General features: G+C 47.5%; 1 protein-coding gene and 1 pseudogene across 8 annotated transcripts; both read left to right on the top strand.

Moving 5' to 3' along the window:
* Positions 1–164307: 164307 nt before the first annotated feature.
* Positions 164308–543973, top strand: sema6dl (sema domain, transmembrane domain (TM), and cytoplasmic domain, (semaphorin) 6D, like). 8 transcript variants are annotated; one of them, XM_038813913.1, is made up of 23 exons: positions 164308–164419; positions 263845–263925; positions 315518–315563; positions 402695–402731; positions 509824–510044; positions 511293–511452; positions 516278–516389; positions 516597–516657; positions 519480–519542; positions 519933–520034; positions 520694–520784; positions 521077–521196; positions 521397–521485; positions 522221–522438; positions 523179–523310; positions 524263–524418; positions 524507–524680; positions 525387–525527; positions 528505–528582; positions 528758–528816; positions 529177–529227; positions 533547–533690; positions 540630–543973. In XM_038813913.1, exons 5-23 carry the CDS (start codon positions 509916–509918, stop codon positions 541940–541942), a joined length of 3393 nt encoding a protein of 1130 aa, XP_038669841.1. In that variant the 5' UTR covers positions 164308–164419; positions 263845–263925; positions 315518–315563; positions 402695–402731; positions 509824–509915; the 3' UTR covers positions 541943–543973. The 8 variants fall into 8 exon arrangements, with proteins under 8 accessions (XP_038669841.1, XP_038669846.1, XP_038669844.1 ...); XM_038813918.1 differs by lacking the exon at positions 509824–510044; XM_038813916.1 differs by lacking the exon at positions 529177–529227.
* On the top strand, positions 508542–509607 carry LOC119974732 (annotated as a pseudogene).
* Positions 543974–576716: the final 32743 nt, after the last annotated feature.

Genomic DNA, 576716 nt, shown 5'->3' with positions numbered 1-576716 from the left:
AAATCCCTCCTCATCTCTATCTTAAATGGGAGACCCCCTCAGTTTGAAACCATGCCCCCTCGTTCTATACACCCCCCATGAGAGGAAACAGCCTCCCTTTATCGATCCTGTCAAGCCTCCTCAGATACTTTTCCTTCACAGAAGCCAAATACAAGAAAAATATTTCAACGATAGCGAAGCTGGAAGAACAACAGCACAAGAACAACAAAATCGAATTCATGTAATTCACCATTTCTTACTATGGTCTCTGAGGAGATGCACACGCTTTAATTCACATGCATTTCCAGTCTTTTTACGACACACATGTGTGAGCTGTGCTGTGAATGCTGGCTAAGCCCAAGAGATTCAGTGAAGTCCGTTGGAGTTATGAGCCGAGGTATTGACTCAGGAACAGAAGTAGAATATAAACACAGACTAAATTGCATGGGAGAATTAGATTATTTGCAGAAGTCTGTTGTCAAATTGGTAAATGTCAGGTGATTCAGAGGTTTCACCATTTCCAACTGGCTTTTAGCCTTTGTATTGTGTGCTCTGTACTCTGTAGGTAGAAGAGCTGCTGTTCAGAAATAATTTCATCATTTTTGCACCAGTTGCTGGCTCAGCCGAGAAAACTGGCACGCAGCTCTCCGGCGGCACAGTCGGCATTTCTCGCCAGATACTTCAGGACCTGTTGCAAAGGAAAATGGAGGCACCCGAATAAATACCCAACCTCTCCCCCCCCCCCCCCCCAGCCCGAACGCACTATGGGAGAGTCACCATACACCCCCGCCCCCACCCCCGCCGCCCCACATCTCCCCCAACACCTACGCCAGGGAACCCCAGCCCGATCGCACTATGGGAGAGTCACCATACACCCCCGCCCCCACCCCCGCCGCCCCACATCTCCTCCAACACCTACGCCAGGGAACCCCAGCCCGATCGCACGCGTGCAAGAAAATGGCAGCTTGGCACTTTGGCAGTGCCGACCTGGCATCCTGGCAGTGCCCATGCCAACTGGCAGTGCCATCTTTGCAACTTGGCAGTGTCAGATGGTGTCAGGTAGCACGACCAAAGTGTGAGGTTGGCACTGCCAAGGTGCCAGGCTGGCACTGCCAGGGTACCCAGGTGGAACCAGTAGTGTCAGGGCATTACCCTGCCCAAAGGGCATGCAGCTGAGAGCCTCCGATCCCCCAAGAGACCCCCACACGAGTGCCGTTCCGTTTGGACCCCGTTCGTGGGGACCAGGGCTCAACCATGCTCGCCCGAGGTGTCTGAAGTGAAGGGGTTGAATCCCAAAGCCTCAGGTACCTCGGGACTCTGCACATTAAAGCGAGGCACTTAATCATTTTTTTGGTGAATTGCGTCCCACATCTACCTGTGTTCCTTCCTGCTGTCACTCTTACTGTCACATATTTAATATAAAATCATCTGTAATTGCACAAACCAGCTACCAGGTCCCGGTTACCCACAGATTATTCCAAATGCTTTCTAACTGCTTTCTATTGAACATATTTAATGCCTCATTTTTATTTCTCAGTAACTGGAATTTCTAATGTCCAAACAAAAGGGTAAATGTTCCGGTCACGTCTGGCACGGGAACCATCGCGGGTAAAGCTGATTATTTGGCGGACCATGTAAAGATCTGATGACCTCGGGAAGGAATTTCCTTTCTTAGGGTTGGCATGACTAGAAATTCTAGTCCAGAGTTTAAACAAAGTTCAGAAAAGAAAATCCACTTTCGATAAGTAGGGCATTAAGTTTTAAGGTTTAAGAACAGAGGGAATATAAGAACATGTGTCCCATTTGCCTGCTCTTTGCTCCTGCCAAAGACAGCCTCCAATCCGTACATTTGTTGAATTTACACAATCCCTTTAATCTTCGTTGAAGGGTTCTAAAATTCCTTGAAGATAAATGAAGCAGGTCTCCATATAAGCTGTATATCTACACAATTTATCCATTCTTTGCTTCACATGACATATCCATGGTTCCAGACACTTAGGAGCCATTATGCACATTTTAGCATTGAATCCTCTCCATCTGTATTGATTCTCATAGTCCTCAACAGAGTGCCTAACCAGATATCCATTCAGCTCCCCCCACCCCATCAAAACAGCAGTTAATTAGCACAGCTGCAATTGCATTAGCTGGGAGTATATTCTTCATGTTCGCAACTCTTGCAGAGGGGAGATGGAAGCTTCTGTTTGAAGTCTTGTTCAAGGTTGTTAATTGTATACGTATGACTTTAAACATCCCACCCCATTTGAAAAGGAATGGTGAGGGGAGACATGACTTATGTGCCTCAGAGGTTGCTATCATAAAGTAATTCATGTTTCTCAATAGTGCGACACGAAGACCAGTCTTCGATCAATGTTGATATGGAAAATCTGACAACGATCAGTCTCAGCAGGCGCCTGCCGTTCTGCGCCACACATAAACTTATTTTTGAGCTCTCCCATCACATTCAGCTGAAAGCTTTGTTTCAATGCAAAAATTGAATTTTAATTGGATTTGTATTAGCACATTTACAAGCTTGGGCAGCTAAACTGTTCAGGATTACCCTTCAGCCAGTATTTGAAAAGGAACCTCTTCAAAAAGAATAGCTGAAAGTTAACTTTAACGTTATGCTACTTGTTATTTTCAGAACTATTTTCTCTCAGGTTCTCTTCAAGTTCCATGTTCAAACGACTAGCGTCAGTGACTAGTGGGGTACCACGGTGATCTGTTCACATTATATATTACTGATTTGGACGAGGGAACTAAATGCGTTTTCTCCAAATTTGAAAACGTTACAAAGTTGGGTGGGAGGGTGAGCTGTGAGGAGGAAGCAGAGATGCTTCAGCAGGACAGGCTGAGTGAGTGGACACTTGCACGGCAGATGCAGTACAATGTGGATAAATGTGAGGTTATCCACTTCAGTAGCAAAATAGGAAGGCAGATTATTATTTGAATGGGTGTAAATTGAGAGAGGTGGATACTCAGGGAGACCTTGGTGTCCTCTGACATCAGTCACTGATAGTAAGCGCACAGGTACAGCAGGCAGTAAAGAAGGCAAATGGTATTTTGGCCTTCATAGCGAGAGGATTTGAGTATAGGAACAGAGATGTTTTCCTGAAATTGTATAGGGCGTTGGTGAGGCTACACCTGGAGTATGGTGTGCAGTTTTAGTGTCCCTATTTGAGGAAGGATGTTCTTGCTATGGAGAGAGTGCAGCGAAGGTTTAACAGGCTGATTCCTGGTATGGCAAGACTCTCATGAGGAGAGACTAAGTCGGTCAGGAACATATTTATCGGAGTTTAGAAGAGTGAGAGGGGATCTCATTGAAACTTACAAAATTCTAACAGGATTAGACAGGGTAGATTCAGAAAGAATGGTCCCGACTGTGGGGGAGTCCAGAACTAGGGGCTATAGTTTGAGGGGTAAACCTTTTAGACTGAGGTGAGGAGAAATTTATTCACCCAGAGAATGGTGAATCTGTGGAATTCGCTACCACAAAGTAGTTGAGGCCAAAACGTTGTGTAATTTCAAGAAGGAATTAGATTTGCTCTTGGGGCTAAAGGGATCGAGGGATATGGGGGAAAGGCAGGATCAGGGTATTGAACTTGATGATCAGCCATGATTATAATGAATGGGGGAGCAGGATTGAAGGGCCAAATGGCCTCCCCCTGCTTCGATTTTCTATGTTTCTATGTATGAAAATATTTAGCTCCTGCAATTGTAATTTTGAAAGTGGATAATCCTCTATTTTTTTGCATAAAGAAGGGAGTGAAAGGTATTGTTTCATAGAATTTCATAGACTCCCTACAGTGGAAGGAGGCCATTTGGCCCATCAAGCCTGCACCAACCCTCCAAAAGAGCACCCCACCTAGGCCTAATCCCCCACCCTATCCCTGTAGCCCTACCTAACCTTCAGACACTAAGGGACAATTTAGCATGACCAATCCACCTAACCTGCACTTCTTTGGACTTGTGGGAGGAAACCGGAGCACCCGGAGGAAACCCACGCAGATTCTTCCAGCTGAGCGGGCAGAGAGGGGAGCAATTTTTGGAGGGGAGAGCTGGAAGGTAAGCTGAGTTTTTGATTTTTCACTTACTTTTTCGGAGCAGGAAACCGAAAGTCAGCCGTGGGGAGACCTGGGAAGGTTTGTATTACCCAATAAATATGAACGGTGAGCACTAGTTATAGGGGACTCAACAGTTAGAGGTACAGACAGACGGTTCTGTGGGCACGGGCGAGACACTCGGATGGTTTGTTGCCTCCCGGGTGCCAGGGTCCATGACGTCTCGGATTGTGTCTTCAGGATCCTAAAGGAGGAGGGTGAGCAGCCAGAAGACGTGGTGCACATTGGTACCAATGACGTAGGTAGGAAAAGGGGTGTGGACGTAATAAACGAGTTTAGGGAGTTAGGCTGGAAGTTAAAATTCAGGACAGACAGAGTTGTCATAGAACATAGAACAGTACAGCACAGAACAGGCCTTTCGGCCCTCGATGTTGTGCCGAGCAATGATCACCCTACTCAAACCCACGTATCCACCCTATACCCGTAACCCAACAACTCCCCCCCTTAACCTTACTATTAGGACACTACGGACAATTTAGCATGGCCAATCCACCTAACCCGCACATCTTTGGACTGTGGGAGGAAACCGGAGCACCCGGAGGAAACCCACGCACACACGGGGAGGATGTGCAGACTCCACACAGACAGTGACCCAGCCGGGAATCGAACCTGGGACCCTGGAGCTGTGAAGTATTTATGCTAACCACCATGCTACCGTGCTGCCCCATCATCTCTGGTTTGCTGCCGGTGCCACGTGATAGCGAGGCTAGGAATAGGGAGAGAGTGCAGTTGAACACGTGGCTGCAGGAATGGTGCAGGAGGGAGGGCTTCAGATATTTGGATAATTGGAGCACATTCTATTTGTGATTTTTATCACTATTTGTGATTTTTATCACTATTTGTGATTTTTATCAGTGACTTGGAGGAGAGGGCTGAAGGGTGGGTTAGTAAATTTGCTGATGACACCAAGATTGGTGGAGTAGTGGATGAGGTGGAGGGCTGTTGTAGGCTGCAAAGGGACATTGCTAGGATGCAGAGCTGGGCCAAAAAATGGCAGATGGAGTTTAACCCTGATAAGTGCGATGTGATTCATTTTGGTACAAAATTTTTAAATGCGGATTACAGGGTCAACGGCAGGGTTCTGAGGAATGTGGTGGAACAGAGAGATCTTGGGGTTCATGTCCACAGATCTCTGAAGGTTGCCACTCAAGTGGATAGAGCTGTGAAGAAGGTTTATAGTGTGTTACCATCCATTAACAGGGGGCTTGAGTTTAAGAGCCGCGGGGTTATGCTGCAACTATACATGACCCTGGTGAGACCACATTTGGAGTATTGTGTGCAGTTCTGGTCACCTCACTATAGGAAGGATGTGGAAGCATTGGAAAGGGTGCAAAGGAGATTTACCAGGATCCTGCCTGGTTTGCAGGATAAGTCTTATGAGGAAAGGTTGAGGGAGCTAGGGTTTTCTCTTTGGAGCGGAGGGGGATGAGAGGTGACTTAATAGAGGTTTATAAGATGATGAGGGGATAGATAGAGTGGACGTTCAGAGACTATTTCCTTGGGTGGATGTAGCTGTTACAAGGGGGCATAACTATAAGGTTCAGGGTGGGAGATATAGGGGGATGTCCGAGGTAGGTTCTTTTCTCAGAGAGTGGTTAGGGTGTGGAATGGACTGCCTGCTGTGATAGTGGAGTTGGACACTTTAGGAACTTTCAAGCGGTTATTGGATAGGCACATGGAGCACACCAGAATGACAGGAAGTGGGATAGCTTGATCCTGGTTTCGGACAATGCTCAGCACAACATCGAGGGCCGAAGGGCCTGTTCTGTGCTGTACTGTTCTATGTTCTATGTTCTATTCTGGAGAAGCTGGGACCTATACAAGCAGGAAGGGTTGCATCCGAACCAGAGGTGCACCAATATCCTGGGAGGGAGGTTTTCTAGTACTCTTCAGGAGGGTTTAAACTAATTTGGCAGGGGAATGGGAACCAGATTTGTAGTCCAGCAACTAAGTTAGCCGATGTTTAGGACGTCAAAGCGTGTAGTGAGGCAGTGGGGAAGGACTACTGACAAAGGAGCGTACTTGCAGGCACGGAGATGGGTTGAAGTGTGTATACTTAAATGCAAGAAACATCAGGAATAAGGTGGGTGAACGTAAGGCATGGATCGGTACTTGGGACTACGATGTGGTGGCCATCACGGAAACTTGGATAGAAGGAGGGCAGAAATGGTTGTTGGAGGGTCCTTGTTATAGATGTTTCAATAAGATTAGGGAGGAAGGTAAAAGAGGTGGGGGGTTGCATTGATAATTAGAGATAGTATAACAGCTGCAGAAAGGCAGTTCGAGGAGGATCTGCCTACTGAGGTAGTATGGGTTGAAGTCAGAAATGGGAAAGAAGCCGTCACCTTGTTGGGAGTTTTCTATAGGCCCCCCAATAGCAACAGAGATGTGGAGGAACAGATTGGGAAACAGATTTTGGAAAGGTGCAGAAGTCACAGGGTAGTAGTCATGGGTGACTTCAACTTCCCAAATATTGAGTGGAAACTCTTTAGATCAAACCGTTTGGATGGGGTAGTGTTTCAGTGTGCCCAGGAAGCTTTTCTAACACAGTATGCAGATTGTCTGACCAGAAGGGAGGCCATATTGGATTTGGTACTTGGTAATGAGCCAGGGCGAGTGATAGATTTGTTAGTGGGGGAGCATTTTGGAGATAGTGACCACAATTCTGTGACTTTCACTTTAGTAATGGAGAGGGATAGGTGCGTGCAACAGGGCAAGGTTTACAATTGCAGGAAGGGTAAATACGATGCTGTCAGACAAGAACTGAAGTGCATAAGTTGGGAACATAGGCTGTCAGGGAAGGACACAATTGAAATGTGGAACTTGTTCAAGGAACAGATGCTACATGTCTTTGATATGTATGTCCCTGTCAGGCAGGGAAGAGATGGTCAAGTGAGCGAACCATGGTTGACAAGAGAGGTTGAATGTCTTGTTAAGAGGAAGAAGGAGACTTATGTAAGGCTGAGGAAACAAGGTTCAGACAGGGCGCTGGAGGGATACAAGACAGCCAGGAGGGAACTGAAGAAAGGGATTAGGAGAGCTAAGAGGGCATGAAAAGTCTTTGGAGGGTGGGATCAAGGAAAACCCCAAGGCCTTTTACACATATGTGAGAAATATGAAAATGACTAGAGCGAGGGTAGGTCTGATCAAGGACAGTAGCGGGAGATTGTGTATTGAGTCTGAAGAGATAGGGGAGGTCTTGAACGAGTACTTTTCTTCAGTATTTATGAATGAGAGGGGCAATATTGTTGGAGAGGACAGTGTGGAACAGACTGGTAAGCTCGAGGAGATACTTGTTGGGAAGGAAGATGTGTTGGGCATTTTGGAAAACTTGAGGATAGACAAGTCCCCCAGGCCTGACGGGATATATCCAAGGATTCTATGGGAAGCAAGAGATGAAATTTCAGAGCCTTTGGCAATGATCTTTTTGTCCTCACTGTCAACAGGGGTGGTCCCAGGGGATTGGAGAGTGGCGAATGTCATGGCCCTGGTCACAAAGGGAATAGGGATAACCCTGGGAATTACAGGCCAGTTAGTCTTACTTTGGTGGTAGGCAAAGTAATGGAAAGGCTACTGAGGGATAGGATTTCTGAGCATCTGGAAAGACACTCACTGCTTGATTAGGGATAGTCAGCACGGATTTGTGAGGGGTAGGCCTTGCCTTACAAGTCTTATTGAATTATTTGAGGAGGTGACCAAGCACATGGATGAAGGTAAAGCAGTGGATGTAGTGTACATGGAGTTTAGTAAGGCATTTGATAAGGTTCCCCATGGTAGTCTTATGCAGAAAGTAAGGAGGCATGGGATAGTGGGAAATTTGGCCAGTTGGATAACGAACTGGCTAACCGATAGAAGTCAGAGAGTGGTGGTGGATGGCAAATATTCAGCCTGGAGCCCAGTTACCAGTGGTGTACCGCAGGGATCAGTTCTGGGTCCTCTGCTGTTTGTGATTTTCATTAATGACTTGGATGAGGGAGTTGAAGGGTGGGTCAGTAAATTTGCAGACAATACGAAGATTGGTGGAGTTGTGGATAGTGAGGAAGGATGTTGTCGGCTGTAAAGAGACATGGATAGGATGCAGAGCTGGGCTGAGAAGTGGCAGATGGAGTTTAACCCTGACAAGTGTGAGGTTGTCCATTTTGGAAGGACAAATATGAATGTGGAATACAGGAATAATGGTAGGGTTCTTGGCAATGTGGAGGAGCAGAGAGATCTTGGGGTCTATGTTCATAGATCTTTGAAAGTTGCCACTCAAATGGATAGAGCTGTGAAGAAGGCCTATGGTGTGCTAGCATTCATTAGCAGAGGGATTGAATTTAAGAGACATGAGGTGATGATGCAGCTGTACAAAACCTTGGTCAGGCCACATTTGGAGTACTGTGTGCAGTTCTGGTCGCCTCATTTTAGGAAGGATGTGGAAGCTTTGGAAAAGGTGTAAAGGGGATTTACCAGGATGTTGCCTGGAATGGAGAGAAGGTCTTACGAGGAAAGGTTGAGGGTGCTAGGCCTTTTCTCATTAGAATGGAGAAGGATGAGGGGCGACTTGATAGAGGTTTATAAGATGATCAGGGGAATAGATAGAGTAGACAGTCAGAGACATGGTGGAACAAACTATTACAAGGGGACATAAATTTAAGGTGAATGGTGGAAGATATAGGGGGGATGTCAGAGGTAGGTTCTTTCCCCAGAAAGTAGTGGGGCATGGAATGCACTGCCTGTGGAAGTAGTTGAGTCAGAAACTTTAGGGACATTCAAACAGCTATTGGATAGGTACATGGATTACGGTAAAATGATGGGGTGTAGATTAATTTGTTCTTAATCTAGAACAAAAGTTCGGCACAACATCGTGGGGCCGAAGGGACTCCGCCGGCCGGCGAGAGTCCGCTCAAGCGCGGGTGCATCACCCCCGCCGGTAAGGGACCTAGTCTGATCCACGCCGCCAGGACCGGCAAAAAACCAGTGGGACTTCACAGCGTATTCAGCGGCCGGCAGGGGCAGGATTCACACCGACCCCCGGCGATTCTCCGACCCGGCGGGGGGGGGGGGGGTCGGAGAATCCCGCCCAATGTCTCTGTTAGACCCAGATCACATGGCTCTGTAGCTGAGGCAGGATCTGAGCAGCCTTTCCATGGCAAATCCCTGCTCCTACTGCACAAGATCACTCCTGCCCTTTGATTCACCCAGTGAACTGACCTCAAAGCAGGTAACCTAAACCACTCAGATGGAGACGGTTGCGATTGCCCTTTCCAAGGACGGTGTGAGTGGCAACGAGTGCTGATTTCATGGCCAACATTGGGCTACTCTTTAGTTGGTAGCAAAAGGATATATGTGGCTGTGGTAACTGAACAGAAGCTTTTGCAGTAGCTTGCCTAATTCAAGGTGTCCTGGTGATTTGCTGCAATTTATACAGGAAAGCGAGAGCGAGTAAAGGAGGCTTGGAGAGCTTTGCAGCTTCACCCTGGGTCAACCCCTTCCCTCAGGCTCATGAAGTCCAGGGTAAGGAGCAGAGATGAGGAGAAATTTCTTCACTAAAAGGGTTGTTAATCTTGGGACGTCGCTACTGTAGATACTCTATCACTGAATATATTTATGGCTGTGATAAACAGGATTGGCCTCTCAGTGAATCAGGGATACGAGAAACAGGCAGGAAAGTGCATTTTCATATTGAATAGTGATTCTGGCTCAAGGGTTTTTCTTTGTTCATTTATGGGATGTGAGATATTGCCCAGCATTAACTGCCCTCCATGTGCAGAGGAGATTCACTAGGTTAATCCCAGAGCTGAAGGTGTTGGATTACGAGGAGAGATTGAGTAGACTGGGACTGTACTCGTTGGAATTTAGAAGGATGAGGGGGGATCTTATAGAAACATTTAAAATTATGAAGGGAATAGATAGGATAGATGCGGGCAGGTTGTTTCCACTGGTGGGTGAAAGCAGAACTCGGGGACATAGCCTCAAAATAAGGGGAAGTAGATTTAGGACTGAGTTTAGGAGGAACGTCTTCACCCAAAGTGTTGTGAATCTATGGAATTCCTTGACCAGTGAAGCAGTTGAGGGTCCTTCATGAAATGTTTTTAAAGTAAAGATAGATAGTTTTTTGAAGAATAAAGGGATTAAGGGTTATGGTGTTCGGGCCGGAAAGTGGAGCTGAGTCCACAAAAGATCAGCCATGATCTTATTGAATGATGGAGCAGGCTCGAGGGGCCAGATGGCCTACTCCTGCTCCTAGTTCTTATGTTCTTATGTTATTTCAGAAGACATTTGAAAGGCAATCACATTGCTGTGGATCACATGTAGGTCAGACCAGTTAAGTACGGCAGATATCCTTTCCTGAAGGCATTAGTGAACCAGACAATCGACATTGGTCTCATGCTCATTTACCATGAGAATTATTTTTTTCGAATTCCAGCAGCGGGATTGTCCGCTGGTGGGATTCTCCGTTGGGCGGGCAGCACACCCATGCCCGTGGGTTTCCCGATGGCACGGGATGGCCACCATGGGAAATCCCATTGGCAGTTTGCAGGGATGGAGAATCCCGCTGCTGACGAGGGTACACCGTCCAGGAAAACATGGCTGGCGGACTGGAAAATCCTGCCCCAGATTTGTATGGAATTTAAATGTCACCCTCTGCCATGGTGGGTCCCCAAATCATGCCCTGGCTCTCTGGATTACTAGTCCAGTGACAACACCGCTAAACACCGCCTCCCCTGTTCTTTGACGTACGGCTGCTCTTGTTATCTGCTTCTCTGCAATCACCTCCAAATATGCTTTAGAAAATGGAATTAATCTTTAATGACCAGGAACCCAGCAGGAGAAATGACAAAGAAGATATTTAATACAACTTAAAGGTTGCCCACAGCAGTAACTATGTACCCATCACAGTCCCCGTTGCGTCAACAAACATTCCGGTCCCTGCTCGGGCCGGCTTATATGCTCGGTTTTACGAGCCCTAGTTTGGTGGGGCTCCGCCCACTACAGGGGAAGCACATGTTCCATCGGCTCAACAGGGAGATCAACTATGGTTTCCCTGTGGGCCTTGGAAGGGTTTTGATACCCCCCCCCCCCCCACAGGTCCAAATGTTCCCCCTCTGCAGCTATCTGAGGAGGCCTCTGCGCCGCTTCACCCGAGGCTGAGCTTCTGCCTACAATGGGACTGGGTCGTGTATTGTGTAATAGTTGGTCGACCATCTTTTCCTGGATGACCTTTCGAGGGCTACTACGCGATCGTGGCCCCAGGCACGGCATCGTCGGTCTGCCGGATGCCTCTGTGTCCATTTCTGAGCCAGAGTCGTCTTTGTCCTGGTGGTCTGGCCGTTTGGCCACCGTTGGATGCACTCCCTGGCTAAAGAGTGTTCCTGGCAAGGCGGAGATGTTGACGTGCCTAATCGGGCATCCTCTAGAGCAGGCTAGCGCTTCTTTAGGTGGTCCACGTGTATACGTTGGGTCTTCCCTTGGACCTGAACCTTGTTTGAGGCGGGCCCTCTTTTATCTACTATAACCCCTGGGAGCCATAGTGCACCATCTCCAAAGATGTGGGCATAAACCGTGGCTCCGGTTGGAAATCCCGCCCTGACATCCTCTGGTCATGATACCATCTGTGCGAATCCTGCTGCAGCTCTACTTTCCTGCCAGGTTTGGGAAAGTGAGGCTCAACCGGATCCTGAGGCAGCAGCCCATCAGCAGCTCCGCTGATGCTTCCAGTCCTGTTGTAACATGTGGTGTAGTCCTTTAGTGTAAAAGGATTCTTGCCAGTGGCACGACCAGGGAGTCCTCGATCTGCTTCCTCATGCCTCTTTTAAATGTCTGGGTCGGGGGGGGGAGGTTTCTTGGAACTCGCCATGTAATAACTGGAGCTTTGCAAATTTGGGATCTTTTTGTATCCATGCTCGTACCTGTATGGCTGTCACCGGCAGTATGTTCGTAAAATTCCGAGTCGCTACGACTTCATCCCATGGAGACGGGTTGTTGTGGAAGTCCGATACAGAGGCCGGGCCACACTATGAACGCTATAGTCCATGGATCCTTTCATCGTGATTTCTGCGGGACACTGCTAACTCAATGGCTCACTTTAAATCCAATGTGGGCTTCGCCAACAGTTTCCTTTACATGGCCATGGTGTTGATTCCACACACAAGCCCGCTCCTCAATATTTCACATAGGGATGGCCCAACCCTACAGCCAGCCACTGGAGGTACATCACAAAATCAGCCACTGACTCTCCCGCAGTTTGCACAGTCATAGAACATAGAACATAGAACAGTACAGCACAGAACAGGCCCTTCGGCCCTCGATGTTGTGCCGAGCAATGATCACCCTACTCAAACCCACGTATCCACCCTATACCCGTAACCCAACAACCCCCCCCCCCCCCCCGCTAACCTTACTTTTTAGGACACTACGGGCAATTTAGCATGGCCAATCCACCTAACCTGCACATCTTTGGACTGTGGGAGGAAACCGGAGCACCCGGAGGAAACCCACGCACACACGGAGAGGACGTGCAGACTCTGCACAGACAGTGACCCAGCCGGGAATCGAACCTGGGACCCTGGAGCTGTGAAGCATTTATGCTAACCACCATGCTACCGTGCTGCCCTAGTCATGTTGAACTGGTACCGTTGCATAATAACTGATGATTGCGGATCATAATGGTCAGACATCAGTGCAACTAACTCATCAAATGACCTGGAATCCATAGCAGCTGGATACGGAAGGCTCTTTACAATCCCGAAGGTCAGGGCACCACAAGGTGTTAAGAGGATCACCTTTTGCCGGCCTTCTCCCAAAACGCCATTGGCCTGAAACAAACACTTCATATGTTCCGGGTATTGAGCCCAATCTTCCAGGCCTGTGTCTAAAGGCCTCCAGTGTACCAAAAAGCAGCATTTTTGTACTTTAGTTCCTCGTGCTGCTGCACTGCAGTCTTCGGGGCGGCTGGGGGAACTTGAAACCAAGTCCAGAATGTCCATTTTCCTCATCGCCAGTTTAATGACTAAGTAGCCAGCAGTAGGAATGGCAAATTAACTAAACATAAAGTCTGTCCACGGCAGTAACTATGCACACATCACAGCCCCCGTTGGGACAACCAACAAGCCGGTCCCTGCTCGGGCCGGTTTTTATGCTCAGTTTAACAAGCCCCAGCTGCGTGAGCCTCTGTCCACTACCGGGGAAGCCCTTACTCCATGTACCCCACGGGGAGGTTGATTATGGTTTCCCCATGGGCATTGTGGGGGTTATGACATAAGCTATGCTTTTCTATGTTGTATTATTGTGCACCCTGTAACAGCAAAGTATCCAAACAGCTGAGCTAAGTGGGATTTTCTCCTCATTTCTGACTGTTATAACCCGACAGGAGGCCAAGGGATCTGCAACTTCAGAGTCTCTCGGCCTCACCTGAGTATGATCTACCTTGATGGGGGGGGGGGGGGGGGGCACAGCTACCGCCTTAATCCAGGGGCCTCGGTGATATAAATACCCAGCCCAAGTGTGAGCCAGGTGTGGGAGACCCTTCGGGGAGTAGGAGGGGTAATAAAATAGGTGTAATAAATATTTGAGTTTCTTACAGTCACCCTTTCTAAGTGGTCGCTTGCCTGGGACTTTATACTGACAAACCCCACTCAGCCTAATGTAGTCCGAAAGGTCATTATGAGTAACTGACTGAAGTCATAGAATTTACAGTGCAGAAGGAGGCCATTCGGCCCATCGAGTCTGCACCGGCCCTTACAAAGAGCACCCTACTCAAGCCCACGTATCTAGCCTATCCCCATAACCCAGTTAACCTTTTTGGACACTAAGGGCAATTTAGCGTGGCCAATCCACCTAACCCGCACGTCTTTGGACTGTGGGAGGAAACCGGAGCACCTGGAGGAAACCCACGCAGACACGGGGAGAACGTGCAGACTCCGCATAGACAGTGACCCAGCAGGGAATCGAACCTGAGACCCTGGAGCTGTGAAGCAACAGTGCTAACCAATAACCGTCCTGCCCTAAGGTGGGGCTCAGGAAATTCTGAAAGGCTGTCCCTCCACCAGTTCTGGCTCCTGTGCTCGTACAACAGAACTGGAAAGTTTACCCTGCGATTTGCAAACCAGCCCCCAATGCTGGTATCGAGATATTTTCTCACATAAGTGCATAAAATATTCACATGAAACAATACTCTGACATTGCTACCACATCTAAATATGATGAACATAGCTCATTCACTGTGAGCTGAATACTGATTGAAAGGGAAACCATCAGCAGATACTAAAATGTTCCACTAATAGGTGTATGATATAATAATAATCTTTATTAGTGTCACAAGTAGGCTTACATTAACACTGCAATGAAGTTATTGTGAAAATCCCCTAGTTACACGGAGGGAGAATTCAGAACTTGTGGGAAGAAATCAGAGCACCCGGAGGAAACCCACGCAGATAGGGGGAGAACGTGCAGACTCCGCACAGACAGTGACCCAAGCCAGAATCGAACCTGGAACCCTGGCGCTATGAAGCAACTGTGCTAATCACTGTGCTACTGTGCCGCCCTACGGTATTCTCATCCTGATGCCCTGTGTGCAACTGTTTTTACGGGATTAGGATGAGGACTATGTATAGACATATGTAATCCTAGGATTCTGCCGTGTTGCACTTGATGTACATTTTGCAAGGGGCCCCATGGATTTGCAAGGTATTTTCTTTTGAAGACATGGGGGGTGACACCATGATTGAAGGATCTGAAAAGGGCAGCCCGTAAACTCTTCGGGTCTGCAGTGAGGTAATGTCATGTGAGAGCACCCTTTAAGAAATGGGTGTTTAAAAAATGTACCTTTAAGAAATTAAACTACTCATGTTACTGCAGTGATGTCAGAGTGTGGGTGGAGCTACTCTCTACTTCTGCTTTTTAGTTTCAGTTTGAGAAAAGCTTGGGGTGTGTCTGTGTTTTTCAGTGAGCTGCACTGCTGTTAATCTCTGCCATCCAAAGACTATCTATGGATCATTTGGCGAACTCAGAATTGTAAAAATATCTCAGTATTAAATGTAAACCTAATGTGGTCCTGTTTGAAGGTTTGTTAAGTCTTGTGGGTGTAAAAGGACAGCATACAGGTTACTTAGTGTTGTATTCTTTGGGGGGTGTATTTGATTTACTGGTGCTAAGATATTCACTGTTTGTTTTAAAAAGGTTATCTTGAGTTCATAGAATAAACATTGTTTTGTTTTAAAAATCACTGGTCCATTTTCTGCTGTACCATACCTGTAGAGTGGCCGTGTGCTCCCCATACCACAATCGATTTAAAGTTTTGGGTCAGGTGAACTCCATGATACACTTTGGGGTTCTCTAAACCCTGGCCCATAACAGTAAATCTTTCATTTAAGGTTCCGACAAAACCTCTGAAGAAGGAAACTTTTTGCCCTTACCTTTCAGACTTATCTCTCTATCTTCCAGTCTTCCTCTTCTCTCTCTCTCAATCTTCCATCTATACCGACCCCCATTCCTTCCCCCCCTCCCCCCTCCCCCACCCCAACCATCCTTCCATTCCTTTCCTGCCCATTCTCCCCAATACCTGGGACAGACTGTCCACGTCATGGAAATTTTCGGAGAGAGATTTATGATCAGCAAGGGTGAAGCCAATTGCAAACCTATTTAAGAGCACAGAGCTGTGTTTGTTCCTGGAGTGATGTGCATGAAAATAGGTTCTGCTTTCAAATCAATGATTCCCCTTCTAATTAGTAAAACTTGATCGGTTTGCTCTGCAATTTGGGTAGAAGTCTGAGTGGGAGACAGTCATGTTACAGCAGATTTTCACAAAACATTTAATAGGACACTCAACACAAAAAGCATTTCAAGTGCTGCATCCAATATTAAAGCTCAGTCGGGGAACCGAGTGTGAGGATTCTTTTGAATCCTTAACTTTTTTTGCTCCTTTGAATAAGTTGCTGTCAGACGAAGGCTTAACACAGCGTGACAAATTCCTCTTTCCACTATTTAAATGAAGGCATGAACATGTTTGAAATGAATGGATTAATGTTTCCGTTGAAATGGCAGAGATTATTTGGTCCGAATTTGTTAAGCTTGCATATTGACAACATCGACAGCAGTCATTGCTGGCCACATTTTCAATGAAAAGTTGAGCGAAGGAGGGGGGAAACACAATGATCAGGGCATTAATCTTCTGGGGTGCCAGAACAGATAACCACTCATTTCATCGGATTCAAAACCAATCCAAGTGGATGAAATGTCTTTCTCCTCTCTCCCTCCCTCTTTCACTCTGTTTGCTTTTAGAGTTGTAAAGAAATAGATTTCGGCAGTGTTAGCCAAGTTCCTCGTGGGCGTTCGTCCACAGTAACAAAAAAAAAATACTCATACTTCAGCAGCCATTGGCAATCTCTCCCGGAGATGACATGAAGCTAATTGATCGGGGTAATAGAAACGTCAATACAAAAACAAAAGATGCTGGAAATCTGAAACCAAAACAGAAAGTGCTGGAAATATTATTCTGCATGTCTGGCAGTATCAGTGGAGAGAGAAACATTGGCTGGATATTAATAATAATAATCGCTTATTGTCACAAGTAAGCTTCAATGAAGTTACTGTGAAAAGCTGTGATATATTTGAAGGTGGGGGCCTTATAAAATGCAGCAGGCGGCCTTGCCCCCTGCCTTCCTGTCCATCTCCAACCTACCTCCCATTTTACAGGAAGCGTTGGAGGCGCCAGGTGGCAAGCCTGCCATTGGGCCTCTTGAGGCACGTGCAGCCAATTAATAGTCACCTAGGTGGCCCATCCTGCCTCCACTGCTATTTAAACCATGGTGTGGTGATCTGCCTGTGGACAATATTACATGTGCTCAGCAGTGTGACCTCCCACCAGCAGATGGTGTCAGACATCCGGCTGCCGCAGAAGGTTGTAAGGCGTACATGAGGACAGTCACACATAAGGGTGGTTTCAGGAGAGCAAAATGTAACTCTATGCTAACTTGGTCTCTATAATATTCTGACTGTGACCTTACCCCGTGCGCATTAATAAATCATCGTTCTGGCTAAGTCACCAGCAGTTCGGTAGAATCATTGCAAGACAAGATTACGGAACACAACACATGGTAGGGGGAGGCCCACACCAGCTTTTACTCTGGGGCCTGCCATTGGGCAAGAGGTGAGGTGGATGTTCTCTGGGAGTTTCCTGAGCCAATCAGAAGCATCCACCATTTATATTCCCTTTAACACTCCCTCCTAACTTTTCAAATCTGGCACCACTCCCCCTCACAAAGCTCTGAGGAGAGGATCCGCCCACCCCATGGACTTCCCTTGAAGACTGGCTCCACAGCCACCTCTTGCTCAGGGACTGGTTGCGATCCTAGCAGTGGCCACCACTCTAACCTGGCACTGCAGGGACTATAAAGCTGCAATCGGTTTGACCAGCAGCTCTTGAAGACAGGACCTCCTCTCCGGAAGTTTCACCCTGAGCCAACTAATATCCTCTCCCAGCATTAAATGGCCGCAAAGCTGCATAGCCATTTGATGGATGACTGGCACTTTTGTCAGGTGATGGGGATAATGCCCGAAAATCCACCCAGTGTTGATAAGGTGGATGAATAGTCCTCTAACCTGCTTCCTTGCACAGGCGGCACCTCCCCCCCCCGCCCCCCCCACCCCCTCACCCCCAATCTTCTCCAACCTTCCCCTATGCCATGGCCCGTGTGATAAATGTAGGAATTTCAGATATATTGGGCGGGATTCTCCGACCCCCCGCCGGGTCGGAGAATCGCCGGTGGGGGGGCAGCTTGAATCCCGGAGATTCGGAGGGGGCGGGAATCGTGCCGTGCCGGTCGGTGGCCACTCGCAGCGGCCCCCACCAGAGATTCTCCGACCCGCGATGGGCCAAAGTCCGGCTTGTAATATGCAGGTCCCGCCGGCGTAAATTGGACTAGGTCCCTTACCGGCGGGCCCTGGCGGCGCGGGCGGGGTCCGGGATCCTGGGGGGGCGTGGGGCGATCTCTCCCTGGGGGCAATCCCCACGGTGGCCTGGCCCGCGATCGGGGCCCACCGATCTGCGGGCGGGCCTGTGCCGTGGGGGCACTCTTTTCCTAAGCGCCGGCCGTGTCAGCCTCCGCGATGGCCGACGTGTAGGTGAACCACCCCTGCGCATGCGCGGGGATGACATCAGCAGCCGCTGATGCTCCCACGCATGAGCGGAACCGTGTCGGTCGGCGGAGTCCCTTCCTCCCCGGCTGGCGCAGCGCCAAAGGCTTTCCACACCGGCCGGTGGGGCACAAACCACTCCGGCGCCGGCCTAGCCCCTGAAGGTGAGGAGGATTCCGCACCTTTGGGCAGCCCAACGCCAGAGTGGTTCACGCCACTCCATCCCGCCGGGACCCCCCCGCCTCGCCAGGTACAGGAGAATCCCGCCCATTGTATTATGTGTATTTGGTAGAATAAGGGTTAAAAGCCTGGGTTAATGTGTGTGTATGACTGCTGCAGTAGTGATTTTAAAAATCCTTGTTTGCAAGGCAGCTGGCTTTGTGGCTACAAGAGGTGTAATTAAAGCATCGTAAAAGTAAGATCATACTTCCTTCCAGCCACGGATATTGTTTGCTGAAGTTGGGTCAATGGAGTTTTGTTTATAGAAAGAGGGAGTAGATAATTGTGTTCCTCCTAGTAAGATGATGTAACTAATGGGAGGAGCTAGGGCCATACCAGGTCTCTCGCAGGTAGGCAAAGTTTAGCTGTGGATGGAAGGTGAGATGAGAAACAGTTTCTGAACAATACAGTCAGAGATTCTACATTATTCTGACAGGATGCCAGAAGTTCAAGCAGTCTCAAAAGATCTCTCTTCTCAAAGTTGTTTATCCAAGACATCTCTTTCCAGCAACTATTCCTTGGTCATCTAATTGTATTTAAACATGGATTTTGCCCTGAGATGGGTGCTGTTTGAGGGGAGATAAAGGTAATGAAAATTGTTTCATTGTATTGTTAAGTATTGTTTAAATCGTATTGAAAGTTATTTGTCTTTATGATATTATTACTGTGCGAGTAATAAAGTTTATTTAATACAACATATCCTTATTTGTGCTTAAATTACTTCTGGGGTGAAGTAGCCTTTCCTCACAGTCTTACAAATTAAATTAAATATTGGGGTTTCCGTCCGGTATCCTAGCAGCTGTTGGGGTCTGTTCCAGGATCACTGCCAGACTCCTAAACGACCCTCTTATGGACTGACCTGATTAACACTATGCCCCTGTATGCTTCACCCGATGCCCCTGTATGCTTCACCCGATGACAGTGTCTATGTTGTTACATTGTGTACCTTGTGATGCCCTATTATGTATTTTTCTTTTCATGTACTTAATGATCTGTGTGGAGTCTGCACGTCCTCCCCCTGTGTGCGTGGGTTTCCTCCGGGTGCTCCGGTTTCCTCCCACAGTCCAAAGATGTGCGGGTTAGGTGGATTGGCCATGCTAAATTGCCCGTAGTGTCCTAATAAATGTAAGGTTAAGGGGTGGGGGTTGTTGGGTTACGGGTATAGGGTGGATATGTGGGTTTGAGTAGGGTGATCATGGCTCGGCACAACATTGAGGGCCGAAGGGCCTGTTCTGTGCTGTACTGTTCTATGTTCTATGTTCTATCTGTTGAGCTGCTTGCAGAAAAATACTTTTCACTGTACCTCGGTACACGTGACAATAAACAAATCCCAATCCAATATACGACCACCTAACATCAAGCTGTTAAAGGATTTTTGAGCGATATTTTGCGTGCTGCAAATGCTGCAGGAATCGTAGTGGGCAGGGTGAAAAATTTGATGGACCAGTAAAAGATCCGTTGACTTTGGCCAGGAATTATAATCTTTTATTACTATTGTCTTAAGTAGGCTTACATCAACACTGCAATTAAATTACTGTGAAAATCCCCTCGTCACCACACTATGGGTACACAGAGGGAGAATTCAGAATGTCCAATTCACCTAACAAGCATATCTTTCAGGATTTGTGGGAGGAAACCGGAGCACCCTGATGAAACCCACGCAGACAGTGGGGAGCATGCATATTCCTCACGGACAGTGACCCAAACCAGGAATCGAACCCAGGACCCTGGCGCTGCGGAGCAACAGTGCTGACCACTGTGCTACCGTGGACCCGTGATAGACAGGACTAGAAAACCTCGCCCATGAACACTCTGCTTCTGTCTCCACTAATACTGCCTGACCTTCATTAGGAGCAGTTCAGTGAAGAATCACCACGCTGATTCCTGGGATGAAGGGGTGGCTTTCCGAGGAAAGGTTGAACAGTCTGGGCCTATACTCATTGGAGTTTAGAAGAATGAGTGGTGATCTTATCGAAGCATATACGATTCTGAGAGGGCTTAGGGCTAGCGATTGAGAGGAAGTTTCCCTTAATGTGGAATCTAGATCACGCATTTTAGATGGAGGTGACGAGGATCATTAATCTTTGGAATTGTCTTCTACCGAGGGCAGTGGAGGCTGAGTCATTGAATATATTCAAGGTAGAGTGGGACAGATTTCTGAGCAATAATGAAGTTAAGAGTTGTGGTGGACAGGCAGGAAAGTGGAGTTAAGGCCACAATCAGATTAGCCATGTTCATATTGAGGGTGAAGCAGACTCGATGGGCCAACTGGTCTGCTCCAATTTCTTACAATCAATAATCTTTATTAGTGTTACAAGTGAGCTTACACTGCAATGAGGTTACTGTGAAAATCCCCTGGTCGCTACACTCTGGCGTCTGTTCGGGTACACTGTGGGAGAATTCAGAATGTCCAAATTACCTAACAGTATGTCTTTTGGGACTTGTAGGAGGAAACAGGAGCACCCGGAGAAAATCCACACAGACACAGGGAGAACGTACAGACTCCGCACAGACAGTAACCCAAACCGGGAATAGAACCGGGACCCTGGAGCTGTGAAGCAACAGTGCTAACCACTGTGCTACCGTCTTAATAATTACAGCATTTTATGTTTTAATTATTCTGATAGAAATGTTGCATTGCTCACATAGGGAGTGCTTTTCTGAGACTTAAGATACTGCTTAGTGCAGAGCTTACAAAAACTTTATTCTGATTTGACCCTTTTTACCTCGAGGCATAATGCAGAATGAATTTAATACTCGCCTCGAAACGAATGGGTTAGTTAAGGTCAGCTTGTATGGAGCCGTAAAGGATACATAATGAACGCAGTTCTCCTGTTTGTAGACTAAGTGCTCCCACCATTTGGAAAACCGGAGTGATTCCCGCTGCCGTTAAGATCGACACTGTGATGCCATTCCATGGCAATTGGAATATGTTTTCACAGGATCGGTGCCATTCCTACCAGAGTCATCGCAGGGTGTTATCCCGGGGCAGGCAGTACCAGCGGGTCTTGTCCACAGGACAGAGGATGATGACCACTCGCTGTAAGATGAACTCTGCTGCTCCTCATTGTTTGATACAGTCTGACTCCTGCTTTTGGGATGTAATTCCACTCTTCGCCCGGGTGATCCCTGCATGTGTGCTGGCAATTCCTTTTCATTGGCCCATATATATTGCGGGGGTGGGGTGGGAGGTTAGTATAGGGAGATTGTGGAGATGGTGAATGGCTAAGGCTCACTCACTGGGGTTGCTGTCATTTAAGGCGGGCTCAGGATTTCCGGTTGCGGTGATGCGGAGCTAAGCCGCACGTTCGGTAGCTCCCGCTATTTTCAGTCTTTTGGGCTCTTTTAAGGGCCCGCAGCGGTGCTGGTTGGACTTTTTCCAGTGTGGGAACACATCCACTGCGCTTATCTGCCAGTGGATGGACTGGATCAGGAGCGGAGCAGTTAAAAAATCGGCATTGGAGCAGAGAAAGGTGCGAGGCAGGAGAAACAAGATGGCGGCGGGCGGGGAACCGGCAGCGTGGCAGCAGTGGGCGCAGGAGCAGCAGGAGCTGCTCCATCGCTGCTTCACAGAGCTGAAGGCTGAGCTTTTGGAACCGCTTAAGGCCTCGCTGGACAAGCCCAGGGCGACTCAGACGGCTCAGGGTGCAGAGATCCGAGAGCTACGGCAAAAGGCCTCGGAGAGCGATGACGAACTCCTGGGCCTGGGAGTGAAGGTGGAGTCGCATGAGGCGCTCCACAAGAAATGGCTGGCTAGGATGGAGGAGATGGAGAACCGCTCCTGTCGGAAGAACTTGCGGATCCTGGGCCTCCTGGAGGGGCTGGACAGTTCGGACTTGGGGGCCTACGTGGCTGTGATGCTGAACTCGTTAATGGGCGCGGGGTCGTTCCAGGGGCCCTTGGAGCTGGAGGGGGCCCATCGAGTGCTGTTGAGGAAGCCCAAGCCAAACGAGCCGCCTAGGGCGGTGCTGGTCCACTTTCACCGCTTCGTTGACCGTGAGTGTGTGCTGAGATGGGCGAAGAAGGAGAGGAGCAGCAGGTGGGAGAATGCAGAGATCAGGATTTATCAGGATTGGAGCGCGGGGGTGGCGAAGAGAAGGGCTGGTTTTAATTGGACGAAGGCAGTGCTTCACAAGAAGAGGGTGAAGTTTGGGGTGTTACAGCCGGTTCGCCTCTGGGTCACGTATCAAGATCGCCAGCTTTACTTTGATTCCCCGGAGGTTGCCTGGGCCTCCATCCAGGCAGAGAAGTTGGACTCGAACCGAGGACTGGGGGGGCTGGGGACTGATGTACATAGTCCGGAGGCTTTGTCCTCCTGGGTATCCTTTCGGTTTTCTGGTTGTGTTTGTTGATGCCTTTTTGCTTCTTTGCTTTTTCGCTTTTTGGGGCTGTTATTTATTTATTTGGGTGCTTTCTTGTTTTTCACTGGTGGAGGGCTGGGGAGCTGTTCGCAATCCCGCTGGGTCACGCGCCCTTCTTTTTCCCGCGTGTTGGGTCAGGCGGGCGGGGTCTGAGATGGAAGCGCGGGCTTTCTTCCCGCGCTGGAGGCGCAGCGGGCGGGACCACTGGGTGGGGGGAGTGGTGTTACACCGGAGGGGGTCGTTGGGGTGGTGGGAACAGCCGGGGTCAGCAGGAGTCGGCTGACTTACGGAAGTACGATGGAAGGGATTACGCAGCTGGGGGGGGGGCCTAGCTTGGGGGGCCCTAGCTTGGGGGGGAAGCGGGGGGGCTTGGCGGGGGGGGGGGGGAGGGGGGGGGGGTACCGGGTTGCTGCTGGAGGGGCCAAAGGGGAACTGCTGGTGATGGGTGGTGTTGGGAGGGGGGTCTGCCACCGTGGGGAGCGGGCCTGGGGGGTTCTGCGGGCACGTGGTGAGCCGTGGGAGAGCTATGGCTGACCGGCGCAGAGGGAGGGGGACGACCCCCCAGATTCGGCTGGTCACATGGAACGTGAGGGGGCTGAATGGACTGGTGAAGCGGTCCGGGGTCTTGGCGCATTTGAAGAGGCTGGGAGCGGACGTGGCTATGCTCCAGGAGACGCACCTTAAGGTGGCGGATCAGGTGCGGCTGATAAGAGGCTGGGTTGGACAGGTGTTTCACTCGGGGCTAGATGCGAAGAATCGAGGGGTGGCGATTTTAGTTGGCAAGAGCTTGTCGTTCGTGGCGTCGAGTGTGGTGGCGGATAGCTGTGGTAGATACGTAATGGTGAGTGGTAGACTTCAAGGGGAGCGGGTGGTTCTGGTCAATGTGTACGCCCCCAACTGGGACGATGCCGGCTTCATGCGGCGAATGTTGAGCCGGATCCCGGACCTGGAGACGGGGGGCTTGATCTTGGGTGGGGACTTTAATACTGTGTTGGACCCAGCTCTGGATCGTTCGAGGTCTAAGACGGGCAAGAGGCCGGCGGCGGCCTCAGTGCTGAGGGGGTTCATGGATCAGATGGGAGGGGTAGACCCTTGGAGGTTTTTGAGGCCGGGAGGTAGGGAGTTTTCCTTTTTCTCCCATGTCCACAAGGCTTATTCCCGGATTTACTTTTTTGTCCTCAGCAGGGCGCTAATCCCGAGAGTGGTGGGGGCGGAGTATTCGGCGATAGCCATATCTGACCACGCTCCGCATTCGGTGGACCTGGAGCTGGGGGAGGGGAAGGATCAGCGCCCGCTGTGGAGGTTAGATGTGGGGCTTCTGGCAGAGGAGGAAGTATGTGGGCGGGTCCGTAGGGGTATAGAGGGGTATTTGGCAGCTAATGACAATGGGGAGGTGCAAGTTGGGGTGGTCTGGGAAGAGCTGAAGGCGGTGGTTAGAGGGGAGCTGATATCTATTCGTGCGCACAGGGAGAGGGGGGAGAGGGTTGAGAGGGAGAGGCTGGTGGAGGAAATGGTAAGGGTGGACAGGAGGTATGAGGATGTCCCGGAAGAGGGGCTTTTGAGGAAGCGTTGCAGTCTCCAAGCGGAGTTTGATATACTGACCACCCGGAAGGTGGAGGCACAGTGGAGGAGGGCACAGGGGGCGGTATATGAGTACGGGGAGAAGGCAAGTCGGATGCTGGCCCACCAGCTCCGGAAGCGGGAGGCAGCGAGAGAGATAGGGGGAGTCACAGATGCAGGAGGGAACCTGGTGCGGAGTGGCAGGGACATTAATGGGGTGTTCAGATCCTTCTACGATGAGCTATACCGGTCGGTGCCCCCTAGGGAGGTGGGCGGGATGGACCGCTTTCTGGATAAGCTGGAGTTCCCAATAGTAGAGGATGAGCGGGTGGAGGGTCTGGGGGCCCCAATCGAGTTGGAGGAGCTGATGGAGGCGCTGGGGAGCATGCAGACACGGAAAGCACCGGGACCTGACGGGTTCCCTGTGGAGTTTTATAAGAAGTTCTCAGACTTACTGGGCCCATTGCTAGTGAGGACCCTGAATGAGACGAGGGGGGGGGGGGGGGGGGGGGGGGCTATGCCCCCGACGATGTCTAGAGCAATAATTTCACTGATTCTGAAGATATCAGAAAGCCTTCGATAGGGTGGAGTGGAGCTACCTGTGGGAGGTGTTGAGGAGATTTGGGTTTGGTGAGGGATTCATTAGCTGGGTGAGGCTGCTGTATAGTGCCCCGGTAGCCAGTGTGGTGTCGAATGGGCGGAGGTCAGAGGACTTTCGGCAGTCACAGGGGACCAGGCAGGGGTGCCCCTGTGTCCCCTGCTCTTCGCATTAGCGATTGAACCCCTCGCCATGGTGCTGAGGGATTCGAAGAACTAGAAGGGGATTGTGCGGAGTGGGGGGGGGGAGGAGCACCAGTTGTCGCTGTACGCGGATGATTTACTGGTGTACATCGCGGATCCGGCGGGGGGGAATGCCAGAGGTGTTGAGGATACTTGGGGAGTTTGGGGACTTTTCGAGCCATAAGCTCAATGTGGGGAAGAGTGAGCTGTTTGTGCTGCACTTGGGGGACCAGGAGAGGGAGATAGGGGAGCTCCCGTTGAAGAGGGCGGAGAGGAGCTTTAAATATCTTGGCGTCCAGATAGCTAGGAGCTGGGGGGCCCTGCATAGGCTAAACTTTTCGAGGCTGGTGGAACAGATGGAGGAGGAGTTTAGGAGGTGGGATGCGCTGCAGCTCTCTTTGGCGGGTAGGGTCCAGTCGGTTAAGATGACGGTGCTCCCGAGGTTTTTGTTTCTCTTCCAGTGTCTCCCCATCTTGATTCCGAAGGCTTTCTTTAGGAGGGTTAATAAGAGTATTCTGGGGTTCGTGTGGGCGCGGAAGACCCCGAGAGTGAGGAGGGCATTTCTGGAGTGAGGAAGGGAGGTAGGCGGCTTGGCGTTGCCCAACCTGTGTGGGTATTACTGGGCTGCGAACGTGGCAATGATTCGTAGGTGGGTGATGGAGGGGGAGGGTGTCGCATGGAAGAGGATGAAGGTGGCGTCCTGTGTGGGTACGAGTTTGGAGGCACTGGTGATGGCCCCACTCCCACTCCCCCCGTCAAGGGTCCAGTAGTGGTGGCTTCCCTCAAAATTTGGGGGCAGTGGAGGCGGCACAGGGGGGAAGTGAAGGCCTCAGTTTGGACCCCGATACGGGGCAGCCACCGGTTTACACCAGGGAGAATAGATGGTGGGTTTTTGAGTTGGCATAGGGCAGGCATCAGGCGGATGGGGACCTTTTCCTCGATGGGAAGTTTGCTACCTTAGAGGAGTTGGAGGGTAAGTGAGGTCTCCCCCCTGGGAATACGTTCAGGTATATGCAGATTAGTGTTGTGTGATTGGTCTGGTAAAGGTCGTTTGTTAAGCGGCAGGTGGCGGAGTTTCCGCTGTTGCCGCCAAGGAGGGTGCAGGGTAGGGTGCTCTTGGCGACGTGGGTCGGTGAGGGTTGGATCTCGGCAATTTATCAGGTGATGCAGGAGCGAGAGGAGGCCTCGGTGGAGGAGCTGAAACGAAGTGGGAGGAGGAGCTAGAGGAGGGGATCGACGAGGGGACGTGGGTGGACGCCCTGGGGAGGGCGAATTCGTCCTCTTCTTGCGCACGGCTCAGCTTAATTCAGCTGAAGGTGCTGCATAGGGCGCACATGACTTGGGCCAGGCTGAGCCGGTTCTTTGGGGCTGAGGGCAGGTGTGGGAGGTGTTCGGGAGGTCCGGCGAATCACACCCACATGGTCTGGGCGTGTCCGGCGTTGAAGGGGTTTTGGAAGGGGGTGGCGGGGACCTTGTCTAAGGTGGTCGGTTCCAGGGTGGAACCAGGCTGGGGGCTCGCTATCTTTGGGGTAGCATCGGAGCCCGGAGTGCAGGAGGCGAGAGAGGCCGGTATTCTGGCCTTTGCGTCCCTGGTGGCCCGGCGCAGGATTATTTTACAGTGGAGGGACGCAAAACCCCCGAGCCCGGAATCCTGGATCAACGACATGGCCGAGTTCATCAAACTGGAGAGGGTCACGTTCGCCCTGAGGGGGTCGGTGCAGGGGTTAATTCGGCAGTGGCAGCCTTTTCCTGATTTCCTGGCGGAGTGTTAGAGGGTGGTCAACTTCAGCAGCAACCCGGGGTGCGGGGGGGGGGGGGGGGGGGGGGGGGTGCGGGTGCGGGGGGAGGGGGAGGGGAGGTGGGGGGGTTATGGGTCTGTAAAGGGGGTTTGTTTTTGCAACTATATGTTTGTAACTTTCCTTTTTGTTATTAATTTATTGCTTTGTATTGGGGGAAGGGGCTTTTCTTTCTGTTTTTTCTATGCATTGTTTATTTTATTGTTGGGAGAAAATTTGTTGTTGAAGAATTTGAATAAAAAATTTTTTTTTTTAAATTTAAGGCAGGTTCACACTCCTACTCCCAAGTAGGTGTCACCGTGTGGGACATGGGGACTCTGCCTGGCCCCAATCTCCATACCCTCCCCCTCCTCCCACCCTTCTAGCTGTTACCCCAGACTGAACAGCAGAAGTGGAGGCAGCCTGCTGCATGTCTCGCCCTATACCCTGTGATGCCCTCGGCGGCCATTCTCTGGAGTGATTGGGTGGGTCCGGCCAACTTCCGGGTGTCACAGATAACAGAGCAGCCTGTCCATGAGATGTGGCAGTGTAAGGGATGGGGATTCAGAAGCGTCGAGGCGTTCCAGCACCTCCCCTGCAGGAGGGACCGGCATGGCCCCCATCACTTCCTCCACCCTCCGCGTGCTCGCTAGCGCCCAGGCTACTCAATGGGGCAAAGGTGAGGCCGGTGAGCTCCGGAGGCTCCACACTCTGTCATTGGCAGTCCACCCTCATCTGACCCATAGTCTCGACGCCCTCAGCCACGTCAAATTGAGACTGGGTCATGTCTCTCAGCGGTCTTGGTCAGGTCCCTCTGTGCATGTGCCATGTCAATCTGTGACTGGCCAAGGTCAGTCAGCGCCTGGCAAATGCTCTTGACGCCCTCAGACTTGACTCTTCGTGAATGGCCCAAGCTCTGGATCGCCGCTATAATGTCCATCTGCGGCCGGGACATGCTCACTTTTGATTGGGTTCTCCTGTCCTGCACCTCAGCCAGCGACAGAACACTATGACCCAGGCCTTGGCCGTCATGGCACCTGGCTCTGACCTCTTGCCACAGGCTTTCCACTGTGGACGCCACCTTTCAATGTTGGCCTGGATGCCACGCATTGTTGGCAACATCTCTTGCGTCTGAAGGTGGCTGGACTCCTCCAGCTGGACCTGCAGGCACTGGCCAGTTACTGACACCCCCTCCTATAACTTCTGGCTCTGTGCCTGTATCTCACCAGCGATGGGATCTTACTTTGCAGAAGCGCAACACCTGTCCAGACGACAGCTGTTTCCCAGGATCGGGCAGCCCTCTGACTGCCCGCTCCCTCCTACCTCCACCTGATGTGTTGCAGTATGTGTGAGGTGCGCACCAGAAGGTGACCCGGGAGCCTCACCACTAACATGTCCCACTGAGGTGTTAGTCTTTCTGATGGTGGAGCATGCAAGTAACAGCAGTGACAAAACATCGGTGTCTTCGCCAGAGCGGTGCTCCAGGGTGTGCTGGGGATCTGGACGGATGGGGGGCAGCAACTCCGGATGGCCCGTCCTCATCTGATGATGATCCTGCAAGACAAGAGACATAGGATGAAATCTTGGAAATGTCTGGTCTGTGGGAGAGGGGTGACTCGCTTGCTATAGGCACACCAGTGTTGTATTGGGCTGTCACTTATTGGCCGCCTGCCGACCTCCATCGCTGCCAGTGCCCTCTCACCAACCTCGCCCTTGAGTTGCATGGCTTTCTCCTCGGCTAGGGTCTGGACCTCAATGTCCAGGGTGCTCCCTCCCGTCTTCTGCTGCTCTCGCTTATTATGGGCCACCTTATTCTTGGGGCCACAGAAAGGACATAGTGAGATGCTGGGAGGCCGGTTCCATGGGGAGGGGGGTCTCTAGTTGGTGGCATGTGTGTGCAAAACTCCTGGCCGAAGAGAACAATACATGTGATGGGGTTTGAAGGAGGGTGGGTTGTGGGGAGATGCAGGCAGGTGGAATGCCATTAGCCTCTAGAGAATTGGGGGGTGATGTGAAGAATGAGGGATGAGCGTAATGCCAGGGGCACAGAGGTGGTGACTCATCTGAGCTGGTCTGAAGAGGTCATTCACCTTCTTCTGCCATTGCTTGCCAATCTCTTTAATGCGAATCCCGGCCCCAACGAATCACGCACCAGCAGGGCGGGGAATCACATGCGCTTCACGTTGGCAGAGTGTTGGCCTGTTTGCACGGCCTGAATTTGCTCTGAACGACACTCTCAGCAGGAGCGTAAATTGCACGCGATTCTGTTCTGGCAGGAGAACGATAGTGCTGGATTCTCCGATTTTCAAGCTATGTCCTGACGTTGGCATGAGAACGGCGGTGTTTTACGACCGAAAATTTGGCGCAAAACAGCCACCAATCCTCCGTTTTGCTGGGGGCTAGCAGGAAGGCAGCGTAGAGCACCCGGCGCCGGCGGGCGGACCCGGCTAGCCAAATAGTGTCCCCCCCTCTTTGCCAGCTCGCAACCCCTGGACCACCCCCCAACAGTGCCCCCTGTCAAAGACCCCCCTGCCCGCGGATCGGCTCCCTCCCCTGACTGTGGCGGAGCTGGACTGAACCCGCAGCCGCCACACTGACTTCCCGATAAATCATGGCCTGAGAGACCCACGCCGTCGGAAGCTCGGCCGGTCAGGGGCGGAGCATCGGGGGGGGGGGGGGGGGGGGGGTGAGCCTCAGGCAACGTCCTGAGGCCGTGAACACGGCCTGGCGAGTATACCGCTTTGGAGGGGGCGGCACATTGTGAAAGCGGCACCGCCCCCAATTCCGTCGGAAACGGTATTCTCCGGCCGATTGCCGAACGCGTTTCCGGCGTCGGCGACCAGAGAAAACCCGCCCCTAGTCTCCCAAATGGAGAATCAAGATCAATATCTACTTTCTGGGAGTATTTTGCAATTCATCTGAACAAAGGAATGGCAAATCTGTATAAATTGCGAATTTGCTGACAGTAAGGGGAGCTTGCGGAGAACCACTAATCGAGTGATTCAAATGAATAAATGTTTTAAAGCTTCACCGTTAGAAAAGGGAGATGATGTAAATCAGAATGCAGTCAGAATAGCGGAAGACCTCAGCATTTCTCTCTTTCTGCTGCCCTACAGCTGTGTGCAGGAATGGAGAGTATAACAAATCTTGTTCACAGAAATAAGTTTAACAGCTTTTACAGGATCATCTATATTATAGGTGTCATGCAGCAAGACACTCGGCTTTCCTTGATGGAGGCTTTAAACCCTTCAGCCATTTTTATCTTTCTGGCTCACATAGCTGTGTACCTTGAAGCTTCAGTTAAAATCCAGTTTCCCATTAATTATATATCAATCATGCTGCTGCTACGCGTACATTTCTTTGTCCCAATTTTGGATTTATTCACCAGTGAGACAACAACATTAGGAAAAAATATTTTTAAACATCCAGGCTGGGCAAAGTTAAGCAGGACTGAACCAGCAAATAACACAGTCAATGAGACGGTGGGGTAGTGGTATTGACCTGGATTCGAATCCCACCACGGCAGGTGGTAGAATTTAAACTCAATTAAAATCTGCAAGTAAAAGCCGAAAGGTGACCATAAAACCATTGTTGTAAAAACCCATCTGGTTCCCTCATGCCCTTTAGGGAAGGAAATCTACCTGATCTGGCCTACATGTGATTCCAGACCCACATCAATGTGGTTGACTCTTAACTACCCCCTCAAGGGCAATTAGGGATGGGCAATAAAGGCTGCACAGCCTGCAATGCCCCAGCCTGCAATGCCCCAGCCTGCAATTCACCAGCCTACAATGCCCCAGCCTACAATGCCCCAGCCTGCAATGCCCAGCCTACAATGCCACAGCCTACAATGCCACAGCCTGCAATGCCACAGCCTACAATGCCCAGCCTACAATGCCCCAGCCTGCAATGCCCCAGCCTGCAATGCCACAGCCTACAATGCCACAGCCTGCAATGCCACAGCCTGCAATGCCACAGCCTGCAATGCCACAGCCTGCAATGCCACAGCCTGCAATGCCACAGCCTCCAATGCCCCAGCCTCCAATTCACCAGCCTCCAATGCCCCAGCCTGCAATGCCCCAGCCTGCAATGCCACATCCTGCAATGCCCCAGCCTGCAATGCCCCAGCCTGCAATGCCCCAGCCTGCAATGCCCCAGCCACCAATGCCACAGCCTGCAATGCCCCAGCCTGCAATGCCGCAGCCTGCAATGCCCAGCCTGCAATGCCCCAGCCTGCAATGCCACAGCCTCCAATGCCCCAGCCTCCAATGCCCCAGCCTCCAATGCCCCAGCCTACAATGCCCCAGCCTGCAATGCCCCAGCCTGCAATGCCCCAGCCTGCAATGCCCCAGCCTACAATGCCCCAGCCTACAATGCCCCAGCCTGCAATGCCCCAGCCTCCAATGCCCCAGCCTACAATGCCCCAGCCTGCAATGCCCCAGTCTGCAATGCCCCAGCCTACAATGCCCCAGCCTGCAATGCCCCAGCCTACAATGCCCCAGCCTCCAATGCCCCAGCCTCCAATGCCCCAGCCTACAATGCCCCAGCCTGCAATGCCCCAGCCTGCAATGCCCCAGCCTGCAATGTTGCAGCCTGCAATGCCCCAGCCTGCAATGCCCCAGCCTGCAATGTTGCAGCCTGCAATGCCACAGCCTGCAGTGCCCCAGCCTGCAATGCCACAGCCTACAATGCCACAGCCTGCAATGCCCCAGCCTGTAATGCCCCAGCCTGCAATGCCCCAGCCTACAATGCCCCAGCCTGCAATGCCCCAACCTGCAATGCCCCAGCCTGCATTGCCCCAGCCTGCAATGCCCCAGCCTGCAATGCCACAACCTGCAATGCCCCAGCCTGCAGTGCCCCAGCCTGCAATGCCCCAGCCTACAATGCCACAGCCTGCAATGCCTCAGCCTGTAATGCCCCAGCCTGCAATGCCCCAGCCTACAATGCCCCAGCCTACAATGCCACATCCTACAATGCCCCAGCCTATAATGCCCCAGCCTGCAATGCCCCAGCCTGCATTGCCCCAGCCTGCAATGCCCCAGCCTGCAATGCCACAACCTGCAATGTCCCAGCCTGCAATGCCCCAGCCTGCAATGCCCCAGCCTGCAATGCCACAGCCTCCATTGCCCCAGCCTGCAATGCCACAGCCTGCAATGCCCCAGCCTGCAATGCCCCAGCCTGCATTGCCCCAGCCTGCAATGCCCCAGCCTGCAATGCCCCAGCCTGCAATGCCCCAGCCTGCAATGCCCCAGCCTGCAATGCCACAGCCTCCATTGCCCCAGCCTGCAATGCCCCAGCCTGCAATGCCCCAGCCTACAATGCCACAGCCTGCAATGCCACAGCCTACAATGCCACAGCCTCGAATGCCACAGCCTCCAATGCCCCAGCCTACAATGCCCCAGCCTACAATGCCCCAGCCTGCAATGCCACAGCTTACAATGCCCCATCCTACAATGCCACAGCTTACAATGCCCCAGCCTGCAATGCCCCAGTCTGCAATGCCCCAGCCTGCAATGCCACAGCCTGCAATGCCACAGCCTGCAATGCCCACATCCCATGAAAGAACTAAAAATAACTGGGACAAAATTCGAGAGTTTTGAGACACAGATTATCAGAGCAAGGGGACAGCTTCCAAAGTTGGACACGAGAAGGTGCTATCTGAGTGACCCAAAATAGATGACGTAGTCATTTCTTCTTGTTGTTCGTTACCTGGTCTGCTTTGAATGCAACTGGTAGCGAATCTGTGGAACTCTCCCGCAGAAAGCTGAGTGTCTTTAAGACAGAGATAACTGGGTTTCTGATTAATAAGGGGAGCAGGGGTTATGGGGAGGAGGCAGGAGAATGGATATGAGAAATTATCAGTCGTGAATGAATGGCGGAGCAGACTTGATGGGCTGAATGGCCTAATTCTGCTCCTATGTCTTATGGTCTTGTCTAACCCTTCCAACCTGACACACTTCCAATAAAACAAAAGAAATTCCTTTCTACGCAGTCATATTGCATGAAATTATATCAACTATCTTAATAGTGGAGTTCATGGGGCAGCACGGTGGCCTAGTGGTTAGCACAACCGCCTCACGGCGCTGAGGTCCCAGGTTCGATCCCGGCTCTGGGTCACTGTCCGTGTGGAGTTTGCACATTCTCCCCGTGTCTGCGTGGGTTTCGCCCCCACAACCCAAAAATGTGCAGAGTGGATTGGCCACGCTAAATTGCCCCTTAATTAGAAAAAATAATTGGCTAATCTAAATTTAAAAAAAAAATAGTGGAGTTCATTCATATAAATTAGCATTATCAGTGAAAAAACAGAAAAAGGAATCGAAGACAAATGTGTGAGCTTCTCTTCACTGGAGTTGTTAACCTCATTACTTTCAACAAATTAAGTAATCGACAAAGGAGTTTAATACAAACATGGTAACATTTTGGGCACCATTATCACGCTGAAAACCATTTTGTTATTTTTTATACATTTATTTACAAGATACAGGCATCAATGCCCCAGCATTTATTACCCTTCACTGACAGTCCTTGAGAAGCCATGATGTGGAGATGCCGGCGTTGGACTGGGGTGAGCACAGTAAGAAGTCTTACAAAACCAGGTTAAAGTCGAACTGGTTTGTTCTGAATCACTAGCTTTCAGAGCACTGCTCCTTCATCAGCTGCGCTCCGAAAGCTAGTGGTTCAAAACAAACCTGTTGGATTTTAACTTGTTGTTGTAAGACTTCTTACTGAGTCCTTGAGAAGGCAGTGGTGAGCCATCTTATAAACCACTGCAAGAATTACAGTGTGGTGAATGTAACGTAGTAATTCACACTGTATTTACCAATACCATTGTAAGTGCAATAGCGTTATCCAACCACTAGGGAGAGTAGCTCTGGGACTGCTCAGGAGTTTGTACAGGGCTCCACCCTTGGCTCCGCCCACGACTCCTCCCCCTTGACTGCTGTATAAATAACCGTGTCCAGAGCCAGCCTGCAGTTCATCGAGAGTTCAACGGGTAACAGGCTGGCTCTGTAGTAAGTAGATTAATACCACTGTTCATATCTTAAAGCACGTGTCTCGTGAATTGATGGTTCCATCACACAGTCTTGTACAACTCAGTGGCTGTACAACTCAGTCCAACTCAGTTGTACCAGGTGTGGCTCAAGTAAGAATGGCAGATTTTCTACCCAAAATGATATTGTGAAGAACCTGATAGTTTTATGGCCACCATTACTGAAACCAGCTTACTTTTTTAAATTCATTTTTTTGGTTTGGTGTGGTGTACTGAGGTTCACTCAGGGAATCCGAGTTGCTATCGCAACATACACTTTTACAAGGATGTTGTAGTCTGGAGCTATGGAGCCAACATATGGCTGACTAGGGATCTCTCCTGCTCTTGAACACATGCCAAATGGCAGGTGGTAAGGATTTACAGGTTGATATTCAACCCGTTTAGCCATGATTGATTGCTGAAGTGTTTCGGTTCCCTGCCGTAGTCAGGAAGAAGGTGGAAGTATTCTACATTTTGTAGCATCTTTACGAAGATTATTTAGATATTGTGAATTTGGTACAACAGCTGACGATACTCTTCAAGACAGACTGGTTTGTGACTCCACAGTGAAGCCATTCAAAGGAAGCTTCTTACTGTAAGTGATTTAATGTTAAAAGCTGTTTGGAAGTTGCCACATCTATGGAGCTTGCAACAAAAGAAGCTTCACAGATGGGGCTGGAGCAAAGATCCACAAAATGGATACCATAAGGAACAAGGCTGCAAGGTGCAACCATATCATCGTTGTACACAGGGTTGGACACTTAGTGGGGAACATTGGAATAAATCGAATACATGAATACAAGAGCTGTGGCAAGAAGGGCCACATGGTCAAGGCATGTGGTGCTCAGAAAACCTATCCTACATCAAGAAGGTGCAAGAAGAACACTGAAGTTAAACAATCTAGTTGTGTCTCCAAATTAGTGGATGAAGCTCAAGATTAATCAAAAGACAGCAAAACCGAGCTATTGCAATAGCTTAAGCTAGATGTTTTGTCAATGCAGGGCGATCAACAATGTTTTTTGGCATATCCAAAACTTGAAGATCATGAAATGAAAATGGAAGTGGATACGGATGGAACAGTAGCACTAATACCTGAACCAACTTGTCATCAAAAGCTGAAGCATCTGCCTTTAAAACCATCAAATGTGATCCTAACGACATACACTGATGAGTTTGTACCATTAAAAGGATGCATTATGGTGAAAACAGAAGCAGGTGGCAAAGTTGAATCTTCACATTGTCCGTGGAAACGTTCCTGCTCTACTTGGATCAGACTAGGCTTATCTGGGAAACAGTCAACCAAATAGTGGATTCAAAGTGTAACTTGCAACAACTTCTGAAGAGATATGAGAAGGTGTTTGAAGATTTATGACTGGGCTCTATAACTGGAGTTGAGCTTTTGAATTGGATTGGATTAGATTTGTTTATTGTCACGTGTACCGAGGTACAGTGAAAAGTATTTTTCTGCGAGCAGCTCAATAGATCATTAAGTACATGGGAAGAAAAGGGAATAAAAGAAAATTCATAATAGGGCAACACAAGGTAAACAATGTGACTACATAAACACCAGCATCGGATGAAGCATACAGGGTGTAGTGTTAATGAGGTCAGTCCATAAGAGGGTCATTTAGGAGTCTGGTAACAGCGGGGAAGATGTTGTTTTTGAGTCTGTTCATGCGTGTTCTCAGACTTTTGTATCTCCTGCCCAGTGGAAGAAGTTGGAAGAGTGAGTAAGCCGGGTGTGAGGGGGTCTTTGATTATACTGCACGCTTTCCCCAGGCAGCGGGAGATGTAGATGGAGTCAATGGGTGGGAGGCAGGTTCGTGAGATGGATTTGCGGCGTTCACGACTCTCTGAAGTTTCTAGCGGTCCTGGGCCGAGCAGTTGTCATACCAGGCTGTGATGCAGCCAGACAGGATGCTTTCTATGGTGCATCTGTAAAAGTTGGTAAAGGTTAATGTGGACATGCCGAACTTCCTTAGCTTCCTGAGGAAGTATAGGCGCTGTTGTGCTTTCTTGGTGGTAGCGCGACGTGGGTGGACCAGGACAGATTTTTGGAGGTGTGCACCCCTCGGAATTTGAAACTGCTAACCATCTCCACCTCGGCCCCGTTGATGCTGACAGGGGTGTGTACAGTACTTTGCTTCCTGAAGTCAATGACCAGCTCTTTAGTTTTGCTGGCATTGAGGGAGAGATTGTTGTCACTACACCACTCCACCAGGTTCTCTATCTCCCTCCTGTATTCTGACTCGTCGTTATTCAAGATCCGGCCCACTATGGTCGTATCGTCAGCAAACTTGTGGATGGAGTTGTCCTTGGAGTTGTAGCTGGAACCAAATTTTGCCACACAGTCGTGTGTGTACAGGGAGTAGAGTAGGGGACTAAGTACGCAACCTTGCGAGGCCCCGGTATTGAGGACTATTGTGGAGGAGGTGTTGTTTTTCATTCTTACTCATTTTGGTCTGTTGGTCAGAAAATCGAGGAACCAGTTGCAGAGTGGAGAGCCAAGTCCTAGGTTTTGGAGCTTTGATATGAGCTTGGCTGGGATTATGGTGTTGAAGGCGGAGCTGTTGTCAATCAGTAGGAGTCTGATGTAGGATTCCTTGTTGTCAAGATGCTCTAGGGATGAGTGTAGGGCCAGGGAAATGGCGTCTGCTCTGGACCGGTTGCGACGGTATGCGAATTGCTGTCGATCAAGGCATTCTGGGAGTATGGAGGTATTGCGCTTCATGATCAACCTCTCGAAGCACTTCATTATGACTGAAGTCAGGGTCACCGGACAGCAGTCATTGAGGCACATTGCCTGGTTCTTCTTTGGCATTGGTATGATGATGGTCTTGAAGCAGGGGGGGACCTTGGAGTGGAGTAGGGACAGGTTAAAGATGTCCGCAAACACCTCTGCCAGCTGGTCCGCGCAGGCTCTGAGTGCATGACCAGGGATCAATCCGGGCCCATCACCTTCTGAGGGTTCACTTTCAGGAAGGCCGATCTGACTTCAGAAGCTGTGATGGTGGGTATGGGTGAGTTATGGGCTGCACCTGAACATCAAGCCAGACAGCACACCCAAATGTCTCAGAGCTAGAACAGTGCCATACACCATTAAGCCTAAAGTTGATGAAGAACTCGACAGATTTGCAAGGACTGGAGTCATTTAACCTGTTGCTACAAGTGATGGGCAACACCAATCATTCCTATATTAAAACAGGATGGTTCAGTGAGAATGTAGCCAGTTTTGTGCATAGATGATTATCCACAGCCGCTGATTGAAGACCTGTTTGCTGGACTTTCTGGATGGCAGAAATTCAGTAAAATTGATCTTCCACAGGCATATCTGCAGATGGAATGTGGCCGCCAAATCACAGCCATTACTCATCATCATAATGCACAAACATCTGTTCAGTTACAGAAGACTTCCTCAGCTATAAAAAGAAGCTCAGCTATAAAAGAAGCTTTGAGCGCCAATTTCAGTGTACCTTTATGGGCGACATTTTACACTTTTGATGGATCATCATCCTTGACGACAATTTTTGGAGCGTATAACGTTATACCTTCTTTTGGCAGCTGGTCGATTGCAAAGATAGCCATTGCCATTGTCGGCACACATTTATGATATAGAATATCGCAGGGCAGAGCAGCAGGCAAATGTTAATGCTTTATCACGATTGCAGTTACAAGTCAAGCATGACCCTGAAGAAAATGTCATCATTATTTTGTTTTTCCCGCTTATGAATAGTGTACCTGTGACTTAATCTCAAGTTCAAACATATATACAAGAGCCAATCCAATGATGAGAAGGTGTTTTCTGATGAGAATAGAAGAAGTGAAAGCACAGTGGTTTGCACAATTGCGTCACAGCGTCACAGGGTCCCAGGTTTGATTCCCAGCTTAGGTCACTGTCTGTGCGGAGTCTGCACGTTCTCCCCGTGAGTGCGTGAGTTTCCTCCGGGTGCTCCAGTTTCCTCCCATAGTCCAAAGATGCGCAGGTTAGGTGGATTGGCCATGCTAAATTGCCCTGAGTGTCTAAAACTGCCCTTAGTGTTGGGTGGGGTTGCTGAGTTATGGGGATAGGGTGGAGGTGTGGGCTTGGTTGGGGTGCTCTTTCCACGAGCCGGTGCAGACTCGATGGGCAGAATGGCCTCCTTCTGCACTGCAAATTCTATGATCTATGAACTGTTTTTGGTATGATCAAGAGCTGTCAATCATAGCTCAATGTTAAAAACATTGTGGTTAGTTTCACACCTGGGTACTTGAGATCCATTCAAGCGTGAAGGGAAATGAAATTAAACAATCCAGATGTCTAGCTGCCTGCAAGCTGTCAATAACAGCCTAGTAAAATAAATTTCTCATTGATGTGAACAAAGGCTTTGCATATCAAAGGATCTGAGAGGGTTTAAACTCTTTCAAGAATTTATGGTTGTTGCTCACTCTGCCTGAGGCAGCAGCTGTAGCGGACAGGTGAGTTTTAAAGCAGTGATTATTATTTTCACTATTTCTGTCTGGACTGCTCATTAATTTCCATGCAGGGATCTCCATTATGGGGGGGTCTCTGTTATGTGGGTCTCTGGTGAGGTGCTGTGATGGAGGGGTCTGTGAGGGGGGTCTGCTGGGGGTTATGGTGGGGTGTTCTGTTATTGGGTCTGTGGTGGGGCCTCTTGTAGCGGGGATCTGTGGAGGGTTCTGGTAGGGGTGGGTGGGCAGGGTTTGTATTGTGGGTGGGGAGGGGACCCTCCGATGGGCTTTGGGGCACCTAGCTTAAAGGCGTTCCCCCTTTGGCCCACCACGAGATCTAAAACGCCACCACACTGACAAATACCTGCACCAATCCACACCCACCTGAATCCCAGCTCAGAGGAACGGAGAATCACGGAGGCATGGAGAATTCAGTGTCCTGCTCATTCATTGGATGCAAATGGGTCAATTTGACCTATTTGCATCTTCCTGCTGGGACAGGGCGTGAACCTCGATGTTACCACCAGCGCCAATCCTGGTTTTTTGATGATGCTGGATTTTCTGCCCGATCGCGGATCTCTCTGCTGGCATTGGGCAGCAGACAATCCAGACCCATATCAAGTCAACTCCATATGATCCAGCAATGAATGGATTGGCTGGACATTTGGTGCAATCATTACAGCATTCTGTCAAAGTATCGAAGAACCAGGGGACATTATAAAGAAGAGTAAACACACTTCTAATATCTTATTGGAACACTACGTGCTACCGTGCAAAGCTCACTGGCAATAGTGAGGGAACTACGAGCACAGTTTGATTTGTCAATTCCATCTGATACTTCAGAGATTGTCAAACGACAACAAGAAGCACAAATTGATAGGACAGAGAAAATCTCTAAAACAAAAACGAGTTTTCAACCAGGGAGTGAAAGTGTTAGTTGGGAGTTACACCACCAACAACAAATGGATACTAGCTATGATCCTAGCCAAGACAGATTCAATATTATACACTGTGCAGGCAGATGGTGAAAGAGTTTGGCGACGTCAAGCTGATCAGTTACTTGTTGCATGAAGTGAGGTTGCAGAAAGTTCTCAAGGGGTTCTACCTTCAGAAGATCTCGAGAGCAATACTTTTGAACAGAGACCAGAGACAGTGACGAGATCAGACACTGTTTCTGAGGACTTTTCAACACCGATAGTCACAGATACTGAAATAACAATTCAGGAAGTACCATCTGCAGAAACGAATGAGGAGAATTCCGAGGTCACAGGTGACCAGGTTTAAGAACACTAAATTCTACCAAAATGGAATAGACGTCACATAGGGTCCCCTCCCCACCCACAAAACAAATCCTGCCCACCTACCCCCACCAGAACCCCCCCCCCCCCCACAGATCCCCCCAAAAGAGGCTCCACCAGAGATCCAATAACAGAATTCCCCACTAGTACCCCCCAGCAGACCCACCCACCCCCCCCCTCACAGACCCCTCCATCACACCACCTCACCAGAGACCCACATAACAGAGAACCCCCCATAATGGAGACCCCTGCATGGAAATTAATGAGCAGTCCAGACAGAAATAGTGAAAAAAAAATCACTGCTTTAAAACTCACCTGTCCACTACAGCTGCTGCCTCAGGCAGAGAGAGCAACAACCGTAAATTCTTGAAAGGGTTTAATTTGAATTGTATGTGTTGAAATATTACATGAGGAGGTCTGTTGTATAAATATTAATTGTTGATGTTGCACTCATGAAGTAAAGAGGGAGGTACATTATGTATCTGGGAATACATTTTTGCTGGTTCTACGCACGTGGTGTGTTGTGACGTCAGCAGAGTGCTTGTGCAGGCTTTGGGCAGATTGCCATCTTGCTTTTATAGATGAACCTCTCATCGTGCTTTACAAAAGTCCAGAGTGTGGGGACCTCTGTAACTTTCCTCTTTGCTGCCAGAAAGAGATGTAACATAGCCACTGTAATAACATTGGCTCACCACCTAGCTATGAAACAACTAACGTTTACGCACAATGTACTTACCTTACAGAGTCTTGCAGCTTTGTTTCTGTCTGTTAACGTCTGGACACGATCTGAGGCAAAAGTCCGTGCTTGCTGTGGTGAGCCCCCATCCTGGTCCCTGGTTGCTTTTGCAGGCCATGTGAACCTATCGGCCGATGACCCCTTAAAGGGGCCAGGCACCACAACCATGATACTTTCATGCCAGATATTAAAGTAATGATAATTAATAGATGACTCGTTAAGAAGTCGATATCCCTGTGCAGTAGTTATACAGCTTTGTCACTTTGTTTTATTCCTACCTGTGCTCAGTGTAAGAAATATCTGTGAGAGACTCACACGCAAGGGTGCATTTTCCAAATGGTGGTGTTTTCACATGAATGCTTAAAGTACTCTTACTTTGTGTGCTTGCTGAAAAATTACTTTAACCCCCCCAACCTTTAAAAGCAACCCCTGTTGCTTTAGTGTAATTTGTTCTTATTTTCAGTCACGTGATCTCTTTGAACAAGATAACCAATTTAGGCTCAAATTGTATTTAGTAGAAAGAGAAGATTGTCATCCTATCAATCTGGGCTAGATTTGAAGTTGCGGCTCAAGGAAGACAGTAACTATAATGCTGCCTCCCACTTGGACAAAGGTGGTGGTTTAAGCATCTCTTAAATTTTTTGCAATTGAACAAATCATTCTTTCAATGCCTGGATGAGAGAATTGGATTGTTCCCAAGGTACCCAAAGATAATGTTTGTGTACTTATAAAAGGGATGATGAAAAAACTGATGCATTTTACCAAAAGTGGGATAGTCTGATCTTAGTTCGGGTTCTGAGAAAAGACCATCATCCTGAAACACCTTCTCTTTCGACACATGCCATATGTGCAATAGCAGTACACAGCATACAGCATATGTGTGATAGCATTTTGCAACATATAGCAAATGTGTGATAGCAGTGTGCAACATATAGCATGTGTATAATAGCAGTATGCAATATATATAGCAAATGTGTGATGGCAGTATGTAACATATAGCACAGGTGTGATAGCAGTATGCAACATATAGCAAATGTGTGATAGCAGTGTGCAACATATAGCATGTGTGTAATAGCAGTATGCAATATATATAGCAAATGTGTGACAGCAGTATGTAGCATATAGCACAGGTGGGAAAGCAGTATGCAACATATGTTGGATAAGTTAAAGTAGCCATAGTCCCAGATGAGGGGGAGAGCTGACTCGTGGTGATCTAACCCGAGGATCACCACACCTCCGGGAAGGGGCAAGGTTGAGATGAGGGGCGGGATTCTCTGATCCTGAGGCTAAGTGTTGACATGGCCTCAGGAGCAGCCATTCTGACCCCGACAGGGGGCCAGCACGTCACTGGAGCGACCCACGCCGATCCAGCAGCCGATCCCTGGCGTCAGATGGGCACCGCAATCTGAACATGCACAGTGGGATCGGCACCAATGCGCGCATGCACAGTGGCTCCCTTCTCCGCCCAGCCCCGACGCAACATGGCATAGGGCTACAGGGGCCAGCGCAGAACAAAAGAGGCCCACAGCCCAAGAGGCCAGCCCGCCGATCGGTAGGCCCTGATTGCGGGCCAAGCCACAGCGGAGGCACCCCCCTGGGGTCGGACCCCACTCCCCCCCCCTCCCCCACCCCCACCAGGCCGCCCCCAGATGCAGTATGCCGAGGTCCCGCCAGGTAAGAGCAGGTGTGAATGGCATACTGCATACTGCCGGCGGGACTCGTTTTTTTTTGCGTGGCCGCTCGGCCCATCCTGGACGGAGAATCATCGGGGGGGGGGGGGGGCCTCATAGAGCGCCCCCAACCGGCGCCACTTCGGCATGCCGGCGCCATTGGTGCCGATTCTCCGCTCTCTGGAGAATCAGCGGACCGGCGTCGGGCAGCGTTGTGCGATTCACGCCCATCCCGGCGATTCACTGGCCCGGCCCCGGGGTGAGAGAATCCCACCCGGGGCCTTCATGAATAACCTCAGCTGGTACAGGAATTGAACCCACATTGCTGGGCTTGCTCTGAGCCAACTGAGCTAAACCGGCCCCCATGTCAGATAGCATTATGTATACTGCACATGCATACTATGATAGCATACTGCTATCACACATATGCTATGTTGGATAGCATCATGCAACATATGTGGGATAGCAGTATGCAATATTTAGCACATGTGGGACAGCATTATGTAACATGTAGCCTGTGTATGATAGCAGTATGCAACATATAGCACATGTGGGATAGCAGTATGCAACATATTGCATATGTGTTTGTGGCGGATGCAACATATAGCATACGTGGGATAGCAGTTTGCAACATAGAACAAATGTTGGATAAATTAAAGTCACCATAGTCCCAGATGACCATAGGCTGCTTTCCCCTTTGAGGGGGAGAGCTGACTGCTGGTGATTTAACGATTGGGGTTTAGTGTTGCATTCTTCAAATGTCTGTATTCCAGCAGCCATGGTGATTGGATAATATTGGGTGAGCAGACTTACCCAACGTACGTCTCGACAAAACCGGACAGAACTGGAAACAAGAATGACAAAAAGGTCACGAGGGATCAAACTAAATCGATAGAAAGGCCCAAAGACAATTGCAAAACCTTCACAAAAGAGAAAAGATGCATATTTACTATTTAGTAAAATCAAATGTATTTATAATGTCTCAAAACCTCAAATTTGTGGCAAACAATAAGACATCAAAGTAGTGTTAATAGAGGCTGGCCATGTGCTGGTATGTCTCCCCACTAACCTATCGTATGTTTATACTACCATGCCTGCCAGAATACAGCACCATCACATCCCTGGCTTTGGGATTTATAAAAATAAACTATTGCTGTTTCAATATGATCGTGCGACCATTGTGTAGCCTCCAGAGAGTCCACAGCTACTGCAGTGAACTTTAGGAGGGCAACGCAGCCATCTGTCATATTCCAGCTCGGATGGCTTCAGCATTTCAATCAGCCACCACCAATTGACAAATAATGCTCCATCTAAAAATCAACTGACTGTGTCCTGTCAGGGATAAGTGAACCGAGCTGGAGGGCATGCACAACTGCAGAAATGCCGGATTGTTAAAACCAACTGACTGTGTCCTGTTCGCGAAAGCAAGCTCGGCTGCTGGCCAAGCATGGGCCGAAGGAGGAGAAAATTATTTTAACCTGTTGTTAAATAGACAATGTGATGAGTTGCAGGTTAGCTGTACATGTCTAATATCAGGGGCAGGTGTCCATTCGACAACCAGAGTTGTAGAGGGTGGATGTTGGCAGAGGGAAAGTACATTTGGTACGCATGCACATGTGCAAAGTCCCGGGGCTGCTATGCATGTACTATCAGTAGCAGCCTGGCATATTATACAGTTAGTCAGTCTTGTAAAATAATAACACACTTACAAAGCATTGCTGGGACCATGGCCATTTCCGTTCCCAGCGATTGCCAAGTAGCCAACAATCAAACAAAAAATTAATTGCGTGAACTATTCAGACCAAGGGAACCCTCCGTCCAAAATCAAACTGCAGAGTATAATTTCTTTTTGTGTGTTTTTTCCTCTCAAAACAGCTGTGCTTTTCACGTGACTTCCTGCAGCTTTGTTAACACGAAGATGCTCACTCTACGTCCCATCTGAGGAAATCTTGTCAAATGCTACAGATGACCACATCCTCAGCAGCAAAGTAGTCTTCCTTGAACATCCTGCTTCGACACTGCTCCCGCACATCAATACTTCGCCTCTTCATTCATACGACCGCACAATTTATTTTACTTCCATTCAGCCTGGAAAAAGCTCTCAGTGGCAACAGCGTTAACTGGCTGCGTAAAATCTTTGTCAAAAGCATCTGCAATAGCCATTAGGTACTGAAAACATGTAAACCTAGATTCTTTCAGCCCCTGAGGACAACATTAAAATTATTATAGCTTTGGGTGAGAATAGATACAATTTCTAATGCTAATGGGATGCAGTTCCACATGTATGTTCATGCTGAGCATTCTATATAACTCATGGCAGCCCTGGGTTTAATATAAAATAGTCATGGTCCCCCCCATTTAACTTTTTACCATTATGAGGGTCATAAAATTATTATTTTGTGGGATTGTGGCTATAAGTTTAGGGTAAATGAAGGCCTGTCTGAAGTTCACCTGACCAGTACACCTGTGTGATTTAATTGTTAGAGATCAGGGTCCCAGGTTCGATTCCCAGCTTGGGACACTGTCTGTGTGGAGTTTGTATGATCTCCCCGTGTCTGCGTGGGTTTCCTCCCGGTGCTCCCGCTTCCTCCCACAGTCCAAAGATGTGCAGGGTACATAAGAACATAAGAACTAGGAGCAGGAATAGGCCATCTGGCCCCTCGAGCCTGCTCCGCCATTCAATGAGATTATGGCTGATTTTTTGTGGACTAAGCTCCACTTTCCGGCCCGAACACCATAACCCTTAATCCCTTTATTCTTCAAAAAACTATCTATCTTTACCTTAAAAACATTTAATGAAGAAGCTTCAACTGCTTCACTGGGCAAGGAATTCCATAGATTCACAACCCTTTGGGTGAAGAAGTTCCTCCTAAACTCAGTCCTAAATCTACTTCCTCTTATTTTGAGGTTATGTCCCCTAGTTCTGCTTTCACCCGCCAGTGGAAACAACCTGCCCGCATCTATCCTATCTATTCCCTTCATAATTTTAAATATTTCTATAAGATCCCCCCTCATCCTTCTAAATTCCAACGAGTACAGTCCCAGTCTACTCAACCTCTCCTCATAATCCAAGCCCTTCAGCTCTGGGATTAACCTAGTGAATCTCCTCTGCACACCCTCCAGTGCCAGTATGTCCTTTCTCAAGTAAGGAGACCAAAACTGAACACAATACTCCAGGTGTGGCCTCACTAACACCTTATACAATTGCAACATAACCTCCCTAGTCTTAAACACCATCCCTCTAGCAATGAAGGACAAAATTCCATTTGCCTTCTTAATCACCTGTTGCACCTGTAAACCAACTTTCTGTGACTCATGCACTAGCACACCCAGGTCTCTCTGCACAGGACCCTAGCCCATTCACTTAACCTATCCAAATCCCTCTGCAGACTTCCAGTATCCTCTGCACTCTTCACTTTGCCACTCATCTTAGTGTCATCTGCAAACTTGGACACATTGCCCTTGGTCCCCAACTCCAAATCATCTATGTAAATTGTGGGCCCAACACGGATCCCTGAGGGACACCACTAGCTACTGATTGCCAACCAGAGAAACACCCATTAGGTGGGTTGGCCATGATTAATTGGCCTTCCTGTTCAAAAAGGGTTAAGTGGGGTTACGGGGATGGGGTGGAGGTGTGGTCTTGGGTAGAGTGCTCTTTCCAAGGGCCGGTGCAGACTCGATGGGCCGAATGGCCTCCTTCTGCGCTGTGAATTTTATGATTCTATGATCAAGGAGGTTATGCTGGAACTGTGTAAAACAGTGGTTAGATCACAGCGACAGTATTATGCGCAGTGCTGAAATCTACGTTTTGGGAGGGAAGATTTAGCACTTGAAAGGGTCCAGAGGAGATTTACCAGGATGTTGCCAGACTGGAGAGTTTTAGCTATGAAGAGAGATTGGATAGACTGGGGTTGTTTTCCTTGGAGCAGAGGAGATGGAAATGTATAAAATTATGAACGACGTAGATAAAGTAGACAGGAAATAACGTTTCCCCTTGATTAGGGGGCGCACATTTAAGGTAAGGGCAGGAGAGTTAGAGGAGATGTGAGGAATGACATTTTCACCCAGAGCGTGGTGGGAGTCTAGAACTCGCTGCCTGAAAGGGTGGTGGAGGAGGGAACCCTCATAACATTTAAGAATTATTTAGATGTGCACTTGCAAAGTCAAGGCATACAAGGTTCTGGGCCAAGTGCTGGAAAATGGAATAAAATAGTTTGTGCTTGTTTTTGACCAGCGCAGACATCATGGGCCAAAGGCCCTTTCTGTGATGTAAGCCTCTATGACTCTTTCAAAAGAAGGAGAAAATGGCAACAAGTCTCTGAGTTTACCATTAGATTCCAAATCTCCCAAATTCCCAGAAAGGTATCAAAGGTACTGAGTTGTAAACAGTTGTGCTGTAGAGCGTCCATTTACTTCTAAGATGAAAACAAGTGCAGGCTCACGGATAACTAATGAGCATTTCTATCAGGATGCAAGGTTAATGTGCTTTATATTTCCACGGGGAGAAGTCAGAGGAAGCTATTTTTGAGATTAGGTTACGGGCTTCCCTACAAATCAATGATACACCAGACAGACAATAGTTCTGTGTGGTAAGCAAAGAGAAGAGGTTGCTTGGCTTTGTGAGCTACAACAGCTGGATGCAGAAGGGAGACAGTCCCTAGTTGAAGTGCCTCTTCCTGCAGTGTCTAAGGATTCCAGGAAATTTCTATCAGGATGCAAGGTTAATGTGCTTTATATTTCCACGGGGAGAAGTCAGGAAATTAGTCCTGGCGTGGCTGGGAAAAGAAAAATTTGTAGAACAGGCTTTACTGATGGTGGTCGCTCATAGTTACTACTCAGCAAAATGGGGATACAAGAGCCCATCAGGAGCTGGGAAAAACTGTGGATTGTTTACTAAGGGCCAACATTCATTTTCATAAGTATGAAAAGGGAATATTCCTCTCTGTAATTTAACATACAAAAATAATTTATAATGAGTCAATGGTACATTAGTCATTTGTTACAGTGCAGGCCTTAAAATGTGAGATCTTGCCATGCTATTCTTTCAGCTGGTAACCATAAATTGAATCTCTTCTTGAAAGCTGTCCGCCTCTATGGAGTTCATAAGAAATTAAGGTTATCCATTTTAAAAACAAAAAGATTGAAACTAGGTTTGAGTCTCAACTTTAATTAATCCCTTATCACCACTATTTTTTCACACTGTGCAATAATAGTATAATTTCCTCTGAGACTGAATCTAAAGAGAGTTTCCAAACTCAGTCAATGACTTTTATATTCACACGTCTCAAATCACCATCAAACCACTTCCCAACTGAATGCAATCCCCCCGACTCCGTGCCACATGCACCTTTTCAAAATTGCCTCTCCTATTTCGAACACCACCTTCATATATAAGCCTTCGTGATTTGCAAATTTGAGATTTGATGATCTCCCCGTGATCAACTCAGAAGACGGAAATTGCCGTTAAAGCACGTGCACCTGTCACACCTACAATTTCTTCCAGTCACGATGAAAGATAAATAACCTAAAAAGTTCATTCCCTTTTCCCTCTCCAGAGGCTGCTAGACTGCTGAGTATTTTGTGGGCGGGGCAGGGGAAGACATGCAGATCTCCAGCATCCATGTTACCCTGTATTGTGATGTGGAGATGCCGGCGTTGGACTGGGGTGAGCACAGTAAGAAGTCTTACAACACCAGGTTAAAGTCCAACAGGTTTGTTTCAACACGAGCTTTCGGAGCACGGCTCCTTCTTCAGGTGAATGGAAAGGCTTGTTCCAGAAATGTTTATATAGACACAGTCAGAGATGCCCCGGAATGCGAGCACCTGCAGGCAATCAAATCATCAAAGATGCAGAGAGAGAGGTAACTCCAGGTTAAAGAGGTGTGAATTGTCCCAAGCCAGTTCAGTCGGTAGGCCTCTGCAAGTCCAGGCTTGTTGGTGGGGGCCGAATGTAATGCGACATGAATCCCAGATCCCGGTTGAGTCCGCATTCATGCGTGCGGAACTTAGCTATAAGTTTTTGCTCAGCAATTTTGCGTTGTCGCGTCTCCTGAAGGCCTCCTTGTAGAATGCTGACCCGGAGATCAGAGGCTGAATGTCCTTGACTGCTGAAGTGTTCCCCAACTGGAAGGGAACAGTCCTGCCTGTTGATAGTCGCACGATGCCCGTTTATTCGTTGTCGCAGTGTCTGCATGGTCTCGCCAATGTACCACGCTTCGGGACATCCTTTCCTGCAGCGTATGAGGTAGACTACATTGGTCGAGTCGCACGAGTATGCGCCGCGTACCTGGTGGGTGGAGTTTGGGTGGCCTGCAGGTGCTCGCATTCCGGGGCATCTCTGACTGTGTCTATATAAACATTTCTGGAACAAGCCTTTCCATTCACCTGAAGAAGGAGCCGTGCTCCGAAAGCTCGTGTTTGAAACAAACCTGTTGGACTTTAACCTGGTGTTGTAAGACTTCTTACTGTACCCTGTATTGTGATTTTGCATTTGTGTTTTCAAGGCTCCCCTGAAGGTTTCACTGCGTCTGTTACCCAATGAAACTCTCAGGTTATTGTTGTCGGCAGATAATTAGTGTTCATTTGTGACTGCGGCTCATGAGCATCCTTCGGAAGTAAACTAAAGTGACATGAATGCACTGATTTTCTTGGCCACATGAAAAGGCCAAAATCAAGGGTTTCCCATGTCGTCAATTCAGGGATATTTCAATCCTTCATGGGTTAATGCTAATGAGCCAAAATCCAGCAGCAAAGTTCAGGCCACATCTCCGTAAAAGGGTTTCGGAAAAAAACACTTCCTTCCTAATAATTATCCCTAAACCAACATCGTAAAAACAGCTTCTCCAATCTTTATCACATTTTTATTAATGGAAATTTGCTATGTTTAAATCAAGTGCTATCTTTCCTAGATTACCACAATAAGTACCCTTCAAAAGTACATAATTGGTTGTAAAGTGTATTGGGATGTCCTGAGACTGTGAAAGACTCTGCCTAAATTCAGATTGTTCTTTTACTTTGCTAGTTTCCTCTTCTGACCTGAATAACTGCGCAATGTGGTCTTTTTCAATATTTAGCATTCCGCCATTGTACCGTACGTACGTGATTCCGATTTGTTCACAGAGATTAGCTGCGGGATTCTCCGTCAACGGGATCCTCCACTTCATTGGCAGCCCACCCATGACCACGGCGTCCCGACTGCGTGGGATGGCCACAATGGGAAACACCATTGGCCGGCTGCTGGAACGGAGGCCGGCAGCCCGAGACCTTTTTATAGATTGGAAAACAAGGTAAAAATAGCCTCCCAGGTATTTTCCACAGCTCTTCAATCACTATCCGTTGACACCCAGGATGGATGATTGTGGGGGTGAAGACAGGGTCAGAAGGAGGTCGAGAGTGACCCACTTGCATGGTTATCAACAGCCGCACGGATCCGTACACCAGTGTGAAACTCCACTTCCTGGAGACAAGGGGTGGGAGAGGAAGAATGGAAAAAAATTTATGGAGGAAAAATAAAAAGTAGTTCAGAAAATTGATTCCACAAATCACGTCTCCATTGTCCACATGGTGATGCTGCCAATATGAGATGACTATAGAATGGTTTAATTTAAAATATTTTGCAGATGAAAATTAGACATTAAAATCATATTATAGCCCAGAACCATAAAATCTTTATCTATCCAATCCACCAAGTCATAGTAATTCGACATTCAGTAATTCCTTCCAACTCTGAAACATTGGTCCAGCTCCTTTTCATGTTCGATGCACACATTGTTAAGTCATACTTGATTGCATGGGAGATACTGTTGGCCTTGTGAGCATTATAGTTCATTTCCAATTCCACCTTTTCAATGTTTATTGAGAGAGTCAGTTGTGTGAAAAGAGGATCAGAAGATGATCTCCAAAGATTCGGCAGCTGGCCTTAAGAAGTGGAGGATCTGTCACTTGCAGAAATGAAAATCTGTCTCAGAGAGGCTGTTGAAAGGGTGTTGATTTTCAAAATGTGCCAAGGCATCATAACCGTATACAATTTCCTTTCCCTCTTCTCATCAAGGTCGTAACTCATACTGGGGACCCAGCTCAATGAACATCCCTTTATTATCTCTCCTAAATCACTGTTCTTTATGGAAGAAACTCAGCAGTCAACACTGACAGGTTGGCATCGATGGGGATCACTATCAAGGCTCACTCACACATTTTCCAGTATGGATCATTGGACAGTGATCAGGAACAGGGGGCTGGATTCTTCGATTTTGAGGCTATGTCCCCACACCGGTGTGGGAACGGTTTCACAACAGAAAAAATGGCATAAAGTGGCCACCGATCCACAGTTTGGCTGGGGTCTAGCATCAAGAGCACCCGGTTCTAGCTGCCACTACGGCCCAGAGACTTGGCAGGTCCGTGGCCGCGCATGCGCACGGTGGCGGTCTGTAAATGGTTGCACCGTGCAACATGGCGCCGGCCGCTCGCGGACCCGGCCTGCAAAGTAGTGCCCCCTTCCCCTTTGGCCGGCTCACGCGCCCCAGACCAACCCCCTACAGTGCCTCCAACCCCTGGCAAAGTCACCCCTGGCCGCAGATCAGCCCTCCCCTGACTGGTGATGCTGGTCACCGCAGCCACCACGCCGCGTTCCCGACGGATGAGACCACACCGATCGACGCTGTTGGGAGCTCGGCAGGTCGGGGGGCGGAGCATTGAGGGGTGGGCCTCAGGCAATGATCGCCGAACGCGATTTCGCTGATGGCGACCAGAGAATCCCGCCCAGGAACACTTCTTGGCTTCCTCGCACACCCAGGGGCACAAAGATCGATTGCTGTGATTCTACTGCCTGCCGACTGTATTTGAGTAACTGTACAGACTAGAGATGCAACTGGCGATCTTACTGATCTGCGCAATATATGTTTATTATTTGAATCAAAATTAAATATTTGATCAGTTGCTCACTTCACTTGCCTTTGGCTGGTTTAACATTTTGCAAGCAATTGCTTATCACAGCTGAAATTTAATATTCCATCTTCCATTATCTGTTATTGCTTTAAGGAATTATTAGTTGTTATGGAAACAAGAGTATTTGTTCTGCAAAGGACATCTTTCTTAATCCTTATACGAACATGATATTCGAGTGGTTTACTCTAATCCACAAAATCTAGTTTAAAGTAGATATTTTTTAATTTTGGTTTTCATTATATTTTCAAGACATCTGGGAGATTTTGTTTGTTCTTGCAGAATTAAAGCTGCATGCTCCAACACAACAGTGAAGTTTAGATGGTAGGCTAAATTTGTTGACCCTTCCATAATAACGAGTGATCTGATCATGTCGCCCACAAGTCGGGGTTATCATAACACCATTACTAACAAGCATGATTTAATTTGCAAAATGCGGAACACAGATGCAAACTGTTCAACTGAAGTGACGAGTATCAAGAAAGCACGATGAAGTCTCAGCGCTGGATTTGGAGAACGTTACGCTTTAAAAAAGAGTTGAAATCACTGCCTTTAACAATGTCCAAAAAACAGTTCTCCCCCGATGATTAAAAACAGAAATCTAATCCCATACCTTACAACAGTGACAAAGCACTGTGAATCACTTTGGGATGGCCAGAAAGGCACTATACAGCTGCAAGTTCCTTCTTTAAGGATGGAATTTCAATAAATAAACCTGACTGAGGAAAGGCAGGGGAGTACAGTACAATCTCAAGAGACCGTCAAGGACCTAAAAAATGATAAAAGGCCAATCGAAGAGGTGAATATAGGTGAGTATGAAGTACTGCACATTGTGAGAAAAGGTGAGTGAGATATGTTCTCCTTGAAAGCTTTCAAAATAGCCAAGGGTAAAGCTGTAATAAATCTATGAGTAGATCGCTCTCAGCTCACCTTTATCTATTTTAGCATCATTTGTGCAGTATGCATGTCACCCATTTTCTCTTACAATATTTTTTGTGTCCAGCCGCAAGAATCAGAGCTGAACTACAGAACCAAGCCATGGGGGAATAAGTTGGACAGTTCAAGGGATCCGGCCATAAGACTGAGAATACTTGAACTTGGGAATGCAGGCATAATAGAGCCCCCGTTTTAAATCTTGCATTTTTATGTCAATATTTGTACAATTTCCTAATACATTTCTAGGTCAACATTTACAATAGAAACTCCCATTGTATTCACATCATCCTGCTGCTGGTCACATTATTGGGCCTCTGATGTGACCATCAATTCACTCGAGACACGAGAGGAAGTAAACTGTGGCTTTAATAGTCTTACAACTGAGCCTGCCTGCGACCAGAAGAACTGAGGGCAGACTCACAAGGCTGCAGCACTTTATACTTCTGGTAGTGGGAGGGGCCGTGGGCGGAGCTATGGGCAGAGCCATGTGTGGAGCCCTGTACAAGCTCCTCATCTCCCCCTGTGGGCAGAGCCGTGCAATGGCTCACAGCCAGAGCCCACAAGGACACAATGCTATACAGTGTGAATTAAGCAATGTACATTGACCACAGCCTCCACACAAGAAGGGGCGTTGCACCATGGAATGTTTCCATAAGCCATTTTCATTAGAAATATTTCAATTTAATAAAATGTGGTTGAAAATAAAAGCAGACAAAAGGTTTTTTAATATTCCATATGTTCCAATTTTAGTGAGTTTTTTATTTTTCCTGCTTGGCCGTTTCTAAATTATGTGCAAGCAGTATTGAGAGGTCAAACTGGCTCTAAGGTCCCCTTGGCAGTAGCCTCACTCTTTGCCTCTCTCAGGAGAGAAGTTGGGGTGCATATTTTTGAAAGCAAATTGCTTTGCAATGCAAGGCATGGATTAATAATTCAGAGAATCCAAGTTTAAATCCCACTGAGCCAATTTGAGAATTTTAATTCCGTTTTAAAGTATCTGCAAAAAGCTCCAGTCAGATTATTGGAAGCTTGTTCTTGAAACTTCAAGTTTTCGGCTGAATTCGTTCACAAGACGTTAACACCATTCACGCTCATCGACCGCGTACAGGAGCTCAAGGCCCCTCAGGCATATTGTTGGCCTCAGGCCTCCATACCCATAGGGGAAGCAGGCATCTGACATCCTTTAGCATCTGCTATTGGATTATTGATCCCGCTTAGCAAAGATTTTGGTTTGTGGTTACTTTGACATTTCACTTTTTTCTCACGTTAATTTTGTAGTTTTCAGTGAATAGCTTTGGAAAAACTTATTTTAGTTGGTGAAATTATAACCTGCAGTATGCACATCCAATCTGCCTGTTAACCAGAGAAATAATGGAACCAAAAGGGAGGTGACCATGAAAATGAAAAATGAAAATCGCTTATTGTCACGAGTAGGCTTCAATGAAGTTACTGTGAAAAGCCCCTAGTCGCCAGACTCCGGCGCCTGTTTGGGGAGGCTGGTACGGGAATTGAACCGTGCTGCTGGCCTGCCTGGGTCTGCTTTAAAAGCCAGAAATTTAGCCCAGTGTGCTAAACCATGGAAACAAGACTGCACTTCAGACCAAAACCCTGGCAATCCAGGCAATGAACTTGTGATTCCTAAGTTGAATAAAAGCTGGGGTAGCAAAGACTGATGACAAGGGGTCAAAACTTCCAGTCTCCAGATTTTCGGACAACGGGCGATGAACGTACGACTGAGATGTATCGCAGGACACTGTGGATGTCCCAATATGCGGACCAAGATGGGTATTGCCTGAGAAGCTTCAACTTCTGACAGACAATTCTCCTGCTTCACTGGGCGAATGTCTCCAACTCTGAGACATCACCACATGCCCCCTCTCCTCCACAACTCTCCCAATTAGACCCCAATCACCCGGCTAACCCCCACCCCCCACAACTTTACTAACCCCCTGATGCCCCTGACTACCCCAGATTGCCTGGCTACCCGGCAACCCAACTTCCCCGCGCCCTCACTCTCTGCCAAGAACCCGAGTACCCCCGACAACCCTGGATAGAATGGACATGGAGAGGATGTTTCCACTTGTAGGAAAAACTAGAAGTAGAAAACACCATCTCAGACTAAAGGAACAATCCTTTAATCATCCTTTAATAGAGAGATGAGGAGGAATTTCTTCAGCCAGTGGGTGATGAATCTGTGGAACTCTTTGCCCCAGAAGGCTGTGGAGGCCAAATCACTGAGTGTCTTTAACACAGAGATAGATAGGTTCTTGATTAATAAGGGGATCAGGGGTTATGGGGAGAAGGCAGGAGGATGGGATGAGAAAAATATCAGCCATGATTAAATGGCGGAGCAGACTCGACGGGCCGAGTGGCCTAATTCTGCTCCTTTGTCTTATGGTCTAACCTATCTATCTCTGCTGACCACCCAAGTACCCCAGACAACCCATCTGCCCTCCTGATTGCCTCCCATGACCACCCGGCTAACCCCCTACTTGACTAGCAGCCCCCCAACCACCTGACCATCGTTGGCCCTTTCAATCACCCTTTTACACCCCCACCTGAGCCACCTACCTCCCAATGCCCGATGGTGCCCACCTCATCCAACGACCCTCCACCAACTGATTATCCCCTGACCCGATGCCCACCTACCCTTTGCTCCCTGACTACTTACACCCTACCCACCTACCCGCCTCATCCACTGACCCACTTCACTCACATGTCCATTTATCAACTCACCCATTCACCAACGTTCAGATTGGACCTTTAAACCTACCACACGACAGCTGTAAAATAAGGGGGTCATGTGTTCTGCACTGATTATCTTCACAGGTCTCCGCATGGATTCCTGCAACAAGGGAGTTCTTCTGTAAGCTGCATCAGAAGGAGGACCCTTTTAAACTTAACCAGGTGCGTGCGCAGTTTTCTGATTGATGAGCGTTGGATGTAACCGATCGGAAGATTGGAGCCAATATCACCATGTGGAGGCTGAGAAATGGACCGAGCTGTGAAGACGTTGAGTCTAGGTAAGAATTTTGATGAAATGTCCTATCAACAACCTGCACTTCTCAGAAACCTCTCACGATAAATAACAGCATCAGTTCTTGGCTATGGGTGGGATTTTCCGGTCCCGCTTGCCCTGAAACTGGAATTTCCCGCCCAAAGTTAACTGACATTTTCAATAACAGGCAAATGAAACTTTAGGCGAAATCACACCAGAATTTGGCAAACTGTCAGACGGTGTGGAGCTCTCCAGTTGCACAGACCTAGGTACCTCACGGAATCTTGAGCCTCTTTGTATGGTTTACGCCATCACTCTGGCAGGGAGGGCAGCGTGGTGGTGCAATGGTTAGCACTATTGCCTCATGGTGCCGAGGGCCCAGGTTAGATCCCAGCACTGAGTCACTGCCCATGTGGAGTTTGCACATTCTCCCCATGTTTGGGTGGGTTACACCCCTACAACACAAAGATGTGCAGGGTAGGTGGATTGGCCATGCTAAATTGCCCCTTAATTGGAAAAAATGAATTTGGTACCCTAATTGTTTTTGTAAATCACTCTGGCAGGACAGAGGCTCAGAGCTGGGAACTGGCTCAAAACAGATCAGGGGGGCATCTTTAAAGGGCGTCCCAGCCAACGCTGCAGCCGAACGGTCCCCAGACAACACTGTGGAGGTCCCAGGTGACCTCCTCCCCCCCCCAACATTAATCACTGACAACGAGACCCCCCCCCCCAGAGACCCCATACTTAAAGGGACAATCACAGACCCTCTAAATAAAGATTGCCCCCCATAGAGGCTCCCTAAATAAAGGGACACCCCACAGAGACCCCCCCCCCCCCAGAAGAGAGACCCCTGTCAGGAAGCCCCCCCAGAAGAGAGATCCCTGTCTGGAATCCCCCCCAGAAGAGAGACATCAAACAGAGTTAAGTGCTTTCTGTTAGTTGCACTGCTGATTACTTCAAAGTCACTCAAGCGTGAAGGAAGGTGAATGGAAAGCACTTAACTCTGTTTGATGTGGTCCAAGAACTACCAGTCAAACCTTGATATTTATAAACGTTGCAGCTAGTTTCGTAGCTGACCATTTCAACGTCACTGAACCATGACTTGAACAATGCTGACTGCTGTGAGTGTGTGGAGAGTTAAGTGCTTTCCATTCATCTCCCTTCATGAAGAATGGTGAGGAGTGGGAAGGGGCGATAGGAGCAGAGGGGGTAGACGCCAAGGTGAACACAGGGCAAGCAGGACAGGGGAGCCAGAAAGGACAATTCGTGAAGGTACACATAGAACATAGAACATACAGTGCAACAGTGCTAACCTTCGCACTACATAGTACATAGTACATAGAACATACAGTGCAGAGGAGGCCATTCGGCCCATCGAGTCTGCATCGACCCACTTAAGCCCTCAATTCCACACTATCCCCCCAACCCAATAACCCCTTCTAACCTTTTTGGTCACTACGGGCAATTTATCATGGCCAATCCACCTAACAAGCACGTCTTTGGACTGTGGGAGGAAACCGGAGCACCCGGAGGAAACCCACGCAGACAACAGGGGCGACCACAGCAGCAAACACAAAGCACAAACAGCCGACACAAACACCAGCCTCCCCGGAACAGTCCAGTACAAGGAGGCAACATGGGCATACATAAGGAAGTAACGGTTGTGACTATCAAATCCCTGGGTCTCACAAACAGGATCTACCCCCCCCCCCCAATTTGCAGGATTGTATAAAGGTTTATCTGTCCCTCGATATTTCCATTTGTATACGCGTTTTGTCGATTTCCGTTTTACTTTCTCCTTTATTTTTATTGCTGTGTGCTATCCACAACAAATGTCACTGTAAACAATTGTGAAACCAATAAAAACATTAAAAAACCCACCCACAAAAGTCTTTGAGATCATCGAGGCGCGAGGTCTCACTGAACAGCCTTCACATCCAAGAAACAAAGTCATTAAAGTAACAAGACATCCACCTGCACTGATCAAGTGCTGATCAAGATGAAGAAAAGAATCCAAAGCGAATCTTTTCTTCTTGCAGATTTACCAACTACACAAGCCGAGTGCCCTGATCTACCTCCTTGAAAGTTGCAATCGAAAATAACACTGAGCAAATCAAATTTTTGACTACGGCTTGGATCTTCACTTTAGGGGCTGGTTTAGCACACTGGGCTAAATCGCTGGCTTTTAAAGCAGGCCAGCAGCACGGTTCAATTCCCGTACCAGCCTCCCCGAACAGGCGGCGGAATGTGGCGACTAGGGGCTTTTCACAGTAACTTCACTGAAGCGATTTTCATTTCATTTTCATTCATTTAGCCTCTCTACTCAGAGAACAACTGAATAACTCTTCAGATTTCCTCGGGTTAGGTTGAGAAACGGATTTTGAACATAGTGGAGCAGAGGAAGATGAATAAATTAGTGGAAATCTATCTGTGCCAGGCTGACGGTGTATTTTTTTTCAATCTAAGAATTAGTTCAGGATGGTTCCTGATTGTCACGTAAAGGTCAATTCCTCATAGATTCACTTTCCTGTGCTAAGTAGTGGAGGAGATTGATCGGATACTTGTGCATTCCTCAAAGAACTGTTCATTCACTATGACGGTGAAACCTGTCATCCTGCGATCACAATGCCGAGAGTGAATCCATTGGATACCTGCCCAAGGAGCAGCATCCCCACTGAACAGAACCAATAAAGTTCCCAATAAAAGGCTTTCACATGCTGGCAATCTGTAATGCTCAATCTAAATTTGAATCATTGAGTTCTCTTACTTGAGATTCAAAGTCGAGTCAATAGAGAAGGAAATGATTCCTGTCACCGGCGTCAGGTCGGTTCAACTGATCACATTACAGTACTCAATGCAAAGGCTGAAGGTTGGATTCCTGCAACAGAGCAACCTCACTAAAAACCGTGCCAGCCCTCTTGGAGTTCGTAATATTGAAATCCCTCCATTTCCTGTCTCCAACAATGATGAATCTCATTACACAAGTGACTGACACACAATTGTGTCCTTCACTAGATAACCATATATATACTGTATATATATACCTCCCTCACAAAGGAGTGAAAACTGGTTTCCCTCAGTGACTGTAGAATGATTGTGCACCTTCATTTATCCTCACTCTTCTCAATGTAAACCAGTGGGACCAGAGGGTGGAAATAAGGGGTGGGATTCTCCGACACCCCCCCCCCCCCCCCCCAACCACCCACCCACCCGGGGGAGGGAGGGGTAGCCTCAGAGCGGCAGGGAGTTTATATTTTTATTATACTTTTTTTTTGTTCAGGGGTCGATTTATCCATCCCGCTGCAGCAGGCTTACCATGGTCAGTTTCTGGTCTCAGTTCAATTGCAGGAGAAACAGCACCCTCCAGCATGCATATGACCTTGAGGCCAGAATGTTCACTGTAGGGCATCTCCAATTGCAGGCAGAAATCCCACTAGCAACCCAATTGGAAAGCGCAGGCACCAGAACCTTTTTGTTTAACGACCGTCCTATATCTCATTGCTGATCAACTCAGACGTCCAATTTTACGGTTTACCACTGTGTTCAAATTTGATGATCCGGAGCGGGATTCTCCGGATCCCCAGCCCTGTGTTTCTCGGCGGTGCGCCGATCACTGGCGATTGGAGTCTCTACTCCCACCGCTTGTCAATGAGATGTCCCATTGAAACCACCCCACACCATCAGGAAACCCGCGGGTGAGGGCGCACTGCTGGCAGGCAATTAGAATCCCAGCAGAGATAGTCTAAAGATGTGCCGGTTAGGTGGATTGGCCATGATAAATTGCCCTTAGTGACCAAAAAGGTTAGGAGGGGGTTATTGGGTTACGGGGATAGGGTGGAAGTGAGGCGTTAAGTGGGTCGGTGCAGACTTGATGGGCCGAATGGCCTCCTTCTGCACTGTATGTTCTATGTACTATCTACTATGTACACGGTAATGCGAAGGTTAGCACTGTTGCTTCATAGCGCCAGGGTCCCAGGTTCGATTCCCTGCTCTGGTCACTGTCTGTGCGGAGTCTGCATGTTCTCGCTGTATCTGCGTGGGTTTCCTCCAGTGCCCGGTTTCCTCCCACAGTCCAAAGATGCAAGTTAGGTGGATTGGCCATGCTAAATTGACCCTTAGTGTCCAAAAGGTTGGGTGGAGTCACTGGGTTACAGGGATAGGGTGTGGGGTTGAGTAGGGTGCTCTATCAAGGGCCAGTGTAGACTCAATGGGCTGAAAGGCCTTCTTCTGCATTGTAAATTCTATGATGAACAGCCGAAGAATTCCAGCCACAGTAGTGTACGTGCCTGGCAAGAGACATGTCTCACTAGCTTTGATATGCTAAAATCCCAAACAGTCCGCCATCCTGCTCCCAAATAAAAGTAACTCAGATCTGACAAATTCCACCGATTAGAATTTAGCAACACACACGACAACAGACGCAGGCTTGTTGCCTTTTCTGTTAATTACAGAATGTATTTTAATCCTGTATCAATATCTTACTTTATAAAATCTCGCAATGATGTGAAAGCTTGCTAAGATAAAAAGGTGGAAATTCAATAAGAAACACTCAGCAAATTAAAGCCATTCAAGGTTGTGTTATTCAAACCGCCCAGTTAGGGCATTGACATCAGATGGGTGATGCAGTTTCCTTTTTGTTTTGGCCAATGTTCTCGCCTTTTCTGGCTCTTTTGAATGACTCATCCTGGCTTACAATTCCAGTGATATTGGCAGCCTTCAGTAGAATGCGCAGAGGTCATTTATAATTCACATTCCTTGATTAAAGTCCCTCCAGAGGTTCACTGATAATGTAATGTTACAGGACAAATCATGCCACTTTCCTTTTTTAGATGCAATAAATACAGCTCTTCAGATGAAAGCAACAGCATGTGCAAAAAGGCTGAATAGGAAACAGAATGATAGCTATCTCATCAACACATTTTTTTTTAATGATTATATTTCCATAGCGATAAATATATTGCAACTGCAAAATTGTGGGGGGCTTGACACGACAGGACTGCACATTAGCAATTGGATTGTAGGCTCTCTTCCGAATGTTAATGTGGGGAAAGTCAGACACGCTGACCGCTGTATGTATAATGTGTGCTCCGATTTCCCTCGGCCTGTGGCAGCAGCTCCTCCTCATAAAATTACAGCTCCAATTATACCTAAAAGTAACATAAGCCAATTACAATTTCAATTATTGTTATAAGCGCATTATACATCAAAACAAAGCAGTTCTCACGAAAACATAAAGGATAAATCCAGCTGTAAATACATTCATGACTGTGCTGAAAGGCTTTTGCTAGTCTCTGTCTGGCTGAGCACGCAATTGCTGATCAAGCCTGTGCACAGGTCAACTCACTTTTGTTGAGGGGGGGGAAACCTGCACGAAAGTGACTTCTTCCGATAAATGACTCAATTGTGGGTGGTGGCCAGGGTGGGGAATTGTTTTGGATTCACTTCCCATTCCTTGATGTATTTTAAGGTCAAACAACTAAATAGAAGAACAGAAATCAGCTGAGGGATAAATTAAATGGGGACCACTCCGAAAAACAAATGGAGCGCAGCCCATAAAGATCAAAGATGAACGGAAACTTAAAAACATTAAATCAAAATGTGAAAACTAGGGAGCAGCACGGTGGCGCAGTTGGTTAGCCCTGTTGCCTCACGGCGCCAAGGTCCCCGGTTCGATCCCGGCTCTGGGTCACCGTCCGTGTGGAGTTTGCACATTCTCCCCGTGTTTGTGTGGGTTTCACCCCACAACCCAAAGATGTGCATGTTAGGTGGATTGGCCACACTAAATTGCTCCTTAATTGGAAAAAATGAATTGAGCACTCTAAGTTTTTTTTAAATGTGAAAACTGGGGTTTATAAAGCAATCCAACACCTGTGGTGCCCACCAAACATGGAAGGTTCCCATTCCTTGATATCAAATCGAACCGAATGGGGTTACCACAATCTACACCTGTCCTCAATTCGGCTTCTGCATTTAACCCGTATTATTCATTATTACTTCATCTATTAATTTAGGTTAATGGCCTGAAACGTTAACTCTGGGGGCGTCTCTCTGGCCATGCTGCACCGGTACAAACTCCCCATGTCAGGAGAGTTCCAAGAGAGGCCCAAAATGTGAGTAAACAGTTTCCAATGCTCCCGGCCCGCTCTAGCTAGCGTGGTCAGGATCTCACCCAGAAAGGATGAGAATCTGATGGGAGTTCATTTGCATTCATTTTAATCTTATTTGTGAGATTAAAGTCAAATGCAGCGGCCTCCTGGTATGCTCCCCCCCCCCCCCCCCCCCAACACACACACACACAGGCAATGGCAAGTCACCCAGGCGCAAATCACTACAGGTCTTTAGAAGCAGGGACTAGGCTCCATGAATTCCAAGGGGGAGCAGGGAGGTGAGTACCATCTGCACACACAGGTTGCAGAGGGGGCCCTTCAAGGACGTAGAGTTTGGCTGTGCTGGCTGGAATAGTTCAGGTCAGGGGTCTCTCCTGGGGTGGGGGCTGCGTGGTCAGTCTCTTTGTTGCTTCGAAAATCTTTGAACTCTCCAAACATGTCTATTTCAAGGAGCTGGCAGGTTGAAGGTGAAAGTCTTCACTCTGCTGCCTTGAAAAGCTTTGAAATGCTTTGTCCACACTGCATTTCACGGTCCATGAACTTTTATAAGCTTCTAGATTGACAGCTGCAGGCTCTTTCAAAGGAGGGATTAGCTTTGTTTGTTTTTATAGAATTTCACGATCCATTACCTCTGAAGTGGTTCTCTCTTGAACAGGTACTCTCTCTGTCTGACGGCATTTTTTTTCATAGTGGGTCTTTTCCAACCTCTTATCCCTGAATAACACACCTGTACCGGAGGTACCTTTCCACCATAGAAACAGATGGCACAACCCAGGCATTAAAGTGCAAGGGTACCTCAATGAGGACCTTTGCGTAGCCACTGTTGAATTCTCTGGATAGACATGCTGGCCATGCCAGGGAAGGGGAGCTCAGAGGCCTTTGCAGCCCTTGGTTGGTCAGGAACATGGCTGGACAGTGCCCTGGCACTTACCCCAGGTTGGCAGTGTCAGGTTGGCACTGTCAGGGTGCTGGAGCAGTGGCAGGTTTGCACTGCCAAGTGCCGGGGACTGAAGCAGGGGGCCTGGAGGGGGCAGGGCCTTTGGCGACCTCATAGTGGAGTGTCGCTCACTTGCAGGGAGGGGCCTGATGCCAGCGATGGGGGAGGGGGGGGGGATGAGTCCGGCAACTGGGAAGGGAACTGATGCCAATGACGGAGGGGGGGGGGGATGATCCCAGTGAGGATGGGGCAGGGGTGTCAGTTCACCCTGGGTGTCAGACATCCACAATGTCTGCATGGTGTGGGGGGAGGGTGGTGGTGGTGATCCAAACATTTGGTTGGGGGGGGGGGGGGGGGGGGGGGGGGTGGAGGTTGCCCCTCTATAATCAAGGGTTATGGGTGTTCCCTTTGCATGCAGGAGGTCTCAATATCCATGGGGTGGAAGGAGGGGGCCTGTAACTTTACTTCCAGTTAAAGGGTGCCCACATCTCTGAGCAGCCAAGCCTGCCAGCATCCTCAGGCCCCATCCCTCAGAATGCCAGTGCAAAATATGCCCCCCGCCAATAAAATCAGCATTTTCTGTCTTGATTACGGATTCATGGTAATTGGCAAAGATCTAGTGGTGGGGAGAAATCTTGTCAGGTAGTGAGCTGCAGTGGTCACAGAAGCCTGATCAGCATGCATTTGACTTCATTGTGATCTGATTAGCGAATTAAAGTCAGATTTCCTAGCCTCACAGAACGTTCCCGCCCACCAGCGGGATGTCAAGCTGGCACCTATTACTACTGCTGTTTAACATCGGGAATCAGGCGCCATGGACTCTGAGAGGGGGGAAGGCAGTGAGTACCCCACCCCACTTAGTGCCACGGTACACCAGGGCAAAGTTACTTCTGATCAGATACCATGGGGGGGTCCGTCAAGGGAGATGGGGGTTGGGGTATTCAGGGTGGGCTGGAGAGGGACAGGTTTGGGTGACACTCCCGGGATAGGGGTTTCAGTGGGTCTGCGAAGCTTTGAAGAATTCAAGAGGAATTCCTAAAATCCTCTCACAGGACAGAGCCATCCTGCAGCTTAGACCATAAGACATAGGAGCAGAATTAGGCCACTCAGCCCATCGAGTTAGCAGAGGACTAAATAGCTGGCTTTTAAAGCAGACCAAGGCAGCCCAGCAGCACGGTTCAATTCCCGTACCAGCCTCCCCGGGCTGGCGCCGGAATGTGGTGACTAGGGGCTTTTCACCGTAACTTCATTTGAAGCCTACTTGTGACATAGAACAGTACAGCACAGAACAGGCCCTTCGGCCCTCAATGTTGTGCCGAGCCATGATCACCCTACTCAAACCCACGTATCCGCCCTGTACCCGTAACCCAACAACCCCCCCTTAACCTTACTTTTATTAGGACACTACGGGCAATTTAGCATGGCCAATCCACCTAACCCGCACATCTTTGGACTGTGGGAGGAAACCGGAGCACCCGGAGGAAACCCACGCACACAGGGGGAGGACGTGCAGACTCCACACAGACAGTGACCCAGCCGGGAATCGAACCTGGAACCCTGGAGCTGTGAAGCATTTATGCTATATATTTATTCTATGCTATTTATGACAATAAGCAATTTTCATTTCATTTCATTTCGAGTGTGCTCCGCCATTCAATCATCCCCATTCTCCTGCCTTCTCCCCATAACCCCTGATTCCTTTATTAATCAGAACCTATCTACCTCTGTCTTAAAGACACTCAGTGATTTGGCCTCCACAGCCTTCTGCGGCAAAGAGCTCCACAGATTCACCACCCTCTGGCTGAAGAAATTCCTCCTCAGGGGCAACACGGTAGCATGGTGGTTAGCATAAATGCTTCACAGCTCCAGGGTCCCAGGTTCGATTCCCGGCTGGGTCACTGTCTGTGCGGAGCCTGCACGTCCTCCCTGTGTGTGCGTGGGTTTCCTCCGGGTGCCCCGGTTTCCTCCCACAGTCCAAAGATGTGCGGGTTAGGTGGATTGGCCATGCTAAATTGCCCGTAGTGTCCTAAAAAGGTAAGGTTAAGGGGGGGGGGGGGGTTGTTGGGTTACGGGTATAGGGTGGATACGTGGGTTTGAGTCGGGTGATCATGGCTCGGCACAACATCGAGGGCCGAAGGGCCTGTTCTGTTCTGTGCTGTACTGTTCTATGTTCTATGTTCTATCTCTGTTTTGAAGCATTGTCCCTTTAGTCTGAGATGGTGCCCTCTGGTTCTAGTTTTTCCTACAAATGGAAACATCCTCTCCACGTCCACTCTATCCAGGCCTTGCAGTATCCTGTAAGTTTTAATAAAATACCCCCTCATCCTTCTAAACTCCCATTGAGTACAGACCCAGAGTCCTCAACCGTTCCTCATACGGCAAGCTCTTCATCCCAGGGGTCATTTTTGTGAACCTCTCCTGGACCCTTTCCAAGGCCAGCACATCCTTCCTTAGATACGGCTCACAATACTCCAAATGGGAGTATTTGACCAGAGCCTTTTACAGCCTCAGAAATACATCCCTGATCTTGTATACTAACCCTCTCGACATGAATGCTAACATTGCATTTGCCTTCCTAATTGCCGACTGAACCTGCACATTAACCTTTAGAGAATCTTGAACAAGGACTCCCAAGTCCCTTTGTGCTTCTGATTTCCTAAGCATCTCCCCATTTAGAAAATAGCTTGTCTCCTGGAGAAGCATTTCACCTTTGCAGCTCATACGAAGTCATACATTTTCTTTCAGCATTGGGCGCCTGACCTTCGTGCCAGGTTGCTGGCACTCACTGCAGCTGGCACCGCATCCCAGGCGGGATTTGCCACGTTACTTTGGGGTCTCCGGCCCACTCAGGGTTATAGAGTGCCTTGCTTCTCGGGTTCACGGCATCCAGCAGCCTGTTCAGGTCTCCCTCCAGGAAGTGAGGAGCAGGTCTCCACATTGCCATCCTCCTGACTCGACTGGGAGTGAGTGCGGGGTGGGGGGGAGGGGGGGCGTTTAAATGCTGCTCCCCCCTGTTAGCTGTGAACAGCTGAACCCCAGATCAGGTGATTCAGACGCCTGGGGACTCCAACTCTGCGTGTTTCATGTGGGAATTCACTTGTTGGATTAAGTGTGGGGAGATCGCTTTCAATTTTGCATCTCGCATCGACGGCACCAAGAAGCCTGGCAGGGCGGCATCCCCAAAGTGAGGAGCAGGTCTGCGCGATGCCATGCTTGTGTGTTGACTGGGAGCGAGTAGTGAGGGAGCCTTTAAAATGAGCTGCCCCTTGTCAATGGCGAGACACTGAGATGTGAGTCTGGCAAATTAGACGGCGAGACCGTCAGTAATTGTGAGAAGCCCGCAGGGGCTCAGCGCTGTTAATATGGTAAGAAGTCTTACAACACCAGGTTAAAGTCCAACAGGTTTGTTTCAAATCACTAGCTTTCGGAGCGCAGCTCCTTCCTCAGGTGAAGGAGCAGTGCTCCGAAAGCTAGTGTTTGAAACAAACCTGTTGGACTTTAACCTGGTGTTGTAAGACCTCTTACTGTGCTCACCCCAGTCCAACACCGGCATCTCCACATCATGGCTACTGTTAAATATGGGCCGCGATCTCGCCAACGTGGCCATCGAGAAACATCCTGCCAATCACACCCAAAATGACACTTTAGAAATTTTTCCATTAAATCGTGCCCATTATTTAATTGGAGGTGGTTCAGAGAAGGGTCACAAGGATGATCGCCGGTATGGAGGGATTGTCTTATGAGCAAAGGTTAAACAGGTTGGCACTCTACTCATTGGAATTTAGAAGAATGAGAGCTGATCTCATTGAAACATACAGGATTCTTGAGGGGCTTGACGGGGCAAATGCTGAGAAGATGTTTCCTCTCAAGGGAGAGTCTAGGACCAGAGAGTACATCTCAGAATAAAGGGGTGCCAATTTACAGCTGAGATGAGGAGGAATTTCTTCTCTAACCGGGTTGTGAGCCTTTGGAACTCCTTGCCACAGAGAGCTGAGGGGGCAAGTTGCTTGTATATATTTAAGGCTCAGGCAGGTATATTTTTGATCAGTGTGGGAATCAAGGGTTACAGGGAAAGGGCAGGGAAGTAGACATGAGGAACGTCGGATCAGTCATGATCTTATTGAATGGCGGAGCAGGCTCGAGGGGCTGAATGGCCTATTCTTGTTCCTATTTCTTATGGTCTTATGAGGGTGAGGGAGAAAGCCGGCAGGACTTGAGAGTGGCAGTAGTCCTGGGCAGCGTAAACCCCTGAGGGTGACTGAAGAGCCAGGATGGGGAACTGGGACCTAGTTAGATTGACTGGCAGCAACCTGAGTCTCAGAAGCGACATGGAATGGGAGAGGAGCTGGGCAGCTGCCAGGGGCCTGGCAGCCGGAGAAGCCTGAATGCACCTGTTGCCTGCTGTGCCAAGGAGCCAGGGGCCTGACATGGACAGAGACCTGGAGTATCAGCGGTGAACATTCTCTGAAAACATGGAGTTACACTTTCCCTTCACAATTCATTCAATTCTGATGCTGGTGAAAGAAAGGAACTTTGATTTTTTTTTTAAGTATAAGACAAAGGAGCAGGCATGTGCCGTTCGACCCATCGAGTTTGCGCTGCCTATCAATAAGATCATGACTGATCTGAAGTAATAATCTTCAGCTCCACTTTCCCACTTTATCCCCACAACTCTTGATTCCTTTACTGATTAAAAATGTGTCTGACTCAGCCTTGAACATAATTAATGACGCAGCCTGTACAGCCCCTGTGGTAAAGAATGACACAGATTCAATATCCTCTGAGAGAAGAAATTCCTCCTCATCCCTGTCTTAAATGGGCGGCCCCTTACTCTGAGATTATGCCTACTGGCCCTAGACTGTCCCACAAGTGGAAACAATCTCTCAGCATCTACCCTCTAAAGCCCTCTGAGAATCCTCTATGTCTCCATAAGGTCACCTCTCATTCTTCTAAACTCCAATGTGTACAGGCCCAATCTACTCAACCTCTCCTCATAAGAAAACCCCTCCACATCGGGGATCAACTTGGTGACGTCTCTGTGCAGTCTCTGTGCTTAAACTCCACATCACATGTGGGTATGGTAAATCACCTTGCCTGATTTTAACGCTAACACATTCCTGTTGCATGACACTTTGCAACTGTAACATAAGAACATAAGAACATAAGAACTAGGAGCAGGAGTAGGCCATCTGGCCCCTCGAGCCTGCTCCACCATTCAATTAGATCATGGCTGATCTTTTGTGGACTCAGCTCCACTTTCCGGCCCGAACACCATAACCCTTAATCCCTTTATTCTTCAAAAAACTATCTATCTTTACCTTAAAAACGTGTAATGAAGGAGCCTCAACTGCTTCACTGGGCAAGGAATTCCATAGATTCACAACCCTTTGGGTGAAGAAGTTCCTCCTAAACTCAGTCCTAAATCTACTTCCCCTTATTTTGAGGCTATGCCCCCTAGTTCTGCTGTCACCCGCCAGTGGAAACAACCTGCCCGCATCTATCCTATCTATTCCCTTCATAATTTTAAATGTTTCTATAAGATCCCCCCTCATCCTTCTAAATTCCAACGAGTACAGTCCCAGTCTACTCAACCTCTCCTCATAATCCAACCCCTTCAGCTCTGGGATTAACCTAGTGAATCTCCTCTGCACACCCTCCAGCGCCAGTACGTCCTTTCTCAAGTAAGGAGACCAAAACTGAACACAATACTCCAGGTGTGGCCGCACTAACACCTTATACAATTGCAACATAACCTCCCTAGTCTTAAACTCCATCCCTCTAGCAATGAAGGACAAAATTCCATTTGCCTTCTTAATCACCTGTTGCACTTGTAAACCAACCTTCTGTGACTCATGCACTAGCACACCCAAGTCTCTCTGAACAGCGGCATGCTTTAATATTTTATTGTTTAAATAATAATCCCGTTTGCTGTTATTCCTACCAAAATGGATAACCTCACATTTGTCAACATGCAAAAATGAGCGCTGCTGCGATCATCTTGATGTTATCTAATTTTGAAATTAGGAGATATTTTGATGCAGAGTCAAGATAAAACTACATGAAGCATAAACACAAAAAGCTAAAGCAATCAGGCAGATTTGAAATATACCGCCGACCTGCTTGACCTGGCGCAGCCAGTTTAAATGGAATCAGCATTTTGATAAAGTGGCACTGTGGCACAGTGGTTAGCACTGCTGCCTCACGGAGCCAGGGACCTGAGTTTGATTCTGACCTTAGGTCACTGTCTGTGTGGAGTTTGTATGTTCTCTCTGTGTCTGCGTGGGCTTCCTCCGGGTGCTCCGGTTTCCTCCCACAGTCCAAAGATGTGCAAGTTAGATGGATTGGCCATGCTAAATTGCCCCTCAGTGTCCAAAAGGGTGGACAGGGTGACTGGGTAACGGGGATAGGATGAGGCGGGGCCAAGGAATGGAGAGAGACATTTTGAAAAGCTTTTGAGAAGCAGTTTCTTTTGGAGAAGCTTTGGAGAGAAGAGGTGAATTCTGATCTGTCTGACGCTGAGTCCACGAGTCTCCCACAGTAAGAAGGATTGAGAGCTGTAAGTTTCTCTTCTTGTTGTTTAATGGGAAATTGAGACTTGGGTGTAAATTGTAAGCTGTTTTTTTAGGGTGTAAAGTTAAAAATGTAATATTGTATTCATAATAAAGTTTTGTTTTAAAAATGCCGAAGCACTATCTATTCGTCCAATCACTCCTGGAGCGAATCATTCTTTCCAAACAGTCTTCAAATGTTGGGGTTTCGGTCCAGTTCCCGAGCCACTGTTTGGGGTCTGGTTTGGGATCGTAGTACAGTGCGTGGTTGAGAGAGTTAGCTTTTGCAAAGTGCAAGATGGGTTGTAGACCCTTTCCTGGATCCATTACTACAGATCGAAAACAATCTTTCCCAATGTGGGCCATGAATGAGTTGTGTAAGTTCACTGTTCTGCTTAAGTTCCTACATTCTTCTAGCTACCCTGAGCTAGATTAACGTCTTCAGACTGGCTATGTTGTGATTATGCCACTTGAGAGGCTGAATTTGTATTATTGCAAGCATGTACTGAAAAGCTTGTTTCTGTTGGTTAAGTTCATAAAGCCCCAGACAATAAACTCACTCATTTAAGACTGAGATAATAATTGTGTCTATTGATTGACATTAAAATAAATGAAATGGCAATGCTACTTGGTTTTAAAAGCAGCAAATGTTCCTCTATGTACTCGTTTGCTGTGAGCCTTCACCATTCTGTAAACATGATGTCTCGTGATAATCTAAGAAAGTGTTGCTTAGAAGGTCACAGATAAGTGCTAATGAGGGTGGCTACTCTGCCAGCCCAGGGTTTACGTTCTATCAGGCTTTTTGTAATGAATGAGATGTGGCACATGAAATTAATTCTGAGTCAGGCAGGATACCTACGTCACCCAATCTTTTTTTTCTTATGTGCAATTATTTTGAGGCATCCATAGTAAATGTCATAGCAGCACTATTTTGGGAATACGAATGGTTAGGATTTATTAACAATTAGCACTTATTCTAGTGCAGTACAGTAAAGTTAAACAACTTTCTTTTTAAAAATATTTTTGTTCGCCATATTTTCACCATACAAAAGATAAACAGAAACAAAACAGGCAGCACGGTAGCACAGTGGTTAGCATTGTCACTTCACAGCTCCAGGTTCGATTCCCGCTTGGGTCACTGTCTGTGCGGAATCTGCACATTCTCCCCGTGTGTGCATGGGTTTCCTCCGGGTGCTCTGGTTTCCTCCCACAGTCCAAAGATGTGCAGGTTAGGTGGATTGGCCATGATAAACTGCCCTTAGTGTCCAAAGGTTTTGGGTGGGGTTACTGGGTTACGGATATGGGGCGGAGTTCTGGGCTTAAAGGGGGTGCTCTTTCCAAGGGCCGGTGCAGGCTCGATAGGCCAAATGGCCTCCTTCTGCACTGTAAATTTTATGTTCTATGTTCTAAAACAACCCAACAATAAAAAAAGGAAAAGAAAATAACCCCCCCTCAACAATCAATGGTAGCTAACTCCCGAAAGTGCATCATAAACAAACCCCAAGAATTGTACCACGCCTCCTTCGCCCCCCTCAGCTCAAACGTCACCATCTACAGGGTGAGAAACACCAGTAGGTTCCCCCCGCTACGCTGAGGGTGGAGAGACTGATCTCCATCCCAGCAGGTCCCGCCTATGAGAAATCAGTGAGGTGAGGGCTAAAATGTCTGCCCCCCCCCCCCCCCCCCCCGCACCCCCCCACCCCCCCAACCCGCCTGCAACACGGGCTGGTCCAACTCTCCAAAATGGCTTAGAGGGGGCCGGGCTCCACATCCATGTTGAAGACCCCCAAGATTGTGTAAAATACCTCCCTCCAAAACCTTACCAGCTTCAGGCTGGACCAAAACATGCGAACATGGTTTCCGGGGGGCCTCCCACATTGCTCCCACATCGCTCACAGACATCATCCACCCCCTCATACAGCCAGCTCCTCTTTGATTTTGTGAGGTGCTCCCTGTGCACGATTTTCAGCTGTATCAGCCCCAGCCTCACATACGAGGTTGAGGCAATTACCCTTCGCAGCACCTCACACCAAATTCCCTCTTCCCGCGCCACCCTCCGCTCCTACTCCCACGTCACCTGAATCCCCTCCATAGACACCCTGCCTTCTCCTGAATCGCATCCCAGATCGCCAAAATAACCCCCCTCTCCAACCCCCCGCCTCCAGCACCGCCTCCAGCATCGAAAAGGCCACCCATATCGGAAAGGTCAGGAACACCTTCCTTGCCAGATCCCGAGGCTGCAGGTACTTAAACCCTTCCCCTGCACCAGTCCATACTTCTCTCCCAACTCCTCCAGACTTGCAAATCATTCCCCAAGAAACAAGTCCTTCATTTCCTTCATTTCCCCCTCTCACCCCATTTCACATCCATCCTCCCCGGCTCAAACTCATGATTCCCCCTAATCGGCATCCCGCCTGAACTGGCCCCGAGCTTAAAATGTTGCCGAAACTGCCTCCAGATCTTCAAAGTGGCCACCACCACCGGACTCACTGAGTACTTTCCTGGAGCCATCGGGAGCGATGGCTTTACCAGTGTCCGCAGCCCCAACGCCCTATACGAACCTTCCTCCATCTTAATCCATCGGGCCTTCCCCTCCTTAGTCCAGTCCAGCCCTGCATCCTCTCCACATTCCCCACCCAATAGTAGTACAGTAAGTTTGGGAGGCCTAGCCCCCCCCCCCCCCCCCCCCCCCCCCCCCCGCTTGCTGCCGTCCTCTCTGCAGGACCACCCTCTCTGCAGGAATAGGACCAAAGATCGTGGTAACACATTCATTTTAACTGTCTGTACCCGGCCTGCCAACGACAGGGGGAGGTTGCCCACCTTGACAAGTCGGTCTTCACCTTTCCCACCAGACTAGTAACATTATACCTTCGGAGCCCACCCCAGTCCCGAGCCACCTGCACCCCCATGTACATAAAGTGAGTTACCGCCGGACAAAATGGCAGCCCCCACAACCCCGCCCCTACTCCCGGCTGGGAGACCATGAAATATTCGCTCTTGCCTAAGTTCAGTTTATACCCTGAGAACATCCTGAATCTTTAAAGCAGCTTCATTATACTCCCCACAGACTTGCTCGATTCCGAGATGTACAGTAACAGATCATCAATGTATAAGGATACCCTATTCTCCACCTCCTTCCCCCTACTATCCCCTTCCACAGCCCTGAGATCCTTAGCGTGATGGCCAAAGGCTCTATAGCCAGTGCAAACAACAGGGGGACATAGGACACCCCTGCCTCATACCCCTGTGGCAGAGCAATGTGTCCCAAATTCATACTCTTAGTATGAACGCTCGCCATCGGCTCCTTGTACAATAGCCATACCCACGCCATGAACCTTGGCCCAATTACAAATCTTTCCAATACCGCCATCAAGGAACCCCACTCTACCCGATTGAATGTCTTCTCTGTGTCCAATGCCACCACCACATCCATCTCCTTTCCCTCCACCGGAAACATGATCACATTCAGCAACCTCCTCACGCTCGAGAACAGCTGCCTTCCCTTCATGAACCCAGTCATCTTGGGGAGATATCCCTGAAGCCTTACCGCCAAAACCGTTAGCAATATCTTGGCGTCTGCATTCAATAGGGATATGGGCCGATACGATCACACTCCAGTGGGTCCTTATCCTTTTTTAACAGCAGAAAAATCGAAGCCTGCCCCATCGTCTGTGGCAAGACATCCCTGCCTCTTGCATCATCGAATATTCCCACCATCAGCGGCACCAACGTATCTTTAAATTTCTTATAAAATTCAACTGGGAACCGGTCAGGTTCAGCCACCTTCCCTGCCTACATCCTCCCAATCACCTCCTTCCCCTCCTGTCCCCCCACACCGGCCCCTCCAAGCCTTCGCCATCCTCTTTACCCAACCTCGCATACTCCAACCTGTCCAGGAACTCCCTCATCTCCCGATGAAAAAGCATACAAAGTGGCAAAGATTAGTGGGAGACTAGAGGACTGGGAAATCTTTAGGGGGCAACAGAAAGCTACTACAAAAGCTGTAAAGAAGAGTAAAATAGATTATGAGAGTAAACGTGCTCAGAATATAAAAACAGACAGTAAAAGTTTCTACAAATATATAAAACAAAAAAGAGTGGTTAAGGTAATTATTGGTCCTTTAGAGGATGAGAAGCGAGGTTTAATAATGGGAGATGAGGAAATGGCTGAGGAACTGAACAGGTTTTTTGGGTCGGTCTTCACAGTGGAAGACACAAATAACATGCCAGTGACTGATGGAAATGAGGCTATGACAGCTGAGGACCTTGAGAGGATTGTTATCACTAAGGAGGTAGTGATGGGCAAGCTAATGGGGCTAAAGGTAGACAAGTCTCCTGGCCCTGATGGAATGCATCCCAGAGTGCCAAAAGAGATGGCTAGGGAAATTGCAAATGCACTTGTGATAATTTACCAAAATCACTAAACTCTGGGGTGGTCCCGGCAGATTGGAAATTAGCAAACGTGACGCCACTGTTTAAAAAAGGAGGTAGGCAGAAAATGGGTAATTATAGGCCAGTGAGCTTAACTTCAGTAGTAGGGAAGATGCTGTAATCTATCATCAAGGAAGAAATAGCGAGGCATCTGGATGGAAATTGTCCCGTTGGGCAGACGCAGCATGGGTTCATAAAGGGCAGTGATGTGTTAGGCAGGCTGGGTCGACGTGGACTGCACTTGATGCAGTGTAGCGAGAGACAGACCTCCAACACTTGATAAGATGCAACACGATTTTATTGAACATCTTAACTACTATACATGTTCAACTGTGGGTTGACACTATGCTGACTTGACTGGAGACCTAGTACTAGCCTGACCAGACTTACGAGCTAACACATGGTGTTTGCATTGGCTATGCTCACGAACTCTGACTGTCTCAGTGGCTGGGTCCAGAGGGAGCGGGAAACCTGGTGCCCTCTGGCTTCATAGAGGTAGTGTCCTGTCTGGTGATTGGCTGCTCTGTTCTGTGTGCTTACTGGTCATCCTGTGTGTCAATCACTGCCTGTCTGCACTCCATTATATACATAGATGTATATTATGACATTTCCCCCCTTTTGTTTTAGATAATAAATATTAAGGTGCGTGTACGTGTGGATGTGTATATGTGCGTGACTATATACAGAATGTGCTCAAATTAACTTATATACATGGGAAGGTGTCGGTAGTGCAGATATAGAGCAGATGAAATGGTAAAACAATATTTACAGAGGTCAAAACGATGAGGTAACAAGGTGTACAAAAATTCAGTCTTAAATTTAGTCTTTGCGGCGGGCGACGAATTCTTGTTGATCGCCGCAGGGGTGGATCAAGGGCCGCCTGCACTTGGATAGGCGGGACCGCTGCCAATGAGGTGGTCATAGGGGCCGGCAGGATTGCTGGTAGATCGGTGGCCTTGTGGTAGGGCACGTCCGGAGGAAGCATTGTGGGAGGGCCCAGGACGAAGAGTCATCCCGTTGGAGGAGCAACGCCCCAATGCCGTCCTGGCTTGCGTCAGTGGATATATTGGTCTCCTTGGTTGGGTCAAAGAACGCCAGAACCGGGGCTGTGGTGAGCTTCGCCCTCAGCTCACGCCATTCTTTTTCATGAGCGGGCAGCCACTGGAATTCCGTCGACTTTTTGACGAGACGGCGGAAGGCTGTGGTGTGGGACGCCATATTGGGAATGAATTTCCCGAGGAAGTTGACCATCCCAAGAAAGCGGAGGACGGCCTTCTTGTCCTCCGAGGTCTTCATGGCATTGATCGCCGAAACCTTGTCAGCATCTGGCCGCCCGCCTTGCTGCGAGATGAGGTCACCAAGGAATTTGATGTCTAATTGACCGAACAGCCCTGTTGAGCTGGAGACCATGCTCATGGATTCTCTGGAATACCTGCTTGAGGCGAGCGATGTGTTCTTGGGGAGTTGTGGACCAGATTGTGACATCGTCAACATACACTCGCACCCCCTCGATACCCTCCATTATCTGTTCCATGATGCGGTGAAATATCTCTGAGGCAGAGATGATGCCAAAAGGCATCCGGTTGTAACAGTAGCGACCGAACGGGGTATTGAATGTGCACAGCTTGCGACTGGATGCATCCAGCTGTATTTGCCAGAACCCCTTGGAGGCGTCCAGATTTGTAAAGAATTTGGCATGAGCCATCTCGCTGGTCAACTCTTCTTGTTTTGGTATCGGGTAATGCTCCAGCATAATGTTGCGGTTTAGATCTTTGGGGTCGATGCAGATCCGAAGCTCCCCTGATGGCTTCTTGACACAGACCATGGAGCTGACCCAGTCCGTGGGTTCTGTGACTTTAGATATGCTGCCCTGGTCCTGGAAGTCCTGTAATTGATGCTTGAGGCGATCCTTGAGGGGTACCCGATGTGGTGCATGATTTACAGGGGTGGCGTTTGGTTTGAGCAGGATTTTGTATCGGTATGGGAGCGTGCCCATTCCGTCGAACACGCTGTGGTACTGCGTGATGATGTCATCAATATCAGCCTGGAAGTTTTCATCAGGTGAGGCCGTCGCCTGTGAGGATGACATGGTGTGGACTCGCTGAACCAGGTTCAGGATTTTGCAGGCCCGAGCACCGAGCAGGGATGCTCTGTCAGGTCCTACGATCTCAAACCGCAGTGTCGCTTTAATTGACTTATTGGACACTCCGAGTTGGCACGAGCCACTGGCAGCTATGGCATTGCCAATTGTAGTCAAGGAGCTGGTAGGCCGGTGGAAGAATACTTGCTCTGACGCGGATGGTGTCGAGATCAGATTTCGAGATGAGGTTCGCCGGAGTCCAGTTTGAACCGGATGCGAGTCTTGTTAACTGTGAGGACAACACACCACTCATCTTCGGGATCCACGCTGAGGATCGAGAGGTGCTTCACTATCTTGGAGAAAGGCAGCGCATGCTTCGTAATGATGCCCACCCGGTATGGGGATTTGAGGCACTCAGCATCAGGATATGTTGGGCTGTCGGAATCGGAATCTGGCATGGCCTTGCTGTATTGAACGGACACTTCTGCGCTATGGCTGGGATCGCTGGCTGCTGGGCAGTGGAGCAGATCTGCAAAGAGCTGCGTAGTGGCCAAGCTTGCCACACTGTTGTGATTTTGCCAGACATTGGCACTTTAAATGGGCGGAGCCACAATTTGGACACGTCATGACGCCAACGGCAGCACGTTCCGTGTGCCATCGCGCATGTGCAGTGCGGTCGAACAACATACGCACCTGTGCAGTCTGGTCGTCTGTCTCGCCGTCCCTTCGATTATGGCGCGCATGCGCAGGGGCCCGGGAAAAGCGCGCAAAATGGCCACTCTCGTCGATACTTAGACCCTGCATTTGTGCGATAGCCTGTACCCGTTCCGCCTCATGGGAGGCTAGCTTTGCATTCTCTGCCGCCCTGATGTGGGAGTACCAATTGTTAGCATGTTCGTGGACAACGCACGTTTAGATGGCGATGGTGAGGGTCAGCTGCTTGACTTTCAGAAGCTGCTGACAAAGTGAATCGGAGTGGACCCCGAAAACGATCTGATCCCGGATCATGGAATCAGCTGTTGAGTCATAGTTACATGACTGCGCGAGGATGCGGAGATGGGTCAAAAAGGACTGAAAAGGTTCATCCTTACCCTGAAGTCTCTGCTGGAAAACGTACCATTCAAAGCTCTCATTCACCTCAATGTCCCAGTGGCAATCGAACTTCAGCAGGACTGTTTTAAATTCCGTCTTGTCTTCGCCTTCAGCGAGTGTAAGGGAGTTGTAGATGTGGATGGTGTGGTCCCCGGCTGTGGAGAGGAAGCGTGCGATTTTCCTGTCGTCCGATGCGGCCTCGAGGTCAGTGGCTTCGATATATAGTAGGAACGTTTGTTTGAAGATCTTCCAATTTGCACCGAGGTTGGCGGCGATGCGGAGCTGCGGAGGAGGGCGGGCGTTTTCCATGTCACCGAATGGCTGTTTGCTGGTCAACGCTGATTCACTCAAGGTAGGTCCGTCAAATTGCAATATCACTGACTGGTACCATGATGTGTTAGGCAGGCTGGGTCGACGTGGACTGCACTTGATGCAGTGTGGCGAGAGACAGACCTCCAATACTTGATAAGATGCAACACGATTTTATTTAACGTCTTAGCCACTATACATGTTCAACTGTGGGTTCACACTATACTGACTTGACTGGAGACCTAGTACTAGTCTGACCAGACTTACTAGCTACCGCATGGTGTTTGCACTGGCTATGCTCACGAACTCTGACTGTCTCAGTGGCTGGGTCCAGAGGGAGCAGGAAACCTAGTGCCCTCTGGCTTTATAGTGGTAGTGTCCTGTCTGGTGATTGGCTGCTGTGTTCTGTGTGCTTACTGGTCATCCTGTTTGTCAATCACTGCCTGTCTGCACTCCATTATATACATAGATTTATATTATGACAGGCAGGTCTGCCTAACTAATTTAGTGGATTTTTTTGAGGGCATTACCAGTGCGGTAGATAATGGGGAGCCAATGGATGTGGTATATCTGGATTTCCAGAAAGCTTTTGACAAGGTGCCACACAAAAGATTGCTGCGTAAGATAAAGATGCATGGCATTAAGGGTAAAGTAGCAGCATGGATAGAGGATTGGTTAATTAATAGAAAGCGAAGAGTGGGGATTAATGGGTGTTTCTCTGGTTGGCCATCAGTAGCTAGTGGTGTCCCTCAGGGATCAATGTTGGGCCCACAATTCTTCACAATGTACGTAGATGATTTGGAGCTGGGGACCAAGGGCAATGTGTCCAAGTTTGCAGACGACACTAAGATGAGTGGTAAAGCAAAAACTGCAGAGGATACCGGAAGTCTGCAGAGGGATTTGGATAGGTTAAGTGAATGGGCTAGGGACTGGCAGATGTAACACAATGTTGACAATTGTGAGGTTATCCATTTTGCTAGAGATAATAGCAAAAGGGATTATTATTTAAATGATAAAATATTAAAACATACCGCTGCGCACAGGTACCTGGGTGTGCTAGTGCATTAGTCGCAAAAAGTTGGTTTACAGGTACAACAGGTGATTAAGAAGGCAAATGGAATTTTGTCCTTCATTGCTAGAGGGATGGAGTTTAAGACTAGGGAGGTTATGCTGCAATTGTATAAGGTGTTAGTGCGGCCACACCTGGAGTATTGTGTTCAGTTTTGGTCTCCTTACTTGAGAAAGGACATACTGGCACTGGAGGGTGTGCAGAGGAGATTCACTAGGTTAATCCCAGAGCTGAAGGGGTTGGATTACGAGGAGAGGTTGAGTAGACTGGGACTGTACTCATTGGAATTTAGAAGGATGAGGGGGGATCTTATAGAAATGTATAAAAGTATGAAGGGAATAGATAGGATAGATGCGGGCAGGTTGTTTCCACTGGCGGGTGACAGCAGAACTAGGGGACATAGCCTCAAAATAAGGGGAAGTAGATTTAGGACTGAGTTTAGGAGGAACTTCTTCAACCAAAGGGTTGTGAATCTATGGAATTCCTTGCCCAGTGAAGCATTTGAGGCTCCTTCAGTAAATGTTTTTAAGATAAAGATTGATAGTTTTTTGAAGAATAAAGGGATTAAGGGTTATGGTGTTCGGGCCGGAAAGTGGAGCTGAATCCAAAAAAGATCAGCCATGATCTCATTGAATGGCGGAGCAGGCTCGAGGGGCCAGATGGCCTACTCCTGCTCCTAGTTATGTTCTTAACATTGAAAGAAACCACCTCCCCCCTCACTATTGCCTTCAGGGCCTCTCAAATACCCGACTGTGAAACTTCCCCCGTGCAACTAAACCCCACATATTCCTCAATCACCTTCCCGGTCTTATTGCAAAAACTCCGATCCTCTAACAATGCCAAGTCCATCCTCCGCCCCAGCCTCTGGACTGTCCACTTCTCCAAAACCGCATCCACCCAATGCAGAGAATTTGGCGTCAAAACCGACTCTCCGCTCAATCCCCATATCTTCTACATTTTTGATCAAACGTGAAGGAACAGTCATAGGACCGCTAATTAGTTTTAACAAAAAAACTATAATACAATACTCTTTTATTTGTCGCTTAGGTTAACAATTACACACTGGTTTTAAAGATTAACGTGGATTACAAAGTACATCTTAAACTACAATGGTCTCATTAACATAAAAGATAAGCACACAAGATAACTGTGTCAAATACACGCCCCAATCTGAACCCAAGTTGGTGTCTGTGGTTTTCTCCTCAGAATCCCCCCAGATGATTGTCACATCAGAGCTTCCAAACTCCACTCCCAAAAACACACTTTAAAATCTTCTTTCCTAATAATGCTTTCCCCTGGTGGTTTGTATTCTAAATTCCAGTCCAGGTTTTACAAATGATTTCTTTAAACAAAGCATCCACTCTACTTTTAACAGTGAATCCAGTCCAGGATTTCACACCATCTCTTTAGGATTTATTTGTCTTGACTGCTGTGAAAACTATTCCTAATTGCTTCAACTCTCAATTCCCAGATTGCATTCAAATTAGGTTAAATGTTTCATCTATCTCTGAAGTCTGCTGCCCCACTTTAAATCTAGTTACTCCAATTGTCTCTTTAACTCAGAATATTGGGCGGGATTTTCCCAGCCCTGCGCCGGGCCGGAGAATCCCCGTGAACGGGCCACGCCGCCCGGACGCCGGAACGCGATTCTCCGCATTGCGGAGAATCACCGCCATTGGCGCCAGGATAGTTGGCGCAGCGCCGGTAGCGGGCCACTCTACGCGGCCGGCCCGCCAATTCTCCGGCCCGAATGGGCTGTGTGGCTGTAGGAAAAGACCCGATTCCTGCCGGCGCCGTTCTAACCTGCTCTGGGCTGGCGGGATCTCGGCATGTAAGGGTCGGGTGGTGGCCTGTGGAGGGGGAAGGGGGGTCCGACCCCGGGGGGGGGGGGCCTCCGATGTGGCCTGGCCCCTGATTGGGACCCATCGATCGGCGGGCCATCCTCTGTGGCTGGGGGGCCTCCTTTCCTACGTGTCGGCCCCTGTAGCTCTGCGCCATGTTGCATCGGGGCCAGCACGTTGAAGGAGGCCACTGTGCATGCGCGTGTTGGCGCCGGCGCCACTGCGCATGTCCTCATTGGCACAGGCGCAACTGCGCATGCGTGGATCTCATGGCGCACAGTTCACACCGGGATCTGCAGCTGGAGTGGCATGAGCCAATCCAGCGGCGTGCTGGCCCCCTGGAGGAGCCAGAATTAGACGTGGGAGCGACCCGTTCATGCCGTCGTAAAGCGCGACGGCGTTTACGACGGCGTGGACACTCTGCCGTGGGATTGGAGAATCCCGCCCATTTTGTTTACTCTTCCTTGAATTCTTTTACAATACCTTGGTCTCTGTTCTCTTAACGTAAGGTGTCTTAAACATTATTTCTATCCCAATTCTTTGGTTACCTGGCTGTAACTTATACTTCAGGAAAGCTGCCTCTCTGCAGCTGATGTCCTGTCCAGTCTTTCTCCTGGCAGAGGTGAGAGGTGTTCTCAAATTACCTCATTTAAAAATTAAGAGTTTTTTTACCTTACAAGGACCTCCAGTTGCTAAGCAACAGCGATATGCTTACGCCTTTTATTTATTCTTCACAACGTAGCTCTCCCTAAGCACAATAGAAACCCAGTTGGAGCTTAATTAACCCTCACACATACAAATACCACTGCCCAGCATGAATCTAACGATAGGTTTTACCCTTTCAAGCACAGAAGCATTAAATTAAACACACTTAAAACTATACCTTATTTCTAATGTTTATCAATACAATATAAATCCCTTAAAACTACCTTTGCTATCCTCACAAACATCACTGGACCAGGAATCAAGAGGCCCAGGCTATCGCTCTGGGAAATGGGTTTAAAGATCACCAAGGCAGCTAGCTTGTGGATTGAATTAATACAATCTGGAATTAAAAACTAGTCTCTTCGATAGTGACCGTGAAACTATCAGAAGTTGCTGTTTGGTTCGCAAACATTCTTTAGGGAAGGAAATCTGCCATCCTTACCTGATCTGCCTTATATATGTCTCCAGATTAATATTAATATGGTTGACTCTTAACTGCCCTCTGAAATGGCCTTGCAAGCCACTTAATTCAAGGGCAATTAGGGATGAAGAACATATGTTGGCCTTGTCGGTGATACCATATTACATCAAAGAATAGAAACAGCGTATTTCTAAAGTGAAAAGCACCTGAGGGGACATTCCTGAGTGTGGTTATAGGGGCATTGGAGACAAGACCTTCTCCAGGTAACAGGCCTTGCAGTTGAAGATTCGAGTAAAAAATATAAAATAAATAAAAAGGGTTGAATACTTGAATTACTCCATGGAGCGATGACAAACAAACTGGCTGTATTACTTATCAAAAATAAGGAGGTGGTGACATACTGACTAGCAATCAGAGGCCCAGGCTAATGCTCACACAGATACACAGTGCAGAAGGAGGCCATTCAGCCCATCAAGTCTGCACCGACCCACATAAACCCTCACTTCTAACCTATCCCCATAACCCAATAACCCGCTCCTAACATTTCTTTTGGACACTAAGGGAAGTTTATCATGGCCAATCCACCTAACCTGCACGTCTTTGGACTGTGGGAGGAAACCGGAGCACCCGGAGGAAACCCACGCAGACACGGGGAGAATGTGCAGACTCTGCACAGTGTCCCAGCCAGGAATCGAACCTGGGACCCTGGCGCTGTGAAGCCAAAGTGCTCGCCACATGTGCTACCGTGCTGCTCTGGGGATACAGGTTCATATCCAACCAATGCAGCTTGTGAAGTTAAATTCGGTTAATAAACCTGGAATATAAAAATGCTGATCTCAGTAGTGATCAGTGCTACAACCCCAGTTATGCACAATGTGTATTAATTCTATTAATGATTTAGATGTGGGAACTAAATATAATAGTCGGGATTAACTAATAATGGGGCTATGACCGCACGCCGGCGTGAAAACTGGCGCCAACGACTCTGGCATCAACGGCCCCCAAAAGTGAGGAATTCTCACCTTTCTAGGGGGTTAGGTTGCCGCTGGAGTTGTCCCCGCAGCTCCAGCCAGCGGGGAACAGCCCGCGTGAATCCGCACATGCGCGGAACGGCCGGCGTATTCCCGCGCATGCGCAGAACAGCCGGCGTATACCCGCGCATGCGCAGAACAGCCGGCGTATTCCCGCGCATGCGCAGAACAGCTGGCGTATACCCGCGCATGCGCAGAACAGCCGGCGTATACCCGCACATGCGTGGAACGGCTGCCGTATTCCCATGCATGCGCTGGCCCCCGGGTAATATGGCGGAGCCCCATAGCGGCCCTGCGCGAAGTAAAGTAGGCCCCCCACAGAACCAGCCCGCACGCTGATCGGTAGACCAGGATTGCAGGCCAGGCCACCGTGGGGGCCCCCTCCCCCCCCAGGTCGGATCCCCCCCCCCCCCCCCCCCCCCCCCCCCAGGACAGCCCCCACACATTTACCTTCCAGGTCCAACCATGTGGGTGGTGAGTAATCCACGGCAGAGGGACACAGCCAAACTCGTCGGCCACTCGGCTCATCGGGGTCCGGAGAATCGCCAGGGGCTGTCAACGGCCCCCGACCCGTGTGGCAGCGATCCCGCCGGCGCCCAAAAAATGGTGCCAGAGAATGGTGCAGCTAGCGTCAGGGCGGCGGGGGACGATTCTCATGCTCACCCCCCCCGGGGATGCTCCGACCTGGCACCGGGTCGGAGAATCCCGGCCAGGATCTCCAAATTCGCTGATTACACAAAGCTGGGGTGGGAGGGGGAGCTGTGAGGAGGTTGTAGAGATGCTTCAGTGTGATTTGGGCAAGCTGAGTGAGTGGGAAAATGCATGGCAGATGCAGTATAATGTGGGTGAATGTGATGTTATTCCACTTTCTTTGGTCGCAAAAACATGAAGGTTTTTTATTATCTGAATGGCTATAGATTGAGAGAGGGGGGTGCGTGCAACAAGACCTGGCTGTCCTTGTACACCAGTCATTGAAGGTAAACATGCAGGTGCAGCAGGCGATGAGGAAGTCAAATGGTATGTTGGCCTTCATAGCGAGAGGATTTGAGTACAGGGAATATTGCGGGGATTTTTGGTCCACTTATCTGAGGAAGGATGATAGAGGGAGTGCAGCAAAGATTTACCAGACTGATTCCTGGGATGGCAGGACTGATGCTATGCTTGAGGAGAGATTAAGTTGATTCGTATTATATTTGCTGGAGGTCAGAAGAATGAGGGGGATCTCATAGAATCTACAGAATTCTAGAATTCTAGCAGGTCTAGACAAGGTAGATACAGGAATGGTGTTCTCGATAGTGGGGGAGCCCAGAACTAGGTGTCACAATCTGAGGATATGGGGCAGACCATTTAGTTCTGAGATTGGGAGAAATTTATTCAACCAGAGCGTGTGAGCCTTCAAAATTTGTCACCAGAGAGCAGTTGTGCCAGAACATGGTTTCAAGAAGGAGATTGATATAGAGCTTTCGGCGACCGGCCGGAGAATCCGAGTTTCCGACCAAATCGGGGGCGGCTCAGCTTTTGCGATGCTCCGTCCCCTCCAAAGCGGCGTACTGTAGGAGTACGCTGCGCCACGTATCAAAGGCCTCAGGACGTTGCCTGAGGCTTGCCCCCCGATGCTCCGTCTCCGACCGGTCGAGTTCCCGACGGTGTGGGACATGTGTGGTCTCACCCGTCGGGAACTCGGCGTGGCGGCTGCGGACATAGCCCAGCGCCACCACAGTCGGAGGAGGGCCGATCCGCGGGCAGGGGGGCACATTATTCGGGGTTGGGGGCACTGTTGGAAGGTGGTCCGGGTCACGCGACCCGACCAAAGCAGGGGACTATTTTGCGGACCAGGTCCGAGAGCGGCCGGCGCCATATAGCACGGCGCGGCCACAGACCCGGCAATTCTCCGGGGCATATCGGTAGCTAGAGCCGGGTACTCTACTCTGCCATCCTGCTTACCCCCAGCAAAACAGGGCGTTTTGCGCCTTTTTTCTGGCGCAAAACGCCACTGCTCCCATGCCTGCATGGGAACATAGCCTCAGAATCGGAGAATCCAGCCCATAGTACTTGGGGCTGAAGGGATCAATGCATAGGGGGAAAGTGAGAACAGGTTATTGATTTGGATGATCATAATAAATGCTGAGCAGGCTTGAAGGGCCAAATGGCCTCCTCCTGCTCCTATTTTCTATCTAATGGTGACCATGACAAGTATCATTGATTGTCGGAGAGACCTATCTGATTCATTAATATCCTTTAGCGAAGAAAATCATAGATTATAGAATTTACAGTGAATGAGGAGCCCATTCGGCCCATCAAGTCTACACCGGTCCCTGAAAGAGCACCCAACCTAAACCCACACCTCCACCCTATTCCCTAACCCAGCAACCCCACCTAACGTTTGGACACGACAGGGCAATTTAGCGGACCAATCCATGTAACCTGCACATCTTTGGACTGAGGGGGGAAACCGAAGCACCCAAAAGAAACCTACGCAGACACAGGGAGAACATGCAGACTGCGCACAGTGACCCAAGCTGGGAATCGAACCTGGGACCCTGGGGCTGTGAGCAACAGTGCTAACCATTGTGCTACCGTGCCATCCTTACCCAGTCTGGCCTACGTGTGATTCTAGAGCCACCGCAATGTGATTGGGGCTCTTGACTGTTCTCAATGTTCTGTTCAAAGGTAATTAGTGATGGTCAATAAGTGCTGGTCTTTGCTTACTGGCAAGCCGCTCAGTTCAAGGGCAATTAGGGATGGACAATAAATGCTGGCCCAACTAGCGGCCCCCGCATTTCATGAATTACATTTTTAAAAATTATCCAGTCATCTTTTGAATGTTACTACCAAACCTGTCTTGTAAAGACCAACTTAAATCTTGCAGCTTGGCGATCTCACTTTAAGTTGCCTGGCTGACTTTCTGTATCAGGGCTGGATGGGATCAGCTGAGTTCAAACTGATGATTCCACATTTCCTTATTTCAACAGTTCATGCCTGGAACTGCGACTACTTCGGAAAACTGCAGTCCACAATTTAAGGCCCGCTATGTATGAAATGACCTTAATAACAGATCCACCATAAGCATTGTTTGCAGACACTTTTATTCTCCAAATGTTAAGCAGCACAGGTTTTGATCTGGCACTGTGGCAAAACTTTTAAATTTTTAATGACTACAAAGAGTTGACAGTTTGCTTATAAATCAATATTAATTGAGTACTGATTCACCTAAACAGCTCGGTGCCAACGAGCTTCCAAATGCCAGCTGTCACATTTAAAAAGAAAAGAACTTTGTAGCTTATTTGCATTTCCAGAGATTGTATAAAGAAAGTTCAGCAATATTTTGTGTTATATATTACATTCTGTTGTCACAAAAGAGTAACTGTTAATGAAACATCAGCAGTCATAAATCATACGTGTGTGGCGGCACTTTATATCTGTACATCTCGTTGACTGCTCAGAATGTTAATAGTCCGATTCATCTTCCTTTAGCGTAATGAGGTTCAGGATGTAGCAGTAATGTGCTGCATGCGAATTAAAATGGCAAGGCATGAGAACGTTCACCAATGTCACACTACAGTATGGATACACTGACGAGGTTTGGACCTGAAGATGCGGAGAGTATGATTCATTCTGATTAGAAAAACCTGGTACTGAACCCGCCTGACCCCATGGTTTTGATTTGATAATGTTACTGATGAGACCATCAATTCACGCGACATGTGGTTAGAAGTGAACGGTGGTTTTAATCGTCTTACAACAGAGCCTGCCTGTGACAAGATGAACTCCAGGTGAACTGGCAGGCAGGCTCTCAGCATCAACCTTTATACTTCTGGTTAGGGGGAGGAGCCGTGGGTGGAGCCAAGGGTGGGGCCCAGTACAAACTCCCGTACACTCCCAGTGCATCTCCCCCTAGTGGCAGAGCAGCGCAACTGCTCGTGTGCCGAGCTTACAGAGACATAGTACAACATGTGTAATACAGTGTGAATTACGCTACTGTGATTCGCCACAGTTACTCTTGAAGGAGCACAGTTACCCAAGTAACATCACTTTAACATAATTTTCAGCAGGTTTACACTGATTGTGTCACACTAAACAGCTGTTAAAATTCGACTAAAATTGAAACACCTGCATAAAGAAAAAATGCAGTTCTTTCTACGATTGGGATACAGAAGCCCTGACGAAAGTGAAGAAAATGATTTACAAGGCTTGTGCTGCTGCCCAGAGTGCTAGTTCTTAGAAAAGAGAACAAATAGCGGAAACAAACGCGCTCCACTTTCAAACACTGCAGTGCCATTGATTCTTCACATGCAGATGTCATTCTGTCAGTGGCAGTATCCAGTCCAGGTTTTTCAGGCAGTACAGCGAATACTATAGCAAAAACCCACAGTTTTGTCCTGGGTCTCCCGTCAGAATGTTCATCTCCTACATTAATTGGGGGCAGTTCGAATGCGTCAGTGTTTTTAAGTTAGGAGGGAGAGTCACAACAAACCTCATTGGCCAAGGTTTCACGCTCTCTCCCCCCCCCGCCCCATACCTGACCCCATCACTCCAAGCAGGTTTTTTGGCCGGGGGAGGGGGAGAGTGTAAAATTGCAGGGAAGGGATTCCGTCCGGATTCCCATCGACCTTAACCTTGCAGCGGTTTCACCCTGGGGCCGGGTAGGCCTCGGTCAGGAAGCCCGCTCTTGCCCCAATTGAAGTCCTTAAACGGCCCTCAAGGGTCATTTCCCGCCCAGCCTCAGTTTTGCGGCTGGCGGGCAAATCGAAACTCCCTGGGGGAAGCCCGAAAATCAAGCAAGTTGGCTCTCAGGTGGGAAAGATGTGGGATGCCCCTCCCCCTAAGGCCAAGTTGTGGTGACATGCCTATGGGTTATATATCATGGATGGTGTGCAACCTCCAACCAGCAGGTGGCGGTACAAGCACACCATGCGGTCTCCAGACCAAGGTCATGTGGCTTGGGACCCGGATATAAAGGGAGACAAATCCGGCCATCTTCAGAAGAAGATTGAGAGGGTAATAAGGCGTACATATAATTGTTCAGTGCGAGGTGTAAGTTCCAGAGGAGTAGCAAGGCTCCATGATGATGTGCTCTGTATCAGATTGCCATTTTACCACACGAGATTAATAATAAAAGGATCCTGGTTTGGACAGATCAAAGAGTTTGGTGAGTTACTTCATGATGTTACCATCAATTCACTAGAGACACGATTGGAAGTAAACTGTGGTTTTAATAGTCTTATAACTGAGCCAGCCTGTGACCAGAGGAACTGAGAGCATGGCTTTCGGCTGCAGCACTTTATACTTCCGGTAGTAGGAGGGGCCATGGGCGGAGCCAAGGGTGGAGCCCTGTACATGCTCCTCATCTCCCCCTATGGGCAGAGCCGCGCAACGGCTCGCGTACAGAGCCCACAAGGACATAATACAATGCAATGCAATACAGTGTGAATTACAATACAGTATAATTCACCACATTCACCCCCTGTAAAAAATCAAGTCTGGCGGGGGTGACGGGTCTACAAATTGAGCCGGTCCGGTGGCCGAGTCGTCCTTTGGGATCGGCGGAGCACCTGGGTTGCAGCCTCTTCGAGTGGCTGGGTGGTGACGATCGGTGTGCGTACGAGGATGGGCTCCGGGGGTGTTTCAGTCCGAGCTTCATACCTGACCGGTATGACGGCGACGGGGGGCAGGAAACCTATAGGAGCGGGGGCGTCAAGCGTGAGCAGGGAACCTATATGCGCGGGGGCGCAGGGTGTGGGGTGTTGGGTGGGGTGTAGTGTGAGGGGTACCTTGGCGGTGGTGGTGGTAGTGTTGGATCCTGCAGGCGCCAGGTCCCGGAGGGAAACGGTGTCCTGACGGCCGTCGGGAAATTCAATAAAGACGTATTGGGGGTTTGAATGAAGCAGTAGCACTCTCTCCACTAGCGGGTCTGTTTTTGTGTCCGGACGTGCTTCCGGAGGAGAACCGGCCCCGGTGTCCTCAACCAGGCTGGGAGCAAAGCCCCCGTGGTAGTGCTCCTAGAGAAAACAAAGTCGTTCGTGAGGGGTCTGGTTGGTGGCGGTGCATTGGACGGACCTAATTGCATGGAGCGCGTCGGGGAGGACCTCCTGCCAATGGGAGTGTGGTGAATCACAGTAGCGTAATTCACACTGCAGTACACATGTTGTACTATGTCCCAGTAAACTCGGCACACGAGCAGTTGCGCTGCTCTGCCACTAGGGGGAGATGCACTGGGAGTGTACGGGAGTTTGTACTGGGCTCCACCCTTGGCTCCACCCACGGCTCCTCCCCCTAACCAGAAGTATAAAGGTTGATGCTGAGAGACTGCCTGCCAGTTCATCTGGAGTTCATCTTGTCACAGGCAGGCTCTGTTGTAAGACGATTAAAACCACTGTTCACTTCTAACCACGTGTCGCGTGAATTGATGGTCTCATTAATTTAATCATCTTAAGAAACAGTAAGGAATGACCATGGAATCAGCCCTCAAGCCTAATCGACTGGAACTCGACCCGCAGGATGCAGAGGCGAAATAAATCTTTTCGCATTGGCTCTGATGTTATAAGGCCTACCTGGCTGAAGCAAGCTCCACAGAAACGACGGAGGAGCAGAAACTCAGTCTACTGCACGCGAGGGTGACCCATCGTATATCTACTCAGCTAAACTGTACCGGCTCATATACAGAGGCACCGGCCCTACTCGATAGAATGTATGTGAGGCCTATCAATGAGGTCTACGTGCGCCACGTTTTTACTACTCGCCGCCAGCGCCCTACAGAATCGCTAGAAGAATTCCTCAGAGACTTAAAAGCCTTATCCCGGGACTGTAATTATCAGGCTGTAACTGCTGCAGAACATAGAGAGCTTGCTGTTCGCGATGTCTTTGTTGCAGGCCTTAGATCGAATTACGTGCGCCAGCGACTGCTGGAGAAGGGGGCCCTAAATTTAGAAGATACTGTTAAACTCGCTACAACTATGGAGGTCTCATTTCGTAGCCTCACCTCGTTTCCTGCCGACTGCTCGACCCCGTCATGGGCCTCCGACCAGCGACTTCCCCAGGCCTGTGCCGCGCGGCCACCCAGCCACCATGCTGCCCCAGCCTGCCACTTTGTGGCCAGCTCCAGCACCCGCGGCAGCACTGCCCGGCCTGCAACGTGACCTGCAGCAGCTGCGGGCGAAAAGGTCACTACGCCAGAGTGTGCCTGGCAAGGAAGGCCCCAGCCCCTAAACCTCCAGCGGCACAAAGTAATCGCCCTCTGCACTCGCAGGCCCGCAGGCCCCGGAACACAGCGGCCAATACCCCGACTCCGGCCCCACCCACCACGTGCGATCCATGGGGGCCGCCACCTTGGCGGACCCCCACCACGCGGTCCACCACGTGCGACTCATGGGGCCTGCCATCTTGTCGCCATCTTTCTCGCCGCCCGCCACGTGCGATCCACGGGGGCAGCCATCTTGGGCTCGATCCTCTCCACACTCAGAAAACTCGATTGAAGACTGCGACCTCAGCGGGCACTCATCGCAGGGCCATCCCAGCGCAGCCAACCGAGCCGCCGACTACCCGCAACTCAACGCATTCACACTGGACCAATCGCACCCAAATCATCTCCACAACTCGATGACGATGGTCAAAATCAACGGGTACAGTACACCGTGCCTTTTCGACTCCGGGAGCACCGAGAGCTTCGTACACCCAGATTTGTTAAGACACTGTTCGCTCCCCGATTTCCCTGCACGGCAAACTATCTCCCTCGCTTCGGGTTCCCACTCTGTCCATATCTAAGGGCGCACCGCCGCAACTCTAACAATCCAAGGCGCTAGCTATTTTAAATTCCAACTATACGTCCTGCCCGAACTCTGCGCCCCACTCTTATTGGGACTCGACTTTCAATGCAATCTCAAGAGTCTCACCCTCAGCTTCGTCGGACCCCTACCCCCACTCACTATCTGCAGCCTAGCCACGCTGCGAATCCCCCCCCTTCCTGTCTTTGCCAACCTCACTCCGGACTGTGAACCCGTAGCCACTCGCAGCAGGCGGTACAGCCTACAGGACAGGGTGTTCATTCGATCTGAGGTCCGGAGGCTCTTACGTGAGGGGATCATAGAGGCCAGTAACAGTCCCTGGAGAGCTCAGGTGGTGGTCATCAAGACCGGGGAAAAATACTGCATGGTCATAGACTATAGTCAGACTATTAATCGGTTTACGCTCCTCGACGCGTACCCCCTCCCCAGGATTGCAGACATGGTGAATCAGATCACCCAGTATCGGATTTTTTCCACGGTGGATCTGAAGTCTGCATACCACCAACTCCCAATCCGCCTGGAGGACCGCTACTTCACAGCGTTTGAGACCGATGGCCGCCTCTTCCACTTCCTCCGGGTCCCCTTTGGCGTCACAAATGGGGTTTCGATGTTCCAACGAGTAATGGACCAAATGGTGGACCAGTACGGGCTGCGGGCCAAAGGGATAACGTCCCCATCTGGGGCTATGACCAGCAGGACCTCGATGCCAACCTCAACCGATTTCTCCAGACGGCCCAGAAGCTTCATCTCACGTACAACAAGGAGAAATGCGTTTTCCGCACAACAGACTAGCCATCCTCGGCTATGTCGTGGAAAACGGAGTCCTGGGTCCCGACCCGGAGAGAACTCCCTCTCCCTCATTGTCCCAAGGACCTCAAACGGTGCTTGGGATTCTTTTCGTATTATGCCCGGTGGGTCCCTCAATATGCGGACAAAGCCCGCCCACTCTTTAAGGCCACACTTTTTCCGCTGTCAGCTGAGGCTCGCCAGGCCTTCAACTGCATCAAGGAGGACATCGCCAAGGCTGCCATGCGGGCGGTGGATGAATCCGTCCCTTTCCAGGTTGTGAGCGATGCCTCAGAAGTAGTTCTTGCCGCCACTCTGAATCAGGCAGGGAGACCAGTCGCCTTCTTCTTCCGAACCCTCTCCGCTTCGGAACTTCAACACTCGTCAGTCGAAAAGGAAGCTCAAGCCATTGTGGAAGCCGTATGGCACTGGAGGCACTACCTCGCAGGTAGGAGGTTCACCCTTATCACCGACCAAAGATCGGTTGCCTTCATGTTTGACAACTCGCAAAGGGGCAAAATTAAAAATGACAAAATTCTGAGGTGGAGGATCGAAGTCTCCACCTACAAATATTATGTATCGACCGGGGAAGCTCAACGAGCCCCCAGATGCCCTGTCCCGCGGGACGTGTGCCAGCGCACAGAGCGACCGCTTAAAAGTCATCCACAATGACCTCTGCCACCCGGGGGTCTCCCGGCTCGCCCACTACATTAAAGCCCGCAATCTGCCTTTCTCCACCGAGGAGGTAAAAGCCATCACCAGGGATTGCCCGATCTGCACTTCTACAGACCAGACAGGGTCCACCTGGTCAAGGCTTCCAGGCCCTTTGAACACCTCGCTATCGATTTCAAAGGGCCACTCCCCTCGACTAACAGGAATGTGTACTTCCTGAACGTCATAGACGAGTTCTCCCGTTTTCCCTTTGCGATCCCGTGCCCCGATATGACCTCCCACACAGTCATCAGCGCCCTGCATAGTATCTTCACCCTGTTTGGTTTGCCCAGCTATGTACACAGCGACCGGGGTTCGTCCTTTATGAGCGACCAGCTGCGTTAGTACCTGCTCGGCAAGGGCATCGCCTCGAGCAGGACTACCAGCTACAGCCCCAGGGGGAACGGGCAGGTGGAGAGGGAGAATGCGACGGTCTGGAAGACCGTCCTACTGACCCTCCGGTCCAGGAATCTCCCGATCTCCCATTGGCAAGAAGTCCTCCCCGACGCTCTCCACGCTATTAGGTCCCTCTTATGTACCGCTACCAACCAGACCCCTCACGAGCGGCTCTTTATTTTTTCCAGGGGCACTACCACAGGGGTTTAACTCCCGGCATGGTTGAAGACACCGGGCCCAGTACTCTCCCGGAAGCACGTCAGGGAGCACAAAACTGACCCATCGTAGAGAAAGTGCTCCTACTGCATTCTAACCCCCAGTACGCCTTCGTAGAGTTCCCTGACGGCCATCAGGACACTGTATCCCTCCGGGACCTAGCACCTGCAGGATCCAACCCCCCCACTACCACCGCCGAGGTACCCCTCACACTACATCCCACCCAACTCGCCCCTCACGTCCCCGCACCTACCAGTTCGCTACATTTTTTTCACGCGCCAGCTAGCTCCCAGCGCCCCCAATCCCCAGTTGAACCAGACGGGTACGAAACTCGGGCGGAATCGCCCCCGGAGTCCGCCATCGTACTCCAACCAATGGTGCTCATCCAGCCAACAGACGGGGCTGCAACCCTGGTGCTCCGCCGATCACAGCGGACAACTCGGCCACCGGACAGACTCAATCTGTAAGCCAACATCTCCGCCGGACTTGATTTTTTTACAGGGGGGTGAATATGATGAATCACAGTAGCGTAATTCACACTGTATTACACATGTTGTGCTATGTCCCGGTAAGCTCGGCACATGAGCAGTTGCGCTGCTCTGCCACTAGGGGGAGATGCACTGGGAGTGTACGGGAATTTGTACTGGGCTCCACCCTTGGCTCCACCCACGGCTCCTCCCCCTAACCAGAAGTATAAAGGTTGATGCTGAGAGCCTGCCTGCCAGTTCATCTGGAGTTCATCTTGTCATAGGCAGGCTCTGTTGTAAGACGATTAAAACCACTGTTCACTTCTAACCACGTGCCGCGTGAATTGATGGTCTCATCAGGGAGGTCGGGAGATTCCTGGACCGGAGGGTCAGTAGGACGGTCTTCCAGACCGTCACATTCTCCCTCTCCACCTGCCTTTTCCCCCTGGGGTTGTAGCTGGTAGTCCTGCTCGAGGCGATGCCCTTGTCGAGCAGGTACTGACGCAGCTCGTCGCTCATAAAGGACGAACCCCGGTCGCTGTGTACATAGCTGGGGAAACCGAAAAGTGTGACGACACTGTGCAGGACCTGATGACTGTATGGGAGTTCATAGCGGGGCACGGGATGGCAAAGGGGAAGTGGGAGGACTCATCGATGACCTTCAGAAAGTACACATTTCGATTGGTCGAGGGGAGTGGCCCTTTGAAATCGATGCTCAGGCGTTCAAAGGGCCGGGATGCCTTTACAAGGTGGGCCTTGTCTGGTCTATAGAAGTGCGGTTTGCACTCCGCGCAGATCGGGCAGTCTCTGGTGATGGTTTTGCCCTCCTTGGTGGAGAAAGGCAGATTTCGGGCTTGACGTAGTGGGTGAGCCGAGTGACCCCCGGGTGGCAGAGGTCATTGTGGATAGCCTTCAGGCGGTCGTCTTGCGCGCTGGCGCATGTGCCGCGGGACAGGGCATCTGGGGACTTGTTGAGCTTCCCCGGTCGATATATGATATCGTAATTATAGGTGGAGAGTTCAATCCTCCACCGCAAGATTTTATCATTTTTAATTTTGCCCCTTTGCTAGTTGTCAAACATGAAGGCAACCGATCTTTGGTCGGTGATTAGGGTGAACCTCTTACCTGTGAGGTAGTGCCTCCAGTGCTATACGGCTTCCACTATAGCGTGAGCTTCCTTTTCGACTGACGAGTGTCGAAGTTCCGAAGCGGAGAGGGTTAGGGAGAAGAAGGCAACTGGTCTCCCTGCCTGATTCAGAGTGGCGGCAAGAACTACCTCTGAGGCGTCGCTCTCCACTTGAAAGGGGACGGATTCATCCACCGCCCGCATGGCGGCTTTGGCAATGTCCTCCTTGATGCAGTTGAGGGCCTGGCGGGACTCAGCCGACAGTGGAAAGAGTGTGGTCTTAAATAATGGGCGGGCTTTGTCCGCATACTGGGGGACCCACTGGACATAATAAGAGAAAAATCCCAGGCACCTCTTGAGGGCTCTGGGACAATGAGGGAGAGTGAGCAGCATTTTCCACGACATAGCCGAGGATGGCTAGTCTGGTAGTGCTGAAAACGCATTTCTCCGTATTATAGGTGAGATTGAGTTTCTGGGCAGTTTGGGGAAATCGGTAGAGGTTGGCATCGTGGTCCTGCTGATCATGGCCGCAGATGGTGACATTGTCCAAGTACGGCAACGTGGCCCGCAGCCCGTACTGATCCACCATTCGGTCCATTGTTCGTTAGAACACTGAGACCCCATTCGTGACGCCAAAGGGAACCAGGAGGAAGTGGAAGAGGCGACCATCTGCCTCGAACGCCGTGTAATGGCGGTCCTCTGGGCGGATTGGGAGCTGGTGGTAAGCAGACTTCAGATCCACCGTGGAGAATATGCGGTACTGGCCGATTTGGTTAACCATGTCTGCAATTCTGGGGAGGGGGTACGCATCGAGGTGCGTGAACCGGTTAATGGTTTGGCTATAATCAACCACCATCCGGAACTTTCCCACGGTCTTGACGACCACCACCTGAGCTCTCCAGGGGCTGTTACTGGCCTCTATGACTCCCTCATGTAGGAGCTGTTGGACCTCGGATCTGATAAATACCCTGTCCTGTAGGCTATACCGCCTGCTGCGAATGGCTACAGGTTTGCAGTTCAAAGTGAGATTAGCAGAGTGGAGGGGGGTCGATTTTTAGTGTCGCTAGACTGCAGATAGTGAGTGGAGGTAGAGGTCCGCCGAAGCTGAGTGTGAGGCTCTTGAGATTACATTGGAAGTCAAGTCCAAGTAAGAGTGGGGCGCAGAGGTCGGGGAGTACTTACAGCTGGAAATTAGTGTAGCTAGCGCCCTGAATCATTAGGGTCGCAACGGTGCGCCCTTGTATGTGTACTGCGTGTAAGCCCGGGGCGAGGGAGATAGTTTGCCGTGCAGGGAAGATAGGGAGCGAACAGCGTCTTACCAGGTCAGGATGTACGGAACTCTCGGTGCTCCCGGAGTCAAAGAGGCACGATGTCCTGTACCAGTTGATTTTAACGGACATCATCGAGCTCTGGAGATGCTTCGGACGCGACTGGTCCAACGTGACTGCGTTGAGTTGCGGGTAGTCGGCGGCTCGATCAGCTGTCCTGGAGTGGCCCCGCGATGACTGTCCGCGCTTCGGACGCGACTGGTCCAACGTGACTGCGTTGAGTTGCGGGTATTCGGCGGCTCGATCAGCTGTGCTGGAGTGGCCCTGTGATGACTGTCCGCTGAGGTCGTATTCGTCGAGGTTCGGTTCGGTTGATGGCCAAGATGGCGGCCCCCGTTGATCGCACGTGGCGGGTGCTGAAGAATATGGCGTCCAAGATGGCTGCCCCGTTGATCGCACGTGGCGGGCGGCGAGGAAGATGGCATCTAAGATTTTTTTTTTATAAATGTTTTTATTCAGTTTTCATATTTTATATTGAACAAATTACAAATTGTTAGGAGAGAAAAAGAACAAAAAAAAACAAACAAACACGCAAAAATTAACATACATATTTACAGGTAAGCATCTTCGTAGTAGTAACTGCGCCCGCCCCCCCCCCCCCCCCCCCCTCAACATGTTTATTTAGTTTGGTTTTGGGCCTTAGCTAGCCATCGAACCCCCGTACCGAACCTGTAGCCCCCCCCCCCTCCCGCTACCTTCCCCCGACTATTCTTCCTCTTGTACATTGGCCACAAATAGGTCCCGGAACAGTTGCATGAATGGCTCCCACGTTCTGTGGAAGCCGTCGTCCGACCCTCGGATGGCAAATTTGATTTTCTCCATTTGGAGAGATTCCGAGAGGTCGGACAGCCAGTCCGCAGCTCTGGGCGGTGCTGCTGACCGCCAGCCAAACAGGATTCTACGGCGGGCGATCAGGGAGGCAAAGGCAAGGGCGTCCGCCCTCCTCCCCAGGAATAGATCTGGCTGTTCTGAAACCCCGAAGACCGCCACTATCGGGCATGGCTCCACCCTCACTCCCACCACTTTGGACATAACCTCGAAGAAGGCTGTTCAGTACTCCACGAGTCTGGGGCAAGACCAGAACATGTGGGCGTGGTTGGCCGGGCCTCTTTGGCACCGTTCACATCTGTCTTCCACCTCCGGGAAGAACCTACTCATACGGGTTCTTGTTAAGTGGGCTCTATGTACCACTTTTAGTTGCGTCAGGCTGAGCCTTGCGCACGTGGAGGTGGAGTTGACCCTATGCAGTGCTTCGCTCCAGAGTCCCCACCCTATCTCCATCCCCAGGTCGTCCTCCCATTTCCTTCTTGTTGCGTCCAGTACGGTGTCGTCCCTATCTACCAGTCGGTCATACATGTCACTACAGTTCCCTTTCTCTAGGATACTTGCGTCCAGTAGGTCTTCCAGTAGTGTCTGTCGTGGCGGTTGTGGGTACGTCCTTGTCTCCTTTCGTAGGAAGTTTTTGAGCTGCAGGTACCGTAGCTCGTTCCCCCCAGCTAGCTGAAATTTCTCTGTCAGTTCGTCCAGTGTTGCGATCCTGTCGTCCGTGTATAGGTCCCTGACTGTCAGTGTCCCCCCGTCCTGCCTCCACCTTTTGAAGGTGGCGTCAGTCAGTGCTGGTGTGAACCTATGGTTGTTGCAGATGGGAGCCCTGTTCGACATTTTGGTATGGCCAAATTGCTGCCGCAGTTGGTTCCAGGATTGGAGGGTGGCTGTCACCACTGGGCTGCTGGAGTGTTTTTTGGGTGGGGATGGGAGTGCTGCCGTGGCGAGGGCCCGGAGGGAGGTTCCCATGCAGGAGGCCTCCTCCGCACGCACCCACTCAGCCTCTGGCTCCTGGATCCATCCCCTTACTCGCTCGGCTGTTGCTGCCCAGTGGTAGAATTGTAGATTCGGGAGGGCTAGCCCTCCCCTGGTTTTTGTTTTTTGTAAGACCTTCTTTGGGATCCTAGCATTTTTACCCCCCCATACGAACGCCATGATGAGTTTGTCCAGCGCTTTGAAAAAGGCCTTGGGGATGTAGATCGGAATGGATCTAAACAGGAAGAGGAACCTGGGCAGTACGTTCATTTTGATCGTCTGAACTCTCCCCGCGAGGGAGAGCGGGAGTGTGTTCCATCTTTGCAGGTCTTTTTTAACTTCCTCCGTCAGGCTGGTGAGGTTCCATTTGTGGATCCCTTTCCAGTCATGGGCTATTTGGATCCCCAGGTAGCGGAATTTATGTCGGGCTTGATTGAACGGCAGCCCCTTTAGTGCTGCCCCCCCCCCTTGCGGGTGTACTGGGAAGATCTCACTTTTGCTCATGTTGAGTTTGTAGCCCGAGAAGGCTCCAAACTCTTTCAGGAGCGCGATGATTCCGTCCATGCTGCTTTGTGGGTCCGAGATATAGAGGAGCAGATCATCCGCATAGAGTGAGACTCTGTGCTCTCTACCTCCCCTTCGGATCCCCCTCCAATTTTTTGCTGCCCTGAGCGCGATTGCTAGCGGTTCAATTGCTAGTGCGAACAGCAGCGGGGACAGTGGGCATCCTTGTCTGGTGCCCCTGTGCAGCTGGAAGTATTGGGAGTTGGTATTGTTGGTCTGTACACTCGCCATGGGAGCGTTGTACAGGAGCTTTACCCAAGCGGTGAACCCTGTTCCAAGCCCGAACCGCTCCAGTACCTCTATGAGGTATTTCCACTCGACTCTGTCGAAGGCCTTTTCTGCGTCCAGGGAGACGATCACCTCTTGTGTTCTCTCCCCGGAGGGGGTCATTATCACGTTCAGCAGGCGCCTGATGTTCGCGGTAAGCTGTCTACCTTTGACAAAGCCCGTCTGGTCCTCTGTGACCACCTCAGGTACACAGTCTTCTAGCCTCTTGGCTAGGATTTTGGCCAGTATTTTGGCGTCTGCATTCAGCAGAGATATGGGTCTGTATGACCCACATTCCGTTGGGTCTTTGTCTTTCTTAGGTATCAGCGAGATTGAGGCCTGTGCTAACGTGGGTGGCAATGTGCCCCTAGCTAGCGAGTCTGTGAACATCTCCCGCAGGTGCGGGGCCAGCGCTGTCGCAAATTTTTTGTAGAAGTCCGCCGGGAATCCGTCCGGTCCCGGCGCCTTCCCCGCCTGCATGGAGCTAATGCTCTCCATGATCTCTCCCAGTGCTAGTGGTGCTTCCAGATCCCGTTTTCTGCCCTCTCCCACAACTGGTATGTCCAGTCCGTCAAGAAACCGGTTCATCCCAGCCTTCCCCGTTGGGGGCTCTGAGGTGTACAGCATGGCATCTAAGATGGCGGCCCCCATGAATCGCATTTGGCCGGCCGCGTGGAGGAGGATTTCCAAGATGGCGGCCGCCATGAGTCGCACATGTCGGGTGGGGGCGGAGTCGGCAGACACGCTGCAGCATTACGGGGCCTGCAGCCTGTGAGTTTGGGAGGCGAGTGCCCTGGACTGCGGGAGAGTTTGGAGTTTTAGATTTTGTGAGGCATACTCGGGCAGTGTCCTTTGCGACCGCAGCTGCTGCAGGTCGCGTTGCGGGCCGGGAAGTGCTGCCGTGGGTGTTGGGGCTGGCCACAAAAATGGCCACTGGTGCTCCATAGTGGGTGGGTGGCCTCGCAGCGCAGGCCTGGGGCAGTCGCTGGTCGGGGGCCCACGATGGGGTTGCCTGGTCCACGGAGAATGAGTTCAAACTGCAGAACGCAACCTCCATAGTTGTAGCTAACTCTACCGTGTCCTCCAAGTTCTGGGCCCCTTTTTCAAGCAATCGCTGGCGCACATAGTTAGACCTCAGCCTTGCAACGTATACATCACGTACAGCGAGTTCCATATGTTGGGAAGCTGTTACAGCCTGAAAATTACAGTCCCAAGCAAGGGCTTTTAAATCGCGCAGAAAGTCTTCTAATGACTGCGGGGTGCTTGCGGCGAGTCGTGAAAATGGGCCACGCGTAGACCTCGTTAATCGGTTGCACGTACAATCGGTCGAGCATAGCCAGGGCCTCAGTATATGAGGTGGTACAATTTAGTTGCGTCGAGATACGATGGCACACCCGTGCGTGCAGTAGGCTGAGTTTCTGCTCCTCTGTAGTCTCGGATGTGCTTGATTCAGCCAGGTAGGCCTTGAAACACCGAAGCCAGTGTAGGAAGACTTCCTTCGCCTCTGCAGCCTGCGGGCCGAGTTCTAGTCGATCAGGTTTGAGGGCTGATTCCATAGTAGTTTTCTTCAAGTTTTCTAAGACGATTAAATTGATGTGACTATCAATTCACTAGAGACACGATTGGAAGTAAACTGCGGTTTTAATAGTCTTACAACTGAGCCAGCCTGCGACCATAGGAACTGAGAGCAGGGCTTCCGGCTGCAGCACTTTATACTTCTGGTAGTGGGAGGGGCCATGGGTGGAGCCATGGGCAGAGCCAAGGGTGGAGCCCTGTGCATGCTCCTCATCTCCCCCTATGGGCAGAGCCGCGCAACGGCTCGCATACAGAGCCCACAAGGACATAATACAATGCAATGTAATACATTGTGAACTACAATACAGTATAATTCACCACACTTCATAAAGTACAAGGGACCAAACACAACACCAGTGACCTCTGGACTTCCTTCCCCTCCTACCCCCGCCTATCCCCCAAAACCCCGATCACCCCCTCATGACCCCAGACCTTCCACCCCCCCTCGACCCCCGGGCCTTCCCTCCCCTCCCCGTCCTGGGATGGCTTACACTTACCTGGGTCTCTGGTTCCCAGGACTTAGGCTCAGGGAGCTCTGTGCAGTCCCTCTTGCGGCCATAGCAGCGCTGTTGCTGGGGGCGGTGGGGAGAGGGGGGGAGGGACTGGAATGCAGCCATCCGATCAGTTTGGCCAGCAGCTCTCCAGGGCGGTAATTCATCCCGAGTGAGGGGTGGAAATCCCATAATCAATGCTCATCAGGACCTAAAATGTCAGCTAAGCTGTTGAAGTCGTCAGGGATGTTTTTCCCACCTACCTCTTCCGATGGCGGGAGCTGATCCCCCACAATCCTAACGATTCAGGCCCGCGTCTGTACACAGCCCTCAGTCTTGATGTTCATTTAAAACCAAAAACCTGCATCTTTTATATTGTTCACTGGTGCTGGCGTCCCTGAAGCCTGATTCCACAAGTGGAGACCAAATGATTTTCTAAAATTACACACTAATATGAAACAGAATAAACATTTTTTTAAAGGACAGGATTGCGATTCGGATCTATATCTAGCCCAGACTGATGGGGGGTGTCTCTTCCTTTGTCTGACGCTAATGGTTATAAAGGTTTTAAGTGAAACCAGTTCTGCTGATCTCGGTCCAGATGCTAGTGACCACAAATTCATAAAATGATCCATAAGTCTGCATTAATTGGCAGCAGTTGGACGTTCATGCGCAGTGAGGCCTTGTGAGCACTGAGAGTAGGAAATGAGGATATTATTGCATTAGTGCAATTGGATTGGATTTAATTTGGATTTGATTCATTGTTACTTAGTCCAAGGTACAGTCCAGATGCTCTTTTGACATTGGGGCAAATGCATTGTTGAATCAGACCATAACTGAACTATGGAATAAACGTGAGGTGCATTTAAAAAAAGGGCACAAGTTGGTCGGAGAGTCTACAAAGTGGAGCCTTCACTTGGGAAGTGTGACCATATGAACAATAGTAGACAGGAAAATGCCCAATGGTCCATCTAGCCTATCCCACACAATTGTGATACCTTTACGTGTATCACATACCTCCAAAAATTAGGAACATGATGAACGAGATTCTCCGTAGCCCAACAGCAAAATCGGGATCAGCGTTCAGACGGAGAATGGCTTCCGATGCCGTATTCGGGGCAGGTACTGGTTTGACAGTGGTTGGCGATGCTCCAAGTCGGCATCATTGGGCCGCGCGCCGTGCACAGCTGCAACACCGTTGGCACGTCATCGGCCTGCCCACCCGGGATGCTCTGTGACCAATGGGCCGAGTTCCTGACGCCGCAGGCCACGTGTGGTCCCATCGGTCAGGAACCCGGCGTATCGGCTGCGGACAGTGTCCTGTGCTACCACACTCGTCTAGGATCTGTGTCGCTGGCAGGGGGACTTCTGCTAGGGTTGGGGGGAATGATGGGGGATGGAGAGAGGGTGGGCTGTAGGGTCGGTCGGTGGGTTAGGGTTGCAGCACGGCCGGCACCATGTTTTCCGGCGAGACTGGGCAGGCCATTAGCCCTGCACATGCGTAGCCCGGGACCCGTCGATTCTCTGGCAGTCCGCGGGGGGATTCACGCAGCGCCGGTGCTAGCCCCTCACCAGTACCGGAAGCGGTGAGGGGTTGGTGCCAATTTTCCCGTTGTGAACCACCCCCTTAGCAGCTGGAACGTTGAATTCCGCCCGATATATTTAACCTCTGGTTTATGCTGCACGTACTATCATTGTTTTCTTCTTGGTAGCAGGTGAGCACTGTAGACAACTGCATCATGAAGACGTCATGGCTAATTCCTGATGGTGTTTGAGTGATTAAATTCCACTGTGTAGGATTAAAGTGCAAAGCTTTTCTGTTTGCATGTGCCGTGTAGTTGATGTGGTACCTCAACACTTACATGGCAGCCACTAATGATTCCCAAGCATAAGGAGTTCTGTCACCCAATGAAAATTCTATGCTCTGTTGGGCTGATGTCTCCTTCTCACGGGAAAGGTGACGAAAATGCTTTCCATGCAAGAATAGCTTGCACTGTTGTCTGGTACAGGTGTGCTTTGTAAACTGTCTGATATGGCAGACATGCCCTATTGATGGATTGGGAGAATGTTTTGGCATGACAGTTTCATGCTGTGGTAATCTGTCCTTCTATGAGCAGAGCTGTCCGCGTTTCAGACATTGCCTGCACGTTATCCTGCAGCAGATGGTGCATCCCTTTGTCATGTCCAGCTACATTAGTGGAGGCACCTCAACGGTGATGGGTGCAGACCGATGCTGCTGCATCTGCATTTTGTCTGGCCCCCAAAGGCTTCGTTTTCTGATCGTAATTGTGCAGCACATGAGGAATTTCCACAAAAAAAATGCCCCCTCATCACTTCATAAAATATGATTTGACTAGTCATTCCTCTAGCTAGTCCACATTTTGTCCTTGTCTCATTTAATGTTAGCGCAGTCTGCATGTAGCTTATGGTGGTAGTGCCGGCTGATTGGAACATTGGTCAAGAAATTCAGGGAAAAAGGCCTCCTATTGCCCCCATATGAAGGCCAGAAGCGCTTGATTATCAGAAAGGAGGAAAAGAAGAAAGTCTTGCATTTATATAGTTTTTCCACAAGCTCTGGAAGTCTCAAAGTGCTTTTCAGCCAATGAAATACTTTTGAAGTTGTGATGTAAGAAACACAGCAGCCAATGTTCGCTCAACAAATTCCCACAAACACCAATTTGGGAATTATCTGATCACCTGTTTTCGTGATGTAAAATGAGGGATAAATATTGGCCCGGACACCAGGGAGATTTCTCATTCTTTCCTTCACAAATAATGCCATGGGATCTTTCACATCCACCTGAACAGACAGACATACCCTCAGCTTAATGCTTTATCTGAAAAACAGCAAAACAGAATACTGCACTGGAGTGCTCGCCTTATTTATTTGTGCTCAGGCTCTGGGGTCTGGGGGACTTGAACCCAGTACCTTTTGGCATTATAAGGTGGACATGAACCACCTTCCATATTGTTCAGGGCTAACATATTGGTGTTCAGTGCCCGTGCCTGAAACAAGCAATTGGCCCTCAGTACAATTAAATAAATCTGGAATAAAAAAAGTAATATCAGTAACGATGACTATTTGACTACCGTATTGTTGTCAAATATTTAAGGAAGGGTACTCCCTACCATCCTTACCTGTTCCAGCCTGCATGTGACTCCAGATCTTCAGCAACGTAGTTGACTCCTTATTATCCTCTGGAATAACCCAGGAAGACACTTAGCTGTAAAGGAGCTCGCACATCACCACCTCCTCAAGGGCAATTAAGGGTAGGCACTAAATGCCAACCTTGCCAGGGGTACCCATATCCCATGAATGAACAAAACGAATGTGAAGCCAGAAAGGGAAAGGCTTCTCTCAATGCTGCATAAAAAGAGCGGAGGGAGAGGCAAGACTTCAATAAAGAGCACGGAGAGAGAGGGGAGACTCATTAAAGTACAGAGAGAGAGAGATGAGACTTCAACAAAGAGTAGAATGAGGAGTGGTGGTTGTCAAAATATACATCTATGTATATAATGGAGTGCAGACATGCAGCGATTGACACACAGGATGACCAGTAAGCACACAGAACAGAGCAGCCAATCAACAGACAGGACACTACCACTATAAAGCCAGAGGGCACTAGGTTTCCTGCTCTCTCTGGACCCAGCCACTGAGACAGTCAGAGTTTGTGAGCTAGCCAGTGTAAACACCATGTGTTAGCTAGTAAGTCTGGTCAGGCTAGTACTAGGTCTCCAGTCAAGTCAGCATAGTGTCAACCCACAGTTGAACATGTTTAGTAGTTAAGAGGTTAACTAATATCGTGTTGCACCTTATCAAGTGTTGGAGGTCTGTCTCTCACTACACTGCATCAAGTGCAGTCCACATCGACCCAGCCTGCCTAACACATCAGTGGTTGCCTGGGCTGGAGCATTTCAGGTATGAAGAGAAGCTGGTTAGGCTGTGGTTGTTTCGAATAAAGCAGAGAAGGCTAAGTGTGAACTTGATTGAGGTGAATAAGATTATGAGCGATCTTAGATAGGGCAGAGAAGAAGGTTTGCCCCTCAGTTGAGGGGTTAATACCAGGGGGCATAGATTGAATGTTTGGGGCAGGAGATTTAGAGGGGATTTGAGCAAAAGCTTCTTCACCCAAAGGGTGGTGGGAATCTGGGACTCACTGCCTGAAAAGGGGGATAGATGCGGGAAACTTCATAACCAGGGGCTGTTTAGCACACTGGGCTAAATCGCTGGCTTTGAAAGCAGGCCAGCAGCACGGTTCAATTCCCGTAGCAGCCTCCCCGAACAGGTGCTGGAATGTGGCGACTAGGGGCTTTTCACAGTAACTTCATTGAAGCCTACTCGTGACAATAAGCGATTTTCATTTCATTTTTAAGAAGTATTTAGATGAGCGCTAGAAACACCACGGCATACAAAACTACGGACCTAGTGCAGGAAAATGGGATGAGAATAGAGAGGTGCTTGATGGGCAGTGCCGACACGAAGGACCAATGGCTTCGTTCTGTGCTGTAAAACTTTACGACATTACCAAATACACAGAAAGACTTGCATCATGAAAATCTGTGCCTTGGATAATTCTTGCCTAATGTATTTTTTTCTATTTCACATCTCGAGAACAACCATAAACTGTCAGTAAAAATAACTGGAGAAGCTTAACTGGATCAATAAAATTAGGAAGTGGCAAAATTAGGGGGAGGGAGTGCGGGTGTTAAGGCTGCTTCACAGTCTGTGTAATGTTGGCAAAACGTCAAAAGTTCAGCTTGTGAAGAATAACTTGCTTGTTTCACAATTATCTTAAAATGTCACCAGCTCCATTAGAATAATTCCAGGTACTCTACATAAAAAAACTGCATTAAATTAAGTGTGTCACCTTGAGTAAAAGCCTTTAAGTCACATTAGGGAACAGAAATCATTATCAAGTGGCATGGTAAATTTTTGTGCACCAATGTGAGATATAAGCCAGCTATCTAACAGATCAGCCACGTGGGATAATTCCGAATTACCTGGTCGAAAATCAATACCAGAGTCAACTTGTATATAATATTCTTCAAAATGCACCTTACAATGATGTAAATAGTTTGGATCAATCCAAAATAAAAGGGCAAGCGTCATACAGTTTTCATCAGAGTATTGGCAAATGGTGTTTGTGTTGTCAGCACAAATAGAGGGCAGCTACAGATCAGGAACCGTTTCTTCTGTCTGAATGACACTGCCAACTATAGTCTGTGAGGAGCTGTGTCTATTTAAGATATCCGTTTTGGAGGTCAACTTGCATCTGTTGATGACATTTTAGCTTCAGAGCCAAAAGAATGGTTTTCAGGACTTGGGCCACATAATGTCGGGTGGGTACAACTGGGAGAGTGTCACATTGTTGGTGAGGCTGGCCTCTGGTCAGATGTTAGAGGAAATTGCTAGGTGGATTTTAAACACCCTCAGCGGGATTCTCCCAAATCCCCGCGATGGCCTGACGCCGGCGTAAAAAGCGGCGCGAACCACTCCGGCGTCAGGCTGACTGGAAGGTGTGGACCGCACTTCCGGGGGCTAGGCCGCGGCGAAAGGCTGGCATGAGGTCGCGAATGTGTTGAACCGCCGGCGTGGTTCCGCATGTGCGCAGACTGGCTGGCGTATTCTAGCGCATGCGCAGGGGGGTGTCTTCTCCACGAATTGGTGGGCCCCAATCGCAGGCTAGGCCACTGTGGCCCCCCCCCCCCCCCCCCCCCCGCCGGGATTGGAACCCCCCGCGCCCTCCCCGAGGACCGCACTAGCCGGCCTACCAGCCAGGTCCCGCCGTGTGGGGCCATGTCCAATCCACGCCGGCGGGACTGGCCAGAAACCGACGGCCGCTCGGCCCATCGGGGCCCGGAGAATTGCCGGTGGGGCCGCTGCCAACGCCCCCCCACCGGCATGGAGTGATCCCCGCCCCCACCCGAAAACCAGCACCGGATAATACGGCAGCCGGCATCGAAGCGGCGGGGCGGGATTCACGCCGCCCCCGGGGATTCACCGACTCGGCGGTTGTTGTCAGACTGTATTATGCACATAATGGCCGTCACCCTCACCTATGCAATAATGCTGGAAGGGCCGCTTTAGCTCAGTTGGCTGAAGGGCTGGTCCGCGATGCAGAGCGAGGCCAGCAGCGCAGGTTCAATTCCCGGACCGGCTGAGGTTATTCATGAAAGGCCCGCCTTCTCAATCTTGCCCCTCACCTGAGGTGTGGTGATCCTCAGGTTAAACCACCACCAGTCAGCTCTCCCCCTCAAAGGGGAAAGCAGCCTCTGGGACTATGCCGACTTTATTTAATGCTGGAAGTGTTTATGGGAGGTGTGATAAACATTGTGCAAATGCAAGTCCTATCAATATTTGTTCTTCAAATAATTACACAGTGAAGCACACCTTAAACAGTTACAATTTTGCCCATTTAATTGTATGTTCATTTAGCTTCAATACGATTTTTATCTCTGTGAGCACAACCCATACAGCTGTACACCATGGATGCTTGATCCAGCAGGCTCCAAACATTGAAGAGCTTTTCACACTGTGCTTACCGTTATCGCCTTCTCTCACACCCCTTCGGGATGTGCTTTCTGCAGCATATCCGCAAAGATATTTTTTCTCACCTCCAGCTCGCTGTTTCGAAAATTGATACATGCAGCTGGATTCTTCCCTGAAAGAACCCTCTGTCTTCTAAATGCAAAACCGTCCTTTAAGTAAAGCTTGTTTTGGCACTGCAGTGTTTGAATTTTGAATAATGATGTTTTTCTTCATTGCATTTGTTATAAACCATGTTTTGTGGACAACAACTTTATGAATTGAGTGGTTGGAAACAACAAATTGAATTTTTAGAAAGACACATAATGGCCACATCATTTAGGGCAGCATGGTAGCATTGTGGATAGCACAATCACTTCACAGCTCCAGGGTCCCAGGTTCGATTCCGGCTTGGGTCACTGCCTGTGCGGAGTCTGCACATCCTCCCCGTGTGTGCGTGGGTTTCCTCCGGGTACTCCGGTTTCCTCCCACAGTCCAAAGATGTGCAGGTTAGGTGGATTGGCCATGATAAACTGCCCTTAGTGTCCAAAATTGCCCGTAGTGTTGGGTGGGATAACTGGGTTATGGGGATAGGGTGGAGGTGTTGACCTTGGGTAGGATGCTCTGTCCAAGAGCCGGTGCAGACTCGATGGGTCGAATGGCCTCCTTCTGCACTGTAAATTCTATGTATGTAATCACGAGGACTTAAAATCACAGTCAAGTATGGCTGCACATTTGCATTCTATATTCCAAGGCCATTCGGTGGAGCCGCCCAAAGACCTGAGGTAAACATGAACGACTTCTCCTGACCCAGGACATCCAAACTCTACGAAGTGAGAAACCCAATATTAAACATAATTAATTCAGACAATGGACTCTGGCAGAGAGAGAGATTGTCAGCCATATTCCAATCAAGGTGCATGTGGTATACACTAGCCGTGACCATGTTTGTGTCACTGGGCAGTCAGAGAGATAGAGAGGGCCATTTGACAAGCTTACTTTAAGCACCCGTTTTCTCCCAAGACCAGCGCAAGCACAAAAGATGCTGAAGAAGCAAGACCCCTGCATCATCAATGGCGTCTAAAATCATTATTTGCTAATACTTCTAATGGAGAGCCAGCATCTCGTTAAGAACAAAGAACAATACAGCACAGGAACAGGCCCTTCAGACCTCCAAGCCTGCGCCGACCATGGTACCTGCCTAAAAAAACCGTCTGCACTTACGGAGTCTGTATCATTCCATTCCTACCTGATTCATACATTTGTCTAGATGTCCCTTAAATGCCACTATCGTCCCAGTGATTCAGAATGGAGGAGAGTTTGTGCAGGGGGTCATGATTGAAAGCACTAGCAACAACACCGCTCCCGATAGTCCCTGGGAAATACTCAGGGAGTCCGGTAATAATAGCTTCTATGAGAATTGGGAGGCGGTTTCGCCAACACTTCGGGTTGGGGGCGGGGCCAAGGGAAATGCCGATTCGGGGAACCACAGATTTGAGCCAGGGAGGTAGGATGGAAATTTTCGGAAATGGGAGCAGGAGGGGATTAAGACACTAAAAGATTTGTTTCCGAGGGATTGGTTTGCAGGATTGAAGGAGGTACACAGAGCATATCTCACGAGGACGAGGATGAGCCGATTCCTTGAAGGAGTAGAAGATGTGTGTGAACGTTGCGGGGGCAGAGGGCTAATCACGTTAATATGTTTTGGTCCTGTCCAAAGCTAGAGGATTACTGGAAGGAGGTTTTTAGGGTAATTTCTAAAGTGGTGCACGTGAAACTGGACCCGAGCCCCCGGGAGGCCATATTCGGGGTGTCAGACCAGCCAGGGTTGGAAACGGGTGCGTAGGCAGATGTTGTAGCCTTCGCCTCCTGGGCGATCCTGATAGGTTGGAGAGCAACCTCTCCACCCTGTGCCGTGGCATGGCGGGGGGACCTGTTGGAATTCTTGACTCTTGAGAAGGTTACATTTGAACTGAGGGGAAGGATGGAGGGGTTCTACAATTCATGGGCATTATTCATTATACGCTTTCAAGAACGGGATAACATCGAACATTAGTTGGGACGTGTGGGTGGGAGGGTTGGGGGGAGGGGGGGCTGTGTGTGTTAATGGCGACTATGGATGATCCTTTCCTTTTTGTCATTTGTTTGTGTGAACATGCGGACTAATGTTTGGGGTTTGGTGGGAGGATGGGATTGTTGTTATTGATATGGGGATTGACATATTTGTTACTGATTATTGTTTATTGTTGGTGGGTGTAAATTTGGGAGACAATGTGAAAAAGGAGGAGAATAAAAAAAAAAATTTTTTTTTTAAATTTATGTCACTATCGTACCTGCTCCACCACCTCCCCAGGCAGCGCATTCCATATATTTACCACCCTCTGTGTAAAACACTTGCCTCGCACATCTGTTCTAAACTTTTTCCCACGCACTTTAAATCTATGTCCCCAAGTACTTGACTCTCCGACCCTAGGAAAGAATATCTGACTATCCACTCTGTCCATGCCACTCATAATCTTGTAGACCTCTATCAGGTCGCCTCTCAACCTCCGTCATTCCTGTGAGAACAGACCGAGTGTATCTAACCTTCTCCTCATAGCTAATGCCCTCCATGCCAGGCAACATCCTAGTAAACCGCTCCTGTACCCTCTCAAAAGCATCCACATCATTCCGGTGTGGCGACCAATACACAATATTCTAAATGAGGCCTAACTAAGGTCCTGTACAGCTGCAACATGACTTGTGTTGTTGAAAATACAGAAAAATGTGTCATTTGAAACATGGAAGTCTGGCAATATCTGGTCTGAGAGAAACATCAGAGGATACAGGGAAAGATCCCATAAAAGGTTAATACCAGCTGCAAAGAACAGGATTAAAAAATGCAGATTCTTTCTCTCAAGCAGGCTTATCAAACACACAGGATTCTTGTATTAAGCTAAAAACAATGGCTCACACCTTCATTGAAAGTAACTATCTTAGGAAGCATCTGAAAAAGCATGGATGAGAGTTTCAATTGAATTAAGTGACGAATGTTTAAAACACGCAGGTCTTTCAAGTCATAACCAAGTGAAATTTTAGCATACAGTTAAAAGCAAAGGTTTCACACCTTCATTGCAATTAACTCCCTTGGTAAACAGCTGGAAAGGAAAGGATGATGTTCAGTTGAATTTGGTGTCAATTCTAAGTGTGAAATTCTACTAATACCAAGTAAATTAAAGAAAATCGGAGACACCCTGTCTACGATAAACATAATTTAAAGTCAAAATCAAAGGCAAAGTTATGAGCTGGGGACAATTAGAAAATTAAACTATTGAAATCACGGGAATTAAAAGTAACACCTCTTGAAACCAAAGCATTTTGAATATCACAAAGGAACTTTGAACATCACAAAGGACAATGCAATCAGATCTGAAAGGTGAGGTTATGCCCAAAATGAATAATTAGTTGCATTAGAATGTTTAGATCAAAGATACATTTTAACAATTAAAGTGAAATAAGTTAATTGACAATAAGGTAATAAAAACGTAATAATTGTTAGAAAGAGAATATAAACCCAGGGAGCAGAAGCAGAAGCAGATCATAACTCAGAGCACTCAGAGAGAGGAGAGAAGCAGATTCAGTTTTCACAGCTCGGTCATGGGAAATATGAGACAAGCAGCCGAGCTTAAACAGCTATACATCTAAGGAAGACTAGAATTTAAACAGGAGTCAGAGTCAGCTGAGAGATAGCTAGCAGAGCCAGCTCTTATAGCTCAATACATGGGATCGACAAGACACAGCAACAGAGCTAACCAGTGAATACATCTCAAGAAGACCAGACTTTAAAGAAGATTGATTGTCAAGGTGGGCCTGAAGGTCCCTTCAGCCAACCAGAAGGATCCAGAAGCAAGATCGTTTTACCTTTCTGTAAAGAAAGAGTTTGCAGCTTTTAAAAGAAAAAATATAATGATAAAATAACTTAATTTAACCTGAAACAGTGGGTATTCCTCAAGTCTACTTTACTTACTTAGCAATGCGGGACCCAGGACATCAACGCTACTAAGTGGTAAGTAGATAAAATCTTCGGTGAAGGTATGGGTTATACCGGGCGATAACTTGAAAATATAGTTTGACCTGAATAGCACCCACCAAAGTCAGGGAGTGAGAATCCCTGTACACCATTTAGAATATCAACCCTTTTTGGTATAGGGAGAATTCGAAGAATAATGGTGAGGTTTTAACATCACTTGTCAATTTTTATAGTCAGTGCCCCGACCGTTGAAGGCCAGCATGCCCTATGCCTTCATGGCCATCTTATCCACATCCGTTGCCACTTTCAGTGATCAATGGACATGCACGCCGAGATCTCTCTGCCTGTCAGTACTCGCAAGAATTCTATCATTTATTGTGTAATGCCTACATGCATTGGGCCTTCCAAAGTGCACTACCTCTCCCTTGTTCGCATTAAACTCCATTTGCCATTTCTCCGCCCAAGACTCCAACCAGTTTATATCCTGCTGTATCCTCTGACAATTCTCTTCACTATCCGCAACTCCACCAATTTTTGTGTCACCTGCGAACTTACTAATCAGACCAGCTACATTTTCTTCCAAATCATTTATATACACCACGAATAACAAAGGCCCCAGAACTGATCCCTGTGGAACGCTGCTAGTCACAGCCTTCCATTCAGAAAAGCACCTTTCTACTGTTACCCTCTGTCTTCTGTGGCCAAGCCAGTTCTGTATCCAACTTGCCAGCTCTCCTCGCATCCTATGTAACTTCTCCTTTTGCACCAGTCTACCATGAGGTTCCTTGTCAAAGGCTTTACTGAAGTCCATGTATACAACATCTACTGCCTTTCCCTCATCTATCATCTTTGTCACTTCCTCAAAAAACTCGATCAAGTTAGTGAGGCACGACCTCCCCTTCACAAAACCATGCTGTCCATAATAAATCGATTTGTTTCCAAATGTGAGTAAATCCTATCTCTAAGAATTTTTTCCACTAGTTTCCCTACCACTGACGGAAGGCTCACTGGCCTATAATTTCCCAGATTATCCCAGCTGCCCCTCTTAAATAATGGAACAACATTGGCTACTCTCCAGTCCAGATGGAGCAGCTGAAGAGAGGGATAATCACAGCTTAAAGTGGTGTGAATTGTCTCAAGCCAGGACAGTTGGTAGGATTTTGCAAGCCCAGGCCAGATGGTGGGGGGTGAATGTAACCTCTTTAACCTGTGATTATCCCTATTTCCAGTCGCTCCGTCTGGACCTGTAAACACTTAATTACCTGCAAAGACACATTCAAAGTATCGTCTTGCATCATTGACTTTGTCTATATGTGTGTTTCTGGAATCCACCTCTTCATTCACCTGAGGAAGGAGCTACGCTCTGAAAGCTAGTGATTTGAAACAAACCTGTTGGACTTTAACCTGATGTTGTAAGACGTCTTAAAGAAAAGTACAGCACAGGAACAGGCCCTTCGGCCCTCCAATCCTGTGCCAATCATGATGTCCTAACTAAAAACAAAACCTTCTGCCCTTAGTCGGTCCATATCCCTCTATTTCCTCCCTATTCATGTACCCATCCAGATGCCTCTTAAATGTTGCTAATGTGCCTTCTTCCACCACATCCTCTGGCAGCGCTACAGGCACCCACTACACTCTATGTGAAAAGGTTACCCTGCACACCTCCCTTAAACTTTACCCCTCTCACCTTGAATCTGTGCCCCCTTGTAATTAACTCTTCTATCCTTGGAAAATGCCTCTGACTAGCCACCCTGTCTATGCCTCTTATAATGATGTAGACCTCTATCAGGTCTCCCCTCAGTCTCCATCTTTCCAGTGAAAACAATCCTAGTTTATTGAGCCTCTCCTCATAGCGAACACTCTCGAGTCCAGGCAGCATCCTGGTGAACGTTCTTTGCACTTTCTCCAAAGCTTTCACATCCTTCTGATGATGTGATGACGGGAATTGCATGCAATACTCCAAATGCAGCCTAACCAAGGTTTTATACAGCGGCAGCATGATTTTCCAACTCCTGTACTCAATGCCCTGGCTGATGAAGGCAAGCATGCTGCATACCTTCAAACACCTTGGCCACATGTGTTGCCATATTTAGGGAACTGCCGACCTGCATGCCCAGATCCCTCTGTATGTTAATGTTCCTAAGGGTTCTGCCATTTATAGTATATCTCATATCTACATTTGATCCTCCAAAATGCATCACCTCGCATTTGTCCGGATTAAACTCTATCTGCCATTTCTGTGCCCAAGTCTTCAATTTACCTGTATCTTGTTGTATCCTCTGACAATCCTTGCCCTATCAGCAACTCTGTCAATCTTCGTGTCATCCGCAAATTTACTAATCAGACCACCCACATTTTCCTCCAGATTATTTATATATACTACAAACAAAAAAAGAGGTCCCAGCACCGAGCTCTGCGGAACACCACTGGCTACAGATCTCCATTCTGAAAAACACCCTTCCACTACTGTCTGTCTTCTATAACAAAATCAGTTCTGTATCCATCGAGCTAGACCATCCCGAATCCCATGTGATTTTAGTTTTTGTACCAGTCTGCTATGTGGGACCTTATCAAATGCCTTTCTTCTTTGTCAATTTTCTTTGTCACTTCTTCAAAAAACTCAATCAAGTTGGTGAGACATGACCTTCCTCGTACAAAACCATGCTGCCTGTCACTAACTAATCTATTGTTCTCCAATTGTGCAAATACCCTGCCCCTCTGTATCTTTTCCAAAAGCTTCCCCAGCACTGATGTCAGGCTCACCGGCCTATAATTTGCTGGATTATCCTTGCTTCCTTTCTTAAACAAGGGAATGACATTGGCTATTCTCCAGTCCTTTGGAACGTCGCCTCTGGTCAAAGAGGATGTGAAGATATCTGTTAATGCCCCAGCTATTTCTCCCCTTGCCTCCTGCAATAACCTGGGATAGATACCTTACAGGCCCGGGGACTTGTCTACCTTAATGCAATTTAGGATAATCAACACTTCCTCCTTTGATATATTGACGTTCTCAAGATCGTTCACACACCGAGACCTGAGCTCATCATGCATCATGTCCTTTGCCGGCCTCCACATTGCTGGAGGAGGTGCTGTCGACAGGGGAACTGGAGAAGGGGGTAGTGTCGGCGATTTACGGGGCTATTTTGGAAGAGGAGAAGGCTCCACTGGAAGGGATCAAAGCAAAGTGGAAGGAAGAGTTGGGAGAGGGTATTGAGGAGGGGTTCTGGTGTGAGGTGCTCCGGAGAATGAACGTCTCCACCTCGTGCGCGAGGTTGGGGCTGATACAGTTAAAAATGGTATATAGAGCACACCTCACAAGGGCGAGGATGAGACAGCTCTTTGAGGGGGGAGAAGATGTGTGTGAACGTTACACGGGGGGAGCCTCCAAATCACGTTCATATTTTTGGTCCTCACCAAAGGTGGAGGATTACTGGAAGGAGGTTTTTAGGGTGATGTCTAAAGTGGTGACTTGAAACTGGACCCGGGCCCTCGGGAGACCTTGGGCGGGATTCTCCGAACCCTCGCTGGGTCAGAGAGTTGCCGGGAGCAGCGTGAATCCCGCCCCCGTCTGTTGCCGTATTCTCCGGCGCCGGGGTTTTGGTGGGGGGGGGGGGAAATCGCACCGCACCGGTCGGCGGCCGCTGGCAGCAGTCCCCCGGTAAATCTTCGGCCCCAGATGGGCTGAGTGGCCACCCGTTTTTGGCCGTTCCCGCCGGCGTAAATCACAACAGGTCCTTCCTGGCGGGACCTGGCTCCACAGACAGCCTGCAGAGTCCTTCGGGGAGGGGGGGGGGGCAGGGGGATCTGGCCCCGGGTCCAACAATTAGCGGGCGGGCCTGTGCAGTGGGGACATTCTTTCCCTCCACACCAGCCGCTGTCAACCTCCGCCGTGGCCGGTGCGGAGAATGACGCCAGGATGACGCCAGCTCACGCCAGCGCTCTCGCGCATGCGCCAACTCGCGGAAACCGGCGGGGGCCCTTTGGCGCTGGTTGGCGTGGTGCCAAGCCCTTCCGCACCAGCTGGCACAGCGCCAAACACTCCGCCATCAGCCTAACCCCTGAAGATGTGGAGGATTCCGCACCTTCGGGGTGGCCTGACGCCGGAGTGGTTCACGCCACTCCTCGGCGCCGGAGTAGCCCGCCCCGCCGGTGCACGGAGAGTCCCACCCCATATTTGGGGTGTCGGACCAGCCAGGGTTGGAAACGGGTGCGGAGGCAGATGTTGTAGCCTTCGCCTGGTTGATCGCCCGAAGGTGGATCCTGTTGGGTTGGAGAGCAAACTCTCCACCCTGTGCCCTGGCGTGGCGGGGGAACCTGCTGGAATTCTTAATTCTTAATTCTTGAGAAGGTTAAGCTTGAACTGAGGGGAAGGATGGAGGGGTTCTGCAATTCATGGGCGTTATTCATTATGCACTTTCAAGAATTGGATAATATCGAACAATAGCGGGCGAAGGGGATTGGGTGGGTTGGGGGTCGGACTGTATGTGTTAATGGTGACTCTGGGTGATTCCTGATTCCTTTTTGTTATTTGTTTATGTTAACATATGGACTGCTGTTTGGGGGTTTTCTGGGAGGATGGGATTGTTGTTGTTGATATGGGGATTGACATTGTATTTGTTACTGTTTATTGTTTATTGTTGGTAGGTGTAAATTTGGGAGAAAATATGAAAAAGAGAATTTAAAAATTTTTTTTTAAAATGCATCATGCCCTTCTCCCTGGTGAATACCGATACAAAGTTCTCATTTAGGATTTGACCACTTCTTGTGGTTCCATTGTCCTTCAATGGACCTACTCTTTCTCTTGCTACCCTCTTGCTCCTAACATGTGCATAAAAAGCCTTGGGATACTTCTTGACCATAGAACAGAGAACATAGAAAAATACAGCACAGAACAGGCCCTTCGGCCCACGATGTTGTGCCAAACATTTGTCCAAGATTAAGAGAAAATTAATCTACACCCCATCATTCTACGTAATCCAATAGCCGCTTGAAGGTCCCTAATGTTTCCGACTCAACTACTTCCACAGGCAGTTAATTCCATGCCCCCACTACTCTCTGGGTAAAGAACCTACCTCTGACATCCCCCCTATATCTTCCACTATTCACCTTAAATTTATGTCCCCTTGTAATGGTTTGTTCCACCCAGGGAAAAAGTCTCTGTCTGTCTGCTCTATCTATTCCTCTGATCATCTTATAAACCTCTATCAAGTCGTTTGACTAAAGAAATTTCATGGCCCCTTTTAGCCCTCCGAATGCCAAGTTTAAGTTCCTTCCTACTTTCACTGTACTCCTCAAGGGCGACGTCCATTTTTAGATGCCTAGACCTATCATATGCTTCCTTTTTCCTTTTGACTAAGCTTACAATTTCCCTTGTCATCCATGGTTCACGAATCCTGCCGTTTCTATCGGGGACATGCCTGTCCTGCACTTCAATCAATTGGTCTTTAAAGGCCTCCCACGTGTCAGACATGGATTTGCCTTCAAATAGCCATTCCAATTCACATTCCCGGGTTCCTATCTAATTCAGTTGTAATTGGCCCTGGCCTACTTAAGCACCCTCACCCTCAGAATTAGCAAAAAGTACTTTGGCACCCGCCACGCCGTCCCTTGTTGTTTTTTGAAACTTGAAACAACTACGAAAAGTACCAAAGATGCGTAGAATCGTAGCGGCAGGCGGAAGAAATCAACCAGCAACACGCATGCTGGCCAGGGGTGAGGATTGGAGTTGGGGGGGAAGATTTATTTCCTGCTTATTACATGTTCAGCTGAGCGAGCTGCAAAGTGGCAGCATTCCCATCAAATCGGTATGCACGTCCTGATCTGTCTGCTCTGCATGCTTCGGCAAACATCCACACCCGCACCCGAGTCACATGACCACTGCGAACACGCACCGTGGGCACTATTTTGCAGCAACAAGAACATACGTGGTGCCCCCCCCCCCCCCCCCCCCCCCCTCCCCGGAAAAGGGGCATTATTCAAGCCCGATCTCTCACCCAGGCTTTCTGGGAATCCAATCAGTCTGTAGTTGACGGCAATAATTAAAGGTGCATGTGCTAATCTGACACTTCAATCTCACTGGTCTCAGAACAAAGACCAGAAATCACACAGTTTCTGATTACGCTACATGGGGCGAGTATTTTCATTATAACAGCAGATATGAATAAAAAGAACTTCGACTGGCTATGAGCAAGTGTGAAATCACACAGTGAACACACAATTACACCCAAACTCAGATCCCTTCAGCAGTCTGTATCAGAGAAGCTGTTATCAAATCAACGCACTGACAAGACAGCAAAGAGCATTTTGAAATGTTATTAATAGCAAAAGAAAATGTCACAAGGCCCAAAGCCTAAGGGCAACGATGAATGCAAATATCTGTGCTTAATTTTGTTTTTGCAATGTTTCAGTCACATCTTTTTTACACCAGAAAAATCCACATGGATCTATAGGATAATCATCATTTCTACGTTATTAACACTTTATTGCATTTACATATGTACATAGAAAGACACATGGAAAATAAAAGCAGGAAGAAGCCCTTTGGCCCTTTGAGCCTGTTCCGCCATTCATTATGATTATGGCTGATCATTAAGTTCAATACCCTGATCCCGCCTTTCCACCCCCCCTTTTCCATTGAGTCCTTTAGCCCCAAAAGCTATATCTAATTCATTCTGGTGGGGGTTTAGCCAGCGATTTAGCCAGCCCCGGTTTAGCACACGGCTAAATCGCTGGCGTTGAAAGCAGACCAGGGCAGGCCAGCAGCACGGTTCAATTCCCGTACCAGTCTCCCCGAACAGGCGCCGGAATGTGGCGACTCGGGGCTTTTCACAGTAACTTCATTTGAAGCCTTCTTGTGACAATAAGCATTTTTCATTTCTTGAAATTGCACGATGTTTTGGCCTCAACTGCTTTCTGTGGTAGTGAATTCCACAGATTCACCACTCTCTGGGTAAAGAATTTTCCCCTCACCTCAGTTCAAGAAGGTTTACCTCCTATCCTCAAACTATGACCCCTGGTTCTGGACTCCCCCACCATCGGGAACATTCTTTCTGAATCTACCCTGTCTAACCCTGTTAGGATTTTATACGTTCCTATGTGATCTTCTTTCACTCTTCTAAATTCCAATGAATATAATCCAAACCGACTTAATCTCTCCTCATATGACAGTCCCACCATCCCAGTAATCAGCCTGGTAAACCTTTGCTGCACTCCCTCCATAGCAAGAACCTCCTTACATCGACACTAAAACTGCACACAATACTACAGGCCTGGCCTCACCAACACCCTATACAATTCAGTAAAACATCCCTATTCCACTACTTAAATCCCCTCACTCTGAAGGCGAACATTTCATTTGCCTTCTTTACTGCCTGCTGTTCCTGCGCGCTTACTTTCAGCAGCTGATGCACGAGGACACCAAGGTCTCACTGAGTATTCATCTCTCTCAATTTATACCCATTCAAATAATAATCTGCCTTCCCATTTTTGCTATCTAAACATATAACCTCACATTTATCCACGTTACACTGCATCTGCCATGTGTATGTCCACTCACTCAACCTGTCCAAATCCTGCTGAAGCATATCTGCATTCTACTCACCCTCCCACCCAACTTTATATTATCTGCAAATCTTTTTTTTTAAATATAATTTTTATTGGAATTTTTTACAGAAAATATGAAACATAACGACAAACAACGAAATGCAATAAAATAACCCATAATAACTGTAACACCCCCGGACCGTATCGACGCATGTATCACATCCCCCCACCCCCCCAACCCCAATGAACAACAAAAGAACTTAAAATATATTAAAATCAAATAAACAAACATAGTCATTGTCCGCGCCCCCCCCCTTTTCCCTCCCCCCCCCCCCCCCCCCCCCCGGGGTTGCTGCTGCTACTGTCCCTGTACCCTATCGTTGAGCCAGAAAGTCGAGAAAAGGTTGCCACCGCCTAAAGAACCCTTGACATTCTCTAGCTTAATGAAACCCGCCATGTCATTGATCCAGGTCTCCACGCTTGGGGGCCTCGCATCCTTCCATTGTAGCAAGATCCTTCGCCGGGCTACTAGGGACGCAAAGGCCAGCACACCGGCCTCTTTCGCCTCCTGCACTCCCGGCTCCACCCCAACCCCAAAAATCGCGAGTCCCCATCCTGGCTTGACCCTGGATCCCACCACCCTCGACACCGTCCTCGCCACCCCCTTCCAGAACTCCTCCAGTGCCGGGCATGCCCAGAACATATGGGCATGGTTCGCTGGACTCCCCGAGCACCTGACACACCTGTCTTCACCCCCAAAGAACCTACTCATCCTCGTCCCAGTCATGTGGGCCCTATGCAGCACCTTGAATTGGATGAGGCTAAGCCGCGCACACGAAGAGGAAGAATTAACCCTCTCCAGAGCATCAGCCCATGTCCCGTCTTTGATCTGTTCCCCCAGTTCCCCCTCCCACTTAGCTTTCAGCTCCTCTACTGACGCCTCCTCCGCCTCCTGCATAACCTTGTAGATATCAGATATCTTCCCCTCTCTGACCCAGACCCCCGAAAGCACCCTGTCACTCACCCCCCTCGCGGGAAGCGAAGGGAATCCCTCCACCTGCCGCCTAGCAAATGCCTTTACCTGCAGATACCTGAACATGTTCCCCGGGGGAGCCCAAATTTCTCCTCCAACTCCCCCAGACTCGCAAACCTCCCATCAATAAACAGGTCCCTCAGCTGTCTGATGCCCGCTCAGTGCCAACCCTGAAATCCCCGATCAATGTTCCCCGGGACGAACCTATGATTCCCCCTTAACGGAGCCTCCATCGAGCCCCCCACTTCTCCCCTCTGTCGCCTCCACTGCCCCCAAATCTCGAGGGTAGCCACCACCACCGGACTCGTGGTATACCTCGTAGGAGGGAGCGGCCACGGCGCTGTTACCAGGGCCCCCAGGCTTGTATCTCCACAGGACGCCCTCTCCATCCGTTTCCATGCTGCCCCCTCCCCCTCCATTACCCACTTGCGCACCATCGACACATTGGCCGCCCAATAATACCCCGAGAGATTGGGTAATGCCAACACCCCCCCCCCCCCATCTCTACCCCGCTCCAAGAAGACCCTCTTCACCCTCGGGATCCCATGCACCCAAACAAAGCTCATGATGCTGCGAGTCACCCTTCTAAAAAAGGCCCTAGGGATAAAGATGGGCAAACACTGAAAAAGGAACAAGAACCTCGGGAGAACCGTCATTTTGACGGACTGCACTCTTCCCGCCAATGATAGCGGCACCATGTCCCACCTTTTAAATTCCTCCTCCATCTGCTGCACCAGCCTGGTAAAATTAAGCTTATGGAGAGTCCCCCAACTCCTGGCCACCTGCACCCCCAGGTATCTGAAACTCTTCACTGCCCTCTTAAATGGGAGTCTCCCAATTCCCTCCTCCTGATCACCCGGGTGTACTACAAATACCTCACTCTTGCCTAAATTTAACTTATAGCCCGAGAAGCCCCCAAATTCCGCTAACAGCTCCATCACCCCCGGCATTCCCCCCTCTGGATCCGCCACATACAACAGCAGGTCGTCCGCATACAGCGATACACGATGTTCCTCCCCACCCCGCACCAGACCCCTCCATCGCCCTGACTCCCTCAACGCCATAGCCAAAGGTTCAATCGCCAGTGCAAAGAGCAAGGGGGACAGGGGGCACCCCTGCCTGGTCCCACGGTAGAGCCTAAAGTACTCCGATCTCCTTCCATTGGTAACTACACTGGCCATCGGAGCCGCGTAGAGCAGCCTCACCCACTTGATGAATCCATCCCCGAATCTGAACCGCTCCAGCACCTCCCACAGGTACCCCCACTCAACTCTATCAAACGCTTTCTCCGCATCCAGCGCCACCACTATCTCCGCCTCCCCCTCCACTGCCGGCATCATAATAACATTTAGCAGTCTCCGCACATTCGTGTTGAGCTGCCGTCCCTTGACAAATCCTGTCTGATCCTCGTGTATCACCCCTGGCACACAGTCCTCCATCCTGGTGGCCAGGATCTTCGCCAGCAACTTAGCGTCAACATTGAGGAGCGAGATAGGCCTGTATGATCCACACTGCAAGGGGTCCTTATCCCGCTTCAAGATCAGAGAGATCAGTGCCCGCGACATCGTCGGGGGCAAAGCCCCCCCCTCCCATGGCTCATTGAAGGCTCGCACCAACAGGGGGCCCACCAGATCCGCATACTTTTTATAAAATTCCACCGGGAACCCATCCGGCCCCGGCGCCTTACCTGATTGCATTTGTCCAATCCTCCTGACTAGCTCCTCCAACTCTATCGTCGCCCCCAGCCCCTCTACCAGCTCCTCTTGATCCCTTGGGAAACATAGCCTGTTCATGAATCTCTCCATCCCCCCTCTCCCCATCGGAGGATTATCTGCAAATCTGGAGGTAATACATTTAGTTCCCTTGTCCAAATTATTAATACATAATGTGAACAGTTGGGGTCCAAGCACAGATCCCTGCGGTACCCCAATAGTCACTACCTGCCAATAGGGAAAAGACCTATTTATTCCAACTTTCTGCTTCCTGTTTACTAACCAGCTTTCTATCCATCTCAAGACACTACCCTTAATCCCACGCGCCTTAACTTTACATAGTAATCTGCTATGTGAGACCTTGTCGAAAGCCTTCCGAAAGTATAAATTAAGCACATCCACCGGTTCTCCCTGGTCAACTCTAGTAGTTACATCTTCAAAGAATTCTAGTAGATTTGTCGAGCATGATTTCCCTTTCGTACGCTGCAGGAAAGGATGCCCCGAAGCGTGGTACATTGGCGAGACCATGCAGACACTGCGACAACGAATGAACGGACATCGCGCGACAATCACCAGGCAGGAATGTTCCCTTCCAGTCGGGGAACACTTCAGCAGTCAAGGGCATTCAGCCTCTGATCTCTGGGTAAGCGTTCTTCAAGGCAGCCTTCAGGACACGCGACAACGCAGAATTGCCGAGCAAAAACTTATCGCTAAGTTCCGCACGCATGAGTGCGGCCTCAACAGGGATCTTGGATTCATGTCGCATTACATCCACTCCCCATCATCTGGCCTGGACTTGCAAAATTCCACCAACTGTTCTGGCTTGAGACAATTCACACCTCTAACCTGTGACTATCCCTCTCTCTGGATCTGTAATGATTTGATTACCTGCAAATTCTCGCATTCCAAGCATTGTCCGGCATCGCTGACTTTGTCTATATAAATGCTTCTGGATCATGCCTCTCCAGTCACCTGAAGAAGGAGCTGCGCTCCGAAAGCTCGTGTTTGAAACAAACCTGTTGGACTTTAACCTGGTGTTGTAAGACTTCTTACTGTGCTCACCCCAGTCCAACGCCGGCATCTCCACATCAGAACATACTTTACTATGGGAGTCAATTGGGTCAGTTCCAGCCACTGGATACATTTATTCCAACTTTTTACTTCCTGTCTGCTAACCAGCTTTCTATCCACCTCGAGACACAACTCGCAATCCCAAGCGCTTTAAATTCATCTCTTTGGAGAATAAAGTATGAATCAAACATTTGAATGTAAACTCAGTCGTGTGCAGTTTCCTTATTACAGTGACCAAAATTGGTTTGCTCAAACGCTACAATATTTTGTATCGTTGATCCATGTCACAATAAACTCAGTTTCTGTTATCTCACAGAGATTTGAACTCTATCATTGACTAGAATGGAGCTCCTGACAGATTTTGACAGTAGGCACAGGATTCTTTGTGACAATTCTACTATTTTGGTATGGCACAGTTATGAATCTGCTTGATTTTCTATTTACACCCTCACTCGTCCTTCAGAAAATAGTAGACAGAGAATTGAATGACTGTAGCTGCTTTGACATATTTCTAATTTTCTGGGGAACGTAGATGGTCCAAATTCCTGTCTCTAGCCAGACGGAAGCTCATTGATTCATCCATATTGGGGTCAAGTGGTGTCATTTAGACCCCAGTGCAATTTTCCGCCGTCACTTTTCAAATAACTTTAATTCCTGCTCTGCCCCTCAACAAGTTCCGAGGCAGCCATTTTGAGCACAAGTTAGAAGAATTCTATCGCTGGTCTGATGTAAATCTGTACAAGATGTTTAAACTGACGCCTGTTTGCCACAAGATCCTTCACCAGGTGGTTAGCAAAAGCGCCAAAGGGAACACAAGAAACCACTTTTTTTCCACAGTAAGTGGTTAGAATCTGCATTATTGGAAAGTGTTACATAGAAACATAGGAAATAGGAGCAGGAGGAGGCCATTCAGCCCTTCGAACCTGCTCCTCCATTCATTATAATCATCCAACTCAATAGACTAATCGTGCTTTCCCTCCCCCATATCCTTTGACCGCCTTCGCTCTAAGTGCTATGTCTAACCGTTTCTTAAAAAAACAATGTTTTGGCCTCAATTGCTTCCTGTGGTAATGGATTCCACAACGCAAGACTTTCTGGGTGAAGAGGTTTCTCCTCGTGTCTGTCCTAATTCGACTACCCCATATCCCTAGACTGTGCCCCCTGGTTCTGCACACACCCACACCATCGGAAACATCCTTCCTGCATTTACCCTGTCGCGTCCTGTTAGGATTTTATAGGTTTCTATGAGATGCCCCCTCACTCTTCTGAACTCGAGCGAATACAATCTTAACCAATTCAATCTCTCCTCATCCGTCAGCCTCGCCATCCCAGGAATCAGTCTGGTAAGCCTTCGTTGCACTCCCTCTGGAGAAAAAACATCCATCCTCAGATAAGGATACCAAAACTCCATACACTATTCCAGGTGTGGCCTCGTCAAGGCCCTGTACAATTGCAGCAAGACATCCCTGCTCCTGTACTCGAATCCTCTCGCAATGAAGGCCAGAATACCATTTGCCTTCTTACCGCCTGCTGCACCTGCATGCTTACCTTCAGTGACTGGTGTCTGAGGACACCCAGGTCTCGTTGCACACTCCCCTCTCCCAATTTATGGCCATTCAGGTAGTCTGCCTTCTCATTTTTGCGACCAAAGTAGATAACCTCACATTTATTCAAATTATACTCCATCTGCCATTCATTTGCCCACTCACTCAATTTGTCCAAATCACAGGATCTCTGCGTCCTCCTCACAGCTCATCCCTCCCCCACCCCATCCAACTTGGTGTCATCTGCAAATTTGGAGATTTAAATTTTGTTCCCTCATTTAAATCATTAATAGATATTGTGAATAGCTGGGGTCCAAGCACCAATCACTGGGATACCCCACTAGTCACTGCCTGCCAATCTGAAATAGACTTGTTAATTGCCACTCTTTGTTTCCTGCCTGCCCACCAGTTTTCTATCCATCTCAATACACTGCCCCTAATCCCATGTACTTTAATTTTACACGCTAATCTCTTATGCGGGACTGGGTCAAAAGCGTTCTGAAAGTCCAAATAAACCACATCCACTGGCTCCCTCTCGTCAACTCTGCTAGTTACATCCTCGGTGAATTCCAGATTTATCAAGCATGATTTCCCATCGGAAATCCATGCTGACTTTGTCCAATCCTACGACTGTTTTCTAAGTGCTCAGCCATAAAACCTTTGATAATGGATTCTAGAATTTTCCCCACTACCGATGTCAGGCTTACTGTTATAGAATCATAGAATTTACAGTGCAGAAGGAGGCCATTCGGGCCATCGAGTCGGCACCGGCTCTTGGAAAGAGCACCCTACTTAACCCCAAAGCTCCACCCTATCCCCGTAACCCTGCAACCCCATCTAACCTAAGGGCAATTTGGCGTGGCCAATCCACCTAACCTGCACATCTTTGGACTGTGGGAGGAAACCGGAGCACCCGGAGGAAACCCACGCAGGCAAGGGGAGAAAGTGCAGACTCCGCACAGACAGTGACCCAAGCGGGAATCTTTCACGATCCATTCTTTCAAGAACAGCAGGGAGGTTTCTACACATTATCCTGGTCAATATTTACCTCTCAATCAACATTTCAAATTGCGGATTGTGAGAACTTGTGTGTAAATTGGTTTTATATTACCCAACAGCGAGTACACTTTAAAATTCTTTATTGGTTTTAAAGTGCTTTGGGGTGTATATGTGTACATATATGAAAATGAAAATGAAAATCGCTTATTGTCACGAGTAGGCTTCAATGAAGTTACTGTGAAAAGCCCCTAGTCGCCACATTCCGGAGCCTGTCCGGGGAGGCTGGTACGGGAATCGAACCGTGCTGCTGGCCTGCTTGGTCTGCTTTAAAAGCCAGCGATTTAGCCTTGTGAGCTAAACCAGCCCCTGTGAGCTAAACCAGCCCCTGGTACATGTACATGGGGCATGTACATGTACATATATGTACATGCAAGGATCTTTCTAAGACCTGGAGTAGAACAAAGAACAAAGAAAAGTACAGCACAGGAACAGGCCCTTCGGCCCTCCAAGCCTGCGCCATCCATGCTTCCCATCGAAACTAAAATCTTCTACACTTCCGGGGTCCGTATCCCTCTATTCCCATCCTATTCATGTATTTGTCAAGATGCCCCTTAAACGTCACTATCGTCCCTGCTTCCACCACCTCCTCCGGCAGCGAGTTCCTGGCACCCACTACCCTCTATGTAAAAAACTGGCCTCGTACATCTCTGTTAAACCTTGTCCCTCGCACCTTAAACCTATGCCCCCTAGTAATTGACCCCTCTACCCTGGGACCGCTGTACCCACTCTGTCTATGCCCCTCATAATTATGTAGACCTCTATCAGGTCGCCCCTCAACCTCCTTCGTTCCAGTGCGAACAAACCAAGTTTATTCAACCTCCCCTCATAGCTAATGCCCTCCATATCAGGCAACATCCTGGTAAATCTCTTCTGCACCCTCTCTAAAGCCTCCACATCCTTCTGGTAGTGTGGTGACCAGAATTGAATACTATACTCCAAGTATGTGCTCAATTTCTCAGTTCCTAACAGGTAAGCTGCCTGAGAAGTACATTTCAAGCTGGTAGCTCGACTCAATCCTTTTAATAAATCCAGCCTGGAAACTGGGACATGTCCCCCACTGAACACAAGGACTGGCCTCTGGTCTTGTCTGTCTCACTTCCTCCTATTCACTGCTTGGACAACAAAACTGCCTTCCCCAATTTTGTTCAGAATGCAGTAGATGGTGTAACAAAAGGTCACAGGATAATCAGTCAAAGGTAATCAACTGGAATCATCGTTCATTTTCTTTTTTACATGAACTAACGGTCATGGTCACAGGATCAGAGTGCCTGCACACAGAAGGTGGTCCATTCGGCCCATCATTTCAGTGCCAGCTCTCTTTAAGGAACACAGTTAGTCGCACTCCCCCTCCACTCACCAATCCACCCTCCAACCCCCCTGCGACATTATCAGAAATGTAAGAACTGTGAGGGTTAATGAAATGTCTCAATCAACCATTAGAGGGAGCTAGATGTACAAGTATATAAGACATTGATACTAAGCCTTATGGGTGAGAGGTTGAGGAGAAAGCTAGAGAACAGACTGAAGGAAAGATCCTGGGCAGGATTCTCTGACCCCAGGCCGGGTCGGAGAATTGGCAGGGGGGGGGGGGGGCGCAATTCATGTGACGTCATTGGCCGTTTTCTGCGCGGGATGGGCCGAGTGGCCGCCGAGACAGGCCGAGTCCCGCCGTTGCCGTTCACATATGGTCCTACCCGGCAGGACCTCAACGTTCATCCTGCGGGGGGAGCGGCCTGGTGGGGGGAAGGGGCGGTCCAACCCCAGCGCCGGCCTCCACCGTGGCCTGGCCCACGATCAGGGCCTACCGATCGGTAGGCCGGCTTCTCCTGGTGGGGGCCTCCAGGCCCTCCGCCCCAGGCACCTGTAGCTCTGCGCCATGTTGTGTCGGGGCCGGAGCGGAGAAGGTAACTAGTGCGCATGCGCGAGTACACGCCAGTCGCAGCGCACATGCGCAGACATGCGGTGCCCTTTTGACACCGGTATCGGCAGTTGGAGCTGCGTAGGTCGCTCCAGTGCCATGCTGGTCCCCTGTAGGGCGCAGTATCTCTGATCCCAGGGGACTCTTGATGCCATCGTAAAACACAGCAGCGTTTACAACGGCATCAACACTTAGCCTCAGGATCAGAGAATCCTGCCCCATGTCAGTGAGAGCAAATCATAGTTAATGTAATAGGGTAGAGATTAGTAGTAGATGAATGTAGATTATATGTTTATTATCAATTGTGTATTATCTAGGAGTAAGTGTTGAATCCAAATTAGTAGTGTTAATAAATTTATAGCTTTGTTCAATTTAAAGCTATGTTGTGGTCTTTGTGAACATTACGCCAACCATCCTAAAATTAGCAACACAAAGAACACCACACCCCCCACACCCCTTTCATCACAACTCCGCATTGTTCTGTATCGTCTTGCATCTTTGACTTTGTCTATATATATGTTTCCGGAACCCACCTCTTCATTCACCTGATGAAGGAGCTGTGCTCCAAAAGCTAGTGATTCGAAACAAACCTGTTGGACTTTAGCCTGGTGTTGTGAGACTTCTTACTGTGTTCACGCCAGTCCAACGCCGGCATCTCCACAACTCCGCATTGTTTTAGCTTCAGATATTGCCCAATTCCCTTTTGAAAGCCATTGATTTTGTCTGCCCAACACTTTCAGGTAATGCATTCCAGATTCTAACCACCCACTGTGTTAAAGAATGGTTTCTCATGTCGCCTTTGGCTCTTTTGCCAATCGCCTCAAATCTCTGTCCTTTGTGAGTGTGGGAAGAAAGGAGAACAAAGAAAGAACCATTTTCAGGTACCCTCAATATCAATGATACCGCATTCTTCTACACTGCGGCAATGTAACTTCAGCTTATCAACTTGCAGCATTAAATTAAATTCATTAGAGAGTCTCTGACACTTGTTTTTAATCAGTTTCAAGTATGAAAACCAACAACTGACTATAACTTTTTTTTGTAACATCTGGTGTGCAGCTCAGCAGCGCAAAGTCAGCAGAAAACAATTTCACAAGTAAAATATGGCGATAGATTGAGGATGAGAAAACTGGAGAAAGGTTTCCTCCTGCAGCTGCTCATGATCCCAGTGTGTGGTGCCAACCTCCCAAAACAGAAACCAGGATCAGTGGTTGAAAAGAAAATCACTGGTGTGTGGTACAAGTTGTGAGGATTTTCCCTTGGGAAGCCAACAAGCTTGTGGCTGCCAACAACTGTCTTTGTGGGTTTAGGAACTCAGGTGGGCAAAGTAAGGATGTGAATCTGGGAGAATGATTTCCTACAGCGGCTGATGTTGGTGACACAACTGTTGTAAAACTGCCAAAAAGCAATCTGCTCCGGTCGTGTCGATTGTCCGTAATTTGATTACGTGCTTCTGTTGACTGTGATCTGTTAAGCCTGGGTGTGGTCACTTAAGAGAGTGGGACTGAACAGAGCATTGTTGTTACAAGCACGGTAGTTTAAAAACTTTCTCACAAACATTACACCTGGTGTGTATCATCTCTGCATATCTCCGAGGCGGAAGATCGAACTCGACGTGTGTTATTTACCCTCCTCCTGCACGCCTGCTGCTCAATTTAATTTCATGCAGAAGGGTTTGCCCGCTGCCCTTTCACCGCTGCCAATTTCAATTTGATGTGGAGATGCCGGCGTTGGACTGGGATGAGCACAGTAAGAAGGCTCACAACACCAGGTTGAAGTCCAACAGGTTTGTTTAGAATCGCTAGCTTTCGGAGCGTAGCTCCTTCATCAGGTGAGTGAAGAGGAAGGTTATACAAACACAGCATATAAAGACAAAACCAATGATGCAAGTTGATACTTTGAAAGTGAGTCTTTTTCGTGAATTTCAATTTGGGCACATTAAGTAGGTTCCTGCCTGCCGACCGTTTGACTCACTTTTACCAGTTACCTAGACGTTGATACCTGAGGCATGTGGCTCATCACAACAGATATGTCTAGAATCGGATCAGGAAGGAGGCAGGGTCAAAAGTTTAAATTCATGTTCATAGAACAGTATGTGCTGGAGGGATGAGGCGCAATATGTACTCAGTTAAAAGGGAAACCGTTCAATAGCATTTTCATAACCCCCCTACAGTGGCCTCACGTCATCCTGTTATGTCCCAGCCAATTTTATTGGAACCTATCACAGCTCTCTTAGGGAGAAATCCCACCTCTACCATTAATAAATGTAAAGTTTTAAATAATACAAAACAAAGGATAATGAAACTTGAAGTAAAAGGAATATACAATTTACTATTACTTTAAAGGAGGACTACAAATTAATGTACGTTTGCTCCTTTTTTTCACACTAGCAAATCTCCCATGGCGGTGCTCACGATAAGTCATATTGTGGGGAAAATTGTATTCCCGGCTTGTGCCAGTGCATTTTGGAGAGTGGAGCTGGGTCCTATTGGGAGGGGGGGGCTACAACTCTGGGCATGCCTGGATGTCCAGAGCATGCTTGGTGCCTGAGTTTCTTTCAACATTTGTAGGGATTGGACAAGGCACCAGTGAGGTGGTGTGGCAGCACAAAAGAAAGACTATGGGACCTCTGTGGAGTGTGAAAGTGAGTAACATGTCAGGGTTGGTCCGGGGGTGAAGAGGTGGCAGCTGAAGTGTCGCCATTAGCCCCAGGTGCAGTTGGGGCTCAGGAAAGCCCATCCAAGCTGAAGAGGTGGCAGAACGTTGCAGGCTCATGCTGCTGAAGAGTTGATAGTGCAGCGGCGCTGCATGGTAGCAGCTCAGTTGGCATGACTGAGCTCAAGAGAAGCCCAGGAATAGTTGTTAGCTCCGTGCTGTTCGTCAGTTGTTGGCAGCAGTGTGGCTGAGGAGCTTGGATTGTGCTTGTGTTTAGCCGCTAGAGTGTAGTCCGCCCAACATTGTGGAACGCAACCTCAAGAAGTAAGTCACCTCGGCTGAAAAGTAGGCCAGGTCTGAGAGCAGATCGGGGTAGTGTACCTTTTGCTAAGGATTGGTGAGTATCGTACCTGTGGAACTCGGGGGATCAGAGTTGCTGTAACTGAGAAACAGACTATCTCTTTGAAGGAAAAGAGCTGAAATTATTCATGAGGAAGCCAGAGTTTCAAAGATCGTTGTGACTCACAGTGATCACTGACATTTGACTGGGTTGTGAAGACATTTGGATGGCCTGTCTTGCCTGTGTTTGTCACTTAGCGTACAGTTTGTGATGTATTCAACTGCAGTTTGCTTGTTAATTCATATTTTCTCCATGTCAATTCTGTACATTAGAGCTTAAGATAGATAGTATTGACTGCTTTATTGACTCTTGTATAGTAAAATTTCGTCTATTTGTTTAAAACCAGGGAATCTTGTGGGTTGATTCTCTTAGAAACTATTTGGGGATTTAAATTTTGTCTCCATTACAACAAAGGTTACTGGTCCACAACCAGATCGTAACAAAATTAGGGGAGGGTGCAAGATCATAACAATACCGTCCAGTGATTTATAATGGCAGGACCATTTTCACACCATAACACACTCATATTATTCTGTTGCAATAGTATGGATGTATTTCATGTGGACTGTCCCTTTAAGGCCACAAGCTCTAATTGACGAAACGTCCAGAGGGTAATTGCTATTTGTGTGTAAAGTGTATAGGTTGACAAGTGCTTGTACGTTTCTGACTCCAGCTCAAAAAAAAGAGAATGAAATAGTTGTCTGAAATCGTGTTGCTTAAATACTTTTGACGTTTTGGAGGTATACATGTCTGATTTGTGATAGTTTCAAAACCTCACGGCTAAAAAGAACAATTTATAGCCACATAATCTGGGATGGAAATTATGTCAGGGAAACTGAAATTTATTGTTTGAAAAAAAATACATGGATTAATATCTGTCTTTCTCATAATTAGCAACCTATTAGTTTAACAGTGAGCAGACACATATTCAAAACCTGTGATTTCTGAGAATGCTTTTTTATTAAACGGTCATTAATTACAGTCATGCCCCGTATTACATTAGGCAGAACCTCAGCCCTGGCTAAGGAAGTCATTAGTCGTGCCGTCAACATACACATACCATTGAAATGCTTTGCTATTTTTCAGTGATGACACTTTTTAGATGTATTGCCAATGGCTGTGAAATCTCCTAATTATTTTCAGAATCATTTCAAAATATAAAATGAGGTGCCATTAATTAGAAATTCATTCAGCGTGGGCATTATGCTAAAAGAGGATTCATCCACAGGAGCAAAGTCTGGACATTTTTCTTTTACTTGTTCAGAAGCACAATTAGATAAATTACACTGAAGCTCATTAGCATTAAGGAGTTCCTGTGAGAACTAAGTTGATAGGTTTCCTGTCCAGTGTGGGACTCAGTCAGACTGGACTTAAAAAGCTACATGACTGACCTGTTTTGAGTTAATGACCCAGCTTTTACTTTGGGAGTAAGGCTGAGCACTCACCGTTAATATAGAGTAAATCCCATATCCCAATTAGCTGCACCAGAGAAAAATGCTGCCTCCAGGTTCAGCAATGGCATTCACCCATGGGCTCCAGGAGGCCCTCAAGCCTCAGCTCACCAGCTTGGGAGGCAGTTGCAAGGGAAGTCAGCTGGCCAGAGTTTGAGAAATGTCATCCAGTGCAGGAAGAGGATGAATGATCTCATCCATTCCGCCAAGCTAAGTCAACCTTCAGTTCACTCCAATCTCTCATTATACATCATGCAGGCAAAGCATTGCACTGCTCAGCGATCTCACACAATATTAATGGGGGAGACATCAGCACTGATTGTCATACGAACAGGCCCTTTGGCCCATTGCGTCTGGGCTGACCATCAAACACCTATCTATTCTAATCCCATTATCCAGCTCTTGGCATTTCAAGTGCTCATCTGAATGCTTCTTAAATGCTGTGAGGGTCTGTGCCTCTACCATCCTTTCTGGGTGAAGAGGTTTTGCCTCAAATCCCCTTGGAATCTCCTGCTCCTTACCTTAATTCAATGCCCCCTAGTTATTCACCCCTCTGCTAAGGGGAAAAGTTCCTTCCTTTCTCCCCTGTCTATGTTCCTCAGAATTTTGTACACATCAATTATGTCCCCCACCCTCAGCTTTCTCCACTCCAAGGAAAACAAGTCCGGCCTAACTAGCCTCCCTTCATAACTGAAATGCTCCCGCCCAGGCAACATCCTGATGAATCTCCTCTGCACCCTCTCCAGTTCAATCACATCCTGATGTCTCACCAGCATCTCATCTATCCTCCTGCACAGACTCCATCCTCAGCCCTTACCGGGGAGGGCTCAGTGCACACAGCAGATATGCGTGCTTCCCAACCTCTCCTCCACCTTTTCTCATCATGTTCCTTTCTATTTATCTTCATGCAGGCCAAGCTCGTCCACAACCGGCGAGTGATATCTCAGATGGGAGGAGGGACGGCAGACATCTAGAAGCTGTCTCACTTTGAGAAGGATGCCACCAAGCTGGCAGGTGAAGACAAGGATCGTTCCTTTGGGGAAGATGGGATCACATTCTGGGAAACATCTCACTAACACATATCTACAGCGATCAGAGGCAGTGACAGCACAGTTCTGAGGCACTGGGAGGACTGCTGGAGATCAGGCACCCAGTGAGTGTCAGTCAGATGATGCGCCGCTGGAAAGGGCCATCTCTAACATGCTGAAGATGCACCTACTGGCAGCAGAAAATCAAGTAGAATTGCCCAAGTGAGCAATGCTTCAATTCAATGATTCCTCTTTGTGAGACTCACATTCATGTGATGTGTAGCTGAGTCATAATAGTTACTCGACCTTTGTGTTATGTCAGGAAGATGTTATGTCAAACTCTTGCAAAATGTGTTAGTAACCTCTACTCCTTATAAGACAAGAAGTTGTTAGACTTGCTCAATAGCCGTGGAGGATTAGCTGTAATAAAATAATGATGTGGAGATGCTGCCGTTGGACTAGGGTAAGCACAGTAAGAAGTCTTACAACACCAGGTTAAAGTCCAACAGGTTTGTTTCAAACACGGGCTTTCGGAGCACGGCTCCTTCTTCAGTGCCAAAAATGTCTTGTAGCACAATGGGTAGTGCTCATACCGCTGGACCTGAAGCTCTGGGTTCAAGCACAACACCAGGACTTGTTGGCCATGGAATGAGCATTTATAACACGGTTCCACCACTTCCCCACTATTCCCCAAAGGAAAAGAAAGTGTGTAAAGGTAATCATCATAGAATTTACAGTGCAGAAGGAGGCCATTCGACCCATCGAGTCTGCACTGGCTCTTGGAAAGAGCGCCCTACCCAAGGTCAACACCTCCACCCTATCCCCATAACCCAGTAACCCCACCCAACACTAAGGGCATTTCTGGACACAAAGGGCAATTTATCATGGCCAATCCACCTAACCTGCACATCTTTGGACTGTGGGAGGAAACCGGAGCACCCGGAGGAAACCCACGCACACACGGGGAGGATATGCAGACTCCGCACAGACAGTGACCGAAGCCGGAATCGAACCTGGGACCCTGGGGCTGTGAAGCAATTGTGCTATCCACAATGCTACCGTACATTAAGAGAAAAGTGGTAGTGTCAAAGCACAAGGTGTACAGTCTCTCCAACTGTGCGTGCAACCCAGTGTCCATTAAATGTTTCACATTAAGGTGCCAAGGACGGCATCAAGTCATTTGTTGCAGCATTTGTGCTGTTGTGCCGAGTTTCGCTTCTCAGAGCCCACGGGTGCAGGTTCACTACTGACCTCTCCAACGATTGGAGCCCAATGAACCATGAGAGTTGGAGGGGTAAGTCCGAATGCTGAGATTGATCTTGATGTTTCCGGTTGGAAAGGTCTTTCTGAACTAGCAGGGCAATAAGGGACAGAGGGAAAGTGGCCGTGCCCCGTTGCCTGTACCTTACTCCTCCTGGAATCGTGTGGCACGGGCATGCCTTCCACAATGTGCTTCTTCAAGGGCATGCTCACTAAAGGGTGACCTTCAACTCCCTCCTCAGATTCCTGCCCTTCCTGCTCATCCGTGTCCGAGGAGCTCTCAGCCCCCTGGCAATGGATCCCCCCCCCCTTTGAATCGGCAGGTTGTGAAGGGAAAAACAGACCACGATTATGCAAGGCACCCTCACCGGAGAGTATTGCAGAGTGATCCAAACATCGGAAGCGCATCTTCAGGATGCCCGAGGTTTGCCCAATGATGGACCATGCTGCCTTATGTGCCACATTGTTACTCCCCTCAGAGGCAGTCTGAGGACGGTACACAGGTCTAAGGAGAGCCATTGTTCGAGCAGCTATCCTTTATCCAAGCAGCCAGCCCAATAATTGCTGAGGTCCTTCATATATTTGAGGCACCTGGGAGTGACTCAGGTTGAATGATTCATGAGAATTCCCAGGATACCTGGCAAAAACATGCATGGCATGCTCCTGACGATTGCACACCAGTTGAACATTGAGGGAGTGAAATCCTTTCCTGTTATTAAACATCAGAGGCTGCTGCCATGGAGCTCTCAAAGCCTCATGTGCACAATCGATTGCACCCTAAACTCTCACGGGAAGCCTGGAATAGCTGCAAGCCCCAGAAATCTAGCAGCATAGCTAACTTCATTAAGTATGAACTTCACATAATGATGAGACTTACTGAACCATAGAATCCCTACAGTGCAGAAGAAGGTCATTCAGCCCATCGAGCCTGTATGGAGCCTCTGAAAGAGCACCCCATCTCGGCCCATTGCCCCACCCTATCCTCGTAACCCCACCTAACCTGCACATCTTTGGACACTAAGGGGCAATTTTATCCTGGCCCATCCACCTAACCTGCAAATCTTTGTACTGTGGCAGAAAACCGAAGCACCCGGAAGAAACCCACGCAGACATGGGGGAACATGCAAACTCCACACAGACAATGACCCAAGGCCAGAATGTATTGAATCCGGGACACTGGAACTGTGAGGCAGCAGTGCTAATCATTGTGCCACCACGCTGCCCCTTGTAGAAGGCATCTCTCACCACCTTGATACATTTATGTATTGAGGATTGTGAAATGCTACATAGGTCCCCTGTGGATCTCTGAAACAATCTGCAGGCAAATAAATGGAGCATGGCAATGACCTTCATGGGCAAATACTGGGCAAATAGAGTAGACCTCCGACTTGCAAGCATAAAACCTCTGCCATGCTCTAGCGCTGTATCTGCGCTACTATATTTTTTCTCATGCAGCCTTGCAGCTGAAGCGTAAACTCACAGATCTGGATGATCAAGATGCCAACCCTGATACTTGACAACTCTATCCCATGGAAGTTAGAAGAGGTTTTGATGCATTGATGAATTGTGCCACCTTACCAAATGCACTCCTGAAATCTCTGATCTTGAATGCTCAAACTCAACGTGCAGTTCAACAATGACTGGATGCCCTTTGACCTGTCATCCGTGCCAATTGGAGAAAGCACACTCGAGGTTTTCATTGATGATCTGGGACATGCAGCCACTGTGCTTCCTTAACGGTTGCCTGCATGTTCCATTCTCACATTCCTCTCTGTTAATGCACAAATGGAGTGACTGTATTGTGGAGCCGATGGTCATACCCTCTCTTGTTAAAGTGCAACAATGAAATGAAATGAAAATCGCTTATTGTCACAAGTAGGCTTCAATGAAGTTACTGTGGAAAGCCCCTAGTCGCCACATTCCAGCACCTGTTCAGGGAGGCTGGTACAGGAATTGAACCGTGCCGCTGGCCTGCCTTGGCCTGCTTTAAAAGCCAGCGATTTAGCCCAGTGTGCTTAATCAGCCCATGTTCAAATGTTTTCAAATGTTCAAATATTCAAATGTTGTGATTCTAAGCAGTTTGAGGGTGCCCCCTGAAAATTCAGCCATGGACATCTCCCACACTGCCTCAGGGCCCTTATGTCCAGGTACTTTGACTTCAGGCCTGAGGCTGTTTAGCACAGGGCTAAATCGCTGGCTTTGAAAGCAGACCAAGCCAGGCCAGCAGCACGGTTCAATTCCCGTAACAGCCTCCCCGAACAGGTGCCAGAATGTGGCGACAAGGGGCTTTTCACAGTAACTTCATTTGAAGCCTACTTGTGACAATAAGTGATTTTCATTTCATTTCAAAATGTGCAAAAGCTTTGGGGTTTCATGATGGTGGGGCTGAATTTTTTATTTGTCCCTCCCTCTCTCAGTGTTCAGGCCCCTCCTATCTTTCTGGAACCTCATGATGTGGAGGTAGATCGCCCTCTGATTATTCTCCAGCCTCCCCCAGTAACCCTGGATCCCACTGTAATTGTGATGGACATTCCAGTCTTCCGGCCTGAACCTATCAGTTTTGATGTCCCTGTGCACATGTGGACCTCATCCCTCTCCATCTTGGGTCTTGTGCGTGGTCACATACAGAGAAGAGCCCTCACTCCCAGGAGAGCTTTGGAAAGCCTACGTTTATTACATTTTCCCTATTTACACTCTGCAAATGCCTCCCCTAACCATGTCCATCCTATCTTCAGCCTGGTACCAAGCAGACAATCCCAAAACCACCAACAGTAAGACCATGAACAGCCATGAAAACCAAGCTGTGCTTTATTCCAGTTGAGCACACAGGCCTTTCCCCTACCTGGAGTATGACTATGATGCAGCATGGTTCACAAAGCCCCAGGGCTGCCTACAATCTCTTACCCTGATTTCTTTGCCCCAGGTCAGGGTCTATGATGGTCTTTCAGTAAGCTCTACCGCTCCTTCATGAAAGATCACAACATAAACTGCCTCCCAACCCCCTCACCTGTCCCCATGAGTCCCTGTGCAACCCATCTCTCTTGTGCCACACTAAAATAACTCCCCCACCACCCAGAATATTCCGGAATCTGCATGCACCCCCTCCCATTGAGACAATTTGATTCCCATCCACCCCTTCTGTGTCTGCATTCTAGGCTCCAACTTCCGCACCCTCAGTCTCCCTTCTGTCTGCTTTCATTACACCCCTCTCCACCCTATCATCGCCCATTGACCCATAAGACCAGAAGACATCGGAGCATTCGGCCCATTGAGTCTGCTCCGACATTCAATCATGGCTGATACGTTTCTCATCCCCATTCTCCTGCCTTTGCCCCATAAGATTAAAAAAAAAAAAATGGGGCATAGCCTCAAAATAAGGGGAAGTAGATTTAGAACTGAGTTTAGGAGGAACTTCCTCACCCAAAGGGTTGTGAATCTATGGAATTCCTTGCCCAGTGAAGCAGTTGAGGCTCCTTCATTACATGTTTTTAAGGTAAAGATAGATAGTTTTTTGAAGAATAAAGGGATTAAGGGTTATGGTGTTCGGGCCGGAAAGTGGAGCTGAGTCCACAAAAGATCAGCCATGATCTCATTGAATGGCGGAGCAGGCTCGAGGGGCCAGATGGCCTACTCCTGCTCCTAGTTCTTATGTTCTTATAACCCCTGACCCACTTATTAATCAAGAACCTATCTATCTCTGTCTTAAAGACACTCAGTGATTTGGCCTCCACAGCCTTCTGTGGCAAAGAGTTCCACAGATGCACCACCCTCTGGCTGCGCCCTCGGGTTCTAGTCAGAAGTGCAAATGTTTGCTGATGATTGCACGATGTTTGGCACTATTAGCGACTCCTCAGATACTGAAATAGTCATGTCAATATGCAGCCTGTACAACATTCAGACTTGAGCCGATAAGTGGCAAGTAACATTCGCACCACATAATTGCCAAGCAATGACCATCTCCGACCAGAGAAAGTCTAATCATCTCCCTCAATGTTCAATGGAGTTGCCATTGCTGAATCCCCCACTATCAACATCCTGACCATTGACCAGAAAATTGACTGGACGAGTCATGTAATTATTGTATCTACAAGAGTAGGTCAGAGGCTGGGAATTTTATGGAATGTGACTCACCTCATGACTCCCCAAAGCTCATTGATGATGTACAAGGCACAAGTCAGGAGAGTGATGAAATACTTCCGACTTGCCTGGATGAATGCAGATCCACAACAGTCAAGAAGCTCGACACCAACCAGGGCAAAGCAGCCCACTTGACTGGCACTCACCTCCTGACTCCCCAAAGCTCATTGACCATCTGCAAGGTGCAAGTCAGGTATGTGATATAATACTCTCCACTTGCCTCGATGAGCACAGCTACAACAATGAAGACTCTTGGTATTATCCAGGACAAAGCAGCCCATTTGATTGACAACACATCCACCACCGCAAATGGTCACTCTCTCCACTCCCGACACACAGTGGGAGCAGGGTTTACCATCTACAAGCTGCACTGCAGCAACTTACCAAGGGTCCTGCGACAGCACCTTCCAAACCCATGACATTTACCGCCAAGAAGGACAAGGGCAGCAGATGCATGGGTATACCACAACCTGCAGGTTCCCGCTCACCATCCTGACGGGGAACAATATTATTGTTCCTTCACTGTCCCTTGTTCAAAATCCTGGAACACTCTCCATAAGAACACGGCTGGTGTACCTACACCAAATGGACGACAGCTTACCACCACCTTCTCAAGTGCAATTAAGGATATGCAATAAATGCTGGCCAAGCGAATGGCTCCCACAGCCTGTAAAAGAATAAATAAAAATCAAGTCACAACTTCTGACCTTCGCACATGTGCACAGTACACAGAAATCAGGATGTTGCTGTCTACATTGTCCAGCTCCCCAGCACAGGGCTCGCCATGTCTGTGCCCCAGTGAGACACTCAGCTTTAAAATATGTGGACCCACTGGTTGTCCACTAAACATATCAGAGAAGGTTAGAGTCAATGTTTTCATGTATACACATTTCCAGCAGCAAGATCAGCCTTAACTACTCCCAAGCAAACCTTTTGGGTGGGATTTTCCCACACCCGGTGGGGCGGGGGGTCCCGGTGGGACGGAGTGGCGTGAACCACTCCGGCGTCGGGCCGCCCAAAGGTGCAGAATCCTCCGCACCTTCAGGGGCTAGGCCCGTCCCGGAGTGGTTGGCGCCCCGCCGGCGGGATCGGGGCCTGGGGCCACGCCAACCGGCGCCGAAGGGTTTCCGCCGTCTGGCGTGAGTCGCCGTATGTGTGGGAGCACCAGCGTGTGCTGGCGTTATCCCCGCGCACACGTACAGGGAATTCACTTCCGCATCGGCCATCGCGGAGGACCACAACGGCCGATGCGGAAGGAATAGACTACCCCCACGGCACAGGCCAGTCCACGGATCGGTGGGCCCCGACCGCGGGCCAGGCCACTGTGAGGGCACCTCCTGGGGCAAGATCCCCCCGCAACCCCCCAGGAACCCCGAAGCCCACCCGCGCCGCCAGGTCCCGCCGGTAAGGGACCTACTCTGATTTACGCCAGCGGGACCGGCTACAGGTGGGTGGGACTTCGGCCCATCGTGGGCCGGAGAATTCGGGCGGCCCCGCCGCCCATTGAGTCGTGCCGTGCCCCGCCATTCTCCGAGGCGGGCGGCGAGACTCACGCCAGGCTGGTTTTTAGGGAACTGGGAGGACGGCGGGGGCGAGATTCACGCCGACCCCCGGCGATTCTCTCAGCCGGCGGGGGGTCGGAGAATCCCGCCCTGACTCTGAAAATTTACTTGTCCAAATGTGGACTTTCATCATTTCAGATTTTAATTATTGTCAGAGATTTTGGAAGAATTAAATACATTTTTTCACTTTTTATCTCCCTCTTAATCCTACCTGTCTTTTCCACATTCCATTTTCTGTCCATGATTTTATTCTAATTTCTAATTTCTAGCTTCGACAGAGTGGTTCAGTGGAAATTCTTCACTATAATTTGTTGAAGAGACACACTGTTGCTTATCCTGCTCATAAAGGTCCCAGATCACTTGTCGAGGGGGGTTGGTTTGAAATACACCTCTTAAAGCCTTACATTGTTGCACAAAAGTCCATGAAAGATTTGCAAGTGCAGTGAAGGTAAGCATCATTCCGTCACCGCCAGCCGCAACGTCCGGAACAATGATTAAAATGGATAGGTGTGATTAATATGAATGGGTGTAACAATTGTCCTCTGGGCTTCTGGGTTAGAGATGGTAAAAATACCACTCAGGGTTCCTGCTATTCATATCATCCAGCGACCTCAACTGAAAGGTTTAGCACAGTGGGCTAAATAGCTGGCTTGTAATGCAGAACAAGGCCAGCAGCGTGGGTTCAATTCCCGTACAGGCACCAGAATGTGGCGACTAGGGGCTTTTCACATTAACTTCATTGATGCCTACTCGTGACAATAAGCTATTGTTACATTATTAAAGGTTGAGTTTGTGGATGGAATCCGCTGTAACGCTTTCACAGCAAAACAGCCCCATCGCACTCACCATCGAGAGTCAGTGTTATCAGGTAAATGATGGCGATCTGCCAAAGCTCATGGAAACAGACCTCGGCATGAGAAAGGATGCGCAGGAGGGAAGAGGAGTATTTTAAAAAGAGAGCGAGCTCATCAGTACGTCACTGACACATAAAGTGTTTTGGTCAAGAAACAAAATATGGCTCTCCGCCTTCTCCAAACCAAAGTGATTTTCCAATTACTTTCAGAGGAAGACAGTGCTCCCTTGACAAAGAGAAGGATTTTTTATGGGTTATAAACTAATGACTGCTGCTATCAAATTTATTGCCAGAATGATTAGAAATTTCAAATTCGATTGATAGATCAAATGTGCCAGAAGAAATTGGTATGAGATCAAATCAACTTGAAGTAAAAACTCTGCACTGTCCATCCTTGACACATATTGCTAATTTGTGTGTTTCCAGCCGATACTTTCCGTCTATTAAAGTGGCAAATAGAAAATTGTGGGCTGAGCGTGCACAGCGTTTTGATGTGCTCTCTCAGCATGCTTCGAGGAATGGCAGTCAGTGGAGTAGGCTTGCTGCTTGTGCTCGCACCCGCAGCTGGTACTCAAAGCCTTGGATGCAGAAAGACATCATCGGGGTTGAATTTCCCTGGGACAAGTAGGAAGCTTGCTACAGAAATTCAGGCTCCAACTGTCGTTGGCGAAACCACTGTGGGATTGAAATCTCTCCATACGTACCATGTGAAATTGCATTGGTCTTTTAAGAACCATTAACTCATTTAAAACAGATCAACACCAGCACAAAGTGGAATTTCAATCCCTGTGCAACCCTCCCAAATGCCCCATTTTGCTATTGATGAGCTCTATTAGTACTGATCGGCCGATCGTAGTATCCACGCCAAGAGAATAATCATAAACGGCAAGTAGGATGCAAAACGATACTCTTTTATTATAGGACCCAAATCTCCTCTCCCCAAAGGGTCTCCCTTCCACAACCTGCACCCAGGTCGGGATTTTTGTACAGGAGGAGCTCCCGTTGTTATAGAAGAGCCCTGTCCCGTGACCCAGGAAGTTCATATTCATTGGACGTCACGAGAAACGAATGGTAAACACCCCGTGGCCGCTATGGGGGGTATAACACAAATTCAACTTCCCAACCCACAATCTCAAGTGCAGCACATGCATGGGAACATGAATGGGGGTGCTCTTTCCAAGAGCTGGTGCAGACTCGATGGGCCGAACGGCCTCCTTCTGCACTGTAAATTCTATGAACACCACCACCTGCAAATTCCCCTCCAAGCCACGCACAATATCGGCATTCATTCACTGTCGCTGGGTCAAAATCCTGGAATTCAATCCCTAACCGCATTGAGGGTGCACCTACACCAAATGGAGTGCAGCAGTTCAAGAAGGCAACTCACCACCACCCTCTCATGGGAAATTTGGGATCGGCAATAAAAATGGTGACGCCAGCATCCCATGGAAGAGTATTCAAAAGAAACAGCACGTTGCTGGCAATACAGAAATAATTCTGCGTGTGCAATTATTAAGAAATCGCACTTAGAATAATAATCTTTATTATTGCCACAAGTAGGCTTACATTAACACTGCAATGAAATTGCTGTGAAAATCTCCTAGTCGCCACATTCCGGCGCCTGTTCAGGTACACTGAGGGAGAATTCAGAATGCCCAATTCACCTAACAAGCACTTCTTTCGGGACTTGTGGGAGGAAACCGGAGCACCCGGAGGAAACCCACGCAGACACAGGGAGAACGTGCAGACTCCACACAGACAGTGACCCAAGCCGGGAATTGAATTTGGGACCCTGGCGCTGTGAAGCAACTGTGTTACTGTACCGCCCACTTACAGCTTTTCCTATCTGGCCAGGACCTTCCCCCAGTGTAAGAAGTGAATTGCTGGACCAAATTCCAGGCCCCACACTCAGAACAAAATGACAATCCCCATGTCAGTGTCCCATTGCCACTGAGGTTTGTCATCAGTGGTACTTTGGCTCTGCTGGTGACTTGCACGAGGATGGACGTCTTCGGCATAAACATCACCCCCCTTACCTACAACAGCGCCCCATCCTGAATCCCCTGGAATCTAAACGAGTTGTAAGGTTGGTAAAATAATCATGTTCAGAGTGGAAAGGAGAGAAATGGAGCTGCCTCACCCTTTGATGATCGGACTCCAACTTGTGGCCGTAAACAAGCTATTGATTCAGCCAGAAACAATTCTTTGAGGACAAAACACAAGTGAGTTTACAAGGGATGTAATATGACAAGATTAATTGGACAGAAAGACAGATTGAAAGGGGCCACTCTGGGAGGAAGATACCGGAGGTGTGCGCTGTGGTCTACTTGACTTTGTCCCGATTCCTGTTGACACTGAGTGTAAAGAGAGAAAATAAATTGTATTTCACAAGGGGCCTGTCTGAATATTGAGATCAAACATGTGTAATACTTTTCTCGCAATTCAAACATAAGCAAGTGTAATATATCTTTTCATAATTAACTGATGTCTTTAAAGGCTCATTACGTTCATCTGTGTCAAAAGAATCAACATTTTGCTCCTCCATTTTTGATTACAGAGGAGAAATTAATAAGAAACTGAAATTATTTGAAAATATTATGCTCTAGAGATCTCAGGCAACTGGATTCGTTTTCACATCGAAGCAAGTTGAAAATCACCGGATCTGATGATTAATTGCTTAAGTTGGCAGCCTGCTTTCAAATCAAAGTCTTCAAAGCTGTACAAACATCGCTCTGCAAAATTCGAATCCAGCCCCGATATAATTGATTCTATTAAGAGCAATTCATGCTGAAAGAAAAACAGCGTTAGTAATGGGGGATGCGACCGAAGCAATTTTCATGCTACAATTCAGACCTAGGTCTTGTTGCAATCTGACCCAACTCTCATGACGAAGTGAGGCGTGTTGTCATGTCAGCCTGGAGTGGACCCAGCAGGCCTATCTACTACTCCCACACAAACTTGATTGGTTGGATAGGAATGAGTCAGGATTGTCCTTGAATATAATATTCTGACCCCTGACCCTTTCGACATTTTGGCGTTTTTTACAAAAATATTGCACAAATTATCGTGATTTGTGAGAATAGGTTGGTGATATGTAAATAGCTGGAATAAATCAGCGAGATCTGACAAGGTAAAATATGGGGCGCAACCTAACGGCCTCGTCGAGGCAACTCAGGACGTGACGAGGCCGGTAAAACTTGCGAGGGGCCTCTAACGCGATCTTGCGAGGCGATCCCGCCCCCAATGGGCGGTCTCCAGATTTGCATATTTAAATGTGCAGTTAAGCACACTTAAATATGTTTTTTGCCGGAGTTACCCAAGGCACGGGAGCTCACCGCATCACCTTGGAAACTCCGAGCGGGCGCCGTTTAATGCTGGTTTCCACAAACGTGGTTAGCACTGTTGCTTCACAGCTCCAGGGTCCCAGGTTCGATTCCCGGCTTGGGTCACCCTTGGTGCAGCCTCTGCGCGTTCTCCCCGTGTCTGCGTGGGTTTCCTGTGGGTGCTCCGGTTTCCACCCACAGTCCTAAAATGTGCAGGTTAGCTGGATTGGCCATGCTAAATTGCCCCTTAATGTCCAAAAAGGTTTGGTGGGGTTATTGGGTTACGGGGATAGGGTGGAGGTGTGGGCTTAAGTAGGATGCTCTTTCCAAGGGCCAGTGCAGACTTGATGGGCCGAATGGCCTCCTTATGCACTGCAAGTTCCAATTTGATGATACGATGGGAGGGATTAAGGGAGATCATCAGAGCAGTGAATTTAAAGGAGAGAAAGAAGCATGTTCAGTTGAAATGGTGGTTGAAACCACCAGGAACGAGAAATCACTCAGTGCAGAGGCTGGGGCCAGAATGCAGTAACGGTATCGCAGTGAGAAACCTGACATGGTGCTTGGGTGAATAGTCAGAGAATGGGAAATTTAAAAGAGAGGTGAGACAGGTTGAAAAAGGTGAGGTGTTCAAAGGTGGAGGAGGTACCAGAGGAGTAGAGGGGGTGATAAGGGCCACAGCGCCACCTCAGATGTTTGGCTGGGATAAACAGCTTTCGGAAAGGAAAGCACGGATCTTTCATTGTGAGAAGTCCAATACTACCTTCTCAGGACAGCTAAAGGTGGCCAAGAAATGTCAGCAATACCCTTGCTCCTGACATGTTTTGTATAATGCTGTAAAGGCCCCAGTCATTCATAAGGGATTGTTCAAGCACATTTTTGGTTAATTTATTAATTCCAGGCACATGTGAACAGATGTATGTGGTGAATGTAATTCACACTGTATTGTATTGTATAGTATTATGTCCTTGTGGGCTGTGTCTGTGAGCCGTTGCGCGGCTCTGCTCATAGGGGGAGATGAGGAGATTGTACAGGGCTCCACCCTTGGCTCTGCCCATGGCTCCACCCATGGCCCCTCCCACTACCGGAAGTATAAAGTGCTGCAGCCATGTGAACCTGCCCTCAGTTCTTCTGGTCGCAGGCAGGCTCAGTTGTAAGACTATTAAAACCACAGTTTACTTTCAATCGTGTTCCGAGTGAATTGATGGTCACATCAATGTATATGGACAGAAGGTATGAAGACATGATCAGCAGAGCTGTCTGTGCCACCTGAAAGCAAAAGTGGAACTAAACTGAATGATTTCCTTTCTTCTGATGCCATGCTGTAATCCCTTAAAGGCATTTTACAACATCCCCCTTTCTGTTTAAAGTTATTTTCCCCCTTTCAAAGAAGTGTAGCTATTTACAATATATGTTCACCTTTTAGTGTATAAAATGAATGAATCTATGAGTCCCTGAAGCTACAGAGGTAATCTGCTGATACCCTCAGATCTTGCATTGGTAACTTTTTCTGGAGGTTTCTTCAAAGGCTCACAGGGATCTGTGCAGTTGTCATTCTTGGATGATGTTCCTGGTTCATTCAGGATCTTGTACTAGATGCTATAGAGCTGTACCATGCTTGAGGAGCTGGAATGGATCTGATTTGTCCTCGGTATGCCTCACCTTTGTATTGAATGATTTTGGAAGATCTTGGTTCTAAACAAATCTTTGTCTCTTTGGCCTGTACCTTTTGTGAGACCCTGGATGCAAACTTGTTGTCCCAATCTAAATCTGACAATCGTGCACCCTGTAATCCTGTATTTTTATTGTGCACATTGGCCATCTTCTCTTGTAGTTTTAAAAGTTGCGCCTTAAATTCTGAGAGAATAGAATGGATAAGAGTAGGTAAGTTGGTATGCACTGGTCTGCCAAACATTAACTCTGCCGGTGACGGAGTAGTTGCATTTAAAGGTGTCACTCTCAGGTATAACATTACAATACGTAGATCTTGCTTGGTCTATCTATATTTGAGAATGATGGATTTTATCGTGCAAATCATTCGTTCAGCTAGGCTGTTAGGTCTAGGGTAATGAGGAGAAAGAGCAATGTGATTGATATTCCATTTCTCACACATATTGAGAAACGGATGACAAATACATTGCAGACCGATATCCATAATGATCTCTCCAGGCACACCCAAATAAACTGTTAATAGCACTTAGAGTGTGCACAATGTTTATGTTTGATGTATCGGGAAATTGCCGAATAACGTGGTACTTGGTAAAGTAGTCGACAATGAAGTCAGTTGCATGGATATGAAACAGGTTGGATGTGATTTTGGACCAAGGTTGGGTAGAAACTTCATGCGGAATCATTGGTCCTTTATGCTCTTGGCATGCCTCACACTTCTTGACGATGTCTTCAATGTCATTGTTCATACTTGACCAATAGTCTATCTCTCTGAGTCTTCCCACCCAATCTGTGCCCATGTGTGAGTGATGAAATTGTGGACACTATCAGGCCGTAAAGAATTCAGTATGATGAGCCAGATATAGGAGGGATGTCCGAGGTAGGTTCTTTATTCAGAGAGTGGTTCGGGTGTGGAATGGACTGCCTGCTGTGATAGTGGAGTCGGACACTTTAGGAACTTATTGGATAGGCACATGTTCTATCTGCCTTTAACAATGACTCCACGGGAGATGCCTAGCTCATCCTGATAAGCTCAAAATGGTCTCACATGTTCATGGACATGTTTATGGGCAGCATGGTAGCATAATGGTTAGCACAATTGCTTGAGAGCTCTAGGGTCCCAGGTTCGATTCCGGCTTGGGTCACTCTCTGTGCGGAGACTGCACATCCTCCCCGTGTGTGTGTGGGTTTCCTCCGGGTGCTCCAGTTTTCTCCCACAGTCCAAAGATGTGCAGGTTAGGTGGATTGGCCATGCTAAATTGCCCTTAGTGTCCAAAATTGCCTTTGGTGTTGTGTGGGGTTACTGGGTTATGGGGTTAGTGTGGAGGTGTGGGCTTGGGTAGGGTGCTCTTTCCAAGAGCCGGTGCAGACTCGATGGGCCGAATGGCCTCCTTCTGCACTGTAAATTCTATTATAAATTCTATGACATGTTGAATTGAATCTTGCCATCATTTCATGATGGCTTTCCACAATTTCTGAAGTGTAGAATCTTCCTCTGCATTTTGTCTGTTTCTACTTGTAGCTTCTGGCATTTGCTTTATGCAAAATGTACCAGATCAGTCGACAGACATGCATTCTCCTGCAAGTGTAATGTGGAACCTCCCTTGAAACTGCTACTATTGTCAAAACATTCTCGATATTTTGATTTTAGGTCTTGAAGATATGTGATAATAGTAGTTTCTGAGGTTTATCTGTCCTCTGAGGTCTTCATTTCATGCTTTGTTACAGCATGTCAGTATACCTGTGACCGCCAGGCGTTTAGTCTCCACGAGGTAGAGCACCTGTGACCCCAAGAATATTGTGGCATCGAGGACAATAGATCCTGCAAATGGAATTAGTGACCATTGTACACTGAAAGTTTCGCAGCAGTCGGTTTCATGGCCGGCTCAAGGTACCGGCAACTCGGGCAGTCGCCCGGGGCGCCATGTGCTAGGGGGCGCCATCAAGGAGTGCGGGTCCCGCGCATGCGCAGTTGGGCAGGTGCCAACCAGCGCATGCGCGGTGGCCGCCCTCCCTCAGGCCGCCCTGCACAAACATGGCGGATGGATCCAGGCTCGCCGGTGGTCACTCCGGCCCCCCCCCCCTCGGGCCCCCTCCGCCCCCCCCCCCTTGGCCCCCCCCCCCGGCCCCGACCCCCCCGGACCCCCCCATCCAGCCTCGCCACCGCCCCCCCTCCCAAGGGTGCCGATGTTCAGCTTGCCCGGGACGCCAGCAACCCTAGGGCCGGCGCTGGTCGGTTTCACCATGGCTTTCCATGTCAATGGATACATGTGTTTTAGAATTTGCAGGGTTGGCACTTGTCCTTGGGTCAATCTTTGCAAATAATGAATAGTTACCAACTTTCTTAGGACAGATCATTTGAATCTTGGCAAACACTTCGGACTGTGTAATGGATTTCCGCAAGAATGACATGTGAAATCTGTGTTCATTGCTCTTAGTCTCATCGTGTACATCATTATCGTTTTTTGGTTTGTCAGTTACCTCGGGCGGAAGCCAGCGTAAATCCCGCCCCAGGTGTGGCCGGAATTCTCCGCCACCCGGGAATCGGCGGGGGCGGGAATCGCGCTGCACCGGTTGGTGGGCGCCCCGCGGCGATTCTACGGCCCGTGATTGGCCGAAGTCCCGCCGCTGACAAGCCCTTCCCGCCAGCGGGAATCAAAGCACCGCTGGTGCCGGCGGGAGCAGGCGGCACGAGCAGGCCTGGGGGGGGGGGGGGGGGGCAAGGGGCGATCTAACCCTGGGGGGTCCCCCACGGTGGCCTGGCCCGCGATCGGGGCCCACCGATCGGCCGGCGAGCCTGTGCTATGGGGGCACTCTTTTTCTTCCGCCGCCGCCACGGCCTCCACCATGGCGGAGGAGGAAGAGACCCCCTCCACTGCGCATGCACTGGGGTGACGTCAGCGGCCGCTGATGCTCCGGCGCATGCGTGGACTCACGCCGGCCGGCGAAGGCGTGAATCCCGGGGAGAATCCCGGCCCTCATGTATATGTTTCTGATGGGGTACTGGATGGTCACTCTTGTTGCTTGAAGGTACCCATTGTGTGGTCTGTTTGAATCAGTGCACAGCTCTTTGCAGCTGAATCAGCCTTTGCTCTAGTGTACAGCCGCTGCCAATGGCCCTTTCTGCCACATGCCTTGTAGAATTGCTGGAAAGCTGAGCATTTCCTTGATGCATGCAGAAGGACATTCCTTCCACATGTCTTGTTAGGTTGGGATGTTCTCATCAGTACATCAACAATCAGAGTTGTGCTTAGTAAGCTTTATCGACCTGCGACGAGTTCTTCATACTTATGTCCATCTTTCAGTGGCTCTTTGCTGCTGTATGTTTTGGGTGGTTTATTCTGTAGCGTGTTGTCGAAATGACATGAACTCTAGTCGATGGATACGGAAGTTTACCCTGATACCGAACCTGTCATCCACACAATCCATATCTTTTGGGGATCCTTTAGCTCTTCTGCTGTTAAATAACATTTGTGTCACACAAGTGTCAGGCAATGACGATCCCCAACAAGATCTAACCATCGCCCTTTGACATTCAATGGCATTGCATTCGCTGAATCCCCCGCTATCAACATCCTGGGGGTTACTAGTGACTAGAAGCTGAACTGAACTAGCCATATAACTACTGTGGCTACAAGAGCAGATCAGAGGCCAGGAATCCTGCGGTGAATAACTCCCCCTTCCCCCCCCCCCCCCACCCCTCAAAGCTTGTCAGCTATCTACAAAGCAGAAGGCAGGAGTGTGATGAAATATGCTGCACTTACCATGAGTGCAGCTCCTGCGACAATCAAGAAGATCGACACCATCCAGGACAAAGCAGCCCGCTTGATTGCTCCCCCTTCCGCAAACATTCAACCCCTTCACCACCGACAAACAGTGACAGACATGTGTGCCATCTACAAGATGCACTGCAGAAACTCACCAAGGTTTCTCAGGCAGCACCAAACTAGAGGTTCCCTTCCAAGTCACTCACCACCTTGACTTAGAAATATATGAAATGAAATGAAAATCACTTATTGTCATGAGTAGGCTTCAAATGAAGTTACTGTGAAAAGCCTCTAGTCACCATATTCCGGCGCCTGTTCGGGGAGGCTCACCGCTCCTTCATTGTTGCTTTGTCAATATCCTGGAACTCTCTCCCTAATAGCACACTAGGTGTACTTACACCTCAGGACCTGCAGAGGTTCAAGAAGGCAGCCCACCACAACCTTCTCCAGGGCAACTATCGATGGGCAATAAATGCTGGCCCAGCCAACGATGCCCAAATTCCATAACTGAATAAACAAAAATCCTGACACAGTCAGCCTGTGTAGACTGTCAGTCCCGATTGCTTGGTGAATTTTTATATGTTTGGTTCAGACAAGCCTGAATGACAAAACCATAGCTCCGAATGCTGCTTAAACATTTTTTAATCCGATAGTACATTAGCTGCAACCCAGTCAAACTGGGAACTTTTGTGGACATTCTGACACTATCTTTTGACTTTCTTTCCGCTATAATAACTGGGATGAGTGTCGATGTAGCCGCTGTTCCGTGCTTTTCTAAAGCTCCGCCTATTATAAGCGCAACCTTCTCGGGTTTGATTTTTAGGAGGGATTTTGTTTAGGTTTTTCACCTCACCCTCACTCGCTATTATTCCAGCCATACCCTGGTCCTCTGCCTTCCCTGATTGATCTAACAGAGTGCTGGTCCTCTCGATACAGTGTCCTACTCACTTAACTGACAGGCTGTGCACATGCTGCAATCTATACATTCTCCCAAAACTGTGACTCCATTGTGGTTTGACCAGAACGTTGAGGGTTGTCTCATGCCATATAGAAGGTCTAAGACTGTTCACCAAGCCTTACCCGTATTTAATCTTGCTGCCAGGTTGTGTAGTATGTGGTTTCGAAGGAACCACTGCTGGCTGCATATCATGTTGTGGTTTTTATAATGATATGAAGGCATTAATCACACTTAAGGGTTATGTAAACAGGTTGTGGGTTAATTTATTAATTCTTGACACGTAGAAACAGATATACGTGGACAGAAATTTTGAAGACATCAGCAGCAGAGCCATCTGCTGAAAATAAATGTGATACCTAAACTGGATTACATGACACACTTCCTTTCTCGTGGTAAGGTGCTTCAATCCCTTAAAGGCATGTTACAACAGCCACATACATCTGAAGAATAATTTTTGTTAAATGATCGATTGGGCGCCATCCTCCGGCCACGCTGTGCCGGAAAAGCATCTCGCTGGGGCGCAACGTGGCCGGGATTCAACGCAACCTGGCGAGACGTTGCAAGGAGAATCCCGCCCACAATGGGCAGGATCATTTTTCCCCAAATCTGCATTTTAGAGCGAGGCAGTAAGCCTTACTCTAACGTGCAGATTTCCAAGGTACCTGAGGCTTTGGGATTCAATCCCTTTGCCTCGGGACCTTGGGCAAGCGCCATTTAGCACTGGCCCCACAAACGGGGACCAGACAAAATGGCACTCATGAGGGTTCCCAAGTGCATTGGGGGCCCCCAGCTGCATGCCTTTTGGGCAGGGTGCCCTGGCACTGCCGGTACCACCTAGGTACCCTGGCTGTGGCACCTGTGTGCCATTCTGGCACTGCCAAGGTGCCCAGGTGACATTGCTATGGTGCCCGTGCGATTGGGCACCATGGGTGTTGGAGGATGTGGGGGGCAGGGGACCATCCCATGTTGCGTTTGGGCTGGGGGAAGTTGGTGATTTTATTTGTGGGTCTTGAAGATCGGGACGCCATTTAAAAATGGTGTCCCGATCTCTCACTACAATGGGCAGTTCCGGTGAGAGGAGTTCCCCATAATAAAAAATGGGGCTATGTGTGGCTTCGGCCGCTCGTTCTCTGTTCAGGCCCTTTATTCAACACGAGTAGCATTGAATAGCCACGTGTTTCTCGGCACTGCGAGTGCTGGGAAACGCGCGGCTAAACGCGCTCGCTCGGGCACTTTGTTTCCTTTTTGGAAGAGCACGCCAATTATGTTAATTGCAAAGTGGGAACATGCATGAAGGGTAGGAGAGTCATTGCTTCTGGAGGAGGGTGATACTTACTGGAGTTTGCAGTGTGTGATTAGATAGCTCCATCTGTTAAATTAGATTTAGCAGCCGAGATAAATGTTTTAGGGGCATTTTAGATAGTTTAATGATGGTCATAAAGATGGGAGGATTTAAAAGTAGATTGTTCTTTATTGTGATGGGTTTTGGCCGCTTTCCTTGGACTAGGTTTTAATCCCAAAAAGACTCATTTATCTCTAATGTTGAGCATTATAGGCACAGGACTTAACTTTGCATCAAGCTAATCATCTCATCAACCCTTCATTTCTCTTCCCCATGGAAGACAAATTAAGCAACAATTAAGTCTTTGTCACAAAAATTTATCCTTTTTTTACTTTCACCAAACATGTTATCAGCATAAATGCAGCTCTACATCAACTATACAATATAATTTAAATTTTAAATTGACACGTATCTTTGTTAAGTTCCCAATTGTTTTCATGTAGTCTGGGGAACTGGATTTTTATTTTTTGTTGTTTATTTTGTCTAAATAAATACAATACGGATACTATACCTTCAAAACATGAGAAAGCACCTTATAAACATGGGCCCACAGCACAAAATTTCCCTATTTCGCTCTCAGGCCACAGAATAACTAGTATAGAAAATGGGAAATGTCACGCTGGTGAAATTGGCTGTTGGCTTGGAGAAACGTTGTTGGAGGAGAGTAGAAGGATCCCAAGTACCTAAAATGGGAAAGTTATTAATTTAACTTTTTAAGGTTTGTGCACAGAAATTATGTCTGTGGTGTGGCGGATCTTGGAAAGCTAAGAAGAATGGGCTCAAAAGCCATCAGTGAACCCACAGCCAACTTGAATAACTCACTTAAATCCAACGATCCACAAAGAGGTGTAATCCTCAACCTGAGGGATTGGAAATTAATGAATGTAGGAATGCTTGCCCTTAATAGCCAATCAGTAAGACTTCATTATTTTGCGATATATCAAAATCTTCAGTTAATTCTTAAAATCCTACATTGAAACAACAGTACCGTTTCTTTTCATTTCTTTTCTCACCAATTATGTCTTCTCCCTCTTCTGAAGAATGATTTCATTTTTGTTATAAATTTAGAGCACCCAATTCATTTTATCCAATTAACGGGGAATTTAGCGTGGCCAATCCACCTACTCAGCACATCTTTGGGTTGTGGGGGTGAGACCCATGCAGACACAGGGAGAATGTGCAAACTCCACATAAACAGTGACCCAGAGCCGGGATCGAACCCGGGTCCTCGGCGCCGTGAGGCAGCAATGTTAACCACGGCGCCACTGTGCTGCTCAAAGAATTATATCTTACACTGACTGTGATGTGGAGGTGCCAGTGTTGGACTGGGGTGGGCACAGTAAGAAGTTTTACAACACCAGGTTAATGTCCAACAGGTTCATTTGGAATCACGAGCTTTCGGAGCTTAGCACCTTCATCAGGTGAGTGAAGAGATAGGTTACACAAACACAGCATATATAGACAATGCCAATGATGCACGATGATACTTTGAATGCGACTATTGGCAGGTAATTAAGTCTTTACAGGTCCAGGCGGTGCAACTGGAGAGAGAGATAATCACAGGTTAAAGAGGTGTGAATTGGTAGGAGTTTGCAAGCCCAGGCCAGATGGTAGGGGGTTAAATGTAGTGAGATATGAATCCAAGATCCTTGTTGAGGCCGTACTCATGCGTGTGGATACACAGACTATGTATACTCTTCTTCTTCAGTCTCTGCCCAAAGGTACATCTGACCCATAGCACCACGGCCTCCACACAGCTAAGGCAGGGAGGAAGGTCCTGAATCCAACCCAGCTAAAACAAGGATCAAACTCCATGCCGTTGGCACAAATCTGAATCACATTGGTAGTCCAGCCAACCCCCACCAAGGTGTCTGAGTTGCTATGGCAACACAAACGTTTATAGCCTGCCACTATGATAGTAATGGTAGAGGCTCTAATTTATTTCCATCACATGTTTGGCCAGTAGTCTGCCCACTCTTTCCAACTGCTGTTGGTGTATGTTAGATGGATTTACAAGTTGGCACTCAACCTATTGGCCACGGTATGAAAGCATATTCCTTGGCCTAGAGTGGGACTTCAACCCAGAACTTCTGGCTCAGAGACAGGGGCGCAATTCACTGCGCCACAGGACCTACAAAACCATGTGTACTTTACACTATTTTCTCAGCCTTACTTAATCTCCTGAGAGAATTATTCTTTGCACTGCAGTCATGCTTGGTTTGTGAACAATATGTCAGCCAAGTTGCATACAGTACTGTCCCAAAAACAACAATGAGATGAGTGATCAGCCAGTCAGTTTTTGGGTGGCGTGATTGAGGGAAGACCCCGGGGGAATCAACTGCTGGTCTTCAAACAGTGTGTTTGATCATTTTAATACCCACCTGAACCATCAAGACAGGTAGACAGGGCCTCAGATTTCAGGTCTTATCCAAAGAAAAGTGCCTCCTGGTAATACAATCTGTACATCTGTTGTGTTTGACACCAGAGCAGATCCTAACTCCAATGTCACCTATTAGATTGTCAAGCTATTTAATAGGGAAGGGAAGCTAAAGCCATTTCCTGGTGTTTTCCTCGTGCTCTTTATCTTCAGTGTATGTTCTGCTGGATGGACTCCCAAGCATTAGCAGCCCACTTACCTTTTTACAACGAGGGATCTATGCACATCCATAAGATGCAAGAATCCCAGTTTGATGTCAAACAAGTTCTTGGAGAAAGGGGCTCTGCTATGCATTTGCTAGGGTTGTCTGGAGTGGGGGGAAACCCAATTCCTTTAACTCATATGGGAAATATCACTGAGTCAATGGTCACTGTGTCTACTAGATTGTGGGACTAAATCCTGTAAGAGTAATTTATTACATAATTCAAACCCTGGGAGTATTCTAAAGCCTCAGAAATCTCGCCTTTGTCTCCTAGAAAAAGAAAAAAAAAACTGCAAGGACAACAATAACTTGTATTTACAGCACAGGAGTGTTATACAGCAAAACCTGACACCCAATCACACAAGGAGATATTAGGGCAAATGACCAAAAGCTTAGCTCAAAGGGCAGATTTTAAGATGTGTTTTTAAGGAGGAAATGGAGGTAGAGGGGTGGAGGAGAGATTGAGGAAGGGAATTCCAGAGCTTAAAGCCGAGGCGGCTATAAAAGCACGGCCACCAATAGTCGAGTACATAACATTGGGGAAGCCCATGGTCAGAATTAGAGGAGCTCAGAGATCTCAAAAGGCTTTGGGGCTGGAGGAGATCACAGAGATAGGGAGGAGGTGAGGCCATGGAGGGATTTTGAAAACAAGGATTAGAATTTTAAAATCAAAATGAACATAAGAGTGATGGGTGAAAGGAACTTGATATGGGTAAGGACTCAGGCAGCAGACGTTCGAATGACCTCAAGTTTACAGAAGATTGAAGGCTGGCCAGGAGGAGATTGGAGTTCTAGGTCCCGAGATGACAAAGACATGGAAATGTGAAATTATATTTTAAAAATTGAAGTGGGGGCAATAACACAAAGTGTGATTCAGCCAGAACACTCTTTCAGCTGTACAAACGCAAGCTGGGTTTTGTAGAATATTGTGAGTTTAAGAGGTGAATGAGTTGCTTTGGTGATGTAGCTTTCTGCTGGGCCTGTCTCTTCACCTGTAGCGTCGAGCCTGTGCTACATTGGGTAATTGTGTAAGCTACAATGAAGGACACAGTAAAGGGGTTGCCGCAGAAGACTGAAATCACCTAGAGTAAACTTATAACTGATTCAACTTAGAGCTATTAAATAAAAGACAACATAAGATGGGCACAGTGCAACATTTATGGGGCTGCATTTTATGGGTGTTGGGAGATGTGAATGGTTGACCGCCCCCCCCCCCCCCCCACCCCCCACCCCCCCCCTTCCACCCTTGGATGAACGTTGCTGAAAGCCAACTCACCCTGTGCAAAGCCCACCCCATAGTCATAACATGACGCGGGTGGGCTAGATCGGCTAACGGTGGGACTTACATTAATCATTAGGCCAGCAGCTCCAGCAGTCTCAGCAACACTAAGAGCTTACTGCCGGAACCACAACCTATCCCAGGAAGAAGGATCAACATATCCCAGAGTGAGATAAGTCCGGGATATTGGGCAGGGAGGGTTTGGCTAGCTTAGGGCGGAGAGCAGGATGGTGCGGAGTTGAGGTTTGGAGAGCAGGCAGGTAGGGAGGAGGGACGAAGTAATATCTTAATGTGGCTGCCTACAAAGGATGTTCCCACCCTTTGGATAACTTTTTTTTAAAAAACAGTTTGTATATGCCTGCCCGTCTGCCCATGTCAGCCATATTATGGCAAGTTCAATTGGCCCTTAATTATTTGTTTACATATGGTGGGCAAGGCTACTAATTGTGGCATTCGCCCACCTACTAAGTTCTGGGGATGAGCTCAGGGTGGGTAGGAAGGTAGTGGGCTAGATACCCACTCTATGTCACGTGCCCTCGTGCTGGAAATACACCCAACTGGGCCACATAAAAGCCAGCTCATGGTTTTAATTTTGTATGGAAAATGTTACCCTTTCTTTTAAAAGTTGCAACTATTGATGATGTCAACAGTCAACGTGGTACATGTCCCTATTGTGTAAAAATCTTCACAAGAGTATTAATTATTGGAACACCTTTACTACATATTCATTAGTATTTTTAGAACTGCAAGTGATTAGCATATCCTGAAAATAAATTAAGGAATTAGTTACAGCAAATACTTGAGCCCTCTAATCAGTTTTCTGAAGTTTCTGTGAAATCATCATTTTAATAAGGTACTCTCAGGTAAAATCCTACCTAAATCCTTGAATATTCATCTTAACATTATGCCATATATATATATTTTTAGCTTTTAAAACATCCTTGAATGTTCCCTTTATGTCACCCTGGATGATTAGCACTCTGTGGAGCTGTGAGGAAGGACTAGGTCTAAAGAGTCAACAGTTTTCCATCCTTTGCAGATACTGCCTGACTCACTGAGTGTTTCCCACACCCTCCATTCCCGTCCTGTGCTAATCTGTGTTTGTCAGTTGAAGACATGTTTATTTGAGCTCAGCTTTGTGTTGATTTTGCTGATATCATACATGACGATGGGGGTATTTTATACTTAGTGGGAGACTGAAAAACAGTTGCTGATAAATCAGTGTACCAATCAAAATAAGGATCAGGTTAGATGTGAATGGGTCTGAAGGTTGAACATCACCCACATTACACTAGCGTACAGAATCAAAATGACCCCCTAATAGGTGCCAGAGTACAACACCAGGAGGCAGAAAAATCATCTTCGGGTTCAAGTCTTCGTTGTTACCCAGTGACCCTGAGATTAGCCACGCAGAGATGATGCACTGCTTAGATCAGATAATCTAGTCAACCTGTTGGTTTTTGTTCTCAACCTCACACCAAGGTGATTTCAGGGTATAGTCTTCTTATATAACGTGGGCTCCATCGCTCAAGAAATCACAAGAAAAATGATCAGAAATCAGTTAATCTTTGCCCTACCGAGAATGTCCTATGTCTCAATTTTCCAGTGGGTTACTTTAAGTGATACTTTCATGGTATGTGGGCATCGCTGGCTAGGCCTGTATTTATTGGCCATTCCTAACTGCCATTGAGATGATGGGTGGGGAGCTCCCTTTTTGAACCTCTGCAGTTAGTACATCTACATCAGAGAGGGAGATCCTGGATTTTAAACCAGCAGCAGTGGAGGAACAGTGATATATTTCCAAGTCAGGATGCTGCCCTTGTCCTCCTAGGTGGCAGAGGTCGCGGGTTTAGAAGGCACAGTTAAATGAGCCTTGGTGAATTCCTGCAGCGCATCTTGTAGATGGTACACACTGCTGTTACTATGCACTGGTGGTGGAGGGAATGAATGTCTAAGGTGGTGAATGGGTTGCAAAACAAGCAGGCTCCTGGATGGTGTTGAGCCACTTGTGAGCAGTTGCAGCTGCACTCATCCAGGCAAGTGGTGAGTATTCCGTCACACTCCTCAACTTGTGCCTTGTAGATGGTGGACAGATTGTGGGGAGTCTGGAGATGTGTTAGTCGCTGCAGAATTCCCATCCTCTGACTTGCTCATGTAGCCATAATATTTATAAAGCTCGTCTAGTTCAGTTTCTGGTCAATGGTAACTCCAGGGATGTTAATAGTGGAGGATTAGCATTGGTAATACCACAGAATGCCTAGAGGTGGTGGATGGATTCTCTCGTTTTGGAGATGGTCATTGTCTGGTACTTGTGTGGTGTAGCTGTTACTTAAAACTTATTATCTCAAGTCTGAATGTTGTCCTGGTTCTGCTTCATATGGACATAGACTGCTTCAGTATCTGAGGAGTCACAAATGATGGTGAACTATGTGAAATCATCCACAAACACCCCGACTTCTGACCTTATGATTGAGGGAAGGTCATTGATGAAGCAACTGAAGATGATTGGGCCCAGGACACAACCCTGTTGAACTCCTGCAGCAATGTCCCAGACTTAGGCGACTGAAATCCAACAACCATAACCATCATCCTTTGTGCCAGACATTTCCCCAATCAGGGGAGAGTTTCCTCTCTGACCCCATTGACTTCAGTTTTGCTAGGGCACCTTGATGACACATTTCCTGAAAACATTTGATAAGGTGCCACATCAAGGAATACTGCAGAAAATAAACATTCATGGTGTAGGGGGAACCTATTGACATGGATAGAATATAGGCAAACAGACAGGTAACAGAGAGCAGGCATAGATGGGTCATTTTCTGGTTGGCAAGATGTTATGAGAGGAGAGCTCGATAGATTCTTCATAAGCATGAGGATGAAAGGTTATTGGGAGTAGATGGGAATGTGGAATTGAGGTTACAGTCAGATCAGCTATGATCTTATTGAATGGTGGAACAGGCTTGAGTAGCCTATCCTGCTCTTAATTCATATGTTTCTACGACACAGTCTGCAAATGCAGCCTTGATGTTGAGAGCAATCATTCTTACCTCACCTCTTGATTTCAGCTCTTTTGTTCATATTAACAACAATAATCCTTTATTGTCACAAGTATGAAGTTACTTGCGCCTGTTTGGGTAAGCTGGTACGGGAATTGAACCCGCGCTGCGGGTCTTGTTCTGCATCACAAACCAGCTGTCTAGCCCACTGAGCTAAACCAGCCCTTATTGGACCAAGGCTGTAATCATGTCAGGAACTGTGTGGTCCTGGCGGAACCCAAACTGAGAGTAAGTGAACAGGTTATTGTTGAGCAAGTGCTGCTTGATAGCATTTTCGACGAGATCTTCCATCACTGGCCTGATGATCGAGAGGTGCATGATGGGATGGTAAGTAGCCAGCTTGGATTTGTCCTGCTTATGATGGACAAGACATACCTGGTAATTTTCCACTTTGCTGACGAGGTGCCAGTGTTCTATGTCTACTGGAAGAGGTTCACTACAAGCACAGCTAGTTCCAGAGCACAGTTCTTCAGCACAATTGCTGGAATGGTGTCAGGTGGCTTTGCAGTGTCCAGCGCCTTCAATGATTCCTGGATATCACCGTGAGTGAATTGAATTGGCTGAAGACTGGCATCTGTGATGCTGGAGGAGGACAAGATGAATCATCCACTTGGCACTTTTGGTTAAAGAATGCTGCAAATACATTGTATTTTGCACTGATATGCTGTGCAAAGATGGGGGTATTTGTGGATACTACTCCTGTTAGTTGTTTAATCATCCACCAGCATACATGACTAGATGTGGCAGGACTGTGGAGCTTAGATGTGATCTGTTCGTTGTGATATTGTGCAGCTCTCTCTGTCACATGCTGCTTCCGCTGTTTAACAGACAAGTAATCCTGTATTGTACCTTTATCAGGTTAACATCTCACCTTTTGGTAAGCCAGATCCTGCTTGTGACACTCTTGCACTATTCATTGAACCAGGCTTGACCCCCGGCTTGATGGTAAAGTGGGGGTTATGCTAAGTCATGTGGTTACAGATTGTAGCTGTATACAATTCTGCACCAGCTGATGGCCCAGAGAACCTCATGGACATTTAGAGTTGCTAGATCTGTTTGAAATCTATCTCATTTAGCACAGCGGTAAGGCCATAAACACAACGTAAAGTATCCTCAATGTGAAAGCTACATCTCCACAAGATCTTTGCAGTTCTCTCTCCTCATCAATACCGTCGTGGACAGATGCCCTTTGGGGAGGGGGGTGATTTGAACCTGTGTTCCTCAAGGTCAGTCTGAGCCTCTGGATTACCAGTCCAGTGAAATGACCACTATGCCATACACTGCTTCCCCTATGTTTCAATTCTCCAGTGAGTTGCTTGTAGGGACAAGCATCTCGCTTCGGGAGTTGAAGAAGTACATCTGCTTCTACATACCCAGACTAAACAAAGACAAAATGATTGTCAACTACAATATCAATGGATAGTGCTGAAAAGTGCTCTTGTTGCAGCTGTTCAGTGGTATTAGGTAAACCCTGACTGAGATATTATAACAGTCCATCAACGATGATAGAGACTGGTGAGAGTAAAATGGCTGAAATGATGTGCTGAATTCTCTGTCAAAGGGAGTGGAAGGCAAGCCACATTCAAATAGTCAAATGTCATGACAGGGAGATATTAGGAGCTTGGCCAGAAATGGGGTCAAAGATGTAGCAGGTACCTTAGGGGTTAAACAGACTGAGGGAAAAGACTGCTGGCAGCAGAGTCAGAGGGATACACCTACAGCCTGAGTTACCTTGTCCCATTCAGACTTAACCTTGTTAGTGGGAATACACAGGATGCTCTGGTTCAGCCAGGATGATCCACTCAAGTTCCATTGTCATTCAGGACAACCTTTTTTGACCAGACATTATCCCATCACAGAGTCTGATTATCAATTAGTCCATCACTGGAAGGTTAGTTGCATGTGAATGGCGTAGCTCTGTCCTTCTGTAGGAACAGGAGTGGGAAATCAGACAGCCAAGATAACGATAATGGATTCAAGTCTGGCCACCTCAGGGAGAACCTTTGTTTGAGGGGGTGGGCGGAGCTTAGGGTGAGAGAGAGAAATAAAACTGTTTTGAACCGTTACAAGTGAAGGCTGTGGAAATTAACCAGAGCTGTCATGAAAGTTGTCACCGAGGCAAGCTTTGGAAAAAATGTTATGAACAAATCTCCCTAACAGAAGAAAAGGGCATTGTAAATGCAAGTATTACCTTTGCTGGTCTGTATAAGCAGCATGGTTGCTTCATAGAATCACTGAATTCACAGTGTAGAAGGAGGGCCATTCGGCCCATTGAGTCTGCACCGGCCCTTGGAATGAGCACCCCACTTAAGCCCACGCCTCCACCCTATCACTGTAACCCAGTAACCCCACCTAAGATTTTTGGACACTATGAGGCAATTTAGCATGGCCAATCCATCTAACCTGCACATCTTTGGACTGTGGGAGGAAACCGGAGCTCCCGGAGGAAACCAACGCAGACACGGGGAGAACGTGCAGACTCCACACAGACAGTGACCCAAGCCTGGGACCCTGGAGCTGTGAAGCTACAGTGCTAACCACTGTGCGACGGTGCCACCCAAATGTTTTGGGTTCCTGAAGGTCAGTCTGGGCCTCTGGATTACTAGTTCAGTGGCATTACCACTGTGCCTGTTGTATGGTTATATTCCCTGGGTCTAAGCAACACCAACTTGAATCCTGAAAAACTAAATAAAATATTGCCCACCTTTGAAACAGTTGAGAATGAGATTCAATGCCTTCTGGTCAGCTGTCCAAAGCAGTATATCCACACACCAGAAAAGGTTGCACACCTGAAAAAACTAAGAATAGACTGCTTCCCATCCTAAACCTCATTGTAACGTTACTAGAATGCATTTCAGTCTCAATCAAGTGTCCAGTTCTACTTGAGCAGCAAAAGGGGAACTGGACACTTGAGTGGTAACTAGGGTGTTAGGGTGAAGAAACTGCATGCAATCTGTTAGAGTGTTAGAGTTGAAGTAAAAGTTTAAATATTGTTTTCTTTTCTTTTGTTTTAATAAATTTGTTTATAAAATAGCCAAGCACTATTTCTTATATTGTAACTCCTCGAATGAAATGATTTTTCCTCATTGTCTTAAAACTTTAAAACGTTATGACATCTGGTTCAGTCCCTTAGTCACAGTTGAGAGCTGACCGGGTATCCGTAACACAAACTAAAGATTAAGGATCAGCTTAGAAATCAGGTTTTCAACTTTTTGTCAACTCCAAAATTGAACAGGTGTGAGATGACAAATTAAAACCGCGGTTGTGTTTTAGTGATGAAGGAAATTGCCTTAAAACGAAACTTCAACATTTTTATCCAATTTAGTTCTGAGAGGTTTCTGAAGAGCTCGCTCAAACATTGGGCATTTGGGCCTAGAAATTGGTTTACGTTCCAAATCAAATGCATAATTAAGAAGGCAAATGGAATTGTGTCCTTCATTGCTAGAGGGATGGATTTTAAAAGCAGGCAGGTTATGTTGCAGCTTTTAGGGTGCTGGTGAGGCCACACCTGGAGCACTGTGTCCAGTTTTGGTCTCCTTATTTGAGAAAAGTTATACTGGCACTGCAGGAGAGACTGAGTAGACTGGGACTATACTCATTGGAATTTAGAAGAATGAGGGGAGATCTTATGAAACATATAAAATGCTGAAGGGAATAGATAGGACAGAAACAGGGAGGTTGTTTCCATTGGCGGTTGAAACTAGAACCGGGGGCACAGCCTCAAAATATGGGGGAGCAGATTTCGGACTGAGTTGAGGAGGAACTTCTTCACCTAAAGGGTCTGTGGAATTCCCTGCCCAGTGATGCAGTTGAGGCTACCTCGTTAAATGTTTTTAAGGAAATGCTAGATAGATTTTGAACAGTAAAGGAACAAAAGGTTATGGTGAGCGGGTGGGTAAGTGGAGCCACAAAAAGATCAGCCATGATCTTATTGAATGGCAGAGCAGGCTCATGGTGCCAGATGGCCTACTCCTGCTCCTAGTTCTTATGTTCTTATCTTAAACCAGTAACCATGGGGAACTGATTAGCCAGAGAGCCGTGCAAAATTAAAAGATGAGACTTGCAATTATATAGCAGCTTTAATGACCACCCCACATCTCAAAGTGTTTTTACAGCCACTGAAGTACTTTGAAGTGGAGTCATTGTTGTAACATTGGAAATGCTCCAGGTAACTAGCGCTCGGCAAACTTCCACAAACAACAATGTGATAATGACGAGATAATCTTTTTTTGTGATGTTAATTTAGCAACAAATATTGCTCAGGCCCCCCGGGATAACTCCCCTGCTCTCCATTGAAATAGTGGCATGGGATCCTTGACATCCACCCGAGCAGTTAAATAGGTCCTCAGTGTAGTGATTCACCCAAAAGGTGGCACCACTGACCCTGCAGCACTGCTCTCAGTATTTCAATTTTGTGTTCAAGCCCTGGAGTGGGAGTTTACTGCAGAACATCGTTGACTCAGAGACATTTCTGCTTCCAAGTGAACCATGGCTGACACACAAATGTGAACCTCTGCCATCATCTGGGGCGCTGGGGACACTATTTGCAGCCACGAGGCTGTGTACCAAATGCAACTAAGGTGAAGGTTAGTGGGAGGGTTCAGTAGCACCAGATCTAGCTGGTATTTAGGAAGGGAGGGAGAGGAGAGGAGATGTGGATATGAGGGAGAAAGGAATAATAATAAGAATAATTTAATTAGATAACAATTAGACTTACATTAACATTGCAATTAAGTTACTGCGGCAGCTAGGCGCCATAATCCGGTGTCTGTTCGGGTACACAGAGGGAGAATTCAGAATGTCCAAATTACCTTGACAGCACATCTTTCGGGACTTGTGGGAGGAAACCCACGCAGACACAGGGAGAATGTGCAGATTCCGCACAGTGACCCAAACCGGGAATCGAACCTGGGACCCTGGCACTGTGAAGCAACAGTGCTAACCACTGTGCTACCGTGCAGAGAGTTACAATGATAGATTCAGATGAGGGAAGATGGTAGGAGGCTGGAGTGGAGCAGTAACCCCCAACTGAACTAGTTGGGCCGAATGGCCTGTTCTATGTCCGATGAGATTAGGTGGGGGGGGGGGGGGGGGGGGTGCGTGAACAGTAGCTCACCACCTCCCGTTTTAATATGAAGTCAGTGGGATCACTCCTGCCCCGCATTCTGGCAAGGAAAACATTGCATTTAACTTACTTTCCTTAAAAAACTTTCGGTATGTTTCGGTCAGTTACGATGCAATATCGGGAGGTGGCCTGAAATAGACGATTGGCCGACAATTTGCACAGAGCAGTATGGCTCTCACCCATATGGGTTGTGCCAACATAGCCAGCGTGGACTGCGTTGGAAAGCCAGACAATATCAGCCTCGCAACCTTGTTTAGAAATTGGAAGCTGGCTGCTGAGGACCTCGCTGACAAATCGCTGTGTCTCCGTTTCCCCTAACAATTTATTTCTCAGCAATTGTGAAAACGCAGAGTTGCGCTGGCTGGACAACAGAATAGTTGGTGCTTCAGCCCTGGGGAGACCGACAAGAAGATCCTGGGCAGCGTCCCCTCCCAGCGGGTACCTGACCCCACACACACACAGGGGAGACAAACCCACACCGCCTGTCTGCAATTGATGCATGAACGATGTTAGCGGAGATTCAGGAGCAGGTCATCAGTTAGCTTTCTCAGACAAGCACGCAGAATGACATGATATGGGGGAGTTGCAGGGACTTGACGAGTCAAAGCAGCCGGCTCGATGTATTATTTTAATTTTTGTTTTCAAAAAAAAACTTAGCATTTCTGAAGCAGATCACGAGGGGAGGAAGAAAATTCAATTGAAGACCATCCGGAGCATGAGACAGTGAAAAGGTCTCTCCCGTGGAGGGTTTGATTTTCACATCATTTCCAGCCTCACTATTGATTCAACGGCCAAACAAGTGAGGGAGCCCATTGTGCAGACCTTGCCGAGAGTGACTGCTGTCCTGGGCCTGTCTGCAAGCTGCCCCCGCGGGGGTGGAGGGAGGGGTGGGGGGTGCAGGATGGCAAAATGGTGCTGGTCCTTCTCGGGTCCCGATTGCAATGAAAAGGCGGAGAGAGGGCGGGAGCTGGGACAAGCCACAAGAGGCTGGGGTCACCAACTCAGTGCGTCAGCAAGGCTCCCCCCCCCCCCCCCCCCCACAACTCCCCGGGCTCCACCCTGACTCACTCTGACCAGATGTGATATCGAATCCAACTCCCTGGCAAGACACCCAGTGAGGAATGAAAAAGGTATCAGACCAGCCAAGACTGAATCCGCTTGAAGTGAGTGCCTCAGTGTAATGGTCGGGGGGGGGGGGGGGGGGGGTTGACAGCTTTGTGGCTGTGAGGTGGGAACATTCATCCCTGATTTGCTGGGAGGATGGACAATAGATGTTTCTGATTATTATTTTTTGGTTTTGGGGGTGGGGGGGGGGGGGGGGGGGGGGGGGGGGGGGGGGGGGGGGGGGGGTGGACAAAAGACATCCTTTCCACCGACCCCCCCCCCCATTCTATTTGTTTTCTTCCATCCTCCATCTCTCCTCCCTCCCTCTCTCTCCCCTCTCCCCTCCATCTCTCCCCCACCACCACTCCCTCCCTCTCCCCACCCTCCCTCTCTCTCCCTCCCTCTCTCCCCACCTCCCCCTCCCTCTCTCCTCCACCTCCCTCTCTCCCCAACCTTCTCCCTCCCTCTCTCCCCCACCCACCACTCCCTCTCCCCATTCTCTCTCTCCCACCTCCCCCTTCCTCTCTCCCTCCTTCTCTCCCCTCCCTCCCTCTCTCCCCCACTTCCCCTTCCTCTCTCCCCACCTCCCCTCCCTCTCTCCCCCACGTCCCTCTCTCCCTCCCCCACCTCCCTCTTTCCCCCCAGCCCCTCCCTCCCACCTCCCTCTCTCCCCACCCTCACTCCTCCACCTCCCCCTCTCCCCAAACTTCCCCCTCCCTCTCTCCCCCACCTCCCACACCTCCCTCCCTCCCACCTCCCTCTCTCCTACCTCCCTCTCTCCTCCACCTTCCCCCTCCCTCTCTCCCCCACCTCCCACTCTCCCCCACCCCGTCGCGCACCTCCCCTTCTCTCTCACCCATCTTCCCCACTTCTCCCCGCCCTCTCTCCCCACCCCTCCCTCTCTCCCCCACCCCCTCTCCCCACCTCCCCTCCCTCTCTCCCCTCCCTTCCTCTCTCCCCCCACCTCTCCTCCCTGTCTCCCCTCCTTTCCTCTCCCCCCCCCCCCCACTCTTCCCTCTCGCCCACTTCCCGTCTCTCTCACCCACCTCCACCCTCCCCCTCCTCTCTCTCTCCCCTCAGCTCCTGAAGTCCCCTCAGGGTGTTGGCGGGAAGCGCTGCTGCCCATGGGGAGCTCTGTGCCAATCAGCGGCCTCGCCCCCCGGCTGGCGGCGCCGCCCACCCGCCCGCCCCGGCAGCCCATTGGAGGAGGCGGCCGTCAGTCAGCGAGCCCCTGGGCTGGAGAGCAGCCGCCCAGCTTCTGGGCTGCAAGTGGAGGGCGGACGCTCCCCTCACCTCCCTCTCCCTCTGTGTGCGTGTGTGTGTGTGTCCTCCGCCACTTCTCAGCATCTTTCTCAAGTAAGTCCTCTTTTATCCACCGACCACCCTTTCAGATTTGTGTCACCGCCTCCGACAGCAGCAGCAGCAACAAATGTGTGAAGTGCCAGGGAAATCCTGACTACTTTCCCCCAACTTCCCCCCCTCCCTGTGCATGTGGAGGCTGGGTTGGAATTTGATATTATTGCTGCTGCTACTGCTCACCGTGGTGCTGATGTTTGTGTCTGTGTTTGCCTTGGATTTCCGAAGCCAAGCAGTTTCTCGACCTGTTTGCATGTTTGTATATACAGATAGAGATATATATTTTTAAATGTGTGACTCTATTGACGTTTTGCTGCCATAATATTTTAATGCCAGCTCATTAGAAAACTGTTTTCTTCCTCTCTCTCCGCACCCCGGGCGGTTTAAAGGTCTTGCTGTGTCCTGGGGTTTTATTTTTAAATTTGGGGACATCACTCAGACAGACGCCGGGAGAGGCGACTCCCATCTCCCTTGTTCTCGGAGTTCAGCCTCTCTCGCACCGATTGCTCCTACTTGTGTCCCGACTGATGGAAATCCATTCTCATCTCACTAGCTTGGAAGCAAATTCACGCCTCCACGTTTTATTCTCTCTCTCCCGAAAGGCGAGGATAAATTTGTTTAAATGCCCCCTTTAAAAAAAAGAAAGCCAAATTTAAATTAAAATGAGACTTCCCCCTGGAGTGCTGCATGCTGAACAATTTGCACTGTTGCTCCACTCCCTTGGAATTGGTCACCTTGTCTTGTTACCCCCACCAGGGAGCTGGGATGAAAAAGGGGCAAATATATTCTTTCCCGTTATCTATTTGTGCTAATTCCGCTCTTGTTCCCTGGTGGGCGGGTGGCTGATTCGCACAAAGATTCTCATAATACTTGGCAAGATGGAGATGACAAAGAATGTTCTTTTAGGAGTGTCCCCGTGTGTTATTTACCCTTAGAGGAATCCACACCATAATCTTTGATGCAGTGTGCTTTGAGATCTCTTTTGGGTAGCCAGAATAAATCACGCTGGTCTTTTTGGTGTCGGGAGCCAAACCCATTTTGAAATGCGCATTAACATTCTGACAGGTGCTATTACAGCTACAGTGCACGCTGAGTTATTACCATTGCATCAAAGTGTTCACCAGTTATATGTTCTCGTCTCATATCTCGCCTCAACAAAATATAAATGCCATCCTCGTCCATCACCTTTCATGCCACCAGCTCCTGTCCAGCAATTAAAATCACTTAGTGTCGCGCACACGGTATTGGACGGACGTGAGAAAGGGCAGTTTCTGCAGGGCAGATTCTACTTGACTTCTTGCCGTTTATTTTGATATTTGGGTGAAATGTCGGACGCGCAGTTTCACTCTTGTTTGCACAGTTGTGTTTTGCAGCCAGGATTATGTCACCGAATCTTTAATCACAGTAAACAGATGACCTGTGTTGTGCAGTGCAAGCTCCTTTCACTTCGTTTTCAGTCAAATGCCCTTTTTTTGCGTCTCCGTAAATATTCAAAATAAAACTAGAAGTTGTCTTGTAAACCCGTTATTTTGCAATTTCTTTTTACATTTAGCACAATATTGAAAGATTAGAGCTTAACGTTTTACATTCTTCAGAATCGTGGCGCTGATAATTCATGTTAATCATTTTTAATTCTGTGATTATTAAGTTATTAAAATCATACAATATTTACGCTTCACAAATCGCAACTTTGTCCCTTCTTTAAACAATGTTTGCAACACAGTTCCAGTAAACACTGCCTGTATCAATAAGATGTCACTATTATTGTACAATTGAATGAAAACATATCACAACGTTTATGGTCAGAGTTGTCCCTACTTAATCTGGGCTATTAATACTCAACGGCAGATCCAGGGGGGATAGTTAACTGTGAAATTGTCAAAGTTGAGAATATTTTGTTGGTGTATTCCGAGTTTAATATTAGTGTCCAAATAAGATCTATTGTTGAATTTGTGAAGACTGAACATTTTAGTACCATCATGTTACTCTGGTGTGACTAGTCTGCTGCATCCTTTTCACTCTCCAGGAAGGTAGGCAGGAGATGGACACTGACATTCAGGTTGTATTTCCAGAAGAGAGTACCTTCGATTACAGTTTAGTAAGAGCTGGACTTTGCTGATAGACTAAGGAGAGGCTAGGCTACAGTTTCTTTAATGAGCTGCCGCTGTGGTTCCACCTGCCAGAAATTGCATTTTCCATCCACCCCCACCCCGCTGCCACCCAACACCCTCCCCAATACCCCCATCAAAAAAAAAACTAGATGATAGCTGCAGCAAAAAAAGTAGTGTTTCGTCAGCAGTACCCCCCCCCCCCCCCCCCCCCCACACACACACACACCCCACACACCCACCAGCCCCCTCCACCCTTTCAGGACTTCAGGAAAGCATTGACTGCCCAATTATGTTATTTCTCAAGGCACAAGGTAATAAGTCTAAATAAGAGTTGTGTGTGTGTGGTGGTGGTGGGGGGGGGGGGGGGGGGGGTCTTTCCATGGTCCATATTCAGACTCTCCATATATAAAATTTCGACTCAACAGCCTGGAGACATTCTTCACGTGAGGGCAATGGGACTGCCCAGTATCCCAGAGCAACTGGAGAACAACTACTGCTGTGTACCGCCTAAATCCCAAGATTGTCATTGTAAGGTGCACAGGAAAGCTGATCAATTAGATAATAGTCTACTTTATTGTGCGTACCCACAACTAGTAGCATCTTGTGAAGCTTGCCCAGATCTACATGATACCCCAGAGTTGAAACATTTAATGAGACAAGTGTATTTAAAGTGGTGCAATTGGGCAGAACTTCAGATGAAGCCCGATCAGCTCAAGGTAGAGCTACTAGGTGGCTACATATTATCATCCTCAGCGTTGCTGCAATTTCACGAATGCGATTTACTGTTAGAGGTCATTGTTGGATGAATGGAAGAAATTAATTGGAAAGGGATCTGGGTTAACTTAGAACCCTTGACTGGGAGAAATGGGAAGAATAACAAAACTGACTAGTGTTTGGCATCATTAACACTTCAGAATGTTGAGAGGTATTTAAAAGAGAAGTGTGAAACTGCCTTCAGGATGACAAGAAATATTTATGCTGGCCATTGCTTCTGTGTTACTGGAAGTCCAATCTTTTACTGGTTCGACTCATGGGGCCCCAAATTCTCCTCGGAGTTGCCCCCAGTCCACTAGTGGGGTTTCAGTTGCACTTCAGGCAAAGTTACAATAGTGGAGCAGGAGCAGATGCAAAAGCCTCAGTCTTTCTTTATCTCCTGCTGCTCTTAGTCCCAGTAGCTCTTCAAAGCTCAAATGAAGCTCCCAGATCTCTTGCATTACTTATTTTTGCTGCCAGCAGCCTCGCTTTCATTCCATTAGCAGGAACTCTTCGGTAAACCTGTGCTTTATAGATAACGCTAAGACCTGAATGATGACCCATGTCTGGAAGGCTTTTCAAACATCTCGTGCACTCCTGCAGCGCTGAAAAGAAATGTTTTCCGATAGCTGATCTGTGTCTCATGCCAGTTCTCTAGCATTTCACCACATCTGTGCATCAAAGCCTTTCTCGTCTTTATTTTATCAATATTACTGTGGTCACTGCTGCTCTAAAGATCCCTGCCAAGCTCCAAGCAAGCCATTATAGATGAAAGAAGAACACATTAATGTTACTTGCCTATCTCCCGCAGTCCAAGGGGGAGTTCCAGCCTGTGGTTATTAGCCATGTTTGTAGTGTAAACACACACCTCCGGTTAATGGAAAATGATTGAAAATCTTTGTTCTAGGATTTGTTTTGTTCTGATGGCTCTGAAGAAAGTACCATTCCCAAACAAAATGCTGCTTCTTCTTCACAATTCCCAGTGCTGGTAGTTATTACTGACATTGATGATCCAAGTGGTATCCCCCAGTGCTGCATTTGTGCTTTTTTTCCTCCTCTCATATGAGCTAGAAATGTTGGTAAACTTCATCACAGGGCAGTCATTTGCTCAGAATGGAGCCCTTAACAATAATGGATACTGTGTGTGACGAGATGTAAAGGCTATGTCACGAAACAAGGTCATGTCAAAAAGACGGGATGCAGAGTTGGGGTAAAATAATCATCAGTCAATAGTATGAGGCTCGAATAGGAGATAATTATACTAAACAAAATGGAAGCCTGATTGTGGTACATATTTCAAAAGCTACAGAAAATCATCAGCTGGATTCTCCGTCTGGGAGATTAAGTCCCCACGCTAGCGTGAAAATTGAGGTGTTTTACGCTAGGAAAACTGGGGCAAAACGGCCACCGATTTGCCATTTTGCTGGGGGCTAGCAGGGAGGCAGTGTAGAGCTCCCAGCTCGAGCTGCCGATACGGCCCTGAACATTTCCGGGTCCATGGCTGCGCATGCGCCGAGCGGCGGCCTGCAGCGGCCGTGCCGTGCTCCATGGCAGATACAGCCTGCGGACCCAGACCGCAAAAATAGTGCCCCCGTTCGGCCGTTCGCACGCCCCGGACTGCCCCTCCTATAGTCCCCAGCTCCAAATGAAACCCCACTCTGCCCGAGGATCGGCCCTCCCCCCGACTGTGGCAGCGCCGGACTGAGCCTGCAGCCGCCACGCCAAGTTCCCGATGGGTGAGACCATGAGAGTCCTACGCCGCGGAAACTCGGCCGGTCAGGGACGGAGCTTCGCGGGGCGGGCCTCAGGCAATAGCCTGAGGCCGTTGCCGCTTTTCAGGGGGTTGAATATTGTGAAGCCCCCCCCGTCCAATATTGGCATCATCAGGGATTCTCCGCCCCCATGCCGAATGCGATTTCCATGTCGGGGAGTGGAGAATCCAGCCCCATGTGCCTGCACTCCAGCTCAGTTGGTACTATGCTTGCCTGTCTGAAAGGGGCTCAGTACTTGGAGCACAACAATCAAAGCTGACACGTACGTGCAGTATTGAAGCAGTGCTGCACTGTCAGAGGTGAGCTCTTTCAGATGTGGGGTTAAACTGAGGCCCAGTCTGCTCCTGCACATGGATGTAAAAGATCCCATGGCATCATGTTGAGCAAAGGAGTCATCCCTCGTGGCCTGGTCAATATTTATCCCTCAATCAGCATCCCAAAAACAGATTATCTGGCCATTACCACATTGCTGTTTGTACGAGCTTGCTGTGTACAAATTGGATGCTGCATTTCCCCAATCCAGCAATCACTGCCATTCAACAAGTACTCCATTGGCCATAAAGCATTTTGAGATGCCCTAAAATTGTGAAGTTGCTTTCATAAAAGTAGCACGTCTTTTTGTTTTCAAACAATGAATGAAAACGACAAATGGGGAAATTAAAAAGAGTTGTGTGGGAATTAAGACTGTCGCCATTGAACATTTCTTTCCAAGTCCAAAAGTAACAGAGAAAAGTGAATTGGAAGGAAAAAAGTTAATAATGAAGACAGAAAAATAAATAATTGTAATGAGAGCACAAACAGAAGAAATAACATTAATTGGAAACCAATTCAGTTTGAAAACATTGTGCACTAAATGATGCTGCAGAAGCAAGACAGGAGATGAGCCTGTGGGCTTAGAGAGAAGGTTGAGCCATAGAATCCCTAAAGTGCAGAAGGAGGCCATTGAGTCTGCACTGACCCTCTGAAACAGCACCCAACCTAAACCCACTCCCCCACCCTACCCCTGAAACCCCACCTAACCTGCACATCCTTTGGACAAGGGGCAATTTAGCATGGCCAATTCACCTAACCTGCACATCTTTGGACTGTGGGAGGAAACTGAGGCATCCGGAGGAAACCCACAGAGACACAGGGAGAAACTCCACACAGTCAACCAAGATCTGAATTGAACCCGGGTCCCTGGCCCTGTGAGGCAACCATGTTAACCACTGTGCTACTGTGCCGCCTCTGGGGACAGATGTCTTCCTGCCATTTTGTGGTGAAAAATACTTAGTTAAAATGTGCTTTTTAAAGACTAAACGAGAAATATTATACTTCAGTTCCCCAGTGAATGCCAGGATTGTATATTGGGAAATTGTGCACCCCAAGTGTGTCACTTTCTCTCCATGTACTGTCCAGCACGTGCAAGGGAGCTGGAATGGAACGCCTCATCTTAAGTGCCTTTAAATTGCAGAGAGGCGGTTTTGAGGCTATAACCCTGTTCGGCTGTTATGTGATGGGTAATGTGTATTCATCAAAAACAATAGAGATGCTACTTCAGAGAAACCTGGAAGCTAATCCAGAGCTGCTCATGCTGGGAAACCATTGGTTGTACATTATCAGGCTGCCCCTTTCCTTGCATTCCTGACAAGCATGGTACCCAGAGCTTCATCAGTGCCGCCAAGGCAATATATGGACCCAACACTCTGGCCTCTCAGACTGGTGTAAGGACGGAACCTTCTTGAGAGACAGAGAAAACATCAGTCTTCGATGGACAAAATACTTCAAAGAACTCCAAAACCATGATGCAATCATTGATGAGGACGTATTTGAGGAAATCCTCCAACTCCCCACCAAAGATGATCTTGGACAAAGCTGCCATTAAAAACATGAAGAATGGAAAAGCCACAGGAGTGGACGGAATTCCAGAGGAGATTTTCAATCATGGAGGAGCAGAGATCACATGTCATCTCCATCATGTGGAGATGCCGGCGTTGGACTGGGGTGAGCACAGTAAGAAGTCTTACAGCACCAGGTTAAAGTCCAGCAGGTTTGTTTCACATCACTAGCTTTCGGAGCACTGCTCCTTCCTCAGGTGAATGAAGAGGTATGTTCCAGCAACATATATATAGACAAAGTCAAAGATGCAAGACAATGCTTTGAATGCGAGCATTTGCAGGTAAGTCTTTACAGATCCAGAGATAGGGGTAACCCCAGGTTAAAGAGGTGTGAATTGTCTCAAGCCAGGACAGTTGGTAGGATTTCGCAAGCCCAGGCCAGATGGTGGGGGGGTGAATGTAATGCAACATGAATCCAAGGTTCCGGTTGAGGCCGTACTCGTGTGTGGAACTTGGCTATAAGTTTCTGTTTGGCGATTTTGCGTTGTCGCACGTCCTGAAGGCCGCCTTGGAGAACGCTCCGAAAGCTAGTGATTTGAAACAAACCTGTTGGACTTTAACCTGCTGTTGTAAGACGTCTTACTGTCATCTCCATGAATTGTTTCTGAAAATCTGGGACGGGGAAGAAATTTCTGCCGGCCTCTGGGATGCCGTCATCGCCACCATCTTCAAGAAAGAAGACAAAGCGAACTGTGGGAATTACTGAGGAATCTCCCTACTCTCCATTGCTGGGAAGATCCTCGGCAGTTGCTTTCTTCCAGGCTTGGAAGAAATCCCTCCAAAAGCCAGTGTGGCTTCCGACCAAACCGTGGAACAGTGGGCATGATTGACATTGCTTGGCAACTTCAAGAGAAATGCCAGGAGCAACATCATCCACCTTACATGGCCTTCATCAAACTGACCAAGGCTTTCAACTCAGTCAGTGGGAAGTGCCATGGAAGACTCTGACAAAGGTCGGCTGGTCAGAGAAATTCATAAACATCCTCTGACTCCTCCACGCCAAGGTGTTGGCAACAGTCCTCGCTGAAGGAATAAAGCAGAAATCCTCGATGTCGAGACTGGAGTCAAGCAGGGATGTGACATTGCCCTACCCTTTTCTCCACCTTCATTGCCACCATCCTTCATCTTGCCAAGACCAAGCTTCCCAGTGGAGTGGACATCATCTACAGGCTGGATGGAAAACCTTTCAATCCAAGAAGAAAATTACACTGCAATCGCTCGTGGAACTTCAATATGACAACGCCGTCTCCTTTCTCAGAAACGAATTTGCAAGCTAGTGCAAGACCTGTCTCTCCCTCCATCAAGTTTTCCATCCATCCTGTAGACAATGTCCACTCCATCAAGATCAATGGAGAAACCTGACCAAATGTGGAACAATTCCCCTACCTGGGAGCCACCTGTCATCTAACGCTAGCATCGACGTGGAGATCCAACATTGTGTCCAATTCGAGAGCGCCTCCTTCGGACGAATAAGGACGAGAGCCTTTGACAACCGGGTCATCCGGTTGGGGCAGCAGGGTAGCATGGTGGTTAGCATAAATGCTTCACAGCTCCAGGGTCCCAGGTTCGATTCCCGGCTGGGTCATTGTCTGTGTGGAGTCTGCACGTCCTCCCCCTGTGTGCGTGGGTTTCCTCCGGGTGCTCCGGTTTCCTCCCACAGTCCAAAGATGTGCGGGTTAGGTGGATTGGCCATGCTAAATTGCCCGTAGTGTCCTAATAAAAGTAAGGTTCGGGGGGGGTTGTTGGGTTACGGGTATAGGGTGGATACGTGGGTTTGAGTAGGGTGATCATGGCTCGGCACAACATTGAGGGCCGAAGGGCCTGTTCTGTGCTGTACTGTTCTATGTTCTAATCCGTGCAGATACCAAGATCCTCGTGTACAAGGCAGTCGTCCTCTCAACTTTTCTATACGGCTCAGAAACTTGGACTACGTACAGATGGCAACTCAAGGCTGGCGAGGTACCATCAATGCTGTCTGAGATGAATTCTTCATATCAGCTGGGATGACTAACATCAGCGTCCTTGAAGGAGCCAAGAGCACCAGCACTGAGACCATGATCATCCAAAACCAACTCTGCTGGGCTGGAATATGCTTAGGATGTCAGAGTCCTGACTGCCAAAGCAAATCTTTTTTGCCCAGCTCAAGGAAAGCTCCTGAACAAGAGGGGGACAAAGGAAACACTTCAAAGACACCCTGAAGGCTTACCTCAAGAAATGCAACCTAGATGTCAATGCCTGGAAGACCGTTGTTCAGAAGAGACCTACTTAGAGGAACTTCCTGATTGAAGGGGCACAGTTCTTCTTGGAAACCCAATAGCAAGAGGAGGCACGGAAAAGTAGCCTGAGAAAGGAATAATAGCAATCTTGAATCTAAGGACTGATCTCACTTCCCGGAAACACCTGCCAAGCATGCGGTCGAAGAAGCGACTCTAGGATGGTTCTCATCAGCCACACAATGACCCACAGAAGCCATGACCAGTGACATGGTTTTTCTTAGGTGGACAATCACACTTGTTAGTGAGTGATCGCCGAAGGATCAGACCGGCCATGGGGTTAGTGAGGATCCTGCATGCCCAGTTAGGAACCCTGGTCTATCTGAGAGAGAAGCTCCTGTTATTTTTAATTGAGTGTTCCCCGTCTGCTTGGCAGGGGAGATCCTAGCTGGAAGAGAAGGTGGACCCGAAACTTAAAAAATATATATCTATTCTTTCATGGGATGTGGGTATTGCTGCACAAGCCAACATTTGTTGCCCATCTCTAACTGCCCTTGAACTGAATGACTTTCTATACCATTTCAGAGGGTAGATAAGAGCCAACCACATCACTATGCGTCTGGAGTCACGTGTAGGCCAGAGCAGGTAAAGACGGCAGATTTCCTTCCCTAAAAAGAATGCAGCAACCAATGATACTCTACATCCCACTTATGGCTGTAGCATTACATTCTGCAGCCTCTCCTTCCTTCCCTATGTACGTTATGTATTGTCTGGATAGCATGCAAGAAACAACACTTTTCACTGTATACTAATACACGTGACAATAATAAACCAAATCAAGATAGTCACCATTACTGAGCAATTCAAGATTTCTTAAATTATGAATTGAATTTAAATTCTGCAGTGCCATGGTGGGATTTGAACCTGTGCCCGCAGAGCAATTGCCTGGGGCTCTGGATCGCCAGTCCAGTGACATTACCACCACCTGCTTCTCTTGGTAGTGAATGCAATTGACATGTTTTTTTTTTTACCCCCCCCCCCCCCCCAAACACCCCTCTCCCTGACCCCCTCCCTCCCTTCCCCCCTTCTTCACTGCTACCCCCCTTATTTCTTGCTAGGATTTGCTACATCACCTTGCACCCCCCCCCCCCCCCTCCCCCCCCTCCCCCCGGTCCTCCCTCGCTTTCCTCTTTTTGTTTTGACCTGGCTATTTCTCCCTGGCTACTGGCTATTTATTTATTTATGTGTTGGCCACAAACAGGTCTCGGAACAGTCGGGTGAATGGCTTCCATGTTTTGTGGAAGCTCTCTTCCGACCCACGGATGGTGAATTTGACTTTCTCCATCTGGAGAAATTCTGATAGGTTGGACAGCCAGTCTGCAGCTTTAGGTGATGCTGCTGTTCGCCAACCAAGCAGGATTCTACGGCTGCCGATCAGGGAGGCAAAGGCAAGGGTGTCTGCCTTCCTCCCCATGAAGATATCTGGCTGGTCTAATACTCCGAAGACCGCCACCTTCGGGCATAGCTCCACCCTCATCCCCACCACTTTGGACAATGCCTAAGGCGCTCCAGTACCCAGCAGGTTTGAAGCAAGAACAGAACATGTGGGCGTGGTTGGCCAGGCCTCCTTGGCACCGTTCACATCTATCCTCCACCGCTGAGAAAAACCTGCTGTGTTTTACCTTGGATTTGGCAGATGCTATTACGAGTTCCTGTTAGCAAAGGGAGTTCTCTCTGAATGAACATCCCTTACATTAATGAGGGCAGGAAGGGCCTCCAGATCCTCCGAGGGCTACTTTTAGACATGCTAATCATGGAAGTCAGACTTGGGGAGTGACTGACAGCCTTGTTGGTTTTCAAACCTGCAACCATTGATGTGTGAGGCTAGTGTGCTGCTGCCACATCACTGGAGCTGTCTGATCTTGTGCCACTTTGCTCTGGCCTCCAGTAAAGTAACTCAAAGGCCCAAGATGGAGCCGGAGCATGGTGACGCTGCACGTTCTCTCACCCAGACCCTTTTCTTTTATCTCTTTTCACCGTTCTGACTTACTAAAATTCTTTTCCACTTACCATTTGTCAATGTACTCTGTCGATTATTCTTTTTTTGTCTACAATGTACGTCCTGTGTACGTTCCCTTGGCCGCAGAAAAATACTTTTCACTGTACATGTTTACATGTGACAATAAATCAAATCAAATCATTGTTACAGCTAAAAAGAAAAGGTTTAAGGGAAAGTAGATGAAGCAAGGTCAGGAGCTACCAAATGAGGGCACCAAATACTGGTGTACATACTTTTGAAGCTACACTTATGCTAAGATGGAACTCTGGTGTATCTCATGATACTTCAGTGAATTTATCTTTTTCTTTTCCAATCCCTGGTGGACAAAAAGAAATTAAGGAAATTCAGGTTAGATCAAAGCAGTCCTGTTGTGAAATGATTGACTGCATTTTTCTCATCAGGCTTCACTTGCTTGCCAGTTTTGATTCTAGATAGTGCCCTGCTTGCAGTGAATTTACCTTGCTCCTTTGTGCAAGCTGATCTTTCATTCCTGTCCCACTCTTTCCAGAACAGCTTTGTAATTTTTGATTTGGAGCGTCGCTGAAACAGGATGTTGTATGGTAATGCAAACCATTGTTTTCCACCTGCACATTGCAAGGCTTATTTTCTTTGCTAATTTACAAATCGTATGCAAGTCAGCAGCCACTCAACTGGCTTCGCTCACTTTTCGTGCCAGAGGAATTCATCTCATTGCCTAGCAGCACTTCTGGAGACACAAAAAATGCTAATGTGAAAACTGAACCTAACTAAAGAGGTGTATATTGAATCTGCTTATCCTCTGAGATCTTGGATATTTATAATTGTCTCTTTTCATGATTTGCTCATGTTCTGGTCCAAGTTTTTGGTTATTTGATTTCTGCAAGCCTTCTTTAACCTGAGTCTGTTAAATTGCCGAGGGTTGAATATTGAGAGGAATGTGTGAGGGATGCATACTGATTTTCTCCCGCAGCATATTTAGATGCACATACCCAGAAACTGTATGATCTATGTGCTGCTGTAGACACAGCAACTGTATCATTTTGACTGATGCAAAAAAAAATCCATTTACATGAATAATTTACGCATGAAATTTGAAATCTAAACTAGATCGTTTAATGCAAATGATAAAACTTCATGGAATGTTCTGCTCTCCGTCACTGGAGCAGTTGGTCACAAGATGGAAGTTCCATAAGATTCAGAAGGACGAAGTGTGTAAGAGAATGAGGCTGCAACACTTAAAACCCACAGTCAATGTGCACATTTGTGATGCAGAAAATAGACCAATGTCCTGAAGTTGTAACTTTTACATTTTTTCAGGACTTCTCAGTAAAATTGAAGGCTTCTGAAAATATTGTTTTTAAAAAAAAGTTTTAAGATTTTAATCAGTTTTTTTTTGATCCATGGAAGCGATGATGCTTTAAAAGCTTTGGAATATAGGAACAGCTTTTAGGCCATTTAGCCTGTTCTGCCATTCAATGCTCAATTGTTCAGTGAGTTCATGGCTGGTCCAAGACCTAATTTCATTTTTTTGTGGGATCTGTAGACATCTGCTAGTGCCTTGCATTGAGATAGCTTGAAGTAATTGGTAGTTCCAAAGACTTTTACAAAACACTGACTACCTGAATGCCAGGAATTGTAGAAAATAAGTACACGATCACCATCATCGTCGAGCAGAATTTTTGGGCAGGGTATTTCAGTGGTAAAAGGAAAATAAAGACACTGATGAACAACAAACCACAGGAACAGGCCCTTCGGCCCACCAAGCCTGTTCCGATCCTGATTCCTTATTTAGCCCTACGATTTATTGCCCAAACAATCTATCCCTCCATTCCCCACCCTTTCATGTGTCTATCAAGATACATCTTAAACATTGCGATCGTGCCTGCCTCCACCACCTTCACCAGCTACGCGTTCCAGGGACACACCACCCTCTGCACGAAAATGTTTTCTCATATATCTCCCCAAAACTTTCCCCCTTGAACCTGTGCCCCCTTTTCATTGAGTCTTCCACCCTGGGAAAAAGCTTCTGACTATTCACCCTGTCTATACGTCTTGTAATTTTGTAGACCTCAATCAAGTCTCCCCACAGCCTCCGTCTTTCCAACGAAAACAATCCAAGTTTATTCAACCTCTCCTCATAGCTAACACCCTCCACACCAGGCAACATGCTGGTAAACCTTTTCTGCACTCTCTCCAAAGCATCCACATCGTTCTGGTCGTGTGGTGACCAGAACTGCACGGAATATTCCAAATGTGGCCGACCTAAAGTTTCATACAACCGTAATATGACCTGCCAACTCTTATACTCAAAGCCCAGCTGATGAAGGCAGGCATGCCGTATGCTTTCTTGACCACCTTATCCACCTGCATTGCCACTTTCATGGAACTATGGACCTCAAAACCCAGATCCCTCTGGTTGTCAATGCTCCCATGGGTTTTGCCATTTACAGTATAATTCACACCTGAATTTGATCTTCCAAAATGCATCACCTCGCATTTTTCGGGATTGAACTCCATCTGCCATTTCTCTGCCCAAATCTCCAATCTATCTATATTCTATTGTGTTCTCGTCAAACCCCTTCGCTATCTGCAACTCAACCTATCTTCGTGTCATCTGCAAACTTGCTAATCAGACCATCTGCATTTTCCTTCAGATCATTTATATATATATATTATAAACAACAGTGGTCCCAGCACTGGTCCCTGTAACAACTAGTTACAGATCTCCATTCTGAAAAAAACCCTTTCACAGTTACTCTCTGTCTCCTGTTGCCAAGCCAGTTCTGTATCCATCTAGCTAGCACACCCCGAATCCCATGACACTTTACCTTTTGTACCAGTCTGCCATGAGGGACCATGTTAAACACCTTACTAAAGTCCATGCAGATGACATCCACAGTCTTTCCTTCATCAATTAATTTTGGCATCTCCTCAAAAACTCTATCAAGTTGGTAGGGCATGACCTTCCCCACACAAAACCATGTTGCCTATCACTAACAAGTCCATTCACTTCCAAATATGAATAACTCCTGTCCCTCAGCTTCATCACCATGGCGTCAGGCTCACCGACCTATAATTACCTGGATTATCCCTGCTTCCTTTTTCAAACAAAGGGACAAGATTGGCTATCCTCTGAAACCTCGGGTGGGATTCTCCGACCCCCCGCCGGGTCGGAGAATCGGCGGAGGTGGGGCGGAGGTGGGGGGAGGGGTGTGTGAATCCCGCCCCAACGCCGGCTGCCGAATTCTCCGACCCGGCGGACCGGTTTTTGGCCGGTCCCGCCGGCGTAAATCAAACCAGGTCCGTACCGGCGGGACCTGGCTCCACGGGCAGCCTGCAGAGTCCTCAGGGGGCGCGGGGGGATCTGGCCCTGGGGAGAATCCCACCCCTTGTCTGTGGCCAAAGATGATGCAAAGATATCCGTTAAGGCCCAGCTATTTCCCCTCTTGCCTTCCACAGAAACCTGGGATATGTCCGGTCTGACCCAGCGGTCTTGTCTACCTTAATTTGTTTTAATATATCCAACACTTCCTCCTTCATTATGCTGACATGTCCTAGAGTATTCACACACCCATCCCTAAGCTCAACATCTGTAATGTCCCTCTCCTTTGTGAATACTGATGCAAAGTACTCATTAAGGATCTCACCCACTTCCTCTGACTCCGCGCATAACTTCCCTCCTTTGTCTTTGAGTGGGCCTACTCTTTCCCTAGCTACCCTCTTGCTCCTTGTATACGTATAAAAGCCCTTGGGATTGTCCTTGACCCTGCTTGCCAATGATATTTCATGGCCTCTTTTAGCCCTCCTAACTCCCCGTTTGAGTTTGTTCCTACTTTCCCTGCATTCTTCAGAAGCTTCAACTTTTTTAGTTGCCTAGACTTTATGTTTGCTTCTTTTTCTTTTTGACTAGTCTCACAATTTCCCCTGCCATCCATGGTTCCCTAATCCTGCCATTTCAGTCCTTCACTTTCACAGGGACATGCCTGTCCTGCATTCTAATCAATTGGTCTTTAAAAGATTCCCACATATCAAATGTGGATTTACCCTCAAACAGCCGCTCCCAATCCACATCCTCGGGATTTTTAATAGCATACTAAGTCATAAATAGTGCTAAACAACCTCTTTGGTTCTGAAAATTTAACTTTGTATTTTTGGTCGGTCAAAGTTCTTGTTTCCATGATAAAGTTCCATTTATTTTTGAACATATTTTCCAAATGTTATGCTGCAGTTTTGACCTTAATGGTATGTGTATATTTCAATCCTTAATTCACCTTCTTTTAAGTTACAAATGAATGATAAAACTTACTTGTTACTTCCTGTCTGTGAGAAGCCTTCAATGTGATTGACTGCATAGTCTTCCTGATGGTCTCGTTATTACTGGAAATCAGAGATCCCCCATAGCTGGTGCCAGAATTAATTGAACATTGAAGAAGGTGAAAGCCACGCGACAGGAGGGACCGCTAGACCTTAGACGGTAGCTCTCTCCAGCAGAGTACCATCGCTTTGCTGCTGAATGCAAAATTTGGGCCATTACCTTCATTAAGGAAATTTCCTCCATCTGTTTAGAAAAAGAGCTCATATGATTTGCATCTTTGAAAGCCCAATAATGAGTGCCCACACGGCCCCGACGTAACTCTATTCAAAAAGAAAAGTGGGAGAAATCAGTGCATGTTTGAATTTGAAAAGAAAACTTATCTCTTTTATGTGTGAGACGGGAAGCTGGATTGGTTTGATTTTTACTGTCTTTCCAAGGAAAATCATGGTGATTGCTTCAGTGTTTAACAAGGCACTCAACACTTGGCAAATTATAGGTTATTACTATAAGTAGTGAATGTTAAATGCAACTAGCAACAAAGAGGGTTGACATCAATAACACAGCAGACATGGGGTAGGATTGTAGATATGTAACTAACAGAGGAGATTCACTAGGTTAATCCCAGAGCTGAAGGGGTTGGATTATGAGGAGAGGTTGAGTAGACTGGGACTGTACTCATTGGAATTTAGAAGGATGAGGGGGGATCTTATAGAAACATTTAAAATTATGAAGGGAATAGATAGGATAGATGCGGGCAGGTTGTTTCCACTGGCGGGTGACAGCAGAACTAGGGGGCATAGCCTCAAAATAAGGGGAAGTAGATTTAGAACTGAGTTTAGGAGGAACTTCTTCACCCAAAGGGTTGTGAATCTATGGAATTCCTTGCCCAGTAAAGCAGTTGAGGCTCCTTCATTACATGTTTTTAAGGTAAAGATAGATAGTTTTTTGAAGAATAAAGGGATTAAGGGTTATGGTGTTTGGGCCGGAAAGTGGAGCTGAGTCCACAAAAGATCAGCCATGATCTAATTGAATGGCGGAGCAGGCTCGAGGGGCCAGATGGCCTACTCTTGCTCCTAGTTCTTATGTTCTTATGTTCTTAACCACATCCATGACAATAGCAGATTACACAACGTATGTCTTTGAAGTATACAAGGTTGCAAATGATACATTGATTACAGCAAAATTGTGCACAAGTAATGTGATGATCTGCAGGTCTGCACTGCAGCGTTTGATTATTGTGAGAATCATGTTACAATTATTGCATGGACACCATTGGAGTTATATCATATGTAGCTGTACCTTTGTTTTAATGTAATACAACCAGTACACAAGAACTAGTGTTGAGGGGTGTGGAGGTGGGGGGAGACATCATCCTAAGTAGAAGGTCATGTAGACGAAGAGTAGTTGTCATGTCCATGTGTTTTCCATGTGATGTTCTGGTTACATAGAACATAGAACTGTACAGCACAGTACAGGCCCTTCGGCTCATGATGTTTTGCCGAACTAGTCTGAAACTAACATCAAATCAACCTACTCCCAGTCATTCTAGTGCACTCCATATGCCTATCCAGTAACCGCTTGAAAGTTCCTAAAGTGTCTGACTCCACTACCATAGCTGGGAATGCGTTCCACGCCCCAACCACTCTCTGAGTAAAGAACCTGGGCGGGATTTTCCCCTACTCGGCGGGGGGGGGGGGGGGGGGGGGGGAGGTCGCGGAGTGGCGCCAACCACTCCGGCGTCGGGCCTCCCCAAAGGTGCGGAATTCTCCACACCTTTAGGGGCCAAGCCCGCACATTGAGGGGCTAGGTCCGTGCCAGAGTGGTTGGCGCCACGCCGACTGGTGCCAAAACCGGCGGCAACAGCCTTTGACGCCCGCTGCCCGGCGCCAGGGCTGGCCGAAAGGCCTTCGCTGGTTCGCGCATGCGCCGGTGCGTCAGCTACCGCTGACGTCACAACCGGCGCATGCGAGCTGGGGGATTCTCTTCCGCCTCTGCCATGGTGGAGGCCGTGGCGGCGGCGGAAGAAAAAGAGTGCGCCCACGGCACTGGACCGCCCGCCGATCGGTTGGACCCGATCGCAGGCCTGGCCACCGTGGGGGCACCCCCCGGGGTCCAATTGCTCCGCGTCCCCCCAGGACCCCGGGGGCCCGCTCGCGCCGCCGATCCCCCCGCCACCAGAGGTGGTTCAAACCACGGCGGCGGGAGAGGCCTCTCAGCGGCGGGACTTCGGCCCATTGCGGGCCGGAGAATCGCCGCAGGGGGCTCGCCGATCGGCGGGGCGTGATTACCGCCCCCCCCAATTCCCTGGTGGCGGAGAATTCAGGCCACTGTGCCGGAGAATCACCCCCACTGTGCCTGAGAATCACCCCCACTGTGCCGGAGAATCACCCCCACTCTGCCTGAGAATCATCCCCACTGTGCCTGAGAATCACCCCCACTGTGCCTGAGAATCATCCCCACTGTGCCAGAGAATCACCCCCACTTTGCCGGAGAATCACCCCCACTGTGCCTGAGAATCACCCCCACTGTGCCTGAGAATCACCCCCACTGTGCCTGAGAATCATCCCCACTGTGCCAGAGAATCACCCCCCACTGTGCGGAGAATCACCCCCGCTGTGCCTGAGAATCACCCCCACTGTGCCGGAGAATCACCCCCACTGTGCCGGAGAATCACCCCCACTGTGCCTGAGAATCACCCCCACTGTGCCTGAGAATCACCCCCACTGTGCCGGAGAATCACCCCCACTGTGCCTGAGAATCAGCCCCACTGTGCCTGAGAATCACCCCCACTGTGCTGGAGAATCACCCCCACTGTGCCGGAGAATCACCCCCACTGTGCCTGAGAATCATCCCCACTGTGCCTGAGAATCACCCCCACTGTGCTGGAGAATCACCCCCACTGTGCCGGAGAATCATCCCCACTGTGCCAGAGAATCACCCCCACTGTGCCAGAGAATCACCCCACTGTGCCTGAGAATAACCCCCACTGTGCCAGAGAATCACCCCCACTGTGCTGGAGAATCACCCCCACTGTGCCTGAGAATAACCCCCACTGTGCCTGAGAATCACCCCCACTGTGCCTGAGAATCACCCCCACTGTGCCTGAGAATCATCCCCACTGTGCCAGAGAATCACCCCCACTTTGCTGGAGAATCATCCCCACTGTGCCAGAGAATCACCCCCACTTTGCTGGAGAATCACCCCCACTCTGCCTGAGAATCATCCCCACTGTGCCTGAGAATCACCCCCACTGTGCCTGAGAATCACCCCCACTGTGCCGGAGAATCACCCCCACTGTGCCGGAGAATCACCCCACTGTGCCTGAGAATCACCCCCACTGTGCCTGAGAATCATTCCCCACGGTGCCTGAGAATCATCCCCACTGTGCCAGAGAATCACCCCCACTTTGCCGGAGAATCACCCCCACTGTGCCAGAGAATCACCCCCACTGTGCCAGAGAATCACCCCCACTGTGCCAGAGAGTCACCCCCACTGTGCTGGAGAATCACCCCCTTTGTGCTGGAGAATCATCCCCACTGTGCCGGAGAATCACCCCCATTGTGCTGGAGAATCATCCCCACTGTGCTGGAGAATCGCCCCCATTGTGCTGAAGAATCACCCCCACTTTGCCGGGGAATCACCCCCACTGTGCTGGAGAATCACCCTCACTGTGCTGAAGAATCACCCCCACTTTGCCAGAGAATCACCCCCACTGTGCCAGAGAATCACCCCACTGTGCCTGAGAATCACCCCCACTGTGCCGGAGAATCACCCCCACCCACTGTGCCGGAGAATCATGCCCACTGTGCTGGAGAATCACCCCCACGGTAATAGCTTGTGCTGGTTCTCAGTATGCCTCTGTTATGGCATTGAACCATGAAGATTAAAGGCTTCTGGTTGGGATTGGTGGACTGTGCTGAATTTGGTTGATCTCAGCCGTGAAGCAGTGGGGTGCTATCGTAGGTCTGCAATTGGCTCTGACACAACAAAGATAAAAAGGGACTGAATAGATTTCCTGCCTCTTTATTATTGCATGATCCCTGCTGGAGAGTGACATGTATGAGGGACTTTCAGCAAGACCGGATCGGACCAAGCTGAAGGACACTCCACAGCTACACAAGTTCTGCAGTTCAGGCCTATGCCATTGAATCCGATATACGAGTGTGGCCATAGATTCCCAAGCAAGTTAGCTTCTCCAGGAGAGTAAACTAGGGCAGGTGAGAACTTTCAATGATGCCTTTCAGCCGGGAGGTCTCATAACACTCAGAAGATATCAATATTTGCCTTGCGTGATGTCAATATTTATCAGCATTCATGCAACATTTACAGCCACTATACACACAGTTGCCAATTACAAACACATCAGATACAGTTGTTTGTATTTTGTTAATTGACCTCAATGACGTTGGATAAAGGAAGCTTTCTGTTTTGATGGGGCTGGTTGAACAAAATGTTCTAAATCCTATAAACTGCCTGAAGCAGTTGTTCCCTTAAAGTTTTGGGAAACTGTCTTGTCCATTAGTCACAGAAGGGACTGCGTGGGAATGGAGCCTGTTTGCTTGTTGTGGTAATTTCTGCCGTCTTGCTGGCCAGTGTTTAAATAGTGTCCAGAATTTAGTACAGAACAACCACTCATGTCTGCATGTATGTGGTCTCATGGATGTGCTCCAAGGATTTAGGAAGACAAATTAGGCAGTAGAAGCAAAACTGTAGAGCTGATATGTCCCTAAGTTGCTACGTGGAATTGAAAACTAAAGGTATGGGGAGGGTATGGGGAGACCAAATGTTGACGCCAATGCAGAATTCGTGGAATTTCATGACACTAAAACTGCAGCCAAACCCGGATCAAGTCAGCGACTGTGGAGGGACTAGCACCGGGGCCACGTGGAACACAATCGATTCCAATGGAAAACGGTGCGGGATTCACTAGGCCCGTGATTGACACTCAGGAGGCTGACAAGCTGCAGCCGCATATCCCAGCCAACAAGATGGCACTGATTGCGCTGGAGCATGCCCATACAGCTGACCAGTCGGCTGGGGCCGGAGAGCACCTGGGGTCACCTATACCACCCATGACCCTAAGTTCACAGTGGGCAGTCAGTGGCACGCGCAGCTGCATGGCTGCCTTTCCAGCTGCGGCAATGGTGTTCCGTGCCAATCCACCCTGACCCCACAGCCCACCTCCTGGCCAAACCCTCGCTACTCCCCCCAGTCCTGGCAGAAGCCCCCCAGCCAGCGGCACAACTGTCAGCAAACTATGGCGATGTTGGACACTTTCTGTACATCCACTCCCCCTCTCAGCAGCCACGACGTCGGTTTCACGATTTTTAAAAACACAAGTGAACTGCGCCGTCCGGAGCTCGGCCCATTGGAAGCAAAGCATCGTGGAGGCCCCGGAGAATCCAAGGTCAGGCCCTGGTATTGATATGCAAACGGTGTTTATTGTATGTGCATTCCGGACCGCATTGACTTCGCTGTCGAGGTGACGGGAATAGTGATGTGGTGTCAAATCGACGCCCGCCACGATTTTAGCGTCGGAACTTATTCTCCACCCAATCACGGGCGTCAGCTAACGGCGAATCCCGCCCTTTGTGGTTCTGAAGCAGCAGTTTCTTCTCCTTCCCCCTTCCTCCATCTTTGGTTTTGCCCGATGACAGGATGTATGTAATACTATGTCGGATAAAACCATTGGCAACACACAGTTTATTTTCAGGCACTGTAAACATGTTTCATTCCACTTTAAAAAATGCTTTGGATAATGGCTCCTCTGGACTGAAAACACCAACACAGGCAGCATCTAGAGACAGGTCTGGATTCCTTAGTTCGGACATCAGGGTCTTTCCAAACTAGTTCCCATGACGTGATTGTGTACCACAAAATTGTATCTGAAACCTCCCTGAAGAACTCGCTGCAGTATGCATTACACATAAACGTGGAGGGTAGATTGTAAGGTATTAGTTCAGTGTGATTGCTTTTCATGCCCCAAAACCACAATTATACAGCTGAACAAACTCAAAAAAGGATGAAAAGGATTATCACAAAAGAGTGCATACACTGATCGGCTTTTAACATTTCTAAAGGAGGCTAAAGAATCATAAAATTTTCCAGAATTATTTTTTCCTTATCAATTAAGTAGCAATAAGGATAGGATGAATACTGTCCTCTGGTATAATATTCATTGATACCGTACACCTTGGGTTCATTGTTGCTGTTCAGAGACAAATGGTTGCCATCAGTCTGGCTTTTAACATGTGATGATCAGAGAATTCTGTTTCATTCCACACTGTACCCTGACCATTGACAGCTGACTGCATCCATTTATTGCACTCTCCATGGAGTTGGCGTTCAATGTACGTGTGGTTTCTGAGACCATAAACACAACAATTGCCGAGCACACTGTCATGGCCTGGACTGAGCTGCTTCACCAAACCATTTCCTTCGTGTTGTCATAGGTGTTGGGGCAAAAAGAAAGGACTCGGACATTTAAAAAAAATAAAAACTAAAGAAACATCAAAGTTAATCCGAGTTGTCTGCAAATTCTCTTATAGGACAGTGACTGGGAAGCGGCTGCTGCCAGATTCTTGTCGTCGATAAGAACCTTGCATGTTAGAATAGCTGTGGGTTTATTTTGTTGTTGTCGAAAAATTGACCTGTGTCGTTCGAAATCTAAGAGAATTAAGATGTTTATTAAAACATCAAAGGCAGCCTGAAAGACACCACCTCCTCGTACAGTTCACCCCTTCAAAGAAATCTTTCCTCACGCTATTTAGAACCATACAAAGCTGCTATTGTGCATCTGGAGTCCATTTCTATTTGCCATCCTTAGAAAACAAGTTTAGAACATTTACTGGGATTGCATTAAAATTAGACAAAGTAGATTTTAGAATGCACTTTTGGAATATCTCATCCTCCGCTGCAACAACGAATAAAAAGTATTAACCAGGGGGCAGCACGGTGGCCTAGTGGTTAGCACAACCGCCTCACGGCGCTGAGGTCCCAGGTTCAATCCTGGCTCTGGGTCACTGTCCATGTGGAGTTTGCACATTCTCCCCGTGTCTGCGTGGGTTACGCCCCCACAACCCAAAAATGTGCAGAGTAGGTGGATTGGCCATGCTAAATTGCCCCTTAATTGGAAAAAATAATTGGGTAATCTAAATTTTTTAAAAAAGTATTAACTAGGCTGCCAAACCATTATTATCCGATATAGTCACACCAGCTTCCATTTCACTAAGTTCCGTTAAGTATATTTGCAAATTTCTTTTTAACTTCACTCTTTGTACTTCATCATTTTCTATGTACCCCTGGGCTTTGTACAGCGTGCTGGATTATTTGTGGAAGCCTTTCCTATCCCTTGCCTTGTTGTTGGTCATGGCTCCTTACTAATGTAAGTAAGCTTACATTAACACTGCAATGAAGTTATTGTGAAAAGCCCCCAGTCGCCACATTCTGACACCTATTCGGGTACACTGAGGGAGAATTCAGAATGTCCAATTGACCTAACAATCACTTCTTTCAAGACTTGTGGGAGGAAACCGGAGCACCCGGAGGAAACACACGCAGACACGGCGAGAACGTGAAAACTCCGCACAGACAGTGACCCAAGCCGGATCCCTGGTGCTGTGAAGCGACAGTGCCAACCACTGTGCTACCATGCCGCCCACGATATTTCAGGGATATTTGCCTGAGTTTTTATCATATTGAATACATCCTGCTCTTTGCAGGTTTCCCCATTGAAAACTTCAGCCTAGTTTATTGAAGTTAATTCAGTTCTCATGACTTCAAGGTTTGTCTTGAGTTTAAAACCTTGGTCTGTGACCCTTCTCACCTCTTCTTCAATCCAACCTAGAATTGAATTATAACATAGTCACCATTTCGGCAACGCTCCTGTACCATCAGGTTGTTGACTAATTCTGGACTAATTGCCATTACTCAACAACAAGAATTTATATTTGTTTAGCACCATTAACATAGTGAAACATCCCAAGGTACCTCATGGTGTTAATTCCAATAATTGCATATTGTGGAAGAATGAGTTTGAAGTTAGCCTTTTACCTCAAGCATGCTCATTCTTAAGACAGCTCAGCAGAGTGACAGTTCACCCGGGTTTCAGTTAACACAGAGAAGGTGCACACCTACAAACCCTCTCTCATTTGGACTTTGACAGTTCTGAATCCCCTTCTCCACCCTTTGAACGGACTGGTGGGCTCTGGCAACACTGAGACCACATTAATGGTGTCATGGGAATGTCACTTTAAGAAATGTTTGTCTGCTCAAGTTACTGCAGAGATGTCAGAGTATGGGTGGGGCTGAGCTCTGGTTCTACTTTTTAGTTTCACTTTGAGAAAAGCTTGGGTGTGTCTGTTTTTTTTGTTTTCGTTTTAGAGTTGTGCAGCCAGCCACAGAAGGTGTAATATTGTTCTCTCTGCCATGTAAAGACTATCTCTTGATCATTTGGTGAATTCAGAGTGATAACTGTTCTCAGTAGTGAATTTAAACCTGATGAGCTTCTGTTAAAAGTTTTTTTTATGTCTTATGGATGTTAAAAGGAAAGCTTAAGGATTACTTAGTGTTGTATTCTTTGGGGGTTGTATTTGAATTGATGGTTGTTAAGATGTTCAGTGTATGTTTTAAAAAGGTTAACTTGAGTTCATAGAATAAACATTGTTTTGCTTTAAAAAATACTTTTCCATTTCTGCTGTGCCATACCTGTAGAGTGGGCCGTGTGCTCCCCATACCACAATCTAGCAAAAGCCTTGGGTCAGGTGAACTCCATGATACACTTTGGGGTTCTCTAAACTCTGGCCCGTAACAATGGTCCCAAATACCCTTCCTGCATCCCATGTTCTGTCCTTTTTTACCTGTACAACACAGAGTAACACAGTCCCTGCTATATTCTTCAGGCCCTGCTTCAATACCAGTATCTGTTCTAAACTACCAAACAGAAAACTGATTCATTTGTGGAGAAACCCCGTTGGTTTCCACCTCACTATTAAGGGAGTCAATACAACACCCCAGTCCGTGTGCTGCCCCCTGGGCACAGCAGGCCTCAATGGTGCCAGCAGATGCCGTGTGCTCCCTCTCCAGGGACACCCGGCTGTGAATATAACCATGGAAGAGGGACACACATCTGGGCAGATGACTCCACCTGCTGCTTTGGCCAGGAGCAGAGGTTCATGAGGGTGTCCACCTGCTTTCCCTCCCTCTCTGCACTGGGTATTTGTCCATTTTACAGGTGAGCCAGTGCTTAACAACTGTCTTTAACATGGCAATTGGCTTAGCAATGTAATTGCTGATACATTGACACTTGGGATTGTTAAAAAGCAAAATTTGAAACAGAGCCTCTTAATGAAATATTAGATGAGGTGACCAAAAGCTTTGTCAAAGTGGTAGGTTTTAACGGGTGTCTGAAAGAATGAAAGAGAAGTGGAGAGATTTAGGGGGTCAAATCTGGAGCTCCGGGTCTCGGCAACTGAAGGCACTGTGTGACAAGCTGTGTGCTTTGGGAAAAGCCTGGGCGGGATTCTCTCAGCCCACGCTGGTTTGGAGAATCACCGGGCCTGGTGCGTTTCCTGCGATGACGCCCCATGCTGGTCCTCCAGTTCTCCGGTGACTGGAGAATCCGCGTGACGCGCCCGGCGATTCTCCGCCCGGGATGGGTCGAGTGGCCACCCAAAAAAGCCCGAGTCCCGCCGGCGCCGTTCACATCTCGTCTTAACCAGCGGGACCTGGTTGGGGGGAGGTCCGACCCGGTGGGGGGGACCTCCACCATGGCCTGGCCTGCAATTGTGGCCTACTGATCGGCGGCACGGCCTCTCTTGGTGGGGGCCTCTTTTGCTCCGCGCCGGCCCCTGTAGCCTTACGCTGTGTTGCATCGGGGCTGGCGCGGAGAAGGAAGCTACTGCGCATGCTTGCATTCGCGCCGCTTGCAGTGCGCATGCACGCATTCGCACCGGTCGCAGCACGCATGCGCAGACCCACGGTGTTTGACGCCGGTATCGGGCTGGAGCGGTGTGGGTCACTGCAGTGCCATTGCTGGCCCCCTGTAGGGAAGAGGATCGCTACACTTAGTGGTCCAATGACGTCGTCGTTAAACTCTCCAGTTTTTACGACGGCGTCAAAACTCTGCCGTCAGATGGGAGAATCCTGCCCCTATATTTTTGTGTAATTTTCCCTCAATTCAAAATGAGCTGGGGAGTATTCTGAGGGATGCTTAATTATTTTCATGACAATGACATCATTGGGTTCCAAGAAATACCCATGTGACTTGAGGTTGCCATGGGGATGTAAAGCTAAGAAGCGAAAAGGTAAATAGGAAGGTAATTGCAATAGTGCGGCTCCAACACCACAGAATTGGTGTGCGTGGAAACTGACAAGGTTTCTCTACAAATGAATCAGTTTGCTGTTTGGTAGTTTAGAACAGATCCTGGTGTTGAAGCAGGGCCTGAAGAATATAGCAGGACTGTGTAACTCTGTGTATTGTATGGGTCGAAAAGGACAGAACATGTGATACAGGAAGGGTCTTGTATTGGACAAGACCCATTAATGTGGTCTCAGTGTAGCCAGTGCCCATCAGGTTGTTGTGGTGAAAAGAGTGGGAGCACTGCCATTGGTGCAGAGCATTTGTTCCCCATTGGCTCTGGCTGGTCATGTGCCTCTCGTCTGATTGGCTGGGACTAGTCATGTGGCTGCTCACCAATTGGTCGAGAGGCAAGTAGACCCCGCCTCCGAGGCGGGGTATAAGTACCCAGGTTTCCCGGCAGACGGCCTTTCTCTGCAGTCGACCACCGGGCTAACGACTAGCTGATTAAAGCCACAGTTTGGATCTTCATCGTGTCTCGCGTCCAATTGATGTTACATCAGTTGTAAAAAGTGTGCAAAGGGAATTCAGAACTATCAAGTTCCAAATGAAAGAGGGTCCGTAGATGTGTGCTTTATCTGTGCAAACCGAGTCCCGAGACTCCTAATGGAATATGGCTGCTGGTGAATGAAACAATTGAGTCTGAAGTAAGAGATCCTACAAAACAGAAGGCCAAGTTGGGAAGACTGAGATTGCATGTGGTGCCGCACTTATGTATGAAGTGCAAGCAGTTCCTTGAGTCGTCTCTTTGTATCAATTATTTAAAGTGAAACTTACCTTCATCTCTTAGTTAAAGTTTGAATGATGTTGATTTTATTTTTCTGCAGTAAAAGTTTTAAAAGTGAAATCTTGTCCATTTGGTTTTCTCTCTGTTGGGTCTGTGGGGATTTTGAAAGTGGTTTGGTCTCTAGGAATGGTAATTGACATCAATTCATAAAAGAGATCAGACTTAAAGGAGTGAAGGTATTTGGAAAGGTTCTGGAGCTGGAGGAGATCACAGAGGTATGAGGCCATGGAGAGATTTGAAAACCCCATACAGTCTGACCTGTTGCCTCAGTTATTCTAAAATGTACTGTTCTGGAAAACCTTGTTGTATTAAATTCCAAGCCAATTGCCCTAGTTACTCGCGACGCTTACCCCAGTCGATGTAAAAATTAAATTATCCAACATGATCAGGTTCATTTTGCTCCATGTTTCCCTGACCTCCATATTTATACACCCTCCACACCCCCATCATGTAGACCACAAGTTCATTGATATCGGTGAGGAATATTTGAGATAATGATCAACTTTATTAGTGTCACAAGTAGGCTAACATTAACACTGCAATGAAGTTACTGTGAAAATTCCCTATCGCCACACTCCAGTGCCTGTTCAGGTACACTGAGAGAGAATTCAGAATGTCCAATTCATCTAACAGGCACGTCTTTCGGGACTTGTGGGAGGAAACCGGAGTACCTGGAGGAAATCCACGCAGACACAGGGAGAACGTGCAAACTCCGCACAATGTCCCAAGCCGGGAATTGAACCCGGGCCCCTGGCCCCCCGTGAAGCAACAGTGCTAACCACTGTGCGATCGTGCTGCCCATAATCAGGAGGCGCTTGTGAATTTCCAGATTCACATTGAAGGAAGCCACTAGAACATGATAGCCGTCTCTCGGTTCTATACTTCTGATGACAAAGTGTAGCAAATATATGCGAAACACAAGACTATCACAGGCAGACAGAGAAATCATACTTTGTTCCTCAGTGTCTGGAACAAGATAGCCCAATTGAACAGTCCATTTGTTAATGGGAGATTAGCATTATAAAAATATACTCCCAAATTTTCTGGTACATTCAGGCTCCTTATTTAAGTGCAGTTGATTCATTTACAAAATTACCTTTTGTGAAACTCCAGTTTGTGGTGAAAGATGGCAAAAGCACCGACTGTTAAGGTAATGTATGGCCCCAGACAGATACTGTACATCTGTTATATTCTCCAGCACAGCCTGAAGTAGTGAGTTTCAGGAGTGATATTAACAATGGATCAGAAGCACTGCCACCTGTCATGCCTGGTCTTTCCCCCTTAAGCAACAGCATGTGTGAACAATGTCAGAAAGCAGGCAGAACATCAAGTGCTAGCGTTAAGAGACTGCAAAATGCAAGGGAAAAAAATAACCTCTTCACAGCCGAAATTGAAGAGGCATTTGTGAAATGTTCGTCTCCATCTCTCGTCTCCTGTGCCTCAATGAAATCCTTTTATCCCTGGTTCAGCTTTCACCGATGACTTGGTATTTCTGAGGCTCTGAAGGGCTTTCAATGAAGTGCTGCTGGTGTTGCCGCTCTAAGAAAAAAACAATGGGCGGGATTCTTCGGAAACCGGCAGGGCGGGCAACTCCAGCGCGAAGGAGTGGCGTGAACCACTCCGGCGTCGGCCGCCCCAAAGGTGCGGAATCCTCCGCACCTTCAGGGGCTCGGCCAGCGCCGTAGTGTTTGGCGCCGCGTCGACCAGCGCGGAAGGGGCTTGGTGCCAGGCCAACCAGCGCCAAAGGGCCTCCGCCGGCCAGCGTGAGTTGGCGCATACGCGGGAGCAGCAGCGTGTGCTGGCGTCATCCCAGTGCATGCGCATCCACGCCGGCCATCGTGGACTGGTACAGCAGCTGGTGCGGAGGAATAGAGTGCCCCCACGGCACAGGCCCGCCCGAGGATCGGTGGGCTCCGATCGCGGGCCAGGCCACCATGGGGGCACACCCCATGGGCCCAGATCCCCCTGCGCGCCCCCGGGGACCCCGGAGGCCGCCCGCAGAGCCAGGTCCCGCCGGTAATAACCTATGCCGGCGGGACTTGACGAAAACTGGTGGCCACTCGGCCCATCACAGGCCGGAGAATCACCGGGAGGTGCGGCTGCTGCCGGCGGCCACCAATCGGCCTGCGCGATTCCCGCCCCTGCCAAATCCCTGGTGCCGGAGAATTTGTCAGCCGGCGGGGGTGGGATTCATGCCGCCCCCCCCCCCCAGCGATTCTCCGACCCGGCGGGGGTCAGAGAATCCCGCCCAATGTGTGTCGCATTCCCCTAATTCATGGCCCTGAGATAAATCTATAATTTTGGAGTATTTTTGCTGGTCCGGCAATAATCCAAAAGTGAGATGCTGGATAAATTGCAGTTCTCAAGGAGCTAAATGTCAAATCCAATGTAGTCACCAAAGTTCCTGCTCCTGTGGCACATTGACCAATCTACAGGATGGGATCTGCGCACACAGAACATCTCCAAAGGTAGACAGTCAGCATGAGCCGCACTGCTGGCTGATGACTGAGAATTGATTCAAAATTGCCGTCGATGTGCTTTTAGTGGCTGATCCACTTTGTGAAGAGTGAGACCGACGCCCAGATATTCTGATAGCTGCAAATAGATAATTTTAACATTTTTAATAAAGTGTAACCTGATTAGCAGCTACAACTACGTCCAGCATTGTCGGGCAAAGTTGTGACATGCCAGTGACCCGTACAAAGCAACAATATCATGATTCAGAACAGAAAAACAGCTGCATCGTTCTGCTGCAGTGGAGAACTGAGATGGAAATGACCATTTCACAAATGGCTCACCAATTTCTGATGTGAATGAATTGTTTCCTCTGTACTTCCTTGAACTCGTGCTCTGCAGTTTCCTACAGCTGATGCTGTGCCTCGTTTCTGGCCATGTTCACATGGACTGTTACATAAAGAGCCAGGAGAAGGCAAGGCACGAGGTGTTACATCAATCCTCTGTTAACATTATCCCTGAAGTTCTACTTTATGCAATGCCAGTGAGCACAACACCCATCAATGCAAAGGCCTGAAGTTTCATTTGTAGTTTTCACTCGCTGGTCAGGAATACGACTCCCGACAGCCCCAGATGGTCTGGTTTTCATTCTGGGGATGGCGGGAGGAATAGAGTGCTACCACAGCCGGAAACAGTTCAGAGGCAGCACAGGAGCCTCCAGATTTTCAGGCTTTCTGGGTGATATTCTGGCCCTGGTGGCCAACACTATTTGTCCCCCATGCATAAAAACCCCCCAAAGTACAGCCAACTCACTCCCTCATAGCCCTTCATCATAGAATCCCTACGATCCAGAAGGAGACCATTCAGCCCATCAAGTCTGCACCGATCCTCCGAAAGAGCACCCCACCCAGGCAAACTCCCCCACCCTATCCCTGTAATGCCACCTCACCTTTGGACACTTAAGGGGCAATTTAGCATGGCCAATCCATCCAACTTGCACATCCTCACACACATTTCCTATCTATGCAGATCCATGCTACCTCATGACTCCCACCCAAACTCCTCCACTCCACTCCAACCAATGCCACTCCACCCACTCGCATGGCCCTCTATTGTCCATATTCCAACCCATGACCACCACCCTTTGCCCTTACATCCTACATGCCAACTCTCCAATTATCCATCATGGGCAGAATTCCATTCCTATGCTGAGAGGAAGTAACATAACATTCTAATTGTCTTTTGCTGAATTCGCCGCTTAATAAAAAACACTCATTGATGATGACAATTCACGACATTTAATTCCTTCAACCATTTAATCCCCTATAACAACAAATGTTTGTATTCACAGTCCCACTTCAAAGGTTTTATAAACACATGGAGCTGTACATCAAACTTAACTGACTGTCATTGCACTATAATAAAGATAGGTTGTAAAATCAGTCATCAGCAGATCTAATCCTAAATTGATAATGCTTGGGTTTATTTCAACAGACAGAATTAAATCTCTGTTTGCACGGCACTGGAGGCCAAAGAATCTCTCTGAAGTCTTACTGACTCTGTATTTATAATCTTTATTATTGTCACAAGTAGGCTTACATTAATACTGCACTGAGGTTACAGTGAAAAGCCCCGAGTTGCCACATTCTTGCGCCTGTTCGGGTACACTGAGGGAGAATTCAGAATGTCCAAATTACCTCGCATTATGTCTTTTGGGATTTGTGGGAGGAAACCGGAGCACCCGGAGGAAACCCACCCAGACATGGGGAGAACGTGCAGACAGTGACCCAAGCCGGGAATCACACCAGGGACCCTAGCGCAGTGAAGCAACAGTGCCAACTACTGTGCTGTTGTTTTTAAACGGCATAACAGGTTGTGCTGTTGTACTTTCCTGAAGGGTATCAGCGGAATTTGGATCTGGGATGTAACTTGTCCACCCACAGAAGCTGAGATGTGATTTGTGCGCCTGTATAACCTGGGGCGCGATTTGTACACTGGTAAAACCTGGGAAGCAATTTGCAAACCCTTGTAACCTGCGGCCCGGTCTGGACACTGCTGCAATCGATTTGCTCTCTATCCTTCTAAATTAAAATGGTGCACAATTGACCAGTGCAGCAAAAATACTTCCAAGGGTAATTTGCCCATACCCTCCATTGCTGATGGGGGCAATTGAAAACCTCTCAGCCCCGACGGTCTCGTCCAAACACCGGCAGTGCATCAATAATGGATCTAATTACTGTTGGCTCAACCTCATTAAGTCACATTTTAGTCATTAAGTCAGTTCCCTGCAAAAGCACAGAGTGACCAATCTGTGCCTCTTGAACGTGATCCTAGACCTTCAGCCCGAAGATTACAGAAACAAAAGGTAAACCATTCCGACAGATTTACTGTGAACATTGAATTTCACAAAGGACACACAATGCTTGTTTCAGTTCTATACTGGAGAACACCACAACTTCATCCTTTCAGCAACAAATTTATTGTATTATGGAGGTTGGAATTTCCTCACTGGAGTGGGGGAGGTGTGGTGCGGGGTGGAGTGATGCTTTTGGTGAATCTCTGTGGTAATCCACAGTCATCTTGGTAGCCTCAATCTTTTGACCACACTTTACACAGTAACTGCTCGGACCAAACAACATCATTCTTCCCCAATCAAACTGACTTTGAATATAAGCAATTGTTGATGGTGAATCAGCTCCGAGAGGAACATAAATATCAGCACACCAGACCAGCGAAGGGTGTGACTGAGGAGAATTTTTATTTTATGTGGCTGGTTGCTTGATTTATTCCTCTCCCAAAAAAGTATTGTGGAAGCAGAATTCAAAACGGAAGTGGAATAAATATTTGAAATGGCCAGATTTAAGAGAGTATGGGGAGGGAGGGCAGGGTGATGTTTCATAAAAACAAAAATAAAATCTGAAATGAGAGCAGAAAATGCTGGAAGGTCTCTGGTAGCCTCTGTGAATGAGAAACCGAGTTCACGTTTTGAGTCTAATATGACTCTTTGGAACTGAAAGATGGTAGAAATTTGATTTTTATTGGCTGTGGGACAGGGGGGTGGGATAAAAGGGAAGGTCTCGGATATGAACTCCTCCCAGAGTCGCAATGCACATTCTGCCCACTAAGGGGCCCAATGATCCTCATCATGCAGCAACTACAAGAGAAATACAGTGAACAGCTTTGTACATGACCCTCTTTGACCTCACAAAGGCCTTTGCAACTGTCAACTGTGAGGGATCATGGAGCGCCCTCCTCCATTTCAGCTGCTCCCAAATGTTTATCACCATTTTCCGCCTGATGACGTGCAAGATATGATCCTGACCATCAATCCACCATCCACCCAATGCACATTTGTACTGGGGTAAGGCAAGGCTGTGTCATCGCACTGGTGCTCTTCTCAATCGTCCTTGCTGCAATGCTCCATCTCACCCTCAGCAAGCTGCCTGCTGGAGTGGAGCCAAACTTCAGAACAAACAAGAATCTGTTCAACCTCCGCTGCCTACAGGCCAGATCCAAGGCCGTTCCATCCTCTGTTACTGAACTTCAGTATGTAGACGATGCTTGCGTCTGCACACACTTGTAGGCCGAGCTCCCAGCCATCGTCAGCACCTTCACTGAGGCATATGAGAGCCTGGGCCTAACACTAAACATTCAAACCACAAAGGTCCTCTACCAACCTGCCCCCACCGCACAGCACTCCCCCCTCCCCCACCCCGGTTTCAAAATCCATGATGAGGTCTTGGACAACGTGCACCATGTTCCTGGGCATTGCACCCACCCACCCGCTCCCTCGACCACACACTCTTCCAACCACCGTCTGCCCCACCTGTGATAGAGTCTGTAGGGGACACATTGGACTCTTCAGTCACCTGACAACTCAGTTTCGGTGTGGAAGCAAGTCACGCTCGACTCTGAAGGACTGCCTCAGAGAGAGGGTGGGAGAGATTGAATGACAGATGTCATGCAAGAAAAGGCAAAGTCAAATGGTAATGACAGTAGTAAAGAAACAAAGCATTTGTCCAGAGTAAGTTGGATGGCAGAATGATGAACTGCTCTGTCTGAAAGGAAAAATGGGCGGGATTCTCCGATAATGGGGCTAAGTGTTGACGCCATTGTAAACGCCAGAGCGTTGTACGACGACGTCATCTGGCCCCGAGGAGCAGTGATAATGCGCCGCACAGGGGGCCAGCATGGCACTGGAGCACCTCACACAGTTCCAGCTGCTGATACGGGCAGCAGCATGGCGGCGCGGGTCCGCGCATGCACACCACGGCCGGTGTGGGTCCGCGCATGAGCGCCATGGCCGGTCCAAGTTCGCGCATGCGTGTGGGTTGCCTTCGCCGCACCGGCCCCCGGGCAACATGGCGGAGTCCTACAGGGGCCCAACACGGAGGAACATAGGCCCCCCCCCACCCCCGCCCCCGGGATAAGCCCACCCGCCAATCAGTAGGCACCAATTGCGGGTCTGGCCATCATGGAGGCTCCCCCCCCGGAGTCGGATCCCTCTTCCCCCACACCAGGACGGCCCCCGCAGCATGAACGCCAAGGTCCCGCTGGGTCGGACCCCAAGCGAACGACGCCGGTAGGACTCGGCTGAGCTCAGCAGGCATTCGGCCCTTCGAGCGCGGAGAATCGCCGGGGGGACCTCATTCAGCGGCCCCTGCACCAGCGGCAATGGCGCCGATTCTCCGGTCACATTATAGCGCATTTTCTATTGTAAAATGTCCCAAAGAGCTCCATAGAAACATTAACAAATGAAATTTGACACTGAGCCAGCCTCCCTGAACAGGCGCCGGAATGTGGCGACTAGGGGCTTTTCACAGTAGCTTCATTTGAAGCCTACTTGTGACAATAAGTGATTTTCATTTCATTTCATTTCATTTCAGAAAGGACGCATTAGGATAGATGACCAAAAACCTGATGAAGGTGGGTTTTATGGAGCCGCAGTCACGTCTGGAGGTAACAAAGGCATGGATGAGGGTCTCAGTAGCAATTGAGCAGAGATGGGATGGGGTTGATGATGTTACGGGGGTGGGAGCTGGCAGCCTGAGTGATGGAGAGGATGCAAAATTGAAAGTTCATTTCAAGATGAAATAGGATGCCTTCAAGTGAGGGAGGTGGCGGCACAGAAAAAGGCTGATTTGATTTGAACTCTGCTGCATTCCAGCTGGCTGCCATGGATTCCACTTCAAGGGCTGGCAAAACGTGTAGATTTCTGGAGTGTTTTTCTCACCTCCCTTGTTTGACCTAGTTTTCTCAATGGTGTATGTTACATTACGAGATCCGCCATCTCATCTGTGACTGCAGACAGGTGGGATAGAGGAAGAACTGGTTAAGTTCAATACCCACTTCCCAATTGTAAAAATATAGAGAGCAGCTTTCTAGGAGAAATCAGGGTAAACATAAATACTACTTCCTCAGGTAAATGAAGAGGTGCATTCCAGAGACAAAGTCAAAGATGCAAAATGATACTTTATCGACGAAAGTATTGTCTTGCATCTTTGACTTTGTCTATATATATGTTTCCGGAACCCACCTCTTTGTTCACCTAAGAAAGGAGCTGTGCTCCGAAAGCTGGTGATTCGATACAAACCTGTTGGACTTTAATTTGCTGTTGTAAAACCTCTTACTGTGCCCACCCCAGTCCAACGTCGGCATCTCCACATCATAAATACTACAGCATCAATTTTTTAAGAAGATATTTTAAATCTCATCGAACAAAATAAGGACACCTTTCATTTCATGGGCTAACATTTGAAATATTTTGCAGCAAACCTCGACATTTGGTAGAATAGGGGTTCTGTACTTTATACAAGCAGAAACTTCTCTTCCACAATGTTTCTGTATTAATAGATTGAGGTTAATATTTTTGATTCAGCTTCACTCATCCATGTGGATTTAACGGATAAACATTTTCCCCTCCACTGAATTTGTGGTGATCCCTGGAGGAGAGAGGGTGTGCTGTCAGTTGGAATGTTGGACCCACTTTGGTTTCAGTGATCTGTTTGGAGCAGTGTCCGGCCACACTATACCGTTGCAATAGTTAATGGCCAGGATCGGCGTCGGAGAATCCCTGGGGAGCGCCGCCCCGATGCCAGCTTCCCGATTCTCCCCCGCCGATTCTCAGGCGTCGCGGGATTCCTGCCGTGCTGCAACGGCCCCCAGCCATTTTCCGGGTCCCGCTGCGCCGAGTGGCCAATGGGTTTTATAGGGGCCCACACGGCGGGACCTGGAAGGTGAGTCAGCGAGGGCCGTCCTGGAGGGGGTAGGCGGGGATCTTACCATGGGGGGGCCCCATGGTGGCCAGGCCCGCGATCGAGGCCTACCGATCGGTGGGCGGGCTGGTTCCGTGGGGGCCTATGTTCCTCCGTGTCGGGCCCCGACAGGGCTCCACCATATTGCCTGAGAGCCAGCACAGAGAAGGGAACCCCCGCGCATGCTCAGAATCACACCGGCCGTTCTGCGCATGCGCGGAAATACGCCAGCCGTAGAGCGCATGCACGAACACGCGCTAGCCATTCCGTGCCGGCTGGTGGTGCGGGGACCACTCCGGCGCCGAACTAGCCCCCTAGAAAGGGGAGCATTCCCCATTATTGGGGACCGTTGACGCCAGAGTGGTTGGCGCCGCTTTTCACGCCCTCGTGGGGACATAGCCCCATTATTGGACAATCCCGCCCAATAACTCTGGCCCTCTGATTACAGTGACTGATTAGAAACTGACTTCTCTTCCTAGTTCAGATTGAATATAAATATCTTTTTTCTTTTCCCTGGACAAAAGTAATGTCAGCAACAAATCGTCACGAAAGAATCAGTGCAAGAAACTAAATGAAGCTTCCTTTACCTGGTTACCTTTCCTGTGGCATTTAAGTTCATCCAGTGTCTGGCAACAATCCTCTTATCAAATTGCAACACCAAAAACTGACGAACTGCTGACTTGTTTTGTTGCTGTTTGTGGACAGTTGCTCTATGCAAAGTAGCTACAACATTTCACTACAATAATAATTACATTTCAAAAGTAATTCATTGTATGCAACATGTTTTGGAATGTTTGAGAGATGTGATAAGCCACTACACTACAATTTTACGGACTTTATGGCCAATCACACAACTCCTAAATCTAAAGTGTGAAGATAGTTTGGCACCAGCTACATATTTTCATAACTCAAAATTCTTCTAAAACGCATTCTCTGGTGTGTGTATTACTGTCAGGATCGGTATTTATTTCCCAACCCTAATTGCCCCAGAGAAGTTGGTGAGCTGCCTTTACTTGAACTACTGCAGACAGGCTGATGTGTGACTTGGAGGGGAAGGTTGAGGCAATAGTGTTCCTGTGCTCCCGTTGCCCTGGTCCATAAAGCTGGTGGAGGTTTGGGAGCTGCTTTAGTGAGTTACTGCAATGTCTCCTTTCAAAATTATACTCTGCAGCCATGGCACGGTGGCGGAGGGAGTGGATGTTGAAGCCGGCACTGGGCTGGATTCTCCGCTGTGGGGGTTCTACGTTGCGCCGGTGCACCCACACCCGGGGATTTTCTAACGGTGTGGGGCTGCCCACAATGAGAAACCCCATTGGCCGGCTGGCAAGACAGAGAAACCTGCCGCCGGCGAGGGCGTGCCGCAGCAGAAAACAGTTTCGGCGGGACGGAGAATCCCACCGCTGGCGGGGGCGTGCCGCAGCAGAAAACAGTTTCGGCGGGACGGAGAATCCCACCGCTGGCGGGGGAGCACCTGGTTTGGTGGGGACGGAGAATTCCACCCGAGTTCAGCAGGGTGGATATTTTTCAATTTTCTCTCCTCCGCTCCTGAGGACATAATTCTCCATGTGTAGCAGCCCCAATTACCACATCCAAATTTCATGTGTGAATCAAGAAGTAAGTTGGATATTTTATCATGCAGTGCGTCTCAGCCAGGACCAGTCTTGTCCACATGTGCACAGAAGGCACATCTGGAGGGCAATCAAAAGCTGATTGATTTTTATCCTTCCTTTCTCTGGGGCACTGAGGGTAATGGTTGGGCCCCAGTTGCACAGGTGAGCGATCTGTGCTGTAACCTAGATTGTCTGCGTGACTCAACACGACAGGACATTGGACACTAACCTGATTGAAGCATTGAGAGACCTCCATAAATGTCAGTGTTACTCACCACCACTGAAGGTGTTGGTGAACACAGTTGGCAGGATTCTCCGTTCCTGAGACCTAAGAGTTGACGCTGGGGCAGGATTTGTGGACTTCCACGACAGCAAAACTGGCGCCTCACCTGGACCGATTCAGCGATGGTGGAGGGGCTAGCAATGGCGCCACATGGAACACATTCGATTGCAATGAGAAATGGTACCAGGGCGTGATTCTCTTCTACCCAGCAGGGCGGGGAATCCCGGTGCCGTTGAGTGTGGCGTGGCGGGGCGGAGAATCCAGCCAATGGTTTTATTTTTCAGCTTTGTAGTTACAGAGCATCGGTCAGACAGGAAGAAACCTCAGATAACCTCTTTTGTTAAAATTACCTTTATTTCAGCATCTTTTTATCCTTGTGACATATGAAGGAAATAGTATAGTAATCATCTGCACTGTATTAAGTTAAAAGATAAATTCCTTCAAAGTATAATAAAGGGAAAAATAGCAATTTGGGGGTTTTCTTTGCAAGTGAGCAGTGAAGCCACAGTTAATGCAGTGGGAAATGTTTTGAGTTCTCTATTGTGCAAGTCACACAACATTAGATCCACCAGGAAAATGCAGGGGATGGGAGACAATAATTATCAGACAAGAGACACTGGCCGGGATTCACCCGCCTTCTCAGGCAGGAGTCATCGCATATGTTCAGGGAGAAATTGTACTTGCAAAGGAAGATACAGGGCTATAAATAAATGAAAAAAATGAAAATAGCTTATTGTCACGAGTCGGCTTCAATGAAGTTACAGTGAAAAGCCCCTAGTCACCACATTCTGGCGCCTGTTCGGGGAGGCTGTTACGGGAATCGAACCGTGCTGCTGGCCTGCTTGAAAAGCCAGCGATTTAGCCCAGTGAGCTAAATAAGAGAACGGGGTAGAGACGAAACGGCCGCAATTCTCCCGATTGGCGGATAAGTGTTCCCGTCAACGAGAAAACGAGAAGATTCCTGCTGGTGCTAGGAGTGATCCCGACATGCCATTGAATGGCATATCTGGGTTCTCACTGGACGTAAGAAGGGCAGGACCTAATCTCACTGACAGGTCCCACTCCTCAGTGATCTTTTGAAAGGCCACCCCGATCTCAGAATTCTATTGCAGCTCTCCTTCCCCCCCCCCCCCCCCCCCACCTCCACCTAATCACAGGCAAGGACCCACTCCCTGGCGCCCACCTTCACCCTGGCTCATTCCTCCCCCATTCATTCCTCCTTCAGTCCCTCCTCATTCCCCCAGTCTCCCATTTAGCCCTCCATCAGGCTCCATACCTTGATTTTTTTTTTGAGGCTATCTCTTTGTTCTCAAGTGCCTCCTGGAAAGAGTAGGCGCGGGGGCAGCATCTGCTCTTCCTAGGAAGCACTTGAGAACAAAGAGGCAGCCTCTTGAAAAAAAACTGCAGTTAGAAAAACTGCTCCTCTGAGTTAATGGAACCCCTGCAGAGCTACATAAATAAACAATCCAAATCTCCAGAGGTAATAGTGCGTGAAATTCAATGTTAAACAGTGCAGTTCACAGCTTTTAGCCTTCTAAGCATACCAACAGGCATTAATACTTTAAACTGCAATGAAATTGACCGTGAGAAAACCATTTCAAAGGTTTCCACCAGATTAAAGGTCTTACTTTTACTTTTACCTCACAGATCTTTGAACTTGGCTACTGATGGAGTGTTTAAAGGAGTTAGAGCTACAGATAGGGGCTGGTTTAGCACAGTGGGCTAAATAGCTGATTTGCAATGCAGAAGAAAGCCAGCAGCGCGGGTTCAATTCCCGTACCGGCCTCCCCGAACAGGCGGCGGAATGTGGCGACTAGGGGCTTTTCACAGTAACTTCATTGAAGCCTACTTGTGACAATAAGTGATTATTTATATTATATTATTATTAGATGAGAACATTTCCACTTTATTGTGAGAGACCAATATTTTTGAGATGCTGACACATTGTTTAAAGGTTTTCGGGGTATAGATGGGAAGAATTTCACTTTATTGTCAGAGAACTTCAATTTTTAGTTACCAATTGACTGTTTAAACGGTTTAAAGGCTGCTGATTGGAAGAGCAGCCAAACGACCCCTGACCTGAATCCCTCCAGCCCAACACAACCCCTCCTGATCTACACCTCCCATGAAAGACGCCCCCCCCCTCACCAAAAGCATCCTGGAATCATTTGGAGGGAGGGTACGCATTTACTTGCCACCCTTCGTCCTGCCAGACCCACATTTCTCAGAACTCATGTACCAATTCACGGCAGTGGGGTTCTCGGCTGGAGTATCCCAGGAAGGCGGTGAACCAGGCGTCCTGCCCATCAGTTACATGCAAAACAACTCTACTGAGCTCTATGTATATTCCCTTTGGGTCGGGGCGGGAAACTCGGCAGGGACGTTGGGATACCCGTTATTGCTGGCGGTGCAGGCTGGGAGACTCACACCGGGTTTGACGACCTGGTACAAATCTCGATTTGGGCCCGATGCAGATTCAGCGGGTCATCATGAATCCCACCGCCGCTACCAGGCGACCCCGGAGAACCCTGGCCAACGTTTTGGTTGCGGTAGATCTGGTAGACTATTCCTGCAATCTAAATACTTAAGGTGTGGACGTTTCCTCCTGGTTGCCCTCACGCACCCCTGGTGCACTACGAAGAAGGTGTGACAAAATGCCAACTTGGCGCTTCTGATTCTGCATTACATCATGCAATTAATCCTGGTTAAAATCTGTGCAAAGTTGTCCCTTCAGTGTTTTGAGACGCTGCTCAGGAATAAAGCCCTACCATAATTATGCCAATCTTGAAACAAAGGCAAACTCCTGATCAGCTATTTTTGATGCAGTGCCATTCAAGGTAGACACTAGGGAACTTTCTTGGTCTATTACTTTCCTTACTCAATTATTTTGGTTGGGTTCATTAGCTTCAATATTGATCAGTGTGTTCATGGCTCTGGTGGGACAATGTCTTTACACAGACAGAGAATTGACTTACATGTAAGTTATATCAATTCACCAATGAACATAGAACAGTACAGCACAGAACAGGCCCTTCGGCCCTCAATGTTGTGCCGAACCATGATCACCCTATTCAAACCCACGTATCCACCCTATACCCGTAACCCAACAACCCCCCCCTTAACCTTACTTTTTTTTATTAGGACACTACGGGCAATTTAGCATGGCCAATCCACCTAACCCGCACATCTTTGGACTGAACTGGAAATGGAAAGAAAAATGGCTCATGCTACACCTGTTATTGACCTAAGCTCTGAGACAGCAGCCTCCAAGTCATGTTGAAGTAGAAACTTGGATTGACCAACCAGCCAAACAAAAAAGCTGCTATCTAAAACTCTGATTAAAAACAGAAAATGCTGGCTAAACTCAGCAGGCCTGGCAGCCTCTGTGGAGAAAAACAGAGTTGGCTTTTTGGATCTAAATGACCCTGAGAGAATCTAACCACTGCCCCTTGACATTTAATGGCATTACCATAGATCATTCCTCCACACACAATTTACGGCCTGGGGGGGGGTTACCATTTATCAAAAACTGAATTGGACCAGTCACATTAATACTGTGGTTGCCAGGCAGGTCAAATGCTAGGAATCCTATAGTGAGTAACTCACCCCCCAAAGCCTATCCACCATCTACAAGGAACTGTACTGCTGCCTCACAGTGCCAGGAACCTGGGTGTGACTCCTGCCTTGGGTGACCGCCTATGTGGAATTTACACGTTCTCTCTGTGTCTGCGTGGGTTTCCTCCGGGTGCTCCGGTTTCCTCCCACAGTCCAAAGATGTGCAGGTTAGGTGGGGCTACGGGGATATTGTGGGGAGATTGGGCCGGGATAGGGTGCTCTTTCAGAGAGAGTCGGTGCAGACTCGCTGACCGAATCGAGTGGCCCCCCTCTGCCTTGTAGGGATTCTATGGAACTGAAGCAAGGTAGAAACGTACAGAATTATCGAGTTGGAAAGGGGGCAGAGAAGGTGGGACAGAATATGTCGGGGAAAGGAGATGTGGACAAATATGTCCTGGACATAAAACAAAGGGGAGTGTTAATGGTGCCATTTAGGGATGAAAAGCGTTAATAGTGGCAAAACATTAAACGGCAGAAATGCGTTCATGGGAGCAACTGAACAGCAATGGACAAGTAGCCAAGTGGGGGAGTACTGTGGGGCTGCATTGGGACAGGCCAGGGGGCTGAATATCAACAAATTACAAAGGTGGGGGAGGGGGGGGTGGTGGAATTAAAATGGAGGAGGAAGTTACTGTCTAAAGTTGTTGTACTTCATGTTAAGTCCAGAAGACTGTAATGTGCCTAATCGGAAGGTGAGGTGTTGGCCTTCCAGTTCGCACTGGAACTCATTGGAGCATTGCAGTAGGCCTGGGATGGATACCTGAGCATGAGAACAAGTGTCTTCTGCACTCCACAAAACTTTTATCTCAATACCTTATCTGCGCCTTCATTCAGGCACTCTGTTCAACAACTAACTCTTCTGAATTCAAAATTTTCCAGATCAGCTGTGATGTAACTGGCGAGACAGGATGTGTGTGTGTGTGTGGGGGGGGGGGGGGGGGGGGGGGGGGGGGGCGGACTGCTGAATGGCAATTCCTGATCCTGTGTTCCTATATCCCTCAGGCGTTGGATAAGTGTAATAGAAACAGAAAAGTGCTGGAAAAACTCAGCAGGTCTGCCAGCATCTGTGGAGAGAGAAACAGAGTTAACGTTTCCAGTGGTTGGTGGTCAATCATCTGAACTCCAAGACATCACTGCAGGAGTTCCTCAGGGGAGTGACGTAGGCCCGACCCTCTTCAGCTGCTTCATCGATGACCTCCCTTCCATCATAAGTTTCAGAAGTGGGGATGTTTGCGGATGACTGCACAATGTTCAGCTCCATTCATGATTCCTCAGATAATGTAGCAGTCCATGCCCAATTGCAGCAAGATCTGGACAATATCCAGGGTTGGGCTGACAAGTTACATTCGCGCCACACAGGTGCCAGGCAATTACCATCTCCGACAAGAGAGAATCTAACCACTTCCCCTTGACATTCAATGGCATTACCATAGATGTATCCCCCACACAATTAACATCGTGGGGGGTTACCATTGATCAGAAACTGAATTGGACCAGTCACATTAATACTGTGGTTACCAGGGAAGGCCAAATGTTAGGAATCCTCTAGCGAGTAACTCACCTCCTGATCCCCACCCCCGCAAAGCCTATCCACCATCTACAAGGCACAAGTCAGGAGTGTAATGGAATACTCTCCACTTGCCTGGATGAGTGCAGCTCCAACAACACTCAAGTAGCTTGACACCATCCAGGACAAAGCAGCCCACTTGATTGTTCCCCCTTCCACAGACATTCAAATCCTCCACCGCCGATGAACAGTAGCAGCCGTGTGTACCATCTACAAGATGCACTGCAGTAACTCACCAAAGTTCCTTAGGCAGCACCTTCCAAACCCACGACCACTACCGTCTAGAACGACAAGGGCAGCAGATACCTGGGAACCCCACCACCTGGAGGTTCCCCTCCAAGTCACTCACCAGCCTGACTTAGAAATATATCGCTGCTCCTTCAGTCTGGCTGGGGAAACATCCTGGAACTCCCTCCCTAACTGCACAGCGGGTGTACCTACACCTGAAGGACTGCAGTGCTTCAAGAAGGCAACTCACCACCGCCTTCTGAAGGGCAACTAGGGATGGACAATAAAGACTGGCGTAACCAGCATTGCCCATATCCCGTAAATGAATTTTTAAAAATTCAGTATGACTTCAGGACTCCTAAATGATCTGGTCCGTGCTCAGTGACTACATTCGTTATCCAGCTATTTGGAGATTTTGTCGGTCTTTCCGATTTGGGGAGGCAGGTTTACTGTGCGCCATCAGCAAGGAAAAACAGACGGGATGATCAAAGAGGAAGAAAACTAAAGAGGAAGCAAGCAATTAGGAAACATATGCATGTGGCATATGGATACAACAGAAGGGGAAATTAGCAGAAAGACCAAAGGAAAAGTAATGATGAAAGGAAAACTGAAAATACAAAATAGACACAAATAAAGTTCTTGTTCCATTGTAGAAAGACAAAGGCTGCAATTACACTTACAAGAACATAGGTTTTCATCATTCAGTGTAATCTGTTTTGGAGATGTGTGATACTGTAACCTTGCAGCTTGCTCTATTACACCAACACCTAGGGAAACTCGGCGAAAAATATAAAACTCGAATCTCAAAGAGGGTGTACTCATCCTCTCATTACAGCTCGGTAATTGAGGCCTGTGGTGCTCTACAGACCAGGTGTAGACCATTTCTATACCCATCCTGTGCAGAGTTAGCAGGTCTCTGGGGGCAGCAGTCGTGACACGACAATTGGCCTATGGAGAAACAGTCTGCTCAGGAGCCCTCTACAGGTCACCATTCAGTAACCCCAGCTGCAATTGTGAATGCGACATGAGAATTAGCCTTGACTAGAGGTTGGTGCCTTCAGAAAGGGGCGCAGTGATTTTCCAACACCATTGCTGTGTATAAACCTCCTCTCAACTAGTGCTGAAAATCGATGAAAATCTCCTTCCTATCTTGGCTTTGGCTTCCCATAAGTCTTATCTGTGAAGTGCCATAGGTCATGCCTTGATACAACATGAGCGCACTATCGAACGAAAGTTGTTCCATACAAGCTTCAATAAATTACTTCCGCCGGACTGGTAGCCACTCCACAAAATGTGATATAATAATAAAATAGTCAAGATGCTGGAAATCTAAATTAAAAACAGAAAGTGATGGAAATGCTCAGCAGATCTGGCAGTACCTGTGGAGAGAGAGACATGGTTCACTGGCTAGATTTTCATCTTTGAGGCGACTTCTTTGAAAATCCATGAAGAGTTTGGAGGACAAGGACATGCCTATCCCCATAATGGAGCTGGCCAGGCTGGGAGAGCAGTGGTGTGGTTTCGTGACATGCAGCTGCCCACAAACTTTACCCAAAAAATCAGAAATTCCCTTAATGGGACCGTGAATCCCGGAATGGCGTCCCGGTCGCCATTTTCACACTTCCAGGGAGTCTCCCTTACTCCATGGAAGTCTAGTCCAGTTGTTTCAGGTCTGGGACCTTTCATGGATGTTGTCATTGAAGGCTTTGAATGCTTCTATTATAAATCGGTTGGGCTATTGTAAAGGTCCTTCCTGTTTATTTCCTTTGTTCCCATTTCTTTCATTACATTTTTAATATTTTGATTTGTGAACCCATAATTGGGATGTGTCTTTAAGCAGAAGATTCAAAGTTGTAACAGCCTGCATGCCAGGACATTGTGTTCCTAGGTTTTGTATTTTGGAAGGGAGAAGCCAGGCTCTTTGGCACCGAGTGGATCTTAGGAACCAGCTTGGGAGGGAGTTGGTTCAAATGGTTGACTGCCGACCAGTGGTTGGCTAATGTTCTGCCTGACGACAGTCAATGATTGCTTCCTGTGTGATGCTTTCTGAGAGAACTTACCAGAAGCATTTAGGCCTTGGAGGTACCTTCTCTTTCTCTCCCTCTCTCTCTCTCTCTCTCGCTTGCTGAAGTGAAAGAAATGCTCTGTCGTTCTGACACAGTGAGTGCCTGGCACATCCATTGCTGTGAACCTGAAACGATGCTGTGTCTGCAGAGAAGGTAGACAACCTTATCAGAGCAGACCATTGCAAGCCGAGAAGGAAGAAGCACCAAAATGAAGGCCTGAACTTCAGAAAGACATTGACTGGAAGTGATCCCAGTGCAAGATCCTTACCTTTTTACTTTTATTAATATTTTCTTTCCCTTGCCACCACCCTTTCCATCCGTGTTGTTTGTGTGTGTGTCTGTATGTAGAAAGAATGGTGAGAGTTAGGAAAGGGGGGTCAGGAAATGAGTAGCAGATGGTCAGTTACATTTTCTGTCCATTTAATTACTATACTGTACATTACAAAAGGTTACTTGTGGTTTAAAGTTACAAAACTGGTGATTGTAGTTAATTGGGCTCAACCAAGGACCTCTGGTATTTTAAATAAAATCTCATTCCACCTGCATTGCGACTACGGGTCACATGAGGCTGGAGGTGACCGCGCACCAGCCCAGGGTGTCGTGCACGATAAAGTCACCCACCCTACATCATGGAAAACCAGCTGGTTTCTCCTCTGGGAAGGAAATCTGGCAAGAATATATGCAGAACAGATTCTGACCTGCGAAGAGCTACAAAGGAATCCAGTGTTAAAGCGAAACGCCCTGTGGGGATTTTCAGAGAAGAACCTGGAAGACTAAAAATATATTTCTCTAAACATCTAAAACAATGGTTAACGTTGGATGTCGGGCCCTGGAGATTCATCGAAGCACTGTAGGTACAGGATATTTGAAGCAAATTATGCCACTTAATTAAAAAAATGTTTAATTTGACCATTCAGTGTATCGTCAAATAGTATTTATTTCCCTGAAAGTTTTAATTTCGAGAAGGTAAGGAGAAAGTGGAATGGTTACTGAATTTCAAATGATATTGGTCCAATCACAGGACATAGCATTCATCCGCTCTTAATACGTTGCTTATTATTAAGGAATAGAAAGAGTAGCGGGGACTGTTGGTAGTACAACCACATGATTATGTAACACCTGCACAATGACATTCCATTGTCCATTAGATTAATGGAGACGCGACCCATTTATTTTAAATGGATTTGTGCCTCAGTTAAAATAGCAGAGGAATGTCACACAAAGGCATTATGCCTCTTAAACTGATAATGCAGTAATTCCTAGTCTGTACTGTATCAAATTATAGAAATGGTGACACTTCAGGTCAGTCAGCCGAAATTACTGCTCTGAATGTCGTGGGAATGACTGTCGTGTGCGATTATGTCTCGAATCTGAAGATGAGTCCATTATTCCCGTCAAAAAGTCAATCTTAAAGCACAGTGTAAAACGTGTTAAATATCTCGCGAAAATTGACTGTAACCGGGGGAGCAGATGCTGAACCAAAGGACGAGAGATGCGGAAGGGGTGATCGGGCGCTCCGAGGTGGATTTTGTGTGTGTTTTCAAGGAGATGCAGAAGCTCTTGGGGGTTAATATTTCAGCGATTGAAATGGAAGCAGCTGAAGGCACGGTCACCAGTTATGTAGGAAAAGGGGAGGGAAAGGGAGAGACACAGGAGGCCAAGGTCAGAGGAACAAGTCAGGAGGAGGTTACAAAGATGGGCAGAAGCAATGGCATTGAAAAATTTAAACATGGGGACGGGTATTTTAAATTTGAAATGGCAGGGACTGTAAACCATTGTAGCTACACCGCCCTCAACATAATCTGTTTTCAATTATTTTTTATTCACTTTTTGATGTCTCGCTCGTTTTTTTTTAAATTTAGTGTCCCCAATTCATTTTTGTTTCCCAATTAAGGGGTAATTTAGCATCACCAGTCCACCTGACCTGCACAACTTTTGGGTTGTGGGGGGGCGAAACCAATGCAAACCCAGGGAGAATGTGCAAGCTCCACACGGACAGTGACCCAGAGCCGGGATCGAACCTGGGACCTCGGCGCCATGAGGCAGCAGGGCTAACCCACTGCGCCACCGTGCTGCCCTCTCTTTGCAGTTATTGATCCTTTGGTCCACTCCATCCATTCATTAATATCTGGCTTTGGCGCAGTGTAACTGCCATTTGAAGGTGCCAACAATTATGGTTGTCCTGCCTTCCTTTACCGCCTCCTTCTCCTGAAGGCCAACAGCAGCTGCCCAAGTCCTCCCATCCCCAAGAGCCACCTTCCATTGTAAATCTGGCCAATCAGTATCCGCAACCTCTCAAACCATGGCAGGGACTGCACCTGTGCTAATCATGCCGTTGCTGATATCAATCCATGTGCTTTCCAACAGAGATCACTAAATATTCATGAACCCGGGATGGTGTTCCTCTGCCCAGCTCAGGAATGCCCCACTATCAGCCTGTTGAGATCAGCTGCCGACCCACCTTCTTATTCGGCTGAGATCAGTTAAAGGGTTGAACTGTAAGACCATAAGACACAGGAACTGGGGGCTTTTCTTATCCCAGTGCAACACTAGAAGATGAATAATTTTGGGATGTAAGGTGAATTGGACATTCTGAATTTTTCCTCATGTACCCGAACAGGCGCCGGAATGTGACGACAAGGGGTTTTTCACAGTAACTTCATTGCAGCGTTAATGTAAGCATACTTGTGACACTAATAAGGATTATTATGTACACCCGCGTTCAAACTTTCTGCACATGTTTTATTCATTCCTCGGATGCAGGTGTCACTGGCTAGGCCATCATTTATTATAGAAACCTAGAGTGCAGCAGGAGGCTATTCGGCCCCTCGAGTCTACACCGACCCTTCGAAAGACCACCCTATCTAGGTCCAATCCCGTTCACTATTCCTGCAACCCCACCCTAAGGGGAAATTCAGCATGGCCAATCAATCTTACCTACACATCTTTGGACTGTGGGAGGAAACCAGAGCAACCGGAGTAAACCCACTCAGAGGTCGGAGAGAAAGTTCAAACTCCACACAGACAGACACCCGAGGCTGGAATCGAACCCAGGTCCCTGGAATTGTGAGACCGCAGTGCTAACAACTGTGCCACCGTGCTGCCCCATTTTGACCTTGAGAAGGTGGTGGCGAGCTGCCTTCTTGAATTGCCGCAGTCCATGTGGTGTAGGCTCATCCACAGTGCTTTTAGAGAGGGAATTCCAGGATTTTGACCCAGCGGCAGTGAAGGATCGGCCGATACATTTCCAAATCAGGATAATGTACGGATTGGAGGGGAACTTGCAGGCAGCCATGTGCTGGCTGCCCTTGTGCTTCTAGATGATTGTGGGTTTGGAAGGTGCTGTCAAAGGAACCTTGGTGAGTTCCTGCAGTGCATCTTGTAGATGATGGAGAGGCTGCTACTGTTTGCAGATGGGGTGCCAATCAAGTGGGCTGCTTTGCCCTGGATGGTATCATGCTTCTTGAGTATTGTTGGAGCTGCACCCATCTAGGCAAGTAGAGAGTATTCCATCACACTCCTGACTTGTGTCTTGTAGATAGTGGACAGGCTTTGGGAAACAGGGGGTGAGTTACTAGCTGCAAGATTCACAACCTCTGACCTTCTCTTGTAGCCTCAATGTTTGTGTGGCCTGTTCAGTTCAGCTTCTGGTCAATGGTAATCCCAAGAATGTTGATATAAATGGCCATCTGTAAAACATGAAGTCACTCAGAAGCAAACTGTCTCTGTGAAATGTAGTTTAGTAGGCCACTGGATCATCAGTACATAAAATATTTAAAGCAACACAGATGAGCTGAATATTTGGTACACAACCATCTTTGTGCTGTAAATCATGTGTAAACTCCAATTTTTCCAAACGTTCTTTCTCAATGTGGATGAAAGTCATAATAAACAAGTCTAACAATAAACTGAGTATATTCTTATTGTAAAGTGCCTTAACAACTTGGTGAACAGAATTTTGATGTCCCAGAACAATACGTCGCTCTTTCTAGTTATTAATTTTGTTGTAGGGATCATCAGTTGTGGCTGAATTGCAGAAGAGTGCATTGTCCTTCCAGACCCTAGCTGATATCCCATCATCCTACCTGAAGTGCAATGTAAGGGTGTCCTCTGTTGATTTTCCTGCACATAACCTGCTGTTATGCCTCCTCCTTTCAGCTACACACACAGGCCACCAGACCTGGCAGTCATCTGGCCAACAAAGGTCTCAACAAGTGTTTATAAAACTCGATCAGGCCACCTGAAGCCTCTTTCATGCAGCTGTTAGTGCCTGAGCAACACGGCAATTCCAATATATTCAGAACTGCAAGGCCAATGTATGCACTTCCACATGCGGCTAGATTCTAACTTTCAAACCCCATTAATAATAATAATCAATAATAATCGCTTATTGTCACAAGTAGGCTTCAATGAAGTAACTGTGCAAAGCCCGTCGTCGCCACATTCCGGCGCCTGATCGGCGAGGCCGGTACGGGAATTGAAATCGCGCTGCTGCCCCGTTCAGCATTACAAGCAGCTATTTAGCCCACTTGAACCAGCATTGAATCCAACATTTCCGCTTTGGTCTCCCACACCCCTTCCGTATGTTCTAAAGGGGTGCCACCCACGTGATTTTAAAAAAACGTTTCATAAGCTTTACATTTAAAAAAAAATCATATGAGTCATAGAATACCTACAAGGCAGAAGGCGGCCATTCAGCCCATCAAGTCTGCACCGATCCTCTAAAAGAACACCCTACCCCGGCACACCCCCCACCCTGTCGCCGCTAGCCCACCCAACATGCACATCTTTCGACAGAAAGGGGCAATTTAGCATAAGAACACTCTTTGCTTTCTATTAATTAACCAATCCTCTATCCATCCTACTACTTTACCCTTAATGCCATGCATCTTTATCTTATGCAGCAACCTTTTGTGTGGCACCTTATCAAAGGCTTTCTGGAAATCCAGAAATGCCACATCCATTGGCTCCCCGTTATCTACCGCACTGGTAATGTCCTCAGAAAATTCCACTAAATTAGTTAGGCGTGACCTGCCCTTTATGAACCCATGCTGCGTCTGCCCAATGGGACAATTTCTATCCAGATGCCTCGCTATTTCTTCCTTGATGATAGATTCCAGCATCTTCCCTACTACCGAAGTTAAGCTCATTGGCCTATAATTTCCCGCTCTCTTCCTACCTCCTTTTTTAAACAGTGGTGTCACGTTTGCTAATTTCCAATCCACCGGGCCCACCCCAGAGTCTAGTGAATTTTGGTAAATCATCACTAGTGCATCTGCAATTTTCCTAGCCACCTCTTTTAGCATTCTGGGGTGCATTCCATCAGGGCCAGGAGACTTGTCTACCTTTAGCCCCATTAGCTTGCCCATTACTACCTCCTTAGTGATAACAATCATCTCAAGGTCCTCACCTGTCATAGCCTCATTTCAATCAGTCCCTGGCATGTTATTTGTGTCTTCCACTGTGAAGACCGACTCAAAAAACCTGTTCAGTTCCTCAGCCATTTCCTCATCTCCCATTATTAAAATTCCCTTCTCATCCTCTGTAGGACCAATATTTACCTTAGCCACTCTTTTTTGTTTTATATATTTGCAAAAACTTTTACTGTCTGTTTTTATATTCTGAGCAAGTTTTCTCTCATAATCTATCTTACTCTCCTTTATAGCTTTTTAAATAGCTTTTTGTTGCCCCCTAAAGATTTTCCAGTCCTCTAGTCTCCCACTAATCTTTGCCACTTTGTATGCTTTTTCCTTCAATTTGATGTGGTCATAGCTCATCCAACAATCTTACTTCCTGTTATTCCTGCTTCTTTGGGGTCAATTGTACCCATTCAATGATGTAATTTTAGACTCTGGCTTTTTCCTTCAATTTGATACTCTCCCTTATTTCCTTAGATATCCACGGTCGATTTCCCCTCTTTTCATAGAATTTACAGTGCAGAAGGAGGCCATTCGGCCCATCGAGTCTGCACCGGCTCTTGGAAAGAGCATCCTACCCAAGGACAACACCTCCACCCTATCCCCACAACCCAGTAACCCTACCCAACACTAAGGGCAATTTTGGACACTAAGGGCAATTTAGCATGGCCAATCCACCTAACCTGCACATCTTTCTACCGTCCTTCCTTTTTGTTGGTATAAACCTTTGGTGAGCACTGTGAAAAATCGCTTGGAAGGTTCTCCACTGTTCCTCAACTGTTCCACCATAAAGTCTTTGCTCCCAGTCTACCTTAGCTAGTTCTTCTCTCATCCCATTGTAATCTCCTTTGTTTAAACACAAAACACTAGTATTTGATTTTACCTTCTCACCCTCCATCTGTATTTTAAATTCCACCATATTGTGATCGCTCCTTCCGAGAGGATCCCTAACTATGAGATCATGAATCAATCCTGTGTCATTACACAGGACAAGATCTAGGACCGCTTGTTCCCTCGTAGGTTCCATTACATACTGTTCGAGGAAACTATCGCGGATAAATTCTATAAACTCCTCCTCAAGGTTGCCTTGACCGACCTGGTTAAACCAATTGACATGTAGATTAAAATCCCCCATGATAACTGTTGTACAATTTCTACATGCATCAGTTATTTCTTTGTTTATTGCCTGCCCCACCATAACGTTACTATTTGGTGGCCGATAGACTACTCCTATCAGTGACTTTTTCGCCTTACTACTCCTGTTTCCACCCAAATGGATTCAACCTTATCCTCCATAGCAATGATGCCATCCCTTACTATTGCCCGGATATCATCCTTAAATAACAGAGCTACACCACCTGCCTTACCATCCACTCTGTCCTTCCGAATTGTTTGATACCCTCGGATATTTAACTCCCAGTCGTGACCATCCTTTAACCATGTTTCAGTAATGGCCACTAAATCATAGTCATTCACGATGATTTGCGCCATCAACTCATTTACTTTATTCCGAATACTACGAGCATTCAAGTAAAGTACACTTATGTTGGTTTTTTTACCTCTGTTTTGAATCTTAACATCTCCAGTTTTATTCCTTTTAGTATTACTGGGCCTATTTACTGAGCTCCCCTCAGTCACTGTACCTTGTACTGTCGCCCTTTTTGATTTTTGACTATGCCTTCTCTGCCTTGCACTTTCCCCCTTACTTCCTTTTGCTTCTGTCCCTGTTTTACTACCTTCCCACTTCCTGCATCGGTTCCAATCCCCCTGCCACCTTAGTTTAAACCCTCCTCAACAGCTCTAGCAAACACCCCCCCTAGGACATCGGTTCCAGTCCTGCCCAGGTGCAGACCGTCCGGTTTGTACTGGTCCCACCTCCCCCAAAACCGGCCCCAATGCCCCAGGAATTTGAATCCCTCCCTCTTGCACCATCTCTCAAGCCACGCATTCATCCTATCTATCTTTACATTCCTACTCTGACTAGCTCGTGGCACTGGTAGCAATCCTGAGATTACTACCTTTGAAGTCCTACTTTTTATTTTAACTCCTAACTCCCTGAATTCAGCTTATAGGACCTCATCCCATTTTTTACCTATATCGTTGGTGCCTATGTGCACCACGACAGCTGGCTGTTCACCCTCTCCCCCCAGAATGTCCTGCAGCCACTCCGAGACATCCTTGACCCTTGCACCAGGGAGGCAACATACCATCCTGGAGTCTCAATTGCGTCCACAGAACCGCCTGTCTATTCCCCTTACGATCGAGTCCCCTATCACTATAGCCCTGCCATTTTTCTTCCTGCCCTGCTGCGCAGCAGAGCCAGCCACGGTGCCATGAACCTTGCTGTTGCTGCCTTCCCCTGGTGAGCCATCTCCTTCAACAGTATCCGAAGCGGTATATCTGTTTTTCAGGGAGATGACCGCAGGGGAAACCTGCACTGCCTTCCTACTCTTGGGTGGCAAATCCACCTAACCTGCATATCTTTGGACTGTGGGAGGAAACCAGAGCAGCCGGAGAAAACTCACATAAGAACATAAGAACTAGGAGCAGGAGTAGGCCATCTGGCCCCTCGAGCCTGCTCCACCATTCAATGAGATCATGGCTGATCTTTTGTGGACTCAGCTCCATTTTCCGGCCCGAACACCATAACTCTTAATCCCTTTATTCTTCAAAAAACTATCTATCTTTACCTTAAAAACATTTAATGAAGGAGCCTCAACTGCTTCACTGGGCAAGGAATTCCATAGATTTACAACCCTTTGGGTGAAGAAGTTCCTCCTAAACTCAGTCCTAAATCTACTTCCCCTTATTTTGACACTATGTCCCTAGTTCTGCTTTCACCCGCCAGTGGAAACAACGTGCCCGCATCTATCCTATCTATTCCCTTCATAATTTTAAATGTTTCTATAAGATCCCCCCTCATCCTTCTAAATTCCAACGAGTACAGTCCCAGTCTACTCAATCTCTCCTCGTAATCCAACCCCTTCAGCTCTGGGATTAATTTAGTGAATCTCCTCTGCACACCCTCCAGTGCCAGTACATCCTTACTCAGGTAAGGAGACCAACACTGAACACAATACTCCAGGTGTGGCCTCACTAACACCTTATACAATTGCAGCTTAACCTCCCTAGTCTTAAACTCCATCCCTCTAGCAATGATGGACAAAATTCCATTTGCCTTCTTAATCACCTGTTGCACCTGAAAACCAACTTTCTGTGACTCATGCACTAGCACACCCAGGTCTCTCTGCACAGCAGCATGCTTTAATATTTTATTGTTTAAATAATAATCCCGTTTGCTGTTGTTCCTACCAAACTGGATAACCTCACATTTGTCAACATTGTATTCAATTTGCCAGACCCTAGCCCATTCACTTAACCTATCCAAATCCCTCTGCAGACTTCCGGTATCCTCTGCACTTTTCGCTTTACCACTCATCTTAGTGTCATCTGCAAACTTGGACACATTGCACTTGGTCCCCAACTCCAAATCATCTATGTAAATTGTGAACAATTGTGAACAACACTGATCCCTGAGGGACACCACTAGCTACTGATTGCCAACCAGAGAAACACCCATTAATCCCCACTCTTTGCTTTCTAAAACATAGACACGGGGAGAACGTGCAGACTCCACAGTCGCCTGAGGCCGGAATTGAACCCAGGTCCTTGGTGCTGTGAGACAGCAGTGCTAATCACTGTGCCACCAAGCCGCCCCGGTGGAGTTCTGATCAAGTTCTGATCCCCCCTCGGGCACCACTCCCCACTGAGGGTGGCATGACTGAATTTACCAGCTTACTTTCAAGGAAAGAAATGAGTCCCATCACCTGAGCTTTACGACATAAAGTTGTGCGTCAATGATGATCAGATCATGAATATACATCATGCCAGAATGTACTGGGGAAAATGAAAACACGCGACCCACCGCTCCATTTCAAACTTTATAAGTGCATCTTTTTGAAGACACACTGACCCGTTTAACAATCTGCTGGTTCCAGTACTTTCGGATCATTGATTGCCTCCGGAATTAGACAGCTGCCCAGATGGATTTGCTGAGTATGGCTACTGTGCAATGTTGCGAAACTGTGCTCTCAGTGAAAGGCATGTACTGAGTCCCCGACTTCTAACCAGCAGCGATCGTATTGCATTCCACATTTTCCAATTGTTGGTGCGACTATAACATCTGAATCATGAGTGAAGAATAACTGACGGCCATGCATCATGGTTGAGGTCTTTGCTTTATACAAGGCCATGGGAATTCTACACCCTAACTATACAAATCAATTTGAGGAGGAGGATGGGTGTTCCGTGGCAGCAATTTGCCGTTGCTGCATCAGCAGCCTTATTGGCTGTAAGCTCAGAAAAAGGGTCAAGAAATCAAGGAAGCTGTGAATAAAACATGGCCGTGCTTTGATATTCTCATGAATTGAACAATTCCAGTAATTTCATTGGAATTTGATGCCTTTTTGACCGTTCCAGCAATACTCTGGACGGCTAGCTGCCCAGCTGCATTCCTGCATAAACACCACTTACTGTGCCTGTTCTGCTCTCTACTTGCCTCCACACAATGCTGAGCTGTCACTACAACTCTTAAATAAAACAGATAGCTCTTTCCGGATTTTAATGTGCTGGTGCTTTTGAAATTGTTTCCATTTGATTTTTCTTTTTGCCAAGGAGCAAAATGTCAATTCAGCAAATGAGGCATAAAACAAACCATTAAAAAATGGAATTCAATCTACATTTAGTGCATTCCACATGTGTTTGCGAAATGGAAAATAAAATTAAACGGAATGTTTTCAAACTGCTCCGATTTCTTTTTTTCTAATATGTTCAGGAAATTAAACTGCGTGCGGTACTGTTACCTTCATTTCCTGGTTTTAAATCCTGCTCGGGTATTTGTGTTAAGTGTGGCACTAGAAGCAGTGCCAGCTAGGTTGGCCTCAGTTTCACTCCCTGGCCTGTGCTGAGTTAGCTGATCACACCCAAGGTGACGCTGGCAGCAATTCAGTTGCTCTGTATTCCCTGTGGGAGGAGGGGAAAGAAATCTCCCAATGTTTCCGATACTGTTTGCAGTCCTGGTAGTCTCTGAATGGAAGCAAGCATGTGTATCCCAATGGGTGGTGGCTCACCCAGTGTGGGAGCCCCCCCCTCTCTCTCTCTCTCTCTCTCTCTCTCTCCCCCCCCCCCCCCCCCCCCCCCCCCCCCCCCCCCCCCCCCCCCCCCCCCCCCCCCCCCCCACACATACACATTCACAGCTTGCAGGCACCTCCTGCTTAACCTCACACACGCAAATAAAGGCCCATTTATTGGAGCACATGCTGACTGCATGAAAAACCCAGTCCAAATTAGAATATTTGATGCCAAATGATCGCTGATCGTTTTTGAGGGCATTGAGCGCCAAGGAAAGCAAAAAATATGTCAACATTTTCTGGTAGAGACGTGTGGAATAGCAACCGACTGATTCCCAGATGAAGCCCGGTGATTGTAGAGCCCACAATTTGGACAATTAACCCTATGTTTCTTTTGTGGTCCCTCCTGTACAACGCACTCTGTATCAAAGCCACGCCTCCCTCGGGCAGCACTACCCACTGAGAGGGTGGCATTACTGAATTTTGCCCGGTTACTTTCAAGAAAAGAAATGAATGAGCTAAGAGCAGGCTGTTGTGTTTGGTCCTTTGTACTTTATGAAGGAATCCACCAAACACTGAATTTTCCAAACCAGAATATCTTAATGAGTCTTGTGTGGTCAGATAGCAATCTGACACAGAGCACGTTATCATGGAATCTGCTAACTACTCCTCTGGGATTTGCACCTAGCACTAACCATTCACATGTACATCTTATTACCCTCTCAATCTTCTTCTGAAGATGGCCCGATGTGTCTCCCCTTATATTGGATTCATGACCTTGGTCTTGAGACCCCTTGGTGTGTCTGTACCGCCACCTGTTGGTTGGAGATCACACACCATCCCTTTATGATATAGCCCATAGGCATATCAACACACAGGCATGTCCCATTACCTGAGCTTCTCTTCGTAACATTGTGCATTAATGATCAGAACTTGGCTTCCGGTAGTAACTTCATTTGAAGCCTACTCGTGACAATAAGCAATTTTCAATTTCAATACAGAGGACACCACATTGGGAGCAGCAAATGCAGTAGACCAAATTGAAAAAGGTGCAAGTGAACCGCTGCTTAACCTGGAATGAGTGTTTTGGGCCTGGGATGTTAAGCATGGAAGAGGTGAAGGGGCAGGTGTTATACTTTATGCGATTGCATGGGAAGGTACCACGGGTGATGAAATGAAAAATGAAAATCGCTTATTGTCACGAGGAGGCCTCAATGAAGTTACTGTGAAAAGCCCCTAGTCGCCACATTCCGGCACCTGTTCGGGGAGGCTGTTACGGGAATTGAACCGTGCTGCTGGCCTGCCTTGGTCTGCTTTCAAAGCCAGTGATTTAGCCCAGTGTGCTAAACAGCCCCTAACATGGGGAGAGGTGTTGGGTATGATGGAGGAGTGGACTAGATTATCCCGGAGGGAACGGTCTTTGCGAAATGCTGACAGAGGGAGTGAAGGGAAGATGTATTTGGTGGTGGCAACACACTGGAGTTGGCAAAAATGGCAGAGGACAGAGGCTGGTGGGGTGAAATGTGAGAACGAGGAGAACTCTATCCTTGTTCTGGGAGGGAGGGGAAGGGGCGAAGGTAGTGGCACGGGAGATGGACCACAGGCTGTTGAGGGCCCTGTCAACAACTGTAGGTGAGAAATCACGGTTGAGGAAGAAGGAACACATTTAAAAGCACCACTTTGGAAAGTGGCATCATCAGAACGAATACGACGGAGGCCAAGTGGCTGAGAGAAAGCTCCCCTCAGGTCTCCCTTCCACACACATTTCCTTCAGAGGTCATGGAAATATTCCATCAGGTCTTGTTGTCATCAAAGGTTCTGTTTATTGATCTCAGGTGCACTCTGCCAAAATACTGAGAGGAACCTGGAACTCACTTGCTGCAGGCCACTTGTTACTGCCGTTAATGTGGTCAGCTTCATTTGTTTAAGTGAGTCATTTTCAAATTCAGGGTCATGACCCGCAGGTGGATCGCAGGGCAGGTGTCGGGAGGGTCGCGGGGCCATCGGTCACGCCGCTCCCGATCGCGGGAAGAAGTGCCCAACGGCCGCAATCAGCTTTTAAAAATGCGGGCGGCGACCGACTTTCAGAATGCCGGTTATCCCGCGCACGCATATCCCCTCAGCAGTGTCTAGGCCCAAAGCCCAGCAAGGCAGACCACCTCCTCCTCCTAACATCAACGCGCTGACCCAGGAGCAGATTAATTTAAAAAATAATACAGTCTTCCCGCCTGGAGCGGCAGCAGAGAGCAAGTCACGCGCCTCTTACACTGATGTCAGGTGCTCTAAGCACGAGAGAGAATCCTCCAATTTTATAGCTACCAGCAGTGCTGATGTGAGCGCCGGAGCCTCTGGTGAACAACCCATGAATAAGCTGAAAATAAGAACAAAGCAGCATAAAGATAATTACTTCAGGTATGGCTTTGTTAATTGTGCCAATGTAAATCAGGATGCAAAGCCCTTGTGTGTTGTATGCAGGGAAGCACTGGCAAATGAAAGATTAAAACCCTCAAAACTTCAAAGGCATTTGAAGACTAAGCATGGCGAGTTTGAGGACAAACCTCTTGATTTTTTTCAATGGAGGCAGTGAGATCTTAAATCATAAGCTGAAGTCCTCAGCAGTAATGTAACATTGAATGACAAAGCAAGTGAGATCGTGAGGACCAAACAGGCTCACCTACGACATTAAAGGTAAGCAAAAATGGTGGGTTGCGTAGGTAGGCTGGCCTGGGTCCTGAAGGATGGGCCATTGCTAAAAATGGATGCTGGGCAAAAAATTTTGAAAAACACTGGTTTAAGTAACGCATTACAAGTTAGCAATGGACTATACTCAATGCAAGTAACACATCCATAAGTAGTTCATGGTGCTTTGTTTGGATTCATGGCTGACCTTGACGTTCTCCAGCTGTAATGAGCTGTGCTTATTATCTTATTATGGTGTTCGCATCCTTCCATTATCATAGTTGCACACATAACAGAATGTGAATTCATGCAGGCAATGTCACTCTAGTGACATCTATAAGGAACCAGTTTTGTTCAAAACCATCAAAACCAGTACTTATTTTGCCCTTTCAAACTCAACATGTTACGCTTGGAAAATGTGATTTTAAAGATGAATGTACACATCAATATATCTTGCATTACAATCATAACCTTTAATTTTGCAGGAAGATTATTGTGCAGAAAAATACATTGTTGATTATGCGCATTTTCTAAATTGTTTTTCACGATTAATTTGAAAGGTGTTGCACAAAGAAATTTGAAAAAATACAAAAACGTACTGTCTACATGACTGTCAAATAGGTTAACTCACCAAAGCGTAATTATTTTGCTGTGAAGTGTTTTTTAGGATGCGATAAAGTTCCTATTTAACTGCGGGTTCCTTCTCCATTTTAAAAACACGCAGCATAAATTTTAACTCAGCAATTTCCCATGTGCACAGTGCTTCACTGCAGTGTCAAGTGATGGACCTTGTCTCGATGGAAGTTTCATCTTGGTCTATTTCATTTTATTTAACTCTCCCTATTATGTCAACCTTTTTATTCCTTCCCTTCTTTAGTCTCGGAGTTCCAGGGTGTGGGGAGATTCCTCTGGGAGCTATGCGCTCACCACATCATAAAGCGAGCAGGAAGGTTTCACAAAGCGAGCAGGAAGGTTTCATAAAGCGAGCAGGAAGGTTTCATAGTGCAAGCAAGAAGGTTTCATAATGCAAGCAGGAAGATTTCTTCCAGTTGTTCCAGGCAGCACTTTATGCGCTTTATCCTTTCCAAAACAGCAGAACAACTTAAGGTTTGGAAACCCAATTTACTTATGGATGAGTTCAGCATTAGCTTCCTGCCTCTGGGTTTCATGACCAATCAGGGAAGGGCGGGCGGGGTGACGCATCCACTATGAAGGATATCTAGTTAAAGAGACCACACTGCGGGGTACAAGTGCTCACCAGCACTTAGATTGGTGAAGCTGCCTCAACTACAGGGAGACCTGGGAAAGGCTGCTCTCTCGATCTCGCACTCTTACTTTCTGCTGTGGGATGTGAAGAGCTGCAGTGAGGTGACCTCTCCGAAGGGTGCAAGGAAAAGGACAACCTCTCGAAACAAAATAGGTGGATCTCACTGTTCATCCCCTCTGCCCCTTAAAGCCCACGTGGCTAAGGTGAAGGCAGCTGATGCTGCTCCTGCTACCGCTGATGATGAGTGTTGTATCTGTTCTTGACCCTTATCAGAGGTGCAAGGTGGAAGTGCACATGCTGCCCCATGGTCTGGTGAAGGCTGCCAGCAGGAAAGTGCAGCTGAAGGGGAGTGAAATGTTAGACAGGCAAAGTGCCGTCCAAGAGATTGGCAATCCTTTACCAAACCGTACCACCACTCTCGGAGAGAAAAATGCTTTGAACCACAACCTCTCGCCTGCTCACCAGTGGAATTCTCATTTCACTGATCGGTCTGCCACCATCACTGAAGGAGTTCTTCCTGTCCCGTGCATTCGCCACCATAAACCTGGCAAGTTGCTGACAGGTCGGGAAACGGGTGCTCTGACTGGGAAAGTCCAAATCCAGGGTCAAAGGAGCTCTTCATTTCGTCTACTGGATTCCTGCCCGATGCAAGGGGACGCCGCCTCTGGCCGAGAAATCCACCCTTGGGAAATCCGGAAAAGAGCAGGTGACATTGAGATCCCAAAAGAAGACCAATCCTTTTTGATTTAAACTCCATTTATTTGCTATTTAATCCCTGGGTCTTCATACATGTGTGGCATGGTTGATTGACTCCATTTTTACCATTCTCTTCAGTGGCCTTCCCAGACACATGTTCCACAAGACCAAAAAGATTCCGCCCAACATTGTCTCTTATTTTGTCCCTTGCTTTCTAATTTGGATCCTATTGTCACTTTCCCAGATTAACTTTGCTAATCCGCCTCATAATCTTGATCAGGCAGCCTTGGAGGCTCATTTTTAAAGCAACTATCCTTTTGAAAAGATCAATGATCCCTTGTTTCCGATTGATGCATTCCTCAGTGTACTGTCGATTCCCAAACATCCATTGCAATCAACAGGCACAAACTCATTTCATTTTCTGAAGTTGGATATTTTAATGGTGTAATGTTCTCTGTGCACGGGTGGCAAGATCTTTGCACTTGAAGTGATCAGAGAACATACAGCTTTGTAAATGAACAAAACCACTAAATCACTCCTAATCTGCTATGATTACAGTTGGATATGACGGCTAAATACAAACAACTATAATTAACTAGTATTGTTTACTCTTGACTCAGGAGCTGCTTGATATGCGCCTGCAGTCTGATCTTGCTGTCCAGGTTGTGTCTTCTCATGTGGGTGTCTTCCAGTGACATTCTCCCTTTGTCACGCCACCTGTGGTCGGATGCTAGAATACATTTTGCCTCACATGTGGCTGTGTTCCAGTAACATTCTGCTGCCGTCACACCACCTGTATCGGATGCTAGAATACTTGCCTATACATGCAGACAATAATGTTTATATACAATTTGGTTATATTATATACACAGATGATAGTTCACATATCATCACATATGTCACTGATAATTTTTAAATACTCTCATGACTATTTGAATTCTGCTAACAGTCACTGGATTTAGAATAAGCGGTCTCTCTGCCTCTAAATCATGACAGGTTTACATTCTGAACAGCCACATTGACCAGGCTGGCTGTTTGATGAACAGAGGACACAGTTCTGCACAAACATGGATTTTTTTTTTTGATTTCCGTTCGCCGGTCAATACTTGAGTAATTGGAATCCCCCACAATGAACATTCTGTTCTTTTTACAAGTCTTCCTTATCAGTAGAAATGTTTCACTGTCTTCCCTCTCCTCCTGTCTCTAACAACATCTAATAATTACCCTTTTCTTTCTCTGCTTGACCTGAACCCATCTGGTCTCTGCTGCATCAGACAAAGCATTTATTAGTTTCTATGGATACAGTGCTCTCTCTTAGCCATATTACCAACCCTCCACTGCTTTGTTATGCTTGTCCCTTCGATAGGCTTGTTTGATCTCCCCGTCAATGGCCCAGCTCAGCAGATCTTCATTAGTTCAGTCACCTTGCACTTCTTCAACAAAAATGTTTCCAATTCCATCAACTTGTTCCAGGTCCTCCTATAGCTATTGCAAAAAAAAAAATTAGCTTCAGCCACCTGCCCCACTGCTCATGTCCTTGCGTCTCGTTTAGATTGTGTCCATCATTCATTTAGTTCATCCTCGCGTCAGCATCAGCTGCCTGTAATTCTAATGGGCCAGATGTTGCAGGCGGGCTGCTCACCTCTGACCGCGAAGTAAGTCTCACTGAGAGATCCGGCGGTCTCTGCTGATAGTTTTACCTCTGACACTGTGCGGTGATACTGCAGCTGATGGCAGCTTCCTTTACTCACATGCCCAGTGTGGAGCCAGAGTGAGCTCATCAGGCTTTCCAAGAATTTCACAGACGGACACACACGCACACCACGACAGGCGCACACACGCACATGCACACGCACACAGACAGGCACACACACACAAAACCAGAGGCATGCACACACAATGCGCACACAAAAACAGGCACGCACACACACAAAAAGACAGGCACGTGCACACACTCACACACAGACACAGACAGAGGTGCGCACACACACACAAAGACAGAGGCGCATTCACACATACACACAGACTGAGGCATGCCCGCACATAGACGGCAGCGCAAGCTCACAGGCACACAAACAGACTGAGGCACATGCCAGACACACACACAGACTGAGGTGTGCGCACACACATACTGAGGCATACACTGAGGCCCATGCGCGTACGCGCACACAGACTGAGGCATATACAAACACAAGCACTGAGACGCGTGCACTCATACAGATGTACACACCAGGGTGTGCAGGCACATACACACACCAAGGTGCACTCGCACACACACACACACTGACTGGCACACACATACACCATACACACATACACAACGTATACTGAGGTATGCGTGGACACACACATACACACAGATTGAGGCGTGCGTGGACACATACATACAGAGACCAAGGCGTGTGTGCCCACACACACGCAGACTGAGGCAAATGCATGGGCGCATACATAGGCCGAAGCATGTGCACATACCCAGACCAAGGCACGTGCGATCGCACACACACACAGAGGCGATTGCACAGACACACACACATGCACATACACAGACTCAGACGTGTGTCTCAGACCAAGGCGCACGTGCACACACACAGAGGTATGCACAAACACAAAATCCTAGGCGCACACGTGCACACAAACGCACAGGCCGAGGTGCGCAGGCACACACACAGAAAGAGGCGGTGTGCGTGTAGACACATGCAGACCGAAGCGCGCATGCACACATACACAGACTGAGGCACACATGGATACACACACACACAGACCGAGGTGCATGGGTCCGCCCACACACAGAGACCAAGGCACATACACGCACACACATAGAATGAGGCGCGCGCACACACAAAGAGAGGCGTGCATGCACACTCACAGGATGAGGTATGTGTGTGTGCGTACACAGGCCAAGGCTCAACCACATATGCACTCATGCACAGACTGAGGAGCACGCATACTCACATACAGATCGAGGTGCGCGTGCGCATCGACACAGATTGAGGCGTGCGTGGACACACACACAGACACACACACACACACAGACCGAGGCACGAGCACAGGCACACACATATGCCGAGACACACGCGCGCTCACACACAGGCTGAAGCACACGCATACACCCATACCAGCCGTACCAGCCTCCCCGGACAGGCGCCGGAATGTGGCGACTAGGGGCTTTTCACAGTAACTTCATTGAAGCCTACTCGTGACAATAAGCGATTTTCATTTTTATTTCATTTTTTCATACAAGTCATGTGCATGCATATACACAGACAAAGGCATACCCGCACATGCGCACACACACACACACACACTGAGGCTCACGGGCACACACACACAAACCAAGGCACGTGCGCGTTCGCACACACAGGCTGAAGTGCACATGTGCACACACACATGCACAGAGGCAGACTGAGGCGTGTGCACATACATACAGACCGAGGTGCACGCACATGCACACAGACCAAGGCGCAGCACACATACAAGCAGACCGAGGCATGCTCACAACACATATACAGAAGTGCGCACACACACGCACACAAACACACATGCACAAAGACAGATGCACATACACACGCACAAAGACAGAGGTGCACAGGCACATAGACAGAGGCGCGCACACACACACATGGACAGAGGTGCACACACACAAACACACGGACAGAGGCATGCAACAACACACATAAAGACAGAGGTGCACACACACAATATGAGGCGTGACGCACGTACACACAGAGCGAGGCGTGTGTGCATACATACACAGACTGAGGTGTGCGTGGACACACACACATACACAGACCGAGGCACATGTGCCCACACACAGGCCAAGGCACATGTACGAGCGCACACATAGGCCGAGGCAAGTACGCACTCACACACAAGCCGAGGCACGCGCATACACTCACACAGGACGAGTATGTACATACACAGGCCAAGGTGCATCCGCACACACACCCAGACTGAGGCTCATGGGCACACACACACAGACCAAGGCGCACGTGTGCTGACACACACATGCAGACTCGGGTGCATGCACGCCCACAGACAGACCGAGACGCCTATACACACACAGACCGAGGCACGCACACACACACACACAGACAGAGGTGCATGCAGACACAAACTAGACACCACACTCACACACACACCTACACATAGACTGTGATGCACACACACAGACCGAGGCACGGAGCACATACACACACAGTCCGAGGCGCATACACACACACAGACACAAAGAGGCGCACTCACAGACACACGCACAAAGACAGAGGTGCATACACACACACAGTCCGAGGCGCGCACGCACACACACAAACACAAAGACCAAGGCGCACGCGTGCACACACACACACACAATAACACAGGTGCACACGGACAGAGGCACGCACACACACACAAACAAAAACAGAGGTGCACACACACACACACAAACAAAGTTGTGGGCGGACACACTCATGGATTAAAAGCACTATACTGCACCTTCAGGACTTTCTACCCTAAACTAACCTGCACATGCCCAACATCCTTAAGTTATGGTCAGAATGTTCCGGTAGCGGCCAAGTCCAAATAGATCGCGCACACGGCAGCTGCCGCTGAGATCGGAAATTCGGGCCCTTTAACGGATCAGTAGCAGCACTTCGGCGGTGATTCCCGACGTGGCAAAGGACGCTGGAGAGGTTTCCTCACTGCTAACTGGAGGGGACCAGGAGCGAGGCCGTCAAGAGAGCGATTGCGGGGAAGCGAGCAGAGCAGGTCCGGGAAGACAGAATGGCGGCCGGTGTGGTCCAAGCAGCGTGGGCCCAGTAGTCAAGAGAGCAGCAAGAGTTTCTGAGAAGCTGCTTCGCAGAGCAGAAGATGGAGATGTTGGCCCTATGAAGGCCTCCATGGAAAGGATGGTGGAAACTCAGAAGGTGCAGGAAAAGTCGATCAAAGAGGTGGAGAGGAAGGTATCTGACAATGAGGATGAGATCCTGGGCCTGGCGGTCAGAGTGGAGGTGCACGAGGCCCTGCACAAGAGATGGCAGGAGAGAGTGGATGACCTCGAATATAGGTCTATATGTGGATTCTGGGTCTCCCTGAAGGTGCGGAGGGGGCGGAAGCGAGCACGTATGTGACTAGAATGCTGGGGACGCTGATGGGTGCGGGGGCCTTCCCGCGGCCCTTGGAACTGGACGGGGCGCATAGAGTCCGCGCGAGGAAGCCGAGGGTGAATGAACCACCGAGGGCGACGGTGATAAGGTTCCACCGCTTTACAGACGGAACGAGTCCTGCAGTGGGCAAAGAAGGAGCAGAGCAGCAAGTGGGAGAACGGCGAGATTCGTATATACCAGGACCTGGGAGCTGAATTGGCTAAGAGGAATGTGGGATTCAACCGGGCTAAGGCGGTCCTCCACAGCAAAGGGGTGAAGTTTGGGTTGCTGCATCCGGCGAGGCTTTGGGTAACGTACCAGGACAGGCACCATTCCTTCGATACGCCGGACGAGGCGTGGACATTTATTAAGCACGAAAAGCTGGACTCGAACTAAAGGACAGCTGTACATGGGTGAAACACCCTGGTGGGGATGTGTAACTGGGTTTTGGCCTGATGTAAGATTGGAAGCAGAATTTAAGTTATTCATTTTTCTTTTTCTGTTTTCTTTTCTCGGGGACGGGGTAATGCCCGTGTTGTGTTTCTCGTTGCATGGGATGAATGTGGATGGCTCTTTCCCTCTTACCCTGTGGGGGAGTGGTGGGAGGGGGGCCCGAAGGAGGAGACAACAGTAAGATTGGGGATAGAGGCGGGAGCGCTGGGGTCAGCATGGATCAGCTGACTTACGGAAGCGTAATGGGGGGGAAACCAGTGCTAAGCAGGTGCTTGGCATGGGGAGGTTGGGATTGGGGGATGGGGGGGGGGGATGGGGTGCTGCATTGCTGACTGAAGGGGAGCCAACTGTTGGGGATGGATGGAGAATCGGGTTGGGGGGCCTCCGGCGGGAGGGCTGGAGTGAGCGGGGGACGCGGGTACGTGGCTGGCCGAAAAAGGGAGATAGCTAGTCGGCAGGGGGGGTGGGGTGGTCAATCCCCATCCAGGCTGATCACATAGAATGTGAGGGGTCCACACGGGCCGGTCAAGAGAGCCCGTGTGTTCTCGCATTTAAAGGGATTAAAGGCAGACGTAGCCGTGCTACAGGAGAAGCACTTAGAACTCGCTGACCAAACAAGGTTGAGGAGGGGTTGGGTGGGCCAGGTGTTCCATTCGGGACTGGACTCGAAGACCAGGAGGCTGGCAATCCTGGTTAGTAAATGGGTGGCATTCGAGGCAGTGAGTATTGTGGTGGACAAGATGGGGCAGGTACATTTTGGTGAGTGGCAAGCTGCAGGGGGCCCGGGTGGTGTTAGTGAACGTCTGTGCCCCAAACTGGGACGGCATAGAATTTACAGTGCAGAAGGAGGCCATTCGGCCCATCGAGTCTGCACCGGCTCTTTGAAAGAGCACCCTACCCAAACCTACATCTCCACCCTATCCCCATAACCCAGTAACCTCACCCAACACTAAGGGCAATGTAGCATGGCCAATCCACATAACCCTGCACATCTTTGGACTGTGGGAGGAAACTCACGCACACACGGGGAGAACGTGCAGACTCCGCACAGACAGTGAACCAAGCCGGGAATCGAACCTGGGACCCTGGAGCTGTGAAGCAATTGTGTTAACCATGCTACCCATAAAGATTATGATCACATGTAGGCCAGACCAGGTTAAGGACGACAGATTTCCTTCCCTAAAGGACATTAGTGAACCAGATGGGTTTTTACGACAACCGCCAATCGTTTCATGGTCATCATTCGACCTTAAATTCCAGGTTTTTATTCAATTCAAATTTCCCATTTGCAGTGGCGGGTTTTGAACCTGGGTCCCTGAGCATACTCTGGGTCTCTGCTTGACTAGCCCAGTGACAATACCACTACGCCACCGCCTCCCATGGAATTCATGAGGCGCATGCTGGGTAAAATCCAGGACTTGGAGTCAAGTAATTTTTGATCATGGCGGGGGGGGGAATTCAACACAGTCCTGGATCCGGCATTGGACCGGTCTAAGTCCAGGTCGGGAAAGAGACTAGCAGCGGCCAGGGCCCTGCGGGAGTTCATGGATCAGATGGGGGGGCGTGGACCCACGGAGATTTACTCGGCCAAGGGTGGAGGAGTTTTCCTTTTTCTCCCACATTCACAATGTCTACTCGCAGATTGGCTTTTTTGTGTTGAGCAGGGCGTTAATCCAGAGGGTGGAGGGGGTCGAGTATTCGGCCATTGCGGTCTTGGACCATGCCCCGCACTGGGTGGACTTGCGACTGCGGGCAGAGTGAGGGCAGCGCCCTCTCTGGAGACTGGATGTGGGGATGCTGGCGGATGAAGAGGTGTGTGGGCAGATAAGGAGGAGCATCCAAAACTATGTGACAACAAACGACACAGGGGAGGTAACAGCAACAAAGGTTTGGGAGGCTATGAAGGCGGTTATTAGAGGGGAGTTAATTTCTATTAGGTCCCAAAGAGAGAAGAGGGAGAGGGCGGAGAGGGAGAGGCTGGTGGGAGAGATACTCAAGAGTAGACAGGAAGTATCGGAGACCCTCGAGGAGGGGCTGCTAAAGGAGCCCCGGAGACTGCAGGCGGCGTTTGATCTGCTGACCACAGGGAAGGCGGAGGAACAGCTGAGGAAGGTGAAGGGGGCAGTCTACGAGTATGGGGAGAAAGCTAGTAGGATGCTGGCACACCAACTTCGCAGGAGAGGCGGCCAGGGAGATCAGGGAAGTACGGGATAAGGCAGGTAACACGGTCTTGGGCCCAGAGAAGATCAATGAAGTCTTCAAAGAATTTTATTATAAACTGTACGAGTCAGAGCCCCCGGGTGGAGGGGAAGGGATGAAGCAATTTATGGATCAATTGAGGTTTCCAAGGGTGGACAAAGATCTGGTGGAGGGACTGGGGGTCCCGATTGAGTTGGAGGAGATAGTTAAGGGGCTGGCAAGTATGCAGTTGGGCAAGGCCCCGGGTCCGGACGGCTTCCCTGTAGAATTTTATAAGAAATTCTCAGAGCTGCTGAGCCAACTCCTGCTAAGAACCTTTAATGAGGCGAAGGAGAGAGGAGCCCTCCCCCCCCGACGATGACGCAGGCATTGATCTCGCTCATTTTGAAGAGGGAGAAGGATCCGCTTCAATGTGGGTCCAACAGGCCGATATCGCTCCTGAATGTGGATGCCAAACTGCTGGCTAAAATTTTGGCTACCTGAGTAGAGGACTGCGTACCGGGTGTGATTAATGAGGATCAGACGGGTTTCGTCAAGGGCAGGCAATTGAACACAAATGTGAGGAGGCTCCTGAATATTATTATGATGCCCTCGGAGGGAGGGGATGCAGAAGTAGTGGCTGCAATGGATGCAGAGAAAGCCTTTGACAGGGTGGAGTGGGAGTACCTGTGGGAAGGGTTAGGTAGGTTTGGATTCAGTGAGGGATTCATAGGGTGGGTCAAGCTACTGAATCAGGCCCCCGTAGCGAGCGTGTCCACGAACCGGCTGAGGTCGGAGCATTTCAGGTTGCACCGAGAGACGAGGCAGGGGTGCCCCCTGTCCCCGTTGCTATTTACTCTGGCAATTGAGCCATTGGCCATAGCGCTGAGGACTTCAAGGAACTGGAGGGAGCTGGTCCGGGGGGGTGGAGCACCGGGTTTCCCTCTACGCATTCGACCTGCTATTGTATATTTCGGACCCAATAGAGGGGATGGGGGAGGTCATGCGGATCCTAAGGGACTTTGGGAGCTTCTCGGGGTACAAGTTGAACGTGGGGAAAAATGAGCTGCTTGTAATCCACACTAGGGGTCAGGAGGAGAGACTGGGGGAGCTCCGGCTCAAGATGGTGGAGAGAAGCTTTCATTACCTGGGTATACAGGTGGCAAGGAACTGGGATGCCCTACACAGGCTCAATCTATCTCGGCTGGTAGAGCAGATGGAGGGAGACTTTAAAAGGTGGGACATGCTTCCCTGGCGGGAAGGGTGCAGACCGTGAAGATGACAGTCCTCCCCAGATTCCTGTTCGTTATCCAGTGCCTTCCCACCTTCAGCCCCAAATCCTTCTTCAAGAGGGTGAACAGGGTTATCACAGGATTTGTGTGGGCCAACAAGATCCCGCGAGTTAAAAGACTGTTTTTGGAGCGCATTCGGGGGTGGGGTGGCGGGGTGAGGGTTGGCGCTTCCAAACGTCTGTAGCTACTACTGGGCGGCTAATGTGGCCATGATTAGGAAATGGGTAATGGAGGATGGGTCGGCGTGGGAGCGGCTAGAGGTGGTGTCATGCAAAGGCACCAGCCTGGGGGCACTAGTAATGGCACCACTGCCATTCTCACCAGCACAAGCCCGGTGGTGACGGTGGCACTGAGGGTCTGGGGTCAGTGTGGAGGAGGCCCAGGAAGGAGGAGGGGGCCTAAGTTTGAACCCCGATACGGAACTACCATAGATTTGCTCCGGACAAGATAGACGGGGGGGGGGGGTTCAAAGCTGGCACAGGGCAGGCATTAGAAGGATGGGAGACCTGTTTATAGATGGGACTTTCCCAGCTTGAAGGCGCTGGAGGAGAAATTCAGCCTGCCCCCGGGAAACTCCTTCAGATGCCTCCAAGTCCGCGACTTTTTCAAAAAACAGGTGGGGACATTTCCGTTGCTACCCCCTCGTAGGATACAGGACAGAGTGGTCTCTGGCATCTGGGTAGGAGAGGGGAAGGTATCGGACATCTACCAAGAACTGCAGGAGGCAGAGGAAGCCTCAGTGGAGGAGCTGAAGGGCAAGTGGGAGGAGGAGCTGGGTGAGGAGCTGGATGAGGGCCTGTGGGCTAATGCCCTGGGCAGGGTAAATTCCTCCGCATCATGCGCCAGGCTCAGTTTGATTCAATTTAAGGTCGTACATCGGGCTCACATGACGACGGCGAGAATGAGCAAGTTCTTTGGGGTGGAGGACAGGTGTGCAAGGTGTTCAGGGAGTCAAGCGAACCATGTCCATATGTTCTGCGCATGCCCGGTGCTTAAGGAATTCTGGCAGAGCTTTGCGAGGGCAATGTCCAAGATCTTGGACACGCGGGTGAAGCCGAGTCCAGGAATAGCGATCTTTGGGGTGTCAGAGGATCCGGGAGTGTAGGAAGCGAAAGAAGCCGAGGTTTTGGCCTTTGCCTCCATGGTAGCCCGGAAACGGATCTTGTTAACGTGGAGAGACTCGAAACCCCCGAGCGTGGAGTCTTGGGTTAGTGACATAGCTGGGTTTCTCAGCCTGGAGCGAATAAAGTTTGCCTTGAGAGGGTCCTTGCTGGGATTCTCCTGGCGGTGGCAACCTTTCCTTGACTTTCTAGGAAAGCGTTAAAATGTCAGCAGCAGCAATCCGGGGCGGGGGGGGGGGGGGGGGGGGGGGAGGGGGGGCTTAGGTGGGGAACTGTTTATTTAATGTATATTTTCTTTTTGTATAATGATAACAGCCACCTAGTTGTGTCAAATATTTTCCGTTTATTTTTCTGTTATTAGTTACGTAAAACTTCTGTTTGAAAAAAGCTTTAATAAAAACAAATTTTAAAAAGAAGTTACGGTCAGAATCAGAGTGGTGCATGAGGATGAATGTTGATAATCCTTCTGCAACCCCACCCCCCCAGCACTGTCTGGCCCAGTATCTTCTGAGAAGCACCGTCCACTCAATGGCTCATTTATTCCCACAACACTACTCATGAACTCATTGCCATGACCGGGAAAAATCCAAAAAACACAACTTTGTATCCTTTTTCCATTCTGTTTTCCTGGCAAGTTGCCTCAACTTAACTTTGAGGAGCTCCGATTATCTATCGGGTTGATGTCTTATGGGAGCTTAGTTGTCCAGGAATGTGTTCTCACTCTCTGAAGATGGAAATCAATAGGGGCACGTATTTTTAGCTCCATTTACTTCAATTGAGTAAATAAGAAAGTGAAAAATGGAGAAAAGGAACATTCAAAACAAAGTGGAAGAATCAAACAGAGTACTGTTTTATTGTAAGTTTATTATCGTTGAGTTATCTGAGTCTTTCTTTGAATCTAATTTTTTACTACATATTAAATCAGCTATATTAAATCAGAAAAATCAGTCTATGGACGGAATTTCCAAGTGCTGTCCGTCTCAGCTGGTTTAATGGCAGACAGGGGAACGACACAGCAGCAGGAGCCAAAACGTCAGTTTCCCACTGGCGTAAGATGGTAGAAGGACTGTGCACGCGCCCCGCCTATCGTGCAGCCACAAGAACAGATCTGAGGCTAAGAATCCTGCAACGAATAACTCACCTCTTGACCCCGCCCCAAAGCGGGGGTCCACCATCTACAAGGCACAATGTGATGGAATATTCTCCACTTGATGAGCACGACACCATCCAGGACTAAGCAGCCCACTTGATTGACACTCCCATCCACAAACATTCATTCCCTCCACCACTTACGCACAGTGGCAGCCGTGTGTACCATCTACAAGATGCACTGTAGCAACTCACCAAGTCTTGTCCAACAGAACCTTCCAAACCCACGTCCATCACCATCTAGAAGGACAAGGGCAACCAACCTGCCACACACCATCCTCATTTGGAGATCCTGGACATCGTTGTGGATGTAACAACACCTCATGGGCTGTAACGGTTCAAGAACACAGTTCACCACCACCCTCTCAAGGGCATTTAAGAAAGGGAAATAAATGCTGGCTTAGTGAGTGATACCCGCATACCATGAATGAATCAAAAGCAAGTGTTGAATTCACATTCTGTGAAGTCCCAGATGTCCCGTTGCCCAAGTCGCAAATAGCAACTCCTACTTCCAGCAAGGTAAAAGTGCGATTACATTTCAGGTTGAAGGGTGCACATTGCGAGATGTTCCACTCCATTAGGATCCAGTCCATGTAAATAAGAGAGTAATACTGTAATTTCTTGTAATGATCCCATGCACAATGGTGTATTAGTCACAGCACAACTGCTCTCTAGAGTCCAGCATTTCCTTTGATAGTCCCTCGTGTTGAAACACCTAGATGAAACCTGGAATCAACAAGGAGTTGTACTAAACCAGAGAGTAATCTTCGTAGGCAGCACAGCAGCACAATGGCTAGCACTGTTGCTTCACAGCGCCAGGGTCCCAGGTTTGATTCCCGCTTGGGACATTGTCTGTGCGGAGTCTGCACATTCTCCCCGTGTCTGCACCGGTTTCCTCCCACAAGACGTGCTTGTTAGGTGAATTGGACATTCTGAATTCTCCCTCTGTGTACCCGAACAGGCACTGGAGTGTGGCGACTAGGGGATTTTCACAGTAACTTCATTGCAGTGTTAATGTAAGCCTACTTGTGACAATAATAAAGATTATTATTATTATGTTGGAGTATGATCTTGATCCTCCTTTAAACTTGTAAGACTTTATTTGCTTGGGGCCCCCAGTGTGCTTGCTACTTCCTTTGGTGTGTTTGCCAAGTCTCTTAGTATTCTCAATATCCTCCAGCTTGCCTGCAAATTCTCTCCCCTGGCGTTTCTGCTGTGCCACATCGCCTGTGTACCTGCTCAGTGCCTCAGCATGTCTGCTGACCTCCCCCTGAGTTTGCTTGGTGCCCTGGTATATAATGAAGGAGCACATCTCTTTAATCTCTTGCCATCATTATACGTAACTCCCAGACAAAGGGAGAAAGCGATGATTCCAGTGTTGTGTAGATAGATTACAGGCATAGAATAAATCTACAAAAAGGGAAACCTGGTGGAAATCTTTTGTTACATGATGTATTACAGGAATGTATAAAAACTTGGCCATTGATAAAATAGGACTGGCCTGGTAATGTCACTTGTGACTAATGTTCAATAGAAGCTTCAAAATTACATTATTTTAATCAATCAGAATAGGAGCCATTACTTGGGGGCATTTGGGGGGGGGGGGGGGGGTTGCGGCAGGTGGTTACTCTCAGTGTTTCTCATTGGGTTTCAAACCCTGTCTGCCTGCTCATCAGAGACAGTCAGCCTGAAAATCACCATTAGGTGATGTTGCCGTGGACTGTCTAGCAGTCCTGACACCACCACCCCATCCACCAATGCCCCCCATGCCGGAAGCAACAAACATGCCAGGAGTTACAGTCTAGCTGCATGCATGCTAATTTTGAATGAGAGAACATTTAAGATTGCAATGTAATAATTCTTGTTCAAGTTCATCATGCCTAACCTTGCACAAAAAGAGAGAACTGAGGACAGTGTCCAGCAACATCTAATTATCTACAGATTGAAAGCACATCTCTCAATTCCAGTATGATTACATCATGGAATCATAGAATCCCTACAGTGCAGAAGGAGGTAATTTGGCCCATCGAGTCTGCACCGACCCTCCGACAGAGCACCCTACCTAGGTCCACTCCCCCGCCCATCTCCATAACCCCACTGATGCGACCATCAATTCACGCAAAACAGAGTGTAGATGTAAACTGTGGCTTTAATCGACTAGAACAGTGCCTGCCTGCAACTGCTCTGCTACTGAGAGCCGCCTACAGAGCTACTGCTCTTTATACCTCCCCTCAAGGGGAGGAGCCAGGGGCGGAGCTCACAAAGGCACCAATATGATACATCACAGGTAATACCAATACCTTACAATGGTCCATAGGTGGAGCCCTCATGGGCAACAGTGTGGTACAGTTACATATATGGTGAATGGTTAATGCAATATATTCACCACATTCACGCCCTGTTAAAAAAGTGAAGACCGGCGGGGGTGAAGGGTTCACAAGTTCAGCCTGTCCAGCGCCCAGATCGTGCGCTGTGATCGCCGAAGCTCTGGTATAGCAGCTGACCCGGGTGTGGAGCTCATCCGTGCGGGCATGGATAGTGAAGTTGCCGGTACGGGTACAGACGCGGACTCCGGGAGCGTGTCTTCTGGAACTTTGTTCCTGTGGGTCGGTGAAGGGGGAATGGGGGGCGGGAGGGGGTGTGGGTGCCATGTAGGGTCGGGGGCACTGGTCAGCGTAGGTTGGGGTAAGTTGGGGTGGCGATGGTGGTAGAACCTGCGAGCGCTAGGTCCTGGAGGGAAACTGTATCCTGTCGGCCGTCGGGGTGTTCTATGTGTCCGTAATGGGGGTTGTTGTGAAGGAGCTGGACCCTCTCGACCAGGGTGTCGGACATATGGCTCCTGACATGTTTGCGGAGTAGGACGGGCCCCGGTGTCTTCAGCCAGGACGGACGCGAGGCCCCGGAGATGGATTCTCTGGGGAAAACAAACAGGCGGTCATGAGGGGTCTCGTTTGTGGTCGTGCAAAGGAGGGATCTGCACCGAGTGCGACCCAGAAGCGAGGGAGATGGTTTGGTGCGCCGGGAAGATTGGGAGCGAGCAGCGTCTTACCGTGTCTGGATGAATAAAGCTCTCCGTGCTCCCGGTGTCGAACAGGCAAGGTGTTTTGTGTCCATTTACCTGGACATAGAACATAGAACATTGCAGTTCTATAACTACATTACAGTTATAATGTACAGGTACAGTTACATATATGGTGAGTGGTTACTGCAATACGTTCACCACACCCACCTGACCGTTGGACACTGAGGGACAATTTAACATGGCCAATCCACCTGACCTGCATAATGTTCGACTGTGGGAGGAAAATGGAGCACCCGGAGGAAACCCACGCAGACACGGGGAGAACGATGTGCAAACCTCACACAATCAACCGAGGCCGGAATTGATCCTGGGTCCCTGGCGCTGTGAGACCGCAGTGCTAACCACTGCGCCACCGGTGGCATCATATGAAAATCATATGTTCTGAAATATGAAAGTGGTTTACTTGCTGCATGTTTTTACTGTTTATTTTCCACATATTCAACCAAACATTATTAGTGTGTCCAACGTGGCACTCTTAACCATCTGCTCTGTGTCCTCTTGGGGCTTTTCTGCTATTGTATACTTTCTGTAGTGTGTTTAATGCTGCTCATGGCAGTTAGCTGCCAGTGCACAGCCTCACCACAGTCGACACCTTGCTATCATGTTCTACTTGACTGACTGCGTGTTTCAGAGAGTCAAACAAAAAGGGAAGCTAAGTGTCATTAGCCTGCGCATGGGGCATAGGGTGGGAATGATTGTCTTTCCCGTGTTCCTTGCGGAGTATGATCTGGCTTGTTCAGGCAGTGGGGGAAACTCAATCACTTTTGTATATAAGGTCGGACAGTTCGGCACGGACCGGGAAGACCCCGACTGGGAACCACCGGAAGCTTTGCTGTTATAGCCTTGAAAATAAACCTGCGTTTCTTTCATACAACTCTGTGTGGACTCTCCATGACTTCGTAAAACAAAGGAACAGTGGTGAAAGAAAAAGCATTTTGGGAAGAAAAATATGCAAGAGGAGGACAAAATAAAACTTGATGATTTAAAGAATTGAGGAAACATCTGTTTGTGATGTTGGCTTGGGCGATGTTTGCACAGGAACACACCAATTGGTTGGAGGGAATGCTTAATTATGTAGCCTGAAGCCTCTGTTTTCTCCAAGGGCCCCTCAGGCTTCCAAAGGACTCTGGTTGAAGGAGAATGAGGACTGATCTCACATGGAACCAGTGTTCTCGGGCTTGAATATTACTCCACCTCCCCATCCCCCAGCACGGCCTTGAGATGGAACCTCTACAGAGTGAGAGCCACCACAATACCGCAAATCTGGGTGACAGGCGAGGAAGGGTGAATGGGAGTTGGAGCAGTTTCCCACCACTCTGCAGGTTGAATCTCCCAGCCCACTGGGGAAAGCAGTGACATGTCGAACGAAACTTTGCCGGCACATCTGGTTCACCACGCACATCTGGAGTTGATCACGGCAGTTATTAGTTATGTCAGTGTCACAGCAGCATTTGCACCAAGTGTACGTGAAGGAAATCTTACAGCAATCCAGCAGTTTCCATGGTCTGTCTTTGTTTGCTGCAATATACCAGGGTTATTGAATTTAATTTTCCAGCTTGCTTTGGTTGAATTTGAACTGAATATCCGCGGATTTCTAGTCGCGTTGCTTAACCATAAGATTTTTACAGGATGACTATTCCAGCAGCCTGTCCGGTACATTGGCAGCAGTTGTCGAGCTGCCAATCATAAGCACTGGGTCGTTAGTTATTTTAATTTTTGAGCAAAGGAAATACCCTTTAAATAAAAAAATTTATCTCCTTTAAATCTATGATTCAGTTATTTCTGCACATTTCTTGTACACGATGGTGGTGCAGTTCCAAAATATAACATGTATTCAAACTTTCTCTCATTTAAAAGGAAATATTATTAATGAAACTAAAAATGGAGTCCCAGGAAGCTAATTGCAGTGAATTTTTGAAACTTCTCCAAATGGTGTGGTTTTGTTGAAGGGGTTTTTTTTTTTAATTTCATGGGATTGCTCCTGTCCGCTCGGCTGACTGTCATTTCCTCTGAGGGGTGTGAGTCTTTGGAACGCTTTCTGAAATGACGGTGGAAGCACAGGGGCTTTGTATATGTTTAAGGCAGGGATGCATAGATTCCTGGCAAGTCAGGGTTTGGGGTGGGGGGGGGGGGGGGGGGGGGGGTTTGGTTTGGAGGGGGGGGGGGGGGTTTGGGGGGGGTGGTGTTATGGGGGTAAGGGGGATGCAGAATTGAGATTACTATCAGATCACCCATGATGTTATTAAATGGTGCAGCAGACTCGAGGGCCTGAATGTTCCTACTCATCACATGTATGTCCGCCATGGCTCAGTTGACAGCACTTTCCCCTTTCAGTCCCAAGGTTATCGGTTCTAGTCTGGCGGCAGGACTTGAGCACAGAAATTAAGGCTCAGATATTAAACCCAGGTCCGATGCACCCCCCCCCCCCCCCCCCCCCCCTCGGGTCCTGGTCGATATTTGTCACTCGATCAGCATCATTTATTTTAAAAAGAAGAAAATTAACAGGTCATGATCACATTGCTGTTTGTGGAATCTTGCTGCATTTCCGACATTACAACAGTCACTACTGTACATTAAAAAAAATGTTTCAGTGGTTGGAACATCGCGTGATTGTTGAAATTGCAAGTCTTTTTCTCACCACTTCTCCTTCCTTTCCTCCTGCTGGAGAATGTTATTGGACTGCAACAATAAAGATTGGTTCTGTTTTCTGAACTAGTTGCCACTGAACGTAAGGATTCAGGCACATCAGCAAGAATACAGCCTGCGGTTAGATAATCTTGGTGCTTGTGTTATCTTGTCTGTGTTGTCATCCGACGATAGGAATACCACTAAAACAATGAGATTTGTTTCAATTCCCGACCCAATTTGTCCATTGCTGTTGGGGCTTTTTAAGTTTTAGTGGCTGTGTGACATCAATGTCATTCAGGCAGGCAGCATATTTGTCTGAGATGTTGACAGTGTGACTGCTCCTGTAGTCTTTGAGGTACGTTGGCAGCAGCTGTAGAATTGCCAATCAAAAATAGTCCCAACACCTTTCTTGTTAGTTGGAGATGCACAGCATGAGAGGGCTGGATGTTGGTTCTTTGCCCACGTTCCATGACGATCCTTGCTGTGAGAGACTGGCGAGCAACCAAAGAATGAGTTTGAGTTCAGATTGAAGGCGGCAGCTGTGTGAAATTTTCCAAGATCCTTTTCCCCTCGCAGGTGACTGTTCCCAGAACTCTGCCAATGCCACTCTTGGGCTGGTTTTACAAAGCTGTGCAAGAGTGATCCAGGTTTTCTCCCGTCTCCCTGCAGTAATCACTACCTTTTTGCCTCTCAGACAGCAGGGCTCGTGAGCAGAGAACCAGGTGTGGCAATCTACATCTGTCCTCTCAATTTCCCAATGCTGGTAAGCACCATCTTACTTTATCATCAAGCATTTATTAGTGAGGCTTCAACATGTTACTCTAGTGGAATACTGATATTTCTGCTATGCAAATCTGATCGGACAAGCTCTGCCAACTATTTTAGGCTTGTTGGAAAAGGGAAAATTGATCTATTTTTTAATTCATTGAATAGGTTGATGCGGAAAAACCAACTAATGTGATTGCAAAGCACTTTAGGTTAATGGCCATGTCACTGCTGATATTAATTCACTTGTCATGCATTGGATTTAATAACTCTTTCGCACCTCCCCCACTTCCCTACACCCCTGTTTAAAATGAACAAAAAAAATCAATCAAACTGAAATGATGTTAAAACTGCCCTGTTTTTGTAACTGAAAACTATTTGTTTTTTTATTCATGCAAGATTGTACGGTGCTCTTTACTAACTCTTTAAACTGACTTGGACAAGCTGTAAGAAGGCAGCCATTGTCCATGGAACTTTAAGGCTATTGGGAATCCCACGGCAGAACTGCTGCCTCACAGCGTCAGTGTCCCGGTCCGACCTTGGGTGACTGTCCGTGTGGAGTTTGCACTTTCTCCCTGTGTCTGCGTGGGTTTCTTCCGGGTGTTCTGGTTTCCTTCCACAGTCCAAAGATGCGTAGGTTAGCCACGGTGAATGCGTGGAGTTACAGGGGAGTGGGCCTAGGTAGGGTGCTCTTTCAGAGGGTCGGTGCAGACTCGATGGTCTGAATGGCCTCCTTCTGCGCTGTGGGAATTCTCTGGATTCTCTGAATTCAAATGCAATTTCTGAATTTAAGCTTCTACTTGGGTGGCCCTAGTGGCCTCAAAACCCAATGTAGGTACGCTGTACGGCAGCAAGAATAGACTTGCGTCCTGATTCCAAGTGAAATATGTGGCTAAACAGGCTATTTCAATGGATACTGCAAGAGTCTTTTGTTCTTCCTGGGTGAGTTTGGCCGCCTCTGCCACATATGCACTGAGTCAGGTGAGGTCGAAGCTCACTGGAGAACCAGGAAAAAAATGCCTGGTTGCTAGACAAGCCAGTGTTCAGGTAGTTGGATTTGAGATGCTCCACCTGTAGTAGCAGTTTTCAGCAAAGACCCAAGGATCGGTTTTATGGCAGCCTTCCTGCGCATTATTTAGAACTGTTTGAAGTAAATAATCAAAACATAAGCCAATACTATCATCTTCAATATCGAATTGCTTATTCCCATTGATTGATCTGCCTGATCTAGTGAGAGGATTTAATTACTTGCCCACCAATCTAACCACACTGTTTTAATATATTGATGATTGTTATTCACCATTTTAACAGTTGTCATAGCCTCCAGTCTTACCTATTTATGCAGTTGCGAGCTCCATTAATTAATCATCTGCAACTATCCACCTCTAATGAGTTAATTTGTGAAGGTATTACTGCCTCTTCCCAATTATTTGGTTCTGAAGTGATATGTATATAAATCTCTGAATATGCTTCAGTATAAAAGGAAAATAGTGCTTATACTGGAAGTGTGAAATAAAAACAGAAAATATGGAAACGTTCAGCAACATCCGTCGAGAGACAAATTGAGTTGAGGGCTGGATTTTCCTCTCCCCATGGAGTCAGCTGAGGGCTATGTCATGTTTTTATAATGATGTAAAGCCACCATTCACTCTTCAGGGATTGGCTAAACACATTGTGGGCTCATTTATCGAGACTGAACGCATGAGAACTCACACAAAAGTAGAAAGCTTGAAGACATCAGAAGCAGGGCTGTGTGTGCTGTGTTCTGCTCACAGGCCAAAGTGAAACTGAGACTGGATCACATGACACACTTCCTTTCCAGTGATGGTGTGCTCCTATCCATTAAAAGCAGATTACAAGTGGGTAGTCAGGGTAAATAGCGGAGAGCTACATCGGGACTGCTCTTCGACACCTTGCTGCTACCAATGGAGAGCTAATTTGGTTGCCCGAGCCATGGGTGGCAGGCAGCCAATTAAGATAATGAAGGCACCCAGTTAGGGGTAATTTTGTGGCCTCTCTAATATTTTGCTGCCAGCAGAGCACCCCCTCCCATCCTGTGCGGAAGTCGCCAGTTTAGTGGAGGCAGCCTTTTTTGCAGCTATCTGCGGGCTGGAGGACTTCCAGAGCTGGAAGTTCCATCCCCCAATGACGGGGTGGGGGGGGGGGGGGGGGGGGGACGGGCTGTGAGCAGAAAGGCCACCTCTGTGGCCCAATCTAATCTTACCGGCTTCAATCCTCATCAGTTGGTAACTTCATGAACGTCTCAGTGGGTACCTCACGGTCCTTGACCTGCCTCACTAGCACCCACTTCTCCCAGTGGGCCTGCCGAGGCTCTGGGGTTGCTGGCCCTCTCGTTGGGCCCACAGCATCGAGACCAAATCTGGGAAGATTACAACAGCCGGTGCGTGTCGATCAGCTGCGGGCTCGGCACCCCATTTGGACCTGGTGCCGGGGTCCTGAAGTTAGATGTTGACCTGCATCTTTAATTATACAACGGCTGTGTGACCTTTGACATCACTTATTGTCCCAAATATTGAAACACCTATCTGGGCACAAAATAATCAGACCAAGATTTCTTTAAATGTTACAAACATTTTTGTGTTTAGAAACCTCTACTAGTAACAGACACATGCACCCTTCTCAGTAAGAATAAAAAGGTAGTTTGGGCTATATTACTAATCCGTAACACAATCTGATGACCTAGTTAACTGCAAAAGTGAAGCCCAAGTGGCTTATTGTGATCAGTGCTTTAGATCGTATTACAGTTTTCACTGGGCTCCTGTTTATTGTTTACATGTTTTTGTAATATATACTGGCTTGCTTTCCCATCTGTGACCTTTGTCTTTGTATGTGTAGTGGCTACAGCTGTAGTGGGAGCGCCTAATTTCCAGCATGACTGTCAAATTTTAGTTCTCAGATCTAAATCCGGCCAATCAATCTTTGTGTTTCACCCAGTCTGTTGATTTTCTGTCACACAATCTGTGTACATCACAATGGCGACTGAGTTTGTTTGCAAGGAACGTGAACGTGAAGAGCTTCTACTTTTGCTGAAATTTGTTCTCCGCAGGGAGCTCGGGTTTTCTTGCTGCACCTCCATTACGCACACCAAGTGTGTGCAGGCTGGTGAAGTACAGCACGGAGAAGCGACAAGTGTAGCTGCTTCTTGTTCAGCAATAAGCTTTATTCTCAGAACAGTTCCGTGGGCTAGAGCAGTATGATTTTGTTTTTCTACCTGCCTTACCAGATGGCCGCCTTCAGTCAAGTATGCCATTGGGAATGGACTGCGTCCAAAACTTCTAACAAGAGAATTCCAGTGGAGATTGTCTTAAGAATATATGGGAGCAGGAATGGGCCATTCAGCCACTCAAGCCCACGCCACCATTCAATACGGTCATGTTTGATCTCATCTCGGCCTCAACTTCACTTCCCTTCTCCATAGCCCTTCATAGAATCATAGAATTCAGTGCAGAAGGAGGCCATTTGGCCCATAGAGTCTGTACCGGCCCTAAGGAAGAGCACCCTGCCCAAGCCCATACCTCTACCCTATCCCCACACCTCCACCCTATCCCCTTGACCCCATCCAAGCTTTCTTTTGGACACTAAGATCAAATGAACATAGCCAATCCACCTAAACTGCACATCTTTGGACTGTGGGAGGAAGCCGGAGCACCCGGAGAAAACCCACGCCGACACGGGGAGAACGTGCAGACTCCGCACAGACTGTGACCCAAGCCGGGAATCGAACCTGGGACCCTGGAGCTGTGAAGCAACAGTGCTAATCACTGTGCAACGGTGCTGCCCATTATTAATTAAAAATCTGTCCATCTCCTCAAATTTACTCCAATGTCCAGGATTCCATAGATTCACGACCCTTTGAGAGAAGTAATTTCTCCTCATCTCTGTTTTAAAACTGCTACCCCTTACCCTAAAACTATGGCCTCTTGTTCGAAGGTGCCCCACAAGAGGAAACATCCACTCTATGCCTACTTTGTCAATACTGTTTATCATCTTATTTATATACCTCAATTAGATCTCTTCTTATTCTTCTAAAATCGAGTGAGTATAGGCCTAAACTGCTTAATCTCTCTTCATAAGTCAAACCCCCTCATCTCTGGAATCAATCGAGTGAACCCCCTCCGAACTGCCTCCAATGCCACTACATCCCTCCTCAAGCATGGTGTACAAAACTGCACACAATGGGCGGGATTCTCCACTACCCGGCCGGGGGGGGGGGGGGGGGGGGGGGGGGGTCCCAGTGTATCGGAGTGGCGCCAACCACTCCGGGCGTCGGGCCTCCCCAAAGGTGCGGAATTCTCCACACCTTTAGGGGCCAAGCCCTCGCATTGAGGGGCTAGGTCCGCGTCGGAGTGCCTCCCGCTCCGCCGACTGGCGCCAAAACCGGCACCAACGGCCTTTGACTGCCGCTGGCCGGCATCGGGGCTGGCCGAAAGGCCTTTGCGGTTCATGCATGCGCCGGTGCGTCAGCTGCTGCTGACGTCACCACCGGCGCATGCGTGGTAGGGGGTTCTCTTCCGCCTCCACCATGGTGGAGGCCATGGCGGCGGCGGAAGAAAAAGAGTGCCCCCACGGCACTGGCCCGCCCACCGATCGGTGGGCCCCGATCACGGGCCTGGCCACCATTGGGGCACCCCCTGGTGTCCGATCGCCCCGCGCCCCCCCCCCCCCCCCCCCCCCCCCAGGTCCCCAGGGGCCCGCTTGCGCCACCAATCTGGCTGCCACCAGAGGTGGTTGAAACCACGGCGGCAGGAGAGGCCTCTCAGTGGCGGGAATTCGGCCCATCGCGGGCCGGGGAATCGCTGCGGGGGGCACGCCGATTGGGGGGGCGTGATTCCCGCCCCCGCCATTTCCCAGGTGGCGGAGAATTCCGGCCACGGTGGGGGCGGGATTTTCGCCGGTCCCGGGCGATTCTCCGACCATGCGGGGGGTCGGAGAATTTCACCCCAGATTCCAGATGCGGTCCCACTAATGCCTTGTACAGTTGCAGCAACACGTCTCTACATTTATATTCTATTCCTTCAGCCATAAGTGCCAAAATTCAGTTTGCCTTCCTTATTACCTGCTGTACCTGCATTCTAGTTTTCTGCGATCCATGCACGAGGACACCCAGATCCCTCTGCATCGAAGCACTCTGATGTTTCTCTCCATTCAGATAATAAGTAGCTTTTATACTTTCTGACCAAAATGGATGCCTCACACTTACCCACATTAAACTCCAGCTGCCAAATTTTGGCTCACTCACCTAACCTATCCCAGCGCACTCAACTAGATTCTATTGATGAGAGGATGATCTTCTAGCTCATGGTCATCCGGTCCTTTGAGGGTTAATGGGGAAAGGGTGGGGGCGCGGTGAAGGAGGGGGGGGTGGGGGCGGTGAACTTCGGCATAAAATGAATCTGGCCCCATGAAAACATGGCTCAACGGTGCAACTTCAACTCAGAAGTGAGGTGTGCTATTTTACCAGGGTCTTTGCTAACCTGTGTACAATGCTCATCGTATAAAAAGAAAAAGAGGAAGGTGGCTGAATTGCTTCCTCAGTCTGAACTGGACTCGGTGCTTCCAGTGGGGCGGCACGGTGGCACAGTGGTTAGCACTGCTATCTCACTGCCAGGGATCCGGGTACAATTCCGGTCTTGGGTGACAGCCTGTGTGAAGTTTGCACTTTCTCCCCATGTCTGCGTGGGTTTCCTCCTGGTGTTCGGTTTCCTCCCACAGTTCAAAGATATGCAGGTTAGGTGGATTGGCTACGCAAAATTGCCCCTTAGTGTCCAAAAGGTTAGCTGGGGTTACTGGGTTACGGAGATAGGGTGGAGGTGTGACCTTAAGTAGGGTGCTCTTTCCAAGGGCCGGTGCAGACTCGATGGACCGAATGGCGTCTCTTTGCACTGTAAAATTTATGATTTCTATGAAATAATTTGACAGACTACCTTCTGCCTCTGTTGACCTCCGGTTTCAATTAATTTGTCAGGGATTATTTGATTGCAAGCTTTGAAAGCATGCCCAGTGCTTACGCTGGTCAAATGACAAAAAGAGGACTCTGCCATTGACGTCGGAACATGTCTGGTTCCAGCTCTGGCGTGAGAAACTTTTAGTTCCTGGGTGGGGAGGGTCTCTGGAAACAGCAGATGCAGCTGATGAAGTCAGCTCTGCTTCACGTGAATGGGGCAGAGCTGGGTCACCTTCTAATTGAGCCTGATGCAGTGTGAAGCTCAGCTGCAAGCAGTTCAGATTGATTGGAATGATGTAATTCCTCAAGGTGCAGTCTGCAATTTTGTGTGATAACAGGAACTAATGCACACTAGGGGGGGAATAAAACAGCCAGGACATCTCAATTTGGTAAATAAATGAGAGTAGATTATGCAAGTGATGAACTTCATCCAGTAGAACAATTACAAGCGAACGAAAATAACAACTGCACTGCTATCTAACTGTTGACGTATTTTATACGTCCTTTTAAGTCATTTAAGTTTGCACAGAAGAGCTCATCAGTGCTGCAAATTGGGATATCAACCCTTGTCAAGGATCTGAAAAAGCAACGAAGGGAGACAGAAGGTGCTGATGGACTACCATCTTCACAAACATTACCTGAAGAATAACAACATTGCTTGGGTGTTGGCCGAGGGCAAACACCAGTTAGCCTTTGTAATGTCTGCAGTATAACTTTATTTTGGTGCAAAGCTGCAAATCAAGGCATACAAGGTCACCCGAGTTTCCAGCGTCAAAAATCATGGCTGGAATTCTCCCATTGATTGATTGGTTTATTTATTGTCACATGTACCGAAGGGCAGTGAAAATCATTTTTCTGCAGCCAAGGGAATGTACACAGTACGTACACAGTAGACAAAAGGAATAATCGACAAAGTACATCGACAAATAGTGATTGGTTACAGTGTGGAACAAGGGCTAAACAAAGCAAATACATGAGCAAGAGCAGCATAGGGAGTCATGAATAGTGTCCTTACAGGGAACAGATCAGTCCGAGGTAGAGTCGTTGAGGAATCTAGTAGCTGTGCGGAAGAAGCTGTTCCTATGTCTGGATGTGCGGGTCTTCAGACTTCTGTACCGTCTGCCTGATGGAAGGGTCTAGAAGAGGGCAAAGTCTGGGTGGGAGGGGTCCGCTGGCCCATGAAGCTGGGGCAATGACAATTTCAGGGGGGCCCAAGAATCAGTTGCACGCCAGCGCGAATTTCCCATGGGATCTTCTGCTGGTGCCCACCATGGCGGATCTGATAACCAACTGGAGGCCGGCGACCAGCGTGAAACTGATTTGCCTCCCACTTATGGAATACAGTTGAATGCCCGACCACAATCTTCCACCCTCTCCGCAACGCCAGTGGTCCAGAACACGTCTGGAACAACATGCCGTGCAAAAGTCAGGACTTCAATGCCTGGGGCTGCCTCTGAAGTTCAGTATGGAGACCGCCAGCAACTTTGGACCACAGAACATCACAGCAGTGGGTGGGGGAAACATCTACAGGTCAAATATACAGATTCAGTGTCACCGAGGAGATCCATCTTCCAGCATCATGGTGTTCCTGGAGATCCAACCTTTTTGTCAAGAGGTCCAACCTTTTTGTCAAGAGGTCCATCTTCCTCAACAGTAGGCTGGTGATGTTGGGCACTTTTTCAATATGCCACCCAAATATAATAGTGGGACAAGTGCTATTATGCAGTCGGTGCGGCGTGGTGGGATTCGCGCCGCCCCCCGGGGATTCTCCGACCTGGCAGGGGGCTCGGAGAATCCCGCCCCGGTGTGAGAATGGAAGAAGTCGTCCTCCACCCGAGAGAAGATGCGCAAGACCTAATGTGCAGGGACCAGCCACTGGCCTGGTCTTGAGGAGCAGGATTGGGAATGGTCCGTCAGAATGGTTACGTCATCACCAAAAACACATGTGCATGTATGCACTGGAGTGAGCCAAATCAAACTCCCGAGTCCAGCAAAGATTTCAGACCAACAGGAAATCTGCCATCCTTACCTGGTCTGGTCGACATGTGACTCCAGATCCACATCAAAGTGGTTGACTCTTGAATGCGCTCATGAAATGGCCTCGCAAGCCTCTCAATCAGTTCAAGGGCAATTAGGGATGGGCAATAAATGCTGGTCCAGCCAGCGATGCCCACATCCCATGAATTAATTTTTAGACAGTAGCTTGTTGGCGTGGCCACTTTCTGGAAAGAAACAATCTGGTTTGACAGAAGACCAAGATTGCTCAGCAAATGTCAAAGGACCTCAATGCCAAAGTTTCTCACTTTCTGGCAGTGCATCGTCAGACAGCGTCAAAAATACAAATTCACAATAAATCACATCAGCGACATGGGTGAAGTTTCCGTTCATTTGAATAGACCCAGCAGCCAAACTGTGGAGTGGAAAGATTCTAGAGAAACTAACCGGCCATGAGAAGGTCAGATTCATGCTGGTACTAGCCTGTGTGGCCGAGCGATCAAAATTAAGACCTGAGGTCATTTTCAAATGCCAAATCATGCTGAGGCTCAAATTCCCTGAAGGAGTTTTTGCGCATGTCCATGGCAACAATTGGACAGAGGAAGACAGAGAGAAGTTATGAACCGATAATGTGTGGAATGGATGTCCTGGTGAATAACATGAAGAAGGAGCTGCTTATCCGTGGGGGGTGGGTTCGGATCCCATGTACCCGATGAGATCAAGGAGTGGCTGAGAAATAAATAATGTCCACATTTCAATTAAACAACCTTCGGCTGTGTGCCTCAACAGACCTGTTCCAGGAGCTCGTTCTTTAATGGAACAGGTGGATGGGGAACAAAAGCTTCACAAAGATTGGAAATATGCACACTGCCCCACTTGATGTTTTTTGCGGTTTCATTGTCAAATTGTGTGATACTTTTAGTGCACCAAGTGTCATCAGATTGTTCAAAGTTTACAGGATTCTCAATTCAATGGATGGAGAAGAAAATGATTTGTTGTGGAGAGATGATTCTGAAAGCAAAAAATACCAAATTTAATCCACAGTACAATTCTTATGATGATACCACAGCCAAAGTGATTCAGACTGAACTCAATGAACCCGTTAAAACATTTGGGTTAGATCTATGTGCAAATAATTCATTCAATAAACTGTGCCACATTAATATGAATTACTGGTGTGATGTCTTTTTTAACCATTTCAAAATGGTGACCCCTCACACGCACACTGGTTAACATTTTACACACGGCATTTGGGTCGACCCAGTCCCTTTCTTTTTCTTTAGAAGGAATTTTGAATACCCTCTCAGGTCAACTAGGGTGCTGTGATCTGCTGTAACATTGCCTGGAAGGACTGTGTGATCTCTTGAACAGCAAATATTAATCATGGGACAAAAGTAGATCGTCCAGCTTGTGTTGCCCTGGTTTTAAAAATATGCTGCTTTGGAGTGGACTCTGCTGTGGAGTGGACTGTGGTGTGGAATGGATTGTGCTGTGGAGTGGAGCTCTGCTGTGGATGGGAGCTCTGCTGTGGCATGGACTGTGGTGTGGAGCTCTGCTGTGGTGTGGAGTGGAGCTCTGCTGTGGTGTGGAGTGGAGCTCTGCTGTGGAGTAGAGCTCTGCTGTGGAGTAGAGCTCTGCTGTGGAGTAGAGCTCTGTGCTCTTGGTGGGAAGAGGTCTGTTGTCACTATATGTAAATGCTGATCAAACTTAGGGCATTGAACACTTGCAGTTGGTCGAATGTGCGTCACAGCAAACAAGTGGCAATTGTGTCCTCAGCTGCAGCTACTTGTCAAGAAACATCGTGGAGAGGCCGAGGAGATGGTTAATTAATCTGAGGCCCTAGAACAGAGATTAACAGAAGCATATAAAGCAGTACGGTTTTCAAGAGAATTCCTTCTCTCATTTTAAAATCTACTCACAGCAGCACCCAACACCAAAGGAGTAACAACTGGACATGTCTAAAGCCTTTAATGTGTTGCTATGCAATAAAAAAAAAACACGTTTTCATGGGCGGCATGGTAGCACAGTGGTTAGCACTGTTGCTTCACAGCGCCAGGGTCCCAGGTTCGATTCCCAGCTTGGGTCACTGTCTGTGTGGAGTCTGCACGTTCTCCCCGTGTCTCCGTGGGTTTCCTACAGGTGCTCCTCTTTCCTCCCACAAGTCCCGAAAGACGTGCTGTCAGGTGAATTGGACATTCTGAATTCTCCCTCAGTGTACCCGAACAGGTGCCAGAGTGTGGCAACTAGGGGTTTTTCACAATAACTTCATTGCAGTGTTAATGTAAGCCTACTTGTGACACTAATAAAGATTATTATTTATGTTTCTCCCATATCCTTGAACTTTAGGTGAATAAACTGGGACCCCCGAGAACTTTGGCTTTCTGCCCCTGCGCCACCAGTTTCTTGAACTTGCAGCCCTCCTAACCACGTCACATTTTCCAATCGAAGAACAACGGGGGGAGGGGAGGGGGGGGGGGTGACCCACTCACGAGCTTCACCGTTCCGCAACACCAGCCAATTTTCCATCCTCACGGGGAAGAGACTGACTTTCACTCGCGTCCTCTCTTTGTCCGTCAGCCGAAATTAGGAGCTCGGCGTGTGGGAAATTGCGAATCCGAAGCCATATGCAGCCGTTTATGTGGTGCGACGTGTTCTTCCGCGTGCCAGCCTGCTGGGGCGACTCGCTATGTCATTTGATTGCTCTCTGCCAAGCTCTTTTATTTAGAAAAAAAAATATGACGTCCCCTCTTCACCTTCTTCCTTCCATTCCTTGTGGCGGTTAGAACTATTTTCTCTGATTACCGTCCCTTATTTCCAGGTAACCAGCCTACACGCGGGATCTGCAGTAAGAGCGGGTCGAAGCCATTATTAAAATAGCTCTGCAAACGGTTCTTTGTACATCTGAGCAAGCTGTACGTGAAATTTCAAATCAGAAGCACAACAGGAGCGGAGTCATTAATCTATGTCGGAAATCAGTCCGAGTGAAGAGCAAATTAATTTCCCTATTACACGTCTCCTGGATTTACGCTCTGTTGGAATATTAGCCGAGAAAAGAAAAATAAATTAAATACAGAGTACGTTAAATATTTTATTGTTCACCAAATGCATCAAAATCGTTTCTAATCATGTTGTTTTTAGTCAGGTGCAAGGAGACTGCCACGGTAAGGTGAGAATTTAATTTGGAAACACAATTCATTTCATATTTTAATATGGTGGGTGAATTGATGCAAAGATAGTCCTTAATTCTATCATAATATAAACTGGGATTTGTTTACTTTGTACAGAATAAAATTGATTTGACTTTTGTCTACTAATATTAAAACATTCTATTTCTGACTTGGACATATTAAGCAGAGTGGTGGAGCCTTGGCAGAGTCAAGTGATAGACCACTCAGCAGATTAAAGATGTCTTTAATTATTTTTGCAATTGAGAAGTGGTTTGCCTGTAAAATTTGGCGTTACATTGTTGAAATCTCCACCACGCGCGTAAGTCAAATACCAACGATCCAACTTAAATCCATTTCCCGTATCGAGCCATAATATGGACCGTTTTGCTGAATTGAGTACAAATCGATTCCTGCGTTTCTTCCTGTGCCCCTTAAACCTCGGACTGGTTGGGATGTGATTGCACCTCACGTGATGAAATAGGAGCCAGAATCCATTTTCCACCGCCACCCAGCTCCAAAGAGACAAAAGGGCAGGTTTAGTGGGTGTGAGCACCCAGTATGGTAATGAGGGTACATGGATCAGAAAACTGTCCCAAGTTCCAGCATTGGTTACAAGATTAGAGCGCTGACAGACGAGCAACTCTATTTGACACACCCACCTCTTCCAAAATAGTTCTCACAGCGGGACATTCAGTTTTTTTCTTATAAGATATTTGGGTATTTGTTTCCACTTCACTAGTCTGAAAGTATTCCATTCCATCTGTTGATCACTTCTTCTATGAAGAACTAACTGTCTGGCATAAATGTTTTTCTTGCTACTTTTGAACCAGTTTACTGCCCAGTGATCCAAATTTGCCTTTTTTAATGCAGTCTATTATCTATATTTCTCTGTTAAGATCACCGTTTACATTTGCCCTCTTCAAGGCCCCAAGTTTCACCAATTTATCCTCATAATTTAAAGTAATTTGTTCTTCTGTCAGAATGTCCTGGGCTTAAATTTCTCTGCAGGGGATTTCAACCCACACTTTGTTTGTCCCAAAACAACCCCCCCCCCCCCCCCCCCCCCCCCCCACCCCCGCAGGGCCATCTGTCACTTGTTCTTTAGTTTTGCTTTCACTGCGCACTAACCTTTGTTCTCCCATTAACACATTAACACATCTTACCTTGAAGCCACAATTAGCACTTTCTCAGTCCTTAATGCCACCAATAATATTCTTTTTGCCTTGCGTCCGACCTTCTATTCTGCTCCAACTCCTCCACCCCCCCATCCAACTATATAATTCATCGCATTTCTACCCCTCCTTCGTTCTGTCAAGAGTCATACAGACTCATCAACTCTGTTTCTCTCTCCACAGATGCTGCCAGACCAGTTGAGTTTTTAATTTATATTTCCCTGCCTGTCTCTAATTGTTACTTTGCCAAAAAGTTGCATCAATGCCAGGGTTTCTTGTTAGCTGCACCTTGTAAAACTATCATAAAATAATCTTGACCTGTGTTCCCGATAATTATTTAATTAATTTACCTCAAATTACGTTCTATAAGCCTGCAGTTGTCAGGGCATATTCTGTCATCCCTTTATAAAACTGACACCCAGGTTAGTCTTTTAAAATATCAGACATTGCCAGGGTTTCATCTTTGCTTCATAATGACTGCCAATCTCTCTCAAATCACAGCCCCTGTTTCTCTTAGTGCTTAAAATTGAGTAGCTTCCATCTCTGGGGATTGATTTGCTTTTAGCTTGATGGGACTTCCAGCTCACTGATGTTGAAGTCACTAATTCTGCTTGGATTATCGCCATGCCAGATGGTTATATTAGTCACCTTTTCTCGTTAAGTGTTTAGAGGAAGTAGTACTCTAAATGATGTGACCTCAGCTATGTTATTGCCTTTAATCTCAGTTTGAGGTTGGTTAATTGGTTAATTGGCGGATTCCCTCCCTTTCGCACATCATAATTGAACAGGCTGCCAAGACGAAGCAATGCCTCAAAGTGGTCACTCACTTAACAGAGCGAAAGACTGTGGTACTCATGGAATTGTATCTCATCTGTCACCCATCCTCGGGGAAGGAATACTGGGAAACAAAGAAAAACAGTGGCTGGGATTTTCCGCTCCCTTCACGGTGGCACAGAGGTTCGCACTGCTGCCTCACAGCGTCAGGGACCTGGGTTCAATTTTGGCCCTGGGTCACTGTCTGTGTGGAGTTTGCACATTCTCCCCGTGTCTGCGTGGGTTTCCTCCGCGTGCTCCGGTTTCCTCCCACAGTCTAAAGAACTACATGTTAGATGGATTGGCTGTACTAAATTTCCCCTTAGTGTCTGGGGATGTCCAGGTTAGGTGGGGTCGCGGGGATAGGGTGGGAGAGTAGGCCTAGGTCGGGTGCTCTTTCAAAGGGTCAGTGCAGACTCAGTGGGCTGAATGTCCTCCTTCTGCACTGTAGAAATTCTATCATTCTGTGGGCGAGAGTGGAAAATATCAGGAGATTGCAAAAATCGGTTTCACCTTGTCGTAAACCCAGTTTGAAATTGTCCGCCAACGGCGAGTCCCGTTTCCCACCGCCGCACATCAGGAAGCTAATTTCAATACTTTGGAATCTCATTATAAGCTCAAACATTTCTCCTCCCCCTCCCAACACTGGATCACGCACTCACAGGGGTGTGTGCTAGCATGCCGATATGTTTCACAATGATACATAAGCGACATGCACCAGGCGATCTACACTTCGCTCAGGACTTTGAGGTTAGATGGCCTACCGTGCTTTGAGCAGCACTACATCGCTGCTAGGGGGTCTCATGGGCAAGCCTCTACCTGCCACACCAATGGTGGGGCAGGGGTTGCTTTTCAATGGCTGTAGGGGACGGGCTTGCATGGGGAAGGGGGAGGAAGTGGCCGCTGGCAAGCGAAGAGGCTGCAGGGCGAGGACTGTACCGGGGAAGACGGATATCCCGGGGTGTGAGGGGGACCCTCATGTTATCTATGCAAGCGGCCTCAAGGTGGTGAAGGATGAGGAGGCAGTCTCGCAGGTGATGAGGCCAGATGAAAATGTGAGCGTATGTGTGAGAGCGAGTGAGTGGTGATGTCCCTTGAGCTGACAGGGAGTGAGATGCCGGTGAAAGTGTGAAGGGCTTGCGAGTGTGTGAGTTTAGAACGATGAGATAGTTGGCTTTCCTCGGCATCATGGGGGAGATCATTCATTCTCTTTCTGCACTGTATGGCTGGCCTTTTGTGCCAGCATTAGCAACGACCACCACTGCCACCACTTCCGAAGTCAGGGTGGTGAGATGGCTGGATCTCCTGTGGCCAGAGAGGGGTTAGTGGACATCATGGTGGGTCACTGAACTCCTCTTGGATTTCGGGACCATGTCTTCACTGGGTCGTAAGCATTATGAACTGTGTGCTTGGTTGCAGTTTCGATATGGTACCCAGGGTAAGGAGGCAGTGAGATAGTGGTGTGGCTGGTGATCCAGAGGCTGTACACTAGTGTTTACTATGGCTGCATAATTAATGAAGCACAAAGCGGACAATATGGTGCATTAATCTGCCCTTGCGATGGAAGCAAAAACCTATTTTTTCATGCCCGCCACCCACACTTTTTATTGTCCATCGCTAATTTCCCTTGAGGGGGAATTTAAGAGTCAATCACAGAGCTGTGGATCTGGATTGACAGGTAGGTCAGACCGGGTAAGGATGGCAGATTTTCTTTCCAAAATGCCATTAGTGAACCAGATGGGTTTTTATGACAATTGATTCATGGTCATCATTAGATATTTAATTCCAAATTTTAATTTTTATTCAAATTTCACCATCTGCAGTGGCGGGATATGAACCTGGCTCTGTGAGGCCTGGTTTCCGAGTCCATTGACAATATCGCTGTGCTACCGCTTCCCCAGTGAAATTCAGGGAAACTTCCATCTATTAAGTTTGATCTTGCATTTAAGGTGCAGGATTCTTCCCTACCCGGAGGGGCGGGCGATCCCGGCGCCGAGGAGTAGCGTGATCACTCCGGCGTCGGGCCGCCCGGAAGGTGCGGAATCCTCCGCACCTTCAGGGGCTAGGCTGGCGCCGGTGGGGTTGGCGCCGCGCCAGCCGGCGGGGTTGGCGCCGAGCCAGCTGGCGCGGAAGGGCTTGTCACCACGCCAACCGGTGCCGAAGGGCCTCCACCAGCCGGCGCGAGTTGGCACATTTGCGGGAGCGCCAATGTGTGCTGGCGTCATCCCAGCGCATGCGCAGGTGGATTCTTCTCCACGCCGGCCATGGTGGAGGTTGACAACAGCTGGCGCGGAGGGAAAGAGTGCCCCCACGGCAAAGGCCCGCCCATGGATAGGTGGGCCCCGATCGCGGGCCAGGCCATCGTGGGGGTACCCCCCTGGGCCAGATCCCCCACGCCCCCGCGAGGACTCCGCAGGCCGCCCACAGAGCCAGGTCCCACCGGTACGTACCTGGTTCGATTTACGCCAACGGGACCGGCCGAAAACGAGTGGCCACTCAGCCCATCGCAGGCCGGAGAATCGCCGGCAGGGCCGCTGCTAGTGGCCGCTGACCGGCACGGCATGATTTCTGCCACCGCCAAAACCCTGGCGCCGGAGAATTCGGCAGCCGGCGTCGGGGCAGCGGGGTGGGATGCACGCCGCCCCCCGCGATTCTCCGACCGTGGGGGGTCGGAGAATCCCGCCCAAGATTTGTCATTCGGACGGAATTCCACATGGGTCCTGCACCCTGACACAACCCTCGGGAGCGGCAACCCCACAATTTGAGCTGTTTCATGGAAATTCCCTCCGTGCTTTTCCACTAACACGGGAGGATTCCCTTTATGGGCTACTGCTCCACACCCTGCAACTTCCTACCTTCCTCACTGCCGGGACACGCCTTGGTGTTCCATTCTACTGCCTGGTGGTGGGGAATATCCCCACTGGAGGGTTCTGCTTGTGGGCGTCCTCCCCTTTTCCCTCGGGCACCTGGCGCAGAGGGTGTTGCACGTTTCAGTGCCATGCAATCGTAGATTAAGGCGGTTCACGGACTCCCAGGCTCAATGGGCGGGATTCCCTGAGGGGGGTAATGGAGCTGGTGCGATCGCCGCGGTGCCGGTCAGGGGCCGCTGAACGCACCTCCCCCCGGCTATTCTCCACACTCGCCGAATGCCCTCCAAGTTCAGGCCAGTTTGGCCGAATCCTACCTGTGTAGTTCGCTGTGGTCCTACCCGGCGGGACCTCAGCGTTCTGGCTGTGAGGGCCGTCCTGGTGGGGAGGAGGGGGAATCCGACTCCGGGGAGGGCCTCCACAGTGACCAGGCTCACGATCGGGAGCTCCAGATCGGCCGGCGGGCTAATTCTGGAGGGATGGGCCCTATGTTCCTCCGCGCTGGGCCCCTGTAGGGCTCCGCCATCTTTCCTGGGGGCCGGCACGGAAACGGCAACCCACGCTCATGCGCGGACTCGCGCCGCCGTTGCTGGCGCCCCTTTCGGCTGCTGGAGCTGCGTGAAGTGCTTCAGTGCCGTGCTGGCTCCCTGTGCGGTGCAGGATTGCTGCTCCTAGCAGCCAGATGACGCTGTCGTAAAACACTCTGACGTTTACAACAGCGTCAACATTCAGTCCCATTATCGGAGAATCCCGCCCCAGGTCTTTTCTACAGTCAAGGGGAGCCAGAGTTGCACGTTTATGTAGATTCTGTGAGGTTGCAGTTCCTTTTTTGTTAGCTACTTGAAGGGGCTGTTCCTCGACGTTTGGCTGCACCTCAGCCCTATCCTCCTACTGTTTGGTCACCCAGTGCAGAGGGGGCCGGGGAGGGAAGAGGACCTTCTCATAAGCCTGCTCCTGGGCCTGGTCATCAACAGATCCAGGCAGTGGGCAGCTGGCCGGGTCTTCAGGCCCAACTATCTTCTCCTCTACCACGGCTACCTTACGCAGGTGGGTGGCCTCAGAGAGCGAGCACGCGGTGCCCATGGGTATGCTTCAGAGCTTCCGTGACCGATGGGCACTGCAGGGGGCTGAGGTGCATCATCACCCCTGGGAATTACATTTTCGATTAGTTAGTTGTTTCCTCTGATAGTTTGTTTCGGTTGTAGTGTCCTATCAGGGGCTGTCTCCGTTTATCATTTAAAAAAAAGTTTATTTGTTCTGATCAAGAGTATACCAAATTTATTCAGCTGTTCCACAGGTATGGCTTTGTGACTGTAGGATTCTGCATTGCATCAAAATACCCAGTTGTGGTTGAAGAGAGTCAGAGTGTTCCACCTTTTGACAAGTTTGCACCTTTGGAACATGTTTTTTTGTTGCTGTGTGGAAGAATTATTTAGTACAGTTTTGATCTGCGGTTTGATCTGCTGTAAGGAAATGTAAATGGCCATTGGCAGTATAAATGCACTCGTATTGTTTTCAGGCACAATCAAATACTGTGAGTGGGGTATAATATCCAGTGGGTTGGCTATACAATGGGCCGTGTATAGCTCTAGGCTATGAAAGGTTGGTGCTCAAAAGTCCAGGCAACTTACTTTTAGTTGTGCGGGTCGCCCTGCTTGAGGTTTGTGATGCTATCTCATTGCGCAAATAAATCAGAGCTCCAAAGTATGTCTGTGTCAGAAACGAACTCTATATGCAAACGGTACGGTAGCACAGTGGTTAGCACTTTTGCTTCACAGCGCCAGGGACCTGGGTACAATTCCTGGCTTGGATCACTGTCTGTGCAGTCTGCACGTTCTCCCCATGTTTGTGTGGGTTTCCTCCGGCTGCTCCAGTTTCCTCCCACAGTCCAAAGATGTGGAGGTTAGGTGGATTGGCCATGATAAATTGCCCTTAGTGTCCAAAAAGACTAGTTGAGGTTACTGGGTTATGGGGATAGGTGGAGGTGTGGGCTTAAGCAGGGTGCTCTTTCCAAGGGCTGGGCTGAATGGCCTTCTGCACCGTAAATAATATGAATTTGGATTTGAGTTTATGTGTAGCCCTTAAGACTCCGAGCTAGGTGCCAGTGCACTTCACAAAGGCTTAAACTAGCCTTGCGGTTCAGGAATGGCAGAGTAAGGAGGCCCCTGCATTGAATTGGCAAAGATAAGATTGATTTGAAATTCTTGGTTTGCATTAGAATGCACCAGATTTCTTTTCTCTCTCTTAAAAAGATTTATTTTATTGTCGAGGAGTGTTGTGTACAGGAAGTGAAGACCCTGTATTTATTTCTGCACCAACAATTAATTGTCTGATTGGTGGTGTGTAGTGGAACGGTGTCACGCTGATCGGACAAAAGAGTATTACGAATACCTTTTTGAAAAGCTTCCTGTGAAATGGGCAAATGTGAGCAAAGATATTTGGTAATAGTTTGGGATTTTATTCTGACAAGGTTTTCAGATGAGGTGCACATTTAATAACAATGGAACATTCTCAGCTGCTTTCTTTCCTGTTCGAAAGAGATATTGTTTAACAAGGATTTCATGAGACTAGGCATAGTCTGCCAGCCACGTCATTAGCTTAACCATTAGTCTATATTACAAGCTGTGGCATTGATTGTGAGAGCTGTATTTGAGAGACCATTAGGATGTTTTAGGTTGCACGAATGGGACTAATTTTTCTTAGTTACAAAGCCTCTGAAGAGAACTGTGATATTCTGCACACATCGTAAATGTAACTACTTTATTTCCAATCTGATCTAGGTGTCTCCTGCCTACAACTGGACTGTGAATTACATCAGTTGTTCAATGGACCTTTACATAGGTCAAATTCAATTGAACATTGTACACCACACTATGTGTAATTGTGAGGATCTGCAGCCTCCTAAATGGTTGTCTCAGACATCTCTCTACACAGCTGTGCAATCGCTCATTTGATTTAACTTTCGTTCGTATGTTGTATTTGTTACACTTTGGGCTCCTTATATTCCTAATTTAACATATTGAGGATATTTTCCACAAGCTGAGCGATAAACCCTTCCAATGGAAATAATATAGTCATGTGCTTCAAATCGCTCCAAACAAACAGAAATCATCATGTCACCAGGCTGAAAGTTGCAGTTCATACTTATTGAGTCGTAAGATAATATGGAGGTAAGAGTTAATAACAGTTCAGAAATACGGCTCTTGATTCTTAGCACTAATTTAAAATTGTTTCTCTTGGACCAAAGCAACAATCATTGAGTTGCATTTCATACGAGTACGGGCTGCTGAGCTCATGGGATCGTGCCTCACCGCACTGACCTGGACAGGCAATGGAAATGGCTGAACTGAACCAAAGGACTGACTAAGATTTCAACACTTTGGGGCACTCTCTGTCCTACTGGGGAAAGACCCAAGAGCGGGATTTCTTGGTTCCGCCAGCGATAAGCACCTTCGTGGACAGGACAGGAAAACCTGGAGAGCAGCCAAAAGTCAAATTCTCCCGCCCGCAACGATGCATGCCACTGGCAAGACCAGAAAATCCGACACTGAAATATCGGGCTGGATTCTCCGTTCCTGCCGCGCCAGATTTCTGGGTCAGCACGCCTGCGGGATGCTCCGTTTCACCGGCTGGTCAATGGGGTTTCCCATTATAGGGCAGCCCCACACCATCGGGAAACCCCCCGGTTGCCGCCAAAATGGAGCATCCCGCTGGCGGAGAATCCAGCCTGTCATCTTTTTGATAACATGGCTTCTTCTCTGTCAGGCTATCCCTAAAATGCCAATATGTCTGCTTTATGAGACATCAGAATGGACATTGAGAGTAAGTTGTGGATTATGGAATGCAGAAGCCACTGGGGTAGTGCACTTAAAAATGGTATAACTGATGTAAAAGCGCAGCCATAGGCTGGGAGGTGAAGGCGATGTTTTAAATACCTCCTGCTCGAATCCAGGTGAAGTCTGGCGGGTTGAAATTACCTGACTGTAGTGTGTGTACCTTCTGCAACAATGTATGCTTTTAATTTCAGTGGGTTGGGTTTAGTGCAGTGGCCATCGCAGTGGGAGCCATGGCAGGACAGGCCCATGTCACAATGGGAGAGGTCCTGTGTCAGTCTCCTAGCTGCATTAAAATCTACCCGATCAAGTCAGAAGGTATGGCAGGCTAACGCAGGATTCCCAGCCTTTGCCAGCAGGATGATAATTAGGGTCAATAATGAGCCAATTGCCACCAATTAACAATTGAGCTGAATGCAATTTAATGATGACCCAGGGATTAAATGAGGGCCACACAGGTCTCCGATATTCTTGAAGGCCACCTAGTGGACACTGGCGGGTTTGCCAGCAGCTTCCTGGGGACTCCCTCACCTCACTCTGTTCCTAAGTGCCTTCCTTCTCTTGCCTCCAACTTCCCTCCTCCCACTTGTGACAGCCCCAGCCCACCTTCACTCACCTGTGGTCAGGGGTCTTTACATGATCCTGGGGTCTCAAGTGGGTGCACTGCCGCCAGCAGCCAATATTAGCACTGGCGGCATGAGGAGCCGCTGGCCTCTGATTGGTCGACAGCTCTTAGAAGGCAGAGCCACTGCCACCAGGGAACTCAATCACAGGGAAGGTAATAAAGCGCCTGAAGGGCACTTGGTTTTTTTCGGGCCTCCCCGCCAAAACTGATGGTTTACCGCTCTGACCTATGGACTGTAGCCTATATTCGGACACAATACCCATTCCTAACATAGAGTCATAGAGGTTGACAGCATGAAAACAGGCCCTTCGGCTCAACTTGTCCATGCCGCCCAGTTTTTACCACTAAGCTAGCCACAATTGCCCGCATTGGGCTCATATCCCTCTACACCCAGCTTTCCCATATAACTGTCTAAATGCTTTTTAAAAGACAAAATTGTACCCGCCTCTACTACTGCCTCTGGAAGCTCCTTCCAGACACTCACCACCATCTGTGTGAAAAAATTGCCCAACTGCAGGTTGTCCTCTGCAGTTTGTTGGAAGAATATCTGTCAAAGCACCTGTTGCGTGACACTGGCGATGTGGTTGGTAGCTTTCCAGTGTTTCTCTTGACATTTGGTTCCTACGTATAGTTTTGGCAATTTTGGAAGGAACAATGTGCGGCTGACGTTTTCAGAAATGCCGTGCGTCACGTGAACACTTCCAGTCTGAAAATAAAAATCGCTTATTGTCACAAGTAGGCTTCAAATTACGTTACTGTGAAAAGCCCCTAGTCGCCACATTCCAGCGCCTGTTCGGGGAGGCTGGTACGGGAATTGAACCGTGCTGCTGGCCTGCTTTGGTCTGCTTTCAAAACCAGCTATTTAGCCCAGTGTGCTAAACCAGCCCCAGGTAAGCAGCCCCATGTCTGTCAGACAAAAGTACTTTGAAGGTGAATGCATGACCCCCACCAGCCATTTCCCACCCTTGCGTTGAAGAACTGGGAAGAAATCTGCCGTTTCCTGGTCAAGCTGCCAATTTTGTGTGAGTGACTCGACACCGCTGTCTCGCTGCCGGTACATTGAAATAAAGTTGGAGAATAACCAACTTCTCTTTATTTTATTAAAAAAATCAATCTCAGCAGGATTGTTCAGAAACTTATGTCTCTTCTGAATGCTTTGTGGCATTTCTGTGAAATTATTACCAGTCCAGTCAGTATTCTCCCCACGTTAAGTAGCAATTTTAACAAAGGGCATCACATTATATTCAAAGGCAACAAATGGTTTGTTTTTGTGCATTCATTGTTGCGTGGAATTAGGGAGTAGCAGTGAGAGAGAGAGAGACACTTCCCTGTGAGCTGTCTGCAGGCCAAACCTCCATTCACATGACAAAATACCGTCTGACACAACATGAGAGTTGTCTAATTATTAAACTGCTGTGTTAATGATGCTGCCGTGTGTGGGTAGGACTGAAAAACTGTTCTAAATGTTTACCTTGTGTGAATTGCATTCCCTTTTCTGTGAGTGTGATTGAAAACAATGTGGTGTATTCTGAATACATTTGGCAAGAATATAATCAGACCTGTGTTGACATCTGGAAAGAGACTTATATATAAGGCACTGTGTACTATCAAAGACATGACCAGTGGGAAGATTTGTTAAATCACAATTTTGTTTTTTGAAGATTTGATCAATCACAATTTTTTCTTTTTAAACATTTGTTTGATTCCAGACTGGAGCGTTACTGTTTGAGCCTGTGTGAAGTGGAGCCTTATGAAGCACCAAGCCGACCACTTCAAGCTCGTTTCCATTGGTAAGATCTGTGAACTTTAATACCAACAGATTTGAACTTCATACATATATTATGCTTTTTAAAATGATTCTGCAAAATCTACAACAATTAAATTAAGTGATTCAATCAGGATTATGGAGCGCATTATTCAAAAGCACTAAGGTCACCTTGACTTTTTGATGTTAGAGGTGTGTCTGCCACTGGTTCATTGATTTCTCGGTAACTAACCACAACCAATTCAAGCTTACTGAATACATTTGTCTGTTCTATAGACATTGAAGTAGCACATACTTGTACAGGCAAAGCAGCCTCGTAAAAGGATTCATGATCTTTGCCAGTGGCTGTATGAATAAAGGCACGTAAGCATTAAGCTTATACTGGCCACAAAAGTCCCAGGTGCGATATCCAGCCTGTTTTAAGCTGATTCAAGTTGGGTGTTGCAGTTGGCTTTAGTATGTTTAGTTCAGATAGGGGTGAGAAGAGCTGCCGAGGTTCATAGAATCATGGAATCATAGAATTTGCAGTGCAGAAGGAGACCATTCGGCCCATCAAGTCTGCACCGGCTCTCAGAAAGAGTACCCTATTTAAGCCCACACCTCCACCCTATCTCGTAACCCCACCTAACCTTTTGGACACTAAGGGGCAATTATAATGATCAGTCTACCTAACCTGCACATCTTTGGACTCTGGGAAGAAATCGGAGCACCCGGAGGAAACCCATGCAGACACGGGGAGAACATGCAGGCTCCGCACAGATAGTGACCCAAGCTGGGAATCGAACCTGGGACCCCGGAGCTGTGAAGCAACAATGCTAACCACTGTGCTACCGTGCCGCCGTTCTTGCTTCTGATTCCTATCCTGTAACCTCGCTCCATTTCCAAAAGGGCATGAATGGTTATCAGGACCCAGCTAGGCTTGGCAGTGATTCCCTCCCTGGCCAAATAGTTAATCTGAATTCACTGTCTGGACACCTGCCTGAAGAAGTGTGAGAGTGGCTGCCGGAATTCAGATACCACAGCCCAGCATCATTCACCGCCTTCAAGACAGAGAGGACACAATTGGGAGGGAGAATAAAATGAAATTATTAAAACAATTCATGCAACTGAAATATCTGCTCTGTCTGATGTAAGCAGCGTCCTTCACAAAATCGGAGAAATCAAACCTTGTTTTGAGAAAGGTGCATTTGTATGTCAAGTTATTTATGGAGGATTCTTTCTTGCGCAATCGCACACTATTGTCACAAGTGATTTGTTTTCAGTTGGCGTTTTTTGTGCAAAACTGCAGTACGCGAGCTGCATATGTATCGCTCTCAAATGTAGAAATAGGCAAGACATAGCAGCATGCCAAATTATTTTCCTTAAACATAAACAAAACAAAAAAACGCGACAGTGCATCTCTGTAACACACCTGAGATCGGCGGTCTGTACATCCAACTCCGCGGCTTCATCATTAATGAAGAGAGTGGAAACACTGTCACTTGGACAAGCAGAACTCACAAACTCTGCCTCATTATTTTAACAGCGTAAAAGTAATGGGCTGTTCCTACTGTACACAGAGAAACATGATAAAAGGTTGAAAAATTCTGTTACATTGCTGTAGTGGGAGCAGAAGTGGTTTGTGGCTGACCTTAAATTATTTAGGTGAGGTTCAAGGTTGGCCCCGTACAATATAAATAATACTCTGGAGGCAAGTGAAGTTCTGGAGAGCACAAGTGACTATCTTTTCAATCTTTTATGCTGCTGGCAGAATAAAAGCCTTTGAGAAAAGGCACACAGAAGTAACGTCTGAGTACGTTAAAAGAAGGTAACGCTGCCTTGTGCCCCTGAGCCTAAGCCAAGCGAGTTGTATTGGCTGGTGGGTAGATCTTGGTGAGCGGGTATTGGAAGCTGTGGGATGCAGATAGCACATGGGCCATGCTGGTAGACCTGAACAAAGAACTCAGCGTTCTCAACATTTCCACCCAACACTGTTGATATTGTTCAAAGCTTTTTATATGTTGGCATGGTGTGTGAAAAAAAAATGTCAGTTTGTGCATTGTTACACAGAATGTTGGAGAAATTTCCCCTGTGCATTGTTGAACCAAAAACCTTCAAAATAAATCTCTGCAACAACATACTTGTGTTGAACCCGCAATATGTGCAGCATCTTATAAACTCATTTCCTTTCTGGGGCCTGGCTTAAGTCCAACATTGGCTTAACAGATTGGAAGTCGTCTTTTTCCCCAATAAAATCAAAATGCTGTGGATGCTGCAAATCTGAAATAAAAACAGAAAATGCTGGATAAACTCAGCAGCTCTGGCAGCATCGGTGGAGAGAGAAACAGAAGAGCTTCGAAGAAGAGTTGCATGGGACTCAAAAGCACTAACTCTGTTTTTCTCTTTGCAGATGCTGCCAGGCCTGCTGGGTTTTCCTCGCGTTTTCTATTTTTATCTTCTGTGTCTGTGCTGACTGTAAGAGGCCCAAGTAAAATTATTATCAATCCAATTCCAATTTGCACAGGTTCAAAGCATTGAATTGCACAGAGCTCAAGCATCAAGCTTGGCAATCTCTATCAGGGACTGGGATGTGCAATACTGTGCTGTAGAACACGATCTTCTGTGCTTGGGGAAAAAAACTTTACTTCAGCTCCTAACCTTCCATGCACCCGAAGGATTGAAATGGTTACTGGAAACTGAAAATTACTGTTAATATAAAAGCAAATTACTGCAGATGTTGGAATCTGAAACGAAAGAGAAAATGCTGGAATATGAACAACCCCTCCCCCCATATTATCCACCTTTCCTTACCCTTTCTCCTCTTTGCTTCCCCCTTCCCCTCCCCTCCCATCTACAGTTCACCCTCTGATGTTAGTTTCTCTGCTGTTTGACCTTTCACATCTTCTGTCCTCTCTGGGGACTGCCATTTGCACCCGGTTTCCCTGGGTTTCTGTGGCTATGACTCATCTTTCATTCTCACTCCACAGTATAAATATTTCCCACTTGCTCTGTCAGTTTTGACAAAGAATCATCGGAATCTTAGCTCTCTACAGATGCTGCCCGACCTGCCGAGGTTTTCCAGCATTTTCTCTTTCGTAATGAGTTAATATGATCTTGTTACACTGGCTTACACAATTAACACATATGAACAGCACATGTCTGAAGTAAACAAGATAGAAGGAAGTTATACAAATGCACTCAGTGTTTACCTCCTAATGTAGTCAACTGTAATTGCCTGAATGTTTTAAAGTGAGAAAATAATTTCAACTCCCTGCTTTGACTGCCAAATTTTTTCTAAAGACTACTGTTGTCCGTGAGAGATGGAGCAACATTCCTGTTGATGGGATGTTGGATTATGAAGAAGAAAACACCTGATGCAATGGGGCTCATCATCCGGTTCAGACACAGGGTGGGTGGGTTGCTCCTGTCCAAGTGCACAGAGGACATGTCTCCCACTCCTCTATTCCTACACCCGTTGAGCTGGATTGGCAGATTTAATAGTGAGTCTCTTGAGGCTGTCCCTGTCGTGTGTTAGGCTGGGGAAATGGGCTCGGATGGAACTGGGTAGAAATCCTCAGCTGATGGCTCCTCCACCTGGCCACACATCAGGGGATGAATGCTTCCATGCCCTCACCGGTGGGTTCACTGGGGGGGGGGGGGGGGGGGGGGGGGGGGTAGAATTTGGCAGCAGGCCTAAAAATTGGTTTAACGCAGGCATGACTTTCCTGTGGGACCTCGCGGTGCCGTCCGCTATGGTGGATTAGGAAACCCACAGGTGGACAGCGTGAAACTGATTTGCACCACGCTAATGGGATGCAGATGAAGGCCTGACCAGAATGCACCACCCTTCCGCCGCCATGCCCTGTTATCCACGCGGGCAGGAAACACGTTAATCCAGAATTTATTTGGAGCAACATGGCATGCAGAAGTCAGGACATACCTGAAGAATTCTTGGCCTGCCTCTGGAGTTCAGTTGGAGGTCACCAGCGACCCTGGAACATCACAGCAGTGGGTGGGGGCATCATGTACCAGGTGGATCTTCCACCTTCAGTGTCATCGAGGAGATTGAACTTCCAGCCTCAGAATGTTCCTGAAGATCCATCTTCTCTTTCAGGAGGTCTGCTTTCTTTCTTCAATGGTGGGTCAGTGATGTTGGGCACCTTTTAAAAACGGCACTCTGGTATGGTGGTGGGACGCACAAATAAAGACTCCCCCTGTCACTGAGTACGCCGCTAAACCCCCAGATGTATAATTAATGAAGTCGGGGCTGGATGATATTGCATAGTTTCCCGCTGGCCACCCTCACCCACCTGCAGCAATTAATCCCAGATTGGAGAATTCCTCCCCAAGTGACAAGGTAGTGGTGTACCGACCATCCTTAAATGTCCAACAAAGTGCATTTAACAGATTGGTGCAGCTAATCTATTTGTAATCTTGTCACAAAAACTGTCCGGTTAAGGAGTGGAGCTCTTCTAGTTGCTGTTGATTGCTTAATATTGCCCATCTGCTCTCTTCTGGTCTTCCCTTTGCTTTTCGCAGGGCGGCCTCCCCTTAGGTTGACCCCCCCACCTTTCTTCCCTACACACATCCGCCTTTAAACCCACCCCTAAGCATCCCTCCCTAAACTACCCAAAATCTCCCAGCCCAAGACCCTGGACTTACTGACGATCCAAGGCCTCGGGGTGCTGTCTTCTCCAGCAGTCCCGGCAGTATCCACTGACACCGTCTTGGTGCCGCCAACAAATCAGAGGGATGAGAGGTGGAAGACCAGCTCAGCCTTCATTAGTCTGCTCCACAGCACTTTATGGCTGCCGGGTGTGTCAGCATGAAGTGCGTTGGCTCTGCGCTGATGAGGTTTCCAGATTGTATGACACCCAGATCATTTGCAGCCGTGGCATTTTAGTTGACTGATATGAACCTCCCACCGCAAAACTGCCTACTTCTGTCTCTGACCAAGCTCAGCTCATCTGTTGTTGAAGCCCTCAACCATGTCTTTGTTACCTCCGGACATAACTATTCCATTGTTATCTCACATCTTCCATAGAATTCAGCTATCCAAATCTCTGCCGCCTGTGTCACTCACACCAAGCCATCCATCACCCGCGCTCGCTGACCTACATTGGTTCCCGGTCCAGCAATCCCTTCTTTTCAAATTCTCATCCTTGTTTTCAAATCCCTCAATAACCTTGCCCCTCCCTAGCACTGTAAGCTCCTGCAGAATCTCTGTGCTCCACCAATTCCGGCCTCCTGCGCTCCCCCGATTTCACTTGCTGCTCCATCAGTGGCCGGGTCTTCATCAGCCTAGACCCGAAGCTCTGGAATTCCATCCCGGATCGCGTCCACCTCTCTCCCACTGCTCCTTGGAAACCTGCTTCTTTGTCCAACCTCTTTGTCACCTGTCTTAAAATCAGCTTATGTGGGTTGGTGCTCGATAAAACAGTGGGATGTTTCACCACATTAACGGTGCTAGATAAATGCAAGCTGCTGTTGACGAGCGAAGGGATAAATGTGTTAAAAACATGTTTTATGAGAGATTATCTTTTACTTAAATGTTCCCTGCCTACAATCTCAGTTGCAATTTATAACAGGCAGTAACATGTGTGTTGACGTGCTCACCCAGTCCAGCCTGAACAAGAAGAGCAATTAATTGTAATATTTAAGAAAAGCCCATTTTCAAATAGAATTTTCTGAAATAATTAATCACATCAAATAATTGCACTCCGGCTATTTATTGTTCCACAGATTTGTTAGCTATTAATTATTAACTGTTGTTACTCAGATCACTGAAATTCTGATGCCTCTGGGATTTCTTGCGCAAAGTGGTATTTTCAGCCAGGCAGCTGAAGGGAAGGGTGAAAGTTCTTGGAATGTGCTTTATAAATGCAAGTTCTCTCAAACACAGTTGATGTAGAAATGTGCAAGATTCGCCATGGGAGTGTCACCCGGTGCTATAGTACAACAACAGCTCACGTTTATATGCTTTGAACATAGAAAAAACATTGCAGAGCATCTCAGAGAGACAGAATCACACAATGGTGGGCACCAAGCCAAAGGAGGAGATATAGGGCTACATTTTGTGACCAACACTGAAATTTTGCCGCCAGGGCCAAAAGCGAGAGACAAACCCACCTTGGCTGCCAGCTGGACCTGGAGAGGTGGGGCGGTCAATTCAGTGGCTGGGGCTGGGCTGGGGATCCTGCCCCCAAGAGCTGGCAGCCCCATCGCAAGGTTGGCAATCTCAGCAGCCTCAACAGCGCCACTGCTGACTGAGTCCAGTGCTGAGACTGGAGCTGCAAGGAGAGAGGCATAATGCCTGAGGCACCATCAAGGACAGCCAAGTGCGGTCTTTCGACACCAAGGCCAGACAGGCAGATAGGCCTCGGCAATTGGTGGGAAAGGGGAAGGGGCCGGCGTTGCTGAAGGCAGCTGGTGCTGTAGTTGCTAGGGCCACCGCTCCCTCTAGGAGAGCCCCTTCTGTGAGCCATGAATGACCTAAAAGGAGGCCCGCGCCACTTTCAACTCTACAAAAGGATAACCTGGCTGACTGGATGATCTCACTTCCCTCTCCCTGGGAAACCCCCACCCCCTCCGAGCCTCTGGCTAAATACCACCGAAAAAGGGGTGAGGTCCTCAATTGGCCACTTAAGCGGCTCAGTTGGCCTCCAAACAGGTAGTCCGTTTGTTATGTTTTCCAAAGTGATATGATGCTCCCGTTCCTGAAAGAGCTGCCCCTCGACTGTATTATCAGACCAAAACCACCTGATGACACAGGTGCAATGGAGGGGCTGAGAAAGGTGATTTTGAAAGGGAGGATAAAGTAACCGAGGATCAATTACAATGTCACTTTGCTTCATGCTCAGCAAGGGAGTTTAGATGTGTAGCAGTTTAGTGTGATAAAGGGAGCGGGAGCTGGGCCTTGTGGGCAAGATGCACTTGAATAGGGGATAACAGCTAAATTGCATGGCCTTAACTCCAACTTTTAAAATGTGCCTATTGTTCATTGCAAGATGATATTGCAGTTTATTCCCATCCATAACTGAAGAACTGGTTTTATTTTTAGAGTTCGAAACACACAGTGAGTAATAAAAGACTGAAGCATTCCATTTTTGAAAGTTAATGACATTTGTACCTACTCTGAATTAAATAAAAAACCCATAAAGGAACACATTTGTCACTGGACGTTTCATAATTTGGTAACCCCGCTCAACAGAATGTGACGTAAGTAATGGGTAAGGGAAGGATGTTAACAACTTTTATTGCCCGAGGAAAAGATTCACTGTCACCAATTTTTCTCCTGACAATGAAAATTAAAATTGCCCTCAGCAGAATCCAAATCTATGACAAGTAGACCAAGTAGGATGAACCCATTCAACGTCCAGGCAGTATGAAGAGTCCTGTACATATGAGGAGTAGAGCAGCACCACAACAGGTTTTAGTGTTTAACCGAGACATACTTAACCGGATGTCTGAAATTACTAAAGCACGACCAACCTCACCAATCCAAAAGGCAGTTTAGGGCAGCACGGTAGCATAGTGGTTAGCACAATTGCTTCACAGCTCCAGGGTCCCAGGTTCGATTCCCGGCTTGGGTCACTGTCTGTGCAGAGTCTGCACGTTCTCCCCGTGTCTGCGTGGGTTTCCTCCGGGTGCTCCGGTTTCCTCCCACAGTCCAAAGATGTGCAGGTTAGGTGGATTGGCCATGATAAATTGCCCTTAGTGTTGGGTGGGGTTACTGGGTTATGGGGATAGGGTGGAGGTGTTGACCTTGGGTAGGGTGCTCTTTCCAAGAGCCGCTGCAGACTCGATGGGCCGAATGGCCTCCTTCTGCACTGTAAATTCTATGAAAAAAAGAATAATTTCTGTAAGGCAAGGCTTCTGGAATGGAGTGGGTTGCAGAATCACGTGGGAGGCATTGGGGCATTGGCATTGTGGTATTTTCACCGGACTAGTAAACCAGAAACCCAGGATAATGCTCTGGGGATCCGGGTTCAAATCCCACCACTGCAGACGGTGAAATTTGAATTCAATAAAAATCTGGAATTAAAAGTCTAATGAAGACCATGAAACCATTGTCGATTGCCATAAAAAACCCATTTGGTTCACTAATGTCCTTTAGGGAAGGAAATCTGCCGTCCTTACCTGGTCTGGCCTATATGTGACTCCAGACCCACAGCAATGTGCTTGACTCTTAACTGCCCCCTCAATGGCACTCGGAAGGGTAATAAATGCTGACACAGCCAGCAACGCCCACGTCCCATTAACGAATAAAACAACAGTGTGTTAGTTGTGTGTTCGATTGTATGCAAGTAGTGAACATTAACTGTGAATTCACTTGAGACCCTATAAAGAGACAGACTAAAACTGTGGGTGGTTAGGAGTTATGTGTTAGTAATTTGTAACGGGCAGCACGGTAGCATTGTGGATAGCACAATCGCTTCACAGCTCCAGGGTCCCAGGTTCGATTCCCGGCTTGGGTCAATGTCTGTGCGCAGCGCCGGCCCTAGGGTTGCTGGCGCCCCGGGCAAGCTGAACTTCGGCGCCCTTGGGGGGGGCGGGGCCGAGGGGGGGGGCGGGGCCGAGGGGGGGGGCGGGGGGGTGGGGTCGAGAGGGGGTCTGGGGGGGCGGGGCCGAGGGGGGGCGGGGTGGGGGGGGTGGGGGGGGGGGCGGGGCGGGTGGGGGGGGGGGGGGCAGACCCGAGGGGGGGGGGCGGGGCGCGGACCCGAGGGGGCGGGGCGCGGACCCGAGGGGGGGGCGGGCGGGGGGGGACCGAGGGGGGGCGGGCGGGGGGGAGCGGACCGAGCCGGGGGGGGGCGGACCGGGGGTTGCTCTGACATCAGAGAAATACAAATTCTGAAAGTTTAAATAAGTTGCTCTGTGGAAAAACCTGCAGCACAGGGTGGGTGTGGACAGCGCCGGCCCTAGGGTTGCTGGCGCCCCGGACCGCCCTGGGGGAGGGCGGCCACCGCGCATGCGCTGGTTGGTACCGGCCCAACTGCGCATGCACGGGACCCGAGTCTCTGGCGCCCCCTAGCACATGGCGCCCCGGGCGACTGCCCGCGTTGCCGGTGCCTTGAGCCGGCCCTGTCTGTGCGGAGTCTGCACATCCTCCCCGTGTGTGCGTGGGTTTCCTCCAGGTGCTCCGGTTTCCTCCCATAGTCCAAAGATGTGCAGATTAGGTGGATTGGCCGTGATAAATTGCCCTTAGTGTCCAAAATTGCCCTTAGTGTTGGGTGGGGTTACTGGGTTATGGGGATAGGGTGGAGGTGTTGACCTTGGGTAGGGTGCTCTTTCCAAGAGCCGGTGCAGACTCGATGGGTTGAATGGCCTCCTTCTGCACTATAAATTCTATGAAAACTCTGTGTAAATAAAGTGTGTAAATACTGGCTTCAGTTTTATCCTTCACCAAGTAGCCTTTTGGAATAGAGCACAATGTGATGATCCTTTCTTCAATTCATATGCCTCTCTCCACCTTCCAGCTGGAAGTAAAGCCTAGCAGAGCTACCCAATAATGCCAGAAGTGTAGGTTTAAGCAGAGCTTTTGCCTGTGGAAGACCCTCTCAGACATTATCATCGACTGGAGCTCTGCTCCTTTTTACACCTCAGAATGAGCAAAACCAACCATCGGAATTGAACCACTGTTGCTGATTGCAGCATTAAGCTGTAGGGGATTTGTTGAAAGTAACGGGAATTTGATGGATCTTGTAAGAGTCATTCCGAAGACTCTCTTTTACTCCCAACACAAGTATTAGGTTCACTTTGCAATACATCTATCTTTGTTCCAGTTCCTTCAAGCTGCACCATCTTGTTATGCCTACCAGCGTATAAGAAACACACACTCCCCATTAGATGGTGTCATTAATTCACACTCATTGTGCTGAATGCTGCTCCCCATATTTGGTGAATCTGCAGAAATGGACTTTAGGTAAATGATTTAACCTTTTTTCTTTAGGAAAGCCTATTTATGGGGGGGGGGGGGGGGGGGGGGGGGGGGAGTTGCAGAAGCACGAAATAGCATAAGCGCTGGGAATAAAGGCTTTAATTGTGACCATATGGATATTGCACGTTTAGCAGGCTGGTCTCTTCACCAACACAATGTTCAGCTTAGGCCACGTTGGCCCATTCCTTACATGGTGCTTTGTCCTCTGGGCAAGCGATAGCAAGTATTTACATACCTTCTGAAAGTAACCTACAAGTTCATTTTTAAGGCTGTCAAAGATAGTCCAGTTGTCATTAAAAATAAAGGCATGTTTTCTGCTGTAAGCTTTAGCCACTGAATCTTAATTGCACTGACATATGCCACACAATACAGCTGAAGAGCTCAAGTTAGCAAGATATGGTCTGATTCCACACATCCAGATTTAAATGAGGGAAGTGTTCTCAGGAATACTGATAACACAAGAGGCTAAAGAAAAGCTGAAAACACGACATTGCCAGTTCAGTCCCTTTTATTGTTTGCACCGAAATAATTAAGTAGTTCACCCAATAAAGGGAGTGACAATATTCTCCCTGACTGCATTTCTCATTATTTGCCTGTCCCTTCACACTCCATTTCAGCTTTTATGCTCCATTCGTATCCAAAACTTCTTTTAAGTTTCTTTAGTGCCAGTGCATCCATGAATGAGAATGTGATGAATGGCCACATGAATTAGGTCTTGATGTCCTAATGAAGTTCATCTAAATTTCATTTTGTAATTTTGCGTGTGCAAAGCATCTGACACCAGATGGCAGGCGCTTTTTTTTTTCTCTCTCTCGCTACAATTCTTCTCCACCCCTAATGGTAAAAGATTTATGAATACAAAAGCACTTGTTAACTCGGATTTCTTTGAAAGCGTTAACCCTTGAGGCACTAACAGTTTCCGAAGGGCGCAGCGTTGGATGATTTTCTCAGGGAAATGACACAAACACTCTGAAAGGCTTGCTTTTGTATGTGAAGGAGGAGATTTTATCTGGAGCGCGTGGGACTTGTTGTGTCTGTCCCCTTTACCGCCCCCCCCCCCCCCCCCCCTGCTGATTTCACAGAGTTTAGAAATGTCAGGGTCAAACTCAACTGTTTCCTCCAGACAGATTTTTTATTTTTATTTTATTTTTATTTAAATTTAGAGTACCCAATTCATTTTTTTCCAATTAAGGGGCAATTTAGCCTGTTCAATCCACCTACCCTGCACATCTTTGGGTTGTGGAGGCGAAACCCACCCAAACACGGGGAGAATGTGCAAACTCCACACGGACAGTGACCCAGAGCCGGGATCGAACCTGGGACCTCGGCGCCGTGAGGCAGCAGTGCTAACCACTGCGCCACCGTGCTGCCCACTGATTTTTGTATTTTAATAATGTTCTGCGAAAAGCTCTCTGGAAAAGAGCCGTCAATCCGCAGTTTTATTGGATTATTTAAAAATAGGGAAATTCAAAATGGGAAAGAACCTGATAAAATTACTCATCACTTTTAAGCGTTTAAAAAAAAGTGACACTATATTGAAGGGGTTGAACTGGTGAACGTCGTAATGAGATACCTGCCATTGCTCTTCACTCTGTGATTGAGATGGAAATACTAATGGCAAGGCTCTTTTTTTAAAGTGATGACCCTTCCCTCGAGCGGAAAGAAAAGAATTGGTTCTGAGGAGACGCAATATTTATGCTCTCTCTGTGTTTTCTTTCCTCCTTGTAACCGTGCCGAGGCCCACAGTGTGAAACTGCAAATCCTATCTAATGCCTGCATTCACTTCAAACATTCTGTGGCAGAGTCTTCCACATTAATTCCAAATAAATGTTCGAACCGCACGTCCCATCGCAGTCCGATGCCGCAGTTACAAGTGGCTATCACGTTAGAAATAGAAGGGAAATCTGTTGTAAATTATTGCTTTCATTACCAGAATTGCCTGACTCTCCTTTAATATCCCAGCATCCCAAGCCAAATGCCATCACTGAGTACACCCGAGACATCCCATAATGAAAGGCAGGTTCCCTGGCAATGCAAAGGAGATTATTATTCCTGAAGAAATCTGAGTGGATGTTAAACAGACGAAACCTTAACCCAGGTGATTTTCTTGTACAAATTTAATTACTGAAGCTGGTTGCTTTCATGGTATAAATCACAACCTGGGTAGAGTTTTTTTTTCAAGTAGTAATGGCAATAAAGGCTCGTGTTAAAGGTCCCTGGTCTTAAAAAAGTCTATGAGTGGCTGCCAATTTAGGTGGACCCTGCTGGGAAATGAGGCATTGCAGCCATGTAAATATTGTAAAAAGAAAAGGGCCATTAATAAAACCCATTGGGCTGTGAATTTTGTTTAAGTTCTCCAAGGAGGAAATGGGGGAGGTGATAAAAAATATTTGTTCATTATGTAAGGGCTTCCTTTTCCCTCCATCCTGACAGTAATTGTCGACATCTCTGCGCATTGAAAAGTTATTTTTTCCTCCCAGTCCAGTGTTGTGAGCTACCATTCAGACTTTATTAGTGGATATGTGTAAAACTATTCCTATTGTCAGTTCAGACGTTTCACAGCAGCCCGATGGCAAAAGCCTCCCCACGTCTCCAAAGCTATGACAAAACGCAATGCGGGGAAGGGCAGCAAGGCAGCACAGAGGTTAGCACTGCTGCCTCACAGCACCAGGGACGCAGGTTCAATTCCTGCCTCGGGGAACTGTCTGTGCGGAGTTTGCACTTTCTCCCCGTGTCTGCGTTGGTTTCCCCTGGATGCTCCGGTTTCCTCCCACAGTCCAAAGATGTGCGGGTTCTGGGGATAGGGCGGGACGAGTGGGCCTGGGTAGGGTGCTCTTTCAAAGGGTCACTGCAGACTTAATGGGCTGGATGACCCCCTTCTGCACTCGAGGAGATCTATGGTTTAATTTAATGAAGGTGTATTTAGGCACTTTTAGGTGCGGTCGGTGTAACAGAACAGTTGTGTCTGGATGAAAGAGATGGAGAGGGGCAATGTGTATGTTAAACTCTTGACGCAGCCAGTATGATAGATCTATGGATGGTTCTAACAATCTCTAAAACTCAAATTAGCTTTGAAACTGAAAACCCATGCAACTTTGAATGGCTCTGAGAATATCTGAGCGCATTCTTTAATTATGATGTGGAGCTGTTGAGTTGAATATCCTGCCTGATTAATTACTTTATTTAGGAAGTGTTCCATGAAAGACAGCACTGTGTGAAAACACACCTGGACCTCATGTGACATGGCAGTCGCATAATACATGGGTGTGACTTTTAGTTTACACCAATTTGCTCACCTCTCCATCTCTCCTGAAGTGATCAACTAATTGCTGGGGAATGTTTCCATGGACACCAATGGTTATTCAATAGGTCACCCAGGTGATGATTATTTATGCATGATTCCCGGCAGTGAACGACGAGGGGCTATTTAATCGTTTACTGGTTTATTGTATCATCATATCTATTTCAGCCAGGATGACAGGAAAGTGATCTGGAACACTCCCTCCATAGCCCAGGGATTGTGAGGCCATTTGCAACTCCTCTGCTGCCAGCCAAGCTCTCTAAGTGGCTATGATGGGGGAAAGAGACTTTTACACATCTCCTTCACAAATGTGCCTTTGCAAAGAAGATCTGAGAAGAGATGGAGTGTTTTTTTTTTGTGGAGGTTCATCCCAAGCAGCTCGAGGGTGTAGGACGCTGTACTCCACAGGGTGTTCCCAGCTTTGCACACAGAGACAAATATCAACTGTTGCTAGAGGATCGTCTGTGAAAGGTGCTGTTGGGTCTGCCTGAAGCCTGCTGATCTTCCAGTGCGGAGAGTTGCCCATGACCGAGTGTTGCAGACTGGCATTTTCCAAGTTCCAGGAACACATGCTGAGCGTCGTTCAGCGCTGGTCCCCACAAGCGGGAAGCAGACGGATAGGCACTGGTGGGGGTCTGCCAGAGCACCGGAGGCCCCTAGCTACTTGTCCTTTGGGCAGTGTGGTGACCTGGTGCTGCTGGTGCCCCTTGGGCACCCTGGCAGTGACAGCCTGTGTTCAGGCTGGGGGGGTGTTCGGGAATCGTTTCGGGGGCCTCGGAGATCAGGACACCATTTAAAAAGGACGTCTCGATCCCTCGCTACACTGGGGTGTTCCAGTGAGCAGAGCACCCCACTCAAAACGGGGCTATGTAGGGCCTCGGCCGAACATTCCCCCGTTTAGGCCCCTTATACAAAAACAAATGTACAGCCGATTGCATGTAGGAGAGAGAGGGCAACTCAAGATAAAGGTCCCTGGATTCCGCTGCCATGCTGCTGCCTTGGTGGGAGGCCACCGCCATCCCTGGGCCTTGTTTTGGCTCAATGAGGGGCCCACATTGCAAGTCGGCATTTTTCTCGCCTAGAAGCGTAAGGATTAGAGAGAACTTGCCGGCAAATCACATGACCAGCCAACGGCAGGAAACTGGCAGCTCGTCTGCCTCGGTCGCACTTCCAAAGCCATTTAAAATATCCGGCCCTGCTTTCTGCGGCTTAACTGCTCAGTGGACCAACTCCCATTGGGAGATGGCCATGTATGACCATAAAAATCAATTACATTTGTAAAGAAAATATATATTGATTTAAAATGCTGCTAGATATGAGGTGGAACATCTGCTATTGTTATTAGATAACATTGGTTGGCTAGAGATAAATGAACCGGTTACTATTAGATTGCACATAATAAACAGTGAGTAAATTGCCGGCAGCATTCACATGAGCAGCTGATGGATATGTTTGTGGAGGTAATTGTCTTCATATATATGTTAAAGATGACAATGGAGCGGGCTTCAGAAATTGACACCAGAGTCAATTAATGGCCAGAGTCTAAAATTACATCATTGAATGGGTACAATTGACCCCAAAGAAGCAGGAATAACAGGAAGTAAGATTGTTGGATGAGCTATGACCACATCAAATTGAAGGAAAAAGCATACAAAGTGGCAAAGATTAGTGGGAGACTAGAGGACTGGAAAATCTTTAGGGGGCAACAAAAAGCTATTAAAAAAGCTATAAAGGAGAGTAAGATAGATTATGAGAGAAAACTTGCTCAGAATATAAAAACAGATAGTAAAAGTTTCCACAAATATATAAAACAAAAAAGAGTGGCTAAGGTAAATATTGGTCCTTTAGAGGATGAGAAGGGAGACTTAATAATGGGAGATGAGGAACTGAACAGGTTTTTTGGGTCGGTCTTCACAGTGGAAGATACAAATGACATACCAGTGACTGATAGAAATAAGGCTATGACAGGTGAGGACCTTGAGATGATTGTTATCACTAAGGAGGTAGCGATGGGCAAGCTAATGGGGCTAAAGGTAGAGAAGTCTCCTGGCCCTGATGGAATGCATCCCAGAGTGCTAAAAGAGATGGCTAGGGAAATTGCAAATGCACTCGTAATAATTTAACAAAATTCAGTAGACTCTGGGGTGGTCCCGGCGGATTGGAAATGAGCAAACGTGACACCACTGTTTAAAAAAGGAGGTAGGCAAAAAGCTGGTAATTATAGGCCAGTGAGCTTAACTTCGGTAGCAGGGAAGATGCTGGAATCTATCATCAAGGAAGAAATAGCGAGGCATCTGGATGCAAATTGTCCCATTGGGCAGACGCAGCATGGGTTCATAAAGGGCGGGTCATGCCTAACTAATTTAGTGGAGTTTTTTGAGGACATTACCAGTGCGGTAGATAACAGGGAGCCAATGGATGTGGTATATCTAGATTTCCAGAAAGCCTTTGACAAGGTGCCACACAAAAGGATGCTGCATAAGATAAAGATGCATAGCATTAAGGGTAAAGTAGTAGCATGGATAGAGGATTGGTTAATTAATAGAAACCAAAGAGTGGGGATTAATGGGTGTTTCTCTGGTTGGCAATCAGTAGCTAGTGGCGTCCCTCAGGGATCAGTGTTGGGCCCACAATTGTTCACAATTTACATAGATGATTTGGAGTTGGGGACCAAGGGCAATGTGTCCAAGTTTGCAGACGACACTAAGATCAGTGGTAAAGCAAAAGTGTAGAGGATACTGGAAGTCTGCAGAGGGATTTGGATAGGTTAAGTGAATGGGCTAGTGTCTGGCAGATGGAATACAATGTTGACAAATGTGAGGTTATCCATTTTGGTAGGAATAACAGCAAAAGGGATTATTATTTAAATGGCAAAATATTAAAACATGCTGCTGTGCAGAGAGACCTGGGTGTGCTCGTGCATGAGTCACAAAAAGCTGGTTTACAGGTGCAACAGGTGATTAAGAAGGCAAATGGAATTTTGTCCTTCATTGCTAGAGGGATGGAGTTTAAGATTAGGGAGGTTATGTTGCAATTGTATAAGGTTTTAGTGAGGCTACACCTGGAGTATTGTGTTCAGTTTTCGTCTCCTTACCTGAGAAAGGACGTACTGGCACTGTAGGGTGTGCAGAGGAAATTCACAAGGTTAATCCCAGAGCTGAAGGGGTTGGATTATGAGGAGAGGTTGAGTAGACTGGGACTGTACTCGTTGGAATTTAGAAGGATGAGGGGGGATCTTATAGAAACATATAAAATTATGAAGGGAATAGATAGGATAGATGTGGGCAGGTTGTTTCCACTGGCGGGTGAAAGCAGAACTAGGGGGCATAGCCTCAAAATAAGGGGAAGTAGATTTAGGACTGAGTTTAGGAGGAACGTCTTCACCCAAAGGGTTGTGAATCAATGGAATTCCTTGCCCAGTGAAGCAGTTGAGGCTCCTTCATTAAATATTTTTAAGGTAAAGATAGATAGTTTTTTGAAGAATAATGGGATTAAGGGTTATGGTGTTCGGGCCGGAAAGTGGAGCTGAATCCACAAAAGATCAGCCCTGATCTAATTGAATGGCGGAGCAGGCTCGAGGGGCCAGATGGCCTACTCCTGCTCCTAATTCTTATAATAGAGTAAGAAGTCTTACAACACCGGGTTAAAGTCCAACAGGTTTGTTTCAAATCACTAGCTTTCGGAGCGCAGCTCCTTCCTCAGGTAAATGATCACTTCGACTGGACTATACCTCACCTGAGGAAGAAGCTGCGCTCCGAAAGCTAGTGATTCAAATCAAACCCGTTGAACTTTAACCCGGAGTTGTCAGACTTCTTACTGTGCCCATCCCGGCCCTACGCCGGCATCTCCACATCATATATAATCTATGCATATACTAGTGCTAATAGATAAAATTGTTGGGTATATGTGGAACTATTAATGTCAGATAGCATTGAATAGTATGGATTTGTGTAACCTCTGCCTAATGCTCCCCATTTGGGGAGGGGTGGGGGGAGACTAATCACTTGTCAGCACTAAGATTATGATTGGATTGATGTAAAGCACTATGCTTATGGCGCATATTCTGGTTCTGAAACATTTTTCAGAAATATGACACCTGGAAACCATTGTAAAGAACAAAACAAGACAACAAAGTAAAATGGAGACACTGTCTTATTCGCCCAAGATTTGATGGCTTAACAGTAATGCTATTTACAACTTATGGCTAGACAGTGGCATATCAGGCTTCAGTGAGCACATCATGGAATGTCAATGTCGGCTGCTGTATGATAATTGAAGCAGGGCCAAATAATTAGTTTTTGATCTACAGCACTGTTTACATATTTAGTTTGAATTAATTAGATAGCTATAGGGCTTGCATTATGTAGTCCAGTCAAAGTGATTATTTAGTCAATTCCAATCATTTTTATGTAGCGTGACGGTCCTCCATCATTCTTGAGAGGTATGGGATTCCTTAGTGCATTAAAAAATTATATATTACTGTGGACTCTGGTTAATAACGGGATACTTGTATATCTCTGGTGTTGAACACTTGAGTCTTTTAGCAATCACCCTCTATTAACTGCCCAGTCCTAACTTGTTTGGAAATCTTGTAAATCTTTCGATTTTGTTTACGCACACAGCACATTGTTTTTGGTGAATTAATTATTGTGTGAAGTTCGAGAGATTCACCAGTGATGAGGGACTTCCGTCGTTGAGAGAGACCAGAGAAGCTGGGATGTTCTCCATCGAGTGGAGAAGGTTAAGGGGAGATTGAGTGGAGGGACCTCAAAATGAGAATAGTGTACGGCCAAACGTTTCCACTGGCAGGGGGAGGTGATCAGAGGACGCACAATTGAGGTATTTGGCAAAAAAAGAGCCAGAGGAGAGACCAGGAGAAATTCTGTTACACAGTGAGTTATTATCATCTGGAACGCACAGCCTGAAAGGGTGGTGGAAGCAGATTCATTAGTGTCTTTCAAAGGAAAATGGGAAAAAACTTGACACGTTTAAAGAGCTGTAGGGAAATGAGTTGGGGAGTCGGATTAATTTGTTTGCTCTTTCAAAGAGCCAGCATGCACACATTGGACCAACTGATCACATCCAGTGCTGTGTCATTCTTTCGCTTAATTTCACAACCAACACAGACGCTAATTGTGGGCATTTCAGTTCATTCCATTTACGTGACTGGTATGTATCTGATCCATGCTTATTTATGAAGGGAGGATGAGGAGGCCTCATGCGATGAGATGGGATGCTTCACAATCATAACTTTCCAAAGTCCACGGCTCAAAAACTGAAGAACCCATTGTGCAAATAATGTATGTGAAGTTTCCAAATGATACTTCAAGTGAAGAAAAGTGCCACTGTGACACTGGAGCACCAAGTACGAGCTTTTGTTTTTGGTTTCTAAATGTAGTAAAAAGGATTTAAATTGGGCACCATCCACTTCAAACCACCAATGTAGAAAATAATATATTGGAGGAGAATGTATGAAAGCAATAAAGCAAAATTCAAGTCGAGTGTGGAATGCTTTGTACATGTCCAGCGCTTATGGGGCGGGATTCTCCCATCTGACGGCAGAGTGTTGACGCCGTCCTAGAAACTGGAGAGTTTAACGACGGTGTCATCGGACTGCTAAGTGTAGCGATTCTCTGCGCTACAGGGGGCCAGCACGGCACTGGAGTGACCCACGCCGCTCCAGCTGCCGATACCGGTGTCAAATTGGCACCCCGGGTCTGCGCAAGTGCGCTGCGATCGGCGCGAACGCGCGCATGCGCGGTAGCTTCCTTCTCCACTCCAGCCCCGACACAACATGGCGTAGGGCTACAGGGGCCGGCACAGAGCAAAAGAAGCCCCCACCAGGATAGCCCCCGATTGCGGGCCAGGCCACGGTGGAGGCCCCCCCCCCCCCCCATCTCGGGGAGGACCCCTCCCCCGCCCCCGACAGGATGGACAGCGAGGTCCCACCGGGTAAGACCAGATGTGAACGGCTTCAGCGGGACCCGGGCTTTTTTGGGCTGCCACTTGGCCCATCCCAGGTAGAGAATCGCCGGCGCGGGGGGGGGGGGGGGGGGAGCGAATCGCCAGGGCGGCGTCGCACGGATCGTGCCCGACCCGGTGATTCTCCAAACCAGCGTGGGCTGAGAGAATCCTGCCCATGATGTTGTCAGAGTCCTACCTGCTTATTCCCTTATTTCCCCATTCTTTTATTTTGCCGTTGTTATTTTTGATCCGTGGACAATTAATGGACATGTATCTTTCAGTCAAGTCGCACAATCCAGAATTTACTGCTGGTTGAACAGGGGCTTCAGACTTGTTGACACCAGAGAGAAAGAGAGAGAGAGGTGGGGTGGGACCCGTTTTAATTGATTGGCTGGTGGCCAATGAATTGGACCAAAAGGCCACACTCTGTCCGCTAACAGGTGGTGATTTGATCCTATCCTAGTGGAATGAATTTCAGAGTCCCAAGGAGTTTCAGTTTGTCTCCTGAAACCACAAGGAGAAGTTCTCTCTTTCTCTCTCTCACCTCTGTGTTCTCTCCAGAAAGGCCGTGAGCACTGTATTCCTGAAGCTGTAGAGAACCCAAATGAATGAATGTACAGGAAAACCATTACAGGCTGCAAACAAAGACAAGAACCTTCTCTCTCTGCAGAAAAGCCGTGAGTGCTGTATTTTCGAAACTGCAGAGACCTGAATGAATCTGTAATAAATACGAACTGAAAGCAAAGTTTGAAGTTTGAAGTTCCCGTACCAGCCTCCCCGGACAGGCGCCGGAATGTGGCGACTAGGGGCTTTTCACAGTAACTTCATTGAAGCCTACTCGTGACAATAAGCGATTTTCATTTTTTCATTTCAAGAGGAGTAAGGTGCAGGAAACCACGATCTGGAACAAAGAATTTTTTTCTTTTTACTTACAAATTTTTTTTAACCCCTTCCCCTCTGTGTTTGTCTATCTTGTGTGTAGAGGGTGGTTTGGGGGGGGGGGGGGGGGAGGGGGGGGGGGCGCGGGGGGGGGGGGGTCAAGTTAAAGTGGGGAACTAGGAATTAGATATCAACCAGTTGTATTTGCTGCATATTTCAGTGTAGTTTGTGTTATAAATAAACAATAATCGTGGTACATATACAAACCTGGTGACTGATTATTGGGCAGCCATGGGCCAAAGACTTTGCGTATTTTTCTAAGAATTATCAGTTAACTCACTTGTGTTGTGACACCAGGTCAAGTGGGGCTGGTATTGACCACACGCTAGCCCAGGGTGTCATATTAATGTACTGTCTAGACAGTTGCTTCTCAGGTTACTTTTGAAGTGGGAGTAATGAAAGATTATGCAGTAACCGACAGCTTCATCGTAAAAAATACTTGCATAAATGATTCTGCCCAGTTTTCCTCCATTTGCTGGGTGATTTTCTGCATTCACACTAACACCGGGGAGCGGTGGGGCGCACATTTTACTGAAAAATTAAAATGATAAATTAAAAATTATAATGAATGAAAAATCATGATCAACTCATCTGCAATTCTCCGGTATATATGGCCGGGAAGGAGAGGCTGCTTTGCAAGTAGAGGGCATTTGGAAATCAACCTTGTATTGCTGAAGAGGTTGAGTTCAAATTCCAAGAGAGGAAAAATGGGCTAGTGCTGTGACATAAAAGAACGTTCAAAGACCAATAAATAATGTAGCGGAGATAATTGCCCAAGAACTAAGCGGGTTGCTGGGCCATTTCAGAAGGCAACTAACAGACAACCACATTTTTGTGGGTCTGGAGTCACATATAGACCAGACCAGGTTAGGAAGGCAGATTTTCTTCCTTAAAAGGGGTAAACCCGACCGATTTTAACAATAATTGATGATAGTTTCATGATCATCTACGCTGAGACCCGTGTTCAATTCCAGGTTTAAATTCCACCAGCTGCCGTGGCGGGATTTGCACCTGCGTCCCCGGAATATTAGCCTGTGACACTGGATTACTAATCTCATGACATCACCACTATTCCACCATCACCCATAAAAACTGGGTTGATATTCAAATCAAATGAGTTGAAGAGTTTTCATTGCTTGAACCAACCTTGCCTTCTACTTTTCTATCATCCCCCACCCCACCCCCAATCCAAAGCAAAATAGATTCCAACATTTTATGATTTAAAAAAAAAACATTTCACTAAATACATAAATTCCTCCTTTTCACTGTGGGAGACTAAACCCCAAATGGTTATTTATTTGCCTTCCAGCAATTAGAACAAATATCTTTTTCTTCATTTTTCAAAAATTAATTTTTACAGGATGTGGGCTTCGCTGGAGAGGCCAGCATTCATTGCCAATCCCGAATTGTTCTTGACAAGATAGTAGTGAGATGCCTTCTTGAACTGCTGCAGTCCATATGGTGTAGGTACACCTACTGTGCTGTTGGAGAGATAGTTCCAGGATTTTGATCCAGAGACCGTAAAGGGACGGTGATATATTTCCAAGTCATGGTGGTGGACAGGCTTTGGGTGGATAAGATGGTGAGGTACTCGCCGTACAGCCTCCCCGGCAATTCTCTGGTCCGTTTGGCTGCCCGTTTTCGCCGGGTCCCGCCGGCGTAAATCGCAACAGGTCCTTACCGGCGGGACCTGGTTCCATGGGCGGCCTGCAGAGTCCTCGAGGGGGCGCAGGGTATCTGGCTCCAGGCGGTGCCCCCATGGTGGCCTGGCCTGCGATCGAGGCCCACCGACCCGTGGGTGGGCCTGTGCCATGGGGGCACTCTTTCCCTCTGCACCGGCCGCTGTCAACCTCCGCCATGGCCGGTGTGGAGAAGATTCCCCCCCCCCCAGCGCATGCGCTGGGATGACGCCAGCAAACGCTGGCACTCCCGTGCATGCGCCAACTCGCACCAGCCGGCGGAGGACCTTCGGTGCCGGTTGGCATGGTGCCAAGCCCTTCCGCGCCGGCTGGTCCATGCCACACCTCGGCGCCAGAGTGGTCTGCCCCGTCGGTTCGCGGAGAGTCCCGCCCGAGATCTCAGAGTCTGTTATTAACTTAGAGCTGAAACCAAATGAAAAAACTACACTACTGTATCTGAACTGTGATACCACATTAAAAACACTTCAAAAGCTCATGAGGCTGTCAGCATTCTGGAGTCGCATCTCCCAGGAGGATCCAGTGCTGAGTAAAACAAACATTTTGTTGCTGTTGCCCTTCGCAACGACCTGCATTTACGAAGCTAGATTTTCTAGATGCGGGGCTAGATTTTCTGTTTTCTTAAAGATGAAGACGGCACAAAGCAACTGATTTAAGTCTGCACCTGATGAAAGCATTGCCCTCTCCTCCTGTGAACCTGATTGGAGTGAGATTTCACTTATTGTAACTTTTATTTGAACATGAATCAGAACCAATGCAACTTTAACGTGAATTAACAGCAAATTATACTTCAAATAAAAAGGTAAATTTCATTTTAAAATAGTCAATGAATCAAAGATGCTTCTTACGCAACTACAAGCACCCAACATCCAACATCACTTCCCACACAAATGTGTAGCACCATATGTAATCTCAGTCTTTTCAACTCAAATCAATTGGGCTCTCAAGTGGCATTGGCTGGTAGGCATATTCTGTCCACGGCCCCTGGCCGAGATTCTCCGAGCCCGCACCGGGTCGGAGAATCGGCAGGGGGGGTGGGGGGCGCGAGAATCCCGCCACGCCACTCCGACGCCGGGCCCCAAATTTTCCGGCGATTGGAGAATCGGCGGCAATCGTGCCCACGTGGTCGTCACGGCGCCGGTCGGGGGCCGTTGAAAGTGCCCCCCGCGGCGATTCTCCGCTCTTGATGGGCCAAAGCCCACCGAGTCCCGCCGGCGTGGTTTACATATGGTCCCACCCGGCGGGACCTCGGCTTTCTGGCTGCGGGGATGTCCTGGTGGGGGGGCTGGAGGGGATTCGACTCCGGGGTGGGGGACCTTCACGGTGGCCAGGCCTGTGATCGGGGGCTACCGATTGGCGGGCACGCTCATTCCGGGGGGGGGGGGGGCTATGTTCCTCCGCGCCAGGCCCCTGTAGGGCTCCATCATGTTACCCGGGGGCCGACGCGGAGACAGCAACCACACGGATGCACTGGCGCGGAGACGCGCATGCACGGACCCGCACCGGCCATGTGGGGCCGGCTTTCAGCGCTGGAGCAGCACATAGAACTCCGGCGCCGTTCTAGTCCCCGAGGAAGGAGGATGACTGGGCCTGGAGGCCCATTGACGCCAGCATTGCTCGCGCCGGTTTTGATGCCGGCGTCAACACTTGGCCGGGGATTTCGGAGAATCATGGCCCCTGTCTTTTGTTACGACTGCTGATATTATGACTGGACAGTCCGGTCCCAGAATGGAACCCTTACTCAATAGACTAACTTTTATTTTTTGAGTTAGATACATGGATGAACAGTCGCAGGACTGCCAGTTAACTTTTAACAAAATAATAAAATATTTATTAAACATGAACAGATTGACTATAATACACTACTTCTTCACCCCACCTATATCTTCATAGATGTACACAGACTTTTATGGATAACACAAGTTTTAAAATGTACCTTGTATTGTAATGTTCTCGCTAAGTACACAGTCCATGTAAACCGACAGATGAAATGTTACCAGACACACCACACTGAAACAGATGTCACCAAAAACAATTTCTGTGCATTTCTCAACAAATTCCCTCCAGATGTTTCTCACAATGCGAGTCAACTGGACCCTGACTTCCACACGTGCGTCTCCAAACTCAATTCACGAAAAGCACGCCTTCGAATCGTCTCCCGCACAATGCTTCCTCTTGGATGCCATTGTGTGGAGATGCCAGCGTTTGACTGAGGTGGGCACAGTAGGAAGTCTTACAACAGCAAACGGGATTATTATTTAAACGATAAAATATTAAAGCATGCCGCTGTTCAGAGAGACTTGGGTGTGCTAGTGCATGAGTCACAGAAGGTTGGTTTACAAGTGCAACAGGTGATTAAGAAGGCAAATGGAATTTTGTCCTTCATTGCTAGAGGGATGGAGTTTAAGACTAGGGAGGTTATGTTGCAATTGTATAAGGTGTTAGTGCGGCCACACCTGGAGTATTGTGTTCAGTTTTGGTCTCCTTACTTGAGAAAGGACGTACTGGCGCTGGAGGGTGTGCAGAGGAGATTCACTAGGTTAATCCCAGAGTTGAAGGGGTTGGATTATGAGGAGAGGTTGAGTAGACTGGGACTGTACTCGTTGGAATTTAGAAGGATGAGGGGGGATCTTATAGAAACATTTAAAATTATGAAGGGAATAGATAGGATAGATGCGGGCAGGTTGTTTCCACTGGCGGGTGACAGCAGAACTAGGGGACATAGCCTCAAAATAAGGGGAAGTAGATTTAGGACTGAGTTTAGGAGGAACTTCTTCACCCAAAGGGTTGTGAATCTATGGAATTCCTTGCCCAGTGAAGCAGTTGAGGCTCCTTCATTACATGTTTTTAAGGTAAAGATAGATAGTTTTTTGAAGAATAAAGGGATTAAGGGTTATGGTGTTCGGGCCGGAAAGTGGAGCTGAGTCCACAAAAGATCAGCCATGATCTAATTGAATGGCGGAGCAGGCTCAAGGGGCCAGATAGCCTACTCCTGCTCCTAGTTCTTATGTTCTTATAACAGCAGGTTAAAGTCCAACAGGTTTGTTTCGAATCACTAGCTTTCGGAGCGTAGTTTATTCATCCGGTGAGTGAAGGGGTGGGCTCCACAACCGTATACATAGACAAAGTCAAAGATGCAAGACGATACTTTGAATGTGAGTCTTTGCAGGTAATTAAGTCATTACAGGTCCAGTCAGAGTGACTGGAGAGAGGGATAATCACAGGTTAAAGAGTTGTGAATTGTCTCAAGCCAGGACAGTTAGTAGGATTTTGCAAGCCCAGGCCAGATTGGGGGGGGGGGGGGGGGGGGGGTGAATGGAATGAGATATCTCTTGGATGCTATCACCAAGGACCCACATTCAGGATTTCAATCTCGCCTTTCTGTATTCCTGCGCCTTGGATTGTCACATGATGGCAGCATAAGATACTGTCAGGAGTCAACGCAGTCCGGTTAAACAATGCCGGGGAGTTGGGGACTGTGTCTCAAACTAAATCTTTGGTAAGCTGGTCTTTCCTTGGGTAGAAAGAGGTTTATTTGGATTTATTGAAAGAAAGTAGCTGTTGTATGGGATGAGGTGCAGAACTGACTTGTTTATTTTAGTGTTGCAGTTTATATCTAATTTTGATAGATAGTAGCGCAAGTAATTATAATGTGCAAAATTATGCTTCAGATTAAAATTACAATTATACTGTAGCTGCTGCATCATTACATAAACACAGCATTTTTCAATGCGACTTTTTCAATTAAAAGCATGAAAATGCCACCGATTGATTTATAGCTCACAGCCATGCTGAGCATTAGGTTGAACGATTCAGTTCCTTTATTTGCACAGCACATAGAGTGGGGAGGAGTCCAGAGGTGTCATCATACTCAGTAATGGTACTTCACTGGGCAGTAAACCTTGGAGGGGAGGAGAGGGGTTGGCCATCTCCAGTCTTCCGAGTGAAATCTAAATTTCCTTGTTGCTGATGGAGAGCTAATCTTCAAAGGAGCCAAAACTCCCGTTACACCAACCGTTTCTTCTAATTTTCTCTTTAATCCTTTTTGCGCTCATTATCTACCTGCTTTATCTTTTTAACGTTTTCATTCCACATCCCCCCGACCCCCACCCCTGTGATTTTTACGATTATTTGAATGCACCAGTGTCGGCCATGTGTTGGCAGCACTTTTGCCTCCAACGCAGAAGGCTGTGGGTTCAAGTCCCACTCCAGAGAGCTGAACGCAAAATCCAGGCTGCCTCTCCAGCAGCAGCACTGAGCAAGTGCAACACTCTCAGGGGTGCCTTCTTTTGGATGAGGTGTTAAATCAAGGCCCTCTGAGGTGGAGCCCACAGCACTCTTCCAAGATAAAGATCAGGGAAATACGCTCCACCTCGGTCCAATATCTCTTCCCCAGCCAACAACAATAAAACAAATTACCTGGCCATAGCATCTCATTGCTGTTAGTCAGAGCCGGTGGTGTGCAAAGTAGTGTATCATATTTTTTATGTTACAACTGCTGTTGGGCAGCACGGTAGCATAGTGGTTAGCACAATTGCTTCACAGCTCCAGGGTCCCAGGTTCAATTCTTTGCTTGGGTCACTGTCTGTGCAGAGTCTACACGTTCTCCCCATGTGTGCGTGGGTTTCCTCCCACAGTCCAAAAATGTGCAGGTTAGGTGGCTTGGCCATGCTAAATTGCCCTTAGTGTTGGGTGGGGTTACTGGGTTGTGGGGATAAGGTGGAGGTGTGGGCTTGGGTAAGGTGCTCTTTCCAAGAGCTGGTGCAGACTCGATGGGCTGAATGGCCTCCTTCTGTATTGCAAATTCTATGAACAACAATTTAGACTACAAAATTACTTCAATGACTGTAAAGCAGGTTGGAACATCCTGAGGTGAGGAAAAATGCTCTATAAATGCACGTCTATCTGTCTTTCTACTCAATTAACTCTTTTTTTTTAGCTCCACCACTAATGTTTAATCAGCATCAAACTGTCCAGTTGGAAGATTTCCACACATTTCCGCTGATCAAACCCACGAGTAAAGTTAATCCCAAAACAATTAACTTTCAGTGTTAGGATTGACTAAAGGAAAATGGGGACTTGTGGGCCAAGAACAATTTCACCTTCTTCTACACTGTGGATGTTTCAGGCGTTTTTAGTCAACTTTAGGATTGGAGCATTTGTTTTCCGTGAATAGGTGTTGACCAGATCAGATAGTGCAGTCTGGAGATTAGTCTAGGTATGGAAGAATGAAAATTAATATTCCATTTCAGACTCATCGTAAACCGATCACCTCAAAGTCATTGGCGGGTCCTTTTCCAATTCATCATTGTGGCCTGTCTGTCTAATAGTAGAGGTGGTACCCTCCATCTGCTGACCAACCTCTGAACAAGCAAGGTTCCTCTCAGCAGGCAGCTCTCATACTCCATACTATGGCCATCTGTTTTGAAAATCGGTGCTATAATTACACTCCACCAGGTCACTGTAGACGACTGTAAGTTTACTCCCACTCTGACCTTGCTGTTCTCAGCCTCCTACACTGTTACAATAAAGCTAAACAGAAGCTCGGAACAACATCCCAATCTTAATATCTTCCAGACTCAACACTGAGTTCAACAATTTTGGGTCAAAACCCTTTCACCCATGTTTTGTGATGGTAGCTGTTGCTGGTGGTTCTGCTTTTTCTGTTTAAACGTCCTCTCAACCCATCTTTTGGGTGGAATTTTTCCATGCCCCCGCTGGCGGGTTCAATGGCAGGAAGGGGGTGGGAGGGGAGGAGCAGAATTTGGTGGGAGGCCCCCCCCCACACAAAAAAAATCTGTTTTACACTGGCGTGAATTTCCTGTGGAACCTTCTGCTGATGTCCGCTGTGGAGGATCAGGAAACCCATTGGGGGCCGGCATGGAACTTATTGGCATCCCGTTAATGGGATGCAGATGAAGGACTGACCAGAATCTCACTTCCCCGCCCCCCTCCTCCGAACCTCCATGACACCAGCAGGAAAGCAGAGCAGTCCATAACATGTCTGGAACAACATAGTGTGCGGGAGTTGGGACTTACCTGAAAGAGGCCTGGGGCTGCCTCTGGAGTTCTGGATGAAGGCCGCCAGTGACCCCGGACCCTGGACCACCACAGCAGTGGGTGGGGGAGCATCTATCAGGTGGATCTTCCAGATTCAGCAGCATGAAGGAGGTCTCAGAGTACCTCAGAGTGTTCTTGAAGATCCATCTTCTTTCTCCAATGGTGGGTCGGTGATGTTGGGTACCTTTTCAATAAAGCACTCAAATATGACGGTGGGATGCGCAATCAAGCCCACCCTGCCATGGAATACAGTGCAAAACCCTGGGATACATAATTAATGAAGTTGAGGCATGAGGAAATGGTGTGTTTCCCCATCGGCCTCCACAGTGGGAAATACTCCCCATTCCCGCCCCTGCCACTGGACGTAGTCCCAGATGGGAGAATTCTGTTTCTTCACTTGTTCGATTACCATCTCATTTTGCTTTTCACCATCATCCCTTCCATCATTTTAGCTCTCCTGCCTTCCACCCAATCACAGACCTCCTCTTTGGTCCTTTCCTTACCACCATTTCTTTCTGTGCCTCTGTACAGACTGAAAGCCTCTTTCATCTCTACCATTCTCCAGTTCTGCATTAACCTAAAAAGTTAACTCTCTCTCTCTTTCTGGTTGATTCAAATCTGCTGAGGACTTCCAGAATTTTCTGCTTTAACTTCAGGTTCACTGCTTTTGTAAAGGTGGTAATACAGATTGTGCAGTGAACGAAAAATACAAAGCCAGCACATGAAGTAGCAAGTTCTTGATAACAGTATTTCTATTCAGATATCTCTATTCAGATATCTCATGACCTCATTGAATGGTGGGGCAGATTCGATGGGCCGAATGGCCTATTTCTGTTCCTACATCTTATGATCTTATTTTCAGTTTGTAAATTGTTTCCTCCCTTCTCAGTTATGTTCACACCTTGGTCCCTGGGTGACTTGCTTTAAGCGCTCTGCTGCTCTTAAACTTGCCACCAGGAGGTGCACAAGAGCAATACAAGTTACTGCACACTTGTTTTCTTTAACCAATATTGTTGGCAAATGATCCAGCAAGGTGCTCAACCAAGATGAACCACTCTCAGTGCAACATCTTGCGGGGTAAAGGTTTGTATTTTATCATTTGATTTGTAAGGTGCACCATTGCGCCAAACAGGCAGCTGCGGAAAATATTAAAAGGAATTGCCATATTCACACGTATGACTGAGAGTATTTTGGACAAAATATTACCTCAGTCTCTCAAAATAATCTTGTTGGATTTAATCCACACCTGGATTTATCTGACCTACTACAGTGATGATCCAACCGGAACTAAATGTTTTACGGCTTCTCGCTATCTATACGGCTCTCCAAAGTAATAAGGGGCAGAACATAAAGAGGGATGCGGTTTCCCATCCTGGGAAGCTGTACCCATTCCGCACGGCTGCCGTGCAGTCAATTCCCGCTCTGGGGAGGATTAATTAATTGGAGTCAGGCCACACCCGCCACCGATAGAATCATGGCAACATCTGGGAGCAGGAGGATAGGCAGTGGAAATGTCACCCACATGAATTTGTGGCTCCTCTAACTTGTAAACTCACCTTTGGAGGAAACCATTAGTACACTGGTAGCACGTTAGCACAGTGGTTAGCTCAGTTGCTTCACAGCTCCAGGGTTCCAGGTTCGATTCCCAGCTTGGGTCACTGTCTGCATGTTCTCCACGTGTCTGCGTGGGTTTCCTACGAGTGCTCCCAGTTTCCTCCCACAATCCAAAGGTGTGCAGGACAGGTGGATTGGCCACGATAAATTGCACTCAGTGCCCAAAAAGGTGGGGTGGGGTTACTGGGTTACGGGAATAGGGTGGAGGTGTGGGTTTGGGTAGGGTGCTATTCCCAAGGGCCACTGCAGACCCGATGGGCCGAATGGCTTCCTTCTGCACTGTAAATTCTAAGACTCTATGAACTCTGGTGGCAGCATGTTATAGTTCACTCAGGGAGTCCAGGCTTCTGTGGCAACACATATTTTTACGCGCATGTTTTAGGTTTGCATTACAGGTAGTTGTGGTAGAGGCTCCGGCTTTCTCTCCATCAGATGGCTGTTGTATTTCTCCCACTTTTACCACCCTCAATTGCGTGTGTTGGAGGGTTGAAACTCAATTGGCCACATTATGAACACACCTTTCATGGTCATTAAGCCCTGGTGTGGGACTCGAACCTGGAGTCTCTGGCCCAGAGGTATGGCCATGGCCCTCTGCACCTCAAGACCTCTGAATTGAACTAGAACCAAAATGATGTTGCATTTTTCTTAAAAACAATTTCCTTGAGGAGCACCTCTCAACTATTGCCGGGATTTTACCAAAATTTGCCAGGCGTATCAGGTTCTGATTGGAAACCAGCATGTATCTCTCCAGACGAGAGTTTTCACACCTGGTACTGAGTGCATAGAGTATCTGAGGGCGTGGTTTGCACCAGAGGCTCAGTACTCGCTGGGCGAAGAAATTTATCCTCATCTCTGTCCTAAATGGTCTAACCTGAATCCTCAGACTGTGACCCCTGGTTCTGGACACACCCACCATCGGGGACATCCTCCCTGCATCCACCATTTTGCTTCTTTTCGCCATTTGTCATTAAGCAAGGTGAACCCACCCGAGCTCCAAATAATTACAAACGGTCTCACAATTGAGTGCCTTGACATTCTTACGATTAATTCTGGTTTCCCCTGCGCTTTAGGTGAAGACCATAAGACCATACGATATAGAAGCAGAATTAGGCCACTCGGCCCATCGAGTCTGCTCCACCATTCTATCATGGCTGGTATTTTTCACATCCCAATTCTCTTGCCTTCTCCCCCTAACCCCCTTATTGATCAAAAACCTATCTACATGTGTCTTAAAGACACTCAGTGATTTAAAGAATTTATTTTAATCTATTAGAAATATTTTTGGAGCAGCAATAATACACTGTTACCTTCAGGAAGGGGGATGTGAATTGCTGCACTATCCTATTGCACACAATTCAATTTTAGCTGCCTTCAGACGCGCAATGTGCAAATGCCACAACGTGGGGATGCACAAACGGGATGGGTAACAAAGGAGGTTGACCAGGGAAGCTAAAGGAAGGAACTTTGTGATTTTTATTGGGACATGGAATTTCAAAGTCCCCCTGAACGAGGAGGAGGTACCTGGGTTGGTTTATCATCTCCAGAGGGCAGCGCTTGCAAACATGTGCCATTCCTCAGTTACTGCACCAGAGAGCTTGCCCCTTTAGTTTACACTCTAAAGTAATGGCCAGGCATTCTAATTCGTCTGGGCACAGAAACATAAAAACCTGTTAGTTGATATTTCCAATTTGGCCCGGAAGATGAAATGAAGATCTTTATTGTTTTGAGTTGTCGCCATCAGGTATTTCTAAACAGCTGGCATTTTTAACCAATTAGGAGCGTCTGGGGAGATTGTATTTAAATGGACGGTCAGACTTCACCCCCTGCCAGCTGTTTATTTTTGCTAATAAGATTAAAACTTGCACCACGGAGCCAAAATTTTCCATCCTACAAATTTCACTCTCAGCTAGACTTAAATACATGATCAGAAGGCGTAGGAACGGAATTAGGCCATTTGGCCCATTGAGTCTGCTCCATCATTCAATGAGATCATGACTGATTTGATGTGACAATCTTCCACTCCACTTTCCCGCCTTATACCCATAACCCTTGATTCTCTTACTGATTAAAAATCTGCCTATCTCAGCCTTGACCATATTTAGCCACCCGGCCTCTACAGCTATCTGCAGTAACGAGCACCTCAGATTCACTGGGCGCGATCCAATGGTCACACTGCGCCGGAACAGCAGCTTGCCATGGTGCAGTGTGGCCGATAAAAGCAGGGAGAACCCGCTCCCGGGATCTACCTGGCTCGCTATGCCTAGAGAGGGATCCAATGCAATCTCGCGAGACGTTGCAATATAAATCCCGCCCATTGCGGGTGGGATCACATTTTGACAAATCTGCATATTAGAGTGAGACAGTTAGTCTGACTCTAATGTGCAGATTCCTGAGGTACCTGAGGCTTTGGGATTCATCCCCTTTTACCTTGGAGTCTTTGGGCAAGTGCCGTTCAACACTGGTACCCACATGTATGCAAAATGTGCTCCAGCTGCAGTCGATGGGGGTTGATGTCAAGGAGGATCTCCAAGAGGTGAAGAGCCAGCAAGCCTCGCTCTACACCTCGGAGGCCTCCAAGGTTATCTTCCGTTCCAGAGTCCGCTCCGTGGAGCAGGATGAAAAGTGCTCACGCTTCTTCTTCCAAAAGGTGCACAGAAAGACCTCTGTGATCAGCAGCCTGAAGGAAGAAGATGGCTCTGTAAAGTCATCGCAGTCTGACATCCTGAGGATCAGTAAATCCTTTTATGCCGGACTGTATGATCAGAAGCCAACAGATAGCACTGTTTCCCAGACCTTCCTGTCGTCTATCAGGAGGTCTTAGATGACAGCGAGCGGGAAAACCTGGACAAACCACTAACTCTGGAAGAGCTGACAAAGGCAGTCAGGTCCTTTGAGACGAGTAAAACTCCCGGAAGCGACTGCTTACCGGCTGAGTTGTATTCGGCTCTGTGGGACTGGATGGGCCCAGACGTGCTGGAAGTGTACGAGAGTATGCTTCTGGATGGCAGCATGTCAGAATCCATGAGGAAAGGCATCATCACCCTCATCTACAAGCAGAAGGGGGAAAGGGATGAAATTCGAAATTGGCGACCCACAAATGGGGAACAGATGGAATAGCACTCTTGGGGGGCTCCCAGGCGATCGGAGGCCCCCAGCTGTGTGTCCTTTGTGCAGGCTGGTGCCAGCACTGCCAGAGTGCCAAGTTGACACTGCCAAGCTGGAATTTTTGCAGGCAAGCGATCGGCCTGGGTGTGCCCTGCACTGGTGTGTGGGAAGGGGCCAGAGACCCTCCCCTAGAGCGTTCAGGCTGGGAGGTAGGTCGGGGATCGCTTCCGGGGCCTTGGAGATCGGGATGCCATTTAAAAATGGCGTCGCGATCTCTCGCTACACTGGAGAGTTCCAGCAAGCGGAAATCCCCAGTGTACAAGATGGGGCTATGTGCGGTCTCGGCTGTGCGTTCCCTGCAAAGGCCCCCTGTACAACAATGTGTTTCTTGGCGCTGCGAGTGTCGGGAACCATGTGCCTAAACGCGCTTGCAATAGGACTTTGTTCCCATTCTGCTGAATCAAACCCACTATGTTCTGGGAGAAGAAATTTTTCTTCATCTCTGTCATAAATGAGCGGGCAGCACGGTGGCGCAGTGGTTAGCATTGCTGTCTCACGGCGCCGAGGTCCCAGGTTCGATCCCGGCTCTGGGTCACTGTCCGTGTGGAGTTTGCACATTCTCCCTGTGTTCACCTGGGTTTCGTCCCCACAACCCAAAGAAATGCAGGATAGGTGGATTGGTCACGCTAAATTGTCCCTTAATTGGAAAAAATGAATTGGGTACGCTGAATTTTTTAAAAATCTGTCTTAAATGTGCAACCCCTTTCTTTGAGATTATGCCCCCTGATCCTTTCTGAGCTTCCTTGGAAGACCCATCCACTGCCCTCTCAACCCTGTTCCCACCAAACTGCTGACCACCTGAATTCTCCTCCTAGCCCCCATGTTTTCCGATACTCTTAATGGTTCTCTCTGCTGATCTTAACTCTCTTTTGCCATCATCATTTCCCTCCTGAAAAAAAAACACCTTTGGTGTCACCATTCTTGCAAACTACTGCCCCATCTCCAACCACCCGTTCCACTTCAAAGTGTTGTCACTTCCCAAATCAGTGCCCATCTTTCCCGGAACTCCATGTTTGAATCCCTCCAATCAGGTTTCCAAGCCTGCGACCGTAACAAAACAGCTGTTACCAAAGTCACAAATGACTTTGTGACTATGACAAAGATAAATTTTCCATCCTTGTTCTTCCTGATTTATCAGCAGCCTTTGACAGAGTTTGACAGAGTTGACCACACCATCCGCCTCCTGCGTCTCTCCACTGTCATCCAGCTGGGTGGACTTGCTCCCACTTTGTTTTTGTTCTTATCTCTTTAATCATAGCTGAAGTGCCTCTTGCAAACACTTCTCTTCCTGCTCCCACACTGTTACCTCTGATGTCCTCCAAGGATCTATTTTGGCCCGTTCCTATTTTTCATCTACACGATGCCTCCTGGGGACATTACACAGAAGCACAGTATTAGCTTTCGCAGCGACGCTGATAGTATCCAGCTCTACCTCATCGTCACCTTGCTCGACTCCTCCGGTGTTCCTAATCTATCAGTCAGTTTATCTGACATCCAGTACTGGATGAGCAGAAGACTGAAGCCATTGTCTGGAACTCTCCAGCCCATCCTGGTGGTGGGACCTATAGTGTCACCGAAGTCCAACTGCCCCCCCCCCCCCCCCCCCCCCCCCCCGGGGCAGTCGATGGCAGGCCGCCACCACCAGGGGGAAACCTGCCGGGCGGGTGGGGGGGCTTTTCTGGAGGATTCCACCCATTGTTTTAGCCCCTCCCCCTCACTCTAAACTCACTCCATTCCCTAGCTACCGACTCCATCCCTTCCTCTGGCAACTATCTGAAATTAACCCAGTCTGTTTGCAACCTTGGTGTCACATCTGATCCTCAGGTGAGCTTCCAATTACATAATGGCACCATCACTAAGACTGTCTATGTGCAGCTCCATAACATGCTCCCCTTTACCCCATCTCATGTGTTGCTGAAACCCTCATTCAAGCCTCTGTTACTTCTGGACTCGATACTCTAACACACTTTTGGCTGGCCTCCATAAACTTGATGTCATCTCTGCTGCAGTGTCTTAACTTGCACCAATTGGTTCACCTATCACCCTGCACCCTGCACTCACTGTCCTACCCTGGTGCTCGGTCAAGCAACATCTTGAGTTTAAAATTCAAATCCATGAGCACGATTCAGCGGCCTAGCTGCGCTGGAAAACCAGCTCGCCGCGCGTAGCGGGGCCAATGAAAGCCGGGAGACCCTGCTCCTGGGATCTGCCCGGCTCGCCACATCTCATGGGATCCAATGCGATCTTGCAAGACGTTGCGATGCAAATCCCGCCCGTAATTGGCTTGATCACTTTTCGGCAAATCTGCATTCAATGTGCAGATTTCCAAGGTATCTGAGGCTTTGGGATTCATCCCCTTTGCCTCAGAGACCTCGGGCGAGCGCCATTCAGCAATGGTCCCCACAAACGGGGACCAGGCGGAACGGCACTTGTGGGGGCCTCCCAGGGGATCCGAGGCCCCCAATTGCATGCCCTTTCGGCAGAATGGTGCCCTGGAACTGCTGTTGCCACATGGGCACCCTGGCCGTGCCAGCCAGGAACCTTGCCGTGCCACCTGAGTGCCAGCCTTGCACTGCCAAGGTGCCCAGGTAACACTGCCAACTGGCATGGGCATTGTCAGGATGCCAGGTTGGCACTGCCAAGGTTTGTTTCGGGGTCCTCGGGGATCATTTAAAAATGGTGTCCCAAACTCTCGCTACACTTAGGAGCTCTGACGAGTGTACAAAACAGGGATATGTGCGGCCTCGGCCACATATTCCCCGTTCAGGTCCCTTATTCAATGTGAGTCGCGTTGAATAGCCATGTCTTTCTCAACACTGAAACCGCCGTGAAACACACGGCTAAACATGCTCGCTCGGGACTTTGTTTCCTTCTGGGAGAATCACACCCCATATTTTCAAATCACTCCATGGCCTTGCCCCGCCCTTTCTCTGTAATCTCCAGACCCACCACCCTCTGAAGTATTTGCACTCTTCTGTTCTGTCCCATCTCCTCAATTTGAATTGCTCCACCATTGATGGCCACACCCTCACTTCCCTCGGCTTCCAAGCTCCGGAATTTCCTCCCTACTCCTCACTCTACTCCTTCAAGCCAATTCTTAAAACCTAGCTCTTCGACCAAGTTTCTGAACTCATATCTCCTTTTGTGGCCCAGAGTCATATTTTGTTTTTTAATGCTTCTGTGATGTGCTTCAGACATTCAAAAAAAAAAAATTCAACTTAGCATGGCCAGTCCAACTACCCGACACATCTTTTGGGCTGTCGGGGTGAGAGTAACGCAGACACAGTGAGAATGTGCAAACTCCACACTGACAGTGACCTGGGATCGAACCCGGGTCCTCGGCGCCCTGAGGCAGGAGTGTTAACCGCCCTCAGACATTTCTTTTCACCGTACACACTTTTTACTCTTCGGGGAATAGTGAGACGGTGTGGAAGAATTCCCGAGCTGATCGTCAGCCCATTGAAACGTGTTGAACGCTCCTTCTGTGGCCAACAAGTCCTGGCGTTGGACTTGAACTGGAGCCTCTGGCCCAGCGGTCGGGAGGCTTCTACTTCGCCACAAGATCTCCCACCATTTTACTGCATTAAAGGCACTAAGTAAACAAAAGTTGTTTCCTTTTTTTAAAGATGTATTTAAAAAGGGGCTGGTTTAGCTCACTGAGCTAAATCGCTGGCTTTTAAAGCAGACCAAGCAGGCCAGCAGCACGGTTCGATTCCCGTACCAGCCTCCCCGGACAGGCGCCGGAATGTGGCGACTAGGGGCTTTTCACAGTAACTTCGTTGAAGCCTACTCGTGACAATAAGCAATTTTCATTTTCAAAAAGTAATATTAATAGATAAGTTATTGATTATCTTAAAAGCTTGTAACTATAGCTTAATTAAACACCTGTTGGATCATCAAAATACATGAAATCAAAGGCAGTCCCATTTAAAATGTGGCGTAAAAAACACTTCCACTTTAAGACTAAACTTGATCAAAATAATGCTAATCAGTGGGTGCAGTTATACACTTGCGTGTTCATGTCAGATGGTGTTTGGCTGTGCATTGCTGTGAAGAGTAAATGTATAAATCGGGAATAAAAATAGAACATACCAGCAACACACGGCAGGTTAGGTAGCATCTGTGGGGAAGATGAGAAACGACTTAATATTTCGGGTGTGCAAATAGTTCACACATTCAAGTAAACCTTGATGGTTCCCCACGGACGCAGTCTGACCTGCTCTGCCTTTGCTATTTATATCGTCTCGGTTATTTTGCTACAGGAGAATTCGAGAGACAAGTCCTGCCCTGGCGCCCAAGCAGCGTTAGAGCCCTTTCAACAATGCACTCACTCTGTTCTTCAGTCTGATAAAAAAAAAGTGCCCAGGCAGCTTGTTGGACAAATGCTCGAGAGAAACAGATGCTCCCTCAATATTAAAACTTCCTTGCCAAAACAAAGAACGCTCAAAATGTTCAGCAACTTGGACAGGATCTGTGGAGCGAGACAGAGAGGGTGGAATTTAATGCCCTCCCCAGTGACGGGTTTGACGGCGGGGGGATTATTTAATCAGCGGAAGGCTGGCGGGTGAGCTAGTTAATGCCCACTTAAGGGTCTCACATTCTGCTGCTGCTAGTATTTATCCAGCGGCAAGTAAGGGACTCACCATTTGGGAAGCCCAATGGTAGTTAAAAACAGAGAGGGTCGCATGCGGGTTCCGGGGGTGCGGGATGGGAGATCCTTCTACATAAGCACTCAATATCTAATCGAGGGACCCAGCATCAGAAAGATGCTGTACCTCCCCTCTCTCCCTCATTAACCCCAGCCCATGAGCCCCTTCCTACCATCTCAAACCCTCCCCCACCATCGCTCGGGCCGCAGCACCTCCCCCCCTTCCCACCCCACACCATAATTTTGCCTGGGACCAGGGCGATTCAAAGTCTTGGATGGGTGCATTACCGGCAGCTGCCACTGGCTCCCGAATGGCGCTGATGAGCAATGAAGAGCTGGCAGCCTCTGTTTGACCAGCAGCTCTCGGTGGGCGGGTCTTCTTCCTCTGGGCTCCTCGATCTTGCCCGGCCCAGTTAAGGGCCTGTTTGGCACACAGCGTAGTTGGCCTTCCAGAAAAGAGGTGATGCTGGGTTTGATTGCTGGCTGTTCAACCAGTGGGAGAGGTCCCTGTCTCCTTCATGAAATGCTATCCAGAGTTTTCAGAGTCACCGTTTCAGGTTGGCGACCACTGGTCAGCACATTCATCAGATAAGGGTCTGCATCGAAGAAAGAGTCTTTAGAATGGGTATCCTGAGGTCAGGATACAGGTCAGATTCAAGTTAATTAAAGCCATTGATGTTACTCTGCCCAGTCACCAATAGGAGTTTAGAAATGTACTTCTCTTAATTAGAAAATTGGCAAAATCCTTTCCACTTGCAGCAGCATTTTCAACCCATGTTTTCCCAGGCACTGTGCCTATTTGAAAACAAACAGTTTTGATAAAGACCCTTTAATATATTACCTTTCCCGCGCCAAGTGCTTGGGACTGAGATCGAACTGTGGGTTTGGGCCAAGCACAATGAGTAGCTTCTTATCCAATTTACTTGGATGTCAAAATATTTTACAGTGCGGTAATATTTGAAGAACACATTCTTTTATTATTGAATTGAGCCTGCTTTTTTTGTGTAAGAAAATAAGATGTATTCGGTGTAAAAATAAACAGCATTACTTTCACAACTTAAGCAGCAAAGAGGGAGGAATTCTTCCAGTACAGCACCGGCTTCTCCTGTTCAAAACAACAGGGGCGACTGCCCAAATGGCAAAGAAAGGAACCTTTCCGGATCGGATGACCCCAGTGTACCTTCACCCCCAGGCCCATACAGCGATGCTTGGGGAATACCCGCTTTCTCCAATGACTGCATTATGCTGTCATCCTGCCATTATTATAAGTGTCTACCTAAATCTTTTAATGCTTTTATCTTTCCAACTATACTGTATACTGTAGATACCATAACTTGAAATTGAGATACAAAGGAGTTGAAGTTATGGCGGGGGATGGTGGATTCCCCCTTCATATCTGGCAGATAGGAAAGATGGTGGGAGCAGAGAATTCAACTCTAGTCTCCAAACGGCTTTTACTCTGGTTGGATTTCCCATTGTCAGTGTCTCAATTTCCCATCTCCCATTATCATTGTCCCAATTTCCCAAATCCTATTGTCATTGTGCCAATGACATAATGGTGTTCCCTTCATAAAAGGTTGTGAACCCCATTACGAGACATTTAAATATCGTTAGTGGGCATCCTGCTGTATTATATCCTCCCTCCCCCCCCCCCCCCCCCCCACCAAGTAAGGATTTCCCCACCGCCAGCACGTCGGTGCTGTTTGGAGCAAAGGCACCTGGTTAACAGTCCCCACTCAGGCCACACAGGTAAGGGCAACCCTGAGGGGGGGGACAGGCAGTACCCTGGCACTGCCATGGGGCACTGCCGGTGGAACTTCTGTTGGGGAGGTTTGAGGTGGTGGGGAGGGGGTGGCTTTGCGTTGAGGCGGAGGTGGGGCTGGTTTAGCTCACCAGGCTAAACCGCTGGCTTTTAAAGCAGACCAAGCAGGCCAGCAGCACGGTTTCGATTCCCGTACCAGCCTCCCCGGACAGGCGCCGGAAATGTGGCGACTAGGGGCTTTTCACAGTAACTTCATTGAAGCCTACTCGTGACAATAAGCGATTTTCATTTCAGGTGGTTGTGGTTCCTGAGTCCATGGGGCACATTCCTTGGGGCATTTATGTTTCTTGTTTTCAGATGGGATGAGCCCACCACACCAGCGTGACAGCGTGGGACCCACCGTTTCAATATCTTTCAAAGTGCTTGAAAACATTTTTTAAAAAATATTTTTGATTGGCATTTCACATATTTATAAACAGTTGTATATATACATCACATTTTTCTTACCCGCGTTAATTTACTTTCTTGTACAGAAGAGGTTTAGTTTGTCTTTCTTTTAATTTGTTCTGTACACATTTCGCCGCCCTCTGGGTTGCTCTGTGGCCCCTTCCCCCCTCCCGATCCTCCCCCTGCCTTGCATACACCCCCCGTCCCTACCCCCCCCCCCCCCTTGCCCCCCCGTTGGCTTCAGCTGTGCTTTGTTTTTATTTTCAATGGGGGGGTTACCTCCTCCCTCTTCTCTTCTTTTTGTGTTCTCTCCAACTTCCTTCCATCCATCCGTCCCCCCCCACACCCCCCCAACCTGGTTGCGCAGTCCTTTGATTCCCAATCTATCTTGGTTTTTTAAATTCCTAACTTACTCCTCGTTGCTGGCCTCGAACAGGTTTTGGAACAGGCCGACAAATGTCCCCAAGTATCCAGGAAGCCTTCCTCGGACCCTCGGATGGCGAACTTAATCTTCTCCAGGTGGAGAGATTCCGAGAGGTCAGCGAGCCAGTCTGCAGCTGTGGGTGGTGCTGCCGATCGCCAGCCGAGCAGGATTCTCCGGCGTGCGATTAGGGAAGCGAAAGCAAGGGCGTCGGCCCTCTTCCCCATGTGTAGCTCTGGCTTCTCCGATACCCCGAAGATTGCCACTATTGGCCATGGCTTCACCCTCACCCCCACAACCTTGGACATTGCCTCGGGGAAGGCTGTCCAGAACCCAGCAAGCTTGGGGCAAACCCAAAACATGTGGGTGTGGTTGGCCAAGCCTCTCAGGCACCGTTCACATTTATCCTTCGCCTCCGGGAAGAACCTGCTCATTCGGGTACTGGTCAAGTGCGCTCTGTGCACCACTTTGAGCTGCATTAGGCTGCGCCTTGTGCAAGAGGAGGTGGAGTTGGCCCTGCTCAGTGCTTTGCTCCAGAGTCCCCACCCTACCTCTGTCCCCAATTCATCCTCCCATTTTTGTCTGGTCCCATCCAGTGGTGTTCAAGCTCTGTCCATTGGCTGTCCGTATATTTTCCCACACAACCCGCCTCCTTGCTGCTTGTGCCTATCAGGTCCTCCAGTAATGTGGTTTCTGGGGCCCCGGGGTACCCTACTGTCTCTTTGCGGAGGAAGTGTTTTATTTGGAGATGTCTCATTTCCTGTCCTTGTGCTAGTTTCCACTTCCTCGTCAGTTTGTCCAGTGTCCCCTAAGTAAAAGTCCCCTACAGTCAGTATGCCCCTGTCCCGCCTCTATCTTTTGAAGGTGGCATCTAGCATGGCTGGGGGGAATCTGTGATTGCCGCAGATGGGGGTCATGGGGGACATTTTAGTTATCCCGAAGTGTTGTGTGCTTGAAAATTTGACGAAAAGGCAGAGAGGCAGGTGGTGGGTTGCCCTCTGCTTTTCCTGCCTGAGACAAGAAAATGTATAAAACTCCACCCGATTGCACAAATACCAATATTTTAAGAGGTTAAGCTTTTATTTTATCTTCAATGAAAAGTCATAGTAGGCGTGTAAACATTCAACACTCACATGATACTGTCTTTAATTATTCTGCACTGATAAACAGTCATTGTCTAATTAAAGTAATTTGTTTTAAATCAGAACTTCTTTAAAAACAATTCTTGTTTTGCCTTGTATTTTCCTTCATATGAGCAAGGAGCAGGAGCTGACCATTCAGCCCCTCATACTAATCCGCCATTTAATGGGATCATGGCTAATCGGATAGTAACCTCTTATCTGCATCCCTCCTACCCCCCATTTTTTAATTTAAAACATTTAGAGTACCGCATTTTTTTTGCCAACAAAGGGGCAATTTGGCGTGGCCAATCCATCTAACCCTGCACATGTTTTTAGGTTGAGAGGGTAAGACCCATGGAGACACGGGGAGAATGCAAAAACTCCACACGGACAGTGATCTGGGGCCGGGATCGAACCCGGGTCCTCGGTGGCGTGAGGCAGCAGTGCTAACCACTGCGCCGCTGTGCCGACCCTCGTCTATCCCCCCAATAACTACCACACCATTATGGTCTGGAGCTCCGTCTTGCATCTCACTCCTCTTCCCCCTCCTAAGCAGCGCTGAGAGTATGGGCAGACAGGGCTGTCGATTTCTCATAATGTCACTGCTGCTGTTTTTCTGTTGATGGGAATTATCGCAAGTCATTATGGCTTGTGGTTAGCCACCCACCTGCCGTGCCAGTCGATAATCTTATTCCATTTATGTGGGAGTGAGGGATTTAAATGCTTGGTAACTTCCGGCCTCTATCCCACAGCCTCTGTGATTTAAAGCAGGACGCAATCCCCACCACCCCCACCGCGTGTAACTTTAATGTTGGTTCACAACAATTTTTGGTCCGGACTTTTAAAACGCCTCTCACAATGGAAGTGGCGACACCTTAATGTGGAAAATAGGTTGATTGTAATTAATGGTATGGGAAAAACTACCTTACCCTGGGGCCACTTTAGAACCTGTGCATGGGAGTAATGGATCATTGAGTAAGAATACAATGCTGGTAATTTGAAATTTTAGCAACTCTTTCCTTGGTAAAATGAAAACACCTGTTTCCTGGCTCTGATCCACTTAATAAAGCAACATTTGTTTCATTCTGCTGCTTGGAGAAGACACCAAATCTGTCCTCGTTTTGAAGGTGATTCTTTCTCTCAATTTGTCGATCGTAAAATGGCCACCTGAGGCCTACTTGAATCCATTTTCAATTGGGCCTCCAGATGGAGCCCAGGGTTGTCGTCCTCGCCCCCTGTCCAAAAAGTTGGGCGCTTTCAAAAATACAATTTACACCAACACACTTGAGAGCTTCGTCTCAAAAGGGCTGCTGCAGGCTTTTGAAAAATTGTAACAAGAGAAAAGGTGCAACTGCTACCCATATACCACCAGGGGCTGGTTTAGCACACAGCTAAATCGCTGGCTTTGAAAGCAGACCAAGGCAGGCCAGCAGCATGGTTCAATTCCAGTACCAGCCTCCCAGAACAGGTGCTGGAATGTGGTGACTAGGAGCTTTTCACAGTAACTTCATTTGAAGCCTACTTGTGACAATAAGTGATTTTCATTTCACATGGGGCTAGGAAGAGCAGGTTCTCCTTGCCTCAAAATCTTCTTAGCCGCTTCTGTTCACTAGTTTTGTTCATTCAGGGAATACTTAAAGTGAGGAGCACGGTAGCACAGTGGCACTGTTTGCTTCACAGCGCCAAAACTGCACGTTCTCCCCGTGTCTGCGTGGGTTTCCTCCCGGTGCATCCGGTTCCTCCCACAAGTCCCAAAAGACGTGCTTGTTAGGTGAATTGGCCATCCTGAATTCTCCCTCAGTGTACCCGAACAGGCGGCGGAGTGTGGCGACGAGGGGATTTTCACAGTAACTTCATTGCAGTGTTAATGTAAGCCTACCTGTGACACTAATAAAGATTATTATTAACATTATTATTCTGGAACTCTCCACGGCCCTGAAAATGGTTTAGTGTGAGTGTGGATTTCCTCCCAGTTTAATCCTCAGCAGTTTAACGCATGGCTGAAAATTCACCCCCCCCCCCCCCCCCCCCCCGTTGTATTCATTATTGACTCTCCTAAAATTGGAACAAATTTTGATGGCCGGAGAGCGGGGTGGGGTATGATTGCCGCAAGAGTGAGACCCAAACGCAGCCAGGCCATTCAAACTTAGTGTTGAGTTCAATCAATTTAAATGTTTGCTGTTCTAACGTGTAGTGAGAGTGTCACAAATTGGTGGAGTATACATAAATGCACTTGAAGGGTGGATAAGCTCTGTTTAATTGTCATGAACTGAAGTTTTTTTAAATCCCCCACTCTTTAACAAGAATGAAAAGCCCGGAGCTGACCGTCGAGTTGAAAACACTGACTGCTGGACTGCTTTGATTGATAGGCCATTTGGTGCAGGTTAGACAAAAGTGATCCGTTCATGCAGTTTCAATAGAGTTCTTTGTTGACATTTCCCCAAGGTCTATTATGAATGTTTGAATGAGTTTCAAAAGCTGACTTATCGCCACAGGGATTTTGAGTTTCCAGTTTGATTGACTGTTTTAAATAATTTATTAAAGGATGAGCTATCTTTGATATGATGGAGTGCAAGTTTGTTTGTTTTTCTAAGTGATAATCTACTTGAGATTTTCAAGCTTTAGATAGGTTCATGAATGGGAATTTTTTTTACCATCTGTGGTGAGTGGGAGCTGGATGAGATTGTTGGAAATGTATTGTTTTCATCTCCATGCGGCTCCTGAGGTCTCCCCATGGTGGATATTGGGTGAGTGGCTATACCAGTGACATGGGGGTATGAGAGGCCAAGGGAGCATGAGGGGACATGGAAGATGTGGGGGAGCAGGGGCATATTGGCATGGGAGAGACTACAGTGGTCATATGGGGACATGGGGGTGAGTGAATTTCATGACTTGGCAAGAAGGATGGGTGAAGGGGTGATGGCTAGAGGAACTAACAGCTTCTAAAACAACTGGGACAAATCCGAAGAATGGAGGTGGGCTTCCGAACCAGCCCATCTTGCCACACATGTGTCCCCGTGACTGCCTGAATCTTGAATCTAGCATCTGAATCTTGGGTCAGCAGGCCCAACTCAACCCCGCCCTTGCCTCCCTGGAGCAGAAACTGGGGCTATCTCAATGCAGGTCTGCAGAGTTGGTGGCCTTTCAGCTCAAAATCTGTGCTGGCTCTCACTGCAACACTGAGGGAGTGCTGCATTGTTCAAGGTGCTGTTTGGCTGCTGAGATGTTTATACAGCTTGGTTTGCCCCTCAAGTGGATAGAAACAATCCCATGACACTATTCAAAGAAGAGCAAGGAAGTTCTCTTAGTGTTTATCCTTCACCGAGCACTCAGAAAAAAAACAAATGGTTTCATTGCTATTGGTTGATATAGTGACTGGATAAAAGTACAGTAGTTAATTGGCTGTAAAACATTTTGAGACATGTTGACCGTCTGAAAAGTTCAGGAGCTGTTCAGTTTTTTTTTCCTTTACTCAAAATGTTTTGCTCCAAAATGCATCAAATTATACGTGAATGCAAATGAGACATTTAATATCCCGAGTGCAATCCAGACATTGATGGAATTTTGTTAAAATGTTCACACATCTCCAGATAAAAATGAGTCAGTTTTGTAACTTTGAACCTACCTTAATGAGCAAAGTATGAGGCTGATGGCAAATAAATGCTGTTGGGAGGAATACATTATAACGAAGCCTAAAACCCAGCTACTGTGAGAAAAATAAAAGGCATTTGATTGCTTAATCCATTTGAGGTGTCTGTTTCCAATTGTAATAATAGGTCTGGATTCTCCGTTGAGAATGATTATATGTGTGTGATGCCTCGAGCATGTAAGTTTAGAGCAGAAAGAAGAAAACACATATTCTGCAGCAATGGTAGTGGAAAGTTAGTAATGTGTTGTGTCTATTGAAATCAGGGCCGGGATTCTCCCCTACCCGGCGGGGCGGGGGGGTCCCGGCATGTTGGAGTGGCATGAGGAGACTTCCGCACCTTTAGGGGCCAAGCCCTCACATTGACGGGCTAGGCCCGTGCCGGAGTGGTTCCCGCTCCACCGTGAACGGCCTTTGGCGCCACACCAGCCGGGCCCGAAAGGACTTCGCCGGCCAGCGTAAGTCCGCACATGCGCCGGAGCGTCAGCGGCTGCTGACGTCATCCCGGCACATGCGCAGGGGAGGGGGTCTCTTCCGCCTCCGCCATGGTGAAGACAATGGTGAAGGCGGAAGAAAAAGAGTGCCCCCACGGCACAGGCCCACCCGCCGATCGGTGGGCCCTGATCGCGGGCCAGGCCACCGTGGGGGCACCGTGGGGTCAGATACCCCCCCCCAGGACCCCGACGCCCACCCCCGCCGCCAATCCTGCCGGTCAGGTAGGTGTTTTGATTCCCGCCGGCAGGAGAGGCTTGACAGCGGCGGGACTTCGGCCCATCGCGGGCCGGAGAATCGCCGCCGGGGCCCACCGACCGGTGTGGCGTGATTCCCGCCCCCGCCGAATATCTGGTGGCGGAGAATTTGGGACACGGCGGGGGCGGGATTGACGCCAGCCCTAGGCGATTGGAGAATCCCGCCCCTGGTTTCAATAATGGTGCAAGGAGGAGATTAGACCCCAGTACAACAATCTCGAGCAACAACTATCTCGAGCGATAACGATCTCAAGCGTCAACGATCTAGCACCATAGCGATCTTGAGCTACAACGATGTAGCACCACAGTGATCTAATAATAATCTTTATTAGTATCACAAGTCGGCTTACATTAACACTGCAATGAAGTTACTGTGAAAATCCACCTGTTTGGGTACACGGAGGGAGAGTTTAGATAGTCCAATTCACCTAACACATCTTTGGGACTTGTGGGAGGAAACCGGAGCACCCACACGAAACCCACGCAGACACGGGGAGAACATGCATACTCCGCACAGACAATGACCTGAGCTGGGAATCAAACCTGGGACCCTGGAAGCAACAGTGCTAACCACTGTGCTAGTAACAGCATACAGTGATCTAGCACCACAGCGATGTCAAGCGACAACAATCCCGAACCATAGCTGAGGTCACTGCTTCTTTCTAAAATTAAAGGAAAGGTTGAGATATGAGGCTGAATTACCATGCAGATGTTTAGAGAACTTTGGATTTTTTTTTCAGATCTGTCACTTGGATGTGAATGGAAAATTCTTATTCCGTGTAAAGTAAAGTAGCCTCAAACGGTGAGGTCCAAAGTTCTGCTGTTGGCAGTTAGTTTTAGGTTTGGGGAGAGTTTAGATTTTTAATAAGAACATGAGGTAGGGTAATAAGATTTGAGACTGATGTCTTAGATTGCAAATTTATTTAAAATTTGATTTCAAATGGTGCTAACCGTGGTATAAAATCAACAAGACTTCAGTCAAAAATAAAAATAGAAAATTCTGAAAATATAGAAATGGAGAGAGAAACAGAGTTAACAATTCTGGTCAATGACTGTTCCACCGAACTGAGGAAAGATAGAAATGTGATAGGTTTTGAGCAATTGAAACATGAAAGAGTGGAGGGAAAACAAAAGCAGAGGTCACTGATTGGATGGAGGGCGGGACAGATTAAATGACAGAAGGTTTCATTGTACAAAAAGCAAAGGGAGTGGTAAATGGTAAAAGTAAAGCTGCGGGTGAACTGTCGGCGTGGGGTGGCCACAATGTGAAACCCCATTGGCCGGCTGCGGGACTGGAGAATCCCGCTACCGCCGGGGGGGGCGCGTTGTGCCGGAAAACGGGGCTGACGAGACTGAGAATCCTGCCCACGATGTGTCCAGACGATGTGTGAATGGCTGAATAGCTGTCCAAATGTGAGATGGAGGAATAAATAATGAAACAGGGAAAGAGAGCGAACCAGCAAAAGAAAAGAAATTGGAGACGGGAGGTTATGATCCAAGACTTTTAACCATATTTTGAGAATCTAGTGCATTGATAGAAGATAGTTAATTAACTTAGCAGCAATGGAGAATGTGTAGATGGTGCTTCAACCAGCTTATTCCCCCAACTACAGAACAAGTTAGAAATCAAAAGTGTTTCATTGTGACTTACAAATAAGCTATGCTGTACTTACTAATCTTGTACTTGGACTATTTCCATACCTTTGAGATAGTCAGACCTGACGGCGAGATTCTCTGGTCACACCGGCAGCGCACCCCAGCCCAAGGGTTTCCCGGCTTCAATAGGAAGGCCCATTGACAGCGGCGGAAGCAGAGAATCACGCCACCAGCGATCGGCACGCTGTCCCCCACTGCCCAGAATCCCGCCCAATGTCTTTCTTCAAAAACTCACTGGTGAGATGTTCAACAGTTGCTGAAAAAAAGACTCAGGATTTGCATTTATCAAAGTGTTTTCTCATATCCTTGAGGTGTGGCAAAACCCTTCACAAACAATGAATAACTTTTTGAAATTAAGCTGCTGAAGGTTATGCAGGCAACAAGATCAGGCCCAACCAACATTCCTCCCCCAGCCAACATGGTCAAATCAGATAAAAGTGATCTTTGGCAAGGCTGAGCTTTCAATAAATCACCACGTTCTGTGAATGAGATAATGATGTTTTCAGAACTTCAGAGCTTTACAGCTATTCTAAATTATTAAAGAGCTACCTAGCTTGTTGGCTTGCCTCCAATTGGTAATAACAGCAATTTCACTAATTAAAATGAGGACAGACGAGGATTGCTATATTGGATGGTTGCACGCAGTGCCTCCTCCCAGAGTAGGTGCAGCATTGGTGATGAAATTTAAATTTAGTCTGAGAATAAAGGGTGAATGCTCACTTGCCGGCATCAGATTCTGTTATTTCAATAAACTGTTAACTGATGCCGTTGAGTTAGCCAGCAAAGGAAGTTTGACAAGTCTCAGACTGTGGCCAGAACGTACACGTAGCCAAAAAAAAGTGAGGTTTTGGACGGTTTCCAGTCGCTGCATTTAAAATCAAAAGGTTCTTTCTGCCATTTAAATGAAGGGGAAGTGAAGCTTTGCGAGTTTTGGTCTTTGAGCCAGATTTATGACCTTTCACCCCCAACACATTGATTAATATAAGGGGGTGGAGGAATCGGATTACAGTGCTTGTCAATACAACTTCTCTTCTGGGCTTTCCAATGCATGTTGCTGCTCGGAAGGTGAACTTTCGCCGAGTTGGACTTGCTACATTTGACTGGCTCTTAAAGGGGCAGGTTCCTGCGGTTGGTGTTTTCGTTGAAGTGATTTTGCCAGGTTTGTAAATGAGGGATAATGCCGCTGTGACATCTGCTCACTTTATTTAGCGTTCTTGGTTTTTTTTCCCTTCCCCTCTGGTCGGAGAGATGCCTCTGTGCTACAGGTCCACAGGTACAATTGGTCCTTTCATGTATGAGTTTGGATATGGAGTGTCAGCGAGCTCTTTGACCATTATGTGGGCATCGCGGTGGAACTCAGTCCTGTCCCTACCAATTCCCAACTGACGTCACTGGATTGTGACAGTGAGCAAGGAGCATGAGGTCAATGGTTCATTTATTTTTGTACCCAATTTTGTGGCTATTTTTCAGCTTAAAAACAATGGGTACGTTTTAACCAGAGAGGAAAATGTCGCCCATTGGTCCCAGCTAATAACCAAATGACAGGCTGCAGTTAGACTGCCAGCTGTGCTGTGCTGCCCATAACTTTTCTTTATTTTTTGGGGAGACCAGTTGATTGGTTCACTTCCTGCTAAATATAGTGGGCAGCACGGTAGCACAGTGGTTAGCACAGTTGCTTCACAACTCCAAGGTCCCAGGTTCGATTCTCGGCTTGGGTCACTGTCTGTGCGGAGTCTGCACGTTCTCCCCGTGCCTGCTCCGGGTGCTCCGGTTTCTTCCCACAGTCCAAAGATGTGCAGGTTAGGCGGATTGGCCACGCTAAATTGCCCTTAGTGTCCAAAAAATGTTAACTGGGGTTACAGGATTACAGGAATAGGGTGGAGTGTGGGCTTAAATAGAGTGCTCTTTCCAAGAGCCTGTACAGGCTTGATGGGCCAAATGGCCTCCTTCTGCACTGTAAATTCTATGATTCTATGAAGTCTATATGAAATGAAATGAAAATCGCTTATTGTCACGAGTAGGCTTCAATGAAGTTACTGTGAAAAGCCCCTAGTCGCCACATTTCGGTGCCTGTCCGGGGTCACCCAGACACTATTAAAATACATCTTCAGTCGGCATCGGAATTATTACTGTAGCGAGCGTGAACTCGAAACTAACATTTCCTCTTAAGAGGGATTTCATGCATCCTGTCTTGAATGCACTCAGGAGTCAGATAAAAGCGTTGCTCTGAAGTTATACTGCCATTTATGAACCTGTATTGACCTTAGGCACCTGATTTTGAGATGTTGTAAAGGTGTTTTTATGCTTCAACCTAATATTAAAACCCAGTGATTTGTGAAAATAAAATAATTTGAAAATGAGTGGAAAATAAGATGAAGCAAATGGAAAAAACGTAAAAATAAGACATTTCTAAAAAGGAAAATGGCAGAAACACAAAGGGAAGCAAATTAAAAAGTGGAGAATCACTGCACCGAAAAGGGAAAATGAAAGAAGATTGAAACCTCTGGCTGTGCAAAAATGTGTGCTATAGTTCAAGAAACAATTTATATGGAAAGAAGATTGGAAAGGAGCCAGAGTGGGAAATGAAGTCTCCTTGGTCTCTATAGAGAAAGAAACTTGAGGTGGGAGTAGTTTGTGCTACTTTACTGCTGTTTCCCAGTGTTATTTGCTGAAATGGTAGGAAGTGCAATCATCCCCGATTTCCATACGTTAATAAGAATGCGAATGCGGGAGGATTTTCTCTATTCCCCTATATAAGGTGTAAATCATGAACCCGGTTACAGAAAGGATATTTATGATTTAATGAATGTGATAAGTAAGGGTGAAACTCATATATGAGGGCGGCATGGTAGCACAGTGGTTAGCATTGTTGCTTCACAGCTCCAGGGTCCCAGGTTCGATTCCCGGCTTGGTACACTGTCTGTGCAGAGTCTGCACCTTCTCCCTGTGTCTGTGTGGGTTTCCTCCGCATGCTCCGGTTTCCTCCCACAGTCCAAAGACATAGACATAGAATTTAAAGTGCAGAAGGAGGCCATTCACCCATCAAGTCTGCACCGGCCTTTGAACAGAGCACCCCATTTAAGCCCACACCTGTAACCCAGCAATCCCTCCCAACCCCTTTGGGCACTAAGGGCGATTTAGCATGACCCAACCCACCTAACAAGCACGTCTTTGGACTGTGGGAGGAAACCGGAGCACCCAGTGGAAGCCCACGCAGACATGAGGAGAACGTGCAGACTCCGCACAGACAGTGACCCAAGCCGGGAATCAAACTGGGTCCCTGGAGCTGTGAGGCAACAGTGCTACCCACTGTGCAACAGTGCCACCCAAAGATATGCAAGTTCGGTGGATTGGCCATGCTAAATTGCCCTTAGTGTCCAAAAGAAAGGTTAAGTGGGGTTATTGAATTACGGAGATAGGGTGGAGGCGTGGGCTTAAGTAGGGTGCTCTTTCCAAGCGACGGTGCAGACTCGATGGGCTGAAAGGCCTCCTTTTGCACTGTAAATTCTATGATTCTATGATATGTAAAGAATACCACATGAAATATAAGGAATGATAAGTAATAGCAAAGATGCTGTACTCTCTTGCACATAAAGTTTGCCTTTCCTCGTGAGTTTATTTTGAATAAATTCTCAAACTCCTGGTGCATTCGCCTCTGTTCTAATGTTTTTATTCAACTTGCATTAATATAACCAATGAAGTGGAGTCACTGTTGTGATACAGAGAAACAGGGCAGCCGATCAGCATACAGCAAGATCCCACTAACAGCGATGCGATGGTGGGCAGGATTGTCCAGTCCCACCCGCCCAGGGACCAGAAATTCCAGTCCTTTCAATGGTCCCTTTAAATCAGGGGTGGGCAAACTTTTCCGTGCAAGGGCCACATTCATAAATTCACAATTTTAAAGGGCCGCATAGTATATTAATTAATAGTCCCGGTTGTAACCAATTAGCGTGCGGCATATACCTCAGCGCTTCCCCCAGCGGCATCCTGCCTTTAGCCCTCTTTTTCTCTACTTTTCAAAAATGGCGCTTCACCCGGTTATGATTCTGGGCGCCTCATATAGAACATAGAACAGTACAGCACAGAACAGGCCCTTCGGCCCTCGATGTTGTGCCGAGCAATGATCACCCTACTCAAACCCACGTATCCACCCTATACCCGTAACCCAACAGCCCTCCCCCCCCCATTAACCTTATAAAAAAAAGGAAATATTTTTTTTTATGACTTGATCTTGGTGGGCCGCATAAAGACCTGCGGCCCGCGGACTGTAGTTTGCCCACCCCTGCTTTAAATTGTCCGTCTCACCCGTGACAATTCCAACTGCGGGCGGGATCGGAAAATATGCCTCAAGGTGTTTTTTTCAAGAGTTGGTCAAGGGATAAATATTGGTGGGGACATGGAGAAGTAAGTCGCCAGCTCCTCTTCAAAACAGTGCCACGGGATCTTTCATAGATCCCTTCACGTGAAAAATTATTTCTAATTATTTATCACTTTTGCCTCTTTTGCAGATCAGAAGGTGCCAGGAAAATATTGCGCCATATTGTAAACAAACAGGTAAGAAAGTTATCAGTTTAGATCCTGGGGTAGGGAAGAATATTGATTCACATGGAGCAGAATGACCAAGCTGTACTTAATTTCCCTTGGAGTTGTCACGTAAGCAGGTTTAACTTGGAAGAGATTCCGAGATGGCTTGAACTGCATTACTTGATATTTACTGCTCTCACAAAATAAATTTTGACTGGCGGAACCGATGATGGATTAAAAGAGCAAATGTTTTGTTTAAAGATGGCTTAGAGCAATATGGTTTCTCATGGCCAGCAACTGAAATGATGTATAAACTGTTTGTGTTGAGTTCAGTTACTTGACCGCTTACAGTATCTGTTGGTAAAAACAGGCATTGATGTTAACACAGTAATGAACAATGTGACACAGCGGTTAGCACTGCTGCCTCACAGCGCCAGGGACCCGGGTTCAATTCCAGTCTTGGGTGACTGTGTGGAGTTTGCACGTTCTCCATGTGATTGCGTGGGTTTCCTCCGGGTGCTCCGGTTTCCTCCCACAGTCCAAAGATATGCAGGTTAGGTGGATTGCACTTGCTAAATTGCCTGTTAGTCCAGGGTAACGGTGATATGTACGGTTCTCTTTCGGAGGGTCAGTGCAGACTCGAGGAACCGGACAGCCTCCTTCTGCACTGTAGGGATTCTATGATTCTATGAACAATGAATAATAAACCCGCACAGAGGCTCCAATGCTTTGCTTTGTTGTCAGCAACCGAGATACACTGGCTATAGCCACAAATTTCAAAAGTCGCAACTTGAACCTTGGTCAACAAACTTAAATAGACACTGCATGATCAAAGCTCATTTGTAGAACATATTTTGGACTTACAAAGTAATTGAACTCGCAATCTTCAGATAGGAAGAAAGTCTCCATTCATTGTAAAATAATTGTTTTGCTGTGCCTTTTCTGCTATCCTGGAAAGGGAAATGAATGGAAATTTCCTGGGTATGCTCCCTTGTAATAATAATCTTTATTAGTGTCACAAGTAGGCTTACCTTGACACTGCAATGAAGTTACTGTGAAAATCCCCTAGTTGCCACACTCTGGCGCCTGTTCAGGTACACTGAGGGAGAATTCAGAATGCCCAATTCACCTAACAAGCACATCTTGCAGAACTTGTGGGAGGAAACCGGAGCACCCGGAGGAAACCCACGCAGACACCGGAGAATGTGGAGACTCCGCACGGACAGTGACCCAAGCCGGGAATCTAACCCGGGATCCCGGCGCTATGAAGCATCATTGCTAACCACTGTGCTACCGTATATATCCATTCATGCAAGCATCAGTGTAAAACAGAGAAACTGACAGAAAAATTCAGCACAGCCTTCGAATGGCACTGTTCAACTGGCACTTTCCAACGTAACACTGGGGGCCAAAATGTAATGCAAGGACGCTGTGTTTGTATAATTTCTCTGACCAATACACTGGCACTAAGCTGGGGAAGAAGAAAGCACAACTTTACGCGTTCAGACTCGAAGCTCTCCTTGGCGGGTGCCCACTGAAAGAAGGACAAACCGATTCCTTTGTGTGGGTGCCACCAAATGACTAGAATTATGACTTGTGCCACCTGGAGGGAGGTATTTCCTAAAATGTCAAAGAGCCAAAATAAGCTGCGAGGTTAAAGGTCACTGGCTCCCCCAGGCTGCAGGGCACACCTGTGGCTTTTTAACTTTCCGACGTTGCTTGGCAAGGTCACCTGAAGGTTAAAAAATCCAGCCGCTCCGTATCAAATGATTGCCCTTTTTCCTTGCTGCATTATTTGCCGAGAGCAACTAAGAGGTTTGAGTGTAACGCTGAAGTCCGCTCAACAAAAATATATTTTAGATGTAAATTTCTTTTCACATTATCAGCACATCGATGATGGCGGTGTGAGTGGTAAGTAAACCATACACTGGTTTGCAAGGATATGACTGTTATAATACAGTAAAGCACCATATATTAGTCACCTGTTAGACTACCTGGGCGGGATTCTTCCAGCCAGCAGCAGAGTGCCCACGGCGTCATAAACGCCGTCGCGTTTTACAATGGCGTCAGGGGCCCGATCTGACGACTTATTCTGGCCCCAAAAGGCGGCCAGCACGGGTGCGTCGAGAAGCGCTGGGGGGGGCGTGGCGCCAAACCGGCGTCATTCGCACAACGCCCCGATGACGCTTAAAATGTGCGCGAGCGTCGCAAATGCAGGAGAGCGGCGAGTTGGACGCCCCTGGCCGTGCCACCCCGAGGTCCATGACCACGACCACGAGACGCTGCTGGACGCGGTCGAAGATAGCAGGGCGATCCTGTGGCGTCGACGTGGCCACCGGCACGCTGCCAGCAAAGTGCGGAGGAATTGACGTGAGGTGGGCGTCGCGGTAAGCGTGGTGGGGCAAACCCCACGGACGGCCGAGCAGTGCCGCAAGAAGATGCACGAGCTGACGAGGGCAGCCAGGGTGAGTACACCGAGACGTGTGCCGCTGGCACCACCCAACCCCGACCAGCCACACATGTGACACCCCCCAGGAGTGTTGCCAAACCCCCCACTTGACCCTTGTGGGCTGCACACCCCTGAGAGCCGCCGTGGTCGAGTGCCCAGTGCTCCCATGCCATCATATAGGCGGCACCTGCGCGGGATGCTGTGTACCGACTAACTCTGATGCTTTGCTGCCCCCCACCCCCAGGAAAAGACGGCCCACAACCACAGGGAGCGTGCGAGAACAGGAGGGGGTTCACCTGTACTGCACCCCCTCACGGTACACGAGTAGAGGGCACTGGACCTTGTTGGCGGAGGTGGGGACCGGGAGGTTGCCTCTTGCCAGATCTGACGCGCACCAGCAGGTGAGAGTCCCTTGCCTACCTACACCCCCCCCCCCCAGTACACACCCTCACCCCAATCCCACCCCGCAACACACACCCTCATCCCATCCCACCCCCCCAGCACACACCCTAACCCCAATGCCCCCCCTCCCCCCCAGCACACACCCTCACCCCATCTCACCCCACCCCCAGGAGGTCCCGGAACACCGCGGATCCTCGGACACCCCCCGTCCCATCCTTGGCTCTTCTGGTGGGCAGTGGGCAGAACAGGGTGCCACCATGCCATCCAGCATGCCCGCGGAGCAGCCGAGCCCATCCAAGCCGGGCCGCCCCAGGATACGCACGGCAACGGGGAGCCAATAGCAGGGCCGGAGTCTCAGCAGTCCTCCTCCACTCCTGCTGTACTGTCTGGGGAAACACTGCGACGTAATGGTCGGGCCCCTTAGGCTAAGAAGTTTGACACCCAGTAAGTTGGCACGGGTGCAGGGCACAGTATAGTTACAGGGCCAAGGGCACTTGTATGTTACCGTTACAATTAAACTCACTGTTACACCAATGCAAGATTCCTCTGTCCTATGTCCGGTGGCCGTGGGGTCGTGAAGGGGACTGAGTGGCATTGTGTTTGAAGGTTGATGGAACGGTGAGCCCAGGTGGGTGTAAAGATTCCCCCGGCCGTACTCGGCACCCTGCTGCATGTCTATGGGAGTGTCCGTTACGCGTACAGGAACCATCCACGATCCGGGTGTAGCTGTGGCCATGAGTCAGACATTGGCTAAAGATTTAGAGCTCACAGTTCATCGCAGAGTGGGTTGTCATCATTCATCATGGCATTAAACACACTCGTTTCCACAGGCAATTGTGTGAGACCAGCCCGTTGTGCCGCAGTTGGAGGGTGCAGTGCATGTGGTGGTGTGGCAGGTAAGATAGTCGGGTGGTGTGGGAGGTGAGGGTGCTGGGTGGTGAGGTGGGGTGGTACGGTGGTGCCAGTGCCCCTGCTCAGAGTACCCCTAGCCCCCTAGTTGGTGAAACGTGCGGCTGTTAACGCCTCACATGCTCGCTGGCCAAGCCGGTGGCGTTATGCAGCCTTCTGTCCATAACCCGCCCCTGTCACGTCTGTTGCCCCCCTCGTCCACATCCTCCTCATGTGGAGAGGCGTCCCCTCCCGCGGCATCCCCCTCTGCCCCCTACTTAACAGCCTTCCCGAACAGGCGCCGGAATGTGGCGACTAGGGTCTTTCACAGTAACTTCATTAGAAGCCTACTCGTGACAATAAGCGATTTTCATTTCATTTCATTTTTCATTTCCTCCTCCTCCTCCAGCACATCGCCCCTCTGCTGGGCAATATTGTGAAGGACGCAGCAGAGAATAAAGATGCGGCCGACCCTCTCCGAATGATACTGGAGGGCCCCTCCACAGCAGTCCAGGCACCTGAAGCGCATCTTCAACAGGCCGAAGCATCTCTCAATCACACCCCTGGTGGCTGCATGGGCCTCATTGTGGCGGATCTCCACGTCGGTCTGTGGCCTCCGTATAGGCATCATCACCCATTGACCGCAATGGGTAACCCCTGTCGCCCAGCGGGGTGGGTCCCTCGAACATGGCGGGGATGTACGATTGTGCCAGGATAAACACATCATATACACTGCCCAGGTGCTGGGGACAGATGTGCATGATCTTCATGCGGTGGTCACAGACTATCTGAATGTTCATGGAGAGGACACTTTCCTGTTCATGAACATGTCCCTGTTCTCTGCTGGAGGCCACATGGTGACGTGCACCCCATCGATCGCCCCTGTACAATGGGTATCCCAGCCACGGCAGCGAATCCCGCTGCCCGGGCATCCTGGTGGGCGAGGTCCACTGGGAATTGTCTGTAGCGGTCCGCGATGTTGTCGTAGAGGGCATCAGTCACCACGCGGATGCACCTGTTGTGATCTGCAGGGGGTGGGGGGGATATACAACATGTTTAACAATGGCGCGTGGCCCCCTCAATGGCCAGGTGCCTTGGGGTACATGTCTGCCCCGGTTTGCTGATTGCGCCACAGCCACAGATGCACCCAGAGCCCTGGCCACACCCTCCGTGCTCCGCCCAGTACTGCCTGCCCCTCCTGATAGCGCCATGTTTGGAAGGCTGTGCCCTCACTGGGGGATGCCAGGGTGCGGCCCGCCCCTTGCCACCGATGGATGCTTGTTGCTGGGAGGTCTGCCCCTGGAGGGGTACCGCACCCATGGGCAAGGTCTGGGGCCGTGCGGGCGGTCAGCACCCGGGGCTGGTGCCCATCACCCTGGCCGCCGTTCTGGCGACAGTGGCTCTTCTCAACGCCCCGCACTGGCATGGCAGCTGGCATGTCGTCCACATGCCCCCCGCCTCCCCTCCTGAACATAGAGACCCCGCCCCCAGCATAGAGGCCCCACCCCCTCAGTACAGAGTCTCAGCCGCCCCTGAACATAGAGGCCCCACCCCCCCCCCCCAGCATAGAGGCCCAGACCCCCCCGAACATAGAGGCCCCACCCACCCAGCACCCAGGCCCCACCCCTCCAGCATAGAGGCCCAGCCCTCCCACAACATGGAGGACCCGCACCGCCAACATAGAGGCCTGCCTCCCCACCCAAACATGGAGGCCCCCCCCCCCTTGACCGTAGCCCCGCCTGTGTCCCTCACAAACACAATATGCCGGCCGCTCACCTCCTCTCCTGTACCGTCCGCCAGCACGATTGGCTGACGAATTTTATTTGCAGGTGTGAACGGCGCCGGCGTGACCTGGGGTCACACAGTCGGGACTTCGGCCCATCCGTCCGCAGAATCAACGGGACACCGGAGATCCGCGGCACTTGCCCCCTCGGCCCATTCTCCAGGCGGTGCGGTGCCGTTCACGATTAGGCCGTTCCCGCCGGGTGGGAGAATTGCGGGACGAGTCGGACCGGCGCCGTGTGAAAAATGGGCGCGATCGATGATTCTCTGACCCGGCGTGGGGTCGGTGAATCCGTCCCCCCTGCGTATAATCCTTTAAATTGGCAGTGGCTAATTATGGTTAGGTACAGACTGGAGAGTTCAATCAGGAGGTTAGCAAAGAGGCTCACATTTGGGAAGGGTTTCTCCGGCCGCTGGTGTTCTCTGTTCCCGGTGGTGTGGGGTGACTTCAACGGGAAATCCCATTGACAAGCGACGGGAATCCCTCTGCCAGCGAATGGCATGCCGCTGAGACGCATGTGGCTGGGGGGCCAGAGAATCCCGCCCTTGAACTCTAGAATTCTCCCAATCCACGCATAGCAGGTTTGGTGGTGGGCGGGCGAGTGCTAAAATCTACTTGGAGCCAATACCCCCACTGGCGGAAAATCATGTTGCAATTCTCCCAATGGCAGGTTATTGGTCGTTCGCTCTTCCCACTGGCTGGTGCTGGGAACGCCATTTTCATTCATTTACATCACATGTATGCTCGCTAAAACAGCTGGCCGCCAGAATGCCATCGGGCCTTCCAATCTTGAACGCCAATGGGAAATTGCAAGGGTCTAAATCCTGATTGTTAAAGAGTGGCGTGCACAAGACGGTCCTCAGTTGGCAAGAGACTTTGAGGTGAGTGCAACAAAGCCTTTCTGCCATAGTGTAGCGCTGCTCCTGATGTGCTGTTCATCAAGACAGACCGGTTGCCACTCCCCATCTTCAAGCCCAGCTGATCGTGACAGGACTGGGCCGTGGGACCCATGCTGCCACCACAAAGGTCTGTAGTTCAACTAAGGGTGGAGTGCGCGGTGAGGCCGGAAAGTGTGGGGGGGCAAGCGGCCCGACGAAGGCCAGGTCAATTATTATGGGAGAGGTATAATCAGAACCCCAAAAGGTATCATGGAGTTCAACCAACCCCTACCTTTAATGGATTGTTGCTTTTGAAGCACACGGCTTCCCCAGGTGTAGTATTACAATCATGGACATGTGGTTTTTAAAACAAAACAATGTTTATTCCATGAACTCAAATTAACCTTTTAAATAAACATTGGATCTCTTAACACCCCTGACTTCAAAGATAACCCCGAAAATAATGCAACACTACCCAATCCTGCAAACTGTTCCTTTACACATCCAAAAGACTTAACAAATCCTTCAAACAGAAGCACATTAGATTTATATTCAATACTGAGACCTTTTTACAATTCCGATTTCACCAAAGGATTAAGAGATAGTCCTTCATGGCAGAGATCACCAGCAATGCAGCTCACAGCCACACCCAAGCTTTCTTCAAACTGAAACTAAAATTCCCAAAAAGCAGAAGTGAGCTCATCTCCCCCCTGTGACATCACTTCAGTAATATGATAAGCTTCATTTCTTAAAGGTATATTTCTTAAACATCCAATTCTTAAAGGTACTCTCACATGACACCTCCCCCAAGAAAAAAAAACCCATCAACTTCAAGATGGTTTCATTTTTCAGTTTTGTGTCATCCACTAAGAAATGCACACAGTAAATATACGTTTTTGTTTAAAAAAAAACAACACACGCAAACAGGCATAATAATATAGTCTATTTTTCCCGTTCTTCTTCCTCCAACCGAAAATTTTCTCGATTGACAGTCTCTTTGAACAAGAAAGTCTCTGCACGATCCATCCATTCCTCTACTCCTCTGCATTTCTCTTTAGAATCAGATACTTTAGTTCAATTTGACCACAGAGCCCCTTGCAATTGTCCAATACAGGAGCATTGGTGATCACAGCTTTCAGGCAGTCAAATGCCTGTTGAAAGTCCCCTGTCCATTGACATTTTTTACGTTTCTTCAGCAATTCCATCAGTGGAGTAACCACGCTACAAATCTTTTGCACAAAGTTTTGATCAAATTCATTCATGCAAAGAGATCGCATTATTTCCCTTCGTCTTGAGGGTATCGGAAACTCCTCAAGGAAAGTGATTTGGGCTTCTCCAAATTCACTTTCGGCTAGGTTCATCACTAAACCCGCCGCCTGAAGTCGATCGAAGAACTCCATACGATGTTTAAAATGTTCTTTCCGGGGCTTCCGGTGGGCACCATGGAGTAAGTGGTCACACACAAGGCAGCTCCTGCCCAAGGTTACAGAAAAGAGCTCTTTTTTAAGCAATACGGGGTGGTATTTTGATGAAAAGGCGTAGGTGAATGTTGGAGGAGTACTTTCCCCCAGGAACGGTATGTTTCTTGGTTACCAGACCCGCAGAAACAGTGAAAGATTTGGCTAAAGCTACAGCAGAGACAAAAGCCTCTTCCAGCATGCAGGCGGGGGAAGGGTGAGCTTAAAGGCCTCAAGCTGACTTGAGGGCCTTTATTAAAACTGAATTCTAGCAGCAGAGGGAAGAACTGTGAAAAGATCTCACAAAGGCCATTGAAGAAGCGGTGACGGCTGACTTCCGGTGACGGCAGGCAGGAGGCAGGCGTGTTGGAGGGCTCCCGTTCGGGATCGGCATTGTCGAGGATTGACGCCCGGTCCTAGGGGCAGCGAAGGCGGTGAATGCCAGGAGAAAGTACAGGGAAGGGATCTGTCGAGGTCCAGTAAGAAAACGGTCGTGAAAACAGCTGTAAGTTCGTTGGGGAGTAGAAAGGTCACCGTGGGGTCACCAAGGAAAATGGAGGCTGGAGCATCAGGGGAGGCTGCATTGCTTACGGCTGAAGAAATAACTAAGGTAATGGCTGCGTAATTCGAAAGGCAGTTTACAAAATACATGGAGAGATGAGGGAGGTTTTGAGTGTGCTGGTGGAGGAGGCGATTTCCCCGGTGACGACGGCGGTAGCGAGCGCAGTGGCGGAGGTGCGGATGCAAGAGGAGGCACTGAAAGAAGTGGAGGAGACATTATTGCAGCACGGTGATCAACTTACCTCGATGGGGAAGGAGATGCGGAAGGTGTTGGAGATTAACAAGGATCTGCAAGGAAAAGTGGAAGACCTGGAAAACAGGTCCAGGCGACAGAATTTGAGGATTGCGGGGCTGCCCGAAGGAGTTGAAGGGTCGAGGCCGACTGAGTATTTTGCTGCGATGCTGGCGGAACTATTGGGGGAGGGGGAGCTCCCTCCCGATATGAACTTGATGGGGCTCATCGGTCGTGGAGGCCTGTACTAAAGGCGAGTGAGCCGCCAAGGGTAGTGACTCTATGCTTCAGTAGGTACAGTGTGAAGGAGAAGGTCCTGTGCTGGGCCAAGCAGAAGCGGGTGGTGCAGTGGGCTGGAGCTGGTATACGTGTATACCAGGACTTTACAGTGGAGCTGGTGAGGAGGCGGGCTGCTTTCAACCGGGTGAAGAGGGCACTGTACATCAGCAAGGTGCAGTGCGGCATTGTATATCCAGCGAAGCTGAGGGTGACTTACAAGCTCAAGGATTTTTATTTTGGAACGGCGGAGGCAGCAGAGGAGTTTGCGAAGGCAGAAGGACTGTGGCAGAACTAAGAAATGGCCATGTGCCGATGTAACCTCATGACTGCATTTTCTATTTTCTTTTTTTTTGTTTGTTTGTTTCACTGCGTGCGGGTGTATGGGCTGAAGGAGCCGGTGTTGTATATATTTGGACAAGGGAAGTGATGGGACTTTCGCTCGAAGTCAGGGCTCTTTGGGGTGTAGGTGGATATGCGGGGTCTGTGCGCTAAAAGGGGGATTTTTGGGCTTTCCTATGGTCAGGCAAGGGGGAAAGGGACCTGGGCGGGGGCCTCCATGCTGGCCGGTCTAAGCCGGCCAGTGAACGGAAGTGAGGTGGGGGGAGGGGCTGCGGCTATCGGAGCCTGGCAGAACAGGGTCCGAGTGGTCTAGCCGGGGTGGAAAGTTGGAGGGGAAGGAACCGAGGTTGGGGGAAGGAGTTTTGCAAGAGGTGGTGGAAGGGAGGAGTGTGGGGGAAGGGTAGTTTACAACTCTTGGGTATCATGTACGGCACTCTTTCAGAGGTTGGACGGCATTGAGTGTGTGTGTGGGGTGGGGGGGGGGGGGGGGGGGGGAGTGGACACTATGGTGACCATGGGCGGTCCCGGACTCCTTTTTTCTTTTTTTCCTTTGCTTTTTGTTTCCATCGTGGGAGGGTTTGTTTTATTGGATGCATATATTGACAGGTGGGTCGTTGTTTGGGGTGGTGGGAGGATGGGATCGTTGTTATTGTTAAGGGGATTGATTTGGTATTTGTTACCATTTATTGTCTGTGGGTGGGCTGTAAAGTTTGGAGGAAAATGTGAAAATGGAGAATAAAAGCATTTAGAAAAAAAAGATGTTCTTTCCATGCCTGGAAGTTGGAAATAAAAACAGATTGTCCCACTTTCTCAATGCAATCCTTCAAACGTGGGATAGGATAAGAGTCCGTTCTTGTAACTGCATTCACCTTTCTATAGTCCACACACAACTGTTGGGTACCGTCTGGTTTAGGAACCATCACTATGGGTGAGCTCCATTGGCTGCAACCCACTCCAATTATGCCATTTGTAAGCATACTCTCAATCTCTCTGTTAACCTGTGCCAATTGAAAAGGGTTAAGTCTATCTGGATGTTGTTTGATAGGAACAGCATTTCCCATATCTACATCATGTATAGCCATTTTAGTACTTCCCAATTTATCTCTACAAACTTGCCCATGTGATATCAATGACTCTTTAGGTCAGTTCGTTTTTCCTCTGGAAGGTAACTTAACAATTCATCCCAATTTTTAAGAACATCCTCATTTTCCAATTTAATTTGAGGTATGTCAAAATCACAGTCATCTGGATTTGGTTCGTCACTTTGAGTTAGAATCATTAAAACCTCCCTTTTTCTCTCCTTCCCTTTCAAAGTACCTTTTAAGCATATTCACATGACACACTCGGTGAGTCTTCCTTCTATCTGGTGTTTTTACCACATAATTCACCTCACTTAATTTCCTTTCAATCTGATACGGTCCACAAAACCTAGCTTTTAAAGGCTCACCTACCACTGGTAACAATGTTAAAATTGTATCCCCACTTGCAAAACTACGAACTTTGGATTTATTGTCTGCTACCCGTTTCATCACATTTTGTGCAATTTTCAAATGTTGTCTAGCCAACTCACCTGCTCTATTTAATCGTTCCCTAAAATTTGACACGTAATCCAATAGTGTAATTTCCGCTTTCACACCAACCAATTTTTCCTGAATCAATTTAAGTGGTCTTCTTACCTCATGACCAAAAATTAGTTCAAAAGGACTAAATTTGGTAGACTCATTAGGTGCACTCCTAATTGCAAACAATATGAATGGGATTCCTTTATCCCAATCCTCTGGATAATTTTGACAATACGCCCTCAACATTGTCTTTAATGTCTGATGCCACCTTTCTAACGCTCCCTGCGATTCTGGATGGTACACAGTTGATTTAAATTGTTTTATTCCCAAGCTATCCGTAACTTCTATGAATAACTTTGAAGTAAAATTTGATCCTTGATCCGATTGAATTTCTATGGGTAGTCTATATCTAGTAAAGAATTTAAGAAACTGCTCCACAATCCCTTTAGCTGTAATATTACGTACTGGAATGGCCTCTGGAAACCTAGTAGACACATCCATTATAGTCAAAAGATATTGATTCGCACTTTTTGTTTCAGGAAGCGGTCCTACACAATCAATTAGGACCATCGTAAAAAGTTCCTCAAATGCTGGAATGGGTATTAAGGGCGCTGGTTTTATCACTGCTTGAGGTTTCCCTATCACTTGACATGTGTGACATGATTGACAAAATTTAACTACATCTTTATGTAGTCTATGCCAATAAAAATGTTTCTGGATTTTAGCTTGAGTTTTCCTTATTCCCAAATGACCTCCCACTGGTACCTCATGTACAACTCGCAAACCCTCCTTTCTATACCCTACCGGTAATACTACTTGATGAACTTCTGCCCACTTTTCATCCGCCTGCATATGTAAAGGTCTCCATTTTCTCATCAAGACATCACTTTTATGGTAATAACACTCTGGTATACTCTCAGATTCCTCTTCCGTGTATGCTTTCTGATATATCTGTTTTATTTCTACATCTTTCTGTTGTAACTCCGCCAATTTTCCTGAACTAAAAATGTCTGCCTCATCCTCCACCTGTTCTTGTTCTTTTTCAACCATCTGATCAAAAATCATTTCTAATAATTGCACTTCAACTTCATCTTCATTCTTTGATTTCTCCTCTTGTCTTAACCTGTAACTTTGCGACCTTGTTACTACACAATCTGGAAAAATCCCAGGATATTCGTCCTTCAACCCTTCAGTTGTCTGATTTTCCACTGGCTTATCAACCACAGTAGGCATCACTCCCACCTGCGATCCAGCTATATCATTACCCAAGATAAACTGTATTCCTGGACAAGATAGTTTCTCTATTACTCAGCTGGCTGCCATATAAAGATGTCCATGATCCCAACTTCTTTATTTTGAGAGAGGATGTTTGTGCTCCATTGTTCACTATTTAAGGTGCTCTTAATAAATAGTTTTCTGGAAGATGTACCTTGGCAGGACAGTTTGTGAAAAATATGGGACGTGATTTAACGGGACAAAATACAGAGTCCCGTTTTGGGCGTGTTTAGTGGTTGTTTCTGGTGCCGGGAAAGACATCGCTATTTAAGAGCACGTCAAATAGGAAACATCCCACCAAGGCCGCACTTACATCATTTCTTGCACTGATGAGCTCAGCTTGCCTGTACAGGAAGAGTATTCGCGGATCGGGCACCATTTTTAAATGCCATCCTGATCTTTCAACCACCCCCCCCCCCCCCCCCCCCCCCCCCCAGCATCCCCATCGCAGCCTCTGGATCTCCCCCACGGCACCCAACATACCTCTTATGGGGTCCTTGATTTCCACCCCCCTCACCCACCTCTTAAGGGCAAGGCCTGATCCCTGACATGGGCAACCTGGCACCCGGGCACCTTGGCACTGCCAGCCTGCCAGTGCCACCCGGGCATCCTGGCAGTACAAGGTGCCCAGATGGCACTGCCAAGGTCCAAGTTTGGCAGTGCGAAGGTGGCCTGGTGTCAGCGGGAGTGCAAGTGTACCACCGTGCCCAGAACCTGACTAGCCAGAGAGCCCCTCGCAGGTGCCGTTATGCCTAGTCCACGTTTGTGGAAAACAGTGCTAAATGGTGGCACAGCGAGTTCTCCCAGGCACGGCCATTATTTCCCAGGCCCCGGGAGAATACGGCGCAGATTATTATTATTATTTATTTAGATCTGGCCCAGCAGAGGCGAGATCAAGATCACGGCGTCCGTGAGATTCCATTAAATCTCACAGGACGTTTGGGCCATTTGCGAATCTTGCAAGAGGCCTCTCACGTGATTTAGCGGCCTTGGCTCGTCACCAAGTCGGACGCGACAAGGCCATTAAATCACCCCCATACTTTTTTTTAAGTCACCTGCGGGGATTTCTTGATACCATGATAAAGATGAGGACTTACTCCTTCCAGAAAAATGGATCTGGCTCTGAGTACACGGAGCAGTGTGGGCTAAAGGACAAGGAAAGAGAAAGGAAGAAGAGATACAAATCAATGCACACATTTAGTGAATGGTTCAGTGATGCACCGTAGGATAATCGAGCAGCTTCTGCCTAGTTTTCTCCCCCCGCTCAAACTTTGATGCAACGATATTCCTTTGTGTTCATCTCTAATGTATTAACTATTCATGGGACTGGTGCCCCTCAAACTATATATAACTAATTGTCCCTTTCTGAAGGAGAGAGCTGCCCTATGGTTCTTCATGGACTATAACTAATTTACTTTACCTTACTTTAATGTGAGTGGTATTTAATCAGGCAATTGAATACCAAATTACAATTTCATTACGTAGAATTCTGAGATTTTTCCCAGTGGTGTGGGAATGCATTCCGCAATTCCACTGATGTATAATATAACGTCGTTGAGTTGTGGTGACAGAAACCTTCTGTTTCTTTACATGGGGGCTGAATTCTCTGACCTCTCAGCCACGTGTTTCTTGCCGTTTACTGGCTGTGGGAGTCTCTAGTCCCGCCACTTGCCAGAGTGGGATCTCTCATTGAAGACACCCCACGCCACCGGGAAACCCGTGGGCGGAGGTGCGCTGCCGGTGGGAACAGAGAGTTCCGGCAGTCGGAGAATTCCGGCCAATATTTTACCAGAGGTTTTGGGACTGAAATTTTGTAAAGACAACAAATGAATGAGTGAGTTTGAAATCCATAATTCCATCCCTGCCGCTGTTTCTCAATGTTACAAGCCATTTGTGAGAAACATGAAACAAGATTCTTTCAGTGAATACACAGCGGAGACACAAGCAGGCACTATTCCTTTAAGAAAGAAAATAAACTTCCTTCATTTGGAAACAGGCCTCAATGGGATAGATTCCAGCAGTTGCAGTTCTGTTCCTCCCGGCCTAATAACCTTGAAACCGTCTAATCATCATCAAAATTACATTTTGTTCCCCTTTCAGCTCTCGGAGTTTGTTGGCTGACAGCCTAAGGGCAGGAAGTCACACCATTCCCCTTAATCTGCCGTGGCAGAATAACTGGGCCGGAATTCTCCGTCCGTTCACGCCGGCGGGATTCTCCGCTTCTGCTGCACTGAATGGAGTTTTGGCTGAGTGCCAGATTCCCCGTACTCGCTGGCAGCGGTGGCGGGACGGACTCGCCACGGTGAATCCCAGCCCGGGTTTCTCCTCGTACTGCACGAAAGCAGCGGAGCGCAGCTCAGACACTCAGCCGGACAAAGACTTCAATCCATGTTCTGTCCTCCTGTCTTCCACTCACAGTCACACTTCCTTTTAAACGAAGCAAAACCCATCAGTCAGCAGTGGCACGGTGGTTAGCACTGCTGCCTCACAGCTCCAAGGACCCGGGATCGCTTCCACCCTCCGGTGACTGTCTGGAGTTTGCACTTTCTCCCCGTGCCTCCGTGGCTTTCCTCCGGGTGCTCCGGTTTCTTCCCACAGTCCAAAGATGTGCAGATTAGGTGGATTGGCCACGATCAATTGCCCCTTAGCGTCCAAAGAGTTAGGTCGGGTTACTGGGATAGGGTGGAGGCTTGGGCTTAAGTAGGGTGCTATTTCCAAGGGCCGGTGCAGACTGGATGGGCTGAATGGCCTCCTTCGGCACTGTAAATTCTATGATTCTATGAACATTAACAGTCATAACTTCAAAATGGTTCGGTGAAGTGTTAATAGCTATTTGCTGCAGCAGTTTTTCTCTCACTTTAAATGCACGGCCATCCACAAATGTTAAATGATTCATTTGAAAATTACTAAATTTTTTATATGCCACTTGCCAGCACCACAATCTCCAGTCAGCTGTGTTTGGCAAACATCCCAAACGGTTCCTCGTACCAGGACGATTGCAATCACATGGAAAGTGTTAGAATTTTATATCTACACAAACAATAGAAACATCTGTAGCTTGCCATTTTAATATGGTTGCTATTGTTAATGATGTGTTTTTCCTGAATGAGGCTTCTATTTAATGTAATGAGCATTATGAATTTCATCACTTTAACGTTCATATTTCCTATTTAGTGCCACGAAAATGTAAATTATTAAATGAGAGCCAAAATGTTTTTCTAATCGCATACAACACAGCACAATGTGGTACAGTAACAGCCTACAGTGAACAACATCTTGCATTCATATAGCGCCATTAATAAAACACCCCAAGGTACTTCACAGGAGCGATTAGAAAGCCAGTTTGCACATCCGAGCCACATAAGGAAATATTGGCCAAAGAAGTAGGTTTTAAACAGTAAAAAGATGTAGAAAGGTGTAGGGATGGAAGTTCAAAGTGTTAGGACCCTGGATGCGAAACGCAATAATTTGCAATTTGGAAAACTGTGAGGAAAGGATACATCGCCCAGGAGTGATAACAGTGACCACCAATGGGTACCTTTTGTGTTAAAATAAACTTTAATTTAAACACAGAATCAATCACTACTGCTAACAATTCAAACAGTTCTTAACAAAAGGAAAAACTTTAACTTACTCCCTACACCTGCAACTATATATATATATGGCCCAATGAAATAAATCAATATTATTCAAAGACTACTTATAAATAAAGGTAACAATTAGGTTTACTTGCTTTTCTTTGTGCAAAGATCCCAGAGAGAATTTTCCAGGAGCCAGCTGAAGTCCTATCTTGACAGACTAAAATCCTATGGCAAACTGCAAACTACAGACAGACCTGGCTCCACCCCTTAATTACATCATAAGGCATTCTTTGGTCTTCCCCCACAAAGATCTCCCATGACCTGTTTTTCCTGAGCTAAGCACCACCCCTCATAAATTATCTACACCTCAGAGATCCTCCAAAATCAAAACAATGTCCCATTAGCCATTTACCTGTAAACAAGCAAATGGTTAAAATCAATGAGTATCTCACTTTTGAGACTCCTTAATCATGGTTTTAGCAGGCACACTGCCTGATTTATCTTAAACCAGAGTTTTTAATAATATTACTGCAACAAATATAAAATATGATATATAACAATTTCCTACATTGCTCACAACCTTTGGGCCATGGAGGTTGAGGCACAGCCTCCAGTAGTGGAACGATTAAAGTCAGGGATGCTCAAGAGGAGTGCAGAGTGTGAGACAGGAGGAGATTACAGACATAAGAGAGGGTTAGGGACATGGATGGATTTGAAAATAATGATGAGAATTTTTAAATCCTGCTACTTAAGCAGGACTCATCAGCAAGCACAGGGATGATGGGCTACCAGGGATTTGTGTCAGGAAGACTGAGATGCAGGGAGCAGAGTTTCCGGTGAGTTCATGTTTATGGAGCACAGAATGTGGAAGTTGGCCTGGAGATTGTTGGAATAGTCAAGCCCAGAGAGATGAGGGGAGAATTAAGTTTTGCAATGTTACAGGAGTGGAAATAGGCAATTGTGCAGATACGTGGTTTGATGTCAGAATCCAACATGCCATCAAGGGGCTGGATTTTGCAGGGGGAGAGGTGCCACATACTGCTCGCCCCTCCTGCCCCCGGAAGTAGCAATGTCAATTCCAAAACAACCAACTTTTCCCAAGGCCTTCCGATCGTATTAACGTGCTCCAAGCAGTCTAAACAATCTGATGGTTGGACTGACTCACTTGAGAGTTGCAGTCCTAGCAGTCCCAGCATCACCAGCACTCAGCCGTGGGTGCTGCCAGGACAGTAAGGAGGCCCAGGGAGATCAGACCCAGGTAAGTCCTGGGCCTTTAGGGCAAGGAGGGTTGGGCACCCTCAGGAGGAGGGCGAGGGGGTTGGGCTGGGTGGGATTTGGAGGCCAGGCTGAAGGCACAAATGGGGGGAGTAACATTTTTTGCAGGGGTAGGTAGAGCAGGTGTGTTCTCCTAATGTGCACAGGGCACCCCACCCGAATGATGTGACCCTCTTTCCAATCTTTTCATCCAAGTTGTTAACAAAACAGTGTTCCCACTCCTGCCTGCCTGCCACCAAGTGGAGGAAGATTGAGGGTCCTAAGTGGGAAGTAATTGGCCAATTGAAGCCATCAATAGGCCTAAGGGTTGGACAGGTTAGTGGACGTTTTACCCAGCCCCTGTATTATGGGGATCAGGCTGGGGCTGGGCAGGAAGGCAGTGGGCTGGCTATCTGACACATTTTGCTTGTCCTCACCAACTCCACTGCCCCACAGGTCCAGAAGGCGTTTGGAGTGTAAACGTCTGCCCAAGGTTTTGAACAATCTGGTTCTGCCTTTTAGTGTTGCCAGAGAGAGGGATGGAGCTGGTGGCTAGGAAACAGAGTTTGCCACAAAGACAATAGTTCTGGTCTTTCCGGTACGGATGGGAAGAAATGTTTATTCATTCCCGTAGCGGCTCTTTTACAAGTAGGTCTGACCATTGAGAAACTCTGGAGAAATCGAGAGAGGTAGAGGTGGGTGTTGTCAGCATACGTGAGCAAACTGCTGCTGTGTTTTGGATGACGTTGTGTAGTAATCCACGGGAGGCAGGAGTTCCGTCACCACACCAATATTTATTTTAAATAACGATATTACAGGAGCAGCTACAAACAGTGCTGCTGGCAGTCCAGTCAACTTAAGGCTGGCTCACAAAGCCTACACAGGTGATTATATGGGCCCCCTCAATGAGCTATCATTGAGGGAGCTCATACTCCAATTGGCCAACCAATAAAGCCAATTGGAGTTCATTACACTCCTCCCCCCACCCAAGGTCCGAGGAATTCCTGCCAGCTGGCATGCCTCTGAGCTTCTTCCTGCTCCTCATGTCTGGGTCTGTCACCTCTGTGTCGTCCGCCGGGTCGTTCTCCGAAGTGGGCGGGGTGTACCTTATAGGTGCCCGTCTTTTCCTTGACGACCTCCTTGGAAGTTGTTCTTCCTCCTCCTCGGAGAGAGGTGTCGCGGCTGCCTCGTCGAGTGTGTCCATCTCCGACTCTGATGACTGGATGACGGGGTCTGGAGAAATTGCTCGGGGCTGGGGTGTGGGTATCCTTTCCGTCTGGGCTATCCCAGCTTGAGACGGTCCTGCTTCACCTGCCTCCAGATGTGGTTCCGCTGCCCTTATTTGGTCTATTGTTTCTTCAGCACCTTACCTCCTATTGAAACCTCATAGGATATGGGCCCTGTTTGGGACTCTACCGTGCCTTTGACCCACGTTGGTCCATTCCCATAATTCTTGACCCAAACCGGTGCCCCCACCTGGAAATGTCTCTGCTGCCGACTATTATCATGCCCCCTGCGTTGGGCCTCCTGTTGTTTCTCCACTTTCCCCGTTAAATTTGGGAAAAGGAGACTCAGCATCGTTCGCAGCCGCCTTCCCATTAAGAGTTCAGCTGGCGGTATGCCCGTTGTGGAATGCGGTGTGGTCCTGTAATCAAACAGCCAGCGGGAGAGCTTTATGTCCATTGACGCTGCCGGCTGCTTCTTGAGTCCCGCTTTAAGTGTCTGGACCGCTCTCTCTGCCAGGCCGTTGGTCGCTGGATGGTAAGGGGCCATTTTGATATGACGGACTCCGTTTTCCTTCAGGAATTTTCCAAATTCCCCACTTGTGAATGCTGTTCCGTTGTCCGACACCAATACCTCCAGAAGTCCATGTGTTGCAAATGAGGCCCTAAGCTTTTCAATTGTCGATGCTGTGCTTGCCGTGTTTACCCGGTGGACGTCCAACCATTTGGAGTGGGCGTCCACTATCACCAAAAACATTGAGCCCATGAAAGGGCCGGCGTGGTCAATATGCAGGCAGGTCCACGGTCTGCCTGGCCATTCCCATGGGTGCAATGGCGCCGCTGGTGGCACTCTTTGCCCCTGTTGGCACTCCTGGCACCGACGTACCAAGGCTGCTATGTCTGTGTCCAAACCTGGCCACCAAACGTAGCTTCGAGCTAGCATCTTCATTTTAGACACCCCTGGGTGTCCGTGATGTAACTCGGTTAAGATTGCCTGACGGCCCTGAGCTGGGACGATTACCCGGGCTCCCCGTAATAGGATACCGTCTTCTACGGTTATTTGGTCCCTTCTGCTCCAGTATTGGTGCATCTGGGGCTCCACTGGTCTTTCCAGTTCCTCTGTTAGCAGGAAATGCTTCATCTTGGCTAAAACTGGGTCTTTTTGCGTCCACAACCGAATATGTTGTGCGTCTACTGGTAGGGTGTCCAAAAAATTTAGAGTCATTACTGTCTCCTCTACTTTTGATATTTGCGGCGGAGTGTCCGGGAGGGGAATTCTACTCAAAGCATCTGCATGTGCTACTCGCGTTCCCGGTCTGTGCTCCAGAACGTATCTATATGCCGCCAGTAGCAACGCCCAGCGTTGGATCCTAGCTGATGCAATTGGGGGTATTGACTAGTCTTCTTTTAATAACCCTAATAACGGCTTATGGTCCGTCACTATGGTGAACTTCCGCCCGTACAGATACTGGTGACATTTTTTTACTACGAATATCACTGCCAGTCCTTCCTTCTCGATTTGGGCGTACTTCCTCTCAGCCACCGCCAAGGTCCTCGAAGCATAGGCTATTGGCCATTCTTCCCCATTCCTTCCTCTATGGGCTAAGACTGCTCCTACCCCGTAGGGGGATGCATCACAAGTGACCACCAACTCCTTCCTTGGGTCATAATGCTCTAGGACATTTTCGGATGACAGCTGTTCCTTCATGTCCCTAAATGCTCGGTTTTGGCGAGTGGACCATTTCCATTCTTGCCCCTTTTTTAGTAGCTGGTGGAGGGGTTCTAGGATGGACGCCCTATTTTCAATAAATTTTCCATAATAGGTTACCAACCCTAGAAATGATCGTAACTCCTGGACCATGGTGGGAGCTGGTGCTTCTCTTATTGCCCTTACTTTGTCTTCTAATGGATGTAAGCCTGACTCGTCTACTTTATATCCCAGGTACGTCACTTGTGGGGCCAGAAAAACACATTTTTCCCTTTTTAGCCATACGCCTGCCTTTGCGAAACGCCTGAGCACCTCCTCCAGGTTCCTTAAGTGTTCCCTGTTTGTCCTGCCCGTGATTAAGACATCGTCCAAATATATCGCCACCTGCGGTAGTCCCTGCAGAATATTTTCCATCGTACGCTGGAATATAGCGCAGGCTGATGACATTCCAAAAGGTAGCCTAGTATAACGAAAAAGGCCCTTCAGGGTGTTGATCGTAGCGAACTTCTGGGAGGCCTTGTCCAGATTTAACTGCAGGTAGGTGTGGCTCATGTCTAGTTTCGTGAACAAAAGCCCACCTGCCAATTTGGCATAGAGGTCGTCTGTTTTCGGGATTGGGTATTTGTCCAGAAGTGCGTATTTGTTTACTGTCTGTTTGAAATCTCCACAGAGACGTATCGAGCCGTCTGGCTTCAAAATTGGTACCACCGGCGCTGCCCATTCCGAGAACTGTACTGGTCTGATAATGCCGTTGCGCCGTAACCTTTCTATTTCATCATCTACTTTCTTCCTTAATGCAAAAGGTACCGGCTTGGCCTTACAAAATTTCGGAAGGGCTTCTGGGTCCACGTGCAAAGTTGCTTTGGCGCCTATGATTTCCCCCAAACCTTCCGAAGACCTCCGAGTATTTTTGGAGTACTCCACTCAACTGCCCGCTTCCACTCTGGAAAATTTTCATCCAATCTAATTTTAGGTCTTTCAGCCAGTTCGGTCCAATTAAGCTCGGTCCGGAGCCCTCTACTATCGTCAACGGTAATCTGAGCAATTGTTTCTCATGTTCCACAGGTACATGAGTCGTGCCTAGAACTTCCAGGGGTTCCCCGTGTAGGTTTTAAGTTTTGTTGATGTTTTTGTTAAGGTTAGTGGCTGGAGTCCATCTTTGATTTTTCTAAATGCTGCCACTCCCATTACTGATACGGCCGCACCCGTGTCTATTTCCATTATTGTCGGCCGCCCGTTCACCCGTGGGGTAATCTTAATGGGTTCTGCTTTCTTCGTTGTAATATTATATAATTGTTCCCCTTCGGAGGAGGATGGGGCGTTTAGGTTGTGTACTTCCCTGCGTCCCCACCTGCTATTCCTCTTTTGCCACCTCCTTCTAGGGTTTCTGTCGTTGTTACCCCACTCTGTCTGGTGCCAGAAACGGTCCTTCTCTATTGGGGGAGCCTCAGCCGGTACTTCCCTCTGTCTCCAGTTAGTCCTGGCAGACTTGAGGGCAGTTCTGGGGTTTTCCTTTTTCCCTCTATTCCTCAGGTTTTTCCTGAGAGTGGCTATCTGGTAGCAGGACCCGTTGTGGTAGTCCCTCTCACAGGTCCATTGGCGTGCCCTGTTGTTCCTGCGCCCCACTTGCTGCCTTTTCTAGGGACAGTGCGAGCTGTAACGCCTGCCTGCAGTCTAGCTCCATTTCCACCAACAGGCGTTTCTGTATTGTGAGGTCGTTTATACCACACACTAACCGGTCCCGAAGCATTTCATTTAGCGTCGGGCCGAACTCACATTTTTCCGCCAGCCTTCTCAGGCGGGTCAAGAAATTTGTGACTAGGGCAGCACGGTGGCCTAGTGGTTAGCACAACCGCCTCACGGCGCTGAGGTCCCAGGTTCGATCCCGGCTCTGGGTCACTGTTCGTGTGGAGTTTGAACGTTCTCCCCGTGTCTGCGTGGATTTCGCCCCCACAACCCAAAAATGTGCAGAGTAGGTGGATTGGCCACGCTAAATTGCCCCTTAATTGGAAAAAAAAATAATTGGCTAATCTAAATTTATAAAAAAAAAGAAATTTGTGACTGACTCCCTGTCTTCCCGCTTCGCTGTGTAGAATCTGTACCTACACAAAATGAGGGGTGGTTTTGGGTCGTAGTGCTCTTTCACCAATTCCGTTACTTCTTGGAAAGTTTTCGTGTCCGGCGCATCGGGATAAGTCACTCTACGTATAATGGTGAAAGCGGAGGGTCCGCACGCTGACAGCAGGGTAAGCCGTCTCCTTTCGTCCGTCAGTATATCATTTGCCCGGAAGAAGTAACACATTCTCTCCACATACTGGGACCAGTCCTCAATAGCCGGGTCGAATGCCTCTAACCTCCCAAAAAACGGCATTTTTAAAATGGCAAGGCTTACCCTCCGAGTGCGGCAGCTGGTCTCCGCAAAATTCGTAGTTTACCTTGTCGCCACTGTAGTAATCCACGGGAGGCAGGAGTTCCGTCACCACACCAATATTTATTTACAATAACGATATTACAGGAGCAGCTACAAACAGTGCTGCTAGCAGTCCAGTCAACTTAAGACTGGCTTACAAAGCCTACACAGGTGATTATATGGGCCCCCTCAATGAGCTATCATTGAGGGAGTTCATACTCCATTGGCCAACCAATAAAGCCATTTGGAGTTTATTACACGTTGCCAAGGGGCAGCTTGTACATTGGATAAAAGCAAATTACTGCGCATGTTGGAATCTGAAAAGAAAGAGGAAATGCTGGAAAATCTCAGCAGGTCTGGCAGCATCTGTAGGTTTGACAAAGAGTCATCAGATTCAAAACGTTAGCTCTTTTCTCTCCCTACATATGCTGCCAGACCTGCTGAGATTTTCCAGCATTTTCTCTTTCAGCAGCTTGTACATACTGCGTAATGGCTGGTGGGCAGCAAGTTTGATTGTAAATGAACATGGAGCTATGCAAAATTGTTTATTGCAGCACCACTTGCTTTCAATTAATTTACTAAGCATATCATAAGGTGCAATTATTGTGATGCTAAACCCATGCTAGCTGCACAATCTCCTGTAAATAGTTTAAGTGCAGTCGCTATCTCCTGATAAGTGGTTTAAACACAGGTCCTGCTCCCATTAAATGGTATAAATACTGATGGCAGCTACACGTTGTTAGGGTTCAGTAAAGCTGATGACAGCCCACAATTGTCTTCCTGCCTTGATGAATCCCTGGCCAGTTTACATCGGGTTCTAGTCTGCTGCATGTGACACATGCGTTGGACGTCAGTGCCATTGATACCCATCTTGGCGTAACATAATCGCAACTTTGGGACGCGGTCAACCTGATGCTTCTCAACGGAAATCAGTTGATCTCAGCACGTTTGATTGGATGCTCAGTGTTGATATTAAGCGAGCTGCACTGAATGGAATTTCCCTCCAATCAACTGCAAATCAATTTCACACAATCCAACACTCGTGACCACACAAAACAGCACGCTTCCGTCTTCAGCAAACACACCAAATAATTTTTGGCAGCACTAAAAACAAAAGTGCTGCAGTTGTAAATTGAAGTAGCCACAATACTGATAAAGGCGGTAAAGGCCATACATAACCTAATTGCTGGTTCACTCACACCTTACAGGGTATTATCTGAACCTAGAGATTGTTGTAGTTTTGTAAATTATTTCCAGGTATCTAATATTCTGTCTTTCAATGAGACTGATTGGAAAACAGATTTTCCTGTACAAGGGATAAATAACAGACAGATGGCCAAGCTGTTGGACTTATCAAGTAATTAAAAATGGCTTTATAAGAAGTGAAACTGGAATAAATCTTCAGTCTGACCTTTAATTGACCTTAATTAGTTATACAGTTGTGCAGTAACTAAAGATTACACTTGCTGGTTTAGCTCACAAGGCTAAATCACTGGCTTTTAAAGCAGACCAAGCAGGCCAGCAGCACGGTTCGATTCCCGTACCAGCCTCCCCGAACAGGCGCCGGAATGTGGCGACTAGGGGCTTTTCACAGTAACTTCATTGAAGCCTACTCGTGACAATAAGCGATTTTCATTTCATTAAAAGGAGATTTTTTTTATTATTGGTCAGAAGAAATAAGTTTTTTATTTAAAGAGGCTAACTAAAATTATTTTGAATGTCTTTATACCAGGGAGACAAACTTTGCTATATGTTCATGCACGTAATATTATTGTTGCTAAATGCCCAAAGCCCAGAATAAGAATTTATTAGTAACTGATATCTTTTATTTATAAACAACAATTGTGCTGCATGCCTTTTTTGGGGGGGAATTTTGAAACTATAATAATAATCTTTATTAGTGTCACAAGTAGGCTTACATTAACACTGCAATGAAGTTACTGTGAAAATCCCCTAGTCGCCACACTCCGGCGCCTGTTCAGGTACACTGAGGGAGAATTCAGAACGTCCAATTCACCTGACAAGCACTTCTTTCGGGACTTGTGGGGGGGAAGCCGGAGCACCCGGAGGAAACCCACGCCGGCACGGGGTGAACGTGCAGACTCGGCACAGACAGATGCGGGAAACACAAGCGGGAATCGAACCTGGGACCCATCATTATGCAACAGACTACAAGTTTTCTGTCATTGAATATACAAGTTTCAGCCGCTCAATAAACAGTAATGGTAAATTTCAATATTTAATGTACGCTAAAATAAGCAAAATATACGGATGCTGGAATCTGAAACATAAGCAAGGAATATTGGATAGATTCAGCAGGTCAGGCAGCATCTGTAGGGAGAGGAACAGAGCTAATGTTTTGAGTCTGTATGACTGATTCTTCATCAGAACTGAGAGGGGATATCTGGCTTTTTAATATCCAGAACCATTCTCCTCCGACTTAACCCTTTTTTTGATATCCCGCACATATTTGTCTCAATGCAAAAACATTCTAGTCCCCACACCCCCCTCCCAGGAGCAGGTTTTAGTTTAAAATTGATGAAGTCTTCCTGCCTGGAGCAGCAGCAGAGATCAGGTCATGTACCCCTGTACACTGAAGTCACTTAACCTTGGTGAAGAGAGACTCCTCCATTTTGTTAGCAGCAAGCAAGCAACCAGGACTGAAGAATTTAAAATGGATGATTTTGTAATAAGGAAGAGAGGGCCAGAGACACAAACAGGCCAGGATCTCACAACTAAATCTGCTGATGAGAGAGCTCTTCAGGAGAATCCACAGCAGGACAAAGCAGTGGTGTGTGCTCCAGGGCCTCTGATGAACAATCCATTAAGAAGATGCTGAAATCAGGAACAAAGCAGGATAAAGATGATTTTTTAAGGTATGGCTTTATTAATTGTGCCAATGCAAATCAGGGTGCAAAGCCCATGGGCTAAATTCCCAGTTTTTGGGACTATGTCCCCACGCCGTCATGAAAACTGGTCTTTTCCGCCAGGAAAACTGGCGTCAAAAGGCCACAGATGCACCGTCTTGCAGCAGGCTAGCAGGCAGCTGTCGTCTAGCTCGAGCTGCCGATATGGCCCCCCACACTTCTGGTCAGAGGCCACCCATACGCATGGCGGCAGCCTCCAACGGCCGCGCTGTAATCCATGGCGGACTCAGCCCGCAGACCTGGACACCGAAATAGTGGCCCGCATCGGCCGCTTGCCCTCCCCAGACCGCCCGCACACAGAGCCCCAGTCCCAAATGAGGCACCCCCGCCGTCCGATCGCCGCAACCGCCCCCCCCCCCCCTCCCCGACTGCGGCGGCCCCGGACTGAGTCTGCAGCCATGCGAGGTTCCCAAATGGCTGGACCAGGTTAGAACCACGCTGTTGGGAATTCGGCCAGTCGGGAACGGAGAATTGCAAAGATTGGTCGGCTGGCGTGGCTCCTGAAGGATGCCTTGGTAAAAATGGGTCCCAGCCAGAAGTTTAGTATCAAACAGATTTTCCCTCTCAGTTTTCATAGAAACCCTACAGTGCAGAAGGGGAATATTTGGCCCATGAAGTGTGCACCCAATCCTTTGCCCTATACCTAACCTTTGGGCACTAAGGGCAATTTAGTTCTGATGAAGAGACAGACAGACTCGAAACGTTAATTCTGTTTCCCTCTCCTTGCAAATGCTGTCAGACCTGCTGAGTTTTTCCAGCAGTTTCTGTTTGATGTACACTAAACACTGCACTGCTTTGCATCATTTCATCTTGCAATGACCGCAGATAGCGCAGGAGATAGGAAATGCTGCATGTGGACGCATTTCATTTCCAGAAGTGTAGTTCACGTTTGGAATTAGAATTAAAAACACCCATTTGGTGCTGATCAACAGCCAGCATTTTCCCAACATGTCCATTTGCTTATTCATATTACAACTTGGGTGCAGATTTTCTTCAGTGAGTTAGATTATTTGTCTTAATGTAGAAACAGTGCTGGCACATTGGACTGTATCACATGGTTCTGCAAATCTTATAATAATTATATATATAAATATATATATATTATATATACATCCGTAAAGGATTGACAGCCTGGGTCTCTTGAAAAATGATGGTTGAACAGTGAGCTAATAGAGGTCTTTAAAATGATGGATGTTTTTCACTGAGTGAATACAGAGGGAATGTTTCCTCTAATATAAATAGAAATTGAGCAAGGCTTCAAGACACATTTAAAAAATATATTTTTATTCAGGTTTTAATATTTTAGCATTTTAAATACACAACATAATAAAGCAAACACAACATACCCCAACTCCCCCCACACCCCCACCCCCAATAACCAAGAACAGCTGACGGTCACCAGCTCTTTAAAATGTATTACAAACAAACCCTTCTCTGCGTCTTAGGGAGATGATTTCTTCTGGTGCCTCCTCCCGGGGTGGGGGCATAACCACGTTCAGAAGGCGTCTGATGTTCGCCGTTAGTTGTCTGCCCTTGACAAACCACGTCTGATCTTTCGCGGCTACGTCTGGCAGGCAACTCTCCAGTCGCTTCGCCAGAGCCTTCACCAGGACTTTGGCCACAGGGTTCAGGAGTGAGGTGGGTCTGTATAACCCGCCCTCCGTCGGGTCTTTGTCTTTTTTTCGGGATCGGCAATATCGAGGCCTGTGCCAGCGTGGGTGGCAGAGCCCCTCTCGACAGTGAATCATTGGGGTGCCTGTTTTTTGAATGTATGTCGCTTCCAGCACTTAAATGAGCCATGTTACAAAAGGAATATGTTCAGGTTAAATACCTTTTTGGTATTACCCAGGAGCTTGTGGAGCCTATTGCTTTTTCTCTGACAACGCCTTGGCCAATCAGAGTTGACTTGCCAACCAACCTGCACGTTTTTGCCACTGTGGCGTAAATTTTCGTGATCATTGAAAGTTTGTTATTCTTGTGTGTTTGCCCGGATAAGTGCAGGACAAACAGCTTGGGTAATATTCAAGTTCTGTATTACCGAGCAATTGTCGCGCTCAGTGCCTTAGATTTTGCTCATTTTTACATCAGTCGTCTTTACAATTTAAGTGAATGAATAATTAGTCCTGGTGGTATGCCCTGGCATTTCTTTAATTGCAATAGTCACCCTCCTGTCCTTGCCTTCTGCAGCTCAGCGTCTCAGTGCTTCACTGAGCAAAAGGTCACCACACCCAGTGCAGCCTTGAGTGACTTGACTTGATGAGGGTGGGAACTGCAATTGCAGCCTTGCAATTCTTTTTAACTTGCATGCCTTTGTTCAAATATTGATTAAGGGATGGATTCTTGGACCCAGAAACACAAACAGCTACGAGCATCCAGGAGAAAGAAAGGTGGCTCGTGCTACGGCTGTGACAGTGCGATCTTTTTAAAGTGAATATCACTCTCGGGGAAGGAAGCAGTTTCAATAGCAGGTGCCATTTAAATGCCTTTTGCCTTCTTTCACCACACAGCATTTCATTTCTGTTTTAGCTGGTTACACCAACCAAAAATCATTGTTTTGTCATCCAGGGATAGTCACACTCCGACGCCTGTTCGGGTACACAGAGGGAGAATTCAGAATGCCCAAATTACCTAACAGCATGTCTTTCGGGACCTGTGGGAGGAAACTGGAGCACCCGGAGGAAACCCACGCAGACACGGGGAGAATGTGCAGACTCCACACAGACAGTGACCCAAGCCGGGAATCACAGCGCTAACCACTGTGCTACCGTGCCGCCATTCGAAGCTGTCAATCATTCAGACAACTCCATACTTGCTGAATGCTAGCTCTGTGGGATCTTGGTGCGGGTGCCCAGGGAAAAGCAAGCAAAAACCTTCCACACATTAATGAAGCATATTATAAGCCACCACATCCCATAATTGCCTTTGTTTAATAAAAAATTTACGAGAAAAAGAATGTTGCGTTTTGAAAGCAATTCAGTATGGACTTCCGGTGACGGCCATGGAGGAGTAGGTCACACATTTGATAGCTCCCGCCTGTGACAGACTTTTGGACCTTTTTCCCCCGTTTTTTTCTGGATTTTATGGGATAAATCAGTGAAGAGTGAGACAGTGAGGAGAAATGGCCCTCGGGTGTATGGAGAATTGGACCAGAAGTGGCCGTGTGAGAAGACAAAGTCCTATAAGAAAGACGCGAGCACAGCCGGTAACGCGGGACAGCATGGCGGAGAGCAAGGGTCGCGTGGAGACGGCACAGTGGTCGACGGTGCAGCTGGCAACGTTTTTCGAAGATTGCTTCGCTAAGCTGAAGAAGGACACGCTGGACCCCATTATTCCTTTGATTGATCAGCTGGTGCAGAATCAAGAGACCCATGGGAGAGCGATCCAGGAGTTAGAAAAAAAGGTGTCCGAGCACGAGGAATACATAACCATGCTGGAGACCAAGGTGGAGATGATGAACGACCGCCAGAGAAGAATGCAGGAGAAGTTGGAGGACCTGGAGAACAGGTCCAGGAGACAGAATCTTAGAATTGTCGGCCTCCCTGAAGGCAGTGAGGGATCGGATGCTAGGGCTTATGTGATGGACATGTTGGAGAAGTTGATGGGGGCTGAGGCATTCCCTCGGCTCCTGGAAGGACAGAGCGCACAGAGCCCTCGCGAAGAAGCCCCGAGCGAACGAGCCATGCGAGGGCGATGGCGGTACGCTTTCACCGATTCCTGAATAAGGAATACGTTCTGCGATGGGCCAGGAAGGAACGGAGCAGCAAATGGCAGAATTTTGAGCTGCGCATTTATCAGGACCTGGGCGCGGATCTGGCCAAGAGGCGAGCTGGGTTTAATCGGGCAAAAATGGCCCTCTTTAAGAAGGGGGTGAAGTTCGGGCTGTTGTACCCAACCCGTCTGTGGGTCACACATGAGGAACGGGACTTCGATTTCGAAACACCAAATGAAGTTTGGACTTTTATTAAAGAAAAGAGGCTGGAGGCAAATTAAAAGACACTGAAGCCTTGGAGAGTACTGTGGCAGCGATTTGTTGTGCTATGCTGTATAAGTATAAGTAGTGTTATGTGTAATAAGGGGCTGTTTGGATGGCTAAAAGTAACTTTGGCTTGCAGGGAGCTGGTTGAAGGTGGGGGGGGGGTGGTCTTTGGGCTGGTTCTGTTTTTGGGTGGATTTTCTTTTTGCTAAAGTGGCTGTTTCTTCGCTGTTTTTTCTGATGTTTGTTTACTGGGGAATGTGATGTTCTCAATTTGTTTGCTCAAGTGGGGGGAGAGGGGAGAGAACAGTGGGGAGACAGACTGCTTGGTTCCAGGGGTGGGCGCTATCGAGTCAGCATGGGTCAGCTGACTCTCTGAAGCACAGTGGGTGGGCGAGCAGGTATTAAGCTGGAGCTTGACTTGGGGTTGGGCTTCTAGTGTTGATGCTAGGGGGGAGGGAGAGGGGGAGGAGCTGCTTTGCAGACAGGGGAGGAACTGTTACTAGTGGACAAACGGGAGGTTGGGAATGGCGAATACCCGAGGGGGGGTTCGAGGAGACGGAGGGCGCAGGCCAGAGGCTGGCCTAAAAAGGGTGATGGCAAGTCGGCGGGGTGGGGGGGGGGGGGGGGGGGGATGTGGTTGGATAAGCCACCCGACCAGGCTGATTACATGGAACGTTAGAGGGTCAATGGGCCGGTCAAGAGGGCTCGCATGTTTGCGCATTTGAGGGGGCTGAAGGCAGACGTGGCAATGCTACAAGAGACACACCTAAAGGTTACAGACCAGATGAGATTGAGGAAGGGGTGGGTTGGCCAAGTGTTCCACTCAGGGCTGGACTCAAAGACCCGGGGGGGTAGCGATCTTGATCAGCAAATGAGTGGCATTCGAGGCAGGGAGAATCGTGTCAGACAAGGGAGGTATGTACATAATGGTGGGTGGGAAGCTGAGGGGGGGAGCAGGTGGTACTCATGAACATATATGCTCCGAATTAGGACGATGTGGAATTTATGAGGCGGGTGTTAGGTAAGATCCCAGACTTAGAGTCACATAACCTGATCATGGGAGGAGATTTTAACACAGTCATCCGGAATTCGACCGGTCAAAATCTAGGACAGGGAGAAGGGCGGCTGTGGCAAAGGAATTGAAGGGGTTTATGGAACAGATGGGGGAGTAGACCCATGGAGGTTTGCACGGCCAAGGGTGAAGGAGTTTTCTTTTTACTCACGTGTCCACAAGATATATCTTGCATCAATGTTTTTGTTCTGAGCAGGGTGTTAATACCAGGGGTGGTGGATACTGAGTACTCGGCAATCGCAGTGTCGGATCATGCCCCACATTGGGTGGACCTACGGGTTTGTGTGGAGAGAGAGCAATGCCCGCTGTGGAGACCGGATGTGGGGTTTCTCGCGGATGAAGCAATTTGTGGGCGGGTTAACAAGTCCATCTAGAACTACCCGGAAACATGATACGGGGGAAGTTTCTGCAGCGAAGGTTTGGGAAGCTCTGAAGACAGTGGTCAGAGAGGAATTAATTTCGATATGGGCCCACAGAGAAAAGGCATAATGGGCTGAGAGGGTTAGGTTAGTTGAGGAGATACTCCAGGTGGATAGGAGATACTCGGAGGCCCCGGATGCGGGGCTACTGAGGGAACGGCGGAGGTTACAGGCAGAGTTTGGGCTGTGGACCACAGGGAAAGTGGTGGAACAGTAGAGGAAGGCAAGGGTGATAGGTAATGTAAAGAGTAGAGGAGGGAATACTGTCCTGAACCCAGTGGGGGTGAATGAGGTGTTTAAGGACTTTTATGGGAATCCCTGGCTGGGGTGGAGGGGATGAGGCAGTTTTTTGATCAGTTGAGGTTTCCAAGGGTAGATGAGGATCTTGTGGAAGGGCTGGGAGCCCCAATTGAGATTGAGGAACTAATCGAAGGGCTGGAGGGCATGCAGTCGGGCAAGGCCCCGGGGCCTGACGGCTACCCGGTGGAATTCTATAAGACGTTTTCAGAGATATTGAGCCCAATGCTGGTGAGGACATTTAATGAAGCACAAGAGTAGGGAGTCCTGCCCCCAACAATGTTGCAGGCCTCGATTTCATTGATCCTGAAATGGGAGAAGGATCCAGAGCAATGCGGGTCATACAGGCCAATTTCTCTACTGAATGTGGATGCCAAACTGCTGGCTAAGGTACTGGCCACCAGGATAGAGGACTGTATCCCGAGGGCGGTAGGGGAAGACCAGATGGGATTTGTAAAGGGCAGGCAACTCAAGGCCAATGATCAAAGGGTTTTGTATGTTATAATGATGCCCTCAGAAGGAGAGAAGGTGGAGGTGGTGGTAGCGATGGATGCGGAGAGGACTTTTGATCGAGTGGAGTGGAATTACCTGTGGGAGGCGCTGGGAAGGTTTGGGTTTGGTGAGGGCTTTATTGACTGGGTGTGGTTGCTCTATCAGGCACCAGTAGCGAGTGTGCGTACGAGCCGGCTGATGTTGGCATATTTTAAACTACACCGAGGGCCGAGGCAAGGGTGCCCCCTCTCCCCATTACTGTTTGCTCTGGCCATAGAGCCATTGGCCATGGCGTTAAGAGCCTCTAGGAACTGGAAAGGGCTGGTTCAGGAAGGGGGTGGAGCACCGGGTCTCACTCTACGTAGATGACCTGCTCTTGTATATTTCAGACCCGTTGGAGGGGATGGGGAAGTAATGTGAATCCTGGGGGAATTTGGCAATTTTTCGGGGTATAAGTTAAACATTGGGAAAAGTGAGATTTTTGCGATCCAGGCAAGAGAACAGGAGAAGAGACTGGGAGAGCTGCTGCTTAGAATGGTAGGGAAGAGCTTTCGGTATCTGGGAATCCAGGTGACTCGGGAGTGGGACACACTGCACAAGTTAAACCTATCCCGTCTGGTAGAGCAAATGGGAAGGGACTTTAAGAGATGGGACATGCTCCCGCTATCGCTAGCCGAGAGGGTACAGACCGTGAAAATGACGGTCCTCCCCAGATTTTTGTTTGTCTTTCAGTGCCTCCGCATCTTCATCCCAAGGGCCTTTTTCAAGCGGGTGAATAAAGTTATTTTGGGCTTTGTGTGGGCGAGTAAAACCCCGCGAGTGAAGAAAGTTGCTGGAGCGCAGTCGGGGGGAGGGTGGGGTGGCGCTGCCGAACTTCTGTAATTGCTACTGGGCGGCTAATATAGCCATGATTAGGAAGTGGGTTGCAGGAAGGGGGTCAGTGTGGGAGCGGATAGAGGCGGCGTCATGCAAAGACACAAGTTTGGGGGCACTGATAACGGCACCTCTTCCGTTCTCGCCGGCCCGATACTCCACAGGTCCGGTGGTGGTGGGAGCTCTGAGAATCTGGGGGCAATGGAGGAGATATAAGAGAGTGGAGGGAGCATCGGTTTGGACCCCAATTTATAATAATCATCGGTTTGTTCCGGGTAGGCTGGATGGTGGGTTCCGGAGATGGCAAAGGGCAGGAATTAGAAGGATGGGGAATCTATTTATAGATGGGAGCTTTCCCAGCTTGAAAGCCTTGGAGGATAAATTTGAATTGCCAGAATGGAACGGGTGTAGGTATTTGCAGGAGCGAGACTTCCTGAGAAAGCAGGTTCAGATCTTTCCGCTGCTGCCTCCACGGGGATACAGGATAGAGTAGTCTCCAGTACCTGGGTGGGAGAGGGGAAGGTATCGGATATTTACCAGGAGCTTTCGGAGGCAGAGGAAACTCCGGTGGAGGAACTTAAGGGCAAGTGGAAGGACAAGCTAGGAGGAGAGGTAGAGGCAGGTTTATGGGCGAACGCCCTAAGCAGGATTAATACCTCCTCATCATGTGCCAGGCATAGCCTGATACAATTTAAGATAAGTGAGCAAGTTTTTCGGGGTAGAGGATAGGTGCGCGAGGTGCGCAGGAAGCCCAGCAAATCACGTCCACATGTTTTAGGCATGCTCAAAGCTTGGAGGGTTTTGGCAGGGTTTCGCTAAGGCAATGTCCACGGAACTCAAAACACGGGTGGTGCCGAGTCCGGAGGTAGCGATCTTTGAAGTGTCGGGAGTTCAGGGGGAAGAGAGAGTCTAACGTCTTGGCCTTTGCCTCCCTGGTAGCCCGGAGACAGATCTTGCTAATGTGGAGGGATTCGAAGCCCCTGAGTGTAGAGTCCTGGGTTAGTGACAAGGCTGGGTTTCTCAGTCTCGAGAAAATAAAGTTCGCTTTAAGAGGGTCAGTGGTCGGGTTCAGCCGGAGGTGGCAACCGTTCGTCGACTTTCTCGGGGAAAATTAAAATGTCAGCAGATGCAGTATTCCAAGGTGGAGGATGGGGGGGGGAGAGTGCCGGATTGTTGTTTTATGGTTGGGGTGTGTGAAGATTGGGTTGGGTGTTGTAATGTTTATTATACCATGTTCATGTCATTGTTATTATTATAAAAAATTTCAAATACCTTAATAAAAATATATTTTTTAAAAAAGAAAGAAAGCAATTCAAGATGAAAAATCTCTGTATTCGGCAAGCTGCTGCAAATTATTCAAGATTTTCCATCTGGCAAGTCCGGAGACCAGCCCCCTTATGGAAATACTATTATAGTTCACCCTTTTTATGTATTACAGTCTTATTCATGAGGACACAAGTGAGATAGTTTGCCACAGGTGATGATATTTCAACAGCCCACTTAATTCACATCTCTCCTGACATGTATTGTTACGGGATGAGTAAAATGAGAGTGAGCTAAGTTGGATGTCACCTTGGTATTGCCCGTTTTATACTGCTGCACAATGTCAAGATTGTTCACACCATCTTCAGCTCAATTTACAAGGAGACGCTTTGCTTTCCTTTGAAAGAAAAAGGGAGCATTGATTTACAGCACACTGAGATTTCCCGCACACATCTTCGCCCAGCGCAAATGACGGGATTGAACTCACGATCCTAGTTCCTTCGATTGGAACCAGGAATGAGGGGCGGACGATTGACCTCGACAGTGTGCCCCGATCCCGGCTGGAGAAAAAATATACAAGAGGATCTTTATTTCAGTGGAAGCTAAGTCGCAGTGTTTGCTGACCAGGCAATTGTGATTGAGCGTTTTTAAATAGAACACCCTTGTTTTGAAATAGAACATCCTTGTTTGTGAATAAAGCAGCTTCAACCTCAAACCACAATGGTGCAGCTGTGGAGTTTATTCAGAGTTTAATTGGTACAATAGAGCTCTTGCTCTTCCTAGCTTTAATTACTATACCTTCCCATCTCCTGGTGGGTTAATGTATTAAAGGTAGTGTGTACGTAATTAACAATACAAACCAAATACACTTTAATTTACACAGTGTTAGCCTTGAAAATACATTGTGACTTGACTGATACTGCGAGCTATCTCAAATGTTCAGAAGGCCAATAATGCTGCACATTTTGCTTTACAAAGCCGATCCAGCTTCAGGTCAATTAAGACTGCAGTGTCTCAGGAATTAAATCGCGTCAGATTTTGGAAATTAGAGCAAGCTCACGGGAGCACAGTTTGTGCACCAGAAGACCATAAGGCATAGAAGCAGAATTAGGCCACTCAGCCCATCGAGTCTGCTCCGCCATTCAATCATGGCTGATATTTTTCTCATCCCCATTCTCCCGCCTTCTCCCCCTAACCCCTGATCGCCTTATTAATCAAGAACCAATCGATCTCTGTCTTAAAGATACTCAGTGATTTCGCCTCCACAGCCTCCTGCGGCAAAAAGGTCCACAGATTCACCACCCTCTGGCTGAAGAAATTCCTCCTCATCTCTGTTTTAAAAGATCGTCCCTTTAGTCTGAGATGGTGTCTTCTGCTTCTGGTTTTTCCTACAAGTGGAAACATCCTCTCCACATCCACTCTGTCCAGGCTTCGCAGTATCCTGTAAGTTTCAATAAGATCCCCCGTACTCCTTCTAAACTCCAATGAGTACAGACCCAGAATCCTCAAATGTTCCTCATACGACAAGTTCTTCATTCCAGGGATCATTCTTGTGAGCCTCCTCTGGACCCTTTCCAAGGCCAACACATCCTTCCTTAGATACTGGGTCCAAAACTGCTCATACTACTCCAAATGGGGTCTGACCAGAGCCTTCTGCAACCTCAGAAGTACAAAGTGTACGGAGGATGTCCCTAGGCGCTTCACAGAGGTGAGGCGACGGCGTAGTGGTGTCGTCACTGGACTAGTAACCAAGAGACCCAGAGTACTACTCTGGGGTCCCAGGTTCAAATCCCGCCATGCAGATGGTGAAATTTGCATTCAATAAAAATCTGGAATTAAAAGTCTAATGAAGACCATGAAACTATTGTCGATTATTGGAAAAGCCCATCTGGTTCACTAACGTCCTTTCGAGAAGGAAAACAGCCGTCCTTACCTAGTCTGGCCTACACATGACTCCAGATCCACAGCAATGTGGTTGACTCTTAACTGCCCCTGAAGGGCAATCAGGGATGGGCAATAAATACTGGCATAGCCAGCGACGCCCACGTCCCTTGAAGAATAAAACAAAAGCATTGAGATGGTTGGCCGAAAGTATAGTTAGAGAGATAGGTTTGAGTTGGCTCCTTCAGGTGGAAAAGTAAGATGAGGAAAAAAAGCAAAGGGATTTGGGGAAGGAGTTCACGAAAATAGTTTGCGAGATCACTGCAAACTCTGCCATCAGTGCTGGAGCAGAAGGAAAAGCAATCAACAAGAGGCGACAGCCGGAAGACTGGAGGAAATGGGCTGAAACATCCACAAGGAGATAATCTCAGTGCAAAGCAAATTTTAAAATGTTCCCACACAGTTCATTGGATAGCCTGGGCGAACTCTGTAAACTTCACTTCTTGGCCCAATGGAACCAGTTGGTTTTTTATCAGCAGTTTAGCACAGGGCTAAATCGCTGGCTTTGAAAGCAGACCAAGGCAGGCCAGCAGCACGGTTCAATTCCTGTACCAGCCTCCCTGAACAGGCGCCGGAATGTGGCGACTAGGGGCTTTTCACAGTAACTTCATTTGAAGCCTACTTGTGACAACAAGCGATTTTCAGGGGCTGGTTTAGCTCACTGGGCTAAATCGCTGGCTTTTAAAGCAGGCCAGCAGCACGGTTCGATTCCCGTACCAGCCTCCCCAGACAGGCGCCGGAATGTGGCGACTAGGGGCTTTTCACAGTAACTTCATTGAAGCCTACTCGTGACAATAAGCGATTTTCATTTTCATTAAAAGTCACCCGGCATTTAAACACCTTTAGATACACATGCAGATCTCTGCCCAGAGGCCGACACGACAGAAGCCTGCAAACAGGCACCAGTTTCAAATTGTGAAAGCTTTGAACGCATTAGACAGTGTTGGTACTTGAGTAGGCCAGGTCAGTCTTCGGTCATCTCATTTAATCTTGGTGGCGGGAGAGCTTTGAATTCTGGCTCGTGATTATTGTACCTGGAATTCACTTTCAGAGACTGGAGGGAGAGGAGTGTGGGGGATAGCTGGCCCAAAATTAGAAGGTTTTCTAAAAGTTGCAGTAAGAAGTTTGAATGACCAAAATCAATATTACCTCAGCAAATTACTGCCACCTACTTGGGGCGTGTCACTCTCAAAACAATTGATGTTTAAGTCAAAGAAAGACTGGCTGTCCTTTCAGAAGGAACACAATACGGTAATAATTAATATTCCCACTAGCAGTGTCCTCTAGAAGCTGTACATCTTATCTCAACAAACAGAGACCTTGGGAGATGAGCCTTTGTTTAAAAACCAAAGCACGAACACTGGCTTCATTAAGTAAGGCAAGAAATAGTCTTACAGTAAAGCTCAAGATACGCATTACTACCACAGGATACTGAGCCAATTGTGGTGTCATCAGGCTTCAGTCCAATTTTTTCCAATAAGAAAACCAATGACTGCGTGGATGTTTTATCAAGTAAGTGGCGATATTATTGGAATGTAGGCAGTGTACATTTTGGAAATTAATCTGCTTTGCTGAGCAAAGCTACGGTTCTCATTACTGGAAGTTCATTAGCAAAGTGAAGATGTACAAGAAAAATAGCCGCTAACTTGGATAGGTTCCCAAACATAACATCAAGGTATGTGCTTTTAATTGGTCTGACCGGCATTATGCTAATTCCACCTTCGGTAGCAAACAACCCAGACTGTCTTCTTAAGCTTGGATGTGATTTAAGAACATTCCAAAGCTATTGAGCAAATTCCCTTACAGGGTTAACATCACTCATAACTATTTAAATAAGACAGCTGTGCTGTTCGCATTGCATGCCCAGAACGTAACCAAGGAGAATTTAATGTCGTGAAAAACCCATCATTTAATCAGGCCTGCTTCAGGGCACTACCTAAATTTGAAAATATCAAATATATTCTTCGGTATATTTCAGTAATGGCCAATGTAAATGACAAAATAAAATGATTAAATTGCTTACATTTTCCAGACAAAGAAATACAACATACTAATTTCAATAGTGTAACTTCATTTTCCAATATTAGAGTTTAGTGATAACGCTGGTGTTTTGGTCTTTTTGAATTAACCCAAGTACAAAACCCATTTGAAGGTACACCAGGTAGAGAATTCAGATCCAGTTTAAACTGATAGTAATTATTAATAAGGCAAGATCATTTCCATTTATTTCGTTTTATATTTTTCATAATTACTGCTCATCTCGCGTGACCCATGTTGGTCCGAGGGTCATCGACCTTCATTGGAACACTAACTCTCTCTCTGCACAGACGCTGTCTGACCTGCTGGGTATTTGTAGCATTTTCTGCTTTTATTTCTGAAGCTCTGGGCGGGATCTCAGTTGCCTGACGCTGATATCGCAATCAGCGATCGGGCGGAGAATCCCTTCCGACGCCCACCTCGGGAATGGCGTCAGATTGACATCGGTTTTCTATTCTCCGCCCCCTCCAAAATGGCATCATCGCATTGCGCGCCGCACACCGTTGGAATGCTATTGGTGCATCTTCGGAAGGCCCTCCCCAACGTTCCTCCCCTGATGGGCCGAGTTCCCCCCGATCACCCGGTGGACGTGTGGTCTGAGAGGTCAGGAAGGGGGTACAGTCAATCGGGAACCGTGCTGCTGGTGGGGGGGGGGGGGGGGGGGCTTCTGCGAGGGTAGGTAGGGGGTGGGCAGGCGGGCAGTTTTTGGCAGTTTGGGTCTGCACACGACCGACGCCATGTTGTACGGTGCGACCGCTGCAGGTCGCTGGCGTGCACATGCGTGGCCACGGACCGGCCATTCTCCAACCGTTTTTGCCGTGGAAGCCAGGGGTTTTACTCGGCACGGCTGTGACCCCCTCACCGGTCCCAGGTAGGTGAGGGTTCAGCGCGATTTTGGTGTCGTAAAACGCCACAGTTCCCATGCTGGAGTCGGCACTTTGCCGCCAAATCGGAGAATCCAGCCCAGTGTTTTACATGCACTCCTCCGGCTTCATTATCTCTCGTTACGTTGATAATTTTTTACAAAGCTTTGCCCTGTCTCCTAATCCCGCTTTTTCTTTACCAGGGCTTCAAAGGTGGGAACTCCAAAAGTGGGAAGCTCCCATCTCCCTTCGTACCTCCAACAATCTTCATGCTTTTAAAACCCGACTTTGGTGTTACGTAGTCGCCAATACTATCTGAGCTATCTCGTGCTCACTTTTTGTTATCAGCCTTTATGGTGCCTCCATAACCGGTTTTCACCTGTTCTTTCTGTTGTCCGAATGCATGTTGTCAATCTTCATTGGTACATTTACTAATGCTACAGACTTCAAAATCAAGAGGTTATTTATTTAAGCCCTTTTAAGGTATCCCCAGATTTTACTTGAGTTCATTATGCACAGTATATTAACAGCACCCTCTTCGGTGATCACTCACTGCTGAGTATGATTGACCACCTAAGAAACTCCACGTTACTGGTCATGGGTTCTGTGGGTTCTCGTATGGCTGTGGAGCCCAATCCTAGAGCCACATCTTCGCCCGCACACTTGGCAGGTGTTTCCGAGAGGTGGGGTCGGTCCTTGGATACTGGATCACTGGTTTCCTTTCTCAGGCTCCTTTTCCAGGCCTTCACTTGCCGTCGGGTGTCCTTGAAGAATTGTGTCCCTTCAGTCAGGAGGTTCGTCCAAATAGGTCTCAACTGAGCAAGGGTCTCCCAGGCGTTGACGTCTATGTTGCACCTCTTGAGTCAAGCCTTCAGAGTGCCTTTGAAGCACTTCCTTAGTCCTCCTCTATTTCGGAAGTCTTTGAGCTTTGGCAGTCGGGTGTCTGACATCATGAGCACTGGCCGGCCTATGCTGCTGATAGTAACTAAGAAGAACGATTGCATTTCAGTTTTCTCATTTTATTCCTGCTTGCTCTCACTTTTTCTGCATTTCCTTACGTTCATCCGAATCATTTTTCAGTTGTGTTCGTCTCGTCCGCCCCGGCTCCAATGTGCACAATCGTTAAAATGGTATTTGCCCAAGATGTAGCGTCAGAAAAACAAGGCTTAGTGGTTAATTTAGATCAACTATTTGTTTCTGCTTCCCAGGACCAGCTCTTCCAGTCTTGTGATTGTCCCATAATTCACCTGAGGAAGGAGCGGTGCTCCGAAAGCTAGTGATTTGAGACAAACTTTAACCTGGTGTTGTCAGACTTCTTACTGTGCTCACCCCAGTCCAACGCTGGCATCTCCACATCATGGCTTCTCATAATTTGTACGTCAATGGTTGAGGTTTCTCATTCTTTTTAATTGCCAAAGAGATGGTCTAAAACAGGTTTGTCCAAAGTGCTCCACACGGGCCGGATGTGGCTGGAGAGGGGCCTTACACCTCCTCCAAGTGTAGGTAACAGTTCCAACCTCAAACCTGCTGGAGAGAATTTCAACAAAAGCTTAGTGCCTGCTCAGCCAATCACAGGCTGCTTTCTCTGTGCTTTGGCTGCTGACAGCGATCAGAACACAGGAGTGGTGCCCTCAGCATTGGACCGTGCCCTCGACCCCAATCTTGAACTCAACCCCAAGCAACCTCACAGTTTGTGTGAGTGTCAGAGAGTGTTAGATTCTTGCTCTCAGAGAGAGACAGACAGCCAGAGAGTGTGAGTGTGAGAGAGGTGTGTGGGAGTGAGAGAGAGTGAGTGTGAGTGTGTGTGCGTTGCCCATAAGAGAGAAAGAGTGTGTGTGCACATGCCCGTGAGAGAGAGAAAGAGAACACTGTACTGTTCTATGTTCTATGTGCGTGCGCCCATGGGATAGGGAGAAAGAGAACATGTATGTGTGTGTGTGCGAGCGCCCGTGTGTGAGAGAGAAAGAGCGCGTGTGCACGCACCCGTGAGAGTGTGCGAGTGCATGTGAGAGAGAAAAAGAGAGTGTGTGCAGACTCCTGTGAGATAAAGAGTGTGTGTGTGCGCGCCCGTGGTAGAGTGTGCGCATGCCCGTGAGAGAGAGTGGGTGTGCATGCCCTGAGAATGCGTGTGTGCATGTGAGAGAGAAAGAGAGCGTGTGCATGCATCCATGAGAGAGAAAGAGTGTGTGCATGTGAGAGAGAAAGAGAGCGTGTGCATGCGTCCGTGAGAGAGAAAGCGAGCATGTGCATGCGTCCGTGAGAGAGAAAGAGTGTGTGTACCGTGGGAGAGAGAAAGAGAGCATGTGCATGCGTCCGTGAGAGAGAAAGCGAGCATGTGCATGCGTCCGTGAGAGAGAAAGAGTGTGTGTACCGTGGGAGAGAGAAAGAGAGCATGTGCATGCGTCCGTGAGAGAGAAAGAGTGTGTGCACCGTGGAAGAGAGAAAGAGAGCATGTGCATGCGTCCGTGAGAGAGAAAGAGAGCGTGTGCATGCGTCCGTGAGAGAGAAAGCGAGCATGTGCATGCGTCCGTGAGAGATAAAGAGTGTGTGCACCGTGGGAGAGAGAAAGAGAGCATGTGTGCATGTGCTCATGAGAGAAAACGAGTGTGTACGCGTCCCCATGAGAAAGTGTGTGCGTGCCCTTGAGAGAAAGAGAGTGTGTGCACACAATCCCCTCATAAATCTCACATCCTTACAAACTTATTACCCCTGCTACACATAGGCGACCCAACAAGAACCCTCCACCTAGAAGGAAAATAAAATAAAACTCCCTCCATCCCCGGAGTACCCGTATCTTCTGTACTCCAAAGCACGGCTCCCAATAAAGTTCAGTTCTCCCCCTGTTTGTGTTCTTGAATTAAGTAACTGGCCGCTTCTCGGGTCTCAAAGCAGTATCCCGGCCTTCATAAGTCACCCACACGTTTGCCGGGTAGAGCACTCCGAACCTGGGCCGGGATTCTCCCGTACCCGGTGGGGCAGGGGATCCCGGCGTAGCGGAGTGGCGCCAACCACTCTGGCGTCGGGCCTCCCCAATACTCCGCACCTTTAGGGGCTAGGCCCACGCCGGAGTGGTTTCCGCTCCACCCACGGCGCCAAAACCAGCGTCAACGGCTTTTGGCGCCCGGCGTCGGGGCTGGCCGAAAGGCCTTCGCCGGTCCGCGCATGCGCCGGTGCGTCAGCGGCCACTGATGTCACCACCGGTGCATGCGCGGTAAGGGGGTTCTCTTCCGCCTCCGCCATGGTGGAGGCCGTGGTGGCGGCGGAAGAAAAAGAGTGCCCCCATGGCACTGGCTCGCCCGCCGATCGGTGGGCCCCGATCACGGGCCAGGCCACCGTGGGGGCACCCCCTGGGGTCCGATCGCCCCGCGTCCCCCCAAGGACCCCGGGGGCCCGCTTGCACCGCCAATCCCACCGGCACCAGAGGTGCTCCAATTCCCGCCGGCGGGAGGGGCCTGTCAGCGGCGGGACTTCAGCCCATCGCGGGCCGGAGAATTGCCGCGGGGGGCACGTCGATCGGCGGGGCGTGATTCCACCCCTGATCTGCCATCGATAAAGCACCAGCTTGGCCCTGTTAAATCCGGCACTCCATTTTGTCAGTTCAGCCCCAATGTTGTGGTGTATTCAGACCTTGTTCCCCTCCCATTCACAGTTCAATTTCTCCCTGGCCCACTGCAGTATATTCTCTTTTTCCGCAAAATTGTAATTGTGGAGTCTTACAATCACCGCCCGTGGCGGCTCCCCTGCTCTTGGCTTCTGCCTTCGAGACCTGTGCACTCTATTCACCTTTGGGGTCTTGTCCAGCACCCCCTCCACCACCAGACCTGCCAACATCCTCGAGACGTACCTCCTGCCGCTCGTGCCTTCCACTCCTTCAGGCAGACCGACAAGGTGCAGGTTCTGCCTTCTCGACCTGTTCTCTTGCTTCAGCTTTTCAGCTTCCTTTGTTCTCAGCTTCTTGCAATGGTCTCCCAAGAACCCCGACTCCGCCTCCAATGCCACCACCCCATCACTGTGTTCCGACATCACCCTCTCCATCTCTCGGATCTGCGACCCATGTGCCTGCAGCCACTTTTCGACCCTTTCCATCGAATCCTTCAGGGGTGCCACAGCCCCTTTGATGGGCTTTGATCTGTCCTCCTGCATCTCTTTCCTCTGTTGACGGAACTCTTCCCTGATGAAAACCGTCAACTGCTCCATCTGGGGCTTTGCAACCTGCACCGGCCCTTCTTCCTTCCGCCATCTTTCCAATAACTGCTGCGCCACACGTCTCTTTAAACTTCTTGGCCAGGTCTTTCCCCTTCTTCTGCCGGGTTATGTAACCAGCAGACATGCCAACCTTCAGCTACACTTTTCCGTCGAAATGTCTCCCATTTTCGGGTAAAAAAAGCTTGGTTCTATGCCTTTGAGCAGGGACTGCTCTGTGTATGACCACTTATATCATGGCCACTACCAGAAGTTGCCAGATCTAAAACATGCTGGCATGTTTTGTTGAAAAAGTAGGGCCCATTAGGGACCAAGGGGAGAATCTGTGGGTGGAGCCAGAGGACATTGGTAGGGTATTTCACATCTGTCTTCACCCAAGAGAATGAGGGGGCAGATATGGAACTCAGGGAGAGAGATGGTGGTTATTGAGTAAGTTGTCATAGGAAGGGACAAGGTGTTGGAGGTGTTGGCAGGCTTAAAAGTGGAGAAATCTCCAGATCCGGTCGAATTATACCCCAGGTTGCTATGGGAGGATAGGGAGGAAATTGCAGGGCCTTGATCCAAATGTTTAAATCTTCTCTAGTCACGGGAGAGGTGCCAGAGGACTGGAGAACCACGAATGTGGTCCCACTATTTAAGAAAGGCTGTAGAAATAAGCCAGGGAACTACAGGCCAGTGAGTCTCAGATCAGTGGTGGGGAATCTAATGAAGAAAATTCTGAAGGAGAGAATCTATCTCCACTTGGAGAGGCAAGGTTTGATCAGGAATAGTCAACACGGTTTTGTAAGAGGGAGGTCATGCCTAACCGCTTTGATTGAATTTTTTGAGCGTGTAGGTGAGTGTAGTGCAGTTGATGCGGTATACATGGATTTCAGCAAAGAGTTTGAGAGACTTATATAGAAGGCAAATATAAAGAAGGGTAGCATGGTAGCACAGTGGTTAGCACAGTTGCTTCACAGCTCCAGGGTCCCAGGTTCAATTCCCTGTGGGTCACAGTCTATGCAGAATCTGCATGTTCTCCTCGTGTCTGCGTGGGTTTCCACCGGGTGCTCCGCGGAGTTTCCTCCCACAGTGCAAAGATGTACAGGTTAAGTGGATTGGCCATGCTAAATTGCCCTTAGTGACCAAAGAAAAAAGATTAGATGGGGTTACTGGGTTACGGGGATAGGGTGGAGGCGTGGTCTTGGGTGGGGTGCTCTTTCCAAGGGCCGGTGCGGACTCGATGGGCTGCATGGCCTCCTTCTGCACTGTAAATTCTATGATTCTATGAAATGCACATGGGATACAGGCGAACTTGATGAGGAGGATTCATAAGGACATAAGAACTAGGAGCAGGAGTAGGCCATCTGGCCCCTCGAGCCTGCTCCGCCATTCAATTAGATCATGGCTGATCTTTTGTGGACTCAGCTCCACTTTCCGGCCTGAACATCATAATCCTTAATCCCTTTATTCTTTAAAAAACGATCTAACTTTACCTTAAAAACATTGAATGAAGGAGCCTCAACTGCTTCACTGGGCAAGGAATTCCATAGATTCACAACCCTTTGGGTGAAGAAGTTCCTCCTAAACTCAGTCCTAAATCTACTTCCCCTTATTTTGAGGCTATGTCCCCTAGTTCTGCTTTCACCCGCCAGTGGAAACAACCTGCCCACATCTATCCTATCTATTCCCTTCATAATTTTAAATGTTTCTATAAGATCCCCCCTCATCCTTCTAAATTCCAAGTACAGTCCCAGTCTACTCAACCTCTCCTCGTAATCCAACCCCTTCAGCTCTAGGATTAACCTAGTGTATCTCCTCTGCACACCCTCCAGTGCCAGTACGTCCTTTCTCAAGTAAGGAGACCAAAATTGAACACAATACTCCAGGTGTGGCCTCACTAACACCTTATACAATTGCAGCATAACCTCCCGAGTCTTAAACTCCATCCCTCTAGCAATGAAGGACAAAATTCCATTTGCCTTCTTAATCACCTGTTGCACCTGTAAATCAACTTTCTGTGACTCATGCAGTAGCACACCCAGGTCTCTCTGCACAGCAGCATGCTTTAATATTTTATCGTTTAAATAATAATCCCGTTTGCTGTTATTCCTACCAAAATGGATAACCTCACATTTGTCAACATTGTATTCAATCTGCCAGACCCTAGCCCATTCACTTAACCTATCCAAATCCCTCTGCAGTCTTCCAGTATCCTCTGCACTTTTCGCTTTACCACTCATCTTAGTGCCATCTGCAAACTGGGACATATTGCCCGTGGTCCCCAACTCCAAATCATCTATGTAAATTGTGAACAATTGTGGGCCCAACACGGATCCCTGAGGGACACCTCATGGCTACTGATTGCCAACCAGAGAAACACCCATTAATCCCCACTCTTTGGTTTCTATTAATTAACCAATCCTCTATCCATGCTATTCCTTTACCCTTAATGCCATGCATCTTTATCTTGTGCAGCAATCTTTTGTGTGGCACCTTGTCAAAGGCTTTCTTGAAATCCACATATACCACATCCATTGGCTCCCCATTATCTACTGCACTGGTAATGTCCTCAAAAAATTCCACTCAATTAGTTAGACACGACCTGCCCTTTATGAAACCATGCTGCGTCTGCCCAATGGGACAATTTCTATCCAGATGCCTCGCTATTTCTTCCTTTATGATAGATTCCAGCAACTTCCCTACGACCGAAGTTAAGCTCACTGGCCTATAATTTCCCGCTCACTGCCTACCTCCTTTTTTAAACAGTGGTGTCACGTTTGCTAATTTCCAATCCACCGGGACCACCCTAGAGTCTAGTGAATTTTGGTAAATCATCATTGGTGCATCTGCAATTTCCCTAGCCATCTCTTTTAGCACTCTGGGATGCATTCCATCAGGGCCAGGAGACTTGTCTACCTTTAGCCCCATTAGCTTGCCCATCACTACCTCCTTAGTGATAACAATCCTCTCAAGGTCCTCACCTGTCATAGCCTCATTTCTATCAGTCACTGGCATGTTATTTGTGTCTTCCACTATGAAGACCGACCCAATAAACCTGTTCAGTTCCTCAGCCATTTCCTCATCTCCCATTATTAAAACTCCCTTCTCATCCTCTAAAGGACCAATTATTACCTTAGCCACTCTTTTTTGTTTTATATATTTGTAGAAACTTTTACTGTCTGTTTTAATATTCTGAGCAAGTTTACTTTCATACTCTATCTTACTCTTCTTTATAGCTTTTTTAGTAGCTTTCTGTTGCCCCCTAAAGGTTTCCCAGCCCTCTAGTCTCCCACCAATCTTTGCTACTTTGCATGCTTTTTCCTTCAATTTGATACTCTCCCTTATTTCCTTAGATATCCACGGTCGGTTTTCCCTCTTTCTACCATCCTTCCTACAGAGCTGGCTGAGCTGTCGGAAACAGGGGTGATGACAGACAGCTGCTTTAGTTACTGGAAGCCAGTGTCCAGTGACGTACCACAGGGATCTGTGCTGGGTCCCCTATTATTCATCATTTATATAATGACTTACATGACTATGTCGGGGTAGGATCAATAAGTTTGCAGATGACACAAAGGTAGGCCGGGGCGTTAACAGTCAGGCTGAGAGTCTTGGATTGCAGGAAGATATAGACGGGATGGTCAAATGGGCAGAAAAGTGGCAGATGGAATTTAATTTTGAAAAGTGTGAGGTATTACACATTGGAAGGAACAATTTGACAAGGAAATATTCAATGAAAGGCACCACACTGGGAAATTCTGTGGCATTGGTGTGTTTGTAAATAGACCTCTGAAGGTCGAAGGGGAGGTTAATGGAACAAAGAACAAAGAAAAGTACAGCACAGGAACAGGCCCTTCGGCCCTCCAAGCCTGTGCCAACCATGCTGCCCATCTAAACTAAAATCTTCTACACTTCCTGGGCCCATATCCCCCGATTCCCATCCTATTCATGTATTTGTCAAGATGCCCCTTAAATGTCACTATTGCCCCTGCTTCCACCACCTCCCCCGGCAGCGGGTTCAAGGCACCCACTACCCACTGTGTATAAAACTTGCCTCGTACATCTCCTCTATATCTTGTCCCTAGCATCTTAAACCTATGCCCCCTAGTAATTGACCCCTCTACCCTGGGAAAAAGCCTCTGACTATCTACTCTGTCTATGCCCCTCGTAATTTTGTAGACCTCTATCAGGTCACCCCTCAAGCTCCGTCATTCCAGTGAGAACAAACCGAGTTTATTCAACCGCTCCTCATAGCTAATGCCCTCCAAACCAGGCAACATCCTGGTAAATCTCTTCTGCATCCTCTCTAAAGTCTCCACATCCTCCTGGTAGTGTGGCGACCAGAATTGAACACTATACTCCAAGTGTGGCCTAACTAAGGTTCTATACAGCTGAAACATGACTTGCCAATTTGTATACTCAATGCCCCGGCCAATGAAGGCAAGCATGCCGTATGCCCTCTTGACTACCTTCTCCACCTGTGGTGCCCCTTTCAGTGACCTGTGGACCTGTACACCTAGATCTATCTGACTGTCAATACTCTTGAGGGTTCTACCATTCACTGTGTATTCCCTACCTGCATTAGACCTTCCAAAATGCATTACCTCACATTTGTCCGGATTAAACTCCATCTTCCATCTCTCCGCCCAAGTCTCAAAATGATCTAAATCCTGCTGTATCCTCTGACAGTCCTCATCGATATCTGCAATTCCACCAACCTTTGTGTCGTCTACAAACTTACTAATCAGACCAGTTACATTTTCCTCCAAATCATTTATATATACTACGAACAGCAAAGGTCCCAACACTGATCTCTGCGGTACACCACTAGTCACAGCCCACCAATCAGAAAAGCACCCTTCCATTGCTACTCTCTGCTTTCTATGACCTCGCCAGTTCTGTATCCATCTTGCCAGCTCACCCCTGATCCCGTGTGACTTCACTTTTTATACCAGTCTGCAATGAGGGACCTTGTCAAAGGCTTTACTGAAGTCCAGATAGACAACATCCACTGCCCCACCTGCATCAATCATCTTTGTCACCTCTTCAAAAAACTCGATCAAGTTAGTGAGACAAGACCTCCCCTTCTCAAAACCGTGCTGCCTCCTGCTAATATGTCCATTTGCTTCCAAATGGGAGTAGATCCTGTCTCAAAGAATTATCTCGAGTAATTTCCCTACCACTGACGTAAAGCTCACCGGCCTATAGTTCCCTGGATTATCCTTGCTACCCTTCTTAAACAAAGGAACAACATTGGCTATTCTCCAGTCCTCTGGGACATCACTTGAAGACAGTGAGGATCCAAAGATTTCTGTCAAGGCCTCAGCAATTTCCTCTCTCGCCTCCTTCAGTATTCTGGGGTAGATCCCATCAGGCCCTGGGAACTTATCTACTTAATATTTTTCAAGACGCCCAACATCTTGTCTTTTTGGATCTCAATGTGGCCCAGGCTATCTACACACCCTTCTCCAGACTCAACATCCACCAATTCCTTCTCTTTGGTGAATACTGATGTAAAGTATTCATTTAGTACCTCGCCCATTTCCTCTGGCTCCACACATAGATTCCCTTGCCTGTCCTTCAGTGGGTCAACCCTTTCCCTGGCTACCCTCTTGCTTTTTATGTGCGTGTAAAATGCCTTGCGATTTTCCTTAACTCTATTTGCCAATGACTTTTCATGACCCCTTTTAGCCCTCCTGACTCCTTGCTTAAGTTCTTTCCTACTTTCTTTATATTCCACACGGGCTTCGTCTGTTCCCACCTTCTAGCCCTGACAAATGCCTCCTTTTTCTTTTTGACGAGGCCAACAATATCACTCGTTATCCAATAGGGTGGTGCAAAAGGCATATGGTGGTGTGCCTTTATCAATCGAGGCATAGATTACAAAAGCAAGGAAGTTGAAGTTATATAGAACATTGGTGAGGCCACAGCTGGAGTACTGTGTGTAATTCTGGTTGTCACATTATAGGAAGGATGTGATTGCATTGGAGCCGGGGCAGAGGCGTTTCACCAGGATGTTGCCTGGGATGGAATATTTTAGTTATGAAGAGAGGTTGGTTAGGCTTGGATTGTTTTCTCTGGAGCAGAGAGGACTGAGGGGTGACCTGATCGAGGTATTTAAGATTATGAGAGGGATGGGCAGGGTGGATAGGCAGCAGATACTCTCCTTAGTTGAAGGGTCGGTTATGAGGGGACACAAGTTCAAAGTGAGGGGTGGGAGGTTCAGGGGGGGTTTGAGGAAAACCTTTTTACCCAGAGAGTGGTGACGGCCTGAAACGCACTTCCCGGGAGGGTAGTAGAGGCGGATTGCTTCACATTCTTTAAAACGTACTTGGATGAGTACTTGTCACATCTTAACATTCAAGGTTATGGGCCAAGTGTTGGCAAATGGGATTAGGATTGGCAGATCAGGTGCCTTTCATGCTGCGGTGCAGATTCGATGGGACGAAGGGCCTTTTCTGCACTGTAATTTTCTGTGATTCTGTAATGTGCGTAAAAAAATAAAAGAAGATGAAGGGTAAAGCCCCAACAAGTTGGCCTCCTGTTGGACCACGTGTGATTATCGTTAAAGGCAGTGGCATATCACATTGCTTTGGGAGGTGGCACTAAAAAGGGAAATTGCACGTTAGAGTCTGCGCAGACCAATAGTCATTTATTTGAGCAAAGTTACAGATGTACTTTTCTATCCTGTATTTTGGAACCCCGTGTGTCCTCCACAGTGAAAGAAGGAGATTGTTCTTACACTGAACCATATTAACAATGTTCAAAGATGTATCAAAGGACGTGGCAAACAATGAATTCCTTTGAAGTGCAGTCACTGTTGTTGTGCAATGCCAGCTGTGCCCATTGTTCTTGGCAGTTCCTTTATGTGCACATGTTCTGAGTGTGCCTGCGATCTAACCGTGCTGCCCTCACCCCTATACTTGGTGAAGCTCATTTTTGAAATAGTTGTTGGTAAAAGGCTCCGACGACTCTTTTTCAAGCTTTTTTTCTGTCAGTGTGCAGGTTACCTCCGCCTTTGATTTGCGACTGCAATGAGCAAGTCGCAGGGGTATCGTTTGAGGATGTTTGAGGCCAAGCATCCCGACCACCAGCAGCTGACGAGCCCTGTTCAAGTGACTGGGTAGACGGCCGAGGAAGTAGCAGAAGTCTGCTCAAGGATTTATGTAGGAAGTAGTGACATTTATGGGAATTGGAGGAAGAATGGTTCTGACAGTGACTTTTGAGTTTTACCATCTATTACTTATTCTTGCAAGTAGCCCGAATGGATTTTCACACTGTAGCGGCATAGATTATTTTTTATGGGAACCCAGACAAATGTGGAAAGGAAATTTGAAAAGCAGATGTTTGGTAATGAGCACAAAAGAAGAGAAAAAAAGGCACAAAGGTGATGAGATGCAAAATTTACAATTGTTCTCTCTCCCTCATATTCCTAATTTAACTGATAATATTGAAACCATCATTCTTATTTTGATTGCAATTTTGGTGAGGTTACGTATGCCAAGTATAACACAGTTATAGCCTCCTGTTTGTGTTATTGGTACGAATTCAAATGGGCTGTTTAGGTTCCTGGTGGTCACATGCTGTTGCTGCCGATGTAATGTATTCAGTTTAGTTTCTGTGTACTGTAATTGGTTTTGTGATGTATGGGTTTTTTTTCCCTGCAGCTGATTTATTACGGTTTGAGTAATTTGTGAAGTGTTGTTTAGACAATATTGGCACTTAGCTTTAATGTTGTTGAGGTGCGTTGTTGTACGTGAAAGTTTTTCCTCAAGATGATTTACTGTTGTGTAGGAATGTGAACCAAGAAGGTAACCATCCTGTCACACCGCGCGCTAAAATGGCTGTTCCAGTTTTTACAAAGAATCAGTTTCCTAGTCTCCAATGACAGAAGAATCTAGAATACCTAGGTCGTAGATCAAAGGGCAACATGAAGGAAGATTTTCTTCCTCGCTGCCGGAGGAGGTGGTGGAAGCAGATACGATAGTGATGTTTAAGGGGCGTATTGGCAAATGCATGAATAGGATGGGAATAGAGGGATACGGACCCCGGAAGTGGAGAAGGTTTTAGATTAGACAGGCAGCATGGTCGGCGTAGACCTGGAGGGCCGAAGGGCCTGTTCCTGTGCTGTACTTTGTTCTTTGTTCACTGCCGTCGAGAAGAACGTGCATAGAATGGCAACGGGGCTCCACGGGAAATTTGGCGGAGTGCCATATTCTCCATCCTCGCTGGCAGCGGTAGCTGGGCGGACCTGCGATGGAGAATCCCGGCCAGAGTTAGCAGAGCAGGCCTTCTGTCACAAATGGACATAAAACACTGAAAGGCTTGATCGCCGACGACAATGTGATGTTGCACCAGAGATAAGCTTCTCACTAATGGAATACTAAATACACATTTAGATCTCCTTTGGGCTTGAACATTTTCTTTTAAACGGCTTGAAAGTTACAGGAAGAAATAATATTTCACCCTCAGTCCCCCTCACGTCAACTGCTGAAGTGATTTAAAGGTTGAGGGAGCTAAGGTTTATGTGTTAAATGTTTGGATGTCCTAAATAAAGGCATGCAGTTACACCACACTGATCATGTCCTATATTCAGAACAACCAAGTTTTAATATTCTCCTAGCGGTTAATTTGGTCATTAAACCAGATATTGGTTCAGATCATTAAAAAATCTCTGGTACCCAAGAAAATAAGACATTCGAACCTCTAAGCAAATTATTTGTTTGTTGTATTGATGGTGATGAAGGGTAAAATAGAGCAGTCAAGATTAAACATAGCCAGGCACGGACCAGAAATCTTCAGACAAAGTCAGTCAGTGACAAAGGGATATTGAAGAGGAAGATTGCGATACATGATGCAATGAAAAAATGAAATGAAAACCACTTATTGTCACGAGTAGGCTTCAATGAAGTTACTGTGAAAAGCCCCTAGTCGCCACATTCCGGCGCCTGTCCGGGGAGGCTGGTACGGGATTTAGATTTGTAGCAAGTTATTGAAACATTCAGATCAGCACGATCATGGGATCAATGTTAAACAGTTGGCTTGAGCAACTGGGGAGGGGGAAAGGGGCGCAAAGTGAGCACTTGACCTCCATCCAGTGGCCAAATACGGGTGTCAGCTGAGGACAATTTTGGATCTAATGCCCATGGTTGGATAATGCACCAATATGGACCATCTAAGCCCCAATGTTATTTGCTCGAGCAAGATATGTTACTGGTGCCAGAACCTTTGGAGGAGCACTGCAGCCTCAGCCAGTGCCCTGAGGAGAATATTGGGCAGCACGGTAGCACAAGTGATTAGCACTGTGGCTTCACAGTGCTAGGGTCCCAGGTTCGATTCCCTGCTGGGTCACTGTCTGTGCAGAGTCTACATTCACCCCGTGTCTGCGTCGGTTTCCTCCGGATGCTCCGGTTTCCTCCCACAGTCCAAAGACATGCAGGTTAGGTGGATTGGCCATGATAAATTGCCCTCAGTGACCAAAAAAGGTTAAGAGGGGTTTTTGGGTTACGGGGATAGAATGGAAATGAGGGCTTAACTGGTTCGGTGCAGACTCGATGGGCCGAATGGCCTCCTTCTGCACTGTAAGTTCTATGTTCTATGTATTTCACCATTTTAAAAATACCTATCTCTATAAACATTCGCTGAGATACATATCTCCAGAGGGCTGTTTTGAAAAAAAATTAGAAAGCATCTGGAAAGGGTTGTAAAATTGAAAAATCAGCTTAACAGAAGCAGAACAATACCAAACGGTCAAATCACAAAAAAACCTGCGTAAGACCATTACTCACAGTTAGTCAATCTCGCAATGACACCAACCCCTTGTCAAGGTTGGCTATTGAATCTGTTGAGTGATGAATAGCTGTTTTCTGCCTTTTGAAAGTCATACATAAATATTATTGCAATGATTATCAACCTTCCAAAATACCCATTGCAATAAGATGTGAACCTTTAGCACAAGCAATGTTTTGTGTCATTAGATATATCGTGCTCAAAATAAATACATTGCTCCACTGTGCAGCAACCTTATCATCGGTTCATCAGAATGCTGAATCCAAAAAACAATCATTTTGTTGCCCCGATAGATGCAGCATCGCCCCTGGTAGATCAGCGCACAAAACCATTACCACAGGGCTAAATTCAAAACAGCTTCTTTGGTCTTTGAACACAAGCAACGGGGGGTCAATCATAGGGGATCATGGGGAGAGGGTTGGATAGGTGACCTCCACATCCTTCGACAGGTAGTTGTCCGAGATCAGGCAAACATTAATTACTTGATGGTCCCACAGAGCTTAATGTCCGCATCGTTTGTCGCACCCGTGCCAGTTAACATTGCCACCACCTCAATAAGGGTTAAATGGCACGTCTGCTCTTCACTTGGCGCCATTAAGTCAGAGACACAATCGCTCCCACTTAAGAGATAGCTCAAGCGCTCCCAATATTAGAGAGAGATCAGAAATTTAGAAGTAGTTCATTTTTGGGATGCAATTCAGATCCGGCACCTCATCTGTGAATGGGGGGGAATAGAGCTGTTCGCATTTCAACTGCAAGCAAGGAGATTAAGCTGTGATTCCTAACAGGCGGTGCTGAAATAACTGGAAATAATATTTTCTTTTATGCCCCACGTGTAATTATTGAGTTCTCAAATGTGTCAGACAGAAACCTCTGTGGACTTTGTCTCCCTGTTTCCTCAGATGGCATTTCATTTAAATCCAAATGCCTTCACCGAAAGCAAAGTCAAATAATTTGGTTTATCTCTTTCCGACAGCAGGGCTAGATGTTTATCAGCCGGATGACATTCATAACCAGGTTTACCAGCTGTGTCTGGAAACTATCTTCAGGATAGGACACGGGTTCAGTGCTGCACTGTTGCAGGAGTGGCTCCATGCTGAGAGTCTGCAGCTATAGTTTCTTCGCCGCTCTTTCTGGTCCACGTCAGAGCAGTTAGAAAGGTTAGCATCCACTGATCCCATTTTATTTATATTCTCCAGTTATCCCTGGGACCGATGCCAATGGAATATCATGACCTATCAGCCAGTCCTGACGATACATTTTTTAATCTCCAGTTGACCCAAGTTGTAAGAATTGTGCAATAATTAATGAAAAGTAGGTGTGCCTTTACCGAGAGATCGTGCACAACAGGAATCACTTTGACACAAGGGTACACAGAGGCTAATGTTGTTGCTATTGCAATCTCGCCTCTTGGTTTGCTATTTGATTTCTATTAATTCTATCCCACGTTTCTTAGCTTACGTCCTCTTAAGTTGCCATTTTCTAATAACCAATGAATATTTGATTCCAAATAACCAGCTTTAGTTTCAAGAATACAGTACGGTTTTTAGAAATGTTATTGATAATAATAATCTTTATCAGTGTCACAAGTAGGCTTACATAAACAGGCAGTGAAGTTACTGTGAAAAAAGCAAGGACATGTGATTAAATGAAGGTCTGTTTTCTGTGAGAAGTATTATTGGAGCATTTGTTTACATTTTAGTACTGCTCTGATGATTCCTACTCCTTCAGAAAAGGGATTAATGGACATTAGTGCAAAGTGCAACAAAAAGCTAATTAAGGCTCCGATACGGTAAGTATTGATGTGCAGCTGTCTAGTTAACCCAAAAGGCCAATTTTTACTCCTGGTCAGACCTTCCATTAATGAGCTTAAAGAACAGGAAGCTTTCCAAATGAGTACCACAGCAATAACAACAGTGAATGAGGGAGGTTTGCAACATGAGTAGTAACGGGCACTGGTGAACATATTGCAGTGGAGATGGAAGAGGTGAGATGGTCACTCATAGAGTCTACAGTGCAGAAGGAGGCCATTCAGTCATTGAGTCTGCACCGGCCCTTGGAAAGAGCACCCAGACAGTCACCTGATGCCGGAATTGAACCCGGGACCCTTGAGCGGTGAGGCAACAGTGCTAACCACTGTGCCACCGTGCCGCTCAGGAGCACAGAAGACATCGTAGATCCATGGTGGACAAAACCCAGGAAACAGTTGTACTAAAATAGTGCCAGTCATATATCAAAGACAGAGAAGTCCCTCAATGGGGAATATGGCACAATAACATGGTCCCACGGCTGCCCCTCTGCAAAGCATTCAACTTCAACCCCTCCGCCCCCCCTCCCCAGATTTTCTGGGCTGATTTTGCGCGGCTGTGATTGACACACTCAGCTGTCAGCATTGTTCCATTCACATCCCTTCACGATTGAGTGATTGTGAAGTGGTCAGCTGTGAAACTAGCTAATGTTTACAAATATTAAGCTTTGATTGACAGCAGTGAAACTAACAGAAGCACTTAAATCTATTTGATGTGGTTCAGAAGCTATAAATCAAAGCTTGATGTTTATAAACATTGCGGTTAGTGGCGGACCATTTGAAAAACATCAAGGAAGATCAATGGAACAATGCTGACTGCTATGTGTGTGTGGAAGCTATCAATCACAGATTAGTAAAATCAATATCAAAACAAAATTAGTGATTGGCTTGCAGATCGAATATCTGAGGAGCCTTAATCCCAGCTGACTGGTTTTCTCTTCCCAGGAATTGACGGGTCCTCTGCCTGAGTCAGCAGGTGTATTGCCCAGGTGAGAGTTAAAGCAGTGATTTTTTTTTCACTGCCTCAGTCTAGACTGCTCCCTAGCTTCCAGATAGGGGACTGGATTCTCCGATTCTGCAGCTATGTCCGCAGGACCCGTCTGGTCTTACATCTACGCCCCCCCCCCCCCCCCCCCCCCGCACTGATCCTCCGCCTAGTGGGGGGGGGCTAGAAGCCACGCAGCGTAGAGTCCCCGGCTTTACCTGCGGATACGGCCGCATAATGGCAACTAAGACCCTTTCTAACCTTGGACCACCACGTCAGGTACACGCTTGTCAGGACCAGCACCAATTCTCACCCACGCCATTCCCGGCCCAAAGGGACAGACAATCAAGAGGACCCGAAGTATATGGTGCAAGTCACATTAATAGGATGCAAATGGGTCTTAGTGACCGGAGCGGCGGCCGCACACAGACCCGGATTGCCAATAACCGCCCCCTGTAACCCCCCCCTCGCCATCCCCGGACTAACCCCCACCAGGCCCCCCTGCCCCTGCCGAAACCTCCTCCTGCCAGCTGAAAGATTCCCCCCCCCCCCTACTGTGGCGGTGCTGGACACAGTTGGGGGAGCAGCATCGGAGCAGGGCCTCAGGCCTTGAGTACCCCGTTTCTGAGGGGATGGAGCATCGGAAAACCTGCGCCGCCCCTGATTTCAGCGTAAAAATACATTCTCCGGCCATACGCCAAACGTGATTTTGACGTCGCCGATTGGAGAATCCAGCCCAGGATCTCTCCTCTAGGGGGCTTCCAGGCAGAGGTGCCTTAGCTAGGGGGCTTCCAGACAGGAGTCTCTCTTCTGAATGGTCTCTTCATTTAGGGGGCCTCTGGGGGGGGCTCTTTCTTTGGGGGATCTCTGTGGGGGGGGGTCTCTTCTGGTGGAGGGTGTGGTGGGTGGTCTGGTAGGGGTGGGGTGGGCAGCTATTGCATTGTGGGACGAGGGTGCCCCCCCCCCCCCCCCCACCCCCCGCCGATGGACTTTGAGGTTTGAGGTAAACGGCCTTCAAGAGTTACCCCCTTGGTCCACCACGTCAGGTACACGCTTGTCAGGACCAGCACCAATTCTCGTCCATGTTATTCCCGGCCCAAAGGGACAGAGAATCAAGAGGGCCAGGAGTATATGGTGCCCGTCATATTAATAGGATGCAAATGGGTCTTAGTGAACAGAGCATCGTTTTTCTCCGACTCCGGATTCTCCGCCGCATTGGGAACTCCACTACCGGCAGTGGAGAATCCAGCTCATGTTGTTGACAAATATTCAAACAGAATACAAAACGGGTGTTAAAACATTGCCTCTGCCCGCCTTTAATGGCAGAGCTAATCAGGGACTGCAAGATGTAGTAAAAATAATCAACTGTGCCGTGGTAATGGCATATCTGTCCACTGTGTCTTTTATTTTATTTGTTTTCCTTGCTTATCACAAAACCCTCCTTGCTGGTTGTGAAAGATCCCCATTACTAAGCGTTCTCCAAGTATAAGCAGTTGCATTGATGGAAGGTCATATAGTCATTTGTGGAGCTGAAAAAATATAGAAGGCTGGCTGTTCTGATCTGTGACTAATGAAGATGTACCCGCATCAATGGCAGGGCTAATCATTGATGCAATAATAGTGATGATGTGGAGAAGCCGGCGTTGGACTGGGGTGATCACAGTAAGAAGTCTTACAACACCAGGTTAAAGTCCAACAGGCTTGTTTCAAATCACTAACTTTCAGAGCACTGCTCCTTCCTCAGGTGAATTCACCTTAGGTGAACCCATTCACCTGAGGAAGGAGCAGTGCTCTGAAAATTAGCGATTTGAAACAAACCTGTTGGACTTTAACCTGGTGTTGTAAGACTTCTTACTGTGCAATAACAGGGGGCACAGTATTTTCAGAAGTGACAACTGTAACATGTTCAGGGTTAAAAGCTGTTGCAGTATTAACACAAACATGAGTTTCAAATGACTAAACTGTTGCCTAATACAGAAAACATAGAATCCCTACAGTGCAGGAGGAGACCATTTGGCCCATCGACTCTGTACTGACCCTCCAAAAGAGCACCCTACCTTGGTCCACTCCCCTGCCCTATGCCAGTAACCAGGTACATTGGTCATGGCCAATCTACCTATCCTGCACATCTTTAGACTGTGGGAGGAAACCGGAGCACCAGGAGGAAACCCACGCAGACACAGGAAGAATGTACAAACTCCGGACAGACAGTCACCTGGCGCCGGAATTGAACCCGGGTCTCTGGCGCTGTGAGGCAGCAGTGATAACCACTGTGCACCATGCCCGGGTCTCTGGCGTTGTGAGGCAGCATTGCTAACCACCACGCCCAGGTCCCTGGCACTGTGAGGCAGCAGTGCTAACCACTGTGCCCACTGCCTGGGTCCCTGGCGCTGTGAGGAAGGAGTGCTAACCACTGTGCCACCGTGCTGTACAATTTATGCCACAGCTAAAAGTACTCACTGCCAATCTGTCTGAGCCAGAGCACTGGATGTTTGTGACTTCTTGGAAACTCTTCCCTCTGACTGTCTTTAACCATACTCTGAGACAGGTTAAGGCTGGCCAAGCTCACCTCTTGAAATGTGGACTCCGGAGTCTCTATTCCAATTGTGATAACACTCAATCTGATGTCTCCATTGTGACCAACATGCTTCACTGAGGTCTGCATCGCAGAGACCACTGATGTCACCACATATTCCCTTGCAGAATGTAGTTCAGACAATAATTCCCCAGACACCGCTTGTGGAAGACAACACCATGGCCGGGATTCTCCGAGCATGCACCAGCTCGGAGAATCGGAGTTGATGCGAAATGGCCGCGACGCCGGTCCGACGCTGGGACGTGATTCTTCGGCGGACAGAAAATCGCCGCCAGCCGCGCACTTGCGATCGACCCCGCGCCGGTCGGGGGGCCATTGAAAGAGGTCCCCGCGGCATTTCTCTGCGGTCGACCGGCCGAGTTCCCGCCGGCATGGTTCTAACATGGTCCCACACGGCGGGAGCTCGGACCCGCGGCCGCGGTGGCCATCCTGCTGGGGGTGCGGGGCGATCAGACCCCTGGGGGGGGGGTGGCCTCCACGATGGCCAGGCCCGTAATCGGGGGCCACCGATCAGCGGGCGCACGTGATCCGGGGGGGTGGGGGGCTACCTTCTTCTGCGCCGGCCCGCTGTGTAGCGGGCCCAGCGCGGCCAGCCGACGCACGCATGCGTGGACCCGGGGCCGGTAATTTGGGGCTGCGTATCGCCGTCAGCACTGCTTTGATTACTTTGGCACTGTGCTGGCCCCCTGTGGGCCACGGAATCGCTGGGCCAGGAGGCCTGTTGACGCCAGCGTGAAACACTCCGGTGTTTACACCAGCGTCAACACTTAGCCACCGTCTTGCAGAATCACGGCCCATGTATCTAGATCTGGGTCCTCCCCATGCAACATAAATCTCTTTCCCTATAACCGCAATGATTCTTTGGCACAAAACCAGTTCTGTACCAGCCTCGGTTAGAAAGTAGACCTACAATGGCCTATTTACAATTCTCAATCACAACCATCGTTGATCCTTCATTGCTTCGTCACTTTGTGATTATTCTTTATCAGTAACCACAATCTGTGCCTGCTTCTAGTGGAATTGATGACAGTTGCAGCAAAAATAAGAATTTCTGCTTTCGATTTCTGCCATTTCAACTGGCTGGAGTCTAAAATGGAGGCTACTTTCTGATGGGAAACACAAAATGGAAAGGGGCAGTCAGCCTGGAGAAATGGGAAACTCTTTTTGGTAAGGATAATAAGAGCATTAATGAGGACACAGCATTTCAAAATGTTTCTGTCGCTTTGGCAGTCAAATGTGTAATTTCCAGAGGTGTGAAGGTAATTGCAGGAAATTGAAAGAGGAAAATTTATTGCTCACCATTATCCCACTGGAAGTGAAATTCTGTATATTTGACTTTGAGAGACGTCCGGTTTTCTCTTCTGAGGTTAAACCACAACTGAAGACAGAATCCAAAAGATGTATCATTAAAGCAATTCAAACAGCTCAAGTCTCGGCCAGGCAACAGGGTTGTTCTGGATCGAGCCAGTCATCTAACAATGTATCTTCAGGTCCCTCATTAAAACCCATTGTACTTTGAGCAGGTAACCATGGAACTATAAGCAAAACGTTGGCGATGAGGAGTCGCAGTAGCTCTGCCTTTATTCAGAGCTGGCTAGCGCAGACGTCTCTTCGACTAGTCCCTTGTGTTAGCTTGGCTGGAATATTTGTACAAGACAAGTCTCAATCCAGAAGGTTAATGAGTTAGCCATTGTTCATTGGAATGGCTTAGAATCTTCCAGGATGACCAGCATGTGACTTTGCTGTGGCCATTGTATCAGTCCAGCAATTGTCCTCACTTCAAAAAAGTTTTTAAACAAGGCAACATGAAAGAGAAACAAACTTTTTAAAGATATCTTTTCTTAGTGCTTGCTTGGAATGACACAAAAACACAAAGTAGCAGGTTCCTATTTTAACCGATATGAATTGATTCCCGTTCTCGCAGACATATATAATGCCCCTCTTATAGCTTCTCTGCATCATGTTTTCTAGACAAACAAAAACAATAATTTAGCCAAAGCTGTTCAAACAGTGTGATAATTAGCACAATCCTTACTGACAAAAAGACATGCCATCATTTATACTTAAACAAATTTACTGCAAGCAATATTAATGTTGATTGAAACTATACACTACAAACAATTATTACAAAGCCAGAAGGCCCAACATTCAAATCCCTGGAGAACCCAGACTACTTATGGTAACCACCGTTGAGCCACTTACATGAGAAGGTGTTGGGGAAAAACACGAACTGTAATGACAGTTGGTTATGCACTTTGGAAGGAGAAATGGAGGCATAGACTATTTTCTAAATGGGGTAATGCTCAGGAAATCAGAAGTACAAAGGGGCTTGGAAGTCCTTGTTCACGATTCTCTTAAGGTTAACGTGCAGGTTCAGTCGACAGTTAGGGAGGCAAATGCAATGTTAGCATTCATGTCGAGGGGGCTAGAATACAAGACCAGGGATGTACTTCTGAGGCTATATAATAATAGTAATAATAATCTTTATTGTCACAAGTAGGCTCACATTGCAACAAAGTTATTGTGAAAAGCGGCCACATTCCGGCGCCTGTTCAGTTGCACAGAGGGAGAATTCAGAATGTCCAAATTACGTAACAGCACGTCTTTCGGAACCAGTGGGAGGAAACCCACGCAGACACGGGGAGAACGTGCAGACTCCGCACAGACAGTGACCCAGCCAGGAATCGAACCAGTGACTCTGGCACTGTGAAGCCAGAGTGCTAATCACTGTCCACCGTGCTGCCCTATTTTATGGCTCTGGCCAGACCCTATTTGGACTATTGTGAGCAGTTTTGGGCCCCGTATCTAAGGAAGGATGTGCTGGCCTTGGAAAGGGTCCAGAGGACGTTCACAAAAATGATCCCTGGAATGAAGAGCTTGTCGTATGAGGAACTGTTGAGGATTCTGGGTCTGTACTCGGAGTTGAGAAGGATGAAGGAGGATCTTATTGAAGCTTACAGGATACTGCGAGGCCTGGATAGAGTGGACGTGGAGCGGATGTTTCCACTTGTAGAAAAAGCTAGAAGCAGAAGACACAATTTTAGACTAAAGGGACAATCCTTTAAAACAGAGATGAGGAGGAATTTCTTCAGCCAGAGGGTGGTGAATCTGTGGAACTCTTTGCCACAGGAGGCTGTGGAGGCCAATTCACTGAGTGTCTTTAAGACAGAGATAGATAGGTTCTTGATTAATAAGGGGATCAGGGGTTATGGGGAGAATGGGGATGAGAAAGATATCAGCCATGATTTTTTAAAAATTTGTTTTTATTAAAGCTTTCTTTCAAACAGAAATTTTACATAACCAATAACAGAAAAATAAAAGGAAAATATTTAACAAAACTAGATGGCTGTTATCATTATACAAAAAGAGAATATACATTAAATAAACAGTTCCCCACCTAAGCCCCCCGCGCCCCCCCCCCCCCCCCCCCCCCCCCCCCGGATTGCTGCTGCTGCTGACATTTTAATGCTCTCCGAGAAAGTCAAGGAAAGGTTGCCACCGCCAGGAGAATCCCAGCGAGGACCCTCTCAAAGCAAACTTTATTCGCTCCAGGCTGAGAAACCCAGCCATGTCACTAACCCAGGTCTCCACACTCGGGGGTTTCGAATCTCTCCACGTTAACAAGATCCGTCTCCGGACTACCAGGCAGGCAAAGGCCAAAACCTCGGCCTCTTTCGCTTCCTGCCCTCCCGGATCCTCTGATACCCCAAAGATCGCTATTGTTGGACTCGACTTCACCCGCGTGTCCAAAATCCTCGACATAGCCCTCGCAAAGCCCTGCCAGAATTCTTTAAGCGGCGGGCATGCCCAGAACATATGGACATGGTTCGCTGGACTCTCTGCACACCTCGCACACCTGTCCTCCACCCCAAAGAACTTGCTCATTCTCGCCGTCGTCATGTGAGCCCGATGCACCACCTTAAACTGAATTAAGCTGAGCCTGGCACATGATGCGGACGAATTCATCCTGCCCAGGGCATCAGCCCACAGGCCCTCATCCAGCTCCTCCTCCCACTTGCCCTTCAGTTCCTCCACTGAGGTTTCCTCTGCCTCCTGCAGTTCTTGGTAGATGTCCGACACCTTCCCCTCTCCTACCCAGATGCCAGAGACCACTCTGTCCTGTATCCTGCGAGGGGGTAGCAACGGAAATGTCCCCACCTGTTTTTTGAGAAAGTCGCGGACTTGGAGGTATCTGAAGGAGTTTCCAGGGGCCAGGCTGAATTTCCCCTCCAGCGCCTTCAAGCTGGGAAAGTCCCATCTATAAACAGGTCTCCCATCCTTCTAATGCCTGCCCTATGCCAGCCTTGAAACCCCCCCCCCCCCTCCGTCTATCTTGCCCGGAGCAAATCTATGATTGTTTCGTATCGGGGTCCAAACTGAGGCCCCCTCTTCCTTCCTGCCTTCCTGTACCTTCTCCACTGACCCCAGACCCTCAGTGCCGCCGTCACCACCGGCAGCAGTGCCATTACCAGTGCCCCTAGGCTGGTGCCTTTGAATGACGCTGCCTCTAGCCACCCTCACGCCGACCCCTCCTCCATTACCCATTTCCGAATCATGGCTACATTAACCACCCAGTAGTAGCTACAGAAGTTCTGAAGCGCCAACGCCCCCCCACCCCACCCCCGACTGCGCTCCAAAAACAGTCTTTTAGCTCGCGGGGTCTTGTTGGCCCACACAAACCCCGTGATAATCCTGTTCACCCGCTTGAAGAAGGATTTGGGGATGAAGATGGGAAGACACTGGAAAACGAACAGGAATCTGGGGAGGACCGTCATTTCCATGGTCTGCACCCTTCCAGCATGTCCCACCTTTTAAAGTCTCCCTCCATCTGCTCTACCAGCCGAGATAGATTGAGCCTGTGTAGGGCATCCCAGTTCTTTGCCACCTGTATACCCAGGTAATGAAAGCTTCTCTCCACCATCTTGAGCGGGAGCTCCCCCAGTCTCTCCTCCTGACCCCTAGGGTGGATTACAAACAGCTCACTTTTCCCCATGTTTAACTTGTATCCCGAGAAGCTCCCAAAGTCCCTTAGGATCCGCATGACCTCCCCAATCCCCTCTATTGGGTCCGAAATATACAATAGCAGGTTGTCTGCGTAGAGCGAAACCCGGTGCTCCCCCCCCCCCCCCCCCCCCCCCACCACCCCGGACCAGCCCCCTCCAGTTCCTTGAAGTCCTCAGCGCTATGGCCAACGGCTCAATTACCAGGGCAAATAGCAGCGGGGACAGGGGGCACTCCTGCCTCGTCCCTCGGTGCAACCTGAAATGCTCCGACCTCAGCCGGTCCGTGGACACGCTCGCTACGGGGGCCTGATACAGTAGCTTGACCCACCCTATGAATCCCTCACCGAATCCAAACCTACCTAACACCTCCCACAGGTACCCCCACTCCACCCTGTCAAAGGCTTTCTCTGCATCCATTGCAGCCACTATTTCTGCGTCCCCTCCTTCAGAGGGCATCATGATGATGTTTAGGAGCCTCCTCACATTTGTGTTCAATTGCCTGCCTTTGACGAAATCCGTCTGATACTCATCAATCACTCCCGGGACACAGTCCTCTTCTAGTAGCCATAATTTTAGCCAGCAGTTTGGCATCCACGTTCAGGAGCGATAGCGGCCTGTCGGACCCACATTGAAGCGAATCCCTCTCCCTCTTCAAGGTGAGCGAGATCGAAACCTGTGACATCGTCGGGGGGAGGGCTCCTCTCTCCCTCGCCTCGTTAAAGGTTCTTAGCAGGAGTGGGCTCAGCAGCTCCGAGAATTTCTTATACAATTCTACAGGGAAGCCGTCCGGTCCCGGGGCCTTGCCCGACTGCATACTTTCTAGGCCCTTAACTATCTCCTCCAACTCAATCGGGTCCCCCAGTCCCTCCACCAGATCCTCGTCCACCCTTGGGAACCTCAATTGGTCCATAAATTGCTTCATCCCTTCCCCTCCCACCGGGGGCTCTGATTCGTACAGTTTACAATAAAACGCCTTGAAGACTTTGTTGATCTTCTCTGGGCCCAAGACCGTGTTACCTGCCTTATCCCTAACTCCCCCAATTTCCCTGGCCGCTTCTCTCCTGCGAAGTTGGTGTGCCAGCATCCTACTAGCTTTCTCCCCATACTCGTAGACTGCCCCCTTCACCTTCCTCAGCTGTGGGAGAAGCGGAAGATCTCGGCGCCGGGCAATTGCAGTCTGCCTCTGTCACCGCAAAACACACCCACGTGGGGTAGGGAGCCGGCACAGAAAATGCCGCCCCGTAGAATATTAGCCAGCTCAGCAAACATTTAGAGAAATTGCAGCTTGATAGCTGCTTGCGCCCGTATTCCGGTGGCTGCATTAAAATACCTTTCTTTTTTACAACTAACAGATTTATATTTTCAGTATGATGCTTCACTCCAGATTGGAAGTTTTCCATAGTTTCTCCAGAGTGTCAGGCCCTGACTGACTGAAAGTCGGCGTGGTAGCTCTCCAGTTGCACAGCTGAGGTTTTAGTCCAGATTTTAGTCCAGAACCCCATAAAAATGGCACTCTGATCAGCACAGAAAGAAGTCCTCCCCCTCCCCCTCCCCTTCCCCTCCCCCTCCTCCCCTCCCCCACACGGACACAGGGAACCACCTCCCCCAGAAGCACGTGGGTTCCCCCGCCCCCACCTCCCCGCCCGACCACCGTAGCATCAGCATCTGGGCTCCCTCCCCACCCCCAATGCGAACCCTGCCCCCAATGGGGCTCGCCAGTGGATCCGCCCCAGCATTGCCAACCTGTGCCAGGAGCCAGTGCCAGAGAACTGCCCGGGCAAATCCGCCTCCCCCTGGGGGCCGTATTTGCCTGCACCCTGGGGGGTGGGGGGCGGGGGAGGGGGGCACACTTCGACCGCTTTAACGTCTTTAAATAGCTATTGTAAACCTTGCCGACGAAATGTCACGTTGGCGAGGTTTGAATATTCAGTGAGGGGGGAAATCATGTGGTGGCGGGGGCTCTCTTATTATATTAAAACGTATGTAAAAACATTAAAATGAGGTTGTGGTCCTTTGTGGGTGTGAACCTTGTGACGTCACCAAGGGCACTTGGAAAATTACAACTTTCAGGTGCAAATCTCATTTCCTGATTCCCGCGGGATTTTGTGCCGACATCACCATTCTCACTGACGGCGGACACTGGAACCAAATCGTCCGCTAGTGTTTGTTAAAATGAAAGAAAATCCAATTTGCGAACAGGCCCTGTACTGGATATAATCCATGCCTGTAATTTCTGGCGAACGCAAGTCCCTAATGCACTTCAACTGGAGTTGACAGTCACCTGATGTGAGTGTTGTTCTGATGATAGCAATCCCCTATCTGTGCAACACTGCTAAATTGCTACTTCTTTTGTTTTCTCCGCTTTTGACAAAGCCTTTAGGTTTTGTACAGAACGTTTTACTCCTGCAATAGCTCTGTTAATGCAATGGGGAAATCCCATCTCTGTTGGACTCTTTTGCTCTTTTGCTCCCTTTCATTTAGCAACAAGATGTAGTAAAAGAAAGCCACAATAAGCATCGCTCACTCACACAAGCACTCACTCTCACTCACACTCGCTTGCACTCTCACTCAACACTCACTCACTGGCACTCACTCACTCACACTCATTCAAACACTCACTCATCCACTTGCACTCACTCACTCAATTGCACATGCACACAGTCACTCTCACTGACGCTCTCGCACTCACTCTAACTCACTCACCGACTTGCATTCACTCATCTACTCGCAGAGAAAGAGAGAGAGGGACAGAGGGAGAGAGAGAGGTTAAAAAAAATAAAGACCAGCAAAAGACAGCATGATTTGGAAAACAATCTGAGAGAAAAGAACGAAGTGGAGATGGTCGACAGCTTTCAGTTCCTGGGGGTCACCATCACCAACAGTCTGTCCTGGTCCACTCACTTTGATGCAACAGTCAAGAAAGCCCAACAACGTCTCCACCTTCTACGGAAGCTAAAGAAATTCAGCATGTCTGCATCGACTCTCACAAACTTCTACAGATGTGCGATAGAGAGCATCCTATCCGGCTGCATCACAGCTTGGTATGGCAACTGCTCGGCCCAAGATCGCAAGAAACTGCAGAGTATGGTGAACTCAGCCCAATGCATCACACAAACTTGCTACCCTCACATTGATTCTGTATACACCTCCCGCTGCCTCAGGAAGGCAGACAGCATTATCAGAGACCCCTCCTACCCCTGAGTGAGAGTGAGTGTGTGCATGTGTGAGTGTGTGTGTGTGTGCATGTGAGTGAGTGAGAGTGAGTGTGTGCATGTGTGTGAGTGAGAGTGTGTGTGCATGTGTGAGTGAGTGAGTGAGAGTGAGTGTGTGCATGTGTGTGTGAGTGAGAGTCAGTGTGTGCATGAGTGAGTGAGAGTGAGTGTGTGCATGTGTGAGTGAGTGTGTGTGTGTGCATGTGTGAGTGAGTGAGTGTGTGCATGTGTGAGTGAGTGTGTGCAGGTATTGCCTTATTCCAGACCCTTCCATTATGCAAAAGATACAGAAGTCTGAAGACGCGCAAATCCAGACATAGGAACAGCTTCTTCCTGCAGCTACAAGACTCCTCAACAACTCCCCCTCAGACTGATCTGTTCCCTTTAAGAGCATGATTTATGACGCCCTATGCTGCTCTTGCTCATGTATTTGCTTTGTTTGGCCCTTGTTCCACACTGTAACCAATCACTATTGTCGATGTACTTTGTCGATTATTCTTTTTGTCTACTGTATACGTACTGTGTACATTCCCTCGGCCTCAGAAAAATACTTTTCACTGTGCTTTGGTACATGTGACAATAAACCAATCAATCAATCACTCACATACTCACTCACTTGCACTCACTCACATGCACACACTCGTTCTCACTCACTCACTTGCACTCACTCTCACTCACTCACACATGCATGCACTCACTCTCACTCACTCACACATGCACACACTCACTCTCACTCACACATGCACACACTCACTCACACATGCACACACTCACTCTCACTCACTCATGCACACACTGACTCTCACTCACACACACATGCACACACTCACTCTCACTCACTCACTCACACATGCACACACTCACTCTCACTCACACACATGCACACACTCACTTTCACTCACTCACATGCACACACACACTCACTCACACATGCACACACTCACTCTCACTCACACACACATGCACACACTCACTCTCACTCACTCACACATGCACACACTCACACTCACTCACAGATTCACTCATTCACTTGTACTCATTCACTCACTGAACCAGCTGGACTCTGAGGGCTGAAACAGAATCTTAAGAGAGACAAAGCAGGGAAACAGGACAAGGTGAGAGACAGCAATGGGCGAGGGTGAGAGAGAGAGAGAGAGAGAGAGAGAGCGAGCGAGAGAGAGACTAGCAAGAGACAACAGTAGTTGGAAGAAATCCGTGAGAAAAGAAAAAAGAATGAAGAGAAGAATGTAGAAGATAAGGCAGGTAATAGATAAGGCAGAGTAGTAGATAAGGCAGGGGAGTAAATATTCATGTTACATATACCCTGCAGTAAGGTGCAAATTTAGATTGATTTTTGGGCAGAGCAGTAAACATTCATGTTTGCATGGCTTGTTCTCATCACTGTGAGGGTGGTGAAGAGAGAGAATATGTGGCTTCAACCCCCCCCCCCCCCCCCCCCCCCCCCCCCCAACGACAGCCACCTTGGTGTGATTTTTATTGGTTGGAAACAACTTACCAGCTATTTTCAACCATTGAAACATGAACGCTGGTATGTCGGGCAGTCGGAATTGTTAGTAACTTAAAATCTTTCTTTTTAAGATGGGGCTTTTGCGCACTGCAGAGCATACCTGTGTACTCTGGTGTGAACCTCTTGATTTCTGTTCGTTGATTTGCTGAAAGCCCTCCTGCTCATTATCAGAGGTTCTCACTCAGTCGCCACAATGTTTGAGGAATATCAATAATCATGTTTGCATGGGTGGCAGCAGGACTGTGAAGTAAACTGCGAGGGAAAGTGAGAGAAAGCAACAGAGGTGGAGCTTTTTCCGGGTATACATTATTAATAAATACAGAGCACCAGCGTAGAATTAATGCACGGACAAGCTGCTCGTTGTTTAACATTTCTGGTGCAAGATGATTGCTTTAGGTATGCAGCTAACATCATTGCGATTCAGTACAGCATCTCATAACTAACATTTCCCCAATGTTGATGGTCATAACTTCAGCTTCAGGAGCCCCCAGGGGGTTTGCGAGAGTGGGCCGGAGATTGTGGCCATTAGTCAAAAAGTACCGAGCAGCTCTGTATCAACCTCAAAAGATTCTCGTAAAAACACACCTTACATGTCAGGCTCTGCTGCTGACGACGTTCTTCCAGGGCTGATTTTATTAACTTAAAATAGCGACACTATTTGAACTCCTAGGCTTCACTTTGGGCTAGGGTCATGTTGCAGACAGGGATTGTGTAGCTTCTTCCGGCCTGTGCTCAGGATGTTGGTGTGCAAGCTTTGTATGTTTCCTTACCCTCAGTCTGACTTTTCCTCCTTCATACAAATTCCAGCAACAGGCTTTTGCTGATTTTTTAAAAAGAAAATAAGAGGAGGTTACTTATTATCACTCACTTGCCCCGGATGTTTGAATGTAACATCTCAATCACTGGTCTCACTCACACTATCTCACACACACCAATATTAGGTACAGATGAAGGTAAAGCCATAATGATGAGAATTGAATTCATAATCCAACTCTCTGTCGAAGTAGGCCTCATGTTCATCAAAATCATAGAATCCCTACAGTGCAAGAGGAGGCTATTCGGCCCATCAAGTTTGCACTGACCCTCCAAACAGGCACCCTACCTGGGCCCACACCCTGGCTCTATCCCCGTAACCCCACCTAAACTTTGGACACTGAGGGGCGTGGCCAATCACCGAACATGCACATCTTTGGACTGTGGGAGGAAACCGGAGCAGCCGGAGGAAACCCACGGAGACACAGGGGAGAAGGTGCAAACTCCACACAGTTATCTGAGGCTGGTATTGAACCCGGGTCCTTGGCGTTGTGAGGCAACAGTGCTAACGACTGTGCCAACGTGCTGCCTGTTGTCTTAGTTGAGTTGATACCTCAGTTGGAGTGAAGGTTTTTAGATATAAAGGATGCTCATGAAGCTGAGGAGCCAGTTGTAGATAAATAGACAGGAGGTTGGTTCTCGGGTGGACTTGGTAGCTGTAACACATACAGTACTTTAGCTGCATCAGATGTTCAGCTATTGATGGTTCAGTGTTCCAGATGTTTCCTGGTGCTTCAGATTTCTTTCTGACACACACACAGATTTGCGTTAGAACATAGAACATACAGTGCAGAAGGAGGACATTTGGCCCATCGCGTCTGCACCAACCCACCTAAGCCCTCACTTCTACCCTATCCCCGTAACCCAATAACCCCTCCTAACCGTTTTGGGCACTAAGGAATATTTAGCATGGCCATTCCACCTAACCTGTACGTCTTTGGACTGTGGGAGGAAACCGGAGCACCCAGAGGAAACCCACGCAGACACGGGGAGAACGTGCAGACTCCGCACAGACAGTGGCCCAGCGGGGAATCGAACGTGGGACCCTGGCGCTGTGAAGCCACAGTGCTAACCACTTGTGCTACCGTGCTGCCCTGTTCAGGGTGTTCAGGATGTCTTATACTGCAGTCCATGAAAATTAGTTTCAGTCACATGATCACAAGGTAACACTTATAGGCATCCAGACCACCACAAAACAATTGCACCTGCCAATGGTCATTCAGTTTCATCTCTGTCCCGCATGAGCGCAAATAGTCTCCTTTGTTCAATGTGGCATTCAGAGACTAGATCGAGAGTTTTCAAACTCCCCAATCCCTTCACATTAATATTTAGACTTTACAGGTGGCTACAAAATACACTTTTCAGGGACATCTTTTTAACTAAATATTGGTCACAGAAATGTCCACAGTTTAATTGTCAATCGTGACTTGTTAAGTTGCAGCCACCTTAACAGAGTCTGTGGCCACACTCACAGTATGAACTTCACAGTCCATAATATCCAATATCTTCATGTTTAAGTGTGACAGTAGGGTTAATTTCATGCTTTGTCTTTGCAATGCATTGGAGTTTCCTATTGCTAAATTCAGTACAGAACCTTTGGCCCTCAAGCCTGTCTCGCCATTAATTTTTTAATTTTTTAAAAATATAAATTTTTAGTTCCCAATTATTTTTTCCAATTAAGGGGCAATTTAGCGTGGCCAATCCACCTACCATGCACATCTTTTGGGTTGTGGGGGTGAAACCCACACAGACACGGGGAGAATGTGCAAACTCCACACGGACAGCGACCCAGGCCGGGATTGGAACCCGGGTCCTCAGCGCCGTAGGCAGCAATGCTAACCACTGTGCCACTGTGCTGCCCCACTGTCTTGCCATTAATGAGATCATGGCTAATCTGTGCCCTAACTCCAAGGATGGGATTCTCCGACCCCGGGCCAGGTCGGTGATTCGCCGGCAGGGTGGGGGGGGGTTTGATTCACGCAACGCCGCTCCGACGCGGGTCCGCTGATTCTCTGGTGACTGGAGAATTGGCACCAGCGTAGCACCGGTCAGGGGCCGCTCTACGCGGTGCCCCCCTCAGCGATTCTCCGCAAGTGTTGGGCCGAGTGGTTGCTGAGATAGGCCGAATCCCACCGGCGGCGTTCACGTGTGGTCCTACCCGGCGGGACCTCGGTGTTCATCCTGCGGGGGGCGGGCTGGTGGAGGGGAGGGGGATCCGAACCCGGGGGGGGGGGGGGGGTGGCCTTCACCGTGGCATGCCCCGCGTTCGGGGCCTACCAATCGGCGGGCCAGCTTCTCCTGGTGGGGGCCTATTTTACTCTGCGCTGGGCCTCTGCAGCTCTCCGCCATGTTGCATCGGGGCCGGCGCCGAGAAGGCAACTGGCACGATTGCGCGAGTTTGTGCTGGTCGTATAGCGCATGCGCAATTTTGCGTCATATCCCATGATATTTTTGCTTAACAAAAAATCTATTTCAGATTTAAAATTAACAACTGTTCTAGCTTCAACTGAGTTTTTTTTACAGCTGCAGCATAACTATTAGCACTAATTGAAGTGTGGGCTAGTGTAGACTTGAGAGATGAACAGACACTTCCAACAGTGATGAAGGTTCAACTCAATTTTATTAACTACTTCTAACTAACTAACACACGATGACTGTGGGTCGAAATGATGCTAACTTAAACTAGAGACCTAAGCCTTGTCCGAACCAGTTGATTCTCTCAGTACGTGTTGGGAGTCCGTGCTGGGCTGAATGAGTTCCTGTTACACTCAGAGGCAGCACCCAGAATGAGCGGGAACCGTGGTGCCCTCTGCCTTTATAGTCTGTGTATTCTAACTGGTGATGGCTGCGGTGTTTGTACATGTTGATTGGTCCCTGTGTGTGTCCATCAGTGTGTGCCTGCACCATGATATACTGGTGTATATTATGACACTAATAACCTTTATTAGTGTCACAAATAGGCTTACATTAACACTGCAATGAAGTTACTGTGAAAATCCCCTGGCCACCACACTCCGGTGCCTGTTTGAGTACACAGAGGGAGAATTCAGAACGTCCAGTTCACCTAACAAGCACATCTTTCGGGACTTGTGGGAGGAAACCGGAGCACGGGGAGGAAACCCGTGCAGACACAGGGAGAACGTGCAGACTTCACACAGACAATGATCCAAGCCGTCTTTTGTGACTTATACTCCAATTCTATAAATATAAATGTTTGCTTTCCATTCGCCTTTTTGATTATTTTCCACACTTGTTCTGGCATTTTAAGGATCTGTGCACCTGAACGCCTAAGTTTCTTTGGCCATCCACTGTGCGTAATGTCTATCCATCTATAAAGTTCTCTGCTGTATCTTTTTTTTGGTCTAAAATAGATAACCTCACACTTGTTTACATTGAATTCCATCTGCCACAATTCTGCCCATTCACCTAGTCTGTGAATATCTCAATGCAATTTCATGCTATCACCTAGACTGTCTACAATGCCACCTAATTTTGTGTCATCATTGGGGAGCACGGTGGCGCAGTGGTTAGCACTGCTGCCTCATGGTGCCGAGGATCCGGTTTCTCAACCCCAGCCCTGGATCACTGTCCATGTGGAGTTTGCACATTCTTCCCGTGTCTGCATGGGTCTCACCCCCCCATAACCCAAAGATGTGCAGGGTAGGTGGATTGGCCACACAAAATTGACCCTTCATTGGGAAAAAAAGAATTGGTACATTACATCAAAAACATTTTGTATCATCATTTATAAGACAGAGTAACCTGTATTTATATAGCACCTCATCACATCCGCAGAGCATTCTAAAGTACTTAATATTACAATATACTATTTTACAACACTAAGCATATGTGCTGGCCAATGTGTATGCAGCAAAGTCCCAGAAACAGCAATAAAGCAATAAGATGAATGATCAGTTAATTGTTTTTAATCACATGTAGTGGAAGGAGATTGTCTTACTCTATGGATGGTGCTTTGGTGTCGCTTACGTCCACCTGGAGAGGCAGGTGGGGTCTTTATTTAGCAATCGGAGTGCCTACAGGTCCAGCATACAATTACACAGAAACTGCAACATGCAACCAGGTCATGTAGTTCAAGCACGCTGTAATGGCATAATCCTCTGCATGAACAGTAGACCTAAACCCATGTGCCCTCTCTTCCTCTGTATCCTTTTATCCATCTTTCCTTTAACCATTTATCTAACCTCTTCTTTAATCAATTATTGATTGTAGTAGTGCCTTCTGCAACCTTGCAACTCTCACTGGAGAAAGAAAGGTTCTTCTGACCTCTGCCTTAAACCTCTTACACTTCATCTTATACTTGTGTATCCTCATTCACTGGAATAGACGGTTTCAATCTATCCCATCCTTTATAGTTTTAACCATTTCTATCACTTCAGACCTTAATCTCCTCTATTCTTGAAAATTGTAGCCTTTTTTTCAAACCCTTGGCCCAGATGTTCATCCCCAGGCTGGGCTCATTGAGTCGGGGCATTTTCCAGCTCGACGAACCTGACCTTTAATAATGTCCACCCGCAGGTCGGATTTTCGGTAATGTTACAGCAATTATATAGGGCCAATGCCTGGGGTATTATGTGCAGCTTTGGTGTCCCTATCTGAGGAAGATGTCCTTGCTACGGAGGTAGTGTAGTGAAGGTTTACCGGGCTGATTCTTGGGATGGCGGGACTGTCATATGTGGAGAGACTAAATCGGTAGCATGGTGGTTAGCATCAATGCTTCACAGCTCCAGGGTCCCAGGTTCGATTCCCGGCTGGGTCACTGTCTGTGTGGAGTCTGCACGTCCTCCCCATGTGTGCGTTGGCCCAGAACTAGGGGTCATAATTTGAGGATAGGGAATAAAACTTTTAGGACTGAGGTGTGGAGATATTACTTCACCCAGAGAGTGGTGAATCTGTGGAATTCACTGCCATGAAAAGTAGTTGAGGCCAAAACATTGTGTAATTTCAAGAAGGAATTCGATATAGCTCTTGGGGCTAAAGCGATTTGTGGAGGGGGTATTGAACTTGATGATCAGCCATGATCAGAATGGATGGTGGAGCGGGCTCAAAGGGCTGAATGGCCTCCTCCTGCTTCTGTTTTCTATGCATGAATGCGCAGGCTGCCTGGTGTGGAGCTAGGTTGAGTGTGAGGCCAGCCTTTGTGCCCGACACTGTTTTTATAAAAATAAATAATAACAATGAAACGAAAAAACATTTCCTTTGCCCCTTTCCTCTCAACACCGCTCAACCATTCATGCTAACCCATGCATCAAACACTGCTCTCGCCAGAGTTACAGATAGCTTCACCATTCCGTTTAAACTTCCATACCTCTCGCTACGAAATCCTTTGCTCCAATTACTTTTTTTCTACAGCCTTGTCCACTTGAGGTGCTGTTTTGTGGAATTAGAGAGAGATTTGGGATGACCGAACGTTCAGGTTAAAACATAGAGTGCAGAATGAGGCCATTCGGCCCATCGGGTCTGCACCGACCCACTTAATCCCTCACTTCCACCCTATCCCCGTAACCCAATAACCCCTTACCTTTTTTTGGTCACTAAGGGCAGTTTATCATGGCCAATCCACCTAACTGCACATGTTTGGACTGTGGGAGGAAACCGGAGCACCCGGAGGAAACCCACGCAGACACGGGGAGAATGTGCACAGACAGTGACCCAGCGGGGAATCGAACCTGGGACCCTGGTAATGTGAAGCCACAGTGCTATCCACTTGTACTGCCCAAAGGTTTATATCAACCTTTTCCCATTCAAGAAAATATTTTTAACTAAAACGTGCTATTGCACACTTACTGAATTGATTTCAATCTTCCACTTATTTGTCCATCTCATCATTGTATTATCCATATGTTATTTACAACGTCACCTATTTTTTTTAAAAACAGGTGTAAAATACCAGCTATCTCTCCTGAAATCACTCTGCTACTGTGTAAGTGATCTGTGTTCTGGTCTGATTCAGAGCTGTCATGTTTCCTGGCTGATTGAAGCTGTTTCGTTCAGTGTGGCAATATAATGCTCAGTTGATGAGTTTGAGCTTGCATTGAGTAGCCTGAAGCAGGGCAATAAGCAGGTACATTCCAGTCATAGTTGGTTTACTCAGGGTGGAAGTTCCCATGTTTCTCAGAAGTAACAGCACTTGCAAGTGGCATGCTAAAATGTTTTAAGGCAAGATATCAGGTTATGGACCAGTTCCAAACAGCTCATTTAATAGAAGTACCACAGAAAAGACAGTGGAGGAAATTCTCTGCCTTGCGCCGCCAGTGGCGGAGTTACCGATAAGATGGAGAATCCAGCGGTTTTGAAGAAAACAGGATGGGTGCCGGCCAATGCTCTGGCCTTTCGCGGGATCAATGTTCACGCCTTGCGCCAGCGGGAAGAAGACCACTAAGATCCACTTAGTGGGCCGGATACCACGGATGGCTTTCTCCGACCCTCCCGCCTCGCCACTCCGACGCCGGCTGCCGTATTCTCTGATGCCGATTTCCAGGCGGCTATCACGGCGTGCTGATCAGGGGCCATTGGTAGTGCCCCCCCCCCAGACAATTCTCCGGGCCACGATGGGCCGAGCGAGCGGCCGGCGGTTTGTGGCCAGTTCCGCCGGCATGAAATGGCTGGTAGGCCGGCTGGTGCGGTCCTCCGGTGGGGGGGGGGGGGGGGGGGCAGGGGGATCCGGCCCCTGGTGGGCCCCCACGGTGGCCTGGCCCACGATCGGGGCCCACTGATCTGCGGACGGGCCTGTGCCATGGGGGCACTTCTTCCTTCCGCGCCGGGCTCTGTAGAGCTCCAACATGGCCGGCGCGATGAAGACACCCCCTGCGCATGTGCAAGAATATGCCGGCCGGTCTGCGCATGCGCGGAACCACGGTGGCGGTTCTGCACATGCACTAACATGTGCCAGCCCTTCGACGCTGGTTGGCGCGGCGCCAACCCCTCCGGTGCCGGCCTAGCCCCCGGAAATGCAGAGGATTCTGCAACTTCCGGTTGGCCCAACTCTGTAGTGGTTCACGCCGTTCTTGCCACCGGTGTTGGGCCAATTCGCCGATTGCGGGAGAATCCCGCCCCATATTCTTTGGGCCGCATGATTCTCCAGTCTTCTGGATCCCCCCACCCCCATAATGCAAGATCTGCCCAACACACCCAAACCAGAAACCCCCACCAGAGACCCCATAAATAAGAGACCATCCCAGAGACCTTTTAAATAAAGAGAACCCCACGGAGACCCCCAAAAGAAAGTGACTCCCCAGAGAGCCCCTAAATGAGGAGACACCCCCCTGTCTTTGAAGCTAAAGAGCAGTCCAGACAGAGGCAGTGATAGAAATGACTGCTTTAACACTCACCTGGGCAGTACACCTGCTGGCTTAGACATAGGAAGCATCGCCTGTCAACTCAAACAGAATTAAGTGCTTTCCAATCACATCCCTTCATGTTAGAGTGGTTTTGAAGTAGTCAGCTAGAAATTGACAACACTTATTTCTGTTTGAAATGGTTCAGGAGCCATCAATCAAACTTGATGTTTATAGACATTGAGGTTAGAAGACAGAACATAGAACATTACAGCGCAGTACAGGCCCTTCGGCCCTCGATGATGTGCCGACCTGTGAAACCCCTCTAAAGCCCATTCAAACTATTCCCTTATCGTCCATATGCCTATCCAATGGCCATTTGAATGCGTTTAGTGTTGGCGAGTCCACTACTGTTGCAGACAGGGCATTCCACGCCCTTACTACTCTCTGAGTCAAGAACCTACCTCTGACATCTGTCCTATATCTATCTCCCCTCAATTAAAGCTATGTCCCCTCATGCTAGACATCACCATCCGACGAAAAAGGCTCTCACTGTCCACCCTATCTAATCCTTTGATCATCTTGTATGCCTCAATTAAGTCACCTCTTAACCTTCTTCTCTCTAACGAAAACAGCCTCAAGTCCCTCAGCCTTTCCTCGTAACATCTTCCCTCCATACCAGGCAACATCCTGGTAAATCTCCTCTGCACCCTTTCCAATGCTTCCACATCCTTCCTATAATGTGGCAACCAGAACTGCACGCAATACTCCAAATGTGGCCGCACCAGAGTTTTGTACAACTGCAACATGACCTCATGGCTCCGAAACTCAATTCCTCTACCAATAAAAGCTAACACACCGTACGCCTTCTTAACAACCCTCTCAACCTGGGTGGCAACTTTCAGAGATCTATGTACATGGACACCGAGATCTCTCTGCTCATCCACACTACCAAGAATCTTACCATTAGCCCAGTACTCTGTCTTTCTGATATTCCTTCCAAAATGAATCACCTCACACTTTTCTGCATTAAACTCCATTTGCCACCTGTCAGCCCAACGCTGCAGCTTATCTATGACGCTCTGCAACTTGTGACATCCTTCTGCACTGTCCACAACTCCATCGACTTTAGTGTCATCTGCAAATTTACTCACCCATCCTTCTACGCCCTCCTCCAGATCATTTATAAAAATTACAAACAGCAGTGGCCTCAAAACAGATCCTTGTGGTACACCACTAGTAACTGGACACCAGTCTGAACATTTCCCATCAACCACCACCCTTTGTCTTCTTCCAGCTAGCCAATTTCTGATCCAAACTGCTAAATCACCCACCACTTCACGGTGAAGGATGATGAATAGAACAATGCTAAAAGTGGTACATAGAGCCCACTTAACGAGAAACCGTATGAGTAGGTTCTTCCCGGAGGTGGAGGACAGATGTGAACGGTGCCAAAGAGGCCCGGCCAACCACGCCCACATGTTCTGGTCTTGCCCCAGACTTGTGGATTACTGGACAGCCTTCTTCGAGGCTATGTCCAAAGTGGTGGGGGTGAGGGTGGAGCCATGCCCGATAGTGGCGGTCTTCGGGGTTTCAGACCAGCCAGATCTATTCCTGGGGAGGAGGGCGGACGCCCTTGCCTTTGCCTCCCTGATCGCCTGCCCTAGAATCCTGTTTGGCTGGCAGTCAGCAGCACCGCCCAGAGCTGCAGACTGGCTGTCCGACCTCTCGGAATCTCTCCAAATGGAGAAAATCAAATTCGCCATCCGAGGGTCAGACGACGGCTTCCATAGAACGTGGGAGCCATTCATGCAATTGTTCCGGGACCTGTTCGTGGCCAACGAACAAGAGGAAGAATAGTCGGGTGGCCAAGAATCAGGGGAAAATGGACGGGAATCGGGGGGAGGTAGCCGGGGGGGGGGGGGGGGGGGCGGGGTTACGGGTTCGCTATGGGGGTTTGATGGCAAGCTAAGGCCCAAAACCAAACTATAAATAAATGCCAATAAACATGTGCCTCGGCCATATTGGGGAATGTAAAATATGTATGCCGGCTAAAGGGGGCGGCCACAATTGTTGTTATGAAGATGCTTACCTGTAAATATACATGTTAAATTTTTGTGTTTTCTTTTTTTCTCTCTAATAATTTGTAATTTGTCATATATAAAATATGAAAACTCAATAAAAAACATTTATTTAAAAAAAATAGAACAATGCTGACAGCTGGATGTGTGTTTGTGTGTGTGGAAGCTGTCAATCACAGCCATGTAAAACCAGTATCACTGAGAAATGAATGAATGGCTTGCAGATCAAACATTTGAGGGGATTTAAACCCAGCTGACTGGTTTTCTCTTTCCAGGAATTGACGGGTTCTACTTCCTCTGCCTGAGCCAGCAAATATATCGCACAATGTTAAAGCAGTATTTCTTTTTACTACCTCTGCCTGGACTCCTCTCTAGCTTCCAGACATGAATCTGTCTTTTGGCGGAGTTAGGGATCCCTGACAGGGGTCTCTTTCCTGGTTGGGGGGGGGGGGGGGGGGGGGCTTCCTGACAGGGGTCTTTTCTGGGGGGCTTCCTGACAGGGGTTTCTCTTCTTGGGGGTCATCCTGACAGGTGTCTCTTTTCTGAGGGACCTGTGGGGGAGGTGGGGTCTACATAGTTCGGGGATCTCTGTGGGGGTCTCTTTATATAGGGGGTCTCTGTGGGGGGTCGCTTTATTTTGGGGGGTCTCTGTGAGGGGTCCCCTTATTTAGGGGGTCTCTGTGAGGGGTTGCTTTATTTAGGGGGTCTCTGTGGGGAGGATCGCTTTATTTAGGGGGTCTTGGGGCGGGGCTTAATTGCAATACAGGGAGGAGTGGGTGGCCAGCTGCAGGACCTCACTCTCAGTCAGCTCACTCAAAATGGCAGCCTGATAGGGGGAATCCCATAAATTTGCATAGCGAAGGCTTGGAAATCGCAGAGCACAAACCAGGTGCAATTCAGCTCCAGTGGGAGAACATGGTGCGGGATTCTCCGCTTACCGACGTTGATATCTTTTGGGCGATCGGGCGGAGAATCCCTCTTGACACCGAAATCGGGGGCAGCACCTGTTCTCGGATGCTCCGCCCCCTCCAAAACAGCATCATCAGTGAGCACGTCATTGGAACAGCCTCAGGACGTCACCTGAAGACCCTCCCCCGATGCTCTGCCCCAAAGTGCCGACTTCCCGACGGCACGGGACACGTGTGCTCTGGGTTTTTGTCACCTATGCGCAGCGGCTGCGGACTGTGTCCAGTGCCACCATAGTCGAGGGCAGGGGAGCCGGTGGGGCTTTGGCGGGGGCTTGGGGGTCTGATGGGGGCTGGTCTGGGGTTGGCAAGGGGGTTACAGGGGGCACTATCTGGCAACCCGGGTCCGCACCGGCCGGCACCATGTTAAGTGACGCAACTGCTGCAGGTCGTTGCCGTGCGCATGCGCGGCCACGGACCCGGCAATTCTCCAGCCATTTCTGTCGGGAATGCTGGGAGGGTTTACGTAGCGCGGCTGCTAGCCCCCCACGCAGCATCAGTGCGCCGGTGGCACCGACATATTCATCGTAAATCTAGACACTTCCTCCGGACATAACCTCAAAATCGGAGATTCCAACCCATCGTCTCCCAAACGGAAAGTTTTGCCCCGTATCAGTTGACACTCGTAGGCCACTTAGATCTCTCATCCTGAATACTTGACATCAGATTCTAGATGAGCTAGAGACCACGGAGCTGGACCCTGAACATAGTACCCCCATAGGACCCTGACCGCCTGCCCAAACATTGCCCGGCCGCGTAAAAGAACCCCCCTGCCCTCCGATCGGCACGCCCTCGACCAGGGCGGCACGGACTGAGTCTGCAGCCGCCACGCTAGTATGCCAACCAGCAGAACCATGTTAGATCCACGCCATCGGGGCTTTGGCAGGTCAGGGGGCGGGGCGGGCCTCCAGCAATGGCCGCAGGTAGATGATATGCGACAAGGCGAACTCTCTGAATACGCCGCTTTCTGAGGCCCGGAGAATCGGGGAACTGGCGCCGGTCTGATTTCGTGCGCCAAAATGAATTCTCTGCCCCGACGCCTGCCGTGATTTCGGCGTCGGGGTGCGGAGAATCCAGCCACAGTTGTCCTGACCTGGTTTGGCCTACATGTGGTCAGTAATGTGGTTGACTCTTGATTGCCCTTAGGGATGGGCAATAAATGCTGGCCAGCCAGCGACACCCAGATCCCGAAAATTAATAAAGAAAAAATCCCCAAAACAAATTAATTGGGTATTTATCTCATTACTGTTTGCAGAACTATACAGTGTGTAAGCATTGCCTATAAAACAACACTTTTAATGTATTTAATTAGCAACGTGCTTGCGGACATCCTGAGGACGTAATAGACTCTATAAAAGTTTAAGTTCTTTCTTTACTCAAACGATATCCAATTTTTTTCGCTTAATTAAAAAGGATGCCTGGTAAATGTTCCGCTGCTGTGCTCCGGGCTGGGTACTTTGCACACTGCAGGTACATACTGGGGAAGGGGAGGGGGCGGGGATGATGCATTGCACTTCATCAATTAGCCCATGGTTCCACCAACTTAAATGAAAAGCTGGCAAATCGGGTGAACTGGGTAATGGCCGCACCTCAATTATTTCAGTGGTCTCCGGGCATGGGCACTCGGAGCTCAAACTGAAAAATATCCTGAATAATATTTCCCATAAGGGATGTACCACAGCCCAAGTGAGGGATTTAAGAAAATGTTGAATAACCAGCAGTGACAACAGAGCCGAGACTCTAATTTATTACTGTATTAATGTGTACCGCATATATTAATCTACATATACATCATATTTTCTTTTCACTTCTAAGTGTCATGCCGAGTGGTAAAGGTAACCATGGTCATCCAAATTTTTTGGTCATAGTAACAATGAGTGATCTTGTTGTTGGAGCTCAGGCTGGTCTTTAAAGCTGTCCAGCTTGCAGTAAATGGACGTCCAGACCGAGTGAGGGGTTGACACGAGTGATGTCCCATTGGACAGATGCAGCATGGGTTCTTAAAGGGCAGGTCGTGCCGAACTAATTTAGTAGAATTTTTTGAGGACATTACCAGTGCGGTAGACAATGGGGAGCCAATGGATGTGGTATATCTGGATTTCAAAAAAGCTTTTGACAAGGTACCACACAAAAGGTTGCTGTATAAGATGCATGGTATTAAGCGTAAGGTAGTAGCATAGATAGAGGATTGGTTAATTAATAGAAAGCAAAGAGTGGGGATTAATGGGTGTTTCTCTGGTTGGCAATCAGTAGCTAGTGGTGTCCCTCAGGGATCAGTGTTGGGCCCACAAGTGTTCACCATTTACATGGATGATTTGGAGTTAGGGACCAAGTGCAATGTGTCCAAGTTTGCAAATGACACTAAGATGAGTGGTAAAGCAAAAGTGCAGAGGATACTGGAAGTCTGCAGAGGGATTTGGATAGGTTAAGTGAATGGGCTAGGGTCTGGCAGATGGAATACAATGTTGACAAATGTGAGGTTATCCATTTTAGTAGGAATAACAGCAAAAGGGATTATTATTTGAATGATAAAATATTAAAACATGCTGCTGTGCAGAGAGACCTGGGTGTGCTCGTGCATGAGTCACAAAAAGTTAGTTTACAGGTACAACAGGTGATTAAGAAGGCAAATAGAATTTTGTCCTTCATTGCTAGAGGGATGGGAGTTTAAGACTAGGGAGGTTATGCTGCAACTGTGTACGGTGTTAGTGAGGCCACACCTGGAGTATTGTGTTCAGTTTTGGTCTTGTTACCTGAGAAAGGACGTACTGGGTGCTGGAGGGTGTGCAGAGGAGATTCACTCGGTTAATCCCAGAGTTGAGGGGGTTGGATTACGAGGAGAGGTTGAGTAGACTGGGACTGTACTCGTTGGAATTTGGAAAGATGTGGGGGGATCTTATAGAAACATATAAAATTACGAAGGGAATAGATAGGATAGATGCGGGCAGGTTGTTTCCACCGGTGGGTGAAAGCAGAACTAGGGGACATAGCCTCAAAATAAGGGGAAGTAGATTTAAGACTGAGTTTAGGAGGAACTTCTTCACCCAAAGGGTTGTGAATCTATGGAAATCCCTGCCCAGTGAAGCAGTTGAGGCTCCTTCATTAAATGTTTTCAAGATAAAGATAGATAGTTTTTGAAGAATAAAGGAATAAAGGGTTATGGTGTTCGGGCGGGAAAGTGGAGCTGTGTCCACAAAAGATCAGCCATGATCTCATTGAATGGCGGAGCAGGCTCGAGGGGCCAGATGGCCTACTCCTGCTCCTAGTTCTTATGTTCTCATGCCAACCCATTCACGCCTTGATTGGACCAAGAACACTCATTTGGCTATACTTGACTCTAGAAAAGAGAAACGGGAGGTGCTGTCCCCATTGCCTTTGGCACGTGTGCTTGAAGAGAACACAAAGCCTCTTCCCAGAAGATCACGCTCTGCCTGGGCGCCAACCAGCCTGTGGGCCTGCAAGATTGTCACCCCTCCACCTTAGAATCCATCAGATCCACCGTTGGCCATCACTCATAACCCTGAGCAAGGGACCCTTCCAGGGACTACCAGCTGGACCTGGGGCTCGCAAAGGAACGGAGTCAAGCTCACCCTCGGTGACACTCGGATACCCCTTCTAGCTCAGTTTTCTTTTGCTAGGTGTATAAGCTGTTTACTCAGAAGTACTCAGCATTCAGAGCGTACGTCAATTTGTCTTCATTGCTGGCTGCCTCTGGTGACCTCTGGTGATTCAATCCCCAGATGGCTCAAAAGTTAACCCGGGGAAATGCACGCCTCAGCAAATCACCTTGCCAAGGAACCATTGCACTGTTCGATACAGAATAGCTATTTCCTTGTCCGCTGCAAGCCGATGCTAACACCACGTGGAAATGGCACAACAGCTGGAGCATTCTCAAACACCAGTGATCCCGTCTCTCTGGCTATGTATTTTTGAGCCACCTCAGAAACAGATGCTTCTTTGCTCTATCATACTGCTCAGTAAATTGGATTCGCGACGAACCCAACAGAGATAAAAGAATGGGGGTCAATTTTCCCCCCACACCCCCCGGAAAATTGAATGGCAGGCAGGGGGACGTACAATATGGCAGAGCTCCAAAAATTGGTTTCATGCCCATGTAAAATGACAGCAGGGTCTTCCACTCCTGCCAGCTAAGGTGGGTTGCAATTCCTGCTGACGTAAATCAGATTTGCGTTCCACTAATGGGATGCTGATGAAGGCCTGAGAGAATCATTGTTGCCATCTGCCTTTACTTGATACTTCTGACAGACAATAGCCCAGAGTTCACTGCAGCAGAGCATCCCGCGATGTGTTCCATCAGTCAACACTTTCTTTTTCTGGTTGTTGTCCTGGAAGCGCAGGTAGTGCAAAATGGGACTTTAGTGGGCAACAGGACAAGTACTGTATCCCTTGAACCAATGAGTTTCAAGGATTGAGAATGAAACGGGGTAACAAAAGCGAAGGAAAGTGCTTCAGAGTCAAATCGGGATCAGAAGGAGAAAAAGCGACAGGAAAGGTAAGAGAAGAGATTTTGTTTTGAACTTCAAAAATATCCAACAACAATTTACTACCTGTAGGAATGAGATCTGACAATATAAACTGTTCCATTTTTTAGGCAGGAGATGTTTGATTGGCATGGCAGGAACATAAATCTCCTCACGAGGAAAAGTAATTACACTGCAGCAGCTTTAATTGGCAATTACTCGAGTCGACAAAGCAGCAACCTTTTGATACTTGCAGAGAGATTGAGCTGCCATTTTCGTGTGGTTAACAATGGAGCAGCACAATTAGTCCTGCAGTTCCTGGCAGTTGAGCTTGCGGGCTGTCTATTTCTCACCAGATGTTGCTGGGCAGTTTAAATATTAATGACTGTCAGCGCCACTAACTGATCAGTATTTTGGCAGCACACCAATGTTTTCTTTTTAAGAAAGTTAGCAGAAACCTTTTCGTTGTTGTCTGTTGCAGCCCCAGATGGACAGAGCGACTCTCCCACTGTGGTGAATGTATTATGCCAATAATCCACCATTGTATTTGTATCTGTGCTGTTGCCCTTGTATTTGTATCTGTGCTATGCTGTTGCCCTTGTGGGCTCCTCCTATGGTCCATTGTATGGCATTATCCATAGGGGAACATGTATGGGCTCTGCCCATGGCTCCTCCCCTTGAAGGGAGGTATAAAGAGCAGTCGATCTGTAGGCGGTTCTCAGTGTTGGTTCAGTCGCAGGCAGGCACTGTTCTAAGTTGATTAAAGCCACGGTTTACTTCTACTCATGTCTCGACTGAACTGCTGGTCGCATCACCCACCATCAACGATGATAGCAGGAAACTAATGGCAAGATATGCAGCAACTTCTCATAGGTGTTCAATATCATTCTGTAGGTCTTGGTGAAATCTGTGTAGTCTTAAGTAGGCTAACTGTATGTATTTATTAGCCGCAAGAACTGTGTACATATACACATTAAAGGGTTCAAGTTAAGAGCTGTCTCCATGCTAGTTTGTCCCAGGCCATTAGAGGCCCCTGGGTGGTCAGGGTCAGTGGAGGGTGGTCACCTGACTCTCCTCCTGGAATGTGGGCACCTTGGCACTGCCCAGTAGGTACCCTAGCACTGTCAAGGTGCCTGGGTGGCACTGCCAAGCTGGCTGGAGCTGTGTCTGGGTGCCAGGGTGCTAGTGCAAGGGTGTCCAGATGCCAGGGTGGCACTGACAAGGGTCAGGGGAGGGGGGGGGGTGCATGCCCATGAAAGGGGGAGTTTAAAAGGTTGGGGTGTGCAGGGGAGGAAAGTTGGGGCCTCGGAGAGGTTGGGGGTGTGGGGGGGGGGGGGGGGGGGAGTGACGGGTAGGGGTCCTGAAAGGGACGGGGTGCTCTAAGGGGGCTTGGGTGGGCCTGAAGAGCGGGGGGCCCAGGGACCCCATAGCAGGATGTCCTCACTTTGGGGGGGAGGGGGGGGGGGGGTGGTTGTGCCCATGTGTGTCACATGGTGACATTTACCAAGGGTTGTGGGTGACCCACAAGCTCATTTAGAGATCTGGGCACCCTTTCAAAATGGCAGCCCGATCTCTGAGTTCAGCTCCCCAGTGCTGAAAAAAATTCTAAGGGCGCGATTCTCCAGTCTCGTTACACTCTCACTCAAGCGAAACAAGGCCAGTGAACAGCGGGAGAGGCTAAAAGCGAGAACCGTGCCAAGCGTCAGTTTGTGATATAACCAGCCTCCTCCCGTATGCAAAATCGGAATCTCACCATAGCGTGGTGAGAAACAAATCACCACTTAAGCCCTATATTCATACAATTACCAAGAGCCATCCCATATCCTAGGGCCTTCCGTGATTCAGCTGCCTGCCCAGCAAGTGGTCACGTTGGCGCTGATTAGTATTCCTTTTGAAAACATGAATCTGGCGGAAGGGCTTCTGTGGGGAGCCGAGGAGGTGAATAGCCTCTTTGGTCATAGGGAAAGAGCCCAGTGCTTGGGGGGACACACCCTTGGCTGGGGTGGGGGACCCTCGACTGGGGGTGGGGAACCCAGTGCTGGGGGGAAACTGGGGGAAAACACACTTCGCACCACTATGCCAACCCCTGGATCGTGTGTACCCATTCATGCGGCAACTCTTGTCCCTGCCCATCTGCCCCACTGACCAGCCATAACCCCACCGACTGCCGAGGCCTCTGGCCGTGCGGTTGAAGACTATTGCTAATAGGGAATTGGCAATTGTGGTTAAGTGAGAGCTTCACATGACCCAAGTGGATTTCCTTGAGTGGGCAGGCCATGTAGCATGTGTAGCTCATTGTCTTGCATCCCAATAACACCTTGATGCCTGAACACTGCGGGAGGCAACACCACACATGCAGCAGCCAACATCTGAACTCCCAGGGGATGGGACACAGCACCAGGGACATGACGACGGTGGGTAAGTGCCACGGGGAGGGGGCGATGCCTGGAGAGATGGGCCAATGGTTCAGAGGTAAACTCGGATTGAGGAAAAAAGTGACAGAGGCATAATACTGGTTGTGCACAAGGGTGTTTATTGTGTGTAACAATTTCCCACTCTCCCAATGGTGCCGCCCTCCCACCCCACCCTCCTCACCCCTTACCTACCCTCCCACCCTGTCCATCCTCCCCTGTTGGCTTCAGTGATCGATGTGCTTGGCCCTGCTTGCTTTACCACTACATCCTGGTGTGTCCCCAGGATGCACATTAGAAGTGGAGGCAGCCAGCTGCTTATCATGTACCATGGCCTTCGATGCCCCGGCGGGCGTCCTCTGGGGCCAGAGGTCCTGGCTCACTTGTCGCCGGCACATGCACAGTCGTGCCGCCCTGTCCATGTAAGTCTAGAGTGAGTTTTTTCACGGGCGTGGGGACATAGCCCCATTATTGGAGAATCCCGCCCATGGCAATTGAATGTGACTCACATTGAATAAGGGACTGGAAAGGGGAATGCGCCGAGGGATTGGGGAGCTCCACTCGCCAAACTCCCCATTGTCGCGGAAGTTACAAATCCTACAACTTAACTGGCTTGATTAGTTTTCAGGGATTTCAACATTTGTTAATGTTGCCTGCAAAAAACTACATTTGGTGTGAACACAATAAAACACACCGTTACATTAAAACTGGATTATATTTAAGCCACCCGATATTAAAATATATTGGGCGCGATTCTCTGGAAATCTCGCGAGGCATTGCGAGACTCAAGGCAATCCCTCGAGACGTTGCGATGTAAATCCCAGCCACAATGGGTGGGATCACGTATTTATAAATTTGTATATTCGAATGAGGCTTAAAGTGCCTCACTCTAAAGTGCAGATTCCCCAGGTGCTTTTCCGGAGCACCGCGGCCGTTAGATCCCGCGTCCTAAGTGTCATTGGATAGTGGTGGGCAACTCGCCAGCAGAGCCGACGGGATACTCCCTGAAAAGCCCGCCACAAATGAACATAGAAATTTTTAAGGAGAATCGCGGCCAATACATCGGGCGGCTTAAACATGATCCTGTTTTCATTTAATGGTGTGTTTTATTGTGTTCACACCAAAGGTATTATTTTGCAGGCAACATTAATAAATCTTTAAATCTCCAAATACTAATCAAGGCAGTTCAGATGTAGGATTTGTAAACCATTACGAATAACAATGAATATTACAGTCGGAAATCAATGTTAAATTAGCCAAAATGACATCTTTATGCTTTGAAACATTATTCACCTGATACCTCGATGCTGCCTTGTACAATGAAAGTTACAGATTGCTTGAAAACAGTACATTCATCTAAAAACTGGGCTTTGGCTTTGCTGAGCGGGATAAAAAGTGAGAGTTTTGTTTTCATAAGCAGTTCGAAAACATTCAACGCATCAATTTTCTGCTCTGGTTGCCATGTCTGAATCTACTGTTACAAAGAAGAATTATATATTGACATTAATCATTTTGAAATGTGATAACTCTATTGTAACGCCATTTAGTTATACTACTTTTTTTTCCCCCTAGCTTCTTCAAATCTTTGAATACAAGAGCAAGACTGAAGGTAAGAATGATTCTTAATCGAGGAGTCAAACAATCTGCTTTATAAAATTTGTCCCATTTCCAAACAAGGCACCCTCTGAGTTACAAAGATAAGTTCTGCTGTAACGCTCAAATGTGGACTGCCTATGTATTATTGAGCGTGAATTCCTTAACTTGTGGGCCCCTTCGATGCTGACTAGACGTTACTCAGTTCTTAAAAGCAACAACATTAGATTTCCAATCTGATTAATCATTTTATTGAACTAAAAGCATTATTGTCTATGAAGTCAGATCTGACCACAGTGCGCCTTTCTTTATTGAAGCAGATCACTAGCATCCGACTGGCCCTAAAGGCTTTAAGCGGGTGCTTTTAAAGTCTGTTGAAGAATCTTTTGTTAATTATATTGTACAGTATGAAAGCTCTCCATAGTTTACAGTGAACTGCCATTATGTGACGATATGGAATTTACTGCTGGTTGTGGTATATTATTAGAAACCATTCATTGTCACAGTGCTCTAATCTAATGTCATACAAACCCACTTGACAGCTGAGTGCAATGCGGGGCCAGCTATCCTGAACCTACTAATGCACTGTAATGAATGTACTGAAGCCTGGTTCTGAGGCTTAAGGGAGCCGGGACAAAACAAAACATCCAAGTTCAGCAATGCCCTTAACGCAGTGTTACAGACATCCCAAAGTGACCAAAAGCACATTATAATCCGCAGAATGCTTTTAATTACTTGGGGTTATCACTGCACGTGGCTGCTTTATGACCTGCCGCACGCAGTCTTCCACGACTTCTACTACATGTCTTGAAATCACACTTAAAGTAAACTTTAAGCTGAAAGGCAAGTTTTTGCTGAATGGGGGATGGTAGCACAGTGATAATGTTACTGAACTAATAATCAGGAGGCTCGAACGAATGCTCCAGGGACGGGTGTTCAAATCCCATCACGGCAGCTGGGGGGAATTTTAATTCAATTAGACAAATATGGAATAAAATGTTGGTCTCATTAATAACAGTCATGAACCAAGCAGATTGTCGTAAAAACCCCATTTGGTTCACGAATGTCCTTCAGCGGAGGAGGTCTGCTGGTCTGGCTGCCACATTGCTCCACAGCAATATAGTTGACTCTTGATTGCCCTCTGAAATGGTCTAGAATAGTCACTCAGGTATCGATGGTTCACCACCACCTGCTTCAAGGGCTAAGAGGGTTGGCCAATTAATGTTCACCTTGCCAGTGACACTCAAATCCCAAGAACGAATAGAAAAACAAATCTTAATCCAAACCAACAAAGAGCTCCCTTCCACCAAAAGCTAGCACTTCACTTGAAATCCCTAATATTTCAATACGATAGATTTTACTGCAAGATGATAACATAGAGTATTGACAAGATGGCATTTGTAATACAGTGAATCATTTTAGGGCTCCCTCACCTTCTGTAAGATGTTAATACAGCGCAAAGGGGTCTGGGAAGAGTCCAGCGTGCTGGACTTGAAGTTCTAAAGAATCGCAATGCAGAGGCTGTTTTAGTGGGAAAACAAATTGAGGATAGCCAAGATCCCATTCTCTAAAATGTTGGAGATAATGTAGATGAAAGCATGCGCCTGAATTTGGGTTATAAGTCCCACACTACAGAGCACATGTATAAAATGAAGGAGCCTCAAGCAAGATGAGAGGTCGAAAGATACACAAACAGAAAATCCTGGCAATGCGCAGCAAATTGGGACTCAAGCCTGGAGAGAGAAACACATACAATGATTCAGGTTGATGACCTTTCATCGGAATTCCAGGGATAAGGGGAAAGAGTAGAGGAGTGGGAGTAACTGGATTACTTTCAGAAAGACAGCTGGCATGTGGTTGGCCAAATAGCCTCCTTCTGTGCTGTATTATTCGGTAAGAAAGATGAGGGGAGAATGTGAGGGCATTGGGGCCAAGTAAATATGGAACTGGAAAAATCTGAGGGGTGTAGTATAAAGTTATTTGGCAGAGCAAGGGTTAATGTAAGGCTGACGAACAGCACTGCCCACAGTGTATGATGTAGAGAGTCACATGATTGCAGGAGGTGCGCAGCGAGAGTCTGAGAGACGCCTAGATGGAGAGATATGGATACAGTTGCATGTTAATAATGAACAATTTATGCTTAACCACACAAGCGTCCAGACCTCTTAGTGAGGTACAGAACAACCTTACAATGAAGGGGAAGCTAAGAAATCATGCAAGGGTTGATAAACTGATGCAAATGCATTTGGAATAAAATATAAAAGCAAGTGATGAGAGGAAGAGACTTTATAATTACATTTATTAAATGGAAAATTAACTCCAAGCTAATAGACTTTAATCCATTTATCACAATTAATCTTTGTTCTTGAACAACTGATGTTCTGTGTATCACAGATGATTATCTGTAGTGCGGACTAAATTGTAATTATTCAGATTTTCTATTAATGTGTAATTTTTAATATTCCTTAATTAAGGTTATTAATTTGTTTATTTACAAACAAAGTTACAAGGAGCAATGAATAGGAAATTTATATTTTGCAAATTAATTTGTCCCAACAGCAGAGACAGTCCTGATCGGTCCAATGCCTGTTTCTAGAAATGGGCGCGCTCTCACATCCTGCCCTTTGCAGATATCACATCATAATGCGCCTCTTTTAGCTGTGCGAGGCTGTACCATAGCTCTCCCTCTTGGCCGGCTCTCCCTCCTCATGGCCTCCCAGTAACCTCTGCTGTGAAGCCAATGAGTGATCTCTGCCATTATTGGGCCTTTGACTACATTCAAACCCATCGCTTCCTGACCCAAAGGCAAGGGTGAGCCAAGTTGGCACGCGGTTTTCCTCTGATCTCAAGTAATTGCGGGAAAAGCTCCGATATTAACCAAGCAATGGAATTTGCATAATTGAATTGTGAGGTCATCATGCAGCAGCCAACATTCCTATAGCTCCAGCCATTATGTTCCGTACCATATTTGATCACTTGTGTCAATGCTCATTTCTGTAATTATCAATCCTTTGCATTATTATATTCACTCAGCTGCTTTTCAAAGAAGCCTATTCAATGTTCACTATTGTACAAGGAAAATAGTTCTCTATTCTCGTCTTAATTGTGACTTGCTGCTGGTATTCAGCTCTGCAATCAAAGTTGAATTTAGCTCTCCTGTGCCTTTCAGCATGTCAGACCTGGGTGATGTCCTCCATTAGTATTATACAAAAGGAACTTCAGCTTATAGCGGCATTTTGAGCATTGAACTTAATTCAGTTTCTTTTTGCCAAATCCTCTCTGAGCCACCTAAGCTTGCCGCGAATAAGCCAAACATTGCATTGCCAGCTAGTCACGCAAGGTTAAAATAGTATGGCAGGGGACCAGAGTGAACTGTACATCTCCTGTGATTGGATTGCTGTCTGGCGCACTCAGTACGTAGCTTGTACCAAAAAGAAAGTGATCACTCAGGCACAGTACAAGAGGGCTGCTGGCACCCATAGAATACCTACCCCAGCAAGAAGTGAGCTTTTTGCAGCGAGTGGAAGAACATTGGTGAAAGGGAAGGGGGAGGGGGAGAGAATAGAAATACAGAAAAAAAGATGAAATTCCAATTTGGAGTTTTTAACACAAGGCCTTCAATTGTTTACTGTTTGCGAGTGAAAAGATACATTGCCTGGAAACACTATATTGACACAGAGAGGAATGTTACATGATAGAGAGTGAAAGTCCATTAAAAATTCAAGGATCCCAGGAGATTTTCACTTTGGAATTGCTCAATTTACCCATTTATGGAGTAAGATTGAAGAGAACCAGGTCTGAAAGTGAGTAATGTATCTTTTAAAAGTGTACACCCTATTGCAAAACAAGATGTGCAGTCGTGATTGAAGCAACTTGTTTAATAGTGTTATGTATGACACAAACAGTAGAATATGCTGAATCTTAGTTATTAGCCCAAATGCTATACAGTGAAATCATATTTGATATTCTGCATTTACTCCCTGGAGCAGTACTGCATTACTCACTTGTTTTTGCTTGCATTGTAACCTACAAAGCAGATTATCTCATCTATGGTAATTATAGTTGTCACCATCAATCTTATTAGTCAGGATAACTATCTGCATCAAGCCAAGCTTGACAAAGCATCTATAATAAAACTAAGCCATAATTCCAAGTTGATCATACTGTCTCCGTATCTCCCAATACATATTCCTGCACGGTTACATTCAAGACTTCACTACACATTTAATGTCTGAAAACAGATTTTTGCATTAGAGCACTAATTATTGGAAAGGATCTAATTTACACTGAAGGATTTACACCGGTTTATACCCATATCATTTAATGCCTATTTGTAGGAGCAAATGTGACACTAATTGTTGCCACTTTGATAATGGCAAATTGGCAATTTCTTAATTCTCTTCAAACGTCAGAAACCCACCTAAAATGATCTCCTCAGATTGTAACTATGCACATAGACCTCTCTGCTGCAGGGGCCAGCTGACTGATAATTGTGCCACTCCAATGTTTATCACGCATGCACATTGTCTAATCTGTGCATTGTTATGTCTTAATAGATAGAGGTTTTCAAAAGGCTAAATTATGGTCTATGGTGTTGACTCTGATTTAGTCTCATTTGGGATTGCAGTCTGTCAGATCAAGGATTCTAAGTGCTGATTAATCTTTCTGTGTTGAGCAGTCATGACCAATGTTCCGTCTAATTTTGGTTTGCCGTGGACGGCCGACAGGTTTGTTGGACTGCGAGGTCACGTTATGATTGATGCTCAACTGCCCACACACCCACCCTGGAGGAGACATTGCTTGTGCATAGTACATTTAAAATTGCTGCACGGACGCATATCCATGCAGCCCGGAGGGACCATTGGTCACACCCAGTCAAGACAGTTAAAAGTTTTGTTACAAGGTAGTTTCATCTTAATATAGCTTTGATAACCCTCACAAGGAATTACTGCTTGATCTCCCCGTGAGTTTCGTAGAATACGAGTTTCCGTGGTGTGCAGGCGGAGGCCCTTCCAGCTAAGGCTCTTTAGAGCAGGGGTGGGCAAACTACGGCCCGCGGGCCGCATGCGGCCCGCCAAAGGTATTTCTGCGGCCCACCAAGTCATTAAAAAAAAAAAAAAAAAATTTTTTTTTTAAAAAATTTTTTTTTTTTTTTTTTTTTTAAATTTTTTTTTAAAGGTTAATGGGTGGGGGGGCTGTTGGGTTACTTACTGGTATAGGGTGGATACGTTGACTTGAGTAGGGTGATCATTGTTTGGCACAACGTCGAGGGCCGAAGGGCCTGTTCTGTGCTGTACTGTTCTATGTTCTATATGAGGCGCCCACAATCATAACCGGGTGAAGTAATTATTTTACTTAATATACTATGCGGCCCTTTGTGAATTGTGAATTTCTGAATGCGGCCCTTGCACGGAAAAGTTTGCCCACCCCTGCTTTAGAGTGACATTTAGCTGCAGCTCCCGGACCGGCAGTTCATAGAATCCTTATCGTGCAGAAGGAGGCTATTTGGCCCATTGAGTCTGCACTGAACCTCTGACAGAGCACCCTATCTAGGCCCACTCTCCCGTAACCCCACCTAACTGTAGGACACTAAGGAACAATTTATCATGGCCAATCCACCTAATCTGCACATCTTTTGACTATGGGACGAAAGAGCACTTGGAGAAAACCCTGGCAGACATGGGGAGAACTTGCAAACTCCGCACAGTCACCCAAGGCCGGAATTGAACCCGGGTTCCTAGCGCTGTAAGGCAGCAATGCTAACCACTGTGCCGCCGTGCCCGATAGTCCTGGGCTGGGACGCGGCAACAGCTTTATTTTCAGTTTAAAACAAACCCATTTGGCCTTTCACTCTGCACCTCATGGAATTATCACAATAGCCACAAGTGCAACTTTGCCAGTCTGGTAGCTTATCATGTGGTCAACATGTTGGCGACTTTAACTGATGCATCTTCAATTGCAGCATGAATTAGCCTTTAATAACTAACCTTTGTGGTCAATCTGGAGAGAGGTATTACAGTCAGGGCCATTTGAGCTCCATTTCCTGACATTCGCTAATGGGAGTGGATAATTGACAATGCAAGGCACTGAGTTGCACAATCAACGCTTGCAGTCACACGCTGCACTTAGAGAAAACAGGTCAGATAAAGGCAGGGCAACATGTGTCGATCTGGGAGACGCAAGGCTGACAATTGAAATTCTAAAATGTTCCCGTATTGCTGTAAAATATGCTGTGAGGATTTCTAGTAACTACTTATCTTCTAAGTTAGGGCGCTTGGCTGGAAATTAATTTTGATGTTCAAGTAAACGGTTTTGTATTCCAAGCAAAAATCGAGCGAACAAAATGGTAAATAAAAACACAATGTATTTTCGATTGCGTGAAGGAAGTCTGATGACATTGTCAGAAGTGTCTTATTTTCATAATGGAGTGCATGCTGGCTTCCACATTCCAATTTGGACGCTTGAGGGTAGAAATTCCAGTTGGCAGCAAAAGCTCTGTTGCAACTGGAAAGTGGAATTTTTTGCAGCCACGTGAATCACGCATGGCTTAGCATCAAACTGACTCCTGGGACAAAGATCTGACTGATGAGGCCAGTGTCCTCAGCACCTTGTTGTATAGCTGTTGATCAGCACGACTTGCTACTACCAAGAAAGGAAGCTCAACAACTTTCCCCTTCACTGTCTATGGCGCACTCCGGGCATCTCATGGAAGGCCAAAATCACGAATGCAGAGGAATTTGCAAGTTCGCCCCATGTCCCCCCCAAGCGCTCTTTCCTCCCGTAGTCCAAAGATGTGCAGGTTAGGCGGATTGGCCATGATAAATTGTTCCTCTGAGGCAAGTCTACCAAAGTGTGTTGGCACTCATCAATCGGAGATGGCCTCGCTGGCTTGGACAGGTTCGCAGGGAGGAAGAGGATCGCATCTCCAAAGAATTTTTGTAATGGAGATCTAGCTGGAGTCAGAAGACCAGTAAGACACCCAAAGTGCCAAGGATACTTCCACATGTGATTGGAAGACCCCAAACGTCGAGTTTCACACCTGGGAAGCACTAGCTGATGGTAGAGGAAAATGCCGCTACCATCTACGGGCTGGCGTGCGACACCATAGTGACCACTGGCTACAGCAACTGGCAACACCCAAAATAACAACTCACATAATACCCGATGTCCACCTCATATGTGACACACGTGGCAGAACCTGCCTTTCACAGATTGGACGCTGAAACCATCGGCTAAGGTGCACCATCTGAATCAATTCTATTCCCAAAGGATTTGATGTGCTGCATGTCCGTCACCTTGCCGAGATGGAAGGATGTTTACAATGATGAAAGGCTGTCAGTGGGACCTGTCTACGGGGTCATGAAGGAGCCTCACAACTACCTCCATTACATTCACAACTCCATTTGAAAGCAGGCAAAAGCCAGCTGGTCAACACATCCACTTTCATATGCGTGGGTGAGGGGTGGGCCGGATGTGGCATCATCTTGAGATATCTATGCCCCTGCTGCTGGGCACTCCCTCAACATGTCCTCAGGTTTATCCTGTCAGCTGTGAGGGCAGTGAAGTGCTGTCTCAACCCAATCTGAGGGAAGAGAACCTCTTGTCAGTGGGAATCCAAGGCTCCCACAGCAGCAGTCCGAGTATTCAAGAGAGACACACTCTGACTCGGCCTAGAAATCTCTACCCCTGGAGGCATGACACCGCCAAGGTGCTAAGAAAGCTTTCTGCGTTACACCAAATGCTGTACACTTCCAGTCAGACATAAAAGGGTGCTTTGGTAAATTGAGTTGAGTAGATAGACGTGTCAAGACAACAATCTTCTTTTATAAATTGCCTCTGTGAGATACAAAGCCCTATGTTCTGCAGCTGAGCAAGGCCAGATGGTTCCTGTTCACTTGTACTTAGGACTTAACCCAACGCACCTCCTCAAATTCACTAAGGTCCCTTGGGTGAATGTATTTCTGTTGATGCTTCCAGCAGGTGAATTGCTTGATGCAGGGTGTTGTGTCGGTGCCGAATTCTAGGGAATTCTCATGAGTGATTCTTGTAGGCTGTTTGAAGAAATAAGGGAGAAAGAAACGTTGGCGTGTTGCTAACCAGACAGTCCCTTAAATAGTTATTTTTGTGGCATACTGTTACACACAGGCTTATAGTGGTTTCAGATCAAGTGAGTGAAGTAAAGGATGGCACTTACCCTTTTGTTTGAACAAGGCCTATTCCTTAACCTTCATCGCTCCCCACTCAGTGCACGGAGACAGTGATTTCCAACGTCAAAGTTGTCACGCGCCTTGCATTGCAAAAGCCTTTTAAACCAGTGTGACAGTGACGGTGATAAATTGAAATTTCAATGAGCGCCTGTGACAACTTGAACAAATGCCCTCCTATTGAATCCCCAAGCATATGAAGAATTGTAAGGTTGGCCGAGTGCTTTGCATGAGACAGCGTGAAAGTATAACAAGTTGAGACTTTTGTATAACATCCATGCCTGTCTCATCTATTTAATACAGTACTGATGGGTGCCCTCTGTAGCTCTCGTCAACTTTATCATCTCCTTCCTCATTTGGATCTGCATCTCAAACATACTGGAGACTTTGGGCTGGATTCTCCGCCCCGCCGTGCCACATTTCTGCCCCGACCGACCGGCGGGATTCTCCGTTACGCTGGCCAGTCAGTGGGGTTTCCCATTGTGGGGCAGCCCCACGTCATCGGGAAACCCCCAGGCGCCAGCAAAACGGAGAATCACGCCGGCGGAGAATCCCGCCCTTCATTTATCTTTAAATGGCCATTTCCCAGGCCATATCCGTGACTGGTATCCCAAACAGGGGAGTCTTCTTGCAACAGAGCCTCTGCTGCAGCATCACAAACTCACATCCCAAACCCTATTATCGGGGGCAGAGTTAAGGTTGACAGTTTAGGGACAGTCAAAGTCTGGATTTGCCAAACTTGGCATAACACAACCGTGACAATGTCGTCCCACATTGTGTGGCCATTCATTCACATCAGTCTTAAAGTCACAATCTGACCACATTTGGGAATTTAAAAAGGGAGGTGGTGATGTTGTGGTATTGTCACTGGACTAGTAATCCAGAGACCCAGGGTAATGCTCTGGCGTTCCAGGTTCGAATCCCACCTTGGGAGATGATCAAATTTGAATTCAATAAAAATCTGGAATTAAAAGTCTAATGATGACCATGAAACAACTGACGATTGTTGTAAAGACCCATCTGGTTCACTAATGGTCCTTCAGAGAAGGAAATCTGCCGTCCTTAACCAGTCTGGCCTACATGTGACTCCAGACCCACACAGCAATGCCATTGACTGCCCCCTCTGAAATGGCCCAGCAGGCCACTCAGTTCAAGGGCAATTAGGGGTGGGCAACAATTTCTGACACTGCCAGCGACGCCCACATCCCAAGAACGAATAAAAAAAGTGAAGTGATTAAGTAGTTTGCAGTCAGTTTTGGGGGGAGATGGGGAACGAAGGTTTGACCTTCCCCTTCAACATTTCACTGACACCAACAGTGCCTTTCATTATTAATCTGAGCATAGTTGGTGTATTTTGCAACTTAATAAATTCATCTCATTCACATGTGCAAATTCAACGGAAAATTTAATTTCGTTTACAAAGTAAAACTTGCAATTTTTGGAGCTCAGGTGCTATGGACGATCATCGCTGATCTAACCTAAGTGAATATTATGCGATTCAAATGGTTACTTGTACAGAACTTGAATATTGTTGAAAAAGTCTCATGCTGTGGAAGCTTTTCACCTTGCATTCAACAGGACAATTTGCAAGAATGCCAATTTTAAAGCAAACAACAATTTATACTGCATGAGAAGAGACTGCGGATTGGTTAGCAAGTGGACTCTACCAATCTACTCTGGAATTCGCTCCCTAAAGCTCTCCAACTCTCAATATTTCTGTCCTAAAGTGCTCCTTAAAACCTGTCGCTTACTTCAAGTCTATCCTAACACTTTTTTGACTCTTTGGGCAGAATTTTCTGGTCCCACTAATGGCAAGCCCCCTGCCACAGGTTCCCCGACGGCAGAGGGTGCGAACAACGGGAAACCCCGTTTATAACGGAGAAACCAGAAGACCTCGCTGCCAGCCAATGGTGGGCCTATGCCACAATACATGCCATGGGTTTGTGGGGAATGGATATCACGCCCCTTGTCAAATTTTGCTGGATAACCCTCCTATGAAACACTTTTGGGACACGGTTGCTATGTCAAAGCCACAGTGTAAATGCAAGTTGTTTTTCTTTAGCTATCTCATATTCAGTGGCACCCCTGATGTGTTACCATTGTTCAAATATATTTAAAGACATTTGTAAAAACGATATACATTTTCGACTGATAGGCTGGCATTTTCCAACCCATTGTGGTGGGTTCTGTTATGGGCCAGGGTTTAGAGAACCCCAAAGTGTATCATGGAGTTCACCTGACCCACAACTTTTAATAGATTGCGGTATGGGGAGCACACGGCCACTCTACAGGTGTGGTACAGCAGAAATGGAAAAGTATTGTTTAAAGCAAAACAATGTTTATTCTGTGAACTCAAGTTAACCTTTTTAAAACATTCAGTGAACATCTTAGCAACCATTAATTCAGATATAACCCCCAAAGAATACGACACTAAGTAAACCTTTAAGCTTTCCTTTTTAACATCCATACGACTTAAAAACAAAACCTTTATCGGAAGCACATTAGATTAAAGTCACTACTGTTATTAGTTTTAAATCATCACGATTGATTTACAGTCTTTAGATTACAGAGAAAGAGTCATACACCTTCTGGCTGTGACTGCAGCTATCCAGCTCGGAAAACAAAACTAAAACACACCCTGCAGCAAACAGCCTAAAACGAAAGTGAAAAGCTGACAGACAGCCCAGCTCCACCCACTCTTTGACATCACTGCAGTAATAAACACCCATTTCTTGAAGGTACTCTCACTACAGATATTTATATACACACCCATTTATAAACACCCATTTCTTAAAGGTACTCTCACATGACAGGTTCCCATAATACAGATGCGGTGAGCCATTCAAATGGCCGTTGGAAAATTCCAACCATTATTTTTGGAGGATTTTGCCCTCCCGTAAAAACTAAAATGTTAATGCCTCAATAATGTGTGCCTGCATGTGTGTGTTTGTGTGCGTACGTGCACCTGTGTGTGCGTGCATGTATACATGTGTGTGTGGCAGGAGTGCCATTGAGATGGCATTGTAGGATGGAACTGCTCTATGCAATATGCTGGGCTGGCATTTAAAGACTAGTCAGCATATTAAAGATGCAGCCGACAGGGGGCACGGTGGCGTAGTGGTTAGCACTGCTGCTTCACGGCGCTGAGGATCCAGGTTTGATCGCGGCCCCGGGCCACTGTCCGTGTGGAGTGTGCACATTCTCCCCGTGTCTGCCTGGGTCTCACCCCCAGCGTAGGTAGATTGGCCATGCTAAATTGGCCCTTAATTTGGGGAGAAAAAAAAGAATTGGGTACTCTAAATTAATTTTTGAAAAGATGCAGCCAGGGACATGCAGTGCACACAGTCAGATTTTGTCTTCTCTCCAGGCAGCAGATGTGAGGAAATGCTGCTTTTGACTTCAGTTTGTTGCTTGTGAAGAAAAACATGGAAATTCCCTCTCACTCCATTGGTTAGGACAGCAGCTGGTATGGGCCAGGAGTAGAACAAGGTGGGAGGAGTAGATTATTGGAAGGAAGAGAATGAAACATATCAAGGTGAAGATCAGGTAGAAAAGAACAAAGTGAAGTGGGACGGGACGGAAAATGGCAGCATGAGCTGGGAAGGGTAAGGCCTGTGCCATTTTGAAATGATGGCAAAATGGACAGCACCATGGTTAGCACTGCTGCTTCACGGCGCCAGGATCCCAGGTTCAATTCCTCCGGCCATGGGTGACTGTGCGGAGTCTGCACGTTCTCCCCGTGTCTGCGTGGGTTTCCTCCAGGTGCTCCGTTTTCCTCACACAGTCCAATGATGTGCAGGTTAGGTGGGATGACGTGGATAGGACGGGGAAGTGGGCCTGGGTAGGGAGCTGTTTCAGAGGGTAGGTGCGGACCCGATAGACCAAATGGCTCCCTTCCGCACTGTAGGGATTCTATGGGACATTGGCAACACAAGTAATGGGTTGGGGAGAAAGATGCCATGTTGAATTGAGGTTGGTGAGGAAGAAGGATTCCAGAGTGAATGGGAGGCAGAAAAGTGTCCACATGAAGTGTGTTTGAGCACATAAACTGCAAGTCTTGGCTGCTGTCCATAACTGGTGCCGAGGCTTTGTTCCAGGAACCTACTCTGTGTTGCGAAGGGTAATTCCTGGTCTTTTAATGGGCCAGGAATTCCCACCTGCATCATCGAGTCCAATCGCAGAATGAAGCGACCAGTCTCAGGCAAGAGCTGCAGTTGGACTGGGGTTGGGAGCTGTCATTTAATTTGTTTCTGTGCCATTTTCAACAGTTAACAGAATCTGTTATGAAGCAAAAGGTGTTCGATGTGTTGTAGCTTGAGGTAGCACGATGAGACAGAGATAAATCACAATTAATGAAGGGAGGACTTTATGCATACAGATCACACAACTCCAACACAGGAGTAGTTCCCTCGACACCCGGGCTTACTCTGCTGATCCCCTGCTACCCGGGTCCGTGCCTTGACACCTGATAGACCCAGGTTTGCACGCTCTGCTCTCATAGGTTCCGGGTGGGTCACATGCCCCAGGAAGGATTGCCCCTGAAAGGAGCCGCACTAGCACAGAGTGCAACGGAAAGCATCCTATTTAATGAAAAGAAATTAAACTTACCAGGAAAGATGTGCATGGTGGGCCGCAGGGACAGGCAGCATCAGGGAAAAGTGTTCGGTTTTTAAATTTGTTCCCAAGCTGTTCATTTATAAGATGAAAATATTGCTCCTAAAATTCACACCTATGCCACATCTCTGCCATAACACCAGGCAGGCATAGAATGTCCTGTCCAATGTTTTTTTTATATAATTGTTAGACTTTGGCTAAAACCCTAGCAAATTAAGTAAGACACACTATCTACACAAACAAACAAACCTGACCATCCATCACTCACGACACCATTGTCTCCACAGTACTGGTGCCAGACCAAGTGCAGAGCAGGACCTCATTCTGACCCTTTACACATTTGTCTCTCAAAGTGGCAACGGAGCATGAAATTGTGTTACTGCAAGACAGCCCAGACTTCTAGTCTTTGTTACTCTCAACCCTCACAGATATTTAAATTGCTGAAAATGCACTTGGGCTACACTTTTCAACGATTCGGCCAAAAGTGAAAAGTGAACAATATATATTTCTTTAATTAGAGGTGTCAAACAACTGGCCATTCTAAACGCAACAATGTAAAGGGCGCTTCAAGATGTATGTTCCTTGCTTGACTGTATCCTGCATTATTGCACGTGGGGACCCATTTTCCAATGATTCCACATATAGGTCAAAAATAAAAGAACCACTATCGAGCTTTGTGGTGTTTCTTTTCAACTTCAGTTTAAATATTTACGAAGAGTGAGATTTTTAACAAAGCTTTTCAGCCACAGAATGGCTTTGATTTTAAACAGAGGCCAACTTGTAGGTCAGCACAAAAGAGGGGGACCCTTCTAAAGGTAACAGATCACTTCTGTATCCAGCCTTTCTGTTGAAATGCAGACACCTAAACTGCTGCCAGGATATTTTTAGCCACTGGAGAGATTTATTGCGGCAATCAGATTTTTTTTATGGGATTAAAAAGAAGTAAAAGCTTTTGCCTTCATCAGTTTGGAGCAGATATCAGTGAGAGGTGAAATGTTCACAGTAAAACCTATAATGCTGGTATCCCATTGAGAGTGCCACATTTTGCCAGGTTTTAACCAGAGATTCAGGAGAAAAATGTGGAGGAGAGGGTGTGAAGCAGAAGCTACAGGTTCTGTTTGATGAGTTTACCCATTCCTCCCAGTCTAATCTGACTCTTTCTCCCTCTATTATCTGTCCAGATCACAGTGTTTCCCTACCAGATACAGTGAGGGTGGCCATGAGCGCCCCCCTCCTCCGAGACTGCAGCCCCGTACCAGCACTCTCCGGCCTTGCCCTTGCTTCTCTCTCGGTCTCTCTCCCCGCTGTGGTGGAGGAGGGCAGTGGACCTCGTGGGTGGACAGTGAGGTTTCATAAACATCTTGTGTAGGCCACAAACCCCTAAAGACAAAGCTACCTGTCCTACGTTTGCACCGAGCAGGGTGGCAACTGTAGGGCAGTGACATGTGTGTTCATGGCTGCCATCTTTAAAGGGGGCAATGTGCACGTGGTTGCCATCTTTATAGGGGCACATGTGCAGCAGGACATTTGCGCAGCCAGCCTGGGCCAGGAAGCAGGAGGAAAGTGCTTTCCTCAAATCTTCTGTCACTAGGTAATATGGAGAGCTTGTCTGAAAACTTCATAAGCACCTGAAATAATAACATTTTTACAAAGTAGATGAAAATATAGATTTTTGACTTTATATAATGTATTATATGTTGATCAATAAACTTTAATAATTAAGTACTAAATGCTAATATGCCGCTTTATTGCTGTTTTGTTCTCATGGGCATCTGGGGTCAGGTTAATTTATAGATGTTAAAATGGGGTCATGCTGCAAAACAGTTTGGAAAGCAGTAGTCTAGATAAATACTCATTGCTCAATCCTGCTCGTACTGCAAGTTGTGTGTGTGTGTGGGGCGGGGGGGGGGGGGGGGCTCTGCCAGACTCAGGGGTTCATCTTGCTTTATACCGTAACAAATTCACCACTTGCTATTTTACTAATAGTATTTTACAGTTTGCCAGTATTGTAACAGTTCTTAATGTGCCTACTTGTTGAGTCAAAATAGGATTCATCCCAGTAATGTTGATTTGGAACTGCTTACAACCAATCAAGCCAAAAATTGTTTAGTTGCATAGACAGGTGTGTTTTTTAGAACTTAGCTAGTTGTAACACCTACACAGTGAACGATGCCAATTCCATCCAATTGCCAGACGGATATAAGGAATATCGATCTATTGTTAATGGCTTACATTTGACTAATCTTATAGTCTATGGCATTTGTAATCATTACAATTTGAAGAGACGTCAGTTATGATCTCTGCATCAACAGAGGTTCTCTTAACCAGGTTGGCATTCCTGTTTTATTATGTTGGTGCGTGAGTTGCCTGACCATGGGCGGTATCTGAGAGACTGTGCGCTTCCTATGGGGCAAAAAACTGGCCTGGCTTGGCAGACGATTCACTTTGCTACAATTTTGAGGTGTCTTGAAGATACCCCCTAAGGTTAAATGAAGTCAGTCGCTCTTATATGTGGATCGCATTGTGGAAAACATGCAGTGAAAATGTCTGATCCACAGAAAACATCCAATTAGTGCAAGCCCAGAGTTCATGGCCTCTATTTCAATGATGGTTACAATTTGTTTTTGCTTCGGCCTAGTTGCCATTTGCTGACTTGGAACCAATCCAAGTGTTAGCTTGGCTCAGTTGATCACGCCTTCACCTTTGAATCATGAGACCGTGCAGTCAAGCCACTCTGCGAGAGTTGAGTACACAATCTGGGCTGACAGTCCAATGCATGGCACAAGATTGTGCAATGTTCTGGATGAAATATTAAACCAAACCCTTGTTTGTTCGTCGCTTGACAGTGTTCCAAAACAGCAAATTCTCCCAGTATCCTGGTCGGCATTTCTCCCTCAAGACTCAAGAACCAAAAGGAACAGTTTGCTGACCAGTCATCTTGTATGCTCTTTGTGGCATCGGACTGCAGGCCATCAATTGAAACAAAGTACTGTGGATGCTGGAGATCTGAAATACAAACAGCAAGGCTGGAAAATATCAGCAAGTCTCTGTGGTGAGAGAAGCAGAGGGCACGATCTAACCAAATTGCAACAGAATTCTGTGACGACCGTGTTTAGTCAGGCGGTTCCCAACCCTCGAGGCACTGACAAACACCACGCTATTTATCGGGACTCCGTTTCAATTCGGGGCCTCAGCAGCGAACGCCCACCAAAGGCCGCACTGAGTCCTGTTTTCTGCACTAAGGGCCTCCGCTCCCCGATGCGATCCACCCAAAATCCTCCAAAGCCTCAGCACACCTAGAAGGGGGGTCCCTCTGTCCCCCCACCCCCACCCCCAGCCCCAGCCCCGTACCCCACCTCACAGGATATGAGTCTTCCATAACAGAGTTCTTCCATAACAAGGTGATCACCTTGGTTTACTTTGGTGCTCCTTTTCAAAACACACCTCCTCCCAAGATCTTATGGCAGATCTTCCCGAATTACTACGCCTGTCACCCTTTTTGTTTCTGGTGCAAGTTTGAGGTCTGTGTGGAACCAAGAGAGGATTTCTATATTGTTGACCATCTGGACCCCGGGCACCCTGGTCAGTGAACATGATTTCCTTCAATTTTCAATCTGCTATTTTGTAAAGTTTATACACTCCACAGATGGGTGAACAAAATATTTGACATTTATTTCCCTTAAGTGGCAATTTAACTGCTAGGGAAGTGTGAAAAGCATATTTCTGCACTTTATTTTTGTTCTTGCCCTTGAATTCACATTGAACAAAATCAATGCTATTTTGATCTGCAACAGCTAGGTACAATTAAGTGATGGCTTTACGCTTTTTCCAGAAGAAGAGAAACATAGCCTATATGGTGAGCTCGGTAACTTTTAAAAACTTGTCATTAAACCCGTGGGAAGCGGACATGGCCTGTGTTACAATTACACCTCTTTTATATTCGTTCCATTTCATTTCCGAGACTGAGGTTCTGTGTGCCAGATCTGGGGCGGGATTCTCCAATAATGGGGCTATGTCCCCACGCCGGCGTGAAAAGCGGCGCCAACCATTCCGGTGTCAACGGTCGGTGATAATGGGGAATGCTCCCCTTCCTAGGGGACTAGGTTGGCACCGTAGTGGTCCCCGCAGCTCCAGCCAGCCGCAGAGCGGCCCACGCAAGTTGCGCATGCGTGGAACGACCGGCATGATTCTGCGCGGGGGAGTTCTCTTCTCCGCGCCGGCCCCCAGGCAATATGGCGGAGCCCTACAGGGGCCCGGCATGGTGTAAAATGGGCCCCCACGGAACCAGCCCGCCCGCCGATCGGTAGGCCCCGATCGCGGGCCAGGCAGTCGTAGGGCCCCCTGCTCCCCCTCCAGGACAGCCCCCGCAGACTCACCTTCCAGGTCCCGCCATGTGGGACCCCGCGGGGTGGCGGGGCGCGATTAGCATGTCCCCCCAGGGATTCTCCGACCCGCCGCCAAGTCGGAGAATCCTGGCCCTAGAGTCTACACAGAAAAATTCATCCAACTTATCCAGGGAGCATAGTTGTGAAAACCCACTACTCTCAAAAAAACCTAGTGCCACGATTGAAAGGTCACGCTGCGGCCCAAAAAGCAGCTCGCCACGGCGCAGCGTGACCAATAGAAGCCGGGAGACCCTGCTCCTGGAATCTACCCAGCTCACAACACCTCGGCAGACGTTACGATGTAAAATCACTTTTTAGCCAATCTGCATATGAAAGCGAGACAGTTAGTCTGACTTTAATGTGAAGATTCCTGAGGTACCTGAGCGTCGGGATCAATTCTCTTTGCATCGGGGAATTAGTCGGAATGGCACTCATGGGGGTCCCGCAGGGAATTGGAGACCCCTAGGTGCATGCCCTTTGGGCTGGGTGCCACCCAGCCAGCCTGGCACTGCCAAGGTGCTCAGATAGCACTACCAGCTGGCAGGGGCACTGCTAATGTGCCAAGTCTGACATTTTTGTGCGCTGGCAATCGGGCCAGAGGTGCCCTGCATTGGTGTTGGGGGAATGCGGGTGGAGGGGGGCCTTCCCATAGTGCATTGGGGCTTGGGGGGGGGGGGAACAGGGGTTGGGTCAGGGGCCTTAGAGATCAGGACGCTATTTACAAATGGCGAGTAGAGCTCCTCAGTGCACAAATCGGGGCTATGTGCGGCCTCGACCGTGTACTCCCCGCTGAGGCCCCTTACCTGACACAGGTGGCATTTTATAGCCATGTTTTTCTCAGTGCAGCGAGCGTCGGGAAGCACATGGCTAAATACACTCGCCGTGGGAATTTATTCCCTTTTAGTTAAATCATCCCCTAAGTCTAAGAGGTTGTCACCAGGATAAGGGGCTTAACGTAAAGGCTGGAAGCCAACTTGGGGACCGTGATCTCTCAGCGTCCAAACAAAAATAGTGACAATGTAAAATGGTTCAACTGACATAAAGGGAAGCCTTTGGTTTCGGCACGGAAGGGCCGTTAAAGGGAGGTGAATTTTTCGCAGTCATAATTTATTTGAAATCCAATATTTTTTTGTTGGGTATGTTGACAAAAAAAATGCTTACGACTCTTTACCCGATGAGTTGTAAGCATTTTTTTTGCAAAGTTTCAAATGTAAAATCTGCTGCAGATGTACAGGAAGAATTTCTTGTGCAAGCCATTTTGAGCAACAAAGTGGTGGTTTTTTTTTCCAGAACAGATGTTCAACTAAGTGCACAAAGCAGGTCACCTTAAATGAAAACAAATGTACCTTTTTACCCGGAGAAACTGACGCATTAATTTACATAGCCGTGAATTAAATGATTAATTCCTCCTGTACAACAATAGCTCGTACTTGTTCTGTACCCTCATTATTGGGGACTTATTTTGTCAGTCCTTCTACTTACAGCCTTTCACCCTGCCTGATAGGGTTGTCTCCAGTTTGTAGTGTCAAAGAGCAGAACAACTGAGCCTCTTATAGCTGTACAGTCGAGCGCTTGCATGTGAAGAACTAATTTTAGGTCACGCTTACAGATGTTTGCGATCTGGAAGAGCACTTATGCAAAATCGTATCGGATCAAAAAATAAAACAAATTGGAGTCTGCTTCTGTGCAAATTGAGGCAGACAAACAGATGCCTTTAGTAGAATTAACATTTGATGTTTGAACTTGACTGTTAAAGAAATACAAAAAATAATCTTAAAATGTTTCGCATTCTAAATGTAGGGAACTCTTGCTGCAACTGTATAGGGCAACGGCGAGACCACACCTCCACTGCCTTGGGAGAGCGGGCAGCATAATCAAAAGACCCCTCTCACCCGGCTTACTCACTCATAGAAAGTGCACCACCGAAAGCATCCTATCTGGCTGCATCACAACCTGATATGGCATCTGCTCGGCACAAGACGCCAAGAAACCACAGAGTCGTGAACACGGCCCAGTCCATCACTCAAACCCACACCTCACCCATTGACTCTGCCGCTGCCTGGGGAAAGCGGGCAGCATAATCAGAGACCCTTCCCGCTAAGCTTATTCACTCTTCCAACTTTTTCTATTGGGCAGAAGATTCAAAAGTTTGAGAACACGCACGAACAGATTCAACAGCTTCTTCCCCGCTGTTACCAGATTCCTAAATGACTTTCTTATGGACATCTGATTAATACTACACCCCTGTATGCTTCACCCGATGCCGGGGTCTATGTATTTACCTTGTGTACCTTGCGTTGCCCTATTACTTATTTTCTTTTCATGCATACATGATCAGTTTGAGCTGCAAGCAGAAAAATACTTTCCCCTGTACCTCCGTACACGTGATAATAAACAAATCCAATCCAATCCAATATTATATGCAGTCTTGGTCTCCTTATTTTAGGAGAGATATACTGCTCAAAGAAGGTTCCCTAGGATGATTCCTGTGCTGATGGGATTGCATGAAGAAAGATTGAGCAGGTTGGGTCCATTGGACTTTTATTTAAAATGAACGTTGACCTTATTGAAACATAGAAAATTTGGCGAGGACCCGACAGCGTAGTTGCTGAGAGGTAATTTTACTTGTGGGGGAATACGGCTCAGTCGCAAAATAAGGGCTCTCCCATTTAAGACAAAGATGAGCAGGAATTTCTTCTGTCAGAGGATTGTTAGTCTTTGGAAAACTCTTCCACGTAGAGCAGTGGAGGATGGGTCAATGAGTATATTCAAGTCTGAGCTAGTCAGCTTTTTGATTGACAAGTTGAGTCACGGGTTATAGGGGACAGGTAGTTCAGGCCACAATCGGACTTAGTCATGATCTTGTTGGATGCCAGAGCAGCCTTGAGAAGCCAAATTGCCTGCTCCTGCCCCTATTTTACATGATCCCATGTAAACAAATGGCTGAATGTTCAAAACACAGTGCTATATAACAAGCAGCCTATAAAATGCTTTGAAATCCGTGACATCTGGAAACAACTACACGTGTTAGGAGAAAGCTCTGTCTGGGAAAAACCTAAACTGCACTTTTTAAATGTAATTTGGGGCAAATATGAAATCTCTCTGGACAAGGCAAACGCAACATGCTTTAAAATGAAGAGCTAAGTCAGTGTTGTTAGATATCAGTAAACGGATAGCTTTTTATCCCCAGCTTGCTGTCATAGAATCCATACGTTTATTGTGAAACCCTTTCCTAAGTCGTTAGTGGCCTTGTGGTAAACCAAACTTATCCTGTACCAAAGTACTTAATATTAGGTGGGATCTTTGGTCCTTCCTGTTGGCAGGAACTTCCAGTCCCGTCCAAGGTGCCCAAGGATGTGCAGGTTGACCGGGGGTTACAGGGATAGGGTGGGGTGGTGGGCCTCGGTAGCGTGCTCTTTCAGAGGGTTGGTGCAGACTCGATGGGCCGAATAGCCTCCTTCTGCGCCGTCGGGATTCTATGAAAGATAAATACATGGAGCATGAAGCATGACTGTCAGTTAGCTGATGTATTTAATAAATTAGCAGACACTCTGTCTCTCTTTTGTTTTCCAAGAAAAGTTTATACTTATAAGACGGTAAATTCTAAAGAACTCCTAACTTCTGCTAATGTGCAGAATTTTAGCAACCGGCCAGCTGGAAATTGTGAGCATTTATTTGTTTTGATTGTTCTTTGCAGTTAAAAGCACACATCTCTTCAACCCTAGAATTGTTGGAAGCTAATATAAAGCCCGATACTAATCTCTTAATTTAAACTGGAAATCAAGCCACCACACGCACCAGGCAAGTAACATAATACCTTTCAGCACATGAACTGACTTAAGGACAGCCTTCTCTGTCAAACCCTGGGGGGATATGCACTCAGGTCTTCTTGACCTGAACACAATCTCTATAGGGATGGAAGTAGAAACAGGCCTCTTAATACAAAAAACATTGTGTATATTTCTTCACAGCAACTGGATTAAAGGTATATATTTCGTGCAAAAATATATAGATTTTTAAAAAAGACTTCACATTTTCACAAAAATGTAATACATTTAGTATAAAGGTCATGTACCTCCTTTAGCTTCCCATTAAATAGGCAACTGGTAACCATTATCTCTTTAGCCCATGGGGCTTCACTACAAAATGTACTATTCAGTACATGGAGAGGTTACTTTTCCACTGCATTATTCAACCCTTGGCATACATTCCCAGACTAAGAGGGAAGGCTGATAGATAACATTTTAATTAACAGCTAGGCCTCATTTTAAAGCACGCAGGCTGAGCAACCATAATTGTTTATTTTAAAGGATGGATTTTCCTGAAAATGTAACACTTTGCTCGGAACAATAACTTCAGAGAGGTTTCTTTTGGAAAATAATATAAAGCCATCAATGGTGTAATTGAGAGGTTTGCTGGTTTTTGAGAACTGCATTTTTAAAAAATGTTCATATTTAGAAAATGACTGCCCTTTTTCCACAAAAAGGATCTTACTTTGGATCATAATCACCTTATCCTTCAGACTATTTGCTTTTCCTTGTTTTATTTCACTTTATGAAAGCTTTTTTTATCCCCCTTCACATTCCCTCTGTACATTTATTGCTTCCTGCATTTGTTAATTATTGTCGTTCAGCTGTTTATACTTTTCCCATTTTCAGCTCTTCCAGCTTTGCCATCTATTTTTATTTTGTCTCTGTTGAAAGGCAAATATAATAGTGTGGAAGGACTCTCCAAAGGCTATTTACATACAAACATTTCCAACAAAAGTTGCTTAGCATATGGTGCAGCTTAAGTCATCACAAATGCATGCATAAAAATGAGCCTGAATTTATATAGCATCTTTCAGGGCCTTGGGACTCCTGAAGTCCTTCGCAGCCAATGAAGTAGAAGTCATACAGTACAGAAGGAGGCCATTTGGCCCATCGAGTCTACACTGGCCCCTGAAAGAGCAGCCCACCTAAGCCCACACCCAGCAACCCCACCTAACGTTTGGACACCAAGGGACAATTTAGCATGACCAATCGACCTAATCTGCGCATCTTTGGACTGTGGGAGGAAACCGGAGCACCCGGAGGAAACCCACGCAGATCCGGGGAGAGCATGCAGATTCCGCACAGACAGTGACCCAAGCCGGGAATCGAACCTGGGTCCCTGGCGCTGCGAAGCAACAGTGCTAACCACTGTGCTACCATACCTTTTGAAGTGTGGTTACGGTTATAACACAGCAGCCAATTTGTGCACAGCAAGATTCCCGAGAGCAGCAAGGTATAAAGAGAAGATTGTGATGATGTTGTGGGCTAAATATTGGACAGGACAGCGGGGAGAACTCTCCTTTTTGAAGGGATATGTAATCCCCATGTGTACCTGGGAGCGTGGACAGGTTCAATTTAATGTCTTGTCTGAAGGCCTCAGGAATTCTAACAGTTCCTTGGTTTGAGAGTCTGCCTAGATAATGTGCTCAAGCCTCTGGAGTGGGGTTTGCACCAGCAGTCAGGCGTTGCTTGCGCGAACCCAGGGTGGTTAGTTGCCTCCGTGGTTCTAGAGTCAAGGCTGTCACTGAGGGGATGCAGAGCATCCTGAAGGGGGAGGGTGAACACATCAGTACCAGTGACATAGTACAAAGAGGGATGTGGTCCTACAGTCTGAAATTCGGGAGCTAGGGAGAAATTTAGCAGGCAGGGCCTCAAAAGTAGCAATCTCAGAATGACTCCTGGTACCATATATCAGTGAGTATAGAAATAAGAAGATAGAGCAGAGAAATATGTGGCTCAAGAGACGGCACAGAAGGGAGGGCTTTAGGGTCTTGGGACTTAGGGATCAGGTTTGGGGGAGGTGAGACCTGCACAGATTGGACAGGTTGCACTTAAACAGAACGAGGATCAGTTTCCTTCTGGGGAGATTTACTAGTGCAATTGGGGAGGGTTTAAACTTAAATTGGACAGAAGTGTGGAAATCGGGGGGTAATAATACAGAAGAATACCAATGTGCAGTGTACTCAGAATGATAGATCGCACTAGAGAAGGAAATAGTGAGATATTAGGTGGATTCAGCGTAAAAGATAAAGCAATAAATTCTAAATTAGCATTATAGTGCATGTATATGGATGCGCAGAGTGTGGTATATGAAATTGGTAAGTTGCAGACGCAGGTAGCCCACATAGAAGTAAGATGTTATATATAACAGAGACCTGGCTCAATAAAGGGCAGGACTGAGTTTTAAATATTCCAGGATATAAGGGGCTGACTTTTTGTCTGGTTGCAGAGGCACCTTTTGGTACTCGAACGGCCACACTTGGTTCGCTTTTGGAGGAAATCCAATTTTCCTCTCCAATTCCTAACCTCATGTCTTTTTCCCCTGGCCATTTTGCCTAGTGGGCAAAACGCACACTTGTCCCCACTTCATGGGAAACAGATATCGGATTTCCTCCCACACACCATGTTCCATCTGGTGGGTCCAGGGTTCTGGAAGCCCATTAAAAGTGCACCAGGTTTGCGATATTGTGAAAAAAAAACGCAAAGCAGCTGAGAAGCCTGAAACATTCCGAAATCTAAGTGTAAGGTGTTTTCACATCTTCAAATGTCACTATTAGGCGCTGTATTGTAATGTGTCTTAAATGCAAAAATTCACCATCCGGATCTGTCCTTTAAAGGTAATTTGTCTCTTACATCAACCTGCATTGTGATTTGTTCATATGTATTACAATGCTTTTCTGACGGAGGAAGTGTCATAACACAGTGAAACATGTTACAAAATATCCTGCGCTGTCATTTTTTCTACTGTGATTTAAATGACTGTGGCTGATTTTTAAAAAGAAACCTGGTTTGACACTTGGGAAGGGGGGGAGGAGGAATCTAACCACCTGCTCCCTTATATTGATTGGAAGGCACTCTGCTTTGAAATTTAAATGTACGTCTTCTGTTCGTTCCCTCCCAGACAGTAGTCTGTTATTTGGACAGCTGGGAACATTATCAGAGTTTGACTGAGTTTCAAGTCCTAATGGGTTTCAGCACAGTAGGTGTTCGGTGCATCCGAGAACAAATGACAGATTCAAGAGGTTGTAATGACAGATTGCCCCTTTGATGTGGTTTGTTGACTAAGCTATTGGACTGTAAATATTATAAGAATTCTTACATGGGGAATTTTCTTGATATCAGTGAATTGGAGGCTTTTACTTGTTGATGAAAGATTTATTTTTTTCCCAGGGTTGAGTGTTGAACAAGAGAAAAGAAACTGTTCACTGTTTATAGCCTAGGATGATGTCACCTCATGTGTGACATTAGGCCAACTCTCGATTTGCATAGCCGATTGCAAATACTGCCTATGAAGTCAGTGTTGGAGGAGTGGATGAAGGCACGCCACGCTCGTTTGTCCTGAGGGCAAATTGATTGTTTGTCTAAAATGTCGAAATCACTTGATGACAGAGATTTCTCCATTTGTGTCTGTACAAGGATGTTTTGTTTCTCCCCCTGTGTATTGGGTTTCAGCTTGCCCGTTCTGAGGTTGCCTTTCGGATTGTCTATATCTAAGTTTGGGACATCCCTACTGCATACTGGGTAAGTGGGTGGAATTTTCCACCCTAAGGATTTTCCGCTCCCGCCAAAACCAATGAACTTTTGAATGGCTCACCACATTTTCCAGCTCACCCCCTCTGTAACAGGGCCATAAATCCAGCCCTATACATGCATAAATTGTTGAAGGTGGAAGGACAAGTTGGGAGCATGGGTAATGCAGCATATGGAGTCATAGAGGTTTACAGCAATCCTAGATAACCTTCTTCACTGTCCACTATGCCATCAATCTTGGTGTCATCTGCAAAAGTACTAACCATGCCTCCTAAATTCTCATCCAAATCATTAATATAAATAACAAATAACAGTGGACCCAACAATGATCTCTGAGGCACACTGCTGGTCACAGGCCTCCAGTTTGAAAAATAACCATCGACAACCTCCCGGTCTTCTGTCATCAAGCCAATTTTGTATCCAATTGGCTACCTCACCCTAGATTCCGTGAGATTTAAGCTTTTGCAACAACCTACCATGCGGTACCTTATCAAAGGCCTTGCTGAAATCCATATAGACAACGTCGACAGCACTGCCCTCATCTACCTTTTGGTTACCCCTTCAAAAAATTCAATCAAATTTGTGAGACATGATTTTCCACTCACAAAGCCATGCTGACTAGCCCTAATCAGGTCCCGGGGTTTATCTACCTTGATGCGCTTTAAAACTTGCAATGCCTCCTTCTCTGTAATATGTACACTCCTCGAGACATCACTATTTATTTCCCCAAGTTCCCTGACATCCTTGCCTGTCTCAACAATAAATACCAATGAGAGATATTCATTTAGGATCTCACCCACCTCTTGTGGATCCGCATATAGATGGCCTTGTAGATCTTTAAGAGGCCCTACTCTCTCCCTCGTTACTCTTCTGCCCTTTATATATTTGCAGAAGCTCTTTGGATTCTCCTTTGCCTTATCTGCCAAGGCGACCCCATGTTCCCTTTTTGCCCTCCTGATTTCTTTCTTAACTCTAATCCGACAACCTCCATACACTTCCAGGGATCCACTTGACCTCAGCTGTCTATGCATGTCATATGCCTCCTTCTTTTTGATCAGGGCCTTAATATCCCGAGTCATTCAGGGTTCCCTACTTCTACCAGCCTTGCCCTTCACTCTAAAAGGAATGTGCTTACCCTGAACCCACTTTTCAAAGCCTCCCACTTCTCACCCGTCTCTTTGCCTGCCGACGGACTCCCCCAGTCAACCTTTGAAAGTTCCTGTCTTATACCATCAAAATTGGCCATGCCCTAATTTAGAATTTTAACTTTTGGGCCAGATCTATCATTCTCCATAGCTGTCTTAAAACTAATGGAATTATGGTCACTGGTCCGAAACTGATCCCTCACTAACACTTCTGTCACTTGCCCTTCCTTATTTACCAAGTGGATGTCAAATTTTGCACCCTCCCTAGTCTGGCCACCCACATACTGAATGAGAAATTCCTCCTGAATTTCTCCTCATCCAAGCCCCTAATGCCAAGGATGTCCCAGTCAATGTTGGGAAAGTTAAAGTCCCCAACTATTACCACTCTTTTCTTGCAGCTATCTGTAATCTCCTTACGTATTTGCTGCCCAATTTCCCACTGACTATTTGAGGGCCTGCAGTACAATCCTGTCAAAGTGATCTCTCCCTTCTTATTTTTCAGTTCTACCCATATAGACTCAGTGGGCAACCTCGGATATATCTTCTCTCAGTATTGCTGTGATATTCTCCCTAATCAAAAATGCAACTATGCTCCTCTCTTACCTCCTGTTCTTTTTCTTTAATTTAGAGTACCCAATTTGCTTTTTCCAATTAAGGGGCAATTTAGCGTGGCCAATCTACCTAACCTGCACACCTTTGGGTTGTTGGGGGGGGGGACCCAGGCACAGGTGGAGAATGTGCAAACTCCACACTAACAGTGACCCGGGGCCAGGATCAAACCCAGGTCCTCAGCGATGTAGGCAGCAGTGCTAACCACTGAGCCACTGTTCGATCTTTCCTACAGCATCTGTATCCTGGAATATTGAGCTGCCAGTCTTGGCCCTTAGCCATGTTTCAGTAATAGCTATAATATCCCAGTCTCGTGTATCCATCCATGCCCTGAGTTCATCTGCCTTGCCTGTCAGACCTCTTGCATTGAAATAAATGCAGTTTAATCTAGACTTCCCTGCTCTCTGCCCTGCTTTCTCAGATCATCTGCCCGGCCATGTTTTGTACACTCTCCCTGTGTTTTATTTCCCTTAGACTTACTGGACCCATTCACTGAGTTCTCCGCAGTCTCTGTACTGTGGCCCTTTTTGATGTTCGACTTTGGTTTCTCTGCCTTTCACTTTTCCCCTTACTGCCTTTCGTTTATGTCCCCACTTTACTTCCCTCCGACTTCCTGCATCGGCTCCAATCCCTCTGCCACATCAGTTTAAACCCTCCCCAACAGCACTTGCAAACACTCCCCCGAGGACATTGATTCCAGTCCTGCCCAGGTGCAGACCGTCCATGCCATAAAGTACAAAAGCAAGGAAGTTATGTTAAACCCTATATAAACACTGGTTCAACCTCAACTGGAGCATTGTGTCCAGTTCTGGGCTCCAAACTTTAGGAAGGACATGAAGGCATTAGAGAGAATGAAGAAAAGATTCATGGGACTAGTTCCAGGAATGAGTGACGTAGAGATTGGAATTATTCTCCTTGGAGAAGAAATGGTGGAGAGGGGATTTGACAGAGGCAATATGTTAGAAATGGAAGATATTTTCATGCGGAGATTATCCAAGGGCAGTAATAAAGCCGACATAGGTAAATTTTCTAAATACATCAGGAATGCCGATAATAGGGCAGCACGGTGGCCTAGTGGTTAGTACAGCTGCCTCACGACGCTGAGGTCCCAGGTTCGATCCCGGCTCTGGGTCACTGTCCGTGTGGAGTTTCCACATTCTCCCCGTGTCTGCGTGGGTTTCGCCCCCACAACCCAAAAATGTGAAGAGTAGGTGGATTGGCCACACTAAATTGCCCCTTAATTGGAAAAAATAATTGGGTACTCTAAAATTTTTAAAAAAGGAATGCCGATAATTTGGAATTACTTAATGCGATTGATAAAAAGGAGATTACGACTTTAATCATGAAGGGCCTGGACAGATTAGATCGAAAAAAATGTTTTCCAATGGTGGAAGGATCGAGAATCAGAGGGCTCAGATTAAAGGAAACTAGGAAAAGATGCAATGGTGACATGAGGAAAAACATTTCCACATAGCGAATTGTTAGGGACCAGGCAGACCCAAAGATGCTCCCTGTCCACCTTGGTGGGGATGCAGCTCCTTATCACGGCCTCACTTCACCTCACAATGGTTACCTGACTGCGCTTTGTGGACATTTATTAACACTTTTATAAAGTGGCCATAGGGGCACCGTCTTGTTGAGGCACCCTCCCGGTTATTTACCTGTTACTGTACCCGGGTGGTTCTGTGAGAGACTGGAAGGCTTCTCATGGACCCTCCTTCGACAGCCCACCCACTGCCCCTAATCGGACAAGGAACATGTCTCCGTCTCAACTGAGGCATTCCTCCCATGAAAAATTTTGATTTTAATGTTTCCACCCGAAGGATTGGGACCTGAAAACAGTTCTGTCCCCCATGGGGGAAATTGAGCCCCAGGATTCTGATCCCTTGGGTTTCACTGAATGGCCAATGAACCAGAATGGCCACCCCAGCAAAATAACATTTTCTCCATTTTTTGGAATCAGGTACCATAAGAAATTTGCAAAAATGCAGAGCGGGCACCAGTGGTCTGGGTTTCAGAGGGGAGTCCATTTTCCAATTAATTCTGTACCTTCGTATGATATAATAAGCAATTAAAGTTTTCAATGAATTGTATTCAGCAACAAAAAAAAAACATAACTTAAGTCATGATAACAGCTCATGCCCAACAAGTGTCCTGCTTCCTGACCAGTTTTGGACAGAGTGTGGCCATTTTGTTGTGTGGCTTGGGTCTTTGACATACAGTCTGAGACATGATAGGCTTTCCCTCTTCGACTTTCTTCCATTTAGTAAATACTATCCCCATGTAGCTACGCTCTTGAATTCACCACCTATCTGCCTCTCTTACCTCCTTTAAAATGTTTCTTAAAATCTACATTTTGACTAAGCATTTGATCATCTGCTCTCACATTTCTATACGAAAGGACTGTAATACAATATTTCACCCGAAGACTTTTAACATCCAGCATCATGCCAATCAGGAAGATCCCAGTCTTGGGTATTGATCTGTACCAAGTTCATATCCACCCTGTTTCGTACAATTGGCCTCTGATTCTTTAGACCAAGGGGGCAAAAGAAACATGTGTGGTTCCTAATCCAGTTTGCTGATCCCTGCTGGAAAGAGAATGAGTGTGAGACTGTGTGTGGTGTGGTAGACAGAGGCAAAGACACCACGAGAGGTCAGGCTGACAGGGTACAAGTCACTTTATTCTCACACTAGTCACAATAATCACTCCACTCCACTCCCCGCAGGGTCTCCTTCCCCGAACTGCTTCCAGATCGGGGTTTTCATTCTGTGGGCAGCTCCTCCAATTGGGAGGCAGCTCCGTCCCCTCGTCACCTGAGTAGCTCAAACTCTGAGGTGTAGGAGGAGAAGCAGATGCTATACAAGCCCTGTCCATCTAGGGAGTTGTAACATGTATATTTTGGCCAAGATGCAAAGCGCCCATAGAGCCATACCCCAGCGAAGCATTAACATCAGAGCAGGAAAATCATTGCAGTTGTAGGTTTGAAATGTGTACCAGATGGACTGCAGCATGTTGACTGAGAAATGGACAGTGGAGATTTAAAGTGATCAATAAGGGTCATTAATTATCTAAATCCACCTGGTTGAAATTGTTTAATAACATTGTGCAGACTGGGATTAGGAAGGAAGATTTGCTGTCAGACTTGAAAGGAGCTCATGTTTTTTTTTGGCATCTATCCTGTTCCTGCATTAAGACTACAAGTATCAACATAGCTTACTTTTCAAAGGTTACCATGCCATGATTGAGCCCAGAGCACTGCCATTAGTTTGTCTCAATATGCCTAAGGTAGGGATCAGACATAACTCGCCTTAATTGTTCTATTGAGGTGTTAGATTGGAGTATCTCCTCGTTCCACCTCTCGGTTTCCTGGATGACGGCACTACAAGTTTACGATAGGTAGGCAAAATCAATTTTATTGGGCGGTTTACAGAAGCCATTTATTTCTTCCCCAATGTAAGGCCATAGGGTGACAAAGAGAAATATGATGGAGAGTCCTGTTTGGTACTTTGTACCCAGTTGGAATGGTAATCACTCAAAAAACATCACCGTATTGATACGACTCTCTCCAAGTACTAATCAAGCCAAATGTTGGAATTGCTCTTGTCGGAGTACTGCCGAGGAAGACTTTATTACATTTTCAGATTCTAATCTGATAATAAATGGGATTTCCAGGAGAGAAGAGGACAGCCAATTGTTATTGAAGGCGGATATGAACATTGCAGTCAACTCAGATGACCGAATTGCATTACATCAGAGGACGCCTTTCGACGCTGGGCGGCACTTCGAAACTGAATTTCCCGATGCTCTTATAAATTCAACACTTTACAGCAAGCATTTCAATTTATCCAGTTTTACAGTCAGTGATCAGCAAGCCACTCAATCTATAGCTATAAATAGCCAGGCTGAGAAGAGTAATTTTAAAGGTGGCATTAAGATAATCTACCCATGTAGTCAATTCAAATGATCAATTTGAGAGGTAGTTTTAAATTAGATAACTAGTTTTAGGAAGCATCTTAAGAGTTTGCATAAACTCTCTACGTTGGTTGTCATCTGCAACAAATGTCAGGAAAGTGGGAGGTATAGGACTCAACACGAGGTTCACCTGCATCCTGATTAAGGAAACAAATAGGTACCCAATGATGAGCTCTCCCAGATCTTAGCAAAAATTCTATTTGGTCTAGTGAGGAGATATTACTCCTTCCCTGTCTAGAGGATGAATATTGTGGCTGTACGAACATCAATGTCATGATAGCTTTGACATTGACGATATAAAACTAAGAAAACAAGTATCGGAAAGTTGAGATGGCCAAGTTTCCAGCTTCCAGAGATGACCGTTTTTACCTGTTCATTTCAGGCCCTCTTCAGAAGAGGAGAGAGGAATAAGATTTTGAGTTCAATATAAATAAGGACCAGGTAGTCATGACCGAGTTAATGCAAAATAAATGTGCTAAAACAAATGGGCCGGGATTCTCCCCTACCCGTCGGGGCGGGGGTCCCAGTGGGATGGAGTGGCGTGAACCACTCCGGCGTCGGGCCGCCCCAAAGGTGTGGATTTCTCCGCACCTTTAGGGGCCAAGCCCTAACCTTGAGGGTCTAGGCCCGCGCCAGAGTGGTTGGCACCCCGTCGGCCGGCGGGAAAGGCCTTTGGTGCCATGCCAGCCGGGGCCGAAGGGACTTAGCCGGCTGGCGGAAGTCCGCGCATGCGCCGGAGTGTCAGCAGCTGCTGACATCATCCCCGCGCATGCGCAAGGGAGGGGGTCACTTCCGTGTCCACCATCATGAAGACTATGGCGAACGCGGAAGGAAAAGAGTGCCCCCACGGCACAGGCCCGCCCGCCGATTGGTGGGCCCCGATCGCGGGCCAGGCCACCGTGGGGGCACCTCCCCCAGGGCCAGATCGCCGCGCGCTCCCCCCCCCCCCCCCCCCCCCCCCAGGACCCCGGAGCCCACCCGCGCTGCCTGATCCGGTAAGGTAAGTGGTTTGATTCCCGCCGGCGGGACCGGCATGACAGCAGCGGGACTTCGGCCCATCATGGGCAGGAGAATCGCCGGGGGGGGGGCGATTCCCGCCCCCGCCGAATCTCTGGTGCCGGAGACTTCAGGAGATGGCGGGGACGGGATTCACGCCGGCCCCCGGCGATTCTCCGACCCGGCAGGGGTAGAATCCCGCCCCCGTCAAACTGATAAGTCATGATAATAGTGGCCCAAAAGATGAGCGAATTGGAATTAATGGAGAGTTAATGGAGAACTAAAAGGCGATAAAACTAAATGTAAACGATTAGCTGAATCTAATCAAAATAGCTGAGTTCATAAAAATCCACCATTTAAAAATATTGGAGCCTGAAAGCAAGGGCTAAGAAGAAACAGAAATTTTAAAAAGCCCAAAGTTTACAAAACTGCTAAGCAAGGTCTTGCCAGACAATTATTGGGCAGACCAAGTCAGATGTCATGTCCTTTGAATATGTTAGAATTAGAAGATATTTTCATGCGGAGATTATCCAAGGGCAGTAATAAAGCCGACATAGGTAAATTTTCTAAATACATCAGGAATGCCGATAATTTGGAATTAATTAATGCGATTGATGAAAAGGAGATTATGACTTTAATCGACCGATTTAAAAGATATACGGCCCCTGGACCAGATAGAATAATGGTCAAAGATTTAAAATACCTGTGTGCAAAAAATCCAAATATATTACCTAGCATGTTAGCGAATTGGCTAAAATCTGGAATCATTCCTAACACGATTGAAATCTATAGGACTATATTTCCAGAAACAGGTGTTCCTAGGGCCCATGGAAACATGGACCATTGGTGACCAATAATGCTTGGCTCTATAATCTTTAAATTATTTACGAAAATTTTAGTGAATAGATCAGTGAAGGCCATTGAATTAAATAAAGAGCAAAAGGGATTTATAATCGGTTCTTCTGGATGCAGTATGATCATTGCTATCCTAAAAAAAAATTGCTCTAGAGTTGCCAAAAGACATAAAAGAGATCTTGCAGTTAGCATTCATAGATTTGGCAAGGCATTCAGTCCCATTGGCCATAAATTTTAATTTAAAAGTTCACAACGATTAGGAATTAACAATAAATGTATTAAATTGATTGATAATTGACATGAAGAGTCTTTCACTATAATTCATGCAAATAAAAGAAAAACAAATCTGATTCTAATTAAAAAGGGCGTTGAACAGGGTGATCCCCGATCTCCGTTCCTTTTTAACATTGTGCTTCTTAGGAGAAAATGGTGCAGATTACCAAGAGACTCTACCTGGCATCTTTAGTCTTTACTGATGATATCGCTTTGTTAAGTGATTTGCATGTTGGTGTGACAGGAAACGTCCTGACTCTCAAGGGGTTTGGAAGTAAGACCGATCTTGAAATCCATATTAAAAAGGCAGCAGTATTTTATATGTCATCTAAGAACAAAGCGTTCCAGCATAATAATAGGGGCTGGTTTAGCTCACTGAGCTAAATCGCTGGCTTGTAAAGCAGACCAAGCAGGCCAGCAGCACGGTTCGATTCCCGTACCAGCCTCCCCGGACAGGCGCCGGAATGTGGTGACTAGGGGCTTTTCACAGTAACTTCATTGAAGCCTACTCATGACAATAAGCAATTTTCATTTAATTTTTTCATAATAATAGATCATGGAAGATCAAAGGGGGGGGGCGATCTTAAATACATTACTCTTGGAGGGTTTGAAAAATATCTCGGAGCAAAGATTGATCCTTAGGTTGGGCACAGAGAGGAGACCTGAAAAACTAAGCTTCAGACCTGGATCAATAACTTAAGGTTAAGTCATCCCAAACCTTCACATAAAATTATCACTTTGATAATTTTAAACCCTATTTTATTCCTCGATTTTATTATCAATTAGTTCTTATGGAATTATACCAGAACATATTGATTGATCTTGATGCCATCATTAAAAAGGAGGCCAAGAATATCCTTCACCATCTAAGGATACTGCCGATGGCATTTTACCTTCCAAGGCACCAAAATGGCTGGTACACCACCTACTCCCAGAGCATCTAATAGCCAAAATAGAAAACATTCTTTAAACTAACTTGCTTATGATTTTTTAAATGGGCTGCATTAAATTATCAGGGCATTGATACTTTGTACCCTTATAACAAGATTATTTCAATCTACTGACTACATTTTTATTGTTTTAAAAAGTCAATTTTTATTCATGTTCTTTGACCTCGGTGTAATATCTACCCCACCAAATATTTTTTATCCTGCAAATATCACTAAATGCAAGCGTTGCAACACCATCAATGAGACAATTTGTCATATTTTGGGCAGTTGCCTCATGTTAAAAATGTTAGGATCACCAAGCATAACAAGATTCTTCATCTTATTGAGGATAAATCCATCTTCTTAAGGTCAAAGTACTTAAACATGGTATCACCGAACTGTACAGCATCACTGATAATGGACTACTTTTCAAATCGGATATTGGCCGGAATTCTCCAGCCGTTGGGATTCTCTGTTCCCGCTGACAGCGCACCCCCGCCCGTGGGTTTCCCAGTGGCATGGGGTGTCCTCAATGGGAAATGCCATTGACAAGCAGCGGGAAGAGAGAATTCTGCCACCAGCGAATGGTGCACCGTGAGAAACATGTGGCTGGGGGGTCAGAGAATCCCACCCAATCATTATCCTTTGTAAAGGCGACAATGTATCTGCTGTAGATGTTGCAATCAGATTTGACGATGACACAACTCCTAATAGAAGGCCTGGGCTGAAAAGGTGAAGAAGTATCAACAGTTGACGGACAAAGTTAAAACCCTAACTGGCCACAAAAATATTAAATTGTTTGGCTTTGTTGTCAGTTTGCGAGGAGAATGGTATGAACAAAGTGATACATTAATTTATTTTTTTTATTTTTTATAAATTTAGTGTGCCCAATTAATTTTTTCCAATTAAGGGGCAATTTAGCATGGCCAGTTCACCTACCCTGCACATCTTTGCGTGTGGGGGCGAAACCCACACAAACATGGGGAGATTGTGCAAACTCCACACAGACAGTGACCCAGAGCCAGGATCAAACGTGGGACCTTGGCGCTGTGAGGCCGCAGGGCAAAGTAATACTTTAATGAAGTCTTCAAGAATTGCTCGGTTTAAAATTTCACCCAACAATCATCTACACTTGGCATGCTTTAGCGTTAACGTCTACAATTTTGTGTGGATGATTGATTTCACCTATTAAATGTTTCATATTGACTAGTTTTTAATTGTTCTTGTTTTCATATTAATTGCTCTTTTTCTGTTTTTAGTAATAAAGTTTATCACATAGAACATACAGTGCAGAAGAAGGCCATTTGGCCCATCGAATCTGCACCCACCCACTTAAGCTCTCACTTCCATCCTATCCCCGTAACCCCATAACCCCTCCTTCCCCTCCTAACATTTTGCACATGAAGGGCAATTTAGCATGGCCAATCCACCTAACCTGCATGTCTTTGGACTGTGGGAGGAAACCGGAGCACGCGGAGGAAACCCACGCAGACACGGGGAGATCGTGCAGACTCCGCACAGACAGTGACTCAGCGGGGAATTGAACCTGGGACCTGGCGCTGTGAAGCCACAGTGCTATCCACTTGTGCTACCGTGCTGCAACCGGTCACAATCGGTAGTACACAACACATTTGAAATGATGGAGGAGCACTATCTATCTGTCCGTTCAAATGGAATTCTGCCTCGCTCACAGACCCATCCTAACTGTGGCTGTGATGCCTTTTATATATTTTTATACAGTTTTATTAGATATCCCCCGCCCTGTGTTTCACCAGATGGTAGGATTTTGATTTTGTTAAGACTCAAAACATGCATTTGATATATGGCGGAATTTTCCGGTCTTCTTGGCAGAGGGACACAAAGGGCGGGAAAACGGGGTTAAAACCTTGTCAGCCCCAACGCCGGCTTTCTCAGCCGTATTGTCAGGAAAATAGTTGAAAAGGTTGAGGGAACAGGTTCCATGACGTAATGTTGGCGGAGAGCGTGTCTCGCCTGCAACTGAACCTTTTAAAGATTGTGGCACCGTTTTTAAGGGTGCCCCAATACAAAAAATTAAATACAGAACCCCTCCCCCCACAAGAACAACTACCTCATAACCCCGTAGAGCCTGATAATCAGATGTAAATTCATTCTAATAGGGACCCCGACGTTCAACATCGTCATTCCCATTATGTCATTGGCAGGGGCCGGGGGGTAGTGTGGCCACGGGCACCATTTCAATGGGAAATCCTGCTGCGTAAATCGGGTTTTGGGCCTCTCGCAGGATTTTACACTCCCGCCTCCGATCCATCCTGCTGAAAACTGGAGCGGACCCCCCCCGCACAATTGGATCAGTGCTTTACTTAGTACAAAACATACACACCACGAAGAGCTGTGGCATTTACTGTAAAAAAACAACATTTTGGGCTGGTTCCAAAGTTTAAGAGGCATGGGAATCAGTAGAAATTGGTCCTTGGGTCTTCGCTCGATAAGACAGGCATGCTGCCGACACTCCTCACGTCTCAATAGGCTGTCTGCCCAAAAGGCGGAATCAGTGCATGCCACCTGGATGACTGCAACAGCAGCCCTCAGATAAGGTCTGGCTGAGACACTCATTGTAACCCTTGGGTGGGATTCTCCCATACCCGGCGCGGTGGGGGGTCTGGGCAGAACGGAGTGGCCTGAACCACACCGACATCGGGCCGCCCCAAAGGTGCGGAATCCTCTGCACCTTCAGGGGCTAGGCCGGCGCCGGAATGGTTTGCGCCCCGCCGGCCGGTGTGGAAGGTCTTTGGCGCCGCGCCAGCCGGGGCTGAAGGGACTCCGCCGGCTGGCGCGGGAGCGTCAGCGGCTGCCGATGTCATCCCCACGCATGCGAAGGGTGGGGTTCACCTACACATTGGCCATTGCGGAGGCTGACACGGCCGGCGCGTAGGAAAAGAGTGCCCCCATGGCACAGGCCCGCACGCGGATCGGTGGGCCCCGATCGCGGGCCAGGCCACCGTGGGGATACCCCCTGGGGCCAGATTGCCCTGCGCCCTCGCCAGGACCCCGGACTTCACCCGCGCCGCCAGGTCCCACCGGTAAGGGACCTAGTCCAATTGACGGCGGCGGGACCTGCATATTACGAGCAGGCCTTCAGCCCATCGCAGGCCAGAGAATCTCCGGTAGGGCCGCTGCAAACGGCCGCCGACCGGCGCAATTCCCGCCCCCGCCAATTCTCCGGCGTTGGAGAATTCGCCGGCCGGCGGGGGCGGGATTCACGCCATCCCCCAGCGATTCTCTGACCCGGCGGGGGGTTGGAGAATCCCGCCCCCTGTGTCAGTGGGACCCCACTGAATGAACAGGAAGGTATCTCTTGAATGCTTCGGTTTGACTGAGGACTGATGGCAAATCCTGAGCAAGGTCGGACTCAGCACATTCCTCACTCCTGGTGCACAAAGGTTTTTCGTCATTTATGGGTGAAGGTCGGTGAAACAGTGGGTGGCGTCCCTGCCTCTGAGCCACAAGCTCTAGGCGTTTGAGCCCAACTCCAAGACTTGATGGCCAAGGAAGGTGAGTTCATAATGCAGCCAAACGCGTCAAGTATCAATGTGCAACACCCTTCCCACGAGCCAGCAGGAGGCAATATGAGCGGGAGAGTCTCCTGGTCAGCCATGCTTGATGCGGAGTGGCACCCCTCAAGCTATAAGCCACTGGCGGCAGACTAATGACGTGTTCTGGGGGAAAAACTTCAGAACAAATGAAAGGCTGCCTTGTGCACCACTGGGGGCGGGAAATGAAGCAACAATAACAATCGCACTGTGGATGATAATACAATCTCGCACTCAAAATATAAACCAGCTATCTAATGCATATACTGCTGTTTCATGACGATAAATTAAAAGCAAAAATGGGATTTATACCAAACTATTTTTAACTGACTCTCATCCAGTAATTTAAAAAAACTGTACCACTAGTTTGGACCCTCACCCAGACTTGGCACAGATCGGGAATATGGGCACGCATTGCATTTTACCATCCATTGCAGAATGTCGTGGGAAGCAGCCACGTTAATCATATGACTTTCTTTCCCTTCACACATCAGCAGAGTGCTACCTTCAGTATAATTGTTTTACAAGCATCAAAACTATTAAACAGTAATAGGCCTTTCCATATTAAAAATAAAGGCTAAGAAATCCTGACCTATATATCAGCCCATTAACAACAGCAAATGGAAATTGCACAAACACCATCCAAGAAGCTGACCTCGGCTCCTACAAATGGCACAAGTTCATAAGATATAGGAGCAGAATTAGGCCATTCAGCTCATCGAGTCTACTCCGCCATTCTATCATGGCTGATATGTTCCTCATCTGTTACCTACAATGCTACAGACGAAGAGCTGGAAGGCAAAATCAACCAGATTATCTCCTCCCTAGAACATATGGTCTAGGAACAGGAATAGGCAATTTAGCCTTCCAAGCCTAAACACCTTCAATGTGATCATGGCTGATCCCATCATGGTCTCAAGTAAAGATGAGCCAACTTTAGAACCTTATTAACATCACGGAGCACTGTGTGCAGTTTTGGTCTCCATCCCAGAGGAAAGATGTTGGGACAGCAGAGAGGATGCTGCACACATTCATTGGAATGTTGTAGGTGTGAGCAGATACAGAGCAAGATTTGAAAAACTGAGCTGGTTTTCATTAAAAGAGCAAATTACGTTATTTGATAGAGGCCATAAAATTACAAAGGCTGGGACAGAGTGTTTAGAAAGATTGTTAGCAGCAAATGATGGGATCTGGAATGATGTAAGATTACATGCAAGAGATTTAGCATGGAGGCAGGAGAAACGTTTGTACGCAGAAGATGCTGATTCTGCACGATCCACGACTGGATTTAGGGATTGAAGCATTTTAACGGAAGAACTATTTTGGTATATGGCTGAAGACGAGAGTAATGGGAGAATTATTGGTGTGGAGAATAGACACTAACCAATATGGACTGGTTCAGTGTTGTAAGTTTTTCTGTAAAAAAAACATGTTTTTGATGGATTTATGAGTTAGCGATGGTAGACGTGCCCTTTGACTTCGCAAACAGTAATGTTGCTGAGGAAAAATCAACAGTGGCCAACAACCATAGCTGCTGCTGCCTCTCTGCCCCACGGCTCCTCCATGTACAATCAGAGCAGCTATCATGCCTCCATAATACAGGAGAACTGATGGGATTTGTAACAGTCTAGCAGCAGACTAAAATATTCTACATAAACTGCTGTTTTTGGTAAAGCTGCTCTACACTGTAATCGGGACTGTAAAACCTTGGAAGTAGAGATTTACTTTAAAAAGAGTTTTTTGTGCAGTAAATCAGACACTAAACGACAAATCTCTAAGAGCTTTAATGCTGATATTACGGCGCTGGAGGAACATAATTCAAGCAAAATCGAAGCACTGTCCTTTCAATTTTTCCTGATCATTACGCGGCACGGTAGCACAGTGGTTAACATTGTCACTTCACAGCTCCAGGGACCCAAGTTCGATTCCCGGTTTGGTTCACTGTCTGTGCGGAGTCTGCATGTTCTCCTCATGTCTGCGTGGGTTTCCTCCGGGTGCTCCCAGTTTCCTCCCACAGTCCAAAGACGTGCGGGTTAGGTGGACTGGCCATGCTGAATTGCCCTTAGTGTCCAAAGGGGTTGGGTGGGGTTGCTGGGTTATGGGTATGGGGCGGAGTTCTGGGCTTAAATGCTCTTTCCAAGGGCTGGTGCAGGCTCGATGGGCCGAATGGCCTCCTTCTTCACTGTAAATTCTATGTTCTATGTTCGATTACTACCCCTAGCTCACTCCGAATCACACCAAAAGGAGAACAGTTAGGAGGGGCAATTCTCCACACTGTTGATCTCCACTCTAAGGATTCCTGACACGTCGACTCCTGAATTCTCTTCCGTGATATCTGTCATGTGTCAAAGGTTCCAACAGTATATGACTGACATTATTCAAATCAAGTCAGCAGTAAGGGAGCTTTGTCCAATTTGCATGCATGACTCTCTCGTTAGGTACTGGGCCATACCTTTTAGCTTCTGTTGAAATTTATTATGCTCTGATGTGCAAATTACGTTTGTTACCATACGAATACATCTCGGGGGGGAGATTAATGGGAATTTTGGTTAGGTTTTCAGGAATATTTTAAGGCTTTACATACAACTAAAAGAAAAAGGGCATTGATTTTCTAGTAACTCAGCTCAATATAAAATTTAATTGGGATGCAGATAAAATGAGTTCTTCGACCATCAACCTCGTGGAATAGAGATATGGGAATACATGGTGCTGTGACAATCCCAACAGCATAACCTCTCATTACTGAAATTATTCTGCTTTGCTCATTTCCACAATGTGTTGTTCCTTAAGCCATGATAAGTGCCGCATCACGCAGTGCTCTGTCCACCCTTAAAGCAACCCCAGAATTAGGATACAGGTCTATGCATATAAAATACCATAAAATACAGGTTGTGTGCTCTGTCTGTCAGAGAAAATCATCTCTTCCAATGATTCGCGACCCTTCTAGAGACACCAGTGGAGCCTGGTTCAGCGTTTAGTAATGTCGCTGGTCGCAGGGCTGCAGGGTAAATGCAAATTTCAGTAATCAATAATAATCGCAATAGGTTTTTCTAAAGCAACGCACAGGGCATCATTAATACAACTTCAGGCAGACAGAAATTTTGAGATGACTACCTCTGGATGGTATTTGTGGGTCCATTTATGAGCAAACGGTGCAGTAAAGAATTTGTCAAGGGGTTTCTACACGAAAATTCTGACTTGACAATTTAATGGGTTTTCGCTGTTGATATCTTTTTAAGTTGCAGACGTGCCGAAACGAACATAAAGAGACCATTTTGCTGAAAGCCCTCATTTTGAGAGTGCTACAAACATTTCATTCTGAGCCTGACAATACATTTGCAAGTCTAATGTTTGCTTCAGCCTCTGCAAGCTGAGGAGGACAATGCTTTCAGGAAAGGAATGATAAATGAGACAGTGGGCATTTAATGCTTTCCGTGAATCTGCACCCATTTCATATGCCAGCGACTTATTCAACATTTCAACAACCCAGTCAAAAGGCACATTCTGGTACCACAATGTGATGCAGTACTTTTGTAACTTACACTTCCTGGTGCTTTTTAGCCGAGCTAACTTCATTGCCCAGCCATTTAAATCAGATCTAATCTTATCGTTATTTTGAAGACCTCAACCAGATCTTGCTGAAATCCACACTTTTCCACAGTTCAAAAGAACAGAGGGAGGGATTCTCCAATAATGGGGCTTTTTCCCACACCAGCGTCAAAACGTGGGGGTTTCACTCTGGACTTTCTTTCATGGCGGACCCACACCGCGGACCGGCACCAAAAAGATAAGCCCCCCTCGAGATCACGCGCGCCTGTGGAGCAGTGGCCCCCGATCGATAGCCTGGCCGTCTGTGAGGCCCCTTCCCACCGTGAAGGACCCCCCCCCCCCAAAACCAGGGTGACCACGGACTGACGGTGCAGCCGCCACTGGCCATTCATGACAGGCAGGCAACACATGGTTAAAACCACACCGTCGGGAACTCAGCCAGTTTACATCGGTGAACCGCCGCAGGGGCCTCTGTCAATGGCCCCCGACCCGCGTCGCGTAGACTCTGCACACGTGATTCGCGCAAATTCTCCGGGGACCGGAGAATCGCGGGAGCGGTATCGGACCAGATTTCGTGTTTGATGCCCATTCTCCGCCCCCGCGCTGATCGTGGTTTTGGAGCCGAGGCTCGGAGAGTCCCGCCCCTGGTTCTCTCTGTCAGTCAATGATGACTGAGGTCTCTTAAACTGGAGAGAGTGGTAAAATCATCTAGATTAAAATCATCTCCAGTGAGTATCCGGCAACAACAGTCGTGCAGAGGCAATCAGATCGTCCTTCGTATTTGCATGATGGAGGTTTTCCATGCTGGTTTGAGAATGGAAGGTGCGACAGGTTTCTTACCAGGCGAAGCCTGTGCCAAGCGGAACTGCGACCATTAAAAGCCCCATCAGCTGTGTTTTGTTCAACTTTCCCTGTGGGGCTCGGAGGAATAATACTCCTCTTGGGCCCCATAAGGACAGATTATCTCTAGCCTGCTGCTGATTCTTCCCAAGTGCAGGTCGCCTTGCGGCGCACCCTTCGAAGCTGATCCCGTCATCTGCCTGGATTTTGCCTGTCTATTTTGCGCCACTTTGTACCTGTATTTCTGTAAGAACAGGTGAATTTCCACCTCAACTCATGAAGCGCCAGCCCAACCCCCCCCCCCCCATCCCTGAGGCTGCACTCGGTGTCATTTCCTGGAAATGGCGTCCCGATCTCGCGACAACCTGACGCAACCCCCGGACCGCCCCAACCCGCTTATAAGGGGGTCATCGAGCCTCACTGCACCCCACCTCACAAGGGCAGGGCATCCCTGGGCCTGAGCTCCGGAGAGTCAAAATGCCAGCAGTGCCAGGCTGCCCAGAGGTCACACGGAAGCATCCGATCGCCTGGGAGATGTCCCCCCCCCCACCCCCCCCCCCACCCCCCAATCCCCAGGTACCGTTCCGCCAGGTCCCCATTTCTGGGAACCGGAATGAACACTGCCCATCTGGGGACGTCTCAGCGAGACCGGTAGATGTTGGGCACCCGTTTAGATCCGCCGCAAGTAAGGCTTCAACTTAATTAGTCGTGCGCGATTCAATGGCCGGGCTCCAGACCGCAACATCTTGCAAGATCTGGTTAGGACTTGCGAGACGTAACAGCTGTCGGGAATCCCGGGGGAGGCCTCTCCCGGGATCTACCGGTCATGTCTTGCCCCGGTTCCAGCAAGACGCGACGGGTAGATTGGGCCGAACATATTTGTCCAGATCAAAAGAAACCGGCCAGATCTCGGCCCATTCTTCCGAAGCCATTAGAGCTGCCCGCAATCTATTTTTTCATCGAAGATCCCAGAGCTGCAGTAACATTTTGTCTTGCCAACTTGCTGATAATTCTTTTGGCACCTTCATTCTGATTGTTGAGAAAGGTGGGCGGGTACAACAGTCCTAATACTGATGCTTGCCGTAACCATCTTTTTGGGAGGGAACTGCAATATGCATAAGGTCATGATGACTAATGGCTTCTGGCACCAATGGTGAAACGCTGTGTGAATGCGAATCGGGCAGTATCAGTAAATTGGGGGTTGCAGGGTGGAGAGTCACTGACATTGAAAGAGGTGAGGCTGTGAAGGGATCTGACAACAAAAAAAGAGCATTTTCAGCGACTCTGCCGAAGAAACCCATCTGACATGTTGCTTTACTCATAATTCACAGCACCCATTCCATCCTAACAAGTAAACGAACTGACTTTCCTACAGAACACCAGCCTTCTCTCTCCTGCCCCCTCTATTCAGAACTAAATGATCTTGCAGTGCTGTTTGTCAGGTTTCACGTGACACAAGCCGATCTGTCTGACTGTCAAGATTCAAAAATATTTGATTAAAATAAGATTAAATAACTCAAATGAGAGAGTCGAGTGACAGTGATGTACTGCCAGTGCTCCGTGTGGAATTGAGATTAAAAACAGTGAGCTTATGAAATTTATTTACTTCAGATCAATAGGACACTATTGCAAGATAGTGACTCTGTACATCATTCTCCTCTTTTTCCCAATATCTGAGAAAGGAATCTGATCACTGAGACTTCACACTGTCTTGTTTTCTCTTCCTTTCACGCTCATCAGCCTTAACGACGCTCTGCTGAACAAATCGTTCTGTAGGAGCACGGTATAATCTATTTACTTAGAATGCATGCTTTGTTGCTATTTAGCATAAACCATTCCAAATTATCAGTCATCCTAAGAGATGGATGCTCTGTAAAGATCATAATATACATACACATCTGACAGCGCAGAATGAGTTATGCTCATGTACACAAAGTTTTGATGCAGCTGAGCTTTAGGTTTGGCCACCCAGTTTATCTTCCTTTACGCTGCCATCGAAACAGCATCTTGAAGCCCATATTTTGTTTGAGTATTGGCACTGCCCATTCGCTTTACCAAAGCATTTTGTTTTACCGGTCAAAGGCTTCTGCAGGTATTCTGTGGTACCTCAATGGCTCAGTGAGCAAGTGCACAATTGATTAGCACTGTGGCTTCACAGCGCCAGGGTCCCAGGTTCGATCTCCCGCTGGGTCACTGCCTGCACATTCTCCCCGTGTCTGCGTGGGTTTGCTCTGGGTGCTCCGGTTTCCTCCCACAGTCCAAAGACGTGCGGGTTAGGTGGATTGGCCATGATAAATTGCCCTTAGTGACCAAAAAAAGATTAAGAGGGGTTATTGGGTTACGGGGGGTAGGGTGGAAGTGAGGGCTTAAATGGGTCGGTGCAGACTCGATGGGCCGAATGGCCTCCTTCTGCACTGTATGTCCTATGTTCTATGACGGGTTAGGAGTGACAGTAAATGAGTCAGCGTTTTCAGCCCTGGTCCATCCAGGGTTAGCTGGTCTTGAGCAGGAATGCCGAGGGAGGAAGTACAATCAGCGTCCTACTCCCAGATTTATGAAAAGCAAAAGGGGACTCCTCTTCTGATTTGTCTCTCCAACAGCTAGCCCTGAACCATGTTCACAGGGCGAGGGCAAGATCGGGCACCACTGATACCACACCCAGACTCGAGAATGGCTACTTAAGCAGCCACGGGGCGCCCAATGAAACTGGTGACCTCAACCTCAGCAGAGAATTAAACCAAATAAAAATGTTTAAGTCAATTTTAACAGTGAAAAGCAGCTTTATTTTCTTTGGTATTTTATACAATAGTTAGCACTGTTGCTTCACAGCGCCAGGGACCCACGTTCAATTCCTGGCTTGGGTCACTGTCTATGCCGAGTCAGCACGTTCTCCCCGTGTCTGCGTGGGTTTCCTCCGGGTGCTCCGGTTTCTTCCCACAAGTTCTGAAAGACGTGGGGCGCGATTCTCCGCCCCCCACGCCGGATGGGAGAATAGCGGGAGGGCCTCCCGACCCATTTTTCACGCCCTCCCACTATTCTCCCCCCCCCCCCCCCCCCCACGCCCGCCCCACGCCACGAATCGGCGGTCGCCGTTATTTACGGCGAGCTCCGATTCTCCGGGGCCGAGCAGCTGGGCCTTCACGCCCGTTTCAACACGGCAGCAAACACACCTGCTTGCTGCCGTCGTGAAACGGGCGCCAGATGCCCGTTTGGGTGCCCACCAATCGCGGGCTGTGCGTCCGTAACGGACGCACACTTTTCCCTCCGCCGCCCCGCAAGATCAAGCCGCCACGTCCTATGGGGCGGCTGAGAGAAAAGCTGCCAACTGCGCATGCGTGGGTTGGCGTTGTCCAACCTGCGCATGCGCGGCTGACGTCATCGGCCGCGTCAGCCGCGCGTGCGGCCTTGATGACCGTTGTCAAGGCCGCGCATCCATGACGCATGGGGCCGCGCTCCTAGCCCCGCCCGGGTTGGAGTATCGGCCCCGGAAGTGGGCGTGAAGGCTGCCGTGGGTCACGGCCTGTCCCACGGCAGCCTTTACGAATCTCGCCGTGCTTGTTAGGTAATTTGGACATTCTGAATTCTCCCTCAGTGTACCCGAACAGGCGCCGGAATGTGGCGACTAGGTGATTTTCACAGTAATGCCATTGCATTAGGGTGGGGGGGAAAGCATTTTTAGCAAGTAGGAACTTGCATTGTGTTCATTTAAAAATGTCATCTGTAGAAGCGAATGATAAAATACCTGGCTATGATCTAAAATTGTAAAAGGCTAGATTTAATCAAGCATAATATAAATGTTCTAAGCTTTGTATTTCCAATGTAAATTGACGAGGTTTTTAATGTCTACATTGAATAATCACAGACGGGTCATGTTAGTGCAACTGAGGGGAAAATATGGAGCAGAGCTTATGAAATGCATTAGTTATGATCTGTGTCTATATTGTTAGGAAAGTCAAATTAGATTATACTAATGTCTACATTTCGGAAGAATTTTAAGCTGCAGTGGAGTTTTTTCAGTAGCTTTGTAAAGGTTATGTTAGGGACTTTATAGAGATTTTAACTTCAAAATAACTGCAGATGCTTGTTCATCATTAACTAGCAGAATTTGTCTTTTGTAAATAGTACAAGATCTGGTTTTGTACTAAGCATTCTGCCATGATTTGGAGGACTCTCGCCCAGTGGAAAAGGGATTAAGTGCCCTGAAAATGGGCGGGAGCAACTTAATGCCTGCTGCCATTGATGAAATAGATGTCCCTTCCTTCCCCAGCTCTCAACCACTGGGTGCCACGCCCGAACCTGCAAAAGGGCAATCGGCGGAGGAGGAGGATACCTCTGATAGCAAGTTCTGGGTTTCCACATTTAACATGCATGTGCATGTTCCCCAGAAGTTGCTGTCTGATTTCCTCCATTATAACAGATGGCGCTGATTTTTCTGTTTGCAAAATTCAAGGCCATTGTCCAGGAAATCTATTTTGTTTTCAAATAATGTTGGTTGAGGGATAAATTTTGGCCAAGTCACGGGATGGGCCTCCCCTAACTCCTTCAAATGATTCTGTGCAACCTTTTACATCCACCTGAGAGTTGAGGTAAGGCCTTAAGTTTAACATCAGAACTGAAAATCAGCACCTCTGACAGAGCAGCACTTCCTCAGTGAATCACTCTCCATTTGTACTCAGGTCTCTGGAATGGAACTTCAACACGTGACCTTCTAACCCGGAGACGGGAATGCTAACCTTGAGCATTGGCCGACACCTACGTCACAGCTCAGGCCACATTTGCCCTTTTAGGAGAGTGCTGAGGTTGGTGTGCGCTATGGGGACTCTTCACACCGTTTCACCTGGTGGCCCAACCAAGGAGGAGCCAAGCACATCAAATTTCATTTATCTTTGTGAGACCCCAACGGTGGGGTGGTGGTGCTCCTTTGGGCCCCACATTAAACAACTGCCATAGCAGCCTCCTGCCCCCTCCCCATTTCTAAGAATGGAATCCTCCCTCCCATCACCTGGCCTTATGCGCACTGGGCCAAATAGACTGGCCACACTGTCTGATATTATCGGGACTGGCGCCAGAGAGATGCTCATTTTCGAACCGGCTGCCCACAGGCCTTCTGCTCAGGTATCAGCCCACACAACAGAACAGATCTCCTCCCATTGAAGCTATTGGGCAGGCGGCTAACATTGTAAAACCTCCAGAATTGCAATTAATCTCCAGGGCAGTGTGTGGGAAGAATCAGAGCGACATTAAAAGTTTGTACCCACCCCCGCCACAGCCCATTTTCTTTGAACACTGGTGCTTATTAGGTATTAACATATTGGAGAAGGCGGTATGGTTGGGTGAGGGGATTGGAGATGGGAGGACACGTGATAACCTCCAGGAATATTCTTTAACCAGAGCTGCCGACTCCTACCTGCAAACTCCTAACAACCAGCCACCCAATCATCATGCTATTGATTGGGTGGAGGGGGAAATCCTGTAGGCTCAGGGCCTGGTAACCCCACTAGCAAACTGCGGTTCAGTTTCTCAGGAAAAGGGAACAGTTATCAGCTCACTTTTTTAGTTGCACATTCACAATAAAGCAGGTGTCTTGATATTGTCCCATTGGATAAGTGTTTTGAGTGCGTACTACATGCAATATGATTCCCAGGCACCAATAGCGGAAAAGATCTAAAATGGCCTTTTGTGTGCCGCAAATTGCTTTCTGCCAGGATTCTGGAAGTACTTGTATCCAAACAGCTATTGCACAGGAACGAGATAGTATGTTGAAGTTTAAGATCAGTGCTAACAATTTCATGCCAGAATGAAAATAGTAATCGCATCTTGCACAGTACAGGCACTTAGAAATGATGGATTCCACATTCATGCCAGCATGAAAAATCGTCGTGTCTTTTCCAAACATCGTTAAACTCTGAAGCTAACTCAAGCTTAGTAATCAAATTGCTTTGCATGCAGGTTCATGGCAGCATAACACAGTATTGTAATAATGATTATACAACTGGTGTGGAAAGATAGTCAGGGAGATAAGTCGACATTATCACATTCCAATATGATCCACCATTTCTCATATAAGGCGATAACATCACACACAGAATTATCTTTTTTCCAGATAAGAAAAGTGGCAATTGCATGAAAATACTGCCCAGCTCTTCCACCTCACAACAACCTTCAGTCATTCCCACAATAAACATATACTCCTCCTCCCCCCCACCCCCCCTCCCCCCCCACACACACACACACACACAAGTACGCAAAAATAATAAATTATATTGCGCTCAGATGATAGGCTCCAATACTTCCCTACTTTCATGAACCTATATTCAAATCTTGTCAACACAGAGAGTAACCATGGCCGGGATTCTCCCCTACCCGGCGGGGCGGGGGGGGGGGTTCCGGCGTGATGGAGTGGCGTAAATCACTCGGCGTCGGGCCGCCCCAAAGGTGCGGAAGTCTCCGCACCTTTAGGGGCCAAACCCACACCTTGAGGGGCTAGGCCCGCGCCGGAGTGGTTCCCGTCCTGCCGGCTGGCACCACGCCAGTCGGGGCCGAAGGGACTTCGCCAGTCGTCAGAAGTCCGCGCATGCGCCGGAGCGTCAGAGGAAAAGAGTGCCCCCACGGCACAGGCCCGCCCACCGATCGGTGGGCCCCCGATTGCGGGCCAGGCCACCGTGGGGGCACCCCCCGGGGCCAGATCGCCCCGTAGGACCCCGGAGCCTTCCCGCGCCACCTGCTCCTGCCGGTAAGGTAGGTGGTTTAAACCACGTCGGCGGGAGAGGGTTGACAGCGGCGAGACGTTAGCCTATCGCAGGACGGAGAATCGCCGGGGGGGGGGGGGGGGGGGGCTCGCCGACCGGCGTGGTGCGATTCCCACCCCCACTGAATCTCTGGTGGCGGAGAATTCGGGACACGGCGGTGAATCACACCTTCAGGCTAAGCATCACATCATTCACATGGGTACAAATGTTACAGGTTTACTCAGAAGGCTGTGGTTCTGGCTTCAGGACAGGAATCTGAAGCATGTAATCAGGGCAACTTAATAATAATAATCTTTTAGTCACAAGTAGGCTTACATTAACACTGCAATGAAGTTACTCTGAAAAATCCCTAGTCGCCACACTCCGACACCTGTTCTGGTACACTGAGGGAGAATTCAGAATGTCCAATTCATCTAACAAGCACGTCTTTCAGGATTTGTGGAAGGAGACCAGAGCACCCGGGGGAAACCCACGCAGACACGGGGAGAATGTTCAGACTCCGCTCAGACAGTGACCCAACCGGGGAATCAAACCTGGGACCCGGGCACTGTGAAGCAACAGTGCTAACCACTGTGCTTCTGTGCCGCCGCTTGAAGGGAATACCGCATTGTCACGGGTGACACGTTTTTGGATGAGACATGGAGCGGAATTCGCCGACCCCCCCGGGGCCGGCGTAAATCCTGTCCCCGCAATGGCCCGAATTCTCCACCACCCAGGAATTGGCGGGGGCGGGAATCGCGCCGCGCCGGTCGACGGCCTCCCCGCGGCGATTCTCCGGTCCGCGATGGGCAGAAGTCCCGCCGCTGACTGGCCTTTCCCGCCGGCGGGAATCAAAGCACTTCTGGTGCCGGCGGGTTTGAAGGCGTGGGCGGATGCTGGGGTCCTGGGGGGGGGCGCGGGGCGATCAGGGCCCACCGATCGGCTGGCGGGCCTGTGCCGTGGGGGCACTCTTTTTCTTCCACCCCGCCATGGCCTTCACTATGGTGGGGTCGGAAGAGATCTCGTCCCCTGCGCATGCGGCGGTATGACGTCAGCAGCCTCTGACGCACCGGCGCATGCGCGGACTTCCGCCAGCCGCCCTTTCGGCCCCGGCTGGCGGGGTGCCAAAGGCCGTTCGCGCCGGCCGGCGGAGCGGAGCCACTCCGGCGCAGGCCTAGCCCCTGAAGGTGCAGAGACTTCCGGACCTTTGGGGAGGCCCTATGCTGGACTGGTTCACGCCACTCCCTCCCGCCGGGACCCCCCGCCACGCCGGGTAGGGGAGAATCCCGGCCATTATAACAAAGGTCTCTCCTCTGCCTGTTGAGTTGACCATGGTGCTATTCAGAGAAGAGCTGGCAATGAATTCTCACCCATCCCCAAAACAGACCAACTGCCCATTTGCTATTTGTGGGGTTTTACAGTGCACAGGCTCCAGGTTTGTCCAGATGACAGTAATTGCACAACAAAAATAATTTGATGGCAGTGAAGTGCTTTGCGACATCTGGTGAAGATAAAATGCAATATTGCATTGTAATTTTCTCCTCCTGTCCTACTCTATGCTTCTTCATAAGGGACTTCATTGACAACACCCCTCAAACTGATTTTCAACCAAATGTTCAAAGCAGAATATATATCGGGAACTGGACGGTGCAGCAAGTATTCCTGAAGAAACCTTATACAAATCATCATTGTATTAAATGCTACATCACACCGCAGAAAATACACCCAATGGCAGAACAGTACAAGAAGACTAGTGGGATAAAATAAATCTACATTCTTGAGCAAAGGCCTTACAGTCAGTGAGGAAATATCATGACATCTTAATGTTGTCTGATCGTATTTCAATAAATAATATTCTGCATACCAATGGCAACTATATTTGAGATGATGGAGAGGAGTTAATGTGGAATAACCTGAAAGCAGTGTCAGAAAAATTGAACCATTTTAGTGACCGGCTCCATTTCTAAAAAAAATTGCTTTTAACACCCCTGCTTGCTATGCCTTGATCCATGGGAATGTATGAGAGTAAAGAGCTCACAGGTTTACACTTTCGAGCTATGTATAAAGTAAAAAAAGTCATGGAATCACCAATAAAATTGTTCCAAAAGCTCCAGAAGAAAGTCGTCAGCAAAAAATACGGCTGAAAAGCTCTTTATGGAACATAGACTTGCTTAACAATATAAAAATGAAGTCTGCTTCTTCAGTTGATAATGGCACCTCCACAGTTCCAATATTGGATCAGTCACAATTCTGTGCAACAATTATGATTCACAAATTGACAACCTTTTCATTTGTTCATGTAATATGGGCATCACTGGCAAGGCCACCAATGATTGTAATCCCTAATTGCCCTTGAGAAAGGTGGTGAGTCGCCTGCTTGGACGGTTGCAGTCCTCGTTGTGCATTGGCATGAGGGACTTTCAGGATCAACCCAGCATCAACGAAAAAATGGTGATATATTTTCAAGTCAAGGTGGTGTGTGACTTGAAGGGGAACATGGAGTTAGTGGTGTCTGTCTGTGCCTGCTGCCGAGAACTTGAACTGTTGTCTAAAGTACACAGGACATTTTCCAATGTAATGTGTAGGCAATTGACCTGAGCTTTGGGCAATGAATTCTGTTCAACGCATAATCTCATATAGCTAAACCGTGAAGCAATTGTTTACCCCCCCCCCTGCACTCCCTTCACACAAGACCCGTGTAAGGGAACCTGACCACGCACTTACATTTTACTGAGCAGTTTGGATTCTGCACGGGATAGAAACTGGTGCCAGCCACATGTGGCGATAAAGCTTGGGAGAGGGGGGCTGCAGATCGGTCGCCGTCCAAACAATGACAGTCTGCACTTATGTAGCATATTTCACTAGGCAAAACATCCAAGGTGCTTCACAGGAGCATTATCAAGCAACGTTTGACACTGAAATATGTAAGGAGATATTAAGGGCCGGTGACCAAAGTTTTGGTCGAAGGCGTAGGCTTTAAAGAGCATCTTGAAGCAAGAGACAGAGTTACATACACACATAGAAGATAGGAGCAAGAGGAGGCCTTTTGGCCCTTCAAGCCTGCTCCACCATTTATCACAATCATGGCTAATCATCCACCTCGATAGCCTAATCCTGCTTTCTCCCATAACCTTTGATCCCATTCGCCCCACATACCATATCTAGCCGCCTCTTGATTTTATTCAATGTTTTAGCATCAGCTACTTCCTGTGGTAATGAATTCCACAGGCTCAACACTCTTTGTGTGAAGAAATGTCTCCTCATCTCTGTCCAAAATGGTTTACCCTGAATCCTCAGACTGTGGCACCTGGTTCTGGACACACCACCATCGAGAACATCTTCCCTGCATTTACCCTGTCTCGTCCTGTTAGAATTTTATAAGTCTCTATGAGATCCCCCCTCATTCTTCTGAACTCCAGCGAGAACAATCCTAGCTTAGTCAATCTCACCTCATATGACAGTCCCGCCATCCCTGGAATCAGTCTCGCTGCACCCTCGAGAGAAAGAACATCCTCCCTCAGAAAAGGAGACCAAAACTGCACACAATTCTCCAAGTACAGCCTCACCAAGGCCCTGTATAATTGCAGCAACATATCCCTTGAAGAAGTGGAGAAGATTAGAGAGCGAATTTCAGAGATTAGGGCCTGAGGAGCAAAAGGCATGAGGCACAGAGGGCAGAGCAATGAAAATTGGATTTGCGATAGAGGCCACAATTGGGGGAGTGCAAAGAAGGAAAAGTGGAAAAGAGCAATGTAAGTGAGCATACTGGAAGTGGCATTCTGAGAACATGTAATTTATTTGGCCTATGTATTAATACAAAATATTTTGAGAATAGGATAGAAAGATACTAAGACTTCCATTAACAGATGTGTACTTAGAAGCATAAATCTCCTACGCTTGAGGGCAATGGGGAAAAATCTGTACAAAGAAAGAAATCCGACTACCTTCCATTATAATTGATGTATTTTTCTCTACGTATAAAATGTCAGGAACGATGGAAATGTAGCCGAGATTTGAGTTAAGGCCGGTAAATGGATCACTCAAATTGTGAATTTCCCTTCGTATTTTAAATTATATGGTTCATATAATCATTCAGAGTCAAAAAGCAATCTGTTACATATATTTTTCTTATGATTGCTGTCCAATTTGAACCGCCCAACAGCAGCCAAAAGTGGTACTGTGAAGAAAAAGTCACCATTAGCAATTAACAGGCCATTATACTATCATTAATAAAATTGTATTCACTTTATAGCCTAATGACTTGAAAGGATATTTCATGTGTTTTGCGATTTATAGGCGTCAGTGTGTGAAATCAAAGTCTGATGCATGTGCAAGCAGACTCGTATTCCGGTTCCATATATTAATGACTGAAACCGCAATTCGACAAAATTGTTGAAATCCAGTTTCCGAACTATAATGTCCTTCAAAAGTGGATTGATGGCCAAGATAAAGAATGACCTGTCAGCGCAGTTTCAAAATTGGAAAGTGCGTTCGCTTAGAGATGCCAGCAGCAACCACAACACCAATTTCTCACGACATATTTTAATATGCAAATATAGAGAACCACCTCAGATGCTGATGCAACGACTCCACCAAAGGGCAAGAAAGCCGTGGCTTGATTTGAAAAGGAGATTTAAGTTTTAAATACCAGACAAGAACATCTCAGTTTGTAATCCACCTTACCCTTGAAACATCTGTTTAATGCATACATTTATCTGTATGGAATCCTGTAGTCTGTATCACTGTCAGAGTTTAAGAAGTGCCAATTTTACTTGTAACTGCAGTCTGCTAAATATTTGGCCGATATATGCTGTGGTGCCACTAATAGTAAGCATTGTTCATTAGTGACAATTTTCATGCAATTATGAGTTTGATTAAAAATGCTGACATGAAATGGAATAACTGGAATGAATTAGACAATGCTCAGACTAAAGCCTTTGTTGTGTTTTAATAAAGCATGCGGTAAAATGTTCGTACTTCTACACAGACTACCAAAACTATTTTTTCCCCTGCAAGATCTATATTATAAATGATGCGACCGCACTATATCACAGGAAATTAAACCATACTTTGCTGCATTGTTATCAGTGCAGCTCAAGGTTAAAGAACACCAGCAAACATTTTCCCTGACTCCAGTATAGCTGCAGCCTGGCAGCTGACACAACACACTTTGCTTTGGCTGCTGAGCCAAGTTTCCCCGTTGAAATCAATGGGGAACAGAGCTCCCTGCCATTTGGTTTTTTGTGTATGTGCCATCTCAGTAACTTGAGAAAGGTTCACTCGACTTGCATTCAGTCGAAAATACTGTTAATGCGCGATTAATCGCAGTGTGGATCCTTCAGAAGGTGGCCGTCTCTACCATGTTAGTTATTAATGAAATCACAATAACTTTTAAAAATTGAAGCATTTGATTTTAGATCTTGCATAACTTGAAGCATAAATTTATGGGACTGGAAATTATTTCACAGAAATGACGGTGCACGTGTACTTAACGCCTGTATAAGATGTTAAATAATGGATTACACACCATTGTACAAAACGGGCCAAAACCTTCAGGCCCATCAAAGTCGCTTCAGTTCATCCCTAATGTGGCAGAGGGGAACAAAATGTGCTATGAGGAAAAGGGGCAGCACGGTAGCACAGGGAGTAGCACTGTTGCTTCACAACTCCCAGGTTCGATTCCCAGCTTGGGTCACTGTCTGTGCGGAGGCTGCACATTCTCCCTGTGTCTGCGTGGGCTGCCTCCGGGTGCTCCGGTTTCCTCCCACAAGCCCGAAAGAGGTGCTGTTAGGCGAATTGGACGTTCTGAATTCTCCCTCTGTGTACTCGAACAGGTGCCGGAGCGTGTTAATGTAAGCCGACTTGTGACAATAGAGATTATTAAAAATAAGCATCGGGCTGAATTTTACTGCCAGCCACCCATCCCCCCCCAGAGGTTGTGATGTCAGGCGGATGGGGCTTGGGGGGGGGGGGGGGGGGGGGGGGGGGGAGAGTAAAATTGGGTGGCAGGTTTGTAGTGCAGAGCCACCTGTCCACCCTCCCCTCGTGGATAGTTTAACCCGCCTGGAATATTCTCAACTTCGAACAGACAACAAGGCTCTTATTCACACTGAAGGGCATCTGGACCATAGTAACAGACTCTGGTGGATATTCTTGTGTCATTTGTTAATAAAGTGATGAACAGCAATGGTCCCACGGAGCCTTTTGGAACTCCACTCTGTGAACGATCCCCAGCCCCAGTAATTACAATCATTTGCCCATGAGATTTCTGCCAATATAGCGTAATAACTGTTTTATAATCCCATAAATTCTAATAGCTTCCAATAGGAACAAGATTAGACTCTATTCCTTTGTTGCTAGATGATTAATTATACCTCAATTCCTCTGTGCAACATTTTTTGCAGGTTTTATTTGGAACTCAATGTTTATCATATAAACAGGACGGTCATTAGCTCCTATTCTGGCCACTTACTCAGGTTGAGGGAAGACTTAGGGGAGTCCCATAAAATTATGCTGGACTCGGGTAGAGTGAAGAGGAAGGCCCAATTTCCATTAGTAGAGTGATTAATAACCAGAGGGCATATTTAAATTAATTGATAGAAGGATTCGAGGGGTATTTGTGTATTAATTGTACCTACAAATAGAGTGGATCTGGAACTTGTTTGAAAGCCTGGTGGAGACAGAAACTCGTGACATCCTCTCGAAAGAGCAAGAGACAGCCACAATTTCAACGTGCATGAGCACAATGGCTTATTTTATTGAAACAGCTTCTTCAAACTTTCTGGCTGGATTCTTCTGTTCTCTGAAAAAGTGGCAAGACACACATGCTGACACTTAGGGTGGAGAAAGGCCAGCCCTATATTTTGCACATCAGGCAGTTAAGTGGACAACAGCAGACCTTCCTCCCGAGTGAGGACTATAGAACATAGAACAGTACAGCACAGAACAGGCCCTTCGGCCCTCGATGTTGTGCCGAGCAATGACCACCCTACTCAAATCCACGTATCCACCCTATACCCGTAACCCAACAACCCCCCCCTTAACCTTACTTTTTTTTTAGGACACTACGGGCAATTTATCATGGCCAATCCACCTAACCCGCACATCTTTGGACTGTGGGAGGAAACCGGAGCACCCGGAGGAAACCCACGCACACACGGGGAGGACGTGCAGACACCGCACAGACAGTGACCCAGCCGGGAATCGAACCTGGGACGCTGGAGCTGTGAAGCATTTATGCTAACCACCATGCTACTGTGCTGCCCTGTCAAGAGCTGCTGGCCAATCAGAGGCCAGAGGCTCTTGTATACAGCAGTGCCACAGAGGAGACTGTGACTGCTGCCAGAGCAACTGAAGGGGGGTGGGGGGGTTCAGCGATGAGACCTCTTAAAACTGAATAGCTAGCATGCCACTAGAGTAGTTTTATATTAGTTACTTTATTAAGGATTGAGATAAATTATAGGGAGTACTGAGTAATCATTATTAACCATTAAACATGAATTTTTAGGACATAGCAGTAATAAGCAATCAAATGGGATTTAGGATAGCTAACTTGACCAAAAGGAAGTCACTTCTGATATCTTGGGCGGGATTCTCCGGGAATTGGCGGGGCGGACAGAAACGGCGCAGTGAAGTGACGGAAACCACTCCGGCGTCGGGCTGCCCCAAAGGTGCGGAATCCTCCGCACTTCAGGGGCTAGGACGGCGCCGGATTGGTTTGTGCCCAGCCGGCCGGCGTGGAAGAACTTTGGTGCCGTGCCAGCAGGGGCTGAAGGGACTCCGCCGGCCGGCGCGGGAGCGTCAGCGTCTGCTGACGTCATCCCCGCGCATGCGCAGGGGGGTTCACCTACACGTCGGCCATCGCAGAAGCGGACACGGCCGGCGCGTAGGAAGAGTGCCCCCACGGCACAGGCCCGCCCGCGGATCGGTGGGCCCCAACCGCGGGCCAGGCCACCGTAGGGGCCAGATCGTCCCGCGCTCCCCCCCTTCCCCCAGGACCCAGGAGGCCGCCCACGGAGCTGGGTCCCGCCGGTAGGTACCTACCTTGATTTATGCCAGCGGGACCCAGCAAAAACAAGCAGGAACTCGGCCCATTGCAGGCCGGAGAATTCGGGCAGCCCCGGGACCCATTGAGTTGCACCGGTCTCCTCCATTCTCCGAGGCGGGCAGCGCGATTCACACCGCGGCGACTTTTAGGGGGTGGGAGAATTCGGAGGCTGGCGGGGGCGAGATTCACGCTGACCCCCAGCGATTCTCCGACCCGGCGGGGGGGTCGGAAAATCCAGCCCCTTGTCTTTGTGAAACAATCCAGGATGCAGGTTTTGCTGTCCTGCTTCTCACAAACAATGAATGCACAGCAAATTACTAGTAAGCACAGCTGTCAGGATGAGGATTAATCATGTGCTGCTTGCAATTCTATTGGGTGAAGTTTCAACATTGCTTGCAATTCTATTGGATAAGTTTAAACGTAGCAGCTTCAGGGATTGTATCGCGTCCAACTTGGGGGGGCTATTGATTTTTGAAAATTTTATAAGTACTATGTTCTGGCTTTTGTTCAGCAGAACAGATCTTGGCAATTTTCCAGGTCTGTTCTCCATGTTCACGTAACAAGCTGATTAAATAGCCATCTTGTCCAGATTGTCGATGTGTCTTTTCCTCTCTGTACTGAGTTGAGCCACAGGGAATAACCCCACGTGGAAGCTGACTCAATACATTGGTCTTGAAACCGCTCCTCCAGCAACATCGCAGAATCCGACGATCAGAGATCAACTCAGGAAAAAGATATGTGTTGTTGGTAGGGTTGGGGGTCATTTGGAGACGGGGGGGCATGGGGTTCAGCAGAAAGGGCAGGGGTAGGTATCAGTGGGTCCACACCGTTGCATTATGCCTATTCTCTCGATCAAGCACAGATTAGTGCTCCCCTTCAGCTGAGATGCAGCCCACAGTTTTACCAGTGAGGCAGGCCACATGTTGGCAGTCACGTCTGGAGCTGGTAAGTTAGCGGTGGAGGTGGGAGGAGGGCCTTAAGTGGTCACTAATTGACCACTTAAGGCGCTCAAGTGCAGGTGGGACAGGAAGGTCGCCCCTTTGCCTTCCTGCCCAGAACATACCCATCTCCACCGGAAGTATGATTCCCAACGGCAACCCACCAAATCTCCAGGTCCGCCCACCTCCTTCCTCCCACCCTGCGGGGGCAGAAGATTCAGGTCTCTGTTTCAACTTGGAGACTACCTCTGCTGGTATAATTCTGTATGGCAACTTCAAGTGAACAAAACAAACTTTAAAAAGGTTAATAGATTTCATTCATCATATTTTTAAAAAGTATTTTGATGTGCACTTGGATGTGCCACAAATTACAAAGTTACAGTCCAAAAGATGAAAAATGGGTTTAGACTGGATAGCTGATTCTTGACTGGCACAGTCATAATGAGATAAATGGCTCTCTTTCAGTGTCTAAATATCTAAAATTTGAACTCAGCTTAATACCATTGTAAAATAGAAAAGAGGGGAATCTGATGGAAGTTACTACAATAATAGTCATATGCCAACACCACTCGAAGTCATTTCAAGGCTAAAGTACCAGGAGGAAACGACAGCATCCTTCATGACATAGTAAGTGCAGTGGCCAGTACATAACTGGGCTCAGTACCCTGGGGTTAAGGAAGGGAGAATTAATTAATCAGGATTCCCGTTCCTAATCATTATTCAGTGACTCAAACTGGAAAATACCTGAGTATGGATATCAGTTGTCGTCAGTATCAAGCTTAATTGATGCACAATATGCAAAACACACTAATTAGAAGCAGGGGAAGACCATTCAGCCCCTCGAGCCTACTCTGCCATCCAATAAGATCATGGCTGATCGGATTGTGGCCTCAACGTCACATTCCACCTACCCACCCTCCCAGATAACCTTTGACTCCCTTTTACAGACAAGAACTTAACTACCCCTGCCTTGAAAATATTCATTGACCTGGCCTCCATCACTCGCTGAGAAAGACAGTGTCAATGATTCACGACCTTCTGAGAGAGAATTCTTCTCATCTCCATCTTATTTAGAAACATAGATAGAAAATAGAAATCCATTCATGGTTGATCATCAAATTCAATTCCCTGATCCCCCCCCCCCATATCGCTTGACCCCTTTATCCCCAAGAGCTATAGTTCATAAGTTCATAAGATATAGGAACAGAATTAGGCCATTTGGCCCATCTAGTCTGCTCCGCCATTCTATCATGGCTGATACCTACAATGTTACAGGCCAAGAGCTGGAGTGCGAAATCAGCCAGAGCATCTCCTCCCTAGAACACATGGCCTAGGAACAGGAGTAGGCAATTTAGCCTCCCGAGCCTAACACCCTCAATGTGATCATGGCTGATCCCATGCTGGCCTCAGCTTCACTGTCCTGCCTATTCCCCATAATCCTTCAACCCATTACCAATTAAATATCTGTCTCACTCCTCCTTAAATTTACTCACTGTCCCTGCATCCACCGCACTCTGGGGTAGCGAAGGCCACAGATTCACAACCCTTTGGGAGAAGTAGTTTTTTCTCAAATCTGTTTTAAATTTGCTGCTACTTATTCTAAGATTATGACCATTCACTTTAGAATGCCCCACAGAGGAAGCATCAACTCCATGTCTAGTTTATCCATACCTTTTAGTATCTTGTATACCTCAATTAGATCTTCCCTCATTCTTCTAAACTCTAGAGAGTATAGGCCCAAATTGTTCAATCTCTCCTCATACAGCAAAACCCTTCATCTCTGGAATCAACCTAGTGAACCTCCTCTGAACTGCCTCCAACATTTCCCACATCCATGGAATTCTGGAATATCATAACCAATGGATCCACTATTTCTGCAGCCACTTCCTTGAACACCCTAGAATGTCAGCCATCGGGCCCTGGGGACTTGTCTGCCCTCAATCCCAAGAGTTTGTTGGGTACCGTTTCCCTATTGATGCTGATTGTTCCAAGTTCCACCCTTTCTATTACCTCTGAATTGCCCGTTGCTATAGGGATGGTACTAGTATCCTCTACCGTGAAAACTGAGGCAATGTATTGACTTAGCATCTCTGCCATTTCTGTGTTCCCCACAATTAACACACCAGTTTCATCTTCCAAGGGGCCAACGTTTACCTTAGCGACTCTCTTTCCTTTTATGTATCTGTAGATGATTTTGCTATCCTTTTTGATATTCTGTGCTAATTTTTTTTGTAATTTACCTTAGCTTTTTTTATTACCTTTTTAGTATCCCTTTGTTTATGTTTGATATAACTTAGTTTTTGGCTTTATAAGACGATAAGACAGAGGAGCAGAATTAGGCCACTCAGCTCATCGAGTCTATTCCGCCATTCAATCATGGCTGATATTTTTCTCATCCCCATTTTCCTGCTTTCTCCCCATAACCCCTGATCCCCTTATTGATCAAATAATGTCCTTGACCTCCTTGTTTAGCCATGGATATTTTTTACCCCTCTTCCTATTTTTCTTCCTCACTGGGATATATTTTAGTGTGAGGAATTGAGTATCTCTTGAAACAACTGCCACTGCTCATCAGTTGTCCTACCTCTGGGCCAAATCTGACCTCAAGCCTATGTAATTTATTTTATTTTATTCCAGAACACTAGTGTGGGATTCCACTCTCTAGCCCCCCAAAGTGAATCTTGAATTCTACCTATCTCTAATTCCTTCTTGAAATCGCACAATGTTTTGGCCTCAGCTGCAACTTGTAGTAGTGAATTCCACAGATTGACCACTTGCTGGGTGAAGAATTTCTCCTCACCTCAGTCCTAAAGGTTTATCCCTTATTGTCAAACTATGACCCCAGGTTCTGGACTCCACCACCATCAGGAACATTCATAGAATTTACAGTGCAGAAGGAGGACATTCGGCCCATCGAGTCTAAGTTTCTATTAGATCCCCTCTCACTCTTCTAAACTCCAATGAATGTAATCCTAACCGACTTAGTCTCTCCTCATATGATAGTCCCGCCATCCCAAGAAGCAGCCTGGTTCGCTGAATTCCCCCATAGCAAGAACATCCAAGAACATCCTTCCTCAGATAAGGACACCAAAACTACACACAATGCTCAAGGTGTGGCCTTAACAATACTCAAATCTTAAATCCCTCATTTTTTAAACTGTGTCCCTTAGTTCTCGGGCGCGATTCTCTGCCCCCCACGCCGGGTGGGAGAATAGCGGGAGGGCCTCCTGACATTTTTCACGCCCTCCCTCTATTCTCCCCCCCACGCCCGACCCACGCCACGAATCGGCGCTCGCCGTTTTTTACGGCGAGCGGCGCTTCTCCTGGGCCGAGCGGCCGGGCCTTCACGCCTGTTTCAACACGGCAGCAAACACACCTGCTCACTGCCGTCGTGAAACGGGCGGCAGATGCCAGATTGGCACGGCCGTGGTAATGCCGCATTACCACGGCCGTGCCAAGGGGGGCATAGGCCCACGATCGGTGCCCACCGATCGCGGGCCGTGCGTCCATAACGGACGCACTCTTTTCCCTCCGCCACCCCGCAAGATCGAGCCGCCACGTCTTGCGGGGCGGCTGAGGGAAAAGACGGCAACTGCGCATGTGCGGGTTGGCGTTGTCCAACCTGCGCATGCGCGGCTGACGTCATCGGCCGTGTCAGCCGGCGTGACGCTTGACGTGTGGCCTTGACTACCGTCGTCAAGGCCGCGCTGCCGTGACGCACGGGGCCACCCTCCTAGCCCCGCCCAGGGGGGAGAATCGGCCCTGGAAGTGGGCGTGAATGCTGCCGTGGATCACGGCCTGTCCCACGGCAGCCTTTACGATTCTCCGCATTTGCGGAGAATCTCACCCCTCGTCTCTCCCACAACGGGAAACATTCTTTCAGCCTCCACTCTGTCAAGTCCCCTCATGACCTTAAATGTTTCAATAAGATCACCTCTCAAGTCTTCTAAATTCCAATGAATATGGGCCCAGCTTGTCCAACTTTTCCTCAGAAAATAGCCGCTCCCCTTCCACTGAAGTCAGGTATCAGCCAAAAAGCCTGTAAATGCTCAATATTCTAGCGGAGACAGAAATAAAGACTACTGAATGAGTTAGGCATCGGATTCAGTCGGTGTTCATGAAATCGTATCCCAGCGTTCAGGAGAGGGGTTAACAAGGTCACAGAGAACAAAGAGTTTTTAAAAATTCCTTTTGTCTAAATGGAGTCAAAAAATTTATCATGATATAACATGTCCTTTCATATTATACATATATTATTCTGTTGCTTGTGATATTAAGATCAATGCCTCTCTCTCTCTCCCTCTCCCTCCCTCTTCCTTGTGCTCAAGAAAAAAAAACAGAATCCTTCACCTCGTAGCATAGTATTCAATGTGGTGGAACAATTCCTGCTGACATGGCTAGTATTCTGTTAAACCTCTCTAATGTTCCAACTTTGGTAATAAGGACCATCTGTTCGACGTTTTGACACACTCGCTTCCACTGCAGAAACAGAGGGGAAGTACTTGGAGAGGAAAGCAGCAAAACACACCCCCTGCATCTGCTTTTTTTTGGTGCCGTTTTAGCAAAGAGTTCCTTTATATTTGCAGTTCTGATGTTGCAACGAGGTCCTGGTGGTGTGATAATATAGCCTTATCGTGAACTGTCCGTCCCTACCATATGTATGGTAATGTATTCTCCATTAATAAAATCTATTGTTCATAACAGGTAGTAAGAATTTGAAGTGCAGATTTTGGTATGGATGCACAGATATTGGCAGAAATAACCATCTGTACGAAGGGGGTATGAACCGTATTTCCATATTCAATAACATGAAAATCAATAGCATCTTGGCCAGAATTTTTTTTTGATGTGAAATTATTGCAGCAGAACAAAACAACTGCACTGACTGATATTGGAGTGGTGTGGAGTCAAAGAATGTTTTGCAGTGGAAGAATTCTCAGCCACATATCTTTGGTGTTTACTGTTGTGTTCAAAATCGTGCGGGGTGTGTTCCCATTAGTGGAAGGGTCGGGAACTATAGGAGACTGATTTAAGGTGGTTGACAAAATAAGCAACGGCGACAAGAGGGCAATTTTTTTTTTCCAATGAAGGGGCAATTTAGCGTGGCCAATCCACCTAACCTGCACTTCTCTGGGTTGTGGGGGTGAAACCCACGCGGACATGGGGAGAATGTACAAACTCCACACGGACAGTGACCCAGGGCCGGGGTTCGAACCCGGGTGCTCAGAGCTGCAGTCCCAGTGCTAACCACTGCGCCACATGCCGCCCAAGAGGGCAATTTATTTAACGTGGCCAGTGATTAGGATCTGGAATGCCCAGCTGCGAGTGTCTTGGAGGCAACTGAGGCCTTCAAGAAGGAACGTGATAATTAACTGAAGAGAAAAAAAAAACTGGCAACGATACAGGTGAAAGGGCAAGGAAGCGGGATCAGGTGAGTTGCTTTCTACCGAAATCCGGCGTGAGTATGATGGGCCGAATGAGTACTTTCTGTGCTGTAACCATTTTATAATTAAAGGAAGAATTCCTCCATTGCACAGAGGGCATTGTTTTCAATGGAAATATCCACCATTGTTGGGCACTTGAAACCTCAATTAAAATCTTTGTTAAGTAAGGGGGGAACAAAACAAAGAACGGGAAAATGAAGTGCGATTCAAAAAGGAGAAGCAAAGAGAAAAACTTTCCTATAGATTCCAAAACAAAACAAAAGAACAAATAGGTGTTGGGTATCTGAATGTCAAAGGTGGACACTGCAAGTTTAAATTTAAACCCTGTGTCCATGTAGACATTACTATTGCATATTTTGGAGTTGTTGTTTGGGTCCTTTGACCATTTTGCAACAGGAAAGGAAAGAAAAGGCTGCTTTGAATAAAAAGATATTCACACGGGTTTCAAAAAGAAAGGGCTTTGGGACAATTGGTAGGTATCACAAAGCAGTGTGATAAAGTTTCATGTCTTTTAAAACAAAGAGAAAATACTCTCCTATTGGGAAATAATTGCCAGTGTCCTCTGTTCATCACCAACAATGGTATGTATATAATACTGTCAACATAGTTATGTCTCAAGACACCTCCCAGAGGAGGGTAAGTGCACTGAATAGTGAAAGAATAACTGGGAAAGTGATGGATTTCATGGAGTCTGATATCTTCTTTGAGTTCAGCAGCATTAATCGGTCCTGTAAAGACCACAAGGGCATAAAACGGAGCAGAATTAGGCCATTCAGCCCATCTAGTCTCCTCCGCTATTCAATCATGGCTGATATGTTTCCCATGCCTACTCTCCTGCCTTCTCCCCTAACCCTGATCCCCTTATTAATAAAGAACCTATCTGTTTCTGTCTGAAAGGCACTCAGTGATTTGGCCGCCCACAGCTTCTGCCGCAAAGAATTGCACAGATTCACCACCCTCTGGCTGAAGATATTCCTCCTCCTCTCAGTTTTAAAGGATCATCCCTTACATCAGAGGTTGTGCACTTCGGTTCTAGTTTTTCCTACTAGTGGAAACATCCTCTCCACATCCACTCTATCTCGGCCTTTCAGTACCGTGTAAGTTTCAAGAAGATCCTCCTCTCATCCTTCTAAACAGCAACGAGTACAGGGTTTGAGCAGCTTACTTTGAGTACTGACTCACATCATTTTATCCTTGTGGGATGTAGGCGTCGATGGCAAGGGCAGCCTTTGTTGCCCATCCCTAATTGCCCTTAAACCGAGTGGGTCACTAAGCCATTTCAGTGGGCAGTGAAAAGCCAATCAGATTGCTATGGGCCTGGAATCCCATGTAGGCCAGACAGGTAAGGATGGCAGATTTCCTTTCCTCAACCAGATGGGGTTTTTTTTTTTTGCAACACAGGCTTCATGGTGACCATTACTGAGAGTAGCTTTGAATTCCAGATTATTTTATTAATCAAAAGACTTGGCAGGATCAAATTGATGAGAGAACAAGAAACTGTTATTTTGCAGAATACACTGAACAAAAATAGTAATTCCAGACTTTTCAAAACGTTTAGTCCATACTTCCCATAACGAAAAAATAGGCAATGATATCCCCAATGGGTAAAGTGGGATTTACTCTATTCTATCGGTTTCTTTCAAGTCAGCGACAAATTGAAAAATACAATCACCCACTAAATCATAATTTACATAGTATCTTTCGGCCATGCTGACTGGAAGCTTGCTGATAAGAAAAAAATCGCCAGGTGGGAGAATCACGGGGGCGCCGGGCGATTCCCGCCACGCTGCCCCGGCACCCGCACGCGATTCTCCCACCCCCCGCAAAATGGCACGCCGCGATTTACGACAGGCCGCTCGGAGATACGCCGCTCGCCATTTGTAACGGGCGAGCGGGGATTCTCCGGCTCCGGCTCGGCCTGCCCAATACGACGGATTCACGCCGGCGCCAACCACACCTGGTCGCTGCCACCGTGAACAGCGCGTCAATGCTGCGGGGGCGGCCTGTGGGGGGGGGGGGAGAATAGGGGGAGAGGAGCGGCCTCCGACACCGGAGTGAAACATTCTAATTTTCACTCCGGCGTCGACACTCAGGGCGCGATTCTCCGCTCCCGGGAGAAATCGTGAAGGCCGTCGTGAACTCGGCCGAGTTTCACGACGGCCTCAGAGCCCGCTCCTCTCACCGAATTCACCCCAGCCTGAGGGGCTAGGAGCGCGCTTCAAGGCGGCGCGCCGAGAATGACGCGACGTCGGCGCCTATGTGACGTCAGCCGCGCATGCGCAGGTTGGCCGGCTCCAACCCGCACATGCGCGGCTAACGGCATGACGGCTGACAACTCCAACCCGCGCATGCGCGGTGGCCATCTTTCCCCTCAGCCACCCCGCAAGACGTGGCGGCTTGATCTTGCAGGGTGGCGGAGGGGAAATAGTGCGTCCGATTGAGACACCGGCCCGACAATCGGTGGGCTCCGATCGCGGGCCTGTCCCCTCCCGAGCACAATCATGGTGCTCATTCCCCACCAGGCCCCCTACAAGCCCCAAAACAGGCATCTCACGGCGATTTCACGATGGCAGCGACCTGGTGTGGTTGCCGCCGTCGTGAAACGGTTGCGAACGGCAGGCCGCTCGGCCCATCCGGGTCGGAGAATCGCCGGTCGCCGTGAAAAACGGCGAGCGCCGATTCTTCCGAGCGGGAGGTGGGAGAATCGCGGGGGGCGCCAGGGGGTTGTGAAATTAGTCAGGGGGCCCTCCCGTGATTCTCCCACCCGGCGTGGGGAGCGGAGAATCGCGCCCTCTCTCCCGTAGGGAGAATCCCGCCCCTTTTCTATGTCTGTGTTGACAACCAGTGAGTGGATCAAAGATTTTCCAACACATAGGGTGTAACATAATGGAAATGATGGGTGACATGGTAGCACAGTGGTTAGCACTGTCGCTTCACAGCTCCAGGGTCCCAGGTTCGATTCCCAGCTAGGGTTACTGTCTGTGCAGAGTCTGCACATTCTCCCCGTGTCTGCATGGGTTTCCGCCGGGAGCTCCGGTTTCCTCCCACAGTCCCAAGACGTGTAGGTTAGGTGGATTGCCCATGCTAAATTGCCATTAATGTCCATAGGCGTTGGATGGGGTTGCTGGGTTATGGGGTAGAGGTGTGGGCTTATAGAACATAGAACGATACAGCGCAGTACAGGCCCTTCGGCCCACGATGTTGCACCGACATGGGAAGTCAAAAACTAAAGGCCATCTAACCTACACTATGCCATTATCATCCATATGCTTATCCAATAAACTTTTAAATGCCCTCAATGTTGGCGAGTGCACTACTGTTGCAGGTAGGGCATTCCACGGCCTCACCACTCTTTGCGTAAAAAACCCACCTCTGACCTCTGTCCTATATCTATTACCCCTCAATTTAAGGCTATGTCCCCTCGTGCTAGCCACCTCCATCCGCGGGAGAAGGCTCTCACTGTCCACCCTATCTAACCCTCTGATCATTTTGTATGCTTCTATTAAGTCACCTCTTAATCTTCTTCTCTCCATCGAAAACAACCTCAAGTCCATCAGCCTTTCCTCATAAGATTTTCCCTCCATACCAGGCAACATCCTGGTAAATCTCCTCTGCACCCGTTCCAAAGCTTCCACGTCCTTCCTATAATGAGGCGACCAGAACTGTACGCAATACTCCAAATGCGGCCGCACCAGAGTTTTGTACAGCTGCAACATGACCTCATGGCTCCGGAACTCAATCCCTCTACCAATAAAGGCCAACACACCATAGGCCTTCTTCCCAACACTATCAACCTGGGTGTCAACTTTCAGGGATCTATGTACATGGACACCGAGATCCCTCTGCTCATCCACACTATCAAGAATTTTACCATTAGCCAAATAGTCCGCATTCCTGTTATTCTTTCCAAAGTGAATTACCTCACACTTCTCTACATTAAACTCCATTTGCCACCTCTCAGCCCAGCTCTGCAGCTTATCTATGTCCCTCTGTAAACTGCAACATCCTTCCACACTGTCTACAACTCCACCGACTTTAGTGTCGTCTGCAAATTTACTCACCCAACCTTCTGTGCCCTCCTCTAGGTCATTTATAAAAATGACAAACAGCAACGGCCCCAGAACAGATCCTTGTGGTACGCCACTCATAACTGAACTCCATTCTGAACATTTGCCATCAACCACCACCCTCTGTCTTCTTTCAACTAGCCAATTTCTGATCCACATCTCTAAATCACCCTCAATCCCCAGCCTCTGTATTTTCTGCAATAGCCGACCGTGGGGAACCTTATCAAACGCTTTACTGAAATCCATATACACCACATCAACTGCTCTACCCTCGTCTACCTGTTCAGTCACCTTCTCAAAGAACTCGATAAGGTTTGTGAGGCATGACCTACCCTTCACAAAACCAGGCTGACTATCCCTAATCATATTATTCCTATCTAGATTATTATAAATCGTATCTCTTGTAATCCTCTCCAAGACTTTGCCCACAACAGATGTGAGGCTCACCGGCCTGTAGTTATCGGGGTTATCTCTACTCCCCTTCTTGAACAAAGGGACCACATTTGCTATCCTCCAGTCCTCTGGCACTATTCCTGTAGCCAGTGATGACATAAAAATCAAAGCCAAAGGCTCAGCAATCTCAGCAAAATTGGAATGGTCTTTCCAAGGGCCGATGCAGACTCAATGGGCCGAATGGTCTCCTTCTGCACTGTAAGTTCTATGCTCACCTGCCTGCTGGAGAGTGGGCAAGAGCCCTACGTTGTTTCTTTATGGGGAGCCCCGCCACATTGCACGCCAATCAGGCACTTAACTGGGCAACACCAGGCCTTCCCCAGGATCAAGCACAAGGTTGTGGTAGGGGGGAGGGGGGTTTGAAGGCCCACCCACCAAGGGCTGTCAGCCAATTAGAGGCCAGAAGCTCTGCATTGCTCAGCAGCGCCACCAGGGAGGCAATAGTAGCTGCTGGTAATGGACCCAACTCTGCATCGCCGAGATACGCAGGCAACAAGCAAGGCAGGATGAGGCCCTCCCTCCCTAACAGCACTCTGGGTATACACACAAACCGATGGCCAAGGAGTAAGAGTAAACCATTCAGCCCCTCGAGCCTGCTCCGCTACTTCATAAAATCTGCATTCTGACTCTCCCCAATAACCTTTCACCCCGCTGTTTATCAAGGATTCACCCACCTCTGTCTCAAACAATATTCACAGACTCTGTGCATGATCAACCCTGCGTTGCGCCCAAATTGGAATGCGATGCAGCCGGTAGATGCCAGGAGAAGCCTCCCGCGGGCTTCCCGACACCCAGTATGCCTCGTGAGATAAACCCAGACCTCATGAGGCGGCGCGATCAGGACCCAGCCCACAATGGTGTGACCAAGCCATGTGCGCCTAAGTAGGTTTGGAACTACTTACACATACTCACCTGGGATCTAACAGCCTCCCCAGGGAGTCCCCAGCTGGGCGCCATTCCATTCTGGTCCACACAGGACCAGCCGACATGGCATCTAGGGAAACTCGCAGACCATCGGAGGTCCCTTGGTAGTGTGAGACAGGGCAGGTTGGCCTCCTGACCTTCCTCGTTCAATGTGGGCACATTGGCACTGCCACTCTGCGGAGAATCGCGTCGGGGCGGCGTGGGGCGATTCGCGCAGCCCCCTGCCGATTCTCCAACACGGCGCAGGGTCAGAGAATCCCATCGAGGTTTCCTGGCGACACGGGGTTCAGTCAATGGGAAATCCCACTGGCAGGCCCCCTCTGCCGCTGAAAAACATGCGGCGGGTTACTCCCTTAATCCCACCCTTGGTTGCCCACTTAAGGGCCTCAGTTGGTGGTGGGGTGAAAAGGTTGTCCACGAGCCTACCAACATAGACTTCACTAGAGCAGAGGCAGGAAGACAGCAGAGTCCTTTCCGCCCCCTTAGGTGCCACACGCGCCACAAGGAGGACATTAAATTCAACCCAAATGGTGCACAATGTGCAATATTTTTCAATTGCTTAGACGGTAATCATTTATTATTTATGGTCTGTAGGAAAATTCATACTAGCTTTTAACTGCATATTGTCTGAAAGCAGTTTATAACTTGTGTGAATATATTATATTCTCAAAAGGAACCTTTTTCCGAATTCCTTCCAGTGGAGAAAATAATCAAAATTTTTTGTTATCTATAGCGCAGAATGAGGCCATTCAGCCCATCATGTCTGGACCGGCTCCCAGTAGAGCAACCTAGCTGGTTCCATTCCCCAGCTCTATCTCCGTAGCCCTCTGAATTCATCACTTTCAAGTACATATCCATCTCTCTTTTGAAATCTCCTATGGAATCCACCGTCACCACTCTCTCAGGCAGTGTATTCCAAACCCCAACAACTCTCTGAGTAAAGATGCTTCTCCTCATCTCACTCCTGGCTCTCTTGCTGACCATCTTGAAATTGTGACCCCCTAGTCACTGACATACCAACTAGCGGAAACTGAATATCCTTCTTCACCCTGTCAAAATTGTTCAGAATTTTGAACACCTCAATAAGACCATCTCTTAATCTACTCTGCTTCAAGGAGAACAAGCCCAATTTCTCCAATCTTTACTTGTATCTAAAATTCCTCATTCCTGATATGGCTTTAGGGCCTCACGGTAGCATGGTGGTTAGCATCAATGCTTCACAGCTCCAGGGTCCCAGGTTCGATTCCCGGCTGGGTCACTGTCTGTGTGGAGTCTGCACGTCCTCCCCGTGTGTGCGTGGGTTTCCTCCGGGTGCTCCGGTTTCCTCCCACAGTCCAAAGATGTGCAGGTTAGGTGGATTGGCCATGCTAAAATTGCCCGTAGTGTAAGGTTAATGGGGGGATTGTTGGGTTACGGGTATGTGGGTTTAAGTAGGGTGATCATTGCTCGGCACAACATCGAGGGCCGAAGGGCCTGTTCTGTGCTGTACTGTTCTATGTTCTATGTTCTATGATATCATTCTAGTAAATCGCCTCTGCACTCTCTCCAGGGCTTTTTCATTCTTCCTTAAATAAGGTGGCCAGAACTGAACACAATACTCCAAATGTGGTCTGACCAATGATTTGTAGAGGTGTAGATTCGCTTCCTTGCGTTTATACTCTACACCTCTATTTATAAACCTAAGGATGCGGTAAGCCTTCTTAACAACGGTTTCAACTTGCCTGGCCACCTTCAGAGAATTATGCACTTGAACCCCAAGGTCCGTTTTCCCCTGTACTGCCCTCAAACTTGTACCATTGAGCCTATATTGTCTCCCCCATCTCAAAAGACGTAGATTCTTAAGCGTAAAAGAGGCAGGTGGATTCAGGTAGAGTTCCAGAATAAGGTAGCTTAAGGCTCTGGTTTATTTTTTATCCATCAAAGCCTCATAATATTTACAGACATCACTGTTGGCCATTGGAAATGCCAAATTTAATGGGTAGAATTGATGACAGAACATCGTTCTCTCTCCATTAAACAAATACTCTTACAGCACAGTACTTCTGAACTGTACAGGAATAAAGTTATTCTTGATGGAGGTTTCAGACAGATTTACATTGATTTTCTCCCTCCAGTATACATCATATTAACACATCCAGCATTTAGAAATGGAAATGGCATGAAATTGATTACTTTAAGTGTTACCACAAAATAATGGATTTTTGCACATGAATGATTTTCCTCCCTCTCTGTGGGAGAATAGGGATTCTGGCGATACATAATCATTTTAAGCATTGATAATGTTGCATGATAACGGTGTGAGATTTCTAAATGATTCTCTTTGTCCGTGGCATTATTGATAATGTGTTTTCTGCCTGTGTTCCTGCTCTAGGCCATCTACACAAAAGAAAGCAGCTCACCGCATTGACAAGTACGATTTATTTTAAACAGAACGCGGCGATTAAGTGCAAATCTTCCTGACATTAAACAAATACAAGACATGGAGATATTTTTATGTTCAAATAACTTTTTATTGAAAGAAAATGCACATGTCTTCATCATATTCCGACAGGAATGTGAATGTGTGTGTGTGTGTCGAATGCAAAGTTCAGCTTCACAGGAAGAAAACAATCTTTGGCCTTAACACAGTAAGATGCCAGTGCTATTGCTCCTACCTTGGTTATGTTAGCAGTGGCGCTAAGCTATTTAAAATAAATAGTTTAACCTCACCATTGAAAAGGTGGGAAGAAGATTTTGAAACTAACTTGTATCCCTCACTTGTGTGACAGTGTAGAACCTGCATGCCACTATTGTCTCAAATGGATATTGGTGCAATTTCTGGATTTTTGTATGGTGTTGATTGATGGAACCATCAATTCACCAGACACGTGTTTCCGATATGAACCTAGGCTTTGATCGACTTACTTCAGAGCCAGCCTGTTACCCGTTGATGAACGCTTAGTGAACTCAGGCTGACTCTGGACAAGGGTTTTTATACAGCAGCACTAGGGGGAGGAGTCATGGGCAGAGCCAAGGGTGGAGCCCAGTACAAGTTCCTGAGTACTCCCAGAGCTACTCCCCCTAGTGGTTGGATAACGCTACTGCGCTTACAAAGACAGTGTGAATTATCATATCATATATATTACATTCACCATATTCACCCCCTGCAAAAAAGTCCAGCGGGGGGTGGTGGTCTACAACGTCAGTCTGTCCGGTGGTCGAATTGTCCGCTGTGATCTGCGGAGCACCGGGGTTGCAGCCTCTTGCGGTGTCTGGATGGATGTTGTGTGCTGGGGTACGATGGCGGACTCCAGGGAGGGTTGTATCCGAGCTTCATACTCTCCTGGTTCGACTGGGGGCGCTGGGGGCTGGCCGGCGCGGGTGCGCGGAACTGGTGGAGCGAGCTTGTGGGCTCGGGCGCGCAAGGGGGCGGCAGCATAGGGTGTAGGGTGAGAGGTCTTTCTATGGGGGTAGAGGGGGTGCTGGATCCGGCGGGTGCCAGATCCCTGAAGGATACCGTGTCCTGACGGCCGTCAGGGAACTCGACAAATGCGTACTGGGGGTTGGAGTGGAGCAGGCGCACCTTTTCAACAAGGGGGTTGGTTTTGTGCGCCCTGACGTGTTTCCTCAGAAGTACGGGGCCCGGCGTCCTCAGCCATGCCGGAAGTGAGACCCCCGTGGTAGTGCCCCTGGAAAAAATGAAGAACCTCTCGTGAGGGGTCTGATTGGTCGCCGTGCACAAAAGGGACCTAATAGCGTGGAGCGCGTCTGGGAGGACTTCCTGCCACTGGGAGACTTGGAGCTTTCTAGACCGGAGGGTCAGTAGGATGGTCTTCCAGACCGTCGCGTTCTCCCTCTCCACCTGCTCGTTCCCCCTGGGGTTGTAGCTGGTACTGACGCAGCTCGTCGCTCATGAAGGACGAACCCCGGTCGCTGTGTATGTAGCTGGGGAAACCAAACAGAGTGAAGATGCTATGCCCTAATGACTGTGTGGGAGGTCATGTCGGGGCACGGGATAGCGAATGGGAAACGGGAGACCTCGTCTACGACGTTTAAAAAGTAAACGTTCTTGTTAGTTGAGGGGAGTGGCCCTTTGAAATCATTCGTGAGGCGTTCAAAGGGCCTAGAAGCCTTGACCAGGTGGGCCCTGTCTGGTCTATAGAAGTGCGGTTTGCACTCCGCACAGATTGGTCAGTCCCTGGTGACCGCTTTTACCTCCTCGTTGGAGAAAGGCAGGTTTCGGGCTCTGATGTAGTGGGCGAGCCGGGTGACCCCCGGGTGGCAGAGGTCATCATGGATGACTTTTAATCGGTCGATCCGCGCGCTGGCGCATGTCCCGCGGGATAGGGCATCCGGAGGCTCGTTGAGCTTCCCGGGTCGATATTTAATATCGTAATTGTAAGTGGAGAATTCGATCCTCCACCTCAGAATTTTGTCGTTTTTAATTTTGCCCCTTTGCGAGTTGTCGAACATGAAGGCAACCGATCTTTGGTCGGTGATGAGGGTGAACCTCCTACCTGCGAGGTAGTGCCTCCAGTAACGAATAGCCTCCACAATGGCTTGTGCTTCTTTCTCGACTGAGGAGTGTCGGAGTTCTGAAGCGGAGAGGGTACGGGAGAAAAATGCGACTGGTCTCCCTGCCTGATTTAACGTGGCTGCAAGAGCTACCTCTGAGGCGTCGCTTGCTACCTGAAATGGGGTGGATTCATCCACCGCCCGCATGACCGCTTTGGCGATGTCCTCCTTGATGCCGTCGAAGGCCTGGCGTGCCTCTGCTGACAGGGGAAATCGTGTGGCCCTAAAGAGTGGGCGGGCTTTGTCCGCATATTGAGGGACCCACTGGGCGTAGTAGGAGAAGAAGCCCGAGCACCGTTTGAGGGCCTTGGGGCAATGGGGGAGGGGGAGTTCTAAGAGGGGGCGCATACGGTCCGGGTCTGGGCCCAGGACTCCGTTTTCCACGACATAGCTGAGGATGGCTAGTCTGGTTGTGCGGAAAACGCATTTCTCCTTGTTGTACATGAGATTCAGTTTCTGTGCCGTCTGGAGAAAACGGTGGAGGTTGGCGTCGTGGCCCTGCTGGTCATAGCCGCAGATGGTGACATTGTTCAAGTACGGAAACGTGGCCCGCAGCCCGTACTGGTCCACCATTCGGTCCATTGCTCGTTGGAACACCGAGACCCCATTAGTGACGCCGAAAGGGACCCGGAGGAAATGGAAGAGGCGGCCATCGGCCTTGAATGCCGTGTAGTGCCGGGCGGGTTGGGAGCTGGTGGTATGCAGACTTCAGATCCACCGTGGAAAAGAGCCGGTACTGGGCGATCTGGTTTACCATGTCTGCAATCCTGGGGGGGGGATACGCGTCGAGGAGTGTAAATCTATTTATGGTCTGACTATAGTCGACAACCATGCGGAAATTTTCCCCGGTCTTAACGACCACCACCTGAGCTCTCCAGGGACTATTGCTGGCCTCTATTATCCCCTCACTGAGTAGCCTTTGGACCTCTGCTCTGATAAATACCCTATCCTGAAGGCTATACCGCCTGCTACGAGTGGCTACGGGTTTACAGTCCTTTGTGAGATTGGCAAAGAGAGGAGGGGGGGATTCGCAGCGTAGCGAGGCTGCAGATAGTGAGTGTGGGGCAGGGGCCCTCCGAAGCTGAGGGTGAGGCTCTTGAGGTTACATTGAAAGTCTCGGCCTAATAAGAGTGGCGCGCAGAATTCAGGCAAAACGTAGAGTTTGAATTTTGAGTAGCTAGCGCCTCGGATTGTGAGTGTCATGGCGGTGCACCCCTGGTTCTGGACCGAATGGGAGCCTGAAGTGAGCGAGATAGTTTGCTGCACGGGGAAAACGGGGAGCAAACAGCGTCTTACCAGGTCTGGGTGTATGAAGCTCTCAGTGCTCCCGGAGTCGAAGAGGCATGGCGTTTTGTACCCGTTGATATGGACCTCTGCCATCGGGTTTCGTAGATTCTTTGGTCGTGATTGGTCCAGGGTGACCGCGCTGAGTTGCAGGTAGTCGGCGGCTCGATCAGCTGTGCTGGAGTGGCCCCGTGATGACTGCCCTCTGAGTTCATAGTCGTATTCTTCCGCTGAGTTGTCCGAGCGTCGAGATGCAGGTCGGGCCCGAGGATCGCACGTGGCAGGCGGCGAGGAAGATGCTGTCCAAGTTGGCAGCCCCCATGAGTCGCACGTGGCCGGCCGCGTGGTGGAGGTTTTCCAAGATGGCGGCCCCCATGGATCGCACGTTGCTGGAGGGGGCGGAGTCGGGGCATAGGCCGCAGCGTTTCAGGCCCCGCGGGCCTGCGAGTGAGGGGAGCGATTACTTCGAGTCACTGGGGAGTTGGAAGCTGGGGCCCTTTTAGGAAGGCACACTCTTGCGTAATGGCCTTTTCACCCGCAGCTGCTGCAGGTCGCGTTGCGGGCCGGGCAGTGCTGTCGCGGGTGCTGGTTCTGGCCGCAGAAATGGCAGGCTGGAGCAGCATAGTGGCTGGCTGGAGCAGCATAGTGGCTGGCTGGGGCAGTATGGTGGCTGGGCGGCCGAGTAGCACAGGCCTGGGGGAGTCGCTGGCCGGGGGCCCATGATTGGGTTGCAGGGTCCGCGGGGAATGAGTTAAGGCTGCGGAAGGAGACCTCCATCGTGGTAGCAGCTTCCACAGTCGTTTCTAAATCCTGGGCCCCCTTTTCCAGCAGTCGTTGGCGCACATTGTTAGACCTGAGGCCCGCTACAAAAACATCGCGTACAGCAAGTTCCCTGTGTTCAGCCGCGGTAACCGCTTGATAATTACAGTCATTGGACAAATTATTGAGTTCCCTTAGAAATTCGGCAAGTGATTCTGTCGGCCGCTGGCAGCGAGTCGTGAACACATGGCGAGCGTAAACTTCACTACTAGGCCTTACATAAATTTTATCGAGAACTGCTAGCACTGCAGTATATGAACTGGCCGAGTTTAGTTGCGTAGGGATTCTGTGGCTCACCCTCGTGTGCAGTAGACTTTGCTTCTGATCCTCTGTCGTTTCGGCTGTGCTCACTTCGGCCAGGTAGGCCTTGAAGCACCGCAGCCAGTGGGAGAAGATTTCTTTAGCCTCTGCATCCTGCGGGTCGAGTTCCAGGCGTCCAGGCTTGAGGGCCGATTTCATGATCGATCTTTACTGTTCTTAAGTCGATTAAATTGATGGTACCATCAATTCACCAGACACGTGTTTCCAATATGAATCTAGGCTTTAATCGACTTACTTCAGATCCAGCCTGTTACCCGTTGATGAACTCTTAGTGAACTGACTCTGGACAAGGGTATTTATACAGCAGCACTAGGGGGAGGAGTTGTGGGCGGAGCCAACGGTGGAGCCCAGTACAAGTTCCTGAGTACTCCCAGAGCTACTCCCCTAGTGGTTGGATAACGCTACTGCGCTTACAAAGACAGTGTGAATTATCATATATATATATATTACATTCACCACATTGATCTCCTTCATGTTTGTACAATTAACCTTCCTTGTATTAAGACCATAAGACATAGGAGCGGAAGTAAGGCCATTCGGCCCATCGAGTCCACTCCACCATTCAATCATGGTTGACCACAGGTATTACACCACAGGTGGATAAGAGTGGTTATTCTCATCATTTAAAGATAGTCCATTCTTGCCATTTAATGTGCTGCCGCCATTTTTAGCCCTTGGAGAGCAATAGTTTTTTGTTTATTCATTCAAAGGATTTGGGTTTCACTAGCTAGACCAGCGAACATTGCCCATCCCTAATTTCCCTGGAGAAGATGGTGATAAGATGCCTTCTTCAACCGCTACAGAGTAGGTACACCCACAGTGCTGTCAGGGAAGGAGTTCCAAGATTTTGACCCAGCGGCAGTGAAGGAACGCCAATATATTTCCAAGACAGGATGATGAGTGACTTGGAGGAAACTTCCAGGTGTTGGTGCTCCCAGGTATCTGCTGCTCTTGTCCCTCTCGATGATAATGGTTGTGGGTTTGGATGGTGCTGTCTAGGAGCCTTGATGAGTTCCTGCAGTGTATCTTGTAGACGATATACACTCCTGCTACTGTTTGTCGATGATGGAGGGATTGAATGTTTGTGGAAGGGATGGCAATCAAAGTGGGCTGCTTTGTCCTGGATGGTGTTGAGCTTCTTGTGTGTTGTTGAAGGTGCATTATCCATTGGGTTGACAAGTGACACGTAACAGTCGGGCCACACAAGAGCCATGCAATGACCATCTACAACAAGAGCGAATCTAATCATTGCTGCTTGACACTCAATGGCATTACGATCACTGAATCCAAACATACAGACATTAACATCGAGAAGGACAAGGGCAGCAGATATATGGGAACACCCCCACATGGAGATTCCCCTCCAAGCCACTCACCACCTGCCGCAGACATAGGAATCAGGATGGGACATGGCCAGTAGATCCCAAGAGAGGTCTCGACCAGGATTCCCGACGGTCGTTATGCTTCACGGGATCTAATGAGATCTCATGAGACATCGCAATCTGTGGACGGGACCCAGACCCACATAGCTAAAAGAGCTGAAAAGCTCACTTAGCTATGCCGCTGTCAGTTCGAACGGCCACCTGACATCCATCAGCCTCACCGAGGAGACCCCAGCCAGGCACCATTTGGCACTGATCCCCACAAAAGGGGACCAGGCGGAATGGAACTTGGGTGGGGGGGGTGGTCTCCCAGGCGATAGATGGCCCCCAGCTGGCACCTTAGCACAGCTGGTGCCACCCAGGCACCTTGGTACTGCCAGGCTTGCACTCTTGCAGTGCCAACTGGGTGCCATCCCAGCACTGCCAGGGTGCCCAGGTGGCACTAAGCCTGGCAGGAGTACTGCCTGGCTGGCATGTCAAGGTGCCAGGCAGGCATTTATCTTGCACCAGGGATCAGGCCTAGAGGTGACCTACTGGCCCTGATCTCCTCAGTGCACGATATGCGGACTCGGGCGGGGGGGGGGGGGGGGGGGGGGGGGGGGGGTGGCTTCCCCAGCCAGGAGGTGGAAAAAAACCAGAGTGCGATAGATAGTGGGGTCGTTAAGCGCCGGGAGCAACCTCTCGAATCCTGCCCAGGACGGGCACTTTTGTTCTAATTAAATCGCAACCCCAGTCTAGCATGTATGTCCTTTGGGACTTGACCAATTCAGTCTGTATGGGTAATACCCGAGCCACTCTTGATGGTGGACATTGAAGTCCTTGCGACCCTCTGTGCTTCCTTCAAGTGGTGTTCAACATGGAAGAGTACTCATTCACCAGCTGATAGGGGTGTTACGTGGTAGACAGGAGAAGGTTTCCTTGCCCATGTTTGATTTGATACCGTGAGAATTCATGATGTCAAGAGTCATTATTGAGAACTCCCAGGGCAATTTCCTCCTGACTTTATAATACTATCTTAAAATCATAGAATCCCTACAGTGCAGAAGGAGGCCATTCGGCCCACCGACCCTCTGAAAGAGCACTCTACCTAGGCCAACACTTCCCCGCCTCATCCCCGTAACCGTACCTCATCTTTGAACACCAGGGGGCAATTTAGCATGACCAAGACACCTAACTGCACATCTTTGGACTGTGCCACCGCCTCTGCCAGAGCTGTCTTGATGGTGGGACAGGACATGTCCAGGAATGGTGATGGTGGCGTCTGGAACATTATCTGTAAGGTATGATTCTGAGAGTACAGCTACGTCTGGCTGTTTCTTTTTTTTTTAAATAATTTTTATTGAAAATTTTTGAATTTATACAACAACAACGAACCATAATAAAATACCAAAAATAACAATAATAATAGCAATCATAAACATTCGCCCCACCTCCATGAACAAAACAACATATTAACAACAACGCAAATTAACACAGTATTAAGTTACATAATAGAAACTACAATAAGGAACACCCCCCCCTCCCCGGGTTGCTGCTGCTATTGACCAAGATACCTATCTTTGAGCCAGGAAGTCCAGAAAAGGCTGCCGCCGTTTATAGAACTCTTGTACTGATCCTCTCGGGGCAAATTTGACCCTTTCCAATTTTATAAATCCCGCCATGTCACTGATCCAGGTCTCCACACTTGGGGGCCTCGCATCCTTCCACTAGCAGAATCGTTCATCGGGCTACTAGGGACGCAAAGGCCAGGACACCGGCCTCTTTCGCCTCCTGCACTCCCGGCTCTACCGCAACTCCAAAAATCGCGAGTCCCCACCCTGGTTTGACCCTGGATCCAACCACCCTCGACACCGTCCCCGCCACCCCCTTCCAGAATCTTCCAGTGCTGGGCATGCCCAAAACATATGGGCGTGGTTCGCTGGACTCCCCGAACATCTGGTGCACCTGTCCTCACCCCCAAAGAACCTACTCATCCTAGTCCCGGACATGTGGGCCCAGTGCAGCACCTTAAATTGGATGAGACTAAGCCTCGCACATGAGGAGGAAGAGTTGACTCTCTCCAAGGCATCCGTCCAAGTCCCGTCCTCTATCTGCTCCCCGAGTTCCTCCTCCCATTTAGCCTTCAGCTCCTCCACTGACGACTCCTCCACCTCCTGCATTACCTTATAGATGTCAGACACCTTCCCCTTTCCGACCCACACCCCCGAAAACACTCTGTCCATCGTCCCCCGCGAGGGCATCAAAGGGAATCCCTCTACCCATCGCCTAGCAAACGCCTTTACCTGCAAGTATCTGAACATGTTCCCTTGGGGAAGCCCAAATTTATCTTCCAGTTCCCCCAGGCCCGCAAACCTCCCGCCAATAAACAGGTCCCTCAATTTACTGATGCCCACCCTTTGCCACCCCCTAAATCCCCCATCCCTGTTCCCTGGAATGAACCGATGATTGCCACCCAGTGGAGCCTCCATCGAGCCCCCTGTTTCCCCCCTATGCCGTCTCCACTGTCCTCAGATTCTTAGGGTCGCCGCCACCACCGGGCTGGTGGTAAACCTCTTAGGGGAGAGCGGCAACGGCACCATTACCATGGCACCCAGGCTCGTACCTCTACATGACGCCATCTCCATTCTTTTCCACGCCGCCCCTCCCCCCTCCATCACCCATTTACGCACCATTGACACATTGGCCGCCCAATAGTATCCCAAAAGGTTGGACAGCGCCAGCCCGCCTCTATCCCTCCCTCGCTCCAGGAAAACCCTCTTCACTCTCAGAGTCCCATGTGCCCACACAAAGCTCAAAATACTGCTAGTCACTCTCCTAAAGAAGGCCCTGGGGATAAAGATGGGCAGGCACTGAAAGAGGAACAAGAACCTCGGAAGCACCGTCATTTTGACGGACTGCACCCTCCCCGCCAATGACAATGGCAGCATGTCCCACCTCTTGAACTCCTCCTCCATCTGATCTACAAGTCTGGTGAAATTATGTTTGTGAAGAGTCCCCCAGTCCCTGGTCATTGCACCCCCAGGTACCTAAAGCTCTCCCCTGCCCGCCTAAGCGGGAGCCTACCAATTCCTTCCTCCTGGTCTCCAGGGTGCACCACAAACACCTCACTCTTGCCTAAATTTAGTTTATAACCTGAAAAGGTCCCAAACTCAGCTTGCAGCTCCATCACCCCCGGCATCCTTCCCACCGGGTCCGCCACATACAGTAACAGGTCATCGGCATACAACGACACCCTATGTTCCTCCCCACCTCGTACCAAACCTCTCCACCTCTCTGAATCCCTCAACGCCATCGCCAGCGGCTCGATTGCCAGTGCGAACAACAAGGGGGACAGGGGGCAACCCTGCCTGGTCCCTTGGTAAAGCCGGAAGTACTCCGACCTCCTCCCATTCGTGGCCACGCAAGTCATCGGGGCCTCATATAGCAGCCTCACCCATCTAATAAACCCTTCACCAAATCCAAACCTCCCCAACACCTCCCATAAGTACCCCCACTCCACTCTATCGAAGGCCTTCTCCGCATCCAGCGCCACCACTATCTCTGCCTCCCCCTCAATCGCCGGCATCATGATGACATTCAACAATCTCCCCACATTCGTGTTCAGCTGCCTTCCCTTCACAAAACCTGTCTGGTCCTCGTGTACAACCCCTGGCACACAGTCCTCTATCCTGGTGGCCAGGATTTTTGCCAGCACCTTGGCATCTACGTTGAGGAGAGATATGGGCATCTGGCTGTTTCTTGACAAGTCTGTGAGACAGCTCCAAATTTGGCACAAGCCCCCAGATGCCAGTAACAAAGACTTTGCAGGGGCGACAGGGTGGGGTTTGCCGCTGTCATTTCTGGTACCTAAGTTGATGCCTGGTGGTCCCTCATTTTGTGCGCTTCATAGTAGTTGGATACAATGAAGTGGCTGGTAAGCCATTTCAGAGGGTATTTTAAGAGTTAACTGCATTGCTGTGGGTCTGGAGTCAAATGTAGGCCAGACCAGATAAGAACAGCAGATTTCCTTCCCTAAAGGATATTAGTGAATCTGATGGGTTTTTATGACAATCAACCTGATTTTAATTGAATTCAAATTTCACCATCCACCATGTGAGATTTGAGCCTGGCGGTCCCTGGAGCATTATCCTGGATTACTAATCCAGCGACAATACCACTACACCGCTGCCTCCTAGCTTTACACTATAGGTGTGCAGCCAAAGGTAGGTAATGGTTCTTTGTCAGCCAACTGCACTTCCTCGTAAACGGAGCGGAGGTTGTGGAAAACATTGGAACTATAGATACAGGGACCTGTGTTTCTGTCTGTTGACTGAATCTCAGCTCATGTACACCAGGGAGTGATCCTGCGGGTTAAGGAAGCCAGTTTCCTATAGGTGAACCAGTTCCTGTGTTTGTCTTCTGGGCTTTTACATTACACAGCAGACTTCCGCAGCACTGCAGGGATCAGTCTTGACTCATGGTTTGTAAGTGGGAGGGAAGTCCATTGAGGTTACGTTCCTGAAGCTGGATCTGAAAAAGCAACTTAAGCCAAGGCACAGAACAAAGCAGAAAGACTCGATCCCACTTCAGTCTATGCCTGTTGAGTGTAAATGTATGTTTTGTGAAGTCAGACATCTGTCTTATTAATTTCAATACAACTTGGATTTAAAGGATTTGAAGGTCTGCTCCTGGTATGGCAACAGCAGTGGCGCATTTTTCCTGCTGCTTTTTTGCAATGCTGGTGCAGACAGATGTTTGCCCCGGTTTTCCGCCATCTCCTCATGTCATTGCTTGTTCACCCAACTTAATGTGCATGATGAACGGGGAGCAAAGAGCTTGGGATATCCTGAAAGGAGCAGCAATGTGCTGGTCAGCTTCTTAAAGTGGTGCCTCCACTTTGTCACTGCAGCCAGGCTGGACGGTGCCATGTTCTGAGGTGGGGAGATAAGAGTGGGGAGACTGCTGATGCCCAAGAGATAAGTAGGACAGCCTCGGTTAGGCAAAGGCCTTGAAATGATGGAGGTCTAACAATAAAGATCAAATTGGACAGCTTTTATGCTCATTGTTTCTTACGGAACTCTCCTTGAACCTCTAACGGGATGAGCCTGGCAACAAGTGGCTCCTTGGAATTCCTATAGGGTAGGAATCAAGGTAAATGAACAGCCCAATTAACAATATGAGACGTGCATCGTGAACCAATGCAGGCACCAGGGATCTATCTTACTTCCTGAACTAATTATTATGTCGGCACCAAATGTTCCATTTTTCTGCTCTTTGCAACTAGTATCTGTCTGTGATCTGCTGGAATTTCATCCCCTAACTGCATAATGTTGCTTTTGAGTGTACTCTTCATAACCTATTTCTTTTCCATGTGAATTTGTTAAACAGCCTCCCAGAGGGGAGGTGGTAGCATTTGCTTAAGTGCCTTCTGTAATTATACTTGCTTTCAGATTTTCCTAGCTCTGATTTAACTGTGGAAATCCACTTCCTCCCAGAACATAAGTTAAACTGATTACGAACAACAAAATCCATTTGGGATGGGGGGAGGGGGGGGGGGGTGGCAAGTGGTATTTATATATTTTTTTAAATAGTGACTATACACGAGTTAGGATGAATACAAAAAAATATCATGTGAAGATATGACTTTGTTAAACACTTTTGTAAAGAATGAATCACATGATGTTCCAGTGCAGAAATAGGCCATTCAGCTAATCCAGTCTGTTTTTCTGCACAAGCTGGCTGAAATATAACAAACTGGTCTGTAATTGCCTCACTTAACTCTTTTTGAAGAGGAAAATTACATCTACCACCTTTCAGTTCCATACCCCCACCCCCGTAAAAAAGTTTGAATAATTATGGTCAGAACCACTTATATTTCTTGTGGCTCCGTCACAATACTAGGATGTAACCTGTCAGACCCCAGTGATTTGAATACCTTGGCCCAAATTTTCAGGATGGGTGATGATCTCCGAAGAGCCCGCGCCGATTCCAGCAGCCCCGATGCCATATTACGCTCTAACATAGAATTTACAGTGCAGAAGGAGGCCAGTTGGCCCATCGAGTCTGCACCAGCTCTTGGAAAGAGCGCCATACCCAAGCCCACACCTCCACCCTATCCCCATAACCCAATTACCCCACCCAACACTAAGGGCAATTTTGGACACAAAGGGCAATTTAGCATGGCCAATCCACCTAACCTGCACATCTTTGGACTGAGTGTTGATTGGCGAAAGGCAGGACTTCTGACACTCACCTGGGAGGAAGCCCCACCTTGGAGTGCTGTTGGTCAATCAGATTGACTCTCCAGACCGCTCCCCCCCCCCCCCCCCCCCCCCCCCCCCCCCCCCGCCACCCCGCCACCCCAGGCGTAGCACTGCAGTGGCCGAAAGAAGCACTGCAAGATGTTGCCTCACACTAAGGCCCGGTAACCGGAGGACAAAGTAAGTGGCAAGGGTCCCAGGGCGAGGAGGGTAGGGAAAGGCCGGTGCGGTTGCCAAGAAGTGACCAGGGTCTTGGCGGATAGGCGAGTGGGGAGGGATGTCCAGTGGTTACCGGGTCTTAAGGGGAGGGTGTCCCCAGTCAGAATGGAGCTTCTGATCGGTACCCACCTTTCCTGCCAGGATCCAACTATATTTATTTCTGTGTGCCCCCCCCCCCCCCCAACACACGATCTATCTCTGCCCACCAGACTACAATTGAGCCAAGATGGGAAACGGATATTAAGAGGCCACTCAAAAGACCTGCCCCCATCAGTGTAATTGCTACCCAGTCAGGGCAGGTGGAAAACCAGACAGTATCTCCTCCATGCAATTTCACCCCCTCCTCCCCCCCCCCCCCCCCCCACGTCAGAATCAGTGTTTCAGAAATTTGTTTCATATCATCTCTCTGAATGATATCCTTCCCTCGTTGAACTGTGCCAATCTCTGTGGTTCAAGTTCAAAACCACCTTCTCTACAGAAATAAAGGCACAGAACTGATTTGGTATTTCTCCCTTGCCACCAAAACATCGCCTCCTTTGTGGCTTTGTCTTTCAAATCTCTAGCTTTACAGCCTTCCCTTATTCGTCATTCCTTTTTCAAATCAGTTCTTCAGCAACATATCTTTCTTTCACGTTTACTGTTTAATATGTAGCTCACATGTCTAAGAATATTCCCTCCATCTGCTTCTCAATTATCAGTGAGGTTGAGGAAGGTGGCCTCACGGTAGCATGGTGGTTAGCATCAGTGCTTCACAGCTCCAGGGTCCCAGGTTCGATTCCCGGCTGGGTCACTGTCTGTGTGGAGTCTGCACGTCCTCCCCGTGTGTGCGTGGGTTTCCTCCGGGTGCTCCGGTTTCCTCCCACAGTCCAAAGATGTGCGGGTTAGGTGGATTGGCCATGCTAAATTGCCCGTAGTGTAAGGTTAATGGGGGGATTGTTGGGTTACGGGTATACGGGTTACGTGGGTTTAAGTAGGGTGATCATTGCTCGGCACAACATCGAGGGCCGAAGGGCCTGTTCTGTGCTGTACTGTTCTATGTTCTAAGGTACCTCTGCCCTCTCCCAGCTTTACTGTCTTCTTTCTGTCTGGCTTTGTCTCCTCGGTTCATTTCTAATCTGTTTTACAACCTAATGTTTCCAACTAGAACCTGCCTCGTCTTGCTTGATCTTGCTATGTGGTTCACCCTCCCCTGATGCCTTAGCAGTACCTCACTGCGTCTAGCCTTCCCTTGTTGAATGTTCACCAGAACGAAAGGCCCATTTCTTACTGCAGCTGGAATAAAGCAGCAGTTGGAAGAAAACATGGTGACTGTGGAACAATTTGTTTTTAAATGGTAACCGAAAACCCATCAGGAATGAATATTAAAGATGGTGAGCTGCCTCCCAGCAATGGAGGTCCCCAGCAACGGAACTCCCACCCACCGAGAGCCGCCAGCCAATCACAGGCCAGCTGCTCCTCTTGCCACCGGCAAGAGCGGTGGCTGCCGGAGTGGAGGGGGACGATTGGAGTCATGTGCATGGGAATGGCTTTCAACGGCCCACTGCCCCGCCCCTTCCATCCATCCCCACTCATCCCCTCCAACCCCACCGTGGCCTGATGTTGAATCCCTTGATTGGGCACGATGCCTGAACGAACTGCAAGCCCCCCCCAGAGGTGGCTCACGTATTTGGTTACAGGCCTTCCCAGAGCGCAGGAGACCCATGCGGCTTCCATTTAACCCCTAAGTGACCACTACATTGCATTAGGCTCAGGGATAATGGGTGGCAATTGTCTCATCAATTAGCTTAATTGACAACCCAGATCGTGGCTGGGAATGCCGTGTCAGCCTTTCCGCGCTCTCTGACATAATTGGGTGAGGTTTTGCCACTACCAGGAAATTTAGGTGGGGCTGGTTCCATGAGTAAGTGAGTTTGGATTGGATTTGTTTATTTTTACATGTTATGAGGTACAGTGAAAAATTGTTCTGCATACAGTTCAGACAGATCATTCCATATATGAAAAATAACATAGGGCAAACATAAACACACAATGTAAATACATATATGCATTCATCAGGTAAAGCGTACAGGAGTGTTGTACTACTCCGTAGAGAAGATGTGTGAAGAGATCAGTTCAGTCCATAAGAGGGTCATTTTGGAGTCTGGTAACAGCGGGGAAGAAGCTGTTTTGAATCTGTTTGTGCATGTTCTCAGACTTTTGTATCTCCAGCCCAATGGAAGAAGTTGGAAGAGTGAGTAATGCCTGGTGGGTGGGGTCTGTGATTATGCTGCCCGAAATACCCAAAGCAGCAGGAGGTGTAAACAGAGTCAATGGATGGGATGTGGGTTTGTGTGATGGACTGCCCCGTGTTCATGACTCTATAGTTTCTTGAGGTCTTGGGCCGAGCAGATGCCATACCAGGCTGTGATGCAGCCAGATAGGATGCTTTCTATGGTGCATCTGGAAAAGTTGGTAAGAGTCAAGGTGGACATGCTGAATTTCCTTAGTTTCCTGAGAAAGTATAGGCGCTGTTGTGCTTTCTTGGTCGTAGCTTTGACATGGGTGGACCAGGACAGATAGTTGGTGATGTGCACACCTAGGAATTTGAAGCTGTTAACCATCTCCACCTCGGTATCATTGATGCAGGTGGACAAGGACAGATTGTTGGTGATGTGCACACCTAGGAATTTTAAGCTGTTAGCCATCTCCACCTCGGTCCCATTGATGCTGACAGGGGTGTGTATGATACTTTGCTTCCTGAAGTCAATGACCAGCTCTTTAGTTTTGCTGGCATTGAGGGAGATATTGTTACACCATTCCACTAGGTCCGGGTCGGCCACCATTGTTCCTGCCTGCATTACATCCAGCCCATGGTCATTAAAAAACAGAAAGTTATCTGCTTGGAGTTGGATGGAGCAGTGTGAGTGGTGTTGAGCTGGAATTATGAATGGCAGGCAAGCCTATTTCAGTGTCCTTATCAAAACAATCATTCACCCAGACCACAATCATTAAATGTGTTGTGACTTGCTAAACCAGTAGTCATCATTTTATTTCATTTTTTGAAATCCCCTTTGAGTCTAAAAATTATGCTCTTGAGTGCTGGGGTGTGTCTCCATTTTCATCGGTGTTGTGAGCAAAGTAGAAGATTTTGTAGTTTGTTCATTCTTCGAACAGGACCTCTGTCAGCACATAAAATTCCAGCAATATATTAGTCTCTCTCAGTAGATCTACAACACTATTACAAGTGGAAAACCAAAATTGACTTCCCCCATTTTCTCTTGACTTCTCAGGTACATAACCCTAGTAGGAAGGTAAAAAAAATTGTACATCTGTTACATTCAACGTGAGCGTACAGTGATCTTAAGCAGATGTGAACTGTTGATGGTATCTGTAGGAGTAAATTTGATGGTCAGAAATCTGTCATTCAGAATATGTGCCATATGCTATTATGTAACTCATTAGGCGTGTGACTATAGTCACTTCAAATCTGTCAAGGCTGCTTTTTGTCAGGTGCCAGCTAATTTGACGGACTTGCATGTTATTGACTCTAGAATCATTTTAAGAAAGTGTAACAGCCTTGGTCCTATTTAATTGTTGCTTTTGTCCAACACAAGAGAGCTGACTTAATCCTGAAAATTTGATGATTTTGGAAGGCACAGCAAACTCATACTGACATTTTTTGGAGGTTCATATTTATCTTGTAATTTTCACATAACTGCTAGGTAGCTTGCACTTCAAGGAAGAACTCTGCAGCACTTATTGAACTTGTATCGCCGTTAAATAATTAACAAAGGAAATTGTATAGCTGGCCTCCATAAATAAGAACTTACTTAAAATTATAGCCGTCACGCATGTAAAAGTGTGTGATAACAGAAAGCTGACCCAGAACTCTCCTTGCATGCAAAAACTATGGTGGCTGCTGAAGTATGTGAAAACATTAGAAATCCATTTAGAAAAAAATGATTTTGAAACCATACATGGCTTGTGAACTGATTAAGACAGAGAGCGCTGCCAACTCAGGAAGGTTACTGCCAACTCTAATGGCTTTGAGCCTGCGTGTCTGCGAAGCAAATGGGATGTAGGAAACTGAAAACCTCAGCCATGTAGTGGGCTGTCTCAAGTTGTGACATTTGCACCAAACTCCATCCCTCGGCCTGCTTCTGGTGCAATTATTTTTTTTTTAACTAGACAACTAGTCCTATCTGGCTAATATTCTGAAAAGCTCATTTGGGATATATTTTTTTTAAAAACTGTTTGTGCTGTGCAATGCATGGTCGCTCAGGAGAAAGATTTATTATTGAAAGCTCAGTTGGAAAATGGGTTGATGCTTCGGTTAGAAGGGAACCGTATGACTTTGTGAGCTAGCCTCTCTCTGCAAAGTAGCTAGTGTTTCAGTTGCTGTTCTTCTTGGCAGTGGTGAACTCGTCCAAGAAGGAGGGAGGGAGGGAATAGAAACAGGGTTGTTATTCATTTCGATAAACATTATACTGAGCAAGGCAGGAGAGAATCAATTAGGGCCAGACCCAGTTGGTACTTCTTGACAGCAATGATCAGCTTTGATTCTAAATTAGCATATCATTTTTTAAAATGAAAATCCACATTTTACTTCGCCCCAGTCCAGCCCGACAAACCATACAACTCTGCCAAGGGTTTTACAGCAATCTTATTTGAGGTTGAGGGGCCACAAAAGGGTCACTGAGAGTTGGAGGCCTGACTTGTCGGCAGGAGGAGGAGGGAGGGAGGGAGGGGGAAGACACCAGACTGGGGGGAAAAAAACTCACATCATAGTGCTTTTAAAACGCAGGGCTGGAGAATGGGCGGTGGGGGACCCCCTGGCTGATGCAGGCTTATTGGTAGGCAGCCTGCTACTCTCTTGATGGATTGACTTCAGATGGATCAAATTACAACATTTGCCGTGCGTTGGTTTGTTTTTCTCCTGGCGTCTCTCTTGACTTGAAGGAGTTTGAGACAGGAGTTTGTGAGTCTGCGAGCTTCGGCCGTCCGGACAGTTCACCGTCAGGAAAGCGACTTTTGGTGGATATTGTGGGGAGGGAGTGACACATGAGGTAAGGCGTTAATGCTTTTCCTTTTATGTGATCGTTGCGTGGAAAGTTACTATTGAAAAAAAAAACTCAACCCAAAACGCTGTGGCATCCACAACACTGTGTCAGTGGCGCTTGGCGGGTGAATGGAGATCCGCGGTTTAAAGTGTCTGCAGAGGCGGCTGTCGGGGGGGGGGGGGGGGGGGGGAGCTGCAGGAATAGCGCGGCGAAGGGGCTATTTTTACTCGGGGTCTTTAACGGGTTTGTCCTTGGGAGTTTCTGGAAAGAATAACGAGTAAGTGCCGCGATCGTGCTGTGCTGCTGAAGCCCGAATATTTTTCAGGCGCAGGGTTGCAGCGTTGAAGCCCAGAACCTGGTTTGTTTTCAATGGTATGGGCTATTTTTTTATTGAGAGGGGGATGGTGAGGTACTTGGAGGGAGGGAAGGAGGAGGCGGGGGGTGGGGGGGGGGGGGGGGTGGAGGTTGCTGGCTGACATTTGATCACCTCAGAGCTTTGAAGATCAGAAAGCTTTCAGTTGGGTCTTCCCAAGTGGGCATTTTTAGGGCATTGGGGGTCCTTGTTTTTTTTTTATTTTGACAGCACAGTGCATGGGTTTTTCCAAACTGCAGCTGGATGAAAACAGTACTTCTGACCTGCCCTACAGACTTGTGGAGGAGGAGACTGAAGAGTTGATGAGAAGCAGTTGTGAAAGCAAACAATGGATTCTGTGAAGCTGTGGTTGGAAACATCCTGGTACAATGAAAGAACCTGGCAAACATCTGTGCAGATGGTTAAAAACAATGAGGTGTGTGTACAGTTGTGAAATAAGGTGAAACTTCAGCAGGAATTGGCTGTAGCAGCAGTACTCTTACAACGTTAAGAGCTGACAAGATTAAACACTACCCTTCAATAACCAGCTGAGAAGCTGCATCAACGTTAAAACACCTACTTGTTGGTTTTCTCTCGGACGGTCGTGGATCTCTTTCCCCAGAGAGCGGGGGAGGCAAGGCCATTGAATATTCTTCAAGACACAGCGAGATAGATTCTTGACTAACGAGAGAGTCAAAGGTTATCGGGGACAGGCAGGAAAGTGGCGTTCAGACCACAATTGGATCAGCCATGATCCTATTGAATGGCAGAGCAGGCTCGAGGGGCCGAATGGCCTAGTCATTCTCATTTGTCTGTTCGTAATATTGTATGCCTTTCCAACAAAGGAGGATGTTTACACTTTTTCTATTTAGGATGAGTGCTCCTCGGTTGGAGATAATCTGCGCCCCTCCAATTCTGGTTCTTTGATCATCCCTGAATTTAATTGCTCCACTGCCAGTGGCCATGTCTTCAGCTGCCAAGGCCCAAGGCACTGAAAATCCCTCCCCAAAACATTTCCAGCAACTCTCTATCTTAACTTTCCTCCTCTCCTTTGTTATGAGGCATTTTGTCATTGGCTCTCATACTATCTTATTGGCTCAGTGTCAAATTTTGTTTGATAACACTCCTGTGAGAAGTGCCTGGGGTCATTTACCATGTTAACGGTGCTGTGCAAACATTTTGACTACTGTGCTCCGTCTCTAACCTTTTTAATTGAATACCAGTCCCCACTGGGCTACATTATGGAGTACAGAGTCCATGTATATAGACCCTGAATGCAGGGACTGATTCTAAATCCAATTTAACTCATTGACGCTCTCATAGAAACCCATTTCCATGTCATGCATCACGCTTGATGGCAGCACAATTACCCAGTAGATTTGCATATACTCACTTCAGTACTTGTGCATTAAAAGATTGGTTTGTTTTACAATTTGTACATTCACTTTAGGCTAAGTGCTTGTTACATGCCCTTGCCAGCAGTAGTGACTGGTGATTCAACAATTTGGTTAGTGCAGTTCCTCCAGCCTGTGATCAAAGTGGGTGAAAGTTTAGAGTTTTAAAAAATGTTTTCAAAACGAATCTGCATAAGTTTACTGTCAGCAGTAGACAGTTCGGCAAGTATTCTGAGATGTTTTAGCATTTTTCATGTTTGGGATCTAATAGTTAATTTGTGCTTCCTAGCGTGCAAAGTTCTTTGGGGGAAAAGAAAGGTAAATCTTTTGCAATCCTGTTTTCCAGCACTGTAGTAAGTGCATCGTCAGGGCCCTAGTGCCCACTGAGTTAACTTTCCCAGAGTGGTGTTTCAAATGAACTTTTGTTCACCTTCTGTGTTGAAATAGTTGAACTGGCTGAAGGGCAGGATGAGAAAATGCATCCATTCATCCAGCTAGCTAGCATTACCTTGAATCATTGCACGGCATGTAACATTATGAGCCTTCTATTATTCACAACTGGCAATATCCTTGGATATAAGGAAAACTATATTTGATACCAGAATGAATTATGTAGGAGAAAATATACCCATTTACAAAAAGAAAGACAATTGGCAGAGTTAGAGCTTTATTGAACTTTTACACATCATCTGTCATCTAACTTTGTGGGCGGGAATTATAAATTTTTCAGTGGCAAAATACAACATCTTACTGTAGTTAGTTTAAAGTTTGTGACACTATTCGTAAGCACTGAATAAAAACAGAATAGTCAAAACAAAACAGACAGTAGCTTTCTTCAACTGATAATCTCTAGAGCATTTAAAGGAACTTTTTTTTTAAAGTACGCGTTGTAATTCAATTGATAAAGCCAGTCTGATAAATCATTAATTCTGCCATTGTGACGTATGTAATGTCACATTTTTAGTGGGGAAAGAATAAAGATAAAAATACATACCAATTGTTACATTCTATTATTCTATATTGCTGCATCAAACAATAATATGCATTTTATAGCACCTGTAATGTAGTACTGTAAAACATCTCAAGTCACTTCACAAGAGAGTGTTATCAAACAAAATTTGAACCAGGTCACACAGCGACATCAGGAAACCATGGTTACTGAGGTCAGTTTAAGGAATATTTTAAATTGAGAGGTGGAGAGGTTTAAGGAGGGAATTTCTTAGCTTTGGACCTGGGTAGAGAAAGGCACAGCTGTCAGCAATGGAAGCATGAAAACCACGGGCTCACAAGAAGACTTGAAGGAGAGTGGAAATCTCAGAGAGTTGCAGGAGGCTACGCAGATAGGGAGAGGTGCGGACATGGAGATATTTGAATACAAGGAGGGAAATTTTAAATTGAGGCGCTACTGGACTGAGAACTAATGCGAGTCAGGGACCACAGGGGTGATGGGCAAACAGGGCTTTTGTGCGAGTTAGGATACAGATTGTGAAATTTCATATGAGCTCAGATTTATGGAGGTTGCAAAATAGGATGTCAGCTCAGTTGTCTGAAAGCAACATCTGCATGGATGAAACTTTCAATAGAAGGTAGTGTTGAAATTCAGCAAATGATAAAAACCAGCAAGAGCAGAGGAACTACAAAATGTACCCATTTGCCATCAAAATGGAGCTTTGTTAGTTCAAGTTCTAATGTTTGTAAGAGTAGAAACGTTTTGTGTCAACACTAATAAGTGATCTGTTCCCTATTTCCACCTCATTTAGTTCCTTTTATCTACATTGCCAAGTAGCAGAATGAGCCAGTTAGATGTTAGCATATGCTTTCCAGTTATTTCTGAAGAAGGGGCAGGTGGTGGCACGGTGGTATTGTTGCTGGACTAGTAATCCAGAGACCCAGGGTAAATTCGCTGAGGATCTGGGTTTGAATCCCACCCTGACAAATCTGAAATCAAAAGTTTAACAATGGCTTGTCCATTGTCATTTGTCGTTAAAAATCCATCTGGTTCACCAACGTCCTTTAGGGAAGGAAATCTGCTGTCCTTACCTGGCCTGGCCTACATGTGAGTCCAGACCCACAGCCAACAAAACTCATATTAATTGAATTTTTTTTTAAAAGACCTTTTTAAACACATCCGTAAGGATTTTTATTCAGATGTTCCAATTACTCCATATGTAGTGCAGCTCCAGATTAGAAATTCACCCATGCGATAGTCATATCATGCACAGGTTTGCACAAGTGAACTACGTTACCTTGTGTTAGATATTTGAATATTGTTTATTGAGGAAGTATATATATTAAATTCTCTTTCATGTTGAAACAGGTTTTAGGATGAAAAAACTCAATTTGTCATTGGGCACCTAAAAGTAATGGAATAAATGTGCTGTGCTCGAGGCTGGCTTCCTCTTCCTCTTCAGAGCAGAGCTGAGATATATTGGCAAACTCTTGCTGTCATGTTTTTCACCATTGTTATAGAGCGGTTGCTGATTTGGATGGCGTATCAATACTGAGTGTAATGACATCGATGCCTGTTAGGACTCAAAACAGTCCAAAGATGTGCAGGTTAGGTGCATTGGCCATGCTAAGTTGCCCCTTAGTCTCCAAAGGTTAGTTGGGGTTGTGGAGATAGGGTGGGGGAGTGGGCCTGAGTAGGGTGCTCTTTTGGAGGGTCGGTGCAGACTCGATGGGTCGAATTGCCTCCTTCTACACTGTAGGGATTTTATAAAAACAGAGTTGAAATCCAACTCCTGGCTGAAATTTAAACTTGGGAGTTTCTACAGGAGGCAAATCTCAAAAAAAATTGTCCATAAATAGTCGTCAGAAATGAGCGGAACCTACCATGGGAGGAAGGGGACAGGGAGATTTTTCTCATCATTATATATTTTTATTTTAAGTCCAGTTAGGAACATTATTAGCCATAATCTGTGAAAGGTGTCTGTTCTACTCCTCCAATGAACAAAGACAAAGAAAATTACAGCACATGAACAGGCCCTTCGGCCCTCCAGGCCCACGCCGACCATGCTGCCCATCCAAACTAAAGTCTTCTACACTTCCAGGGTCCTTATCCCTCTATTCCCATCCTATTCACTTAATGGTGGATGAAAATGTGAACGGGTAGTTAATCTCTAATAAAAAGTTAAGTTTTAATTTGTTTTCTCATCTATCGCGATGAGTGGGTGATGAAAAGCTTGAACTGATCCCTCTTTTCTGCAATACTCACGTTCTGTCTGCATTTATTCATATACAGGGGGCTCTGTCCTCTGCCAGATGAAAGACCATGAAAAGGGAAATTGGTGATAAGTCATTAAGGAAACAAATATGTTTTTTTGGCCTTTACTGGGAATTTGCAGGTGTCTTTGTTGAATGCAAATAATGTTCCCGACTTGATTGTCGGGAATCGCGTCCTGTCACTGCTGGGAGGAAGGGATGTGCCACCCGTTTACGTCGGCGTAAAGCGCGATTTGGCTGTTCTCGCTCACACTGCCGAACCCAACCAGAACCTTTTCAGAAATTAGGAGATTTGTTTCTGCAGATTTGGTTTTGATATATCCCTTTAACACAACCTGCTTCACTGAAAATTCCACGTTTCATTTTAGCATCTACAATTCTCTCCAATTTTCATTAGATATTCATTATTTTTGTTTTTTCCTGTCCCGCATTCCATCATGTCAGTCGGGAGAGGAACCAGGAAGATAATGGAGCCCCAGCACATCCTCTGACTCTGCCACTTTGAAATCACCTGGTCACCTCAGCACGACACCAGGGAGCCAAAGAGCCCCTTCTCAAAGTTGAGGGCACAGACCGCTTCCCCTGAGTGAAATTGTCGTGGTGGTGCCACTTTTGCGTATCCTGCTGCAGCTCTACTTTCCTGCCGAGGTTCGTAAATGTGAGACTCAACCGGGTTCGAAGGCATCGGCCCATCAGCAGTTCCGCAGGGGCGATTCCCATCGTCACTGGCGGCGTTCTGCTGTAGTCAAAAAGGAACCACGCCAGCCACGTGTCCATGGAACCTGTAGTTTATTTTTCTTATGCCCCTTTTGAAAGTCTGGACCGCCCTTTTCGCCAGGCCATTGGATGAGGGATGATACGGGTTGTTTCTAATATGCCGGATGCCATTTTGGTTTGTAAACGTGGCAAACTCTTCACTAGTAAAGTGCGCCCTGTTATCCGAGGGTGCTAAACAAATACCAGAGCTTTTCCACCATGCTCCTGGGCATTGTCAAGGCGATCTTATACACATCTAGTCATTTCAAGTGGACATCCATGATGACAAGGAATATGGAGCCCATGAAAGGCCCCGTGAAGTCCACATGTAGTCGCACCCATGGACATCCTGGTCATTCCCATGGATGAAGGGAGGCCACCAGTGGGGAGCTTCTGATGCTGCTGGCAAGCCAGGACTCCTGACCCTGTGGCAGGATTACCATGCAAGCTCCCCACAATAAGAAACTGCCCTGCATGCTGAGTTAGGAGAACCTCTGGGCAAAAGGGTGGAAGGCTACAGGAAGGGCCTCCTGCGCTCCGCCACTCAAAAGCATGAGGCAAAGTCTTGCCAGTCCCGGATCACACTGTGCCCATGCGCGCACCTGAGTAGCCGTCACCAGCAAGGTATCCATAAATTGAGTTGCAACCAATTAATCTGCAGCTGGTAGGGGATGGAGCACTTACAGGCAACGGTCAACACCTGAGAGCGTCAACATGGGCAATCTGCGGACCCGGGAATTTTCAAAACAAATATTCATACACGGAGAATAGAAACACCCAACACTGAATTCCAGCCAATGCGTTTCACTTATCCTTGCTAAAAAGGCCGAGCAGTGGCTCGTGGTCAGTCACAATGGAGATATGCCGCCCATAATCATATTGGTGGAATTTCGGCACTCCAAATGTTACCAGCAAGCCCTCCTTCTCGATTTGAGCCTAACGTCGCTCAGAGTCCGCCAGGGTCCTCAAAGCGAAAGCAATGGGGTGTTCTGTGCCCAGTACCGTAGGGGGAGCGCCTGTCAGGGTTAGCGGCCGAGCAGGATCATAGTGCATGAGGAGCTGTGTGGGCAACAGACACTTTTTTACTCCGGCGAATGCTTTGGCTTGTGAGGCAACCCAGAGCCACCCCGGTCCTCCTTCAGCAATATGTAAGAATACAATCGAGAGTTGGTCAATACCACCTTTTGAGCTTGCTTCACTGTTTGTGAACTTTGACCATGGCTGCACTGAGGCATGGGAACCTGTGTCCAAAGAAATTCTGTCGATCTCTGTCTTGAATATACTCGTCCACTGAGCATCTGGATGGAGGATTCTTAAGGAATCACAAATCTCTGTATGGAGACATTTATCCCCATCAAAGTCACAGATTGCTAAACCTTGCCCAGAGACTGGAGCTGCTAAAGTGACCAGGATTGCACTGAACTTCCCATTGTAATTTATCAGGCCTAAGAACGACCGGAATTCAGTGGCATTCTTTGTGGTCGGGGCCCCTGTTATGGGCGGAACCTTATCTTCCACCGGGTGTAGACCACCTATCCGTCCAGATAGATGGCAACATTTGGCAGACCCTGCAAAATATTCTCCATTATCCGCAGGAAAATTGCTGAGGCTGATGAAACCCCAAACGGGAGGTGGCATTCTCCGCCCCCCCCCCCCCCCCCCCCCCCCCCCCCCCCCCGGGCGATTCTCCAACCTGCAATAGGCCGAAGTCCCGCCCGTTCTTTGCCAGTCCCGCCGGCGTAAATCAGACTAGATCCCTTACTGGCGGCGCGGGCGGGCTCCGGGGTCCTGGGGGGGGGCGCGGGGCGATCTGGCCCCGGGGGGTGCCCCCACGGTGGTCTGGCCCGGGGGCCCACCGGTCCGCAGGTGGGCCTGTGCCATGGGGGCACTCTTCCTACGTGCCGGCCGTGTCAGCCTCCGCAATGGCCAACGCGTAGGTGAACCCCACCCTGCGCATGCACGGGGATGACGTCAGCTGACGCTCCCGCGCATGCGCGGACCCACGCCGGCCAGCAGAGTCCCTTCAGCCCCGGCTGGTGCGGCGCCAAGGGCCTTCCACGCCGGCCGGCGGGATGCCATTCTCTCCGGGGCGGGCCTAGCCCCTAAAGGTGCGGAGGTTTCCACACCTTTGGGGCGGGCCGACGCCCGAGTGGTTCACGCCACTCCGTCCCACCAGGACCCCCCGTCCGCCGGATACAGGAGAATCCCGCCTGGGAGGTGGCTGTATTTAACTAACCCCCTCTGGTTGTTCATGGTCATACATTTACTGGACCCTGGATCTAACTCTACCAGTAAATGAACATCAAGCTTTGTGACAGAACATGCTCCAGCCAGTTTTGGGTACAGATCCTCTGGTCCAGGTGTGAAACTCTGTTCACCATGAGCTTAAAATCCCCGCAGAGTCGGACATATTTGCCAGACTTCATTACCGGCACCACAGGTGTGGCCCATTCCGCAAATTGAACCGGGTATATGGCCCCCAGGTCCTTCAGACACCAAAATCCCACGTCAACGTTTAGAAACAGTGCATAGAAGACAGACCTCACCCTAAAATGCCAGGGTTAAGCATTAGGATCCACATAAATATGGGCTTTGGCCCCTATATCTTGCCCAGACTCTCCTGGAACACTTTGGGATATTTTCCCAGTAGGCGTACAGGTTCCAGGTGCCCACCCGAAAAACCTGTTGCCAGTTGAAACGGAGGACTAGCAACCAATCATGCCCCAGCAAGTTCAGCCCCGGTCCCTGTACCGCAACCAGTGGAAGGTGGACGACTGCTGACTTTTCATTACTGGAGTCATGGTGGTCCTCACAATGTTCAAAGGCTCGCCGGTATAGGCTGCCAACCTTGCTTTGGTGTCACGCAATATCAGTAGCATGATCCCTGCGCTCAGTTTCCAAAATGTGTGATGGTCCTCGTTGGAGGCGGCAGCTCCAGTGCCCATTTCCACCACCCCAGGGTCACCACTGACTTGTAACATGACTCAGATCAGGTGATAACTTTGGGGCCTTGACTCAATTCAGATGCATCGCAGTCCTCCTCATCCTGGGGGCCTACATGCAAGGCTCTGGTTTGCGGTGATGTCGGTGGCTGCCATGGATAGCGTTCACTGCGTCGAAATTGGCCGCTCTGGCGACCAGGAGTTCTCGAACCACACATTTGGCAATGTGGCCGGCTCATCCTCAGGGGAGGTACCCCGCTGGTCAGTGGTAGCTCCCGGGAGCCTGACCAGGCTGCGGAATTGCCTATGGGGCTGCCAGCTGTTCAGCAAACAACTCAGCAAACAATTTGGAGTCTGGTGCAGTTCGATTTTTATTATGATCCAGGAAATCAGGGCCCCGTAGGCGGCCAGGAGGATGATTTTCTGATCACCTTCCCCCAAAATCCTGTTAACCTGGAAGAAATACCCCGTGCACTCAGCATACTGGCTCCCGTCTTCCAGGCCTGCATGGAAGGCTTCCAGTTATGTCCCCACATTCCAGGGATTATAATCGACTGGGCAGCTAGGTGGTTCCACAAGTGAATCTGGAGTTTCCTTTTGCCCTCGTTGCCAGTTTAATAACTTGAGGAAGCCAGTAAAACAGAGATTTATTTAACTATATACCATCTTCTGCCCCAGGCAGTAACTCACTCCAATTCCAGTCTTTGCTGGGAGAACTAACCACACCAGGCCAAGCTTTGGGCCGGCTTTTATGTAAGTCTGTAACAAGCTCCAATTGGGTGGTCTCCACTTTATCTGGGAAGCTCGTACTTCACGAGTCCTACAATGGTTTCCCTCTGGTCCTTGTGGGGGTTATAACAGTGTCCAAGTCTATAATTCTTTCATACTTGAGGAAGGTCCCAGAGTTGGCCTTATTTCATTGGTGCCTAATGTTTGCTAACACTACATTCTATGGTGGTAATGTATGGAATAATTTTATGAGTGCATGAGTTTAAATTTGTAAGAAGTAAATTCGAGGCAGATCAGAGAACACAAGCGGTATTCTTCTCTCTCCCCCCCACCCCCAACGCCGGGTGGGAGAATTGCCGGGGTGCCACGCGAGTCGCACCACGCCGCCCCGACACCCGCACGTGATTCTCCCCCCCCCCCCCCCCCCCGAAACCAGCGCCGTGAGAATCGTGCCGAGCCACTCGACGAATCGCCGCAAGCGGCGATTCTCCGGCCCGAATGGGCCGAGCAGCCGGCGAAAAGAATGACAGTCCCGCCGGCACCGTTCACCCCTGGTCGCTGCCGGCGGAAACTGTGCGGGAATGCTGGGTGGGGGAGGGGGCTCCTTCACCAGGGGGGCCCTCCGATGGGTTCTGGCCCGCGATCGGGGCCCACCAATCGGCGGGCCGGCCTCTACCCCCCCGGGCCTACCTCCTTCCGTGGCCGGCCCCACAACCCCGCCGCCATATTGGTGAGGGGCCGGCGCACGTAAGAAGTTCCCCACGCATGCGCAGGATGGTGCGGCCAAACTGCGCATGCACAGGAGTGAGCTGCCCCAACTGCGCATGCGCGGGTTGGACGGTGCCCATTTGGCGCCACGTAAGGAGGCTGGAGAGGCGTGAACTAATCCAGCGCCGTGCTGGCCCCCTGTGGGGACCAGAATAGGTCGTGCCCAGGCCCTGTTCGCGCCGTCGTGAAACACGATGGCGTTCACGTCGGAACGGGCACTTAATCCCGGGAGCGGAGAATCCCGCCCGCTCTGTAACACTGAAGAAACACGGGGAACGTTCTGCCAGAATCAAAGATTAGAGATTGGTTCAAACTGCAAATGGATATTGGGAATACCAGGAAGGCAAGCCTGATGGGCAATTGTCCTTTACTGATCCTTTACTTTCGTTTCTGGTGTCTTTAGTTGTGAGTTGAGTTCGTCCTCCTTTCCTATCTAATAATACTAAATATGTAATCGTGCAAACAATATTTCCAAGTTTATTACTTAAATCTCTTGAGATTGCATTTTCGAACTAATTTTTTTTTAATGCATTTGCCAGATGCCCCCAAGCGCCTACACAACTCCCCAATGATAATTTGTTACTTGTCGCTAATTCAAGTCCTGTAATCCTGCAGGCTTGATTTACCTTGAGTAATAGATTGGGCTCACTTTATCATCAATACATATTCATGCCTCATTTACCTTGTTCAGGTTACTGATTACCTTTTTTTGCCTGACTACAGAATTTAAGCTTCTCTAATCTTTCTTCATTGTTCCCTCCTTTACAAAGGTAGACGGAACAAATAATTCTGCCTGTTTGGATTGACTTGGAATATATGGCACAGAACCAGGCTATTTGTCCCAGTGAGTCCATGCAGGCATTTATGTTCCAGTCGAGCTTCTGACCATCTTTGCTCATTGAATTCTACCATCCTAACCTTCTTTCTCTTCTCCCTCATAAGCTTGTCTAGCTTCCCCTTAAATACTATTTGCTTCACCCACATAAGCTTGTCTAGCTTCCCCTTAAATACTATTTGCTTCAGTCATTCCCTGCTGTAGAGAGAGCTCCACCTTCTCACCGCTCTTTGGGTGAAGAGGTTTCTTCTGAATCCCGATTGGATTCCGTGGTGACAATTTCATATTGATGGTCCTGGTAATGCTATTTCCCACAAGAGGAAATATTCTCTGCATCCATTCTCTCAGAACCTTTCATAATTTTAAGACCGTGCCAATAAAAATACTTCAAAAAAAATATAATAATAATAAGCCGGTCACCATCGAGTATTTTTATAAGAGAAAAGAGAGCCAGCCTGTCCATCCTTTCTCAATGTGTATAACCACGATTTTCTGGTATCATCCTTATAAATCTTGTCTATGCTCTCCCCAGTGCCTCGACATCCTTTTAAATGGTGACCAGAACTGCGCGCAACTAATCTAATTTGTATTGTACTGGAGTGCTGTATTTAGTTTTTATCTGGGGAAGGCTAAAGTCAAGCCTTTAGCCGTCCTCCATTATGACTTGGCTCCAGACTTAATGCTCAAGTAAGATTTAGTGAAGGCGGCGGGGAGGGAGGCACAGTTGCCAGTTGAGGAGAACAGGGACCTTGATTTTTGCAATGGCCTGCACTCCCCATAACAGGAAATTTTAATCCGCGCTTTCAATAGTGGCACACGATTCTGCAAAGGTGTAATAAAGCCTCAAGCAGGTATGGAAAACATTTGTGACAAGCCTCTAGAATCGCCACCAGTAAGCCTTCATCAACTGCCCAATGAAAAATCCAGTCAGTCGTATACACTTTCCCGTGTTAGTTCACAATTCTATTACAGGAAAAAGCCATTAAAACCTAGATAAGGTTGGGTAAGTGCACTTGAGGTTTTTTTTGCTTACTTTATTAATACAATAATAGAATTCTGGCAGTAATATAACACTCGTTAGGAAGGGCGGTGAGACTGATGTTTATTCCATTTGATTGTCGTTTCATCCAATACAAACATTTGCTGACATTTATTATTAGACATTGTTTGGCTCCTTAGCCAGGGCAAGGGATATGGAGATAAATTACTTGAACAAGGAGTCCTTTTTATATTTTGGAAGTCAAGCAAGGTCTCGAGATTCTTTAACCCGGAGCAAATTAACTGGTCAGATTGGTAAATGAAAAACCCAATGAATCATAGGCAGATGTAGCGGAGTCCATTTGGCCCATCATGCCTATACTAGCTCTATGGTCGAGCCTTCCATTAGAGCCCATCATCACCCGATAATTCAATTTTTCCTTCAAGCATCCATCCAATACTTTATTAAATGTTGCTGTTGAATTTGTTTCCACCACCCTTTCAGGCAGTGCCTTCCAGATCACAAAAATTACTGTTTTAAAAATAAGTCCCCTAATTGTCGATTCTCATGTGATCTGTGTTTATGAAGTTGAAGCGCAAGAATTTTTGTATCTTCCTCAGCTTTTAAATAAATTAGTGCAAAAAATGCATATGTAGAAGTTCACTCCCACACTGCATTAATTTGGCGGCTTCCAAATGCTATCTTTCAAAATAATTGAGAATAAATGAGAAGATTTAAGCCCCGTTCTCAGTATTCTTTGACAGTTTTTGGTCACGAAACAACAATAAACTGGATTGTTTTTCCAAGCGCAGAGATAACTTAATAGTATTTTTGATGTTTGGCTGTGCTATCCCTACCCAGAGAAAATGTTTATTAAAAATCAACTCCCTACAAAATGGAGTTTTGGGTTCAAGTTGACTATTTCTGTGCTACTGACCCTGTTAACGCTCCCTTCTCTGACAGAATGTGCTACATTCAATTGCCAGTTGTCCAGGCTGAATGAACCAGAAAGTTGTTAATATGGGAAAAGCTGTTTGGGTCTAAATGCTTCAAACAGCTTCACTGAAATTTTTAAGTTCAGTCGGCAAATGGTCACACTTACGCACAAATTCAATATTTGCGGAACCAGAATCAAATTGTAATGTGGTTGGTGCCCATTGCTTTTCTCGTGTTTATTTTTTTCAACTTGATTTCTCTACTTTTTTTGTGTTAATGAACAAGGATTAGCATTTTAATAGACATAAAGTGAACTTCCACCATTCTGTGCAGTTGGAGACTGTGTTGTAGATCATCCATCATCCTGTCCTGGGCCACAACAGGCTACTGGCTCCGGAATCATTTTGAGCCACACAAAGATCATCTAATTGTGAACGGCACAGCTGGCTACAGCTATTTGTTCCTTCCACACCACTGGCTGCATTGTCCGGCTTTAGTAACTAAAGTTAACATCCAGAACATGAAGTGCCTTTTGTCTGTTTGGCCTCGCCTTGCAGTGATCCAGTTCAATGGATCACACCTGCAAACTGTTTTTTGTGTACGATCAGTGGGGAATCTAGCATCTTCCAGTTTTAGATTGTCAATACCTGGTGAACTCCAAGAGATGGATAAGGGCGATTGCTGTTAAACTTTTTTTTTTGTTCAAGGCTTGGAGTTATTGATGCTGTAAATGTCCACAAATTTTATTTTTGGTTAAACGTGTGACCACATTTTAAAACCTTTCTGGGCCACATGACTAGTTTTTAGGCAAACTTAAAAGCTGTGCATAATTATTGCAAACAAATATAAAATGGTGTCCAGTTTTCCACTCTGTTGCTCACTGGCCTCCTTCTGCACTGTAAATTCTGTGGATAGTCTGGAGTGCGTTTTGTCTTCGGTCTGGGTGGAAGACGGTATATTAAGGGAATGGAGTAAAGTGGGGGAAGGCAGGGAGTGAAATACAGCAGCAGGGGGTTGCTTAGGAGTCATGCACATTTGGAAAGGCAGCGTCATGAAGCATAGCGCAATGCTTGTTTTTTCTTGGGGGGGGGGGGGGAGCTGGGTGGTGACTGGGGAGCAGAACCGAGCCTGGTAACCGTTCAAACTTTTACTATTAAAGCCCCCAGATGTTGAAGGGCAGTACAATCTTGCTTCTTTAATCACACTGGGGGATCAGCGATCAGGGACAACACTTTTCTTTTGTCTTGAATTTGATTTTCCTGTCACATCTATTTGTGATGAAAGTTGCGTCCACTTTGAAGGTTGACATGACTCTTTAAAGCACCAAGCATTTTTTGTTAATGATAAACAGCAAGAGTGGCCATTTGAGTATGTCATATTACCCTCAAATCCTATGATGGAGAGACACTTGAAGCATTCTATTTGGCCAGCCAGAGATCCATAAAGCAAACTGGAAGCATAGCAGGACCCGAGTCCTGGGGTGGCTAAGGGGGTGAGGGGGAAACTTTGGAAGAGTTTTCCAACATGGAATAGCTGACTTTATGTATAAGTTTGTTTTTTTCCCTCTGTCCCGAGTTGAAAAGTTTTTTTGTGTGTCCTTGAAATGTGGGTGACACTGCCAAGTTAGTGTCTGTCCCTAGGCACCACGGTGGCAATAAGAGTCAATCAAATACAATAGGACGAGAGCCGTGTGCACTGACCAGGTAGGTTTGGCAGATTTCTATTTCTGAAGGACAGTCATGACGCAGCTGGATTTTTGTGTCAGTCTGGCAACTTTCACGCTCATTTATCGACTGCAAACCTACAAATGGGCAGCAGGGTAGCATGGTGGTTAGCATAAATGCTTCACAGCTCCAGGGTCCCAGATTCGATTCCCGGCTGGGTCACTGTCTGTGTGGAGTCTGCACGTCCTCCCCCTGTGTGCGTGGGTTTCCTCCGGGTGCTCCGGTTTCCTCCCACAGTCCAAAGATGTGCGGGTTAGGTGGATTGGCCATGCTAAATTGCCCGTAGTGTCCTAATAAATGTAAGGTTAAGGGGGGGGTTGTTGGGTTACGGGTATCGGGTGGATATGTGGGTTTGAGTAGGGTGATCATGGCTCGGCACAACATTGAGGGCCGAAGGGCCTGTTCTGTGCTGTACTGTTCTATGTCTAAATGACCAGATTTGTTGAATGCGATTCACAGTTTGCCTTGGTAATTTTTCTCGGGGTTGCCAGTCCTGTACGGTGTAATACTCCAGTCTGAATCTCTTGAAGCCATTTCTAGTGTACAATAGCCAACTTTATGGATCCATGTTTAGTTAATTTTCCATGCATAATAAAATTTTATGCATACAGAAAGAATGTTATTTGTACAGAGATGTACTTAGTTCAGCCAAAACTCCAAATTACCATTGAAACCATAAATTGAGAGTGTTGTTTGGTTGAATAACTTTTTTTTTGTTCTTAACGGGCAGTGTTACTTTTACCTATCTCTTGAGATATTCCAGCAAATCAGCATGTTCAACCATTCCTGGTAATTTAACACCAATCCTACTTTTAAAATCACATGATAAGCCGCAATGTATGAGATTTATGAATTGATTCATTTGAGTTTTGTTACTGTTATAGTTTGGAGCCCTAGTTTAATGCTTCAATACTGCATAATTTTCTAACACTGTTGCTGGAAAATTATTTGACTCCAGTTTTTTGGACATGATTGAAAAATACAGTTAAAATATTTTTTGTTACGGGTTAACGTCAAATGTGCCCATCTGCACAGATTTTCAATGAGACCACTCTGGGCAAGGGTTTATGTAATAATAATATTTATTAATGTCACAAGCAGGCTTACACTGCAATGAAGTTACTGTGAAAATCCCCTAGTCGTCACACTCCAGCGCCTGTTCGGGTACACTTTGGGAGAATTCAGAATGCCCCATTCACCTAACAAGCATGTCTTTCGGGACTTGTGGGAGGAAACCGGAGCACCCGGAGGAAACCAACACAGACACGGGGAGAACGTGCAGACTCCTCACAAAGTGACCTAAGCCGGGAATCGAACCCTGGTCCCTGGCGCTGTGAAGCAATAGTGCTAACCACTGTGCTACCGTGCCGCCCTAGTGTTGACTGTGGAAATAGTTCCTCTGCTGGAAACAGCTCCCTAAAGTGTGTAATCAATGTACAGGCTGTGTTTTTAGACTGAGGAAATCAAGCCACAGATAAAGCACAATCATTGTTATTCTGCAAAGCCTACATTACTGGTTTAATGTAAAATCCGGAAACCAAATTATCAAAATGATAAGGCCACAGAACTTTAAAACTCAGAATAGAACATTGGGGAAAGGATTTATTGAACATTAGGTAGAGGATTTATGTACACGCCCTGTTTTTAAATATCATTGTTCACCGATAAATCTGCAATAAGCAGCAGCAAAAACTTGAACTTATTTTTCCTTGTCCACACTCTTGCCACAGGTAACAAATTAGCCTAAAATGTTACCCTTTTATAGTCTTCCTAAATTAGTTTTGTCTGGGGGAGCTTACCTATTTTCAGTGACAAAACAGTAAAAAAACATTGACAAGTTCATATATTTGGAGTAGTGCAGGAGTTAAACTAAAGACCCTGAACCTGACTCAAGGGGCTGAGTTCAAACAACCCAGACTAGTTTAACCAGCTTCATTTGTTTGCCTGACCCAGTTTTTTTATTATGAGTCACTCTATAAAACAGAGCTGGAGTTGTATAAATCAATGGTCACTGATTTGTTTTGGATCTGCAGTTTAGCACATGACAACATAAAGACCAAGTCAAGGTTTTCAGCAACATTAATTCCTGGTGTACTGCAGCTAAGTTACTTGGTGTAAATCAAGCAAGCTTGAAACATCACCTTTGTGTTTACATTCATTACTGTCTAAATCTATTTTTTAAAAGGCATTCAACCACCAAAGCACAAAAATATTAGCGAAATCCTTCTTAGTCTGGAGGCAAAAACAAACATACTTTGTCACCACTTTAACCGGTTCTGATGGCTGCAATACAGCCTGCGTTTAATTTGGCTCTTTTCAAACCTCCGAGGGATTGCATACTTGGGATAGCACCTGCAGACTGATGCGTCAATTGACATGAGACGGCCCCTACAGCTTGAATATTTGCCTAGATGTTCACGCACCTTAATTGTAACTTATTCCATAATCATAAACTGCAAGTTTAAAAATTAAACACTACCGTACATCAAAGTCTGACAAGCGGGGGAAGCAGCTGGAACACCAATTAGCCAAGTTTGTTATTCTGTACATAGGTTGGCTTTGCTCAATATTCAATGCACATCATTGTAATCACTACAAATTTGAAAGGGTGTCACCAATATGATTATATTATTCTTCTTGAAATCTCACAAGAGCCATGTACAAACCCCATGCATTCATGATATATATCTTTGATCACATCTCAATATTGTACAAGAGCTGTGGGTAATTTGACTCAATAAGGTGTGTTTGTCTCTCTGTCTCCTCCCAAGGAGAAATAATGTAATGATTCTCCGTTTTGTTATTTCCTTGCTTGCATATATAAATTGATGACAAGTAGCTGTAACCTTGAAAGTTATGAAGGTTAAGGAAAGCAATTCTAATTACCTTTGAGTGTTTGCATCAATTAGCATTACAATGGCTTTCAAGCTCTATATCAATGATAGACCAGACTGAGAGGCTTCCTCTCCTGTGGCACTGATCGTGGCCCCTTTTATTTACATGATACAGAAGATAAGCAAAACCAGAGGCCATTTTAAAAAAACTACTATTAAGACTGTTTTGTTTTCAACATGTTGTTAATGGAACAAATGCTGTTTTGACATTGATCACAAATGGTGTATTGGCCTTTTACAAGGTTGGGCAATCTTTTGAAAGGCGATATCAAACCTTGTTTTTTTTCCTTTCAGTTTTTGCATCCAAGCTTACGATCACCAAGCCTCATTAGCAATAGCTAAAGGCCTTTTACTGGGACAAACTATAGCTGAATCTGTACAATACAATTCAAAGTTCATGGGACATAAATGAGCACGTTTTACCTTTTGAAACTGTCCACACTTGACAGCTGCTACTGACCCTCACCTACCTCGTCTCTGAAAACAAGTTATTCTTCACTGTAACTGAAGGAATACATTACATTATCATCACATTCAGCTGTGGAATGGAGGTTTAAGTAGTTTACTTCAAACTTGGAGTTAGCATTCTGAATGTAATTCTAATTAATGCCTGAAGGAAGCCTGTGGCCAACGGAATATACTATTCTAAAAGATTTGGACAATAATGAAAATCAATTTAAACATAATAGCATTGTTATTTTACTGATTGCTGAGGTATTTTCCAAAGGACGCAATAATATTGGGAGCTGAGACTCTCAGCCACCCACTCACACACACACCCCGGCGGCATGTTCCGAGCGGCGCTCCGGTACAGCGGCACCGGCCTGGCCATGTGGAGGCGGACAGCGGCGGCCCGGCGAGGGCACCCAGCAGCGGCTGCCCTTGCTTCACGCTGGTATTTGCATGCCAAGCAGGAAACTGATGAGGAGTTTGATGCTCGCTGGGTAACGTACTTCAACAATCCTGATGCCTGGGAGCTCAGAAAATGAATGAACACCCTTATCGGATACGACCTTGTACCTGAACCCAAAATTCTTGATGCTGCACTGAGAGCAGGCCGTAGGTTAAACGATCTAGCTAGTGCAATCCGCATCCTAGAAGCAGTGAAGGAAAAATCTGGCCCTCACAAAGACATCTACCCCTACGATATTCAAGAACTCAGGCCTACATTGACTGAACTGGGCATTCCAACCCCAGAGGAGATCGGTCTAGACAAATTATAACATTATACCTGGCAGTCTTCTGACCTTCATCCATTATTATTGTACGTGATGCAAGATGCAACCTAAAATATTACTTTATTAAACATTTGGAGTCTTGTTCTGTCTAATGTATTATGCCTACCTGTGAACTTAATTCAATAAAGAATGGGATGAAAAAAATTAATAATAACATTGGGAGCTCTGTTCAAGTTAATTGGCTTAATTATTGCAGTTTCCTTGCAGACATTGCAACCATTCATTAGTTAGAAATCCATTGGTCAATGCTGTTGTCCACAATAGCTGCTAATGGAAACAGAACAGCTCCCCTCGTGCCCCAATCAATCAATGTTGCAGTGTTAAGAAATTGTGACTAAAATTATCCATGTTCCGTGTTGTTCGCTGTGGCAGAAGAGGCTCAGAAGCAGAAAAATGAACCCCTGTTCCTGTTTCAATCCATTGTCTGCTGCTGGGTACTGTGCGTGTGAAGACAAAGCTTTCCGATGAGGAGGAGCAGCCAATTGAGCAAGGTGCCAGAGGGCTGCCGGCACCTGGGAAACCAGAGCCCTGCATATGCCTGTGCGCTCTTGAAAGGAATGGAGAAAATTGTGATGGAAAAGACTTTAAAATTGGTGAGCTCACATGCATTGTTCCATAGAAGAATTGCTAAATTCAATACCATCAATAGTGAAAAGCACTTTGATCTCTATTACATTGCGGGGAAAATTTGAGTCACTCTATATATTTCTACTTCTGTTTCGGTCGAATACGATATCTCCCCTTTTGATAAAATAATTAAACTCAATATGAAGCACTAGTCCAAACACGCTCATCAACAGTTCTGCCACTACAGTTGCTCCATGGTAATCTCATGTCATTTTTATGTGTCATGAAAAACAAACTCAGTTACTTTGAATGTATGTGTTTACATGATGTTGACTCTACAAGGGATTGACTGTAAAACTAATCCACCTCAAATGGACAAAAAAATTCTAATCTGTGGTAAATCTGGAATTAAAGATTGTGTTCCGTTTACAAATTTTTAAGTGGTTAACTCCAAATGTGCCACGGAGACTCGTCTCTGGGAACAATAAAAACTATTTTCCCTTCAAAGTTTGCCTCCGAGATGAGGTGAGGAAGGGTCATTCTGCAGAACACAGACCATTTTTTCATACTGAACATTTATCGAGCCCAGATTTTTTGACCTTCAGCGAATTTAAAAAAAAAAAATATTTATCAACAGAACAATCGGTTTCCATAAGTTTGTCAAAACTTGCCTGGAGTTTTGAACTTGTCTTTCATTAGCTCACTGAAAGCAAGGCAAGAATGAGCAAGCTGATCAGTCAGTCTGAATCACAAGATGCACTTACATCAAGGCCGCTTATTTTGGCTCAGGAAAATGTCAAATGACAAACAGCTATTGACATGAAGACAACAAAGAAAGAAACAGCTTCCATTCACAGCCTCTGAGATTTCCCAAAGCACTTCAAAGCCAATGAAGTGGTTCTGAAGTAATGTAGGGAAACGTAGCAGCCAATCGGCATACAGCGAGGCCCAGCCATCCGTAATGAGATCACCTTCATAAAGTTGCTTGAGGAGTAAATGCTGGTCAAGGGGGATAGAAGCTTATTAGATATAAAAGGTACCTTTTGGACTTCATTAGATCATTGGCTTCTTTTTGGCTAATTTCGTTTTTCAGTTTTGTTGCATTGCTAACATTTGAGTTAAAACTGTAAATCAACAGTGGGAACAAGAGCTCAAAAAGCACATGATAACACTCATGCTTTGACTGAGTTACAGAGTGTGCTGGAGGGAGTTACAATTCTAGTGCTGGCGAATGATTCACAAAATTCCTTTTTTGTTTGTTTTTCTTTCTGCAGGTATCTTCCATTTTGCGAAGGAAGACCGTGCCCAGCATGAAGCTCTGTGCAGATTATTCCTCCTTTTTGGTGCCCTTCTTTCTACTACTGGTGGCTTGCCCAACTGAAGCCGTTAGCTTCCCTGAAGACGATGAACCTATTAACACGATCGAGTTTCACCGTAAGTGAAATGCCTCATGGAATGTCACTGTTCCTTCTGGCACGATGCAAACATGGGTGTAGCGAAACCTGTGCCATAGTAACATAATAGCCTGACAAGGCAAACCATAGAACGGTGAAGCAGAACAAAAACAGGCCCACTTCTCTCGCCAATAAAATAATTACAGTGCAAATTGGAAGAAGACAGGATAAAGTAAGGCTTTGAATTTAATCTGTTTTAAAATAATAATTAAGTGACACAGTTCGTACATATTAATCCACAGAATCTTGTTTTTAACAAATCAGATCACCGTTTATGATTCTGTGTTTAAGACATGTTTATTACTATCTGTGGCATTAAATAATAATTAATTTCTGCTGAAGTTGTCACTTACAGCATTTTCAATATTTTCTGAATGAATGAGCTAAGGGTATCTGTCGTTCCCCACCACCAGTCAGACCACGTAGGCTCAACTAATTGTGTCCGACAGCCGAAGCGGAATTCGCCCTTGCCCCCATTGGCGCCGGGGGGGGGGGGGGGGGGGGGGGGGGAAGAATTCAGCGGGAGGTCCAAAGATCGCTTTTAAACCTGCGTGAATTTTCTGCGGGATTTTCGGCTACTGCCAGCCATGGCAGTTCAGAAACAACCCCTGGAGGCTGGCCGTGTGAAACAAACCTGCACCCCGAGAATGCAATGCCGGACTGGAGTCTTCTAATCACAGCCAATTCTCCACCCGCTGGCGGGAATACATGCCAGTGCGAAACATGTTTGGAAAACATCGGCACTCCCATGAACAATGCCTGGGGCTGCCTCCAGAGTGCAGGATGGAAGCAGCCGACAGCCCTGGGCCTCAGACCGCCACAGCAATGGATGGGAGGGGCCGGGGGGAAGCATCTACAGGTGGAACTTCCAGACTCAGTGTTCTGGCCGGTATCCATCTTCCAGCCTCTTGAGTGCTCCTGGAGATGCATTTTCATTTTCAGGAGGTCCGCCTTCTTTCTCAATAGCGGGTCAGTGATGTTGGGCACTTTTTCAATATGGCACCCAGATAGGACGGCGGACTACACACCATCAGGCTTGTCCTTCCAAGGAATACAGCACAAAGCATCCGGGTGCATGATTAATGAGGTCAGGACCGGAAGATTAGATGTGTCCCATCAGCCTCTGTAGCGGGAAACACTCCCAAGTTCTCTCGCCCATTGTCTTAGTTCCTTTCAATGAGTAAACATTACAAGTGCCAATATAGCATTGTACATACAGCCCCACGAAGAGGAAATGAATCTTTGCTGATGGTGAATGTCCTGGACAATGTTCCTCCTTAAAGCAGGAAAACTTCTGTTTCTCTTCAAAGAGTGCCTGTCTCAGCAAACAGCGGGAGACATGGTTTAACATCTTAGCTGTAAAAGTTTCCTCTAACAATGCAGCATTCCTTCAGTATTGCACTGGTCAGTATAAGTCTGTATGCTCAAATCCATGTGGACCTTGAAATCACAGGCTTTTGACTCAAAGGTCAGAGTCAAATGTGCACAACAATGTTGGTCTGAGATCGACAGGACCTGATGGTGCTGGTCAGTAATTTTCAAATGCCAAAATGCTTTTCAAATGTTGCTCAAACCGAACCAGCCAACTCGGCTACAAAAGCAGACTGGGATTGGCTACTCTGAGGTGCGGCACACTTCATGACCCCTGAAAGCCTCAGCACCATCGACAATGTTCAAGTCCTATTTTTTGCTGGAACATCTGCAACAGATGTGGATTAATGCAGCCGCACCAATAATCATCATAATCTTTATTAGGGTCACAAGTAGGCTTAAATTAGCACTGCAATGGCTTCACTGTGAAAATCCCCATGTCGCCACACTCTGGCGCCTGTTCAGGTACGCTGAGTGAGAATTCAGAATGTCCAATTCACCTAACAACACATCTTTCAGGACTCGTGGGAGGAAACCGGAGGAAACTCACCCAAACACGGGGAGAACATGCAGACTCCGCACAGTCAGTGGCCCAAGCCAGGAATCGAACCTGGGTCCCTGGCGCTGTGAAGCAACAGTGCTAACCACCGTGCTACCCTGCCACCCAAGTTCTACACCCTCCAGGAAAAGACATTCTGCTTTGTTGGTGCCTCTGCTGATGAACTCCATAAGCACCCATCCAGCACTGGTGTACTGTGGCTGTAGTATGCACCATTTGTAGAATGCACTGCAACAAACACAGGCTTACTCCAGATATTGGTCACAATTTAACCAAATGGGGATTATATCCCATATCAGGAGCATTTAGCTGCATGTTTCCCAGCATTTGCAGCGCCGAGAAACACAACACTATCTAATGTGACTCTGGATGGATACAGAGCCTCAGCGTGGAAAGCGTGGCTGAGGGTGCACGTAGTCCCATTTCCTGCCCTACTCTCAGGGAGAGATCGGGGCATCATTTTTAAATGGCATCCCGAACACCCCCCCCCCCCCCCCCCTCAATCCCTCCCCTACCCCCTCCCCAATCACAAGCCTTAACTCACTGTAAGGGGGTTCCTGGGCCCCCCTGCCCAATCACCACTGTGCAAGAAATGCTAGCTGGCAGTACCACCTTGGCAGTGCCAGGCTGGTATCCATGTCGCACTGCCAGGGTGCTAGTTTGGCAGTGCCTGGGTGGCACCACCAGTGCACGGTACCAATGGTGGCATGCACATGGGGCCATCTATCCCCTGGGAGACCCCCACAAGTGCCGTTCCATCTGGTCTCCGTTTGTGGATACCAGCACTGAACAGCGCTCGCCCGAGGTCTCCAAGATGGAGGGGATAGATCCCAACACCATGGTTACTTCAGGGAACTACATATTAAAGCGACAGTAGCTGTCTCGTTACAATGTGCAGATTTGACAAACGGTAATCCAGCCCACAATCATAGAATCTACAGTGCAGAAGGAGGCCATTCGGCCCATCGAGTCTGCACCGGCCCTTGGAAAGAGCACCCCATCCAAGCCCACACCTCCACCCAATCTCCGTAACCTTACCTTTTTTTTTAAATTTGGAGTACCCAATTATTTTTTTTTTTCCAATTAAGGGGCAATTTAGCGTGGCCAATCCACCTACCCTGCACATCTTTGGATTGTGGGGGCGAAACCCACACAGACACGGGGAGAATGTGCAAACTCCACACGGCCAGTGACCCAGGCTGGGATTCGAACCCAGGTCCTCAGCGCCGTAGACAGCAATGCTAACCACTGTGCCACCGTGCTGCCCAGCCGTAACCTTACCTAACCACTTTTGGACACTAAGGGCAATTTAGCACAGCCAATCCCCCTAACATGCACATCTTTGGACTGTGGAACGAAACGGGAGCACCCGGAGGAAACCCACGCAGACACGGGGCCACGCAGACACGGGGGGGAACGTGCAGACTCTGCACAGACAGTGACCCAAGCCGGGAATCAAACCTGGGACCCTGGAGCTGTGAAGCAACTGTGCTAGCCATTGTACTCTCATGCTGCCCATAAATGGCGGGCTTCACATCATGATATCTCATGAGATCACGTTAGATCACGTGAGGTGTGACGAGCCGGGTAAGTCCCAGGGTTTCCAGTCGTTTACCTGCGTCGTTGCGCTACACTTTTGGGCGCAGTGTGGCCGGTAGACCGCACCCACCATCTTCCAGCCCCACGACACCTACCAATATGGAAGCCGGAAATATCATTGGAACGCTGTCACCTCTAATTTCCCTGACACGTCACACACCAGCTTAACTTCAACATGTATCACCATTCCTTCACTGTCACTGGGTCAAAACGCTGGTGTTCACTACCAAGCACAATTGTGGGAGCACCCATCACAAGGGCTGCGACAGTTCAAGAGCAAGCTCCACCAATATCTTCTCAAGTTGCAGCTAAGGTGGAGCGATAAATGCAGTCGTGCCGGTTCCACCAACATCCTGAGACCAAAACTAAAATTACCGAATGTCCCCAATCACAATTGCTCATAGAGAGTGAAATTGGTGTGGGTACAAAAATAGACTGAAGCAAAACTGTCAATTATCATTCTAGATAACATCTCCTTTCCAGCCTGGCAAGTGAGATGGCCATGTTTGTGATCACATATATCCAAGGTGATATGGCATCGTTCTCTGAAATTTGTAAAGTGAGAAACCCTGGGCTGGATTCTCTGACCCACCGCGCCACTTTTTTTGCCTTGACCGGCCGGCGCGATTCTCAGTTTCGCCGGCCAGTCAATGGGCTTTTCCATTGTGGGGCAGGCCCACGCCGTCGGGATACCCTGGGCACCGGCAAAACGGAGAATCCTGCCCCCGTCTGAGAAGCCGATACATTGATGTGATCCCGGCCACACGTCACCGCTACATTCCCATCCTGTTTGCACTGTAGTTCAGAGGTGCCCTGTGCTCTGTAAATGAAGATAATTAATAAGTAAAGCTGGAATGACAGAGTCAGTGAGCAGGAGGTATCTCTGAATGAATATTTATCAGTACCAGCAACTACATTTGGTTGTCTGACAATCATTAATTAGAAAATAAATGTTAATGTCTCCCATGCTTGATGTCAAACACTAACGTGCCGGCTTTGTTTTGTTCAAGTAAAATCTGTCTGCGATACAATGCATTATGTTTCCAAATGGTTTGTACTAGCTACATACCAGCAGTTAATTTCTTGCATGGATTTCTGTGCAATGTAATCTTGCGTGACGATGCAAGGGTTGGGGTTGTTGGGTTACGGGTATAGGGTGGATACGTGGGTTTGAGTAGGGTGATCATTGCTCGGCACAACATCGAGGGCCGAAGGGCCTGTTCTGTGCTGTACTGTTCTAAAAAAAAACAAAAAAAAACAAATTTTGTATTCGCAGATTCGAGACAATATCCAATATTCAGAGGTCGACTTTTAGGAAACGAGTCTTTGCACAGACTGGACTATCAGCTGATGCTGAAAATCGAAGATATACTTTATATTGCTGGCAGGTAACTGAGCTAATCTGGGTTTTTCTATTCTTTGCCCACTTGTATCAAATCACAAATTTAAACATTAAACTTAAATCCCCCAGGCGGCATTCTCATCAAAAGTTAATTTAGAAAGGAAAGAAAAGGCTTAAGCTTGAATGGTGACCTCAACTTCTGAACTGTAATATAGCAAGCGTATTTACATGCTTAAATTGTATTTATTTTCAGGGACCAAGTCTACGCCATTAATTTAAATGATCCACTAAGGGGAGAAATTATTTCGAGCAAGGTACGTCAATTTTCTTCCCCTTTTAACATCTTCCTCGCTACCCCCCTCAACTGCATCCACGCTGTACAATGTGGTCAGTAGAACTAACAGTGCAGACAGCTCCTTGGTGAACTCCACAGCCGTTTCTGGTTTATCCTCTAACTGACCATTAGTACCAAGTCACACTTTTGTTTTTATCCCTCCTCCTATGGCGCCATCTCCTGTTAAGCATCTCCCCCATAGACCACCTCAATGAGACACCGAGGATTCTCAGGGGACTTAACAGGGTAGATGCTGAGAGATTGTTTCTCCTTGTGGGAGCATCTGGGACCAGAGGGCGTAATCTCAGAGTAAGGGGGTTGCCCGTTTAAATCAGAGATGAGGAGGAATTTCTTCTAACGGGGCAGTGAATCTGTGGAATTTATTACCGCAGAGAGCTGCAGAGGCCTGGTTTAAGGCTGAGATGAACACATTTTTAATCAGTAAGGGAATCGAGGGTTATGGAAATTTGTGGATTATCAGACCAGATCGGTCATGGTCTCATTAAACGGCAGAGCAAACTCGGTGGGACAAACGGCTCTCTTCTGCTCCTATATATTATGGTCAATGGCCTCTCCTTTAAAATGCTCTGCATCAATGGATCCACCCTCTCATTTGCATTCTACCCCATTGGCAACACTGACTGCAGACATATAAGATCAGCTTTGCTGATGAAATCCAGCTCTATCTTCCCACCATCTCTCTCAACCACTCCACTGCCTGCGTTGGGTCAGATTATTTCTCCAACGCCCAGTTTGGTTTGGCCACAATTGCCTCCAATTAAAAAACCCAAGTCATTGTCCGTGGCCCTTGCCACACTCTGGTAACCATATTCTCTCCATTTTAAGCACTGCTGCAAAATAACATTGGCTGTCTTTGCCCCGCCTCTAATCATCTGCTGTCTATCACTTCCAGAGAAGACATGCTCTCCTGGCCACCTCCCATCATTTGTCACTTCTACCTCACCCAAACCCTGTTATCCCTAATGTCAGCCTGCACCAGGCCCTGCGTACACAGCCCACTTTACTCTCTGACCTAATGGGACGGCGGTGGTGCAGTGGGATTGTCACTGGATGAGTAATCTAGACATGGGGTTCGAATCCCACCACAGCATGTAGTTAACTCTTAACTGTTCTCCGACATCTTCTCAGAGGTCTAGCCTTGGCGATGGGAACCCAGCTGATAGACAGGCCAGGGAAATTGGGTGATGTTCCTGCAAGGAAAGGAACATAGTATTAGTGGATGGCCAGGGAAAAGGTTTGGATTACTCAGAACCCACTTGACACAGGGTAAATGCGCAAGCCCACCTCGCTCTCAGTGCCGGCCCACTGGCACCCTGTGAGCTCCACAGCTTGTTCCTCAAATGAAGTCAGGATCTTCAACTCCAGCATCCCACCGCCTGTCTTCACTGGTCCACAGCGGTTCTGAGGAAGCTTCTCCTGCAGAGAAACATAAGGGAATAACATTGGCAGATCATCTAGTGGGTCAGATGTCGATGAAACCAGGCATGTGTAGGCACAGCGCACGAGCAGGGAGGAGGAAGTGAGGGGAAGAGTCCCAAGGGATGTGAGGAACCCTGTGAGAGGTTGATGCTGACATCCTGGTAGCATGTGGGATTGAGGTGGCATTACGAGAGATGAAGCAAGGTGGAGTGCAGAGAGGATGCCTGAAGCACTTACTGTGGCGGAATGGAATAGGCTGTTCACCTTTTGGCAGCATTGCACCCCCGTCCGTTTGTGGAGGGTGCTGGGTCTCACTGGTGTGGCCACCGTCTCCCAGGCGGGGTTGGTGAATTTGCTGGAGGGTCTCCTGCCAGCCTGTGGGTAGATTTTTGCCTTTCTCTCCTCCACCGCATCCAACGTTCTGGTTAGGGTCCCCTCCGTAAAGTGGGGAGCTGGTTTCCTCGCTGCCATTCCCCTGGATTGAATAAGAGCAAGTGCTGTGTGTGGAGCCATTTGAATACAGCCTTGATTAAATTTCTCAGATAGCCCCAGAGTGGGTGAATCAGACGGTTCGTGTCACAGGTGCAGCGTTTTTAATGTGGGGAAATCTTGTAAAGTGCCTAAACAAATTGCAGTCTGGATCGTGCCGGCAAGATTCGCACTAGCTTTTGCGCCAAAACTGACACATAGCCATATTTTGGGGAAAACCTGCCCACAAGGCACCCCTCCTAATATTTCCTCATTTTTCTGATGCCTCGACAGTTTTCTACATTAAAAGGGCTACATAAGAGTTATTTTTCTTACTTTACACTGTCATTTGTTTCCCCTACCCTTATCCATGCTTTGTTTGTCTCTCGCTGTGTACGCTTGAAGAAATGCTCACAGGTCCAAACAGAATCAGCAATTCTGACACATGTGTATTCAATTGAACCAGCCAGCCTTGGTCACTTGAGGATGTTAGAATGTGGCAAATGGTCCAATACTTTGTGCTGAATTTGTAAAACGCTGCCGCTCTCGAATCGAGTACAAGTTTGGGGCTAGCATACTTCCGTGTGCTAAAGGGAAGGCTCATGAGTGATAATTTGGACAGGTTTTGAGAGGCAGAGTCAGATACACAGGCTCAGCTGAAATATTTCAACGTCTTAACACTCATACAGTGATGGAACAATTGTAAAACTGACAAGCTTGTTACATACTGTGTTTGGTGCTCGTAGGTTGCAAAGTAACCAGCTGAGAAATATTGAGAGTTTAAATCCATTTATAAAACGCTGTTACAAAATGTTGCAACCATAATTTTCTTCTGTTGGATCAATGAGTCCAATCTAAACAGTAAATCTATCTACCCACTCTACATTGTGATAGAAACTAACCTGGAAGTCAAGACAGCAAGACAGAAGTAACTGCGCCATGAAGGGCAAACACAAAGTATGTACTATATTCTGAATTATTGTCTGTCGATGCAATTATACTCCCAATAACCAGTTGATTTAACACAACCACTGGGCTTCGATCTCCATATAGTGGAGTGTGGCAAACATAGTGCATTAACTGAAGTGAATGATGAAACTATTGATTAATATAAATATTTGGCTTCTGAGATAGAAGCACGTTTATTCATTGGAGTGAATGGGAATGAAATATTGACAGATATTGGCGTGAATGGGAATAATGCATTGATATTCTGTGCTGAACCAGACGTTCATTTATCTGAATTATGCTGTATTTTGACTGAGACAGACTACTTCATTTATTATAAGCTGATTAAATCAGATGCAGTATCTATCTAATGCATTTTTGGATTTATTTTTCCATTAGGATGAATGCCACAATTTTATCAAAGTCTTTGTCCCCAAATCTGACGGCAGTGCCTTTGTTTGTGGCACAAACGCTTTTAACCCTGTATGCAGATATTATCGGGTGAGTAATGATGAAACCTTTTGTCAATTAAAATCGACCGATTTAGCAGAATTGATCCCTTTATCTGCCCAAGTGGGCCCAGCATGTCTTCAGAGTTTTCAGCAATCCATCAGCAGTTTGGTTCTTTGCAGACTAATTGATTAACAGTTTCAGTGGAAGTAAAGCCTGAAAATGGTTATGTCGCTACTGAGCGAGGCCTTGATAAGCTCACAGAACAACTCGAGATGTGCCTCTGCCTTTCAAACAAAAGCAAAAATGGACACCCAAGGTCAACCGCTCCACTGAAAGCGAAAATGAATATCCAGAAAAGACTTGAAGCCTTTAATATTTCATCATTGCAAATTTATATGAAAATTAAATTTCTGGAAGGATGAGCCATAACTTTCGCATTTAAATCCCTTATCTGAAAGATTGCTTGAATCAGAATGGCATGAAAAATTTACTTAATTTCAAAAATATTAATAAATCACTTCAAGAAGTAACAATTTTTTTTTTGCAATATTTGAAGTTTGCAAAGGTTAATGCTAATGTCACAGAAGAGCTGAACACTTGAATACATCAATAATAATTGTATTATAGTCATATAAAATGTTATTGCTTCACAGCTGTTGTACGAACAGTGCTGACACAAAGCTATAATTTATCTTCATTTTATGTAGTTGGACACTTTGGATTATAATGGCGAAGAAGTCAGTGGATTGGCACGGTGCCCATTTGATGCCAAGCAAACCAACGTTGCCCTCTTTGCTGGTAAGATGTTCATTAGCATTGAATCTAAATGATTGATAATGTTTATAGTGTCAATGCAAGTTTGGAAAGATACGGCGGCTCATTGTGTGCCAAGTTTGTGTCACCAACATTATTACAGCCGATAATTCATTTCAATGTGGAACTACTCCAAACACCAGTCTGTGTACATTTATAGAAATAATATACACAAGCATACGGTAACAGTATCCAGGAACTGAAGTAACCACAGGAGAACATTGTGCAAAGTAAGGCTAAAATGAATAACTTGCTTTTTGCCTGCTTCATATTCTAGACAATAAATTGTACTCAGCAACAGTTGCAGACTTCCTGGCCAGTGATGCAGTCATCTATCGTAGTATGGGGGATGGATCAGCTCTCAGGACAATTAAATACGATTCAAAATGGATCAAAGGTAATGCTAAAATTGTGCATACTGTTGAATCTGACTTCAAGCTAAGTAATGTATTGTAAATTAATATAATGTGAACTTTTATTCCTAGACATGGCAATTTGTTAAATGTTTCCAAACCTTGTGTCTGACAAAAATAGTGTGTGCGTGTATGTAGCTGAAAATGCCAGAAGTCTAAATATGCATTTAATATGTTTTAACAGAGCCTCACTTCCTACATGCTGTTGAATATGGAAATTACGTGTATTTCTTCTTCCGAGAAATAGCTGTTGAACACAACAACCTTGGAAAGGCAAGTTGCTCTTCTCGAGGTGACAATTCACAGTCACAAATGAGCGTGAGAAATATTAATGAATTTTGCTTTAAAAAGCAAATTGCTGAATCTATATCAGCGTGTTCAGTAAACATATGGCAGGCTTGTTTATGAATAATTATAAATGACTAATCTGAATTACACATTTGGAAAGAGTGGGAGGTTATAAATTGTCAGGTATTTCATTCTGGTGCAATTAGAATCAATGTTTAGGGGATTTATCTTTTAATTGCATTTACCATGAGGATCTTTTGCCTCGCCTGTTCCTGCTCATTTGTTCTTTAAGTGAAAATTTAAGATTTGCAGACACTATGATCAATTTTGCTGAAAGATTTCTAAAAAATTATTCTTCCCTCTAAAGGCTCCCACTAATAAATATTTTAGTCTCACTAATGCTGTTCATGTTACTTGCAATCCCACATAGATTTGCCACAGTAAATTATTAAGCATCTTACTCATGGTTAATTAAAGTGGTTACAACTCATTGACCATATGTTTTTCAATATTGTAGAGCAGGTCTGGGAGTACTATGCTTATTTGGAAGTCCTTAAAAAAAATTGCCAATTACTAAAGAAAGCGTTAATTACAGTTGGTGTTGGAGTAATTTATTAAAAGTTAAGAATATATAAATAGTAATAGTGTAAAGTCGATTTTTAATATCTTGGTTTGGCACAAATGAGTCTTGTTCAGCGTATCATTTGTGTTTCTTCATAGGCTGTTTATTCACGTGTAGCAAGGATTTGTAAGAACGACATGGGAGGATCCCAGCGGGTGTTGGAAAAACACTGGACATCATTTCTAAAAGCTCGTTTAAACTGCTCAGTTCCTGGAGATTCATTCTTCTACTTTGATGTATTACAGTCCATCACAGACATTATAGAAATCAATGGGTACCCGTCCATTGTCGGAGTATTTACGACCCAGCTTAACAGGTGAGGAATGGCTAACCTAGCTTCAAATTGTTGGTATTTCATCTGGATGTTCAGAGGTGGGATGCAAAGGAGGGGCCTGGCGTTTCAGACGGAAACACAATCTGCGTTTCCTAGTGTACTGGGTTTAATGGATTCCCTCGCTTGAAAAGCAGTTTGATTAGCAGGCTTGGCTTCTTGTCGAGTGTGAGGTATGCTGGAATGAGCCGCAGGAGCAGGTAAATCCGATCCATCCACTGGCCAGAATTAGCAGGCCATTCCTGCCGGTGGGATCCCCTGGTCCTGAACCTCCGCCACAGGTTTCCCAAAGACAGGGGAAGTATTCAACGGGGAACCCTGTTGGCAATGACGGGATCACAAAATCATCCCGCCAGCTACTGGTGGCCTTCTTCTGCCACTGCAAAACATGCGGCGGGGGTGGGGAATGCCACCCACTGGGTTGGTTTGAAGATCCGGTGGATGTGCTACTCCTCCTTCTGACCCACAAAGCAGTGCTGTAAAAGCACTTTAGCTTCTCTTCTGTGCCATCCTCACCTCCCTCAAACTTGTGCGTTTCCCAATTCCCGCCTTGTCCTGCCTCCATTACTACTTCCCCAGAGGAGGGCAAATTGAAGGTCGAGGCTTCAGATCTTTAAAACTTTAAGGATCTGGTGTGACCCAAACCCACACATTTGTGGGAAGCTAAAATTCAGCCCTTTGGTCGAATGAAATTTTTTGATGCCATATTTTCCTATCTTGTACAGCATCCCTGGATCGGCAGTGTGTGCCTTCAATATGGAAGACATTGAAAAATCATTCAGAGGAAGGTTTAAAGAACAAAAGACCCCAGACTCTGTTTGGACTGCTGTGCCAGAAGATAGGGTACCAAAGCCTAGGTATATTATTTCATTATTACCATTATCAATGTTAATAACATCAAGGATTTGACAGATTGTCTCAGTTGACTCACCTTGAGTGAGAAGTTACATGATTTTTTTTTAATGTTTTTTATTGGGTTTTTGAAAATAGTATATTTACAGTTATGTACACAGAATGAAAAATAAAAAAACAAACTGGTGGGATATTGTATGCCAGCTCAAAAACAGAAACTCTGTATAGTTAGCAATATTACTTTTAACAAATAAGTAGATACATGTTTGCAGGGGTGGGCGGGGGGGGGACTGTGGAGGTATATATACATTTAGATGCTGGAGAAACAATTATGTCCAATACAGAGAGGGAAATACGAGAATGGATCTGGTGTTGGTGTTGTTACTTGTTTCAGAAGTTACATGATGAGGATTTTAAAAAATTGTTGAGAACGTTAACAATATAAAGATTCAGGTCCCACTCCTGGCCTTTAGGAACACAAAAATCAAAATGCTCAACAGTCCAGTGCAGTGCAAAGATTGTGATGCACTGTTGGCTGTCTTTCAGGTGAGGCGTTAAAGCTAGACCCCATTTGTTCTCCCAGCTGGACATAGAAGATCCCACAGCACTGTTTTGAAGAAGAGTAAGGGAGTTAACCTGGTGCCCTGGCCAACATTTAACTCTCAAGTCAAGGTCGCAAAAATCAGATTATCTGACCACTACCACATGGCTGTTGTGGAAATTTGCTGTACATACCTACATTCCCAAAATTCCAAGAGTGACCATCCTTCATTGGCTGCAAAGTGCTTTGGGATTTCCTGTGGTATTGAAGGGTGCTATATAAGTGCAAGGTTTTCTTTAATATTGTAACGTTTTTCAACAATTTTTAAAACTTTTCATCATGTAACTTTTACAGGACATATTCTTATAAATTTCTCTATTGTCTTTGTTCTGCTAAATTATTGTCCTTTTTTTAAGACCCGGATGCTGTGCCGGACATGGTCCAGCAGAATCTTACAAAACATCAATTGACTTTCCCGATGAAACACTGTCCTTCATCAAATCCCATCCACTGATGGATTCTGCTGTTCCCTCACTCATAGAGGAGCCCTGGTTCACCAAGACCAGGGTCAGGTAAGGCATCATGAATCATTCAACTGCAAATGCCTAACTGTGACTTTCACATGGAACCCCTTCATGATGTCTCACTCTTACGTTACAGATACCGTCTGACGGCGATTGCCATCGATAATGCTGCAGGTCCACGTCAAAACTACACAGTTACCTTTATTGGTTCAGAAGCCGGCATGGTGCTTAAAGTATTAACAAAAACCAGACCCAGTTCCCTCAATGACAGCATACTACTGGAGGAAATGGATGTTTTTAACCCCTTAAAGTACGTTAGGTGTTCATGATTGACCTCAATAAAAAAACGCAAGGGTGTACACAGTAGTTAAAGTAGTTACAAAGAGTATGGTGTCAGATAGAGGAGACTGGGGAAAGTACTTAAAGAGCCATTTCCCAATGTTACCAAACTGTCTCACCATTGGGATTCTTGGAAATTATTCTGCTCCACTTGCCCACAATGCTCTTCGGATTGCCAACACTGTATGCATTTGGTGTGTGGTCACTTTCCCAAGCACGAGCACCTCTACCGTTGGCATTCCAGGCCACAGACTCAATGTACCAGGCTGTTTTCATTCTATCATTCCTGATTGTATCAATAATCCCTGGCATCAGATTGAGAAGAGACAAAATGTTGCCATAAGTGAATATTCCAAATGAGGATACTTCCCAGATGATTCGTCCGTTTTCCTGACTCATTTAACTAGGCAGAATTTTATTTCACAACATCCTCCACTAATTGGACATCCTTTAATTGCCAATGGTGCAGGAGAAAACAGTAACCAGGAAGTACAAGTGAACACAATTGCAGATAATTTTGCAAGATTTTTAAGTCATTGGGAGTTGAGGTATATCTTAAAGAAATGACGGACTGTATTGCCATGGGTTGATTTTTTGTTTGACCATTTATAATATTCCCAACCTTTTAAGAAAGTCCAGTTGATGTGAGATTTTTCTGATTGAATCAAAACAAACAGGTGCAATGCTGCTAATGAAGATGACAGGAAGGTCCTGGGATTACAGATTGACAAAGATCATCATGCTTTGTTCGTGGCCTTCTCCAGCTGTGTCATCCGGGTTCCTCTCAGTCACTGTGAACATTATGGCACGTGCAAGAAGTTAGTATTTCTGAACTTTGTGATCGTTTCCTTTACTACCGATCAAGGGAAAAGTCAGAATGGCAGTTATAATAAAACAAATTAAATGAATCTGGGGCCTCACGGTAGCATGGTGGTTAGCATCAATGCTTCACAGCTCCAGGGTCCCAGGTTCAATTCCCGGCTGGGTCACTGTCTGTGTGGAGTCTGCACGTCTTCCCCGTGTGTGCGTGGGTTTCCTCCGGGTGCTCCGGTTTCCTCCCACAGTCCAAAGATGTGCGGGTTAGGTGGATTGGCCATGCTAAATTGCCCGTAGTGTAAGGTTAATGGGGGGATTGTTGGGTTACGGGTATACGGGTTACGTGGGTTTAAGTGGGGTGATCATGGCTCGGCACAACATCGAGGGCCGAAGGGCCTGTTCTGTGCTGTACTGTTCTATGTTCTATGAATGCCATGAAATTATGCCAGTCATTTAAGATGCATATTAATGTTTCACACGGTAAATTCAGGCAGTGCATCTAGACAAAAGGATATTGCGAAAGTGCTGACAGAGTTGATTCAAGAACATTGTTTGCTGTGGAAAAGGGTTCAAATAATAGGGTTGCGGCTGGGGACAGGGACAGAAACTCTCAAAATATTTATATAATGGAAGGTATTGCCAATTTAACAAGCTTCCCACCTTTGTTAAAATAGTTGGAGTGCTACAGGTATCTCGAATGTTAACTTTCTAATGTTAACTACCTTCACTGGGGGAATGCGGCGGTGGTGGGGAGAGAGAGAAATACCTGGGGGAACTGGAGATCGGAAATTCTCTGCCAGAGGCATGGGAAGGGAATCAGCAGCCTTTTGATTTGGACAATGCGGTTTTGAAGGCTCCCGATTGAAAGGCTTTCTCAGGCAAGCACGCTGGATCCTGGAGGTAGAAAGACGTCCACTTTGGATGTAACTGCCAGGTTTCCTGGCCTCTGGGAAAGCTAAACTGAAAGGCTCAAAAATATTCTGGCCAGAAGCCTCATTATCATCAAGTGCCAACTCGCCTACTTGGTGTGGATTGGTTGCTCACGTGCATTCCTACAGGCAGAAATGGACAGGTTGGAACTCTAAATTTAATGCCTCATCTGTCCAACTCAAACTCACCAATTATTTTTCATTAAAACACCTTCTCCACCCCCGACACCCCGAATCTGCAGTTTGAATCATAGACTTCAGAAACATTGTCGGGAATATTTGCGTGGCTGAGATGGGGAAATCTATGGAAAAAAGAGGAGTGACCCGTGAATTTAAACTTCGCTGGTGACTATGAGAGAGACAGCACTTTTTTTTATCAGTGCGTAAGCAACAGGTGCTGTGCAACCTCGAGCGATGCCAAAAAGGAAGAGTGCAAGATTACAAGAGAAATTATTAGGAAGAAAATGCTGTCCTCTCCATAACCGTCACAAATTTGGGAGCCATTTTCAGTATCCATTCCATATGCTGCTTTGCTGTGAGGATCTGAAATAATCTTCTGCAGTTTGGTAAGCGACCATAAATTTGAAAGGTTGTGCAAATGTAAAAATGTAATCACACACTGAACTAAAACATCAACACTGACTGCAGAACTCTCACCGGTTGTTCAGCTGATTTAAATGTCCCTTTAATATTTTATCTCCAGCTCGAGACATCCAGGACAGCTGCCAGTTGCGGTGTGTGTGTGTTCTGGGGGGTAGGGGTGGTGGTGGTGAGTCGGGGGTGCCGGGACAGCATTTAGGATAAGTCTTTAGACATCCTGGATTATTATAGCAACGGAAAGCATTAGCATGTCCTTCATGCTTATAATAAACCACAGAAATAGACCTACAAATGGCTTGTTTCGGGAATTCGGAAGGAAAATAATCAGATATACTATGCGAAAAAAATCTTAATTAAATTCCCAATCGATTTAAAGAGTGGCTCATTAAGACTATATCACTTGTGGAGTAAATAAGATATTTCACTGTTCCTGTTAGATCATATGCCCATGTTTGGAGATTTTACTTTAAACTATATGCACGCATATCTGATAGTTTAAGTAGAATGGTCCACACTCGTTGATCTTGAGAAGAATGGGAGGTGATCCCATTGAATCATAACAGATAGTGAGAGAGCTATTTTTGGCCTTCTCTGTCCCAGAAGGCTCTGGGTGCTTATTCGTTACGTATATTCAAGGCTGAGATCAAGTGATTTTTGAACAGGGATGGGGTTACGGGATATATGGGCTGAGATTCTCCGAACATGTTCGCCTGCCACCCTTGCCAGCGAGAATGGAGAATTTGGCGCTCAGTCAAAACTCCATTCACTGCAACGTTACTGGAAAATCCCGCATGCGTGAACTGACGGAGAATTCCGGCCATGGTCAGGGGAGTCAGCGGAGTAGCGAAGTTGGTCACTCACAAGCTTGCTGGATGGCAGAGCGGAGTTCAAGGGAAGCATGGGCTCTTATTTGTTTTGGACTCTTATGCCGATGGTTCAACAAGGCAAATGGTTCACGAAGGCGGTGGGTTCGAATGCCAGAACACGCACACTAAAAATTAAATCGGAAGGAAATTAAATAGGAATGTCCAGTGAGAGTTTTATCCCACAGAAGTTAATGGACTTGCAGATTAAGTTAGCTAGATAGAGGTGAAAAGCATTTCCAGGGAGAACCACGATTGGGGGGAATGATGAAAAGATGGGGAGAGTGGGTGTATATTTGAAAAAAATTTGGACATCCCCTGTTCATAAAATTGTTGGGTGCTTGAGTACGGGTTTCCTAGATCCAGGGTGACTCCTCGATCGAGCACTCTTTTTCTCTCCCCCCCCCCCCCCCCCCCCCTCCCCCCCCGTTTCCAGGATTTTGCAAGTTATTGTTGTCTCTGTGAGCACCAGATCACGGAATCACCCCAAAAGAACCCACCCATTCTTCTCCTGTTCTCACTTTCAAAAAAAACCTAGGTGTACCCGCAAAAGAGATGCCAGTTATTGTTTTCCATTTCACCCACAGAGCTTGCATTGGGTCACGGGATCCATACTGTGCTTGGTTGGATAATAAATCCTGTGGAATTGTCAGACCTGGTGTAAAGTAAGTCATGTTTTCTAGCTGACGTTTTAATTTCTGATGAGACTGAATTCCGTCGGGAGAGCTGGGGCTTTATATTTCCCTCCTCGTCCTACTGCCAAAGCAATTCATGTTTCACAGACAAAACACGGTTGTGTTTCAAGCGTCTCAGGACTTTTTTTTTGCTCTTTATCACCAGCACCGTGTTTGAACAAGATGTAGAGTCTGGTAACACGGCACATCTTGGAGAGTGTCATGGTAAGTAAGATTTCTTGAATCAATTTGTTTTGATGTGGAGGGAATTTAGAACGTGAAGCCACCAAACCAGTCATTTGAGGTTCTGTGAAGGTGCCGGGACCTTGATTTACCAAGTTGCGCTATACAATTTAATGCATAACTGACATGCCACACAGCTAACGCGCATAGTTTCAACTAAAAAAAAACAATTCATTATCCTAAAATAGTTTGCAGAGCTTTTGTGATTTCTAAGTGGACACACATCAAGCTAATATTCCGATGTTTTGTTATTGTAGCATACACAGCTGGTTTTAATGAAACTTTCAGTTGCTGAGTGCATTATCTTTTTTATTTCACCGATCTTTCTTTTAATTCTTTTAGAAATCTTGGCCACCACGCCAGATTACAAAACATTTGGTGATCCGACGTCTGGTTAGTTTTGTTGTTGCTCCTTTTTTTTTCACGTTTACCGTTTCTTTCCCTCCACTTCCTCAGCAAACTTTCCACTTTCCCTATCTGCTCACTTGGCAGATGGCCGTGTGTGAACTGCTCTACATCTTCCAGCCACCTTCATTAGCGTTTCCCAGCACGTTTTCCCAGCCACCACTGACTAATCGGATCTCTTACCCAAGGTTACCTTTTAACACACTATTCAACATTGGCTGCATTCTGTTACAGCCCAGGTTGCTTTGCCTCCCAAGCATGTTTAGGCATCTTGCTGGTAAACTACTAATTTCGCTTATCTATTTTCTCTTTGAAGTCAAGATCTGTGCTTCAGTAATGTAACGTTAACACCATAAAGCAGTAGATTGTTGTGTCAAATTGAGAATGTTTGTAATGTAATTCTGTGAAAACGTTGAAATGCTTGAACAATATTATGTGGTAGAAATCGTCCTCCTGTTTTTATGCCGCGCATACTAGTGTGAGCGAAACACCAGTATCCATAATTCCTGAGCGTTTTCCACTAATGGCCTTCCATGAAAGAAGTTCAATGCCTGTTGTAAGAAGATCTCCAAGGTGGCACAGTGGCGCAGCGGTTAGCACTGCTGCCTCACGGTGCCAAGGGGCCGGGTTCAATCCCGAGGCCCCGGGTCACTGTTTGTGTGGAGTTTGCACATTCTCCTTGTGTCTGCGTGGGTCTCACTCCCCCCCCCTCTCCCTCACAACCCAAAGATGTGCAGATTAGGTGGATTGGCCACGCTGAAGCGCTCCTTAAATTGGAATTTTCTTTTAATTCCCCGCAAGTCTGAGCACCAGCTGCCAACCTGACACAACCTGTCTATTACCTGACACAATGCGCAGGCAAAGAGGTCAGAAGGTCATGGTAGTAATAATAATAATCTTTATTGGTGTCACAAGTAGGCTTGCATTAACACGGCAATGAAGTTACTGTGAAAATCTGGAGACAATGCATCAGACAGTCAATTGGAAGGTACTTGACCTGCTCCCTGTTTAAGTCACCTTATTTCATCAGCTCCATCACATAACGGCTGCTGACATTGCGTGCAGCAGACTGTTCACTTTTCCAGGTCACATTTTTTTAAAAAATCTCCTTCTGGCCCTCCCCAGCCCATTAACAAGCTCTTCAAAGAGGTTATGTGACAGTTTATTGGCGACAAGCAGGTATCTTGGCTTTCCCCACTGTGAAAATAATGCATTCCACAGGAGTGGAAAGACCGGGCCTCCATTTTCAAAACGCACCCCCACCCAACCTGGAACCCCCCCTGGGCGCCTGAAAATAAAGCTGCGGTTTTGCTGACTATATTGCTGAGTTCCTGAATTAAATACTGAGTTCACCGTTTAAAGCTGCAGCCAATGTTTTGCTATTCAGCAAAATGCTGCTGATTCACAAAGTGACATTTTGCAGGATGCTCAACCACCTATTATCTAGAGCGGGTACCATAATGGACTAACACTGATTTAATTCCTTATGGCATGACACATTCCCTACAATGCAGCAGCATGGCAGAGGTCATCGGTCCGTCCTCTCTTCCCCTCTCCACGCCAGGTGTTCTAATCAGGAAGCATTCTTTCCGCGAGACAGCTGAGATATTGGGAGATATAAATCTTCAATAGACATACAGCAATGAACCTGGGTCATGAGCTTATATTTTTTTTAAAGTCAGCATTTCCAGAGTTGAGTGGTCTGTCTGTCCATGTGTAGGTCACGCCAGAAATAGTTGCATTCAGACACCAGCACTTCTCTAGGCATCCATCTTGTGTTTGTCAGCACAGTAGCCACAGCAGGTGAAGCCTGATTTGTGCCAAGCTATTAAAGATGGTCTGGACTCCGATCAATTGCTCTCAGACCATCTGTCTATAAAACATTGTTTGAAAAATAGTACCTTGACATATCTGCACATGTACATTGAACGATGCCCAAGCTACATCACTATGTTCCGGATGGGTAAGGGAGATTTTAAAAGAAGGTGGTGTGTGTGGGGTGTGACAGGATGTGCACAGCAGAATTGAAGTTTCCTTTCTCAGGCATTAGCAGTGGTGGCAAACTGGGTGCAAAGCGAGCATTTGGTCTTAGTGCAACTGTCCTCTTCCAGGTTAACTTCCAGCTTAATGAACAGAATAATGTCCTGGGTGGCACGGTAGCACAGTGGTGAGAATTGTTGCATCACAGTGCCAGGGTCCCAGGTTCGATTCCCAGCTTGGGCCACTGTCTGTGCGGGGTCTGCACCTTCTCCCCGCATCTTCGTGGGTTTCCTCCGGGTGCTGCGGTTTCCTCCCACAAGTCCCGAGCTGTTAGGTAATTTAGACATTCTGAATTCTCCCTCTGTGTAGCCGAGCAGGCGTCAGAGTGTGACGACTCGGGGATTTTCACAGTAACTTCATTGCAGTGCTAATGTAAGCCTACGTGTTTGCCAAATAAATTAGGGGCTACGTCAAGAGTTGGGACCTTTCCCAGGTCCGCAAACACGACTGGGAGTTCCCTGGAAGTTGGGATTTTCTTTTGGGTTGGGGGAGGGGGGGGGGGGGGGCAGGGGGTTCTTAGGGAGTCGGGCTGCCACTCCTGACTGAGTACAGAGATGGTCTGAAAAGGCCTGCCTCCATGCTCTAGCACTGTGTCAAGATTTTTACAGAGGCAATACAACAACAATCAGCTCTCCAGTCCTCACACCATGCCCTCCCACACCCCGCTCGTAGCCCTTCATATACTTCATGCAAACCCATGCCCCGTATCCATCCCCATAGCCCTTTATAGCCCCTAAGCCAACTTAGTGCCACGCTTTGCCCTTTCATATGGTAATAGTATCCACCATGGACCGACCTCAGGATCCATGCCATGATTAAACATGAGCTTCAAGTGTCTATTGCAGACTGTTTTTAAAAATTCTCTTTCACAAAACCAACTCACTAAACTTATACTCTTTCAATTACATTCTTAGAAAAAAATACTATTAGAGTTCATAGTCCGAGTTTAAAGAGTCTATCCCCACTTGGAACTGCCAATCAAACTATGAACTGGAAGGCATGCTACTGTGAATATAACTGTACAGCACTACTACAGTAATGGTGGCTTATATCGCCAGATAGAGTGAAATAGCAAGCAGTGATTTTTTTTAAGAACACTCGAGACATTTTTTAAAAGATTCAAAGAACAAGTGTTTTAAATGCCGTGGCAGCTTGACAGTTCCAATGAGATTGATGGTAAATGAGTTTACGCACTTTTTACACACACACACAGCCTACTTTTAACATTTCACGGGGCACCTTTGCTTCCTCAAGGCAACTGACCCCCTCCCCAACTACCCCTCCAATAGGTGTCCCAGGGCCTTATCCAAAGGGATACCTTACCCCTCCAGGGGCTGGTTTAGCACAGTGGGCTAAACAGCTGGCTTTCACTGCAGAACAAGGCAGCAGCGCAGGTTCAATTCCCGTACCGGCCTCCCCAAACAGGCGCCGGAATGTGACGACTAGGGGCTTTTTACAGTAACTTCATTGAAGCCTACTTGTGACAACATACAATTGTTATACAAACGGACACCCGACCCCCAACAGACTTTTCTACCAGGCTTAACATGTGTACACAACGTTTCACACATCTGAGCCACCAAGATCACGCACATGTGAAGGCAGCTGCCTCCATGAAGCAAATATAAACCCCAGCCAATTCCTGCCCCGATGATAATGGCAGGTGCCATGTTCAGGGACAGGATCTTTGGATTTGGGCGTCTTCGGCATGGAATGGTTCTCCGTTGTTGTGAAAATCCAAGTCTAAGAAAGCCGTTACATTATTGGATGTAGCTGCCATGTGATTAATGATACAAATGAACATTGTAGCTCTTCCCGAGAGCCAGCACAGACCTGATGGACTGAATAGCCTCCTTCTTTGTCACATGATTCTATGCAACCACTCCTGGCAGGAATTGTACATTGGAATTTGGGTACAAAAGCCAACTTCCCACCCAACCTTGAGCTCGTCCACTTGGCTGATTGCCGAGCACCCAGGAAGCCTCAAAACCCAGTATCTCCTCCACTCACTGGTGAAAGAGAGTACTGTGGTGATTAGTTGCCCAAATAGGAGGATAAAATCAAAGCATCTTGGGTTTGTATTAAAATAGCTCAAACAGTTCCATGCAAGTCAAATACTGATGCTGGGTGTGTTGTTTTGTCATTTGCACATTAAAGATGGTTCAAGGCATTTGCAACGGTAATCCGTGAAGTTTGGTATCAACACAGAGCAAATTTATTCATCATTTTCCCCCATTAATTGTGAAAATAATTTAAATTTATCACAGACACGGATTTATCGGCAGTCTCTGCTTCCACTGGTGCGAGTGGCCCAGTAGTATCTCCAAACCTGATTGGTTCACGAAAGGTTGCAGTACAAGATGATATGGACACTTATGATTATTTTGAACCATTATCCGCTGTCCCCAATGGTAAGGCCTTTGAAGGGAAGCTTTATTTTACTGAATGGAAACCTGGTTTAAAACACATGCTGCTGGGATTTTAAAAAAAAATTGCACGTACTTTGGTCACCCAAAACAGACAAAGCCGCATAGCTCATTTGACGAAAGCCGAACTAGCCTCGAGTGAAATGGAAAGGTGCGTGTTGATTGAAATATTACAAATCTTCGTATTCTAGCTCCACATTGTGTAGGGTTCAGCTCCTATTTCAAGTATCAAATAACAAAGCCTATCTACCTGATATGAAGTGGAAGCCAATAATGGTGCTCAGCTTCAAAGCTCATAATGCCTCTTAGCCAGACTGTCTTTGTTCTCCAAGTTTTCTTGTGAGATTCAAACTATTGTAAGGTGCGGATAGGTAAATTTGCCAGGAAGCTCAATCAAAAACGTGTGCTACATGATATGCATACTGCAGCACAATTGCAATGGGTGATTTTTGATTCCCCTTGAATCACTTTTTTTTAAATAAAGAAAATAAATAGCATTTTTACTCCAAATTGATTTTTTGCATCCTAAATTCTTCCATCAAGCCTGAATATTCGGGTTTGAGGAGAATATAAATACTAAAACAGCACGTGAAAGGCCTCGGGGACTGGTCCTGTGTTCGTTGAAAAAAACAATGTTCAGGTCTTGTCCAGGCGTAGAAACCAGCAGCTAAAACAGGTTTCCGATCAGATTTATTGGCAGTGATTTTTTTTTTCTCCTCTGTTATAATCACTTTTACCTCAGTTGAGACTCGCACATTTCTGGTAAATGTGTTGGTGTGCATTATGTAAGCAATCCATTATTTAAGTTGGTCCATGGCGCTATTGTTTCAGCTCATTGCTTCCTTCCTTTCGTAGCTTTTGTTATCTGTCGGTCGATGTTGTTCCTTTCCTCTTGACATTTCCTCTGTTGACCACTGCCATTAACAGTTCTAACCCTGAGCATTTTATCATTTAGGAAAGATAAAATGCTCAAAAGGCCTTGCCTGATTTTTGTATTTAATAACACAAAAATCTCTAAATAGCTCCTTCATCACGCTAACATTTGGAGCGACTGAATGAAAGACTGCATGTGCGTAGAATTGAGAAGCTTAACCCATATTAGCCAGCAGCCTGTTCTTTTTGGGGAATCACAGAATGCCTGCAGTGGGTATCGACCGTAAACTAAACATGTCTGTTTCATATTAATATACTGAGCTAACATTTTATCTTGCCTCGACAGTCATCCTAACAATTTCTCTTTTTCTGTCGCGAGTAACTGCTTTGAGATAAAAACTGAGACTAAGTGAGAAATAGTTTATACAAGAGACTAATGCGAACCACTTTGTTCGGGAGCCATTGATTTTCATGACTGTGGTAATTGTAAAAATTTGTGGTTGTAAGTTGTATTTGAATGTGTTGGCTGAGCAACATTCAGCTCAGATTGTCCTCTTCAGTTAGCTATGAGCAGGAAACAACTTCCTTGCTCTTGTTTGCTTGCTTGTACGTTTTATACAATACCGCACTTGATTTAACTTGATATTTTCTATATTTGTGTATTTTACTTGGATGTCACAGAAAATGTTATATTTTACTCTTTTGGACTTCTACCAACACAAGCTGCTTTCAAAAACTGCCAATGCTAATATTTCTTTTCTCTATTTCAACTGAAATAATCTTTCCATCTTGCACGCAAACATAGATGCTGGCACCGGGTAGCCTGATGAAACTAAAAGAACAGCACTTTATCCACAACCAGATGTTTCCCTGAATTCAAATGGAAGAATGGGAAAGTGGCAACTGGTCCAGGGAACATTTCAAACAAGGGAAGGGAGGACAAGGGAAATGTTCAATTGAAAAACAGAGCAGGAACAAATAGTGTGTAGCTTCCCAGTTTGACAGAACAAATGTGAATGAATTTGTGTTAACCTGCTCATGAAACATTTGCAACCCTGTTATATAGAGTTTGCAGATTAAACTTGTATTCTGAAGTATATTTGTAGCCCTAATGCAGTGATATTAAGAACATCCCCAATGGCACAGTGGTTAGCATTGCTGCCTCACGACATCGAGGTCCCAGGTTCAATCCCGGCTCTGGGTCACTGTTCGTGTGGAGTTTGCACATTCTCCCCGTGATTGCATAGGTTTCGCCCCCACAACCCAAAGATGTGCAGGATAAATGGATCGGCCACGCTAAACTGTTCCTTAATTGGAAAAAATGAATTAAAAGTTAAATAAGAAAGTGGTTACAGGTAGCTGGACTATTATTGTGGCAGTTACTTCAGGCTTTGATAAAACCCTTGCGATGCTTGCTGTTTTGAGTATAGCATGCCATGGTGCTGGGGGAGTTTGCTTATCAACATAATCTATGCAAGGCGTTCTTCACAAATAGCAGGAATGTATTCTAGGAACACTATAAACTCTATTACTTCCGGTTTCTCTCAACCAAGTAACTGAGCCAAGCCACGAATATTAATTACAGTTGACCCTTTTCAAAATGCACTACTTGGTAAGTGGCCAAATAGTTATTATAATGGCAGTGTGGCATGAAAAGTACCCTGTTGCTTAACTGGAAAAAAAACATTGCTTGTTTACTCAGGATTAATTAGATATTCATGAGTCATTGCTGACGTTTGAAATTTCACTATTGCTTAATTTAACGAGTGTTGTCTCTGAATTCTTTTTTTAAAAGGGCATTGCTCCCCGGACATGTGAAATCTGTTAAATCTGCCTCCTCACTCCCAAATGCCAGTGTTTCCTCACAGTTGTCTATTGCAGAATACCAAGTGCCAAAATGAAATTTTCACCCGGTAAATGCCCCATCCATTCCCCTCTCTTCTACAGGGCTTACACGCAATCTTAGCAAATCGAGCAAGCTTACTCTACTAGCATTGCTAGGGCAGCATTAGCCTCGTGTGTCAGAAACCTGTCACAGAAGCACATTCTGAAGGGAATACGGTTCCTGGGGAAGATGAAGAGTAGCACTTTTGGGGTGAAGTACAGGAGGTCAAGGAGAATGTGAGGAGAGATTGTCGAATTGCATCGCTTTCCGAAAAGACTACTGTGCTGGATCATGCTATACTGGCATTCAGGAACAAAGAGGATATCAATCATCTTAAAGGCAGCTTGACAGAGACAAATGGATCTTCTGTGGTGAGAGATTGGATATATTGCTTAGTGGAAGTTGGTTATGGATTCACTCGAATAGGAGCCCCTCAAAGGAGCAGATTAAATGTGTTTCAAATTTTTTTTGTGGCTAACTAGCTGATGAACAAACATCGCTCTGTTCCATTAAAAGGAACGGAGTTTTCCTTTCAATCCTTTCTGAGAGATTTAATTTCCCCCTTCATGTCTTCATTTGTTCGCAAATATTCTCAACTGATATGCAGGGTGTTGGAGGGCCAATGGGTAAAACTCCAAAGAGGAAACAAATGTGTCCGCATACTTCAAATCCATTGTTTTAACAGTGTGTAAATCTGTGGTATTGCAATCCTTCACTTTTTGATAACATCACATAGCAATTAAGATATGGATTGGAAGTTGATGCTTCATTTCAACAATTGTCATGTTTGATGTGTAGTCCATGAACTAAAGCTTTTAATTCAGGACCTTTAAGTGACTAAGGATTAGTGTCTCAAATACTCCAAGCACAGCAAGTGTTAAACAATGGAAGCAGGAACTGAGGAAATCCAACATTTCAATGAACGTCAGAGTATGGGAGCACAAAAATAACATATATTTCGGTAGAGGCAAACAAACCTGTACAAATCAACAGTTCTCGATCTCTTCAGAGATATAGCAATCTTGTGGGGTCTCTTTAAAATACGTTGCAATTTTGATGTAGCCAGAGGTTTTATAACTGGTGTCTTTTATTGTCAGTAACACCCTTTCATAAGGGAAGTTATAAGAGCTCAATCACGTCAATCCACGTTAGGACACAACAAAGGGTTTTTAAATCATCACTGACCTAGAAAATAGGACATAACTTTTATCACTTCATCAATCCTAATTTGATTACATGGCTCACAAACAGTATTTTTACATGGCTGCATGGTTGTAGTTTCTTAAGTGTAAAGCTACTGTCTCCTGCAGTGTACAGTTGAGCCATAATAGCCAACTTGTTCCAGAATGCGAGAGAGGAATGGCCATGCAAAACCAACCAGTTCCAATTATTCTTCTACACCTACATGGTGCCAATCATTAACATCTTCAACTCAACAAAAGACAACTCTGAGCACCGATGTATCAGCACTGTGCAGTTCAGAGAACTGGTACAGTCACCTCGAGGCACAACACAAAATTTTCCAAAATTGTTGCTCCACAGCGGAATCCAAAGCTGCTTGAGTTACACATCGAGCCGCAAGATGAACAGGATAATGTTGATTGACATGTACAATAAATTACCAGATCACATTCAGTAAGAAAATACCAAAACAAATACTAGTCAATGGAATGAAAGATTACAGTGGTTACTTATAGAACATAGAACAGTGCAGCACAGTACAGGCTCTTCAGTGAATGCATAGCAAGTCACAGGATGGGCTTCTGTGTGCTAGTTAAGCCATTTCTTTTAAATAAAACAGTTTTCCTCAGGGTAGGCATTGTCACCAGAGATGAGCTGGTGTGGATTTTCTGCCAGCAGTCCAGCCCAGTCCTGCTTTCCCATAGCAGGGTAAGGTTTTCCCATTCGGCATTGGGAGTCGTGCAGGAGAGGATGATGCAGCATGTCGGATAATACCTGGGTTCCGTAGTAGTATCGTCACTGACTAGTAATCCAGAGACCCAGAGTAATGCTGTGGGGACCCAGGTTCGAATTCCACTAGAGCAATTGGTGGAATTTGAATTCAATAAGAAAAATCTGGAATTAAAAGTCTAATGATGGCCTTGAAACCATTGTTGTTGATTGTCATAAAAACCCATCTGGTTCACGAAGATCCTCTAGAAAAGAAAATCTGGCCTACATGTGACTCCAGACCCACCTCGGGGATGGGCAATAAATGCTGGCCCAACCAGCGATGCCTACATCCATTAATGAATAAAGAAATAAAAACAAGACCAGAAAAAGTGGGTGGGATTCTCCGACCCTCCGTGCTGGAATTGCTGCGGGGTGGAGAATAGCCGTTCACGACGGAAATCCAACGCAATGGCACTTCCGCGATTCTCTGCGGACCAGCCAATCGACACACGCGGTCGACGCGGCGCCGGTTGAGGGGGCGCTGAAAGAGGCCTCTACGGCGATTCGCCACAGTCGACTGTCCAAACTTCCGCCGGCGTGGTTTACATCGATGCCATTGGTGGAAGCTCAGGCCCGCGGCGGGGGGGCCTCAGTGGTGGTGTGGCCTGTGATCGGGGGCCACTGATCGGTAGGCCATCGCGTCTGGGGGGGGGGACCTACCGTCCTCCGCACAGGCCCGCTGTGTGGGTCCGCCATGTCTGCGGAGCCCATGCCGAAGTGGGCCGCCGTGCGCATGCACGGCTGTGCGGTCTGGACAGCAGGGCCTCACCGGCAGCCAGAGCTGCGCGACGCACGCCGGGGCCCTACTAGCCCCCTGGAAAACGGAGAATCACCCCGGACTTTCAAGTAAAAAGCCGGAGTGATTTTCACCCGTTTTCCGGCGGGCGTGAGGACTTAGTCCCCAAAAGGGAGAATCCCCCCAGTATCTAAGCACTACAAAAGTGACTTTACAGGAGTGGATAAGGGTGTTTGAAAATAAAGAACTAACCTCCTGGACTCACCTGGCTTCCACGCCTACAATCCCCTCCTTCCTTTTTATCCACAATGTAGTGGTATAAAGGAATAGAGATGCGCCATGGCACAGAGTTATCATTGACTGCATGGACTGCTATCACTGGAAGCGGGGTTTGGGAAGTGGGGTGGGGAAAGCTGATGGAAACCTAAGGAGTAAGAATTGGGTAAGGGCGGCATGATAACACAGTGGTTAGCACTGTTGCTTCACAGCTTCAGGGTCCCAGGTTCGATTCCTGCCTTGGGTCACTGTCTGTGCGGAGTCTGCACATTCTCCCCATGCCTGTGTGGGTTTCCTCCAGGTGCTCCGGTTTCCTCCCACAGTCAAACGATGTGCAGGTTATGTGGATTGGCCATGCTAAATTGCCCTTAGTGTCCAAAAAGTTTAGGTGGGATTACTGGGTTACGGGAATAGGGTGGAGGCGTGGGCTTAAGTAGGGTACTCTTTCCGAGGGCTGGTGCAGACTTGATGGGCTGAATTGCCCCTTTCTGCATTGTAAATTCTATGCAATGCATCTTTCCTCAAACTATCGACCGCAATCCACCCCTTCTCAGGATGTAAATGTAGGAAAATACCCTTCAAAGCAATGTTTGTTAATCAATATTGCCAGCAGTAAAAATTCTAGATTTGGCCTTCCGCGAGCATGACAGTATATTAAAATTAAACAAAATAAATCTATGAGAATGGTTTGAAGATCCAATCAGTTCATTTAAACATGCAGTTTCAAACGTTAAACTCATTGCCGTGTACTTGCTATCAATTTGGAAATGGATAATTTGTCTGGACGTAGGGAAAGTATCTTGCAACAGCAGAGAGAAATCAGTAATACATTTTGGATTTACTCATTTATACTGCTGGGGTAAAAATAATTATTTTAAATGAATCCTAAATGAAGGAACTTTCTTCACTCATTAAGGTGCAAATTGTTGCTTCATCCATGTCTAATAAATCATTTATAGAATTCAGACACAAGCTGTGCCGAAAAAATCAATATCTCAATTATTAAAAATCACTGAAAGCAAATGTCACCATATCTGACTTCTGACAAAACACAAAATAGTGATAGGTTTCTGTCCTGAAGTGCTTCAGGGCATTTTTGTTTTATTGTAGCACTTTCAATTTCCAATGTACTCTTAGCAAAGAAGGAATCAGCAACGTGGAAACACTCAGTAATGTTTCGACATCCTTCCATTTGTTACAGGTGTACGATGGGAGGTGCAATCTGGAGATGCTAACCAGATGGTTCACATGAATGTCCTGATCACTTGCGTTCTTGCTGCTTTCGTTCTGGGGGCCTTCATTTCCGGGATCGCTGTGTACTGTCACCGTGATACCTACTTACGTAAAGCCAGGAAGATGAACAAGGATGCCGAATCCGCACAGTCCTGCACTGATTCAAGTGGAAGTTTCACAAAGTTTAATGGACTGTTTGACAGCCCAGTCAAGGAATATCCGCAAAATATTGACACCCCTAAGCTTTACACCAACTTGCTATCAAATGGCAAGGAGCTACCGCCCAGTGGTGATGCAAAGTCCATGATTGTGGACAGCCACGGGCAACCTCCAGAACTGGCGGCGCTGCCCACGCCCGAGTCTACACCAGTGCTTCAACAGAAAAGTATTCAACCAATCAAGAACCAGTGGGAGAAAGCCCAGAACAATATCAATGCAGCAAGAAAGGAATCGCCTTTAAAAAGTCCTCAAATTATCCCATCTAGTCCTCCTCCCCATTCACCTATAAACCACAGTGGTCAAATACCCAGTGCAGTGGTGCTTCCCAATGCTACCCATGCCTACAACATGTCTTTCTCAAATTCTAATGCACACAAAGCTGAAAGAAAAGTACAGAACATAGAAATGTCGATCACTGGTCATTCGAGTAAGAAAGAACAGCGAAGAGCTATTGAGGCAAGAAACACACTAAACGACCTTCTGAAACACCTCAATGAAGGTGGCAGCAATCCTAAAGCTATTTTGGGAGACGTCCCTATGACTCGTCAAAGTTTAATGCTGGACTCAATGACCAAAATGGTCGAAATGCCGCCCAAGGTTCCAAACCGAGAGGCCTCACTATATTCTCCTTCTTCTACTCTACCAAGGCACAGCCCAACTAAGAGGGTGGATGTTCCGACAACTTCAAACATCCAACTGTCAAGTTTAGAGAGAGAGCGGGGCTACCCAAGAAATTCTTCACAGAGGCATTCAATATCCGTACTCCCCAAAAATGTTATCACCTCATTAAATGGAGCTGTGTTGTCAAGACATCCCAGTTTTAATAGGGGAGGGTACTTCCCTCCGGCACCCCCCATGAGAATGGATTCTGTACATGGTACTCCCCTTGTTATTCAACCACAACCTGGCTCTTTGTCCCGCCAGAGCAGTTACACAAGCAATGGTACACTGCCTCGATCAGGAATAAAGAGAACACCATCCATTAAACCAGATGTGCCACCAAAACCATCATTCGGACAACCCACAACTCCAGTCAAACCACTACACAAGTACAGTTACTAAGAGTATCCACTCCTCAGTTAATGTGATGTGGAAGGACTTGAAGATCAATATTGCTTAAACTACCAGTGACTATGCTCTGATAGATACATAAACAAGTGGCCAAAGTAGCTACATTTCCTCAAATGGCATCTTTAATTAAGACTGAAGGCAGGAACATTCTCCTGCTGCACGAGGGAGATGCTGTGTAATACAGAATGTATTACTTTTAAGATGTGGAGCCTTGGAGAAGTGCAACGTGGAATTTATCCTGTGAAATTAGCTGAAGCATCAACATACAAGGAAATACTTGAACAAGGGTTCAAGGAAATACTTGAACAATGGTTCCATTTTCACTGCTGTTGAGCATTGTCTTCCCATTAAATGTGAACACTCAATGACAGAACCCACATTTGTCTTGTTGCTTGCACAGACGTTTCATGACTTTTCATAAAACTTCTGATTTCATCAACTGTGCTTTGGTTTGACAAAATGCCACCGTAGCCCAAATTGTAGCAAAGACAAATACTTTGTGGCTATCCCTCCGAACGTCACAGATAAATGCTGTGTAAGCCACACAGACTAGGATGCACTTAATGGTTCTTGTTGCAGCTGTTGACGCTGTGTTGCCTGATTTACTGAGCACGACTGAACTCTTGGAAGTTGACCTGTACCTTCCTGTCCTACTACAGATTTACTCGGACCATATCACTGTGTTGAGCGCAGCTACCTGTCTACGGCCATTTTCTTTTAGATGGTGTCCACATAGCTTAACCAAATGTAACATCCATTACATTCGACGCTTACACCAATAATTGTAAATTCATACGGTCAGTGCAATCTGTAGACAAGAAGCTGCCCTGCCACAGAGATGGGCAGTGTACAAGATAAAGGATAGTGCACTTTGTTAAGGAGTGTTTAAATGTGATTAATAGGGCACCCTGAAGAGTCATGCAGGTAATGACACTGTTCTGTAAATAGTCTATGTGTGTTCACCTGGATTCTGTGCATCTTGTGCCTTATTCAATTAGCATTATCATTGATATTGAAATCTTGTCAAGTGTTCTTGAACAGAAAAGCTACTTTCCAGTGTGCCAGTTGTATTTTGTTTTTAAATGGTTTCATAGAAAATCAAATACATCAAATCACAGCCTAAAATGTAAAGGTGACATGCAGCCGTTTAAATGAGAGGTGGAAGAAAAGGCAAGTCATCAAAATTTGATTGCACCCCAATTTTGGTAAACATTCCACTGTGCAGTTTTTGACAAGAACGAAGGATGCTTTTTTTTTTAAAAAGGTAGCATTAGTTGAGAAAAATTTACTTTAAGTGAACTGGTGTGTGTCACATTTAAAGTATGTAAACGCACCAACATGCACAGGTAACCCATGCTTCTTATTGACATTGACCGCAGGGGCGACCTGCATGACTGAAATACTAACTGTATCAAATGAAAGGTAGAAGTGTCCAGGATAAAGTGGTATAATTCACTCACGGTAATCAAATCGATATGACGCTGCAGATTCCTTTTGTAGCCAGTGGGATAAACTTCATTTCAACGCTGTCAAAGTTAAAATATTAATTTTGCACCCATTCTGGCCAAAGGTCATTTTAAAAATGGAGCCCAAATCAGTTAAACAATGCTGCACTGTATATTGCAATTTGAGCCCATGCTCAATTTTACATTGCCATTTTCAACTTCCTGTATTACCTTTACATTTAAATTCACCAACTACACTTGTGTTAAGGTAAACCCAGATTGGTTCTCTTTATGGTACATTGGCAAGCTAACCCAGAAAAGGAAAAAAAAGTTGTTGTCGTATAATGGTCCTCTGAAGTAACATGTATAGAAAACCCTTGTAAACTTGTACTGTGGAAGTGTACATAACTACATACATTTTGTTTTTAACACCGCATGTAAAGTCAAAATAAAAGAATCAAATGGAATATTTAATTCTCTGTTCCTACGCGCATTACCATCATTTCTTCTGTAAATATACCACTAGTCATCATTCCAGAATTGCATCATCGCTGCAGATTAAAAAACCATCTCAAAATCAATGAATTATTGATTTTCATTTCTTTCGGGACTTCACGCCACTTCAGAATTCCACTCACTCGATGCCTGCTAGTTCACACTTTTTTTTTAAAGACAATTTTTTTAACCAGCGACAAATTTGTTGATGGTACATTCCATGAAGATTCCACAATGTCCACAAAGATGTTTTAAGGAAAATGAGCAGTTGGGAGAAAGCACATCCTGAGTGAGGCACAGCCAGGCTGAGCGAGTGTGTGTTTCGATATTTGGAGCACTGTGGGAATTAGGTGGAAAGGGTAAAGAAGTGTTTTTTTTTGATATTGAACTTATTAATTTTCAGAGAGTGGTCTTGCTCTGCTGCAGGAGTAAAGGCTGCAAGGGAGAGAGCTAATTGGCAAGTAGTGGCAAGTTCGCACAAATCTAAGGTAAGAATGAGCACGGTAGCACAACGGTTAGCATTGTTGCTTCACTTCACTAGGGTCCCGGGTTCGATTCCCAGATTGGGTCACTGTGGGAGTCTGCACGTTCTCCCCGTGTCTGCATGGATTTCCTCCGGGTGCTCCGGTTTCCATCCACAAGTCCCGAAAGATGTGCTTGTTAGGTGAATTGGACATTCTGAATTCTCGCTTTGTGTACCCGAACAGGTGCCGTAGTGTGGCAATTCGGGACTTTCCACAGTAACTTCACTGCAGTGTTAATGTAAGCCTACTTGTGACACCAATAAAGATTATTATGATTGGGGAGCTCAGTGCCATGCTTAACACAGCATGTTGTATGTGGGAGTTCCTATACACTCCATGCAGTCTGGATGACCACATTTGCAAAAGTGTCACTGCTTTGACCAGCTTGAGAGCCTGGTTTCGGAGCTTGAGCATCAGCTGGAGGCACAGCGGCGCATCCGCGAGCCTGAGAGGTTCATGGGCAGCACGTGTTTAGACATGGTCACCCCACAGCTTAAGGAAGCGTAGTCAGAGAGGAAATGGTGACCATCAATAAGATGAACGCTGGCAGTTAGGAAAGCCCCTCACTCAACCATTTTTCTGGGGGGAGGAGTAAGAGTGGAAGAGCAACAGGTAGGAGACTTGATACTGAGAGATGCAGACAGGCTTTTCTGCAGCTACAGACGTGACTCCAGGACAGTGTGTTGCCTCCCTGGTGCCAGGATCAAGGATGTCACTAAACAGCTACATGGCATTCTGAAGGGGAAGGCCAGTGTTCACATTGGTACCAACAACATAGATGGAAAGAGCGATGAGGTCCTGCAGCAAGAATTTCAGGAGCTAGGTGGCAGATTGAAAAGCAAGACCTCAAAGGTTATAATCTCTGGATTGCTCCCAGTGCCGCATGCTAGTGAGTATAAAAATAGAGGAGGATAGAGCAGATGAATGCGTGGCTGAAGACATGGTGCAGGAGGGAGGGCTTTTGTTTCCTGGATCACTGGGTCTGTTTCTGGGAAAGGTGGGACCGGTACAAATCGGGTGGGTTGCACCATAACTGGAATGGGACCAACACACTCGCAGGGAGGTTTGCAAGTGCTGTTTTGGGGAGGGGGGTTAAATTAATTTGGCAGGGGGATGGGCCACTGGGGGTACAAGCACAGTCAAATATCGAAGAAAAGCTAAGTCTGGAAGGCAGTGTAAAGAGAGATGTTGTGGCACAGGAGAACATCGCATGGCTGGGTGGCATTTATTTTAATTCAAGGAGCCTGACAGGCAAGGCTGATGAACTGAGATTGGATTGTATTTGTTTATTGTCACGTGTACCGAGGTACAGTGAAAAGTATTTTTCTGCAAGAAGCTCAACAGATCATTCAGTACATGGAAGAAAAGGGAATTAAACAATTCAAGAAAATACATGAGAATACATAATAGGGCAACACAAGATATACAATGTAACTACATAAGCATTGGCATCGGTTGAAGCATACAGGATGTAGTGTGGATTAGCACATGGAGTATGATGTTATTGCTATCACCGAGACATAGTTAAGGGAGGGGCAGGATTCAATCAATGACTCAATCAATATTCTGGGGCAAGAGTCTGCAGGCGAGATGGGATGGGGGGGCAGTGTAAAAGAGGTGGTTGCAATATTGGTCAAGGAGTCAATCACTGCAGGGAGGAGGGATGAAAGTTAACTAAACATATTGATGATGGTAGCACAGTTGATGTGATTTACATGGACTTCAGTAAGGCCTTTGACATGGTCCCACATGGAAGGCTGGTCCAAAAGATCAGAGCCCATGGAATCCAAGGCAAGTTGGCAAATTGGATCCAAAATTGGCTTGTTAATAGGAGACAAAGGGTGATGGTGGAGGGTTGCTTTTGGGATCGGAAGCCTGTAATCTGCGGTATACCGCAGGGATCGGTGCTGGGACCCTTGCTGTTTGTTAAATACATTAACAACTTGGATGTGAATGTAGAAGGCATAGGCGGCACGGTGGCGCACTGCTGCCTCGCGGCGCCGAGGACCTGAGTTTGATCCCGGCCTAAGGTCACTGTTCATGTGGAGTTTGCACATTCTCCACGTGTCTGCGTGGGTCTCACCCCCACAACCCAAAGATGTGCAGGTTAGGTGAACACTAAATTGCCCCTTAATTGGAAAAAAAAAAGAATTGTACTTTAAATTTAAAAAAAGTGAATGTAAAAGGTATAATTAGGACGTTTGCAGATGACGTGAATATTGGTGGCATTGTTCACAGTGAGGAGGATCACCTTAGGCTGATATTGATCAGCTAGTATTTTGGGCAGAGCAATGACAGATGGAATTTAATCCTGTTAAGTGTCCAGTGATGCGGTTTGGGAGGATATACACAATGAAGGGTAGGTCCCTGGGAAGTATTGAGGAGCAAAGGGACATTGGTATACAAGCCGATGGATCCCTGAAGGTGGCAGCACAGGGAGATAGGTTGGTGAAGAAGGCATGCAGAATGCTTGCCTTCATTAGTTGGGGCATAGAAGGTAGGAGCAGGGAGGTCTTGGTACAACTTTATAAAACATTAGTTAGGCCATAGGTGGAATATTGTGTGCAGTTTTGGTTGCCGCGCCATTGAAAGGACGTGATTACACTGGAGGGGACTGTAGAGGAGATTCACCACGATGTTGCCTGCGATGGAAAGTTTCAGTTATGAGGAGAGTCTCGATAGGCTGGCTTTGTTTTCGCTGGAGCAGAGGAGGGTTATGATAGAGGTATAAAAAATTATGAGAGGCATTGATAGGGTAGATCGTTGGAATCATTTCCCCATGGCAGAAATGTCTAAGACCAGAGGGTGTCGGTTTGAGGTGAGGGAGTAAGTGGTTTAGAGGGGACCTGAGAAAACATTGTTTCACCCAGAGGGTGGTGGAAATATGGAATGTGCTGCCTGAAAGGGTGGTGGTGGTAAGTAATATAGTATTAATCTTTTTATTGTCACAAGTAGGCTTACATTAACACGGCAATGAAGTTACTGTGAAAAGCCCCTTGTCGCCACATTCCAGCACCTGTTCGGGTACACCGAGCAAGAATTCAGAATTCTCAGCTGGTACGGGATTGGCAACATCTAAGAAGCATCTGGATGAGCACTTTAATCGGCAAGGCATAGTAGGCTGTGGACCAATTGCTGGTAAATGGGATTAGTATAGATTGGTATTTGATGATCAGCAGAGCCGCCTGGCTCAGGCAGGTTGCCTTGATGTGTTTGCTGGGCGAGTGGCTGATCTTCTACCAGTGGCCAATCCAGATTTTTGTGAGCTCTTTCTAGCAATCGTGCTGTGCTTGCGGCATGATGCATTTGATTTCGTTCAGCTGGATATCTATCAGTTTGCAGTGTGCAGAGTTCCTCCAGACAGGAGCGCAGCACTCAGCTACTGAGTAGCAGAGAACCAAAGAGGTGATTCTTAATGTTCTGGTGTTGGCCCCCAAGACGTTTTGCTGGTTTGCTGATGAGATTGTTGTGAGTCTTCAGTCTAGCTGAGACTTTCTGGAGGTGTGGCTTGATGGTAAGTGTCCAGTCCAAAGTGACACAAAGACAGGTAGGTGTAGAGTGGCATTTAGATAGAAGACAGGTTCTTGGTGACTTATTGCATTGTCAGGGTAGTAGTCAGTTTTTGGTACAGCTTTGGCAGCATTTAATTTGAGACTGTCATCAGTTTTGACAGGATTCAGAGAGTTTACTTAGGTGGTCATTGAATCTCTCGCTTGGTAAGCACAGCAGATGTCATCTGCGTAGACGAACATGTGGCTGGCAAGGTCATTTATGTACAGGTTGACCAGGGTGGGGGCCAGTACTGATCCGTGAGGTAGGCCATTTCACTGCCTCTTCATTGTGCTGGCTTTGGACCCCAAATGGACTCAAATAGTCTGTTGTGAAGAGAAGTGATGTTATTAACAACCCAGAATGGTAGGACCCTGGAACGCTTGACCAGTATGTGGGAGGATGATGTCAGTATAAAAAGCAGGATATAATTGAACAGTTTAGCATTGAGAGGGAGGGGGTATTATCGGTTCCAGCAGACTTAAAAGTGGATAAATTCCCAGGCCCAGATGAGATGTATCATAGGCTGCAGTGTGAGGTAAGGGAAGGGAGGAGTCTGGCTGCAGGGAAGGTGTGAGAGGAATGATGGACAGCTACTATGGTGCCATTATTCAAGAAGGGAAGCTGAGAAAAATCTGGTAATTTTAGGCCAATGAGTCTATCAGTACCAGCCTTCCTGAACAGGCGCTGGAATGTGGCGACGAAGGGCTTTTCACAGTAATTTCATTTGAAGCCTACTCGTGACAATAAGCGATTTTCATTTTTCATTCTCATTTCTTTTCATTTTCATTTCACTTCATTTCCATGGTCAGGAAATTATTGGAAAAAAACTGTGATAGAATTATTCGGCATTTGGAGAGTTAATGGCTTTGTCTCAGAGAGATCGTGTCTAAGAAATCTGATTGAATTTTTTGAGGAGGTGACAATGTGTGTAGATGCGGGTAATGCAGTTAATGTAGTCTACATTGACTCCAGTAAGACTTTTGACAAGGTCCTGTATACAAGTCTGATCAAGAGGGTAGGGGCCCATAGGATCCAGGGCAATTTGGAAGCAAAATTGGCTTAGTGGCAGGAAGCTAAGGGTTTTGTAACTGTAAGCCTGTGTCCAGTGGTGTACCACAGGGATCGGCACTGGGTCCCTTGCTGTTTGTGGTGTACATTAATGATCTAGATGTCAGGTGTTATGAGCCAGGGTTTAGAGAACCCCAAAGTGTAGCATGGAGTTCACCTGACCCACAACTTTTAATAGATTGTGGTATGGGGAACACATGGCCCACTCGACAGGTGTGGTCGAGCAGAAATGGAAAAGTATTTTTTAAAGCAAAACAATGTTTATTCTACGAACTCAAGTTAACCTTTTTAAAACATACAGTGAGCATCTTAGCAACCATCAATACAACCCCCAAAGAATACAACGCTAAGTAATCCTTAATAATTTCCCAAACAACATCCAGACGACAAAGGAAACACCTTTTAACAGAAGCACATTAGGTTTACATTCACTACTGAGAACATTTATAATTCTGAATTCACCAAATGATCAAGAGATAGTCCTTTCAGGGCAGAAAGATCAGCAGTGCACCTGCTCTGTCTGGCTTCAGCTCCAACACTTAAAACAAAACGAAAACACACCTTGCAGCAAACAGCCTAAAACGAAAGTAAAAAGCTGACAGCCCAGATCCACCCACTCTCTGACATCACTGCAGTAATAAACACCCATTTATTAAAGGTACTCTCACTACAGATATTTATATCCACACCCAATTATACACACCCATTTCTTAAAGGTACTCTCACTACAGATATTTATATCCACACCCAATTATACACACCCATTTCTTAAAGGTACTCTCACATGACACAGGGTATGATCAGTAAGTTCGCAGATGGCATAAAAATTCTTGGTGTGGTAAATCGCAAGAAAGAAAGCCTTAGATTACAGAATGATATAGACGGGCTGGTCAGATGGGCAGAACTGTGGTAAATGGACTTCAACCCTGAAAAATGTGAGGTGATACATTTTGGGAGGACTAGCAAGGCAAGGGAATTCACAATGGACAGTAGGATGCTAGGAAGTATAGAGGACCAGAGAGACCTTGGGGTGCATGTCCATAGATCCCTGACGGCAGCAAGTCAGGTGGATAAGTTGATTAAGCAGACATATGGGTTACTTGCCTTTATTAGCAGAGGCATAGGATATAAGAGCAAGGGTGTTATGATGGAGCTGCATAAAATGCTGGTCAGGCCACAGCTGGAGTACTGTGTGCAGTTCAGGTCACCATATAGAGGGAGGATGTGATTGCACTGGAGAGGGTGCAGGGGAGATTCACCAGGATGTTGCCTGGGCCGGAGAGTTTCTGCTATGAGGAGAGGCTTGGGTAGTTTTCCTTAGAGCAGAGAAGGATGAGTGGGGCCCTCCACGAGATGTACAAAATTATGAGGGACATGGATAGGAAGAAACGTTTCCCCTTAGTTGTGGGGTAAATAAGCAAGGTACGATAAGGAGCAGGAGGTTTAGAGGGGATTTGAGGATTACCTTTTTCACCCAGAGGGTGGTGGGAGTCTAGAACTCACTGCCTGAAAGCGTGGTGGAGGCAGGAACTCTCACAACATGTAAGCAGCACCGATGGGCGTTTGAAGCGCCACCATATACAAGGCTATGGACCAAGTGTCGGAAAATGGTGCTTGATGGCTGGCATCGACACGATGGGCCGAAAGTCCTCTTCCTGTGCTGTAAAACTCTATGAACACTCTGTTTAAAAAACAAAAGCAACAAATAAAACTGCACCATAATGTAGCATTAATATTGTTTCAGGAATTGGGAACTATCCATAGAAAGGGGAACTATCTACGGAACAGACTGTGAGTAGTACATCATTTTCAAGGTAGGTGACTGGACACAGTAAAAAACCCAATAATTTTATAAACCTGCAATACGCACTGCAACACTGCATATTCCGAGATTAAAAAATCACAACTTGTCACTGTAACTGAGCTATACGGATTAGCAAGACGCCCTGCTTCGATCACTGTTGTGTGCAAAATTCACTGGTCTCATCACTCAAATAGGCCTCAATGTCCTGTTTGGGAAGGGATGAGAGGATTAGTTCCCATTCTCCATCAGCATCCGTTTACCTTTGCTGAAGGGGGCCTACATGCGTGGACACTGCAGGAGGGCAGCTCTGGGCCTGATTGTGAAGCCCCCAGTTGCACCGTTTGCCAGAACTCACTGTGTTTGCACTTGGAATCGATGCTAAAAGGGCTCTTGTGCTGGTTAAACTGTGGCCAAGTTCACCCACTGCATTTAGAAGAAAAGAAACTTGACAATGAGGAAAACAAAAATGCTAAAGTATGTCACATTTAAGAATGTATGAAATAAGTCCACAAGTTAGCTATACGGTCCCTTGAGTCTGCCATATCATGCAATATTATGATTCTTCGTCTACCAAAACGTCACTTTCCCATTCTGTATCCATATTATCCGAACAACCCGAAAACTAGACCTTTGACTCCAGTAAGAATTTCCACTGATATTCGGCTGTAAAATGGGAGGAAACCAATGGGTTGATACAAGGAGGAATGAACATCTGGGGCGGGATTCTCTCGCACTTCGCGGGATGCCCCGAAGACGGCTCCGAGAGTGGCGCAAACAACTCCGGCGTCAGACCGCCCGAAAGCTCCACACTTCCGGGGGCTAGGCCAGCGGCAGAGGGGTTGGCGCTGCGCCGATCGGCACCGAAGGGCCGCCACGGGCCGGCGCAAGTTGGCGCATGCGCAGGACTGCCGGCGTGTTCTGGCGCATGCGCAGAACCGCCGGTGTGTTTCCTGCGCATGCGCAGGGGGTTTCTTCTCCGCGCCGGGCATGGCAGAGCCTTACTGAGGCCGGTGCGGGGGGAAGAGTGCCCCCACGGCACAGGCCCGCCCGTAGATCAGTGGGCCCCGATCGCGGGCCAGGCCACCATGGGAACCCCCCCCCCCCCCCCCCCCGGGCTGGATCCCCCTGCGCCCCCCCCCCCCCAGAGGACCCCGCTAGCCACTCTCCAAGCCAGGCCCCGCTGGGTTGGACCATGTCTATTTCACGCCAGCGGGACTGGCCGAAAATGGGTGGCCGCTCAGCCCATCGGGACCCAGAGAATTGCCGGGGGGGGGCCGCTGCCAACGGCCTCCAACCGGCGCGGCGTGATCCCCGCGACTGCCGAAAACCGGCGCTGGAGAATTCAGCAGCCAGCGTCAGAGCGGCAGGGTGAGATTCACGCCGCCCCCCGCCGATTCTCCGACCTGCCGGGGTTTGGAGAATCCCGCTCCTGATGTCAAAGAAACACCAAATCCTTGATTTGGATGGCACAGTGGTTAGCACTGCTGCTTCACAGTACCAGGGACCTGGTTTCAATTCCTGCCTTGGGTGTCTGTGAGAACTTTGCACTTTCTGTGTCTGTGAGGGTTTCCTCCGGGTGCTCCAGTTTCCTCCCACAGTCCAAAGATATGCAGATTAGATGGATTGGCCATTATAAATTCCCACTTAATGTCCAAAGATGTGCAGGTTAATTGGGGTTACGGGGATAGGGCGGGGGAGTGGGCCTAGGTAGGGTGCATTTTTAGAGAGTCGGTCCAGACTCAATGGGCCAAATGGCCTTCTTTTGCACTGTAGGGAGTCTATGATTTATCGAAAGTAATCAAGATTTTTAAATGTTACACCCAACACTAAATCTAGTTTGATGATATTAAATGGGTAACCATGCAAAATGAGGTATTTGAGGAACAGCCTTTAGACCAAGAAATCCTCTCAATTGCAGGACATCTAGCTTCTGCTGCATGATGTGCAAAAGGCTCAGACAATTGGATTTTCTAACATGTAATAATAAAGCTGTAAAATCAAATTTGTTACTTCTCCAAGTGCTATGAAGGCAGTCCAGACCTCTTAGCATTCCATCGGCATGCAACATTCAGCAAAAGGCATCAGGGAACAGTCCTCTGGCTTTATCACCATCAATAAATCACAAAATAAATACATATTTATACAGAAGAACACATAGCAATTGCTATGAATTGACTTATGATTGAGCAATGCCCATTCTAACTTAATTCTCTTCAATATATATGTATGTCTACACCTTAGTTCCTGGTCAGAAATCACAGGCACCAGTAACAACCACTGTTCAATTGTGCTCATCTCACCAGAATTTGTTTAAGAATTAATTCAAGAGCTTCGCTGGCTGGGCCAGAATTTATTGTCCTCGAGGAGGAGGTACTGGTGAGCTGACTTTGTGAATCACTGCATCCCTATGGTGCAGGTACACTCACAGTGCTGTTAGGGAGGGAATTCCAGGATTTTGACCCAGCGACAGTGAAGTCACGGTGGTGAGTGACTTGAAAGGGAACTTCCAAGTGGTGGTGTTCCCATGGGTCTGCTGCTCTTGCCCTTCTAGATGGTGATGGTCATGAGTTTGGAAGGTGCTGCCAAAGGAGCCTTGGTGAGTTCCTGCAGTGCATTTTGTAGATGGTATGCACGGCTGCCAATGTGCGTCGGTGGTGGAGGAGGTAAACGTTTGTGGAAAGGGTAGCAATCAAGCGGCCTGCTATGTCCTGGATGGTGTCAACCTTCTGGAGTGTTGCTGGAGCTAAACTCATTCAGGCAAGAGGAGATAATATAATCACACTCCTGACTTTTTCATAGAATTTACAGTGCAGAAGGAGGCCATTCGACCCATCGAGTCTGCACCGGCTCTTGGAAAGAGCACCCTACCCAAGCCCATACCTCCACCCTATCCCAGTAACCCCACCTAACACTAAGGGCAATTTCGACCCTAAGGGCAATTTATCACGGCCAATCTTTGGACTGTGGGAGGAAACCGGAGCACCCGGAGGAAACCCACGCACACATGGGGAGAACGTGCAGACTCCACACAGACAGTGACCAAAGCCAGGATTCGAACCTGGGACCCAGGAGCTGTGAAGCATTTGTGCTATCCACAATGCTACCGTGCTGCCCACTTGTGTCTTGTAGGTGGTGGAAAGGCTTTGGGGAATCAGGAGGTGAGTTACCGCTAATCATGGTTGGTGTAATGAACTCCAATTGGCTTTATTGGTTGGCCAATTGACTATGAGCTCCCTCAATGATAGCTCATTGAGGGGGCCCATATAATCACCTGTGTAGGCTTTGTGAGCAGTCTTAAGTTGACTGGACTGCTAGCAGCACTGTTTGTAGCTGCTCCTGTAATATCGTTATTGTAAATAAATATTGGTGTGGTGACGGAACTCCTGCCTCCCGTGGATTACTACAGTTGGCCAAGAACCTTCAATGAACAATGGAATTCACAGCGGAAATTGAGAAAGGTGAACGAGACAGACCAACAGCTAACCAAAGTCAATGCGAGTATCATGTCCTTAAGCAGTAAAATGCACACTTGGATATCAACAGCCAAAGCTCCAAGGCAAGAACATCAGTGTGAATAGAATATATACGAAACAACAAAACAAATTCACAAGTCCAAAGATGGAATGTTGGAAGATGATCAGGATCATATTTTGATCTCAGTCAGGGCCGTAGCCAGGATCGCAGTTTCACTGAGGGAAATATGATTGCCCAGAAGTGCTGCAGCTTTATCATCAAAACCATCGTCAAATCATACGTTACATATAGTAAATTACTTTGATAACTTAAAATTTTTTGCAGACTTGTAATGAGACTTTCTAACCATTTTTACCATTGAATGTTAATCAGATTAAGACATGCACATGTTGAGACATCCCTATGATCACAGGTCCCAGGACCACTTGTGGCCTGGATTTTACGGGAGGGCATATTGATCGCGGAACCACATTTTTAAAAATAAATGTAGAATACACAATTTCTTTTTCCCCCTATTAAGGGGCAATTTAGCATGGCAGATTCCACCTACCCTGTACATTTTTGGGTTGTACGGGTGAGACCCATGTAGACACGGGGAGAATATGCAAACTCCGCACGGACAGTGACCCAGGGCCGGGTCGAACCCAGACCAGGTCAGTATGTCAGATTTCCCTCCCTAAAGGACATTTAGTGAACCAGATGGATTTTTACCACAATCAACAGCAGTTTCAAGGGCATCATTAGACTTATAATTCCAGACTTTTATTAAATTCAAAGTCCACCATCTGCCCTGGCGGTATTCGACTCCAGGACCCCAGAACATCACCCTGGGGATCTCAATTACAAGTCCAATGACAATAGCACTGCCCCACTCTGCTAGTGTCTCCCCAATTAACTGGTTCACTCTACATGGCAATGTGTCTACCCATCAGAGTCCACTTGCCAATCAAATCAGCACTCTCTTCTCATGCAGTATACATTGTTGTTCCCTTTGTATTTGGTAATCTTCCGAGTTGTTCTGATGAGTGCACAACAAAAAGCTTCTACTATATATGTCTGTTTTCAGCAATACTCAAATTGGTCAAACATGATTTCCCTTTCACAAAACCACGTTGACTTTGCATTAATATTTTCTCAGTACAATACTACAGCCTCCTTAATAATAGATCCCAGCATTTTCCTTCTGACAGATGCTGGGCTAACTGGCCTATAGCTGCTTTCTGTCTGCCTCCTTTCTTAAATAGAGGAGTTACATTTGCTTTTTTCCAATCCGATGGGACCATTCCAGAATCTCGTGAATTTTGGAAAATTACAACCAACGCATCTACTATCTTTCAACCTACATCTTTCTTCTCGGACTCTGGGATGAAATCCATCTGGTCCTGGTGACCTGTCAACCTTTTGTTCCAGTAGTTTTCTTAGTGCTCTTTCCCTGGTCATTGTAACTGTTTTAAATTCCTCCACCCCTTTCACTCCTTCATTTACAAGTCTTTCTGAGTGTTATTTAGTGCCTTCTGGACAGAGAAAAGGCAGAATATATCTTTTCAACAATTCTGACACTTCTTTATTTCCTATAATTAATTCCCCAGACTCTGTGTACACTCACAGTCTCATCAGTTACTCTTTTGTTTTTAAATACATGAAGAAATTCTCGCTTTTGGTTTTTATATTTCTAGTTACCTTTCTGACATACTCTAATTTCCCCAACTTTCTGATAATGGGCGGGATTCCCCCCCTACCCAGCGGGGCGGGGGGTCCCGGAGGATTGAGTGGCGTGAACCACACAATTCTCTGCACCTTTAGGGGCTAGGCCTACGCCGGAGTGGTTTGCGCCCTATCGGCCGGCGTGGAAGGCCTTTGGCGCCACGCCAGCCAGGGCTGAAGGGACTCCCCGCGCATGCGCAGGGGGGGATCACCTCCGCATCGGCCATCGCGGAGGCTGACATGGCCGACGCGTAGGAAAAGAGTGCCCCCATGGCACAGGCCCGCACGCGGATCGGTGGGCCCCGATCGCGGGCCAGGCCACCGTGGGGGCACCCCACCCCCCAAGGCCAGAACGCCACACGTCCCCCCAGGACCCCGGAGCCCGCTCGCGCTGCCTGGTCCCGCCGGTAAGGGAGGTGGTTTGATTCACGCCGGCGGGACCGGCATTACAGCAGCGGAACTTCGGCCCATCGCGGGCCGGAGAATCGCCGGGGGGGGGGCGCCGACTGGCGCGCGCGATTCCCGCCCCCGCCAAATCTCCAGTGCCGGAGAATTCGGTGGCCGACGGAAGCGGGATTCACGCCGCCCCCCCCCGGCGATTCTCCGACCCGGCAGGGGTCTGACCTACCACTGATTTTCAGAGGTTTGTACACTTTTTCTTTCAACTTGAAACTATCTTTAACTTCCTTAGTTAACCATGAATGTCTACAATCAAACATATCCAAAATCCTGCAATCATCACACCAGCTTCATCCTCATACCATTGTCTTTAAGTTTAAAACACAGGTCTTAGGCCCACTCTTCTCTTCCTCAAACTGAATGCAAAATTCAATCATGTCATGGTCACTGCTGCCGAGAGGCTCCTCTGCTATAAGACAGAGAGTGGTAGTTGATGGGAAATGTTCAGAATGGAGTTCAGTTACGAGTGGCGTACCACAAGGATCTGTTCTGGGGCCGTTGCTGTTTGTCATTTTTATAAATGACCTAGAGGAGGGCGCAGAAGGATGGGTGAGTTAATTTGCAGACGACACTAAAGTCGGTGGAGTTGTAGACAGTGCGGAAGGATGTTGCAGGTTACAGAGGGACATAGATAAGCTGCAGAGCTGGGCTGAGAGGTGGCAAATGGAGTTTAATGTGGAGAAGTGTGAGGTGATTCACTTTGGAAAGAATAACAGAAATGCGGAATATTTGGCTAATGGTAAAATTCTTGGTAGTGTGGATGAGCAGAGGGATCTCGGTGTCCATGTACATAGATCCCTGAAAGTTGCCACCCAGGTTGATAGGGTTGTGAAGAAGGCCTATGGTGTGTTGGCCTTTATTGGTAGAGGGATTGAGTTCCGGAGCCATGAGGTCATGTTGCAGTTGTACAAAACTCTAGTACGACCGCATTTGGAGTATTGCGTACAGTTCTGGTCGCCTCATTATAGGAAGGACGTGGAAGCTTTGGAACGGGTGCAGAGGAGATTTACCAGGATGTTGCCTGGTATGGAGGGAAAATCTTATGAGGAAAGGCTGATGGACTTGAGGTTGTTTTCGTTAGAGAGAAGAAGGTTAAGAGGTGACTTAATAGAGGCATACAAAATGATCAGAGGGTTAGATAGGGTGGACAGCGAGAGCCTTCTCCCGCGGATGGAGGTGGCTAGCACGAGGGGACATAGCCTTAAATTGAGGGGTAATAGATATAGGACAGAGGTCAGAGGTGGGTTTTTTACGCAAAGAGTGGTGAGGCCGTGGAATGCCCTACCTGCAACAGTAGTGAACACGCCAACATTGAGGGCATTTAAAAATTTATTGGATAAGCATATGGATGATAAGGGCATAGTGTAGGTTAGATGGCCTTTAGATTTTTTCCATGTCGGTGCAACATCGAGGGCCGAAGGGCCTGTACTGCGCTGTATCGTTCTATGTTCTATGTTCTATGTTCTAAGACCATAAGGCATAGTAGCAGAATTAGGCCACTCGGGCCATCGAGTCTGCTCAGCCATTCAATCATGGCTAATATTTTTCTCATCCCCATTCTCCTGCCTTCTCCCCATAACCCCTAATCCCTTTATTAATCAAGAACCTATCTATTTCTGGCTTAAAGACACTCAGTGATTTGGCCTCGACAGCCTTCTGCGACAAAGAGTGCCACAGATTCACCACCCTCTGGCTGAAGAAATTCCTCTTCATCTCTGTTTTAAAGGATCGTCCCTTTAGTCTGAGATTGTGTCCTCTGGTTCTAGTTTTTCCGACAAGTGGCAACATCCTCTCCACGTTCACTCTATCCAGGCTGCGCAGTATCCTGTAGGTTTCAATAAGATACCCCCTCATCCTTCTAAACTCCCATTGAGTACAGACCCAGAGTCCTCAGCCGTTCCTCATACGACAAGATCTTCATTCCAGAGATCATTCTTGTGAACCTCCTCTGGACACTTTCCAAGGTCAGCACATCCTTCCTTAGATACGGGGCCCCAAACTGCTCACACTACTCTAAATGGGGTCTGACCAGAGCCCTATACAGCCTCAGAAGTACATCCCTGTTCTTGTATTCTAGCCCTCTTGACATGAATGCTAACATTGCATTTGCCTTCTTAACTGCCGACTGAACCTGCACATTAACCTTAAGAGAATCATTAAAAAGGACTCCCAAGTCCCTTTGTGCTTCTGATTTCTTAAGCAATTCCCCATTTAGAAAAGTCTATGCCTAAATTCCTCCTTCCAAACTGCATAACCTCACACTTTTCCACATTGTATTTCATCTGCCATTTCCTTGCCCACTCTCCTAGCCTGTCCAAATCCTTCTGCAGCCCCCTTGCGTCATCAATACTACCTGTCCCTCTACAGATCTCTGTGTCATCTGCAAACTTAGCAACAGTGTCTTCAGTTCCTTCTTCCAGATCATTAATGTATATTGTGAAAGTTGTGGTCCCAGCATAGACTCCTGAGGCACACCACTAGTCACCGGCTGCCATCCTGAAAAAGACCCTTTTATCCCCACTCTCTGCCTTCTGCCAGTCAGCCAATCCTCTATCCATGCCAAGATCTTGTCCTTAGCACCATGGACTCTTAACTTAGTTAACAATCTCCTATGCGGCACCTTGTCAAAGGTCTTCCAGAAATCTAAATAAATCACATTCACTGGTTCTCCTTTGTCTCTCTTCTTTGTTACCTCCTCAAAGAACTCTAACAGATTAGTCAGACATGACCTCCCCTTGACGAAGCCATGCTAACTCAGTCCTATTTTATCATTCACTTCCAAATACTCCATTATCTCATTTTTAATAACGGACTCTAAAATCTTACCAATGGCAGAAGTCAGGCTAACCGGCCTATAATTTCCCGTCTTCTGCCTCCCATCCTTCTTATGATGTGGAGATGCTGGCGTTGGACTGGGGTGTGCACAGTAAAAAGTCTTACAGACGAATATCTTGCCAAGGTCATGCCCACACCCCCACTACTTGCCTCCAAACAACTCTGTAACCTCAAACAAACCATTGTTTGCACCAAACTACCCAGCCTTCATAACAGCGACCGTGACACCACACAACCCTGCCATGGCAATCTCTGCAAGATGTGCCAGATCATCGACATGGGTACCACCATTATACATGAGAACACCACCCACCAGGTACGCAGTACATACTCGTGTGACTCGGCCAACGTTGTCTACCTCATACGCTGCAGGAAAGGATGTTCCGAAGCATGGTACAATGGCAAGACCATACAGCCGCTGCGACAATGGATGAATGGACATCGTGCAACAATCGCCAGGCAGGAATGTTCCCTTCCAGTCAGGGAACACTTCAGCAGCCAAGGGCATTCAGCCTCTGATCTCCGGGTAAGCGTTCTCCAAGGCGGCCTTCAGGACGCGTGACAATGCAGAATCGCCGAGCAGAAACTTATAGCCAAGTTCCGCACGCATGAGTGCGGCCTCAACCGGGAACTTAGATTCATGTTGCATTACATTTACCCCCCCATAATCTGGCCTGGGCTTGCAAAATCCTACTAACGGTCCTGGCTTGAGACAATTCACATCTCTTTAACCTGTGATTAGCCCGCTCTCCAGTTGCTCCATCTGGACCTTTAGACTTAATTACCTGCAAAGATTTGCATTCAATGTATCGTCTGGCATCTTTGACTTTGTCTATATATATGTTTCTGGAACCCACCTCTTCATTCACCTGATGAAGGAGCTGTGCTCCGAAAGCTAGTGATTCGAAACAAACCTGTTGGACTTTAGCCTGGTGTTGTAAGACTTCTTACTGTGCTCACCCCAGTCCAACGCCGGCATCTCCACATCTTAGTTAAAAGTGGTTCATGACCTGTGATGGATTTGTTTCTTGATTGGAGATATAGGATGTATAAGTTAGGAGTTAAAGTGTTTAATTTTATTGTTGAGCATTGGTTACTTAGCAATTGTAAGCTATATGGCTGTGCTGTTAAAGGTAGTTTAATCGTGTGTTAGTAATAAAGTTTGTTTTATTGCACCATATTCCTATTTGTAGTTGGAATCACTCCTGGAGTGAAGTAACCTTTCCTCACAGTTCTACAAATGTTAAAAAAATGATTGGGTTCCTGTCTGGTGTCCTAGCAAATGTTGGGGCCTGATCCAGGTGGTAATATTACCTTTAAGGTTCTGCTTTTTAAATTGCTGCCCAGCTGCTCATATTACCTGGGCTGAACCTATTCCTGAGTCCTATCTATTTACACGGACCATAAAAACTGGATCCTCTCCCTTCAACTGCAAGTTCCTCTCCAGCCCCGAGCAGATGGCACAAATCCTTTATAATATAATTGTTATTGGTGTCACAAGTAGGCTTACATTAACACTGCAATGAAGTTACTGTGAAAAGCCCCAGGTCCCCACATTCCAGTGCTTGTTTGCGTACAAAGTTGGAGAATTCAGAATGTCCAATTCACCTAACAAGCATGCCTTTCGGGACTTGTGGGAGGAAACCGGAGCACCCAGAGGAAACCCATGCAGACACGGGGAGAACATGTAGACTCCACACAATCACCCAAACCAGGAATCGAACCTGGGACTCTGGCGCTGTGAAGCAACACTGCTAACCACTGTGCTACCGTGCTGGGCAGGCAGCACAGCTGTCTCACTCTTGGCTACAGAATACTGTGTCTATCCCCATGACTATACTGCCCCCTACTACCACTACATTGTTATTGACTCCCCCCTCCCACTTGAATGGCTTCCCTCCCGGTGTCATATCAGTTCATTCATCTCCCTTGCAGCCTTGCTCTCATCCATACAAGCTGCAAGAACCTCAAATCTGTTGGACAATTGCAAGGTCTGTGGTACCTTCACATCCACCTTCTGCTGCCCCAAACCCACCTCCTTTGCACTCATACCCTCCTGTCCTGGGCCATGGACCAAATGGCCCTAGCCAAAGGGATGTGCCTTCATTCAAGAACAAAGTGTAAGGTAGCTTTCCCACTCCCTATTGCACCAGTGTCCACAGCTCAGACTCCACCTTAAAGACTCTGAGCCAACGTTCCTCAGGCTACAGACACATACTACAGATCTGGTTGCCCTGGATCACACTAGCATCCATAAGCTCCCACGTGCTGCAGCCACAACACATCACCTGCCCTGTCACCTTTATTGCATTTTAATTAATTAATTAATTAATTATTTATTTTTGCAATTTTTAAAATGAATGCATCCAGCCTTGCTTGTACTTATATTCTTATTATTTCAATAAATGTTCTACTTACTTAAACTATCCCCATGAACAGGAAACATTCAAAAGCCAATTATCTACCTGTTTCCCTGTGATATCACACCTCAATTTTTGCTTCTAAATGTGTACTCTGATTGGCTCCCACTGGCAGCTAGGCCTGAAGCCTCTTTAGAATTATCTCTCTCTCACAATCTTTAGTCCTAAAGTCTCCTTGGAAATCTCGCTCTCTCTCTCGATCTGTACCCCGAAGTCTGCGCATTTCGAATCACTGCACACTACTCCCTTGACCAGCTGAAGAAATTAGAATTTTAAAAAAGGCCTAAAGTCTTTTAAACATCTTATAACATACAACAGTTTGTGCATCTACTACACCTTTCCATAAAACAGACCATGTCCAATACCTTTCACCTCACTCTCCAGTGTAAAAACGTAGCTTGATTTTGATTTTCCGTTTCTCACCGTTGTTCCTGGACAACAAGAGATAAATTATGGATGACAGAAAATCTGTATCCACGGCGATATGGACTGACCATGGGAGACGTGGAGCCGGGAGAGCATGAGGCGAAAGAGGCCAGTGTTCTGGCCTTTGCGTCCCTAGTAGCCCGGCGGAGGATTCTTCTTCAGTGGAAGGATGCGAGGCCCCAAGCGTGTAGGCCTGGATCAACGATATGGCAGGGTTTATTAAATTGGAGAGGGTGAAATTTGCCCTAAGGGGGTCAGTGCAGGGGTTTTTCAGGAGATGTCAACCATTCTTCTTCAGTGGAAGGATGCGAGGCCCCCAAGCGTGGAGGCCTGGGTCAACGATATGGCGGGGTTTATTAAATTGGAGAGGGTGAAATTTGCCCTAAGGGGGTCAGTGTAGGGGGTTTTCAGGAGATGTCAACCATTCCTAGATCTCCTGTCAGAATGGTAAAAACAAAAGGTCAGCAGCAGCAGCAACCCGGGGCGGGGTTGTCTCTTTGTTTTTGTTTTGGTTTGGGTTAAATATCTGTTTTTTGCCAACGGCGGGTGTTAATTTATTGTTTCTCTTCTGTATTTACGGGGGGGTTTCTGTTCTTTTTGTTCTTAGAATTTTCTGTTATTGTTTACTTTTTTGTGAAAATGTGAAAATGTTAATAAAAAATTTTTTTTTTTTAAAAAGGGTAGCAGGGATAATCCAGGGAATTATAGACCTGTGAGCTTGATGTCAGTGGTAGGCAAACTGTTGGAGAAGATACTGAGGGATAGGATCTATTCACATTTGGAAGAAAATAGACCTATCAGTGATAAGCTGCATGGTTTTGTACAGGGAAGGTTATGTCTTACAAACCTAATAGAATTCTTTGAGGAAGTGACAAAGTTAATTGATGAGGGAAGGGCTGTAGATGTCATATACATGGACTTCAGTAAAGCATTTGATAAAGTTTCCCATGGCAGGTTGATGGAAAAAGTGAAGTCGTATGGGGTTCAGGGTGTACTAGCTAGATGGATAAAGACCTGGCTGGCCAACAGGAGACAGAGAGTAGTGGTGGAAGGGAGTGTCGCAAAATGGAGAAAGGTGACTAGTGGTGTTCCACAGGGATCCGTGCTCGGACCACTGTTGTTTGTGATATACATAAATGATCTTGACAAAGGTATAAGTGGTCTGATGAGCAAGTTTGCAGATGATACTAAGATTGGTGGAGTTGCAGATAGCGAGGAAGACTGTCAGAGAATACAGTAAAATATAGATAGATTGGAGAGTTGGGCAGAGAAATGGCAGATGGAGTTCAATCCAGGCAAATGCGAGGTGATGCATTTTGGAAGATCTAACTCAAGAGCAGACTATATGGTCAATGGAAGAGTCCTGGGGAAAATTGAAGTACAGAGAGATCTGGGAGTTCAGGGCCATTGTACCCTGAAGGTGGCAACGCAGGTCGATAGAGTGGTCAAGAAGGCATACAGCATGCTTGCCTTCATCGGACGGGGTATTGAGTACAAGAGTCAGCAGGTCATGTTACAGTTGTATCGGACTTTGATTAGGCCACATTTGGAATACTGCGTGCAGTTCTGGTCGCCACATTACCAGAAGCATGTGGATGCTTTAGAGAGGGTGCAGAGGAGGTTCACCAGGATGTTGCCTGGTATGGAGGGTGCTAGCTATGAAGAAAGGTTGAGTAGATTAGGATTGTTTTCATTGGAAAGACGGAGGTTGAGGGGAGATCTGATTGAGGTCTGCAAAATTATGAGAGGTATGGACAGGGTGGATAGCAATAAGCTTTTTCCAAGAGTGGGGGTGTCAATTACAAGGGGTCACGATTTCAAGGTGATAGGGGGAAAGTTTAAGGGAGATGTGCGTGGAAAGTTTTTTACGCAGAGGGTGGTGGGTGCCTGGAATGCTTTGCCAGCGGAGGTGGTAGAGGCGGGCACGATAGCATCATTTAAGATGCATCTGGACAGATATATGAATGGGTGGGGAACAGAGAGAAGTAGACCTTGGAAAATAAGCATTAGGTTTAGATAAAGGATCTGGATCGGCGCAGGCTGGGAGGGCCGAAGGGCCTGTTCCTATGCTGTAATTTTCTTTGGTCTCTTTGTTCTATTAAGGGACTTGGGGTGGAGGTGGGCATACCAAGCTCTGTCGCAGATCAGCAATGATCTTACTAAGTAGAAGCTGCCCGAGAAGTTAATTGGCCTCCTCCTGTTCGCACGTCAATGATTCGAACAAATTTAATCTCAGGGATAATGGGTCATATCTTAAAAGGAGTAAATTACTACATCAACTTCCTTTTCTTTTCAAATAACCTATCTGAATGGAATATGGACTCCAGGATGGGCGTTGTGTTGTTTATTATCATGCTTCATTCCAAATCAGAGCTGTTCCAATAAATCTTCTTTCACTAACGTGGAAAGCAAAATGTGTCAGGTCTGACAGAAGGACGAGCAGATCTGAGGGGGACATGAGAACAGTCAGAGAAGAATGATCGTCTTGCACATGTGGAACAAATCTGGGAAATCGAAGACAGAATCCATCGCAGTCCGTCACTGATTCGTCTCCCAGAGGTTTGACTTGAGAAAATCGTTCCACATATGCAGATCAAGTAGATGTTGTGCATTCTGTGCAGTTAGTTGCAAGTATTCTTTGCCCTGGTGCGCAGATATCAACTGGTACTCCATCTATTTTGCACATCCAAAATGTTGAGCTGTTGCTTTCTCATTGCAAAACTCCCTCAGTGGCGACCCGATGAGACAAGGCCCAGGTACCAAAGGGAAAACCAATATGCTACAGAAAACAGGAATATTTCAAAAAACGTGAACACAAATTTGGCGTATCATTTCTCATATTGGCGTCCATCATGTGTAAGATCTCTGTCTGATTCCAATAGCAATTAAACAACTTTTTATAATAATAATACCACGCAGTCATTGTACATAACTCAAGAAAAACGTCACTCCCTGATACCTCAGTTACGAATGTACTGACTGTATCAAAGAAGATTCCATCTACCAGCTCCGTTCCGTGCTGAATTAGTAATGTTAGTAATGTAGGGCAAAGTAGTTGCAGGGATATTAGTTTCAATGTCCTTAGTCACTAGGGAACAAGAATAGTTTTATAAAAAGTTTCATGGGATGTAGCGTCACCGGCTGGGCCACCATTTGTTGCCCATCCTTAACTTTCCTCGAACTGATGGCTAGACAATTTCGGAGGGCGTCTAAGTCAACCACATTGCTGTGGATCTGGAGTCACATGTCGGCCAGACAGGGTAAGAATGGCAGACTTCCTTCCCAAAAGGGCATTAGTGAACCAGATGGAATTTTAGGACAAAAGCCAAATTCCTCGGGATGCTGGAATCCAAAACAAAACCCGAAAATTCTGGACAATTTCAGGAAGTCAAACAGCACCTGTGGAGGGAAAACAGAGTACAAGTGGCTGGGGGAGGCGAGCGGGTGGTGAAGACCAAGGGGAAATGGGGAGGAAGTTGGTAGGGGAGATCAATGGGGAACAAATCTGTACAGACGGTATAGTTGATTGCTGGGAAGTATTCTTCCTGGGGTGTTTATGTTTTGTAACCTGTTTTGATACATGTTAGTAATAAAATACATTTTTTTTAAAAGAAAATGGAGCTAAAGGTTCAGGTCTGGATGGCTCTTTGACAATCGATAATGGTTTCAAAGTTATCATTAGACTTCAATTCCAGATTTTTATTGAATTCACATTTCACCATTTGACATCGAGGAATGGAACCCATATCCCAAGAGCATTATTACCCCGGGTATCTGGATTACTAGTCCAATGACAATACACTATGCCACTGCCTCTCCATTAGTCAATCCCAGTTTCTGCTCTATAGTAGAGTTGGAACCTGTATAACTATAGGACTTGGTCTGTAATTTGATGTGTAATTTGATGATGTGCTGCCTGGTGAATTAGCACATTGTTGGTCCAACATATTGTGCTATATAATAGCAGGTTGCAATTTAACTACAAATTTCCTGTTAACGGCCTCCATTTGCTCACCCTCCCCCAAATGGCATGGTCCTTGTCATAATATACACCAGTATATCATGGTGCAGACACACACACACTGATGGACATACAGTAGGACCAATCAACATGCATAACACCGCAGCCAATCACCAGTCAGAGCACACTCACTATAAAGACAGAGGGCATCAGTTTTCCCGCTCATTTGGGATGCAGCCTTTCAGAAGCACAAGAGCTTATAGTTTACAGCACAGATTCTCACCATGTGCTGAGTGATCAGACTGGTTAGGATAGGCACAGGTCTTTAGTTAATCTAACATCGTGTAACCCACAGTAATAGTATGTTCAGTAGTTTATAGTTTAATAAAATAGTGTTGTACTATTTTAAGTGTTGGTGGCCTGTATACGTTTCACGGATCCAAAGCACCCAACACATCAGTTATCACAAAATAGAGGGGGGGGGAGTGATTATCACCTCAGTCTCCTCAGATGGGCACCTACAGTGGCTGCCTGAAAGAAACACTGGTGATAACCTGGGAGTAACCAGCCAGGAGTTCCAGCTGTAGCTGGAAAACAGAGAAAATACAACACCTACAATGTGGATACAATATGGCCAAATGGTTCTGAAGTTATAATCCAAATCTAACATTGACTTTCCAAATATATGAACTACAATCAAGTAGTCCTATTATTGCAGCTAACTGACCTTATCTACTCCCAGAAAAAAAATCACTTCAATATGCAACATGAAAGGCCGATAAAGGAACATTCTGAACCTTGAAACTCCGAGCAGTACATGTGGCAAAATCATCTAGGGTCTGGAAAAACAGAGCACGAAGGAACAGGAAGAGATGGCATTCGTCCAAACACTGACTATCTCAATATTATAGACTGTTAACTTTATAAATCATAAATTGGAAAAATCCATCTAATTTATATCCATTAGGCTTTAGCAAGATAAACAATTTGAATCAATTTTCAGAAACTCCATAATAAAATCCCAAAGAACACCATATGCTCTTGTGTCTAGTTCAATTTCCCATAACCATCCAATTTGAATGTTCACAAAAGTTAAAAAAATATCTGAAAATCTGTTATTTTTTTTTATAAATTTAGAGTACCCAATTATTTTTTCCAATTAAGGGGCAATTTAGCGTGGCCAATCCACCTATCCTGCACATCTTTTGGATTGTGGGGGTGAAACCCACGCAGACACAGGGAGAATGTGCAAACTCCTCACAGACAGTGACCCGGGGCCGGGATTCGAACCCGGGTCCTCAGCGCCGTAGGCAGCAATGCTGTTATTTCTTAACTTTAAATCGGTTCTGTTGTGTTCAGCTGTTCGGTGTTTGATTATGTGAGTCTGTTTACTATTGACGATCATTGTGCTCGATTGGTCACACCTGGACGTGGACTCTCAGATAAGTAAACAGATCTGCACAAAGAGCTAGAAGCCAGAGAAAAAGCACAGAGTAGACATTTTAACGTACTGTGAATAAAATTCGTACACACATAGAAACGAGTGTTATCTCTGCATAGCTCTGAGATATAAAATATACAACAAATTACACTTCTTTACATAGAGCTACACCTGTAAAAGAGGTGACCAGATCAAAGGTTTTATTTAATCTTGTAAAGTTTAAAATGTTGTCTGGCTTTTGCAATCTTTCAAATGTAATAATTGTAGCTCAGATATGGGCCGGGATTCCCCGATCCCACGCCGGGTCGGAGAATCGCGCCAAGCCGCTCTGACGCCAGTCCGCCAATTCTACGCCGCCAATTCTCCGGCGTCCACGAGATCGCCACCGCGCCAGTCGGGGGCCGTTGATTCTGCGCGCCGCGATGGGCTGAGTGCCCGCCGAGGTTGACTGAGTCCCGCCGGCGTGGGTTATGTACGGTCCCACCCAGCGGGACCTCAGAGTTCTGCTTGCGGGGGCCGTCCTGGAGGGGGGGGGGGCTCCATGGTGGCCTGGCCTGCGATCGGGGCCTACCGATTGGCAGGTGGACTAATTCCGTGGCGGGCCCCTGTAGGGCTCCGCCATATTGCCCGGGGCTGGCGCGGAGATGGGAACCCACACGCATGTGCGGACTCGCGCCATCCGTGGTGCACATGTGCGGACTCGCGTCAGCCGGGGCGCGCATGCGCGGACTCGCGCCGGCCGTGGCGCACTGACTTTCAAGCACCGGAGCAGCGGACACCAATCCGCGCCCACTAGGAAGAGGTGAATACCTGGGCCTGGAGCCCGTTGACGCCGGAGTGGCTCGCGCTGCTTTTGACGCCGACGTCAGAACTTGGCCGCGGGATTGGAGAATCCCGGCCATAATGTAGGGTGTGATGAGCGTTATTTAAAACATTAGTTCATAAAGTCTTTTTTTAAAAATCAATCTAAATAATACTCCAGTACCTAACCAACATTTGTTTTTAGATTTGCTTTCCAATTAAGGGGCAATTTAGCATGGCCAATTGACTTACCCACTCAGACACGGGGAGAATGTGCAAACTCCACACAGTCAGTGACCCATGACCAGGATCGAACCTGGGTCCTCAGCACCGTGAGGCAGCACTGCTAACCACTGCGCCACCCATTAACCAAAATATAATGAACTGAACAATATAAGCAGTTGCGGAGCTTAATACAAGAGGGTAACTGTGAATGTGCTGGAGGTAAAATTACATTTGACTGCAGCAAATTAAGATGCTTAATAAATAAGATGTGAATAATTTGAAAATATTTGCTTTGCCTGTATTTTATTTTTAAAATGACTGAAAAATCATGCAATTTTCCGTTGTCTTGGACAAATCAATCTCCCAAAAAATATGCATCCCTCACATTAGGCACTGATGCAGTCTTTTATTCATAATTATAACTTATATGATCCCATTATGTTGGAGATGTAGATAGATATGCAAAATGAAGAAACAACTTGTGTTATTCGACACTAACGTAACCAATTCCAACAAGGATGGAAAAAGTTCCAGCCCAAGCATGCATTAGAATGTTCTCAAACGTTTACCTTGCACAATGACTTCCACAACCACAAACTTTATGGATGGATGGACAGGATTGTGCAATATTCCTTATTTACACAGTAAGGACGAGCAGTAACTCATGTCCATACAATGCCTCGAAACAGGTTACTGCAACACACAGAGCTGATTCCCAGAACCTATAAATCAAAGCAGAAGAAGTTCAGTCTTTTTTTTTTTATAAATGTTTTTATTCAGTTTTCGTATTTTATATTGAACAAATTACAAATTGTTAGGAGAGAGAAAAAAAACCAAACAAAAACAAACACGCAAAAATTAACATACATATTTACAGGCAAGCATCTTCGTAGTAGTAACTGCGCCCCCCCCCCCCCCTCAACATGTTTATTTAGCTTGGTTTTGGGCCTTAGCTAGCCATCGAACCCCCGTAACGAACCTGTAGCCCCCCCCCCCCTCCCGCTACCTTCCCCCGACTATTCTTCCTCTTGTACATTGGCCACAAATAGGTCCCGGAACAGTTGCATGAATGGCTCCCACGTTCTGTGGAAGCCGTCGTCCGACCCTCGGATGGCAAATTTGATTTTCGCCATTTGGAGAGATTCCGAGAGGTCGGACAGCCAGTCCGCAGCTCTGGGCGGTGCTGCTGACCGCCAGCCAAACAGGATTCTACGGCGGGCGATCAGGGAGGCAAAGGCAAGGGCATCCGCCCTCCTCCCCAGGAATAGATCTGGCTGTTCTGAAACCCCGAAGACCGCCACTATCGGGCATGGCTCCACCCTCACTCCCACCACTTTGGACATTACCTCGAAGAAGGCTGTCCAGTACTCCACGAGTCTGGGGCAGGACCAGAAAAGTTCAGTCTTTTGACCCTGACTACTCCAATGACAAGCCTCCCTTTAATCCATCCTCAAATTCAATTCCCACCCTCAAAGCCCTCCAGCCAGTGCTACCCATCCCCCAACCCCATTCTGTTCTTCATGTTCTTTGGCGCGGCACAGGGGAAAAATAGCGATAACTCAGGCAAAAAAATAAACAGTTTTTGAGGCACAAACACAAATCTACTGGCGAGTTTAAAAAATAAACATTTTCATTTGACCACGCGGCTGTATTACACCAGCCCGTGCACCTATCCCCCGGAAGCACTAACAAGCCTCTTCATTGTCTCTCATAAAGACACAAAATGCTTAGATTGGGAATTATAATATTTTTTTCATCAAGATTTAGCAATTGTGCCCTTCCATAACATTGACTCATTTGTAGAGCAAAAATCTGTGTAACGTAGCCTTGAATATATTCAGTGTGCCAGCCTCTATTGCTTTTTAGGGAAGAGAGTTCCAAATATTGACAATCTTCGGAGAGAAGAAATTCCTCGTCACCTCCATCTTAAATGGGCGTTTGATTATTTTTAAACAATGCCCCCCCCCCCCTACCCCACCCACGAGTTCTAGATCCCCCGTGAGGGGACACATCCGGTCACCATCGATCTACCCTGTCAAACCCTCTTAGATTCCTATATGCTTCAGTAAGATCACCTCTCATTGTTCTAAATTCCAATGAGTATAGGCCCAATCTATTCAACCTTTCATTAATAAGACAACCGTTCATGTTTGATTTGATTTGATTTATTATTGTCACGTGTATTGGTATGCAGTGAAAAGTATTGTTTCTTTCATGCTGTACAAACAATGCATACCGTACATAGGGAAGGAAGGAGAGACTGCAGAATATAATGTTACAGTTATAGCAAGGTGGAGAGAAAAGATCAACTTAATACGAGGTAGATCCATTCAATAGTCTGATGGCAGTAGGGAAGAAGCTGTTCTTGAGTCGATTGGTATGTGACCTCAAACTTTGGTATCTTTTTCCTGATGGAAGAAGGTGAAAGAGTGTATGCCCGGGGTGGGTGGGTCCTTAATTATGCTGGCTGCCTTTCTGAGGCAGCGGGAATTATAGATAGTGTCAATGGATGGGAGGCTGGTTTGCGGGATGGACTGAGCTACATTCAATACCTTTTTTAGTTTCCTGCGGTCTTGGGCAGAGCAGGATCCGTACCAAGCTGTGATACAACCAGAAAGAATGCTTTCTATGGTGCATCTGTAGAAGCTGGTGAGGGTCATAGCTGACATGCCAAATTTCCTTAGGCTTCTGAGAAAGTAGAGTCATTGGTGGGCTTTCTTAACTATAGTGTCGGCATGGGGGGACCAGGACAGGCTGTTGGTGATCTGTACACCTAAAAACTTGAAGCTCTCGACCCTTTCTACTTCGTTCCCATTGATGTAGACAGGGGCATGTTCTCCACTACGCTTCCTGCCGATGACGATCTCCTTCGTTTTGTTGACATTGAGGGAGAGATTATTGTCGTCGCACCAGTTCACCAGATCCTCTATCTCATTCCTGTACTCTGTCTCGTCATTGTTTGAGATCCCACCCACTACGGTGGTGTCATCAGCAAATTTGAAAATCGAGTTGGAGGGGAATTTGGCCACACAGTCATAGGTGTATAAGGAGTATAGTAGGGGGCTGAGGACACAGCCTTGTGTCCTTGTGGGGCACCAGTGTTGAAGGTGATCGTGGAGGAGGTATTGTTGCCTTTCCTTACTGATTTTGGCCTGTGGGTTAGAAATTCAGGATCCAGTCGCAGAGGGAGGACTAGATTCATGCTAGGAACTAACCAAATGAATCTTCTTTGAACCGCCTCCAATGCAATCCATTTCTTAAAAAGGAGACTAAAACTCTGCAAATTACTCTAGGTGTGGTCTCACCAAGCCCCGGTAGGTTGTAGCAAGACTTCCCCACTTTTATATTTCATCCCCTTGCAATGAAAGCCAGCATTCCATTTGCTTTCCTAATTATTTGCTGTACCTCATGTTAACGACTTGTGATTCATGTACAAGGGACATTCAAATCCCTTTGTACCACAGCACTCTCAGCATTCTGCACTCGCTCTCCATTTGTATAGTAATCTGCTTTTCTATTTTTCACCATCCCTCCTCCCCCGCCCCCAGCCCAAGTGGACAACCTCACGTCTGCCAAATCTTTGACCACTCACTTTATCTATCTATATCTCCTTGCAGACTCATTTTACACTCCACACAACTTGCATTCCGACCTTCACATTGGTCTGGCTCTAATAGGCAGTGGGAGTTCTCTCTCCAAGTTGTTCTTTCTGAATCTTTATCTCTGTAGTTCCATGTAACGTCTTGGAAGTGTCAGAATTGCCTACGTCTATGACTCTTAGTATTCTGCTGGGCGCCAAATGATAAGCTTATTGTACACAAGGTCATGCCACTAGCACAGACTCGATGGGCAGGATTTTCCAGCCCAGCTGAAGCTTTGACATCGGCAGGACCGGAGGAACCCACTGGCAAGCATGGCTGGAAAATCCCAACTAATGAATCATACTGTCTGTATCAATGTCTGTATCTTCTGCTTCCACCATCTCTTTACTTTGCATCACCTGCCTCGCTAAATCGGATCAAAAACATGACCCCTGAGGCACACCACTAGTCACCAGCTGCCACCCTGAAAAAGACCCCTTTATCCCCACTCTCTGCCTTCTGCCAGTCAGTCAAGCTTCTTTCCATGCCAGGATCTTACCCTTAGCACCATGGGCTCTTAACTTATTTAACAATCTCCTGTGCGGCACCTTGTTAAAGGCCTTCTGGAAATCTAAATAAATCACGTCCACTGGTTCTCCTGTGTCTAACCTCCTTGTTACTTCCTCAAAGAACTCTAACAGATGTGTCAGACATGATCTCCCCTTGTCGATACCGTGCTGACTCAGTCCCATTTTATCATGCACTTCCAAGTACTCTGCGATTTCATCTTTCCTCATAAGACAACCTTCTCATTCCAGGTATTAATCTGGTAAACCTTCTCCAAACTGCTTCCATAGCATTTACATCCTTCCTTAAATAAGGAGACCAATATTGTACACAATACTCCAGATGCAGTCCCACCAATTCCTTGTGCAACAGAAGCATAACCTGCCTACTTTTATATTCAATTCCCTTTACAATAACTAATAATATTTGATTAGCTTTCTTAATTACTTGCTGTACCTGCAGACTAACCTTTTGCAATTCAGTGCCATATCCAACCCTGGGTTAAGATCTCAAACCACTTCCTCTGCATCACAAACATTGCCTAATTCCACCTCCATTTGCACCTACCTCAGCCCATCCGTTGTTGAAAACTTCATTCTTATCTCAGTCACCTCCAGGTTCTAACATTCAATGTTCTCTTGGCCAAACCTCCATCCTTCACCCTCTACAAACACCAGCGTATTAAAAACTCTGTAGCGCATGTCATATTTTGCACCAAGACCTTCTGAAGTACATCAGCTTCGAGTTCCAAAATACCTCAAATTTAAAATAATCACCCTAGTGTTTCAATCTGTTTCTTCTTCCCCTCCTTGTAACCTCCTCTAGTCCCACAGCCTACACTGCCACAGCACCCCAACCCTTCCCCATTCAAACTCTTATCTGCTAACTCTGATCTTTTGTTCACCCACTCATTTTACCTGCCTAAGCCTCAGATTCTCTAAATCTTTCCTCAAACATCTCTGCCTCGTCTCCTCCTTTAAGCCACGCTACAAAGTCCACCTATATGCCCAAACATTTGATCACCTAATATATCCTTCTTTGACGACTCTATTCCCATTTTCTGATTTCTTTAAGCACTATATAAATTAGGTTTGCTGTTGTTTCCTTACTTCTACAGTTACATTTCCCAAACCAATTGCCTTTTTCAAGCTGCCCATTCATTCTCAGAATGCTGACTCCTGGGGGATCAGATACTTCAGCCAAATGGCTAATCTTAATTGCTTGGACATTGACTTAAATGCGTCACAGCTGAATGTGATTTTGTCATCGTGAGTCATTCAGACAACAAATAAACAATGATATCTCTCCATCTCAGTAGAGGATGCACTCTATATATCATTTCTGGATTGAACATCATCTGGTGTAGCTATAGAGACTGATTCACGAGTGTGGGTGCTTTCCACTACTGGAACTAAGCAATAGCACTGGCCCAAGGCCGCCTGATGATTTCTTCCTTCCAGCGAGATCTCGATTCCACCATCTGCTCATAGAACATAGAACATACAGTGCAGAAGGAGGCCATATGGCCCATCAAGTCTGCACTGACCACTTAAGGCCTCACTTCCACCCTATCCCCGTAACCCAATAACCCCTCCTAACCTTTTTGAACACTAGGAGCAATTTAGCATGGCCAATCCACCTAACCTGCACGTCTTTGGACTGTGGGAAGAAACCGGAGCACCCGGAGTAAACCCACACAGACACGGGGAGAACGTGCAGACTCCGCACTGACAGTGAACCAACAGGGAATCGAACCTGGGACCCCGGCACTGTGAAGCCACAGGGCTAACCACTATGCTGCCCCATATATTTTGTCCTGTGCTTTTTCCAGGCCCCTTTCTGACTGCTCGCCTCCCCAGGCACTCCAGTCAGCAGCAAGGACCCCTATCCATTGAATCTGATTTTGGTCTACTGGAGATCTTGCTTGTAGACATCCTTGTATTTCAGACTCAAATGAGGGTGTCTACCTGCATACCAGAGTTGATGACAAGCTGTTCAGCTTGGCAAGACCATGTGCCAAGACCAAACGGCATAATGTCCACGGTTGTGAATTGCGTTGTGTTGATGATGCCACGCTGGCATCCCATACAGAAGTTCCCTTCCAATGATGTCAGTGATGGAAGGTGAAGTCTCCATGTCCTGGCCCCTTACCTTTTGGTTCTCCTGGTACTGTGAGAAGTTTGGACTCACAATCAGGGCCAGGTAGACCAAATGATAAGGGGCCAGGATATAGAGACTTGGTTAAAGTAACATCTGTCGTTACTGGTTGCAGATGATCTTGAAGAATACACGAGTCTTTGATGTAAAGTAAACAAATTTATTAAGTAACGATAAAACTAATAAATGAGTTTGACACGCTACTGAACTAAATCTAGAAATAAAGCTATGAGATTATAACTATATAAACTGTATCTGAACGACATGTGGTGTTTAGGCTGTGATCTATCTATACAACACTACTGCTGTCTGGCTACTCCTGTGTGGAAAGAGACCAAGAGCCTTTGGGAGCTCAGTTATATAGTGGATCTCGTGGTGCGCTCTAGTGGTAGTGTCACAGCTAAGTGTTGTGTAACCATTTAGTAACATGTCTGTCTACATATCATTACAGAGACTTCACCTTCCATCACTGGAATCACTGGAAAAGAATACGGAATGGGAACCCTAGCTGACTTCCAATCTTTCTGTTTTCAGTCCTGTTTTGAACAGTGATGCAGAACTGCAGAGTCCTAAAAGATTTGAATGCAAAAATAAAAATCCAGTTGAGAGCAGCCCTTCATTCGGGTTTCCTAACAGAACTTGGCAACCAGACAACAGAATGTGATATTTATCTAATTATTTGTTTCCAGTGGAGCCAGGAAGAAATGTCGCCACAAATAACTCAATGTTACATTCATAACAATGGTAGTTTCTGCACTTACAAACTCTGTAAATTTGAGATATCCACGATTCACGAGCAGCAAACAATAGATTTTCTGATGTGGCTTTTAGCATGCAGAAATCATATTACCAAATGAATTACACATGCCTCAAAATTTTCCAAAGCTACATCATTCAATAGGATTTTGTGTTAAGGGGCCTTCGGGGACCTTTGGGGCACATCCAAAAATTACTTAGCAAAAGTCAGAATCTTAAAACATTGCCTGTATTGAAAGTAGTCTTCTATCCAATGATCGGATGGTACTGGCCCATACAAAGTGCCATCTGTATGTCTTAAGTACATTGAAACAAGCTGATCTATCCATTGCAAAGCATTGCTTGGCCCCAAAACTACTGTTGTGTCTTCACAGCCTCCGGACAGAACTGAAATGTGCAGACGTAGAAGTGGATGGTTCATTTATTATATATTCTATGCACTTGAGCCATTCTAGACTCATAACTCAGACCTCGGCATACTGAATTATAGTTTTTAATAATTGCTGACATTAGAGCAACTCTGTGTTTACTATGATGCTGTAACTGTGCCAAATATCATCCCTGTGGGGTTCCATAAGATACACAATTAAAGAGACTGTAATATCTTCACAGACATCACAGAAGCTCAAATGGTGAAAGGTGTAGAACAACGTCCCTACCACATATTTTCCCTTCTCTCCGCACATTGCAAAGAGTCACAGTTGGGAGTGCAGGTGCGCATGAAAATAGTTCAATCACAAATGCTTTTCTCCAGAGCATCAGTGTAGATTAGATTTGATCACACACAGCAAAGCTCTTTGCCTGCCCTTCATCTGGACCAACAGCTGCAATTTAACAAAACCCCAAGGCATAAATGAAGTCGATATTAACAACTTCCTGAAAGGGAGATAGGGTCACCAGCACAGACGCCTAAGAGATCCTCACTAATTCGGAAGGTCTGAGGATCAATGCCCCTCGCCATTCTTCAACATTTGACTTTTAAGCAACAGTGGAAATGGTTAAAAGCAAATTACTGGCGGATGCTGAAATCTGAACCAGAAACAGAAAATGCTGGACAATCTCAGCAGAGA

Source organism: Scyliorhinus canicula, chromosome 12 (genome assembly GCF_902713615.1).
Source record: "Scyliorhinus canicula chromosome 12, sScyCan1.1, whole genome shotgun sequence".
NCBI classification, from domain to species: domain Eukaryota; kingdom Metazoa; phylum Chordata; class Chondrichthyes; order Carcharhiniformes; family Scyliorhinidae; genus Scyliorhinus; species Scyliorhinus canicula.
The sequence above is the reverse complement of the archived record's forward strand: the minus strand, read 5'-3'. Positions and strand labels throughout refer to the sequence as shown.

Excerpts from the sequence above, each read along its gene's own strand:
- sema6dl (XM_038813913.1), top strand. The coding sequence starts at position 509,916 with ATGAGGAGGAGCAGCCAATTGAGCAAGGTGCCAGAGGGCTGCCGGCAC. Across the intron at positions 520,785-521,076 it reads CAACGTTGCCCTCTTTGCTG|ACAATAAATTGTACTCAGCA; the intron begins GTAAGATGTTCA and ends TTCATATTCTAG. Across the intron at positions 528,583-528,757 it reads ATTGTCAGACCTGGTGTAAA|CACCGTGTTTGAACAAGATG; the intron begins GTAAGTCATGTT and ends CTTTATCACCAG.